We start from the raw sequence: 576,716 nt of genomic DNA on the forward strand, positions 1-576,716 counted from the left end.
ACCCCTCTGGCTACCAGGACTCCCGGCCTACTGTCTGAATACACCGGTTCTACCAAGGCATGGTAATCCTGACCCTTGAGGCCTATTGCTGCCCGACACCATATCAACATTTCACTTCTTGGGGGTATTGCAATGAGGAGGGGGTCACTTACCCTCACACTGCCAATTTCTCCTCCGGCCAGCTCTACCTGCTGCCTCCTCATCAGGGCTCTGATCTCCCTCTGTAAGGCACGCTGCTGCCCGGAGCTGGCGGTTTCAGACGCCTGTTGCAACAAAATTATCACTTCGGCAATACAATTTTCTATCACATTTGTACCAATGGTTAGCAGTGGTTCAGATTCTTTGCGATCAATATCTACAATTATCATCCCCTGACATGGCAATTCTACCCGCCCCACTTTAATGGTTACTTCTTTGTACCCAATTTGGGGTAAGGGCTGACCATTACTGGCCACAATTGTTAAATCATCATCTGGGCCATGGTCAATGTCTGAATCAGCCCAATATCTTTTGTACAGTTTGTAGGGGATGGTTGTTACCTGGGACCCCGTATCCAGGAGGGCATTCAAAGGGATCCCATCCAGCACAATAGGAAGGACCGGGCGTCCTCCCACATACTTGCTGCGGCTGGGGGTCGAGCCGGGCTTCCTCACACCTGGGGGTTGGCTCCTGGCCCCAGGCTCGGCCCATTTAAAGGACAGCGTCGTGCAATGTGGCCCGCCTGGCTGCAGCGGCGGCAGATCGGTTGTCCCGTTGAATCATACCGGTCTGTGTCTCTGCCTCGGGTCGGCGGAATCCTCCTCTGTCGCATCCAGGGGACGTCATCTGGGCTGGAGGCCAACTCGAGTCTTGCAGGCGATGGGGTCACTTGTAGAGACTGCACGGTCTTGGCCAGGGCAGCTACAGTCTTGGTCAGCTCCTGGACCTGCTGTCTGAGCTCTGCAGTGGGGTCCTTATCCAGGGACTGCGCCTCAGCCCCTGCAGCGGCTCGTGTTGCAGGCACCACCCCGGGGTACGTGATAGCAAGAGGCCGGAGGGATACTGGGTCATTCGGTGTAGATTCTCTCAGTACCCGGATGGCCTGGTCCTTAAACTTTGCAAAGTCCAGAGCAGGGTTCTGCAGGACCATGATACGCAGCTGGGTCCTGTGGGCATCTGACAGGAGCCCCTCTATGAACTGCTCAGTTAGGAGTTTGTGTTCCTCACGTACACTCTCTGGGTCCACCTGTTTAACTGCTTTCAGGGCCTCCTGCAAGTTTAAGGCATAGTCCCTTATGCTGTCTGTGGCCCGTTGCTTGCACCCAAAGAATCTCATCTTTATCTCTGCTGCGGTGCGGGTGTCAAAAGTACTCTTTAGCTTGGCCAATATCTGGGTTACTGTCCCTTTATCTGTATCAGGCCAGGACTTCACTTCACGCTGGGCTGCGCCGGCTAGCTGTCCCATTAATATGCCCACCTTCTGGCTCTCAGTCAGAGGATACACCCGGAACAAGCTGTGCAGGCTTTCCCTGAAGTCACTCAAGGTATGGGACTCCCCGGAGTACTGCGGTAGCCATTCTGCTCCCGGGATGTACGGCATTGTGATCGGCATTACCGGCGCTACAGCGGGGGCTGGGGCGACGGCGACTGGGATTGCTTCGGCTGGTGCTGCGGCGTCTCGGGCTATGGCAGCCACCTGCTCTCCCTCTGAGTCGGACATCTTCTTCCCCCTTAGTGAACCTTACCAGGCTCCGTTCACTTTTTAAATTTCCTTCTGGGTCGCGCGGGGTTAACAGCGCTCTGCTCTGATGGCGCGCTCCCTTCGCGCTCTTTGTCAGGCACGCCCCCCTTCTTCCTGCGCTCGGCGAGGCTAATGGCGGCGGCAGTTTGCAGACAGTACACAGTCTTTTAAGCACAATTCCTGCAGGCGCACAGTACCCGGTGGGACCGGGCACGAAATCCTGTTCGTGACGCCAAAGTTGACTCGCCCACCCCAGGGCTATGGGACACCCGGTGCCGGGCCGGACTAGTCCGGTGGTAGTCAGTGGTGGCTGGGCCCGGCTCCGTGGCCCTGGTGGGTGTCAGTAAAATATGTGGCTTGCTTGTTAATGGTTGTGTTCGTGACGCCACCTGTGGTATGCGGCTAATAAGCCGCCGCTGCTGTGTAAGGCCTCCGGGGTGATGAAGTGGCAGCAATGGTGGTACTGCTCCCCACAGGTGGAGCGGTGCCCCGGGACACAGTTGGTGCTTGTGGAAGTCTATGGTGTTGTGTGACTAGCACGGTGCAGGGCCGACAAGCAATGGAAGAAACAGGCACAAACAGTAGTCTCTTTACCTTCTCCTCTTTTACTCGGCAGAAGTTTAGTCCAGGGAGACCGTCACAGATGGTAAAGATGGTCCGGCCGGCCTGGAAGTGCCTGGGGTGATCTTTGGCCAGTTGAGTATGAGGCCTACTCCTTAATCTTTCTTTGCTGTTCTAGGACACTGCACTTTGGGTTAGCAATTGCCCTCCTGCTGCTGGGACTGGTGGTTCGTCCCTTTTTCTGTGGGGTAGACTGCGGAGGCCCTCTCTGGTGCTTCTCTGCTGGAGTCCACACCAGGTCCTTGGGATGCAGCTGTACCTTCAGATTGCTTCTGGGCCAGGGGGCTTGCAGCTCTCCTGCCCTCCGGATTCAGCTACTGTGAAGCCCCACAAGTGCAGTGTCGGTGCATTACCTTCAGGGACTCCACTGGGCTGGATCTTGTCACAGGTAGGAAATCTTCTATTTGTCGTGACGCCACTCTCAGAATTGCGGTCAGTGGGGACCGCCACTGCAGATTAAGGGATGCCTGGGGCTGATGGTGGGTGCAGTCGGTTGTAGTAGCCTCCTGAGAGTGAGGCAAGCCCCAGGGCCCTGTGTAGGTGTGTAGAACCACAAGGCGCAGAATAACTCCACACAAGCAGAATGTCTTTCAGGGGTTTTACTCACAGAATGTGGCAGAGTGAGTAACCCGGGCGTAGCTGGGATGAACCAGGCTGGAACCAGGTGTCCTTCGGGCTGACTGATGAGGGTGACTACCGACTCGCCTTCCTTAGCCCTTGGTGGTTTGGGGTAACCCCGACTTTTAGTCCCTATGGGGGTCACCCAGGGAAGTTGCTGAAGCCTCTCTCCCCTTCGTTTGGTTGCCGTTTGCTTGTCGCCTGGACCAGATCACTCCAGCTGCTTGCCTCCTGTGAACTATGGGCCCTAACTGTGGCTACGTGGCTGCGGCTTTTGGGTGTTGTGGTGTGGGCTTTGAGGGCCCCACACCGGCAGGTTTAGCAAGGAAAGGTGGATCTATCCCCGCTCCGGGATCTGCCGCCCGTTTGGGCCTGGTACTCCCTAGCAGTCTCCTTACTTCCCACTCCGTGCTCTCTCTTTAGCTGAAGATGGATTTCGGGTAGCACTCCTAGGTGACCGTTCTCCCCCGTCGGTAGCCACTGCGCGGGCGCTGTTAGACTGCAACAGCCCCAGGGGTCTGCTCTCCTCGGAGCTCCCTGGACTCTGCACTAAACCGGCTCACTGCTCCTCCTCTCCTGTTCTTGCCTACGCCACCTAGCAACCAGGCTCTCTTACCACACCCCTTGAGTGGAGATGGAGGCTTTTGGCCCCCTCCACTATTCCAGTGGAGGTGAAGGCTTTGCCCCCTCCTGGGATCCCCAGGGGTCCTCTCAAAGGTACATGTGTGAGACCTGATCACTATGCGCCTGTGTAGTCACACCTCGGTCAGCCTTCTGGATTACCTGTTTGTACTGTCCCCAGCATGGGTGCAGTACTCAGTGGTGCCTGACCAGGTCAGGGGCGCCACACTACCAGGGATGGATTTTATGCCCTGGCAACTACAGACTCCGATGTCCGAGTCTCTGCTGTGCCTCGCTGCTCCCCTTGCTTCACTGGGCCAAGCTATCCCAGCTCTAGGCCCCAATTCCACAAGGCAGCACTACTCTGCATCTGCACTCTTTCACTGCTGTCTCCAGACTAACCACTACTTCCTCCCTTCAGCCAGACTTAAGGAATGCTCCCTGAAGTTCCAGGTTCAGAGCTCCCTCTGCTGGCCGGAGGGAGAACTGTGTTGGGTGTTAACTTACTGGCCAATAGATCTCCCAATTACCTCCAGGCTCAGCATTAACCCTTTGGGAGGGCAATGCTGTTGTGGCGACCAGGTCCTGGGGCGCCACATATACGTGCGGGAATGAACCTAGCACGTACCGGAGGCACGTGCGTGTGAAGGGGGCCTTATACTGATTAGGGGCAAAACACCTAATACTGACCATTGTACATACGTTTCTCACTTCTCATTTATCTTTCAGCGTGTTGCAAAGTTCGTTAAAGGAATAGACATTGACTCAAAGGGCAGCCTCCTCTCATAGGTGACACTGGCAATATTTTTTTTTTTGTTCTGCGCGAGAGATCATTTACTTGGTTTTCTCCAATGGAACTGGATATCGATGTGATATCGGTATCGATATCGCTAGCGAGCATACCCGCCCCTGTCGGTTGTGTGACACGGGCAAATCGCTGCCCGTAGCGCACAACATCACTTACACCCGTCACACGGACTTACCTTCCCTACGATGTTGCTCTGGCCGGTAAACCACCTCCTTTCTAAGGGGGCGGTTTGTGCGGCGTCACAGCGACATCACACGGCAGCCATCCAATAGAAGCGGAGGGGCGGAGATGAGCGGGCAGAAGATCCCGCCCACCTCCTTCCTTCTTTTCCGGTGGACGCACGTAGGAGATGTTCGTCGTTGCTGTGGTGTCACACGTAGCGATGTGTGGTGCCGCAGGAACGACGAACAACCAGCGTCCCGCAACAGCAACGATATTATGAAAAGGAGCGACGTGTCAACGATCAACGATATTTGACGTTTTTGAGATCGTTGATTGTCGCTCCTTGGTGTCACACACTGCGATGTCGCTAACGGCGCCGGATGTGCGTCACTAACGACGTGACAATATATTGTTAGCGATGTCGCAGCATGTAAAGCACCCTTAAGACTACATACTCAGCTGGTTTCTTTAAGGAGAACCAGGATTTTCCCATGTCCCGACACATTTGTTATAATAAAGATAAAGTGGCCAACTGTTAACATCCTTTGTGATTATTAAAACCAGAGGGATAAGATAAATCTCTTGGGCCCCAGTGCAAAATCTTTAACAACTTTTTCCATATAATTTATAGTTTTGGTCTTTTCACACATGAAGAAACTTAGGGCCGCATATTACAGAAGTTCTTAGACCCAGATGGGAAATGTTGCAGGAAGACTGGCAGGTGACAAAAGAGGAAAAATGCAGAACGCAAATTTTACTTCAACAGGAGCCGACACTTCACTATTAAACACTGGAACCCGAAAAGATAGCGGTTACAATAACAATCTGTGACAGTGGGAGACTATATTATTTAATGTTTAGTGAAACTAATTGGAGATACTGTACATATATTGTAGGGAATCAGTTCTGGTAGACAACGGCAGGGACACACTTAAGAGACACATAGAGGTTTTCAGTCAAAAATGTCACTATTTTATTCACACTGATACAAGCAAAAAAAAACAGTCTTCCAACAGGCAAACCAAAGCAAAAATTCAGCTTGTAAAACCGCCGCATAGAATAGGTCCTGGATGTGCCAGTCCATTCAGGTAAATCATTCCCGCAGAACTTGCTTTAGCTTTCCAGCCCAACCATCCACCCACACAATGAGAAGTTCTGGCTGTCTAATAATGCTGTGCTAATCCTGCAGCTTTGCAAGTCGGGCGTTACACAAAAACCTGGACTAGAAGAGAAGGTTCAGGCCAGGTTTGACCTCCTTCCATGCTGCTCACCAGTGCAAAAGGCACTTGCTAGGAGGAATATTTCTCCCATCCAAGACCATAGGCTTTACTGTGTCACTGTAGTGCCTGGTCCTGGTCCTAGCATGGTACCTCAACATACCCCTGCTCCCAGACCTCATTGGGGTCCCGCGCTCTCATCTCCTGTGTCGGGGTCTGCCACGGCCTCATTATGCTTCCAGACCATGGGCAGCCCTTCTGTAATTTTCCATAGGGTGTGCATGTGGCCATGCCCCCTTTCTTAAAGGGCCAAAGTCTCATTACCCGGAAGTGAAGGTCACCTATTATCTTAAGATATTTAAGGCTACCTCCCCTTACAGGAGGCACCCGAGCAACGTTACCTACTAATTAGTGCATTGCTAGTTCTCAGGTTCCATTATGCTACTGTGCCTAGTTCTGCTAATTGTGTCCTAGTATCAGTCTCGTGTTCCTAACCTGTGTCTCGTCCTTGAGCTTGCTCTCTACCACCATCTCCATGCTGCCACATCTGAGCCACCATCTCCATGCTGCCAAATATGAGTCACCATCTCCATGCTGCCAAGGCTGAGCCACCATCTCCATGCTGCCAATGTCTGAGCCACCCTCTCTGTGCTGCCAAGTCCGAGTTACTATCTTCCGGCTGCCACATCCAAGCAAACCAGCACCGGACGTTAAGAGACTTTACCAGTTCATAAGAGCCGACCTCCACTGGTTCCTGGCAGTCGTGCATTTAGGCCCCCTGTGGCTGTATAGGATTATAATATACTCTAGGAGTATAAGCAGCCTCCCAGAGCTGTCATCTCTTCTTCAAACTACACTAACCACTGGCTTTTTGGGGCAGGGCTCCTCGTCTCCAGTGCTTGACTGTCAGGCATCTGGGAGGAGGTGGACTGGCTCGCTCCCACCAGTAGGTCAATTAAGGCTTCTTTATCCAGTCCCTGGTAGATCAAGTTAAGATCTCTGGCTGTCTCCTGCAGACTGGATGCAGTCCAGTTTCTGTATTCACTCTGTGGTGGATCTCCATTGGGCTGCGTTCTGTTGATCCCACCGCTGTCACCAGTTGTGACGGGGTCCTTCTTCCATATTACACAATCAACAGAGTAAGAGATGGATGAACAATCCAAAGCATATTTATTTCATGCAATACAGAATGAGCATCAAATAATCCACCACACAGAGGGTAATATAGTCCAATAATAGCACAAATGTCCCGGGTATGAGCCACACTCCTCAAGCAGTCCTTCTCAAGGAAAATCGGGGTTTCTCACAGTCTCTCTAGGTTGCTGACCACTGCGTCAGCTTTTCCCTCAGGTTCAATCTTGCTTCTTCTCTCTTGAAGTTTCACCCAGAATGACTAATCCCCCAGGTAAGTAAAGAGTTTAGGTGGATCCCAGGCCCCCCTTCCCCGACCTAGTGACAGGAAAACTACAGGGGGTGATTACCTACTGACAATACAATACACACACAAGCAATACAAACAATGGACAGAGAACCAAGCCTAAAATACGAACCTAGACAACATGATACACAACCCCCAATATTCCACGATCACAGGGGCCATGTATCGTGAGATTTTGAATGCAAATCTCCTTCCATCAGCAAGGGCATTGGAGATGAAATGTGGCTGGGTCTTTCAGCATGATAATGATCCCAAGAACACTTTTTTTCCTCTACTGTATGTACAATGATGTTTCAGCCCAACAAAATTAACCTTCACCAGACACTATATGGTAAAGAAAAAAGTAAATACAGTGAGCACATGTCAATAAAATACATATAAAACAATATAGACTATCATGCATCAAATTATAATGCATAAAATATATGTTCACATACCACTGTTATGTCATTTATATACTGTTTTTGTTACTGAATTATTCTTCACTGTTTTCCTATTACCATTATTCCATATCAATAGGCGTCAAGGCCTCCTGGATGTTAATACAATATATACATTATAATATATTGGTTGATATTATGTATTGTTTTCCTTTTCACAGGTACATACTTTTTTTAAATCATGTAGTATCTGATGAAGGCCCGTGTTTACAGGCTGAAACGTCAAACTATTGGATTGCTGCAGAATAAATCTTTTTTCAAACCATAAATCAATCGGAGTACCGAGTACTTTTATACATTCAACTTAATATAAACAAGCCCCCTCATCAAGACCAACGGGAAAACCCCCTTGATGAATCGAGGCTTTAGTCTGATCCGGTAAAGTAGTGAAATTCTGAAACTTTATGTCAAGTATATCCAAGGTTGCACTGAATGATAATATCCTATATCCTTTCAAAGGCTATTCAAAATAAATACGCAGGGTCATGAGAATTAAAGCCCACTGGGCCCTACAGTAAATATGGAGAAGCGTGAAGCCAAGTGTGCTCATATTTAAAATGGAACTGGTGACCTGTTCATGCTCAGAGTTGCCATAAACATCGGAAAGGATACAGGTTTTCTCTGTAGTACCGAAAGAAATCATTTGTCAGCTTCCTGCACACAGGAAAACGCAAGAGGAAATGACTGAATATCTTTCACGCTTAGAGTAAGCATTATCCAGGAGTGCTTGCACATGGAAGATCTAAAGTGTTGCACGCATTGTTTAAAGGGCATCTGTCATCAAAACTTTGTATAATCAGTTATCTAAAGCTGGCCATCCCCCCAACAAGCACAACCACAAAGATGACTTTTTTATATATATATATATACCATTTTGGCTACATTTAGTCTTATGGCTCCAGTAGAATATTTCTTGCCTTGAAGTGACACCACTAGGTTAGACTGGAATCACACATGCCGTTTTTTCTTTGTAGCTTTTTGGTGCAGCATTGTATGTAGTTTTATTTTATACCAGAGCCTGGAATCGATTAAATATGTAAGGGTATGATAGCACAGGACTGATAAATCAGCAGTAGTGATGGGTGAACCCGCAGATATCCGGAAGCTCCAACCGGTTTTAAAAAAAAAAAAAAAAAACCCAATTTGGGCCCGGAATTAAACCTCGAGGTCTGCCTAATTGCTGATCCCCATATAAGTGTATGGGGACCTGAAATATTCGCTTTAAAAAGGTGGTAGACAGGGCTAAGGGGATTTGAGCAGGCGCCTTATACTTACTAGTCTCTGCGTGGCTGTAACACTTCTTCCGGGGCCGCTCATTATTCCTCATGCATATGCACTGCTTCCCCCTCCCACTGGCAGCGTGATTGGTTGCAGTCAGACCACGCTCCCACCCAATGTGACAGCGTGTCTGACTGCATGGAATCGCACACGCTGTGTGTGTGCTGCCCCCATGGAAGCAGCCGAGCTGCTCGTATCCGGGTTCTCAGTGGCTCGAGGGTCTCTGGACCCAGGGGTCATGCGGCCACTCAAATGAAAGGGGTATTTACAAGGGATTATAGAGTTCGTGATGCCACCCGTGGTGTGTGATAATTAGGAGGACCACCTCTGCAGTTGGGAGTACCCGAGGATGATGGAACGGGGCAGCAAGGTGTTGGAACCCTTCCCGGGTAGGGGGAATGCCCCGGGACTCGGTGTGAGGATAAGGTCATGGGATGCAGGGGGTTACTCTTTTACTCACTCAGTCCATTAAGCTGACACCAACAACCAGGTAAACCAAATCTCTGAACACCGCTGCTGCTGATGAGAGCTAGTTTGGGTCCCGTCCCCAATGGTGCTGCCTGGTGAGCCGTGACCTGTCTCCTGGCACTAAGTTTACTTTACTGGTGGTCCCAGTAGTGGGAAACTTGCCGGGACCCGCTCCCCACTGTGGCTAAGTGTGGGAGCTTGCTCTCAGGGCTCACGCTTGGGATTTTCTGGACCGTTTTAGGTAGAAAGTCCTATCCCCCTCGTTGCGCTAGTGCCCCAATTTTGGAGCGGTTGGGAATGAATCTTGAAGGCTCCATTCTCCATGGGTAAATTTACAAGTTGCATGCAGCTACTCCCTGACCTAGGGTCCACATACCCTGTTGTGCCTCGGTCCCGGACCGGTGATGATGCAAGGCAGCCGGCTGTCCTGCTCGACAGATCCAAGTCCCTTACAACGATCCCCTACGACCGGGGGTCCGACTCCTCTAGGCCCAGACCACCGTCTGCAACCTAGACAGTTTCTTTATGGGAGTCACCGCTCCTGACCTCCTCAGAGCTCCTCACAGCTCGAGGGCTACTACTCTTTTCACACTGACTACTACTACTGACTACACTCCTCATCTCCCCTCCTCAACCCCCCAGGTGGTTAACTCTATTCCACTCAGGCCGTCCACTGGTGTGTCTGGTGGGTGTGGTGCAGGGTGTATCTAGGATTTGATTTGCTGTTGTAGGCAACACCATATGGTTAAGGACCCATAACCAAGAGGGAGGTGGATACTGCTCGTGAGGGTAGATTGTGCAATACCCTGTGAGGTCCTGATAGTCCAGGGGCGTCACATGTGCGTCTCTATAGTGGTGTAAAAATAAATAAATAAGAAGAAAATTGGCATAGCATCCCCCCATATTATGATACCCAGCACAGGTAAAGCATACGGCTACAGGCTACAGCCCCCCGTCTGTGCGATTACCTTGGACCCACTAGAGGAAATAATTCTTGGGGACCACTATGCAGCAACATAGAAATAAATATAAGACCACCAATTGTGTGATAAAACATGCAAAAATCAGGGTGTAATACAAGGTAATGGAAGAGGAGAGGAAAAAGATCCGGCACAACCTCCTCTAAATTAAAAACATCCAAATTTTATTTGCGAATATTAAAAGGGTTCCATCCGTGAAAACAAAGAGGGGATATTAACCCATGGAAACTTAACGCGTTTCGGACTTCCACATTAAAACAAAAAAGAGTCCTTAATCATAAGTGAACCATGTATACCACACGGCTGCTAAAATAGACTGTTTCACTAGGCGGACACAAAGGAAAGGCTGGCTACCACTAATTGCAAACATCTGACAATGGGTGTTATCCAACATACATAATTACAAATGGGAAGTTAACCAGGTAACATGCAATTGTAAACCAAAGTAAAAATTGAATATATGCATATCACAAATAAATAAATAAATGAACATATACACCTATAATGTCGGTAAAATTACTCCGACCGATTATATTGCTCTCAAAAAGGAAGGGGGGAGAAGGGTGAAACCATATACATATATAATATATGAATAAATGCACACATGAACAAACAATCCGGTATAGAAGACTGCTCATATATGGGCATATAAACATATGGGCAAAAAAGCATGAAAAGGCATGTAATACAAGGTAATACAGTTCTTAATGCCCCTCCCCAGGGTTTTTCTCTTTTATCGCTAGAGTGGAGCTGATCATCTAAGGTCACTGACCTTACACTTATACTCTCCCAGCATTGTCTTCAGCTCATGGAGGACCTACTTTCCCTGCCGCGTTCTCATCACCTCCGCAGATCCGTGTTGCCTGCAGCAGTGCGTGATGAGGTTGCATCTTGAGCTGAGCTGCCCTGCACTGCTCCACTGACCCTGGTGCCAGCACATGGCTGGTTTGCATGCAAAGCACATTGAATGCAAATTAGCCATGTGGTAGTGCGGCTGTGAGGGGCCTGGCCGAGGCTTAATAAAGCGAAGTAAGTACCCCCTCTTCACTGGGTCCCATCAGTAAGGGCATTGTCGGCCCTGCCAGTGCCTGGGCCCACCGGAGGATCCTCTGGTTTTCCGGTGGGCCAGTCTGACCCTGGTTACAGGCATAAATCACTTTCATGGCTATTCTATTTTGTATGCATTGTACTTTACTTTAGTTACTCCTCCTACAGATAGATCTTTTTTACCTGATCCCTATAGTGACCATTAAATTATTATTGTTCTTAGATATTTTATTTGTTAACAGTAAAATTATATTGTTATTATAGGCAGTATTCTAAAGTTGTTTTTATTGGACTTATAGATATCAAATGACCAGCATACAATAGAGAAAGGTGGTTAATATTACTTTCTACTCTTGTAATTTTCTTTTTGCAATAAAGTGTTCTTACATTTCGTAGTTTAAGGAATGTAATAAGATTTTATGACATTTTATGTCCATGCAGGGAAAGATCACGGCCGCGCATAGAATTATCCGAAAATTGAATTAAAACTAAACTATAAGGAGAGCACTTTTTATTTTTTATATATATAGATATATATATATATCTATAGATATATATATATATATATATATATATATATATATATATATATATATATATATATATATATATATTGCGCTCATAAGAGATTTTTGTTATTGAATATTAAATATGGGAATTTTATATGACTTTAGTCCTACAGTTGGCACAATATGAATTGCATATCATAAATGCCGTCCATGAAATTTCTATTGAAACCATCAAAAGTGTTTAGAGTTAATTCGCTTAAAATGGAAATTTAAAAAAGCAAATCTTTAAGGGAACCAAGAAAAGCAAAAAATCCTTCATTACAACATGGTAAAATTAGCAATGTGGAAAATCATTACATTGCTCGTCTCAAAGGTGCCTAAACTGTAGAAACAGACGAGAAAGACTTGGGAGACCTCAAATTGATTATTCCCAGCCCCTGTCAGTATCAACTCCCTAGGGCTATAATCCCTTTCATTTGGACGGTGCTGCATCTGGTCCTACTCTACTCTGGGCAATCCGTCTGATGAAGGTCTAAATCAAAGATCGAAACGTTATGTTATGGATATCAGTTACCAATAAATCCAGTTATTTACCTTTCCTTAATGTGGGAGTGTCAGATTCATTTTTGTATAAACCTGCTTCAATCTAAGCTTTCCTTCCTAAATCATCTCTCCCTGAGCTGCTCCCAGAGGACAGTGTGCCGAGCATATAAGATCCAATGATGAGATGCAGTTGGCCTATCACAGTAATGCCAGTAGCCAACATGGCAGGAAATCCCTGTGAGACACCCCAGGGCTGTGGGGACTCGGTCCCGGGCCTTGAATCACAGGGACATGTCACGGGACTGGCCGATGCCCGGTTCCGTGACCCTGGGGGTCGCTTAAGGAAAAATGAAAATAATAATAATAAAAATAGAAAAATGTTTTTCGTGACGCCACTTGCAGTATGCGGCTAGGTGAGGTAAGCCGCCACTGCAAAATCTCTCACTGCTGAGGCTGGTGGTATTGAGCAGATTGGGTGTTATGGCCCTCCGCAAGTAGAGCTGGGCCCCAGGGGAGGATGATGGTGGTTGCAGTATCGTGAAAGTTGGTGACAGAGGTGCAGGACAAATTCAGACATCACAGGGGCTGCGGTTTAATTGTCTCTATCAATCTGGGCCTCAGGTAATCCGGTATTCCTTTTGTCCCAGTGCCGGTGTTGTGACCTGGTGAGTTTGACTTCCATGCACCTGTCTATAATTGGTGAGTCCCCGTGGCCTGAAGCATTTTGGGGCCCCCTCATGTTGTCACAGTCCTGGCCTGTATGGCAGGCAGCTTGAACTGGGTTGGACCTCTGTCACAATTCCTGTGTTCCCTCTTTGCTGCTGTGCCCCGGACACTAATGTTGATGAGGAACCTTGATGATTCCCGTGCCGAGCAGATTTATCAGGTGAGCTTGAAGCGTCTTCCTGAACTAAGGCTCTGCACCCCGCTGGTGCCTGGTCCCGTGAGTACTCACACCGTACTCGCCCAGCGACCGTACTCCTTTTGCCAAACAGACCACTTGACAATTTCCGACTGCTCACCGACTCACTATCAAGATGTCCATCTACTATCAAATGCACTGACTAGCCCCTCCCCCCTAACGGGTTTCTGACTAGTGGATTGGACAAGTTCCAACTATAGGAGGCCATCCATCAGACCCATCTCTAGTCTGTTACCCAGTCTGGGGAAAAGAGCAGAATTGTGTATGTTTGAATGGTATTTACTGGTACTGGTCTTCCAGGAACCTGAGGTTAGCACTGCACCTGTTACTGGGTGCAATTCCCTGTGGCACCTGACGCCTCAGGGGTGCCACACCTGCTTTTTTATTGGCTAGCTAACAGCCACAAAATATGCAGGGTGGGAACTCGGCCAAGTAACAAGAGTGGCCGAGGACCCAGATCCTTGATCGAGTATCCAGCAGTGCCGAGCAAGCTCGCTCAACACTATTATCTCTCTCCTACATGGTACTTTGCAAGATAAATTCTCCTGTGATGTAACAGAGCTAGTTGAACTTCAGGAATCATCTATACACAAGTGATTAACACCTGTAAATATGTTGGTCCCTCAGAATTACAAACGTATTAAAGGGAATCAACCAGCAGGATTTTCATATATAAAGTAAAGCCAGTTCAAAACTGGTGCTAGGATGCTGAATGTAAGCATAGCTTTTGTTCAGAGATTGGAGGTTTTATGTCAGAGATATGTGCAAGTAAAGTTCTAGCAATGCACTGCGATTTGATTGACAGGTGCAACAGGAAGGGAATATGTGGGTTTGGTCTTGCTATCTATTCCCACCCCTGTCTGCCTGCCTGGCCTTCCTCCCTCTGTCGCCATCATAGACGTTAATTCCAGTGCAGGCAGACAGAGAGGGGCAGGAATAGATAACAAGACGCGACCTGTATATTCCCGCTCCTGTTGCACCTGTCAATCAAATAGCAGTGCATTGCTAGAAATTTACTTGCCTATATTTCAGAAAGTATACATCCGATCTAACAACTAAAGCTATGCTTATATTCAGCATCCTAGCGCCTGTATAGCACTGGATTTACTTTATATATGAGAATCCTGCTGGTTAGTTCCCTTTAAGACCAAGACAAAAGGGCTAGATAAAGGTCTAAGAAGGTTTCAGGGACAAATGTTTCCATTTCCTTTTCATTGCCATAAAGTACTAAAAAAATCAGAAGAATATTTTTATATTGTTAACACATTCATACAATGCCCACAAAATAACACCATACTTATTCACAATAATACAGCAAAATAGTGAAAAATACAATAGCCAGTATGTTGTCTATTACTTAGAGTACTACTGTACATATCTCTTAATCAGAAGCCAAACAACCGTAAGCTAAAGTTTCTGTCTCATGTCTAACATATTTGGACACCTTTAGGGTATGTGCACACGTTGCTTTTTTTTCCGCGCGGAAAAAAACGCACCCTCTGGCAGAGGGGAGAATTGTAAACAATGCTTTTTGAGAAACAACGCATCGAAAACGCATGCGTTTTTCATGCGTTTTTCATGCGTTTTTGATGCGTTTTTCATGCGTTTTTTAGGTGCGTTTTTTAAGACTTGTCAGTGTTAATAAAGTTGGTTGAACACAGACCTTTGGAAAAAAAAACCTGTGATGTCATTTCCTTCTCCACATTCTGTTTGGATAAATGGGAGGGCTTGGAATGGAAGGAGCACCATTTGAATTTTGGAAAATTTGAAATAAACTTCACGCACCGAGCCCCTTAGGTACCTATACGTCAGAAAACCCCCACAAGTGACCCCATTTTGGAATCTGCACCCCTCAAGGATTTTATTCAGGAGTATATTAAGCATTTTGAATCCACAGCTACTTCACCCAAAATGTTGCTGTAGCAACAATATTCTCACTTTTAGGCCCGTTTCACACGTCAGTGAAAACACTGACGTTTTTCACTGGCGTGTAAAACACGCACATGTCCCTCCGTGTGCCGTGAATCACGGCACACATGGGTTGTCTAAGTGCAATCCGGGCTCCGTTCTCCGTGGCCCGTGATTGCACTTAGAGATTAACTCACCTGTGCGCGCTCCCGCTCCCCATGGTGCTGATCGCTCCCGCGGTGCAGCATCCAGCCGGCGCTGACCCCCGCAGCAGCTGCTTCCGGGTCGGCTGTGTCGTGCATCATGAATATGCGCGACAATAATGAGCCGGCTCAGAAGCAGCAGGCTGCACGGGCTGCAGAGGACATCGCTGGACGCCGGGTGAGTTAAAATGATTTTTATTTTAAAAGCACGTTTTTTTCTGGCACGTGTTTCACGGACCACACCACGGCGTGGTCCGTGGGACATCAGTGATGCCAGAAAAAAATGGACATGTCTCCGTGCGGCAATCACGCACACGCGGGTATGCCGCACGGAGACACGTGCAGTGAAAAATCACTGACGTGTGAGCAGACCCATTCATTACAATGGGTCTGCGTATGTCAGTGATTCTGGTATGTTTAAAAAAAAGCACAAACGTACCAGAATCACTGACGTGTGAAAGGGGCCTAAGGCTATGTGGCCATAATCCAGCGACACGGCGTCTAGTACACAGTGCCAGCCTTCCTGCAGCTGCCCATGCCCACGATTTGGGTTCAGGCTGCTGTGGAGCTCTATACTACCTGCAGAGAACACTCGTCTCCGCAGCATAAATTGACATGCTGAGGCTCGGGAAGCTGCGCTACCGGTCAGTTTATGCTGCGGAGAAAAGAAGCACAGTGGGCATGGGATCTCCAAAAATCCTTCCACTGTGCTTCTACTGCACAACGCAGCGTTATGGACGCAGGGAAAACACTCAGCGCCCATAACGCTGCAAACCCTGATTGTGGGCACACAACCTAAAAAGCGTCAATGGATGAATGGATGTCAAATATATATAACGTCCCACCCCCGCCTGCATATTCTAAGCTGGCACCTTTAGTACCTTTCATGTGGCACTAAAGGGTGCCTAGCTTAGTATTTATCCAATAAGGAAAAAAAAAAAAAATGAATAAAATGGCGTGGGGTCCCCCCTATTTTTGATAGCCAGTCAGGGTAAAGCAGACAGCTGTAGCCTGCAAACCACAGCTGGCAGCTTCATCTTGGCTGGTGATCAATTTGGAGGGCTCCCCATGTTTTTTTTTTTTATTTATAAATAAAGAATTAAAAAAAAATAACGTGGGGTCCCCCCAAATTAGATCACCAGCCAAGGTAAAGCTGACAGCTGGGGTCTGGTATTCTCAGGGTGGGAAGAGCCATGGTTATTGGACTCTTCCCAGCCTAAAAATAGCAGGCCGCAGCCGCCCCAGAAGTGGCGCATCCATTAGATGCGCCAATCCTGGCGCTTCGCCCCAACTCATCCCGCGCCCTGGTGCGTTGGCAAACGGGGTAATAAATGGGGTTGATACCAGATGTGTAATGTCACCTGGCATCAAGCCCAGCAATTAGTGATGTCACGGCGTCTATTAGATACCCGACATAACTAATTGACAGTAAACAAAAGCAAAAAAAGACAACAAAAATTTTTTTATTAGAAAAAACACTCCCCAAATCATTCCCTTGTTCTCCAATTTAATAAAAAAAATGGGTCCGCAGAAATCCATTTGGATGTCCCACGTCGGCTCTGGACCTTCTAGAATATGGGGGCACGTTCAGGGAACGTATCCCCCATTTTCTAGGAGGGCAGACCCTCCATTTGAGGAGAGTGGGTGCAAAAATCTGCACCCACTCTCCCCGGGTCACAGCTGCAGAGTGCCGAGCAGCCAGCACAGCTCACACTGAACACTGTGCTGGCTGTCAGCTGCTCTGCTCATGTGACCGGCCGGCGTCTGCTGTGAAGGAGGAGGGAGCCGCGGGGGATCAGCGCTGCGACCGGACAGGTATGTATGACACCGGGGGGGAATTGGGGTGAACGGGCAGGGCCTGGGTGCATTTTTCTGTCGCATGTCTCAAGGCACATGCGACAGATAACATAGGAGCAGGGCGGCCGGTGCGCTACTGTGCGCGCGGCCATGTTGGATTTTCGGGAGGGGGGTCGGGGTCGGGGCGGGCACTTTGGCGACACCGGGGGCTTTGCCAGGAAGTGAGGTCAACAGGAAACCTCTTGACCTCACTTCCAGGTAAATGCCTGCGTTCTGGCGTGCCGACAAAGCCCGCGGACCGCAACAAAAAAGCAGGTCCATGCGGTGTAGCTGCGTTCTGACCCCACATCATTGATTTCAATGGGGGAGAGAACGCAGCCACAACGCACAAAAGAAGTGACATGTTGCTTTTCTTTCCGCACCGATTTTTGGCATCCAAAACGCTGCGGAAAGAAACGCAGCATGTGCACTGATTTTTCAGCTTTCCCATACACTTTGCTGGGAAAGCTGAACGCATGCAATTTGCCACTGAAACGCTGCGGTTCAAAACGCAGCGTTTCCGCGGTAAAAAACGCAACGTGTGCACACAGCCTAATATAGACTGTCTTACTGTTTGGCCAATTAGTAGTAGAGGGGTTTTCTAAGTTTGTCAAAAATTTGACCTTCAAAAGGAAATCCCATAAGATAACAAAAGAACTAGTACTTATCCGATAAGTCTCCGCCACTGCATTTCCTCCGTTTGGCCTAATTTTTTTTCTACCTCGGAAAATCCCATTTCAGAAATCAGCTGAACACAATGTAGAATGTTAATTGCTTTTTTTTCTTCAAAAGAAACCAACAGTATTGTGTTTGCTCGTGTGTCACACACCTGTCCCAAATTCTGTTGTGTTCCATGTCACACTTTGCAGGTGGCTCAGGACGCTCCCATGTGTTTTCTGCATGGGCTTATATAAGGCTCATCAAGACACATACCTGGGTTTTAGCATTCAGACTTTACATAACGTATTTTCTAAATTACAAGACGTACTTGTACTTTTTTTCCCCAAAAACTGGGGGTAAAATGGGGGTGCATCTTACAATCCGGATATGGATTACCTGGGTGGCAGTGGCGGAGTGGGCTCGTAGGAGGCAGGGCCGGCAATACTGAGGGCTTGGAGGAGCAATGAAGCGGCTCAGGACGGTCACAGGATGGGGTGTCTTGGCGGCAGGTGCATTGATCTGACAGCAGGCTCCAATGAATCGCCCGTGGTTGACACGATGGACTTCAAGAAAATGGCCGCACAGGTGGTGCATGCACAGATTGATGCTATGGACTGTAAGAAAATGGCCACGGAGTCCTATCTGCACATGCGCTACCTCAGCAGCCATTTTTTTGAAGTCCATCTTGTCAACTGTGGGCAAGTCAACGAAACCCACAGTCAGATCAATCAATGGCACTCGCTGCAACACCCCATCCTTTAGTAACCCTCCAGAGTCGCTTCACTGCAGTGACCCTCTGCAGCCCATTGGCAGATCAATGGCACCTGCTGCCGCTGCCACACCCCCGAGCCCGCAGTATCCTCGACCCTCCTGAGCTGCAACACCCCTTCCTCTGAGCCCGCCGTAGCGCTGACCCTGCCTCCTGTGACCTTCCTGAGCCGCTCCACCACGGTGAGCATAAGGATTATGATGCACTAGGATTATAAGACGGACCTTTTCCTCCTCTAAATTTATGGTGCGTCTTATAATCCGGGGCATCTTATAAAATTGAAAATACAGTACAGTATATATATTTTAAACTTAGCAAAAAATGTTAAGTGGTTGTAGATTTTGCTCTGGAATCCTGGGCAATCAACATATACATCTGCAAAAATTGAGTTTTATTGTTTATTTTGACTTCTACATTGAAAACAATGAGGAAAATCTATGAAAATCACAACTATTGCTAGCGTCTAATATCAAATAGTGATTGACAAAACAGGTATTTCTTGAACACAAACCTGAAAGCCCAGACCATTGGGTACCAGATAAGAGCTGGTACAGTTTTCCTTCTTTTTTTATCTCTTTAATACCTATGAGACCTTTTACAAATAATTTTCCATCAACTAGACAATCCCTTAAGTCTTTGTTTTTCTAGGACAGCTGAACTGGGACCCAAAGGAGATTGGGTCTCTTCATAACTATATTTTAAAATGAAGAGATTGTATTACCTGGCCCTTATCCATGGCTCTAAGTGGCCTATATTCCCAGGAAGATAAAAGCTACGATTGTAGTAAGGAGCCAGGCTTACTATGGTGTATGAAGTATAGAGGTTGAGAGCAGAGATTCTACCTGCGGGATTGATGATTGACCTTGTTGGACATCAGCCCTTGGATGTGGCACGTATTCATTACAATGTGACTGACGCTTTAATAACATGTCCGTCGTATAGAGATAGAGTAGTTGCAATTGTGGAGCATGGAGCTATCAGATCCCTACGACACAATTCCGCCTATGTAGAGACTGAAGGATCTTCATCTCTCACATGACGATCTCAGATCACATGATTTGGCATTAAAGAGCAGCTTGGTAAGCAGTGTTGCAGTCAAGTAGGGTCATTAAGTATGGACCACTATGGTTACTTTATAATGTTGGGGTATTATACAGTGCTGTGTGTAGCACAGTGGGGCATTGTATTCTATGTGGAGGCACATATCCCATCATTTTGTGTGAGGCATTATAGTATGTGGGTGTTGTGGATGCATCATACTGAGTAGGATTATGGCGACATTATATTATGTGGGGTGAGGGGGCATCATTTTATGAGAGGGACTGTGAGGACTTCACACTGTGTGTAGGAGAGCTGCGGGGCCCTCTTAGTATGTGTGGGAGGCTCAATGCTATATCCGTGTGGTCATTATATTGTGTTGAAGGCTATTGTGGCATAATATTGTGTGAATACTGTGGAGGCATCATACTGTGTGGCATAATACTGTATGGGAGGCTTTGGGGGCATCAAACTGTGAGGCAAGAACTGTGAGGGTATTGTATAAAGAGGTGGGGCTGTTGCTAAGTTATGGAGGATTCTTGTTGCACCATACTCTGTGTAGAGTTTATTGTTATGGAGTCTGTGGTGTCACAATACTGTGTGCGGGGGGCTGTTATGGGTATCATGCAGTGTAGGGAGCTGTGGGGGCATCGCTCTTTGTGGAAGGTTGTCGGCATCATTCTGTGGGGGCTTCATGGTGTGTGATGATATCATAAGGTGTGGAAGTTGTGGGGATATTACACTGTGTGTGGAGTAAAAGTGCATCATTCTGTGTGGGTGGCTGTGAGGACTCCTAGTATTTGGTGTTGTGTTGGAGCATTATATAGTGTGGGGGGCTACATCAAGCAAGATATTGCATATATAGTGGAACCTCGGTTTATGAGTAATCTGGTGTGCGAGCATTTCGCTATATGAGTAAAGCTTGCTGTAAATTTGTAACTCGGTTTACAAGCAATGATTTGATGTATGAACAAATACTCAACGCACTCACTTCCAGCTCCGTACTTTCACGCGCTCTGACCCGCTCTTGCAGTCCACACAAACACGCACAAACATGCACACACACACACACAAACACACACATACACACATATTATGCTCACTTATCCTCCGTTCTCTCGGCAGCCTCTTCCCTGGTTCTGGCAGTCCGCAGGCATTTGGATCCGGTAACCATCACGACCGATGCAGGGACTGCCGCTGTCAGTGCTTACCAAAGGCAGCGCGCTGACCAATCAGAGGCAAGCGGCTCATGCCTTTGACATCAGCGCGCTGGCCAATCAGAGGTAAGTTGCTCATGCCAATGACATCAGCTGCTGAAGCGCTGACAGCGGCATCCGCTGCATCGGTCGCGATGGCTACCGGATCCACATGCCTGCGGACTGCAAGAACCAGCGAAGATGACGCCAAGGGAACGGAGGATAGGTGAGCATAATATGTGTGTGTGTTTGTGCATGTGTGGAATGGCACAATAGGGGACCAGGATGGGACATTGCTACAAGTTGTGGAATGAATTGTCAGAGTTTCAATTATTTCCTATGGGAAATTTTGCTTTGCTATATGAGTAACTTGGTTTACGAGCACACTCCCAGAACAACCAAGGTTCTACTGTATCAAGACTTCATGGCTAAGAAAGGCCAAAATTCTTTATCGCTAAAGCATGAATTTGTGGTTAAGTAGTTTTAAATAAATTTTAATTTTAAAAGTGGCGTGAAACAGCGTGGTTTGTGTGGTCAAAATTAACATTTTGCTAATAATTTCTAAATAAAATGTCCAATAGGATTACATGTTTCTTTTTGTAACCTGATATCTATTTGAATCGACTTTTTGCAATCAATTCCATTAAAAAGCGCAAACAATGACACTTTATTAAATATGTCACCATCAAAATAGACATATCCTCTGTTGCACAGTGACCTTTTAACATGGTCCATTTCCTCTTTCCACATACATCCTTCCTTTTGTCCATATTCTTCCTGGATCCTGCACTTCTGCATTTTATTTGATATACTATGTTTGAGTTTCTGTAATGTCCATTCATGAGAATATATAACAAGCACTAACCTTATCACATGAGCAATGCTAGTCCTGGACAGCGGCCAAGGACTGGAATTAGAACAATTTAATAAAGAAGAGCTGTATTGCTATATGGATAGATAATATACTGGACTATGGGTAATTCAGCATAAGTTATGAAAATAAGTGACACTCCTTGTTTGGAAACAATCTATTAGAAATTGCAGATGGCCATGATGGTGTCTTCACACACAGTATTTTTATTGCCATTTTTGTCAATTTTTAACTGCATAGATACATTTTGCACCCCTAATTCCAAGGACTGGAATTAGGAACAATTTAATAAAGAAGACCTGTATTGCTATATGTTACGGGGGGCTGTCTGATAATAACCGAAAGGAGTATCAGACAGTCAGGGTCCACCGTGCAAAGACTCTGCTGCAGACTATGGCAGAGTGCAATATCTCTGTTAAACTCAGAGGAATATAATTAGTAAATAAGGCAATTCCTCCCTTACTTGGAGGATGTGTGGAATGATCTCTGTTAATAATCACAGAGACAAAGGCAATGTGTGCGAAATGGCACCTACCTAGGTCCGCTCTTCTAGTGGTGCAAAAGAGACGAACAGCAGCGTAAGCCGCACAAAGCTCCTACCTGCGTTCGCTCCACTAGTGTGCGAGGACACGAACCACTAGATATGGCACCTGCCTAGGTCCGCTCTTCTAGTGGTGCAAAAGAGACGAACAGCAGCGTAAGCCGCACAAAGCTCCTACCTCTGTTCGCTCCCCTAGTGTGCGAGGATACGAACAACTGCCAGACGCAGTATAAGGAACGTTACCCTAGCGGCAACGTCCACCTACGAGTAGAATCACAAGGCCCAGCCAGACCATGTGCCTCAGGCATCTGCCTATGTCCGCTCCCCTAAGAGGTAAGGATACGGACAGCAGCCGAAGCTGTAAGGTATAAGAACGCTACCCTGCCGGTAGCGCTCACCTAGCATAGACAGAGGAATGCCTAGAGGAACGCGCACAGAGCGTCTACTCATATGCATGAACCAAGAGGACTGAGCACCATGCGGCGTGTGTCAGGGTCTTATATAGACTCTGTGCCTCATCCAAGATGGAGGACACTAGAGCCAATCCGCTGCCAGAACGACAGGAGTGACGTCATGCTGGCCTATCACCGAGCAAGACGTCACAAGCACATGACCAGTGACCAATCGGCATAGAAGGTGTCAGAGACATGTGACCTCGTGTCAGCGATGATGTCACCCGCACATGTGCAATGGCTCCAAGATTGGACTTAGTCTCCGGCGCTCGCACATGTGCAGTAGCAAGAAATCTGGACTTAGTCTCCAGCGCTCGCACATGTGCAGTAGCAAGAAATCTGGACTTAGTCTCCAGCGCTCGCACATGTGCAGTAGCAAGAAATCTGGACATAGTCTCCAGTGCTCGCAGCAACCGTAACAGTACCTCCCCCTCAAGGGCCCCCCTCCAGGCGACGCAGGTAATCGGCAACTAAGTCGGGAGCATGGACAGCCTCCTCAGGCTCCCAAGAGCGATGTTCCGGGCCATAGCCCTCCCAATCTATCAAGAAGAACCTGCGCCCTCTAACCATCTTAGAACCAACTATGGCTCGTACCTCATAGCTAGAGCGAGAGGAATCAGAGGCAGGAGAGTGCACTTCACGAGCGTGAGGTAAAATAGCCGGCTTTAGCAGTGAGACATGGAATTTGTCATGAATCCTAAGATGGACAGGTAACTTCAATTGATAGACTACAGGATTTACCTGTCGAAGAACCTCATAAGGACCCAGGAAGCGAGGAGCAAATTTGACAGAGCTCACTCTAAGTCTCACGTGTTTTGCAGAGAGCCACACAAAGTCCCCTGGAGAAAAGACAGGAGCCGGGCGACGAAACCGATTGGACACCGTCTTCATACGGTCCTTAGCTGCTTGGATCGACTCTTGAGTCCGATCCCAAACCTCTCTGGCATTAGTTGCCCAGTCGGCCACAAGAGGAGGAGGTGCAGCAGCGGGAAACGGTACCGGTACCCTAGGGTGTTGCCCATTATTGAGTACGAACGGTGTCTGCCCAGTGGCCTCAGCCAGCGAATTGTTAAGGGCAAATTCTGCCCAGGGTAGGAGGGAGGACCAGTTATCGTGGTTCTCAGCAACAAAGTGTCGAAGGTATATAATCATAGATTGATTGGTACGTTCAACCAAACCATTAGTCTCCGGATGGTATGCCGAAGAGAGATTCAACTCAATTTGCAGAAGGCTACAAAGATCTCGCCAGAAACGGGAAGTAAATTGCGGGCCTCTATCACAAATGATACGATCTGGCATCCCGTGAAGCCTAAAGACATGCTTGAGGAATAGTTTGGCTAGTACCCTGGAAGATGGGATTCTCGATAACGGTACGAGATGAACCATCTGGGAGAAATGGTCCGTAATGACCCACACAAATCTATGTCCCTGTGAACATGGAAGATCACCCACAAAGTCCATGCCTACCACCTCCCATGGTCTATCTGGCACTGGTAAAGGATGCAAGAGCCCAGCCGGTCTCTGCCGTAATGGACGGTTGCGAGCACACGAGTAGCAGGAACCGACATATCTCTTGACGTGGCTGGCTAAGTGTGGCCACCAATACCACCTCTCCAGTAACTCTCGTGTCCGCCTAATACCAAAATGCCCACCCACCTTTGAGGTGTGGGCCCATGACAGTATATCATTCTGTCGATCAGGCGGAACAAAGGTCTTGCCCGGTGGGATTTGGTCTAACGTCACAGGGGAGAGCGTATGAAAAACCCTGGAGGGAAGGATAAGACGAGGTTCGTCAATCTCTTCCTGGGTAGAAAGCATAGAGCGAGACAGGGCGTCTGCCTTGTTATTCTTACTCCCAGACAGATAGTTGATGGAGAAGTGAAAGCGGGAGAAAAACAAGGACCAGCGGGCTTGGCGAGGATTCAGACGCTGAGCGGTTTGTAAGTACGTCAGATTCTTATGGTCTGTATAGACCTGGAAAGGATGTTTCGCTCCTTCCAGCAAGTGACGCCACTCCTCCAAGGCTAATCTCAAGGCGAGCAGTTCCCTATCCCCAATGGTATAGTTTCTCTCTGCCGGTGAAAAGGTTTTAGCAAAGAAGAAACACGGCCTTTTTCTACCTGCACCGTTCTTTTGATACAAGACCGCACCAGCACCCACTGAAGAGGCATCAACCTCTAAGAGGAAGGGCTTATTCTCATCGGGTCTTTGAAGAACGGGAGCAGTTGAAAAGTGTCTTTTTACTGCCTCAAAAGCCTCAGATGTCTCAGTAGACCAGGCTTTGGGATTAGCACCTTTCTTAGTCAAGGCCACCAAAGGGGCCACCAAAGTAGAAAAATGGGGTATGAACTGCCTGTAATAATTTATGAATCCTAAGAAGCGTTGCACCGCCTTCAAGGAATGAGGTTCGGACCATTGCAGGACAGCAGAGAGCTTCGCAGGATCCATAGCCAGACCCTCTTGTGAGATAATGTAACCCAAAAAAGGCAATGAGGACTGCTCGAATACACATTTCTCGAGTTTAGCAAACAATGAGTGCTCCCTTAAACGGGAAAGGACACGAACGACATCCTGACGATGAGTCTCCAGATCAGGAGAAAAAATCAGGATGTCGTCCAGATACACCACTACTGAGGATAACAGTAAATCCCTGAACACATCGTTTACGAAGTCCTGAAATACTGCAGGTGCATTACATAACCCAAAAGGCATGACGAGGTATTCATAGTGACCGTCTCGGGTGTTAAAAGCGGTCTTCCATTCGTCACCCTTTCGAATTCGTACCAAGTTATACGCACCCCGCAGATCCAACTTCGTAAAAACTTGAGCTCCTCTCAGTCTGTCAAAGAGCTCCGAAATTAAAGGTAATGGGTATTTGTTCTTTATTGTGATTGCGTTGAGACCCCTGTAATCTATGCAGGGACGCAAATCACCCTCTTTCTTCCGAACAAAGAAAAACCCAGCTCCCACGGGAGAGACAGACTTACGAATGAACCCCTTCTCTAAACTCTCTCTTATATAGGTCGACATGGCCTCCGACTCAGGTATCGACAGGGGGTAAACCCTGCCTTTAGGTGGAACCGAACCTGGGATAAGGTCTATGGCACAGTCATACGGCCTATGGGGTGGAAGAACTTCAGCACCCTGTTTGGAGAACACGTCAGCGAAATCCAAATAGGGTGTAGGTATGGGAGAGAGATCAGTTGATGCAACCGCAACGACCTTAGGTGGTAAGGGAAGACATCGGGACTGACATTTCGAACCCCAACTAATAATGCTGTCAGACTCCCAGTCAATGTGAGGAGCATGAGTCCGAAGCCATGGAAGACCCAGAAGGATGTCGTCTATACCCTCAGGCAAAACAAGAAAAGAAATCTCCTCTATGTGACCCTGAGACAGGGAAAGGCGCAAGGGAACTGTCCTCAATGTAATGGAGTCAGACAACATAGTTCCATTAACAACACGGACAGGAATAGGCGCCTCTAACATGATAGAGGGAATATTGTGTCCCTTTACAAATCCTGAGGACACAAAAATCCCGTCAGCTCCGGAATCCACAAAAGCCATAATAGGCCATGTATTCTCAGATAACGAGAGCTGACCTGGGATACAACACTTAGAGGGTGCAGAAGACGTCTCTAGTAACCCCCCTCTAATGGTTACTAGGCCAGGGAGTTTCCCTGACGACTAGGACACTGGAATAGCCAGATGCTTAGGGCGTGAGGAAGAGACCTCGAGTCTACGTTCCTTATGGCGTACATCGATCCTCGTTGCTACTGTGATCAAGTCCTCCAGAGAAGCAGGGACCTCACGAGTAGCAAGGGCATCCTTGACATAGCCTGCCAACCCTCTCCAGAAGATAGGAATCAACACCTTCTCTGGCCAATCTAGTTCTGCCACCAGAGTTCTAAAAGCAATGGCATAAGAACTAGTGGATAACGAACCCTGAGATAGATCTAACAGTCTCAGGGCCGCATCATGGGTAACCTGCGGACCCATGAATACCGCTTTAAGAGCATCAAGAAAGTCTTGATGTCTCAGAGTAACCACATCAGAGCGCTCCCATAGGGGAGTCGCCCATTCTAAGGCTTTGTCCTGAAGTAAGGAGATGATAAAGCCTACTCTGGACCTCTCCGTAGAGAAGCGAGAAGAGTTGACCTCTAGGTGTATCTGACACTGACTAATGAAACCACGACATGATCTGGCATCGCCAGAATATCTGTTTGGCAGAGCAAGTCGAGGATCATGTGCAGATGTCACCATGGTCTGAGGTTTATCCTCTATACTCTCGAGCCGTGACTCAAGTACTTGTATGTAACGGTGTAACTGCTGATATTCTGCCATAACTGCCAGACCCTTGGCTCAGTCCTAATGTTACGGGGGGCTGTCTGATAATAACCGAAAGGAGTATCAGACAGTCAGGGTCCACCGTGCAAAGACTTTGCTGCAGACTATGGCAGAGTGCAATACCTCTGTTAACTCACAGAAGGATATAATAAGTAAGTAAAGCAATTCCTCCCTTACTTGGAGGGTGTGTGGAATGATCTCTGTTAATAATCACAGAGACAAAGGCAATGTGTGCGAAATGGCACCTACCTAGGTCCGCTCTTCTAGTGGTGCAAAAGAGACGAACAGCAGCGTAAGCCGCACAAAGCTCCTACCTGCGTTCGCTCCACTAGTGTGCGAGGACACGAACCACTAGATATGGCACCTGCCTAGGTCCGCTCTTCTAGTGGTGCAAAAGAGACGAACAGCAGCGTAAGCCGCACAAAGCTCCTACCTCTGTTCGCTCCCCTAGTGTGCGAGGATACGAACAACTGCCAGACGCAGTATAAGGAACGTTACCCTAGCGGCAACGTCCACCTACGAGTAGAATCACAAGGCCCAGCCAGACCATGTGCCTCAGGCACCTGCCTATGTCCGCTCCCCTAAGAGGTAAGGATACGGACAGCAGCCGAAGCTGTAAGGTATAAGAACGCTACCCTGCCGGTAGCGCTCACCTAGCATAGACAGAGGAATGCCTAGAGGAACGCGCACAGAGCGTCTACTCATATGCATGAACCAAGAGGACTGAGCACCATGCGGCGTGTGTCAGGGTCTTATATAGACTCTGTGCCTCATCCAAGATGGAGGACACCAGAGCCAATCCGCTGCCAGAACGACAGGAGTGACGTCATGCTGGCCTATCACCGAGCAAGACGTCACAAGCACATGACCAGCAACCAATCGGCATAGAAGGTGTCAGAGACATGTGACCTCGTGTCAGCGATGATGTCACCCGCACATGTGCAATGGCTCCAAGATTGGACTTAGTCTCCGGCGCTCGCACATGTGCAGTAGCAAGAAATCTGGACTTAGTCTCCAGCGCTCGCACATGTGCAGTAGCAAGAAATCTGGACTTAGTCTCCAGCGCTCGCACATGTGCAGTAGCAAGAAATCTGGACATAGTCTCCAGTGCTCGCAGCAACCGTAACACTATAGTATAGACTATACTGGACCATTGGTAATTGTCAGCATAAGTAATGAATAGAAATGAAACTCCTTGTTTGGTAAGAATCTATTAGAAATTGCAGATGGCCATGATGGTGTCTTCACACATAGTATTTTTGCAACATTTTTAGTGGCGTATCTTGTCAATTTTTAACTGTATAGACACATTTTGCACTCTTCTTTATAAATTTGGTACATCTCAGGGCTAAAAATTTAAATCCACACATTCTATGAGTTGCTGCAGATTTCCTCTATAAGGGGGAGCTAGCATGGCATGAATGATGTTCCTGTAGCAGCAGGTCTCACTCTGCGGGCCTCAGGCCATCCATTAGTTACATGGACAGCTATTTATCCGAATGGCCATCAAGCAATGCTACAATTTATTTGCATCTTCTGTGAGGTTTTCATTACACATTGAGCTTTTTTGTCATTTAAGGTGGCTTTACACACTACGATTTCGCTACAGCGATCTCGTTGGGGTCACGGATTTTGTGACGCACATCCGGCCGCTGTAGCGATCTCGTTGTGTGTGACTCCTAGGAGCGATTTTGGATCGTCGCAAAAATGGCCAAAATCGCACCTCGTTGACATGGGGGTCCTCTCCCAATTATCGCTGCTGTCGCTTGGGCGAAGTTGATCCTTGTCCCTGCGGCAGCACACATCGCTACGTGTGATGCCGCAGGAACGAGGAACCTCTCCTTACCTGCCACACGCCAGCAATGCGGAAGGAAGAAGGTGGGCGGGATGTTCGTCCCGCTCATCTCCGCCCCTCCGCTTGGGCGGCCGCTTAGTGACGTCGCTGTGACGCCGAGCGAACCGCCCCCTTAGAAAGGAGGCGGTTCGCCGGTCACAGCGATGTCGCCGAGCAGGTAAGTATGTGTGACGCTGCCGTAGCGATAATGTTCGCTTCGGCAGCGATCTTCACATATCGGCATAACGATACGGGCGGGTGCTATCACACTCGCCATCGCTAGTATCGGCTAGTGATGTCGCAGCGTGTAAAGCCACCCTTACTTTCTTGCTAGTAAAAAACCATCATGTTATTTTCCCTGTAGAGAAGTATATTGGAAAATTCATAAAAACAAACAAACACAGAACTGGCTTGAGCATATCTTGTTTAAAAAGACCAAAAAAAACCAAAACAACAGACCAGTGATAGAATATACCCCAAAAGGATGAAAAACACAACACCAAAAAAAGTTGACTTGCTGACAACAACGGTCTTATTCACAAGTGATTGTTTATTTTAAATCCACAAAAAAAAACAAAACGCCCTGATTCATCACAGCAATTACACCAAAAAACTGTCATAAATCACTTTAAAAAGTTCAAAAACTTTTTGAGCAATGCAGCATGGCGTTCCTCAAAAGGTTTGCTACTTTTGTCATTTTCACTCCAGTTTTGGACAGTGATGTGACAATGGCACATCTCACCTGCTTCATGACAAGTGGTGTCCTTCTTTGCCTCTGAAATCTTAGTCCAGTCTCTGATTTGAGTAAAGTTTTCGGTGAGGCGCATAGAATGTGGGGCAAGCGGGAGGGCGTCCTTGTGAAGGGCAAGTTTCTGTTTTCTCATGCCAGCACAAACTACAGGTTCCTAGCTGAGTGATATATAGAAAGAGTCCAGCTAACCCTCAAAAGTGCATTTGATGTCTGAGTTTTAGCCTTTGTATTTTCTATTAAATATATTTTCTTCACACCGTAGAGGTGGTATTTTTTTTGCCTTCTTTGCTTTTGTAGCTGAGTGTATGGACTTGTGTCGAAAACATGTGTCAGACCCCTTATGAAGGTGTGCTGGGGTGGGCACATTTCTAGGAGACTGCTGCATATACTTACTCAGGTATATATGTGGAACATAGCACTAAACAGCAGCAGCACTTAGGGATCTGAGAACTAGTAACGTATAGATCACCTCCCTTAAGGGGAGGGTATCTTAAATACCCGATGCCTTTCAGCCATAGGCCAAGAGGACCGTCTGCATTAGGGCATACTGGCATTCTAAAACAAGGTACAGAGACCACCTGGGAGGTCTGTGCAGCCTGCGCAGGCCCGGGCCGTAGCAGGAACCAAGGATGGGACAGTCACTGCTGAGCGGCCAAGAGGTGGAGTGTTCCGACATCTCCGCTGTGGGAGTTGAGCAGGAAAATCCGTGTCTGGCACTGACCGCAAGTGATCTAAGGAGCTTTATGCTGAGAACAAGGCTCCATAGGATTCGAAGGACATCACGGGACATTACACCATTAGATTACTTCAGAACTTTGAGGATTCTTTAAAATTAATAATTGGTAAACGAGGGAGTGTGGGGGAGTCTTTATTCAAATAAACTATTTTGCCCTGTGTGTTTTTTTACTTTACACTTACCGGGTTAGTAATGGGGTGTCTTGATAGATGCATCTTCATTACTAACCACTTGGCTTGATGCCAGCTGACATTACACAGCTGACATCAACCCCATAAATCATCATACCGATTGCCACAGTACCAGGGCAACCATGAAGAGTGTAGGCTAAATGCTAGAATTGGTATATCTAATCGGTGCACCACTGCACCACTCTAGTTGATTGACAGGTCTCTCTTGAGTGTGTATATAGGGGAGGTCTCACATCCGTCTATATCCCTTTGCCTGATCTTCTAACTATAGTTTCACAGAAACACTTGAGTATTTCATTGTAAATTATACCAGGCTGAAAACATACCTGGCTTAAGCTGGGTTTACACACTGAGACTTTCTAGCGATCCAACCTGCGATCTCAACCTAGCCGGGATCGCTACAAAGTCTCTGGTGAGCGGTCAAACAGGCAGACCTGGCCAACGACCTAACAGCGATCCGGACCTGCAGAGCGACTAGCTGGTCGTTGGGGACAGCAGGTGAACTTCACCCGACTTCATTTAATGCCGCGCGGCTCTGTGTGCCGTGTAAATAAATAAATAATTAAAAAATCCGGCGTGCGGTCCCCCCCTATTTTAATACCAGCCAGATAAAGCCATACGGCTGCAGGCTGGTATTCTCAGGATGGGGAGCCCCACGTTATGGGGAGCCCCCCAGCCTAACAATATCAGCCAGCAGACGCCCAGAATTGCCGCATTCATTAGATGCGACAGATCTGGGACTGTACCCGGCTCTTCCCGATTTGCCCTGGTGCGTTGGCAAATCGGGGTAATAAGGAGTTATTGGCAGCCCATAGCTGCCAATAAGTCCAAGATTAATCATGTCAGGCGTCACCCCGAGATACCTTCCATGATTAATCTGTAAATTACAGTTAAAAAACACACACCCGAAAAATCCTTTATTAGAAATAAAAAACACAAACACATTCCCTCATTACCAATTTATTACCCACAACAAAGCCCTCCTTGTCCGGCGTAATTCACGGTCCTCTAGCGTCGCATCCAGCTCTGCTGCATGCAGGTGACAGGAGCAGCAGAAGACACAGCCGCTCCTGTCACCTGCACGCAGCTAATGAAGAGAGCCGTGTGATCGGCTGAGCTGTCACTGAGGTTACCTGGATCCAGCGGTGGCCGCGGGTAACCTCAGTGACAGCTCAGCTGATCGCGCTACTCACCTCATTTGCTGCGTGGAGCTGACCGGAGCGGCGAAATCGGGAAGAGCCGGGTACAGTCCCAGAACTGTCGCATATAATGTATGCGGCAATTCTGGGCGGCTGTTGGCTGATATTGTTAGGCTGGGGGGCTCCCCATAACGTGGAGCTCCCCATCCTGAGAATACCAGCCTGCAGCCGTATGGCTTTATCTGGCTGGTATTAAAATAGGGGGAACCGCACGCCGGATTTTTTAATTATTTATTTATTTATTTTACTGCACAGTATAGACACGCCCACCGGCTGCTGTGATTGGGTGCAGTGACACAGCTGTCACTCAGCGTGTGGGCGTGTCTCACTGCAACCAATCACATTTGCCGGTGGGCGGGGAAAAGCAGGGAATACGAGATTGTTTGATGAGCGGCCGGCTTTTTCAAAAAAGGAAAAGCCGCTGGATCAGAGTGAACGCCGTGCAGCGCTGGGGATCGGGGATCGGTGAGTATGAGAGAGGGGGGGACACTTCAGTCACTCGGGGGATTAGCGGTCACCGGTGAATCCTTCACCGGTGACCGCTAATCAGGACGCTACACAGACAGAGCCGCGGAGTCGCTGCAAAGTCTTCACACACTGAAACTTTGTAGCGATGCATGCTGCACAGCGGGAAACAAAGGACCTAGGAATGGTCCTGAACGATTTGTAGCGATCACAACTTCACAGCAGGGGCCAGGTCGCTGATAGGTTTCACACACTGCAATGTCGCTGGGGAGGTCGCTGTAACGTCACAAAACCGGTGACGTTACAGCGATGTCGTTTGCGATGTTGCAGTGTGTAAACCCAGCTTTACAGGTTCCCCTTAAATGTCTAATTTGATGAGTAGCTGACTATCCTAATACTGTAGAGTCGAACTGCAGTGTGGGTATTTAGGCTTTTTTTGACAAGTATATCAAATTTAAACAACATTTATAGGGTTGACCCTTATTTTTCAAGACTTCTGCCCTTCACCATGGCAGCTTGATACCACCATCTGGGCCAAATTCTGACATTTATCACAATTTCTGTGTTTCTGTTTGTCCACCCGCTTTTTGGAGATTATAATTTTACTTATTAATACAGCGCTATTAATTGCCCACAGCTTCCCAATGGGATTGAGATCTGGAGGGTTTCCTGGCCATGGACCCAAAATTTCAATATTTTGTTTACCGAGACACTTAGTTATCCCTTTTGCCTTGCGACTTGGTCTCCATCATACTGGAAAAAGCCTTATTCATCACCAAATTGCTCCTGAATCTTTGGGAGAAGTTAGTCAGTTCAGGAAAGATAATTATGAATGTTATTCTGAGATGGATTTGCAGAGTAAGAATCTCTTTTGTTTATGTAGAAATGGCTTCCTTGTTATCTTGTGTGCCAAATGTAAATGTAATTCTAAAACATATTTGAGTGATTAAAAATAATCATGTTTGGAGATGTCATTCTGATTGACAGCCAGATTCCTGCAGTTAGGCAGCGAGGAGCTGGCTGTCAATCAGTATGATATGGGTAGTAGTGCCCCTTTGACAGAGCAGAGTGGAAGAGAAGGAGCTGCTCTGTTGGCGTGACAGCACCAGAAGCAGAAGAATCTCTGGAAGAAGTGGTTTGTGACCACTCTGAGCTGGAACAAATTGTCACAGGGTAGATCAGGCAGGTAGCTAGCAGCCACCTTCTAGTAAGTTCATAGCCACATAGCAAAAAACAAAGTCCCGGATAATGTAAGTCCTGTATTCCATATCGGACATTTATGACATATACACACCATATGACACCTCTTCGTTCCCATCCGTGCAAGGTAGGGCACCATTCTTGTGATGTAGATCTCATATAACCAAAATAAAGGATAGTGTCACAATCTGCTTCTAATGTTCAAATGTAAAGAGCACAGCCAACCCTTAAGGCCGCTTTACACGCTACAACATTGCTCAAGTGATCTCGTTGGGGTCACGAAATTTGTGACGCACATCCGGCCGCTTTAGTGATGTCGTTGCGTGTGACACCTATGAGCAATTTTGAATCGTCACAAAAAATGTTCAAAACCGCTAATCGGTGACATGCCCCCCTAATCTCAATTATCGTTGCTGCTGCGTGTACAATGTAGTTCGTCGTTCTTGCGGCAGCACACATCGCTATGTGTGACACCGCAGGAACGAGGAACCTCACCTTACCTGCGGCCACTGGCAATGAGGAAGGAAGGAGGTGGTCGGAATGTTACGTCCCGCTCATCTCCGCCCCTCCGCTTCAATTGGGCACCCAATTAGTGACGTCGCTGGGACGCTGAACGAACCGCCCCCTTAGAAAGGAGGCGGTTCGCCGGTCACAGCAACGTCGCTACGCAGGTAAGTAGTGTGACGGGTCTGAGCGATGTTGTGCGCCACAGGCAGCGATTTGCCCGTCTCGCACAACCGATTGGGGCAGGTACGCACGCTAGTGATATCGGTAACGATATCGCAGCGTGTAAAACGGCCTTTACAAACTAAATCTACCTGTTTTAGAAGATAAATATTTTAGAAGATACATTGTACCAAATCTTCTGGAAGTGAGAGTTACAGTGCCTACAAGTAGTATTCAACCCCCTGCAGATTTAGCAGGTTTACACATTCGGAATTAACTTGGCATTGTGACATTTGGACTGCAGATCAGCCTGGAAGTGTGAAATGCACTGCAGCAAAAAAGAATGTTATTTCTTTCTTTTTTTTTTTTAAATTGTGAAAAGATTATTCAGAGGGTCATTTATTATTCAACCCCTCAAACCACCAGAATTCTGTTTGGTTCCCCTAAAGTATTAAGAAGTATTTCAGGCACAAAGAACAATGAGTTTCACATGTTTGGATTAATTATCTCTTTTTCCAGCCTTTTCTGACTAATTAAGACCCTCCCCAAACTTGTGAACAGCACTCATACTTGGTCAACATGGGAAAGACAAAGGAGCATTCCAAGGCCATCAGAGACAAGATCGTGGAGGGTCACAAGGCTGGCAAGGGGTACAAAACCCTTTCCAAGGAGTTGGGCCTACCTGTCTCCACTGTTGGGAGCATCTTTGGTGCCAACCACACACGTGACGTTTGGAGACTGGATGGCACTGCATACGACCCCAAGAATACCATCCCTACAGTCAAGCATGGTGGTGGCAGCATCATGCTGTGGGGCTGTTTCTCAGCCAAGGGGCCTGACCATCTGGTCCGCATCCATGGGAAGATGGATAGCACGGCCTACCTGGAGATTTTGGCCAAGAACCTCCGCTCCTCCATCAAGGATCTTAAGATGGGTCGTCATTTCATCTTCCAACAAGACAACGACCCAAAGCACACAGCCAAGAAAACAAAGGCCTGGTTCAAGAGGGAAAAAATCAAGGTGTTGCAGTGGCCTAGTCAGTCTCCTGACCTTAACCCAATTGAAAACTTGTGGAAGGAGCTCAAGATTAAAGTCCACATGAGACACCCAAAGAACCTAGATAACTTGGAGATCTGCATGGAGGAGTGGGCCAAGATAACTCCAGAGACCTGTGCCGGCCTGATCAGGTCTTATAAAAGACGATTATTAGCTGTAATTGCAAACAAGGGTTATTCCACAAAATATTAAACCTAGGGGTTGAATAATAATTGACCCACACTTTTATGTTGAAAATTTATTAAAATTTAACTGAGCAACATAACGTGTTGGTTTGTAAGATTTATGCATCTGTTAATAAATCCTGCTCTTGTTTGAAGTTTGCAGGCTCTAACTTATTTGCATCTTATCAAACCTGCTAAATCTGCAGGGGGTTGAATACTACTTGTAGGCACTGTATTTATTCTGCTGCTGATATTAATTTTAAAATAAAGTAAAATATCTTTGTATTTGCAGGAAATTAGTTTGTAGGTCCTTCCAAGTCTGGTCAGCAAACATCACATTACTGGTAGAGATCCATGGGCTCTTTTTTATTCTTTTATCTCCACCGCAAATCTCCATTTTTTTGGTTCATACCACAAACACTTTCCAGATGTGGATCATTGCTTATCTAAAAATTGGATTATCTCTTTATTGTGGTGAAGACCACGGGGGAACACTATTCTCCTTAAGGAGACTTTGCAAGCCAGTCTGGCTGCCAGGTAAGGGGACTTATAGCTGCAATGCCCCTAAAATTCCACGGGGGAACACTATTCTCCTTAAGGAGACTTTGCAAGCCAGTCTGGCTGCCAGGTAAGGGGACTTATAGCTGCAATGCCCCTCTGGGAAATATTCAAATTGTCAATGCAGCTATAAGTCCCCTTACCTGGCAGCCAGACTGGCTTGCAAAGTCTCCTTAAGGAGAATAGTGTTCCCCCGTGGTCCCCACATAGCTTTCTCATGAGCCAGATCAGACACCCCCATACTTTGCACTGACGAGGGGCAAGCACCCCGAAACACCGTGTCTGCAAATTGGGATTCTGATCTGGCTTATATATCCTGAGTCATATTGCAAAGGATTGTCAAAAATCCACTTGTGACTTTTAGGATCGCTACTTCCAATAGGTGGCGCTGTGCTAGAGTTTGTCTCCTTTACTGGAGAGACAATTTGAATATTTCCCAGAGGGGCATTGCAGCTATAAGTCCCCTTACCTGGCAGCCAGACTGGCTTGCAAAGTCTCCTTAAGGAGAATAGTGTTCCCCCGTGGAATTTTAGGGGCATTGCAGCTATAAGTCCCCTTACCTGGCAGCCAGACTGGCTTGCAAAGTCTCCTTAAGGAGAATAGTGTTCCCCCGTGGTCCCCACATAGCTTTCTCATGAGCCAGATCAGACACCCCCATACTTTGCACTGACGAGGGGCAAGCACCCCGAAACACCGTGTCTGCAAATTGGGATTCTGATCTGGCTTATATATCCTGAGTCATATTGCAAAGGATTGTCAAAAATCCACTTGTGACTTTTAGGATCGCTACTTCCAATAGGTGGCGCTGTGCTAGAGTTTGTCTCCTTTACTGGAGAGACAATTTGAATATTTCCCAGAGGGGCATTGCAGCTATAAGTCCCCTTACCTGGCAGCCAGACTGGCTTGCAAAGTCTCCTTAAGGAGAATAGTGTTCCCCCGTGGAATTTTAGGGGCATTGCAGCTATAAGTCCCCTTACCTGGCAGCCAGACTGGCTTGCAAAGTCTCCTTAAGGAGAATAGTGTTCCCCCGTGGTCCCCACATAGCTTTCTCATGAGCCAGATCAGACACCCCCATACTTTGCACTGACGAGGGGCAAGCACCCCGAAACACCGTGTCTGCAAATTGGGATTCTGATCTGGCTTATATATCCTGAGTCATATTGCAAAGGATTGTCAAAAATCCACTTGTGACTTTTAGGATCGCTACTTCCAATAGGTGGCGCTGTGCTAGAGTTTGTCTCCTTTACTGGAGAGACAATTTGAATATTTCCCAGAGGGGCATTGCAGCTATAAGTCCCCTTACCTGGCAGCCAGACTGGCTTGCAAAGTCTCCTTAAGGAGAATAGTGTTCCCCCGTGGAATTTTAGGGGCATTGCAGCTATAAGTCCCCTTACCTGGCAGCCAGACTGGCTTGCAAAGTCTCCTTAAGGAGAATAGTGTTCCCCCGTGGTCCCCACATAGCTTTCTCATGAGCCAGATCAGACACCCCCATACTTTGCACTGACGAGGGGCAAGCACCCCGAAACACCGTGTCTGCAAATTGGGATTCTGATCTGGCTTATATATCCTGAGTCATATTGCAAAGGATTGTCAAAAATCCACTTGTGACTTTTAGGATCGCTACTTCCAATAGGTGGCGCTGTGCTAGAGTTTGTCTCCTTTACTGGAGAGACAATTTGAATATTTCCCAGAGGGGCATTGCAGCTATAAGTCCCCTTACCTGGCAGCCAGACTGGCTTGCAAAGTCTCCTTAAGGAGAATAGTGTTCCCCCGTGGAATTTTAGGGGCATTGCAGCTATAAGTCCCCTTACCTGGCAGCCAGACTGGCTTGCAAAGTCTCCTTAAGGAGAATAGTGTTCCCCCGTGGTCCCCACATAGCTTTCTCATGAGCCAGATCAGACACCCCCATACTTTGCACTGACGAGGGGCAAGCACCCCGAAACACCGTGTCTGCAAATTGGGATTCTGATCTGGCTTATATATCCTGAGTCATATTGCAAAGGATTGTCAAAAATCCACTTGTGACTTTTAGGATCGCTACTTCCAATAGGTGGCGCTGTGCTAGAGTTTGTCTCCTTTACTGGAGAGACAATTTGAATATTTCCCAGAGGGGCATTGCAGCTATAAGTCCCCTTACCTGGCAGCCAGACTGGCTTGCAAAGTCTCCTTAAGGAGAATAGTGTTCCCCCGTGGAATTTTAGGGGCATTGCAGCTATAAGTCCCCTTACCTGGCAGCCAGACTGGCTTGCAAAGTCTCCTTAAGGAGAATAGTGTTCCCCCGTGGTCCCCACATAGCTTTCTCATGAGCCAGATCAGACACCCCCATACTTTGCACTGACGAGGGGCAAGCACCCCGAAACACCGTGTCTGCAAATTGGGATTCTGATCTGGCTTATATATCCTGAGTCATATTGCAAAGGATTGTCAAAAATCCACTTGTGACTTTTAGGATCGCTACTTCCAATAGGTGGCGCTGTGCTAGAGTTTGTCTCCTTTACTGGAGAGACAATTTGAATATTTCCCAGAGGGGCATTGCAGCTATAAGTCCCCTTACCTGGCAGCCAGACTGGCTTGCAAAGTCTCCTTAAGGAGAATAGTGTTCCCCCGTGGAATTTTAGGGGCATTGCAGCTATAAGTCCCCTTACCTGGCAGCCAGACTGGCTTGCAAAGTCTCCTTAAGGAGAATAGTGTTCCCCCGTGGTCCCCACATAGCTTTCTCATGAGCCAGATCAGACACCCCCATACTTTGCACTGACGAGGGGCAAGCACCCCGAAACACCGTGTCTGCAAATTGGGATTCTGATCTGGCTTATATATCCTGAGTCATATTGCAAAGGATTGTCAAAAATCCACTTGTGACTTTTAGGATCGCTACTTCCAATAGGTGGCGCTGTGCTAGAGTTTGTCTCCTTTACTGGAGAGACAATTTGAATATTTCCCAGAGGGGCATTGCAGCTATAAGTCCCCTTACCTGGCAGCCAGACTGGCTTGCAAAGTCTCCTTAAGGAGAATAGTGTTCCCCCGTGGAATTTTAGGGGCATTGCAGCTATAAGTCCCCTTACCTGGCAGCCAGACTGGCTTGCAAAGTCTCCTTAAGGAGAATAGTGTTCCCCCGTGGTCCCCACATAGCTTTCTCATGAGCCAGATCAGACACCCCCATACTTTGCACTGACGAGGGGCAAGCACCCCGAAACACCGTGTCTGCAAATTGGGATTCTGATCTGGCTTATATATCCTGAGTCATATTGCAAAGGATTGTCAAAAATCCACTTGTGACTTTTAGGATCGCTACTTCCAATAGGTGGCGCTGTGCTAGAGTTTGTCTCCTTTACTGGAGAGACAATTTGAATATTTCCCAGAGGGGCATTGCAGCTATAAGTCCCCTTACCTGGCAGCCAGACTGGCTTGCAAAGTCTCCTTAAGGAGAATAGTGTTCCCCCGTGGAATTTTAGGGGCATTGCAGCTATAAGTCCCCTTACCTGGCAGCCAGACTGGCTTGCAAAGTCTCCTTAAGGAGAATAGTGTTCCCCCGTGGTCCCCACATAGCTTTCTCATGAGCCAGATCAGACACCCCCATACTTTGCACTGACGAGGGGCAAGCACCCCGAAACACCGTGTCTGCAAATTGGGATTCTGATCTGGCTTATATATCCTGAGTCATATTGCAAAGGATTGTCAAAAATCCACTTGTGACTTTTAGGATCGCTACTTCCAATAGGTGGCGCTGTGCTAGAGTTTGTCTCCTTTACTGGAGAGACAATTTGAATATTTCCCAGAGGGGCATTGCAGCTATAAGTCCCCTTACCTGGCAGCCAGACTGGCTTGCAAAGTCTCCTTAAGGAGAATAGTGTTCCCCCGTGGAATTTTAGGGGCATTGCAGCTATAAGTCCCCTTACCTGGCAGCCAGACTGGCTTGCAAAGTCTCCTTAAGGAGAATAGTGTTCCCCCGTGGTCCCCACATAGCTTTCTCATGAGCCAGATCAGACACCCCCATACTTTGCACTGACGAGGGGCAAGCACCCCGAAACACCGTGTCTGCAAATTGGGATTCTGATCTGGCTTATATATCCTGAGTCATATTGCAAAGGATTGTCAAAAATCCACTTGTGACTTTTAGGATCGCTACTTCCAATAGGTGGCGCTGTGCTAGAGTTTGTCTCCTTTACTGGAGAGACAATTTGAATATTTCCCAGAGGGGCATTGCAGCTATAAGTCCCCTTACCTGGCAGCCAGACTGGCTTGCAAAGTCTCCTTAAGGAGAATAGTGTTCCCCCGTGGAATTTTAGGGGCATTGCAGCTATAAGTCCCCTTACCTGGCAGCCAGACTGGCTTGCAAAGTCTCCTTAAGGAGAATAGTGTTCCCCCGTGGTCCCCACATAGCTTTCTCATGAGCCAGATCAGACACCCCCATACTTTGCACTGACGAGGGGCAAGCACCCCGAAACACCGTGTCTGCAAATTGGGATTCTGATCTGGCTTATATATCCTGAGTCATATTGCAAAGGATTGTCAAAAATCCACTTGTGACTTTTAGGATCGCTACTTCCAATAGGTGGCGCTGTGCTAGAGTTTGTCTCCTTTACTGGAGAGACAATTTGAATATTTCCCAGAGGGGCATTGCAGCTATAAGTCCCCTTACCTGGCAGCCAGACTGGCTTGCAAAGTCTCCTTAAGGAGAATAGTGTTCCCCCGTGGAATTTTAGGGGCATTGCAGCTATAAGTCCCCTTACCTGGCAGCCAGACTGGCTTGCAAAGTCTCCTTAAGGAGAATAGTGTTCCCCCGTGGTCCCCACATAGCTTTCTCATGAGCCAGATCAGACACCCCCATACTTTGCACTGACGAGGGGCAAGCACCCCGAAACACCGTGTCTGCAAATTGGGATTCTGATCTGGCTTATATATCCTGAGTCATATTGCAAAGGATTGTCAAAAATCCACTTGTGACTTTTAGGATCGCTACTTCCAATAGGTGGCGCTGTGCTAGAGTTTGTCTCCTTTACTGGAGAGACAATTTGTGGTGAAGACAAATTTTTATTAATAAACTACAATAAAATTCTTTTGCTGCAAGATCAACTATGACCTTAGCATTTCTGAAGAACATGGAACAGAACTTCACAATTAGTTATCATTTAGACAATTCATTTTCTTCTTTGTCATCTTGATCTCTTCTCTTTTTTTCCTGTTCCCTAATATTACCTCTAGAACAGGAATGTTACTCATAAATATGTAGTGAAGTATATTTGTTAATAATAAATAAGGAGAACTGTAACTCCGGAGTCCCTGCACTATCCCACTTCCTCCAACCGGCAAGGATGCCAACGTACTCACCACTGCCGCCCATTTCCCTGCTCCTTCTCTGGTGTCCATGCGTCAGGCCTGCACACATTGCACAGGTCTTTTGGCAATGTACTTAGGGCGTGCCCAGTCCGTGGCGCTGTGGGTCCACACCCACTAGTGTACAGTTTGCTAAAGGTCATGGAACCTTCTGACTCCAATGCTTCTATGCTCTTTGAATTGTTTCAGGAGATGACCTGCTACGGTGAATAGCGGGATAAAATCATGACCTTCCTGCAGTTGGTGAACACCCGGTTGAAGTTTCTGGCTCTGGCTGCATTTCTTTCACCAGTCCATGCTGTAGTAACTTCAGCAACGAATACTCAGCCAGCAACCCTTTTACCAGGAGTAGGTCTGCATCTGTCTGTTTCAGCACAATTTGATGGTGACCCTAAACTATGCTGAGGGTTCATAAATCAGTGCACTGATATAAAAACACATTTAGATATCTCGAAAAAAGGAAATACATGAAAAATGATATTGCAAAAAACTGCTATGAATATTTGAAAATAGTAGAGATATTTAGCAAATGTATTGATCGATACAAATGAGCCCGAAACCAACCACAAGGTAATCTATAATTTTTCGGGTACCTAACCTTAGTGCTTCTCTATATGCTATTAAAAATCTGCAAGTGTGGGCAGACAGGCTCCTGGCTATATAGGATCATGAATAGAGTCTGATAATAGGGTGGGGTTCTGGGTTCTCAGTCAGAAGAAACTGCTTACTACTCAGAAAAAAGACTGACATTCAGAAGTACCAGCAACGCAATGAAATGTGTCATCTTACTCAACCTATCCACAACCACCAAAACCACAATTTTTCTTGAAGACAATGGTAGGTCAGTAATGAAATTCATGGATAAATATGTCTATGGTCTATACGGGATAGCAAATGGTAGGAGAGATCCCGATGGATGGGTGTGGATTACCTTGGAATGTGAGCAAATACTGCAACACATAGTTAACCACATCCTGATGCAACCTTGGCCACCAAAAATGACAGGAAGGGAGGTCCGAGGTTGCTTTACTACCTGCATGACCCACAAGTATAGAATTGTCATGTTACCCAGTTAGTTTATGGTGCAAATTGGTTGGCATGAACAACCTCCCTGAAGGGCAAGAGGCTGAGGAGTCCCCCTGAGCCTCCAACACCTCCTCCTGCAGGTCTGGGAGCAAGGCTGAGACGACCACCTCCTTCTGCAAAATAGGTACTGGGGTCACATGACTACTACCACCAGGGAAGCTGCGGGATAATGCATCCGCTTCAATATTTTTAATCCCTTGACTGTAAATGACAGTAAAATTAAACCTGATAAAAAACAAAGACCATATAGCCTGCCTGGGCTTAAGATGTTTGCAGACTGAAGATATGATAGTTTTTTTATGGTCTGTGATTACCATAATGGGATGAACTGCCCCCTCCAGCCAATGGCACCATTCCTCGAAAGCTAACTTATTTACCAAGAGCTCTCTATTGCCAATGTCGTAGTTTCTCTTGGCCGAGGACAATTTCTTGGAAAAGGAAGCACAAGGACCATTTACCAGGAGATGGACCTTGTGACAACACAGTCTCAACTCCCACCTCAGATGCACTGACCTCTACAATAAAAGGCTGCGAATGATCAGGCTGACTGAGTATAGATGCAGTGGAAAAACATCTTTTTAAAGAGGAAAAAGTCAGCTGGGCGGAGTCCAACCATTTAAAGAAATCTGTCCTTTTCTTTGTCATGTCAGTGATAAACTTTACAATTAGCACATAGTTCTGAATAAATGTCCGGTAAAAATTTGTAAACCCTAGAAAGTGCTGTAATGCTTTCAGGTTTTCTGGACAATCCTAGTCAAGTACTGCACAGACTTTCTTTGGATCCATCCAAAAACCCGAAGACAACAACAGGTACCCCAAAAATTGTACCTCTTGGACAGCGAAAACACACTTCTCCAGTTTGGCATACAGTTTGTTATCTCTAAAATTTGTAGTACCTGTTTTACATGTATCTGATGTGTTTCCATGTACGGTAAGTAGATCAAGATATCGTCCAAATAAGCCACTACAAACATGCCCACTAAATGGGGAAAAATATAATTCACAAAATCTTGAAAAATGGCAGGGGTATTAGTGATACCAAATGGCATGACCAGACTTTCAAAATGTCCCTCAGGCGTATTGAAAGCTGTTTTCAATTCATCCCCTTCTCTGATTCTAACCAGATTGTAAGTCCTCCTTAAAGGGAACCTGTCAGGTGCAATATGCACCCAGAACCAGAGCAGTTCTGGGTGTATATAGCTAATCCCTGCCTAACCGTCCCTGTATCTAATAGCATCGATAAAGAGATCTTTAGAAAAAGGTTTTCTAAAAATCTCATATATGCTAATGAGGCCAGCAACTAGTTACAGGGGCATTAGTTCCCCCGATTAGCCACCCTCTTATAATGTTAGTTAGGGGCGTGCTAACATGCTATTCAATGCAGCATCATCAGTGGTGATGAGAGTACCTGAGTTGGCAGTGAACGCTGAGCTGAATGCCTCACACTTCCGGTTATGCACAGTATGAAGCCGGGTGTACGCGTCCCGGGTTCAGACAGGTCTAGTATGCATGACTAGATATGTGGGGCATTCAGCTCGGCGTTTGCAGGATAGTAACATGATAAGTGGGTGGCTAGTTGGGGGAAGTAATGGCCTCAAGACTAGTCGCTGGCCTCATTAGCATATGATATAAGATCTTTAGAAATACTTTTTCTAAAGATCTCTTTATCTATGCTAGTGTATACAGGGACGATTAGGCAGGGATTAGCAATATGCACCCAGAATTGCTCATGTTCTGGGTGCATATTGCACCTGAAAGGTTCACTTTAAGTCCAACTTGGGGAACCACTTATCTCCCACACTCTGCTTGAATAAATCCAGAGGGAGAGGATAAGGGTCTCAGATGGTAATCTGATTAGATTCCCAAAAATCCACATCACAGCCAGCAGCTGACTGAGATATGTGTGATACAGTTCTTGTGCGTTGAAAAACAGATCTCAGGGAGCTATATATTTTCTGCAGCCTGTAATTACACATAATCAGGACAAGCTATCCTTTGAATTATACCGGGGACACCATTTTGTATTATTTTCGGAGAAACCCTTTAAATTTGGCCATAAACATTAGACAATATTTTCTATGTCCCATTAATTGCTGTAGGATCGTCCTAAAATCTAATGACTCTGTGCTGTGGAAATAACAGGGATCTTGCATTGTAGTATAGCTATTTTATGGTATGTGGAGAAACATCTTCGCTATGCAACTTTGAGGTTTATTAGCTGTCAATTCTATGTTAAAAAATGGGATATAAATATCCCAATATATATAACAAAAAAGAGTGGTACATACGAGAATGTGCTGTATCTAGGAAAGGATTTCACAGGTCAATTGCTAAGCTTTATCATTACGATAACATCCACTTCCTATGTCTATTCCCTCTAATAGGACTATTGTACTTCCTGCTATTCATCTGTTTTTAATATGAAATTATACATCATTCTGTTCCCTTAGTTCTGGGTTGAGTCACATTAACCGAAGAAGCCATCCATTAATATGGACATCAATGAAATCTATTATCTGCGATATCTGCTGATTTTCAGTTCCCTTTCAGAAATAATTAATTCAGTTTGATCTTAGCATTCATGCTGGGAGTAAAACCTTCAATATATTAAATTATTTCTCTTCTTTGGGTGTATACTGCATATGTGAGGAAGTAAGTGGTGTAATGGAAAAAATGGTCCTGCAAATGATAGGAAATTGTGTAAGGTTAATGAGAAAATAGACAATGGAGCACAGAAAAAAACAACTTTGTCTAATACTACATTAGAAGTATTTAGTGAAATGAGTATGTGGGATTATTCAGTGATACATTTATATGTAAATATTCTATAATTCTATCAGTCCATTAATTTTTTAGGTTTCATACAATTTACTTAAATAGATATTCCATTATCAGACATTTCTGTTCCCCTGGGACCTGCACCTACAGTATATTGAGAACAATAGTGTCCCATTTTGTGTTTGTTATCAGTGGAGAAGTAGTAGCAAATGCGTTTCTCCCTGTGAGCAAAATACACTCCTTCTATGCCATTGGAACTACAAATTAGTAAGATTTGTTTTACAAGCGCTTGGGAAATCATTGCAGCACACACAGTTTGTGGTGTACTGAAAGTTTCTGCTTTATTCCATTATGTGACCAGTTTATATAGTATCCTAAACAAAGAAATAACTCCTCAGAATTATGCACCAAGAAGAGCCGCAGGGGTGTGTATAGAAATGTGAAACTTCCCCGCCCATCAATGTTAGCTAAGCCCTATGACATCATTCAGTTATAAGACAAGACGGTTTCTATAAGAACATAATGGATTGTATTCTCTCACATGCCCTATTAAATTCTATGGGAGTTCAGAAAAGAGTCAAGTAAGATTGCCCAAATATTTTCATATCTTCCATAGAAGTCAATAGAGAAAGTAATGAATTCAATGCCACCTCACCAGGACCCAAGGTCTCATGAGGTCGGACCACTCATCTATCAGAAATGTATGTAATATCTTGTGGATGAAATAGGAATAACGCTTTAAGTCTGGCCCCATCTTCATATAAAAATTGTCTACGTAAAGGTTGAGCGGCTTTGTAAATCTATTGTGTTACTAATCTTGTAGTGAACCTAAAATTACATTAAAGGTCAATGCTGAACTTAAAATTCTGAAGACTTCAGAGCTCAAATTTCTCAACATTTCTTGGCAACATATTCTTTACAAAGAATCTTTTGAAATTCAAATTTGCCGACTTCACCAAATTTTCCAGAGTCTAACATCAGATTCTGGGACAGAGTTGACTTTCAATTCTATATAAACAGGCTCATGGCACAGATGCCTTGTTGAGACTCCATTAATTTACTGTCAGTTTTCAGGGTGTGTGTGTGGACACCCTTGTATATGAACCCAGTCTGAAAGTATTTAAGGGATCCTATGACTCCAGTACCCCTACTTCATCTCTTTGCTATATATTTCTTTATCTCCCCTGAGGACGAAATCCTTAGGGAGTGTTGTTAGTGGGATAGACCACACTTGGCTACTGTCCTTGGAGACATTGCATGGGGCACGACAGGAAATTTAGGGATACCTGTCTAATCACTGTCCCCTCCCGAAAATATGGGAGGCTTCGCTTGAAGACATCAATGGTGAGACTGAACCCCATTTTTTCAATCGCAGTGCTTTATTTTGGGGCACCTATTTATTGTCTTGTGTTGTGTCTGTGATGGTCTAGGCTTAAGGCCCCATTACACGCAACAACATCGCTAACGAGATATCGTTGGGGGTCATGGAATTCGTGATACACATCCGGCCTCGTTAGCGACGTCATTGCATGTGACACCTACGAGCGACCGCTAAAGATCAAAAATACTCACCTAATCGTTGATCGTTGACATGTCCTTCATTTCTCAAATATCTAGAAAATCGGAGAACAAGAGTCAAAGTGACAAAAACTAAATTATTTTATTATAATTATTATGAGCAACCAGCAAAGAAAGGGGATAAAAACACAGAGGGATGTGGTACGCAAAACAGAACAGCAAAAAGAGTCATGAAGATTTTTCAAAATAGGACAGATCCACATACATGCACATCATGAGGGTAAGGTGTTGGGGTAAATTTCATAGGGCTATATATAAAGTGTAAGTGCATACAATAAATATATAAACAGGTCCCCCCCAAACCCTCTTATATCAGAAAGGATCAGGTCAAATTAGCAAAATGACAAAAGGTGGTGATATAAAGTGGCCAGTGCATCTAAAGTGGCCAGTGCAAAGTCCTGATTGCGTAAAGAAAGCTCCCCCATACCCCACCTACGTATGTTTCGCCTCTTTGGGATCAAGTGCCCAAATCCGGCTTCCTCAGGGAGGGAGAAGGCAGCGCCATGCTCGTTAGTGCCAAGGGCTTATTAAGGTGAAGTGCCCATTCATTAGCTTCCGTGCACGTCACTTCCTCAAGTGACGCGCACATACACCCAGCGACGTCATGGTGCGGGCAGGCCAGCAGTCGGGTGGTAATGCGCACGTGCAGGAGCGGGGACGCGTCATCCTGCTGCCGCGAGAGCGCGGCCACCATAGCGACGGCAAGTGCGCGAGCAGCAGGAGGGCATGGGCGCAGTGCGCGTACAGAGGCATGTAAACACCAAAGGACCTGCACTGCAAGCTGGACCATAACATTCTAAAAGGTCATTTAGAAATTTCAGAAAAACAGATATACACCACACAAAAAAAATAATATAATAATTTCTGGTTCAAAGGTTGTATCCAATATTCTTGTATCTTGATTGTTATGATAAAATGGATCCGTGGGTATAATTCTGACAGAACAATGAAAGTCCAAGCCAATTCACAAAAGGACAAGTCCAGGCAGATGAGATACTAAAATGTATACAGAAGCATGGAAATTACAAAAATGGGCCAAAAAGAGCATATATAGACTTGTATAAATATATTGGCGAAAAAACGCACGAGCTTGGTGGTGAAGAGAAGAAAAGGGGAAAGCATGAAAGTGGAAAAGATATATTAAAAACAATACCAGGATAAAAACAAAAACACAATCCCTAAGAGAATTATAAAATCAACCCGGCGATAAGAAAACAAAGGACCATATATGTCAGAGGAATGGGGCGAAACTTATTGTTTCATTAAGTCTTTTTGGGACCAACGTGTCCAAACAGTGGATCCAACGTGCCTCACATTGGGCTAGTTTCTTTTTAAGGTTCCCGCCCCTGGATCCACTGTTGAACATGTCAATGCCCCGCACCTCCAACAGGGTGGAATCACAATTGTGGTGGGCCTTAAAGTGCCGCGGCAGGGTCTTGAGCTATGTATTATCATTAATTGATTTAGATGTCTCAATGTCACGGACATGCTCCCTGACCCTAATGCGGAGCTCACGGGAAGTGAGCCCCACATAGATCAGGGAGCATGGGCACACTGCAAAATATACCACATGTGTGGAATTACACGTGATATATTTCTTAATTTGAAATGTCTTAGTCCCATCAGATGAAAAAAATGTCTTGCTGCGGACTACGTTTCTACAAGCCAAACAGTGGCCACATTTGTAACAACCCACCGTTGGGCCCCCGGTGCCAAATGGGTTGCGGACAAGGGTGACTTAGTGACTCACCACCAGCATGTCCCTCAAGTTTTTGGCACGACGAGCTGTGACTAGTGGAGACTGCGGAAGGAGGTCCGACAGCACCGGATCCGACAAAAGCACTGGCTAGTGCTTATTCAGAACCCCCCATACAGCATTCCACTCGTAATTATAAGTGCCAATAAAATGCAGTTCAGGCTCCGAAGGATTCCTCCTAGGCGTATATGAGAGCAGCTGAGATCTAGGGGTATTCCTAGCACGAAGGTAGCCCCTTTTGATGGCCCGATTGCTGCAGCCTCGATCCTCGAAACGGCGCCGGAGATCGGCTGACTAATGTTCAAAGGCGGTTTCTGACGAGCAGATTCGCTTCATCCTTAGGAACTGGCCAGTTGGAACGGCCCGGATTGTGGAGGGGGTATGAGCAGAAGAAGCATGCAGCAGCACGTTGACTGATGTATCCTTCCTATGAACGTCGGTCTGTATGACCCGTTCAGGACCGACTAGGATCTTGATGTCTAAAAAGTCAATGCAGCTGCTACTATGCTTATATGTTAAATTTGTTGTTATTTAGCTCCCCCATGAACATCTCAAGCTGCTCCACCGTACCCTGCCAAAAAATTAAAATGTCATCAATATACCTTAGCCAGCACTGCACATGGGCCTGGCCCTCGCACTTCCGTCACCGAACTCCAACCTCTCCCAGAAACCTAGAAAGAGATTGGCGTCAGAAGGTGCACAGGCCGCGCCCATCGCAGTGCCACGCCCCTGAAGGTAATATCGATCATTAAACACAAAAAAATTGTGGATGTGGGCAAAGTGGAGCAACTCGAGGATAAAATCCCCCATCCTGCCGCAGCGACTATCCATTTCCAGGAAAAAGCAAACCGCCGCCAGACCGTCCTCATGCCGGATGCTTGTATACAGACTTTCAACATCGACTGTAACAATCAAAACGTCATCTGCCGGCAACGAGGTGGGCGTGTCGTTAATGCGGCTGGTCTTCTATTGGTGGGCCGCTGTGATGGTGCATGAACCTCCCCCTTAAAAAAGAGGTTGTTAGCTGCCCACAGCGACGTCGCTAGGTAGGTAAGTATGTGTGACGTGTCCTAGCGATATTGTGCGCCACGGGCAGCGATTTGCCCGTGATGCAAAGACGACGGGGGCGGGTGCGATCGCTAGCAACATCGCTAGCGATGTCACTGTGTGTAAAGCAGCCTTTAGCCTCCAGATTTTATCTGATCCAATAAAAGCTATATTTTAACCAATACATTTATATCTGATCCCTACTGATCCTGCCAAACACATGGGCATCAGAAGGCTTGATTGACTCAGGTGGGACAGAGACCTCTTTAACATATGTACAGTCAGGTTTTTTTTCATTCTAGCAGTGTTTTAGTAGCACGGTTGTGCTGTCTGTTCATATAGGCCTCTTTTGTAAAACGGTTAGTTTGCTATTTGCTGAACCAGTAAAATTTGCTAACTTAAGATATTATCATATCACAGATGTAGGAATCTTTGCTGATCTAACATGGTATCCGATGTTATGGAAAGTTTTATTTCATCTCCTATGAGAGCGACCATGGCTAAACCTCTCCTGATGTTGTCATCCGCATCTGTTCCCAAGATATTTACATCTGGGAGTAGCCACCACTAAGGAGGCCTCGATTTAAGTAAATTTTAGCTAGGGAGAGCTGAGAAATAACTCCCAAAAGACAATGATGATACTACAGAAAAGACATAGCCCTGATATAAAAGGAGACAACTAGGAATCTACAACCTGAACCCGGAGGTTAGAACTCAAGGAGATGTTTGTGATACAATCGAAATCTGAGGCCAATAGACTTTGCGGGAGAGGCCACTTCTATGAGAATATCTGAAAAATAATTACCTTCCTGGAAGGATAGTCACAGTTTTTAATACAGACTGAAAACCTGTAACTGTATGAATGCTCTTTGAAGGGGTTGTCCAGGTTTTTCACAAAAAACTGCAATCATTCTTTGTGACTGCAAACTTGTGAATCCTCACATCATGCGCAATGATAGGATTGTCCAGCGCCAGCGGCGAGACCAAGCGGTCATGTGATTGCAAGTATGTGATATGCATACTCCCGACCACATTCCAACTAGACGTGTGAGCCCCTGCTGAATCCACTTGTGTTGAGTGAGTCCGCAAACGTCTAATCAGAATGTGGCCAGTACATCTAATATATAAAGCTGAGTGTATGTGTGTGTGTATGTACAGTATGTATGTATGTGGGTATGTCCGCTAAAGGAATCCGCACCGTCGCATTTACAATCACAAAATTTTGCACAGACACCTCATGTGACTCAGGGAACGTCATAGACTATGTTTTGCTAAGAAAATTTAACCCTGCTCTTTACAGTTAGGCTATGTTAACACAGTGCTTTTTTGGTAAGTTTTTGCTGCGTTTTTTAGCTGCAGATTTGCCTTGGTTTTATGCAAATCCATACTAATAAAAAGCTGCTTTTTACAGTACCAGCAAAGTCTGAGATTTCTGAAATCTCATGCACACAAACACATCAGGTTTTTTTCTGACTGTTTTGTGAAATAACTGCGTTTTTGGTCATGTTTTTAAAGAATGAGCATGCAAATTCTTTGTTGCAGATTTGCTGTGTTTTGTCATTGATACAACCAATTTTGTAGAAAAAAGCAGCAAATCCGCACCAAATCTGCAGCAAAAACGCCACTACAAAACGCATGAAAAACGCACCATAACGCACCAAAAACACAGATGACTCAAATGAGATTTCCTGCTACAACTTCAGGTTTTGGTCAGGAAAAAAAGCTTATCAAAAACCCTTTGTGAACATTGACTTACTCTTCAAAAAACCTGCCTCCATTAAAGTGAATGGAGCTAGGAACTACAGGTTATTAATAGGAGCTGTGATTGGTTGCTATAGGAACGAAGGACATTCATAGTATAAGACGCTTATGTGTGAGGTAATATGATGTCAGTGGAGAGATAGACACAGACAGACACAGACTGAGAGACAGACAGAGACAGACAGACAGGCAGACAGAGAAAGAGGCACACAGGGAAAGAGGCAGAGACAAACAGAGACAGATAGGAAAAAAAAGCCAGACAGAAAGACACATGGGGAAAAAGACAGACAAAGGCAGCCAGGCAAAGAGACAGAGATAGACAGAGGCAGACAGGGAAAGAGACAGACAGAAGCAGACAGGGAAAGAGACAGAAACAAACAGAAACAGATAGGAAAAAAAAGACAGACAGAAAGAGACAGACAGAAAGACACACAGGGAAAGAGACAGAGGCAGACAGGGAAAGAGACAGAGAGACAGGCAAGGAAAGAGACAGACAGAAAGACAGACAAAGACAGATGGGGAAAGAGGCAGACAGGGAAAGAGACAGACAGGGAAAGAGACAGATGGGGAAAGAGACATATGGGGAAAGAGACAGACCTGGAAAGAGACAGACCTGGAAAGAAACAGACCCGGAAAAAAGACAGACCTGGAAAAAAGACAGACCTGGAAAGAGACAGATGGGGGAAGAGACAGATGGGGAAGAGACAGATGGGGAAAGAGACAGACCTGGAAAGAGACAGACCTGGAAAGAGACAGACAGCAAAAGAGACAGACAGCAAAAGAGACAGACAGAGAGACAGACAAAGACAGACAGGGAAAGACGGGGAAAGAGACAGACGAGGAAAGAGACAGATGGGGAAAGAGACAGATGGGGAAAGAGACAGACGGGGAAAGAGACAGACAGACACTGAGTTAGAGAGAAGCAGACACAGAGATAGAGACAGACAGACACAGAGATAGAGAGACAGACAGATATAGAGATAGAGAGAGACACAGAGAGATAGAGACAGACAGACACAGAGACAGACAGGGAAAGAGACAGACAAAGAGACAGACAGACAGAGACTGGGAGAGAGACAGAGAGACAGTTACTATCCCGGCAATGCCCGGGTACTACAGCTAGTATACATTTATACATACACTGTGCTACAGCACAAAGTGATTAATGAATACATAAAATACTGCTGGTATGCCTGGTTCACTTTTCACTCCACATCAACATGGAGGCAGTAACACCTCCAATGCAAAAAAATGACCAGCACCTCCCAACAGAATAAAGCAAGTGTGAACAGGTACAAGCTGGAATGTTTGATAAATATTTGGATAGGTCTGCATCAAAGAAAGATATACCCTATTGTATCTGGTGAGCTCCCAGGAATTGGCCAAAGTATCTAATATATAAAGCTGAATATGTGTGTGTGTGTGTGTGTGTATGTCCGGGATTGGCATCTGCACCGTCGCAGTTACAGCCACAAATTTTTGCACACTCACACGTCTGGACCCCGAGAGCGTCATAGGCTATGTTTTGAGGGGAAATTTTAACCCCGCGCTTTACAGTTATTCGCCAAAAAAACTGCCTCCATTAAAGCGAATGGAGCTGGGAGCCACAGTGCAGCCAGAACTTCAGAAGAATGCGCAGCCACGCCCTTATATGGAATGTCGGCGTGTCACAATGCAGCCAGGGAAAGAGACAGACAGGGAAAGAGGCAGACACAGACAGGGTAAGAAGCAGACATAGACAGGGTAAGAGACAGACACAAAGAGACAGACACAGACAAAGAGACAGACTGACAGGGAAAGAGACAGACACAGACAAAGAGACAGACAGACACAGGGAAACAGACAGACAGGGAAAGAAAGGGAAAGAGACAGACAGGGTAAGAGACAGACAAAGACAGGTAAAGAGACAGACAAAGAGACAGACACAGTGAAAGAGACAGAGGGAAAGAGGGAAAGAGACAGACAGGGAAAGAAACAGACAGGGAAAGAGAGGGAAAGAGACAGACAGGGAAAGAGACAGACAGGCAAAGTGACAGTGATAGCTAGACAGATAGGGAAAGAGATAGATAGACAGACAGGGAAAGAGATTGAGACAGACGGAGAAAGAGACAGAGACAGTCAGAGATTGACAGGGAAAGAGACAGACAGACAAAGAGATAGAGAGAGAGACAGAGAGATATATACAGAGGGGGAGACAGACAGAGAATGGGAGAGAAACAGAGACAGTTACTTTCCCTCGCGTTAATACATTCTATTTATACATTCTATCCCGGGAATGTTAATACATTCTATTTTGTTGACAACAGTTACAGACAGACAGGGAAAAACACAGACAGACAAAGAGATAGAGAGAGAGAACGAGAGATATATACAGAGGAGGAGACAGACATTATAATTTTAACCCGGGTGAAGCCGGGTAGTACAGCTAATATTCTATATAGCAGTTAGCAGTAATGCTGTGTAAAAATGTCCTATATTCAGTGTTTGCATACACCTTAATGATTACATAGTGCTACTGTATTCATTTGAATGTACATTATTATTATTATTATTTATTATTATAGCGCCATTTATGCCATGGCACTTTACAAGTGAAAGAGGGTATACGTACAACAATCATTAACAGTACAAAACAGACTGGTATAGGAGGAGAGAGGACCCTGCCCGTGAGGGCTCACAGTCTACAGGGAATGGGTGATGGTACAATAGGTGAAGACAGAGCTGGTTGCGTAGTGGTGTACTGGACTGAGGGCTATTGTGGGTTGTAGGCTTGTTGGAAGAGGTGGGTCTTGAGGTTCTTCTTGAAGCTTTCCATGGTAGGGGAGAGTCTGATATGCTGAGGTAGAGCGTTCCAGAGTATGGGGGAGGCACGGGAGAAATCTTGTACGCGATTGTGGGAAAAGGAGATAAGAGAGGAGTAGAGAAGGAGATCTTGTGAGGATCTGAGGTTGCGTGCAGATAGGTACCGAGAGACTAGGTCACAGATGTAAGGAGGAGACAGGTTGTGGATGGCTTTGTATGTCATGGTTAATGTTTTGAACTGGAGTCGTTGGGTGATGGGAAGCCAGTGAAGGGATTGGCAGAGTGGCGAGGCTGGGGAATAGCGAGGGGAGAGATGGATTAAGCGGGCCGCAGAGTTTAGGATAGATTGGAGGGGTGCAAGAGTGTTGGAAGTGAGGCCAGAGAGCAGGAGGTTGCAGTAGTTGAGGCGGGAGATGATGAGGGCATGCACTAATGTTTTTGCTGATTCTTGGTTAAGGAAAGCACGGATCCAGGAGATATTTTTGAGTTGTAGTCTGCATGAGGTGAAGAGGGCTTGGATATGTGACTTGTAGGATAGAGCAGAGTCGAGGGTAACTCCAAGTCATAGTAGTCTGCACCTGTTCACACTTGATTTATTCTGTTAGGAAGTACTAGTCAGTTTTTGTTTCATGCAGTACATTTGTATAAAGAGATAATAGTGACAAGCACATGGTTCAAGTGAGCAGTGATTACGACAACCTCTCTGGAAATTGCTGATGCTGTTGGCTGATAATTTTGCAGGACTGATAACAGCAGCTCAGACAGGAGCTGAGACCAAGGAAAAGGTGACAGCATCCAAGCAAAGTCCAATTTTAGATTTATATCGCCAAATTTGACCTGTGATTGAATCAAAATTTGATGTTTCCATGTTTTTGTGTAAACAGACCACTTTGTCCTCAAAAATAAACAGACACGGGAACAGTCCCATAGACTATACTAACATACAAGTTTTATCTGTGAAAAACATATATAGAATTCATACATGAAAAATTGACATCTGAATGAGCCCTACCTTATGCGGGCGTCACACGATACGATCTATCGTGCGATCGCACGAGCGATCGTACCTGCCCCTGTTGTTTGTGCATCACGGGCAATTAGTTGCCCATGGCGCACAAAATCGTTAAACCACCGTCACACGTACTTACTGTGGGCGGCGAACATCCACTTCCTGAAGGATGTGAGATGTTCGACGTCACAGCGACATCACACAGCGGCCGGCCAATAGCAGTGGAGGGGCGGAGATGAAAGGGACGTAAACATCCCGCCCACCTCCTTCCTTCCGCATAGCCAGCGGGAGCCGCGGGACGCAGGTAAGCTGTGTTCATTGTTCCCGGGATGTCACACTGAGCGATATGTGCTGCCTCGGGTACGATGAACGACCGGCACAAAGAAAAATAAACAATTTTTTAAAAATGAGCGACGTGTCAACGATACACGATTTGCGAACGTCCTGCGTCGCTCGTAGGTGTCACATGGGATGACGTAAACGATGCCGGATGTGCGTCATGAAAACCGTGACCCCGACGACATATCGCACGATAGATCGTCTCGTGTGATGCCCGCATTACTCTTCCGCCACTCCCCTCCCAATAAGATATTTATATCGTACGCATAGATTTGTTCAAATTACCATAGTTTTAGGATTACAAGATGCACTTTTCCTCCCAAAAATGTGAGAGGAAAATTAGGGATGCGTTTTATAATTTGAATGTAGCTTACCGGAAAGTGGAGAATGGGTGCTGTGCTGGCTGTGGGCGCTGTGCTGGCTGTGGGGGCTGTGCTTGCTGTGGGCGCTGTGCTGGCTGTGGGTGCTGTGCTGCCTGTGGGTGCTGTGCTGGCTGCGGGGGCTGTGTTGGCTGTCGGCGCTGTGCTGGCTGTGGATGCTGTGCGGAGTAGGGAAGTGCAGTGGGTGTACCAGATGCTCTGTCACCAGTGCAGGCTTCAAATAATGGCACCCAGAATTGGCATGTGTGCAGATGGAGCTCTCGGCTCAAGATCTCATTTGCGGATGCGCCGCCTCTTGCCCATTGATCTCCCAGCAGCGGACTTAAGGAAAATAGTGCCCATAGGTGGCGCATGCGCATGTAAGATCTTGACTTTTCATTTAGCCGATAACTCAAACAGCACACTTGTCGACTCCAGGCGTCATTTCTTTGAAGCCCCACTGCCGACAGAGCATCTGGGCCACCCGCTGCACCGCCTTCAGCATTGCCCTAATCCAGCACCGCACTGCCTCCTGTGACCTCGCTCCACCACCGCTGCTGGCCTCCCCATATGTAAGACACCACCGGATAATAAGATGCACCGCATTTTTTTCTTACCTTTTTTATCTAAACTTGGGGTGCGTCTTATAATCCGGTGCGTCTTATAAAACGAAATATACAGTACTATTCTATTAAATATTTTTGTAATTTTACATAATAATGAATTATGTATATTCTATATACTAGTCTGCTCGTCCAGAGATACAGTTAGTGGTATATAATTGTGACGCCTCTGGACTATTCAGGTCGTCACAGGGTACTGCACAATCTTCCCTCCCCGTGCAGGATTCAACCCCCCATGGTTCTGGGTCTCTATGCTGCAGTACTACCTCCACCAGCAAATAAAATCCTAGATACACCTTGCACCACACCCCAGGGGAGAAGCAGACTAGGTCGTAGACCAGGGGTGGGCAATTAATTTTCCCATGGGGCCGCATGAGAAATTGGGATGGTTTTAGAGGGCCGGACTAATATAATTAACTCAGTTTTACCCAATACTGTATATAGCATATATACTATCCCTTCATATACAAACAGTAAGTTACGGACTGTGTGACCCCTCGTGGCCCTGCACGCACACATGTCCGTTTTTTTCTCCGGCAGCACGGGTGTCACACGGATCGCAAACTGATGTGATCTGTGTGACATCAGTGTGACAAATACCAGAGAAAACTCGGGTCTTTTTAATAAAAAGATTTTCTATATTTACCTCTCTCCAGCGCTGCTGTCTCTGGCTCTGCTGCCTCCTGCTCCTTATCGCTGGTAATTATACTCACTGAATATTCACTGCAGTGAGCAGCTGGAAGCAGGGACAGTGCTGGGGACCGCATCGCTGGGTGAGTATACAGGTGTGTGTGTATGTTGAGAACCTGGAAGCCGGAGCATCTCGGGGACTCGTCACAGTTCCCAATGAACTCTGATGAACCCATGAAGCTGTAGCGTGGGTGTCGCAGGATGGTCATCAAAGTTCATTGGAAACTCTGATGACCTCCTGGAGGTCACTGTGCTTGCAGAATACTCACCTGTCCCTGCGGTGATGTCCTCAACGGTGCTGTGCCCGGTGCTGTCATCGCGATGCTCCGGCTTCCAGGTCCTGAGTGCGGTGAATAATCAATGAATGAGCAGTGGTCAGGAGCGGGAGGCAGCAGAGCTGAAGAAAGCAGGTAAATATGGAAAATCTTTTTATTTCACAGACTCGTGTTTTCTCCGGTACCTGTCACACATATGCAAACAGGTACCGGAGAAACGCAATCAGGCCCTGTAATGGCAGTATGGCGCTGCAGGGGGCGGGGAGAGAGCACGTGGTACCCGATGTAACTCCAGTACCACTCGCAGTTACGGGCTTTTCTCTCTGCACGCACGCACACGTACATACACACACGCACACGCTATATACATATATACACAAACAATCCCCATATACTACATCACTACACCCCCATATACACCTGTAATATACATCACTGCACCCCCATATACACCTGTAATATACATCACTGCACCCCTATATACACCTGTAATATACATCACTACACCCCCATATACACCTGTAATATGCATCACTACACCCCTCTATACACCTGTAATATACATCACTGCACCCCCATATATACCTGTAATATACATCACTACACCCCTATATACACCTGTAATATACACCACTGCACCCCCATATATACCTGTAATATACATCACTACACCCCTATATACACCTGTAATATACATCACTGCACCCCCATATACACCTGTAATTTACATCACTGCACCCCCATATACACCTGTAATATACATCACTACACCCCTATATACACCTGTAATATACATCACTACACCCCCATATATACCTGTAATATACATCACTACACCCCCATATACACCTGTAATATACATCACTACACCGCTATATACACTTGTAATATACATCACTACACCCCTATATACACTTGTAATATACATCACTACACCCCCATATATACCTGTAATATACATCACTACACCCCCATATACACCTGTAATATACATCACTACACCCCTATATACATTTGTAATATACATCACTACACCCCTATATACACTTGTAATATACATCACTACTTCCACATATACATCACTAGACCCCTATATACTACACCTGTAAAACTACATTGCCATATACTACATCACTACACCCAAATATTACTCACCAGTTACCCCCCATCCCCTCCACTCCCCCCATTGTCCCCTCAGGTTACTAGTCACCACTCACCTTTCCCTCCTCAGACACCTCCGTACTGGCTCCCGCTGACATCCTTCTTCTCCTGTACGGCCCCCCCGCTGAGCTGCTTCCTCTCTCCATAGAGGCTCCGGCTGCTGCATCTTCTTCTCCTGCCGGGGCGGGAACTTTTCAAATGACACACACGCGCGCCGTACTGACGACATCAGGGCGCGCGCGTGTGTGTCACAGAGAAAGTGCCGGCAGGAAACAGAGGACAGATTCCTGCGTTCCGCTGCTGCGCTGTGCGGTGCTGCAGTATCTGTCCTCTGTTCCCTGCCGGCACGCAGCGTGTGATGAGGGCAATCTGACCACGGGCCGCCCGGAGCCTGGAGCTCCGGACAACAGGTCAGATTGCCCTCATCAGTGACCGGCCAGCAAGGACGCCCGGAGCCAGGCGGGCCGGTCACAGAGAGTAGGCGGGCCGGATGTGGGCCGCGGGCCGCCCCTTGCCCAGGTCTGTCGTAGACGGTGATCTTAACCTAGGGAAGTCGGACCCCCGTTCGCAGGGAATTGAGGCTAGGTGCCTGGTACCCGTCTTAGATGACGGTCAGCAGCCTGGTCCTATCACTGGTCCGGGACCGAAGACACATCGGGGTACACAGACCCTAGGTCGGGGAGAAGCTTCAGGCGACCCGGCAATTAACCTGTGGAGGACAGGGCCTCTATGGACTATTCCCAAGAAGCTCAGAGATCGGGGGCACTAGCTCAACGAGGGGGATAGGGCTTTCTAAATAAGCCGCCCACTGAAATTCCAAGAGTGAACTCCTGAGAGCAGGCTCCTTCACTTAGCCATAGTGGGGAGTGGGGCCTGGAAAGCTCCAAGCTGATGGGCCACAACGGACACTTTAAATTAATGTGCCAAGAGGCAGGTTACGGACCACCAGGCAGTGCTGCAAGGGACGGTACCCGGACGAGCTCCCCTCGAGAGCCAGCAGCAGTCAGAGACTTGGTTTACCACGTTGTCAGCATCTGCTTTATTGCTGAGTGAGTACCTGATTAACCCCTGCAACCAGCGAGCCTGCGCTTCCTCTGCATCCCATCGCTTCATCCAGAGTCCCGGGGTCTTCCCCTACCCGTGGAGGGTAACGACACCTAGATGCACCACTCCATCACCCAGGGTACTCCCAATGGCAGCAGTGGTACTCCCAATTACCGTACACCACGGGTGGCGTCACGAACTCTATATACCTGTCCCCTGTAAATAGCCCCTTCTTCATTTTGGGTGTGACCTGTAGCCCTGGGTCCGGAGACCCTCGAGCCACGAGCAGTGACATCCGGATCCCAGCGGTTCGACCGCTGCTGGGGCAGTACATAATATGTTTCAAAGATGTTACTTTCTGTACTTTTACAAATTGCTTTAAAATTATATCACTTCGTGAATAATCATTCTTTTTTCTTTCTGTATAATTGTTGCAAAATACATAAAGAATTAAATAACTAAAATCCCCCCCTTTCCTCCTTCAGGTACATTAGCTAATCATCCCAATCGCTAATATTTAGTAGCCAGTCCCACTCTTTTATTATAATAATAACCCTTTAGAATTACTCAAATTCTTCAGTTTTTGAAGTGTTTTTATTCTCTTTGACATCCCACCGCTCTTTGCAGAGTGAAAAATAAACAGTGTAATAATATAATTTTTGAAGTGCCCCTTCTGCAGTAATTTGAAAATATGGTATATTTGTATAGCTGTCATTCCACGGTGTCTGATAAACATTCCTCAAATTGTTCTCTGCTCCGAGCCGGTATTCCGTCCTATGCCACCCACAAACAGTTGGCCGTCTGTGTTTCACCTTAATAAGAGTTTTGTGGGTCTAACAATTAAATAAAACACCATCAGCAGTAAACTCTTTCATGATGCCCTCACCTCTCATCTTGTACTAAAATTTTACAACTCTCTTGTATGAGTAAAATGGCTATTAAATCGGCAATTCATGGGCTTTCAAAATAAGAAAAGACGGTCTGTTCTACAACTATACATAAAATGAATCACTGTGACAGCTCTCTACAAATATATCAGTACTGGTATATTTATTCTATATTGTGACTGTTATTAGTAACATCTTGTTGGGTCAAGGTTCTTCATTTTCACATCTATCATATAGAAATGTTGCACAGTGTAATTTGTTATAATCTGCTTTACAAACTGTTCTTTGTGGTCGTCGAAAGATAGATTTTGTACTTCTTTATCATCTTCTACAAACAAATTTACTGTAACTTTGTGTATACCAGTATGTTTATCATCTTTATTTTAATTTTGATGAACTTAATAATATTATTTATTATGCTTTACTTATGTAGCACCATCATATAACACAGGACATTTAAGAGATTATCTACAAAATACATACAGCTGCACTCTAGAAAGCTAACAATGAATAAGGGAACTCTGGTAATGCATTACTGCTATAGGAATATTTGAAAAAAAGAGATACTTAACTCTACCCTATAACTAGGCTGTGTTAATCCTCCTTTATAGCTGGATCTATTCTGCCCAGACATGTAGGTTTTTAACCCAGATAGAGACATTTGAGTTAGGGTCTCAGTATATTAGAGATCACCTTATTGTTGGTTACCGCCCTCATATACATTGGTCAATACATAAGTATCTGTTTTTTTCAAATATTCCAATAGCAGTGATGCAATACCAGAGTTCCCTTATTAATTGTTAGCATCTAGAGTGCAGCTGTATGTATTTTGTAGTTAGATTGTGTTTTGAGCTAGCACTTGTTCACACCTGTTGGATGTTTGGAGCAGTCTTTTTGATATATTTAAGAGATTATCATCACTGTGCCCATTGGGGCATACAATCTGTATGTCTTTGGAGTTCTGGTAGGAAACCAGAGGAAACTGTCACAAATGATTATGGAGAAACTGTGAAACTGGGGTCCCAAGTTGACCCTCAGATTAGGGAGTCATGTGCTACCCATATTCTTAGAGATACCCCTAGTGGTGGGAATGTCTGGGTCTCCTTTCTGGCCCTGCTCCTGACCAGCCCTGATCTTATATCACCTCTTCTAGGGGGATGGGCAGGACAGGAGTTGTGATTTTACCTACGGAAACAGACAAACAGGGGAAACCAATACTATCACACAGCATGCAGAAGTATAAGTTAGGCCTCTACCACACTTACGTGACAAAAAGTAACGTTTTTGTCATGTACGTGTTAAAGGGGTGGTTTTGTCCCTGTGTGCCGTTTTTGTGGCACGTACGTGTTCTCCGTGTGTTATACATAATAACACACGGAGAACGGAAAGTCCCGCCTACCTGCATCATCCGGCGCTGTCTGTGGTGCTGAATGACAGCGTCCGGCCAAAGCCACGCCCCGCTGATGCTGCTTCCGCCCACCCAGTGAAGGAGAAGCGTTGTTCAAATTCACTGGGGGAAGGATGCAGGGGACAGCCGCGGCAGAGACTGCAGGTATGGTAGAGGTGAGTATGTGTTTTTAGTATTTTTACACTGACACGTGTCTTTCTCCGGTGCGTGTCACATGAGCCCGCATCCACACTACATCCGTGTGGTACGGGTGCGGGCCGTGTGACACCCATGCTGCCGGAGCAACACGGACATGTCAGCGGTTTTAAAAAAAGGACACATGTTCTGTTCCTGAATACTTACGTGTGTCCAAAACAATAACAATACATAGGACCACGTGGGCCCATGTCTCCGGTGCGTGAAAAAAAAGGCACACACGTACCGGAGGCACTAATGTGTGTCGCAGGCCTTAATAAGAGATTAGGAGGGAAACAAGAGCAGGGTGGAAACCACAAGACAAAAGGTAACTCCACAACAACACCAAGCATAGAGCAACTCTTTCTCCAGCAAATCTGAGAGACCACAACTCCCAGACTGTTACGGTTGCTGCGAGCACTGGAGACTATGTCCAGATTTCTTGCTACTGCACATGTGCGAGCGCTGGAGACTAAGTCCAGATTTCTTGCTACTGCACATGTGCGAGCGCTGGAGACTAAGTCCAGATTTCTTGCTACTGCACATGTGCGAGCGCTGGAGACTAAGTCCAGATTTCTTGCTACTGCACATGTGCGAGCGCTGGAGACTAAGTCCAGATTTCTTGCTACTGCACATGTGCGAGCGCCGGAGACTAAGTCCAATCTTGGAGCCATTGCACATGTGCGGGTGACATCATCGCTGACACGAGGTCACATGTCTCTGACACCTTCTATGCCGATTGGTCGCTGGTCATGTGCTTGTGACGTCTTGCTCGGTGATAGGCCAGCATGACGTCACTCCTGTCGTTCTGGCAGCGGATTGGCTCTGGTGTCCTCCATCTTGGATGAGGCACAGAGTCTATATAAGACCCTGACACACGCCGCATGGTGCTCAGTCCTCTTGGTTCATGCATATGAGTAGACGCTCTGTGCGCGTTCCTCTAGGCATTCCTCTGTCTATGCTAGGTGAGCGCTACCGGCAGGGTAGCGTTCTTATACCTTACAGCTTCGGCTGCTGTCCGTATCCTTACCTCTTAGGGGAGCGGACATAGGCAGGTGCCTGAGGCACATGGTCTGGCTGGGCCTTGTGATTCTACTCGTAGGTGGACGTTGCCGCTAGGGTAACGTTCCTTATACTGCGTCTGGCAGTTGTTCGTATCCTCGCACACTAGGGGAGCGAACAGAGGTAGGAGCTTTGTGCGGCTTACGCTGCTGTTCGTCTCTTTTGCACCACTAGAAGAGCGGACCTAGGCAGGTGCCATATCTAGTGGTTCGTGTCCTCGCACACTAGTGGAGCGAACGCAGGTAGGAGCTTTGTGCGGCTTATGCTGCTGTTCGTCTCTTTTGCACCACTAGAAGAGCGGACCTAGGTAGGTGCCATTTCGCACACATTGCCTTTGTCTCTGTGATTATTAACAGAGATCATTCCACACACCCTCCAAGTAAGGGAGGAATTGCTTTACTTACTTATTATATTTACTTACTTATTATATCCTTCTGTGAGTTAACAGAGGTATTGCACTCTGCCATAGTCTGCAGCAAAGTCTTTGCACGGTGGACCCTGACTGTCTGATACTCCTTTCGGTTATTATCAGACAGCCCCCCGTAACATTAGGACTGAGCCAAGGGTCTGGCAGTTATGGCAGAATATCAGCAGTTACACCGTTACATACAAGTACTTGAGTCACGGCTCAAGAGTATAGAGGATAAACCTCAGACCATGGTGACATCTGCACATGATCCTCGACTTGCTCTGCCAAACAGATATTCTGGCGATGCCAGATCATGTCGTGGTTTCATTAGTCAGTGTCAGATACACCTAGAGGTCAACTCTTCTCGCTTCTCTACGGAGAGGTCCAGGGTAGGCTTTATCATCTCCTTACTTCAGGACAAAGCCTTAGAATGGGCGACTCCCCTATGGGAGCGCTCTGATGTGGTTACTCTGAGACATCAAGACTTTCTTGATGCTCTTAAGGCGGTATTCATGGGTCCGCAGGTTACCCATGATGCGGCCCTGAGACTGTTAGATCTATCTCAGGGTTCGTTATCCACTAGTTCTTATGCCATTGCTTTTAGAACTCTGGTGGCAGAACTAGATTGGCCAGAGAAGGTGTTGATTCCTATCTTCTGGAGAGGGTTGGCAGGCTATGTCAAGGATGCCCTTGCTACTCGTGAGGTCCCTGCTTCTCTGGAGGACTTGATCACAGTAGCAACGAGGATCGATGTACGCCATAAGGAACGTAGACTCGAGGTCTCTTCCTCACGCCCTAAGCATCGGGCCATTCCAGTTGTTGAGGGTCCACTACCATCTTCCTCAGCATCTGAAACATCTCCCACTCCTATGGAGTTAGGTCATACGTTCTCCAGACTACGCAAGTCTGGTCCTCCTATGTGTTACGTATGTCGTCAGGCTGGGCACTATGCCAACAAGTGTCCTAGTCGTCAGGGAAACTCCCTGGCCTAGTAACCATTAGAGGGGGGTTACTAGAGACGTCTTCTGCACCCTCTAAGTGTTGTATCCCAGGTCAGCTCTCGTTATCTGAGAATACATGGCCTATTATGGCTTTTGTGGATTCCGGAGCTGACGGGATTTTTGTGTCCTCAGGATTTGTAAAGGGACACAATATTCCCTCTATCATGTTAGAGGCGCCTATTCCTGTCCGTGTTGTTAATGGAACTATGTTGTCTGACTCCATTACATTGAGGACAGTTCCCTTGCGCCTTTCCCTGTCTCAGGGTCACATAGAGGAGATTTCTTTTCTTGTTTTGCCTGAGGGTATAGACGACGTCCTTCTGGGTCTTCCATGGCTTCGGACTCATGCTCCTCACATTGACTGGGAGTCTGACAGCATTATTAGTTGGGGTTCGAAATGTCAGTCCCGATGTCTTCCCTTACCACCTAAGGTCGTTGCGGTTGCATCAACTGATCTCTCTCCCATACCTACACCCTATTTGGATTTCGCTGACGTGTTCTCCAAACAGGGTGCTGAGGTTCTTCCACCCCATAGGCTGTATGACTGTGCCATAGACCTTATCCCAGGTTCGGTTCCACCTAAAGGCAGGGTTTACCCCCTGTCGATACCTGAGTCGGAGGCCATGTCGACCTATATAAGAGAGAGTTTAGAGAAGGGGTTCATTCGTAAGTCTGTCTCTCCCGCGGGAGCTGGGTTTTTCTTTGTTCGGAAGAAAGAGGGTGATTTGCGTCCCTGCATAGATTACAGGGGTCTCAACGCAATCACAATAAAGAACAAATACCCATTACCTTTAATTTCGGAGCTCTTTGACAGACTGAGAGGAGCTCAAGTTTTTACGAAGTTGGATCTGCGGGGTGCGTATAACTTGGTACGAATTCGAAAGGGTGACGAATGGAAGACCGCTTTTAACACCTGAGACGGTCACTATGAATACCTCGTCATGCCTTTTGGGTTATGTAATGCACCCGCAGTATTTCAGGACTTCGTAAACGATGTGTTCAGGGATTTACTGTTATCCTCAGTAGTGGTGTATCTAGACGACATCCTGATTTTTTCTCCTGATCTGGAGACTCATCGTCAGGATGTCGTTCGTGTCCTTTCCCGTTTAAGGGAGCACTCATTGTTTGCTAAACTCGAGAAATGTGTATTCGAGCAGTCCTCATTGCCTTTTTTGGGTTACATTATCTCACAAGAGGGTCTGGCTATGGATCCTGCGAAGCTCTCTGCTGTCCTGCAATGGTCCGAACCTCATTCCTTGAAGGCGGTGCAACGCTTCTTAGGATTCATAAATTATTACAGGCAGTTCATACCCCATTTTTCTACTTTGGTGGCCCCTTTGGTGGCCTTGACTAAGAAAGGTGCTAATCCCAAAGCCTGGTCTACTGAGACATCTCAGGCTTTTGAGGCAGTAAAAAGACACTTTTCAACTGCTCCCGTTCTTCAAAGACCCGATGAGAATAAGCCCTTCCTCTTGGAGGTTGATGCCTCTTCAGTGGGTGCTGGTGCGGTCTTGTATCAAAAGAACGGTGCAGGTAGAAAAAGGCCGTGTTTCTTCTTTGCTAAAACCTTTTCACCGGCAGAGAGAAACTATACCATTGGGGATAGGGAACTGCTCGCCTTGAGATTAGCCTTGGAGGAGTGGCGTCACTTGCTGGAAGGAGCGAAACATCCTTTCCAGGTCTATACAGACCATAAGAATCTGACGTACTTACAAACCGCTCAGCGTCTGAATCCTCGCCAAGCCCGCTGGTCCTTGTTTTTCTCCCGCTTTCACTTCTCCATCAACTATCTGTCTGGGAGTAAGAATAACAAGGCAGACGCCCTGTCTCGCTCTATGCTTTCTACCCAGGAAGAGATTGACGAACCTCGTCTTATCCTTCCCTCCAGGGTTTTTCATACGCTCTCCCCTGTGATGTTAGACCAAATCCCACCGGGCAAGACCTTTGTTCCGCCTGATCGACAGAATGATATACTGTCATGGGCCCACACCTCAAAGGTGGGTGGGCATTTTGGTATTAGGCGGACACGAGAGTTACTGGAGAGGTGGTATTGGTGGCCACACTTAGCCAGCCACGTCAAGAGATATGTCGGTTCCTGCTACTCGTGTGCTCGCAACCGTCCATTACGGCAGAGACCGGCTGGGCTCTTGCATCCTTTACCAGTGCCAGATAGACCATGGGAGGTGGTAGGCATGGACTTTGTGGGTGATCTTCCATGTTCACAGGGACATAGATTTGTGTGGGTCATTACGGACCATTTCTCCCGGATGGTTCATCTCGTACCGTTATCGAGAATCCCATCTTCCAGGGTACTAGCCAAACTATTCCTCAAGCATGTCTTTAGGCTTCACGGGATGCCAGATCGTATCATTTGTGATAGAGGCCCGCAATTTACTTCCCGTTTCTGGCGAGATCTTTGTAGCCTTCTGCAAATTGACTTGAATCTCTCTTCGGCATACCATCCGGAGACTAATGGTTTGGTTGAACGTACCAATCAATCTATGATTATATACCTTCGACACTTTGTTGCTGAGAACCACGATAACTGGTCCTCCCTCCTACCCTGGGCAGAATTTGCCCTTAACAATTCGCTGGCTGAGGCCACTGGGCAGACACCGTTCGTACTCAATAATGGGCAACACCCTAGGGTACCGGTACCGTTTCCCGCTGCTGCACCTCCTCCTCTTGTGGCCGACTGGGCAACTAATGCCAGAGAGGTTTGGGATCGGACTCAAGAGTCGATCCAAGCAGCTAAGGACCGTATGAAGACGGTGTCCGATCGGTTTCGTCGCCCGGCTCCTGTCTTTTCTCCAGGGGACTTTGTGTGGCTCTCTGCAAAACACGTGAGACTTAGAGTGAGCTCTGTCAAATTTGCTCCTCGCTTCCTGGGTCCTTATGAGGTTCTTCGACAGGTAAATCCTGTAGTCTATCAATTGAAGTTACCTGTCCATCTTAGGATTCATGACAAATTCCATGTCTCACTGCTAAAGCCGGCTATTTTACCTCACACTCGTGAAGTGCACTCTCCTGCCTCTGATTCCTCTCGCTCTAGCTATGAGGTCCGAGCCATAGTTGGTTCTAAGATGGTTAGAGGGCGCAGGTTCTTCTTGATAGATTGGGAGGGCTATGGCCCGGAACATCGCTCTTGGGAGCCTGAGGAGGCTGTCCATGCTCCCGACTTAGTTGCCGATTACCTGCGTCGCCGGGAGGGGGGCCCTTGAGGGGGAGGTACTGTTACGGTTGCTGCGAGCACTGGAGACTATGTCCAGATTTCTTGCTACTGCACATGTGCGAGCGCTGGAGACTAAGTCCAGATTTCTTGCTACTGCACATGTGCGAGCGCTGGAGACTAAGTCCAGATTTCTTGCTACTGCACATGTGCGAGCGCCGGAGACTAAGTCCAATCTTGGAGCCATTGCACATGTGCGGGTGACATCATCGCTGACACGAGGTCACATGTCTCTGACACCTTCTATGCCGATTGGTCGCTGGTCATGTGCTTGTGACGTCTTGCTCGGTGATAGGCCAGCATGACGTCACTCCTGTCGTTCTGGCAGCGGATTGGCTCTGGTGTCCTCCATCTTGGATGAGGCACAGAGTCTATATAAGACCCTGACACACGCCGCATGGTGCTCAGTCCTCTTGGTTCATGCATATGAGTAGACGCTCTGTGCGCGTTCCTCTAGGCATTCCTCTGTCTATGCTAGGTGAGCGCTACCGGCAGGGTAGCGTTCTTATACCTTACAGCTTCGGCTGCTGTCCGTATCCTTACCTCTTAGGGGAGCGGACATAGGCAGGTGCCTGAGGCACATGGTCTGGCTGGGCCTTGTGATTCTACTCGTAGGTGGACGTTGCCGCTAGGGTAACGTTCCTTATACTGCGTCTGGCAGTTGTTCGTATCCTCGCACACTAGGGGAGCGAACAGAGGTAGGAGCTTTGTGCGGCTTACGCTGCTGTTCGTCTCTTTTGCACCACTAGAAGAGCGGACCTAGGCAGGTGCCATATCTAGTGGTTCGTGTCCTCGCACACTAGTGGAGCGAACGCAGGTAGGAGCTTTGTGCGGCTTATGCTGCTGTTCGTCTCTTTTGCACCACTAGAAGAGCGGACCTAGGTAGGTGCCATTTCGCACACATTGCCTTTGTCTCTGTGATTATTAACAGAGATCATTCCACACACCCTCCAAGTAAGGGAGGAATTGCTTTACTTACTTATTATATTTACTTACTTATTATATCCTTCTGTGAGTTAACAGAGGTATTGCACTCTGCCATAGTCTGCAGCAAAGTCTTTGCACGGTGGACCCTGACTGTCTGATACTCCTTTCGGTTATTATCAGACAGCCCCCCGTAACACAGACCAACACAGCATAAACCATAGATGGCGTGGGTAGAAGATTTCCTCCAGCATAAATATGAGAGGAGCATATGTGATTGACTTCCTTACAACATGCGACCAAAGGTGCCTGATGTAGTAGGGTGTCCTACGGATAGAATCCCCCACCTGATGTTTTAGCCTGACATTTTATTTTATCTGTTGACTGTATTATGCCTTTTATGTATTTTAGAGTATTATATGTAAGTGTTCCTGTGGGTTATGTCACAGTCCTGGCGGCTACCACCAGATGGTACTGGACTCTCTAAGTGCCAGCCGGGGGTTCAGATAGAAGGTACAGTGGCAGGACTGCAAGGATTAATGAAGGAATCCCGGCCCACAGGTTAGGGGAATATAGGGGGTAGGATTTCCTGTTTTAGGCCTGAAACACACTTCCGCATAAAAAACGTACGTGTCTCACGTTCCATTTTTCAGGTACGTGTTCCGTTTTTTATGGGCGTTTCTCCGGTACGTGTGACATCCGTGTGATGGCACATGCTTGCCGTGTGTGCGTGTGGAATGTCCGTGTATGCATACGTGTAATGTCCGTGTGGTGTCCGTATGTGTTGATCTGTGTGTGTTGTAAAATGTCGTTGCTACATACCCGCTGACAGCCGACACAGACAGAGACGAGCGATGAGAATGAACTCAGGTGAACCTCACCCGACTTCATTGTCATACCACGGCTCTGTCTATGTGTGGCGTCCTTATTAGTGGACATCCGTGATGGAATCATCGGTGTCCGCTAATCCCCTGAGTAACTGAAGTTAGCGGCGACATTTGCGCTGCTGTCACTCAGGTTACCCAACACCACAACTCACCTGTGACTTCTTCGCTGATCGCACAGCTCACTTCAGTCACTTGGGCAACTCGCTGTCACAGGTGGAGGATCCAGTGGTGGTAACCTGACTGACGTCATTGGTGATCACGCGGCTCACTTCAGTTGCTGCTTGGAGGTGATAGAGATAGAGAGCGGTCATTGTGTGTGGCCGTTCCTGTCACCTTCATGTAGCAGAGCTGAGAGCGTCATGGGACATCCATGCATTACGGCGGACCTGGATGGGTTTGTTGGTTTTATTAAATTGGTGAACGAGGGTGTTTGTTTGTTTTAATTATTCTAAATAAAGGATTTTTTGAATGTCTGTGTTTATTTAATTTTAATAACAGGTTAAACATGGAAGTTATCTTGGGGAGACAGCTGCCATGATTAACCTAGGACTTAGTGGCAGCTATGGGCTCCTGCCATTAACTCCTTATTACCCCAATTGCCACCGCACCAGGGCAATTCTGGAAGATTCGGGTAGAGTCCCAGAAATGTCGCATCTAATGGATGCGGCTTTCCGGGCGGCTGCTGGCTGATATTGTTAGGGTGGTGGGCTCCCCATAACATGGGGCTTCCCATCCTGAGAATACCAGCCTTCAGCCGTGTGACTTTACCATGGCTGGTATCAAAAATGGGGGGGACCGCAAGCCGTTATTTTTAATTATTTATTTATTTTACTGCACAATATAGACACGCCCACCGGCGGCTGTGATTGGTTGCAGTGAGACAGCTGTCACTCAGCTTGGGTGCGTGTCTGACTGCAACCAATCATAGGCGCCAGTGGGCGGGGGAAGCAGGCAATAGTAGATTGAATAATGAGCGGCCGGCATTTTCAAAATAGTTAAAGCCGCCGTTTCTTTTGCACAGCTGTTCTTCGCCACGCTGGTGATCGGGTATTGGTAAGTATGAGACAGAGGGAGATACAGACCGACCAACAAAGGGATATTGACTGACAACCACAGCAGAAAAGGGAGATTGACTGACAACCACATAACAAATAGATTGACCGACATCGCTCACTAAAAAATACACACGTACGGTACGTGTAGCACATGGACATGCTACGTGTGCAGTCCGTGCAGGCACGGACCCATTGACTTTAGCGGGTCCGTGCCTGCGTGATGCCAGCAAAAAACGGACATGTCAAGCGTGTTGGAAAACGCACACACATACAAACGACACGGACACACGTTCCGTGTGGATTTACGTGTGTGCCTGCTACCATAGGGTAACATTGGTCTACGTGTCTCCGTGCCGCCAGGACGTGCAAAAACGTACCAAACACGTACCGGCGGCACGGATGTGTGTCGGAGGCCTTAGTCAGTAAGTGTTAGAGATGAAGGGAGAGCAAGTAATAGAGAGAGAGGTGTGGTGTGCTGAAGAACAGACAGAGCATTGGGTAGAAGGAAGACTGAAGTCGGTGACCTAGAGAAGGTTGTAACAGAGTGGTGTCCTGGAGACATATCAGCAGCGCCTCCGTGGTCAGCAGGCAGACTGAGGTAGTGCAGGAGAACATCACTGCCTCATTCCGTCATTGCCAGTTCTGGGGTCCTCGGATGTTAAACTAAGAGTAGCCTATCCTTAGGGGAGAAGATACTTGCCAAATGACCCGGAGTGGAGAATCTGTAAACTCCCAAGAGTTGGTGGGACTCTGTATATAGCCGGTATGGAAAGAGCCATGTTGCACTGTATACAAAAGCCTGTAAAAAACGTGTGCCTCTCCAAAGGAGAAGAATGGTGGTGTTTTAGTAAAGTTAAAGTGTTAATCAACAACCAAGAGTATGTCTGTGATTCTTCAGGACCGTCAGCCAGTCAAAGAACCCACAGCCCTCAGGTACCCCACTCCGGCTCCAACACACACCTCAACCCTGTTTCATGTAGTGCGTCGGGCACGTGCACGACTACAACCCCTGGCCTCGGCCAACCCCCGGACCGACCCTACACTAACGAGTAGGCTTGCACAGGTTAACTCTTGACAGCCTCTCTATGAGCAGACAGCAGGATGACACCCAGCCTATGTTAATCAGGGACACCAGAGAAACCATGGGGCCAAATGTCAAACTCCTCTGCAATGTGAAAAACTCCCTGTGACAGAAACCCATACAAACTCCTTGCAGATGTTTTCCTTGGTGGGATTTGAACCTTCAATGCCAACGCTGCAAGACAACAGTACTAACCCTGTTCTCACAATGGCTGCTGGTGGAGCATCATGTGATCATACCCGCCCAGCAGAATCCTCCAGCTCAAAAGCACTGCACATTGGAGCACTGCTTTTTAATTGGAGGAGACTGATAGGAAATGAGGATACCACTAAAGGGATCTGAAGGTTTCTTTCATGCACTGCTGCTAGTGGAGTAATTTTCATATAAATGAATGGGATTTCTGACCACCTTTCCTCTGACAGAGGTCCACGTCAAGGCCCTGTTCTAAAGATTAACTCCCATTAATGGAATCTCCATCTACTATATATTCATGGCCTATCCGATGGATATGATGAAATTCATGTACAAGATAGGAATACCTCTTTAAGTTATGTAGATGTCATTTTTTCTTTCCACTTTTTTTCTGTAAAGTTACACATTACAGAAGCCAAGGGAGGACATATCATTTATTGGTGCAACATGTGTGACTGCACAGAGGCCCAAGGGTAAAGGGGCCCATTTTCAAGTCCAAAACAGATGGAATGGTGCATTAAGATGAGCTGTTGGGCTGAAAAGGGCCTATATACCATTCATGCACAGGGGCCCTTTTTTATCTGTGTCTGCCAGAGACACAAGTAGTCTGATGCTTTGCATATGTGACGCCCTGGGCAAGCCAGGGGTCACAGGTCATGCACCAACACACCCTACATCCCAGTTAGGAACACCAAAGCTAACCAGAAATCCTTGTTGCCTTCCTCCAGAGGCTGATGTTCACACCAGGGGGTGGGCCAGGCGGTTGGCTCCGCCCACCGAGGAGTTCGCAACTCTGGAGGCGGGAAGAACCAGGCAGTCAAGTCAGGGAAGTGGAGAGAACAGGAGTCAGCTCAGGGGGAGCTTGAGTAAGGAGCTAAGTGGAGGAGTAAACAAGTAGTGAAGTAGAGGAAGTAAAGTGGTAAAGGAGGAAAGCAAGAGTGGCGACAGGAAAGAAAGAGAGTGGAAAGCCTGAAGTTGGTCCAGCTGTGTGCAGGACCGGGTCAGCAAGGTCAGCAACGACGGTGACTGTCCAGAGGGGTGACTGTTCGGGAGTTCCTGGAAGGACCACGGACGGGTGGTGACCCGGCGGTCTGGAGCAGCGTGCAAAGGACAGTCAGCACCAGGGCAGGGGCCTCTCGGACCCCGGCAAGGCTAGGAGTCGCCATAATTTGCCGAATCCGTCAGTGAAGGGGACGTCGATCCCCCAACAACCAAGTCCCGATTGAAGGCAACAGTCCAACCATTAAGGAGGAACACCGCCACCGCCAAGGCACCAGTTCCTCAGGGCCAGCGTCTGCGGGCAAAGTAGAGCTCCTCCGGTCCAGCTTGAAGCCGGGGAGCGGGTTACCGGTGGGAACCCATCGCTACCAACTTAGAAACATCAGGTGCAGGTCAGAGGGACATCACCGTTCCCTACTGGGAGAGCAAGTGCAGCCGTCCGTGGGAACCGTCTTTCCAGCCGTGTGGTTTACCGTAAAACTGTGTCAACGTCTCAGGCTGAGTGAGTACCACAGTGCCGCAAGGCACAGCGCTGCCCCCGCGTCCCTGCGCCCACCAGGCCCTGCATCTCCCATTTCATCACCGGGCCCCGGGATCACCAACCTCTACCCACGGAGGGGCAACGCAACACCTGGCTGCTCCGCATCACCATCCCCGGGATCCCCATATTGAGCAGCGGAGGTGAAATCACCACAACCGTGGGTGGCGTCACGGACAATAAACTATCCCCACACCCAACAAACCCCCTTTCACTCACGGGCGAGGAGTGCCGCTCGAGAACCCCCGGGATCCGGCCCACAGCTCGAGCCACCACTGAGCGGCAGCCGCCGGACCCGAGCAGAAGGGGTGAGCGTAGTGTGCTGACACCCTCCTCCCCGCCCGCGACACATACAGCAGTGAAAAATGTGGAAAATTCATAGTCTAAATTTACGACCTTCACGTCACATTGTAAATACTTTACCAATTTTATCAATCAGCAATAAGATATATATGTATATAGTATACATACATTATATTATATATGTATATATATATATATATATATAGTAATTTTATTTATTTCCTACACCATTCATTCTAATTTTATCAATCAGCAATTATATAGGCATCAAAACTATGAATTAACACATGTGGAATGAAATACTTAACAAAAAAGTTTAACACAACTGAGAATATGTCTTATATTCTAGGTTCTTCAAAGTAGCGACCTTTTGCTTTGATTACTACTTTGCACACTTTTGGCATTCTCTTGATTAGCTTCAAAAGGTAGTCACCGGAAATGGTTTTCCAACAGTCTTGAAGGAGTTCTCAGAGATACTTCGCACTTGTTGGCCCTTTTACCTTCACTCTGCGGTCCAGCTCACCCCAAACCATCTCGATTGGGTTCAGGTCTGGTGACTGTGGAGGCCAGGTCACCTGGCGTAGCACCCCATCACTCTCCTTCTTAGTAAAATAGCCCTTACACAGCCTCAAGGTGTGTTTAGGGTCATTGTCCTGTTGAAAAATAAATGATGGTACAACTAAACGCAAACCGGATGGAATAGCACGCCGCTGCAAGATGCTGTGGTAGGCATGCTAGTTCAGTATGCCTTCAATTTTGAATAAATCCCCAACAGTGTCACCAGCAAAGCACCCCCACACCATCACACCTCCTCCTCCATGCTTCACGGTGGGAACCAGGCATGTAGAGTCCATCCGTTCATCTTTTCTGTGTCGCACAAAGACACGGTGGTTGGATCCAAAGATCTCAAATTTGGACTCATCAGACCAAAGCACATATTTACACTGATCTAATGTCCATTACTTGTGTTCTTTAGCCCAAACAAGTCTCTTCTGCTTGTTGCCTGTCCTTAGCAGTGGTTTCCTAGCAGCTATTTTATCATTAAGGCCTGCTGCACAAAGTCTACTCTTAATAGTTGTTCTAGAGATGTGTCTGCTGCTAGATCTCTGTGTGGCATTGACCTGGTCTCTAATCTGAGCTGCTGTTAATTCTTGAAAATTCTTTTCCCTGAAGAAGGAGGCAGCTGTGGTCTCCGAAACGCGTAGGAATGAAATAAAATAAAAGAATTGTGTGTTCAACACTGATGTCCGTGGTCTTCAAGCGCGGTGTTAAACCTGTTTTTCTCCAGTCCCGAATTTGATGTCACACTTTTTTGTTAAGTATTTCATTTCACTTGTGTTAATTCATAGTTTTGATGCCTTCAGTATGAATCTACAATTTTCAGAGCCATGAAAATAAAGAAAACTCTTTGAATGAGCAGCATATATATATATACTGTGTGTGTATATTATATATATATATATATATATATATATATATATATAGTGTGTATATATTCTATATAGATTATAAAGCATTTTAATTAAATTCAATTATTTTCAGGTTTTTTGTTATTTATTTCTAAATATTTATTTTTGTTTCTTTAACTTTTACTTTCCTCTTGACTTTTTTTGGTACCACCATTTCCATTTGATTGTTTTGAGATGGTGGGAGGGTCACGGGGAAGGAAGGGCCTCACTCCTTATACAGTTAGGTCCAGAAATATTTGGACAGTGACACAAGTTTTGTTATTTTAGCTGTTTACAAAAACATGTTCAGAAATACAATTATATATATAATATGGGCTGAAAGTGCACACTCCCAGCTGCAATATGAGAGTTTTCACATCCAAATCGGAGAAAGGGTTTAGGAATCATAGCTCTGTAATGCATAGCCTCCTCTTTTTCAAGGGACCAAAAGTAATTGGACAAGGGACTCTAAGGGCTGCAATTAACTCTGAAGGCGTCTCCCTCGTTAACCTGTAATCAATGAAGTAGTTAAAAGGTCTGAGTAGCCGGATGAATTCTGAAGTGTACCGGGATATACTTTCAGCCCAGATTCAGCCAAATGCCGCAAAGTTGATCGGACGGCGCTTCATAGTGCAGATGGACAATGACCCCAAGCATACAGCCAAAGCTACCCAGGAGTTCATGAGTGCAAAAAAGTGGAACATTCTGCAATGGCCAAGTCAATCACCAGATCTTAACCCAATTGAGCATGCATTTCACTTGCTCAAATCCAGACTTAAGACGGAAAGACCCACAAACAAGCAAGACCTGAAGGCTGCGGCTGTAAAGGCCTGGCAAAGCATTAAGAAGGAGGAAACCCAGCGTTTGGTGATGTCCATGGGTTCCAGACTTAAGGCAGTGATTGCCTCCAAAGGATTCGCAACAAAATATTGAAAATAAAAATATTTTGTTTGGGTTTGGTTTATTTGTCCAATTACTTTTGACCTCCTAAAATGTGGAGTGTTTGTAAAGAAATGTGTACAATTCCTACAATTTCTATCAGATATTTTTGTTCAAACCTTCAAATTAAACGTTACAATCTGCACTTGAATTCTGTTGTAGAGGTTTCATTTCAAATCCAATGTGGTGGCATGCAGAGCCCAACTCGCGAAAATTGTGTCACTGTCCAAATATTTCTGGACCTAACTGTATCTAACTACTACTTAGATTCTGTGGTCGTGATAAACTGCTGCTACCTGTAGAGGGGTAAATGGCTGGTATTTGATATTTGAGTTATCTTTTCTCTACCTTATTAGTGACAGGTGTTTTAGCAATTGAGGATGAGGACCTGATAGGAGAACGCCAGGAACAAAGTGCCACATTTTGGTATAATTAGACTTTACTGGAAATGGGTAACACTATGAAATGTATGACCAATAAGTACTGAGATGATGCGCTGCAGGGAATTTTCTGCAGGATTGTACTGCTGCTACTCATACTAACTAGTACCAATTTGTACTCTGTGGTTAATACTCTTAGTTCCCTCAATTCCCCTTCCTAATATGCCAGTCATCAAAGGAAATCCGTCAGCATGTTTTGCTAGGTAAGCTGAGGACAGCATGACGAGGGGATAAAAAAAAACAAAAAGCAACTTTGCTTCTCTTATCTATGTCTGAGCTATTGTTTACTTAAACTAAAAGGTTTATTACCCAGTGATTAACATTGCAGAACTAGAAAACTCACATGCATGCTGGTAGGACATGACCCCTGCTGTGGTTGACACCTCACAGTCAATGTATAATCTCTATTGAGAGCCTAGTGTGGGCCATGATAGCTCACTGGGCTCAGCTACATGGTGTGGGTGGTGACAGCTCTCTGGGCTCAGCTACATGGTGTGGGTGGTGACAGCTCCCTGGGCTCAGCTACATGGTGTAGGCTGTGACAGCTCCCTGCGCTCAGCTACATGGTGTGGGTGGTGACAGCTTCCTGGGCTTAGCTACATGGTGTGGGTGGTGACACCTCCCTGGGCTCAGCTACATGGTGTGGGTGGTGACAGCTCCCTGGGCTCAGCTACATGGTGTGGGCGGGGACAGCTCCCTGGGCTCAGCTACATGGTGTAGGCTGTGACAGCTCCCTGGGCTCAGCTACATGGTGTGGGTGGTGACAGCTTCCTGGGCTTAGCTACATGGTGTGGGTGGTGACACCTCCCTGGGCTCAGCTACATGGTGTGAGTGGTGACAGCTCCCTGGGCTCAGCTACATGGTGTGGACGGGGACAGCTCCCGGGGCTCAGCTACATGGTGTGGGCTGGGACAGCTCTCTGGGCTCAGCTGCATGGTGTGGGCGGTGACAGCTCCCTGGGCTTAGCTATAGGTGTGGGTGGTGACAGCTCTCTGAGCTCAGCTACATACAACTCAATTCTTTAGTTATCTGAGAATTGCTGCACCCAGTAATCTAAGTGATACATAACTGAATTCAGGGCCTCCCTGCCTACATTATTTTGCTGTCAGATGAGGTAGCAAAAACCTGCTGACAGATTCCCTTTAAGGCTGTGCTTTTATGGCACTCTAGATTTGAAGACATTATGGATGGTCCTGTAAGAATTAAAGGGTTAATATTTGTATTCTCGGTATATATTTATATATTTTTCTTATTTCATCTTTCTCTCCCAGAGCGGACTGATCCTCCAGTTCTTGTTGCACTGAGAAGAGATACACTGCAGCCCACTGGTCTCTGTCCAGGCCCGGCGTCTTCTTCATTGGCAAGGAAGATGGAAGTGTGGATATCTGGGACTTACAGGAGAAGACACATGAGCCGTCTCAGACGCAGAACATATCAGCAGCCGCCATCACCTGCACTAAACCCTGGATCATGTCAGGCAAGTGGCGATAAAATACAAAATAATGATTACATTGATGGTATGGCCGTTTTGTGTACGCAGTTGCGCGCAGACCAATGTGTCTTTATAGTTACAAGCGCAGTCTGATCCTGGAGTCACATGTTAAGGCCGCTTTACATGCAGTGACATCGCTAATGAGATATCGCTGGGGTCACGGAATTCGAGACGCACATCCGGCCTCGTTAGCAACGTTGTTGCCTGTGACACCTACGAGCGACTGCTAACGAGCAAAAACACTCACCTAATCGTTGATTGTTGACACGTCGTTCATTTTCAAAAAATTGTTGCTGGTGCTGGACGCAGGTTGTCCGTCATTCCTGACCATACCTGGGTCCTCCGGTATCGAGGTGAGCGTGTCATTAATGCGGCTGGTCTCCGCCCCTCTGCTTCTATTGGCAGGATGCTGTGTGACGTCAGTGTGACGCCGCACGAACCTCCCCCTTAAAAAAGAGGTTGTTCGCCGCCCACAGCGACATCGCTAGGAAGGTAAGTACGTGTTACATGTCCTAGCGATATTGTGCGCCACGGGCAGCGGTTTGCCCGTGATGCACAAATGACGGGGGCGGGTGCTTTCACGAGTGACATCGCTAGCTGCAGGTAATCGCGTCCTCTCATCAGCTGTTCTGCAGTCCTGTTGTGACCATGCGTGCTCCCGCGGTCACAATGGGATCTGAAGATGCGACGGCGCATGTGCCGCCCTCTCCTGCAAAATACTAAGTACAGTGGGCTTCATAAACATGGTGCCGGAGATAAGCGCTATGCGCAGGCGCCAACCCCGGCGCCATGTTTCTGAAGAGAGAAATTTACATATGGCCAGTGAGAGGGAGGAACAGGTGGGGGGGTGGGGATACACGTACATAACCCGCCCGGATATTAGGAGAGAGGTGCACACGTCAATCAAAAAGTGCACGAATTTTCAAACTTTATAAAGTTGGACTTCACTGACTAAACACCCGAGCTGCCCCCTAATGGTATGTACATCCTGTGCCTGATTGCCAGTACTGCACTGGCTGCACCTTATACATGAAAATCCTGATGTTTGGCAGCTGGGACATGTGTTAGCCCCAGAGCCACCTGCTGCCTCCTGTGACGCCGAGCTGCCGCAATTTGCAGCGCAGGGACCAGACGGGTCCCAGTGCTGCAATACATTTCAGCTGGATGTGCGCACTCAGATACACATTCAGCTGAAGCAAGTGCTGAAGTCTTTATCCACCTAAACCCCCGGGCCCGGACGCAGTCGTGGCCCCTACGACCGTGATCATTCCGCCCTGCCCATAAGCAGAGATGAGCGAACCTGAAAAGTAAAAGTTTGGTGTTTGTATTGAACACAGACTATATCTAGATAAGTCTCGAAAAGCATATGTGTGGAAGAAAATTTACCTAAAAAAATAATTATTCCCCTAATATTCCCCTTTATCCTTAATTGACCTCAGCAATCATTTCAGACTTGATCATGAAGTGTTTCTTCCAACACATCTATTAAACATCTGAGTCTCATATTGATTATTATGGCTATAACACTATATATTTGGACGGAACAAGAACTAATTCTAAGGCCAATATGTATCAAGTGACGTTATTTTATCTCCAGTGCGATAACATCACATTCTTAATGTTATTTTAAAGTGCTTTTACAGTGTATCAGTATCTGTTGTTGCGGTCGGTCACGGCGTTCATAGATATTAAGTCTTGATATATACATTGTCTTCAAGTCAAGTGGTTTCTAAGGAAATAAATAAAACCATTACACTTATGTTTTGCAATTTAAAGGGATTGTCCACCTGCAGATAACTTTCCGCCTTGTGTATTTGATATTGCACATTCTGGATAATTAAATCCTATTAAATCCAGAGTTTGTTATTATAGTCGTCCTGGGAAACTGAGCTTTCTGAGCTCATTGCATTGAATGACGTAGTATTCAGAGATCGGTTGTGTCAGATCACATTGCAGAGAACGTAAACAGCTCTAACCCCGTAAAAACATGATTATCAAGTACAAATGTGTAGAGAAAGCAATGTGTTTTCCTTTACCATATTCAGGAGGTGGATACAAGCTGACAAATTAGAGTCATCTGTTAAAAAATAGAATATATGGAAAGGGTTTGTATCCTAGTTTACTGTATTTTCCTTCTGTTTTCCATATTTTTGGAAATATGGACCAGTATATGTGGTAACACTGTAGTATGGCATGGGGCGGTAGTCACGGGCGAGGTGTTCTCTTGCACGCCACAGGAAATATGGGGTGGTTCTGGCTGGGTGTGTGGACTTGTGTCGTGAGGGCAATTCACCCATGCAGGTTGAATGTTGCCGATGGCTTTGGCTGGCCAGTACCAGATGTTAATTTAAGCACAGAAGGAGTCCTCTAGTTCTTAAAATATAGTCACTTACTTAAAAGGGTTGTCCACTGCTTGAACAACCCTTTCTCATTCACCTTGTTCGCCCCCGTAAAAATAAATAGGCCTAAACACACTTCCAGTGCCCACGTGATATTGCTATGACCTGCGGGCCCTGCAACCAATCAGTGTCAGCTTCCCTCCCCCGCCTTTGGACATTTGGGCAGGAAGTCAGCTCAGCACTCACATTCTGCGCAAATGTCCAAAGGCGGGGAAAACAGATGCCTGGCGCTGATTGGTCACGGGGCTCGCATATCATAACAATGTCACATGGGCCCTGGGAACGCAACTTCAGACATCACTGGAACCGCGGCCGTGAAAGAGAAGAGTATAGGCTTATTTATTTTTACAGAGGCGAACAAGGGGAATGAGTAGGGGTTGTCCAGGTAGTGGACATCCCCTTTAAATATAACTTGACAAACACAGTACAAAGGGAATAGTGAGTATACATCTTGGATGTTTCTTGCTCAATATGAAGCATTTTCACCAACAATCCATCCACTCCTTCCAACTTAGTTGTTCCTGACGTCATTAGTCCGGTTGTTTCTCCACCACCCAGAGCTCAACATCACAGTTATCATTCGTGAGAGTCATTCCATCATTTTCTGCGACTATATTTTCAAAAGTGTTATTGACATGAAATTCCACCAGATTTCGGTAACAACTCATCCAATCCATACAGGCAAATAAATCAAACCATAGATGTCCATAAATTTAGTGATGGGTAATAATGAGAAATGACACAGGGAAAAACATTGAAAACATGAAGGAAAAAGTACAAAATGCCATGGAAAGTCATGATACCAGCTGAAATCTATCAGTAATTAACCCCTTAACAACCACGGGCAGTAAAATTACGTCCTAAATGACATAATGTTACTGCCTGCGGTCTGCCGGCGGCAGCATGCCGCGATCGGCACACATCTCAGCTGATTTTCACAGCTGAGATGTATGCCTGCTAGGCACGAGCAGAATCGTTATCTGCTCGTGCCGATTAACCCATTATATGGCGCTGTCAATATGTGACAGCGCCATTATAAGCGCGATCGCGGTAATGTTGTACTTACCGCCCGATACCGGAAGTCACGTGACGCAATCACGTGACTCCCCATAGGTGTCATGGTAGCACAGGGTCATGTGATGACTCCTGTACTATACCTGACTTGGTTTCACTTTCGCTGTGCCAGCCGCACAGCAAAAGAGAAAGACAGCGTATCTGCTGTTTACAGCCGTGTAGCTGTGATCAGCAGATACTGCAGAGCGATCGGAATGCTGATCGCAATAGCCCCCTAGGGGGACTAGTAAAATAAAAAAATGGGTTAAACTAGTGAGCTGTCTCAAGACCTTTGCAACCTTATTGTTGCAAAACATACTGATGGCATTGGTTACAGATTTTGTAAACTACTGAAGGTATCAATGAGCACTGTTGGGGCCATTGCCCAGTTTGACCCTGGCTAAGCTGCTAATACACCATATGTGCAGATAATATTGCTACTCTAGTCGCCCCCTTATCAGGTATCTGTGGAGTATTTTATAGCACACCTAACACTTGACATGGGCAAACATTGCACCCCATTGCTGCAAGACAAGATCCCTTATGCTGCCAGCTGCTATAGCAAGCAAGTATTAGAAAGAGATTAATGTGGCCATTTATAAAATATTCAACCAAAGAGATTATAACAAGTCTTAGGGGTACTTTGCACGTTGCGACATCGCTACTGCAATATCGTCAGGGTCAAATCGAAAGTGACGCACATCTGGCGCCGGTAACGACGTCGCAACATGTAAAACCTAGATGCACCGATAAACGATCGCAAAAGCGTCGAAAATCAGTGATCTATGTAGCGTCGGTCATTTTCATAATGTCGCACCAATAGGAGATGCGATGTTGTTCCTCGTTCCCGCAGCAGCACACATCGCTGTGTGTGAAGCCGCAGTAGTGAGGAACATCTCCTTACCTGCCTCCACCGCCTATGCGGAAGGAAGGAGGTGGGCGGGATGTTTACGTCCCGCTCATCTCCGCCCCTCCGCTTCTATTGTCCGCCAGCCGTGTGAGGCGGGTCGCCGGCCAGAGCGACGTCGCAGGGCAGGTAAGTGCGTGTGAAGCTGCCGTAGCGATAATGTTCGCTACGGCAGCTACCACAAGATATCGCAATGTGCGACGGGGGCGGGTACTATCGCGCTCGGCATTGCTAGCCGATGCTAGCGATGTCGCAACGTGCAAAGTGCCCCTTACGCAGTCATTCTCTTCTGTAGTTGATATTGGTGGATATGGGTAAACAGTAAAGCAGGGGTAATCTGGTACTTAGGATAGATCATCATTATCAGATTGGTGGGTGTATGACACAACATCTTCACTAATCAGCTATTATGTAAGCAGTGAACTGAGCCACACTACCTTTACACTTCCATTCAATGTGTAGTGGCCCCTGCTGGGTACTGCAGATCAGCTCCCATTCTTTTAGTCAGTGGAGTGCTTGATGTCAGTCATCAATGTTATTTGACCAGACAACCCCTATATATTTAAAGGAGATGTCCACTACTTTTACATTGATGGCCTATCCTTAGGATAGGTCATAAATGTCTGATCCGCCAGGGTTTGACACCCTGCACCCCCACCGATTAGCTGACATGGGTCCCGGCAGCCGGAAATGTTCAGTTTCGGCGCTGCTCTGTCTTCTGATAGTGGCCATGGCTGGATACTGCACATCCACCTCCCATTCTAATCAATAGGAGGCGGATGTACAGTCCCCGGCCATGGCCACTGTCAGAAGACGGTGCAGCGCCAAAACTGAGCATTTCCGGCTGCCTGCTGCCGTCACCGCCTCCAAGAACAGCAATCGGTGGGGGTGCGGGGTGTTGGACTGCGGACGATCAAACATTGATGAACTATCCTAAGGATAGGCCATCAATGTAAAAGTAGTGGACAAGAAAAAAATCTAACCACAAGTAAGATGAACATCCTGCGCATAGCACATTGACCTCGCACATTATAACATGATCCACGCGAGTATTTGGCCAAATTGGCTGTAACTGCATTGATCAGTATATATGGACTTTAGCCAGATGGCAGCAACACTGCTGCATTTCTATCAAATAATTTATCAAGCTATAGTCGAAAAAAAGCAAATTACCCTTTGTCAATTGTTTGATCACTCTCCAGAATCTTCATTCTTTTCTTTCATTGTATAAATGTAAAATGAACATCATGTTACCTTTTCCATCTGATGGATTGTAAAATATAAGGAATACACAGCAGAAGCCTGCTCTTAGTTGCTTTTAAAGGGAATGTATATTGAGGGGAAAAGAATTACAATCATACAACAGGTTTTTATTAAAACCTTTTTTTAATTTTGTTTTTTTTTACTTGAATTTTTATGTTAATTTTATGTACAGTATTTCTTGAAATATTGGAATATTCCCATCTTCACATAGGCCACCTATTTTCTGTAGATTACTTATCAGCTTTACTGTGTAGACTAGCACAGAGTGAACAGAGCTTTCTCATTTTATGTGAAGGTAGGCAAGTTTTTGATAGCTCTATTATACTATTAGGTAAGGCAAAATAGCAACACTTTATAATTGTCATGGGGTGTGATGAGGTAACTTGGAACAGGGGCACTTACACTTGCCCTAGGGATAGGGGGGCCCCAGCTGTCCCTGTTCCCAAAGATACGTCTAATGGTGACGATGTTTGAGCCACCTTCCTAACCCTAGCTCCTAAATAGCCCTGGTCGTCTCCCCAACCCCCAGGGAGGGCTGGGACAGGAGTGGTTTTATCCCATTCAAATAGACAGATAGGGGAAAAAACAAAACTCAAACTCACTGCACACACACACACACACAGACGTAAGACAATACATGCTCAGGGGGAAATAAAGAATCAGTGAGGAAATAGACAATGAGGTTATTGACACAACACACCAAATAATACACATCAGCAGAACAAGTTAACCACAGCACAAGGACCGGTATCGCAAAATGAAGTTATAATCGGCGTGGAGGAACAGGCTCACCATATTTTAAAGGGTGGAGGCGGCTGTGATAGGACTCCTGTGACCCTAGCAGCAATTTAAAGGCAAGCAAAATTAATTCCTGCTAGACTCATCACTAATATGTATACAACTGGTTAACGCCCGAGTCTGACTGTGCAACTCAAATGCACTAGGTGGCGTGTCAGACTCTGCAGTGTGAACAGGGCCAGAAGTGGCCATGACACTTGGTAAGATTAGAGCTGAACAGATGTCTGTGCAGCTTCCCTATCCCTCACTGTTCTTAATAGAGGTGGCTGAACATTTCTCTGTCAATTGACCCTGATTGATATCAACAACCATAAAGCACGCACACCCAGCTGGATTGTCTATACTGACAACACAGGGAAGAAATATGTTTCCAATATATCCACATCCAGGAATGTTTTAAAAACTTTTTGATCTGTATTATATAATTTGGAGACTTCCGTCCGGGGTTCGAAATTAAAAAAATATTGTTTTATTTTAAGGAGAAAGGGTTGTAAGCCACATCCAGTTCCCGCACCCCTCGTAGTAGTGACACCTAAATTTCAATTCAACCATTGCTTTTTGGGTTTTGTTTTTATGTCATTCAATAAAAATGATTATTATTAAAAAGTTATTTTTGATGATGAAAAAAATTCTGACGAAATTCTGTTTCTGTATCCATTTTCTGATACCTGTACACAAATTTGTTATTTTGATTTTTTTCCTTTTCGGCATTTAACACATGGTTTCAATAATTTTATGTTTAGATAGATGGTACTTTTTTGTATACAATGATACCAAATATGTTTGTTTGTTTGTTTGTAATAGGGAAAAAAGGGGTAATTATAGTTTTTTTAATAACTTTTTTTATTTGCACTAGATTTTTCAGTCCTTTTACGGGACCTGAACCTCTGATCACCTGATTGTTTACAACTATATGTTGCAATAACACATTATTGTAGTACATAGTATTAAGCTGTGGTTGAACTTCATAGGGGGACTGCCATAGTTCCCCGCAATAGTGTTGTCGGTTCCCGATGGAGGTGGTGACATCATTTAAATGTCGCTGTCAGAAATTGACTGGTTAAACTGTAATGATAGGAAGAAGCTCCAGCTGCTGTAGTTATATGATGATGCCTGCTATGCATTACAGCTGGCATCTGCTTGGTATGAAGCGGGCTCAGCTCCTAAGACTGCTTCGTATATTCCTTATTATCTATGATGAAAATGTACATCATACTGTATGTCATGCGCTGTCCGGATCTGCACCTGCGGATTACTGAAATGGTGTGGACTCTATTCACATGGCAGTCTGACAGGCAACCTGGTTTCTCTTGAATGCTCAGCTCTGCTGGTCGTTGGCTGAGTTCTTTCTACTGCTCCCAGCCGTGCAGGAGTTAATCCTTTTAGAGTAGTGTGCGACTCTTCTGAGAGTCAGGTTGTTGATTTGTCGCGGGCGGGGAGGAGGGTGTCAGCACACCGCGCTCACCCCCTTCTGCTCGGGTACGGCGGCTGCTGCTCAGTGGTGGCTCGAGCGGTGGGCCGGATCCCGTGGGTTTCTCGAGCGGCTCTCCTCGCCCGTGAGTGAAAGGGGGTTATTGGGTGTGGGGATGCTTATTGTCCGTGACGCCACCCACGGTTGTGGTGATTTCACCACCGCTGCTCTATACGGGGCTCCCGGGGATGGTGATGCGGAGCAGCCAGGTGTTGTGTTGCCCCTCCGTGGGTAGGGGTTGGTGATCCCGGGGCCCGGTGATGGTTTGGGAGGTGCAGGGCCTGGTGGGCGCAGGGACACGGGGGCAGCGCTGTGCCTTGCGGCACTGTGGTACTCACTCAGCCTGAGACGTGACACAGTTTTTACGGTAAACCAAACGGCTGGATAGACGGTCCCACGGACGGCTGCACTTGCTCTCCCGGTAGGTGACGGTGATGTCCCTTTTCCTTGCACCTTGATAAACTGGTTGGTTGCGATGGGTCCCCACCAGTAACCCGCTCCCCGGCTTCAAGCTGGACCGAGGGAGCTCTACTCTTTGCCCGTAGGCGCTGGCCCTAAGAAACGGGTGCCTTGGCGGTGGCGGTGTCTCTTCTATACTGGCTGGGCTGTTGCCTTCAATCGGGACTTTGTTGTTGGGGGATCTACGTCCCCTTCACTGACGGATTCGGCAAATTTGGCGACTCCTAGCCTTGCCGGGGTCCGAGAGGCCCCTGCCCTGGTGCTGACTGTCCTTCGGAACACTGCTCCAGACCGCCGGGCACACAGCCAACGGGGTCCTTCCAGGAACTTCCAAACGGTCCCCCTCCAGACAGTCACCGCCGTTGCTGACCTTGCTGACCTGGTCCTACACAAAGCTGGACCCTTCAGGCTTTCCTTCTTTCTTGTCACCTCACTTGCTTTCCTCCTTTTCCACTTTTCTACTTTCACTTTCACTTTCTTAACTCCTCTACTTAGCTCCTCACTCCTGCTCCTCCCTGAGCTATCTGCTTCCACTTCTCCCTCCTAAACTGAACTGCCTGGTTTCTCCCGCCTCCAGAGCTGTGACCTCCTCGGTGGGCGGAGCCAACCGCCTGGCCCACCCCCTGGTGTGAATCATCAGCCTCTGGAGGAAGGCAACAAGGATTTTTGGTTAGCTTTGTTGTTCCTACCTGGGATGTGGGGTGTGGTGGTGTGTGACCTGTGTCCCCTGGCTTGCCCAGGGCGACACATTCCCCCTTAGCAAAATGCAGACCGTCCGCGGGCTGCCGTCCAACACCGGTTTTATTTTTCTGAAAAGGATAACATAATGATATAACATATTTACATTTTTAATAATAACTCTTCCCAAGACGGGAGGCACATTTCTTTTAACGTTGCATAACGGTTTACGGTTACGGTTTCCGCTCTCTCCCACCCAAGCAACCTGGCCCTGATGCTGCCCCTAAAGCCCAGGCAGCACCCCTTGACCCACAGTCCAGCACAAGTTACCCGAGCGGGATCTGTCCTTCCCCTCCAGAGGGTAGCCACCGGTTCCTTTGGTGGCTGGGCCCCAGCCTGCTCTGCTGAGGGCCCTCCCTCCAACCTGCCTCTCCGGAGGCGGCATTGCGGAACGGTAACGGTAAACAACATATTTACAAGCCACTTAACGTTTGTGGTTGCCCTGCAAGTTCACGGGCTTGTCCATGGATAGTTCCCATGCAAAAACTTTTTAACGGTCCCCACGGGGACAACGGTGCCGGCTCCAGCCGGTTGCAATCACAAAGCAAATCAGGTAAGGCACTCGGTCATCATTTTTCTTATCATTCTTTCAAACTTTTTAAACTTTTCAAACTAACAACCTGGTGGTCCCAACGGGGACTGCTGCAGCGGGCATCCGCTACCCTTGAGGCGACTACCACCGCAGGGGGTCGGCCCACTCCGGGACCGAGCGGTACATGGGATTTTCCTCCCACTGGCAGTTCAACCCCGAACCACTGACAGCCGTTAGGAATGGCGGCGGAGGCGGCATACTTGGGACCTCTTCCTCCATCAACGACATCCCCTTCGGACCTCCAGCCGCGGTGCTGATATCTGTCTCCCACTCAATCAGGGCCGGTTCTGGGGTTTGGGTGGACTGATCGCGACGCGGCACGGCCGCAGCGGCCCCTTGCTCACGGGCCCCCACTACGGCAACCATCCTTCGCATCTCTGCCTTCCAATCCATCAGCTGCTGCAAGCTCTGCGCCCTCACCTTCACGCAGAATCGGCCCAACTCCCGCTCCAGCCACGCAGCGGTCCCGGCGGGGAGCTCACCCGGGCCACAGTCCTCAAAAGTTACTCCGCCTCGTTTCCCCCAGAGCTTGGGTACTCCGGTGGCGGGTATTCCCGCACTCCAATTCGAGGACGCTGCCATTTCTCCATTCGTGTCCCCGTCTTTTTTTTTTTTTTTTAGGTGCGTTGTTACATGCAGCCAGCCGCCATCGCGTCCCCCTTAGGTCTTTTCGGCCCCTCCTCTCTCGGGGCGGGGTTTTGGCCTTCGCGCCTCTACTGCTCGAGAAGACGCTCGAGCGGGAACTTTTCGCGCCAAAGATGGCGGCTTCTGAAATTTTTCTGCCGGATACCTCCGGCGGTAACAAGGCGCACCTCTACCAGACGGCAGAGCGGTAAGATCCTGTTCGTGACGCCAAGTTGTCGCGGGCGGGGAGGAGGGTGTCAGCACACCGCGCTCACCCCCTTCTGCTCGGGTCCGGCGGCTGCTGCTCAGTGGTGGCTCGAGCGGTGGGCCGGAACCCGGGGGTTTCTTGAGCGGCTCTCCTCGCCCGTGAGTGAAAGGGGGTTGTTGGGTGTGGGGATGATTATTGTCCGTGACGCCACCCACGGTTGTGGTGATTTCACCACCGCTGCTCTATACGGGGCTCCCGGGGATGGTGATGCGGAGCAGCCAGGTGTTGTGTTGCCCCTCCGTCGGTAGGGGTTGGTGATCCCGGGGCCCGGTGATGGTTTGGGAGGTGCAGGGCCTGGTGGGCGCAGGGACGCGGGGGCAGTGCTGTGCCTTGCGGCACTGTGGTACTCACTCAGCCTGAGACGTGACACAGTTTTTACGGTAAACCAAACGGCTGGATAGACGGTCCCACGGACGGCTGCACTTGCTCTCCCGGTAGGTGACGGTGATGTCCCTTTTCCTTGCACCTTGATGAACTGGTTGGTTGCGATGGGTCCCCACCGGTAACCCGCTCCCCGGCTTCAAGCTGGACCGGGGGAGCTCTACTCTTTGCCCGTAGGCGCTGGCCCTAAGAAACGGGTGCCTTGGCGGTGGCGGTGTCTCTTCTATACTGGCTGGGCTGTTGCCTTCAATCGGGACTTTGTTGTTGGGGGATCTACGTCCCCTTCACTGACGGATTCGGCAAATTTGGCGACTCCTAGCCTTGCCGGGGTCCGAGAGGCCCCTGCCCTGGTGCTGACTGTCCTTCGGAACACTGCTCCAGACCGCCGGGCACACAGCCAACGGGGTCCTTCCAGGAACTTCCAAACGGTCCCCCTCCAGACAGTCACCGCCGTTGCTGACCTTGCTGACCTGGTCCTACACAAAGCTGGACCCTTCAGGCTTTCCTTCTTTCTTGTCACCTCACTTGCTTTCCTCCTTTTCCACTTTTCTACTTTCACTTTCACTTTCTTAACTCCTCTACTTAGCTCCTCACTCCTGCTCCTCCCTGAGCTATCTGCTTCCACTTCTCCCTCCTAAACTGAACTGCCTGGTTTCTCCCGCCTCCAGAGCTGTGACCTCCTCGGTGGGCGGAGCCAACCGCCTGGCCCACCCCCTGGTGTGAATCATCAGCCTCTGGAGGAAGGCAACAAGGATTTTTGGTTAGCTTTGTTGTTCCTACCTGGGATGTGGGGTGTGGTGGTGTGTGACCTGTGTCCCCTGGCTTGCCCAGGGCGACACAGATTACCATCCGCAGCTGGTTTCTCCCTATTTAAGGCTAGGGAGTTTGTTAGGAGATCGCCAAAGATTGCATCTCCTCATGGTCCCGCAAAAATCTGGTGTACTTGGCGATCCTCTTTTGGTGACCTGCAGTCTGTTGCTGGTGTGGTGTGGAAGTATCTCTCGGTGTGCCTTATGTCCTCCCTTATAGTTTATTTCCTCTTGTGCCTTTATTGTCTCCCCTTTGTGGTTGTTTGCAGAGTGAGCAAGTTTCAGCTCTTCCCCTGATTGTGTCTTTTGGGAGGGGGTTATTTCAGTTTGCCCTGCTCACCCCAGGGTGGGGTGTGGGGGGAGTCAGGTGAGGACATGAATAGGAGATAGGAACATGATGGGGGCCGAGACCTCAATACTCTTACGTGTACCTGACGTGGCCACGGGGTCTTGGGGGTTATGCATCACCGGGCCTATGTAGGTCTGAGATGTCACAGCGGCCTGGGCCGGTTTCGTGACCCCGGCGGTTTCAATAAAGATGGGGATGATGGGAGTTGTTATTCGTGAAGCCACCTGTGGTATGCGGCTAGTTATTAGAAGTCGCTGCAGGAAGTCTCTCTTCTGGGGCAGATGGTAACGCAGCTCAGATGTTGCAGCTCTCCACAGGTAGAGGTAGGTCCCAGGGAGGATGATGGGCGTTGTGGTAGCCGATGGCGCTGGGAGAGATGGGCGCTGGCGCCGGTAGAGATGGGACAACATAGAGGCTGCAGTCAAAAGTCTTTGCTCACTGAGCTGTCAATGCCTTTTGGAGTGCCGGGCTCCGCTGTTATGGGCTACAGCTGATCCCAGGTAATTCGGAGGTCACAACCGGTGTTCCTTCTGTGTGCCCTTTCTGGTGGTGTTCCCTCCACCCCAGCTCCTGGGACGTGGATTGGGCCGCAGGTGCTTGTCTGCACTCTCTGTGTACCCTGGGATCCCCCTTCTGGGTGAGAACCCAGGTCGAGCTGCCAGCTCCAGACTGCGGGTCCCTTGCTGCACTTGCTTTCCTATTGGTTCGTCTCGTGTCGTCCGTGGTCCGGACTTGACTGACTATTTGTAAGGTTGATCCTCTCTTTCCCCAAGGTTGCCCCACCTCCCATGTCCTAAACTTAGTGGGCAGGAGGTCCTATACCTTGTGACAGCCACCCCCAGCACCAACCCTAACCCAGCCCCAGTGGTGATGGCAACCAAGCTGTGTGTTGTATGGAATGTGATGCACACCGGTGAATAACCTCCTCCTTATCCAGAATGAATACTGCTCCTCGGCCGAAATACAGTACCCTGTGGCGCCTGAAGCCGCAGAGGTGCCACATACCTCTGGGATAAGGATCAGCACAGAGATTCCAGTCTGAGGGCCAGTTCATACTCGTGACATCATAAGTCTTTAAGGGGTTAAAAAACAGAAGTGTTTAGGAACTTTGAGCATTTGATGGATGATTTTGAGTTTGACGAGTGCCATCAGAACATTACCTGCTTGACTTCATTGTGCCAGTCGTAAAGTTTTGTGGTGGCAGGATAACGCTGTGGGCTTGGTTTGGATGGTTTGCCAAGTTGTCTTAGTTCCAGTGAAGGGAACCAACAAGCTCAATTAACTTATAGCCATTGACTTCATCTTTGTCTGTCATTTTTAGCGAAAAAAGTGCAATATTCAGCACTATTTGCTGTTATATAAAATATGTCAAAATCTGTGATGGCGCCAATCCAAATATGAACAACATTCAAGTGTAAAAAGTACAAAATGAACATTCATTTTGTACAAATCCGATAAAAAGATAAATGTGTTCGGCTTTGACCATTTACACATTTAGCACAAGTTAGTATTTAATGAGCACATTTTCCTGGACAGGTTTCTGCACTAAAAACATGATTTCTTGTTCTGTGTTTTTTACTGACATGACGACTTTCCTCTGGGATCCCTTCAGACAGTGTCTGGGATTAACCCAGGAATGTTGATCTTACCAGAGATCCATAACTGGAGCATCTTCACGTTTCTCCGATCTCAGCATTTCCCTCAAGATGAACTGAATTAGTAACGGCAAATAAAGAATTACAGTACTTTTACATCTTATTCAACCTCCTGGATATCTGCTGTAGGACAATAGTAATGGTTTCCCACACTATGTGAGCCTAATGAAGACCGCTTGGCTACTACTATCTGATAACTACTTGAACTATTGCATGAAACAATACATTACATGATTATAAGGAATGATAATATGACATGGGACAGTAATACTGTATTTGGATAATTTTTCAGCGGAAAAATAAAATTAATGACCCATTCCCAATTCTAGGTGTACCCTCTCATTACAGCTATCGACAATCAGCAGAGTTGCACCTGGCAACTAATTCTAATCTACAGTAATTTTAAAGAACTTGTTTAATAAGCAATTCTAACACCCTGCACAGGATAGCTGATAAATGAATAATGGCTGAAAATGAATGGATGGGATCATCACTGATCATGAGAAGGCCTGTGTCAATGGAGAATTAGTGTTTCGCGGGCGGGGGACAGATCACAACTGGGGGGCCGCTCGAGGCACTCAGGTCCGGGCAGTGGCTGTGGCTCGAGTGGCAGCCGGATCTGGGGCTCGCGCAGCCGTCCATCGCTCACGAGTGAAAAGGGGATATTTACAGTTGATATTGTATGTGACGCCACCCGTGGGTTGCGGTGATAGGATGGTGGCGCCGCCGCTGCCTCTGGGGACCGTGACCGGGACTGATGGAGCAGGGCAGCGAGGTGGGATCCCCTCCACGGGTAGGGGAGGTGTAGTCCTGGGGCCCAGGGTATTGTGAGGGGTTGCAGGGAGCAGTCTTTGAGAGGCAGGAAATAGGAAATAGTTCGGTTGTCCTGGTGCTGGATGCGGCTGTACTGATGTGGGTGGTCAGTAAACACAGAGTCCTTTTGTAAACCAAAGCCAAATGCCGGGAGCCTTTTGGAGGGGTGTGTTCGGGTCCCACACCCAGATATACAGCCAGGGGCCCTTTCTTCCACACTCTGTCTCTTTCTTGTCTGGACTAGTCCGCTTGAAAGGCCTCCGGACCGGGTCCCCTCTCTCGGCATCGGCGGGCTACAACCCTGTCCCGGTCGCCTCATGTTCCCCGCGACTGGATCTCCGTCGCCTGTGGCCCTCATTGCCACCTAGTCCAGTAGTCCAGGGCTCCAACCCCAACTACCACATTCTCCAGGGAGCTCCAAGCTTCCCAAGTCAGCTCTTCAATGACTACAGCTAAACTGAAACTTAACTCCTCTCTGCACTTCCTAAGCTCCTCTCGCTCCCTCCTATTTTCCTGGGGAGGGGCTGAGTAGGGCCTGATTGGCTGGTGTATATCTATGTGGGGACTGTGTTGGTACCAAGGAGGATTAACTGTTTTGTGATTACCTGGTTTTGCCAGGGCGTCACAAGTGAGCATATGCAACCACTGATCTATTTATTGTTTACACAAATGATGGTTGCACATGCTCACTAATGCTCCATTCACCCAAAGGACCATAGTGCTACCTAATCTCGGGATCAGTGTGGGTCTGAGCAGCTGAAATCTGATTACTCTTACATCTGTCATGTGAACTTGTGATATACTGTATTTTTTGTATTATAAGACGCACTTTTCCTTTCAAAAATTGGGAGGTAAATGAGGAGTGCGTCTTATGTATCTTACCGGGAAGTGGAGGAGAGGTGTGGTGGGCTGTGCTGGGGCCTGTGCAGTGGGCTGTGCTGAGGTTAGTACGGCGGGCTGTGCTAGGGCTGGTGCGGCAAGCTGTGCTGGGGCTGGTGCGGCAGGCTGTGCTGGGGCTGGCGTGGCGGGCTGTGCTGAGGTTGGTGTGGCGGGCTGTGCTGGGGCCGCTGCTGTAGGCTGTGCTGTAGTTGGTATAGCGGGCTGTGCTGTGGTTGGTGCAACAGGCTGTGCAGGGGCTGGTGCCGCGGGCTGTGCTGGGGTCGATGTGGTGGCTGTGCTGGGGCCAGTGTGGTGGGCAGTGCGGCGTGGGCATCCTGAAAATGTCGACTGTGCGGGGTTCAAATAATGATGCCTGGAGGTGGCTCGTGCACAGATGGAGCTCTCGGCTCAAGATCTCATCTGCACACGTGCCACCTCTGGCCCATTGATCTGCAGGCAGTGGATTTAAGGAAAATGGCGCCTGGCAAACCGAGCAGGGCAAACTGGAATACTCAGAACCTCCCAGCCTCAGAATGGATGGCTGAGCTGTCACTGAACACGTCAACAGTTCAACTTGCCCCAGCACTAGATCGGACAACTGAGCTGTCAATCAGCATACCGACAGCTCAGCACACCCAGAATCTATAGTGCAGCAGTTACTTCTTGGACATTTCCGAGAACCCTTCATTGCAACATTCCCACCAGGTAACTGTACACACCACTGTCTATGGAAGAATGCTTAAGAGGACGCAGCACTAAAGCATCGCTGTATCCCCTGAATGTGGAGGGGTCTCGAAATCCAGACCCCCCAATAACCATTAAATGAAGGCATTTACTAGCAGTGTGACATCAATAATTGAGATGGAAATACTCTTATAAAATAACGTTTTCAAATCACTTATTTTGATAGTCCATTCCTAGCATGGAACCGAAATACGGAATGAAGCGTCATGTGAACAGTGCCAACCCAATCATAAGCAACAGAATATGATCTAATAATCCTTACCCTTGGGGTCTGGGCATAGATAACCGATTATTACCTACTGTTGATTTTTTTTCCTTTGCCTTTTATAACAAGAAACAGCAACAGCGATTGAGGCGTGCTCCTTCCAGGAATGGAAGGCAGGGCGTTAAATTTAATTGCATCATGTATTTATTATCCCTGGTTAATGGACCCTCCTACCTATTCTTGGATAGGGTCCTCAGGGAATTTTGTGGGTGTGAGAAGCCGCTCAGTGGGGGTGATTGGGAATTCCACTTTTAAAGGCCCCCCAGGGAGTTCACACAATAGCTCAAATACAATCTTAGGAAAGTTCTCCTAGGGACATTCTGTGCCTAAATATATTCTAATTCCTGTATTTCATGCTGAATTATGGGCAGATTAAAAAAGTGTATAATACTCAGATTTTATATTCACATTTATAGATTTAGAAATTACAATTAGGAATATGTTGTAAAGTACATTATTCCAAATGCAGGGAGAATTCGTATAAAGCTGCGATGCATGGATGAAAAGTCGAACCAAGATGTGGAATTGGTGATTTTTATTCGTTGACGTGTTTCTGAGAACAATTTCTCCTTCTTCAGGAAAACAAATTATATATGTCCCTCTCACAATAATATGTCCCCCAGTATCCCCCCCACACTATGATGGCCCCCAGAATTTCCTTTACACTATAATATGGCCTCCCCACTATTTCCTCCACACTGTAATATGGCCCCCACTACTTTCTCCACACTGTAATATGGACCCCAGTATTACCCCTACACTCTAATATGGCTCCCAGTATTTCCCCCACACTGTAATATGGCCCCCAGTATTGCCCTCACACTGTAATATGCCCCCAGTATTCCCCCCACACTGTACTATGACTCCCAGTATTCCCCCCACACTGTAATATGGCCCCAAGAATTCTCCCCATATTATACTATGGCCTCCAGTATTCCCCCACACTGTATGGATGGCCCCTAGTATTTCACTCACATTCTAATATAGCCACCAGTATTACCCCCACACTGTATGATGACCCCCAGTAATCCCCCCACACTGTAATATAGCCCCCAGTGTTTCCCCTCTCACTGTAATATATCCCCCAGTATTTCCCCCACACTGTATCATGACTTGCACTATTCCCCCCACAATGTAATATGGCCCCCAGTATTTCCCCCACAAGCAAAAAAAAACAAATAAACATTTTATACTCATCTATGCATGGATCCTGAGGTGTCACAACCCAAGTGTGGGAGGACCAATGCTGTGATGTCATCGTGCTGCATCATGCAGAGTCCCAGTGTGATGACGTCATCATGACAATCCCCATCCCCACCTCATCCATGAGTCTGGGAGCGGTAGTGCAGGGAGATCATGTCTCCTGCACTACAACAGAGTTTAACTGTATTGGCACACATCACATGCCAATAAAGTTTACAACAGTGGAGCCCCTGAGATGATGGGGCCAAGAGGGACCATCCTCTCTGACCCTCCGGTAGCTATGCTACTGTTTTGGACCATTGGTGACTCTCATAATAACCATTGAAAGCATGTACAGCAAAGAACATCATATCAGGCATCTTATGGCTCGTGAGTACATAGAAGCCTTATCACTGGGCATAGACACTAATAAATCACTAAAGGAAACGTCATTATAAGCAAATTGCTAAAAATAATTATCAAAACACTTATTTTCTCTAGAGAGGTAAACAATATGCTAAGTTAAAATGGTCCCCGCCTTGTTGTCCACTGCGTTAACATTGATGGCCTTTACTTAGGATATGTCATCAATGTCTGGTCGGCCGGGATCTGATACCCGATACCCTTGCTGATTTAGCTGCTTTTGTTGTTGGTGCTGGCACCTGCAGCAGGCAGCCGGAAATGCTCAGTATCGGACCTCCCCGTCTTCTGATAGCGGCCACGTACTGCATATCCACCTCCTATTCAAATCAATGAGGCAGATGTGTAGTACCCAGCCACAGAAGATGGAGCAACTTCAGAACTGAGCATTTCCAACTACCTGCTGCCGGCGCTGGCACCAGGACAGCTGATCACCAGGGATACCGGGTGTCGGACCCCGGCCGAGCAGACATTGATGATCTATTCTAAGGACAGGCCATCGATGTTAAAGTAGTGAATAACCTCTTTAAGGCTCACTGATAAAAGTATCTGGAACTCTCCCTACCACTTTTGAGCCATTTGAGATGTCATGTGCCGCCATTTGTTGATTCTAGCTCCTAGGCCATCATGACCAAAATATAATATTTATTAGAATAGTGAGATGGTGTCTCATGCTTTTATATATACTACTGCATTTATTTCTATTCTACTGTTCATATTTCCAATGTATAGGTAGAAAATGAAGTTACGAAACTGCTGACAGGTATACAGATGCCACTTCAAGTTCCCTAGACTCCAGGTTGATCAATGTTGACCATTCATGGCAATTCTTCAGTTTCTAGCCCTCTATCTGCTCAGGCTAAAAGAACATGGTTTGTTGGTGCCACAAGTCGTGCTATCCATAAACATTACCGCACATATGAAGCCTAAACAGATGCACCAATTATATTTATAGCACAGATAGTATTTAATAAAAATCCTACAAAGAGCACTATTAACAGAAGCCCCAATATCATGTCCAGCATCGGACTGGCTACCAGAGGAATCTCCAGTAATGCCAGGCCTGGATTCAGGTCTTTGCACTAGCGAGCTCTCACCTGAGCTCTAGAGTGCAGCCTAGACTGCACCGCAAGCGCCGAGTGATTGATTCCCCGGCGCTTGCGGTTCAGTTTATGACAGCTGCAGACAGGCCAGGCTGATCTCCGGTGTTCAGGTGAGAGCACCGGAGATCAGCTCGGCCTGTCTGCAGCTGACATGAACTGAACCGCAAGCGCCGGGGAATCAATTACTGGGCGCTCGCGGTACAGTCTCGGCTGCACGCCGGAGCTCAGGTGACAGCTCCGGAGTGTAATGCAGGTACCTGAATCCAGGCCTGGCATTACTGGAGATTCCTCCGGTAGCCAGTCCGACGCTGATCATGTCTGTGAAATATATACAAGATAGCAGGAAGCCAAAGACTTTGGCTTTGATTCCTCAAGACTGGCGTTTTGTATGGCAGTCTTCATGAAAGTGCACTGGAGTAATATCTTTCAGCTCTCCAGAGTAAATTTGTGTCATAATTTACCCCCAATTTTTGGTGGCCATGCTCTGTCACGTCCCCATCCGCTTAAGCTCTATCTACTTGTTAAGAATCTGTAGGAAATGACATAAAGTTGCCAAAAGTCACCTTTTTGGGCAACTACAATCTGCATAAAGTTTTAGCACAATTTTATGCCAGAATTCTTTTGCAAACTGTTTGATGAGTTGGGGCCTAATTATTTCATATTCAAAGAAACAATGTCCATTATAAGCAGAAAATGATAACGTAATACTGATGTGAAAAGACTGTGCTGTCAGCTCCACTTCTATACGCAGAGAAGCCCATATGCATCATTAGCCCAGACACTAATACTGACAAAAGACCAATGACTTCATCTCATCTCGTCCTCTTAACCCCTATAATAGGAATACTCATTTTATGTAGAATGTGTTTAAGGTGTGACCATATAGGATAATATCCAACCTGTACTCTGCAGAAGATAAAACTGATAACGTACGTTATTTATGACTTGTTGCACCCTCAGAAAATTCATCCATAGACACCATGTTCTAACATGAGTTATTAACTGTCTGGCAACATTATCCTCTTGGACTGTAAATGTTCTGTAAGGTTGTGAGTTTGAACCCTATGACTTTCCTTACATAAATCATCATATTAAGTTTTCAGCTGCCTGAAGCAGAATTTCTATACTATGTCATTACTAATGTATGTGTCAGTTTTCTATGTTTTTTTTATCTTTTAATTTTTCAAGTCAGAGGAATACCTACAGGGGATGCAGAGGTTGCACCAAGGTCTTAATTTCTAAAGCCATTGGTGAACACTCACAGCATAGAGCCCCTCTTCAAGAATTAGGTGTGGACTGAGATCACACAACACTTACAGGTATGTTGTACATGAAGGAAGATACCGGCCCCAGGACTCACGGGTGCCGGACTCTTTCGCCAAAGAGACTCTGTGTGCAGATGTGACTTCGGATGGGGTGCATACTAGTTTCTTCAGACCGGTGTCCATCACCCCGCCGGCAGTAGTTGTAGACAGTTAGTAACACACGCAACACCAGAGCTCGCTTAGCCAACCAGAAACGTACACTTTTATACTTCACACCATTATGACAGACATGGCCTTCCTTTCCTTCCTTCCTTCCTCTCAGTTTGGGGAACTACTTCTTGACCTGTTCCCCTTTGCTAGCTTGGATCTTGTCTTCAATCTCCGAGGTCTGTGACTTCTTCCCCCTGATTCCGTTCACCTTCATCAGACTCTGGGCCCCGGTGGCTCTCTACCCGGATAACTCTCTAAGCCCGCCAGAGTGAACCGTAGGCTCCAGACCTCTGAAGGTTACTTTAGGGTTCCGTGAATAGCACTAGCACTGCGGCCACGTCTTCTCACACTTGAATCCTATTCTCAACTCCCTCTTGAGACCTCCCAACTGTCTTCTTTCTTGCATCTGTCACTTCCCCTTTAACCCTCCTCTTTCATCCTGCTGCCATCCTTTGCCCAAACATTAAATGGTGCTTTAAGTGAAAGTCCCTCTCTGCTTTACTTGGAACCTGCACCCAGCTTGCAGCATTACATATTAACATATACAATTGGTGTAACACATAGAATACATGGCATAAACAGTAGAGGGGCAAGTTCACCTTCTACATACACATGTCACAGCACACCAGTGATATACTGGACATGTCGCTAATATACCACTTACAGGCTGCACAATTGCCGCTTATGTACTACTCACATCGTGGGACGATGCTGCTCATGTACCACTCACTTACTGGGCACATGTTGTTCATCTACCATTCACTTGTCACTTAGTACCATTCATATAATACAAATATATTGCTGATGTACCACCCACATACTGGACACATGTCACTCAGGTACCACTCACGTACTGTGAACGGCACTCATATAATATAAGAATTCACAAATGCTGCTAATGGACCAATCAAATACTGTACTTTACACATGCCGATTGTGTACCACTCACATTCCATACACCAGTCAATTACTGGACACTGGGTCTGACCTGCTCAGAAGACTTAAGCGGGCTTTACACGCTACGATATATCTAACAATATGTCGTCGGGGTCACGTCGTAAGTGACACACATCCGGCATTGTTTGATATATCATAGCGTGTAACAGCTACGTGCGACTATGAACAAGCAAAAATACTCACCTTATCGTTGCTCATTGACACGTCACTCAATTTCTAAAAATCGAACGTCCAGTTGTTCATTGTTCCAGATGCAGCACACATCGCTCCGTGTGACACCCCGGGAACGACGAACACAGCTTACCTGCGTCCCACCGGCAATGAGGAAGGAAGGAGGTGGGCGGGATGTTTACATCCCGCTCATCTCCACCCCTCCGCTTTGATTGGCCGGCCGCTGTGTGACGTCGCGGTGACGCTGAACGTCCCTCCCCCTTCAGGAAGAGGATGTTCGCCGCCCACAGTGAGGTCATTTGGAAGGTAAGTACGTGTGATGGGGGGTTACAACATTGTGCGACACGGGCAACAAATTGCCCGTGCTGCACAAACGACGGGGGTGGATGCGATCGCAAATGCGATCGCTTATGATATCAATGCGTGTAAAGCAGCCTTTATGCCGGCATCACACAGTGCGATATATCGGGCGATATTTCGTCGGGGTCACATCGTTAGTGACGCACATCCGGCATCGTGTGACATATCGTACCGTGTGACACCTCCGAGCGACTGTGAACAAACAAAAATACTCACCTTATTGTTGCTCGTTGACACGTCGTTCATTTTCAAAATGTCGGTCCTCATTCTGTGCTCCGGTTGTTCATAGTTCCCGAGGCAGCACACGTCGCTCCGTGTGACACCCCAGGAACGATGAACACAACTTACCTGCGTCCCGCCGGCAATGCGGAAGGAAGGAGGTGGGCGGGATGTTACGTCCCGCTCATCTCCGCCCCTCCGCTTCTATTGGCCGGCGGCTGTGTGACATTGCTGTGACGTTGAACGTCGCTCACCCTTCAGGAAGAGGATGTTTGCCGCCCACACGGGAGGTAAGTACGTGTGACGGCGGTTACCGACTTTGTGTGCCACGGGCAATGAATTGCCCGTGACGCACATACGACGGGGGCGGGTGCAATCGCTCATGCGATTGCGCGATATATCGTCCCGTGTGACGCCGGCATTATACCAATACTAATAGCAATGACAGGGTTGAAGGCCTGTTCAGGAGTCTGTTGGCCCCAATGTAGAACTCCAACAGGGCTCCCAACTATAATGGATCGTTAATGATATTGTTTTTTTCATATAGGCCAGGGGGAACTTTTGAAACCCCTTAGGTTACAGCCACCATATGCTACCACAACCACTACTCCCACTAAAGTTATGCCCCTGGGCCCATCTTAGTGATGGAAGGGCAGCTAAACAGAAGGGTATGGCTTTTGATGTCCTAAACTAAGGAGGTGTACTCTGGTCAGATCAACAACCATGAAATAATCTTGTCCATGCTCTTAATATCTGATGTTTGGACTCTTCTGTGTTACATGACCTATTACAAGATTTATACCTCTCTGATAAGAAGTCATTTTGTCAAATATTTAGCCCATTTGTGGCGCCCCTGAGGCTTCCGTCACCACAGAGACATTGCACCCCATCCAGAGGTGTGATGTCCCATCCTGGGTAAGGAAAGGGGTACATGCCAGTTCCCAGGTAAACCTGCACTACACCCATTGGTAGGCGCACACAGGGACAGGGGACTGTGGCAGCAACCCTCGAGGCTGGCTCGCCTCGGAGGGCCGGTAAGATCAATCCCCGTTCGATTGGGTGGTAGCTTAGCAACTGGGGAGGTGGGAGGAGCCACCAGAGAGTAGACAGAGATAGGGAGGTCAAGTTTGAGCAGTCTGAGAGAGAGGGGAGAAGGAGGAGGAGGTCTGCGGGAGGCAGAGGAGAAAGAAGAGTAGTGCTCTAGTCAGTCAGGAGCAAGAGAAGAAAGTGACGCTTCCTGGTGAAGACCCTGGGACTCAGAGAGTCCAGGTGACACCAAGCAGGGAACGAAAGGATTCCAGGGCCACAGATAGCTTTTGAGCTGGTGGCCTGTTCCACAGGAACATTGGTGGAGGGATCAAGCTGCATCCAGGGGACGGTCCCTAGTCACTGGAGGAGGAGAAGTCAACTCCAAAGGTTAGAAACCGAGGTCCAGGGAAGCTGCATGCTCCCCGGACCACAGCCCACAGCAGAACCTCTAGAAAAGGGGCAAATAACCGACAGGCGAGCTCCCAGCCCGGAGGCTGCAGTGGAGGCCAATCCAGGTTTAGCCAACAAGGGCAAGGCTTGAGGAGTCAGCTGAGAAAGGAACACATAGAGGGGTGGACTGGCATTTACCCCCAGATCTACCCGGGATCAGCGGAGGTCCCTGACAGGGGATTCCAGCACACCAGTGGGCAACCGGACAGCTGCCGTGTCAAATAACCAACTGTGAGTAAACATCTTGAAACTGCAGTCCCTGGTGTTGCCTCTGTTATTTCATCTGCATAGACTTCCATCACTGCATAGACACTCACGAGCACCAACTGTGCCCCGGGGTACCGCTCCACCTGTGGGGAGCAGGACCATCCAAGCTGCCATTCCATCACCCCGGAGGCCCCATACAGCAGCGGCGGCTTAATAGCCGCATACCACAGGTGGCGTCACGACAACTGTAAACTTTATTCACCCCCAACACTGCAGCCATCTTAATTGACCCCACCAAGGTACGGAGTCGGGCCCAGCCACCACTGACAATCCCCGGACTAGTCCGGCCCGGCACTGGGTGTCCCATAGCCCTGGGGTGGGCGAGTCAACTTGCCTACGCAAGCCTCTCTGCAGCCTACAACCACCAGTGTGTCAGGGGATGGCGGTGACTTCCCACCACTGCCCCAGGTGAACCTTACACTGTTGTGTGAGGAAAAGCAGACTGGATCACATCTCACTCGCTATAAATTCTTCACATCATTCCTCTCCTTCACTTTCAATCATATTCCCTCAGCCTCCCACTCTTGTTTATCTGCATCAATCACTTTTCTCTTCACCCTCTCCAAAAAAAAAAAGTGTCTGAGTTTCATCCCACCCCTCATGTTGCCCCCCTGCCTGTAGAGGCAGCTGTCCCCAGCCAGTGATTTATCCTCAGTTCTCTATATCTCCACTCTTACTGCCTCTCCCTCTCCCCCTGTTTATCTGCCGGGTGATTTATATGTCCCTCACACACACTTCCTCTGCTCCTTTCCTCTGTCCCTCACTGTCTCATCCTTCTTCCCTTTCTCTCTATATATCTGTCATTCATACCACGACCTCACCCACTTTATTCCTCTTTTGTCTCTTTCTATTGTATAGGCTTCCGCTTCCTCGCTTGTTATATTATTATGAGCCTACATCTGCTGCGTGACGTAAAATTGGTTGGAAGTTATATATGCACGAAAAGTGTCTACTGTACATGTATTGCACCAACTATATATACTCATACCTATCTATCTATCTATCTATCTATCTATCTATCTATCTATCTAGTACATGTGAATAACATAGAGTACTTAGCAGACACTAATTTCATCAAAAGAAGGCAAAAGTTACCCCACCTTTACAAGATGATGGACCCTAACTCTTGGAGTTCACCTCGCCATGTGTCTGCAGACTTCAACCTAGATGGGGGCATAGTAGGACCCTTATCTGGCTGTTTTGCATTTGTTTTTATATAGTTATTTGGCATCTGGTCTATATAGCTTTCCATGTATAAGTGCAAAACAGTTAGGGTCCATCCTGATTGGGTACACCTTGTTTTTTTCATAGTGTGTACTAAGTACATTATGTTATTTACATATACTATTACTATTTAATTACTTACTGCAGGGTATTTGCTCATGTTGATTTTATCCTAGGTTTTGGCTATTAAATGGCCACAGTGTGAATGTGCACCTACACACTGCATTTAAACTAATCTGTTCCAGCTCGTTTTTTTGGTTTGCCTTTAGTATCTATCTATCTATCTATCTATCTATCTATCTATCTATCTATCTACCGTGTTTCCCCGAAAGTAAGACAGTGTCTTACATTCTTTTTACCCCCAAAAGTGCCACTATGTCTTACTTTCGGGGTATGTCTTATATTGGAAAAAATCCCACAGCAATCACAGCAAGTCTCCATGCAATGTACCGTATGGGGACTTGCCGCGATTGCGCCCTAAGTGTACCGCAAGTTAAGGAAACTTAACCACCAGCGGCTGCACATGAGGGCACTGAGGCTGCATGATTTTGTATGTTGTCCATGGTCCTCACGGACCACGGACAACATTACTGCAACATTTCAACATTTCTCGGTAGCCGAGCGTTCAGCTGAGCGCCCGACCGCCGGCATGTGTCAGCTCTCAGCTGAGCGCTAAGCCGCCGGCATGTCAGGGCGTTCAGCTGAGCGCCCGACCGCCGGCATGTGTCAGCTCTCAGCTGAGCGCTAAGCCGCCGGCATGTCAGGGCGTTCAGCTGAGCGCCCGACCGCCGGCATGTGTCAGCTCTCAGCTGAGCGCTAAGCCGCCGGCATGTCAGGGCGTTCAGCTGAGCGCCCGACCGCCGGCATGTGTCAGCTCTCAGCTGAGCGCTAAGCCGCCGGCATGTCAGGGCGCTCAGCTGAGCGCCCGACCGCCGGCATGTGTCAGCTCTCAGCTGAGCGCTAAGCCGCCGGCATGTCAGGGCGTTCAGCTGAGCGCTCGGCCGCCGACATGTGACAGCTCTCAGCTGAGCGCTCTGCCGCCGGCATGTCAGGCGCTCAGCTGAGCGCTCGGCCGCCGGCATGTCAGGGCGCTCAGCTGAGCGCTCGGCCGCCGGCATGTTAGGGCGCTCAGCTGAGCGCTTTGCCGCCGGCATGTCAGGGCGCTCAGCTGAGCGCTCGGCCGCCGGCATGTTAGGGCGCTCAGCTGAGTGCTTTGCCGCCGGCAAGTCACGGCGCTCAGCTGAGAGCTGTCACATGCCGGCGGCATGTCAGGGTGCTCAGCTGAGCGCTCGGCCGCCGGCATGTTAGGGCGCTCAGCTGAGCGCTTTGCCGCCGGCATGTCAGGGCGCTCAGCTGAGCGCTCGGCCGCCGGCATGTTAGGGCGCTCAGCTGAGCGCTTTGCCGCCGGCAAGTCAGGGCGCTCAGCTGAGAGCTGTCACATGCCGGCGGCATGTCAGGGTGCTCAGCTGAGCACTCGGCCGCCGGCATGTTAGGGCGCTCAGCTGAGCGCTTTGCCGCCGGCAAGTCAGGGCGCTCAGCTGAGCGCTCGGCCGTCGGCATGTCAGGGCTCTCAGCTGAGCGCTCGGCCGCCGGCATGTCAGGGCTCTCAGCTGAGCGCTCGGCCGCAGGCATGTCAGGGCGCTCAGCTGAGTGCTCGGCTGCTGTAACTGTACTGTAAAGAAAAAAATAAATAAATACATTTTTACTACGTCTTACTTTCGGGGTACGTCTTACATTAGCCGACCCCCCCAAACCCCCACTACGTCTTACTATCGGGGGTGTCTTACTATCGGGGAAACACGGTATCTATCTATCTATCCATCTATCTATCTATTTACTATTCCTATGCTATGCATCTATCTACTATCTTTCTACACTGTTCTAAACATCTATGCAATGTCTATCTTTCTATCAATCAATCAATCAATCAATCAATCTATCTATCTATCTGTGATTTATCTTTTTTGTTTTCTACAGACAGATCTGAAACAATCAGACATTTAAAGCAGGTCCTGTTGATATGCCTTGGATATGTTATCCTCTTTTAAAAGAGTTGTTTATTCAGGGTATCCTTGTCACGATGGAACTAGGATAGTGAGGTACAGAGGTCTCCTATACTGTCGCTCACGCATGGGGACACTAGGGTATCAATGACCTCTGGATTACCCCTGAGGGTGGAGATGCCAGAGTCATGCTCCTTTCTATTCTCCTGACCAGAACTAAACTGTACCCTCCCCCATGGAAGGAAGGTTCAGGAGTGTGATGGTAACAAAGATTATAACAGACAGGGAAAAAACAAAACTCAGACATACTGAAAACTCAAAGGAACAAATACAGCCCCTTACAGAAGTTCTGTCACTTATCCATGCTATGTAAATAAAAGCTTATAACCTGACTTTAAATTCATCCATTGATTTCATAAATTACTCTTTTGAAAGCTGAAACACTCCCAAATTTGGTTTAGGTTATGAAAATAAAGTTGCAGCAAAGCTGAAATATTAATCATTTAATGAACACAGAAAGGTCAGATTTTGGCAAGACAAAAGTTTTGTCGCCCACAGAGAGTAATGTAAAATTCAAACAAATAATTAACTTATAATACAGAGAGATGTTGCATAACATTGGTGAATGAAGTTGTGGTGCTATTAGATCCATATTTAATATTTTGTGTGACTTCCATGAGCTTGAAAGACTGCATCCATGCGGTTCAACAATGATTCATACAATTTATTGACGAAGTCATCAGGAATAGCAAAGAATGCAGTCTAAAGGCGGCGTCACACGGTACGATATATCGTGCGATCTGTCGCCGGGGTCACGGATTCCGTGACGCACATCCAGCATTGTTCGAGATGTCGTACAGTGTGACACATCCGAACGACTGTTAACGAGCAAAAATACTCACCTTATCGTTGCTCGTTGACACGTCGTTCATTTTCATAAGATCGTTCCTCCTTCTGTGAGCCAGTTGTTCGTCGTTCCTGTGGCAGCACACATCGCTACGTGTGACACCCCGGGAACGACGAACACAGCTTACCTGAGTTCCGCCGGCAATGAGGAAGGAAGGAGGTGGGCGGGATGTTACGTCCCGCTCATCTCTGCCCCTCCGCTTCTATTGGGCGGTCGCTGCGTGACGTCGCTGTGACGCCGAACGTCCCTTCAGGAAGAGGATGTTCGCCACCCACAGCGACGTCGTGAGGGAGGTAAGTACGTGTGACGGGGGTTAACGACTTTGTGCGCCACGGGCAATGAATTGCCCATGACGCACAAACGACGGGGGCGGGGGCGATCACTCATGCGATTGCCTGATCTATCGTCTCGTGTGACGCCGCCTTTACATGCCTCCCAGAGTTCATCTACATTCATTGGTTTTGTCTTCCAAGCTTTCTTTTTCATCCTACCCCAAACATGCTCAATGATGTTCATGTCTGGTGACTGGGCTGGCCAGTCCTTGAGCACCTTGAACTTCTTTGCCATGAGGAAATTTGTTGAGGTGGAGAACCATCCTGCTGCAGAATTTGACCCCTTTTATGATTGGGAATGTAAGAGGTAGCTAATACTTCTTGATATTTTAGGCTATTGATATTGCCTTCTTCCTTGCAAATGTTTTGCACACCCCCATACTGAATGTAACCCCAGACTATGATCTGTTTTTTTAATTGCCTTTTGTTTAGTGCTGGCTTCTGGGCACTGATTCGACCATGGAGGCCATTTTGATACAGAATCCTACAAACTGTTCTAGTTGACACAGGTATTTGAGGTGATCAGGCCTTTTGGAGCTCTGCTGCAGTGGAAGAGGGGCTGGCTTTGGATTTTCTAACCAACAACTGTTCCTCCTGAATAGTTGTCTTGCGGGGGCTGCCGGACCTGGGCCTGTCAAAAACATCTCGTCTCTTCAAATTTTTTTTAATTCTTTGTACTTAACGCTGAGACACATTAAAGGTGCCAGCCACCTCTGCAGTGGATCTGGTCTTCAGCCTCTTGATAATCAAGACTTTGGTCGCAGGGTGGATTTTTGGCATGTTGTCAGAGGTCAAGTTGCAGTTCAACTGAAGGTCTGGGGTGCTGGATTTCTTATTATACACACCCACTAATTAACCGGTCATTTAGTGATTTAGTGTGCACAGGTGAGGATGTAAACTAGGATTGGGTGCATTATATGACAAGGCGACAAAACTTTTGTCCTGCCAAAATATGACCTTTCTGTGTTTATTAAATGATCAATATTTTAACTTTGCAGCAACTTTATTTTCATAACCTAAACCAAATAAGGGAGGGTTTCCGCTTTCAAAAGAGTAATTTATGAAACCAATGGATGAATTTAAGGTCAGGTTATAAGCTTTTATTTACATAACATGGATAAGCGACAGAACTTTTGTCAGGGACTGTAGTAAGAAATTAAGGAGGACAGCAAGAGAAGTAAGGCAGCAACAAAAGACAACAAGAGTTAACATCTCAACCGCTCACAACAGTAAGGTACTACAACCACCTGTAAGTCTAGATCACAACACCTCACCAGACCAGTATAGAGAAGCTATAGTGTCACGCTCCCCGGGTCCCCTGCGCTGCTCCCCGGCTCACCTGTCACGCTCCCCGGCTCCCCTGCCTCGCTCCCCGGTTCCTCAGTCCGGTCTCCACCGCTCCCCGCGCTCCAGCATCCATTGCCGGCGCTTCCCAGGCGTCCTGGTCCCCGCTCCCGGCGCCCGTCGGCGTCTCAGCCCCAGCCTGGCTCTGCTGCTTCCTCCTCTCAGCTTCCTGCTCTGGCTTCTGGCACCCAGGCCGCGCGCATGCGCATTAGGGCGCGCGCGCGGTCATTGACCCTTTCTTAAAGGGCCAGCGTCCATTGACAGGAAATGAAGCTCACAGGTACAGGGTATAAAGGGGTTTAATGTCCAAGTGGGCGGGGCCTGATCTTCGTGTTTCCCAAGCTAGGAGTCAGGTCTCCTTGTGTCTCTCTGCCATACTTACGTATCTCTCTTCTAGAGCCGATCCTGCCTCGCCATCCGGTCCTGCCGCATCCCGCACCCCGAACGCTGCTTATCTGCCATCCTGACAGTCCGTACCATCTCGGATCCCTGTGGTGACCCGTCATCTCGCTCCAACGGTTCCGGACTCCGCCTGACATCATCTCGGCTTCCGAACCTGAGCTCCGTCACCCGGACTACCATCAGTGACTCCGTGGTCCCAGGGACTTCTCCATTATACTCTTGTGCACGGACTGCCCTGCTACCTGTAGTGCTCCAGCTACCGGACCCCTTACCATCATCAAGGAGTTCGGCCCAGTGGATCCACCTCCTGGGTCTGCCCGTCCACCTGGCCCTAACAGTAAGATCAGGCCATGGATCCCGCTGAAGCACGAGCGGCCTTGCAAGAGGAACTCCAACGCCAGCGTGAGACCCAGACCCGCATGCTGAACTTCATGACTTCGGTGGACGCCCGCCTGAACACGCTACAAGCGTCAATTACATCTTCAGCGTCTCGGGCTTCCACTAGCCAATCCACGGCTCCAGCCCCCGTGGCAGCCTCTTCGGATGCTTCCAGACTTCGTTTGGCCTCACCACCCCGGTACGCCGGAGATCCCAAGACCTGCAGGGGTTTTATAAACCAATGCTCCCTCCATTTCACGCAGCTGCCGCATTTGTTTGCCTCCGACCAAGCCAAGGTCGCCTTCATCATGTCCCATCTAGAGGGTGAGGCACTGGCATGGATGAACCCCTTGTGGGAAAAAGAGGATCCTGTGACCACGAACATCCAGGAGTTCCTGCAGGCATTTCGTGGCACCTTTGACGAGCCCGGACGCGCCTCCGCGTCTGCTTCATCTCTTCTCCGGTTACGTCAGGGGACTCTGACGGTGGGTCAATACGCAATCCGTTTTCGCACCTTGGCTTCGGAACTCGGCTGGAACAACGAGGCCCTAACCGCCGCCTTCTGGGAAGGACTCTCGGGTCGAATTAAAGATGAGCTGGCTGGTCGTGACGTACCGTCCACCCTGGATGCCCTGATTACCCTAGCGACTCGAGTGGACATTCGCTTTCAGGAGCGATCCAAAGAGGTGTCCCGTGAGAGACGTCCGGTACGGCATTCCTCTCCTCCGCAGAAGCCCGCCGTACTACAGTCAACGGCATCTGGTGTCTCCGTCCACGAGCCCATGCAGATCGACCGTGTGCGGCAGTCTGAACAACGTCGAGCAGAGCGGCTCGCCAAGGGCCTCTGCTTCTACTGCGGAGAGGGCACACACCTGCTACGCTCCTGTCCAGAGAGGCCGGGAAACTCCAAAGCCTAGGGTTGGTAGGAGAGGCCACCCTAGGTGCTGGGACTCTCTCAGACCCGGTTACGTGGACTGTGCAAGTGACAACGGGAGAGACGCGGTTCACGGCTGAGGCGTACCTCGATTCCGGGGCAGCAGGCAATTTCATCCAGCAGGCCACGGTGGACAAGTACCAGGTGCCTGTTACTCCACTTGACAAACCCCTCGTGATTGCCTCTGTGGATGGGAGACCCCTATCTGACACCATCTCCTGGATCACCAGGCCGGTCGAACTGCGTATCGGTGCCCTGCACACCGAGAACATCGCTCTCTACGTCCTCCCACACATGTCTCATCAAATCCTGCTGGGACTTCCCTGGTTACGGACACACGAACCATCAGTCAGCTGGGGCACTGGTGAAATCACCCGATGGGGCTCTTCGTGCCATGAGAACTGTCTGAAGACCATACAACCCATCCGACGACCTCCGGTTCCAGAGAACCTACCAGGACTGCCCTCGGCCTATTGGTCCTTCGCGGACGTCTTTGATAAAAAGGAATCTGAGGTACTTCCGCCACATCGTCCGTACGATTGTGCCATCGACCTGCTCCCGGGAACAACACCACCTCGAGGACGGATATATCCATTGTATCCAGCCGAAACAAGGGCCATGTCTACTTACATCACAGAGAGCCTGGCAAGGGGATTCATTCGGAGATCCTCCTCTCCTGCTGGAGCAGGCTTCTTCTTCGTGAAGAAGAAAGAGGGCGACTTACGCCCATGTATAGACTACCGGGGATTGAACCAAATCACCGTGAAAAACAAGTACCCTCTGCCGCTCATCCCCGAATTGTTTGACCGGCTTAGAGGAGCTCGTGTGTTCACCAAATTGGACCTTCGGGGTGCCTACAACCTGGTCCGCATCCGCTCTGGGGACGAATGGAAGACCGCGTTCAATACTCGCGATGGGCACTATGAATACTGCGTGATGCCCTTCGGTCTGTGTAACGCACCAGCAGTCTTTCAAGAATTGGTGAACGACGTTTTCCGGGACCTTCTTTACGTCTGTGTGGTGGTGTATCTGGATGATATCCTTGTCTTCTCTCCGGATCTCCAGACCCACAGAGAGAACGTGCAGCTGGTTCTACAAAGACTGAGAGAGAATCGTCTGTACGCCAAGTACGAGAAGTGTGTCTTTGAGCAGTCTTCTCTCCCCTTCCTGGGTTACATCATCTCCGATACCGGACTGCAGATGGATCCAAAGAAGGTCTCCTCCATTCTCAACTGGCCTCCTCCTTCTGGACTGAAGGCAATCCAACGCTTTCTGGGATTCGTCAACTACTACCGCCAGTTCATCCCTCACTTCTCTGCTCTGACCGCTCCTCTCTCCGCCTTGACCAAGAAGGAGGCTAATCCAAAGGACTGGTCACCTGCGGCCGACACCGCGTTTGGCTCTCTGAAGCGGGCATTTGCCTCCTCTCCTGTGCTCCATCGTCCGGAGTTAAACCGCCAGTTCACCTTGGAGGTGGATGCCTCCTCCTCGGGAGCCGGAGCAGTGCTCATGCAGAAGTCCTCCTCTGGGAAGATGGTGACTTGCGGTTTCTTCTCCAAGAGCTTCTCAGCACCTGAACGCAACTACACCATCGGTGACCGAGAGCTATTGGCAGTAAAACTGGCTCTGGAGGAATGGCGCTACCTTCTGGAAGGAGCAGTGTACCCCGTAATCATTTACACGGACCACAAGAACCTGGAATACCTGCGGTCCGCTCAGCGACTGAACCCACGGCAAGCCAGGTGGTCCTTGTTCTTTGCCAGGTTCGATTTCCAGCTCCATTTCCGACCCGCGGACAAGAATGTACGCGCTGATGCCTTGTCCAGGTCTTTCATGCCCATGGAGCAGGAGGAGGAGACATCCCAACCCATCATTTGTCCTAGTAAAATCATTCCGGTGGCTCCAGTCACCCTGGCCCAGATACCGCCCGGGAAGACCTTTGTCTCTGAGACTGATAGGCAAAAAGTGTTACACTGGGGCCATGCCTCGAAAACAGCCGGTCATGCTGGTCAAAAGAGAACATGGAGTGCGATTGTACGTCATTACTGGTGGCCATCCCTTCGCACGGACGTCGCTGCTTTTGTCTCTGCCTGCTCCTCTTGTGCCAGGAACAAGACGCCCAAACACCTGCCATATGGCCGTCTTCTGCCTCTGCCTATACCCTCAGTTACGTGGCAACACATTGCAATGGACTTTATTACGGACTTGCCATTGTCCTCCGGACACACAGTCATATGGGTCGTGGTAGACCGGTTCTCTAAAATGGCTCATTTCGTCCCTATGGCTGGACTGCCCTCTGCTCAGGAACTCGCGGACGCCTATATACATCACATCTTCCGCTTGCATGGCTTTCCATCACACATCGTGTCCGACAGAGGAACTCAGTTCACCTCCCGCTTCTGGAGGTCTCTCTGCAAACATCTGGGAGTGACTCTGGACTTCTCTTCAGCGTACCATCCTCAGTCTAATGGTCAAGTGGAAAGGGTCAATCAAATCTTGACCTCCTTCTTACGACACTACGTCAACGCCCATCACGACGACTGGTCCACGCTTCTTCCTTGGGCTGAGTTCTCCCATAACCACCACGTCAGTGAGTCCTCCTCCAGCTCTCCCTTTCATGTCGTTTACGGACTTCAGCCCTCCGTTCCATTGCCTGTATCTCCTTCTTCGGATGTCCCTGCTGCTGATGCTGTAGCCCGTGACTTTGCAACCATTTGGGACTCTGTCAAGGCGTCCCTTGGCCGTGCTACCCTGCGGATGAAGAGACATGCAGACAAGAGACGTCTGGACCCTCCATGTTTCTCTCCTGGTGATCTAGTCTGGCTTGCTTCCAAGTACGTCCGATTGAAGATACCATCCTACAAGCTGGGTCCTCGCTACATCGGGCCGTTTAAAGTCCTCAGCAAAATCAATGAGGTCTCCTACAAGCTCCAGCTCCCGGCCACGATGAGGATACCCAACTCCTTCCACGTCTCCCTGCTCAAGCCGGTTGTCCTTGGTCCCTTCTCCGCTGCTGCCAGTTCGGCTCCTCCTCCTATAGCCGATGACGACATCTATGCGGTAAGAGATATCGTGGCCATGAAGACCGTACGGGGTCGACAGTTCTTCCTGGTGGACTGGGCAGGGTATGGTCCTGAGGATAGGTCCTGGGAGCCCCGGGAGAATGTGGGTACTCCGCTGATCCGTGCCTTCCTGTCCCGGTTGCGGGGAGGGGGGCGTGGGGGGGGGTACTGTCACGCTCCCCGGGTCCCCTGCGCTGCTCCCCGGCTCACCTGTCACGCTCCCCGGCTCCCCTGCCTCGCTCCCCGGTTCCTCAGTCTGGTCTCCACCGCTCCCCGCGCTCCAGCATCCATTGCCGGCGCTTCCCAGGCGTCCTGGTCCCCGCTCCCGGCGCCCGTCAGCGTCTCAGCCCCAGCCTGGCTCTGCTGCTTCCTCCTCTCAGCTTCCTGCTCTGGCTTCTGGCACCCGGGCCGCGCGCATGCGCATTAGGGCGCGCGCGCGGTCATTGACCCTTTCTTAAAGGGCCAGCGTCCATTGACAGGAAATGAAGCTCACAGGTACAGGGTATAAAGGGGTTTAATGTCCAAGTGGGCGGGGCCTGATCTTCGTGTTTCCCAAGCTAGGAGTCAGGTCTCCTTGTGTCTCTCTGCCATACTTACGTATCTCTCTTCTAGAGCCGATCCTGCCTCGCCATCCGGTCCTGCCGCATTCCGCACCCCGAACGCTGCTTATCTGCCATCCTGACAGTCCGTACCATCTCGGATCCCTGTGGTGACCCGTCATCTTGCTCCAACGGTTCCGGACTCCGCCTGACATCATCTCGGCTTCCGAACCTGAGCTCCGTCACCCGGACTACCATCAGTGACTCCGTGGTCCCAGGGACTTCTCCATTATACTCTTGTGCACGGACTGCCCTGCTACCTGTAGTGCTCCAGCTACCGGACCCCTTACCATCATCAAGGAGTTCGGCCCAGTGGATCCACCTCCTGGGTCTGCCCGTCCACCTGGCCCTAACATATAGCTAGCATTATAAAAAGTGCCCAGCCAGCATATATATGAAGGGAGGAAATGTGACTAGCTCCCTCACTGCATGTGATCAAAGTAGAATAACAAGCAGCCTAGGAGAGATTAACTCTTGTTAGTTTGCCTATGGACTACAAAGTCTATGGGTTGACGCCTGAGTCTTCCTGCGCTGTTCAAAGACATCAGAGAAGTTAGCAGGCAGAGTACCAGAAGTGTTAAACTCCACAAATTCTGATGCCACCATGACAGTCACAGTATTTGTAAAAAAAAACCTTATGACAATCCCATTTCTACAAGCCTTATTAGTGAGTCCCCTTATATTAGCCGAGCTTGTCTACTGGAAAAGCAATTCTCTATTCATTTCAGTGAGTGCCATGTAAAATGTTGCAGTAAGGATAAGCTAGTGATAATGGCTAAATTGTAGTAGTTCCAGTAGCCAAACCCTAGAATTCACAACCAAATTGGGGAGGGGGGGAGTGATTAATGAGAGCATCTTGTGATGATGGTCAGATTTTGTGAGATATATGACATGCATATCATACACTACTGTGCAAACGTTTAAGACAGGTGTGGAAATCATGCTGCAACGTAAGAATGCTTTAAAAAATTGAAATGTTAATAGTTTAATTTTATCAGTTAACAAAATGTAAAATGAATGAACAAAAGAGAAATCTAAATTAAATTTGTGATCCCCCACTCTTCAAATGAGCTTCAATGCATTAACATTCTAGGTAGACTTGCGTGCTGGTTTTGAAACAACTTGTTTCAAATGTCTTCAAATGTTTCCATCGATCTTCTGTGGATGTAGGAATCTTCAAATCCTTCTGTTTCTTCATGTGATCCCAGACAAACTCAATGATGTTGAAATAATGATATTAGCTGCATGTTTTGGGGTCATTGTTCTAATGAAGAATAGTTTTGGAGCCCATCAGATGCCATCCTGATGTTAATGCCTGATGGATACGTATCTGCCTATATTTCTAAGATTTGAGGACACCAAAAAAGGGCAGTCATACAAACCATAGACAAAATGGTTTGCCAGGAAAACTTAGTTCCTTTCGAAATCGGAAGGTGTCCAACAACTTAGAACTGACAACAACCAGTGTGACCCTACTGTTTGGAAATGTTTGGCCAGAAGTGGTCTTCATTGAATAATTTTGTCTAAAAATCTATACCTTTAGCATGGAAACAAGTCCAAGCAACTCAAATATGCATGAAATCAGAGGAACCAGGATGCAAAAAAATGGCAGCAGGTGCTCTGGACTGATGGGTCAGTCTATGAAACATCGGGCTGTAACAGAAGGGAGTTTGTCATGTAGAGACCAGTGAAGCAAGGTGGAGAGCCCCACAACTTTGGACTGTATTTCAGCAAATAAAGTTTGGGGTTTGCTCAGAATTAATGGTGTCATCAATGCTGAGAAATATAGGCAGATACTTTGTGGAGACATCTGATTGCCTCCAAATTTACTCTGCAGCACGAGAATGACCCAAACATGCATCCAATGTAATTAAGAACAATCTTCAGTGTAAAGGAGAACAAGGAGCCTTGGACTTGCTGATATGGTCCCCACAGAGCTGTGATCTCAACATCACTGAGTATGTCTGGGATTATATGGCCAGACAGAAAGATTTTCACAAGTCTACATACACAGTAGATCTGTGGTTACTTCTCAAAGATGTTTGGAACAACCACCCTGTAAGTTTTTTCAAAAACAGTGTGTAAGTGTATTTGGAGGAATTGATGTTTTAAAGCCAAAGGTTGGCTACATCAGATATTGATGTGATTTAGATTTGTTATTTGCTAATTCACTTTACATCTTGTTACTTGATAAAACTAATCTATAACACTTCTATTTCTTAAAGGGAACCAATCACTAGGATTTTTGTATATAACCTAAAGCCAGTGCTATACTGGCACTATCAGGCTGATTCTCTACATACCTTTAGTGATCAGCTCGGATGTTTAGGTTTTGAAATCCAAGAAAGTAAAGTTTATAAAATTGGCAGCTTCTTGAGTGACAGCAGCTGAGGATCACATAATATCTGGGGGGTATTCATAGTTATCCCCTCCCCCTGTTAGAATTAGCATAAGTATTATAGCATCGATTCACTTTTTCACTTGCAGGACCTGTGGTGAGGTCATACCCATGTGACCAGAAGGGGCGGGGCCTCAGCCAACAGAAAAATGTTGCTTAGTGGTATTGTGTTGCCCAGGGATAGAGGGTACTCAGATCTGGGCCAAGGAGTCACTTCTGAGGATATCATGGTGGCGTGACCTGGTCTGTTATCCCAGGCACCACAACAAAAGGGTGATTATATACAGGGGAGATTTTGGTAGTCTATGTTCCGTGACGCCACCCACAGGTTGTGGTGAAGATGGGCACCACCGCTGCAGTTATGGGGGTACCCGGGGGCCCATGGTGATGCAGTGAGATGTTAACCCCTCCGTGGGTGGGGATGGTGGCCCTGGGACCCATTGGGCTTTGTAGTGCAGGGAGATGGGCGGCCGTCTGAGAGCTGCGTGTCCGGTTGGACCGGGGGATGTTGTTACTCACAGTTCACTTTGCAAGAAAACTCACACAGAGTCAGGAATTAACCAGAAATTGCCGGTGTCCGTAGCCTTTGGTACGGAGGGTGTTCGGATCCCACACCCGGTACAGCAGGGCCCTTTCTCTCTCTCTCTGTCCACTACTATAGGAAGCCTCCTCAACTCCTCGGCTTGGAACGGCTGGTTTTGCCAGGGCGTCACATTATCAGCTTTGTTGGCTGAGGCCCCGCCCCTTCTGGTCACATGGGTATGACCTCACCACAGGTTCTGCAAGTGAAAAAGTGAATCGATGTTATAATACTTATGCTAATTCTAACAGAGGGAGGTGATAACTATCAATACCCCCCAGATATTATCTGATCCACAGCTGCTGTCAATCAACAAGCTGATGATTTTATAAACTTTACTTTTTTAGACTTCAAATCCTAAACATCTGAGCTGATCACTAAAGGTATGTAGAGAATCAGCCTGATAGTGACAGGATAGCACTGGCTATAGGTTATATACGAAAATCCTGGTGATTGGTTCCCTTTAAGGCATTCTTACTTTATAGCATTTTTTCCACACCTGCCTAAAACTTTTGCACAGTTCTATATATGCATTACAATGAAATACTTAATGTGCTTAGATTAAATTCTGTTTATTCACTCTCTCATCAAGAACTGCCAATTGTGCCTGACACCACGGATGACACCACATTTTCTTCTATTCTGTTTTATGATTATATATTTATGGTCATACCTGGGAGAATGCTTTTTAATATTGTGACTTGGGTCTTTCCTAACTCATAACTATCTCTGGTCATCTCTTTATGGCAGCCAAAAGCTGTAAACCTGTTTTTCATATCTGTATAAGTGTAGGCTTATCTGACATCGGATTTCTAGAATAATGGCCAAATAACAGATCTGCCGTAAAAATCCAAATGTCTTATGGGAATTATCATCTTAAAAACTTCAAAAATCAAAAGTCTTTATGACAGCGCAAAATGCACAGTACACTGTGTAATGTGAGGCAGACACTTTACATCATGTTTATAGAGACACTCAGGGAATAGTGGCAGACATCTGCAATATTACATGGGTTGTCCGGTGAGGATAATTTATCACCTAACCACGGGACGATTGACAACATACAGATCGGTGGGGTTGGACTCCGACTGATCATCAGAAAGTGACAGGTTTTTCCCTGTTAGAATGGAGTGGAAGTGCACATACCCGACCATTGCTTCTTTCATGCTTTAAAGGGAACCTGTCAAGTGGGAAAATGCTGTAGATATAGAGTTAATCTGCATGTTAATAGCACACAGTATAATGGCCTCCACAGCTTCCTACACACAGTAAAATGGCCCCACAGCTCCCTGTACGCAATATAATGGCCCCCACAACTCCCTGCACACAATATAATGGCCCCCACAGCTCCCTGCACACAGTACAATGGTCCCCACAGCTTCCTGCACACAGTAAAATGGCCACACAGCTCCATGCTCACAGTACAACGGCCCCCACAGTTCCCTGCATACAGTATAATGTCCCCACACAGTTCCCAGCACACAGTATAATGTCCCCCACAACTCCCTGCACATGGTATAATGTCCCCTCACAGTTCCCAGCACACACTTTAATGTGCCCCACAGCTCCCTGTGTTGAGGAGAGCCATAAGATGAAATACTTAATTAACTTCTTGACAAGGGATTGTGGGAAATATGTTGATTTGCCTTACGTAATTCAGGTTTCAGATCATATACATGACACAGATATAAAGATGGCTGCTATTGCCTGTTTCTCCACACCTTGCCTGGAATGCAAGGAATGTCCAGGTGTAAAAAGATACCATATAAGGTGGTCAAGCTAGAAGACATCACGGACCAAACCATCAGCATGGATGCACCAGATGACGTCCCTCCCATCACCATGGTTTCATCCGCTGAAGTCAGACGCACCCATCAACAGCAACACGGATCTCCCCATTGGCTAGCTCATGAACTGTCCCACTAAATGTGCATATCTGAACTTGTGTAAGCCCCTAGCCTATATCAAGAGGACGCACGAGTCTCCTCTGTCTGTTTTGGTGCCATTTTCTACTGTGACCAAAATGAGACTTCATATCCGACTGTGTCTGGTGTGAATTCTTTTATGCATGCACTTGGCCCATATCAATTCGGCCAGGCAGTAGGCAACTAGTGATCTCTGGTTAAGAGTTCACCTTAACACCTGCACACAGTAAAATGTCCCCCACAACTCCCTGCACACAGTATAATGTCTCCCACAACTCCCTGCACACAGTATAATGTCTCCCACAACTCCCTGCACACAGTATAATGTCCCCCACAACTTCCTGCACACAGTATAATGTCTCCCACAACTCCCTGCACACAGTATAATGTCTCCCACAACTCCCTGCACACAGTATAATGTCTCCCACAACTCCCTGCACACAGTATAATGTCTCCCACAACTCCCTGCACACAGTATAATGTCCCCCACAACTTCCTGCACACAGTATAATGTCTCCCACAACTCCCTGCACACAGTATAATGTCTCCCACAACTCCCTGCACACAGTATAATGTCTCCCACAACTCCCTGCACACAGTATAATGTCTCCCACAACTCCCTGCACACAGTATAATGTCTCCCACAACTCCCTGCACACAGTATAATGTCTCCCACAACTCCCTGCACACAGTATAATGTCCCCCACAACTTCGTGCATACAGTATAATGTCCCCATACAGTTCCCAGCACACAGTATAATGTCCCCCACAACTCCCTGCACATGGTATAATGTCCCCTCACAGTTCCTAGCACACAGTATAATGTGCCCCACAACTCCCTGCACATAGTACAATGTCCCCTCACAGTTCCCAGTGTGCCGCTCCCGTGTCAGCAGCCGAGCTGCTGACACGGCTGCTGACAGCAGCCGAGCTGCTCGGATCCGGATTCTCAGTGGCTCGAGGGTCTCCGGACCCGGGGGTTGTGCGGCCACTCAAATGAAGGGGGGTATTTACAAGGGGAGTTATAGAGTTTGTGATGCCACCCGTGGTATGTGGTAACTAGGAGTACCACCGCTGCAGTTGGGAGTACCCGGAGGTGATGGAATGGGACAGCCAGGTGTTAGAACCCTCCACGAGTAGGGGGAATACCCCGGGACTCAGTGTTTGAGGGGGGTAGGATCCCCTTGGGTGCAAGGGGGTCACTTTGGTACTCACTCAGTCCATTAAGTTGACACCAACAACTGGTAAACCAAGTCTCTGGACACCGCGGCCGCTGAGGGGAGCTTAGTTCGAGTCCCGTCCCAAGTGGTGCTGCCTGGTGAGTGTGAAACTTGCCGGGTCCCGCTCCCCACTATGGCTAAGTGTGGGAGCTTGCTCTCAGGGCTCACGCTTGGGATTTTCTGGACCTCTTTGGATTGGAAAGTACTATCCCCCTCGTTGCACTAGTGCCCCGATTTTGGAGCAGTTGAGAATGGATCTTGAAGATTCCGTTCTCCTCGGGTAAATTATCGGGGTTGCCTGAAGCTACTCCCCGACCTAGGGTCCACGTACCCTGTCGTGTCTCGGTCCCGGACCGGTGATGGTGCAAGGCCGCTGGCTGTCCTCTTCGACTGATCCGTGCACCTTTCCACGATCCCCAGTGACTGGGGGTCCATCTCCTCTAGGCTCAGTCCACCGTCTGCCACCTAGATTGTTTCCCACGATCCCCGCTCCCAACCTCCTCTCTCTTTCACTTATCAGACTACACTCTGCTCCTCTCCTTGACACTCCTCACCTCCCCTCTCCAACCCCCCACTTGGATGACTTTATTCCACTCAAGCCGTCCACTGGTCTGTTTGGTGGGTGTGGTGCAGGGTGTATCTAGGATTTGATTAGCTGATGTAGGCAACACCATATGGTTGGGGACCCAGAACCAGGAAAGAGGTGAATACTGCACAGGAGGGCAGAGTGTGCAATATCCTGTGACGACCCGATAGTCCAGGGGCGTCACATTCCCTCTTGGTTAAACGTAGCTCTTCCTCGAGCTACAGGACATCAGAGGTTTATTTTTTATTTTTTTTATAACTGCAAAGATAGAAAAAGAAAAACATTGTTATTACAGGTTTCATCCCACATTAGGGAGACTTATACTTAAACGTTACGATAACTTTTGAGATCATCATATCAACAATGGAACGCTACCTGTTGCGTTAGTAGAAAAACAAAGACCAAGTACAGCGAACCTCATAATGATGGTAGTGTACATGAACCCCATAGAATACATACAAAAACTTGTGAACGAGGGGGGGTATTTTTCATGTTTTTTTAGAGTAAGAATTACTGCACCACAATTGTGAAAAAACTATACAGTTTTTATTATTACAAAAAATACAAAATACTGGAAATCACATGTGCTTGCAGTTAGTGATTAGACATGCATAGTTAAAATCCAATTAAATGAGACAGAGAAAAGAAGGTCACAGGGAGGAAGACAGGCTACCCCTTAATTTCTGTGCGGGGAACAGGATAGTTAGATTAATTCCAGATGGCCATATAAATAACCAAAGAAACATAGGTATATCCCCTAAAATAGTAGAGTAATGGAGGGCTTATACATGAAAAGTAACCAACAGGATAAGGTCCAAATCAGGGCCTGAACACAATAGCATGTAACACCACCAGCGAGTACATAGCATAATCTCAAAAAACTTTTGAGTTCATCATATCAACAATGGAACGCTACCTGTTGCGTTAGTAGCGGAGGCTCAACCTTCTCCGTTGCAGCCTCTTCCTGCAACAGTCCAGTCCCAACGTCCCGGATCCAATCAACTCGCCACCCAAACAACCTGACCCGATGCATACCTATCCGTGGGTCCGTGACCAGGTTAAGGTCTCGGGTGTTGCAAAAGACGACTCTGGTGGGCACAGGAGGTGCAACTATTTACAATGACACAAGTCCATGTTGGCCACAACCAGTTCCGTGGCCATGGTCTATTTTTACTACTAAACATTGGTGCACAATATAAATAACGGGGTCCATGCACCTGGTACACACACTATATCAACTTCATAATCAGGTGACTTTCTCTATTGATTTAACCTGGTTGATTAAAACTCTTTTGTTTCATAACATTACTCTACATGGAAAATAATACACTTTGTAAAACAATAAAAGAAAACATAGATACCTAACAAGTTATACTTTCACATTACAGGTATCCGCTCACTTGGAGGCTGATAATCAACGGCGGCAGCTGGTAGAACCTGCTCATTAACCATGGCGAGCCTCTTCACATCCAGGGCATACCAACCTCCAATGCCGAGTATAGGTGACCACCTCTCCCAGCTCCAGGTTATGGCCCGGGTGTCCCCTCTGGAGATGTTGCTCTATATCTCTCCGGGCGACAAACACCTCTTGTGGGAGACTCACTTCCCAGAGGAACCCCCATCCTTTGTTGGGGTCAAAACGCCTTACATCGCTCTTGCGCCGCGGCCCCCTGACATGGAAGGTGGCCTTCCTCAGGTGCTCCTTCTCTCTCCGAGCACGGGCAGTAATCTCACGTTGTCGTTGGTCTTGGGTTGTCATCTCCGATTGCAGCTTTTGCTGATGTCATTCCCAGTAGGGGGCGTCAGCGTCCAGACTCCGCTCCCGAGCTAATACACAAGAGGACAAGAGTAAAGTGCAAAAAATACATATACTTTTATTGAGACATACACAACACAGGACAAGTAAAAAATGGTGGTACACTACCATAAAATGGAAGAGGGACAGGATGCCGATGTATGAGTATGGTAGAATAAAGACAGCCAACCGAAGTATATCAATTGTGAAATAAATAGTTATAAGAGATAGGGGCTGTTCACCAAATAGACTCAAGACAGAGGCAAATAAGGATAGTACAGAGCAGGGACAGTGAGAAGGGTTGCAGCACTAAATACCACCATAGGATCCCCTCACAATAAGGGGAAAACTATGGTGGGAGTGTGACCTGTAATACCAGAATCAAACGGTAAAAAGGGGTTGCAGCACGACAATTTCCTCCAGGTAATGTGGAGAAGAATGTGGTGAGGTTATAACCTAAATATAAAAGTCAATGTCCAATTGCAGTACATGGACCAAGGGCTGTAGGGGCACATGGAGTATTTAACAACAGTGTCTTACCTAAAGTGCTAGTGCAATAAAGTATTCCAAAATGTGCTCCAAGTCCTGCAAGCCTAAACGCTGTCCGAAAAGCTCAGTGAAGTCCCTAAGAAGCGCCCAGGTTCTCCATCCGACGCGCGTTTCGCGAGGTCAAGCTTTCTCAAGGTGGGGAGCTTTGACTCTGGCTCCCCACCTTGAGAAAGCTTGACCTCGCGAAACGCGCGTCGGATGGAGAACCTGGGCGCTTCTTAGGGACTTCACTGAGCTTTTCGGACAGCGTTTAGGCTTGCAGGACTTGGAGCACATTTTGGAATACTTCAGAATTCATCCAGCTACTCTTGTCTGCTGTTATGTCATCAATAAACACAAGTGACCCACTGCCATTGAAAGCCATGCATGCCCATGCCATCACGTTGCCTCCACCATGTTTTACAGAGGATGTGGTGTGCCTTGGATCATGTGCCGTTCCCTTTCTTCTCCAAACTTTTTTCTTCCCATCATTCTGGTACAGGTTGATCTTTGTCTCATCTGTCCATAGAATACTTTTCCAGAACTGAGCTGGCTTCATGAGGTGTTTTTCAGCAAATTAAACTCTGGCCTGTCTATTTTTGGAATTGATGAATGGTTTGCATCTAGATGTGAACCCTTTGTATTTACTTTCATGGAGTCTTCTCTTTACTGTTGACTTAGAGACAGATACACCTACTTCACTGAGAGTGTTCTGGACTTCAGTTGATGTTGTGAATGGGTTCTTCTTCACCAAAGAAAGTATGCGGCGATCATCCACCACTGTTGTCATCCGTGGTCGCTCAGGCCTTTTTGAGTTCCCAAGCTCACCAGTCAATTCCTTTTTTCTCAGAATGTACCCGACTGTTGATTTTGCTACTCCAAGCATGTCTGCTATCTCTCTGATGGATTTTTTCTTTTTTTTTCAGCCTCAGGATGTTCTGCTTCACCTCAATTGAGAGTTCCTTAGACCGCATGTTGTCTGGTCACAGCAACAACTTCCAAATGCAAAACCACACACCTGTAATCAACCCCAGACCTTTTAACTACTTCATTGATTACAGGTTAACGAGGGAGACGCCTTCAGAGTTAATTGCAGCCCTTAGAGTCCCTTGTCCAATTACTTTTGGTCCCTTGAAAAAGAGGAGGCTATGCATTACAGAGCTATGATTCCTAAACCCTTTCTCCGATTTGGATGTGAAAACTCTCATATTGCAGCTGGGAGTGTGCACTTTCAGCCCATATTATATATATAATTGTATTTCTGAACATGTTTTTGTAAACAGCTAAAATAACAAAACTTGTGTCACTGTCCAAATATTTCTGGACCTAACTGTACGTGCTGTATACTACGTGAGGATGCCTAATGCTATCTGGGTCTGTACTGTGCTTTATAAGGGTTGTGTACTACATGACGAAGCCTAACACTATCTGGGTCTGCACTGGGCTGTATACTGGCTGTATATTACATGAGGGTGCCTAATGCTATCTGGCTCTGCATAGGGGCTGTGTACTACGTGAAGGGGCTTAATATTATCTGGTCTGCTCTGTGCTATATAAGGGCTGTGTACTATGTGAGGGTGCCTAATGCTATCTGGCTCTCCACTGTGCTATATAGGGGCTGTGTACTATGTGAGGATGCCTCATGCTATCTGGGTCTGTACTGTGCTATATAGGGGCTGTGTACTACGTGAGGATGCCTAACACTATCTGGGTCTGCATTGTGCTATATACTGGCTGTATACTACATGAGTGTGCCTAATGCTATCTGGCTCTGCACTGTGCTATATACTGGCTGTATACTATATGAGGATGCCTAATACTATCTGGCTCTGCACTGTGCAATATAAGGGCTGTGTACTACGTGAGGATGCCTAATGTTATCTTGCTCTGCACTGTGCTATATAGGGGCTGTATACTACATGAGGATGCTTAATACTATCTGGCTCTGCACTGTGCTATATAGGGGCTGTGTACTATGTGAAGGTGCTTAATATTATCTGGTCTGCTCTGTGCTATATAGGGGCTGTGTACTACGTGAGGATGCATGATGTATCTGGCTCTCCACTGTGCTATATAGGGGCTGTGTACTATGTGAGGATGCCTAATGCTATCTGGCTCTGTACTGTGCTATATAGGGGCTGTGTACTACGTGATGATGCCTAATGCTATCTGAGTCTGCACTGTGCTATATAGGGGCTGTGTACTACATCAGGGTGCCTAATTCTATATGGGTCTGCATTGTACTATATGGGGGCTGCTTAATGTAATATGGGGGTTGCATAGTGCCATATGGGGGCTGCATAGTGCCATATGGGGGCTGAATAGTGCCATATGGGGGCTGCATAATGCCCTATGGGGCTGCATAGTGCAATATGGGGGCTGCATAATGCTACATGGGGGCTGCATAATACTATATGGAGGACTATGGGAGCTCCATAACACTATATGGATGAATATGGGGGCTGCATACTACTATACCCCCAGAGTTGTATGTCCCCTCCACCCCAGAGCTGTATACCCCCAGTGCTGCATGTCACCCCCCCCACCTCAGAGCTGTTTGTCCCCCCACCTCACAGCCACTGCCCCCCTCTAGCGCTGTATGCCCCCCATTGCTATATACCCCTTTCCTCAGTAATATGTATGCCCCACAGTAATGTGTATGTCCCTAGCTTCTCTTGTGATGTGTATATACATCGGTGTTAGTGTGCTCTATGTGCGGCCATGTCTGTTAGTGACTGCCACCATTCAGCATGACACAGACACAAGCCCAGGAAGAGCTGGATGGAGACAAGCGGGGAGGTGAATGAGACTGTTGCCGGCTTCCCAATATTAAAATAATATATAAAAATATAATAATGTGTCTGTGTGTGCATGTATGAAGTGTATCTATGTATGTCAGTGTATATGACAGGGTATAGATTTTTGTCTATTTATATGTGTTTTTGTGAATTTCTCTTTAAATATGTATGTGTGTACGTATGCCTGTATGTGTATGTATCTGTGTGTGTCTATGTGTGGATGGGGCCCACTGAGACTCTTTCGCCCAGGGCCTACAAAAACCTGGAGCCGGCCCTGCGTGTACCAGTTATGTATTCTCCTGTACACTGTACAGGGGCGTACCTTTGGGGGGCATGCGGCATATCTGCCCCTGCACAGCAATCAGGGGGGCACCATTGGAAAGTGTGAGGCAGCAGTATGGTGGGAGAAAATTGTAAGTGGACAGTATTGGGAAAGAAAAGTGTGAGGGGCATAGTATAGAGACTGGGTATTGGGGGGGAGGGATAAGCAGTATAGAGAAGGGGCAGCATGGTGGCCAGTAGTGATGGGCAGCCCGGCTCTTTTTGGTGATCCGGTTCCCATGGCTCCGCTCACCAAAAAGAGACAGGTCTTTCAGATCGTTGTCGGCTCCTTATTAAATATATGTTTACCCCAAGTGAACACATGTTTAAGATTATAGTAACGCTGCCAAAACCCGCCCACCCGCGGCTAATCCCCACCCACTTACAAGCGACCAATTATATTGTTGAGTAGGCAGAGTTTAGCGTGGTTTTAGCAGCGAAAAGAGCCGTTTAGACATTTTTGGTGGCTCTCACTGGTGATCCGGCTCCTGTCAGTCACAGCAGGGAGCCGGATCTTTGTGTCGGATCGTTCACGACTGACACATCACTAGTGGCCAGTGTGAAGGCACAGTATGCTGAGCTGGGGGAATGTGAGATGGAGGTACAGTATAGTGACTGGATAGTGAAGGAGGTAGGCAGTATAGAGAATGACCCTCGGGCTGTTCTGGGATTAACCCTGTCTGTGTAACAATTCTGTCGGTGTAACAATCTTTACATTTCCCCCAGATGATTCATTTTGGTGATGTCTTAATCATGTTTTTAATTGTCTATTGTGGTTTTTCCATGTGAAATAAAAATGTGTCTATTTTTGCACATATACTCGTTGTTCTCTTGTTTTTAAGTATAGAGAAGGGACAGCATGGTGGCCAGTGTGAGGGCACAGTATGGAGGGCACAGTATGCTGAGGAGGGGGAATGTGAGACTGAGGTGCAGTGTACAGAAGGGGCAGTATGGTGGCCAGTGTGAGGGCACAGTATGAACGGTACAGTATGCTGAGGAGGGGGAATGTGAGACGGAGGTCCAGTATAGTGACTGGATAGTGAAGGAGGTAGGCCGTATAGAGAAGGAGCAGTATGGTGGCCAGTGTGAGGGCACAGTATGGAGGACACAGTTTGCTGAGGAGGGGAATGTAAGACTGAGGTGCAGTATAGTGACTGGATAGTGAAGGAAACAGGCAGTATAGAGAAGGGGCAGCATGGTGGCCAGTGTGAGGGCACAGTATGGAGGGCCCAGTATGCTGAGAAGGGGGAAAGTGAGACGGAGGTACAGTATAGTGACTGAATAATGAAGCAGGTAGGCAATATAGAGAAGGGGCAGTATGGTGGCCAGTATGAGGACACAGTATGCTGAGGAGGGGGAATGTGAGATTGAGGTGCAGTGTAGAGAAGGAGCAGTATGGTGGCCAGTGTGATGGCACAGTATGGAGGACACAGTATGCTGAGGAGGGGAATGCAAGACTGAGGTTCAGTATAGTGACGGGATAGTGAAGGAGACATGCAGTATAGAGAAGGGACAGCATGGTGGCCAGTGTGAGGGCACAGTATGGAGGGCACAGTATGCTGAAGAGGGGGAAAGAGATACTGAGGTGCAGTATAGAAAAGGAGCAGCATGGTGGCTAGTGTGAGGGCACAGTATGCTGAGGAGGGGGAATGGGAGACGGAGGTACAGTATAATGACTAGATATTGAAGGAGGTAGGCAGTATAGAGAAGGGGCAGCATGGTGGGCAGTGTGAGGGCACAGTATGCTGAGGAGGGGGAATGTGAGACTGAGGTGCAGTATAGTGACTGGATAATGAAGGAGGTAGGCAGTATGGAGAAGGGGCAGCATGGTGGCCAGTGTGAGGGCACAGTATGGAGGGCACAGTATGCTGAGAAGGGGGAATGTGAGACTGAGGTGCAGTATTTATATCTAAATGCTAAAGTTTGTGCTCTACTGTTATGGCTAAAAATGTTAACGTTATTGGCCACCACCAGATTTTCTGCCCAGGGGCCCCCACCAACCTTAATGTGGCCCTGGTTCTGCAGCTGATTCTTCACAACCGGGGGCTGAAGGTTCCGCTGCCATGGTGGGGGCAGGCAGCTCGGCGTCCACCGAGGACGAGGTTGGTGGCGGCGGAGTGCTTGCCGGGAGCGGGGGCAGTCCAGATCCCACAGCCACAATGGCCAGATTAGGGTAATCAGCTGGAACTGGGTAACTGCTTACCCTCTCTTCACATGGGACTTTGATCTCACAGGCCCGCACCGCTACCGCCAGGCTCCTCATCTCTTCCCTCCAGTGGTCCAATATGAAGAGGAATTGTGTCTGCATCCTCCTGCAAAGCTGCTCCGTCTCTTCCTCGATCCAGGTCGCGGTCCCGGGAACAGCACGCTCCGGTGACCAGTCTCGCGCAGCCGCCATCTTTCCTCTGCGGGGACCAGGAACGTTATGGCAGAGTCCTGGCACCCCTGCTTCTCTTCCGCTCCTACATGCCGTCACGCCCCCTCGGTTTCGCCCACCACTCACTTTGTTGCTGTGGCCCTCTGGGAACTTCCGGTTCCGGGCTGACTCTCAGGACGAAGGGCGGGGCTTCGGCTTTGCGCGCTTTTGTGGAGAAGACGGCGTTTTGGCGCCAAAAGATGACGGAAGATGGCGGAAATGGCGGGAAATGGGATTTTTGACTTGCGGTTTTGCACACGTCACCCAGGTAAGTGGGTCCTGCTCGTATCCTGTTCATGACGCCAGGAATTTGAGGGTGTGCCGCCCCCGTGTCAGCAGCCGAGCTGCTCGGATCCAGATTCTCAGTGGCTCGAGAGTCTACGGACCCAGGGGTCGTGCGTCCACTCAAATGAAGGGGGGGTATTTACAAGGGGAGTTATAGAGTTCGTGACACCACCCGTGGTATGTGGTAACTAGGAGTAGCACCGCTGCAGTTGGGAGTACCCGGGGATGATGGAATGGGGCAGTCAGGTGTTAGAACCCTCCATGGGTAGGGGACTCGGTGTTTGAGGGGGGAAGGATCCAGTTGGGTGCAAGGGGGTCACTTTGGTACTCACTCAGTCCATTAAGCAGACACCGACAACTGGTAAACCAAGTCTCTGGACACCGCTGCCGCTGAGGGAAGCTTAGTTCGGGTCCCGTCCCCAATGGTGCTGCCTGGTGATCCGTGACCTGCCTCTTAGCACTAAGTTTACTTCTTTGGTGGTCCCGGTAGTGTGAAACTTGCTGGGTCCCGCTCCCCACTCTGGCTAAGTGTGGAAGCTTGCTCTCAGAGCTCACGGTTGGGATTTTCTTGACCGTTTTGGATTGGAAAGTCCTATCCCCCTCGTTGCGCTAGTGCCCCGATTTTGGAGTGGTTGGGAACAGATCTTGAAGGCTCCGTTCTCCTTGGGTAAATTATCGGGTTGCCTGAAGCTACTCCCCGACTTAGGGTCCACGTACCCTGTCGTGCCTCGGTCCCAGACCGGTGATGCTGTAAGGCCGCCGGTAGTCCTGCTCGACAGATCCATGCCCCTTGCCACGATCCCCTGCGACTGGGGGTCTGTCTCCTATAGGCCCAGTCCATCGTCTGCCACCTAGATTGTTTCCTAGGAGCCCCACCCCCACAACTAAGAAGGAGGAGAATACTGTATAATAATAATAATATTAATAATATAATAATAATAATACTGTATAATACTGCACGGGAAGGCAAAGTGTGCAATATCCTGTGACGACCCGATAGTCCAGGGGCGTCACACCAGCACACAGTATAATGTTCCCCACAACTCCCTGCACACAGTATAATGTCTCACACAGCTCCCTGCACACAGTATAATGGTTCTCATAGCTTCTGCACACAGTATAATGGTTCCCACAGCTCCCTGCACACATTATAATGTCCCACACAGCTCCCTGCACACAGTATAATGTCCCACACAGCTCCCTGCACACAGTATAGTGGCCCTCACAGTTCCCAGCACACAGTGTAATGGACACCATTCATATATGCCATCCACAACCTGTCTCCTCCTTACATCTGTGACCTAGTCTCCCGGTACCTACCTGCACGCAACTTCAGATCCTCACAAGATCTCCTCTACTCATCTCTTATCTCCTCTTCCCACAATCGCGTACAAGATTTCTCCCGTGCCTCCCCCATACTCTGGAACGCTCTACCTCAGCACATCAGACTCTCCCCTACCGCGGAAAGCTTCAAGAGGAACCTCAAGCCTACAACCTACAATATCCCTCAGTCCAGTACACCACTGCGCAACTAGCTCTGTCCTCACCTATTTTACCATCACCCATTCCCTGTAGACTGTGAGCCCTCGCGGGCAGGGTCCTCTCTCCTCCTATACCAGTCTGTTTTGTACTGTTAATGATTGTTGTACGTATACCCTCTTTCAATTGTAAAGCGCCATGCAATAAATGGCGCTATAATAATAATAATAATAATAATATTATGTGCACAACATGTCACAATTCAGAAGTCTGTAATCACATAAGGTGACTGCAGACTTTACTCTCAAACCTGGACAACCCCTTTAATAGTGACTAGATAAAAATGGACAATTTCCATTGCAGCCGTACATTTCTCATTGATAGAAGTTGATTATTGATGTTCCTGATGTCTGTCTCCATTCATTTTCAGTTGAATCTTTAAGTCAGAAGCCAGTGGACAAACTGTTTAAAGGGACTCTGTCAGGATAGTTTACTACTGAAACTAGTGTTATGGCTATATAGGCACTCGAGCTACAAGCTTTTTCACTGTTTACGCGCAGACATCATGAGTCACCGACCCTTTGTTTCATTGTGTCACTGTTGGAAAAAGATACAGTTGTGACATACGACTATTTTTTTGTTCCCAAATTTCTATAGCGCATGTTTTGTTTTTGTCTGTCCCTTTGAAACAGGGACCAGCCCTGCAGCGGCTTCCTGTTCATGAGACCATGCTATCACATGATTTGGACGGGACAGTGATGTCATCGCATATGTTCTTTGTCTAGTTGACGGAGTAAAACACCTATTTACCGTAATAATTATTGCAGTGCGGTCACCGAGGAAAAGGAAAAACAGCAATTTGGTCTAATGTAGAGTCAATGTGAAAGAGTGTACTAGTATACAGCAACGCCTGTACACGTCAAGATGCAGGAACTGAGGCAGAGAAGAAAATAATCCGTGTTTTCCTGTGATTGCCATGTGCAATGACAGATGACATCACTTCCGGTTCAATAGAAAAAAAGGCTAAACAGGAAACAAATCTGAAGGCTAAAGCTTTTCAGGTCTTATTTATTTTTTCTTCGTCAGCGTTCTGGAAGTTTAACCATTTCTGACATGTTGGCATAGACATAACACAATAGAAACATTTTACTAGAAGAGGGGCGGTGGATGGTGGGATCTAAATTTGGCAATTGGCTTCTTAGACTCAGCAACTTCTGTAAAATGCTTACAAAAAAGTACAAGAAAGAAAAGAAAAAAAACTACAGTCTCTTCATCTATGTAGATCACATGCAAAGATCAACAGTAGTAGCAAAAGAGTATGCATTAACAAAACATAACTCTTAATAGTAATACAGTTGTCCCCCAATATATTGCGGTTCATATACTGCGGCTTCACTGCATCGCAGGTTCCCTGGAGGGTGGGGCATCAGCGGTGGTGGAGCGGGGTCACATGAGGTAGGGGCAGTGGTGGAGCAGGGCGATTCTATGGGCGGTGCGGTTGTGTCCCAGATTCTCGCTGGGACCATGGCAGGAATATCCAGAAACTGTCAGCGATGCTGACTTCAAAGATATGGCATCCGGAGTCAGCGCATGCGCAGATTGAGCTATCGGCTCAATGATGAACTGAGACCTCATCTGTGCATGCGCCACCTTTTGGCCGCCATTTTCCTTAAGTCTGCTGCTGGGAGATCAATGGGCTGATGGCGGCGCATGCGCAGATGAGACCCTGAGCCAAGAGCTCAAACTCTGCGCACACCAACTCCGGATGCCCTTATTTGAAGCCCACACCTCCGACATTTTCAGTATGGCCTTTGCCTCACCACCTTCAACAGCGCAGTGTACAGTCTGCAGCCCTCAGTATTGCCCCTGCCTCCTGTCACTATTCTCCACCACCCCCGGTAAGCTAGATTCGGCTCATAAGATGCACCCCTCATTTTTCTCCCAAACATTTGGGAGTAAAAATGCATATTATAATCCGAAAAATATGGGTAAATAAAGTAAATTTGTCTCTGGTACTTTGCGGATTTTCACCTATCACGGGGGTCTCTAGAACGTAACTCACGCGATAGGTGAGGGATCACTGTACATTCATTTTATAGCAGTCACAGTCTCAGTCTTCCCCTGAGGGGAGCTCGTCCGGGTCCCGTCCCCTATGGTGTTGCCTGGTGATCCGTGACCTGCCTCCTGGCTCTAAGTTTAACTTCAACATGGTGGTCCAGTAGTCTGAAACTTGCCGGGCACCGCTCCCCACTGTGGCTAAGTGTAGGAGTTTGCTCTCAGGGCTCACGCTTGGGATTTTCTGGACCGTTTTGGATTGCAAAGTCCTATCCCCCTCGTTGCGCTAATGCCCCGATTCTGGAGCGGGTGGGAACAGATCATAAAGGCTCTGTTCTCCTCAGGTGAATTGTCAGGTTGCCTGAAGCTACTCCCCGACCTAGGGTCTGTGTACCCCGTCGTGCCTTCGGTCCCGGACCGGAGACAGTGGTGGGCTGCCAGCTGTCTTCCTCGACAGGTCCAGGCCCCTTGCCACAATCCCCTGCGACCGGGGGTCTGACTCCTCTAGGTCCAGACCACCGTCTGCATTCTAGATAGCTTCTCTTGGGAGCCACCGCTCCCGACCTCCTCTCACTCTCTTCACTCTCTGGCTGACTAATCTTCACTGACTACACTCCTCACCTCCCCTCCCTGACCCCCCATGTGGGCGACTCTATTCCACTCAAGCCGTCCACTGGTGTGCCTGGTGGGTGTGGTGCAGGGTGTATCTAGGATTTGATTTGCTGTTGGAGGCAACACTATTTAAATAGGGACACAGAACCATTAGGGACTTGGAATACTGCTTTCTTTACGCGTTCTATGAGCAACAGGTCAATACTGCAACACTACAAAACTGCAAAATAGCAATGATGGAATTAGGTGAAGTGATCAAGGCAAAAAAACGATTCCCCACTGGTTAACTTGATCATAGCTACCAAGCAGAGCTTCTGGGTAGAATCCCAGGATGGAAACCACCTTCTACCGGCAACTTGTAGAGGGTAATTGAAAAATATACCTTTGAAAGAGTTGTCTGCTTTGGACAATAGCTTTTCTTAGCAGGACTCCTCAAAATATTGTGATCACAGGACACTGCTTTTTAGATCTCTAGTGATTTACTATAATTTGTTGATCAGTCTAACAGCAAATGTTCAATTTTCTTGCAGTGGCATCAACTGCAGGAGAATTTCAAATGATGACTACATGGAATGATGATTTGCTTTGTGTCCAGTGAAATAAATGAGCCGCCGTGTCTTGTACGGACTAGTCAAGCCCCCTCAGATTGAGAAACTCTTCACATCCAACTTCTACTTTGGCTTATTGAAGGAAATATTAAATAATGGTTGCCCTTATGTTAAAGGAATTGTCCCATGATAGGTTGACAAAAAAGATGAGTATATGCAGAATCCACCTCTAGGACACGCACTTTTCCAAAAAATGGAGGGCCGCTAAGTTCACATTCTGAATGGAGTGTTTTTTTGGAATACCTGTAGAAGTGAATGTAGAAAGTCAGACATGTGCAGCCACCTTTCCAATCATAACGAACAATGCACCAGTTCAAATGGGAGATCAAGAAACTCACTGTCTTTGAATAGATGAGGGACCAGCTTCTATCAGATACTTGTGGCATATTGTTATGCTCGCGGGGCAAGCATGGTATTAGTGGGTTCACTTGATCAAAAATACTGTTCACTTGCCTGGAGGAGTGAACTGGACCGGCCGCCGAGTCTTCTCTACTGCCACAGGAGGTGGCAACAGGTACACACGCTGGTAAGCGGCTGGCAGAAGAAAGCCACAGGGCATCTGCGGTTCCTTGGCAGCTGGCGCCACAAACACCATACAATCTATGATGATAGGAACAGCAGCGGTCGATGTGGATACTGGCAACAGCGGGTATCGTGGTAAGCACCCGGCGTGGATACTTGCAGCAGTAGATATCGTGGTAGCCGGCCTGCTTGGATGATTGCAGCAGCAGACTGGTAATGTGCCAAAACATAGATACAAAACAGCAGCAGAAGACAGCACAAATACAGCAGTAGCACAATGGGCCTTGAGAACTAGAACATTAGGAACTCATTGCCAAGGCATCTTCCTTAAGGGGAAGGTAAGTTAAATACCTAAAACTTCTCATGTGACCTGAGAGACACTTCTAGGTCAGGATGTGCTGGCCCTTTAAGAAAAGGGACGTGGCCATGAAAATCCTTTGTGCAGTACCAGGAGGCCTGTGAGGTGTACACAGGCTCCGAGAGACAGCAGCATGGCTCAGGGACAGGGCAGCTACCTCAGGACAGCCAGGCAGGTGAGAAAAACCAATGTCCCTGCGAGGGTAGGCGGACAGGACAGCGCGGGGATGCTGATATTGGCGTTACACATATTATTATAATTATTATTTAATATTATAGCGCCATTTATTTCATGGCACTTTACATATGAAAAGGGGTATACATGATAAAAACTAATGCAATAGTCATGAACAACACAACACATAGACTGGAACAGGATGAGAGAGGTCCCTGCCAGTGAAGGTTCACAGTCTACAGGATCCTGTTGATGTGCTACAAGTGTGTATGATGAAACAACCCCTTTATCTCTAAGTTTCCTTATAGGATTTGAAAATTGATCTTTAGACTATGTGCACAAGGGGTTTTTAGAAAAGTTTTAGGAGCAGAAACTGAGTGAAAACTTTCCTAATACTCTTCCAAATCTCAAAACTCCTCAAAAGCTTTCCGAACGATTTCTCAAACCTTTTACAACAGAAAACTGGTTTAGAAGTTTGAAAAAGTTACAACATTTTAGCATAATAATAATCTTTATTTCTATAGTGCCAACATATTCCGCAGCGCTTTACAATTCAGGATGATCATATACAAACAAGTAACAGTTATAGAATATACAACATTTAGAGGGAATAAAGACAACCTTGCTCGTGAGAGCTTACAATCTACAATGAGATGGGGGGGTAAGGTACAAGTGCTTATTTACAATGACAATCCAGTCATTTCAAGGAAATGGGGGATAGATAAAGGCTTCCTGGACCTGTTGGCCAGAACTTTGAGATGCATTTGGGTGCCATGGAATTTGACGTGGGGTTATGTTCTGGGAAGTTGTGGAGGGACTATGTGAATTTAGTTCAGCTAGGGAGTGTGATAGGCGTTTTTAGGGTGCGTCTGAAGCTGACTAAGTTGTGATTCGTCCTAACTTCTTGGGGTAAAGCGTTCCAGAGGATTGGTGCAGCTCGGAAGAAGTCTTGGATCCGGGAGTGGGAGATTCGAATTAGTGTGGATGTTACTCGAAATTCATTTGCAGAGCGTAGAGAACGGGTGGGGTGATAGACAGAGAGGAGGGTGGAGATGTAGGGGGGTGCCGCACTGTGGAGAGCTTTGTGGGTGAGAACAAGCAGTTTGAATTGGATCCTCTGATATATGGGCAGCCAGTGCAATGACTGGCACAGAGCAGAGGCATCTGAGTAGCGGTTAGCCAGGTAGGTGACCCTGGCTGCTGCATTAAGGATGGACTATAGAGGAGAGAGTCTAGTGAGGGGGAGGCCAATTAATGAGAGTTACAGTAGTCAAGGCGAGGGTGGATCAGTGGTGAGTAAAAATGAATGAACAAACTAAACAACAAAACACAACAAAAAGGGGCAAATTGTTTGATAAATTTGTCACAAAGCAAAACGTCACTAGCTGAGAGGTATACTATTCACACCAAAAACTGACAAAAGTGTAAAGATGACTCTAGCTCCAACACTTTGCACATTCTCCATTATCTCCATGTCGGTATCGTCAGATGTTGAAGATATTCTATATACATGCTAGTTTAGTTTTTAACATTTTCTTTTCAGTATTTCTTGGTATTTTTCACTCTTGAAAGGTAGAAACACGTTGAGAAACTGGATGAGAATGGCTTCTCCTTGGCTGAGAGCCCACAAAGCAATTTTACTCAATCGACCACTAAAACATGAGACTTATATGTGATATCTATTAAGAGAGCAAGATTCTGAAATTCTAGATCCAAAAATTGATTGCTGCGTTTTCAAGATTTTCAGCTAAGATGTGAAGAAGACATTAACTCCTTGGTTGCCCGATATCATTCAACTAATCCATTTAGAGATAAAATTGGAAGGTTTCATCTTATTTAGTGTTCGTACAGTGTAGCTGCATACAATCATTGGCCGGAATATTCTCTTTAACTTGAGTTGTGAGGAAACTTCTTCTCTGGAAGGTAAAGATTTCTTCACACAAGTAGAATTCAGTAAATGGTTCAGTAACCCCATGAATTTTCTTCTGTTGCCAACTAATCTTGGCTTTCTTAGATGAGGTGTAGTAGCACCGAGGTGTTGAGTGTATGGTTTGGAGCCCCAACCCCATATGCAATCCAAGATAAAGAAATGCGGTTTATACTACCAGTTAAAGAAAAAATAATTGAGAAAACTGATCAAATATGTGCTTTTAACAAACCGCCTGCTTTAGTTGTATAAAAATGGCCATATTTAATTGCCTCTTGGCACTGAAATTGCCTCGTAAGAACGTATCCAATCCGACAACAGTACAAAACCAATGCATGTGAATAGAGTTTACAACCGGCCTGTTCACATGGAGTGAAACAATATTTTGCCCATTTTTTGGCACCATCTCGGAAAAATCTACTGCGGAGGCTTAGCCACATTGAAATACACTGGCCCTGATTCATCTTTGCTGTTTTTCCCGTTTTCTCGAGTAATTTGTTTTCTTAGTGGCTTTAGTATTTGTATTTCATTTTTTAATCTTGTTTTAGTTCTCAACAACTTAGCTTATCCAGATGTCTTAAGGCCTCTTTACACGCAGCGATGTATCTAACGATATGTCGTCGGAGTCACGGAATTCGACGCGACGTCGTTGCGTGTGACACCTCCGAACGAGTGCTAACGATCAGAAATACTCACCTAATCATTGATCATTGACACGTCGTTCATTTTCAAAAGATCGTTGCGCGTTCTGAACACAGGTTGTTCGTCGTTCCTGAGGCAGCACACATCGCTACGTGTGACACCCCAGGAACAACGAACAACAGCATTCCTGTGTCATCCAGCAACAAGGTGGGAGTGACGTTAATGCGGCTGCTTTCCGCCCCTCCGCTTGTATTGGTGGCCCGCTGTGTGATGTCGCTGTGACGCCGCACGAACCTACCCCTTAAAAAAGAGGTTGTTCGCCAGCCACAGCGACATCAGTAGGAAGGTAAGTATGTGAGACAGTTCCTAGCGATATTGTTCGCCACGGGCAGCAATTTGCCCGTGAAGTACAACTGATGGGGGCGGGTACCCTCACTAGCGATCTCGCTAGCGAGATCGCAGCGTGTAAAGCGGCCTTTAGACATATTAATGAAATATGACTTTTACCAAATGTCACATTTTGTTTTTGGCTCGTGTCAACCCAGTCATTCATTGGAATAAGGTTTGTGAAGGATTTCTCAACACATTTTTGTTACTTTTCATAGGATTTGCAACTTTTGGTGCTGAAAAGTTACAAAATCCAGCTAAAGACAAAAATAAAGAACATTTTTTATTTTGTTGCTAAATTCTTGAACCACGTGCACCATTTTAAAGAATGTAGCACATAAAATGTCAGCGAATACCACAAGATAAAAAAGAAAAATGACTTCAATAAATTGCATTGGGTCCAATTCCCATGTGAATGAGCTGCAAAGTTGGTGGCATATTTGTAGCAATTCTGTGGCAGAAATGCAAAGGTCATCCTAGGATTTCTGCCAAAAAGATAGATTTTTCAGGGAGATCTATGTCCGGCCCATAGATCTTGACATCTCACTTAGGGGTACTTTGCACACTACGACATCGCAGCTGCGATGTCGGTGGGGTCAAATCGAAAGTGACGCACATCAGGCGTCGCAGTCGATGTCGTAGTGTGTAAATCCTTTATGATACGATTAACGAGCGCAAAAGTATCGTAATCGTATCATCGGTGTAGTGTCCGACATTTTCATAATTGCGCTGCCGCAACGGTACGATGTTGTTCATCGTTCCCTTGCGGCAGCACACGTTGCTGTGTGTGAAGCCGCAGGAGCGAGGAACATCAGCTTACCTGCGTCCTGCGGGTCACGCCGGCTATGCGGAAGGACAGAGGTGAGCGGGATGTTTACGTCCCGCTCATCTCCGTCCCTTCGCTTCTATCTGTTGCCTGCCGTGTGACGTCGCTGTGACGCCGCACCACCCGCCCCCTTAGGATGGAGGCGGGTCGCCGGCCAGAGCGACGTCGCAGGGCAGGTGAGTGCATCTGAAGCTGCGGTAGCGATAATGTTCGCTGCGGCAGCGATCACAAGATATCACAGCTGCGACGGGGGCGGGGACTATCGCGCTCGGCATCGCAAGCATTGGCTTCCGATGTCGTAGTGTGCAAAGTACCCCTTACATATTAAGAAAAACATGGATTTCCCTGGTATAAGACATCAGATCACAGATCTCAAGGTATCATTTTATTCAACTTTCTATGACCTGTATGCCCATATAGATGGCTTAGGAGGGTTCATCCTACTGACAGATTCCCTTTAAAGGGAACCTGTCAGGTGCAATATGCACCCAGAACCAAGAGTAGTTCTGGGTGCATATTCATATTCCCTAATCCCTGCCTAACTGTCCCAGCATCTAGAAGCATACATAAAGAGATCTTTAGAAAACATATTTCTAAAGATCTTTTATCATATACTAATGAGTGCGGGGAGTAGTCGCAAGAGCGTTAGTTCCTGCACTTTTTCCGCCCTTTTAGCATGTTAGTAGGCCCACAGGTGTGTGCTAACATGCTTTTCAATGCCCGATGCCTAGCGTCATTATCGGCAGTGACGCATGAACTTGTATCCTTGCACCACCTTAGAACTCTGGGCATAAGGTCAGTGCGCATGATCAGAAGTCCCCAGCACTTGCGGTCTTATGCAGTACACCAGTTCGAAGCCGGGACGCGTACACCCAGCTTCATAGTGCGCATGAACGGAAGTCCGGGGATCAGGTGCACTGAGCTGAAATCCTGGGTCGGGCGCGGTGGCAGCAGAGATGAGCGTGACCATGCCTGTGACTCTGTGCATTCTTTAGCATGTTAGCACATCCACAGGGGCGTGCTTACATGCTAAGGGGGCTGACTAGCCAGGGAAACTAACGCCCTTGTGACCAGTCGCTGGCCTTATTAGCATATAATGAAGGATCTTTAGAAATAATTTTTCTAAAGATCTCTTTATCTATGCTACTATAGGCTGGGACAGTTAGGCAGGGTTTAGCAATATGCATCCAGAACTGCTCGTGGTTCTGGGTGCATATTGCACCTGACAGGTTCCCTTTAAGCTAACATGTAAGTGAAAACATATAAGAACAATGGCGACCACACTGCAGATAATTGCGGTGGAAGTCAGGGCAGGTATTGGATGAAGAAACAGAGAGCTCATCTTCTCTTGGACACCTGTCTGCTCCAGTGTTCCAGGTCGCAACTCAATGTAAGTCTATGAGAGCCTCATTCTGGCCCTTGTAGACTTGCATTGAGCGCTTGTGATGTAACGTTTGGCTATTTAGAAGTTACAGACACGAGATGACGCCACGGAACCGGAGTGACACAAGACAGTAAGTATAAAACAAGGGGCAGGAGACGTAGATTTAAAGCCCCACTCTAGCACGGAAAAAAACACACTCAGATTGTGTTTTAAGTTGTTAGTTTTCTGACAACAGAGCAAAGCTGAACTTTTATCTATTTAAAAGAGCAACTAAGGGGTACTTTGCACACTACGACATCGCAGGTCGATGGGGTCAAATCGAAAGTGACGCACATCCAGCGTCGCTGTCGACATTGGAGTATGTGAATCCTTTTTATTATGATCAATGAGCGCAAAAGCGTCAAAATCGTATGATCGGTGTAGCGTCGGTCATTTCCATAATTTCAAAAGGACCGATGTTACGATGTTCCTCGTTCCTGCGGCAGTACACATCGCTGTGTGTGAAGCCGCAGGAGCGAGGAACATCGCCTTACCTTCCCGGCTTCAATGAGGAAGGAAGGAGGTGGGCGGAATGTTTACGTCCCGCTCATCTCCGCCCCTCTGCTTCTATTGGCCGCCTGCCGTGTGACGTCGCTGTGACGCCGCACGACCGCCCCCTTAGGAGCGACGTCGCAGGGCAGGTAAGTGCATGTGAAGCTGGCGTAGCGATAATTTTCGCTACGGCAGCTATCACAAGATATCGCAGCTGCGACGGGGGCAGGGACTATCGCGCTCGGCATCGCAGCATCGGCTTGCGATGTCGTGTGGAAAGTACCCCTAACAAAGTTTTCAATATAGCTATATACGAATTAGAAATATAAAACTAAAGCATAAAGCACTAAACATTTTTTTCTTTTTTTGTGATATATTGTTACAAGTGATATTATGTTTTACCCATTCCGATGTTTATACTAGAAAATATGGTGTTGTTTATTTTCTTACTTGTATAGGAAATATGGATAGACAAGTTATCTCCATGTGCTGACATGTTTTACTGATCATCCACATGAAGTAAATAAATATTACAGCCATCCTGGATTTCTCTTTCAGCCCCGACGTACTGGGAGAGCCAAATGGTTCCTATTTGCTGTGTATGTCTCTTGTCAGTTAATGTTTGGTTTTATTAGTTTATCTTTAATATTTTGAAGAGTCACTTAGGGTTTGTTAATATAAAGAATTACAAATAGCAAACATATGGGCTGGCGAGTCAGGCACGTTTAACTCTTTAAAGCAAAAAAATGATAAAGTACAACTATAATACTAAGGTGATGCAAAGGATCTTCACTTCTGTCCAACCAGATGTTTGTAGGTGTGAAAAAAAAAAAAATAAGACAGGTCTTAAAAATGATGGAATTGCCCATGGCAATCAATGAATCTGGCATTTTGTAAGGGTTGTTTAAAAAATGAAATACATTATATGATTTTGTGAGTCTAGTCACTACTTACGGGTAGTACAAACGGTAGAGTAGTCAGGAAAGCCGGGGTCTGGTAACAGTAGGACACGTATGTCTATGTCTACACAGGGAGTACAAAGAAGCGTAGTCAGGTCAAGATCCAAGGGTCAGAATTCCGGGAAGGCATGTAATGGATTCAGAGAGAAAACTGAGACGTGGTCCGGTAATGGTCTGAGGTCAAAAGCCAGGAGATCACAACAGGAACAGGAAGTGGGCAGAGAAGAGTCAAACAACAGTCCGGGGTCAAAACACAAAGATCAGGCAGGAACACAGGTCAACAGCACAACAACAGAACCAGAAAGTACGACTGGCAACGTTCTGGGAGAGCATGCTCACTAAAGAAGCAGAGCAATTACTCAGAAGATGGTACACCTGAGCAATCAGCACCTCCCAGAACCAGCATGAAAGCCTGCACTGTCAATCAACCTGTCAGCCAGTAGCCCAGGAAAACACAGCAGAGCATATACTAGTGTGCAAGATGCTCTGCACAGAGAAATCGTGAAAGATTAGTTACTATAGAGAACTGCTCCATATTTTGCCAGTTTTATAGTATATTATTAGGAAATGCTTATAATTAGGGATCTAAGAAAAAAGAGGGGCTCCTTTGTTCTAATAATCAATTTGGGTCATCAGAATGTATGAAAATCTACTGGAAAATCTCTTTAAACCCTATTTACATTTCCTCTTCAATTTTTACATCCGTGAAAAACTGATCTTTTTTTTAGTCCATGGTGCATTTGTTTTGTATTTATGGTAATTCACTTTTTTCTTTCTGATCCATTTTTAACAACTGAAAGAGGTAGGTCCTTATTTATCCACTGACTCTCAAAGCATAACTCCAGCATTTTTTTTTATTTCCCAGTTGGAGTGGTTCTTTAAATCTAAGTCCCCTATAATCTGTCTTATACTCAAATGCTGTGGTCTTCATCTGTTTCCAGCATCGCTTTGGTTGATCTCCGGCGATTTGTGACCTGTTGGCCGCTCCAGTGTTTTAAGGAAAACGCTGAAGGTCACAACTTAATACAAGTCTATGAGAGCCTTGTTCTAGCCCTCATAGACTTACAGGGAAAGCTTGTGAATTAAGTTCTGACTTCTGGCCAGTCAGAAGCTAAGGGCACAAAAAAGCGCTGCATGGTCAGAGATGTCCGAAAAAGGATGACGCCACTGTGAGGGGAGTTTAAGACAGGGGTCAAGGGGCTTAGATTTATAGAACCACTCCAGTGCTGGAAAAACAAACGCAGGAGAGGTGCTTAACAATGGATCAGTGAAAAAAAAGGATGAAACTTGGATGGAAGATGGAAGTACAAAGTCTGTTTTATTCGTTTTATAAGGATTCCCAGTCCCTCCTGCATCAAAACAACCTCATAACATGATGCTGCCACTCCAGTGATTCACAGTTGGAATGATATTCTTAGGCTTCAAAGCCTCTCCCTTTTTCCTCCAAACATAACGATGGTCATTATGGCATAATAGTTCAATTTTAGTTTCATCAGACCACAGGACGTCTTCAAAAATTAAAGTCTTTGTTCCTGTGTGCATTTACAAACAATAACCTGGCTTTTTTATGTTTCTTTTGGAGTAATGGCTTCTTCCTGGCAGAGTGGCTTTTCAGCCCATGTTGATACAGGACTTGTTTCACTGTGGAAAATCACACAATCTTACCAGCTTCCGCCAGCATCTTCACAAGGTCTTTTGCTTTTGTTCTTGGGTTGATATGCACATGTTGTTACGGTTGCTGCGAGCACTGGAGACTATGTCCAAATTTCTTGCTACTGCACATGTGCGAGCGCTGGAGACTAAGTCCAGATTTCTTGCTACTGCACATGTGCGAGCGCTGGAGACTAAGTCCAGATTTCTTGCTACTGCACATGTGCGAGCGCTGGAGACTAAGTCCAGATTTCTTGCTACTGCACATGTGCGAGCGCCGGAGACTAAGTCCAATCTTGGAGCCATTGCACATGTGCGGGTGACATCATCGCTGACACGAGGTCACATGTCTCTGACACCTTCTATGCCGATTGGTCGCTGGTCATGTGCTTGTGACGTCTTGCTCGGTGATAGGCCAGCATGACGTCACTCCTGTCGTTCTGGCAGCGGATTGGCTCTGGTGTCCTCCATCTTGGATGAGGCACAGAGTCTATATAAGACCCTGACACACGCCGCATGGTGCTCAGTCCTCTTGGTTCATGCATATGAGTAGACGCTCTGTGCGCGTTCCTCTAGGCATTCCTCTGTCTATGCTAGGTGAGCGCTACCGGCAGGGTAGCGTTCTTATACCTTACAGCTTCGGCTGCTGTCCGTATCCTTACCTCTTAGGGGAGCGGACATAGGCAGGTGCCTGAGGCACATGGTCTGGCTGGGCCTTGTGATTCTACTCGTAGGTGGACGTTGCCGCTAGGGTAACGTTCCTTATACTGCGTCTGGCAGTTGTTCGTATCCTCGCACACTAGGGGAGCGAACAGAGGTAGGAGCTTTGTGCGGCTTACGCTGCTGTTCGTCTCTTTTGCACCACTAGAAGAGCGGACCTAGGCAGGTGCCATATCTAGTGGTTCGTGTCCTCGCACACTAGTGGAGCGAACGCAGGTAGGAGCTTTGTGCGGCTTATGCTGCTGTTCGTCTCTTTTGCACCACTAGAAGAGCGGACCTAGGTAGGTGCCATTTCGCACACATTGCCTTTGTCTCTGTGATTATTAACAGAGATCATTCCACACACCCTCCAAGTAAGGGAGGAATTGCTTTACTTACTTATTATATCCTTCTGTGAGTTAACAGAGGTATTGCACTCTGCCATAGTCTGCAGCAAAGTCTTTGCATGGTGGACCCTGACTGTCTGATACTCCTTTCGGTTATTATCAGACATCCCCCCGTAACATTAGGACTGAGCCAAGGGTCTGGCAGTTATGGCAGAATATCAGCAGTTACACCATTACATACAAGTACTTGAGTCACGGCTCAAGAGTATTGAGGATAAACCTCAGACCATGGTGACATCTGCACATGATCCTCGACTTGCTCTGCCAAACAGATATTCTGGCGATGCCAGATCATGTCGTGGTTTCATTAGTCAGTGTCAGATACACCTAGAGGTCAACTCTTCTCGCTTCTCTACGGAGAGGTCCAGAGTAGGCTTTATCATCTCCTTACTTCAGGACAAAGCCTTAGAATGGGCGACTCCCCTATGGGAGCGCTCTGATGTGGTTACTCTGAGACATCAAGACTTTCTTGATGCTCTTAAGGCGGTATTCATGGGTCCGCAGGTTACCCATGATGCGGCCCTGAGACTGTTAGATCTATCTCAGGGTTCGTTATCCACTAGTTCTTATGCCATTGCTTTTAGAACTCTGGTGGCAGAACTAGATTGGCCAGAGAAGGTGTTGATTCCTATCTTCTGGAGAGGGTTGGCAGGCTATGTCAAGGATGCCCTTGCTACTCGTGAGGTCCCTGCTTCTCTGGAGGACTTGATCACAGTAGCAACGAGGATCGATGTACGCCATAAGGAACGTAGACTCGAGGTCTCTTCCTCACGCCCTAAGCATCGGGCTATTCCAGTTGTTGAGGGTCCACTACCATCTTCCTCAGCATCTGAAACATCTCCCACTCCTATGGAGTTAGGTCATACGTTCTCCAGACTACGCAAGTCTGGTCCTCCTATATGTTACGTATGTCGTCAGGCTGGGCACTATGCCAACAAGTGTCCTAGTCGTCAGGGAAACTCCCTGGCCTAGTAACCATTAGAGGGGGGTTACTAGAGACGTCTTCTGCACCCTCTAAGTGTTGTATCCCAGGTCAGCTCTCGTTATCTGAGAATACATGGCCTATTATGGCTTTTGTGGATTCCGGAGCTGACGGGATTTTTGTGTCCTCAGGATTTGTAAAGGGACACAATATTCCCTCTATCATGTTAGAGGCGCCTATTCCTGTCCGTGTTGTTAATGGAACTATGTTGTCTGACTCCATTACATTGAGGACAGTTCCCTTGCGCCTTTCCCTGTCTCAGGGTCACATAGAGGAGATTTCTTTTCTTGTTTTGCCTGAGGGTATAGACGACGTCCTTCTGGGTCTTCCATGGCTTCGGACTCATGCTCCTCACATTGACTGGGAGTCTGACAGCATTATTAGTTGGGGTTCGAAATGTCAGTCCCGATGTCTTCCCTTACCACCTAAGGTCGTTGCGGTTGCATCAACTGATCTCTCTCCCATACCTACACCCTATTTGGATTTCGTTGGCGTGTTCTCCAAACAGGGTGCTGAGGTTCTTCCACCCCATAGGCCGTATGACTGTGCCATAGACCTTATCCCAGGTTCGGTTCCACCTAAAGGCAGGGTTTACCCCCTGTCGATACCTGAGTCGGAGGCCATGTCGACCTATATAAGAGAGAGTTTAGAGAAGGGGTTCATTCGTAAGTCTGTCTCTCCCGCGGGAGCTGGGTTTTTCTTTGTTCGGAAGAAAGAGGGTGATTTGCGTCCCTGCATAGATTACAGGGGTCTCAACGCAATCACAATAAAGAACAAATACCCATTACCTTTAATTTCGGAGCTCTTTGACAGACTGAGAGGAGCTCAAGTTTTTACGAAGTTGGATCTGCGGGGTGCGTATAACTTGGTACGAATTCGAAAGGGTGACGAATGGAAGACCGCTTTTAACACCCGAGACGGTCACTATGAATACCTCGTCATGCCTTTTGGGTTATGTAATGCACCCGCAGTATTTCAGGACTTCGTAAACGATGTGTTCAGGGATTTACTGTTATCCTCAGTAGTGGTGTATCTGGACGACATCCTGATTTTTTCTCCTGATCTGGAGACTCATCGTCAGGATGTCGTTCGTGTCCTTTCCCGTTTAAGGGAGCACTCATTGTTTGCTAAACTCGAGAAATGTGTATTCGAGCAGTCCTCATTGCCTTTTTTGGGTTACATTATCTCACAAGAGGGTCTGGCTATGGATCCTGCGAAGCTCTCTGCTGTCCTGCAATGGTCCGAACCTCATTCCTTGAAGGCGGTGCAACGCTTCTTAGGATTCATAAATTATTACAGGCAGTTCATACCCCATTTTTCTACTTTGGTGGCCCCTTTGGTGGCCTTGACTAAGAAAGGTGCTAATCCCAAAGCCTGGTCTACTGAGACATCTCAGGCTTTTGAGGCAGTAAAAAGACACTTTTCAACTGCTCCCGTTCTTCAAAGACCCGATGAGAATAAGCCCTTCCTCTTAGAGGTTGATGCCTCTTCAGTGGGTGCTGGTGCGGTCTTGTATCAAAAGAACGGTGCAGGTAGAAAAAGGCCGTGTTTCTTCTTTGCTAAAACCTTTTCACCGGCAGAGAGAAACTATACCATTGGGGATAGGGAACTGCTCGCCTTGAGATTAGCCTTGGAGGAGTGGCGTCACTTGCTGGAAGGAGCGAAACATCCTTTCCAGGTCTATACAGACCATAAGAATCTGACGTACTTACAAACCGCTCAGCGTCTGAATCCTCGCCAAGCCCGCTGGTCCTTGTTTTTCTCCCGCTTTCACTTCTCCATCAACTATCTGTCTGGGAGTAAGAATAACAAGGCAGACGCCCTGTCTCGCTCTATGGTTTCTACCCAGGAAGAAATTGACGAACCTCGTCTTATCCTTCCCTCCAGGGTTTTTCATACGCTCTCCCCTGTGACGTTAGACCAAATCCCACCGGGCAAGACCTTTGTTCCGCCTGATCGACAGAATGATATACTGTCATGGGCCCACACCTCAAAGGTGGGTGGGCATTTTGGTATTAGGCGGACACGAGAGTTACTGGAGAGGTGGTATTGGTGGCCACACTTAGCCAGCCACGTCAAGAGATATGTCGGTTCCTGCTACTCGTGTGCTCGCAACCGTCCATTACGGCAGAGACCGGCTGGGCTCTTGCATCCTTTACCAGTGCCAGATAGACCATGGGAGGTGGTAGGCATGGACTTTGTGGGTGATCTTCCATGTTCACAGGGACATAGATTTGTGTGGGTCATTACGGACCATTTCTCCCGGATGGTTCATCTCGTACCGTTATCGAGAATCCCATCTTCCAGGGTACTAGCCAAACTATTCCTCAAGCATGTCTTTAGGCTTCACGGGATGCCAGATCGTATCATTTGTGATAGAGGCCCGCAATTTACTTCCCGTTTCTGGCGAGATCTTTGTAGCCTTCTGCAAATTGAGTTGAATCTCTCTTCGGCATACCATCCGGAGACTAATGGTTTGGTTGAACGTACCAATCAATCTATGATTATATACCTTCGACACTTTGTTGCTGAGAACCACGATAACTGGTCCTCCCTCCTACCCTGGGCAGAATTTGCCCTTAACAATTCGCTGGCTGAGGCCACTGGGCAGACACCGTTCGTACTCAATAATGGGCAACACCCTAGGGTACCGGTACCGTTTCCCGCTGCTGCACCTCCTCCTCTTGTGGCCGATTGGGCAACTAATGCCAGAGAGGTTTGGGATCGGACTCAAGAGTCGATCCAAGCAGCTAAGGACCGTATGAAGACGGTGTCCGATCGGTTTCGTCGCCCGGCTCCTGTCTTTTCTCCAGGGGACTTTGTGTGGCTCTCTGCAAAACACGTGAGACTTAGAGTGAGCTCTGTCAAATTTGCTCCTCGCTTCCTGGGTCCTTATGAGGTTCTTCGACAGGTAAATCCTGTAGTCTATCAATTGAAGTTACCTGTCCATCTTAGGATTCATGACAAATTCCATGTCTCACTGCTAAAGCCGGCTATTTTACCTCACGCTCGTGAAGTGCACTCTCCTGCCTCTGATTCCTCTCGCTCTAGCTATGAGGTACGAGCCATAGTTGGTTCTAAGATGGTTAGAGGGCGCAGGTTCTTCTTGATAGATTGGGAGGGCTATGGCCCGGAACATCGCTCTTGGGAGCCTGAGGAGGCTGTCCATGCTCCCGACTTAGTTGCCGATTACCTGCGTCGCCGGGAGGGGGGCCCTTGAGGGGGAGGTACTGTTACGGTTGCTGCGAGCACTGGAGACTATGTCCAAATTTCTTGCTACTGCACATGTGCGAGCGCTGGAGACTAAGTCCAGATTTCTTGCTACTGCACATGTGCGAGCGCTGGAGACTAAGTCCAGATTTCTTGCTACTGCACATGTGCGAGCGCTGGAGACTAAGTCCAGATTTCTTGCTACTGCACATGTGCGAGCGCCGGAGACTAAGTCCAATCTTGGAGCCATTGCACATGTGCGGGTGACATCATCGCTGACACGAGGTCACATGTCTCTGACACCTTCTATGCCGATTGGTCGCTGGTCATGTGCTTGTGACGTCTTGCTCGGTGATAGGCCAGCATGATGTCACTCCTGTCGTTCTGGCAGCGGATTGGCTCTGGTGTCCTCCATCTTGGATGAGGCACAGAGTCTATATAAGACCCTGACACACGCCGCATGGTGCTCAGTCCTCTTGGTTCATGCATATGAGTAGACGCTCTGTGCGCGTTCCTCTAGGCATTCCTCTGTCTATGCTAGGTGAGCGCTACCGGCAGGGTAGCGTTCTTATACCTTACAGCTTCGGCTGCTGTCCGTATCCTTACCTCTTAGGGGAGCGGACATAGGCAGGTGCCTGAGGCACATGGTCTGGCTGGGCCTTGTGATTCTACTCGTAGGTGGACATTGCCGCTAGGGTAACGTTCCTTATACTGCGTCTGGCAGTTGTTCGTATCCTCGCACACTAGGGGAGCGAACAGAGGTAGGAGCTTTGTGCGGCTTACGCTGCTGTTCGTCTCTTTTGCACCACTAGAAGAGCGGACCTAGGCAGGTGCCATATCTAGTGGTTCGTGTCCTCGCACACTAGTGGAGCGAACGCAGGTAGGAGCTTTGTGCGGCTTATGCTGCTGTTCGTCTCTTTTGCACCACTAGAAGAGCGGACCTAGGTAGGTGCCATTTCGCACACATTGCCTTTGTCTCTGTGATTATTAACAGAGATCATTCCACACACCCTCCAAGTAAGGGAGGAATTGCTTTACTTACTTATTATATCCTTCTGTGAGTTAACAGAGGTATTGCACTCTGCCATAGTCTGCAGCAAAGTCTTTGCACGGTGGACCCTGACTGTCTGATACTCCTTTCGGTTATTATCAGACATCCCCCCGTAACACATGTCTGACAAAAGTACGTTCATCTCTTGTACACAGAACCCATTTCCTTCCTGAGCGGTATGATGGCTAGACATTAACATCTTGTTTGTACTTGCTTATAATTGTTTGTACAGATGATTGAGGCATCTTCAGGTATCTGTAAATTGCACCCAAGGATGAACCAGACTTGTGCAAGTCCACAATTTTCTTCCTGAGATCTTGGCTGATTTATCTTTTACTCTCCCATGATGCTACAAAAAGAAGCAGTGTGTTTCAGGTGTGCATTAAAATACATCCACACGTGTGTCTCTAATTAACACAGATGTTGCCAATAAACCTATCAGAAGCTTCCAAAGACATGACATCATCATATGGGCCTTGACTTTGACTTTTCAGAAAGTAATAAAAATGCCTGAAAACATTCTCTCTCTCTCTCTCTCTCTCTGTCTTTCTCTTTCTATCTCTCTTTCTCTCTCTCTTTCTCTTCCTCTCTTTCTCTCTTTCTTTCTCTCTCTCTCGCTCTCTCTCTCGCTCTAGCTCTTCTCTCTCTCTCTCGCTCTCTCTCTTCTCTCTCTCTTTCTCTCTCTCTTTCTCTCTCTTTCTCTTCCTCTCTTTCTCTCTCTCTTTCTCTCTCTCTCTCTTCTCTCTCTCTTCTCTCTCTCTTTCTCTTTCTCTCTCTTTCTCTCTCTCTCTTTCTCTCTCTTTCTCTCTCTCTTTCTCTCTCTTTTTCTCTTTCTCTTTCTCTCTTTCTCTCTCTCTTCTCTCTCTTCTCACTCTCCCTTTCTCTCTCTTCCTCTCTATTTCTCTCTCTTTCTCTCTCTCTCTCTCTCTTTCTCTCTCGCTCTCTCTTCTCTCTCTCTCTTTCTCTCTCTTTCCCTCTCTTTATCTCTCTTTCTCTCTCTCTCTCTCTTTCTCTCTCTCTCTCTCTCTCATTATTCTGGCATTTGGCAGATAGAAATAATTTTGGTTAATAATTGACCTAAAATGGGAATGGTTTATTCTGATTTCATGTCAGAAAGTGAGAAAAACATGCAGATGTGTCTTTATAGATAGTGGATGTAAACTTCTGGTTTCAACAGTAAGTGAACAAATATTATTATAAATGTGCAGTAGGCTACACAACATCCCAACATTGATTTATACATCGATTTATATTGCTTTTCCCTGCAGTCTGGCATTGCCCTACTGTTTGAATGGTAGGAAAATCATTTACAGCAAGTTACTCTTTGGCTGGTGCTTAAACGGAATCTGTAAACTGATTCATGAGACGAGACAAGATCAGTCTAGCTTTGCCCCGTGCCGGCTTCTCCCTGTGCAGGTGACTGACAGATCTCTCGCTATTAGACAGACCTGTCAATCACCCAGAGCAGCACTGGGAAAAGCCAACTGTGTATAGAGCCAGACTTGTCATGTCCCTGGCTATGGTCCCCGGTCAGATTTTTAAAGTGTACATTCTCTGAAATACCGGAGCTTTTCAGAGAAAAATATACTTGGCTACATTTGTGCATGCTCTCTCTGATTCATGGTACCCATGGCTTAGCAAGCATGAATCAGATGACAGGTCCCTTCTAACACTGTTTAGACAGAGGTCAGTGATGTCATATGGGGTCATAATCAAACATGTTTAAAAATCAAAGTTTAGTGTATGGGGATGGAAAATGTGTAATAGCCAATTCACAAAATCTATATATATTGCGTAAAGTTGCCATTTTGCATTCAGTGCAACCGGTACCGAAATGATACCTTTCAACAACAACTTTTTATGTGTCACATCACAGTCTCATGCTCTAGTAAAATGTTAAAGAGGACCACCCACCAGGATTTTCCTATATAAACTAAAGCCAGTGCTATACTGGCGCTATCATGCTGATTCCATACATACCTTTAGTTGTGAGATCAGATGTATAGTTTTTGAAATATAGGCAAGTAGATTTGGTTCTCTTCAACCAACTGGGCGTGTACCACAGAAGCTCTTTGTGGGCGTTTACGTTTTCTACTTTGATGCTGGCCAATCAAAACATGACCACAATCAAAGTGAAGTTCAATGATATATGCCCATAAGGTTGAAGGGAAAATTGGCACCATTAAAAGTAGATGGCATAACCTGGGAATGAAGGGGGCCAGAACCAAAATATTTTTTTTCCCAGAATCCGTAGAATATATGCAGTTGGGGGAGAAACTTAGCTTAAAGGAAGTCTGTCAGTGGGATCAACCGTCTTAGGTCGATTATATGGGTATGCAGATCATAGAAAGCTGAATAAAATGATACCTTGATATCTGTGATCCAAAATCATATTCAAGAGAAATCCATGTTTTTCTTATAATATGCAAATGAGCTGTCAGATCTATGGGCACAGATCTACAAGATAATTTGCATCCTGGGTTTACTTTAAATGAAAGGGGGTGTTACCAGTGTGAGACATGTAATGATTGACAGTCTGCTCTTGTAATCACACACAGGTCTGCATTGAGATCAGAACTAACATAGGTCTGTCGGGTAAACGGAAGAGTACTCAGACAGCTTGTCATGATTGTCAGGTATGAGAGGACTCTCTGCAAGCCACGCAACACGGAGGGAAAAGCTAAGTAGCAATACAATGGAGGCCCTGTCACTAGGGAGAGGGTAGCGTGATGACCTCCTAACTATCACCTGAGGGTGATCCCTGCACTCCCTAACATCCCTAGATGGATTCTTCTCCCTGTGTGGTATCATGAGCCTAGCCCCTTGCTGGCTCTGAACTCACTCTGACTAATGAAGGCCAGGAAAAGGCCAGTCTCACCAATGCGATAAGAGAACCTGAAGAAGGTAAGACAAACAGGTGGAGAAACGATGTAAAAATAACACTCCACAGCTTCTCCAGCAGGAACTTCTCAGCTGCAACAGAAGCGACACCTCAGCTTCTTCAGAGACTGGATCCTTCAAAGTGGACAGCATAGATATGAGCTATAGCCAGCATAGAGAGCAGTGAGGAGCAGATATTTATAGTAGAAGGGAGCGGCTGCAGCTGAGATTGTAACTACAGTGGAAAGTCGGTTTACGAGTAACTTGGTGTGCGAGTATTTCGCTATACAAGCAAAAGCTTGCTGTAAATTTGTAACTCAGTTTACGAGCAAGCTTTGCTGTATGAGAAAATACTCACCGCACACCCTTCCGCTTCCATACTTTCACCGCGCTCTGACCCGCTCTTGCAGTCCGCATAAACACGCACAAACACACACAAACACGCACGCACACAAATTATGCTCACCTTACCTTCTATTCCATCGCCGGCCTCCCGGTTCTTGTAGTACGCCGGACAGGATGTGTATCGGGTAACCATCGGGACGATGGAGGAACTTCCGCTGTTAGCCGCTTCTCAAAGGCAGCGCACTGACCAATCAGAGGCAAACGGCTCCTGCTTTTGACATCTGGCAGCGGAAGGTCCGGCATCAGTCGCGATGGTTACCCAATACACATCCTGTACCAGCGAACTACAAGAACCGGGAGGCCAGCGATGGAACGAAAGGTACGGTGAGCATAATATGTGTGTGTGCGTGTTTGTGTGTTTATGCGTGTGTGTAATAGCACAATAGGGGACCAGGATGGGACATTGAACAAGTTATGGAACAAACTGTCTGAGCTTGCATTATTTCCTATGGGAAATTTTGCTTTGCTAGATGAGTAACTTGGTTTACATGCACACTCCCAGAACAGATTGATCTCGTAAACCAAGGTTCCACTGTACCTGTTAAATCACTGCAGGATAGAAAGGAACCTTAAGGCTAGGTTCGCACACTGCGTCTTTTTGACGCTGCGTTTTTGGCCACTAAAAACGCACAAAAACGCACCTGCGTCGAAAAAACGCATCAAAAAACGCATGCGTTTTTGCCGCGATTTGGTGCGTTTTTGATCTCTGCGTTTTGCTGCGTTTTTCCAATGCATTGCATGGGGGGAAAACGCAGAAAAACGCAGGAAAGAACTGACATGTCCATTTTTTTTTTTTAACTCAAAAACGCAGGTAAAAAAAACAGATGTGTGCGGACAGCAAAAATGAAAACTCATAGACTTTGTTGGGGAAGCAAAGTCCTGCAGTTTTGAGGCCAAAAACGCACCCGAAAAACGCGCAAAAACGCCGCGTAAAACGCACTGTGCGCACATAACCTAAAGGATGAGTGGGCACTAATGCAGATCTGTCGTCAATAACATGCTGTGACTTTCTGATCCCAGATGACACAACTCGCGACACTGCTTTTCCCAGCCTATACACCAAACGTAAAACTAAAGCACAATGTGCAATGGGCTTTAGCCCTAAATTTTGTTTTACAGCGCACAATAAGAAAATTAGATTTTAGCATATGTTGGTTTAGAGATTGATGTGAATTCATTAGTGATCTACCAAAATATGCAAAATGTGTAGGTGATAACGAGAATATGTTTTAAAGGGGATTTTACAAAAAAAAAACCTTCAGAATATTGTAGCCTTGCACAGAAATGCATAGTTTTACCTATATAGCAATATCATGTCCCTCTGTATTGTAGAACTGGCAACTGTGCATTTATCTCCTGTGTGAGCAGACGCAGGGATCAGAGAGGTGGGGGCCACATAAGCTGGTCTGTAGCAAGCAACGTAGATTAAAACAATAATAAATACGTTCACACAGGAACTTCTTTCCTCCCCACCCCCTTATCCCTCCTTTGCAAAAGTGCTGTACTTTAAAAGTTTTTTTTTTTCCTGGCAGCTTGGTGGAAATACAGAGAGAGAGCTCCGTCTAATAACACACATAGGAAAAGGAAACTATTGTATAATGCATCCTCATCCCTGTGCACACACAGACACACACACAAAAGTTTCCTCTGAGGTCCAGGGGATTCTTTAATTCCTCATTCTAACATTCCGGCAGTTTGAGAAACACAGAACTTGGGAGCAAAATTGAGACATTTTTTACATTTTTGGAAAATTCTTCTCCCACCTGTGCGTAAACCTTGGAGGTCACTGTGGGTGACAGCCAGCAGTGCCAGGCTCTTGTACGTCAGTGGCACGGCTCCTGTGGTTGGTACTGTTTTTTTGTACTTTTTTTTCTTCATTTTTATCTCTTTTTACTTTTGCCCTGGGAATAATATTATCAGGTAGAACATTTTTTCCTGTGGTGATACTTAAAACCTACAGAAGGGAAAGCTGGAAATGAAGAGAGTCCTCTGCGTGCTTCTTGGCATTTGGCTGACTACTGTTGACAGAACAGGTAAGACGATTTTTGGGTTAATTCTAGAATATGGAGTGTTTGGTTATTTTTGGGGAGTGACATGGGTACAAGATTAAGGCATGGACTATGTTTGTGGGGCATCAAGCTTTTTGGAAACATTTGCTCAAACTTGTAGGGCAATGACAATATTTGTAGTCCATGGACAATGTGTGAAGGTCATGCTTTTGGGACACTTGTATGTTTTTAGGAAATCCTTGTAAGAGATGGACACCATAAGTGGGAAATCTGATTATTAATAGGGATGATCGAATAACTCAAATATTCGGCTTCGCGAATATCCGACGAATAGGTCGCCGCTATGCGAATGTAAGTCTATGTGAAGCCCGAATAGTTCCGAATAGTTGTTATTCGGGTTTCCCATAGACTTACATTGTGCATCGAATATTCGCGAATAGTCGAATAGCGGCGACCTATTCGGCAAATACTCGCAAAGCCCAATATTTGAGGTATTCGATCATCTCTAATTATTAAATTTCCATAAAATTATAAAGTAGTCATCTGTGATTGCTTTTTGTATGTAGGACATGCTTTTAGGGTATGGAAAATGTTTAAATACCAAGGATAGGAAATCTTCTTACTAAGTTTTCCTACAATAAGTCTTCGAATATCCAAACACCAGTGATTGCTATCTATGTGGGATATGTTCGTATGATATGAATAGTGTTTGTAGGACAAGGGCAATGCTACTAGGACATGGTTGTAGGGCATCGTAATATTTGTATATGGTTAAGGAGAAATCTAATATGTTTCTATAAAATAAGACATCTAAAACCCAGTCATCGTTGATTCCTATGTATGGCTTTGGACCATCCATACTGGTCAGGATGTCCATTGCTGTTGATACACTATGTATGATCCACCAATATATTACGGATTTCTGAAACCTGCCCATCATTAAATCAAGCAAACCATATGACTACATGTTACACCCAAAACATAAACAAGGCAAAGTCCTGACCGCAGCAAACCCTAGTTTCCAAACGCCTATAAACATCATGCAACATCTGTTATTATCAGGAAACAGCTTACACGGGATTTAGGACCATTACTGTATAATATACATGTGAGCTAATAGCGGAGGGCTGTTTTCACTTTTATAAAGTCATAACACATTTTCAGGCATTGCAGCTTTAAGCACTTAACCCTTAATGCATTGAGTATGACAGTGAATGGACAGCTGTAAACCTTAGGAATATTTTTTTGATGTTTATCCCATAGGAGAGACACAGCATAGTATTGTCCGATATAGTCTTCAAAGATCATTCTCGGCAGAACATACCAAATTAATTATCATAAAGAGATGGAGTCTTATATTTCCCCCTCTTCCTTGGTTTACCTCATTAACTATTTAATTCCCAAACATCTCACTTGATTTCTGTGCCGACTTCTCTTTCATACAATAGGAACTTCAATCTAACCATTAAGTCTGAGTTTAAACCCAGAGGTCATTTAATCTCCATCTTTTAAAAAAAATGTTTCTTTCTGTACATATTTTGTAAATTACAACTCAGGTTACCGACCTGATCCACCCACCCGATCTTTACCTTCATATTATGGATCTTCAATAGCTAAGATATAATTCCATCTAGAATTTATCTGAGAATTCTACTTAGAGACCAGTAACAAGTCCATCTAGGAGATTAGCAACCTGATTATTCTATCTATAATCTGAGAATTCCATCTATTCTATAAGTATCGATACTCTGTTTATTGTATCTGTGAGAATTAATCATATTCCATCCATGAGAATGCATAATCTGATAATTCCATCTATTCTATGAGTATCGATACTGTTTATTGTATCTGTGAGCATTAATCATATTCCATCCATGAGAATACATAATCTAATCCATCTATTCTATGAGTATCAATACTGTTTATTGTATCTGTGAGATTAATCATATTACATTCATGAGAATACATAATCTGATAATTCCATCTAGTCTATGAGTTCTGATACTCTGTTTATCGTATCTTTGAGACTTAATCATATTCCATCCATGAGAATACATAATCTGATAATTCCATCTATTCTATGGGTACTGATACTCTGTTTATTTCATCTGTGAGAATTAATCATATTCCATCCATGAGAATACATAATCTGATAAATTCCATCTATTCTATGAGTATCGATACTCTGTTTATTGAATCTGTGAGTTTAATCATATTCCATCCATGAGAATACATAATCTGATTATTCCATCTATTCTATGAGTATCAATACTGTTTATTGTATCTGTGAGATTAATCATATTACATTCATGAGAATACATAATCTGATAATTCCATCTATTCCATGAGTTCTGATACTCTGTTTATCGTATCTTTGAGACTTAATCATATTCCATCCATGAGAATACATAATCTGATAATTCCATCTATTCTATGAGTATCGATACTCTGTTTATTGAATCTGTGAGTTTAATCATATTCCATCGATGAGAATACATAATCTGATAATTCCATCTATTCTATGAGTATCGGTACTCTGTTTATTGTATCTGTGAGAATTAATCATATTCCGTCCTTGAGTATACATAATCTGTGAATTCCATCTGTTCTGTATATGATTATAGATAATCTGTTAATTGTATCTGTGAGAACGAATCATAATCCATCTATCAATCTGAGAATTCCGTTTATGAGAAGAGGTAACCTGGTAATTTCATGTTCCAAGATTTATCATTCTCTCAGATAATTTGTCTGAGAACTTGATATAAAAATCAATAACATCGGTGAAACCAGATCAATAGTTGGAACTATTGGAACAATATGATAATTCTATCTATGAGTATAGATAATCGGTTAGTCTATGAGAAAGATAATCTAATAACTGTATCTCTGAGAATGAATCATATTCCATCCATGAGAATACATAATCTGAGAATTCCATTTTTGAGAATCGGTAATTTGGTAATTCCAAATATTCCAAGCTTTATCTTTCTGAGAGAATTTGTCTGAGAATTCGATAGAAATATCAACAACAACGGTGAAACTAGATCAACCGGTAATTCAATCTATCAGAATAATCTGATAATTCAATCTATGAGTATAGATAATCTGTTAGCCCCATATATAAAAAAGATAATCTGATAATTGTGTCTGTGAGAATGAATCATATTCCATCGATGAGAATATATAATCTGAGAATTCCATTTTTGAGAATCAGTAACCTCATAATTCCATGTATTCCAAGATTTATCATTCTCTCAGAGAATTTGTCTGAGAATTTGATATAGAAATCATCAAGTTTGGTGAAACTAGATCAACTGATCATCTATCGGGATAATCTGATCATTCCATTTATGAGTATAGATAATCTGTTAATCTCATCTATAAAAAAAGATAATCTGATAAATGCATCTGTAAGAATGGATCATATGAGAATTCCATCTAGGAGAATGATCTGAGAATTATGAGAAGAGGTAATTTGGTAAATCCAATTATTCCAAGATTTAATGCAGAAATCAATATCTGTGAGACTAGATCAATTTATAATGTAATCTATCAGAATGGATACCTGTGAATTCTACTTATGGGAACAGATATTCTAAGATTTCAATTAAAAAAAAAATGATGTCTTAATTTCATAAATAAAACTACATAATCTGAAAATTCCATCCCCTTGGAATAGATGATCTGATGTTCCATCTATGAGAATAGAAGATCTCATAATCCTATCTATAAAAAAGTACAATCTGATAATTTCATGGATCATTTCAGAATTCTATCTATGATAATAAATAATCTAAGATGTATGTCCATAAGAATAGGTAATTCCAAGTTTATGATAATAAATAATCTGAAATTTCCATTTTCGGGAATATATATTTTATGAATTCCATTAGAAAAAAATGTCTTAACTTCATAAACAAAACTACATAATCTGAAGTGTAGAAAAGATAATCTGATATTCCATCTATGAGAATAGAAAATCTTATTATCCCATCTTTAAAAAAAAGAATCATCTGATCATTTCATCTATGAAAATGGTTCATTTGAGAATTCTATCTATAATAATAAATAATCTAAAATTTCTGTTCATGAGAAAAGGTAATTCCAAGTTTTCCAAACTTTTAAGAGTACCAATTCAATATAGAAATAATTAACATCTGTGAGCCAACATTAACTCCAAGAATATCTAACCTAATAATCCCATCTCTAAGAAAAAAATAATCTGATCATATTCATGTGTGAAAATTAATCATGTGAGAATATCATCCATGAGAATAAATAATCTGAGATTTCAAATACACGAGATTTATAATCTGAGAGTTCTGTTTATGTGAATCGAAAACCTGTCAACGACAAATAATTCCAAATCTGGGTCTAGATCATTCATATGACATATCGTTCTGATATTGGATCCTTGAATCTTTGTCACCTGAAACTGTGAATTTTTCTAACCCCTGAATTTGATAATTTCATTGAATTACCGTAAAGTTTTTATTTTCGGAATATCTAATCTAAGAATGTTTTGAGATTCGAAAAATTTAATGTATGAATTAACCTCGTAGATCATATTGGAAACTACTGGTGTGATGGACAAAGTCATTTAATAACCAATGTCTACACTATCACGTCTGTGCATTTGATTTTTATTTATTTCTTCCGGTATTTTGAAGATGTAGCAGAGCTAATTGGGATGAGTTTTAATCAATGCTGTGTTGGTTGCTTCCCATTAATATAAAAAGTACAAGTAGGACTTGAGATAATGGTGTGATTTTAACAATTATCATAAGGGATCATGCAGACGACTGTCTTTTCAGTCCAAGTGCGATTCTACAAAACATTGGACGACACTTGGACCAGTTTTATTCAATGAGGCAGTGCACACGTCTGATTTTTTCACTCGGACCACTTGCATGCATGAGTTACCTCCCTAAACCGGATACCACTCGGCCAGTCAAGTCTACAAGCCCATGAAGGAAAGCGGATCACACTTGGATGACATCTAAGTGTTGTTTGATTTTCACTGACTGCAAGAATGGAGAAGATGGAGAATTTCTTTTTAACCATCTCCACATCTGAGAAGATCATATCACGTTCAGATCATGGTCTCATCAGAGTGGGATTAGCATCATCGCAACGTTTTACTCGGCTGGAGAAAGAAAATATGATCCTTATTCAGAGAAACCATGAAACACAGCTCTGCACCTGGATACGTCTTATACTATTCTTATACTATACAATAAAAAATACAAAAATATGCTTCATGTTTATAATCAACCGATATATTGGGTTGCTCAGATATATTTACTTCTGTAGGACATTAGACATGCTGGTAAATAAGGACAAAAATATTACAACATGCATATCATGATACAGGGATTGACTGGTACTGATGGGCTCAATAAATATCACTATAGCCATAAAACATATGATTTGGTAGCACTTGAGGTAGACTATTAAGAGGAACCTGTCCCCAGAATCTGCTTCATTTCATGAAAGCCAAACCACAAGCAGCATGAATCAGAGCCGGACTGCACCACGGTAGCCATGTTTTTCTCTGCACCGGTATATAGTTTGAAGAGCTTGCCGGTGATTGACAGGTTTCTCCCTATGTACACACACAGGAGAGATCTGTCAAATACCTGGGAGAAACCGGCCTCAGACAGCACCAGGATATCCTCTGATCTATTCCTATAGTCCCTGGCTGGATTTTCTAACTAAACCCTCTCTGAAACACCAAAGTGTTTCTGTGAAAAAGTATACTTGACTGCAATCATATAGCCTAGATCTCATTCATTTTTCACGTGATTTGGGCAACATTAATCAGTTGACAGGTTCGCTTTAATTTGATTCAGCTTGCCGTATTCCCATTGTTTGGTGACATCAGCCCCATATACCAAAATGACCAGATGTAATGCTTTCAAAATCTTCTATACTCTGGGGCCTCCCTGCTTTGATCACAAGTCATAACTAGTGACGTAACTTGAAGCTTATGGGCTCCAATGCAAAAGCTCCAAGGGGGACTCCCAATTGTTGAAGTCTTTAATAACATTGGTCTTTTAAAATTGACCAAAAGGACTTTTGGGGCCCCCTAGTCTCCCGGGCCCGAGTGCGATTGCAACCCTTGCATCTACTGTATTTACGCCCCTGGTCATTACACAACTTAATTTATAGACTTTTTACCCTATATACTTTACACATCCAGGTCATGATTCCTATTATAATCCACCAGTGGTTATAATGACACCCCATAATCCTACTATTGATCCAGAATCAGCTCTTTTTAGCACAATATCCTCACTACAACCCCATTCCAATAGCTTAGATTCATCCTATAACTTCAGGATAACATTTGGTTATTCCCGCACCTAATACATCCGACACCCTATTTTCTTTCCTTATGTCCTTGCTTTCTTCTTTATGACCTGTCTTTACCCCAACAGTGTTCGTAGAAAGAATCTTACCAACTCTGATCACTATTGAATCAGTTGATCGGGCAGTGAGTAATGGCTCATGAAGGTACAGTAGAAAAAAACATGAGATGCTGACTTTGGATCTAGTCTTTTACTACTAGAGTCTCTTTGCCATGCGGTGATTCACAAAAAACCTACAAGACCTTATTAATATGTTCTCTGTTCAATGATGATGAGTACGATGTAATTAAAAGTAAACATCTCCACTATAGATGGAGGCTCTAAAATGGATTTTCCAATGAACAAATTTCATTTTAAAGTTGATTGTAATCAATAGATCTTGGAATAATAATAATTTCCACAATTGGATGTGTTTTAAAAAAATGTTCCTGTGCTGAGATAACCTTACATATGTGACTCTTCTACGTACTGTTTAATGGCTGTGTATGACTGTACAGATGACACCACATCTACTGGGCAGGGGAGAAAGCAAAAAAGTGTATAGACATTACAGCACAGGATCATAGTTGATTCTTTTTGTGAGGTAAAGCATTTACTTGCCTGTTTAAAAAAAATGTTTTACCTCACAAAAAGAATAAGCTGTTATCTGAACCTGTGCTGTGCTATCGGTATTCAGGTATTCAAAAAATATTTAAAGTTTTTGTATCGGTATTTTTTAGCACAATCCGTTCAAACACCCTCATCAAAAAGCATGGTGCAAACATACTCTAGTATGAGATGTAGAAATAGGGTGTGTTTTCAACACCTGTCTAAGGCCTCTCTCACACGTTTGTGCCTCCGGTACGTGTTTGGCAGTTTTTTCATGTACCGGAGGCACGTACACACGTGGACATATGATTTCATAATTGTTTGGACACACATAAGTATTTTGGAATGGAACGTGTGTCCGTTCCGTACTTACGTATGTCCGTGTGTTCCTCACGCCGAGATGTCCACGTTTTCTCCGGCAGCACGGGTGTCACACGGCCCACACCCATACCACACGGATGGAGTGTGCATGCGGTCCCATGTGACATGCGCCAGAGAAACTCGTGTCATTATTTTAAAAAAAAACAAACACTTACTCATCCCCATCAGCCCTGCAAAATCTTCCGCTCCAAACAGTTGTTATGGAGGTGCGTGTGCTGTCACGGGCTGTAATCTCCGCCCCTCTGCTCGACCGGAAGCAGCATAAGCGGGGAGAGGGCGGGGCTGGAGCCGAAGATCAGAACCCTGGACAGCAGCATCTACCACGTGAGTATGCAAATTACCGGTTCTTCGTGTGTTATCGCGGAGAGCACACGGAGAACACACGTGGACCGCACGTACCGGAGACACGTACTTGCCACACGCAACACGCAGGGAAAATACGTGTCTCGCGGCACATGCGTGATTTCCACGTGAGTGTGGCAGAGACCTAATGAACAGTAATAGCTTAAACAAAAAAGCTGGAGTTTGCTGTATGGAAGCCGTGTTGTGTTTGTCCTTCCTTAATCCCTTTTACTTTGCCTCACTGGTCCGTTCCCCTTTACTCTCTCCTGTAGTTTGGAGTACCTTGTATGATAGCTGTTGATTTTACCCCTGTCTATCTTATCCTCTCTGACTTTGCCATTGGACAACCCACACACCGGACACTGATCCTATGCACCCAGCTGCTCCTTCCAGGCACCAGCACGGCCTTTCCTGGTTACATTGATGCTTCCTGCCTCTTCTTATCCCCTGGCAATATCACTTATCCTCATGCCTTACCTCTGCAATATACTCGTTTATTGTCTACTTCAGGATTATTTTGCCTTGATAAAGACTCACCACCGAGCCGAACGTCGGCAAACTGATCCAAAAGAACGTATTTCCAGCTCACCGCTCTTTGAGCACAGCTTTAAAGAGGATATTTTAATCTACTTTTTGCCTGTGATCCGCTGGATTTTGCTGTTTCTAATTTGGCAAACTGATGGTTGACTTTTTTGCACAATAAATCTAACATTATAAATCACAATACGTTCTGTATATTCGTATGTGTGCCAGAAATATTCTTCTACTATAACTATTATTTTTTGGGCCCCAACCTTATGTGGTTGCAGCAGAGCTTCTCTGTTATCTGATTAACCGAGAGCAGGACTAGTGTTCCTGCTGCCCTGTGCACTAGACAGTGCTGTGTCCAGGGAGAGACAAGGATAGGAATCTGATCGCCTTACGGGGTGAAAGAATTGTCTAGAGTCATCAGGGAGCTTAGGGCTGTGAGAATGAGTGTCAGGGGTTGCCCTTTACTATCATTTCCTAGTGGCAGTGTATCCCTTCTCTCGTATCGCCTTGTGCCGACCTTGGTGGAGCATGATAACTAGGAGCTACCTTGGAGTGATACCTAGTGCCTATCGTCAGAGAAGGTCAACCTCGCTATCAGAGGCTCTGGTGAAGGTTTAGTAGGCACTTAGTCATGCCCCTCTTAGGGTAAACCTGGTTCTGGGATCAGTGGCTCAAAATCCCTCTCTCCCCTCCATCACTGTACTGTGACACTGAGCTAGTGAACTTCATAGCTCCAAATTCCTATTGAATGTTTATTAGGACACTCTTTATGATAAGGTATTGGAGAGAAAGGTGTCCATATTCTATTCCTGCACAAGGGACCTCTGTTGTCCACTTTAGCCCAGCACCATGCACTTCTGGTAAAGGCTCATTTATAAAGAGTAATTATGGGTCCTATGGGAATGATAATGTGCACCGGTAACGTTAATGGACCAAGATGATTACATGGAGCGGTGATCGTCACCGGTGAAATTGATCGAGGAAGCATTACATTAAAAGTATTACCTGGGCACGTATCGCATTACATTTATAGAAATGTTCTTAATTGCTCCATGTAAATGGGCCAAATCCCCTACTCGTCCAGCTCATTATTTCTGAGTGGAAAAAAAGTATGTTGCACCCTTTAACCAATCAGATGACAGTTTAATTTTTTAAGAAAAGGATAAAGGAATCTCACACACCGTTCCTCATAAAATTCTTCAAGACTTTATTGACACATTAAAATTAGGGATGATTGAATACCTCAAATATTCGGCTTCGTGAATATTTGTCGAATTGGTCACCGCTATTTGACAATTCGCGAATATTCGATGCGCAATGTAAGTCTATGGTAAACCTGAATAACAACTATTCGGAACTATTCAGGCTTCCCATAGACTTACATTGCGCATCGAGTATTTGCATAGCGGCAACCTATTTGTCGGATATTTGCGAAACGTTTTTAATATATATAGCACACAAATATGTACAAGGGTCCATAACCTGAAAACATTTGAAACCAAGAAAAATTGGCCCAGAAGGCCCCCACGTGTAACCTGAAAGCATCTGAAACCAAGATCAATTGACCCAGAAGGCCCCCACATGTAACTTTTGGGCTGGGCAACAATATTACATATTAAGTATTGGATGATCCAGAATTTTTTTTCTATACCTCTCTAAATATTGTCTTTATAAATACCCAACATATGTGCTCTTTGAAGAGATACTGTATTTCAGGGCTAATTTCTCAAAGCTAGATAAACAGCAATCCCGGCATTAAAGGAGGAGAGATTATCTAAAATTCAGTTATTGTATTCAAGGCAAGGGATTGGGGAGCGAACCAGCCACAATATCTGCAATTTATTTTCGGCTTATTAGTCCCACAGATCTAAAATCTCCTTAATACTGTGCATCTGGATGGCATTCACACAGAAATGACTCTCAGGATATATGAAAAAATACCAGCACTAATAAGTAACGAGAGTAAAAAATTAAGTTACCGCATCAAACGGACTTGAGTGTATCATTTACCAGATGTTCACACAAGCATCCCATGAGAAGGAGTATATAGATAATTGTTATATACTGCTGTAATCAATATACTCAATACTAGAAGTTAGAGAAGGTACTGTATTTACAGTTTCTCACCAACAGTGGGCGCTAATTCTTATTTCTTGTATAAAACATTTTTCACATATAAGATTTAACACAAATTTAATAAAAAGGTAGCAGAGCTGAATCTTTAATTTAGGCAATTGCGTTATATTTTCACTTTGTGAGTACAGAAATGCTGATATAGCTAATATTTGGCTACATATAATATTATATCATCTAAGGCCTAAAACACACTTCCGCATAAAAAACGTCCGTGTGACACGGTCCGTTTTTCGGGTCCGTGTTCCGTTTTTTTGGGGCGTTTCTCCGGTACGTATGGCATCCGTGTGATGGCGTATGCGAGCCGTGTGTACGTGTAAAATGTCCGTGTTTGTGTGTAAAATGCCCGTGTATGTGTACGTGGAATGTCCGTGTGGAATGTCCGTTTGTGTGTTGCACAATGTCGTTGATACATGTCGGCTGACAGCAGACAGAGTTGCACGATGAGAATGAACTCGGGGGGAACTTCACCCGACTTCATTGTCATGCCGCGGCTCTGTCTGTGTGCCGCGTACTGATTAGCGGTCACCTGTGAAGGATTCACCAGTGACCGCTAATCCCCCGAGTGACTGAAGTGAGCGGCCCTCTCTCATACTTACCGCTCCCCGATCACCAGCGCGGCGAGGAACAGCTGTGCAGAGAATATGCGGCAACAATTACTTTGAATATGCCGGCCGCTCATTAATCAATCTCGTATTCCCTGCTTTCCCCACCCACAGACGCCTGTGATTGGTTGCAGTCAGACACGCCCCCCACGCTGAGTGACAGGTGTCTCACTGCACCCAATCACAGCAGCCAGTGGGCGTGTCTATACTGTGCAGTGAAATAAATAATTAAATAATTAAAAAAAACGGCGTGCGGTCCCCCCCAATTTTCAAACCAGCCAGATAAAGCCATACGGCTGAAGGCTGGTATTCTCAGGATGGGGAGCTCCACGTTAATGGGAGCCCCCCAGCCTAACAATATCAGCCAGCAGCCGCCCAGAATTGCCGCATACATTATATGCGACAGCAATAAAGATGTATGAATCCAGCGCAAACTTATATTGAATAAAAAAGTTTTTTCTTTCTTTATTGGAATGATAGAATGAATAAAAAATCCAGGGACATGCAAAAGTAAATTCTAGCCCCAGTTCAGAGCGACGCGTTTCAACAAGTTGTCTTAATCATGGTCTGAACCGTTCAGACCATGATTAAGACAACTTGTTGAAACGCGTCGCTCTGAACTGTGGCTAGAATTTACTTTTGCATGTCCCTGGATTTTTTATTCATTCTATCATTCCAATAAAGAAAGAAAAAACTTTTTTATTCAATATAAGTCTGCGCTGGATTCATACATCTTTATTGCTATTGCTTGTTATTCCTAACCATCCGTGCGCTGGAGCTCCACTGCGGGACTGCAATATTGGTGAGCTGAACAATTTATTCTGTTTCTACTATTATATGCGACAGTTCTGGGACTGTACCCGACTCTTCCCGATTTGCCCTGGTGCTTTGGCAAATCGGGGTAATAAAGAGTTATTGGCAGCCCATAGCTGCCACTAAATCCTAGATTAATCATGTCAGGCATCTCCCCGAGATAACTTCCATGATTAATCTGTAAGTGACAGTAAATAAACACACACACCCGAAAAAATCCTTTATTAGAAATAAAAAACACAAACATATACCCTGGTTCACCACTTTAATAAGCCCGAAAAAGCCCTCCATGTCCGGCGTAATCCAGGATGGTCCAGCGTCGCTTCCAGCTCTGCTGCATGGAGGTGACCGGAGCTGCAGAATACACCGCTGCTCCTGTCAGCTCCACTCAGCTAATGAAGGGAATAGTGGGATCAGCTGTATTCAGCGTTGGCCGCGAGTAACCTCAGTGACAGCTCAGCTGATCGTGCTATTCCCTTCATTAGCTGCGTGGAGCTGACAGGAGCGGCGGTGTCTTCTGCAACTCCGGTCACCTTCATGCAGCACAGCTGGAAGCGACGCTGGATTATCCTGGAGTACGCCGGACATGGAGGGCTTTTTCGGGCTTATAAAATTGGTGAACAAGGCAATTTGTTAGTGTTTTTTTTCTAATAAAGGATTGTTCGGGTGTGTGTGTTTATTTACTGTAATTTACAGATTAATCATGGAAGGTATCTCGGGGAGACACCTGACATGATTAATCTAGGACTTATTGGCAGCTATGGGCTGCCAATAACTCCTTATTACCCCGATTTGCCAACGCACCAGGGCAAATTGGGAAGAGCCGGGTACAGTCCCAGAACTGTCGCATATAATGTATGCGGCAATTCTGGGCGGCTGCTGACTGATATTGTTAGGCTGGGGGGCTCCCCATAACGTGAGGCTCCCCATTCTGAGAATACCAGCCTTCAGCCATATGGCTTTATCTGGCTGGTATTAAAATTGGGGGGGACCGCACGCCGTTTTTTTAAATTATTTATTTATTTATTTTACTGCACAGTATAGACACGCCCACCGGCTGCTGTGATTGGGTGCAGTGAGACACCTGTCACTCAGCGTGGGGGGGGTGTGTCTGACTGCAACCAATCACAGGCGTCTGTGGGTGGGGAAAGCAGGGAATACAAGATTGATTAATGAGCGGCCAGCATATTCAAAGTAATTGTTGCCGCGTATTCTCTGCACAGCTGTTCCTCGCCGCGCTGGTGATCGGGGAGCGGTATGAGCCGGGGGAAGAAAAAAAACGAGCGCCAATGTAAGTATGACTGAGAACAGCAGAAAAAAAGGTAAGTATACTGAATTTAATTAAAAAAATAAATAAATAAGATCGCTAGTGTAAAAACGCACACGCACGAAACGTGCTGAACACGGAGATACTCTGTGTGCGGTCCGTGCAGGCACGGACCCATAGACTAAAGCGGGTCTGTGCCTGCGTGCTGCCGGCCAAAAACGGACATGTCGTCTGGGTAGAAAAGCGCACACACGTACTTACCACACGGAAACACGTTCCGTGTGATTTTACGTGTGTGTGCCATCTACCATTGAATAACATGGGTCTCCGTGTGTACGTGTCTCCGGTATGTGCAAATACGTACCGCACACGTACAAATTAAACGGATGTGTGTTGCGGGTCTAATATATACAGTTGAGTGTATGTGTGTGTGTGTGTGTGTGTGTGTGTATGTATGTCCGCTAAAGGAATCTGCACCGTCACATTTACAGTCACGAAGTTTTGCACAGACACCTCATGTGACCCAGGGAATGTCATAGACTATGTTTTGAGAAGAAGTTTTAACCCTGCTAAGTTATGTTATGTGCCCCAAAAATAACGCTTACTTATTGTTTGGATGTGTGAGGTAATTTATTGGCTGTTTTGACAATTAGTCAGGATATTTATCAGGTGGCCTGCAGCAACCAATCACAAGTCTGCTTCTATTTTGCTATCGGTCATTAATAGGAGCTCTGATTGGTTGTTATAGGCAACAAAGGTCATTCTTAAGGCCCCGTCACACTAAGCAACTTACCAGCGATCCCAACAACGATAGGGATCGCTGGTAAGTTGCTAGGAGGTTGCTGGTGAGATGTCACACTGCGACGCTCCAGCGATCCCACCAGCAACCTGACCTGGCAGGGATCGCTGGAGCGTGGCTACACAAGTTGCTGGTGAGCTCACCAGCAACCAGTGACCAGCCCCCAGCGCCACGTGGAAGATGCTGCGCTTGGTAACTAAGGTAAATATCGGGAAACCAACCCGATATTTACCTTGGTTACCAGCTCACGCAGCTACACGTGCAGAGAGCAGGGAGCAGCGCACACTGAGCGCTGGCTCCCTGCTCTCCTAGCTACAGCACACATGGGGTTAATTACCCGATGTGTGCTGCAGCTAAATGTGCACAGAGCAGGGAGCAGCGCACACTGAGCGCTGGCTCCTTGCTCTCCTAGTTACAGCACACATCGGGTTAATTAACCCGATGTGTCCTGCAGCTACATGTGCACAGAGCAGGAGCCGGCACTGACAGTGAGAGCTGCGGAGGCTGGTAACAAAGGTAAATATCGGGTAACCAAGGACAGGGCTTCTTGGTTACCCGATGTTTACATTGGTTACCAGCCTCCGCAGAAGCCGGCTCCTGCTGCCTGCACATTTAGTTGTTGCTGTCTCGCTGTCACACACAGCGATCTGCGCTTCACAGCAGGACAGCAACAACTAAAAAATGGCCCAGGACATTCAGCAACAACCAACGACCTCACAGCAGGGGCCAGGTTGTTGCTGGATGTCATACACAGCAACATCGCTAGCAACGTCACAAAAGTTGTTCGTTAGCAGCGATGTTGCTAGCGATGTTGCTTAGTGTGACGGGGCCTTTAGTATAAGAAGCTTATGTGTCAGTTAATATGATTACGGTGGTGGGTGGTGGGTAGGAGAGTGGGAGGGAGACAGAGAGAGAGTATGGGAGAGAGGCAGAGTGGCAAAATGGCAGAGTGGGATAGAGGGAAAGTGGGAGAGAGGGAGAGCGGGGGAGAGGGGCCAAGTGGGAGAGAGGGAAAGTGGGAGAAATGTAGAGTGGGAAAAAGACAGAGAGAGAGAAAGAGAGAGAGACTTGATTACTATCTCGGGTAATGCCAGACAATACAGATATTATAATATATATATTCAGATTTGACTGTCTTTACATTTCCACTTGGTTCAAGAGAGTAGCATGAGCTAACGGGATAAGGACCGGGAGATTTTTCGCTTTTGCGCTTTAGTTTTTCCCTCCCCTTATTCCAAGAGTCATAACTTTGTTATTTTACCCTCAATGAAGCCGTGTGAGAGCTTTTTTTTTTAGAGAGATTTAGTGTACTTTTAAATCATACTATTCTTTTATGTAATGGTAAGCAAGGAAAAATTCCAAGTGTGGTGAAATAGCAAATTAAGTGAAATTCTGAAATTAGTTTTTTCGTTTTTTATTTATAGCATTCATTTTATGATAAAACTAATCTGGCAGTATGATTCTCCTGGACAGTATAATTACATAGATACAAAACAAGTATAGTTTTTTGTTTTTATTATTTATGTAGTATAAAAAAAAAATTGGAAATTTTGAAAACAAAATCTTGCTTGTCTCACACCATTCCAAGATCCATAATGTTTTTGAATTTTTGGGATCTGGGGATGTGTGAAGGCTTGGTATTTGCACCTCAAGCTGATGTTTTATTGATATTATTATGAGGTATATACGATTTTTTGATCACTTGTTATTACATTTCTTTCTGTTGTTGTAACAGCTATTCTGGCGTTTTGATTTTTTTCTCGTTACGCCCTTTACCGATTGGAATAATTTATTTTTTATTTTGACAGATCGGACCTTTACGAATGCAGCAATACCAAATATGTGTATTTTTTATATCTTAATTTTTAATTGGTAAAAGGGGGTTGATTTGAACTTTTATATATTTTTTTTAATTTTTAAAACTTACAGACATCCATTTTGCATGTACATGTTTCAGTTGGCAATATCGGCTGTAGATGTACATCAGTTGTGCACACAGCATGTGTATGGCAGGAACTGATACGGAGCAGGTGTTCGCTGTATTATACAGTCTGCACCTGAGAGTTAATGCAGCGACTGGAACTAGCTCAGGTCACAGCAGTTTAACCTCATAGTTGCTGCAGTCCATCGTGATTGCGGCATTGAAGAGGTTAGTAATGGAAAAGATGTCCCATCCAACGGCCATTAGTTTCCCCTCAAAATGAATGCGGAGTGGTCATGCCAGCCAGGTGACTTACTGAAGGTCCCATAGGAGATAGGTACTTTTACAATAGACTGCAATATTACTGTATTGCCATGTATTGTACTAACTATATAATAATAATAATAATAATAACTATCCCTGATTTCTCAATAGAACCGCTAAAAATTGTAAATGAATTTGTTGGACCCAAAAAATAAATAAAATAGAAAAAGATAAAAAAAAAGTATAACGTAATATTTATTGCATATGGGAAATTAAAAAAAAGAAATAATGAACTGGCAGAATCACTGGTTTTCATCACTTAACTTCCATAAAATGAAATTAGAAAGTCATATGGACCCCAAAATGGAAATGATAAAAATTACAGCTCAAAACACAAAAAAATTAAACTCTTATCGATCAAGGTATTGAAAATCTATAACTCTTGGAAGGCAAGAAGGAAAAATTGGAAAGCAAAGTGGGGCCCAGTGGTACTCTGGTGTCTGAGGGCTCTCTAAAAACCCGGACTATTGAGACCATAAAGCACGGCCCACCATTATGAGCCAGAAAGAAAGATGAAATCCTGTCATATCAGGGAGCATAATTAGAAATGGCGCCAGTGTTCCCTAAATGTAGAAATATGGGGCTGAGGACTTTATTAATTCAGGTTAACACCCTTAACACCAACATTTTGGAACATTATTATTTCCTTCAGCACAACTCTATTGTATATATAATAGCCCGACTCCTCAAATTATGTCCTTTAAGTTTCAAAATTATATAACATTTTCATAGTAATCTTCCATTCTAATAATCTGAGGAACGTTGGGCAGATTTATGCAGAACAAGCTGTAGTACCCGGCATTGCCCGGGATAGTAACTGTCTCTCTCCCACTCTCTCACTCTCCCTCTCTCTCTATCTCTCTCTGTCTGTGTCTCTCTGTCTGTCTCTGTCTCTCTCTCTGTCTGTCTCTCTGTTTCTCTCTCTTTCTCTGTCTCTCTCTGTCTCTCTCTATCTCTCTGTCTGTTTCTCTCTATCCATCTCTCTCTTTCTCTCCCACTGCCTCTCTTTCTGTCTGTCTCTCTCTATCCATCTGTCTCTGTCTCTGTCTGTCTCTTTCCCTGTCAAATCAAATCAAATAGGCTTTATTGGCAGGACCAAAATACAATTAGCATTGCCAAAGCATGAAAAGAAGTGTGTCTGTCTCTGTCTGCCTGTCTCTGTCTGTTTCTATCTCTGTCTGTCTCTATCTCTGTCTCTCTCTATGCATCACTGTCTCTCTCTGTCTGTCTCTATCTCTGTCTCTGTCTTTCTGTCTCTGCTTGTCTTTGTTTGTCTATCTGTCTGTCTTTGTCTGTCTGTCTCAGTCTCTCTCAGATTTTGTCTGTCTTTCTCTGTCTTTCTGTCTCTCTCTATATGTCTTTCCACTGAAATCATATTAACTGACACATGAGCTTCTTATACTAAGAATGTACTTTGTTGCCTTTAGCAACCACTCACAGCTCCTATTAATGACCTGTAGCTCCCAGCTCCATTGACTTTAATGAAACCAGTTTTTTTGGTGAATAACTGTAAAGCACAGTGTTACATTTTCCCCTCTAAACATAGTCTATGACGTTCCCTGAGTGAAATGAGGCGGCTGTGCAAAATGTTGTGATTCTAAATGCGACGATGCCGATTCCTTTAGAGGACATACACACATACATACATATATACACACCACATACAGTTCATACATGCATACATACATACACACATACATACATACATACATACACACATACATGCATACACACATACATACACTCACTCAGCTTTATATATTCGATTTTTAAAAGATGAAGTCTTGGTTGCCCATAGCGACCAGTCACATCAGCCCTTTCATTTTACCTCAGCACTGAAAAAAATGAAATAAATTGGTTGCTAATGGCAACAGAGCCAGGTCTTCTTTATATTATGTAATATTTTACAATCCCAAAATCCTTATTTTAACATTGTATATGTAGCAGAGCTGAATGCCACCCTGTGCAGTCGGTTTCTATGAAACTACTCCCCAAAGCTTTGGTAGTAAAAAGACACGGTGTATAACAGTGTTCTTCCTGACATTAATAATCACAGTGATGCTGAATGAATACGGCAAAGAAACAAAACTCAGTTTTATGTTGTAGCATTGAACCATATGACCCCATCCATTTTAGGTTACACCATACAATAACAATGTCATGATGATAGATTGTCTTGAAAATGGTGTCGGAACTTGTTGAGCAGAGCGCAGTCTTACAGGGGCAAAATCGTGTCAATATGCTAACATGGTTTCCACTTCATAAGCATTTCTTACGTCCACATGCATTACTAGAAGCCATATATTTGGGTATAAATTGTACAAATGGGCTTTCAGCCTTAGGGGCACTTTGCACACTGCGACATCGCAGGTGCGATGTCAGTGGGGTCAAATTGAAAATGACGCACTTCCGGCATCGCATGCGACATCGCAGTGTGTAAAGGATGGATGATACGATTAACGAGCGCAAAAGCGTCGTAATCGTATCATCGGTGCAGCGTCGGCATAATCCATGATTACGCTGACGCAATGGTCCGATGTTGTTCCTCGCTCCTGCGGCAGCACACATCGCTGTGTCTGAAGTCGCAGGAGCGAGGAACGTCTCCTACCGGCCTCACTGCGGCTTCCGTAGGATATGCGGAAGGAAGGAGGTGGGCAGGATGTTTACATCCTGCTCATCTCCGCCCCTCCGCTCTGATTGGCCGCCTGCCGTGTGACGTCGCAGTGACGCCGCACGGCCCGCCCCCTTAACAAGGAGGCGGGTCGCCGGCCACAGGGACGTCGCACGGCAGGTGAGTGTGTGTGTGAAGCTGGCGTAGCGATAACTTTCGCTACGCCAGCTATCACCACATATCGCTGCTGCGACGGGGGCGGGCACTATCGCACTCGGCATCGCAGCATCGGCCTGCGATGTCGCAGTGTGCAAAGTGCCCCTTAGTTTTTCTCCCCATGCAGTTATTTTCAGGGTATGGGGGCTATTAAAATGTTAGTCCATTAAGGGCTTTTTGATGGGCCGTAAATCAAAGGTCACTTGCATGTGAAATGTTTAAGGCAGTAAATACTCAGCTTTGATCCTAATGTTCTACTTATGTCCTAAAAGGAAAGGGTGATGAGAGCATGAGGCAGGAGCTCGGAAGGAGCCGTCACCCACGTACAAAGTTTTCCAAGGACTTTTGTTGTACTCTTCCAAAATAAACTGTATATAAGCTAGCCTCGTCACACCATCATATACCAGTGTAGTAAAATAACAAAATAGTACTTAGAATACTTTTATTCCAATATTTCTTTATGTAATGTATGGTTCAATATCAGGGGACGTTATAAAATGTTACACATGCTGGACTACTGCAGCCTCCTGCTCTGTGGCCTCCCTTCAAACACTCTCACACCCCTTCAATCCATTTTAAGCTATGCTGCCCGACTAATCCACCTGTCCCCCCACTACTCCCCAACCTCTCCTCTCTGCCAATCCCTTCACTGGCTTCCCATTGCCCAAGGACTCCAGTTCAAAACCATACCCATAAGATACAACGCCATCCACAACCTGTCTCCTCCATACATCTGTGACCTGGTCTATATACATATTTATCTGCACGTAACCTCCAATCCTTACAAGATCTCCTTCTCTACTCCCCTTGCATCTCCTCTTTCCACAATCACATCCAAGATTTCTCCCGTGCCTCCCCCATACTTTGGAACTCTCTAGACCAACACATCAGACTTTCACCTACCTTGAAAAGCTTCAAAAGGAACCTGAAGATCCACCTCTTCCGACAAGCCTACAACCTGCAGTAAACCTCAGCCCTCCGTAGCACTGCACAACCATCTCCACCCTCACCTGCTGTATCATCACCAATCCCTTGTAGACTGTGAGCCCTCGTGGGCAGGGTCCTCTATCCTCCTGTACCTGTCTGTGCCTTGTATTGTTTGATTATTGTACTTGTCCCAATTATGTATACCCCTTTTTACATGTAAAATGCCATGGAATAAATGGTGTAATAATAAATAATAATAACATGCAGTCCTATGTAGGCAGCATGTTATAGAGCAGGAAGAGCTGAGTAAATTGACATACAGTATAAGTTTGTGGGAAAAGATTCATTAGAATTTCTGCTTTATTGAATTATTCTATGCTTAAGAGTCCAGTGGGTGGTCCTACCTAGTGATTGACCCCCTGGACTACTAAGCATAGCAGGGATTTAAATCAATGAAATAGAAGTTAGGCTGAGTTCATGTGACGCCCTGGCACAGCCAGGTTGTCACAGAAAGAGTTAATCCTCCTTGGTAATCTGATCTCACACCAGTGCAGCAAGACAAACCACCTCCCCCAGGGTAAGAGAAAAGCAGAGCAGAGGGGAGGGGCTGGAGCAGAGAGTGTGGAGAGGAGACAGAAGAGGAGCCTGGAGTTGTAGCTCCCAGGCTGATAGTGAAGCGTGCTCCGAGAGGGCCGGGACAGGCTGTAGTGAGGAAGGGGCCAGAGGTAGCCGGAGCAGGGCGGTGGCCCCTCGGTACCTGGGTACCCGGATCACTACAGGGGAGTGGATTCCCCGTTCCCGGCTGAGGAGAAAGAGGAAGAGAGTGGAGAGAAAGGCACCTGGCTGCAGGGAAAGAACAACAAGGGCTGCTGCACCGTGTGTGGGACACTAACACCCCCGTACCGAAGGCTGCGGACACCGGCAATTCCTAGTTTACCAGTGACTCCGTGTGACTTACTTGTGAGTACACCCGTGCCCTCGGGCACCGCACCGCAGCACTGCGCCCTGCTCCCTGCTTACCCCAACACCGGGCCCCGGGACAACCAACCCCCTACCCACGGAAGGGAAGACTAACATCTAGCTGCTCCATACCATCGCTCCCAGGATCCCCATAAAGAGCAGCGGTGGTGTCCACAATCACCACAACCGTGGGTGGCGTCACGGACAATTTCCCTTAACAAATCCCCTTTTACTGTGGAGCCTGGGATCACAGACCGGGTCACGCCACCGTGATACCCACAGAAGTGACCCTGTGGCCCGGATCTGAGTACCCCCTGGTCCCTGGGCGACACATTTGGCGTCACGAACAGGATCGAACCCATCCAGTTACCTGGAGGAAGTGCGCCTTGTTCTGGACTGTCAGCGGTGATCCGCTGCAAAATTTTTAAAGTCGCCATCTTTGCCGCCATTTTGGGCGCGAAAATCTCCCGCCCAGCACCTTCTTCCCCAAGCGTTGGGCGCGAAAAAGAGGCTCCCCCCCTGAGAACGCGGGCGGAAGTGAAGCTCCGGAGGACCGGAAGTGAAAGGGAAACTTTAAAAGTTGCTAGAAGGACTGCTCCCGAGTACCAAGGGGGAGCAGGAGGAAGGAACCGCAGTTTATGTGACCAGGACTGTAAAGGCAGGGACGCCAGGACTCTGCCAGAATTTGGTTCCTGGAAGAGGCCGCCGCAGCGATGCACCGACCCGTTACCCCTGTTACCGGTAACGGAGCCCGCAGCGCCTGTGGGGGAGGACCCAGACCTGGGGTCCCCAGGCCTCACCTTGGTCACCGCCCTGCCACCGGCCCCGGCAGTCCGCCCGGCCGCGACGGAGATGACGACAGCTCCGGCAGTCCACCAGGCCGCAACGGCAGCGAAGTACCGGTCCCGTTGACCAATCTGGAGCCGTTCCTGGACTGGGGTCAAGGGGTGCTGCCTGGGTTTTAGGGGCAGCACCAAGGCTAGGTTGTTTGGGTGGGTGACTAAAGGACCCGTTATGTTGCCATTATTAAAAGTGTTATTGTTGTCGCAACGTTGAAGCAATGTACATCCCGCTGTGGGAAGATTGAAAATACGTGTATGAAAATGTTTAAAATGTTTTATTCTTTTCCCAGTTTAATAAATGTTGGTGGCCAGACGGCCCGAGGACGGGCCGTGTTTTACCAAGGGGGTGTGTGACGCCCTGGCACAGCCAGGTTGTCACAGAAAGAGTTAATCCTCCTTGGTAATCGGATCTCACACCGGTGCAGCAAGACAAGCCACCTCCCCCAGGGTAAGAGAAAAGCAGAGCAGAGGGGAGGGGCTGGAGCAGAGAGTGTGGAGAGGAGACAGAAGAGGAGCCTGGAGTTGTAGCTCCCAGGCTGATAGTGAAGCGTGCTCCGAGAGGGCCGGGACAGGCTGTAGTGAGGAAGGGGCCAGAGGTAGCCGGAGCAGGGCGGTAGCCCCTCGGTACCTGGGTACCCGGATCACTACAGGGGAGTGGATTCCCCGTTCCCGGCTGAGGAGAAAGAGGAAGAGAGTGGAGAGAAAGGCACCTGGCTGCAGGGAAAGAACAACAAGGGCTGCTGCACTGTGTGTGGGACACTAACACCCCCGTACCGAAGGCTGCGGACACCGGCAATTCCTAGTTTACCAGTGACTCCGTGTGACTTACTTGTGAGTACACCCGTGCCCTCGGGCACCGCACCGCAGCACTGCGCCCTGCTCCCTGCTTACCCCAACACCGGGCCCCGGGACAACCAACCCCCTACCCACGGAGGGGAGGACTAACATCTAGCTGCTCCATACCATCGCTCCCGGGATCCCCATAAAGAGCAGCGGTGGTGTCCACAATCACCACAACCGTGGGTGGCGTCACGGACAATCTCCCTTAACAAATCCCCTTTTACTGTTGAGCCTGGGATCACAGACCGGGTCACGCCACCGTGATACCCACAGAAGTGACCCTGTGGCCCGGATCTGAGTACCCACTGGTCCCCGGGCGACACATTCACATATCCTGTAACCGTCCTTTAGAACGGATCTTGCAGAGGTCCATTGGGAAAAAGTTGTGCAAACAACTTTTTGCTGGTTATTAAAAAAAATGTCTGCCGGTTCCATTTTATTAACATTGGAGTCCATGAAGAACAGATCCGTTAACGGATTACTATTTAGTCATCCATTATTCTTGCATTTGTAACTGATTAGTTGTTTTCTTACAGGATCCGTTACAAATGGAAGATAAATAGCAATCCGTTAACGGATTTGTCCTCCATAGACACCAATGTTGAAAAAATGGATCTGTGACGCCCTGGGCAAGCCAGGGGTCACAGGTCAAGACACCACCACACACCCTACATTCCCTGCAGGCACACCAAGGTCAGAACACAAATCCTTGTTGCCTTCCTCCAGGGGCTGATGTCCACACCAGGGGGTGGGCCAGGCGGTTGGCTCTGCCCACCGAGGAGTTCACAGCCCTGGAGGCGGGAAAACCAGTCAGTTGAGTTGAGTTGAGTTGAGTTGAGTTGAGTGGAGTTGAGAGTTCAGTGAGAGAGTTGAAGGACGTGGTAGAGGAGCAAGTGAAAGGAGAAAGTGACAGCAACAGAGCCTGAAGTTGGTCCGGGTGTGTGCCCCGGACTGAGACAGCAAGGTTGGCAGACGGTGGTGACCGTCTGCAGGAGTGGCCTATTGGAGTCTACCGTAAGGACCGTGGACGGGTGGTGGCCCGGCGGTACCGGACCGGTACATAAAGAGAAGCCAGCACCATTGGCAGGGGCCTTTCGGATCCCGGCAAGGCTTGGAGTCGCCGTACAATTTGCCAAATCCATCAGTGAAGGGGACCTCCGGGTCTCCCAACAGCCAAAGTCCCGATTGAAGGCAACCGTCCAACCATATTGGAGAGACACCGCCACCGCCAAGGCACCAGTTTCTCAGGGCCAGCGCCTGCGGGCAAGAGAGGGGCTCCTCCGGCTCATATCCAAGCTGGGGAGCGGGTTACCGGTGGGAATCCATCGCTACCAACAACCGTATCTAGGTGCAGGGAAGAGACAGTCACCGCTAACTTGCAGGGAACATCTACACCGCAGCCGTCCGAGGGACCCGTCCAACCAGCCATTTCTTTACCGTGAACTGTGTCTTCATCCTTGGGCTGAGTGAGTACCTCCGTGCCGTGCGGCACAGCGCTGCCCCTGCGTCCCTGCACCTCCACAGGCCCCATAACCCACCTGTCAACCATCCCAACCTCCCCATCATCGGGCCCCGGGACCACCAACCCCCTACCCACGGAGGGGAGGGCCAACATCTAGCTGTTCCATACCACCACTCCCGGGATCCCCATACAGAGCAGCGGTGGTGTCCACACAATCACCACAACCGTGGGTGGCGTCACGGACAATATATCCCCAAAACCCAAACCCCTTTTCACTCACGGGCGAGGAGCGCCGCTCGAGTCCCCGGGATCCGGCCCATCGCTCGAGCCACCGAGCAGCAGTGGCCGCGGCAGCAGCGGCAGCCGGATCCAAGCAGTGGGAGACCGCGGCGTCCCCTCCTCCGCCCGCGACAGATCCAGTAAAATAATTTTGCCGAGGTATCGCTGCAGGATCGGTTGTAACAGATGGTTATAATAACTCAGCCTTACAGGTGCAGATTCATCAGTTTTACACTATGCCAATCTTGACAAAGTACACAGCATCGAATTCATTAAGAGGTGTAAGTGGCTTGCCCCAGTAATGCTATTCTAGTCAGAAACTGGAGTGACATTTCTGGTAGATTTGATGAGTATGACGGCTCCTCCCCAGCTCTGCCCACGTTGGACAGCTCCACCCCAGCTCTGCCCACTTTGGACGGCTTCTCCCCAGCTCTGTCCTCTTTGGACGGCTCCTCCCCAGCTCTGCCCATTTTGGACGGCTCCTCCCCAGCTCTGCCCAATTTGGACGACTCCACAACTCTGCCCACTTTAGACGGCTTTTCCCCAGCTCTGTCCTCTTTGGACGGCTCCTCCCCAGCTCTGTCTACTTTGGACGGCTCCTCCCAGCTCTGCCCCATTTTGGACGATTGCTCCCCAGAGCTATCTACTTTGGACGGCTCCTCCCCAGCTCTGCCCACTTTGCACGGCTCCTCCCCAGCTCTGTCCACTTTGGACGGCTCCTCCCCAGCTCTTTCCACTTTAGACGACTCCACCCCAGCTCTGCCCACTTTGTACGGCTCCTCTTCAGCTCTGCCCACTTCAGATAGTTCCTCCCCAGCTCTGCCCACTTCAGATAGTTCCTCCCCAGCTCTGCCCACTTTGGACGGCTCCTCCCCAGCTCTGCCCATTTCGGCAGAGCTGATCTAAAGTTGCGTGAAAAGATCAAAAGTTGCAAATTGTCCAATTTTTCAAAACTTTTGCACCAGTTTTGTGTCAAAGCTTTCATAAATCGGCCCCACAATGTTTAAAGAACAGAGGAAAGTTGCAGTCCAAACTTCAGAAAAGGTTGTGGTTTATTCACCCAAGCTTCAGCTCCTTTTCAGAGCCTTTATTAAGCAATCATTTGAAGTTCAAATTTACCACCTATGTAAAATTTTTAGGAAATATGGTAAACCCTCTAATTGCCATGAAAACGTATGTAACAGTCTGAGGTCTCCTTGGATTGTATTGACCACGTTTCAAGTTCTTTAGTGCAAACACAACCTTATTATTGTCCATATTATTATTATCCTATTATTGAGCTCAACATATATGGCTATGGGCAAATGGATGGCAGCTATATATCACTGCTATCCTTTAATCTTTATTCAGCATTTTAAAGCTTTCTTTATTCCTCTCCTTCTCTTTACTGCTGAGCTGTAAACTTTGACGTCCTCTTACTATCCATATTCAATCCAAAACAGCTGATGCATTCCCTGCATCTGCTTTTATACAGGCTATAGTTCCTCATGCTCTATAACATCAAATCTTGATTGCCTTCCTTTCATGTCAACATTTTGGATCTAAAATTGTGATGCAATTTTGGCCCATCTTGGCAAATATTCATTTCTAAGAAGCCCATTTTTTACTAAGCTATGCCTCATTTTAAATCCTCCTGACAAGGCAGAAAAAGTTTTATTGTAAGACAAGGTATGTAAGACAGTGTTTTGCTGCATTTAGTATAAGGCTACGTGCCCATGTTAGAAATTAACTGTGGATTTTGCTGCAGAAAACCCGCGGATTTCCTAGATTTTCCAGATAAATCCGCGGGTTTACGCAAGTACAGACACTCTCCATATTATCCTATGGGATTTCGTTAGTGCTGTATCAATGCTGCGGTATTTGCGGCTGAGGACAATGCTGCGGATTTCCCGCAGCCGCATGTACTGCATGTCAATTATTCATACAGAATTATCTGTGGAATTCCTGCCTTTCCACTATGGAGATACAGGGCGGGAATTCCACATGAAATCTGCTCAGTTTCCGCAGGCTTACTGCAACAATTCCGCAGAAATACCGCATCAATGGATATCTGCGGATTCCGGGGAGTTGCTGCGTGAACCTGCGTAAATACCTGCAGAAAAGTCCACAGGTATGTTCTCCCGTGGGCACATGGCCTTAATCTCCCCCACCATACCTGGAGCCATTAATAGGATACCGGGTGAAACAGATGTACAACTTCATGTGAAGGTTTTCTGAGGCTTAAATCCTAGCTCTTTAACATGCTGGTGGTAGCGGTAAGTCAGTAGTGATGACATTCCCATCAGTGGGAGTATAATCCGTGCATTTCATAGGGTATAAACTAAAATACTTAACAAAAATGATGGCCAAACTGGATCTTCTCCTATAATCCCAGCCAGTGCTGTACTTGTCTGTACAATAAAGTATGTTTGAGTTAGTGCAGTGCATTCAGTAATTCCCTATGCTTTCTGGTGAGTATTATATTGCAGAGCCCCATGAGTCACTGAATCCCATTATGTTCTTCACGTCTTGATACATACACCCTAGACTGCAATGCATTCTGAGTCATTTGCGGCCATATGGATTACAAAGATTCCCTTTGTCAGCTGATACATTGCTCGTTTGGAATTCTATAGAGCTGTGCAATGACTAATATTCTACGGCATAGTTTCATGATTTCGGCAATAAAATGCAAACCGCAAAATATTATCTAATAGGGCTGGCTGTGTTTTATGTCAAAGTTATGGAGATTTTGGTATGAGCTCAATGAATTCATCCTTAAATACCCTGGTATTTTATATATTCCCTACTGTTCTACTCTACATTTCTCTGCATACCTGAGGCTATTAAATAATAACTTATGGCAATATTATTTACCAGTGTTATATGGCACTAAACAAATAATACAGCACCTACCCCATTAACACAATATCAGATTTATTTTTTTGTTTATTGTTCAATATTAAAGAGCTTGGATGGACCCTTGTGATTATTTTTAATCCAGAGAGGAACCTAGTAACAAATCTTCAATTTCCCTACGGTGCCACCACAATAAAAATGTAGAATTAGACATATCCAATTGAAATAATGTAGCAGTCTATGTAAAGCATGGACAACACTGGGTCCTCCAGAGTAAGGGGTGCTTTACACGCTGCAATATCGCTAATGATTTATCATTGGGATCATGGTGTTTGTGACGCACATTCGGCGTCATTAGCGACATCGCAGCCTGTGACATGTACGAGCGACCTGCAGCGATCGCAAAGTGGTGAATATCGTTGGTGTTGGAGAGGTCGTCCAAACACCAAATATCGTTGTCTGGTGAGTAGCGATGTTGTTCGTCGTTCCTGCGGCAGCACACATCGCTACGTGTGACACCGCAGGAATGACGAACATCTCCTTACCTGCATCCACCGGCAATGAGGAAGGAAGGAGGTGGGCGGGATGTTCGGTCCGCTCATCTCCGCCCCTCCTCTGCTATTGGACGGAGTCACAGCAACGTTGCTAGGCAGGTAAGTAGTGTGACGGGTGTAAGCGATGTTGTGCACCACAGGCAGCAATTTGCCCGTGTCGCACAACCGACGGGGGCGGGTATGCTCGCTAGCGATATCGATCCCGATATCCCAGCGTGTAAAGTACCCTTTAGACTAGTGTCAGATGGCCATATATTCTCTCATCCGAGAGAATCATGCCAATTATACAAATCCCACTCTGATCACACTTTGATCAGTGTGTGATCCGATTTTCTCGGAAGAGGAGACGATGGAGAAATATATGTCTCCATCTTCTCCATTGTGTTAGCCTATGAAAATCAAACTAAACTCAGATGTCATCCAAGTGCAATCTGATGTTTCCAACGGACCATTGTTTGCATGGTAGAGTCCAATTTTCTGATAATTGAATCAAACTCTCACATACTGAGATTTTTTTCTTTTGACCGGCTCAGTACAAACAAAAGATTGAATATGTGTGTGGCACCCTAATATTGGTCCGAGTGCAATTCGATGTTTTGTTGGATCGCAATTGGACTGAAAATACGGTAATCTGAGCGAGCCCTAAGGGACACTTAGTTTCTGATGGGGAATTCTCCCTAAGTTACCTACTAGAATATGTGAAGATGGGATTTCTTAAAGGTGTTTTTGACTAATTGGACAACCCCTCCACAATTACTAAAAAAATTCTATCACCACATCCTGGGGGTCGCGTCATGTGAGCCCTGCAGCCGATCAGCTGATACTAATGGGCCCCTTATTTCTCACTTTCTTTGGATGAAACTGACATCAAGAGGGAGTCAGAGAACAGCAGAAGTTCTCACTTCTTCCAGATTTCAATTTCGTCTAAAGAAAGTCAGGATAAAGTCGGCCATTATTGGCCGCTTAATGACTGCCAGAAGTTGAAGATAGCAAATATACCAGAAAGATCCACAGTACTTACAATGATAAATAGCTGGACCAACAAGTGAGCTGATAATCAGGACCCAGTTTCAAACGTGCCGCGTAAAGTTTGAAACTGGGTCCTGACACACGTTTAGTGTGCGTGATCCGGGCATTGGTTGACTGAACTGCTATGGGTGATTCCTAGTGACAGTCCATATTTTTATGCCACCTGGACTCCCCTGATGATCTACCCACCATGATACGCGTCAGGAGTGGGAGTATGTGCTATATTGCCTGATACAGGTTTCTGGCTATCTATGGGATTTGATGTGCTGGTTGACAGCCCCCTACAGAGCTGCTACCCTGATTTGCTGCCCGTTAATCGTCTCTAGATCCGGTAAGACCGTTCCCGTATGTACTGGGATTTAATCCTACGGCGCTTAGGAGCAGAGTATTGTGTTTTTTGTCTGTTGCACACGCAAAATACCTCTCCCCTAGTGGGTTCTTTGAATGAGGAGTCTATATGTGTGTTCTATCTGTCTACCCCAGCTAGCCTAATGGTGGAGGATTCTTGTAATCCTATATAGTATACCCCTAGCTAGCTTCTTGGATGGGGACAGAACTGGACTATTCAAATGTGTCCTATTACTATAATAGTATAATAGTCACCACCTCTGCTGACTATTGTTACCCTTAGTTTGTATCCTCACCTTAGTGAACGTTGTTCACTTTTTATACATACTAAACGTTATGTTTTAGGTCTATTTCCTGTCGTGTGATTATCAGCTCACTTGTTGGTCCAGCTATTTATCTTAATGACTGCAAAGCTTACATAAACTTATAATGCCTCTGTCACGGGGTCCTTCTCCGATATCACACAATCAACAGAGCGAGAGATGATTGAACAATCCAAAGAATATTTATTCCATGCAATCCAAAATGTCCATCAAATAATCCACCACACAGAGGGTAAAATAGTCCAGTAATGGGATAAATGTCATGGGGATCAGTCACATTTCTCCAGCAGTCCTTTTCCAGGGAAATCGGGGTTTCTCACTGTCTCTCTGGGGTGCTGCCTGTTGCCGCAGCTTTTCCCTCAGAGGATCAATCTTACTCCTTCTCTCTTGTCTTTCTTAGACAAAATGAATAATCTTCCAGGTAAGTAGAGAGTGTGGTGGATCCCAGGCTCCCCTCCCCGAGACTTAGAGACAAAAGCCCGGCAGGGGGTGATTAACCTAACTTAACAGGACAATGTACACAGAATGGACAGAGCACCACTCCTAAAATACGAACCTACACAAAATTATACACAACCCCCCATATTCCACCATCACAGTCTCACTAGCTGCAACAGACCCGATGCTGATGTAGCTGGCACGGCATTAGCACCGGAAGTGATGAATATAGACTGTTTTTATCAACATGGGAAAAAATAGTATTTAAGGTGGGGGTTTCCATATAGTGGACAGCCCTTTAAGGGATGAATCACTTTAAGATTTTGTTACCATACTCAATTTCAATATTTAACCGTATCTTAAATAAGACAGAATGTTGCTTCGATTTGCTTTCATGTCATGTCCCAGAATAATATTGTTTTTCATAAATTTTTTGCCATTTGAGAAGTAGCAGGAGCAGCTACAGTCATTGCTCATGGCACTATGAGTGCCACTGTAAACCTTTCACTTTGACTAAAGGGTGCTTTACACGTTGCAACATCACTAGCGATTGCTAGCGATGTCGCATGCAATGGCACCCGCCCCCGTCGGTGGTACGATATGTGGTGATTGCTGCCGTAGCGAACATTATCGCTACAGCAGCGTCACATGCACGTACCTTGTCAGCGACGTCACTGTGACGGCCGAACAATCCCTCCCTCAAGGGGGAGGTGCGTTCGGCATCATAGCGACGTCACTGCAGCGTCACTAAGCGGCCGGCCAATAGAAGCGGAAGGGCGGAGATGAGCGGGACGTAACATCCCGCCCACCTCCTTCCTTCCGCATTGCCGGTGGAGGCAGGTAAGGAGATGTTCGTCGCTCCTGCAGTGTCACACATAGCGATGTATGCTGCCGCAGGAATAACGAACAACATCATACCTACAGCAGCAGCGATATTAAGGAAATGAACGACGTGTCAACGAGCAACGATTTTTGACGTTTTTGTGCTCATTGATCGTCGCTAATTTGTGTTACAGGCTGCGATGTCGGTAACGGCGCCGGATGTTCGTCACTATCGACATGACCCCGACGATATATCGTTACCGATATCGCATCGTGTAAAGCACCCTTAACAGCTGACTCCGCAGTACAAAGGGCTATGAGCGGTGACGATAGCTACTCCGGCACACCTGTATGACTGAAACCCAGTGGCTGCAGGGAGGAAACAAAGTTCATTTTCTCCCAGGAGCCGCACTTTCAGTTCACTGACTGGGAACCTTCATAACAGTATTAACCTGCAGATCAATCCTACACCTACAAGTAATTAGTGTTATCCAACATGACAGGTTCCCTTTAAAACAGAAAATAAATCGGACACATAACATGTCCTCACTCTTTTTTCTAGAACAAATGGTGCCCAAACTCTTTCTCATTTAACTTAGTAAATCTCCCCATTACTTTTCTTACCAAATGTTTTCAATTACCAGATAATGATGCCCCATTTATAATATCTTCTCCAATAGTCAGGAATTACTAATTAGCTTATTATATTTCTCGTAGGGTCCGAAAATCTCTGATTTACGGCTCTATTGTTTCCTTGTAGGACTTGTTCCAGTCATAACTCGGGTGTGTGTTTCCTGTTATCTCTTCTATTACCTTGTACGTAAAATGTACTCATTTCATATCCAGCATTACGTGATTCCTGTTTACGGGCATTTAAAAAAAAATTGTTTAAAAGAACAGAGAGTCCTCAGTGGTTGATACCTTTTAATGGCTAACTGAAAAGATGGTAATAATTGCAAGCTTTCGAGACTACTCAGGTCTCTTCATCAGGCATGGTATAACACAAAATCTGAAGAGTCACGTATTTATACACAACAGGACTTAGAATAGTGCAGTAAAAAAAAAAAAAAAAAAAGAACAAGTTATATGAAACAGAACTATCTCTATGGCAGGGGGACAAGCTGTTCTAGCCATAAATACTGATGCAGTTCATCAGTATTTATGGCTAGAACAGCTTGTCCCCCTGCCATAGAGATAGTTCTGTTTCATATAACTTGTTCTTTTTTTTTTTTTTTTTTTTACTGCACTATTCTAAGTCCTGTTGTGTATAAATACGTGACTCTTCAGATTTTGTGTTATACCATGCCTGATGAAGAGACCTGAGTAGTCTCGAAAGCTTGCAATTATTACCATCTTTTCAGTTAGCCATTAAAAGGTATCAACCACTGAGGACTCTCTGTTCTTTTAAACAATTTTTTTTTATCTCTACTGGCTAACACGGTACAAAGATATATTTTACGGGCATTTAGATTTTTGTGGACCTTTGTTATTTCAACCATATTTCCAACTCTTTGTACAAGGAAAACATTGCTATATGGATTTATAAGAATTTAACATTCTGGGCGACTATAGAAAGAGGAAAAACTCCATCCAGACCAGAGACCAATGGCGGTGGAGGAATGGAAACAGCGGATAGTGGCTAAAAAACATCATTGCACAGTAATCTTCACTCTTTCCATCACGTGGGAGTTACAGAAACAGTGTGTTTTAAATGGGACCTGTCATTATGAAAATGCAGTCCAGTCTGGAGGCACCACATTATAGAGCAGGAGGAGCTGAGCAGAATAATATATAGTATTGTGAGTAAAGATTCAGTATAATCTGTGTTTTAGTCATTTAAATCTTAGCTTTTTCTGGGATTTTTGGTCCAGTGGGCAGTCCTATCAGGTTCAATGGGTGGTCCTATCAGGTCCAGTGTGTGGTCCTATCGGGTCCAGTGTGTGGTCCTATCAGGTCCAGTGTGTGGTCCTATCGGGTCCAGTGTGTGGTCCTATCAGGTTCAGTGGGTGGTCCTATCGGGTCCTGTGTGTGGTCCTATCAGGTCCAGTGTGTGGTCCTATCGGGTCCAGTGTGTGGTCCTATCAGGTTCAGTGGGTGGTCCTATCGGGTCCTGTGTGTGGTCCTATCAGGTCCAGTGGATGGTCCTATCAGGTCCAGTGGGTGGTCCTATCAGGTCCAGTGTGTGGTCCTATCAGGTCCAGTGTGTGGTCCTATCGGGTCCAGTGTGTGGTCCTATCAGGTTCAGTGGATGGTCCTATCAGGTCCAGTGGGTGGTCCTATCGGGTCCAGTATGTGGTCCTATCAGGTCCAGTGGATGGTCCTATCAGGTCCAGTGGGTGGTCCTATCAGGTCCAGTGTGTGGTCCTATCAGGTCCAGTGTGTGGTCCTATCAGTGACTGACAGCCTTCCATGTATAAGTGTGCATAGCGACAAAGCTGTCAATCACTGACAGGACCGCCCACTGGACCAAACTCCTAAAAAGAAATGAAAAGACAAGTTATTCTGAATCATTTGTCACATATCTATCAATCTTCTGCTCTATAACATCATACCAGCAGATTCAACAAAATTTTTCATGGCGACATGTTCACCTTAAAAGGGAATCTGTCACCAGGTTTTTGCCACCTTATCTCAGAGCAGCATAATGTAGAGACACAGGCCCAGTTTCCAATTATGTCTCACTTACTGAGCTGTTTGCTGTAGTTTTGAGAAAATTGCTGTTATATCAGCAGGAGATTATCACTGCTGTATGTAGTCCTCCAAATTCATGAGCTCAGTATAACCCCTTCCCCACCAATGATTGGCAGCTTTCTGTTTATACACAGTTGACACAGAAAACTACCAATCAGTGGAGGGGGCGGAGTTATACAGAGCTCAGTATTCAGAGAACTGGTAGATCTGCAGCAGATAAAACAGTGATTGTATCAAAACTGCAGCAAGCAACCCAGTAAGTGATACATTGCTGCAATTAGGGTCTCGTCCCCTACATCATGCTGCTTTAACATTAGGCAAATAAGACCTTGTGACAGATTCCCTTTAAAAAGCATTGTCCAGGCTTGGCCAAAAGTTTGCAGTCAGTCTATGTGACTGCAAACTGCCAAATCAAGACATAGTGATTGAAAACTTTTGTCCTAAGCCTGGACCTGGACAGCCACTTTAGTCAAGATTAATTTAACCCTTTAAATAGAAAGTTAGGATGGTATTACAGTTTATGTCTAATTTTCACTTATAAGGTTGTCTAATAAAATTTGTTTAATTCAACAAATTTTGGTACTTTATAGGTGCCAGATAAAAAATATTTCTGACTACTGGATAGACATGGAAAACTATGTGAAACACAGCACAGGTAAAAATGGTACTCCTGTGAAGTTCAACTAGTTTGCAAGACACTGATCACAGGTTCAAGTACCCTATAGAGTCTTAAAAATATAACGAAAGCTAAAAGTGAAAAACTTTTAAATTATTAAATAAATAAGAATTATGTGAACATTTAAAGCATCCTATTCCCCCCCTTTAAATAAAAAAAATAAATATAAAGATATATATATATATATATATACATACACAGTATATGTGTATATACTGCTCAAGACAATAAAGGGAACACTTAAACATATATATATATATATATATATATATATATATATATATATATATATAAAATATTTAATATTGCAGCATCCCCAAGTGTCTGATCTATCAAAAATAAAGCCAGTAATAAAGAAAATTGAAACAATAATATTTAAACAACAAAACTGTGATAAAAAGTGATCAAAACATCTACTTCAAAATGGTACTAATAGAAACTACATCTTACCATGCAAAAATACAAACCTAAAGAATGGAAAAAATGTTTAAAAAAAAAAGTTACAGGTCTAAAGGCCCCTTTATACGCAACGACATATCTAACAATATGCCGTTGGGGGTCACGGAATTCATGACGCACATCCGGCCTCGTTAGCGTCGTCGTTGCGTGTGACACCTACGAGCCACTGCTAACGAAAAATACTCACCTAATCGTTGACGTCGTTCATTTTCAAAATGTCGTTGATCGTCGTGGACGCAGGTTGTTCGTCGTTCCTGAGGCAGCACACATCGCTACGTGTGACACCCCAGGAACGACGAACAACACCATATCTGCGTCCTCCGGCAACGAGGTGGGCGTGACTTTAATGCGGCTGCTCTCTGCCCTCTGCTTCTATTGGTCGCACGAACCACCCCCTTAAAGAAGAGATTGTTCGCCGCCTACAGCGACGTTGTTAGGAAGGTAAGTACGTGTGACTCCTACTAGCGATATTGTACGCCACGGGCAGCGATTTGCCCGTGACACACAAACGACGGGGGCGCGTGCGATCTCTAGCGATGTCGCAGCGTGTAAAGCAGCCTTTAGAAAATGGTGACAATAATCCATTTTTTTTTTTAATGAACTTCTGATTTTTTTTCACTATTCAAATAAAAAATAAAAAACTTAAAAAGAAAAAAACAGATTACAAGTTTGGTAGTGCCGTAATTGCACTGAACTGAGGAATCATATTGCCAGGTCAATGAACAGCATAAAAATGAAACAATAAATTATTTTTTCCACCATTTAATTTCTCTTTTTGTGTTTGTTTTTTTTCGCATTCTTCCTTTTTTTTTCTTCTTTTTTTCCATTTTAAAGCACATTGTATGATAAACGGTACAGTGTAATTCCAAACTACAACTCACCCCTCAAAAAATAGTCACCGGTATGGCTATGTCAAAGAAAAAATAAAAAGTTATTGCTCTTGGCAGTAATGAACAAAAAAAACAAAAACTAAAATCAAGGGTTAATCAGAATTTAATTCTAACCTATTATTCCAGTTGAGCCTTAGGCGGGCTATGCACGTTGCGACATCGCAAGCCGATGCTGCGATGTCGCACGCGATAGTCCCCGCCCCCGTCGCAGGTACAATATCTTGTGAAAGATGGCGTAGCGAAAATTATCGCTACGCCGGCTTCACATGCACCCACCTGCCCTGCGACCGTCGCTCTGGCCGGCGACCCGCTTCCTTATTAAGGGGGCGGGTTGTGCGGCGTCACTGCGGCAGGCAGCCAATAGGAGCGGAGGGGCGGAGATGAGCAGGATGTAAACATCCCGCCCACCTCCTTCCTTCCGCATATCCTACGGAAGCCGCAGTGACGCCGGTAGGAGATGTTCCTCGCTCCTGCGGCTTCACACACAGCGATGTGTGCTGCCGCAGGAGCGAGGAACAACATCGGACCGTCGCGTCAGCGTAATTATGGATTACGCCGACGCTGCACCGATGATACGATTACGACGCTTTTGCGCTCGTTAATCGTATCATCTAGGCTTTACACACTGCGATGTCGCATGCGATGCCGGATGTGCGTCACTTTCAATTTGACCCCACCGACATCGCACCTGTGATGTCGTAGTGTGCAAAGCCCGCCTTAGGTTTTAGGTCTTGCAATAGTTCACATTATATTACATTTTTTTGGCAAAAATAAATGCCGGATTATCAAACTTTTTGAATTATTGATTAGTAATCCAAGTAATCAATAATCCAATGATTACTAATAATACTATATAAGGAGAATTTTACAAGTATTTTGCACATTTTATGTGTATACAGAAGGTTCCTTTGAGGTCATATTATGAAACTATTAATCTTTTACTGTTTTAATCATTGGTTATCTTGGAATAATATTGTGATCTGTAGATCTTGAGCAATATTTTCTGTTTGATGTGCACCCCTTGAAAAAACGGACCTCACGCCTGCAGCCTGGCTATTTGTGTAAGAGCAAAGGGTTAAATGTAACGCTGAAGGTAATGCAGGGGGTCGTTATGCCAGCTTTGCATGTGCCTGCTTTTTATTGGTGGAGGTCATGACTGGTGCATGAGAATAGAAAAATTGGCAGCTGGAGCGGATGTCCTGACCCCCCTCCCCCTTCTTCCTGCCACCCTTGCATCCCTGGTCTTTATTTAGCCACTCTAATGGATAGGAGGACTCAGACAGCGGAATCTGTCACTGCCTGATAACAGCTCAGGGACCCCCATTTACGGTGGACAGCAGAGGCAGACATCATTTTTAGAAAAATTTACATAGTGATTTCAGCATTAAAAAGTGACCGGCTGCTCAAGTGCATGTGAAGCCGCTTTAATTTTGGATGGACCCAATATCTGTGTATCCCCAGTTATTCCAAGCACATTGGTTCGGATATTCCAACAATGGCTATTTCTGCACTTTCTCTACTATAATATTTCAGACTTAACTTTTCTTGTTGGTCATTTTTAACTCAATTGTCCAAAATGTTGTATATATTATTTTTTAGTTAAAAAATAAAATTATGGCCACCGTACTGTTAATAATTTAAAAAGAATGTTGCAAATGTTCCCCCCTATTAGTAAAAATAGGCAGAAAGATTTTTGTTCTTTAACGCCTACCTATACTTTCTCATCTAATCTTCCAAGAAAGCATAGTCTTCAGGCTTTCATCTTTCACAAGGTAAAATTGCTATTGGAGCTGTAACAATCTAGTATGTCCAGGAATTGTCCGGATTCTTCTGCTGTTAACTTGCCATCCACTCTATTTTAATTAGTTGTTCTTCTCCATCTGCATTCTACCAGCAATACAGGAGCAGGCGCTTATTTTCCCTCTTTCCCTAGCATTCTTATCATTGCCCAATGACCTGCCTGCCATAAACTGAAAGGCCGTCTATCCGTTATGACTGCATATAGTTTGGCAGACAGGAGAGGAGGAGCAGAGAAAGTTTCACAGACAGGAGAGGAGGAGCTGAAAAGAGCATGTTCGACAGGTGCTTCAAGTTGTTCATGTCAAACATTTATTTTCTAAACTAGAGAAGTGTCAATTTGAGGTTCATCAGATTAAATTTTTGGGTCATTTTGTTTGTGCTAAAGGTTTTCAGATCATCCTTGATTGGGTACAACCTACTAATCTTACAGCCTTAGGGCGGCTTTGCATGTTGCAACATCGCACGTGCGGTGTCGATGGGGTCAAATCGAAAGTGACGCACATCCGGTGTCACTTTCGACATTGTAGTGTGTAAATCCTAGATGATACGATTAACGAGCGCAAAAGCGTCCTTATCATATCATCGGTGTATTCGCCGACATTTTCATAATGCCTGTGCAGAAACAGGTACGATGTAGTTCCTCGTTCCTGCGGCAGCACACATCGCTGTGTGTGAGGCCGCAAGAGCGAGGAACATCTCTTACCTGCGTCCCGGCTGCAATGAGAAGGAAGGAGGTGGGCGGGATGTTTACATCCTGCTCATCTCCGCCCCTCCGCCGCTATTGGTCGTCTTCCGTGTGACGTCGCTATGACGCCGCACGACCCGCCCCCTTAGGAAGGAGGCGGGTCACCGGCCAGAGCGACGGTCGCAGGGCAGGTGAGTGCATGTGAAGCTGGCGTAGCGATAATGTTCGCTACGCCAGCTATCACAACATATCGTACCTGCGATGGGGGCGGGGACTATCGCACTCGACATCACAGCATCGGCTTGCAATGTCGTAATGTGCAAAGCCCGCCTTAGGCCACCTTCACACGTACGTGCCTCCGGTACATGTTTGGCTGTTTTCTCATGTACCGGAGACATGTACACACGTAGACCTATGAATTCCTATGCTTTTGGACACACGTAAGTATTTTCGCACGGAACGTGTGTCTGTTCCGTACTTACGTGTGTCTGTTCCGTACTTACGTGTGTCCGCTGTGTTCCACACGCCGACATGTCAGTTTTTTCTCCGGCATCACAAGTGTCACACGGAATGCAAACGTGTCACACGTAACACAAACGGATCACACGGATGTGTTCCGTGTGACATGCACAAGAGAAAAGACATGTGTCTGCGTGAAAAAAAACCCCAAACCTTTACTCACCTTCTCCAGCCCTGCAGTCTCTGCTGCTGCTGTCACTTGCTGCCGACCGCCGCTCATTATGCTCATTGAATATTCACTTCACTGCGGCCGAAAGTGGCAGCAGCGGGGAGTTGGCAGGACCGAAGACCGAAGTTCAGCACCACAGACAGCAAAGCCAGGGACCGTTGAGTAGAAAGTTTCCGTTCTCCGTGTGTTATCATGGATAACACACGGAGAACACACATAGCCCATAAACACGGCTCACGGAGGGCAAAACGGACCTCTGACACGTCAGTCAAAAACGTGTGTGGTTTTACACGTATGTGTGAAGGGGGCCTTACAGGGGTTCTTAGGTTTTGCTAAGTATTACCGTAAGTTCATTAACAACTTCTCTGTCTTAGTCAAACCTCTTACTGATATGATCAAGAAGGGGGCTGACTTATACTCTTGGTCAACTGAGGTTGTTGATGCCTTTGCTTTTTTAAAGACAGCTTTTTCTAAACTTCCAGTTCTCAATCAAGCCAATATTAATTTGTCTTTTGTGGTTGATGTAGATGCCTCTTCTGTGGGGATGCGTGCCATTCTTTCACAGAAGAAGAACGGATACTTTTATCCTTGTGCTTTTTTTTTCTCAGAAATTCTCACAAGCGGTCCAATTATGAGATATGCAATCGGGAACTCTTGGCTGTTAATAGAGCCTTCAAGGTATGGAGGCATTGGTTGGAGGAGGCTAGGCATAAAGTAACGGTCTTTACTGATCACAAAAATTTACTTTATGTTGATGCCGCTAAAGGCTTGAATACTAGACAGGCCCTGTGGTTTGATTTCTCTGGGACATATATCCTGGTACTAAGAATGTTAAAGCTGATGCTTTGTCATGTAGTTTTGTTGAAGAGTTGAGGGACAAAAATCCAGTCAAAATTCTTAGTGCAGGTGTGGTGGTCGGTGCTTTGGGGATTGATCTTAGACAGCGCATTGTGGAGCCTCAGGTTGGTGGACCTGAGAGTTGCCACGTGGCAAACTGTTTGTGCCATCCTCGCTTTGTACTGACCTTTTTAACAAAGTGCATGACTCTGTGTTGGCAGGGTATGCCGCTTCCTCTGCCACCTGGAAAGCTGTTTCCAGGTTCTTTTGGTGGCAGTGTGCTCAAAAGGATGTTGACGAGTATGTCCGTAAGTGCAGAATTTGCACCAGACTTAAAGGCTCTTGTCAGACCCCAGCAGGGTTTCTTTTGCCTAATGAGGCTCTCTCTCAGCCTTGGACTCATTTGTCCATGGATTATTTCACTGATTTGCCTAATTCTGGTGGTAATATTGTAGTATGGTTGGTGGTGGACTGTTTCAGCCAAGATGGTTCACTTGGATTCTCTACCAAAATTGCCTTCTCGCTAAGAGTTTAGCAACATTGTTTATCTCTTACATCGTTAAGCTACATGGTCTTCATAAAAACATTATTTCTGATAGAGGGGTTCAGTTTATGGCTTGGTTTTGGTGTGGATTTTGCTCCAGGTTAGAAATTAAGCTTTTGCTCTCTTCAGGTCATCATCCGGAAACTAATGGTCAGACAAAGAGAATGAACCAAGAATTACAATAATATCTAAGATGTTTTGTTTTTTCAATCTTCTTTACTGCACATGCTCCCCCAGAACTCTGCCAGTTGTGTTCTCTGGCTCTGCTGTGTTGCTGTAGCTTGTGTGTCTGCTAGTATTCTGATATTGGTAATCTGACCCCGGACTGATATTGGACTTCCCTCTGCCCACTCTCTATTCCTGTCGTACATTCCTGTCTTGGACCCCGGACCATAATCTGACTACATCTTTGCTTGCTCCCTTTTACTACTACGTGCTCTACATGGTATTGTGACCCTTGGATTGTGCCCTGACTACGTCTCTGTTTAACGCTTATGATTATATGTGACCTCCTGTTACTAGACCCCGGCTTTTCTGACTACCCTTCCGTTCATGTGACCCCGTAAGGTACTGACAAGCATTACAGATACCATGTCTGGTCGATAATATAATAGAGCTACTGCAGGAAAATTATTGAAAAAGTTAAGACAGAGTATTAAAGACAGTTGAGTGGAAAAACACACGCATCTTCTGTATGCGACTACATAGACCAGAATGAGTGTATGCTACCTGTATCTACTGCCAAATGCACCTACAATGGGCACATGAGCATCAGACTTGGCAATGGAGCATTGAAAGAAGGTGGCAAAACTTGATGAGTGTATGTTCATTGGTGTGTACACTGTTTACCTGGTGAAGAGATGGCACAGGAATATCCTATGGGAAACAAGCAAGCTAAGCAAGGCAGTGTGTTGGTCTGGGCAATGTTATGTTAAAAAACAAGGGGTCATGCCGTTCATATGAATATAACCATATGACAGCAAGATATTGCTGTCTGTCACAAAAATTGTTCAGAAATGTGTTAAGGACTAAGGAGCATTGGTGTTGACTTGTCCTCAAAATTGTCCAAATCTTAATCCAAGTGAGCATCTGTGGGTTACGTTAGAAAAATGAGTTCATGGAGGTCCGACCACGTATGATGTTTGCTATATTTGTGCCGCCCCCGTGCCAGCAGCCATGCTGCTCGGATCCGGATCTGCGGTATGGCTCAAGGGACTCTACTGGACCCGGGGGTCACGTGGACACTTCGAATAAAAAGGGGGACGTATTTGTACGGGGTTGTTAAAAACTGTCTGTGACGCCACCCACGGTGCGTGGTGAGATGTAGCACCACTGCTGCTGTTGTGGGCTCCCAGGGGCGATGGGCTGGCAGCTGGATGTTAACCCCTCCATGGGCAGGGATGGATGCCCCGGGGCCCAATGTCTCTGTGAAGGGGATGATAATGGCAGGGGCCTACGGACCCAGTCAGGCCGGGAAAGTTACTCACTGTGGAATCAATCACACAAGTCTTTTGGTAAACCAAGGTGATGGTGGCCGGCTGCCACAGACGGGTGTATCTGGTCCCACACCTGGGTTGATGATGGTCACTGCCCCTTTCCTCTGCACTTTGTGTTTTCTTGTGTAGACTTCCCGGTGTGTAACGCAGGAGTCCGCTCCCAGTCCTCTGGTTGAGAGCCGTGCCCGTCAGACGCTGACCCGTGGGATCTACCGGGCCCTGGTGGATGCCCTATTCCTCTCTGTGGGTGGTTGTCTACTTTTTTGGGACTTAGGTTGGGACAGGACCTGGAATCCTGCCCTCAATCGGTTAATAAGCTAGGCCGTCTGTGCCGGTCCTGGCTTCAGGGTCCGAGTACCCCCTTTGTGCACGCTTTCCGTGACGGTTCTCCGGTGTCGGTACCAGCGGGCCACAACCCTGCCCCGGTCAATCTCGGATCTGCCGAGCCATCTTCCCGTCTCCTGCTGGCGGTGACCACCGTCTGCCACCTAGCCAATGTGTCAGGGTTCCGACCCTGACACCTGTCAGCTTCTCCTGCTCACTCCTCTCCACTTGAACCTCAAAACTGAACTAACTGTTTTCCCGCCCCGGGCTCTCCAGACCCCTAGGTGGGCATTTCCTTTCTGCCTGGTCCCGCCCACTGGTGTGTCTGTGTGGCGCCCCTGACCTGGTCAGGCACCACTGAGTACTGCACCCATGCTGGGGACAGTACAAAACAGGTAATCCAGAAGGCTGACCGAGGTGTGACTACACAGGCGCATAGTGATCAGGTCTCACACATTTACCTTTGAGAGGACCCCTGGGGATCCCAGGAGGGGGCGAAGCCTCCATCTCCACTCGAGGGGTGTGGTGGAGAGCCTGGTTGCTAGGTGACGTAGGCAAGAACAGGAGAGGAGGGAAGAGTGAGCTGAAGACAGTTGAGTGGTGAAGTTCAGGGAGGGCAGAAGCAGGCCCTGTAGCTCTACACAATTCTGACAACGTACGCGCAGTGACTACCGACGGGGGAGAACGGTCACCTGGTAGTGCTGCCCGAAATCCACACACGGCTAAAGAGAGAGCAACGGAGTGGAAAGTAAGGAGACTGTCAGGGAGGTACCAGGCCCAAACGGGTAACAGGTCCCGGGGCAGGGATAGATCCACCTGTCCTTTGCCAAACCTGCATGAGGGGGCACTTTACACCCCCAAGACAACACCACAGAGTCCGCAGCCACGTAGCAAAGTGAGGGCCCATAGCTCACAGGAGGCAAGCAGCCGGAGTGACCTGGTCCAGGCTACAAGCAAACGGGCCAAAAGAAGGGGAGAGAGGCACCAGCAACTTCCCTGGGCGACCCCAGCAGGGCTTCAAGCAGGGGTTACCCCAAAACACAACGGGCTAAGGAAGGCGAGTTGGTAGCCACCCTCATAAGTCAGCCTGAAGGACACCTGGTTCCAGCCTGGTTCATCCCAGCTACGCCCGGGTTACTCACCCTGCCACCATCAGTGAGTAAAATCCCTGAAAGACATCCTGCTTGTGCGTGTGAGTCATTCTGCGACTTGTAGTTCCACACACCTACACGGGACCCTGGGGCATGCCTCACTCTCAGGAGGCTATTACAACTGACTGCACCTACTATCAGCCCCAGGCACCCCTAACCTGCAGTGGCGGTCTCCACTGACCGCAATTCTGAGAGTGGCGTCACGACAATCAAAATAGAGGATTTCCTACCTGTGACAAGATCCAGCCGCGTGGAGTCCCTGAAGGTAATGCACCGCTGCACCGACACCGAACCTCGGGGCCCCACACATCTGGCGTCACGAACAGGATAAGGACTAGACCTGTTCAGACAGGTGACCATGTGCCTGGGCGGTCCGCTTGGAAAATTGGAAGCGCCGCCATATTGCCACCATGAAAAGCGCGCTGAAAAACAACAGCAGCCCGCGCTGGGAGAAGTTACCGCCCACGAAGAGGTGTGGCTACCCAGAGATCCCCTGAAGAGTCCTGGTCTCGCAAGTGATGAGAGCAGAGGCGTTCAGAGACGTCGGGAAGGAAAGGGAGCCAGAAGCCTGCTGCTGGAAAAGGCAGAGCAGAAACTGATAAGCCTGCTGTTGGGAGAAGAGTTCAAGGCAGTGAAGGAACTGGCACTGAGACTGCAAGGAAGAGTCGGAGGTCTGCTGCTGAGAAAAGATCTGCAGAGCGGCGACGACGTGGTGAAGATGGCGTCTGAAGATAGGAGCCCAGAGCCGGGTTCCGCTGCCTGGTGGTCCTGGGAGCTTGCCCAGTTCAGTAACCGACTGGAAGCGAGGATCGTGCAGCAGATCCGAGAGGGACGCACGGAGCTCCTGGAGATGGCTGCAGCGGTTCAGGCCTATGAGAGGGGAACCGCACGACGAGTGCCAGACCGAGCGGCGACGACTCAGACCCCGATGATGTTACCGATGGGTGAGTCCTGTGTTACCCCTGTCAGCGCGAGTGCCCCGACCCCTGCTGCCATGCCCGCGGTCCCTGGAGAGATGCCCGGCGCGGCGACGCTGAATCAGGCCGCAGCCACGCCAGGTGCGGCCCGCCGAGCCCAGGCCGCCGCAACGATGCCCAGCCCGGCCCGCAAAGATCCGGCTGCCACCGCGACCCTCCTCCACGCCGCAGGTGCAGCCCGCCAAGGACCGGCTGCAGCTGCGACGCCAATCCAGGCCGCAGAAGCGCCCAGCCCGGCCTGCACAGATCCCATCGCAGCTGCGACGCCAATCCAGGCCGCAGAAGCGTCCAGCCCGGCCCGCACAGATCCCATCGCAGCTGCGACGCCAATCCAGGCCGCAGAAGCGCCCAGCCCGGCCCGCACAGATCCCATCGCAGCTGCGACGCCAATCCAGGCCGCCGCAGCGATGCCCTGCTCGGCCCGCCAAGACCAGGCCGCTGCCACGCCAGGCTCGGCCCGCCAAGACCAGGCCGCTGCCACACCAGGCTCGGCCCGCCAAGACCAGGCCGCTGCCACGCCAGGCTCGGCCCGCCAAGACAAGACCGTACAACTATTTACCCCGGCCTGCAAGGCCAGAGCAGACACCGCTCCCCAGCCCAAGGAAGTCCCTGCTAGGAAGTCCCTGCTGGGGGAGGACCCCGAATACTGGAAGCTGAAGGCTGATCTAGAGGCCCACTTCCCAAAGGAGATGGTGGACCGGTATCTGCTCCCTCCGCATACTCACAGGAAGACTCCTGCAACATTCATGCAAAAGAGTCCCCCGCCCTGGCCTGCTGATGAAAATCCATCCCTAGCGCTGCCACAAGAGGAGTGCCCAGAAGAACTAAGGGGGAGGGGAGGCCAGGAAGCTGAGAAGTTGACCCCAAAGCCATCAGCAGTGGATGCAGCGCCAGTCCAAGAGCCAGAGATGCTGCCGTACTCCCGCTGGGATGAAGAGGGCCTGACATCCTCCGCTGAGGAAGATCTGTCCAGTTACATCACCTGGGAGCCTGCAAGCGGTGAGATAGCAGCCAGGCAGGACCCAGCCCGCAGGACACGGCGCCACAGCAGGACAAGGAATCCACCTGCACAGCAGTCTCCCAAGGAGAAGGATGAGGTCACGGCCAGAGACTTAGAGGAAAAGCGGTCCTTGAGAAGAGCCAAATCGCAGGTCAGAGGCCCACTTTGTCGAGGAGTTGTAGAAGACTTCAATCTAAAGTCTGGATATGGCTTTATAGTAGCACCTGGTGTAAAAGAGGGCATCTTTGTGAACAGAAGGGATGTTAGAGCACATTTACCCAGAGGACATCCAGGAAGAAACCTACAGATAGGAGACTCAGTAGAATTCACCAAACACCAAGGAGAACGCGGATGGTACGCACTAGATGTTACACCATGCCCCAGAAATCCCTGCAGTAACCCTGCTGTCTCAACACTACAAGATAAAGAAAGAGAAAAAGAAACAGACACAGAAGAAGAGGAAAGAAAAGACAAAGAACCCATTGATGAGACCACTACAGATGATGACTGAGATGGAGAAAGCAATAGGTGCCGCAGCCCTACAGGCCCAAGCCCTGGTAAGGAGGAAGAAGGAGCAAAGTTCATGTAAAGTAAAGTAAAGTACAGCAGTTACAAGTTTTGACAAGTTTCGCAACGTTTACATGTTCAAGAAATGTGCCCACATGAACTAATGTGAGAAACCTCTTTTTGCACTTTGAAAAATGAACCTTAAGGCTATGAACTGGCTATAGCCACAAACTCTCGCAGTGTTTATAGTTACCCCAGAGGTACAACCACTACCAGGGAGCACGCCTGTTTATGGGGCCTGGCTCTCCACCACAAAGAGGGTACCTGGTCAGCACCAACTGTGGAGGCCGCCTCTACATCCTGCCAGAAGAGGCTGAAGGCGCGGCTCCACCAGGCCAGGTATACCCTGAAACCACCAGACCATGAAAGCCGCCTCTACATCCTGCCAGAAGTGGCTGAAGGCGCGGCCAACGGGAGAGGCAGATGGGAAGAAAGGTCTGGGGAAGCTGATGGCCCAGACCTGGTTACCAAAAGAAACCGGTGACCTGCCGCCTGAGAGGGTTTAGGGTGGGTTAACGGACTTGTGGGTGGAGGGTGGTGATGTATGGTACCTGATGGTTTTAAAACGTTTTACCATGTTTTACTGTTTTACGCATTTTAAAATGTTGTCTTGCAGCCCGAGGACGTGCTGGTGATAACTAAGGGGGAATGTGGCGCCCCTGACCTGGTCAGGCACCACTGAGTACTGCACCCATGCTGGGGACAGTACAAAACAGGTAATCCAGAAGGCTGACCGAGGTGTGACTACACAGGCGCATAGTGATCAGGTCTCACACATTTACCTTTGAGAGGACCCCTGGGGATCCCAGGAGGGGGCGAAGCCTCCATCTCCACTCGAGGGGTGTGGTGGAGAGCCTGGTTGCTAGGTGACGTAGGCAAGAACAGGAGAGGAGGGAAGAGTGAGCTGAAGACAGTTGAGTGGTGAAGTTCAGGGAGGGCAGAAGCAGGCCCTGTAGCTCTACACAATTCTGACAACGTACGCGCAGTGACTACCGACGGGGGAGAACGGTCACCTGGTAGTGCTGCCCGAAATCCACACACGGCTAAAGAGAGAGCAACGGAGTGGAAAGTAAGGAGACTGTCAGGGAGGTACCAGGCCCAAACGGGTAACAGGTCCCGGGGCAGGGATAGATCCACCTGTCCTTTGCCAAACCTGCATGAGGGGGCACTTTACACCCCCAAGACAACACCACAGAGTCCGCAGCCACGTAGCAAAGTGAGGGCCCATAGCTCACAGGAGGCAAGCAGCCGGAGTGACCTGGTCCAGGCTACAAGCAAACGGGCCAAAAGAAGGGGAGAGAGGCACCAGCAACTTCCCTGGGCGACCCCAGCAGGGCTTCAAGCAGGGGTTACCCCAAAACACAACGGGCTAAGGAAGGCGAGTTGGTAGCCACCCTCATAAGTCAGCCTGAAGGACACCTGGTTCCAGCCTGGTTCATCCCAGCTACGCCCGGGTTACTCACCCTGCCACCATCAGTGAGTAAAATCCCTGAAAGACATCCTGCTTGTGCGTGTGAGTCATTCTGCGACTTATAGTTCCACACACCTACACGGGACCCTGGGGCATGCCTCACTCTCAGGAGGCTATTACAACTGACTGCACCTACTATCAGCCCCAGGCACCCCTAACCTGCAGTGGCGGTCTCCACTGACCGCAATTCTGAGAGTGGAGTCACGACAATCAAAATAGAGGATTTCCTACCTGTGACAAGATCCAGCCGCGTGGAGTCCCTGAAGGTAATGCACCGCTGCACCGACACCGAACCTCGGGGCCCCACATCTGTCCTTCCCTGAAGGGGTGACTAGGGTTTTGTCGGCTGCTTTAACCCTGTATGGGAGTGGTGTTGTGTGGAGGCCTAAACTGTGTGACTACCTGGTTTTGCCAGGGCATCACATATTGTTGGTACCAGATATCACAGAACATCTTCAGAGATCTTGTAGAATCCATGTTCTTATGGGTCAGAGCTGTTTTGGGGAATCCTTACTCTGTATTGTGGATCAGGGTGACATATTGAGATAACGAGAGAAACAAGAATCAGATTTAGGCAAATAATAACATATTTTCTTTGGCAAGAAAACGAAAATTCTAAAAACGTCTATGAAAACATCTGTACTTTTATGAAGTCCTAAATTGAATTAAACTTTATTGCCTAAACTTTTCAAACACAATACTTATATACAAATGCTGGACCTCCCGGCATGCCTGTTATTCCATGATATGATATTCCAGGTTCCTCGACTTTGCAATGACAATTGTGGGACTTTGTCCAGACCCAGTGCAGCCAAGTCACATAACAAATTAGACTCAGTGGACAAAGATACGTTCATGACTCATTGTTTAGCTACTATTTGGTTCGTCATTGACTGTTGTGTAGTCTGCGCTACATGTACAACTTGTGCGAATGAGATTTTTATTAATTCTCATTGTTTGAAAATACACAAACACCTAACTAGGTTTGTTGGTGCCTTTAGAAGGTTGAACACCAGACTTCAGTAAAGGGAGAAGAGACAAAATGATAATATACCGGTTGGGTTCTCTTTGTCAGGAAACTATATTGGAGGACTCTTGAAGACTGGGTGCACCATAGTTTGAGCCATAGGCAGGAAACACTGACATCTTAGCCTCTGTAAGTTTTTAGAGGGGCATAATTCATCCTTAATTGTATGTTGACATCTATTTAGCAATCATCTAATAAATACTATAAACTTGCATTGTCTTTTAGTTACATTATTCTATATTTGCTGCTGTTTTATTAGATATGTATTAACCGAATAAGTAAAACTAAATCCTAGGTTTCTACTGAAGGGTAAACTTTTTGTAAATTTGAACTTACATATTATAATAAAATGTGTAGGACCATATAATTGTGTGTACAGTACCAGTCAAAGTTTGGACACACCAGTTCATGCAGTGTTTTTTCTTGTTTTTATTGGACTGTGCATATTGTTGATTCAGACAGAAGGCAGCAAAACCCCAAAGGGATATATATGGAAACAATACGTGTGAAACAAACCAGATCTATACAGGTATATGGCACCTGAATCATGCTGTCTATGGCCTCTCTCACACATCCGTGAAAAATACGCACCTGTTTCACGGACGTGTCAGAGTTGCGTTTTGCAATCGGTGTGCTGTGTGTATGGCACACGTGTGTTCTCTGTGTGTTATCCATGATAACACACGGAGAACAGGAACTTTCTACTCACCTGTCCCTGGCGTGGCTGTCCGTGGTGCTGATCTTCGGTCTCCGGTCCTGCCGACTCCCCACTGCTGCTGCTTCCGGCTGCAGTGAAGTGAATATTAAATGAGCATAATGAGTGGTGGTCGGCAGCAAGTGACAGCAGCGGCAGAGACAGGAGGGCTGGAGAAGGTGAGTAATGTTTTGGGTTTTTTTCTCGCAGACATGACTTTTCTCCGGTGCGTGTCACACGGAACACATCCGTGTGGTCCGTGTGTGTTACGTGTGATCCGATTGCGTTCCGTGTGACAACCGTGATGCCGGAGATAAAACGGACATGTCGGCGTGAGAAACACACGGACACACGTAAGTACGGAACGAACACACGGTCCCTGCGAAAATACTTACGTGTGTCCAAAACCAAAGGAATACATAGGTCTACGTGTGTACGTGTCTCCGGTACGTGAGAAAACTGCCAAACACATACCGGAGGCACGTACGTGTGAAGGGGGCCTATGGCTGAATTTCTAGACAAAAAAAACTGATGGCACACTCAACATGTAGTCTGAATAGGTCAAAACTGAACATGACATATAATAACAAAAAAAGAAAGCTGCACTCGATATGCATTACTGCTTAAGGAAATCTAAGAAAAATGGCCATTTCCATATCTGCCCAGTAGCCACGTCAAGGCATATCTAGATTAGCTATGTCTTGATGTGGCTACTGGGCAGATATAGAAATGGCCATTTTTGTGTGCTAAATATCTAAATTTTTCTTAGATTTCCTTAAGCAGTCATGCATGTTTATATTCTTACATTCATGGTTTGCATGCTTTGGTATTTCATAGTGCAGCTGTCTTATTTTGTTATTATATGGCTTCATTTCTGGCTTGACATTTATCCCTGGTCATGCTGCAAGTCTCGAACATTGACGTATATGGTAGCTACCTCTATTTGGTGATACTTTCAAGATACTGTAGTTTTTTCAGTTCTGTGAGAAGTCTAAATTGCATAGGATTATCTGACCATTATATGGTCATCACAAGGAAGATGTCAGAAGAAGGTACTGCACAGGGCGCCTTTCAACCTAAAGTCTCTTTTGATTATCAGCCGAGGTCTCGTGTTCTGTATGAGAGAGCTACTGTCGATGGCTTATCTTAAAGGGAACCTGTCACCAGATTTGGGGACTATAACTGCAGCCACCACCAGTGGGCTATTATATATACAGTAGTCTAACATTGAGGTCCTGCACAGGTGCACTACAGTACTTTAATCTGCCTTACTCAGGGCAGCTCAAAGTGCGCCTGTGCAGGACCTCAATGCCGGCACTTGTGCATAACGTAGGACGCATCATGCATCCAGGCTTCAGAAGAAGGAGGACAAAGATGCCCGAAAGAGGAGGTGCCGCACCCGGAGAACGGAGGCACTCATTTAACCCATCTGCACCACACTGACCGTTTAGGTGAGTATTATAAAGTCATTTTTACGTTCTACACAGCGGCCTGGGCTGTTATATACAGCATGTTAGAATGCTGTATATAAGAGCCCACTGGTGGTGGCCGCAGCTTATAGTCACCAAATCTGGTGACAGGTTCCCTTTAAAAAAAAAAAAGAATTGACAGTTCCAAAATTGGACATGCCGTATCCTTAACTTCTCCGACATCTGTTGGGAGCCTCCATTTGCATTAGACTGTCGGATGAACCTGTTGATATTGGCAAGCTGAGCTAACATTGGTCTAATGTGTATAGGGAGCCTTAAATCTAGCCCTGTTATATGTTGGTTGCCTTCATCTAGTCAGTGTAATATAATAGTTTGTTGTCACCCCTAACTAAAAGAGCATTTGGTGCAATAATGTGCACATTTTACCCTTTAATTTTGCATAATTTAATTAAACACATTTGCACAGTCCATATGTCATATATACATGATCTTTTAAAGTTTGACTGTCTCATATTAAGGGAATTGGGTAGGTATGCCACTATTTACAAAGGGGTATAATATTACCATAAATTTGGTTTACATACAGATCTGGCATTGTGCAAGTAGTACTATGAAATCTGTTCCAGACTCTTTCAAGAAGTTGACTGCAAAGCTTGCCCTCTTGTAGCTTCCGGTCCTGGGTATAAGCATTTTCCAAGATGTAATGGATCTTTATTAAAGCAGAGAAATGAGCTTTGAGTCACTCCTTGGGCAGTCTGGCTGGTACAGTAGGATTTCATCACTAGACTTAGGTTCCTGAAAGTGAAATGAGATCTCGCACTAGACATTGCTGGCTGGCTGTGAATTCCAGATCCCAGCAGCTGTATATGGCCAGAAAATTAAGAAAGATGGAGGCTATATTGTCTGAACCTTTTAGTCTAGCCAAAAACACAGGTGGCAAACAACAGAAGTTAAAAAAATCATGACTTTACAATGATATAGATGGTACACTATAACATACAGAAAAATATAGAATCCTACTAAAGCACCTTATAATTTAAAGCTGGGCCTACACATTCGATTGCTGTTGACCAAACCTACTAATTTCAATGTGATCAGCCAAGTCTATGAGCATCTTTTTTTGCTTTCTTATGGGAGGATTAGTCATGTTGGATATCAACATGCCCAATCCTTTGTTAAAGCAGTAAGAAAACACTGCCTGAATATTTTTCCTCCTCTATTTATGAAAAAAAACAAGCTTGGCCAAGTCCCAATGCATGTTTGGAGGGGTGAAGTTGACAGAAATAGTTGGCGAACTAATCATTCAGTCTACAGTCATCTTTAGCTTATAGTCACCTTTAGGGAAGAGGTACGTCATATTTTAGATATAAAGCTGGTTAAAAGGATTGTATGGCTACAAAAGTTTTAAAAACATTGGGCATGAGTTAAAAAAAAATACAATGAGGTTTAGTCTTCAGCTCTAACTAAGATGGATTTAACATTATGCATTCTAGTGATCTGTACTGGGACAAGAAGTCATAATGTCCGATTATTTGGTCACCTGACTGCTGAGGCTTGTAATTGGCTGCAGTGGTCAGGTGACAGTAACGGAATGTCATCCAATGTGCCTTGGATGATGTCCAGTCAAGTAACCACTGCACCCAATAATAAGCCTGAGAGGTCAAGAAACTGAATAGGACCACAAGGCTTTCCGTACTGGTGCAGACCATCGGAGTGGCCAACCATGCATCTAAGGGGACTTAGAGACAGTGATTATTCCTCATTTTATTAAAAAAAAAAAATCACTGACCACCCTGTTAAAAATAATTTGGTTCCACTTTCTCACCTTTGCTCTGGATGGTGAAGGACATGTACACAATGTTGCTACATGGTAGATGAAAATTGGCTGAAGGATTCCACCACAGATTTGTCACACTAGGTACAGTGAAGTACCAAGCGAGCAGTGAAAGGTAAGAGAAGGGGACCCCTGCATCTAGGGAAGGGGGAGATGGTGACCCCTGACCAAACCTACCACTGGACCCTGGCTTCCCTCACCACCATAGATAGGTTCCGCACCTATGCACCTAGCCAGATACATGACTCTAGGTATCCCTAGTGCTGGTGTACCGCCCCGCGCTCGGCTGCAGCCGAGCCGCTCAGGTCCGGGCTCGTTGGTTGGTGGCTCGAGCGCCTCCGGACCCGGGATCACTTTGCTCTGAAAGGGGATGCTGGCGCTTTTGGTGGGGGTTAGGTAGGTGCACGGCCGGAGCCGTGCTTAAGTTCGTGACGCCACCCACGGGATGTGGTGAAGGCAGACACCACCGCTGCAGTTACGGGGCACCCGGGGAGATGGTAGTGCAGCAAGATGTTAACCCCTCCGTGGGCAGGGATGGTGGCCCCGGGGCCCGTTGGGGATAGCTGGGCGGTGCAGGGCGGTGCGCGGCCAGATGGCACTGTTGTACTCACTGTTATTGACACACACAAGTCTCTGGTAAACCAAGTTGATGGTGGTCGGTGCCTGCAGCCGGCTGCGTCTGGTCCCCCACCCGGTTCGGTGGTCTTGGCCTTTCTCCTGCACCGTGTTGTGTACTTGGGCTACCTGCGCTTCAGCGATGGGAGTCCGCTCCCCGGTTTTGTGAATGTCAGGAGAGCCCTTTTGCCCGCAGACGCTGGCCCGTGGGATCTCTCTGCCTGTGAGGTGGCTTTCTATGCCCCTCGGTGGACTGTTGTCTTCAGTCGGGACTTGGGTGGGAAAGGACCTATAGTCCAGACCGCAATCAGTTAATTAACTCAGTCCAGTGGATTCTGGACCTCGTTTCAGGGTCTGAGTACCCCCCTGTGTGCTCCGGTTTCCGAGTCGGTTCCCCGGGTCGGTACTGGCGGGCCACTACCCTGTCCCGGTCCACCACGGTTCCACTGAGCTGCTTTCCCGGCTGCTGCAGGCTAAGGCCACCGTTTGCCTCCTAGCCAAAGGTGCCTGGGCTCCAACCCCGGCACCTGTCAGACTGTCACAGGCCTGTCCTACAGGCCTGACCTTCTCCACTGCTCAACACTAAAACTGATCTGCCTGTGTTTCCTGCCTCAGGCCCTCTAAACTCCTCAGTGGGCATGGCCAACCACCTGGCTCTGCCCCCTGGTGTGTCCAACAAGCACTAAGGGAGGTGACTAGGTTTTACTGGTTGGCTGATGACACCTTTTTGAGGGACAGGTGTAGTGCGGGGGTCTATCTGTGACTACCTGGCTAGTCCAGGGCATCACACTGGACCCTAAATAGGGAATCGGTGGGATGAGGTCTTCGGCAGCCCCAATAAATACTAAAGGAAGACACACGGGGAAAAGTGCATGAAATACTTATCCACAGATGAGTACAAGCCACTTGCTTGCACCAGAGCTTGAATGAACTGAATAATATCACCACCATTAGTCCAGTGAAGATGGGAGTATTTAAACACATGGAGAATACTGATAATCAGCAGCTAGACTTAAGTTTAGCTCCCCTTGGTCCTGAAGGGTAATAAATGAAAATCCAGTAGGAAAGCTACGTAGTACAATGAATACAACCAGCAGGAACAATAGAAAGTCAGGGAGCATTTTGTGCAGCCAAACGCTGTGACCTTCTATTGCCAGAAACCACATGACTGTCTGTCATCTGTGACACACCTGTGACAAGATTACAGCTGATCACCTGGGATTTCAGCAATAGGACATTTTGTAAGCAGTTTATTGTTAGGAGACCTTTCTAACAGGGATTATTCAAAGCAGAGAGTACCTTTAAAGGGAAACTTTCATGTCTAGAAATGCTATTTACTTGCAGATATAGGATTGATTTTCAGGAAAAAAAAAAACATTAATAACCTGCTTGGCTGCCTTACTGGAAGCATGACAAGATTGACAAGATGAAGTTATATACTCCCTGCAGACGCTCACTTCCAGTGATATATCAGTTTTTCTTGCTTAATAAATTTGCAAAAATGTCTACATTTCTGGGTTTTTTTGTCCAGATGGGGTGCAAAGTGCACATTAATGAGAAAAAAAAGAACTTTTTTCAATTCACCAAGTGGCTACAATGAAACAAAGAGTGAAAAATTTAAAGAGGTCTGAATACTTTCCGTACGCACTGTATATACTCCATTAATTCCTTGAATGAAGATGTTGAAAGTTCCTGTTATTAGATTGAATACGATCACATAACAGAGAGACGGGTGTCACATTCAATAGTATATGGAAAGGACGCATTTGGTACAATGTTCTCTTGAATACTTGACTAGTCTAAACTTTCCCTAAATAATTTACGTTTAAGATAGTAAAGAGTTAGAGCATTTACGTAATACTTCTGTAGGATAACGCCAGCAGACTACCTAAGAAGACTTTGTCAAAAAGGCATTGTTATATGCTGGAAGGTGGTCTACAAGAGAAGAATTATGGAAGGTTGTCAGATCGTTTATTGAGGATCCCTTTGAAGGTATAGCTCTATCACTTCTCCGCAGAAACATTCCATCTATAAACTCAATAAATGGCACGTTAATGAACATTTTATAGACGTTTAAAGTTTACATTTATAAAACAAACTTTTTTCATGTTCATGAAGTGAAGTTTCAGGAGAAACTCATGAAGGTAATCAGATTTTTATGATTTTTCAAGCATAATTATTTAATTTATTTTTGGATACTTGTATAACATAGTATGTAGCAGAGATCTCCACCATCACTAGATGTTACACAACCTTAGCTTGTAATACTGGGAATGCCAACTTGAAAATAAAGATAAAGGGAGCACTTCTAAAGGCCGCTTTACACACTGCAATTTATCTGACGATATGGCGTCAGGGTCACGGTTTCCGTGACGCACTTCCGTCATCGTTAGAGACGTCGTTGCGTGTGACACCTACGTGCGACTCCGAATGATCGCAAATAGGGTAAAAAATCGTTGATCGTTGACACGTCGTTCAGTTTCAAAATATTGTTCGTCGTTTGGAACGCAGCAGACATATTGCTACGTTTTAGACCCTGCCAATGACGAACAACATCCACACGACCGCCTTGGTCAAACAATATATCGCTGAACGATGTAGCGTCGTTTGTGAGATGTGTACGTGTGACCGCTACAAAATGACCTATGAGCAATTTCGGCAAATCGTAACAACGATCTGGGTGTGTCACATCCCTAACGAGATCGCTAGTGATATCGTTGTGTGTAAAGAAGCCTTTGTAGTGTAACCTATCTTCTTTACTCACAGCGGTTTGATGGCTGGTACCCTGGGGACGGCTGGTCCTCACCACTGGTCCCCTTAGTCCCAGTGCCAGTTTGGTGACCTGGTAGCTTCTTTTCCCTGCAGCTTTCTCTAGTTGGTAGGTCCCAGGGGCTTGGAGCGTCTGGGGATCCCCTCCTGGTAGTCTCTCAGTCTTTTCTCCATACGGCGGGCAGTTTGAACCCTGTAGGGTCGGTGTTCCGTTCCGGTCCCTGGTTCTCCTGTCACTGCTGGTGCCCTCGGACTTTACGGTCAGTGAGGTTCTGGACAGTCCCCTCAATGTGCAGATTTTATCAGGTCTACCTGGAGCGTTTGCCTGACCTAGGGCTCTGTACCCCGTCGGTGCTCGGTCCAGTGAGTACTCTCGTCATACTCTCCCTGGCAACCATACTCCTTTTTACTCAGTAGTCACTTTACACTTTCTGTCAGCACGTTCACTTCTGACCAACTATCTGTGTGTCGTTTTACCATCGAACTCTGACAAGATGTCGGTCGTCCATCCACTTCACTGACTAGCCCCTCCTCCTCCCAGGAGGTTTCTGACTAGTGGATTGGATGCGTCCCAACCAATAGGTGACCACCCATCAAGTCTATTTCTAGCCTATTACCCAGTCTGGTGAAAAGGCGTGGTTTTGTGTGTGTGTAGTGGTGTTTACCAGCACTGGTCTTCCAGGAATCCGGGGTTAGATGTAGTACCCTGTGGCACCTGACACTCAGGGGCGCCACACAAACTACCCAGTATATTATTATAGAAGCATAGGTAAATTTGTGAATGTAATAATTGCATGTAATTTATCAGTGGGCCCCCAGAATCAATGTTACTGGTGAGCCCCAGCCGCCGCAGTCTGACACTGCCGGTACATCACCTTTTTCGGCATTGTGATTAATGTAGAAGTGATCCCTGTCAGACCCAGCAACCGAGTCTACAGGGCTGGCTGAGATCTGTAACTGCCCTGAATCTAATAAATTGGTATGTTAAAATCTCAAGATTATTAATTTAGTTTTTTCATAAAAATCTTAGTATGAAAAAAAAAAACATTGCCAACATTTAGAAAAAAAATAATACATGTAGGACAATAGCCTGATTTAATCAATAGGTCCTTTTCTCCCTTTGAGGCCAAAAAGGGCTTGTCATAAGGGAGTTGTCTCAACAGTAATCTTAGACAAACAAGGCCTATCTCTGTAAAGGTACCATCACACTAAAGGTGGTGTCACACACAGCAACGACGACAACGACGTCGCTGCTACGTCACCATTTTCTGTGACGTTGCAGCGACGTCCCATCGCTGTCGCTGTGTGTGACATCCAGCAACGAGCTGGCCCCTGCTGTGAGGTCGTTGCTCGTTGCTGAATGTCCTGCTTCATCTTTTCGTCGTCGCTCTCCTGCTGTGAAGCCCACATCGCTGTGTGTGACAGCGAGAGAGCGACAAAATGAAGCGAGCAGGGAGCAGGAGCCGGCGTCTGGCAGCTGCGGAAAGCTGTAACCACTGTAAACATCGGGTAACCAAGGGAAGACCTTTCCCTGGTTACCCGATATTTACCTTCGTTACCAGCCTCCGCCGCTCTTGCTGCTAGTGCCGGCTCCTGCTCTGTGCACATGTAGCTGCAGTACGCATCGGGTAATTAACCCTATGTTTACTGTAGCTAGGAGAGCAAGGAGCCAGCGCTAAGCAGTGTGCGCGGCTCCCTGCTCTCTGCACTGTGACACGTAGCTGCAGTACACATCGGGTTAATTAACCCGATGTGTACTGTAGCTAGGAGAGCAAGGAGCCAGCGCTAAGCAGTGTGCGCAGCTCCCTGCTCTCTGCACTGTGACATGTAGCTGCAGTACACATCGGGTTAATTAACCCGATGTGTACTGTAGCTAGGAGAGCAAGGAGCCAGCGCTAAGCAGTGTGCGTGGCTCCCTGCTCTCTGCACATGTAGCGACGTTATGATCGCTGCTGCGTCGCTGTGTTTGACAGCTAAGCAGCGATCATAACAGCGACTTACAAGGTCGCTGTTACGTCACAGAAAATGGTGACGTAACAGCGATGTCGCTGTCGCTATGTGTGACACCAGCTTTAGCGACGCTCCAGCGATCCCACCAGCGATCTGACCTGGCAGGGATCGCTGGAGCGTCGCTACATGATCGCTGGTGAGCTGTCAATCAGGCAGATCTCCACAGCGATCAGAGATCAGCCACCAGCAACCCGTGTAACGAGTCTGACGCTGTGCTTAGTAACCATAGTACACATCGGGTTACTAAGCAAAGCGCTTTGCTTATAGTTACGTATAGATGTGTACCTTGGCTACGTGTGCAGGGAGCAGGGAGCCGGCTTCTAGAAGCTGCGGACGCTGGTAAACAAGGTAATTATCGGGTAACCAAGCAAAGCGCTTTGCTTGGTTACCCGATGTGTACCTTGGTTACCAGCGTCCGCAGAAGCCAGCTCCCTGCTCCCTGCAGATTCAGTTGTTGCTCTCTCGCTGTCACACACAGCGATGTGTGCATCACAGCGGGTGAGCAACAACCAAAAAATGGTCCAGGACATTCAGCAGCGACCGGTGACCTCACAGCAGGGGCCAGGTCATTGCTGGATGTCATACACAGCGACATCGCTAGCAAGATCGCTGTTGCGTCACAAAAACCGTGATTCAGCAGCGATGTCGCTAGCGATGTCGCTTAGTAAGAAGTGGCCTTAAGTGTCTGGGGGTAAATCAGAGAAGAACTACAGAGTCTCAGGAGAGAGACCCAACACCCAGAAAAACAACAATACTAATAAATAGAATAAAATTTAAACTTTATTACATATGTCTATTAATTTAAAAAAAACCTAAACAATAAAATAAAGCAAAAGATAATACACGCAATGATAGGAGGTAATTCTTGTAACTTGTAACAATGATACTTGTAATTCTACATACAATTATCAATATAAAATACTTAAAGTGAACTTGTCAGGTTCAAAATGCCCACAGAACCATGAGCAGTTCTGTTTGCATACATAAAGAGAGATTTAGAAAAAGTAATTCTAAGGATCCTTTATGATATACTAATAAGCACAGGGACTAGTCGCAAGGGCATTAGTTCCCCCGACTAGTCCGTCCTCTTAATATGTTAGCACACCAACATAGAGTGCTAACATGCTATTCATTGCGCAGTGTCATCGGCATGGACGCACGTACCTGTCCATTGTTACCACCTCAGATGTCAGGTTTAGGCTCAGTACGCATGATCAGAAGTCCCGGCACTTCTGGTCATGCGCATTATGAAGCCGGGTGTACGTGTCCCAGCTACAAAGAGTTCTAGGTACTTAAGGCATCCTCCCACTTGTGGAGGTGCCTGAGCAACATGATCAGGTAGTCTGTTAATGTCCATCTTGCTAGCTAATTGTCAGGTCCTATTTGTCCACTATCTGTTATCTTCACCTGTGCCCACTAACCTGTATCTTCTCCTTGTATCTGCTGTACCGACTTGCCCCAGCCATCCTGTCTGCCTCAGCCATCGCGGCAGCACCTGTCAGCACTAGAAACTCTGTCTGTCTGTACCAGATCCCGTTCCTGCCCCTACTGTCAGCTGCCACAGTCCCCGAACACTGCCGTGGGAATGGTACCTTGCGTCCAGTGTCGGACTGGCAACCGGAAGAACCACCAGTAATACCAGGCCTGGTTGCGGTTACCTGTCACCTGAGCTCCGGAGTGCAGCTCGGCCTGTCCGCAGCTGTCATCATGAACTAAACTGCAATTGCCAGGGAATCAGACGGCGCTCGCGGTTCAGTCCTGCAAACCCTGAGTTCAGTCCAGGCTGCACTCAGGAGCTCAGGTGAGAGTTCCGGAGTTCAGTGCAGGTAACTGCAGCCAGGCCTGGTATTACTGGCGGTTCCTCTGGTAGCCAGTCCGACACTGCTTGCGTCTACCCGGTAGGCGCTTAGTCAAGTCCCTCCCATGTCAGGGTAAGCCCGGGTCTCCCCTGTGGTCAAGTGGGTCAACTTCTGCTGTCTCTATCAACACCAGCGGGTGTTACAGCAGCCCAGTAAGTGACACCTCTCTGAATCAGGGACTGATTCCCTTTAACAAGGGCATTACAAATTGTCCTCCATGTTGTCAAAATGACTAAAATTCTGCCTCTTTCCACATGCTCCAGTGATTACATCTTTGGCTCATGGATACATTTTTCAGTGTGTTTATGAATAACATGAAATAATACATCAGAGGGACATTTAATTTCCTTTGTCTCCTTTGTTGTATGTGACGGAGTGCTAGCTCCAGAGGAAAAAGGTCGTTTACAGCACAGATCTCCCATTGTCAGAAAAATCAAAACAGCGGAATGTTAGCTTTGTGGATGATTGCGGTTTTATAGGTGAACCAATGACATTGTGAAGACTGTTTACAAAATCAGCTCTGAAATGAGGGGGAAGTGGCTCCTTAGATCTTTCAATTAGCTGCATTAACAGACAGAGATAACAATCAGACTTCAAGGAGATAATGGCAGTCATGTGGTCTGGATGCATTTCCTGATTCCTCTTTCCCTCATTTGACCCAACTCTTAAATCTAAAAGGATGATATTCTTGATAATCTGATGACTTCATCTTTTCAACACATAAAGCACTGATGTTTCTGTAGGGTCAAATATTGTATCAAGATGAATGAGAAGATGGAATTTCAGATATCCCATAGTCACTCATCTTGCAAAACATAGGATAGAAGTCCAACTAAATTATATTGGCAAAGTCTTGATAGAAATATTCTTGACATCATATAGACATTATCATCCCAATCCATCAAGACCAGTTTTGTACGTACACACTGGTTTTGGTGAGAGGCGGTTGATGGAGGCAGAGGTGCCTAATTCATTAAAGGGAATTTGTCAGCAGGTTTTTGCTACCTCATCTCAGAGCAGCATGATGTAGGCAAAGAGACCCTGAGTTCAATGATGTATCACTTAGATTAGTGGCTGCAGCCATTCTGACATAGTGAAAGATTTGAGATTTTGCATGTAGCAGAGCTCTGAGACCTGCCCACCCACACCAGGCTTTCAGTGCACATTTCCCTAGACAGAAGCTGCTAATCACAGAGGAGTGCGTTGTCGGTAGTTGGACTATAACTTACACACCACTGAGACCCACTAACGATAAAGATAAGAGGCTTAAGCTAAAATTAAATTGCAGGTAAACAAAAAAAGACTAAGATAACAGACACAGGGCTGAAGTCTCTGTTTTAACACTTGCAGCATGCTGTCTACAGGTTATATTGCAGACATATGCTGATAGGGTCCCTTTAAGGAGTGCATGCCTTTTAATGAATGAAGAGTACCTTAAAAGTGGAAATTGCTTCTGTGCACCTCGTCACAAATGGTACTCCATTCAGTGACTGGAGTAAGATTTCTCTTATAAGGTATGCCTCAGCTCGTAAGGAATAAGATGAGCTGTGATGTGACGCCCCTGTCCTAGTTCGGTGAAACTGGGTGAAACAAATGTGAAAACGCCAAAAGTCTACACCTTTGGAGCTTAATGTATTTCAACCACTATATGATAAATGCTTTGATAGATAGATGGATCGATAGATAGATAGATAAACAGAGAGATAGATAGAGAAACAGACAGAGAGATAGATAGATAGATAGATAGATAGATAGATAGATAGATAGATAGATACCATGTTTCCCCAATAATTAGACATCTTATACTAATTTTGGATCCAAGAGATGCGCTAGGGCTTATTTTCAGGGGATGTCACATTTTGTATTGGTGTCATGCGATATTCTGCTCTGCATGCAGTTGGTGGCACGGCAGCCTCAGACTCTGTTCACACTACAGAGTCTGACAAGAAATCTGAGTCTCCAGAATTGTTCAGCCAGAGCTGGGCGCCGGCTGATTCAGGTTCTCTGGTCTTCAGCAGTGCAGGAGTTAATTCCTGCAGACTGGTAAGCAGGAACTAGGCGCTCAGGTTGCTAACTGTCAAATGCAGCTGCCTCCTTCCTATTTAAAACATAGTTTTCATCAAGTATGTGCCGATGATAGCTTCAGCATAGCTCCAGCGATTCCGGTCTTTGTGGTGAACCTGTTTATGGTGATCTGCGTTGCAATTTTGAGTGGTGTGGATGTTTCCCAGGTGTGAGTTAGCGTCCTTCCTTTTGCATTGTTTCCCCTATAAACATATTGTCCCTGCTGTGTGTTTGAGTGCAGTGTGTACGAGTTTTTGTTCTCCCTTGTTCATGTCTTTTCTGTGGGCTTTTCTTATTGCATTTTCCATCCTGGGTGGGGGAGAGGTGAAGTAAGATCAGGGCTCCGACAGGAGTCAGGGTCATGCTGGGGGTTGAGACCTGGCTACCATCAAGCCTACCTCTGAGATAAGGGACAGGGCAGGGCCTTGAGTCTGAGAGCTAGCCTAAGGGCCCCTGTCCTGTCATTATTTACCCCGTGACATTTGGCATCAGTGATTGAGTCACCCGTTTATGGAAAATTAATATTCACTTTCTTCCCCCGCCGACCCCTCTGCACCGACATAAGTGATCGGAATGTGTGTTAATGGAAAATAAAAGTTATGTATACTGAAAGTTTTGCCCAAGCCCTATTTCAGGATACTATTATAGTATGGGTTATAGTCCTTATTTTTGGAGTAGGCCTTATTTTACAAGTCTACTCCAAGAGGGCTGAAAAATCCTAGGGCTTATTGATAGGATAGATAGATAGATAGATAGATAGATAGATAGATAGATAGATAGATAGATAGATAGATAGATAGATAGATGGATAGATAGATAGATAGATAGATAGATAGATAGATAGATAGATAGATAGATAGATAGATAGATAGATAGATGGATAGATGGACGGACGGACGGACGGACGGACGGACGATAGATGGATAGATACATGGATAGATAGATGGATAGATTGATGGATAGATAGATGGATAGATGATGGATAGATAGATAGATGGATAGATAGATAGATATATAGATAGATAGATGGATAGATAAATGGATAGATAGATGGATAGATACATGGATAGATAGATAGATAGATAGATAGATGGATAGATGGAGAGATAGATAGAACAGCACACTTATAGGTGTCAAGACATATGCAAACATTGAATACATGAATATTAAATTCATTACTGCCAAGGCCTCCAAATTTAAAGGGCTCCACTTTGTCTCTCCATTTTTTTTCTAGGTTTCCGAAAACTCACAACCTTTCTTTCCCAAGACACGCGCTTGGTGATTTTGGGCCTCACTTGTTTTCTCACTGCTACTTTTAAAAGATTTTATTAGCTCCATATTCCACCAATAACTTTGTAAAATTGATTCCCCCGCGCTCTGCTGACATCCAAAGAAGAGTAGTTACTGCTGCATTTTTCCCCGTGGTGTTTTGGCATATTCTCTTCGCGTTTTATAGTTTTCCCATCGTTGTTTCTGACTTATCGTTGACTGCACACAGTAAATATTATAGCACAAAGCAGTTATTTCTAAGTTGCCCTCGGAGCAGTGATTTATGGCATCTGAGGCTTCATGTGTGCTACGTTCTACCCTGAATGTACCTTTGCATGTGACTATAAATAGGCTATAAATATCCACGGGTCTATGTTGTTACTTACTACTGTTTCCGCTCTACTTTCCTCTTTTGGAAAGTCCACAAGAACAACATATGGAGGTTCCCAGCACCGCACCCCATGCCTTTCAGATCACACATAAATAAATGATTCTTGAGTCCCCGCAGGAGACCACCTCCATCACAACAATGTCCTCTGATCGTGTTTTGCATCCTATTTGCTCCTACTGGCTCTAGCAGATACCTCAAGCAGTGTTTTTCCAGTCACCTTCCATGTTGAGTCGTCCTAATGATCTATTTTTATCCTGTATTGCTTTTTTTATATTATTGTAGCCAAATTTTCCTTTAACTTCAGTCATTTATCTACATACCTCAGGTAGAATAATTTATAGGTGTAACCTGGCACCCAGCACCTGGGGTCATGCCCCGGAAATTGAAAAAAAAAACATTTAACGGGTTGAAAACTTTTTTTATAGGGATGATCAAATGAATTCAAGGTTTTTGCTATTTAATCCTGAAGATGCATGATCTAGGGGCAGAGATCCTGGTTACAGCGATATGTCATTTGCTCAGTAACTTGCTAGAATTTCAATACAATCAATGTTTTATCAGCAGATGATTATCACTGCAGGACTAGATCTCAGATGGAGGGCATTTAGGCTAATCTGTATAACTCCATCACCACTGATTGACAGCTTGCTGACAATGTACTACACAGGAAGCTCCTAATTGGGGATGTGGGGAGGGTTATACACATCTCAGGATTTATAGCACTGCTTCATCCACAGCAGAGACAATAGGGATTCTATCATAACTGCACCAAGCAGTCCAGTAAGAGGTACATTGCTGGAATCAAGGTCTCTGGCCCTAAATCATGAAGCTTACAAATTACATAGTCACCATTCTTTCCCACTAAACTTTTGGTTCACTACAGCACCTTCAATAGGCTAATAAGTGAGGGTGCCACGAGTTGGACCCCCACCAATCTTATAGACATGACCAATAAGCTAAGTCATGAATATGAGTTCATAATTAGGATAGTTCATCAATATTCAATGGCAGCCTTGGAGTCCTGGGTTTGAATCCCACGAAGGAAAACATCCCAACTAGGACATTTGTGTGTCCTCCCCGTGTTTGTGTGGGTTTCCTCTGGGTGCTCCAGTTTCTTCCCACACTCCAAAGACATAGTGATAGGGAATTTAGTGTCACAAGGAGATTTTTGCAGGCATCGCCAACTATCATGGTGGTGTCAGGATCTGTGGAAACTACAGATTCTGGCACTCTGCCTACTAACTTCTCTAATGTCTGTTATCATCATAAGTAGACATGGGTGTCGACCCGCAGACCTAGGTGGTTAGCAAGAGTTAATCTCTGCTTGACTGCTTGTTAGTCTCTTTGATCACATGCTGTGGGGGAGCCAGTCATGTTCACTCCCCTCCTATATATGCTAACTGCACTATTCCAATAATGCCAGCTATAGCTTACCTATGCTGGTCTGGTGCGTTGTTGTGATCCAGAATTACCGATTGTTGTTGTGAATTATTGCTATGAGCGGTTGTGGTTTTAAAGGGAACCAATCATTAGGATTTTCATATATAACCTAAAGCCAGTGCTGTACTGGCACTATCAGGCTGATTCTATACATACCTGTAGTGGTCTCCTCGGATGTTTAGGTTTTGAAATCCAAGAAAGTAAAGTTTATAAAATCGGCAGCTTCTTGAGCGCCAGCAGCTGAGGATCAGATAATATTTGAGGGGGTTATGCATAGTTATCCCCTCCCTGTGTTAGAATTAGCATAAGCATTATACAATTGACCTAGCAGGACCTGTGTGAGGGCATACCCATGTGACCAGAAGGGGTAAGGCCTCAGCCAACAAAGCTGATACCAAAAAGTAACATTTTTCTGTTGATTGAGGCCCCGTCCCTTCTGGTCACATGGGTATGACCTCACCACAGGTCCTGCTAGGTCGATAGAATTAGCATAAGCATTATACAAACAGAGGGAGGGGATAACTATGCATAACCCCCCAGATATTATCTGATCCTCAGCTGCTGTCACTCAAGAAGCTGCTGATTTTATAAACTTTACTTTCTTGGATTTCAAAACCTAAACATCCGAGCTGACCACTAAAGATATGTAGAGAATCAGTAGTCCATAGAAGAGATGAGACTGCACTCTCTGGAATATGCCAAAAAATCTTCTTTATTAAATTATCGATGCAAGGTAAAAAGCAGGAGAGGAGCTAAGTGCAGGGCCCCTCACAGACGACCGGCCATTTTGCGTCTAATCACGCTTCGATAGGTCCGGCGGTGGACCTGTCGAAGCATGATTAGACACGAAATGGCCATCGTCCGTGAGGGGCCCTGCATCTAGCTGCTTTTTACCTTGCATCAATAATTTAATAAAGAAGATTTTTTGGCATATTCCGGAGATTGCAGTCTCATCTCTTCTATGGACTATATATGGAATCCTCTATCTGAACAGACGTGCACCTCTGAGCCGGGATCACAGAGTGCCTCAGTTGATTCCCATACTGGTGCGACACCCCGCAAGGTAATGCTGTGTGGTGCGGGACTTTTTCCTTCTGTGTTTGCTGCATATGTAGAGAATCAGCCTGATAGTGCCAGTATAGCACTGGCTTTAGGTTATACATGAAAATCCTGATGATTGGTTCCCTTTAACTCTTGTTGTTTTTTTGCTGCTGCCTTCCTGCTCTTGCTTGTCTTCTTAGTCTCTTATTGTTTGTTCCAGTGAGTTTGCAGTGTGTCTGAGTTTTAGTATTCCTCTGTCTGCCTTAATCTGTGTTTATGCATCTCACTCCTTCCCCTTCCTTCCCTGTGGATGGGGGGTTAAGAGATAAGATCTGGTCAGGAGAACAGCAAGGCATGGTGTTCCAGCATCTCCACCTTCAGGGATAATCCAGAGGTCAGTGATAGCCTAGGGTTCCCTTGTGTGAGGAACAGTATAGAAGCCTCCTGCCCCTTGCTATCCTTCAGTCACATCGTGACATTCAGATTGTGAGCCCCAATGTCGACAGTGATGGCGATTAATGATGAGCGAGTTTCGAAATACTCGGATTCGCAATACTCGTAACTCGTGCAAGTATCGTATAGTGAAGTATTCAGGTTACTCGTTACTTTGCCATTTTTTCCCAATTAACTTGCATTGTACACACTATTCAGAATGCATACGCAAGAATTAGTACTCGTTATGAGTGTCGCGAATGTGAGTATTTCTAAACTCGCTCATCATTAACAGAAAAGCGCTGTGGAATGTGATGGTGCTAGATACTGTATGTAAATACAAAATGCATACAGCTGCACACTAAAATGCCATCAATGTATAAGGGAACTCTGGTACTGCATTACTGCTATAAGGATCATGAGCCTTATACCAGGAGTCCTAGCTGCCCAAACCTAGAGGTTAGTCCAAATAGTGGCATTTCAAGTTAGATTTTTTAGTCTAGCTGCCCAGACATGGATGCTTTTAACCTAGATAGTGGCATTTTAGTTAGGGACCCGGAATATTGAGATTTACCTTGCCGTTGGTTTCTGGGCTTACATGCATTGGCCAATTCATAAACTAAAAATCTCATTTTTTCATATAGCAGTAATGCAGTACCAGAGTTCCCTTATACATTGATGGCATTTTAGTGTGCAGCTGTATGCATTTTGTATTTACTATGTTTTTTCAGCTGGCACCTATACACACTTGTAGGATGTGCGGGTCAGTTTTTTTGAAGTTTGTAGATACTGTATGTAAAGCATAACAAATAAATACTAAAGTACCTGAAAGCTGCGTTGACCAGTGTTTGACTGATGAATGGTTTTTAGTGATGATCGAATACCTCAAATATTCAACTATGCCCATATTCGACGAATAGGTCGCTGCTATTCAACTATTTGCGAATATTCTATTCGCAATGTAAGTCTATGGGAAACTCGAATAGTTGCCGAATAGCAACTATTCGGGCTTCCCATAGACTTACATTGAACATCGAATATTCGCATAGCGGCGACCTATTCGTCGAATATTCGCGAAGCCGAATATTTGTGATATTCGATCATACCTAATGATTTTACTTGTCCATTTGGTAGATTCAGTGACTCTTTTTGTCAAGCAATATTATTGTAAATTGAGGTCTAGAAATGTATTTCTCATGTTCCATTATTGTGAACCTAACATCCCCAAAGCCAAAAAGTTTACATTCCTGTGCCAGTTGTTTAAATAAATACTCAAAAGTAAAGAAAAAAAATACTAAAATGTCAAAAATATCTATGCTGACTATTGAATCAGGTGTTTCCCTTGGAACGGACATGTAAAACCATGTAAGCAAATTGTAGGACGGTATTTATAGGAGCACCGCATGGGAATTAGTATTTAAAAAAAAAATGTAAAAAATTCTTATATCAAAGTTTGTCGGAGATGGAGAGCCTGCAGATTGATCCCGGGTTCAATGTTGGAACAACAAGCCAGACAAAGGCATGTGACAATATTTACAGCCCTCCGACTGTTAGACAAAGGCAGGATAACACTTCCAGGACAGATCAGGGTCTTTTTACTTTGGATTGCCATTTTTCTTGGCAGATGACCAAGTCCAAGGCTTCCCTAGGCTCCTTTTCTTTCTTGTCTCATCACTTGTCATTAACCCCATGCTGAGTCCGGCTACAAACACGTTACACCCAGAAGAGCGCTGGGATGTAGCAAACCTGGACCTCGAAATTGGATCAGACAGGGCTAGCACAGTTTCCCTATAATATATGGCTGCGGACGTGCCAAGCCTGGGGAATTAATTACTTGGCCAATTTGTCCAGCAAACCTCTCGGAGTGCGAACTGTCTCCCCTGTGGACATTCATCTGACTTTGATTTCCTAGGCTTCACACCATTTTTTAATATTTGTCAGGGATTTTATTTTTCTTCTATGTCTTTGCAGCCAGAATTCTCTCGGATGAGCCGCATGGCAATTTGCCGCCCTCCTCGCGCTTTTACAACCACACTCTACTTAAACCCGTCGCTGAAAATAAAACCTAGATTTCTTGAGTTGCTGGAACTTGCCAACCTTTAATTCGAGAGTATTAGTTAATGGAAGCCAAACCGCTGTGCCCAGGATTTTTGAAGAAAAATAAAAGATAAAGCGTTCTTATAATAAATGAGAAATCTGTGATACATTTGTGTTCAATAATGTTTTCTTCTACATTTATGTGAAAACTTTACGCTACATCACAGGTTAGTTCCATCTGCTGTCAACTTCAATATCATGGTCGGCTCGGGAATATGGCAGGCTAGTTTTTTTATATTTTAAAGGGGTTGTTTCATGGTTGAACATTCTGATTACTGGGGTTTAACTGCTGTTACCAATGCAATTCTGTATGGGGGTCCTAAGTCCCCATTGGAATTGAGTGGTGTCGTGCATGTGCACTGCCGCTCCTACAATTGTCTATGGGTCTGAATGAGAAAGCCAATGTCATGCTAGGTACAGGGAAGTACTAAAAGAACGGTGGAAGGGAAAGGAAACCCTGTGTTTAGGGAAAGGGAAGATGGTGACCCCAACCAAACCTACTGCTGGTCCCTCAACACCCTAGATAGGTTCCGCACCTATGCGCCAAGCTGGCTATCTGACCCTAGGTATACCTAGTGCTGGGCCCTCAATAGGGAACGTGTGGGATGAGCTCTTCATAAACTCCACTAATCAACTATTGAAGACACAAGGAGGACACACAGGGGGAAAATGCATAAACTACTTATCTGCAGAAGACTTAAGGCTGCTTTACACGCAGCGACATCGCTGGTGAAAGCACCTGCCCCCGTCGGTTGTGCGTCACAGGCAAATCACTGCCCGTGGCACACAACATCGCTAGGACCCATCACACGTACTTACCTGCCTAGCAACGTCGCTGTGGCTGACAAACCACCTCCTTTCTAAGGGGGCAGTTTGTGTGGCGTCACAGCGACGTCACACGGCAACTGTCCAATAGAAGCGGAGGGGCGGAGAGCAGCCGAAAGAAAGTGACCCCCCACTCGTTGCCAGAGGACGCAGGTAAGGTGCTGTTCCTCGTTCCTGGGGTGTCACACGTAGTGATGTGTGCTGCCTCAGGAACGACCAACAACCTGCGTCCTGCAACAGCAACAATATTTGGAATTAGAACGACGTGTCAACGATCAACGATTAGGTGAGTAATTTTGATCGTTAGCAGTCATTCGTACGTTTCACACCCAACGACGTTGCTAACGAGGCCATATATGCGTCACGAATTCCGTGACCCCAACAACATCTCGTTAGCGATGTCGTTGCGTGTAAAGCCTCCTTTAGGTAGACGTTCAGCAGAGTCCCTCACCAATTAATGGAAAGGGGGATGTGAGAATATAGCACACCAATCCTTGTATCTCCTGTTCTGCCCTAAAGGGCAAAACAAAATCAATGTGTTTTGGAGTTTAAGTGCCTTAGTCATGGTAACCCCGAAAAGTTGTTTCACTTTAAGCAGAAATATGTCATACAGGGAAGTACCAAGCGAATGGTGAAAGGGAAGGGAAACCCTTTGTCTAGGGAAGGGGGAGATGGTGACCCTTGACCAAACCTACCCTTGACCAAACCTACTGCCAGCCCCGGGGGTCCCTCACCACCCTTGACAGGTTCCACACCTATGTGCCGAGCCTGATACCTGACCCTAGGTGTCCCTTGTGCTAAGCCCTAAATAGAGAATGGATGGGATGAGCTCTTCGTCAAACGCACTATACGCTATAGACGACACAAGGAGGACACACATGTGGAAAATGCATGAACTACTTATCTACAGATGACACAGGTAGACGTCCAGTAAAGTTTTCAACAACAATACCACAGATGAGTACAAGCCACCTGCTAGCAATCAAGGCTTGATTGAACTTAAAATATCACCAGCACCAGTCCAAGTGAAGTAAGGGGTATTTAAGCACCAAGATAATGCTGACAATAAGCAGTTGGGTGGCAGTTGAGCTCCTGTTGGGTCCAAAGAGGAATAAGATTAACTCAGCAGGAAAGCTACCTATGCCAATGAATACTAAAAACAGGAACAATGGAAAGTCAGGGACCTTCTATGGCCAGAAACCACATTGTCACCTGTGACACACCCGTGACAGCTAAGTGCTCTATTCAGCTCTATTCAGTTTTATTTGTTGCGTCCATATTAAACCACCACTTCAATGAAATATGGAACTCAGGTCTTTCATTACTTCGAGCAGTAAGGGTCCAGTAGTGTTCAGACTGGTAATAATCAGCAACTGTACTGTACATAGGTGATAACTTGCAATCTTGGCACATACTATACTACAACATGGTGTTGGACTTGGCCACTCTTGCGAAACTGCAGAAGTGCATTGGACCTTTACAATACATTGAGTGTCATCCAATGTAGCATGTAGTTGTTTTCTTTCCCACTTGTAGTGAATCCAACAGAAAAGATTTGGCATTCTCTATTGGATGTAATATGTACAGAACTGATACACAGCATTTAGTTTCAAGCATACATTGTACAGGACGCTGCAATTCTGCCACAAATCATTCAATACAAACTGCTATAAATACTGCGTGTGAGATTTAATATGTGTTTTGGACACTGTCTCTGAAAACTGGAGACTTTTCGACACTGTCTGGAAAAAGAGGATATATATATTAGCAATTAACAAGAAGTAAGGCATCTGCAGCACACTCACTTCCTGTTGGCTACCTCATTAGGTCCGAAGGTGGAGAGAAGCCGGTGCTGATTGGATTCGGGACTCGCGTGACGTCACAACCCCGAGAGCTGTGGCACTGTTGGAATGGCATCAACATGGGAGTTGAGTATAGGCTTTATTATTCTACCTGTGGAATCAGAAGGGGGTTGTCCTTGTAGTGGACAACCCCTTTAAGACTGGTATGCATTAGTAGTAAAGGGAATCTGTCAGCAGGTTTTTGCTATGTAATCTGACAGCACCCAGAGACCTTGATTCCATTGATGTTCACTTAGTTGATTGGATGCAGCAGTTTTGAGAGTCACAGTTTTCTCTGCTGCATATCTAGAAGAGCTCAGATGCTGAGTTGTGTATAACCCTACACTATACATTGTATTGTGACAGAGAGATGCTAATCAATGAAGGGGGTGTGGCTGGACTAGGAGGCCTGTTGTCCTGTAGTGATAATCTCCTGTTGATAAAACACTGAGTGTATTGAAACAGCAAAACACAGCACAGTAAGTGACACAATGCTGAAATCAGGAACTTTGCCCCTACTTTATGCTGCTATTAAATGGCATAGCAAAAACTCATGACTGATTCCCTTTAATGAATCAACCCCTAAGTGCCTGAAAACTTGTCCCGATCGGGGTTAACAAGGCACAGGTACATGGCTCCTTATAAGAGAGTATTTCAATATATTGTAACGAGCCTTGCACCGTTGACATTCGAATCTGTAAGAAAAATATTGCCGGTAGGTATTCTCTTCTAGATGCAAACATAAACCTTATTTATTCACAATCCATGTAAAGTGAAAGCGGAGCTCTAAGGAGAATAATGGGGATGGGACTGTTGTGCGACATTTTTGGCCATAAACTATCTGCATTGTACAGAACTGAATACAGGACATAAAGGATGTTGGGAATTCCCTAGAAGAAACAGTTTCTCATCAGTTGAGCTGAAGTTGGTAAAGGAGGTTCAAGAATCAAAATTAACAAATACTTTTGTAAAAGACAAAAAAAAACAAAACAGAAAAAAAACAGCTTTCTACAAAAATTTCCATATTGTCCAAAGCAAGATGTCCAGAATCCTATCACTCAGGAATTCTTTATTTCCTTAGGTCTCAACCATATAGACAGGACATTTATATTGTGCATCTATAGATAAATTCACATATACAGAATGAAATATATCTACTGTATTGGAGTAAAAAAGTTTTGAATGTTTTTGATTGGATTCTAAAGAAAACAGCGGGGGTGCGGAGGGTTTATATTTATACTCCTACACCCAAAAACTAATTATTCAATCAACATTCTCACATTAATAAGTTTGGGCTCAAAATTTTGAAATCTGTTCCTGAGATTACAATGACCCCATAGAAAAGAAGCCCCACGTCATGTGGCCACCATCTGGGCCCATCTTTGAAGGGAGAAGGAAACCATTAAAGAGTCATTCTGAATTGCTCTTTTACAATTTTGGGGAAGGATTAGACATAAAGTAATGAACTGTTCATTTCAAAGGTTAGGGATGTGTTACAGAAGTATTGACCAAAAAGAAAATCTAAATATACAGAAATGCGATATTTGTTTATGATAATTTTTAAGTTGACATCTCTCAGTATCTACACACTATATTGTCTCGTTTCTTGCTACTTAAGGGAATGTATCATCAATATTTTTTAATATAGCTGTCAAATAATGGTACCTATTATGTATTTCATGTTGGGGTAACATCTGTGCCGATTTGTGGCTCCTTTGTTTTTGCTTTGACCACTGGGCTGCAGAGCGCCTTTATTGCTTGCGATGCATGACAGCACCTATACTATTATTCTTTGGGACTTTTGCTGCTGATTTATAAGGAAGTTACGGGGATAATTTTTGGACCAGGTTTTGATCACTCCTTCCTGAGGGCCCTCGGTGGGGCAGTCAGCTATTTAAACTCCTGAAGCTCTGACTCCCTATCCTAGTCAATAGCATTGCTGTCCTGGTATATTCAGCTGTTCTCCTGTTTGTTGTCAAGTAAGGCCATACTGGGGGTGCAGCGATAAAGGGAAGGCCGACATGACAGGGTTTGAGGCGGGAAAGGGTGCTACTAAAGAAGTTTGGGAATGGTAAGGGTTAATTAATTATGGGATGGAAAGGGGAGGTCATTATGGGCTTGAGGTTTGTTCTTAAGGGGGAGGAGCAACCAATAGGGTGTATATGATGGCGTCCATCTTACAAGGTCAGCCAATTTAGGCACAGCCCGGCTAAGACTCTCCCACCCACCCTTCCTTTATTTGATGGTATGGCGGACTTAATTTTGGCTCAGGAACTGACAGGATTAAGTTCAGAAATGAGAATGGGTTGCTATTGTCCAATTTATCTGTCATAGCAGCTTGTCGTAGAGGGGAAGGTCCTCGAAGTTAATGGATGTGGTTATTTGTGGATTTGTGGGGGAGGAACCACCAAGGTTCTGGAACCCTTAAGTGGATTTCAGTCAAATGGCTGTGAGTAAAGGAACTCCTGTGCAAAGGGTTAAAAACGAGCACACAGAATTTTGGATTTAGGGTGACAGCTGAGTTGGTTAACAGGTGCCTCTAAGCTGGTGCTTAAACGGAAATAGGAAATTCAGCCCAAATTCAGGTTATTGGTCACCCGTCATGGTTTCTTGGGCTTTTTTGGGCTTCGAGGACCATCCCTCTTTTCATTAAAGTTATTATTATAATTGTTTGTTAATAAAAGAGTGTTGTGGCCAATTTAATCAATAAATATGTTTTGCCTATTATTTTGGAAGGGGTGGAGGTCAGTGGAGCAGATAGTGGAATAGCACATGACTTGCTAATACCTGTTGTCATGATTATTGCACTACTTGACCCTGGCTTCAGTTTTGACTAGCCGTTACCTTTACGATTTTGTCCCTGATGTGACCTCCTGCTTTAAACCCTGCTTGGCGACCCTTCCTGAGGCTGGTTTGCACTTTCAAACGGCAGCCATGGAATCAACCCACTGGACACCATTTGTAAGCCCTGATTCCTGTACAGAAGTTAAAGGATGAAGGTCTCGGTTCCTCTAAAGGCTGCCAGATGTAGTGGCTTGTGTCAAGTTTATCCGAGGAAGCCTTTTTGACCCTGTGGTCACTGACTTTACAGTTGGTTTATATTCTACTTTCTACTGACTAAAGGGGTGACCATCTTGCCTGAGCTGCTGGTAACAGTTTTAGAGATATACTTTCTGAAGGCTGGAGATGTTTATTGACATCTATGTAAAAGTTTTCTAGGCATGCTATGATATTTGTGCAGAGAGGTGGAGGAGCTGAGCTGTTATTGACACGCCTGCGCCAGGGCTGTGGGGAGACTCATTACCAGGCCTCAGTGGTTCTGGCTCTGGGACGTCACGGCGGCGAGGCCTGGTTCCATGACCCCAGCGGTAGCGTTTAATAAAGATAAAGGGGATGATGATGGTTGATTCGTGATGCCACCTGTGGTATGCGACAAGTTAGGTGCCGCCGCTGCGAATGGGGACCTCTGGGGCAGATGGTGACGTAGCTTGGTTGGTATAGCTCTCCACAGGAAGATCTGAGCCCCATAACAGATGGGGGTGGTAGAAGTAGTCTATGATTGCGGGGGTTGCAGGGCGGGAAGTGCAGATGAATATTGGAGCGACACAGGGATGCATGCTCAAGGTTTTTACTCACTGTAGCAGGTTCCAAAGTTACCCGACATACCAGTGACCGCCTTTGGAGTGCTGGGATTCACTGTGATGGGCTCATGCCGATACCAGGTAGTTCAGAGGTCGAGTCTAGTGTACCTTTCTTAAGTGTACCCTTTCCTGGCCGTCTCCTGCGCTTGCTTCTCCCTCCTGCTTTGCACCTTCGCTCACTGAACCCTGTATCAGTGCCCGTGAACCCTGATGGGTGGCATAAAGCTCTATCCCTTGGTCCTTGAGGGTCACCTTCCAGTGAATTCATGTGCGGTGGTGGCTTCAGTGCGTGCAATCACCTCAGCCGCTGGTTTTACTAGTGGAGTACGTAGGTTCTTCTCCTCTAGCCTAGGAACCAGTCCCTGTGTCACAAGAAGTCCTTCCACCCGTAGATTAAATGTGGAACAAGGCCACAGGAGGATGTTGCACTTCCCATGGTCTTTAGAACCGCTTCTGTCGGTGCCTGGGCCGAGCGGTACCTGCTCCAGGCCGGGGGTCTTTGCTCCTCGACTCCTCCTTCTTCTCTCCTTCTCCCAACTCAACTGCCTCCACCCTCCACACAGTGTTCCCACTTGTACTGTTGTGTTCCCACTTCTAAGACTCCACACCCCACCCTGGCTTCGGATATAATCATGCCCTTGCCATGTCTGATGAGGTGTTTCTGAGCCTGGGTGTTGTGCTTTGTGTGAACCGGTGTTGACCTCCTCCTTACCCAGGATGAAATACCACACCTCTGGCTGAGGTGCAGTACCTTTGTGGTGACTGAAGCCTCAGGGGCGCCACATTATTATCCCCTCTTATGAATGGTGGCTTGTATTATATAGGTGATACCTTTCATAGTTAGGCTGAACTCACATGTCCTGAAATCATCTGTTAGAACGGATCCTGCAGAGATCCGTTAGGAAAAAAATTCTGCAAACACTATTTTTTTGTCCATTGTTAAACAACTGATGTCTGCTGGATCCATTTTTTTAACATTGGAGTCTATGAAGAACGGATCTGTTAACTGATTGCTATTTAGTCATCCGTTTTCCTAGCATTTGTGATGGATCTGTTTTTTCTTACAGGATCCATTTCAAATAGAAGATAAATAGCTATCCGTTAAAGGATCCGTTGTCCATAGACTCCAATGTGAAAAAAAAACGGATCCGGCAGACATCACTTTGCCAACGGATCTCTGCAGAATCCGTTCTAATGAATGATTGCAGGACATGTGAACGCAGCCAAATCCTGTCTGTGATGATATTGAAAAGACTGCTGAAAAGTAATCTGTATAGAATAGGACATATGAGTTGTTTATGAGGTTTAGTGAGAACGTCATGATTTTAGGGTGTTTTCTTACATATAGACTGAAACACAACAATTTTTTTGAAAATGGATTGATTTAAACAGTACGTCATTTTTCTGAAAACACATTCTCTTTGAATGGATTTTCCCAGCGTAGTATTTTATGCTGTTTTCATGAGACATGTCATAAAAGACTAATGAGGCCTTTGGGACCTCCATTGAGCCAGAGAATGAGCCAGCCATTGTTTCGGACATGCATGATCCCTCTCTACTGGAGTGAATCAGCGTTATGGAAGGAGCTGACTACTGTTGGCATACTTTATACCTCCCATTCATTTATTATTGACAGATCATAAAATACCGTGTACAAACTGTACCCCTCCACCTATTCCTAATGGTTATTTCAGACAAATCTCCATCTGCAATCCCTGATACAACGCAGACCTGCTCAGATTTCCTCCACTTGGAGAACATGCTGCGCAGGTACATTTTTATATACACAAGTCAAAATGTCTTGCCAGGGTCTACATCTGTTTTTTTTTTTGCAGAATGGCGATTCCTAGTGACAACACGCGAGCTAATGTGGCACTGGAGAGACCGCGATATGTATGACATCATCATGATGCTGTGATCCAATGATATTTGTATAAGTGCAATCAGACATATGGATGTACTTAGAATAATTTCGCAGCTGCGTGTCTAGACAATATGGTTGATTTCTTCATTTTTTTGACAAATAGGGGTTATTTTTTTTATCTTGTGTTTCTTACACTTGAAGGATGATAAATCCCCACCCCGCTATTATTTATGTGACTGTTGACCCATAGTACAACACGTACAGGAATTTCTCATACTACAATCGTCTTTACAGGGCAGATAATCTGGCAAATAGGTGACCCGACCACTTATCACTACTGAATGGAGACCAGAAAGCTTTGATATTTTATGCTTTTTGCTACTTTACATGCTCTATTTTATTTTATGTGTTTTCATACACATTGTGTGTTTTAGCTATGTCTGTTATGATCAGGTAGTTGTTTTTACAGGAAACGGGATAATCAAAGAGACGCCTTGTTCCACATAAAAGTATGCAGTCTAATTTTTGGAAACACCTCTTGGTTTATTTTATTATTTTGGATGATTTCATGAATATAAATAATTTGTACTTTTATACTGATTGATAGTTAGCAACTTCTGTAGAACTGACTGTTGTCATTTTCAATGATACTTTACTCCTGTAATGAGTTTAGTATTTTTCTGCAGGGAGCAGATAGAATATACATTTTTGGCTAAGAATAATGTAGTGGTGTGATATTGTGGGTTGTGTATCATTTTGTGTAGGTTCGTATTTTAGGAGTCTTGCTCCATTCATTCTGTGTATTCATTGTCCTGTTTGCAGGTTAATCACCCCCTGCTGGGCTCTTATCCCTAAAAAAACAAAGAGAAAAATTGTATGAAAAAATACCCTGAATAATAATAATTAAAATGCAAGTGCTTAATAACAGGGTACTTAGTATATACATTTTTGCAAAAAGGTAAGAAGCCATCCCAACTCATCAAGGTGTAGGGTCTAGGTCTAAGTTTGGTGTAGGGAGGCCTGGAATCCACCCAACCTCTCTGTTTACCTGAGGGATTATTCAGTCTGTCTGAGAACTTCAAGAGACAAGCAGAAAGATGGATCCTCTGGGGGAGAAGCTGCAGCTACAAGCAGCACGCCAGAGAGCCGTTGAGAAACCCCGATTTCCCTGGAAAAGGACTGCTGGAGAATTGTGACTCATCCCTGGGACATTTATCCCATTACTGGACTATTTTACCCTCTGTATGGTGGATTATTTGATGGACATTCTGGATTGCATGGAATAAATATTCTTTGGATTGTTCAATCATCTCTTGCTCTGTTGATTGTGTGATATCTAAGAAGGATCCTGTGACAGTAACATGTTCTAATCAGTGGTGAAGAGGTCATTTTACCGAATGGATCATTACACAACAGCAGGTCACGAGTAGAGATGAGCGAATCTGAGGTTCAATTTTCAAACTGAACACCAACTTTAAAAATCGAAGTTTGGGTTCGGAGTTCAGATGCTTTATGTGCAAACTTCACTTGCGTGAGCAATGCTGTGCTCAGGAACACTTGGTGCTAAGCCCTGTACAAGCCACTTGCAGTATTTGAACGGCTTGCACTGGCAGTAACATCAGCATGATTAGATGTAGCGTGCAGCCCAAAGATTTTTTGGAAAAAGCCCGCCCACCCTCTCCTGGAACTGATCTGCTTATGGCTGGCTGTATGTGGGCCTGTCAATAAGTGGCATGCTCCGGTGTTTGGGTCAAGCTTGAACCAGTGGAGGCTCGACTCGCCTACTGCCGGTGAACCTAACCTCCATGGAACCACTCATCTCTAGTCATGAGCCTCTGGTGTGCTCTAGAAGCTTTAAGCTCTTCTTTTTGAGGGAAACAGTGGCTAGTAGGATGAAAGAAAGTTTCCAGGTATCTTGAGATTGTTAGACTCTCTGGGGAGGGAAGCAAGAGTGAATCCACTGGACCACAGGGGGGAACCAAGCTTACCCTGATGTGGAAGGGCTTAACTAAGCGCCTGCCAGGTATTCACCAGCCCCTCAGATGGTGAGGATGGGCTTGGCTGCCAGTAGACGCCAGGTGCCACACCCAGGGCAGTGTCCAGGACTGTGGCAGGTGACCCCCAGGGCACAGACCTGTTCAGGTACAGACAAACAAAATCACTGGCGTGAACAGGTGCAACCAGGATGGCTGATGCAAACAGGACTGTTGGTGTAGGCGGGTACGGAGAGTAAGGCAGGTACAGGGAGACCTATACAGGTTAGTGGGCACAGGTACAGGTGACAGCACAGGATAAATGGAACCTGACAACTAGCTAGCAAGATACTAAATAACTGACTATGTTGCTGAGGCACATCCCCTAGTGGGAGGATGGCTTAAGTAACTAGTGCCTCTCAGCCATAGGCTGTGAGATTTTTCCAGGAAATGGTGCTTTAGCTGTTTAAGAGAAGGGAAGGTGAGCGCACGCCCCAGGAGCAAGAGACAGTAGGAGAGAATATGGACAGCTGAGGCGAGGCAGAGGAGGGGGCAGTCCCGCTGCGGTGCTGAGTCAGTCGGCATCCCTGGAGGGACGCCGGCATTAAAGTGATGCAGAAATGCATCAGGGTGTTGCCCTTAAACATTGAACTTACAGGGATACTTGGACATTTTTATGGTTTCGTTAGAGGAGATTACAGGTCCCCAAATTAGAAGGGCATGAAAAGTCACCACATGGGTGTTCACTTGCTCATTAATTAATTTTTGATGTTTGAAAATATTGTATGGTCAATATTCCTCGTAGCAAATGATCACTTGTGATTTAGCAGATTGTCATTTATAATTGGCAACTAATGTCTCAAACCTGTCTAGTAAGTGTATTTGAAAATAAGTAATTTAAGACTGGTGTCCCATATAAAGGTCGGCGGAAGCTTAGCACCTATCCTGTGAGCGGCTATGATGCCGCAGCTTCATAAATTTTTTGAGCGCTTTTCTATGTATCATTACAATTTCATAGCAAAATACTTTATTATTGTTAATGACAATGTGCTTTCTAGAAAACCATACAGCCATTAATAATAAGAAAGTGATTTGCAATTATTTTTTTTTAAAACTATTTTTATGAAGTTGATCATGGGCCAACCGCTATATGGGACCCCAGCCTAAAGGATTTCAATGTAGTCATATTGTCAGAGATTATCACGGTTTATACTGTATATTATTAGTCACAGTTAGTCTTTGGTGAGCTAATATATTGGACAGTAGTAGTTTTAATATACTGTAATTACTTCCATTTCCGTTAAATTGTCTACATCACAAATGTGAGAAAAACACTGAGTACTAGGGATAAGCGGACCTGTGGAAGTTCAGGTTCACCGGGTTTGGCAGGACTTTAGGTAAATATTTGGTTGAACCCGGACTTGACCCAAACTTGACTATGCACCCCAAACCCCACATAAGTCAACAGAGACCTGAACTTCAGTGCTGTAAAATGGTCATATTAAGGAATAGGGCGCTGCAAAAGGAAGCAAAATGGGGACAATTGCCCTGCAAACAAATGTGAACAGGGAATAAAGATTAAACAAATTGTGATAACCAGCCAAGATAAAAAAGACAGCTGCAGGCTTATATTATCAGGCTGGTAATGCCAATGGTTACTTGGCCCTTCCCAGCCTAAAAATAGCAGCCCGCAGCTGCCCCAAAAGTTACTTATCCATTTGATGTGCTAATTTTGGTGCTTTGCCCTACTCTTCCTGATTGCCCTGGTGTAGGTTGTTGTCAGCTGTGAATTGACAGATAGCAACAAGCCCAGGGATTAGTAATGGAGAGGCATTTATCAGACACCTCCATTATTAACCCAGTAAGTGTAGAGTTAAAAAAAAACACACAGGAAAAAATAGTTTATTTGAATAAACACTCCCCCACACTCCCTAGTTCACCAATTTATTGAATAAAAAAATCCTTTAAGTTCCGACATAATCCACTTGGGAATTAAAGAATCACTCACACTCTTTTGCTCACCAACTTACCAATTTATTAATTAAAAAAAATCCTAGACGTTGTGACGTAATCCAATGGTCTAATGCCCATCAATTCTTATGGAGCTTGATTTAAATAATTTCAAAAATGACATGGGTAAAGCTGACAGCTGAGGGTTGCAGCCCCCAGCTGTCTGCTTTACCTGCGCTGGTTATCAAAAATAGGTGGGAACCCATGTAATTTTTTTTCTTTATTGTTCACAGCATCGTACAGGCATCCTATATAGCTTGTTAATTGGCTGCTCTGCAGCTTTTCAACAAACTTTATTAGCTTACGAACAGCACTGGAAATGCACTTTTAGGACCCTTAAAATACCAGAGCTGACATGTAACTATTACATCTGCACCCCCTATATCCCCTGGCTATAGACTTTCAGGTTGCTATACAGTAAAAATAAAAAATGTCTTCTTGTATAGCAAAAATCCTAAGAAGCTATCTATTAACATTGGTTTAACCAAAGGTTTTATCCATCAAACCATTCAGACATTCAGGTACAAAAATCCATTCTGTTAACTAATGCTTACTATTGAAAGCTTTACAGACACTAGAATCAATTCAATCAATTAAGTTCAAGATTAGAGGTTAATTGGCTGTTTCACCTCTTGGAGAATCAATGGAAAACGACACTTTTTAACATGCAATCTAACTTTGAAATGGAATGAGGTTGCTTAAAGGGAATCTGTCACCAGGTTTTTGCCACCTAATTCGATAGCAGCATAACGTAAGGGCATAGATCTTGATTCCAGCAATGTAAAGGTACCGTCACACATAACGAGATCACTAGCGAGATCGCAGCTGAGTCATGGTTTCCGTGACGCAGTAGCGATCCCGTTAGCGATCTCGTTATGTGTGACACCTACCATCGGTCAGGCCCCTGCTGTGAGATCGCTAGTCATTGCAGAATGGTCCAGACCACTTTCTTCAAAGGCGATCTCCTGCTGGGTAGGACACATCGCTGTGTTGGACACTGTGTGACAGGGTCACAGTGACTGCTGAGATCGTTATACAGGTTGCTACTGCGACCTGTATTGTTCCTGCATCGTTGGTAAGATCTGACTGTGTGACATCTCACCAGTGACCTCCCAGCGACTTACCAGCGATCCCTATCACGTTGCATCGTTTTCGGGATCGCTGGTAAGTCATTGTGTGTGACTGGACCTTTAGACTTTCAGGGCTGCTTGCTGTAGTTTTCATAAAATCACTGATTAATCAGTAGTAGATTATCGTACTGCCATGTATTCAAGCATATTCATGCGCCCTGAATAACCCCGCCCACACCACTGATTGGAAGCTTCTGTGTGTGTACACTGTATATGGGCAGAAAGGTGCCAATCAGTGGTGGGCGATGTCATAGAGCTTTACATTCAAAAATTAATTTATTTCAGTAATTCAATACAAAAAGAGAAATGCATATATTATACAAAGTCATTACACACATAGTGATATATTTCACTTGTTTATTTTTGTTAATGTTGATGATTATGGCTTACAGCCAATGAAAACCCAAAAGTCATTATCTCAGAAAATTAGAATATTATATAAGACCAACTGAAAAAATGATGTTAAACTCAGAAATGTTGGCGGCTACTGAAAAGTCTGTGCAGTAAATGTCTCAATACTTGGTCGGAGCTCCTTTTGCATGAATTACTGTATCAATGCGGCATGGCATGGAGGCGATCAGCCTGTGGCACTGCTGAGGTGTTATGGAAGCCCAAGTTGCTTTGATAGCAGCCTTCAGCTCGTCTGCATTGTTGGGTTTGGTGTCTCTCATCTTCATCTTGACTATACCCCATAGATTCTCTATGGGGTTTAGGTCAGGCGAGTTTGCTGGCCAATCAAGCACAGTGATACAGTGGTTAGTTAGTAAACCAGGTATTGGTACTTTGGCAGTGTGGACAGGTGCCAAGTCCTACTGGAAAATGAAATTTCCATCTCCAAAATGCTTGTTGGCAGAAGGAAGCATGAAGTGCTCTAAAATTTCCTGGTAGACGGCTGCACTGACTTTGGTCTTGATAAAACACAGTGTACCTACACCAGCAGATGACATGGCTCCCCAAACCATCACTGATTGTGGAGACTTCACACCAGACCTCAGCAGCTTGGATTGTGGTCTCTCCACTCTTCCTCCTGACTCTGGGACCTTGATTTGCAAATGAAATGCAAAATTTACTTTCATCTGAAAACAACACCTTGGACCACTGAGCAACAGTCCGGTTCTTTTTCTCCTTGGCCCAGGTGAGACGCTTTTGGCACAATCTATTGGTCATGAGTGGCTTGAGACAAGGAATGCGACAGTTGTAGCCCATGTCCTGGATACGTCTGTGTGTTGTGGCTCTTGAAGCACTGACTCCAGCAGCAGTCCACTCCTTGTGAATCTCCCCCAAAATTTTTTAACAATCCTATCAAGGCTGCGGTTATCCCGGTTGCTTGTGCACCTTTTTCTACCACACTTTTTCCTCCCACTCAACTTTCATTAAAATTCTTGGATACAGCACTCTGTGAACAGCCAGATTATTCAGCAATTACCTTTTGTGGCTTACCCTTCTTGTGGAGTGTGTCAATGACTGCCTTCTGGACATCTGTCAAGTCAGCAGTCTTCCCCAAGATTTTGTAGCCTACTGAGCCAGACTAAGGGACCATTTTAAATGCTTAGGAAGCCTTTGCAGGTGTTTTGTGGTAATTATTCTAATTTTCTGAGATAATGACTTTTGGGTTTTCATTAGCTGTAAGCCATAATCATCAACATCAGCAGAAATAAACATGTGAAATAGATCACAGTGTGTAATGACTTTATATAATATATAGGAATAGATCTCTCTGTGTGTAATGACTCTATATAATATATAGGAATAGATCTCTCTGTGTGTAATGACTCTATATAATACATAGGAATAGATCTCTCTGTGTGTAATGACTCTATATAATATATAGGAATAGATTTCTGTGTGTAATGACCCTATATAATACATAGGAATAGATCTCTCTGTGTGTAATGACTCTATATAATATATAGGAATAGATCTCTGTGTGTGTAATGACTCTATATAATATATAGGAATAGATCACTCTGTGTGTAATGACTCTATATAATATATAGGAATAGATCTCTCTGTGTGTAATGACTCTATATAATACATAGGAATAGATCTCTCTGTGTGTATTGACTCTATATAATATATTGGAATAGATCATTCTGTGTGTAATGACTCTATATAATATATAGGAATAGATCCCTCTGTGTGTAATGACTCTATATAATACATAGGAATAGATCTCTCTGTGTGTAATGACTCTATATAATACATAGGAATAGATCTCTCTCTGTGTAATGACTCTATATAATATATTGGAATAGATAATTCTGTATGTAATGACTCTATATAATACATAGGAATAGATCTCTCTGTGTGTATTTACTCTATATAATATATTGGAATAGATCATTCTGTGTGTAATGACTCTATATAATATATAGGAATAGATCCCTCTGTGTGTAATGACTCTATATAATACATAGGAATAGATCTCTCTGTGTGTAATGACTCTATATAATACATAGGAATAGATCTCTCTGTGTGTAATGACTCTATATAATATATTGGAATAGATAATTCTGTATGTAATGACTCTATATAATATATAGGAATAGATCCCTCTGTGTATAATGACTCTATATAATATATGCGTTTCACTTTTTGTATTGAATAACAGAAATAAATTAACTTTTTGATGATATTCCAATTTATTGAGATGCACTTGTATAGGGGTGAGTAGACCTGTGAAAGTTTGGGTTCACTAGCTTTGGTTTTTGATTTCAACTTGAACCTGGATCCCAAACCCCATATAATTAAATGGGGACTCAAACTTTGGTACTGTAAAATGGCTGTAAAATGGTTTATACAGTAGTTAGGTCTAGGGGGCTTCAAAAGGAAGCAAAATGGGGGAAGAGCAGCAGAGAAAACACTGGTTTTATCAAAGCAACAGCAAGCAGCCCAGTAAGTGACATATCACTGGAATCAGAATCTTATGTTGCTTTCAGATGGTGTAGAAAGAACCTGGTGACAGACTCCGTTAATTTTTTTGTTTTGGGCCAATGACAATGATTTCTTTTGTCTAGACATTACCCTTGGCTTAGCCAAGGCAAAACAAACAATCTTCCCAAACATAGAAACTATGGAGAGGTAAAAAAAAATACATGTTTAATGCTGATTTGCCCCTTCGAATAGTGCAATTTTCCAGGATTAAAACCACCCTGCTTCATTTCAGAAGAATTCTAATTAAAAGTGCCATTTCCACTGACATCACTCCTCATGGACGCGGTAGAATAACATTGTGTTTTGTCAGTGTGAAGTTGGGCTTTTCCCTGAGCACTGGGATGTAAAGAGCCGGAGGTCTGGTGAGACATTTCTGCTTACATTGCATTGAGAAAATAAGCGCACTTTGTCTTGACCCGTAGAAGACTTCCATTGCTTTTCTCGGTATTCTGTGACACCATCATGCATATGTAGAGGGCTGTAGCAGTAACGTGACTCTTACTAATCTCACTTAAATAGAAGATCCCTCTAAGGACCCATACAAGCTAATTGTGGAAACACATTGGAGAGCTCTCACTCGCGTGATTGATTTCTCTTTCTCTGTGATGTGACATATATACAAATTATAAAGTAATTGCATAAAAGCTGTGATGGAAAGGTTTTATTTCCTCTAACTGCTTTGTTTTGTCTGTTCAGCTCCAGGTGTTCCTTAAAAGAATAATCAATGCAGAAATATATTATTTTATTCGCCTTTCCGTTGTCTCAGGGTAAGCTTAGGACAGGGAAGGATGGACGTGCTCAGTGACCATCAGTCCTAAAAACGCAGTGGGTCACTTTTTTAAGTGATCTGTGTATGGCCGGCTACATGTGGCCGTAGAACTGGCCAGTTAGAGTCTTCCATTGGGGTTCAGGTCAAGTCCGAGTCCCAAATCGATCATTATCTAAAGCCCACCGAACCGAACTTCCACGGGTCCACTCATATCTAGTTATGACTACTATCAACTAACTGTGACTATATGCTTGATCATAACCATGGATACATAAGGCCCTGCAATGCCCTTAACATGAGGTAAGCAACATAGTGAATCAGGAGAAATATAATACATTTCTAATTGGAGGTATTTGCGGCACCGGGTGGCACGGTGGCTCAGTGGTTAGCTCTAAAGTCTTGCAGCGCTGGGGTTCTGGGCTCAATTCCCACCAAGGACAACATCTGCAAGGAGTTTGTATGCTCTCCCTGTGTTTGCGTGGGTTTCCTCCGGGTTTTCCGGTTCCCCCCACACTCCAAAGACATACTGTTAGGGAATTTAGATTTTGAGCCCCAATGGGGAGGGACAGGGTTGCCAATGGATGTAAAGCATTATGGAATTAATAACACTATATAAGTGAATAAATATTTTAATATTATTATTATTATTACACCTACTACAGAATATAGTGGGATAGGATCATGGAGATGGAAATATCCCTTAAAGATGAATTTTTAATCCACTTCCGGTACCTTGGACTCTTAGACATTGCTTTCTTCTTCTGGTGGAAGGGCAAGCTAACAGAGTTCTTCTCTGGGTTCATGGGTTTTTTTTTAAATAGTATATACTTTATGACAAAAAGAATACGGTATTTTTCGTTTTATAAAATGCACCAGATTATAAGACACACCCCAAAATCAGAGAAAAAAAGGTAAAAAAAAAATGGGGTCTGTCTTATAATCTGGTGGTGTGTTACAGGGGGGGTAGCAGCTATGGTGGAACGAGGTCACAGGAGGCAGAAGCGGTGCTGGAGTTGGGCGATTCTGCGGGCAGTGCGGGGGGTGAACCAGATGTTTGCTGTGGTCGCTGTGAGGCAGGAGCATCCAGAAACTGTTGGCAATGCAGTCTTTAAAGAAATGGCGCCCAGAGTCGGCGCGTGTGTACATTGAGCTAACGGCTCAATGACGAACCAAGATCTCATCTGCGCATGCGTCACCTCCGGGCACCATTTTCCTTAAGTCTGCAGCTGGGAGATCAATGGACAAGATGAGATTTTGAACCAAAGGCTCAAGCTCGTGTGGCGCCCTGGACAAGCCAGGGGCCACAGAGCACAACACCCACACACCCCACACTCCCAGCAGGCACACCGAAGCCAGAACACAAAACCCTTGTTGCCTTCCTCCAGGGGCTGATGTTCACACCAGGGGGTGGGCCAGGCGGTTGGTCCCGCCCACCGAGGAGTTCACAGTCCTGGAGGTGGGAAAACTAGGCAGATAGAGTTGAGTAGTGAAAGTGAGCAGAAGGAAGTAGGAGTTGAGCAGCCTGAAGTTGGTCCGGGTGTGTGGCCCGGACAGATCAGCAAGGTTGGCAGACGGTGGTGACCGTCTGCAGGAGTGGCTGATTGAAGTCTACCGTAAGGACCGTGGATGGGCGGTGGCCCAGCGGTACCGGACCGGTACACAAAGAGAAGCCAGCACTATCTGGCAGGGGCTTTTCGGACCCCGGCAAGGCTAGGAGTCGCTGTGAATTTGCCGAATCCGTTAGTGAAGGGGACCTCCTGGGTTTCCAAACAGTCAAGTCCCGACAGAAGGCAACAGTCCAACCGAGTGAGAGAGACACCGCCACCGCTAAGGCAACCGTTTCTCAGGGCCAGCGCCTGCGGGCAAAAGGGGCTCCTCCGGCCAATATCCAAGCCGGGGAGTGGGTTACCGGTGGGAACCCATTGGAACCGTACAGACATCTTAGGTGCAGGGAAAGGCAGTTGCCACCAACCTGCTGGGAGCAACAACACCGCAGCCGTCTGTGGGACCCGTCCATCCAGCCGTGTGTTTTACCGAGAACTGTGTCTTCATCATTGGGCTGAGTGAGTACCACCGTTCCTGTGCGGCAAAGCGCTGCCCCGCGACCCTGCACCTCCCCAGGCCCCGTAACCTGCCTGCCATCCATCCCTACCCCATCACCGGGCCCCAGGACAACCAAACCCCCTACCCACGGAGGGGAGAACTAACAACAAAGCTGCTCCCAGTCACCGCTTCCAGGATCCCCGTCTAGAGCAGCGGTGGTGTCACCAAAATCACCACAACCGTGGGTGGCGTCACGGACAATATCCATAATCAAAACCCCCACAACCAATCATCACCTTTTCACTCACGGGCGAGGAGCGCCGCTCGAGTCCCCGGGATCCGGCCCACCGCTCGAGCCACCACCGAGCAGCAGCCGCAGCAGCACCGGCAGCCGGACCCGAGCAGTGGGAGAGCGCAGCGTCCCCTCCTCCGCCCGCGACACTCGCACCGAAGACATTTTAAGGATGGCCCCTGCCTCACCGCCCACAGCGAACACAGCCCAACATCAGCATTAGCACCGCCCGCAGAACAACACACAGCCTGCGGCATCGCCCCTGCCACCTGTGACCCCCTCTCCACTATCCCCCGGTAAGATACATTTGGATTATAAGACGCGCCCCCCATTTTCATCCCACGTTTTTGGGAGGACAAGCGTGTCTTATAAACCGAAAAATACGGTATAAAAGTAATGCTCATTGATCATTGGCAGCAATCTATGGGGACTTCAAACAACATTGTATTGTTATATTAGTTAAGAAGGTATTGGCCAAGATTTCCCTTCTAGTCTGCTCTGCGACAAACATAATGTAGACAGACATCAGGGCCAGACATCAAGGACTTACTCAGGAGATGCTCTTAAAGGCTGAACTCCTCCTGACCTTCGTCATAAAAAAACACCTAAAGGCACAATTGCAAGTAAAATAAATAAACATGAAAACATATAAGGGAATCCATCCATAATACTTAAGGAGAAGGGGGTGAAGGAGACCTGACCTGTAACCAGGGAAGAAAATGTATTCTGTAATTCTTTGCAGTTCCTTTAGAAGGGTTGGACTCTGCCAAGATGGATGAATTACAGACAGATAGAAGAATGATGGGAAGTGACAAGCGGAACATGAAGAAAGTGAACAGTTCAGTGTATTCTAGTGTGCGGCGTGTGAACGTGGGTGTCAATTAACCTTTAACTGCATAGTGGACAATTATTTGTGTAATGTCTGGAGAGATGTCATTATGGCAGTTATAGATTGGCTGCGTATGGAAAGTAACATGGGATGGTGCGCACTGTCTAGCAGTACAAGCTTCAGCACACCGTGGAGATTACTGAGTGCACAGCATTACGTGTACATTCATTTGAACCAGTGGATTTCATGGGATTCTCCACTACTAGGGCAATCGGTTCTGATCCTTCAGGTTTCTCTCAGCTAAAATGATACTGACTATACTCACCACCCTTCCAATCTTTGCTGGCTTTTGCCTCCCAGCCGTTGGACCAAAGCGAACAACCAACAGGAAGTGAGCGCAGCCACAGTGCTCACTTCCTGTTGATTAACTCATTTGGTCCAAAGGCGGGAAGAGAGAAGCCGGCGCTGATTGGACGCGGGTTTCGAGTGACGTCACAACACCATGTTAGCCCGCCGGGGCTGAAATGGTGCTGGTACGGGAGCTGAGTATAGTCTTTATTATTCTACCTGGGGAAAACATGTGGAATCAGAAGGGTTTGTCCTAGCAGTGGACAACCCCCTTAATGTAAAGCTTTGTTTTGATGTCACTTTAAGGGGGATGTGGGTTAGGGTCCCTTTAATGGGGTTGTCCGGTGAAAACAAGCTATCACCTATTCACAGGATAAGGGTGGCTTTACATGCTAAAATATCGGTCCTGATTTCGCTAGCATGAGACCCGCCCCCATCGTTTGTGCGCCACGGGCATATCGCTGCCCGTCGCGCACAAAATCGCGCACTCCCGTCACACGTACTTACCTGCCCTGCGACGTCGCTGTGACCGGTGTACCGCCTCCTTTCTAAGGGGGCGGTCCGTTCGGCGTCACAGCGACGTCACTAAGCAACCGCCCAATGAAAGCGGAGGGGCGGAGATGAGCGGAACAAACATCCCGCCCATCTCCTTCCTTCCGCATTGTGGCCGACAGCAGGTAAGGAGATGTTCCTCGTTCCTGTGGCGTCACACAGAGCGATGTGTGCTGCCGCAGGGACGAGGAACAACTTCGCCCCAGCAACAGCAGCGATAATTGGGAGAGGACCCCCATGTCAACGAGGAGCGATTTTGGACGTTTTTGCAACGATCCAAAATCGCTCCTAGAAGTCACACACAACGATATCGCTACAGCGGCCGGATGTGCGTCACAAATTCCGTGACCCCAACGAGATCGCTGTAGCGAAATCGTAGCGTGTAAAGCCCGCTTTAGTGATAACTTATCTATTGGTGGGAGTCTGACTGCTGAGATCTGCACTGATCTACAAAACAAGGCACTTTTATCCCCGATGAGGAATTTTTGTGAGCAGCTATTTGTATGCTCAAACGCCACTCCATTCTTTCCCTATTAGGCTGCGTCCAACTGTTTCCATCAACCCTATAAAGAATAAAGGCAGCGGGGGTTCAGGAATCAAACCTGCTTCTACACTTTGCAGCAGGTATTAAAGTGTCCCATTGGGGATAAAATTTTTTCGTTCTACCAATCGGTGTGGGTGTCACAGGTGACAGTCATGTGCTTTCTGACCATAGAATGTCATAGCTTTTGGCTGCGCAGAATGCTCCCAAACTTTCCATTGTTCCTGCTGTCAGTATTCATCAATATAGGTCGCTTCCGTCTGGATTCATCCCTTTTGGACCCAGCAAGAACTCACCTTCCACCCAGCTGCTGATCATCAGCATTCTCTTGGTGCTTATTTACCCCTTCCTTCCTTGAACTCGGGCTGGTGATATTTTTCAGTTCATTCAAGCCTTGGTTGCAAGCAGGTGGCTTGTAATCCTCTGTGGTATCGTTGCTGAAAACTATACTGAACTTCTACCTGAGTCATTTGTGGATAAGTAGTTCATGCTTTTCCCCCTGTGTGTCCTCCTTGTTTTGTCTGTAGTGTTTAGTGGGGTTGAAGTAGAGCTCCTCCCATCCGTTCCCTATTTAGGGACCAGCTCTAGGGTTACCTAGGGTCAGGTATCTGGCTCAGCGCATAGGTGTTCCCTATGCTCGGCAGCCGAGCCGCTCGGATCCGGACCTTCAGTGGGTGGCTCGAGGGTCTCCGGACCCGGGGGTCCTGCAGTCACGTCAATCAAAAATGGGTTTGCGGTTTGGGGACGTAGGTGTACGGCCGGAGCCGTGTTTTAAGTTCGTGACGCCACCCACGGAATGTGGTGAAGGTGGACACCACCGCTGCAGTTACGGGGCACCCGGGGTAGATTTTGCACAGCAAGCTGTTAACCCCTATGTGGGCAGGAATGGTGGCCCCGGGACCCTTTGGGGGTGTTTGGCGGTGCAGGGAGATGGGCGGCTGGAGGGCACTGATGTACTCACTATTAGTAAACACACGAGTCTCTTGTAAACCAAGGTGATGGTGGTCGGTGCCCGCAGCCGGCTGCAGTCTGGTCCCCCACCCGGTTGGTGGTCTCTGTCTTTCTCCTGCACCTGTTTGTGATGGTGGACTACCTGCGCTTGCAACTTCAGGAGTCCGCTCCCGGCTTGTGGTTGCCTGAGGACCCCTTTGCCCGCAGACGCTGGCCCGTGGGATCTCTGAGCCGTGGCAGTGGCTGCTTATCCCCCTCGTTGGGCTGTTGCCTTCAGTCGGGACTTTGGGTGGGACAGGACCTCTAGTCCTGGCCGCAATCAGTTAATTAGCTAGCCCCCAGTAGCTTCTGGACCTGGCTTCAGGGTCTGAGTACCCCCGCTTTGTGCACCAGTTTCCGAGTCGGTTCCCCTGGGTCGGTACCGGCGGACCACTACCCTATCCTGGTCCACCTCGGTTCCACCGAGCCATCTTCCCGGCTCCTGCAGACAGAGACCACCATCTGCCTCCTAGCCAGCAGTGCCAGGGCTCCTACCCTGGCACCGGTTCAGTTTGGGTCCTTCCTCTGCTGGAGCTGCACACAGCCCCCAGCTCACACACCTCTCCACTTGACCTCTAGACTTGAACTCTAGAACAGAACTAAACTTTCCCGCCTCAGGCTGTCTGTGACTCCTTGGTGGGCGTCTTCCAACCGCCTGGTTCCGCCCCCCTGGTGTGTCCATCAAGCACTGAGGGAGGTGACTAGTGTTTGGCTGCTGTCACCTGTTAGGGAACGGTGTAATGCGGGGCCCTATCTGTGACTACCTGGCCTGGCCAGGGCGTCACAGGTGGAGAACCTATCTAGGGTGGTGAGAGATCCCAGGGACCAGCATTAGGTTTGGTCAGGGGTCACCATCTTCTCTTTCCCTAGACACAGGGTTTCCCTTCCCTTTCGCCATTCATTTGGTACTGCCCTGTACCTAGCGTGAAAGTAGGCCCAAGCAATTGGACCTCACTGATTCGTCAGTTATCGCCTATCTCATTCCTATAGGTAATAATTTATTTTCACTGCAGAAACCCTTAAAGGGAACCTGTCACCAGACTATAAGCTGCAGCCACCACAAGTGGTCTCTTATATACAGCATTCTAACATGCTGTATATAAGAGCCCAGGCCACTGTGTAGAATGTAAAAATGACTTTATAATACTTACCTAAACGGTCTGTACGTTGCAAACTGGTCAGATGGGTGTCTCCGTTCTCCTCTTTCAGCCATCTTTGTCCTCCTTCTTCTGAAGCTGGGGTGCATGACGCGTCCTACGTCATGCACACGGGCCTGCATTGAGGTTCTGCGCTGGCGCACTTTGATCTGCCTGGAAGAACACATAGAAAGCATAGCATAACCAGTACAGGGGCAAGTCAACCTCCTGCATGTGTATGGCTCAATTAAACTTTATGGGTTTGTATTTGGTTTGAGAAAAAAACAAACCAGAAGGCACTGGAACCTTTTGAAAATATAGAATAGAAGTCATATAATGGCCAGAAATGATATGCGTTACTCCTTAAGCACACACTCAAGACAGCTTATCCTGAAACCACAAATACACTTTAAGAGTCAATTGAAGGAGGACACCAATTTCTGGAACTCTATTTTTTTATTTTGCATATTAGGCCGGCTACTATTAAGGGTACTTTACACGCTGCGATATCGGTACCGATATCGCTAGCGAGCGTACCTGCCCCCGTCGGTTGTGCCACACGGGTAAATCGCTGCCCGTGGCGCACAACATCGTTAACCCCCGTCACACGGACTTACCTGCCCTGCGACGTCGCTCTGGCCGGCGATCCGCCTCCTTTATAAGGGGGCGGGTTGTGCGGCGTCACAGCGATGTCACACAGCAGCCATCCTATAGCAGAGGAGGGGCGGAGATGAGCGAGACGTAACCTCCCGCCCACCTCCTTCCTTCCGCATTGCCGGTGGAGGCAGGTAAGGAGGTGTTCGTCGCTCCTGCGGTGTCACACATAGCGATGTGTGCTGCCGCAGGAACGACAAACAATGTGACGCCCTGGGCAAGCCAGGGGTCACAGGTCATCACACCACCACACCCTACATCCCAGTTAGGAACACCAAGGCTACTAAAATCCTTGTTGCCTTCCTCCAGGGGCTGATGTTCACACCAGGGGGTGGGCCAGGCGGTTGGCTCCGCCCACCGATTTGTACACAGCCCTGGAGGCGGGAGGAACCAAAGAGTCCAGCTAGGGACGGAGAGGAGTAAGGAGTCAGCTCAGGGAAGAGCTTGAGAACAGTGAGGGAAGTGAAAGGAGAAGGAAGTGGTAGAGGAGCTAAGTGAAAGTGAAGTAGTAGTGGAGCAAAGAAGAAAGGAGTAAAAGTGAGCGTAGAAAGACCTGAAGTTGGTTCAGCTAAGTGCAGGACAGTGTCAGCAAGGTCAGCAACAGTGGTGATCGTCTGGAGGGGGACTGCTCGGAGGTTGCTGGAAGGACCGCGGACGGGTAGTGGCCCGGCGGTGTGGAGCAGTATACGAAGGACAGTCAGCACCAGGGCAGGGGCCTCTTGGACTAGGCTAGGAGTCGCCATAATTTGCCAAATCCATCAGTGAAGGGGACGTCGATCCCCCAACAACCAAGTCCCGACTGAAGGCAAAAGTCCAACCATTAAGGAGGAACACCGCCACCGCCAGGGCACCAGTTCCTCGGGGCCAGCGTCTGCGGGCAAAGCAGGGCTCCTCCGGCCCATATCCAAGCCGGGGAGCGGGTTACCGGTGGGAACCCATCGCTACCAACACAGACACACTAGGTGCAGGTCAGAGGGACATCACCGTTACCTACTGGGAGAGCAAGTGGAGCCGTCCGTGGGAACCGTCTTTCCAGCCGCGTGGTTTACCGTAAAACTGTGTCAACATCTCAGGCTGAGTGAGTACCACAGTGCCGCAAGGCACAGCACTGCCCCCACGTCCCTGCGCCCATCAAGCCCTGCATCTCCCATCTCATCACTGGGCCCCGGGATCACCAACCCTACCCACGGAGGGGCAACACAACAACTGGCTGCTCCATACCACCCTTCCCGGGATCCCCATACAGAGCAGCGGTGGTGCCAATAAATCACCACAACCGTGGGTGGCGTCACGGACAATAAACCACCCCCACACCCAACAACCCCCTTTCACTCACGGGCGAGGAGCGCCGCTAGAGTCCCCGGGATCCGGCTCATCGCTCGAGCCACCGAGCAGCAACAGCGGCAGCCGGACCCGAGCAGCAGTGGGAGGGCGCGGCGTCCCCTCCTCCGCCCGCGACAACAACATCGTACCTGTCGCAGCAGTGATATTAAGGAAATGAGCGATGTGTCAACGAGCAACGATTTTTCCCGTTTTTGTGCTCGTTGATTGTCGCTCATTTGTGTTACACGCTGCGATGTTGGTAACGGCACCGGATGTGCGTCACTACCGACGTGACGCCGACGATATATCGTTACCGATATCGCAGCGTGCAAATCACCCTTTAGTCCTTAATTCATGGACTTACTACCAAGTTTACTTCTGAGAAATCTTCTTTTAGCATTGTCTTGCTAAATTCTACTAAAAAGGGGGCTGAAAGCCCGTACTTACGAAGCGCTCACTGATATCCTAATCAGGCACGAATACTAATATTCTTTATAGCAAGATACTATTTATTTTAATAGCACATGAATATAATCAATGGTACATAGGCATAAGAACTATAGTCATAGAAACTTATACAATAACAGAAATATGCATCAACATTACCGTTATGTTGTAGCAATCCTTTCACATCGGAGGGAACTCGAGTTAATGATAAGGAATCAACATCATAGCATCTTGCATCACAGGAACAGTGCGTACGTACACTTCAATGTCCTGGAAGGTATTTCCCCTAACATTAAGCGAGTTCGGTGTATTTTTTATAGGAAAATATTGTAGGTTGGGTTTACATGGTCACCAGCATGTGACAGCTGAGTCATGTTCATGTAACTTGACCACAAGCTGCTGTGGGCACCAGTAGCTTCCTGCACATTTCCTGCACATTTAGCCAGTGGTCAACTGGCTGACCACAGTTTAGTGAAATATTGCAATGAGCCGTAAATTTCATATGCAAGCTTCCTTAAACCTGTCTTTAAGCTAACCACAAGTTTCCGGCAAGTGGAACTGTGAATGTTACTTCCTTTATCTTGAAAACTGCTTCAAGACATGTATTCTTTGGTCATCATATTGGCCCTCCAAAGGACATCTTTTTGATACTGAATTATTGATAGGTCAAATAATATCTGGGATCACTCCTATCTTTTATGATTATGATCATGCCTATCTAATCACACATTCTTTCAGTCATATCACATTGGTATCACAAGCATAAACCTTGCCGATTGTCAGGCTTAGCATCTCATATAAAGTACAGAATAATCCGGTAACCTCTTCCTCCTACATGCCGGGCTCACTCAGCAATACTTTGGAGATCTACCACTTCCTGCTCTTGAGTTAGAGGATGCCTCCACCATCTGTGCGGTCTGTTTCCTCAAAGGCACTTACAAGCTAAGGATTGCTTCCCTTCCAGTGTTAGAAGGCCATAAGCCCTCTACTAGAGACAGGAATGAGTAGAAATGAGGGAAGCTGTGTCTGCATTGTCTTTTCCTTTGGAATGTGCATCGGTGTTGTTACCATAATGGTAGATGGATGAGTCTGGAGTTTTTTCAAGCTCATATGACTCAGCTTATGTCATCTGCTTGTGAAAAAACAATTCTTTAAGGGTAAACTATGGTCAGCTTACTCTAAAATAGAATTGAGTTAAATCTTTGTATTATTGTTAATTACTTTTGTAATGTTACATATGACTTCTGTGAAGAAAACACAATGGTGGTCATTTACCAAAAATGATAAATGTGGACGCAAATCATTAATTTCCTAATACGCTGACCTCATAGTTCTGCATAGGGTAAACAGGAAGAACTAGGATGGTTGCCAGAATTATTTAAAGGGATCGTCCACTTAAGTGATTCTATGTCAACTGCATAGTATCAGGCCAATGGCATGATATGATTTTTTCAGTGTTTAAACTTTTCAGCATATATTTTTTATTTTCCTTTTCTATTAGTGGTAGCCATTAATGATGAGCGAGTGTGCTCTATACTCAGGGTGCTGGAGACGCTTATTACTCGATCGAGCATCGCAGGTGCTCGAGCATCATGTTTAACCTAATAAGTAAATAATTTTAAAAATCGACGTGGGGTCCCCCCTATTTTTGATAATCAGCCAAAGTAAAGCAGACAGCTGTGGACTGCAACCCTCAGCTGTCTGATTTACCTTGGCTGGTTATCAAAAATAGAGGGGATCCCACACTGTTTTCTTAAATTAATTATTTTAATAATGTTAAAAATAATGGAGTGGAATCCCCCCTATTTGTTACAACCAACCAAGGTAAAGTAGACAGCTGGTCGCTGGTATTATCAGGTTGGGAAGGCCCATGGTTATTTGGCCCTTCCCAACCTAAAATAACAGCCTGCAGCCACCCCAAAATTGGCGCATTGCATTAGATGGCGCCTTTTTATAATTCACAATTTAGTGTAGTGATTAGCAAGTATTGAGACCTTTGACGTTGGGTTGTGAGCTTGCATATTTTGGCCAAAATATGGACCAATACCTCATGTATTTTTTATAACTTTTTTCAACATATTATTGCAAAAAACATTTTTTTAAACTTTTTTTTCCAGTTGGTATGCAGGGTGCAGCCTTTAGTGTTGACTGGGTAAAGTAGGGTGTCAGTGCTGTGTGGTACACCTATATAGTGCTGGGAAGCCTCCCTGATCTATTAGTATGGGTGTCATCAATAGGCTGTAAGGCAGACACTGTGCATCACACGTACTTGTCAGACGTGTGCCCTTTGCAGCCCGCATCCGTGTGCATGTCTAATACTAGATGCCACCTCCTCCATGAATTGGTATGTTGTAAGTAGTGGTTTCAGTAGTATTTTGCACCTATGCTGCCCCCACCTTTATTATGGGGACTGCTTCATACTGCTAGTGCATTGGTAATCTGATCTTGTGTTGGTAATGGTTGCTTCTTTTTCTGTGCTGTGTTGTAAGGTAACGTGCAATTTAATTTGTTTCATGATTTTACTGTACAGTATTTTGTATTAGTGTACTGTAATAATTTTATATGAATACAGGACATTATTTTGTATTACTGTAATAAGTTTGTATAAATACAGTAAATATGTTTGGGTTTTGGAACGAATTATCTGCGTTTCAATTATTTCCTATGGGAAAATTTGCTTTGATATAAGAGTAACTTGGTTTAAGAGCACCCTCCCGGAATCAATTATGCTCGTAATCCAAGGTTCCACTATACAAAAAAATCACCTCTTACTTTTCAAGCAATTTTACCCTTGCAGATCTCTGAATTGGAAGCCCTTTTACATGGATCGATGAATCACCATATTCCAGATTGGCCTTTGTCCACATGGCAGTGAATAGCTGGCGTATGAGCAAAAATAATCTTTTGCCGACTGATTACATCTTTTATTCAGACTTAAAAATATTTGTTGTGGGCAGAATATTTTCATGATTTGCATCGGCCCTTGTAAAACGGCCCTAAAAGAGGGCCAATCAACAAGATATACTGTTGAATTGGCAAAAATCTGCCTGTGTAAATCTGCCATAATCAGTTTGGACTCAAGTCTATATTGCTAAATCTACATAACGCATCTTAGCAATCAACCAAAGCTGATGTACAACACAGATCCGGTAAAGTCATGATTGTAATCTTGAGCTTTACCGCGGCAGGTGCCTGCAGGCAAAACCTTTCTGTACTAATAGATTTTATTGGCTTGAGATGCGGTGGGATCTGTCACTGAACTGAGCTGCGGAGACAGCTGCACGGCAATGCTTCATCCCAGGTTCAGTTTACAACTTAATACGAAACACATATCTCCTGCTTCTGTATTTTTAAGACTAAAACCTTATAAGCTATGAATTTTCTTACATTCAGACGTCTACTACTGCAGGGACAGAAAGGCTGCAGTAATAATAGTAATGGAGTATGTAAATAATTATGATCTCAGGTTAATTTGGCAATTTTTTCGGCCAAGCTGAGCTTTCCTGTGTTATGTGGGAGTTGGGAGAGATACCGTAACTGTCGGACGAACGATCATTCGGGCAACAGCTATCTAATGTGTAGCGTATAAAGGCTCTCGTTGAAGAGAGCCAATGGACTTAATAAGGTTGTCCTATGAACAAAGTACACTTTACTCAATAGATCTGGGAATAATAATAATTTCCACAACTGGGTTTCTTTTAAAAAAAATGTTCCTGTGTTGAGATAATCATATAAAAGTGTTTCTGCTATGTACTGTGTAATGGCTGTGTCTGACCATGTAGAGGTGCTCCAGCTCCTAGCCAAAGGAGAAAGCATAAATTAAAGGTAACCAAACACCAGATTTGGCCCCTATAAGCTGCGGTCACCACCAGTAAGCGTTTATATATGGCATTCTAGAATACTGTATATAAGAGCCCAGGCCGCTTTGTAGAATGTAAAAAACATCTTTTATCTTACTCATCTGGGGGGTGAGCATACAAAATCCCATAAATGCATGGTTAAATGTATGAAAAAAAAAATCCCTATAACCCACCTGGGGAGGTGGTCGGATCTGATGGATGTCACTAGTCTCAGTCCAGCGCCTCCTATCTTCTTGCGATCGCCGTCCTCCTTCCCAGCTCCGTGTGGATGATGCATCCTACGTCATCCACACAAAGACCTCCATTGCGCTCCTGCGCAAGAGCACTTCTGTCTTCACTGCTGATGGCAGATCAAATTATTTTAGTGTGCATGCGCTGGCAATCTTTGATCTTTCCCTGTGCCTACGCATTACAGTAAAGTGTGCATGCACAGGAGCACAATGGAGACTGTCTGGATGATGTAGGACGTGTCATCCACCTGGAGCTGGGAAGAAGGATGGCAATTGCAAGAAGATAGGTGGTGCCAGATCAAAACCAGCAACGCCCATCGGACCGAACCGTCCCGCAGGTGAGTATAATAAAAGATGTTTTTTATGTTATATAGATTGGCTTGGGCTCTTATATACAGCATTCTAGAAAACTGTATCTAAGGGATTACTGGTGGTGGCCGCAGCCTAAAGGGGCCAAATCTAGTGATAGGTTCCCTTTAATCTATGATGACACAGGACTCTCATATGCTCATGTGTCACTGACTTGATTTATGGTGAACTCACAGGACTGGTGATACTGGTAGAAACACTCAATCCTGTGATAAAACAAACAGGCAGGGAAATATGATTTCTCAAAAAAATGAGCAGCTGAGAGTCCCTGTCATATGGGCCATCTCCATATTCAATTCTCCTTACCCCTCTGAGTTGTGTGGACAACCATGAATTGTAGCAACTCTACTTGGTAAAACACAGCAAATAACACAGTATATAAGGAAAGGTACATTTATAAGATTACCTCACAGCAGAACAATTTTATTAAGCACATCCAATTGTGGAACTTCTTAAAATGAACCTGTCAGTTGCAATAAGCACCCAGAACCACGAGCAGTCCTGGGTGCATATTGCTAATCCCTGTCTAACCGTCCCTGTATCTAGTAGCATAGATAAAGAAATCTTTAGAAAAAGTATTTCTAATGATCTTTTATCATATGCTAATGAGGCCAGGGACTAGTCACAAGGTTATTACTTCCCTTAGCTAGTCAGCCCCCTTAGCATTTAAGCACGCCCCTGTGAGTGTGCTAGCATGTTAATGAATGCGCAGCGTCAGAGGCATGGTCGCTCTCACCTCTGCTGCTACCGCTGGTTTTCAGCTCGGTGTGCATGATCAGAAGTCCCGGATGTCATGCGCATTATGAAGCTGGGTGTACGCATCCTGGCTTCAAACTGGTGTAGTGTCCGGGGACGTTCTGATCTTGTGCACTAAGCCGAAAACCAGCAGTGGCAGCAGAGGTGATAGCAACCATGCCTCTTATGCTGCGCATTCATTAGCATGTTAGCAGCACACACACAGGGGCGTGCTTACCTGCTAAGGGGGCCGACTAGCCAAGGGAAGAAACGCCCTTGCGACTAGTCCCTCTCCTCATTAGCATATGATAAAGGATCTTTAGAAATACTTTTTCTGAAGATCTCTCTATTTATGCTACTAGATACTGGGATGGTTAGGCAGGGATTAGCAATATGCACCCAGAACTGCTTGTGGTTCTGGCTGCATATTGCACCTGACAGGTTCACTTTAAAGGGAACCTATCACCACTTTTTTGCCCTATAAGCTGTGGCCACCACCACCGGGCTCTTATATACAGCATTCTAACATGCTGTATAAATGAGCCCAGGCCGGGGGTATAGCATAAAAAACACTTTATAATACTTACCTAACGGTCGCTGCGGTGGGCCTTATGGGCGTCTAAGTTTTTCGGTGCCGGAGCCTCCTCTTTTGGCAATCTTCGTCCTCTTTCTGAAGCCCGAGTGCATGACACGGCTACGTCATACACACTTGCCGGTTCTGCGCAGGAGCACTACAATACTTTGATCTACCCTGTTCAGGGCAGATCAAAGTGCGCCTGCTCAGGACCTGAATGCCGGCGAGTGTGTATGACGTCGGACCCATCATGAACCGCGGCTAGAGAAGAAGGAGCACAAAGATGGACAAAAGAGGCGGCGCCGGACAACGGAGACGCCCATAAGGCTCACCACGACTGTTAGGTAAGTATTATAAAGTGTTTTTTTTGTTATACCCCCGGCCTCGGCTCTTATATACAGCATGTTAGAATGCTGTATATAAGAGCCCGGTGGTGGTGGCCGCAGCTTATAGGCCAAAAAAGTGGTGACAGGTTCCCTTTAATATTCCATGATCTAGTGATTAAAAATGTATTTTGTTGGTCGGATAACTCCTTCAAGGGCACTGGTGGCTGCTGTGCACACTGGATTAAAATTTACTTTCTCAATGATGCTGATACTAAACCCTACACAAAGGTTTCTTTTCCAGGACTCCCATGTAGCCTAGTCAGCAGTTTTACGAAGCCATAACTGCTGACAGACTCCTTTTAAATTGGCCACTTTTACCTCCTGCAAGAACCTTTAGAATTTATTGCAAAAATCTGTTTTTGACTGTATCCTTCTTCAGCTGACATGTTTATTGTTCTACAGACTGCACTTATTTTTAATATTTTTCCGTGACTAGACTGATGATTTAAATCCCTTTTCTATAGGAAGTTTGGATCAGCAGGACCCTAAATGCATTAATATTGGCTTTACAGGGCGAGAGGTTTGGCTCATCACTATGGAAGGGAAGTAAACAGGCTCCTGGGAGGTGGACAGAGGGGAGCATCCTTTGCTAGTCCTAATAACCCCATCCAGGGGATCTGGCAGATGGTGCTGACACTGAGGCCCTGAGAGGAGGTCTGCACTGCGGCCCTGGTGACCCTTTCCACCAGCCTCGTACATATGAGCATGTGTCCACCTCTGGCATGCGATGCCTCACTCATTCATGTGGTGAGGATGCTGCTGGCGGAGGGGGAAGCTATGCAGAGGTAGAGGAAGGAAGGAAGGACACGGAAAGCTAAACACAAAATGTCCGTCTGGCAATTGTAATAAAGGCAAGAGGCCTTGCTATAAGAGGAGGACAGCGTGCGGGGAGGGGACGGAAGAAGAGTGAAAAGCTACAAAATTGGAAAAAACAGGAAACGTATGAAGGGAGGACACAGAGTGTATCTGTCAGTTCCTCTACAGGGAAAGTGGAAAATCAAGGTGGTCTTCATAGTAGTAAATGATTTAACAAAACGTCCTAATGTGATGTGCCCTATTACGGTAACTATTTATGGTATTTATGCATAACTCCAAAATTTAATATTGTCAATGAAGCTGTGTCCCTTTACAAGTGATACAGTCATAACCCCTTCACCTCGGGCCATTTTCCATTTTTGTTTTTTTCTCCGCTTCTTCCAAGAGCCATAACGTTTTTAGTTTTTCGTCACTATAGCCATATGAGGGCTTGTTTTTTAGCAGGACGAGTTGTATTTTGAATGACACCATTCGTTCTGCTCCATATTGTACTGGAAAACAGGAAAACTAATTCCAAGTGCTGTGAAATTGCAAAAAAAGGGCAATTCCACTATTGTTTTTTGTTTTTTTACTAATCATGTTCACTATATGGTAAAACTGATCTGGCATTACGGTTCCCCAGGTCTTTACAGGTTTGTAAATACCAAACATGTATAGCTTTACTTTTATCAAAAAAAATCTGACATTTGTAAAAACAAAATTACGCTTTTGTCGCCATTTTCTGAGACCTGTAGCATTCTCATCTTTCGGAATCTGGGGCTATGTGAGGGCTTATTTTTTGCGTCTTCCAATGTTGCAGCGACCAAAAAAACCCGTAAATTTGGTGACTTTACTTTTTTCCCAATTACGCAGTTTACCGATCAAATTTATTCATATTTTAATTTTACATTTTGATAGATCGTGCATTTCTGAAAGCAACGATTTTAAAAAAAAATAATAATATATATATATATATATATATATATATATATAAAAATATATATATATATATATATATATATATATATATATATAAAAATATATGTATACATATATATATTTATATATATATATATATTTTATATATATATATATATATATATATACACAGATAGATATTTATTATTGTTTTATATTCAATGGGACAAAAGGGGGGGGTGATTTGAACTTTTGAGAATTTTTATTTCTTTCATATTTTTGAAAACTTTTTTCTTCACTTTTTATTGTTTTTATTAGTCCCCTTAGGATGATGCTGGCTGATGGACAGCTCAAATTCTGATCTCCTTCTCTATCGGCATTCACAGGAAGCACGTCATGACGGCGACAGGGTTCATGATCTGACCCCTCACTGTTATGACAACACATCACCGCCCCGTGATCGTGTCATGATGGTGGTGGAGAATTCCCGCCAGTGTGTGTTAAATCCCGCTGTCAGAGTTTGACAGCATGATTTAACAGATTAACCATAAGTGGCAACAGAGATCCAGCACACAGGCAAGTGGGTGAAGCCTTCTAGAGAGAGACTAGGTAGGCAAGTGAGTCCAGTGTCGGCTAGTTGTGCGGGGACCTTTAGAGAGGAAAAGGATCTGCCCAGCAGTAGACACGTGAAGAGGGTAATGGCTCTCGGAGCGGCACATGTAAGAGATGACAGCCAGTAGTCTGGGTGGATACTGTTCAGCTTGTATATCGTTCACAAGTAAAGTGCCATTGCCTGTAACCATGATGGATGTACCATTGTATAATACAGAAGTGTCCTTAAACTACAATGCCCTGCCCTGTATACCTGAGTTTGTTGCCAAGTAAAGAAAACTCTGTTTTTACCAACTGGTCTGTTTTCCTCAACTTGGGAACAAAGGGGATCAGACAGAGTGTGGCAGGCCCGGAGATGAAGGGGTCCACGGTAGTAACAACACCGCACACATACATCCAGCAACCCCAATTTTCTGTAAGGTGTAAGAGCGCAGAAAACACAGCACTCGCCCATTCCTACCGCCCCAAGCCACGTTACGTTAGTACTACTGCAAGGGAATTATCTTTACTGCATATTTTATTTGTTTATTTGTGCTATAAGTACCGCAGTGCTCCAGTTACAGTGCCCACATAACAGTGCCAAAGTGAGGTGAGTTCCAGAAAGTTGTATTACACTGTCAGCCGTGATCCATGACTGGTCAGGGAGGTCTCCATTTTTCGGAGGAGAATTTCAGAAATTCTGGACGGTGGCAAAATATGGTTTCAATTCACACAATGGAGGTTTTGAAGTCTGGAGGTTTCTCTTCTGAGAGTAGTTATTTACAAGCATCATTTAGTGTAACATCTTCATTGGAGTGCAGTGTATATAATCTGCTTATGGAAACTTCACGAGTAGTTTTATTGGGAAGGAAAAACCGAATTCACAGACACAGCTGTAAATAACAGACTTCACAACTAACACGAGGGACAAGGATGAGCAAATCCTTCCCTTATTTTTCTTTTCCCGAGAATAATAATACAGTATTGGGTCCTAATTTACAACAAGCTCAATATATACTCCATTTTTAAAGCCAGTCATGTTCTACATAAGATCTCGTGTACATAATCGCAGTACAGATCTACAGAAAGTTATCTGGATTTTCAGGGAGTCACGTTTTATACTGTATGTTTCCAGAACCCTTTTACCCTGTGAGATATACCGTATTTTACGTTTGACAAGCCGCACCAGATTATAAGACGTACCCCAAATTTAGAGAAAAAAAGGGGGAAAAAATATGGGGTCCATCTTATAATCCGGTGGTGTCCTACCGGAAGGGGGGGTGGCAGCGGTGGTGGAGCGGGGCCACAGGAGGCAGGGGCAGTGGAGGAGTAGGGTGATGCTGCGGGCGGTACAGCGGTTGTCCCGAACGCTCACCGCGGGTGCTGAGGCAGGAGGAACATCCAAAAACTGTCAGCAATGCGGGCTTCAAAGAAATGGCAACCGGAGTCGGCGCTTGTGCAGATTGAGCTACCAGCTCAATGACAATCTGAGATCTCATCTGCGCAAGCGCCATCTCCAGGCACCATTTTCCTTAAGTCTGCTGCAGGGAGATAAATGGGCTGGAGGCGGCACATGTGCAGATGAGATCTTGACATGCGTTGCAGGCACCATTATTTTAAGCCCACACCGCCGACATTTTCAGAATGGTGGCCCCTGCCTCACAGCCTGCAGCACAGAGCACCGCTCGCAGAATTCACCTGCCTCCTGTGACCCCGCTCCACCACCCCTGGTAAGCTACATTCAAATTATAATACACACCCCTCATTTTCCTTCCAAATTTTGGGGAAGAAAAGGGCGTCGTATAATCCGAAAAATACGGTAGTTGTAGCTATTGCCCTGTTTCAGTGTTGGACGCTCACAGTGCAAAATTATAATTGTGATATGTTTGCAGTATGTTGTCCAGGAGATCAATTAGAGCGTTTCAAACCCCGTGCTACATATGGAGGGCAGGTAGAGAGTGACAGACCCCACACTACACATAGAGGGCAGGTAGAGAGTGACAGACCCCACACTACACATAGAGGGCAGGTAGAGAGTGGCAGACCCCACACTTCACATGGAAGACAGGTAGAGAGTGGCAGACCCCACACTACACATGGAAGACAGGTAGAGAGTGACAGACCCCGCACTACACATGGAGGACAGGTAGAGCATTACAGACCCCAAACTACACATGGAGGATAGGTAGAGAGTGACAGACCCCAAATTACACATGGAGGGCAGGTAGAGAGTGAAAGACCTCGCACTACACATAGTGGGCAGGTAGAGAGTGACAGACCCAATACTACACATGGAGGGCAGGTAGAGAGTGACAGACTTCACACTACACATGGAAGGCAGGTAGACAGTGATAGACCCCAAACTACACATGGAGGACAGGTAGAGAGTGACAAACCCCACACTACGCATGAAGGGCAGGTAGAGAATGACAGACCCCAAACTACACATTGAGGGCAGGTAGAGAATGACAGACCCCACACTACACATGGATGACAGGTAGAGAGTGACAGACCCCACACTACACATGGATGACAGGTAGAGAGTGACAGACCCCACACTACGCATAGAGGGCAGGTAGAGAATGACAGACCCCACACTACACATTGAGGGCAGGTAGAGAATGACAGACCCCACACTACACATGGATGACAGGTAGAGAGTGACAGACCCCACACTACACATGGATGACAGGTAGAGAGTGACAGACCCCACACTACACATGGAGGGCAGGTAGAGAGTGACAGACCCCACACTACACATGGATGACAGGTAGAGAGTGACAGACCCCAAAATACACATGTTGGGCCCAAGTGTTCATTGGCAGCTGTCCTTGGAAGAAGCTTGTCTGCAGGTTGGTGAGAGACACACCACAGACACTGAGAGCTCCATTTTTTTTTCTTTGTTGCAAAAACCCGTTGTGTGGGAGGCTTGTGGGTACAGGACATGGGCAAGATGCTGCACACAGTGAGCTGGGAGAAGGAAGTGTCCAGGTTGAGAGCTCCAGCTTTTCATTACACCTTTTCGGGCACTATACTATTAATAGCCCCCTCATGCTGCAGCATTGTATATAATTAGTAATATAATTCTGATTTTATATGCATAACACTGGAAAGATATAGTATATGTTTAGTTGTAGAACTACAATTTCCAGAATGCCTTGTCTGAAGTAAACAGGACATGCTGGCACATGTGGTTCCATCACATAAGCAGGAGAGCATTAGCTGTACTGGTCAGACTATGGGGGTCCTATAATTAATGGATGTGACCCACCCTTACCTTGTGACGCACTCTAATACAAGAGAGTGTTAAAGTCACATGACTTCTATTAGAGTGCGGTGGGGCCACCAGGAGTGGGGATGGATCCATTTTAAATGACATGTTGGCTAATATTTGATTTTGAAATTGATGATTTGATTTGATGTTGGCCAATGTTTGGAATGAAACGGGTTAATAGAAATGTGAGCACGCACTACAGAATATTCGCTTCCACAATATCCCGCTCCACGCCCACAGCTGTTTTCCTTCATTACCTCCCTGTGCTCTTATTTTCTCACTTGCGTCCTTCTAGCCAAAAAAGTCTTTACCATTTTCCTTCGTTTGCACTTGAACTCGGAGATGTATATCAGTCACTTAGCCAATTCGTGTAGCACAGGCTGTTCTCACACACACTTAGAATAACTCGGTCCACTAGAGACCCAATCACAGCACATTGTTACAAACACCCTATAATATTCAGGGTCAAAGTGTTAAGAACGTGACTATCCTTTAAATCCACTTAACCTTTCTGAAATAGGACATTATTTTAAATACCTGTTATTTAAAGGAAACTATCATGGTCCGATTTGTGACAAGCATGGTATAGAGCAGGAGAAGCTGGACAGATTAATATATAGATTTGTGGGAAGCGATATACAGTGGGGGAAATAATTATTTGATCCCTTGCTGATTTTGTACATTTGCCCACTGACAAAGACATGAACAGTCTATAGTTTTAAGGGTAGGTTAATTTTAACAGTGAGAGATAGGATATCCAAAATAAAATCCAGAAAATCACATTGTATAAATTAGATAAATTTATTTACATTTTGCGGAGAGAAATAAGTATTTGATCCCTGACCAACCATTAAGGCTATGTGCGCACTGGAAAATGGAATTTTCTCAAGAACATTCTGCAGGTATTCAAAGATTACCGCACCCGCGGTAAAAAAACTCGGCAAACCGCACCCGAAAACCGCGTGCGGTTTGCCGCGGTTTGCTGCGGTTTTACCGCGGTACTGTTCGCGGTATTGCCGCGGTTTTGCCGCGTGCGGGTTGGTATGTGCTTTATTGCATTCAATGCAATAAAGCACATTGAAAAAAAAAAAAAAAGTCATTTCATTCTGAGATGATAGATAGAAAGAGAAATAGACAGATAGAAGAATAGATAGATAGACAGAAGAATAGATAGATAGACAGAGGGATAGATAGAGGGATAGATAGAGTCCCTGTGAGCACACTCTGCATTTCTCACGGTCGGCAGTGAGTTCACATTACCGGGGGAAATGCCCTGGAGTTACCTCTGCTGTCTCGCTGTGAGGCTGCATTCAGCAGTGTCTGTATCACTCGCGGCTGGATGTAAGCAGCGCAGAATGCCGGAGCTGTGGATTACGCCGGAGCTGTGGATTATGCTGGAGCTTTGTTTCGGGAGGGGTTAATTAAAGGGTGAACGAGGCTTGTTTGTGTTTTATTTAAAATAAAGGATTTTTCTGTGTGTTTTTATTCACTTTACTTACGGGTTGATCATGTCAGCTGTCACATAGACGCTGCCATGATCAAGCCTGGAGTTAATGGCGGTGATCCGCCACCATTAACTCCTTGTATTACCCTGACTGCCACTGCTACACGGCGGCAGGAAGAGCCAGGGACACGCCGGTACTGCCGCATAATGCATGCGACAGTGCCGGGGCAGCTGCGGCTGTTATTCTCGGCTGCGGGAGCGGGAGTGAGGCGGGGGACATTAGCCCTGCCCCTCTCCCTCCCCAGCCTGAGAATACCGGGCCGCCGCTGTGTGCTTACCTCGGCTGGACAGTAAAAATACAGCGGAGCCCACGTGGTTTTTTTTCTATATTTCCGTTTGTTTTCTATGTGTGTTCTATGTGTCTGTGTCTATGTGTTCTATGTCTGTGATGTGTCTGTGATGTGTGTGTTTACTCTCTGCACGGCTTCCTCTTCCTGTAATGACATCACTTCCCTGCAAAACCGCAGGCAAGCGATGTACATTACCGGAGGTAAACCGCGAAATACCGCAGGAAAACGCAGTGAACCACACAGAATTTGCTGCCTGCGTTATTCCCTGCGGGATTTCACGATTACATTGGAGTCAATGGAGTGAAATCCAGCAGCGATGTGCGGAAAAGAATTGACATGCAATTGTTTTTGCTGCGGAAATCCCGCAGCAAAACATGCAGCTGTCAAAATCCGTCTAGTGCGCACAGGATTTTTTTTCCCCATAGGTTTTGCTGGTGATTCACTGCAGAGATGTTTTTAACATTTTCTGCAGCGAAACATGCAGCAAATCCGCAAAAAATCTGCGGCAAGATCCGGTAAGTGCGCACAGGACCTTAGAGTTCTGGTCCATACAGATACTTACACGCTCCTAATCAACTCGTTACCTGCATTAAAGACAGTTGTGATAAATTGTTAAAAGTCTCCCGCCCACAGACTCAATTAATCAGTCAGACTCTAACCTCTACAACATGGGCAAGACCAAAGAGCTTTCTAAGGATGTCAGGGAGAAGATCATAGACCTGCACAAGGCTGGAATGGGCTACAAGCCTACAAACCATAAGTAAGACGCTGGGTGAGAAGAAGACAACTAACTGTTGGTGTAATAGTAAGAAAATGGAAGAAATAGAAAAGTGAGTGTCAATAGACATCAATCTGGGGCTCCATGCAAAATCTCACCTCGTAGGGTATCCAGGATCATCAGGAAGGTGAGAGATCAGCCTAAAACTACATGGGGGGGTAATTGTTAATGATCTGAAGACAGCTTGGACCACTGTCATAAAAGAAAACCATTGGTAACACATTACGCCTTAATGGATTAAAATCTTGCAGCGCCCACAAAGTCCCACTGCTTATGAAGGCACATGAGCCGGCCCTTCTGAAGTTTGCCAATGAACACCTGGATGATTCTGAGAGTGATTAGGAAAAGGTGTTGGGGTCAGATGAGACAAAAATAGAGCTCTTTTTTCCTTTACTCAACTCACCGTATTTGGAGGAAGAGAAGTGCTGCCTAAGACATAAAGAACGCCATCCCCACTGTCAAGCATGGAGGTGGAAACATTATGTTTTGGGGGTGTGTCTCTGCTAAGGGCATGACATTAAGGTCATGGATTGGCCTAGCCAGACTCCAGACCTTAATCCCATAGAAAACTTATGGAGGGAGATTTAGAGTTGATCTGCAAAGAGGAGTGGAGCAAAATTTCTCCTGCCATGTACGCAAACCTCATCATCAACTACAAAAAATGTCTGACTGCTATGCTGCCAACAATGGTTTTGCCACCAAGTATTAATTCTTGTTTGCCAGAGGGATCAAATACTTCTTTCTCTCTGCAAAATGCAAATAAATGTATATAATTTATACAATTTGATTTTCTGGATTTTTTTATTGATATTCTATTTCTTACTGTTAAAAAATAACTTACCTTTAAAATTATAGACTGTTCATGTCTTTGTCAGTGGGCAAACTTACAAAATCAGCAAGGGATCAAATAATTATTTCCTTCACTGTGTTATGACCTGTGGTTTATTCATTAAAAATCTCTGTAACTTGAATTCTCAGGAGTCCAGTGGGCGGTCTTAATCAGTAATTAACACTGTCTCTGTGTAAACAGTCACAGGTTTCCATTTTTGGCTATTTATATTTTTATATTTGTTTCAATTACTCTGTATCTTGAATAAAGAAAAAAATATGGTAATTGTTCAAATACACTAAAGAGCAAAAGTGTAACAATGTTTTGAAATTTTGACTTTCAGGCTCCATATCTCACAATCTATTACAGCTTTGACCATGAGATGACCTTCATTTTATAGTCAATCATCTTGGCTATTTCATACATAAATTTGACTTGCAACTATTTAGCATATGATTAGTTATGCAAATTCTTGTCATGTTACTGCATTGTTTCTGTTAGGCGCCTAAAGAAATTGTAATTTTTATTATTTTGTAATCTACCTTTGGCTTTGAACACTGCCTGAATCCTTCTGGGCATGCTGTCGATCAGATTCAAGCATGTCTTGATCAAATCTGATCCCAGGTCTCTTCTACATGTTCCCAATGTTGGTGCATACTGGTCACCTCACTTGGGGATGTATACAGCTTTTTCTTCAACTCTACCCACAATTGTTCGATTAGGTTGAGGTCTGGAGACTGTGGAGGTCAATTCAGCACCTCTGTTTCACTGTCATTGAACCATTTCTTTTCCAATCTTGACATATGCTGTTTGTAGTTGTCCTGCTGGAAGACTATGTCGTCTTTCTCATGCCCATAGTACTCGAGTGTATGAAGGAACTTGTATTGTAGGATACTCACATATAGCTCAGCATTGAAACCACCTTCGATTCTGGTCAAGTATCCCACTCCTTTGGCTGTGAAATACCCGATACCATCAGGCTTTCTCCACCGAACTTGCAAGTTCCTTCAATTTCTCGATCAATTAGCCCCTTTTTCCCTTGTTTTTTTCCAGACCCATTTGAACCCATCAGAGTTTAGTCTATTGACGTTCATCTCAATCACTAGTTTCCAATCTTCTACTGTCTACATTTCATACTTTTTGCAAACTGGAGTCAATTATTCTTATGACAATGTTGAATGTCAAGGCTTCTTCACGTTTTTTGGGCCACCGTTCCAGACTTGTATAACGTGCATACCATGGTGCTTGCATGCACATCTGTGATCTTAGTATTACGAGGAATACGAGCCGCCTCCACTGTCACTGATCTTGTGATGAGCCAAATTATTGACTCTGATATTTTGTCTGGACGTCCACCTCTTTTTGATTTGATAAGTTGGCTTCAGTTTGCATTCTTCACACTGTCATGGCCTCACATGATGTAGTTTGACAAATTTCTTGTCTGAGAGACCGCTATGGATGAGCTGCATGATGCTATTTCTCTTTTCTTGGGAAATCTTCTTCATGGCTGCTCCTCAATTCAAACCAGTGACCTTTCACTTGGGAATCAACCCAATAACACACTGGGCTATTAGAGAATGTGAGAATGAACACATTGTAATTTGTAGTATACAGGAAGAAAAAGATTTTTCAAACACCAAGAGCAAAACAGTAACAGTATAACAACATGATAAGAATCTGTATGACTAATCATTTACTGAATAGTTGCAGGCCAAATGTATGTATGAGATAGCCAAGCTGATTGTCTATAAAATGAAGGTCGTCTCATGGTCAAAACTGTAGTGGATGGTGAAATATGGAGCCTGACAGTCAAAAGTTCAAAACATTGTTACCCTTTTGTCATTGGTAGGGATGAGCGAACTGAAAGGGTAAAGTTTAGAGTTCGTACCAGACACGTGGTGTCTGATCCTGAACTCCGAACACGGACATCTAAGCAGAACTTTGAGGAGGAGAAAGTTTCCAAAACAGCTGGTGCACTGACAGGGAGAGTTATCATGGTCGAAATATCCCTCCCAAAATTAAAAAAAAAGTGTTTGGCTACTTCCTGCACCCCACGTTCACTTCCTTCTCCTCCTCTAGTTGGACCTTGCCTCCTCCTGGTTCAAGACTTTGTTGTTTTTTTTATTTTGAGTTAATTTAAGTCATTTTCCTAACCATAACAAAACAGAGAAGAAAAATCAGTGCTGGCTACCTCCTCTGCTCCTTCCACCTACAACGCCACATTCAAGCCTTTTTTTCATTCTGTTATTTTAAAGGGGTTCTGTGTGCTCTGAGGGTCAACTGTGAAAACAGGCTCTATTCTATAGGAGCCTTTGTGAAAATTGTTGCTCTGTGAAGGAACCCTGTCAATCTTGTCTTTCTGGGTCAATTGTGAAAACAGGCTCTGAAGGTTTTTTTGAAGGCCAATTGACCTGCTCTTACCCCCATTTTGCTTCCTTTTGCAGCCCCCTAGCCCTTACCAGACCATTTTACAGTCATTTTACAGCACAGACGTTAGGGTCTCTATTGACTTATATGGAGTTTGGGGTCCTGGGTCAAGTTCAAGAACCAAACCAATGTATTGACTAAAGTCTTACCAAATCCGGCAAATCCAAACATCCATGGGTCCACTCTTCCCTACTAGAAAGTGTATCATCTATATGCTGGATAACTAATGACCTACTGATTGTTGGCGTCTGGGCCCTGAGAATTTTCATCCTGGTCAAGGAAGTTTTTTTCCCTGTTACTAAATGGAGCAGCAGGTTGGATGCCTAAACGCCATTGCATTTTTTTTCATATAGGGCTGCTGAAAAAGCGGTGCTCAGCGCTCAGAGTCCCATGAGGAAATGAATGAAATAGGGGCAGAGTATGTGCACCGTCCCTTCATTTTTACAAAGAAAAAATGTTTCCTTGTTCTGCTGATCAGTGAGCGTCCCAGCCAGGCTTGGACTGTCCCATAGAGGAACATGTGAATTCCCTGGTGGGCCCTTGTACAGGAGGGGTCCCGCCAACCCCTTTATAAGCCATAGTTCCCACAATACACTTGATTCACTTTGTTCAGCCAAAGGCAACAGCTCATAAGGTATTTAACAAACTGCCCAGTTTATTGTTATGTAGATGTGATGCCCTGGACTATTCAGGTGATCACAGGGTTCTGCACAATCTGTCCTTCCTGTGCAGGACTCAAACCCCCATAGTTCTGGGAACCTAACCTGCAGTACTGCCTCCACCAGAATTCACAAATCCTACATACATCTTGCACCACACCTGTCAGGCACACCAGTGGGCTGCTTAAGCAGGAATAGGGCCTCCCACCTAGGGGTCAGACAGGGAGGTGGGAGGTGTCAAGTTAGTCGAGTAGTAACCCTCGAGCTGTGAGGAGCTCTGAGGAAGCTGGGAGTTGTAGCTCCCAGGGGAGAAGCAGACTAGGTCGCAGACGCTGGTCTGGACCTAGAGGAGTCGGACCCCCGGTCGCAGGGGACTGAGGCTAGGTACCTGGAACCCATCAAGGAGGACGGTCAGCAGCTTGGTCTTATCACCGGTCTGGGACTAAAGGCACGTCGGGGTACACGGACCCTAGGTCAGGGAGAAGCTTCAGGTGACCCGGCAATTAACCTTCGGAGGACAGGGCCTTTATGGATGGTTCCCACGAAGCTCAGAGATTGGGGGCACTAGCGCAACGAGGGGGATAGGGCTTTCCTAGCAAGCGGCCCACTAAAATCCCAAGCGTGAGCTCCTAAGAGCAGGCTCCTTCACTTAGCCACAGTGGGGAGCGGGGCCCGGAAAGTTCCAAGCTACCGGGTCACAACGAACAATCTAAATTGGTGCCAGGAGGCAGGTAACGGACCACCAGGCAGTGCTGCAGGGGATGGGACCCGGACAAGCTCCCCTCGAGAGGCAACAGCAGTCAGAGACTTGGGTTACCCTGTTGTCAGCGTCTGCTTCATTGCTGAGTGAGTACCCGACTGACCCCTGCATTGCAGAGTCCCGTTGCCTATCCTTACCCATGGAGGGTGATGTCATCTTGCTGCCCCACTCCATCACCCCGGGTACTCCCAACGGCAGCGGCGGTACTCCCAATTACCGTACACCACGGGTAGCGTCATGAACTATATACCTATCCCCTGTAAATAATCCCCCTTTCCGTTTGAGTGTGGTCCCTGGCCCCTGGACCCTCGAGCCACGAGTAATTGTTACCCCCGGATCTGGGCGGTTCGATCCGCAGCAGGGGCGCCACATAGGAGCTTAGGTAAATTTGCGAATAAGGACAATCTAATATCTGCTTATAGCTGAACAGTGGGCCCCTATATTCAATGTTACTGATGGGCCGTTGGCACTTCAGCCTGACACTGATTCCAGCGGATGGACACCCAGCGATCAGCAAGTTATCAGCTATCATGTAGATAGATGATACATTGCTTTCACTAGATAACCCCTAAAGTCTCTGAGACACGCATCAAAGCAAGTTGCTGACATGGCACACTACCAGCCAAATCTGGAGCAAATATTTTTGGCATCTGATAACAACTCTTTCCACCACCGTATTGATGAAAACCCCACAAACACATCTCATACCAAGAGCAAAGCCAAGAAAAAAATTCACCCACCACCTTACAGATACCTTACAGATACAATAGCTGGCTCTATTGTAGGATTTCCACTGAAGGTAGAAAGCAACGAAATCTACAACAAAAGTGTCACGGTCAAGATCGGTTTGCTTCCTCTGGTGCTTCATCCACCCAATGGCTGAAATCTGACATAGCCACACATATTATTTGTTTTACATCTGATTATTTAGGAATATTTTTTCTTAAATATGTATTTGGAATGTGTAACAAAAATACAATATCCCACAGAAGTCTCTGTTTGTTGACTTACGCACTTACACAAATGCATCGAGTGTAATCGTACGCCGGTTCCTTTCTGCTTAAGTGAGCGCAAATCTTTTCATCTATCTAATCACACATCCTTATTTTCAACCTGTCAGCCATCCAGCTCTGCCTTGTATCCTACTGCGGAGGGGACGAGGGCCAAGGAATGCAATTAATTGCTATATTTATTATACTTTTTATCTTATATTTCGGGGAAAAACAGGCACATGAGCCCGTAATGATGGCGACTCTTACCGCAACCCAATTTGATCTTATGTGGAGGACGAGGTGACTATTTGGGTGGTGGGTTAATGGGATCATGGAATAAATGGAAGCTAAAAGGATATGAGTGGGAGAGAAGACAGGGGGGATTGTGATGTCCCTGTGTTATCTCTCATACGCTTTTAAAGTGACATATATAAGGGAATACGTCAGCTGAGTTTATGGAGCCTAATCCATCAAGACCGGTTATAAGATAAAGTTTGGATTCGTAAACCATTCACTTCCATGTAATAAACTGGGTGATTAGGACATGACTAATATGAAGTGGTTGTTAATGCTTTCATGTTATATGTAATATTTTTATCCTTTGTTAAAGGGTAACTTTGTGGGTTCTAGGGGAAAAATGTGTCTATATAAAGAGTAGTTTTTAGCATGCTTAAAAAGTTTGGCATGAACCTGTAAACCTGAGTTGTGAGTGAGGTGGGGACTATTTGTCTGCCAAGGGCCCAAAGAGGCCCCTTGCAATATCCTAGGGAACTGAGAAAGAAACAAGTAGTTTCAAAATGCGTCTGGCCCTTGGTGGCCGCTGTACTCAGTGGTGAGGTCACCCCTCCTGCTTCTTCGCGTTCTGTATCTGGTGCCTTGCTGTGTTTGGGACGCCGACGGCCGAGGCATCCAGCAGCAACATCGCGCCTAGCAGACCAGGGGATCACTCTACTGTGTTGGGAAAAACCCTCACAGTACCCCGCACTGAGGAGCCATACCAAGGTTGGCGCAAGTTTAAACAGATCTACTTTATTCTGAGCACTCTGTAACTGGAGATCACTCAGACACAGTTCCGGAATTGTATTCCTGCAAGTGAATGATTTGCAACCAGCCTCAATATGGAGCCCTCCTGATTTGTATCTCCGGTTACATATGATCACAGTGAATGCTTCCTTGGCTGAGAAATGAGTTTTTACTTTGATACACCTCTCTAAGGTGCTCCACTGTTTGCTAATTCATTTGACTTGTGTCTGACCCCAGCAGGAGAGCCATCTGCGCATCAGTATTCTTCTTCTTCTTCTTCTTCTTCTTCCTCTTCTTATTATTATTATATATATATATATATATATATATATATATATATATATATATATATATATAACAACCAGAAACTGAATACAAGTTCTGTGTAATCAGCAAAGTTTCCTAGGGAGGAAGGACCTTTGGTGGAGTTACAGTCATGTGACCAAAGGTCCTTGTGGGGTCCATGACAACTCTGATTCTTCCAATTTGACCTTGAGACACCAAAATGTTGGACACCCCTGCTGTAAAATGAAACCTGGCCCCATCTTGATGTAAACTTCCCTCTGGAACCAAACATTGTGCCAGAGCAGTCTGGGAAGCACTAGGCCAGTAGGCTAGCAGTAGGCCAGATTACAATCTCAGTAGAAAAACTGAGATTTCACTTGAAACAAGCAGGTCTATACTAGGCGTAAGGTTGGCAACACACATTAAATGACTATAGGCCAAACAATGCTTCGGTCAACCGTTCAGTCGGCAGCCATCTTAGCCGACTCTGCCATACACAGGAGTGCTCATTCGGCCAAGTGCTCCTGTGTTCTCTATGACAATGCCACTGACCAACATGTCAGGCCAGCGATTTATCTCAAGAAGAGCAGTGCAATCGTGAGTCTGAAATCGGACATGCGCGATCGACATCTCTCTTGACCATCAGTTGGCCAGCGCCATGATACACATTAGAAGATCGGCTGAACCAGTCGATATCAGAGAGTTTAGCCTACAGTAGTCTAATGGGCATGGGGGCATTTAGAAGCAAATGGAGAAAGTCTCCTTGTATACTAATCATAAGGCCAAGTTGGTGATGAATGGAGTCTCCTAACATCTTAAGAATGGTGGCCGAAGATATATTTTCACCATAAGGATTGTTAGAATTGAAGTGTAACTAATTGACGATTATAATGGGAAGTCAACACTCCATAGATCACCTACATTAACGCACCACTCCATTGGAGTAGCACTTGCAATGTAAGCACCCTGCTTACCCTCCGGTGGCTTCATAGTTTTTTGGCTCCGCTCTGGTCTACGTGCCCATAAGTTCTGACTCGAGTGACGCTGGAGAAAGATAAAGACAGGGAGTAGGGGACTTACATTAAAAGCACCACTCCAGCAGTGCAATAAAAAAACATGCTCGAGTGATGCTTTAAACCTGTCCAACTAAAGGGCTTAAGTATAGTTTTGTAAGTACCTTTATGCCTGTGTGTCTCATTAAGACGAGGCACACAGGCATAATCATGAACCGCTATGCTTGAGTGCCTCTTCAGAGAAAAGTAAAGTACTGTTGGGTTCACAAACTGTCTAAGTAAAATCCTTTTTACAACATTAAATAGTTTCATTAGGAAGTTCTCCCAGAACAGAAAAAAAACAACTAATGGAAGCAGCATTATAAATAAATTTCAAAGTACCTTTAATTAGCAAACCACATTTGTTTTCTCTAGGGAGTTAATGACTAAAATTAAAATGACCATTGTCTTATTACACAGACAGAAACTTGACCTAGAATGTTAGTAGGAAAGGAGCCTATAAGCATGTGCAGTGGGAAGCTGCTCTTCTGTGAACTGAGGATAACCCTATGTCACATATACTACTGTCAAGCTATTTCCAACCATCAACAGAATCTCAGCAATATAAAGACAGTTTGGAAAGCAGTGTGAGCAGACTCTTCTTACATGAGCACACTTTAAATCTTCAGTAGTAGATCAGACAGTAGTGTAAGCAGCCTCTTCTTATCTCAGCACCCCTGGCATCTATAGTATGAATTATAAAGAAAGGGCACACATCAGTGGGAGCAGCCTCTTCTTATCACAGCACACCTGGCATCTGTAGTATGAATTAGAAACACAGGATGAGCAGCAGTGTGAGCAACCTCTTCTTATCTCAGTACCCCTGGCATCTATATTATGAATTAGAAACTTAGGGTGGCCAGCAGTGTATACAGCCACATCTAATCCCAACACCCCTGGCATCTATAGGATGAATCAGAAAAACAGGGGGTAGCAGGATGAGCAGTATGAGCAGCCTTTTCTTATCTCAGCATCCCTGGCATCTATAATATGAATTAGAAAGACAGGAATTGTAAGCAGTCTCTTCTTACCTCATCACTCATGGTATCTCCAGTAATAGATCAAATAGACATATTGGACAGTAGTGTGAGCAGCCTATTCTTACCTCAGACCTCATGGTATCTCCAGTATTATTTCAGACAGACAGGGTGGACAGCAGTGTGAACAGCCTCTTCTTTCCTCAGCACTCGAGATATCTCCAGTATTAGATCAGATAGATAGGGTGGACAGCAGTGTGAGCAGCCTCTTCTTACCTCGGCACTCATGGTATCTCCAGTATTAGATCAGATAGATAGGGTGGACAGCAGTGTGAGCAGCCTCTTCTTTCCTCAGCACTCATGGTATATCCAATATTAGATCAGATAGACAAGGTGGACAACAGTCTGAGTAGCCTCTTCTTTCCTCAGCACTCATGGTATCTCCAGTATTAAATCAGATAGACAGGGTGGACAGCAGTGTGAGTAGCCTCTTCTTTCCTCAGCGCTCATGGTATCTCCAGTGTTAGATCAGAAAGACAGGGTGGACAGCAGTGTGAGTAGCCTCTTCTTTCCTCAGCACTCATGGTATCTCCAGTGTTAGATCAGATAGACAGGGCGGACAACAGTGTGAGTAGCCTCTTCTTTCCTCAGCACTCATGTTATCTCCAGTGTTAGATCAGATAGACAGGGTGGACAGCAGTGTGAGTATTCTCTTCTTTCCTCAGCACTCATGGTATCTCCAGTGTTAGATCAGAAAGACAGGGTGGACAGCAGTGTGAGTAGCCTCTTCTTTCCTCAGCACTCATGGTATCGCCAGTATTAAATCAGATAGACAGGCTGAACAGCAGTGTGAGTAGCCTCTTCTTTCCTCAGCGCTCATGGTATCTCCAGTGTTAGATCAGAAAAACAGGGTGGACAGCAGTGTGAGTAGCCTCTTCTTTCCTCAGCGCTCATGGTATCTCCAGTGTTAGATCAGAAAGACAGGGTGGACAGCAGTGTGAGTAGCCTCTTCTTTCCTCAGCACTCATGGTATCTCCAGTGTTAGATCAGAAAGACAGGGTGGACAGCAGTGTGAGTAGCCTCTTCTTTCCTCAGCACTCATGGTATCTACAGTATTAAATCAGATAGACATGGTGAACAGCAGTGTGAGTAGCCTCTTCTTTCCTCAGCGCTCATGGTATCTCCAGTGTTAGATCAGAAAGACAGGGTGGACAGCAGTGTGAGTAACCTCTTCTTTCCTCAGCGCTCATGGTATCTCCAGTGTTAGATCAGATAGACAGGGTGGACAACAGTGTGAGTAGCCTCTTCTTTCCTCAGCACTCATGGTATCTCCAGTGTTAGATCAGATAGACAGGGTGGACAACAGTGTGAGTAGCCTCTTCTTTCCTCAGCACTCATGGTATCTCCAGTGTTAGATCAGATAGACAGGGTGGACAACAGTGTGAGTAGCCTCTTCTTTCCTCAGCACTCATGGTATCTCCAGTGTTAGATCAGATAGACAGGGTGGACAACAGTGTGAGTAGCCTCTTCTTTCCTCAGCACTCATGGTATCTCCAGTGTTAGATCAGATAGATAGGGTGGACAACAGTGTGATCAATATTAACATTCTAAGACTCTAGAACAGGCATCTGTCAAAGTAACAATATGGCGGCTACTGTCATATATTATAGTGATTACTTCGCTATACAAAATTATTAGATTTCATTTGGATATTTATTTTTTCCATTCTCAGAGAACCCATTTAAGAGGTAACTTTCTGCAAAATGACACATTTGACCGGAGTAAGTTATGACTGACTTAGAAAATGCATTTTAATACCCTACTGGAAATTTTCAGAAATTTTTGTAGGAACCAATAGCTTAGTATAATGGGCTAAGCAGCAGGACTAAATCAGACTACCCTTATATTAAAATGTGAAATATTTAACTCCATGATTAATGTATAAGTTTGGAGCATTACTTTAGATTCTTAGTAGGAGCTCCTAATATTCAGGTCTGATCTTTATCCACTTGGATATACAGTACAGACCAAACGTTTGGACACACCTTCTCATTCAAAGAGTTTTCTTTATTTTCATGACTCTGAAAATTGTAGATTCACATTGAAGGCATCAAAACTATGAATTATCACATGTGGAACGAAATGCTTAACAAAAAAGTGTGAAACAACTGATAATATGTTTTATATTCTAGGTTCTTCAAAGTAGCCACCTTTTGCTTTAATTACTGCTTTGCACACTCTTGGCATTCTCTTGATGAGCTTCAAGAGGTAGTCACCGGAAATGGTCTTCCAACAGTCTTGAAGGAGTTCTCAGAGATGCTTAGCACTTGTTGGCCCTTTTGCCTTCACTCTGCGGTCCAGCTAACCCAAACCATCTCGATTGGGTTCAGGTCTGGTGACTGTGGAGGCCAGGTCATCTGGTGTAGCACCCCATCACTCTCCTTCTTAGTCAAATAGCCCTTACAAAGCCTGGAGGTGTGTTTGGGGTCATTGTCCTGTTGAAAAATAAATTATGGTCCAACTAAACGCAAACCGGACGGAATAGCATGCAGCTGCAAGATGCTGTGGTAGCCATGCTGGTTCTGTATGCTTTCAATTTTGAATAAATCCCCAACAGTGTCACCAGCAAAGCACCCCCACACCATCAGACCTCCTTCATGTTTCACAGTGGGAACCAGGCATGTAGAGTCCATCCGTTCACCTTTTCTGCGTTGCACAAAGACACGGTGGTTGGATCCAAAGATCTCAAATTTGGACTCATCAGACCAAAGCACAGATTTCCGCTGGTCTAATGTCCATTCCTTGTGTTCTTTAGCCCAAACAAGTCTCTTCTGCTTGTTGCCTGTCCTTAGCAGTGGTTTCCTAGCAGCTATTTTACCATGAAGGCCTGCTGTTCAAAGTCTCCTCTTAATAGTTGTTCTAGAGATGTGTCTGCTGCTAGAACTCTGTGTAGAATTGACCTGGTCTCTAATCTGAGCTGCTGTTAACTTGCGATTTCTGAGGCTGGTGACTCGGATAAACTTATCCTCCGCAGCAGAGGTGACTCTTGGTCTTCCTTTCCTGGGGCAGTCCTCATGTGAGCCAGTTTCTTTGTATCGTTTGATGGTTTTTGCCACTGCACTTGGGGACACTTTCAAAGTTTTCCCAATTTTTCAGACTGATTGTCCTTTTCTTAAAGTAATGATGGCCACTCGTTTATCTTTACTTAGCTGCTTTTTTCTTGCAATAATACAAATTCTATTCAGTAGGACTATCAGCTGTGTATCCACTAGACTTCTACACAACACAACTGATGGTGCCAACCCCATTTATAAGGCAAGAAATCCCACTTATTAAACCTGACAGGGCACACCCGTGAAGTGAAAACCATTTCCGGTGACTACCTCTTGAAGCTCTTCAAGAGAATGCCAAGAGTGTGCAAAGCAGTAATCAAAGGAAAAGGTGGCTACTTTGAAGAACCTAGAATATAAGACACATTTTCAGTTGTTTCACACTTTTTTAAGTATTTTATTCCACTTGTGTTAATTCATAGTTTTGATGCCTTCAATGTGAATCTACAATTTTCAGAGTCATGAAAATAAAGAAAACTCTTTGAATGAGAAGGTGTGTCCAAACTTTTAGTCTGTACTGTAATTCACTTAGTGTGGAAAATAAGAGCAGTTTGTGGGCCCCATCACTTTGTGTATGACTTTTATATTACTCCCCGGATAATATAGGTTTGCATGCAGCTGCACATGAGACATCATCCTGATGGCCAAAATGTACAACGGATCAGGCCAACCTGACTTAGAGACAGCTGGTGGCCCCGTTCACAGCAGTCTTAGCTATAAGCTATATGGCCAACATTGTCTCTCAAATCCTCCATTCTCATAGGTTGCAATGGTGCTGGGGTCAGACCCTTCACAGAAATACTACATTGCAAAAAATGTGAAAGGAAAAAAGAAACTTTTGATGAAAAAGAAGGTTTCTTACTCTAAATATTTGAAAGAAGTGATTCTATAAGTATATAAATGGACCAACAACACTCATTTCTGATGTAAAGTATATTCTTCAGCCAATCATTGGGTGCAACAATTGTAGATAATAATCCAACTGATATAATTCACCACTGCAAACTACTATAGCTGCCATTGTCATATTGTTAGTTAAGACCATGGGTTATAGCAAGGGTATACCTGCCATAGAGGTGGACCATGCAGCTTCTATTGGGCTATTGAAGGCAGGCTAGGTTGGTCCTAAGTATGACTTCCCTCTCCAGAAAAACTTGCCCAAAGGCCTTGTAAACAGCTTGAGGAGGGAAAGAATCATAAAATACTTGTCAAACCTAGCAGCATAATATGATCTTATATGGTCCCTTATATTCTATTGTTGCCACTGGTCATAGTAGTCGTAGATATGTAATTTTTGTCTGAAATAAACTGCAGTTATTCTAAAGACAAACTCTTGACAACAAAAGAGTTATTATCTTACAAAGCTGACTTTCTACCTTGAGGGTTCCATTGAAAACACTGCAAAACTTGACATGTAGAGAAAAGAAATTTGTAGTCAGTATATACATTTACGACACTTTGGTTCATTGTAGTTTAAATCAGTATCATCAATATATACAGTCACTAGTATACAGTGGTTGTTATGCAATTACTGGTGTCCACGCACTGTACTGGCCCTTGGGGACACCAGCACATTCACCCTCTCAGCCACTCTGTGGTAGCTCCTGTGTCCCCGGTTACTGCCGCTGGATACCAGGCCCTGCATACAACATACAGGTCTCCTAGGAGTGCACTTAGAGCCGGTGCACCCTAACTCAGAAGTGCCTCTCAGCCTATGGCTGAGAGGCACTACGTAATTAAGGCACCCTCCCCTTATGGGAGGTACCTGGGGAATGGGGTCTATCCTTAGAGATGCGTTGCTAGTTGTCAGGTCCCTTCACATTTACTGTGGTTTTGCTGTATCGTCTAATAATCATCTGTATCCTAGTGTTTGCTGTACCTGCGGCAGCTATCTGTACCAGCCGTGCCCACTGTACCAGTCACTGTACCTGCCATACACACTGTATCTGCTGCATTCATGGTACCATCTGTGATATAACAATTTCGCCATAATACTTGTAACCCCAAGGAGGCCACTGGTGGGGACCCCCTAGGGCAAGAGCCTACTCCAGATAACATGCATGATAGGAGGAAAAAGGAGATCAGGCAACAATATGCATGTAAAAAGTTTTTTTAGAATTTTATTGGATAAAATCACATAGAGTCAGCTGGTACAAAACACATGATAGGGACAAGTCAAACATAATGTGTAAATATGGAAAAAGTGCACATCACAGCAACAATAACACCATACCGCAGGGACACCCAGGCTAGGATAAGGGAGAAGAACGTATCGCAGCAAATTTATGCCCCATGGGTTCGTCCCAGCATGGGTGGCCCAGCATGCAGGAAGGCAGGGCAAGTGAACAATACCTGAGCAGTGTAGCAGGGCAACTGCTACACTGCTCAGGTATTGTTCACTTGCTGTGATGTGCCCGTATGGAGAAGGTACACCCTGACACTTGCCTTTTAAATTTTTGATAGTGACACATAGCACATTGTTGCAGGTATGTGTTTTTTCTCCATGGGGGTGTCACTTTGCCGCGGTATCACCATGCCATACTACTTTGGAATGTGACGGCCTTACATGCAATTATTTCTGTGTTGTATACGGGCAGGTTGTGCGGCATTGGTTGCCCATACTTTTCACCACTTTTTCCATATTTCCACATTATGTTTGACTTGTCCCTATCATGTGTTTTGTACCAGCTGACTCTATGTGATTAAATCCAATAAAATTCTAAAAAAACTTTTTACATGCATATTGTTGCCTGATCTCCTTTTTCCTCCTATCATGCATGGTACCATCTGTGCCTGCTGTACTTGCCGTATCTGTGACGCCCTGGCAAAACCAGGGTGTCACAGAGCCTGCATAAATCCAGCAAAGTGCAGGCCATTCTCCTCCTTGGTAACCTGATCCCACACCAGTGCAGCAGGACAGACCCCCCCAGTGTAAGAGCAAAACAGAGCAGGAGGGGGGGGCTGGAGCAGAGTGAGTTTGGAGTGTGAAGAGAGCAGACCAGGGGAGGATAACTCCTGGCTGCTATAAGGAAGGGAAGAGTGAGGAAGGGGCCCGAGGTGGCCGGGGCAGGGTAGTGGCCTGCCGGCATCAAGGGGCGACCCGGATCACTGCAGGGGGAGTGGGCTCCCCGTTCCCGACTGAGGAAGGAGAAAGAAGCGTCTGGCTGCAAAACAAGAACAGGATCCTGCTGTACTGCGTGTGGGACCCCAAACACCCTCCGCACCGAAGGCTGTGGACTCCGGCAGTTTCTAGTTTACCAGTGACTCTGTGTGGTTTACTTGTGAGTACAATAGTGCCATCAGGCACCGCACCGCAGCACTGCGCCCAGCAGCCCTCCAATCCATTCACCACCGGGCCCCGGAATCACCAACCCCTACCCACGGAGGGGACAACATCCTAGCTGCTCCCTACCATCGCTCCCGGGATCCCCGTCACCAGCAGCGGTGGTGCCTATCATCACTACGACCCGTGGGTGGCGTCACGAACTATCTCCCAAAACAAACCACCCCTTTTCACTCGTGGACGAGGAGCGCTGCTCGAGTCCCTGGGTCCGGCCCACCGCTTGAGCCACCGAGCAGCAGCAGAAGTCCCGGACCCAAGCGTGGCGAGCGTGGCCCCTCCGCCCGCGACAACTTGGCGTCACGAACAGGATAGAACCAATCTACCTACCGGTAGAAGTGCGCCTTGCACTCCCCGCCAGTGGTGTCTGGCCGAAAAATTTGAAGTTCCGCCATCTTTGGCGTGAAGATTTCCCGCTCAACCGTCTTACCCGAGCAGGGAAGGCGCGAAAGTGAGGCCCTGCCCTCAGAAGAAGGAAGTGCTAGAAAGAACCAAGGGGGGCGGGTGCAGGTGTACCTGATGTAACCGAAGGTATAAAGAGCAGGGACGCCAGGACTCTGCACCCGTCTGGTTCCTGGAAGCAGTAGCCGCAACCCCGATGACATCTCACCCGGCTCTGGCAGTCCGCCCGGCCGCAACGGTGATGACGTCTGCTCCGGCAGTACGCCCGGCCGCAACGGTGATGACGCCGGCTCCGGCAGTCCGCCCGGCCGCAACGGTGATGATGTCGGCCCCGGCAGTCCGCCCGGCCACAGCAGAGGCGACACCTGACCGGACGTCTGCCCCAGATGTAGCGCCAGCCGCTCCCAGGTACCCCGTCCCGGCTGTGGAGCAGCCGGAGTGCGCCTGCAGGGAGGAGGAGCAGCGATGGGGCCCTCGGCAGTTAGCGAGGCCGGTTGCAGCTAGCGCCGAGGGCATCCGAGTGGGCCTGGCTCCTGAGCAGGAGGCAGAGCACGGGACCCGTGCCCCGTACTGGGAGTGGCGGCAGCAGCAGCGATGGTAGCGGAACATGGACGGCTACCCGCAAGTTAAAAAGTTGACTGTTTTATGGACTGTCACCCCTGCTGAATGTCCTCAAGTTCCTGAGGGAGCCGTCTGCACCGCAGGTGGGGGTGGCAGAACAGTTTAAAGTTTGAGCAAACGTACCTCCCGATGTGGGAAGATGCATGTTTGTAATGTTTAATTTTTCTTTTTCCCGCTCAATAAATGTCGGTGCCCGGACAGCCCGAGGACGGGCTGTGTTTTACCAAGGGGGTGTGTGACGCTCTGGCAAAACCAGGGTGTCACAGAGCCTGCATAAATCCAGCAAAGTGCAGGCCATTCTCCTCCTTGGTAACCTGATCCCACACCAGTGCAGCAGGACAGACCCCCCCCCAGTGTAAGAGCAAAACAGAGCAGGAGGGGAGGGGCTGGAGCAGAGCGAGTTTGGAGTGTGAAGAGAGCAGACCAGGGGAGGATAGCTCCTGGCTGCTATAAGGAAGGGAAGAGTGAGGAAGGGGCCCGAGGTGGCCGGGGCAGGGTAGTGGCCCGCTGGCATCAAGGGGCGACCTGGATCATTGCAGGGGGAGTGGGCTCCCCATTCCCGACTGAGGAAGAAGAAAGAAGTGTCTGGCTGCAAAACAAGAACAGGATCCGGCTGTACTGCGTGTGGGACCCCAAACACCCTCCGCACCGAAGGCTGTGGACTCCGGCAGTTTCTAGTTTACCAGTGACTCTGTGTGGTTTACTTGTGAGTACAATAGTGCCATCAGGCACCGCACCGCAGCACTGCGCCCAGCAGCCCTCCAATCCATTCACCACCGGGCCCTGGGATCACCAACCCCTACCCATGGAGGGGACAACATCCTAGCTGCTCCCTACCATCGCTCCCGGGATCCCCGTCACCAGCAGCGGTGGTGCCCATTATCACCACGACCCGTGGGTGGCGTCACGAACTATCTCCCAAAACAAACCACCCCTTTTCACTCGTGGATGAGGAGCGCTGCTCGAGTCCCTGGGTCCGGCCCACCGCTCGAGCCACCGAGCAGCAGCAGAAGCCCCGGACCCGAGCGTGGCGAGCGCGTCCCCTCCGCCCGCGACATATCCTACATCGCTGCCAGTTCCAGCCATCCAGTCTGCATCACCATCCCGGCTGCACCTGATTATATCAGAGACTATCCATATCCTCAAACGAGCCCAGAAGCCAGTTGTCGCAGTACCGTATCTCACTGAGTTGAGTAGCACCTGGTGGCTACTGGCAGCCAAGCCCATCCTCACCATTATAGGCTAAGGTGAAGGGGTGCTGTGGCCCAGTGGGTCCACCCACGAGCATTACATTATTATAGTGACTTGATATGTGACATTACTGTTTGTAAGTTTTCTGCTGCTGGCGTCCCAGAGACTAGGACTGAATACTACCAGTGTAAATAAAGCGATGCCTATCCTGGTAAACATAGGTTCAAGTGATGGGAACAAGTAAACTGACTTTCAATTTCGTTTACCTGCCAGAAGCATTGACAATGACTGACAGGAACACCCTCCGCACGCAGTATTTCCTATTGTTGTTTATAAGGCATTAGTAGCTGCACGAGGCCCTGACAATGAGTGCTGGCAAGGAGCGAGGGTCTCCTCACAAACATGTTATTCTACCTGAGCGGAAGTTCAGGAGAAATGCAATGCTATTTTAGTTATTATCGTATGTTGTCTTAATGGAACTGTTTACTTGACCAATGTAATATTTACTATATTACTGACGGTGAGTAATGCGGTTCATTATAGCGGTGTTATTCTTGTTATTATTAGATTGAGTCTTACATGGTTTTGGCTGCTGTTTAGTTTTTTCCTTCTAAAAAAATCCCATCATTTCATAGTTGTGGTTTTGTGACGCCCTGGGCAAGCCAGGGGTCACAGGTCACAACATCACATGCACCCCCCAATTCCCTGCAGGTACACCAAGCTAACCCAAAATCCTTGTTGCCTTCCTCCAGGGGCTGATGTCCACACCAGGGGGTGGGCCAGGTGGTTGGCTCCGCCCACCGAGGAGTTCACAGCCCTGGAGGCGGGAAAACCAGGCAGATCAGAGAGAGAGTTTGAAGTGTGAGGAGTAAACAGTGAAGTGGTAAAGGAGGACAGTAAGGGTGGCGACAGTAAAGAAACAGTTAAGAAAGCCTGAAGTTGGTCCGGGTGTGTGCCCCGGACTGTGACAGCAAGGTCAGCAGATGGCGGTGATAGTCTGCAGGGGGACTGTTTGGAGGTTGCTGGAAGGACCGCGGACGGGTGGTGACCCGGAGGTACTGGAGCAGTATACGAAGAACAGTCAGCACCAGGGCAGGGGCCTTTCGGATCCCGGCAAGGCTAGGAGTCGCCATAATTTGCTAAATCCGTCAGTGAAGGGGACCTCTGTCTCCTAACAACCAAGTCCCAATTGAAGGCAACAGCCCGACCGTGAAGGGGAGACACCGCCACCGCCAGTGCACCAGTTTCCCAGGGCGAGCGCCTGCGGGCAAAGTAGGGCTCCTTCGGCCCAGATTGAAGCCGAGGAGTGGGTAACCGGTGGGGACCCATCGCTACCAAAAGACTTTACATAGGTGCAGGGAAGAGACCATCACCGCTGACTGCAGGGAACATCAGCACCGTGAACCGTCCGAGGGACCCGTCCAACCAGCCGTTTGTTTACCGAGAACTGTGTCGTGTTTACTGGCTGAGTGAGTACCTCCGTGCCGTGCGGCACAGCGCTGTCCCTGCGCCCCTGCACCTCCACAGGCCCCATCCCCGCCTGTCCACCATACCAACCCCATCACTGGGCCCCGGGATCACCAACCCCTACCAACGGAGGGGCAAAACAACAACTGGCTGCTCCGTACCATCACTCCCGGGTTCCCCAGCCAGAGCAGCGGTGGTGTACCCTCAATCACCACAATCGTGGGTGGCGTCACGGACAATAAACTCCCAAAACCCAATCCCCTTTCACTCACGGACGAGGAGCGCCGCTCGAGTCCCCGGGATCCGGCCCATCGCTCGAGCCACCGAGCAGCAGCAGGCCGCAGCAGCCGCGGCAGCCGGACCCGAGCAGAGGGAGAGCGCGGCGTCCCCTCCTCCGCCCGCGACAACTTGGCATCACGAACAGGATCTTACCGCTCTGCCGTTGGGTAGAGGTGCGCCTTGTGACCGCCGGAGGTATCCGGCCGGAAAATTTCAGAAGTCGCCATCTTTGGCGCGAAACGTTCCCGCTCGAGCGTCTTCTCGAGTAGCAGAGGCACGAAGGCCAAAACCCCGCCCCGATAGAGGAGGGGCCGGAAAGAGGCTAAGGGGGACGGAAACAAGATGTCTGCGCCCGACGGAGCCGCTGGAGGAGCGGTGGTCGCAGCCGCAGTGGCACCCGTGGATGGGAATGGGCCTGCCCAGGTCCCGGCCGCGCTGGCGGGAGGTGCCGCGGCCCCCGCGCTCGCTCAGGTGATGCTGTTCTCCTTGCCCTATGCGCCCGGAGCTACCTGGCTACCGCAGTATGACGGGAAACCTGATGCTTTACAGGTCTTCCGGAAAAAGCTTAACCCGTTGCTAGAACTATACCCCCTGACCGATAAGCAACGTGCGGCGGTAGTGCTGGGCCAGTTAACCGGTGCGGCTGAGCAGGAGGCGGAGACCTGGGCCGAGGGGGACCGGCTCTCTGTAGCCACCATCTTTGAGAAGCTACAGACTGCCTTTGAGACCCGGACTGAAGCTGAGCTGAGTATGCAGTTTTACCAGTGCCGGCAACGGTCTGTGGATAGCATTCGGGACTATGCTTTACGTCTGCAAACCGCCCTCCGCACGCTAAAGCGGGTGAATCCTATCAATGAGGCGGACAGCAACAAGATGTTAGTAGAGCAATTTGTGCAGGGGATGAGGTCCCCTGAGGATCGCAAACAACTCCGGCTCTGGGCCCCAGAACACCCTGATGTGGACTTTGCCGTGTTAAAGGAACAGGCCATTAAAGCACTACAGCCCCCAGCTTCAGAAATCTTGGAGCCAGCCCCGTGGCCCATTGAGACGCCCCCCGTTGTGGTGGCCCCTGCCCTACCAACCTCTCCAATACCTACAGCCCCAAGCAGCACAATGGAGGAACTGGCAGCCCAGGTCCGTCGCATGGACGGAGACCTCGCCAAGATTCTTGCTGCACTCCAACCTGTGACCAGATCTCAGCCTCCAGCACAGATACAGCTTGCTGACAGCCCTGAGGATGTCCCCTGGATGCAGCGGAGAAGTGCTAACAACCCGCGGAGCGGACCCCCAACCTGCTACAAGTGCCGTAAGCCTGGGCATTACTTCCGACAGTGCCCGTTAAACGAGCAACCCCTGGGGCCCCGGGCCAATCCTCAGGAGTAGAACCCCGTGGCCCCCCAGACTGGCGGGACCGGTATATCGGGGCCCGGCCCATCATCCCTGTGGCTGTGGACGGCATACCGGTGATGGCTCTCTTGGACACTGGATCACAGATAACCACCATACCATACACATTGTACCAACGGTATTGGGGGACAGACGAGCTGGCACCCCCAGATACTAGTATAACGCTAATTGCTGCTAATGGACTCCCATTGACCCAAGTGGGGTATAAACAGGTGGCTATGACAGTGGGGAAAGCTGAACTGCAACACCAGGGTATGATTGTGATCATGAATGAACCCAGTGATCATAACCCGAAGATAGTGCTAGGAACCAATGTGATGGAGCACTGTATGGGTGATGTGTTGGCCCTACTGCAACAGCTGGCCGCCACGGCGGCGGGGAGCCGACAGAGAGCTGTGCAGCGTGAGATCCGAGCCTTGATGTACCGCCAGCATGTAAACTCAACAGGAGGAGAGATTGGTGGAGTGAGAGTGATGGATGTTACTCCGTTGATTGTGCCCCCTAGGAGTGAGATGATGATTTGGTGTAGGGCAGCAGTAGGGCCTCAGGGGCGTGACTACCCTGCCATGATGGAGCCCATACCCTCCGAGCACTGGCCCACTGTAATGGCCGCCCGAGGGGTGGTAGACGTAAAGAAGGGGAGAGTGCCCGTGAGGGTGCTGAACTGTGGGGAGGAAGAAGTCAGGCTTCCCCGGTATGCCACCATTGCCAAGCTGCTCACCCTGGATCCCCACACCATCCACGAAGCCATTCCCTCAGTCTCCCCACCTACTACCAGCACTTCCCCGCCTCAAGGAGAGGTAAATGAGTGGCACCAACAGCTACACGTGGGCACTGATGATACCCCTACACATCACAAAGCAGGGGTATACAGGGTGGTGCGGGAGTATGAACAGGTTTTCAGCAAACATCCATTAGACTTTGGGCATATCAAAGGGGTCCAACACCACATCCCCACCGGTGAACACCCCCTATCAAAGAGAGGTACAGGCCTATTCCCCCTGCACATTACCAGTGTGCCAAAGATATGTTGAGGAATATGAAGGAGGCAGGGGTTATTCGGGACAGCTGTAGTATCTGGGCCGCTCCATTGGTACTGGTCAGGAAGAAGGATGGTACCATGCGGATGTGTGTGGACTACCGGAAGACTAATCAGATAACCCATAAAGATGCCTACCCACTGCCCCGTATTGAAGAGTCTTTGGCCGCACTGAGAACTGCAAATTTCTTCTCTACCCTTGACCTCACCAGTGGGTACTGGCAAGTGGCCGTGGCCCCGGAAGACCGGGAGAAGACCGCCTTCACCACCCCAATGGGGCTGTGTGATTTCAATAGTATGCCGTTTGGGCTGTGCAATGCCCCTGGAACCTTCCAATGGCTGATGGAGTGCTGTCTGGGACATCTAAACTTCGAGACCGTCCTGTTATACCTGGATGATGTGATTGTGTACTCTCAGACATATGAAGCCCATCTGGAGCACCTAGCCGAGGTGTTCGTGTCCCTTGCCAAATACGGGATGAAGTTGAAGCCCTCCAAGTGCCACCTGCTGAAACCCAGAGTGCAGTACCTGGGGCATGTGGTGAGTGCGGAAGGTGTTGCCCCTGACCCTGAGAAGATCACTGCCATCCAGGACTGGCCAAGACCAACCACCGTGAGGGAAGTAAGGCAGTTTTTGGGTCTGGTGGGGTACTACCGGCGCTTCATCAAGGGGTACACGAAGATGGCTGCTCCCATGCAAGACCTCCTCGTGGGACAGACCAAAGGTGGTAGACCCATCGGAGCCCCACTGGTGTGGGAGGACAGGCATGAGGAATTCTTCCGTCAGCTGAAAGCGGCCTTGACTGGAGAAGAGGTCCTAGCGTACCCTGACTACGGCTGCCCATTCATCCTCTACACAGACGCCAGCAATGTGGGTTTGGGGGCAGTCCTGTCCCAGGTCCAGGAAGGAAAGGAGAAGGTAATTGCCTATGCTAGTCGAAAACTCCGGCCGACTGAAAGGAACCCTGAGAACTACAGCTCCTTCAAGCTCGAGCTCCTGGCACTGGTGTGGGCTATCACCGAGCGGTTCCGCCACTACTTGGCCGCAGCAAAATTCACCGCTTTCACGGATAACAATCCGTTGACTCACCTGGACACGGTCAAGCTGGGCGCGTTGGAGCAGCGGTGGGTGGCCAGACTAGCCAACTATGACTTCACCATCAAATACAGGGTCGGTCGTGTCAACATTAATGCTGATGCCCTCTCTCGGATGCCCCACTTGTCAGAAGGTGGGTGCGAGGATGATGACCTCGAGGAGATTGAGTTGCCTGCATTCCACCGGCCACCAACTGAGAAGGTACATGTCCACCAACAACGGGTGAACTTGGATCCGCTGCCCAGTCAGGAGTGGCAGGAAGCTCAAAATCAGGCGCCCGCTGTCCGCCTAGTCAAGACCCTGGTGGAGCGAGGCGCTGCTGGGATGGACTCTGCCGCCCCAGCTGAAGCCCAACGCTTGTGGAAGGAATGGACCCGGCTGTGTCTACATCAGGGGAGGTTGTACCGTGAGCTGATCAACCCGAAGACCCATGAGAAGATCCGCCAGTTGGTTATTCCCCAAGCTGATGTACCCACTGTTCTGCAGGCGTACCATGATGGTGCCGGCCACTTCGGGTGGAAGAAGCTGGAGATGCTGTTGAGGGAGCGGTTCTATTGGAGTGGGATGCGGGAGTCTGTGGAGGCCTGGTGTCGAGAGTGCGGTCCTTGTACGTTGAGGAGGAAGGATGAAGCCAGCCAGAAGGCTCCCCTACACCCGATCGTTACGCACCAACCGCTGGAGCTGGTCGCCTTGGACCATGTAAAGCTCACCCCCAGCCGAAGTGGGTACACTTAGGCTATGTGCCCACGCTACAGGATTTACCGCGGATTTTGCCGCGGATTTACCGCGGATTTGCCGAAAATCTGCAGCAGCAGCACTTCCAAGCCATTTCAATGGCATTTTGGAAATGCTGTGCCCATGCTGCGGATTTTTCCGCGGCGGATTTGCCGCGGATTTTGATCCGGAAAAATCTGCAGCATGTCAATTGTTTGGTGCAGATTTGGTGCGGATTTTTGGCTTTGAATGGGGAAAAAAAAAAAATCCGCATCAAAATCCGCGGCAAATCCGCGGGTGCGGATTTGCCGCGAAAGTCGCGGATTTTCAGGCAAAAAAATCCGCAGGGACATTCTAGCGTGGGCACATAGCCTTACGCTCTGACCATAGTAGATCATTACTCCCGGTTCATGGCGGTTGTCCCGGTCAAGGACTTAACCGGCCGTACCGCCGCTAGAGCGTTCCAAGCTTACTTCTGTCGACCCCATGGATACCCTGAGAAGGTGCTTACCAACCAAGGTCCAGCCTTTGAGGCGGAGGTGTTCCATGAGTTCTGTCAGCTGTACGGCTGCAAGAAGATCCGGACCACCCCTTACCATGCCCAGACCAACGTTATGTGTGAGAAGATGAACCATCTGGTCCTTGGCCTCCTCAAAACGTTGCCGTTGGAGGAGCGGAACCTGTGGCCGGAGAAGCTGCCTGACTTGGTCGATATGTACAACAATATCCCGTCTAGCTCAACGAAGTGCACTCCAGCGTATCTGATGAGGGCTCGGCCTGGCCGACTGCCGGTGGACCTGGAAATGGGACTGGAAGCCCCAGAGACACTCCCCTCAATGGCTGAATGGGACACCCGGCGGAGGGTGCAGTACCGACAGATCCAGGAGTATGTGGAGAAGAACCTAAATCGGAGTCGAGAACAACAGGAGCAGCGTTTCAATCAGAAAGCGTCTGCGGGCCCTTTCCAGCCTGGAGATGTGGTGTTAAAGCGGAAGAGGAAAACCCACAAGCTGGATGATCAATGGGAACAAATCCCGCACGTCATCCAACCCACAGGATGGGAAGATGGAAAGGCCTACCAGATCAGTCGTGACCAAGGGGGCACCTTGGCCACGGTTTCCCGGGACCATCTGAAAAGGTGCCGACCAGCATTGAGGGCAATGGCTGAAGTACCAGTTCCTCCACCAGCAGAGAAGGCAAAAGAGGTGATCCACACTGTGATGGGTGACTTCCCAGCAGACTGGCCTACACAGAACGGCGCGGTGATTCTCCCAGTGATACTGTTCCCACAACCTGTGGAAGAAGAAGTGGTGGAAGCGGTTAACCGTGAGCCAGAACCAGTGCCAGTGCCCAGGGATGAACCTGTGCCCAGCTCCCCTATGCCTCCGCATGCCCCACACGATAGCCGGGAGGAGGAACCGATTGTTCCCTCTGCCCCACTGCCTAGCCCCACTGACACCGGACCCCGGAGGTCCACCCGTCCCAACCTAGGTAGGCCCCCACTTAGGTACAGGGAAACCGTTCTTTAAAAGGGGGAGGGGAAAGAAAACAGGTGTGTTTTAAGTGTGTTTGTTTGAAAGTTTAAAATGATGATAAGCAAAATGATTACCGAACAGTCATCTGATTTACCGTGATTTGCAACCGGCCGTTGCCGACACCGTTGTCCCCGTGGGGACCGCTTGACAAGTTGTTCTGCATGAGGAACTGCTCATGGACAAGCCCGTGAACTTGCAGGGCAACCACAAACGTTAAGTGGCTTGTAAATAAGTTGTGTTACCGTTACCGTTTCCGCAATTACCACCTCCGGAGAGGCAGGTTGGAGGGAGGTCCCACAGCAGAGCAGGCTGGGGCCCAGCCACCACATGAACCGGTGGCTACCCTCTGGAGGGGAAGGACAGATCCCGCTCGGGTAACTGGTTCAGGACTGGGGTCAAGGGGTGCTGCCTGGGTTTTAGGGGCAGCATCAGGGCCAGGTTACTTGGGTGGGAGAGAGCGGTAACCGTAACCGTACACCGTTTGAAACCGTTTAAGAAATGTGCCTCCCGATGTGGGATGATGTCATAACTTGTAAATATGTTACCGTTTTCCTATCTTTTCAGAATAACAAAAGGAAAATAAAACCGGTGTTGGACGGGCAGCCCGAGGACGGTCTGCATTTTGCTAAGGGGGAATGTGACGCCCTGGGCAAGCCAGGGGTCACAGGTCACAACATCACATGCACCCCACATTCCCTGCAGGTACACCAAGCTAACCCAAAATCCTTGTTGCCTTCCTCCAGGGGCTGATGTCCACACCAGGGGGTGGGCCAGGCGGTTGGCTCCGCCCACCGAGGAGTTCACAGCCCTGGAGGCGGGAAAACCAGGCAGATCAGAGAGAGAGTTTGAAGTGTGAGGAGTAAACAGTGAAGTGGTAACGGAGGACAGTAAGAGTGGCGACAGTAAAGAAACAGTTAAGAAAGCCTGAAGTTGGTCCGGGTGTGTGCCCCGGACTGTGACAGCAAGGTCAGCAGACAGCGGTGATAGTCTGCAGGGGGACTGTTTGGAGGTTGCTGGAAGGACCGCGGACGGGTGGTGACCCGGCGGTACTGGAGCAGTATACGAAGAACAGTCAGCACCAGGGCAGGGGCCTTTTGGATCCCGGCAAGGCGAGGAGTCACCATAATTTGCTAAATCCGTCAGTGAAGGGGACCTCTGTCTCCTAACAACCAAGTCCCGATTGAAGGCAACAGCCCGACCGTGAAGGGGAGACACCGCCACCGCCAGGGCACCAGTTTCCCAGGGCCAGCGCCTGCGGGCAAAGTAGGGCTCCTTCGGCCCAGATTGAAGCCGAGGAGTGGGTAACCGGTGGGGACCCATCGCTACCAAAAGACTTTACATAGGTGCAGGGAAGAGACCATCACCGCTGACTGCAGGGAACATCAGCACCGTGAACCGTCCGAGGGACCCGTCCAACCAGCCGTTTGTTTACCGAGAACTGTGTCGTGTTTACTGGCTGAGTGAGTACCTCCGTGCCGTGCGGCACAGCGCTGTCCCTGCGCCCCTGCACCTCCACAGGCCCCATCCCCGCCTGTCCACCATACCAACCCCATCACTGGGCCCCGGGATCACCAACCCCTACCCACGGAGGGGCAAAACAACTGGCTGCTCCGTACCATCACTCCCGGGTTCCCCAGCCAGAGCAGCGGTGGTGTACCCTCAATCACCACAACCGTGGGTGGCGTCACGGACAATAAACTATCCCAAAACCCAATCCCCTTTCACTCACGGGCGAGGAGCGCCGCTCGAGTCCCCGGGATCCGGCCCATCGCTCGAGCCACCGAGCAGCAGCAGGCCGCAGCAGCCGCGGCAGCCGGACCCGAGCAGAGGGAGAGCGTGGCGTCCCCTCCTCCGCCCGCGACAGTTTTTTAATGTGATTTGTGGGTGACAATTAATGTGGCCACCGCTATCGATTTCAAGAAATGGTTATCCAGCTGTCCCATCATCCCAAACAGAAGATCTGCCTAGTTATACAGCCGTATGTCCATAGTATATGTGAATTTAAACAGGCCTAATATTGGCAATGGTGCATTGTGGTTTATCGGAATGTGTAATGTGAAGTTGTCCATCACGCGAACGAGTAAAAAAATTGATCAGGGAATTGGATCGCTTATGTCCGCCTAAAAATCATCATGACCCCATATAAACAGAGAAGGCACTGCTGATAACATGATAATGTAAGATAACAGAATGATCATGTGGCGCCCTGGACAAGCCAGGTCGTCACAGAACAACACCAACACACCAGAGGGTGTTCCTGTCAGTCACCGCCAAGGCTAAAGTTCCCGGGGCCAGAGCCTGCGGGCAAAAGGGGCTCCCTCAGCATCCATCCAAGCTGGGGAGCGGGTTACCGGTGGGAACCCATTGGAACCGTACACACTACACAGGTGCAGGGAAAGGCAATCACCATCAATCTACCGGGAGCAGAAACACCGCAGGAGTCTGTGGGACCCGTCCATCCAGCCGTTTGTTTTACCGGAGACTTTGCATTCATCATTGGCTGAGTGAGTACTGCCGTGCCGTGCGGCACAGCGCTGCCCCCGCGACCCTGCACCTCGCCAGGCCCCGTAACCCGCCTGCCATCCATTCCTACCATCCTCACCGGGCCCTGGGACAACCAAACCCCTACCCACGGAGGGGAGAACCAACATCCAAGCTGCTCCCAGTCATCGCTCCCGGGATCCCCGTCCAGAGCAGCGGTGGTGTCACAACCTCACCACAACCGTGGGTGGCGTCACGGACAATAAATCCCCAAAAGCATTCCCCTTTTCACTCACGGGCGAGGAACGCCGCTCAAGTCCCCGGGATCCGGCCCACCGCTCGACCCACCACCGAGCAGCAGTAGCAGCAGCAGCCAGACCCGAGCAGTGGGAGAGCGCAGCGTCCCCTCCTCCGCCCGCGACAATCATATTAACAATTGTTCTTTTTCCATGACTATACATTCTACTTTCTAAACGAGAGCTGTTCGACTTGTACATAGTTGATCAGCATTTCATTAAATGGTCCAAAGTGGCCCATCTAAATGCACCTTAAGGTCTCACTCACACATCCATTTTTCACGTACATATTCTATCTGTGATTTTCAGGAACAGAACACATACTAACTATAGTTAACAGGGATGTTCACGTCATGGCGGTGTCAGGCTCTGTTTACATTACAAAATCTAAAGGCGGTGTCACATGGTACGATATATCTAACGATATGTCGTCGGGGTCACGGAATTTGTGACGCACATCCGGCATCGTTAGAGATGTCGTACCGTGTGACACCTCCGAACGACTGTTAACGAGCAAAATACTCACCTTATCGTTGCTCGTTGACACATCATTCATTTTCATAATGTTGTTCCTCCTTCTGTGCTCCGGTTGTTCATAGTTCCCGAGGCAGCACACATCGCTCCGTGTGACACCCCGGGAACGACGAACACAGCTTACCTGCATCCCGCCGGCAATGAGAAGGAAGGAGGTGGGTGGGATGTTATGTCCCGCTCATCTCCGCCCCTCCGCTTCTATTGGGCGGCTGCAGTGTGACGTCGCTGTGACGCCGAACGTCCCTCCCCTTTCAGGAAGAGGAAGTTCGCCGCCAACAGCGACGTCGTTAGGGAGGTAAGTACGTGTGACGGGGGTTAAATGACGGAGGCGGGTGCGATCGCTCATGCGATTGCACGATATATCGGCGCGTGTAACGCCGCCTTTACACTACATCCGATGGTTCCTCTGGTGTTTCTTATCAACTCTGGCAGACTCAGGTGTCAACCTGCTGTCTGTGCATTCATAGACAGGCTAGCAAGAGTTAACCTCTGCTAGCTTGCTCCTTAGGCTACTTTGATTACATGTTGTAAAGAAGCCAATCACTTTTGCTCCTCTCATTTTTAGTCTGGAAGAAATCTTTTACCTATGCCAACTATAGTTTATGATGTGTTGGTCGGTGAGTTGTGGTGCCCCATACTTGCTGGAGAAAGAGTTGCTTTGTGCTTTGTGTTGGTATAGAGTTACCAGCTTGTCATTTCTTCCTCCTGCTTTTGTTTTCCTCCTAATATTTTTTTGTCTTAAGGCCACGTCTCACTAAGCGACATCACTAGCGACATCGCTGCTAAGTCACGGTTTTTGTGATGCAACAGCGATCTTGCTAGCGATGTCGCTGTGTTTGACATCCAGCAACGACCTGGCCCCTGCTGTGAGGTCGCCGGTCGTTGCTGAATGTCCTGGACCATTTTTTGGTCGCTGCTCTCCCGCTGTGAAGCACACATCGCTGTGTTTGACAGCAAGAGAGCAACGATCTGAATGTGCAGGGAGCAGGGAGCCGGCTTCTGCGGACGCTGGTAACCAAGGTACACATCGGGTAACCAAGAAAATGCTTTGCTTGGTTACCCGATATTTATCTTGGTTACCAGCATCCGCAGCTTCTAGAAGCCGGCTCCCTGCTCCCTTCACACGTAGCCAAGGTACATATCAGGTAACTATAAGCAAAGCGCTTTGCTTAGTAACCCGATGTGTACCATGGTTACCAAGCACAGCGTCGTTACACGGGTCGCTGGTGGCCGGTGGCTTATCTCTGATCGCTGTGGAGATCGGCCTGTTTGACAGCTCACCAGCAACCATGTAGCGACCCTCCAGCGATCCCTGCCAGGTCAGATCACTGGTGGGATCGCTGGAGCATCGCTAAGTGTGACGGTACCTTTATACCTCTGTGTGTGCTTGTTGTGTGACAGAGTTTTGGTTTCTCCTGTTTGATTATTTCTGTGTGTTAAATCACACTCCTGTCACGGCCCCCTGAGGGAGGGATATAAGATCAGGGGTGGTCAGGAACAGGGCCAGGAAGGAGACTCAGGCAATAGCGATAGGACAGGGACCCCTAGTCTGAGGGTCAGCTTATGGGCACCGGCGGTTTCCCGCTATCCCCATAGTTCTTCTTGACAACGTTCATATGTTTTTGCAATCAGTGTGTCCAAGCAAAAACAAGGAGATATGTCTGTCTTTCAACAGCATAATGGATAAAAGGACCAGTACAAATCTATGGGTCAGTGAAAATCACGAAGAGCACACCAATTACATCAAAATTCAATCCTTGTGCTGCCATTGGTTAATATTTGAAAACATAGCAGAAGCTTTGTAATTTATTTATTTATATATCCATTAGTGAAAAACACTGATAAAATACTTAAAACACACAGATTAATCACTAATGAACAAAAATGAACATCTGAGGCCTCAGATAAGGTTTGTTTGGAGTCCTGATTAAAACCATATTTGAGGATTCAACTTGTCTTTTTATGTAAGAAGAAAAATAAAGAATATTTCATAAAGATAGGACAAATGGCATTATTCTTCTAAAATAGTTCTATATAGGGCTATAATAAAGTAATGGTGTTATATAGCGCAAAAGCAAAATCCCTTTGACGGATCCATGTAATACCGCCATACAGTAACCAATAAGACCAGTGTCTTAAAGGGCCCAATTCAGCAGCAATGGTGGAACACAGCCCCTAGATAGTGGAGAATCTAGTGTCATTACTAGTTTATCCATCCTGTAATAGGACAATGGGCAATTTAACAACTTATGAGAGTTTTCATTCAAAATCAGGAACAGCTGAGTGACAAACTCTATGTGCGTTAAAATTTATCACACTGATAATATTGTGAATATTTTAGGGTTAACTAAACTTTCTTCCTGGTTTTTCATATTTAGCAAGCACATGTATTCATATTTAGCGGGCACAAATCATGTACATAAATGTCACTTTGTGACTGTAGGATAGGGAGGGACAGGAGGCTCCTAAACTATCCCTCACGCTATGGGACCCTAGGCTATCCCTAATCTCCGGATTACCCCTGGTGGTGGAGATGCCACAGTCCCGTGCCTTACTATTCTCCTGACCAGTACTAAACATCCCCTCCCCCACAGAGAAGGAACGGGAAGTGTGATGGCAACACATATTAAGACATACAGGGAAAAAAAATAAAACTCAGACACAGTGCAAACTCACAGGAACAAACAGTAAGAGACTAAAGAGAAAAGCAAGAGAAGTAAGGCAACAATAAAAAGACAACAAGGGTTAACACCTCAACCGCTCACAGCAACAATGTACTACAACCCCTGGTAAGTCTGGATCACAACACCTCACCAGACGAGTATAGTGAGGCTATAGCTGGCACTAAAGAAGTGTTCAGCACATATAGAGGGGAGCAAATTTGACTGGCTCCACCACAGCGTGTGATCACAGAAGACTAACAAGCTACCCAGGAGAGATTAACTCTTGCTAGCCTGCCTATAAACTACAACTCTGTAGGTCTGGTCACAGACATCAGAGAAGTTAGCAGGCAGAGTGCCAGAATCTGTAGTCTCCACACATCCCTGATGGTGCCATGACAGTCGGCGATGTATGTAAAAACCTCCTTGTGACAATAGACCCCTAAAGAAGTCCTCAGCAGACAGGAGAGAACACTCCTGTCTGAGCTTGAATTTAGACCAGAGTACGGATTCAATACAAATTATAAGCTTTGTAGACTATTCTTCCTATTGAATCCATACTCTAAGACACCTTGAAGGGAATCTCTAGTCTAGCTTAGTCTAGGTTAGTCCAGCTTTGCGATACTACAGCACAGGATAGGAAACAATATTTATTAAAGTATGGTAAATTCTCAAATTTGTCCTTTTTTCCCAAAGCCTCTCATTATTTGCAGTAATGTCTCTAAACTCCATAAGAACAGTATTATTGGCGCTCCCAGGACCAGGTGGAGGGAATCAAAGAGGTTAAAGGAAATGAAAAAGAGAGGATAAGATATTAGAAATGTGAAAGTTGGTTCCGCCGGAAAGGTCCCTGCAGGTGTGTCCTGTTCCCACTCACAGGGTTAACTGGACAGGAAAAAATAGCTAAATAGTCGGGTTATGAGCAATCACGGCAAACTGAAACTATCCAACAGGGGTGAAAGTGAACGTTCTTGCATCATAAGCAATAAAGCAGATTTAGCCAGCTCAGTGCCTCATACTAGCCGGCTTCATATATACCAGTGCGACTTACAAAAGGAAACGTACAAGGCTCAAGGAAATTCTTTAGTCTGGTTGAGATGTTGCCACAAAGTAACTACCTGATAATGTTTTTTTGCCCTTTAGTCCCTTATACACATTAATGTTGGCTGATCCCGCAGAGATTGACAAGTTTGGCTGATGACCTAATTTGTATGGGGACGCCGGCCGACTGACAGTCGGGAGACATGTGGATTGGGTAAGTCTGATTTCAGACTGTTCATTGCAGTGTTCTCCTGGGTTGCGCCAACGGTTGATGTGTCAATTGGCGGCTTTTTCATAGAGAACACAAGAGTGAGTACTCCTTTGTATGGGAGTGTCGGCAGAGATAGCTGTGAGATGAACGATCAACAGAAACATCAATACGCCGAGTAATGTGTACGGCTAGCCTTAGAGGGATTGTCCAAGCTAGTCACTGTTAGGCTATTCTCACACATCGATGTGACATGTCCTAGTGCTTTCTGGGTTTTGTTTTCTGACAGCACTTGCACCCATAGAGCTTCATGGAGCCATATAGACATCAGATTTAAAGACAGGTGTGAGCAGGGTGTGGACACACTGGGCCAGAGCACACAGAAAAAATAAAGGGGCTTGACCAAGGAAACACACCAGGTTTTCACAAGAACCTCAAATGGTGAGGGTGTTGCGCTGAAGGTGTGAGACCATATACCACTAAGGAAGACTGATGCTGCGACAGCTGGCCTAGGGTATGGACACTGACAGTCTTTGAAATGGCAGATGCAGCTGGGACGGCTGATGAAGCAGGCTCGGCTGGTACGGATGGTTGCAGCAGCCACTTGGCAGATACAACTAGCATGGATAGTTGCAGCAGCAGTTATGCTAAGTACTGAAACACAGATGGGTATTAGTAATGTGATACACATCAATACAGCAGCAGCAGCTGCATCACAAGGGACCTGACAGCTAGCAATGTATAGACCATGTTGCCCAGGCACCTCCCTTAAGGGGAGAGTGCCTTAAATACCTAATGTCTCTCAGCCATAGTGTCATGCTAGGTACGTGGAAGTACCCAGTGAATGGCGAAAAGGAAGGGAAACTTGTGTCTAGGGAAGGGGGAACCTACTGCTGGTCCCTGGCTTCCCTCACCACCCTAGATAGGTTCCACACCTAGGCGCCGAGTTGGATACCTGACCCTGGCTGACTCTGAAATAGGCCCTAGGTAGGGGGCGGATGGGATGAGCACTTAGTCAACCCCACTAAAAGAAAGGAGAAACATCCAGCTCTTCAGGCGAGGAAAGCCATGGTCTTTATTTCAGCATGCAGACAACGGATGACATGACCAGCACTACGTGTTTCAGGTGAAACAATCACCCTCGCCTGAAGAGCTGGATGTTTCTCCTTTCTTTTACTTGCAATATTGGGCTGTGGCAGTGCCTGTCGATGCTCCAGGGAGAAGCCAGGAGTGAGCTTATACATACTGTCAGGGCCAGAAATATTTGGACAGTGACACAAGTTTTGTTATTTTAGCTGTTTACAAAAACATGTTCAGAAATACAATTATATATATAATATGGGCTGAAAGTGCACACTCCCAGCTGCAATATGACAGTTTTCACATCCAAATCGGAGAAAGGGTTTAGGAATCATAGCTCTGTAATGCATAGCCTCCTCTTTTTCAAGGGACCAAAAGAAATTGGACAAGGGACTCTAAGGGCTGCAATTAACTCTGAAGGCGTCTCCCTCGTTAACCTGTAATCAATGAAGTAGTTAAAAGGTCTGGGGTTGATTACAGGTGTGTGGTTTTGCATTTGGAAGTTGTTGCTGTGACCAGACAACATGCGGTCTAAGATACTCTCAATTGAGGTGAAGCAGAACATCCTGAGGCTGAAAAAAAGAAAAAATCCATCAGAGAGATAGCAGACATGCTTGGAGTAGCAAAATCAACAGTCGGGTACATTCTGAGAAAAAAGGAATTGACTGGTGAGCTTGGGAACTCAAAAAGGCCTGGGCGTCCACGGATGACAACAGTGGTGGATGATCGCCGCATACTTTCTTTGGTGAAGAAGAACCCGTTCACAACATCAACTGAAGTCCAGAACACTCTCAGTGAAGTAGGTGTATCTGTCTCTAAGTCAACAGTAAAGAGAAGACTCCATGAAAGTAAATACAAAGGGTTCACATCTAGATGCAAACCATTCATGAATTCCAAAAATAGACAGGCCAGAGTTAAATTTGCTGAAAAACACCTCATGAAGCCAGCTCAGTTCTGGAAAAGTATTCTATGGACAGATGAGACAAAGATCAACCTGTACCAGAATGATGGGAAGAAAAAAGTTTGGAGAAGAAAGGGAACGGCACATGATCCAAGGCACACCACATCCTCTGTAAAACATGGTGGAGGCAACGTGATGGCATGGGCATGCATGGCTTTCAATGGCACTGGGTCACTTGTGTTTATTGATGACATAACAGCAGACAAGAGTAGCCAGATGAATTCTGAAGTGTACCGGGATATACTTTCAGCCCAGATTCAGCCAAATGCCGCAAAGTTGATCGGACGGCGCTTCATAGTACAGATGGACAATGACCCCAAGCATACAGCCAAAGCTACCCAGGAGTTCATGAGTGCAAAAAAGTGGAACATTCTGCAATGGCCAAGTCAATCACCAGATCTTAACCCAATTGAGCATGCATTTCACTTGCTCAAATCCAGACTTAAGATGGAAAGACCCACAAACAAGCAAGACCTGAAGGCTGCGGCTGTAAAGGCCTGGCAAAGCATTAAGAAGGAGGAAACCCAGCGTTTGGTGATGTCCATGGGTTCCAGACTTAAGGCAGTGATTGCCTCCAAAGGATTCGCAACAAAATATTGAAAATAAAAATATTTTGTTTGGGTTTGGTTTATTTGTCCAATTACTTTTGACCTCCTAAAATGTGGAGTGTTTGTAAAGAAATGTGTACAATTCCTACAATTTCTATCAGATATTTTTGTTCAAACCTTCAAATTAAACGTTACAATCTGCACTTGAATTCTGTTGTAGAGGTTTCATTTCAAATCCAATGTGGTGGCATGCAGAGCCCAACTCGCGAAAATTGTGTCACTGTCCAAATATTTCTGGACCTAACTGTAGTGAGCTGATATACATAAATTGGATTATAATTCAACCCCACTAAGCTCTAAAGAAGACACAAGGATAACAAACAGGGGAAAAGTAAACAAATAGTGTATCTGATATGTGAAACTAAGAACATGTCCTAATTTCATCCGTTTTTTACGGACTCAGTAATTAAAGTCTATGAAGATCAATGAGACACAGATGAAATTAGGAAGACAGACTTTGTACTTCAGAATTCCATTTGAGTTTCATCTCTTTATTATGAGTCAATGGATACAAAATGTTCAGACAGTCTACCTACTTAAGGAAAAAATAGGATCAGAAAAAAACTGATGCAACTACGGTAGTCCTGATTGATTAACTGGCCCATGCCAACTGTGAATGATGGGAGCTCAGGACACAGCAAAGGACACTGTTGTTGTTGTTGTTGTAGTAGTAGTAGTGTGACGCCCTGGACTAGCCAGGTAGTCACAGACATGACACCACACACACCCCCTCCCCTGGATAGTTAACACCAGTCAAACATAATCCTTGTTGCCTCCCTCCAGGGTCTGATGCCACACCAGGTGGGGCGGAGCCAGGCGGTTGACCCCACCCACCGAGGAGTTCACAGGTCTGGAGGCGGGAAAAGCAGTTAGTTCAGAATTGAGTAGACAGTGGAAGTGTGAGGAGGAGAGAACTGTCGATGTCTGGGTGGGGACCCAGACACAAACAGCAAGGTCCGAAGACGGTGGTGGCTGTCTGCAGGAGTTAGTGGACCTCTGCGGAACCGTAGGACCGGGGTCGGGCGGTGGCCCGCCGGTACCGAACCGGGGAGCGGAGTGAAGCTAAGCACAAAGGCAGGGCCATCGGACCCCGACTAGGCTTGGAGCCGCCGACAACGGTCAAATCCGAGAGTGACCGGAACCCCAGGGATTTCCTAACACCCAAGACCCGACAGAAGGCAACAGTCCACCCAGTGAGGATAAAAAGCCACCGCCATAGGCTAGAAATCCAAGGGCCAGCGCCTGCGGGCAACACGGACTCCTTCGGTACTTAAACGCCGGGGAGCGGACTATCGTTGGGAAGCCGTCGGAGTCAACACATTCTACACAGGTGCAGGGAAAGACAGCCACCATCAACCTGTCTGGGGAGAGCAAAGACACTGCAGCCGGCTGCGGGACCCGCCCATTCAGCCGTTTGGTTTACCAGAGACTCTGTGAATTTGTGTCTGAGTAAATACCACAGTGCCATCCGGCACCGAGCCGCGCTGCCCCTGCAACCCTGCACCCAGCCATCCAGCCTCCCCGTTCCACAACCGGGCCCCGGGATCACCAACCCCTACCCACGGAGGGGACAACATCCTAGCTGCTCCCTACCATCGCTCCCGGGATCCCAGTCACCAGCAGCGGTGGTGCCCTTTATCACCACGACCCGTGGGTGGCGTCACAAACTATCTCCCAAAACAAACCACCCCCTTTTCACTCGTGGGCCAGGAGCGCTGCTCGAGTCCCCGGGTCCGGCCCACCGCTCGAGCCACCGAGCAGCAGCAGCAGCCCCGGACCCGAGCGTAGCGAGCGCGGCCCCTCCGCCCGCGACAGTAGCAAAGTCCAAAATCACCTGCTTCACAGCAATATTAAGATTGTAGGAAGCCTAGAGTTTATTATTTCATCATAAGGGCAATGAGCAATATCAGAACAGATTAATGCTTGACAAACCTACGCATTTCGAGCTTGACCATTCTTATTTATGGAATATGGATCCATTAAGATGCAACATGAAAGCAGCTAGGATGGCATAGGAAAAAAAATGGGTCTGGATGATAACACTCACACGGATGTGTGAATCTAGGCTTATGATGCCCGCTATCAATGGAGAAAAGTGGAAGAGAAAGTGGTCTGTACGTGATCTCAAGTATGAAAATATGAACAGTCACACGATAAATACCAGGACTGTGAAACAGCAGAATCCTAACAGTGAATAAAACCCCTTTAAAGGTAGTCTGGAATCTGTCAGCAGTTTTTTCCTATGTCAGCTGAGGATAGCATGCTGTAGGGATTAAAAAACAAATAACTATGCCTCTCTTAGGCTGTGTGCTATTGTTTAGTTATTCTAAAGGCTATATCACCTAGTGATTAACATTACAGGACTAGAAAACTGTGTGCATGACTGTCCGGCCCGCCCCTTGCGGTGATTGACACTTCACAGTCACTGCACAATCTCTATAGAGAGCCTTGTGTGGGCAGGGACAGCTCATGCTACATGCTAAGGGTACCTTCACACTTTAGCGAAGCAGCAGCGATCTGACCTGGTCAGGATCGCTGCTGCATCGCTACATGGTCGCTGGCGAGCTGTGAAACAGGCAGATCTCACCAGCGACCAGTGACCAGCCCCCAGCCAGCAGCGACGTGCAAGCGACGCTGCGCTTGCACGGAGCCGGCGTCTGGAAGCTGTGGACACTGGTAACTAAGGTAAACATCAGGTATGGTTACCCGATGTTTACCTTAGTTACCAGCGCACACCGCTTAGCTTAGCGTGTGCAGGGAGCAGGAGCCGGCACTGGCAGCGTGAGAGCTGCGGAGGCTGGTAACGAAGGTAAATATCGGGTAACCACCTTGGTTACCCGATGTTTACCTTGGTTACAGCTTACCGCAGGCTGCCAGTGCCGGCTCCTGCTCCCTTCACATTCAGGATTGTTGCTCTCTCGCTGTCACACACAGCGATGTGTGCTTATCAGCGGGAGAGCAACAATAAAAAAACGAACCAGGGCTGTGTGTAACGAGCAGCGATCTCACAGCAGGGGCCAGATCGCTGCTCAGTGTCACACACAGCGAGATCGCTAATGAGGTCACAAAAAACGTGACTCAGCAGCGATCTCAGTAGCGATCTCGCTGTGTGTGAAGTACCCCTAAGTCTAAGCAGTAATCTAAGTTAAACATCGTTGGATTCAGAGTCTCTTTGCCTTTATCATGCTGCTCTCAGATGAGAAAGCAAAAGCTGTTGACAGTTTCCCTTCAAAGCCATAATTCAGGTCCCCCTAACCAAGACTTATTTTTCTTTTATTATAGTATGTTTTCCCTTGGGGAGAAACCCAGCTGATTTAGGGAAAGTCATACAGTACAGACCCAAAGTTTGGACACACCTCCTCATTCAAAGAGTTTTCTTTATTTCCATGACTCTAAAAATTGTAGATTCACATTGAAGGCATCAAAACTATGAATTAAACATGTGGAATGAAATACTTAAAGTGTGAAACAACTGAAAATATGTCTTATATTCTAGGTTCTTCAAAGTAGCCACCTTTTGCTTTGATTACTGCTTTGCACACTCTTGGCATTCTCTTGATGAGCTTCAAGAGGTAGTCACCGGAAATGGTTTTCCAACAGTCTTGAAGGAGTTCCCAGAGATACTTAGCACTTGTTGGCCCTTTTGCCTTCAATCTGTGGTCCAGCTCACTCCAAACCATCTCGATTGGGTTCAGGTCTGGTGTCTGTGGAGGCCAGGTCATCTGGCGTAGCACCCCATCACTCTCCTTCTTAGTCAAATAGCCCTTACACAGCCTGGAGGTGTGTTTGGGGTCATTGTCCTGTTGAAAATTAAATGATGGTCCAACTAAACGCAAACCGGATGGAATAGCACGCCGCTGCAAGATGCTGTGGTAGCCATGCTGGTTCAGTATGCCTTCAATTTTGAATAAATCCCCAACAGTGTCACCAGCAAAGCACCCCCACACCATCACACCTCCTCCTCCATGCTTCACGGTGGGAACCAGCCATGTAGAGCCCATCCGTTCACCTTTTCTACAAAGACACGGTGGTTGGATCCAAAGATCTCAAATTTGGACTCATCAGACCAAAGCACAGATTTCCACAGGTCTAATGTCCATTCCTTGTGTTCTTTAGCCTAAACAAGTCTCTTCTGCTTGTTGCCTCTCCTTAGCAGTGGTTTCCTACCAGCTATTTTACCATGAAGGCCTACGCACAAAGTCTCCTCTTAATAGTTGTTGTAGAGATGAGAAGGTGTGTCCAAACGTTTGGTCTGTACTGTAGGTCAGGCTAAGCACCTGGATCATAGCTTTTCGATCCTTCCCTTGGCTAATAATATAGCCGAACCATAACCTTCTCCAAAAGCAAAAGCCAATCCCTTGGCTAATAATATAGCCGAACCATAGCCTTCTACAAAGGAAAAGCCAACAATCTTCCCATACAAAAGCTGATTTGCACACCTATGTGTTATTTTTCTCACTGTTAATGAGTTGCTTGCAGTTTAATCATTTTGTCCTTACTATATTGGATTAATCGATACTATCTTAGCATGTCCTGCTTTCCCAGTGAACTCAAGCAATACAAGTCGAAAGTGCTTACATATTACCAACATATTAAACTATGGCAGAACACAGGATAAAAGCACCTAGGTTGGTGGAGAGAAAAGGGCTACTGATCATTTTCTGCTGCTTAAACAGGACTCTTATTATTGATCACTATTTAACTAAATGAATGGACTTTCTGGTTAGTTAAAGGGGATGTCTAGTTTAAGAAGGAAAGTCTATAGTCACTCTACGAGACTGTAGACAGCTGAATCGTGACAGTGTGCAATGCACACACTGTCATCATTTCACTGTATTCCCCTGTGATTGAGTGGTATGTAATTTGCATACTTGTGGTCATATGTTGTCTACACTCCCCTGTTAGAACACTGAAGCAGAGGATAGTCTAGTCAGTGCAAAACCTCATATATGCAGATCACGTGGCTGCCCACCCACACGGCAAATGCAGGGAAATCATGACAGTGTGCACATTGCATATTGTCACTTTAAAGCAGTCTACAGTTACATAAAATCACTGCAGATTTTTCCTCTTGAACTGAATACTCCTTTAAGTACATCATATAACAAATAAGCAGTGTAAAGAATCATGGAGGTATAGAGAAAAAACTTGAGTCTCTCATGAGGCACTGATTGGATTTGGTATGGAATAATGTGCATGAGTCATGTGGTTTCTGGCCATAGAAGGTCACAGTGTCTGACTGTGCAGAATGCTCCCTGATTTTCCATTGTTCTTGCTGTCAGTATTTATTGGTATAGGTAACTTTTCTGCTGGATTCATCTCTCTCCCTATTGGACCCAGCAGGTGCTCGCCTTCCACCCAGTTGTTGATCATCAATTTTATTTTGGTGGTTAAACACCACTTCCTTCCTTTGGACTGATGCTGGTGATATTTTTCAGTTCCTTCAAGCCGAAGTTGCAAGCAGGTGGCTTGTACTCATCTGTGGTATCATTGCTGACAACTTTGCTAAACTTGTACCTAAGTCATCTGTAGATAATTAGTTCATGCTTTTCCCCCTGTGTGTCCCCCTTGTGTCATCTATAGTTGTTTAGTGGGGTTGACGAACATCCATTCCCTATTTAGGGTCCAGCACGAGAGATACGTAGGGTTAGGTAACCGGGTGGGCGCATAGGTGAGGAACCTATCTAGGGTGGTGAGGGACCCCAGGAACCAGCAGTAGGTTTGACTAGGGGTCACCAACTTCCCTTTCCTTAGACATAGGGTTTCCCTTCCCCTCGCTTTCGCCATATGCTTGGTACTTCCCCGTACCTAGCGTTACACACAGGACACAGCAGTGGGACCCCAATCAATTAGACACAATCTTATGGAATATGTTGGCACTATATACCATAAGCAAAAGGAAATAAAGATAATCAAACTAAATCTTTAAAAAAGCTTCCAACTATAAGACCAGGCAAATGTCTGCACCTGGAGTGAAACTAAATGTCCTAATCCGATGTGATCCGTGTAACTAAGTGCCTACTAAAATGCCGAGCAGTACCTCATCGCCCCACGCACCAGAGGAGGCTGACACATAGATTAACAAGGGAGTCTGCACCACCATATAATGTACATTTTTACAGAGCGAGAGAGGTGTTGCCCACACGCATGAAATTTTCCTGTAGCTCTGGGAATTAATAAATCAAAATTTCAGCACGAGCCGCAATCAAATGGATAAAGCATTCATTGTTCCCTATGTATATGTAATCTTTGATTGTGCTAATGGTTTCCCAACTACGATGGCTTAATGGCCCTTCAGGGTTTTGCTGTCAGGCAAACTTCCAATCTCTGTCACTGCATAATCTACAAAATACAGCAGAGACGGGTTACGACAGCTCGTCTGACACATTGACGTCCCGGGGTCCGGACTCCAGGCAGAGCAGGTTACAGATTTTATCACGCTTCCTCCAGTACCTTCTTGAGCCTTTCTTAAGTTTCACACTTTTTTTCTAAAGTGGCTTTGTAAAGAATACATTCTTCAAATGACTAATTTTATGTGGTTTGGAATATGGCGTCAGTGAATGAAAGACGAGACTGACAAATGTCATTACCTTCATGACGCTCACCAGGTTGAGGTCTTAATTTGGTGGTTCCTTATGCATCGTTTTCCAATTTTCCTTATTTATGGTGTACTATATAGTGCCAAATTAAATTAACCATGCCATACAGAGCTCAGGTAACACTGCCCAAATGCTGAACTCCAGAACATTAGGAACTGTGATGTCCACAACAGTACAACTGAGCAGAAAGTAGAGTGAATGGAAAGGGGATGTGGCAATACAGCTCACCCATTCTTGTATCTCCTGTTCTGCCTCGAAGGGCAAAAAAATCAATGCGTTTCTGCATTAAAGTGCCTTAGTCATGGTAACGCCGAAAAGTTGTTTCACTTTAAGCAGAAAGATGTCAGACAAGTCAGACTAAAGAACTGAGACGGGCTTCCAGAATTGCTGAGCGCAGATGGAAGAGGTCTCATTCCATGGAGCACTTCATTGCATATAAAGAGTCCCTCACCACTTTCAAGTCCACACTCACTGCTGCAAAATAAACCTACTTCTCATCCCTCATATCCTCTCTATCTCACAACCCTAAACAGCTATTCAACACTTTCAATTCTCTCCTCCGTCCTGCAGCACCACCTCCTTCTCATCTCAGCTGAAGACTTTGCCTCTTTCTTCAAGCAGAAGATTGACAACATCAGAGCAAGATTTGGCCCATAATCACCACAGCCCCTCATCATAGCTACTCAGCCCTCTTCCTCCAAATCCAGCTTATCCACCATGACAGAAGACAATCTTTTCACTCTACTCTCAAGATCACATCTAATCACCTGTGCATTTGACCCGCTCCCGTCGCACCTCATTCCCAACATCACTGCAGTCCTCATCCAGATCCTAACCCATCTCTTCAACCTATCACTAACAAGTGGTGTATTCCCCTCATGCTTTAAACATGCCTCCATTACACCCATCCTCAAAAAGCCCTCCCTTGACCCATCTTCTGTATCAAACTATTGCCCCATATCCCTTCTCCCCTATGCCTCAAAACTACTGGAACAGTATGTCCATCTTGAATTGTCCTCATACTTCTCCTCCTGCTCCCTCTTTGACCAGCTACAATCTGGCTTCCAACCGCATCACTCTACTGAAACTGCCCTAACCAAAGTCTCCAATGACCTACTAACCACCAAAGCCAAGCGACACTACTTTGTCCTCCTTCTCTTGGACCTGTCCTCTGCCTTCGACACAGTAGACCACTCCCTCCTACTACAGATTCTCTCATCTCTGGGCATCACAGACTTGGCCCTATCTTGGATCTCCTCATACTAACCAACCGAACTTTCAGCGTCTCCCATTCTCACACCACTTCCTCATCTCGCCCCCTATCTGTTGGTGTCCCCCAAGGTTCAGTTCTTGGACCCCTGCTGTTCTCCATCGACACCTTCGGCCTGGGACAGCTCATAGAGTCCCACGGCTTTCAGTATCATCTCTATGCCGATGATACTCAGATCTACCTCTCTGGACCTGACATTACCTCCCTACTAACCAAAATTCCACAATGTCTGTCTGCTATTTCATCCTTCTCTGCGTGATTCCTAAAACTTAACATGAACAAAACAGAATTCATTGTCTTTCCTCCTAAACTTGATGGGTGCTCACTCTCCCCAGTCTCACAAGCTCATTGCCTTGAAGTAACCCTCGACTCTGCTCTATCCTTCAAGCCATACATCTTGAAGTATAGAGCAATTATCCAGGGGATAGGCGGCGTGACCCCCTGTAACGAGGCCAGAACGAACGAGCCCATCCCAAGAGACCTAAACCCCGGAGGTAGGATACATGCACCGACTCAGAAATGGCAGAGCCATGCATGAATCATGACACCTGATCTGCCGATCCGATCTGTGCAATTATTAGCGATGGTACACTGCCAATCAGGCTGACTTGTAATTTTGTATTATATTAATATTATATTCATTTTCTAACATTTACAGTATTACAATGTCTCTAGAGCTGACTTACTATTTTATGTATGCGTTTTACCTTTCCATAACCCTAAGTTGTAAACTGCATCCCTCCTAGATTGAGGAGGGGGGCGTCAGATACTTATGTCTTGATCAACTTGCACCCGATGATCTACAAATATTTTGCTTTAATAAATGGTATTACTTTGCAGAGGGATTTCAATAAAAATGCTTTCATTTCATTTTATATCCGCAGGGCACATATTTTTGCTTGTCCTCCAAGGTCACCTTTAGCAAATAGTAGTTAGCTTTCTGTTTGACTTGGGATAGGAAGGGTCTTGGATGATTACTTAATGCGCATGGAACATGTACAAGAATGTGGACCCTTCTTCGCTTTCTCTCCCTAATGTTTCAGACTTGGATCTCTTGTTATTGGTTTTCATGAGTATTTTTCCAGTATTAATTATATTAATGCTTCAGTTAAAAAAATTAGATTAACTACTTAATATACTTTAACCCTTGTGGTCATTAGGGACATATTGTGTCCTAAATTTGACCACTTTGCTGTAGATTAGAGGTCCCCAAACTTTTGTAGCTCGTAGGTCAAATAAGATGTGGCTTAACTTCACTTTTGGAAAACCTTTAAGATAGCATACAACCTTGATAGAAGATTTGATTAGTGGCTCAGAGTGTTGAAATCCCATCCAATTCCTAAAATGAAGGGACAAAAGAGCTCAGCCAAGTATTGCTCTCTTCAAAGACTGAATATGAGGTCAAAAGGAAGTTTATAAGCTTGTCTTCAGTCCCAAGGAGAGCAGGGCTTGGCTGATGTTCTGCTCCTTCATTGAAGCAATCATTAGGGCTTCGGCAGACAGACTCCAACTTATCCAATGAGCCCACCTTTTGTCACTGAGGAGAGCACTGCTCAGCCAAATGTGTCTTTGTTTTAGCAGATGTTGCTCCTGTGTTCTCTATGAGAAAGCTGCCGGCAGCCATGATTGACTACAGGCATATCTATGGGGGGGGACAAAGTTATAGGCAGTCCAAAGTTGGACTTGACTGATCAACAGCTCCCCTGACAATCGGTTGACCGGGTTTACTCCATCTTAAGTTCTCGTTTTCCTTGTTCATGTCCCGAAGAGTCCTCATAAATGGTCTTCTGGTCTGGATTCGCTCTATCTTTCTGGATGCTTATTAGACAAGGATCAAGGTGTCCTCAGTGTTGTTCCAGTTCTTGTCACTTGTGTTGAGTACCACCTAGTCAAGTTGTCATCAGGGTCTATTTGGCAGCTTTTCAGAGTTCTTCCTTGTTATCTGCTCATATCTTTTCCGGGTTCTACTGAGTACACACCTCTTTAAGCCTTCCCTGAGCAGTTCAGGCCTAGGCAGAATGGTTTTGAAATTTACAGTGGTTATCTGGAGACTCTCCCCTCTATTCTACCATTTTTCTAGTCCTTTATTTTCCCACCCTTGGGAACTGTTTTAGGACATCCCATGGTCTCCTGTGTCACAAAATGAAGTGATACAGAAAATAAGATTTGGGGTACTCACCATAAAATCTTTCTCGGAGCCTTTATTAGAGGACACAGCAATCACCCTTTTTAGATACCTTGTTAGGCAAGGCTGTTTATTATTCAGGTTGCTTCTTCTACTGCTTTCACTCTAACTCAGGGTTCCCCAACTCCAGTCCTCGAGGGCCGCCAACAGTGCATGTTTTCAGGATTTCCTTAGCATTGCATGGGTGTTGGAATCATCAACTGTGCAGGTGATTAAATTATCACATGTGCAATACTAAGGAAATCCTGAAAACATGCACTGTTGGCGGCCCTTGAGGACTGGAATTGGGGACCAATACTCTAACTGATTGGCATGACTCTGGTTGCTGGGTGTATCTTACTGGGGAGGAGCTATTTTTTTTTTGTTTAATGTTAAGGCGGCGTTACACGCTACGATTTATCTGACGATCTGTCGTCAGGGTCACAGAGTCCATGACGCACATCCGGCATCGTTAGCAACGTTGTTGCGTGTGACACCTACAAGTGACTCCAAACGATCGCAAATAGGTTGAAAATCGTTGATCGCTGACACGTCCGTTTAGTTTCAAAATGTTGTTCGTCATTTGGAATGCAGCAGACATATTGGTACGTTTGACACCCTGCCAACGACGAACAACATTCACACGACCGCCTTGGTCAAACAATATATCGCTGAACGTTGTTGCGTCATTTGTGAGAACGTTATGTGTGACCGCTAATAAACGACCTATGAGTGATCTCGGCAAATCGTAACTACGATCTGTGCGTGTCACATCGCTCAAGAGATCATCAGATAAATCGTAGCATGTAAAGCGGCCTTTAGTCTCCTAGTGGCAGCAGCATACACCTAGTCTCCCCCAATGAAGGCTCCAAGAGCAGTGAGTACCCCAAATCTTATTGTGTCATTGCAATCTGTAGTGTGCTTTGTTGGGACTATTTGTCACTATCCTAAGGTTAATTGGCTATTTTGGTCTTCCTACGAGAGCTTTTTTGTATAAGTTTAAAGTAATGTCCTTCATCAAAACCATGCCATTTAGGTTTCCAACACTGTGCTGATTACTTCATAGTATATCTTTATAGTGGTCGAAGCTTCTTTAGTTTTGTCACAGAATGTCAAATCTCTTACATTGATGTAGAGTGTTGTGGGGTGATAGTTGTTTTTGAGTGATTGTCTCCAGATGTCCCGGCATGGTACATAAAAGACACAGTGCTGGCTGAGTGTGTGGGCTTGTGTAGTGTGGGCTGTATGACTGTGGAGGCCGCATGTTGCTGTTAGCTGGGCAGGACCAGATGATGACTCACTTCCGCAAGAAGACCACCAGTTTAGTTTAATCATCAACTCTTTCCTTAATGGTTCATCTTCATCAGCATTACACATGAGATAGTAGGTGCACATCTACCCACACATTTCAGTTGTGCAAAGCATAGTCTGACACATTTGCAGTTCCCACTGGATTGTTTCCATTCTTACGGATCCTGTAAGTCTCAGGACAACCCAGGCCAGTGTGGCACCCTGGACTAGCCAGGTAGCCACAGACAAAACATACACACACCCCCACCCCCCAGACAGTTACATTAGTCAGACAAAAATCCTTGTTGCCTCCCTCCAGGGTCTGATGTCCACACCAGGTGGGGCGGAGCCAGGCGGTTGGCCCCGCCCACCGAGGAGTTCACAGGCCTGGAGGTGGGTAAAGGAGTGGTTTAGTTGAGGAGGTGGAAGTGAGAGGTCGCGAACTGCGTGTGTCTGGGTTGGAGCCCAGGCACTGACAGCAAGGTTGGCAGACGGTGGTGGCTGTCTGCAGGAGTGACGGATCTCCGCGGAACCGTAGGACCGGGGCTGGGCGGTGGCCCACCGGTACCGAACCGGGGAGCAGAGTTAAGTTAAGCACACAGGCAGGGCCATCGGACCCCGACCAGGCTTGGAGCCGCCATCAATAGTCAAATCCGAGTGTGACAGGAACCCCCGGGGTTCCCTAACAACCAAGTCCCGATTGAAGGCAACCACTCACACCGTGAGGATATACAGCCACCGCCACAGGCTAGAAATCCAAGAGCCAGTGCCTGTGGGCAAAACGGGCTTCTCCGGCATCTATACACTGGGGAGCGGACTACCGTTGGGAAGCCATCGGAGTCAACACAGTACACAAAGGTGCAGGGAAAGACAGCCACCATCACCTGTCCGGGGAGAGAGACACTACGGCCGGCTGCGGGACCCGTCCATCCAGCCGTTTGGTTTACCGGAGACTTTGTGCATCTATTGCTGAGTGAGTACACCAGTGCCATCCGGCACCGAGCCGCACTGTCCCTGCAACCCTGCACCTCACCAACCCTGCCTCCCCGTCACACCACCGGGCCCCGGGACCAGCAACCCCTACCCACGGAGGGGGAAAACAACATCCCAGCTGCTCACTACCATCGCTCCCCTATCTTCACCACAACCCGTGGGTGGCGTCACGGACTAAATCCCCAAACAAACCACCCCCTTTTCACTCACGGGCGAGGAGCGCTGCTCGAGTCCCCGGATCCGGCCCACCGCTCGAGCCACCGAGCAGCAGCAGCAGTGCCGAACCCAAGCGTTAGCGAGCGCAGCACCCTGCCACCCGCGACACCAGCATTACAGTTCAATTTGTGACAATCACTTTCCCTTTCTGCCACTCCATGTCCAATCTCCTCATAGAGGAGGGGATCATGGGGGTTCCACTATGGCCAGATTGGAGTCTTCTGTTCCTAGACACTTCAGAATCCACATCTCTCCTCCTCACAGAATTCAGAACCAGAGCAGATTGCAAAGAAAACATAGTTACATAGTTACATAGTTACTTAGGTTGAAAAAAGACCTAGGTCCATCTAGTTCAACCTTCCTCCACCAGTTCTACATTTAGTCACTAAGTCATTTATAACCAACAATGTTTTGTGTACTGAGGAAATCATCCAGCCCTTTTTTAAAAGCTGTTATAGTATCTGCCATTACTACCTCTTGTGGTCGGCATTCCACAGTCTGACTGCTCTAACTGTAAAGAACCCTTTCCTATTTAGCTGTTGGAATCGCTTTTCTTCCACTCGCAGTGAGTGCCCCCTGGTCCTTAGTACTGTCACATTTGAAGAGCAATAGATGTGACTAGTCCGGCATAACACCCAGCTGTAGTTGATTGACACGTCTCTCCCTTTGTACACACATAGAGAGATCTGTCAATCAATTCCAACAGTGCGAGGAGAAGCCAGCTAGAGGCAGCACTGGACTAGTCATCTCTATTCCTATTGTTCTAGATCTTCAAACTATGCTTTTTCTGAAATGCCAGAGGGTTTCTGAGCAAAATATTCCTGGCTGTAATTGAGCCACCAGGCTCTTATTTATTCTTGGCAGCATAAATTGTGTGACAGATTCTCTTTAAAAGCTTATCTGAAGACCAGCTTAAAAAAAATCTAGAAAACCTCTACCAGTCAAAAAATTACATTCTGTCTGCCTGCACTTACCACTAGGGGGAGCTCATAAGTATGCTGCATACTGTTTCATTATGTAATTCAAAGTATAAAGAGCATATAGTAAGATTTAATTATGTATTATTGTCTCATTTAACCCTAGATACATTTGCACATTTTTTTTGACTGATTCATTCTTGATACTTGAATTTTTGTGTACCAGTGGAGGCAAGACAGGTTTAGTATAGGGGTTACACTTCTGGCCATATGCACTTGATTAACCCCTTCACCACATGGCAATATTCCGTGTTTTGTTTTAGTCTTTTCTTCCAAAAGCCAAAACTGTTTTATTTTTCCATCAACATAGCAATATGAGGGTTTGTTTTTTGCAGGACGAGTTGTAATTTTGAATGACACCATTCATTCTGTCCCATATTGTACTGGAAAACAGAAAAAAAAATACCAAGTGCGGTGAAATTGGAAAAAAAATATAAATTCTAAAAATGTTTTTTGGGCTTTTTTATTTACCATGTTCACTATATTGTAAAACTGACATATATGTGTGATTCCCCAGGTCAGTACAAGTTCCTTGATACCAAACATGTATAGTTTTTTATATTTAAGTGATGAAAATGTATTTGGAAATTTGTCAAAAAATAGAATTGCTCTTTTGTCGCCATTTTCCAAGACCCGTGACGATCTCATTTTTCAGAATCTGAGTCTCAGTGAAGGCTTATTTTTTGCGTCCTGAGCTGACACTTTTAATTATACCATTTTTGGGTAGATGTGATGTTTTGATCACCTCTTATTGCATTTTATTGCAATGTTGCGGCAACCGAAAAAACGTATTTCTGGGGGTTTTAATTTTTTTTTTTTGGTACACCCTTTACCAATCAAATTAATATATTTTATATTTTGATAGAGCAGCCATTTCTCAATGCTGCAATAACAACTGTGTTTATTTTTATTTATATTTTAATTGTTTTATTTTCAATGGGGCAAAAGGAGGGTGGTTTGAATTTTTGTGGCTTATTTAATTTCTCATATTATTAAAAACTTATATTACTCTTACACTTTATGGATTTGAGGCTGATATACTCTGATTGCTTGTGCTGTACAGAGCAGAGCATCAGCATCAGCACAACACGAAACAGCACAACTGCTGATCTCCTGTGAATGGCGGTGCTCAGTCAGCGTTCACAGGCACTACATCATGACAGTGACGGCTCATCATCTGACACCCGGCTGTCATGATAACCCATTGGCACCCCATGATCATATCACGGGCTCACAGATGGGGGTGGTGAATGATGCTCTCCCCAGGTGTGAGCTAAATCTCGCAGTCAGAGATTGACAGCAGGATTTAACTAGTTAAACCCTCGCCTGTTAGCTTTACATGTCGGCTGATTAGATCAACCAAAGTGCTGGGAAACATGCATACCGGTGCTGGGAAACATGCCGCGCAAGCCGACTTTTAAGGGACACACACGACTTAAGACATACCGGTACATCATAGGTCGTGAAGAGGTTAGTAAATAGTTGCGCCATACAATGCAGAAGTTGTACAGAGTGTAATATTGTCTTGTGTATTAGGCCTTTTCCTAAATAAAAAACTGCTCTTGATAATTGCCAGCCAACTTTAATCAGTCTATTGTACATATAGATGGTAAGCAGAAAGTAACATGGTATGTTTGGTGTAGGATGACTTATAGGCTCATGTGTTTTAGTATACAGTGTGTCCACCCATATCCTGTCCACCGCCATTAACTTGAGAACAGCGGCAGCTATAGGCATAGAAGTGGAGTGTAGGGATAGTAAAGTAGCCATGCGCTATGCAATGAAACCACCTATAGCGCCCCCTGGTGGAAAACAACGGAGTTAGCATTTTTATCTCGAAAACAGAACGAGATAGAGAAAAAAAAGTGAATTAGAAAATTGTAGTGCATCATCAATTCAATACGAATCGACACCTTGTATACAGAAATGCTATGATTAGAAAGTGTAAAACGGGGAATTACCCTAATATGCAAATAAGTGTGCAACCTCATACCTGACGAAATACTGTAAACTGCTAATAGTATATACTGTACAGTAAATGGTATTATTCAAAGGGTTGCCCAACAGATCTCTGTCACGCTGTTCTCTCCAGCGCGACTCATCTGTGTTTAAACGGATGGTTTTTTTCCTTTTAGCACCTGATGGGTTAATACTTCTTTGGCATGTGTGCTTGAAAGCACTCCCACAGGTGCTGGCAGTTACTAATTAGTCTGGCCTTTAAATAGTCCCACTAACTAAATAGTCCCACTAACGTTGCACACTTATTTGTATAATAGGGTAATTCCCCGTTTTACACGTTCTAATCATAGCATTTCTGTATTCAAGGTGTCGATTCATATTGAATTGATGATGCCCTACAACTTTGTTATTCACTTTTTTTTGTATCTCGTTCCGTTTTCGAGATAAAAATGCTAACTCCGTTGTTTTCCACCAGGTGGCGCTATAGGAGGTTTCATTGCGTAGCGCATGGCTACTTTACTATACCTAGACACCACTTATATGCCTATAGCTGCCGCCGTTCTCAAGTTAATGGCGGTGGACAGGATATGGGTGGACACACTGTATAAGAGATGTTAAATTATTCTTTACTCCACGTCAACACAGTTTTTGTCACATCTACTGAAGAGGCTGAACTGTAAGAACTTGCTAATTATCTAGGCCTTCTTCTTCATTAATTAGGAAATATCAACTGTTGAGAAAATGACATCTTCAAAATGTTGCTAATATAACATAAAGACCCTTTTTGGGGCTGTTATATCTACAATGATGTAACTAGACTCCTATGGATCTGAAGACAAAACTTAATATGGACCAGGGCTTCCTCCTCACCCAAACACCATGTTGCTCAGTGGGCTGAGAGACATTGTTAAAGATTATATTTGTCCCTGGAAAAAAAAAAATAATAAAAAAAATAAAAATAAATAAATATATATATATATATATATATATATATATATATATATATATATATATGATGCGCCAACCAGGGCAGTAGGGCACTTAGAGCCGGGCCCCTTTCTGTCTGGAAGGTCACAGCGGCAGGGCCCGACTCCGTGACCCTAGCGGTGTCATTTTAAAATGGGAGAGATATACCGTATTTACAGTGGGATGAGTCGTGACGCCACCTGTGGTATTCGACAAAGTATAGCCGACACTGCGGGATTGACCGCAGGGGCAGATGGTGACGCAGCTAAGATGGTACAGCTTCTCACAGGTGGAGCTGTGCCCCAGGGCAGCCATACATATTCTTTAGCAGATGAAGTGCTTTGAATAGCATGGGGCTGGTGGCGCAGACAATGATTCCAGGACACAGCGGGATACAGTCATTAGCTCTTTTACTCATAGTTGGCAGTACCAAATTATCACGGCCGGCCGGTCAAACACCACCCTTGGAATGCTGAGTCCTGCGGTAACAGGATCCAGACAATCCCTAGGTAATTCAGAGGCACATAACCAGTGTCCCGTTCTGTATCCCTTTCCTGGTCATCTTCCTGCACTGGCTTTGCCCTCCTGCCCTGCGTCTCACACACAGTACCCTGAGTCAGTGTTCACGGGCCTTGCTTGAGAGGCTCCTCTGCCCTGTCTTCTAGCCCTCTATGGTTACATTTTCAGCGGATTCTCGTGTGGCTGCGGCTTCGGCACACAAAGATACCTCAGTCTCCGGTTTGCTAGCTGAGCCTGGCTGTTCTCCACTAGTCTGCGGCCGGTTCTCACTTGCGGCCTAGTCCCTCCTCACCAGTGCATTGGATGTGGATGTGAGCCCCACGGGTGGATCTCTCCCTTCCCATGACTCTGGGACCCCTTCTTCCTCTATTTCTGATCTCCCTTCTTGTCCTAGGACGAGCTCCACTGGCTCCAATCCTCAGGACCTCTCTATTCCGTGTTGTACCTCGTTCCTTTCTTACTCTCTACTGTTCTTCCTAGTTCCACCCACTACATAAACCCCACCTTAGACTGGATCCTGTGTTGTGCTCTCCCTTAGGAGCAATCTTGCCCTCACCCTGGCCTGAAATGGTGTGTCTGTGATATGAGTGTGTGGACAACGGTCTGTGCCCCTCCTTACCAAGGAATGGGGTACCACACCCCTGGCTGAGGTGCAGTACCATATACAGTTAAATCCAGAAGTTTACATACAAAATCTAAAAAGACACATCTGCAGGTTTTTCTCACTAGCTGGCATGAAATCAGAATAAACCTTTACCGTTTTCGGTCAATTAGGAACCAAAATTAACTATATTTGCCAAATGCCAGAATAATTAGAGAGGAAGAATGCCAAGTCTCGCATCGCATCATCCCGGCATGGCCGCACACTCTCCTGACAGGAGCAGGTCGGCTGCATGTATTTCTATGTAGCTGAAATGCTACTGTCAGGAGAGCATTAGGCCGCGCCAGATGATGTGATGCGAGACTTGTGCAAGTCACACATGAGACACTTGCAAGTGTGCTCCGGCCTAACGCAGATGTTGCCAATAAACCTATCAGAAGCTTCCAAAGACGTGACATCATCATATGGGCTGTCCCATACTGTTTAAAGTTAATTAAACAATATGTCTATTCTATTAATCTAATATACTCCTCACAAAGGTTTATGTAAATATCAAAAAATATCAGGAATTCGGTTGACTGCCTCTAAGTAAACACATGGAGGTAGATTTTTGAACTTGATCTAAAAGAAAAGGCCTTTGTTACCCATAGCAACCAATCACAGCACATCTTTCAATTTGCCATAGCTGTTTATAAAATGAAAGCTGAACTCTTATTGGTTGCTATGGGCAACGAAGACAGACTTTCCTTTAGACAGTTTTGATAAATGACAAAATATCGCACCTTGAGTAGCAGACAATACACCTAATTATTTTATACATGTCGTCCATTTGTGCTTGTGTTATGGATTAATGATTTGCAAATGTCCATTTAATTGGCTCTTAGGTTTTATGTTTAGGCAAGGTGAAATCTATACTATTAAAATCGAGAAATCTAATCTGGCCAGGTGGCCACAAGAATTCCCTTCTAATGTACCAAAGAATGGTTTATATTGCAAGTGGTTTGGTAAAGAATTTGAAGTATTTTCATGATGACAGAGAACATTTTTGTGGGAAATTATGAGAAGAGTTACAATAATCCCCAATAATGTGTAACATAATGCAGAATATTTATTACATTATTAGAACTGTACATTTCGGGGTTCGCACCGGACACCTATTGGACTTTTTAAAAAGTTTGTGTCTGAATTCAGCTGGTGTTCGTATGTTAATAAAGCTTGTTGAAAGGCTGCAGCGCAGCTAACCAACAAGCTTTATTGCATGTGAAATTGCCTGTACACTGCTTTTAACAAAATAACTTATAATTTTAAAAAGATTACATGGATTCCCGCCTATTTTTGATACCTAGCGCAGGTGCAGCAAACAGCTGGAGGCTGTGATTTTCAGCTGTCTGCTTTATCTTGGCTAGTTATTAAAATTAGAGAGGATCCCACACCATTTTTTAAAATTATTTATTTAAATAATTTTAAAAAAACAGTGCGGGGTTCACCCTATTTTTGATAAACAGCCAAGGTAAAGCTGACAGCTGGGAGCTGGTATTATTAGGCTGGGAAGGCCCATAGTTATTTGACTCTTCCCATCCTAAGCATAGAAGCCTGCAGCTGCCCCAGAAGCACCAACTCTGGCTCTGTGCCTGGCTCTTCCCAATTGCCCTGTTGGTGTGTCAATAGGGTAATACTTTTGGGGTTGGTGTCAGCTGTGAAATGGGGTTGGTGACATCAAGCCCAGGAGTTAGTAATGGAGAGCTGTCTATCAACACAACAGGAAAAAAATAGTTTATAAGAGTGAAGACTTCCTCATAATCCCTCATTCACCAGTTTATTAATTAAAAATAAATCTTTGAAGTTCCGATGTAATCCAATGGTGTAATGTCCCACAATGCCCACTGTTTGTTTGCAGGGCAATTGTCCTGCTCTTCCCCCATTTTGCTTCCTTTTGCAGCCCCCTAGTCCTAACTATGACCATTTTACAGTACCACAATTCGGGTCCCTATTGAATTTTATTGGGTTCAGGATCCAGGGTCAAGTTGGGATCCCAAACCAAACCTGGTGAACCCAAACTTCCACTGGTCTGCTCATCCCTATAGATTATACAGTCATATGAAAAAGTTTGGGCACCCCTATTAATGTTAACCTTTTTTTTTTATAACAATTTGGGTTTTTGCAACAGCTATTTCAATTTCATATTTCTAATAACTGATGGACTGAGTAATATTTCTGGATTGAAATGAGGTTTATTGTACTAGCAGAAAATGTGCAATCCGCATTTCAACAAAATTTGACCTGTGCAAAACTATGGGCACCTCAACATAAAAGTGACATTAATATTTTGTAGATCCTCCTTTTGCAAAAATCACAGCCTCTAGTCGCTTCCTGTAGCTTTTAATGATTTCCTGGATCCTGGATGAAGGTATATTTGACCATTCCTGTTTACAAAACAATTCCAGTTCAGTTAAGTTTGATGTTCGCCGAGCATGGACAGCACGCTTCAAATCATCCCACAGATTTTCAATGATATTCAGGTCTGGGGACTGGAATGGCTATTCCAGAACATTGTAATTGTTCCTCTGCATGAATGCCTGAGTAGATTTGGAGCAGTGTTTTGGATCATTGTCTTGCTGAAATATCCATCCCCTGCGTAACTTCAACTTCGTCACTGATTCTTGCACATTATTGTCAAGAATCTGCTGATACTGAGTTGAATCCATGTGACCCTTAACTTTAACAAAATTCCCGGTGCCGACATTGGCCACACAGCACCAAAGTATGATGGAACCGCAACCAAATTTTACTGTGGGTAGCAAGTGCTTTTCTTGGAATGCCATGTTTTTTTGCCTACATGCATAACGCCTTTTTGTATGACCAAACAACTCAATCTTTGTTTCATCAGCCCACAGGACCTTCTTCCAAAATGTAACTGGCTTGTCCAAATGTGCTTGTGCATACCTCAGGCGACTCTGTTTGTTGCGTGCTTGCAGAAACGGCTTCTTTCGCATCACTCTCCCATACAGCTTCTCCTTGTGCAACGTGCACTGTATTGTTGACCGATGCACAGTGACACCATCTGCAGCAAGATGATGCTGCAGGTCTTTGGAGGTGGTCTGTGGATTGTCCTTGACTGTTCTCACCATTCTTCTTCTCTGCCTTTCTGATATTTTTGTTGGCCTGCCACTTCTGGGCTTAACAAGAACTGTACCTGTGTTCTTCCATTTCCTTACTATGTTTCTCACAGTGGAAACTAACAGTTTAAATCTCTCAGACAACTTTTTGTATCCTTCCCCTGAACAACTATGTTGAATAATCTTTGTTTTCAGATCATTTGAGAGTTGTTTTGAGGAGCCCATGATGCCACTCTTCATAGGAGATTCAAATAGGAGAACAACGTGCAAGTGACCACCTTAAATACCTTTTCTCATGATTGGATACACCTGCCTATAAAGTTCAAAGCTCAACGAGGTTACAAAACCAATTTAGTGCTTTAGTAAGTCAGTAAAAAGTAGTTAGGAGTGTTCAAATCAAGAAATTGATAAGGGTGCCCATACTTATGCACCTGGCAAATTTAGTTTAAATGCAGATTGCACATTTTCTGTTAGTATAATAAACCTCATTTCAATTCAGAAATATTACTCAGACCATCAGTTATTAGATATATGAAACTGAAATAGCTGTTGCAAAAACCCAAATTGTTATAAAGAAAACAGGTTAACATTAATAGGGGTGCCCAAACTTTTTCATATGACTGCACAATTTTGTAATGTATCTTATCGGACAAATTTGCCTCTTTCACCTCCTAGATTGAGCTCTCACTCTCGATTAATGGTTATAATCTAAAAAAATCTATATTTAGTGATTAGAGATTTCTCCATTACTGAGCTAGGAGATGATATTTGGGGCTTTTTAAATTCTATTGACCAGGAGGAGCTAGAGACAGACATGGTTATTATGCTGCAAGTTTTCCTGAAATGACAGCTACAGTTCTTTATAGATGTCACAGTCCTGACTTGCAGTGCGATTTCCGTATTGCGGTTTCTGTGAACCCGGTGTCGGCCTGTGTGCCGCATAAATCTTCCTGCTAGTGTTTCAGGTATCTTTTCTGTGACTCTGGGACAGGCTGTTTCCCTACTAGGTAGCTCTCTGGTTTGTGGAGGGGCTTGCTCTCCTGCTTCACATTCCGGGTAATTGATGTGCTTCAATAGGGAGCGATGTTGGCCTGAGCGACGCTAGTCATATTATGTAGTTAGTTTCAGAAAATGCCTGGCTCCTGGCTGTTTGGTTTATTGATCTTGGTTCTCAACCTTGGACTGCTTCCTGACTCTGCTCTGCCTCATCCCCTGACTTTGTGATACCGTCTGGCTTCTGACCTCTGCTTTCCTCCTGACTACGTCCTTGTCTGTCCCTTTTGTTCCTTACGTGCTCTCCTGGTTACTGGACGTCGGCCTGACTCTTGATCTTGCTTTTGTCTTCTCCCTGTGTTTAGTTGCATCCTCTCAGTTCTGACCTCGTCTTTTTCGATGTCCCCGCTGCCCTCGCAGCACGCTGGTACTCACAACGCCATCTAGTTACTATTACACACATAGTCACTAGCTTCTCACTCTATTCTGTGAGTTACGTCACAATAGAATTATATGAGCACCAACTTCTCACTTACTATCTCAGTAATGGGGAGATCTGTATGCACTGAAGACACATATTAGTTGAGAATTTTGAGAATGAACCATCATTTTAAGAGGAGAAAGAAGCAGATTCCTCCAATAAGATATGTCACAAAGTTTCTTATTTTCAAATGTATTATTGCTTCATGGGAGAAAAATTAAAATATGGTTATTTTTTAATACAGAACATAACACATCACCTTAAGATCTCGCTCAATGTCTTTATGTATCCCCAATATGACTGTACTCCATTGATCTCTAGTATTTGACACCAGCATAGTCTACAGAGAGAGTGTAGGCTGCTGTTCCCCTTTATAGCCAATTCGGCATAGTGGTAGTCGAAAATCACGGCAACATCCATTAAACTGAAACCCACGTAGGTCAGGACTGAATTTAATGATTTTGCCTAACAATTTATGAGTTCTCCACTTTTAGAAAACTAATTTTAAAATAATATAGTTTTAGGGTATGAGGCTAATTAGATTCCCTTACCTCAGCAGTCGGCCTATGAGTCGAAGTAGACTGACCCTGCAGTGATTAATTTAAGAAGAGTCTAATTTGATTTGTCTCAGATAATTATATAGAATTTAATTTTTAATCTATAAGGCGGTTTCTCATAAACTTCATCTTATATACTGAACCTTAATAGGTTTTGAGGTGGAAATAAGAAAAAAATCAGTTCTGTGTCTAATGTATCAGGCTCATCATCTATTTGGATCAGCCATTAATTTTAATGACCAGCACGTAATTACATAATTTTGGCCAAAAAAAATGCTTTTTTACAAAATGTTCTACTCCATTAAGTAGCTTCTTCATTGCTACTTCATTAAAGGGAATCTGTACCAAGTTTTTTGGTGTGTGAACCAATGCCACCACCTTTTGAGCGCCTGTACTGCATTATACAAATGTGTCCATTATCCTCGAACCAACCACTCCCCAAATTTTAATTTTCTTTACATTGTATGTAAATGCTTTTGGTCCAGCACAACAGAGCATCTCCAAAGGCAAGATGCTCAGCAGAGAGGAATCTTGACAGTTATTTTTCAAGCTCTGCCCACAATAAGGCAGAGCAAAGTGCATCTGATCGAGCTGACGATGCTAATGCGCAGGCGCAAGATTTCTTTTGGCTATATGGATGATGCAAGACAACACCTTCACAGCTCAGTCACACCCTTCACCTTCACTGTCTCACACTTTCACTTAGACTGACAACTGACTTCCTGTGTTCCCGACTACTCTCCACAGTCGGCCCCTCTCACCTAGTCAACTAGTGGACTGGAGTGGCTCCACCTCTAGGCCGGTACCATCGTATGGGGGATTGTTGGGGAAAACAGTGATTACCTGTGTTTTTGGTGGTACCAGCACTGGGGTTCTGGGTGCCTAAGGGGGTAGGTCCTGCATCCTGGTGGTGATGCAGAACCTTGTAGCACCCTGAGGGCTTCAGGGGCACTACACCTGTATTCATCATCTTACCACCTGTATGCCACTGCCTTTAGTTTACATTAAAAAATCCTAAAAATCCTTTACCCTAAATATTCATGAATTGTGTGTGCCATTTTGGAGAATTTGAAAAAGAAACCAGCAACAAATAGTACAAGACAAAAAAAAGAAAAGTGACTTTAATCCAAAAGTTGAGATTTACTTTTCACTTTCAGGATACCTTGTCAGTTACAATGTGACCCCATATACTTGCTTTCTGTTGCAAAGTAGAAGCAGCATACTGTGATCCTCAGCCACCTACAGTATACCTGTGTTGCAGTCAAAGAGGCCATGAATCCAAAGTTGAGTGTATATAGCAATGTATCTTGCTTATACAGTCAGTCCCCATATCTTGTTCCATTATTATACTGTGCCGCCCCTGCATCAGCAGAAGGGACTGCTCGGACCCAGATCCGCGGTGGTTCGAGGGATCTCCAGACCCGGGGGCTCGGGGTCGCGCGGCCACTCGGAATAAAAAGGGGGAATATTTACAAGGGAGGATGTGGAAAGTTCGTGATACCACCCGTGGTGTGTGGTAAGGTGGAGTACCACCGCTGCAGTTAGGAGTACCCGGTGGCAATGAAGGGGGCAGCCTTGTGTTTAACCCCTCCACGGGTAGGGGGAATGCCTCGGGACTCAATGAGGGCTGCGAGGAGGTACCTTTGGGACGGTAAGGGTCACTTATATACTCACTCACTCAGTCCAATAACGCTGAAACCGACAACTGTGGTAAACCAAAGTTCTTGACACCGCTGCCGCTTGGAGGGAGCACGCCTGGATCCTGTGCCCGTTGGTGTTACCGGTTAGTCTGTGACCTTTTCCTTGGAACCTTTTCTTCTAACTGGTCCCTTTAGCATAAAACTAGTCGGGTCCCGCTCACCAGTGTGGCTAACTGGGTGAGCTTGCTCTCAGGGTTCACGCTTGGAATTTTCTGGACTATGTAGTGGGAAAGTCCTATCCCCCTTGTTGTGCTAGTACACCGATTTTGGAGCGGGTGGAGAACGGATCTTGAAGGCTCCGTCCACGTCGGGTAAATTACCAGGACACCTGAAGTTACTTCCTAGCCTAGGGTCCACATACCCCGTCGTGCCCTGGTCCCTGCCCGGTGATGGCACATGGCCACCGGCTGTCCTCCTCGACAGTCCGTGCCCCTTGTCACGATCCCCTGCGACCGGGGTCCAGCTCCTACCAGGCCCAGACGAGCATCTGCCACCTAGTAGTCTCAAGGAGCCCAGCTCCTGACCTCTCCTCTCGAGAGTCACCACTCAACTCACTGTCTCCTGACACTCCTGACCTCCCCTTAACCAACCCCCCAAGTGGGCGACCCTATTCCCTTCAGGCTGTCCACTGGTGTGTCTGGTGGGTGTGGTGCAGAGTGTTCCTAGGATTTTGATTAGCTTGTTCTTGGCAACACCAAAGGTCAGGGACTCGTAACCAAGGAGGAGGTGGATACTGTGCAGAAGGGCAGATTGCACAATACCCTGTGACGACCTGATAGGCCAGGGCGTCACAATACACAGTGAATAAACTGTTTTTATAATTGTAGCTATTATTATTATTATTATTATTATTATTATTAATAATAATAATAATATTTATTTATAGAGCACCATTGATTCCATGATGCTGTACAAGAGAAGGGGTTACATACAGAATACATATACAAGTTACAATAGACAGACTGGTACAGAAGGAAGAGGACCCTGCTCTTGCGGGCCTACATTCTATAGGATATTGGGGGGAAACAGTAGGTGGGGTGTTGGTCGCGCGGCAGTTCGAGTACAGTGGTGAGGCAGTAGCTATGGTGGTGGTGACACAGTGGGGCCATTGGAGATTATAGGCGTTTCTGAACAGATCAGTTTTCAAAAGTTCCGTTTCAAGCTTGAAAGTATAGCAGATAATCTGACGTGTTGAGGCAGCGAGTTCCAGAAGACTGGAGATGCTCGGGAGAAGTCTTGGAGGCAGTTGCATGAGGATCGAATGAGGGGGGAGGAGAGAAGGAGATCTTGGGAGGACCGGAGGTTACGTGTTATGGATAACTATAGTAAATAATACATGATGAGGTAGATTTTCCATACGTTACACGGAGGCATGCAATTTTCTAGTATTGCTTTAATTTATTTTATGTTGTGCCTTTTTTGCAGATTTTTTTATGCATACTCTATTATTATTATTATTATTATTATTGCACCATTTATTCCATGCTGCTTTTAAGGTGAAAAGGGTATACATAAAAAACAAGTACAACAATCATGAATATTACAAAAAGAGACTGATACAGGAGGAGAGATGACGCTGTCCGTGAGGGCTCACAGTCTACAGGGGATGGGTCATGCAGTGGTCTAGTGGACTGAGGGTTATTGCAGGTTGTAGGCATGTTGGAAGAGGTGAGTCTTCAGATTCCTTTTGAAGCTTTCCACAGTAGGTGAGAGTCTGATATGCTAGGGTAAAGTGTTCCAGAGTATGGGGGAGGTGTGGGTGAAATCTTGTATGCAATTGTGGGAAGAGGAGATAAGAAAAGAGTAGGGAAGGAGACCTTGTGAAGATCTGAGGTTACGTGCAGGTAGGTATCGGGAGACTGGATCACAGATGTAAGGAGGAGACAGATTGTGGATGGCTTTGGTTAGTGTTTTGAACTGGAGTCTTTGGGCAATGGGAAGCTAGTGAATGCATTGGCAGAGTGGAAAGGCCAGGGAATAGTGAACGGAAAGGTGGATTAATCGAGCTGCAGCATTTAGGGTAGATTGGGGGTTGCAAGAGTGTTGGAAGGGAGGCCACAGAGCAGGAGATTGCAATAGTTGAGGTGGGAGATGATAAGGGCATGTACAAGTGTCTTTGCTGATTCTTGGTTAAAGAATGCATGAATCTGAGAAATATTTTTGAGTTGTAGTTGGCAAGAGGTGAAGAGGGCTTGGATGTGTGGCTATTCTATTCCTGGCGGCCAATAGGTGGCACTAGAGTTTGTCTCTTTCCTCCCTGAAGAGACAATTTGAATATATCCCAGAGGAGCATTGCAGCTATAAGACTCCTTACCACTGACAGCCAGATTGGTTTGTCAGTCTCCGCAAGGAAAAAAGTTCTCCCCTTAGACCCCCCTTTAGCTTCTCATACAGCCAGATCAGATCTCATACTTTACACTAACAAGGGACAATCATCCCAAAACACAGTCTGCATATTGAGATTCTGATCTGGCATAGATCCTAGGCTCGTTAAAGAGCCACTATTGGCTCTTAGGATTGCTACTTCCAATAGGTGGAACTAGAGTTCGTCTCCTTCCTCCCTGAAGAGACAATTTGAATGTTCTATTCCAAGAATTCTTTCAAAAATCTGTCATGTGTGAAGGTGTCCTTGTGATCCCGACCATATAGTTGTCCTTTGGCTCTCATAAAACAGCTTTTTAGTATAACATAAGACCCAGTTGTTTCCCAATGTACCCGCTGTAATCACACAATCTCTGTATATTTCTCACAGCTCCAAATCTAGCCAAAAAAACAACACCGTGTTTCAGGAGGTGGACGGGCCTGAGATTTAAAACCTCATTAATCTCCATTAACTTAACAGTTGTTACTGCCAGGCAATTTGCATGTAATCCAAACCATCAATTAGTAGGCTTTTTTTTTCCATTTTTTTATACGGTGCCATAAATGAGGTCACCCTCTTTGCACAAGAAATTCTGTGCCACCACCATTAACTGGTCAATGACAAGTTCTTTAATTTCGCAAGTGTCAGACTGTTGGTAACAGGAATGAAGTGTTTGTAATTTTGCCTAGTTGTTGAATATAAGGCAGTACTTAGGTTAAGTGCATGAAGTGATACCGTGCAGAAAGCAGCTGCATTAAATAAAGATTTCACCATGTAAAATGGCTCATGTGTCTGACTCTGTGCGGCATGGGTACTAAATATGCGTTTTTCATTAAAAATACAGCCAAGCCGCACATTTCTATACCTAATGTCATAAATCTACTTTGTGACCTGTGGGTTCAATTTGAATCTGGCACCCGGTCCGATACTTGAGTCTGTAGAAATCCTTCTGATTTTCTTTTGCAGTTTATGCCCAGTTTATTTTACTCATTTAAAGCTAAATTTTCTATGTACATCATCAGCCACAATGACATCTAGATTAAATATATCTGGAACTGGACTCTCCATATTGATTTCCAGAATTCCAAATGCAGACTTAGCCATATAAAGAAATCAGAAATGCTAAATGAATAATGAAAAAACAGCTAAAAATGTAATTTTTCAGCGAAAAAGTTCCAAAATACTTTGGCTTCAAGTCATCAAGCAGTTTTTGCCATTTTATTACTGCTTGAAATATCACAAAATGTTTGCATATTCTGTAGTTGTAAAAAAAAATGTTGCAACTTTTGGCATTTTTAGTCTTGGCAAGCTGGACTAACTTTTTGAAAAACAGGCAGAGCATAGCCAGGAAGGTGTATGGCCGAGGACGGACAATAAATTCATCTTAATTCCCCCAAAAAGTGGCATGAATTACGAGAGAAATGTACTTCAGTCCCTGATGGGGGAACATTTCTTAAAAGAAACTGAAAGCTGGTACCAATTCATCCAAAAAAGACATCTTACTCCTGTCTGTGCTCCCTTCATTAAAGTGAATCTGTCACCTGATTTTTGCCACCTAAGGGTTGTTTCACAAGTCCGTGGATAACACACACATTTTTCACGGAGGTGTTGAAGGTGCGTATGGTCCTCCGTATGCCGTGATTTTGGCACACGTGTTCTCTGTGTGCTATCAATGGTAGCACACGGAGATCAGAAACCTTTTACTCACCTGTCCCTGGCTCTGCTGTCCATGGTGCTGATGTCTCCGGCTCATGTCACATTTGCTTTTAGGTCCGCGGTGCAGTGAATATGCCCTTGCCTAGAATGACCAAAGTTATTACCCCAGAATATTTCCCTGTCCAACAGGGCCTACACTTTTATTATGGAACTGTACTAGGAGCAACTACTTTGAAATAAATATTATGGCACTGCAGAATTGTGGTAGTGAAGTAAGGTGGTGGCCCAGGGCTACATGGGCACTGCATTTCTTCGCCAAGGGGACTCTGTGTGCGAATGTAGCTTCGGGTGGGCTGTATATCACTTACTGGTTTCTTCAGGCCGGTGTCCATCACCCTGCCGGCAGTAGTTGTAGATATAACACACACAACACCAGAGCTTTCTTAACCAACCAGAAACGTTCACACCGTTATGGCAGACATGGCCTACCTTCCTCTTAGTTTGGGGTACTACTCCTCGACCTGTTCCCCTTCGCTATCTTGAATCTCTTCCTCAAGTTTTGTGGTCTGTGACTCCTTCCCCCTGACTCCGTTCACCTTCATCTGATTCTAGGCCCTGGCTGGTCTTGAACAGTCTCTAACAGGACGACTCGCTAAGCCTGTTGGGGTGAGCCGTAGGCTCCAGACCTCTCGAAGTTACCTCAGGGTTCCCTGACTGGCCTTAGAACCAAGGCCACATCTTCTCGCACTTGAACCCTATTCTACTGTGGCTCCTTTCGAGACCTCACAACTGTCCTCTTTCTTGCATCTGTCACTTCCACTTTAACCCTACCTCTTCCATCCTGCGGCTGTCTTAGCCCAACCAACAAGTGGCCTTTGGGTAAAGTCCTGTTCTACTGTACCTGACACCTGCACCAGCTAGCAGCGTAATACATTAACATACACAACTGGTATAACACATAAAATACATGGCATAAACAGTACAGGGGCAAGTCCACCCTCTACAGTAGTGCAGGTTTAACTATGTGAATCCACTTAGACGTTCATAAATGTGTTACTTCTAATGTGTGAAGGCAGCAGGTACATATAGACACAATTGGCCTTTTCTGTAGAACTACATCATAACTTTGCTTCACGTCTCTGCTTTTCATCAGAAGAAATAACCTCTGGTGTTGAAAGTTTTTCTTTGCTTCATTTAGCCAAAATTACAATAAACGACACATTTTCAAAGAAGACTTGGGAAAGAAGTAAAAACAATGCCTGGGATGTTTTAATTAGACTAGTAAATTGCTCTGGTTCTAAGTGCTGCAATCAGATGTGATGGATGAAACGATTCCCTCCGCCGCCCCCCAATCCAACGTACAAACGCTGTGTTCTAGACGTTCAAACAACACTCATTAACTTTGGGATCTACATTAATTCTGAAGTCCAGGGTCTGTGCCACAGCAGGCTCCTGACACTAAGCATTCCCCAGGATTTCTGCCTAAATATGAACAGGACTTTGTTTAACTTTCCTAAATTTGTTGACACAGATGGGAGTTGGGGGGCAGTTACTCCGGCTAAATGGCAAAGACTTCGTGTTCAATTAGAAGAATTAATTTGAAATGTGAAACAAGAGCCTGGATTTGAGAGATCTGTTTATTTAACTGTATTTTCTTCTGGTTTTTACATTTTTAGATCTGGTGAGTGGATATTCTATGACCCCGCCTGTTCTGGACATTACCACTGACGAACTTGTGATCAACACCAATGACTCATTAATAATCACCTGCAGGTAAGAGGATATTGATGGAAAATCAGCGCCAGAATAAAGAATATCAGATCATACAAGAAATTCATAAAGGGACCTTATAACCGTTAGATAAAAGTTGAGCCAACCCTCCAATCACAATGAGCAGATAATCTATCAAGAAGCCTCTTGATCCTTCTTGGAAGATAGAAAGATCTGGTCCATGAAAGGGCTTATTCAGTACTAGCACAACCACTTCTGATTCCACATGTTTTCCCCAGGTAAAATAATAAAGCCTGTAGTCAAATCCCATACTGGCGCCCTTCCAGGAGTGTCCGGGTTCACAGGTCCGCAGTTCCGGGGCTCACTTAGGGTTGTGGCGTCATGTTAGCTCCACATCTAATCAGTGCCGTATTCCTTCACTAAACAAACAATCAACAGGGTTATCCACTGTTAGGACAAGCCCTTCTGATTCCACATGTTTCCCCCAGGTAAAATAATAAAGTCTATACTCAAATCCAATACTGGCGCCCTTCCAGGGGTATCTGGGAGTGCGGTGCCAGGGCTCACTTGTGGTTGTGATGTCATGCTAGCCCCACATCCAGTCAGTGCTGGCTTCCTTCTCTTTGCCTTCGGACCAAACAAACAATCAACAGGAAGTTAGCAGAGTCACAGTGCCCACTTCCTGTTGTTTAACTCTTTTGGTCCTAATGCTGGTAGTTATAATCCAGCGTTGATCTTGGGGTTGTGACATCACGCAAGCCCTGGCACCATGATCCAGACACTGCTAAAACAGCGCTAGTACAAGAGGTGAGTATAGTCCTTATTATTTTACCTTGGGGAAAGATGTGGAATCAGAAGGGGTTTTCCTAGTAGGAAACGACCCCTTTTAATAATCAGTCCTTTTGCTTGCCGGTACCAGATGTTTCTTGCAACAACTATTAATATAGAACACATGATCAGCCAAGGTGAGTATTTTTGTGTATGAGATAGATGAGAAAGATAGCTTCCGACTATCTAATGTGTACGATGGCCTTCAGGGTCTGTAATACGTAAAGTGAATATCATATGGTGCCCTCATTTCCGCACTTTACTCTAGGAGCAATGTTAACAGAGTAACAGGTACAATACGAGACCATAACAGTCTATGGATGCCAACCTATATTCCAATTGGATTTTATCATAGAGCCATGTGAGTCAGATTCACCTTATGCCACACAAAAAAATTCTCAATATTTTCAAATTCTAAAGATCATATTGTGGGCTTCCTAAATTTTAGCTAGAAGATCTCACAAAGACAAATTTTATGGAATACAATTCTTTCAAGTATTCATGATTGATTGCCATTCAGAATAGTCATTTAAATTTTATATTTTGATTGCTTTTAAGGCCAAGAATAGTTTAAAAAACACTCCTGTCACGAGGGGCAAGGCTGACTTTAATTTGCTTGGTACTCTGTTCTCCTGTTGATGCTAGGATATTGTCATACAGTATATAACTGACCGTACCACAGTGCTTAATTGTTAAGAACCTAAAGCTTTTCTAAATCTTGAAAGTGAATGTCTTCCCTCCCTCATTTTACAGCCGCACATATTCTCCTCTTCCCCTTGAAACCCTTTAAAAAAAGTCAATTGCATAACTTTTTTAATGTTTTTCTTTCACGATCTAATTTTTGATAGATGCAGCATCGCGATCGCTCAGGACTAGAAGCTTACATTATTTCCTACTCCGTCTTGCCTATCTGTCCACTGCCCCTTAGTCTTTTCCATACCGGCCCTTCTACATACCTGCCCACAAACATATGTAAAGTGGCACAGGTACCGTAGTTCTTAAATATAGCTGTGACACCATTTCGTCTCCCTTAGCCTCTTTCCGCTCCTCCTCTATCGGGGCGGGGTTTTGGCCTTCGCGCCTCCACTACTCGAGGAGACGCTCGAGCGGGAACTTTTCGCGCCAAAGATGGCGGCTTCTGAAATTTTTTGGCCGGACACCTCCGGCGGTAACAAGGCGCACCTCTACCAAACGGCAGAGCGGTAAGATCCTGTTCGTGATGCCAAGTTGTCGCGGGCGGAGGAGGGGACGCCGCGCTCTCCCACTGCTTGGGTCCGGCCGCTGCTGCTGCTGCGGCTGCCGCTGCTCGGTGGTGGCTCGAGCGGTGTGCCGGATCCCGGGGACTTGAGCCGCGCTCCGCGCCCGTGAGTGAAAGGGGTGTATTGGTGGTGGGGATTTGGTTATTGTCCGTGACGCCACCCACGGTTGTAGTGATTTTTGGTAACACCACCGCTGCTCTGTATGGGGATCCCGGGAGCGGTGACAGGGAGCAGCTGAGTTGTTAGTTCCCCCCTCCGTGGGTAGGGGTTGGTTGTCCCGGGGCCCAGTGATAGGGTAAGGATGGGTGATGCCAGGCCGGTTGCGGGGCCTGGTGAGGTGCAGGGTCACGGGGGCAGCGCTGTGCCGCACGGCACGGTGGTACTAACTCAGCCTGAGACGATGACACAGTTCTCGGTAAAATACACGGCTGGAAAGACGGTTCCCATGGACGGCTGCTGTTGCTTTTCCCCAGTAGTTAACGGTGACTGTCTCTTTCCCTGCACCTAGTACTTCTGTTGGTTCCAATGGGTTCCCACCAGTAACCCGCTCCCCGGCTTGGATATGGGCCGGAGGAGCCCCTCTTTGCCCGCAGGCGCTGGCCGTGAGAAACTTGTGCCTTGGCGGTGGCGGTGTCTCTCTCTGCTGGTTGGACTGTTGCCTTCAATCGGGACTTAGTTGTTTGGAAACCCGGAGGTCCCCTTCACTGACAGATTTGGCAAATTCACGGCGACTCCAAGCCTTGCCGGGGTCCGAAAGGCCCCTGCCAATGGTGCTGGCTTCTCCTTGTGTATTGGTCCGGTACCGCCGGGCCACCGCCCGTCCACGGTCCTTACGGCAACTCCGATAGGCCACTCCTGCAGACGGTCACCGCCGTCTGCTAACCTTGCTGTCTCTGTCCGGGGCACACACCCGGACGCTCTCCATCAGTTGCTCTACTCCACTTCACTTTTACTCCTTCCACTTTCACTTCCCTAGCTCAACTCTACTCATTTCCCGCTTCCAGGACTGTGATCTCCTCGGTGGGCGGGGTCAACCGCCTGGCCCACCCCCTGTTGTGAACATCAGCCCCTGGAGGAAGGAAACAAGGATTTTTGGGTCTAGCTTTGATGTGCCTAACCGGGGTGTAGGGTGTGGTGATGTCATTACCTGTGACCCCTGGCTTATCCAGGGCGTCACATAGCTCTACCCCATGTACGTCCCATGAGTGTTGAATACATTGGTGCAATGCCAATTTAGAGGGAAATAAATGTATAGAATATACTCAATATGACAGCTATAAAATCAGGCACAAAGAACACACTGAAAGGGCACACTGAAAATCTAATTCAGTTGCAAAGTGAATTACAACTGCATTTATGGAGCATTTCGACATAGTTGTAAAAAAAAATATGGACCGCACATCCAAAAATCATAAGTTGATCTAATGCCGCTAGGCAAAAATTTATACACCTGATTTATGGAGCATTAATTAAATATATATACTTTTCAGAATGACCCTTTCATATGAAGATTGATGTGACCACCAAGCCTTGGGTATCAGAAAACCATTGTGAGCCCAGTGTGACAAATGCCTAAAGTTATCTTCATAATTTATAGTTTTTAAGGTTGAAATTACATAGGTCCATTGAGTTCAACCTATAACCTAACATGTTGATCCAGAGGAAATCAAAAGCCTAATTGGATTTGAAACGATGAGGCTGAAAAGACAAAAGGCACAAACCTGGCGTCTTATCCTGCTGGAAACCAGTGTAAGGGGGTGCAGGGAATCACTCACCTGGGTGAGTTGTGCAAGCCAAGTGTTTCTGAGCAAGCATGCTCCTTCTTCAACAATGGCAGCAGCAGGACAACCCATTTCTTCTCTTCCACTGATTGATAAAAGCCTCATGGGGTAGACTCTAAGCTGCATATTAAGAGAAAAATTCCTTCCCAACCACACATTTTGCAATATGACTAGTTCGCTGGATCAACGCCCCATCACAGTATTTAGTGCCCATAACCAGTAGTATAATAATTTCCAAGAAAGGCATCCAGGCCCTGAACTTTTGTAGTGAATCAACCATTACAACATCATGTGGCAGAGTTCCATAGCCTCACTACTCTTACAGTATAGAATCGTCATCTAATGATTAAACCTTCTTTTCTCTACATGGAAAGGATGTCCCCTTGTCACTGTTGCAGGCCTAGGTGTAAAAAGATCATTAGAAAGGTCTCTGTACTGTCCCCTCATATACATGTACATTGTAATAAGATTACCCCCAAACTTAATCTTCAGTTGTGCATAGTGATATAGTTCCTTGTAGCAATTACTTATCAATCTGAGCTGTGTAAGATGGTGACTTTGGTACCTGTAGTATTACGAGACTCATTAGGGTGTGTCTGGTTATCCATATAACTCCACTCATGGGTGTGACTCATATGTTATAATGGTGTTTGTTTGTTTGACACATGGTCGGTGTCTGGAGGTTGTTATACCTCTAAAAGAAACCTCTGAGAGAGAGAGAGAGAGAAAGAGAGAGTGAGTATTTGCTTGTCCTGACAGGGGCAGTTTGTGGAGGCTGCTGAGAACTCCACGGGGATACTTCTAAGGAGAAGTTGTATCTGAGCTTGTGCGGGTGTACCGAATGTGAAAACATATTTATATTCTTTGAGGCCAGAAGAGGGCTTGTGTAATGATCCTGGAAAGCATTTTTTGTGTTCCTAAATAAACCTGCTGGACTATTTAAGAAAAGGCGTACCTGTCATTACCTCAAGGAGCAAGCTGACCCCATCACGAATGGTTAAGAATGAATTTCAATAACTCCAACAGTTATATAAATGTATGATAGATATTCATCCCATCATTGGCCTCTGTCTAGAGTTGTGTGCAATTTTTGAAGATCAAAGATGAAAGCTGGGCATGTACGATTACCTGCCCACTGACAGTAGCAAGCAATAAAGTCCTGTTCTTTGAGAAAAATGTGACCTCCATATCTTAAACATTAACACTAGAAGTCCCAGAAATTTCGAGCTCCCCCCTGAAGTCCCGAAAGAGGGTCAAATGACATACAATAAACTGAATAGAACTAACTAGAAACTAAATGGTCAAAACACAATGTAAAACAACAACCTCCTGTGGTGCGACAGTAATGGCCTTAATTACAGAACAAAAGACGGTAATTATAGGAAGTTAGCTAAAATCCTTCAGGCCATTTGACCCGTCTCTGGGTTCCAAAGGTAGAAATGTTAAATGACCCCTCTCTGGGACTTCTAGTGTTAAAGGCCGCTTTACACGCTATGATTTATCTGAGGATATGTCGTCGGTGTCACGGTTTTTGTGACGCACTTCCGTCATCGTTAGTGACGTCGTTGCATGTGACACCTACGTGCGACTCCGAACGATCGCAAATAGGGTGAAAATTGTTGACCGTTGACACGTCGTTCAGTTTCAAAATATTGTTCGTCATTAGGAACGCAGCAGACATATTGCTACGTTTGACACTCTGCTAACGACGAACAACATCCACATGACCGCCTTGGTTAATCAATATATCGCTGAACGATGTAGCGTCGTTTGTGAGATGTGTACGTGTGACCGCTACAAAACGACCTATGAGCGATCTCGGTAAATCGTAACAACGATCTGGGCGTGTTACATTGCTAGCGATATCGTTGTGTGTAAAGCAGCCTTTACACCTGTTGATATGTAAGATATGGCACAACCATGAGCCTCGGAATCTGGTAACGATTTCTACCTTTGCATCTCTTATAGCCACTGAAGGTCGTATTCTTTTCGCCCTGAAAGAATGTGAATGAGATCACTATATGTCAAATTGTGAATCATAAAATCTTCAAGAAATGCTCATTTAACCATCTCTTGTACTTACGGAGGGAACGTCACTTCTTGGCACCGACAATATTTCATCCAGTATATGTACAATATTATAAATGGTTTCCACCTGTGGCCATCTATTGTACGCTTATAGCACATTATATGGCTTCTCTTGTAAACTAAATAAGACCATAAATGCTTATGCAAAATGTTTTAATGAGCAAACAAATAAAATATAAGGACTAAAATCTGTAAGGATCAGAAAGGCCAGCTCCACCGCAAGCTGAAGAGTAACACACCCCGTAAGAGTACAGCACAGGAATGCAATAATTATCACTGGGATTTCATTCATTCCCATAAAGGATATTCAAGCGATGTTAGTTTAGCTTCTTTGGAGAAACTTGAAAGAAGTTTCAGATCACTGAATATGCCATAAAAAAGTGAGATCAGGGTAGGTTTGACCACTAGGGAATTATTCCCGGTAGAGATGTGGCACGCAGGTACCGTCATTCTCAATTAAAGTCTATAGTAGATATGGAAAAGTATTTATAAGTCAAAACCCTTTTAAGGGCACCCCAAGTGTTAATGATGTTTAACCTTGGAAATTGTTAAAGGGGTTATCTTTTAAAACAAAATATATTTTTACATTAAGTATGAATGTAGTTCTCTATAAATATACTTACACGAAGCTCCAGTAAAGCTTTGCTTAATTCTGTATTTCTAACATTTTATGTACTGTATACAATGTCATTAAAGGGAACCTGTCAGGTGCAATATGCATCCAGAACCATGAGCAGTTCCGGGTGCATATTGCTAATCCCTGCCTAACCACCCCTGTATCTAGTAGCATAGATAAAAAAATCTTTAGAAAAACTATTTCTAAAGATCCTTTATGATATGCTAATAAGGCCAGCGACTAGTCGCAAGGTCATTACTTCCCTTGGCTAGTCGGCCCCCTTAGCATGTAAGCACGCCCCCTGTGGGTGTGCAAACATGCTAATAAATGCGCAGCGTCACAGACATGGTCTCTCTGACCTCTGCTGCCACCGCTGGTTTTCAATGCGCACGGATCAAAAGTCCCTGGACTTCCGGCCATGCACACTAGACCAGTTTTAAGCCAGGATGCCTACACCCAGCTTCATAGTGCGCATGACCGGAAATCCAGGAACATCTGATCATTCGCACTGAGCCAAAAACCAGCGTCAGCCACAGTAGCAGCAGAGGTGAGAGCGACCATGCCTCTAATGCTGTGCAGTCATTAGCATGTTAGTGCACCCACCAGGTGTCGTGCCTGGTCATGGCAGGGCTCCCAGCGAGCGGCATGACACAATGGGTACACTAGGGTAGTGTTACGCAATGGGAAGGCAGGACCCCCTTCAAGAAACAAGACACACATTACACCAGAAAAACAATACAACAGTAGACCCTCGTGCTAGGGAGGGGTGAGGGAGTCACTCATCTGAGGCTGAACCTCAAACTCCCTAATGTCCCTAGATGAGTCTTTTCCCCTGTGCGCCAATCACGTGCCTAGGCCCTTGCTGACCCTAAACTCACCCTGGCTAGTGACGCCCAGGGAGACGCTAGTTTCGCTACTGCAATAAGACAACACAAGGTACTAAAGACAAACAGGTGGGGAAAGACACAACAAAAAGTACTCCAAGGTTTTTCAGTAAGGAACTTCACAGCTGCAATAGAAACAACACCACAGCTCTGCAGCAATGAGCTTCTTCAACATGGTCAGCCTAAGTTTGAGCTATAGCCGGCAAAGGGAGGAGTGAGGAGCAGATATTTATAGCAGTGAGTGGCTGAAGCTGAAGTTACAACTAACTGTTAGATTTAGATTACTGCAGGATAGAAATTAACCTTTAAACCCTTCAGTAGCGGATGGATCTAAATATGCTCCAACTCAGAGTAAATGACTAGCAGACACTAAAGCGGATCTGCGATCCACAATGCGCTGTGACCTTTTGATCCCAAATTGCCCCTAGATCACATTAGACCATGCCACACTTGTGACAGTCAGGCATGGAACTCTGAGAGATGTTAGCCCTTAGACCCTCATCATAGGCCTCTCTTCCAGTCAAATAAGATCTCTTAGGGGTACTTAGGGGTACTTTGCACGCTGCGACATCGCTACTGTGATATCATCGAAAGTGACACACATCCGGCGCCAGTAATGACGCCGCAACGTGTAAAGCCTAGATGCGACGATAAATGATCGCAAAAGCGTCGTAAATCGATGATCTGTGTAGCGTTGGATATTTTCATAATGTCGCACCAATAGGAGATATGATATTGTTCCTCGTTCCTGCGGCAGCACACATCGCTGTGTGGTGTGTGAAGCCACAGGAGCGAGGAACATCTCCTACCTGCCTCCACTGGCTATGCGGAACGACTGTTAACGAGCAAAAATACTCACCTTATCGTTGCTCGTTGACACATCATTCATTTTCATAATGTTGTTCCTCCTTCTGTGCTCCGGTTGTTCATAGTTTCCGAGGCAGCACACATCGCTCCGTGTGACACCCCGGGAACGTCGAACACAGCTTACCTGCATCCCGCCGGCAATGAGAAGGAAGGAGGTGGGCGGGATGTTTACGTCCCGTTCATCTTTGCCCCTCCGCTTCTATTGGCCACCTGCCGTGTGACATCGCTCTGACACCGCACGACCCGCCCCCTTAGGAAGGAGGCGGGTCGCCGGCCAGAGCGACGTCGCAGGGCAGGTAAGTGCGTGTGAAGCTGCTGTAGCGATAATGTTCGCTACGGCAGCTATCACAAGATATCGAATGTGCGACGGGGGCGGGTACTATCGCGCTCGGCATCGCAAGCATCGGCTAGCAATGTTGCAGCGTGCAAAGTCCCCCTTACTTTAAACCTTGAAAGATGTGGCTTCAAATACAATCTCTGGTCTGGTCTTCATCCTATGTGATATGGCAAGGCTGAGGTCAATAATGAGTTTTAGGATTGCCACATCCAATAGGTTCAAGTCCACTTGCTCTCTGAAGAAACAATTTAGCTATATATTTCTCTGTCACAAAAATTTTGTAACAAGAACTATGTTGAGGAACCACCATTGCTTTGTATGGGCTGCTTATTTTTTGTGGATTATGTCTCTGATTCCACGTTAATTCAAGCAAAAAATATGGTATGCAAAATTGTGTTTTTTAGGTGGTGTAATAGTGGCGAGGCCCATAGGTGCTCAATCTCCGTTGATCATCGTAACGACAAAAAGCATACATATAAAAGTATTACTCTGGGACTTCATTTTTTTATTAAATCAAGAATTGTCTAACAAGTTGTTCGTGCAGAGCAAGCACAGAATAATGGCAACAAAGTAAAATATGAAATATGTCATTATAAATCAGGCCACCGATACGTCAAGTGAAATTACTGGGAACAATAACAAGAGTAACGAATCATGGCTAAACTGTTTCCTGCCCTGGATATTTTATTATTATTGGTAGAGGCAGGTAGTATTAAATCTCTATTGTGATCATGCAGAACACAAGCTGGAATTTCAGTATAAACATCGATCTGGTTAAAGAATACTGGGAATTCCATGTAGACCTGTACTCTGCTGCCCAAACTTAATGGGTATGCGCAAAACTACAAATCATGGGCCAAAACCTGTGCATGATGTATCCTTCTCTTCAGAATCCATAAGCCAGTATCCGAAGGAAACATATTATCTTTATATATATTAAGCTTTTAATGATATTTCGTCCCTATTCAGTTTGCAACATTATTAAGGACCTTTTAAAGGACCTTTTATATGACTTGACTCGTGATATCGATGATCAGTTCTCATTATAGGAAGAAATCATTCCATGTAAAAGTACATTTATGGTTTTAGGCAGTAGCATTGCTGGTGTCATGTTTTGTCCCTGAGACATAAATTTCTATATAAACACTACTGAAAAGCCAAATAATATTGTAGTCAATAAAAGTTATAACTTTGTTATAGTGATTACCGAATAGTTTGAAATTTAAATTCACGATATGTATAACACTCTAAGGTCTCCTAGGACCGAATCCAACTCCTTTCAATCACTGCACTGCAAAGTCAGCCTTAGTAATGTCAAAGTGACCTCACCACCGTAGAAACCGATGATAACCAACATCCCGCTAAATATCAGTGCACAAATTGATTCGATCTGGTGTACTCTTTTATGTACGCTATTGCTAACTTCAAGGAGTTGTCTCAAAGAAGTCCCAGATTTTTTTTAATTTATTTTATCCACTTATTTAGCACTTTACAGATATGATCATCACTGTCCCCACTGGAGTTCGCAATCTACATTCCCTATCACTATGTCTTTGGAGTGTGAGAGGAAACCAGAGAACCAAAAGGAAACCCATACAAACAAAGGGAGGACATATAGATGCCTTGCAGATTTGAACCCAGGACCCCATCGCTGCAATACTGCAGTGCTAACCACTGAGCCACCGTGCCAAATTGTATAATGCTAAGTTATCAGATCAAAAATGGTAGTGGTGCTAAAAACGTTTCCCCTTCCACCCACCATTTTCTGAAGGGTAATAGTTGGCCCTTTATAAACAGTGCCAACAACATGGCATTGCCAACAGTAGATGAAGTAGCACAGACCATTTCTAGTGGCACTGCTACATAGATCCTGCAATTAGCAATAGTCACTTGGAGGTCAGACCCCCCCACCAGTCCACCAACCATTAATTGGACATCCTAACAACATTCCAGCAATGTCATTGCTAATACTACACTTTAAAGATTTTTGTTAAATTGTAAAACTTACCATTGTGCTGTTTTAAGTGTTCCCATTACTTATTTGAGATATATATATATATATATATATATATATATATATATATATATATGTAAATATATATATATATATATGTAAATAAATATATAAATATATATATATATATATATATATATATATATATATGTAGAACAAGATGAAGAAGGATCCAGCAAGGCAGAATGTTTTGTTTTGGTTTTTTTTTCCTCTGACTTTATTATCTAAGAATAAAAAATTCCAGAGCTCTTGACAAGTTGTTAAGTGCAAGGTATATGCAGTATGGACTACGCGTTTCGGCGGATGCAGCCGCCTTCTTCACGGTCCCAAGACAAAACTGATGTGCTAGTATGAAAAGGGCTTCTATATAGTTAGTTAGCCCAGCCCACGTAACCACTAGTGAGCTGACACATATGAGTTTGATTAGAAGAGCCCGAGTTAAACTAGCAACAGTTTTGCACATCTGACATATAAAAATGTAGCCTGAATAACACAGTATACATATATCACTTACTGGAATCAATAAAAACAAGTGAGCAGAGTGCACATACATATACTTATAAGTGATAACTAAAAAATATTGCAGCATCAAGAATAACATACATTTTTTTTTAAACAAATAATATCCTGATTATTTACCATTCTATACATTGACCAGATATTAATATTGGACGGCAAGATCCATTCTATTATTGAAGCCAAAAGGGATCCTGGTTTCCAAGAGAAACATCCATACAACAAGGATTTTTTTATATATATATATATATATATATATATATATATATATATATTGCTAAAAAAATAAATAAATATATTTTTATATGCATATATAATATATATATATCTATATATATGTGTATATATATATATATATATATATATATATATATACATATATATATATATATATACATATATATATATATATATATATATATATATACATATATATTGCAGGGAATCAGCCCTGGTAGGCAATGGCAGTAAAGCAGTAAAGCGGCACGCACAGGTTTTCAGTCCCCAAAAATGTGTGTTTTCTTCACAAGGTCCCAGATGTGCCAGTGCATTCAGGTATGGTTTTTCCAACAAAACTTGCTTCAGCTTTCCAACCCAACCATCCACCCACTGAGAAGTTCTGGCTTACTTTTTATGCTGTGCTAATCCTACAGCTGTGCACCTCGAATGTTGCCCCAAAAGCCCGGACTAGCAGAGAAGGTCCAGGCCCTTACCTTCTGCTCACCAGTGTGAAAGGCACTTGCTGGAAGAAATATACCTTCCATCCAGCACCCGACCCTTTGCTGTGTTACTATATATATATATATATATATATATATATATATATATATACAGTATATAGTCCTTTGAATAGGACATCTCTAACTATTCTTTCCACTGATCCACTATAAAAAATATAACGTTAGCCGTTAGCACACAATGGTCACTTTGAAGGGGGCATTTCAGCTTTACATGGTATGTCTATTTTATGAAATATTTGTATTGCCCATGAAACAAAAAATCTACAGCAACTTTTCCTACACCTCTTAATTAGACAGCTCCTCGATTATTCCTCCTAAAAATTTCCGAATAAGTTGAAAACTGGTTGTTATCATTTCCAATGTCAAAGGGTTTGCCCCTGTATGTTTTGTTTCTGGCACCACTGATTGAAAAGAATTAGACTGTGTTGGGAATCACCTCTACCTGGTAACAACCTAATTGTCAATTTGTTCATACCTTTATTATAAGATCTTTGAGATTTATTTTTATAGGAAATGCTCCTCTAAACTTGACATGTCATGAGAGCGGACAGGTCTATAGGAGTCACCAATCTATCAATAGTAATGTACGACCAAGGCACTAAGTGGTCTAAGTGTTGACGTCTTTCGTATATAGCTGTTAGGATCTCTATCCCACCGCACCACCACCAACTGGAATGGCAACCATAATCTTTATACTACCAATCCAACTGTATGTTTAACAGAGTTTACCTCCCAATACAGCTTTTAAAAAACAAATAAAACACGAAATACTTTTCCAAATTGCAGTGTTTTTACTAAACATGAACTTCAGGTGCACCACTTGTTTTTCAGTAGACCCCTTCTTGCTTTTAATCCTAGCCTCAGGACTTAATATCCCATAGAAAAGAAAATGAAATGAAAAAAATACTTCACTAATCACTTATGCCTGTCCAAGATCCCAAGTGGAGGGTACTGTTTTTCCAACTCTGTAATGAATTGAATTTGAAACCATTCCCAGTTTTCTTTGGAAATATAATGCTGGATACTTCGAATATTGAAAAGTTGACTTTTCGGAACTCATCAAGTCAGAGAATTAGGTCTGAATTCAGTAAATGCCATTTTATAACTGTTCCTCTTAACTACTTCACCCCAGTTAGAGATTTTGCAGGCTCATATGTTTTAATTATTACATTTAGATTTAAGTGCAATATTTGACCATAGATGTAGGTAAGCTATATAGAGAAGTTTCCACATCAGAGTACAGAAAAAGACTCTTCACCCAAGGACTGGCAAATAAAAGAAGGAAGGAATGTAAGTGGTTGGCCAGAAGAAGATACCTCTATTCCTTGCCAACAAAATCTGTACACCAACATCGCCTTCTGCCAGAGGACCAGGGTATGTTTTCTCGAGATAAATTAGTTAGATGAGGACGTCGAGTCAGGTGACAATTGTGGCGCAGTTGCAAAATATAAAAGGCTGTGCCAGCAGTGAGGAGGTGGAATTGGCACCAAGATTACCAAGGGAGCAGATGTGTGTACAGAAGATCAATCCCTTGTCATCTGTGGTGGAATCATCTGGAAGTGTGCTGACCCCAGAGGAACCCGAAAACTGTATACGATTGCCTGAGGAACCCGAAGACTGAATTCAGTCGCCAGAAGAACCCAAAGACCGAATACCGTCGCCAGAGGAACCCGAAAACTGAATACCAATGAAAGAGGAGCCTGAAGCCCAAACATCAAATATTGTCACCAAAAGAGAATTAGACTACGTGGTCAAACCCTGAAAACTAGACATTGAGGGCCAGAGACTGAAAAATGAACATATGTTCCACAGCATCATCCAAGTGAGTTGGCTGTTACCTCCCACATTGATATACGTTATCGAGAAAGATAATAGCTAATTACTAAAGTTAACTGTCAATATAGTACATTACAACATAACTGTGTCACATTTAGTGTACTGCTAGTGTAGCTAGACTTATGAAGGTATAAGTTCCCTTATTTATTTGCATATTGTAAGGACAACTCTGACTCTCCCTTGATGGAATGACCGGGATTGGGTTATTGTTAAGATAATTTATTCATAATAACACTGAGTGATTACATGCACGGTGTTTCCCCGAAAATAAGAAACTGCCTTATATATTTTTCTCTGCCCCCAAAAATGTGCTAGGCTTATTTTTGGGATAGGGTTTAGTCTCGGGGAAACATGGTTGGGGGAAAGTTCATCCCTCCAAAAAAATGCAGATTTCACCAACCTCCAACCCCTCCCAGGAGAATCATACTTACCAGACCCTGGATATCTGCATGGTTCCCAAGTCCTCCTGAGATCTTCAGCAGGTATGCTCATTGCGGTTCTCCCCTGCTTCTGGCCGACACTCATACACATCAGATTGCACACACACACACACACTCATACACATACACACACATCAGATCGCACACACAATCACACACACACGTACCACATTCGGCGATATTGATTGCTTCCATGCATTCCACCACAGGTCTTCACACTCCTCCGTACTTCTTCCCAGGATTCTTTTCCAACCAGAAGCAATCAGTATCACTGGATGTGGTGAGTGTGTGTGTGCAATCTGATGTGTGATTGGGTGTGCGATTTGATGTGTATGTGGGTGTGCAAATATCTACTACTAGGGCTCATGCATGAAGTCTGTATGCCAGGGCATGGTGACCAGATGGTTCCTTTGTAGGAAGCCAACATCTTTGGTGACCCATCAAAGAGGTCCCATCAGGAGCCAGATATACAGAGCTTTTCGTACCTTAAAAAGTCTGTACTAATTCACAATGTCATGTAGGAATGGAGTGGATGTATTGCGCACTTTAGAGTTGTCACCTCTCTTGTGGATAACTTGGCAAGTTGGGGCAACCTTTTAAAGCAAAACTTTCCGAAGAGAATCCTTCCATGTATACGAAATCCAATGTAGCATATCTTCATTTTTTTATGCTCTGATGGAATACACTTTCATGAGAGATATATTACAGTCATAAATATGACCATGTGCATGAGCCCTAACACTGAACATCTTATTGTGATGATCCCATGTGACGTGATTCCAAAATGAATATAATGAGAAGTATTGGCAACACTTAGCGGAGAGTATAAATTACATTTCTTTGCTGTAAATCTGAATAAAAGAGAAAACATTAAATACTGGCAGCTAAAATGCCCAAACTACAAGTTAGAGAAAATTTGTTGGGAAGATATTTTGGACTTTTTATATATCTGCCAAAAACAAATGGAAGACTTTGCCATCTTTTACCATGTATTGCAGCCAAGATATTTGGAGTATTATGGAGAAATCAAACATACAGCATGGATAAGGATTTTTTTTCATATAAATTGCATGTTTTTGCCATAGCCACAATGGTATAAATATATAGATACCAATATTACAAGAAGTGAAGATCAAAAGAAAACATGCTCATTTAAATTATATTTTTCCAAAAGTGGCATTGTTAATTGCTATTATTTGGACATAGCTCATAGTTGATGACCCAAAAACTTGGTGATCTCCAATGACATGATTGAACTGATGGTCTGCTTGATGTGATCTTAAGGCAACTTAAAAATATTAGTGTGAAAATGAGGCTTACACCAATTAGCCATTACATTAACCTGTCAGGTCCGATAATGCTATTAACCTGCAGATATAGTGTTAAACTACAGGGACATAGCATTATGAAGAAGCCTGGCTACAGTACTGAAAATAAAATTTATTTCTCCTGGGAACTGCCTGCTTTCAGTCATCCTTGAGTGCCCTGAACAATTACAGTGACAGCTCAAAGCACTGAGCGTGGCAGATGTACGTACGCCCTGGCACTAACTGACAGCCGGCTGCTGTGCAAATCTGGCTGTAATGCCGGCGTCACACAATACGATATATCGTGCGATATGTCGGCGGGGTCACGGAGTTTGTGACGCACATCCAGCATCGATGTCATACTGTGTCACACCTCCGAACGACTGTGAGCAAGCAAAAATACTCACCTTATCGTTGCTCCTTGACACGTCATTCATTTTCAAAATGTCGGTCCTCCTTCTGTGCTCCGGTTGTTCATCGTTCCCGAGGTAGCACACATCGCTCCGTGTGACACCCCGGGAACAATGAACTGCAGCTTACCTGCGTCCCACCGGCAATGCAGAAGGAAGGAGGTGGGCGGGATGTTACGTCCCACTCATCTCCGCCCCTCCGCTTCTATTGGCCGGCGGCTGTGTGACGTCGCTGTGACGCCGAACGTCCCTCCACCTTCAGGAAGAGGATGTTCGCCGCCCACAGCGAGGTCGTGCGGGAGGTAAGTACATGTGACGGTGGTTAACGACATTGTGCGCCACGGGCAATGAATTGCCTGTGACGCACAAACGACGGGGGCGGGTGCGATCGCTCAAGCGATCGCACGATAAATCGTCCCGTGTGAAGCCGGCATTAGACCCATCTGTCAGTCAGTGCCAGGGTCTACTTACATCTGCCACTCTCAGTGCTGTGAGCGGTGACTGTAATTGTTCCAGGCACTCCTCAATGACTGAAAGCCGGCAGTTCCATGAAGAAATAAATTGCATTTTCTACCAGGTGCTGCACTTTCAGTACTGGCAGTGCAACTTCTTAATCTTATTAACCTGCAGATAATCTCCAGATCTGCAGGTGAATAGTATTAGCAAACCTGACAGGTGCCCTTTAAAACCATAGAGAGATGTTATAAATAGTGTTGATGATCTTGCAGGGCTCCTAACAATGGTAGGATATAATACGCAGCCAGTGAAGAGTTAAGGCCACTTTACACACAGAGATAAATCTGCGGCAGATCTGTGGTTGCAGTGAAATTGTGGACAATCAGTGCCAGGTATGTGGCTGTGTACAAATGGAACAATATGTCCATGATTTCACTGCAACCACAGATCTGCCAAAGAGTTATCTGCATGTAAAGTGGCCTTTAGTTCTTGCATTGTGTTGGAAGCAGGAAAAGTAGGTAAGAGTAAAACTCCAAGCTGCTAAATTGTGCTAATTAGATGACTTGGTCAAAGCAGGAGATGATGGATTGATTTGATTCTGGGGAAGATCAAGTTTGAGTCGTATTTCCTGAAATTCGCAGTTTCATGCAAATTCGAACACTTTGAGATTCAATTGCAGGAGGCAAAAAAAACTACTTGCCTGACTCTAATTTTCACACTGTTATCAGAGAGCAGGCTAATGACTTTTTAGCATGGCCACAACATCCTCCCCATATCTTACGGATTATCATACCTTGTGCAGTAGTGGTCAGTACCTGGGCCATCACCGATCAGAGGTGGCCAGTGGAGCACAGTTTGTATGGCATTCGTTTTCAATCTCCAGAGTCACTATGTTGTAGATTGTCAGCTCTTATGATCTATAGAGTCTTCTCTCTCTCCTTCTATAGATTTTTAGCTCTAATGACGTTGGGCATTGTAAAGCAGGTTATCATGCCCACAGGGGCGTGTTACCTTGATAAGTGGGCCGACTAGCCAGGGAACTAATGTGACGTCCCTGAGGCTTCAGTCACCACAGAGTATTGCATCTGTCTTAAGGTGTAATGCTTATACCGGGTAGGAGGAGGTTAAACGCTGGTGCTTGGAGCTTACACAATACACTTACATAAACACCCATTTGGTGAGCCAGCACTTACATTACTCAGGAAGCCAGGCTGGGAAATTCCTGGGCAGGATGAGTCATCAAAAAGGTGGAGGCTGCCTGTGAAGTAAGCAAACACTCTTAGTTTCACTTTAGGAGTTTTACCTCAGAACAGTTTGGACGCAGGAGCGAGAACAGCTTGAGGCAGAGAAGAGCAAGGCCTCTGGGGGGATGCTTCGGCTCCCCCCAGAGGGGCCAACCGGGTGCCGGGCAGACATAAAGAGAAGCAGGAAATGACAGAGTGGAGCTGTGAGACAGAGGAGCAACTCGGTAGCTGGATTGTGAGCCCCCAACAGCCCCTTCGGGACCAGCGCCAGTCAGGGTGCAGAGCCCTCGGTTAGGGGAACCTTCATGGACGCTAACAAATCTGCAGGGAAAGGGGATTTCACGTTCCATTGCCCAGCACCAAATGTCCCGGGGCACAGCAGCAGATAGAGAAAGGAGCCACGGCAACAGTCGGGTACATAACAAGTCTTGTGCTGCCTTCTTACGGGACGGCAACTAAAGCCAAGGACACTGGGGTCCCCAAGTAGCTTCACGCCATGGGGCTCCACACTACAAGACGCAAGGAGGAAGGTCTCACATGCTTCACAACACCGGTGGTGACCTCTGCTTCATCCGGGATCTGGGGCCCATCACGGCAATGACCGGTACTCTGCGGGCACAGCACACGAACTGTGAGTAAAACACCTAGAACCGTAGCCCCTGTGTGAGACTCTGATTTGCCGCCGACCCATGCTCCGGCACCAATGGTCCTGCCCCCAACTCCATCGTCCTCCCGGGGGCTCGCTCCACCTGTGGGGAGCTGGACTTTCTGGGCTGCGGTAACATAAGTCCCAGAGGAGAGCAACATCTCACAGCGGTGGATAATCCCTGGCCGCGCACCATGGGTAGCTCTGCAAAGCAAACCCCCCCATCCCTCCATTGATTCTCTTTGCCTGTAGCTGATGGGTCCACGGAGCCGGGACAGGACATTCACAGCAACTCCACAAAACCACTGGCCCGATGACGAGTTATCCCCTGCAGGTCCCATGGGGTGCTACACTAACACCCTTGGGACTAGTCACAGCTCTCATTACCATCTCATACTTTTTGTAAAGATCTGTTTATGTGTGTGTGACGCCCTGGCACAGCCAGGTTGTCACAGAAAGAGTTAATCCTCCTTGGTAATCTGATCTCACACCGGTGCAGCCAGACAAAGCACAGCCCCCAGTGTAAGGGAAAAGGAGAGGGGAGGGGCTGGAGCAGAGAGTGTGTGGAGGCAGACAGAACAGACGTCTGGAGTTTAGCTCCCAGGCTGAAAGTGAAGCGTGCTCCAAGAGGGCCGGGACAGGCCGTAGTGAGGAAGGGGCCAGAACAGGTAGCCGGAGCCGGGCGGTGGCCCCTCGGTACCTGGGTACCCGGATCACTACAGGGGAGTAGATTCCCCGTTCCCGGCTGAGGAGAAACAGAAAGAGTGTTTGGAGAAAAGGCACTTTGCTGCAGGGAAGGAAACAACAAGGGCTGCTGCACCGTGTGTGGGACTCTAACACCCCCGTACCGGAGGCCGTGGACACCGGCAATTCTTAGTTCACCAGTGACTCCGTGTGACTTTCTTGTGAGTACACCCGTGCCCTCGGGCACCGCACTGCAGCATTGCGCCCTGCCCCCTGCTTACCCCATCACCGGGCCCCGGGACAATCAACCCCCCTACCCACGGAGGGGACATAACAACTACGCTGCTCCCTGTCATCGCTCCCGGGATCCCCTTCTAGAGCAGCGGTGGTGTTCCACCATCACCACAACCGTGGGTGGCGTTACGGACAATCTCCCTTACCCAAAACCCCTTTTACTGTGGAGCCTGGGATCACAGACCGGGTCACGCCATCGTGATACCCACAGAAGTGACTCTGTGGCCCGGATCTGAGTACCCCTGGTCCCCGGGCGAAACATGTGCCACTACGGTATATTCTGGGACAGTTAGGCAGGGATTCTAGATATGCACCCAGAACTGCTCGTGGTTTTGGGTGCACAGTGGACCTGACGGTTCCCTTTAAGCCATTCTTCAGGAAAGAAGGCTACAATAATAGCTAAAAATGTAAGGGGTGGGCAGACCCCTTACAAGGAGGTGCAGTGTTTCCCCCCTGAAGATACCCCCGCTGGGGTAGACAAAGCTGTTGATGTTTTATGTTGATGTTTTATTGTATTTGCACTGTATAGCTGGGTTCCCCTAGTGGCCGGGTGGGACGGCTGTCCCCATAGAAACTGTGCAGGAGGGAGGAGGAGCTGGCAGCTTAGGGGGGAAGGGAGAGCAGTGTGTGTGTGGAAGGCAGTTGAGTCCGGGACGGGAGAGAAGAAGCAGAAGGGGCAGAGTGTGGGAGCTGGGTGGACAGGAAAGCGAAGGAAAAGAAGAGAAGTGTCCTCAAGGGTGAAGCAGAATTGGTGTGGGTCCAGTCTGTGTTAGCCGGAGTGGGAGCCTAGGTGAAGTGGAGTAGCCGGGCACATCCCCCCTAGAGGAGACGTCCAGAAAAGGTTTTCCCCCAGCAGAATTTGTGAAACCATCTGATTATTGCCTCTGTTATGAAGAAGTGTACAATAAACATGCCTTCTGGTTCAACCGACCTACATCTGCAAAGTGTTTGTACATCTGACGGCGTTATCTGCACCACCACACTCTGCCCCACCAAGCCATCTCCTGTCCCAAAAGTGACGGCGGAGCCGGGGGTAAGCCTGATAGAAAAAGGGGCCACGACTACAATCCCCGAGGCGCCCCTGGCACCCCGTTACATGTGGCGTAGTCGGCAGGATCCGGATTATATGCAAGGGGTCCCGATCCAAGAAGATGGAGACCAAGTGGTGCCTAGGGCACAGGATCCGGATTATTGGCGAAGGGTCCCGATCCCATGGTGGGAAGAACAAGTGGTGCCTAAGGCGTTGGACCGGCACAAGATGGCGGTAAGATGGCCGCCGTCTTTATGGACACAGTGAGCGCGCGAAGAATTGGCGCCAAAAGAAGAGCCTGGGGCTGGCCGGTGAAGAAAAAGAAGTGCGGAGTGCGCCGCTCAAAGAGGGGAGGTGCTGGCCCCAGGATGCTGATGAAGACATGTGAAGTGGGCGGCGTTACAGGAAAAAAGAAGAACCGCCTCGGCCAGGTCGATTTGATGTGCGAGACTGGGGGTGGAGTGTATCCAAGGGCGGGAAAAGAAGGCCCGCCTCCACCTTCCCCAGCATCTCCACCTGCCCCGGCGCCATTGCAAGAAACGCCAACCCAGAGACCGACTCCGAGCGAGATGGAGACCCCGAGAAAACAGCATGCTGCAGTGGGCGCGCTGGTAGCAACCAGCCTGGGGAGAGGACGCCCGAAGCAGACTGCGACCGCGGAAGGACTTACCCTTAACCTACCGGCTGTGCCAGGAGGACCGGAGCGGCCCACTGCACAAGAGGCCGCACAGTGGCAGCAAGAGATCGAATGGGAAGAGTGTCAGTACCGGAGACGTACACAACAGAGACCGGTGCTGGCTGAGACCTCCCGGCCGAGAAACACGCTGGCGGTGTCGCCAGAAGTCATAACAGGACTGAGTGCCGACCCGGAAAAGGGGACACCGGCGGTGTTAGCAATTCACCAGAGTCTGGTCACACACCCGGTGATTGTCGTGGGTAGTCCCCAGCCGTCCCGGTCAGCGACCCCGTCACCCCCGTCGGGGGATGAAGAGGCAAAACCGGAGACCGAGGCGCCAGAACCACCAGTCAACTACGAACCGTTCCGGAGGCTGCGCCGCTTGCCAGGTCAGTCCCTTTCCGATTATGTGAGGGCTCAGCGGGCCGAATAGCAGCGCGCTTACCACCCCGTGTGACCCGTAATGACCGGAGGTAATGGACCTGTTCGTGTTGAGTACCGGCATTGTTGAAAGAGCCGGAAAAGTTCCACAGTTTGCAACCATGTTTAAGCTACCAAGCCCGGAAGGAGCCTGATGCTGGACTGAGCCAGGGGCTCCCTCTGTGTTGTTAACGGAGACTTTACTGTTTGTACCCCTACCTACAAAGACCGGGAGTGCTGTGAAAGCCTCCGGGCAGAAGACCAGCAAAGACCGGGAGTGCTGTAACGGCCTCCGGGCACACTGTCTACAAAGACCGGGAGCTCCCAGGAGGGACTCCGGGCGCAGAACTTGTGCGCTCAGTGGTTGACTTTGTTTATGAAGGTTTTAAAGTTTTATTCAAAGTTTGTCTTGCTGCTAAATTGTGTTTTACAGGTTTGAGCCTTGCCGGGAGGCTTAGGCAGAAAGAGGGGAGGAATGTAAGGGGTGGGCAGACCCCTTACAAGGAGGTGCAGTGTTTCCCCCCTGAAGATACCCCCGCTGGGGTAGACAAAGCTGTTGATGTTTTATGTTGATGTTTTATTGTATTTGCACTGTATAGCTGGGTTCCCCTAGTGGCCGGGTGGGACGGCTGTCCCCATAGAAACTGTGCAGGAGGGAGGAGGAGCCGGCAGCTTAGGGGGGAAGGGAGAGCAGTGTGTGTGTGGAAGGCAGTTGAGTCCGGGACGGGAGAGAAGAAGCAGAAGAGGCAGAGTGTGGGAGCTGGGTGGACAGGAAAGCGAAGGAAAAGAAGAGAAGAAGTGTCCTCAAGGGTGAAGCAGAATTGGTGTGGGTCCAGTCTGTGTTAGCCGGAGTGGGAGCCTAGGTGAAGTGGAGTAGCCGGGCACATCCCCACTAGAGGAGACGTCCAGAAAAGGTTTTCCCCCAGCAGAAGTTGTGAAACCATCTGATTATTGCCTCTGTTATGAAGAAGTGTACAATAAACATGCCTTCTGGTTCAACCGACCTACGTCTGCAAAGTGTTTGTACATCTGACGGCGTTATCTGCACCACCACACTCTGCCCCACCAAGCCATCTCCTGTCCCAAAAGTGACGGCGGAGCCGGGGGTAAGCCTGATAGAAAAAGGGGCCACGACTACAATCCCCGAGGCGCCCCTGGCACCCCGTTACAAAAACAGAGAAAAAAGTTGAGTTAATCAAAATGGGAAGATTTCTGAATGTGGAAATTAAATATGAAGGTCAGGCATGTATTTGACATTAGATTTTCACCAAGGCAGCAGACATGGAGTTGGCCAGATCTGTACATAGATTCTCCGCATGAACTCAGCGGTAATATAAGCACCATTCCGAGAAATCTTTTCAACTACCTGACAATAACAACTAGCAAATATTTCATTCAAAAATCTCATTTTATTTGTTCCAATGCTCACTGAGATCCAATCTAAGTCCAATAATGGACTGGACCCCACAAGTTTTCTGGAAAGGTTGCACCACAGCTAGTCAGTAACACATCTGTAATGCTTTTGGAATTCTTGAGAAACTGTTACCTAATAAATGGATTAAAATATATGTTCAATTCTTCAGTGATATATTTTAAAAACATTGTAAAAAAACCTACATCTCAATGAAATGTGTCAATCAATCTCGGTTCTTTTTGAGGCCTGCTATTGCCAAACATGTTATATGTTGGGATATTTTAACATTTATGCCCTTGTTTTACAAGAGGACAAACAATTCTATTTTGTAGGTCAAAAATTTCCGATATATTTGGTGAAAAACATTTTGTGCTCAAGTGTCAAAAATATTTCAGGTATATTTTCCACATCATATTAGCATAAATGACAGAGAGATATTATACATTTAAATAAAATATTATATATTTTTCACATGCATCTGATAAAAATTAGTAATTCTGGTACAAATTATAGAATTAAAAAACAGAAAACCCCTCCCCCAGGAAATTAACATCTGTTTCATTTTTAACAATATCTACAAACAGAAAATTTTAGAACAAGTCAACTTGGTAAAAAAAGATTACCCTATTCCCACAATGGCTAGTATTGTTGTCACGAGTGTGTAATGGCCTGTTGTGATGTCGGGGGGGGGAGGGGTTGGCATTAGAAGGTCACAGCATATAGTTGATCACAAATTCTCTTTAGTGCCCGCTCGTCATTTACTCTGAGATGAAGTTTATTTAATTCCATTTGGTGCTGAAGGGGTTAAGGTTCCTTCCTATCCTGCTGTGATCCTAGTGCAGCCACTCCCTTCTGCTATAAATATCCGCTCCTCCCTATGGCGGCTATAGTTCATTCTATGCTGTCAACTTTGAAGGAGCCTGTCTCTGAAGAAGCTTAAGTGTTAATTTCTGGTGCAGCTGAGTAGTTTCCTGCTGGAGAAGCCATAGAGTGCTATTTGTTGTGTCTTCCCCAACTGTTTGTCTTACCTTCCTTATGTTGTATTATTGCAGTGGTGAGACTAGTGTTCTCGTTTGCCTTTTCACTAGCCAGGGTGATTTCAGGGCAAGTAACTGCCTAGGCACATGACGGCGACAGCGGAAGGACCCATAGAGGGATGTTAGGGAGCAAAGTGTACAAAATCAGGTGAGTGCAGGAGGTGTCCTTCCTTCTCCACTATTCTCCTTGTCACCCCTTTGTTGCACTGCATGCTGAGTGAATGTATGCTTTGGCATGACAGCTTCAGCATTCATATTCCATCCAAGCGGAAGAAGGTTTTTTTTTATTTAATACCCAACCCTAAGACTAGTATCGTCAATGTTAAAGTGGGGAATAAACCCTTCAAGGGATCTGGATGTATCTCTTGAAAGTAATATTACAAGTTACGTGTACTATGTGGTTTATGGAAATGTATTCTAATTACTGTAATTTTAAGTCAAGAAGTAACTTCCCTGAAGTTTTCGCCTGCTTCCAGATAATTGGTCTGGTTAAGATGGTGAACCTGGTATAGACCTGTGCTTTTTTCAACCTTACTATGTTTCTGTCAATTAAAAGGAAGTGTCCATTGTCAGGCTTGGCAGTAGCCATTTAGTTTTTCAGGTTTCAAGGGGTTCTTGTTTTGTACTATTAAGCTCCAATACTGGGATCTAGTCAGTAGCTTCTGATCATTGGAGCGATCTAAAGGATTAAACCAAACAAGCCAGATTGGAAACACAGAGAAAGGGAAAAAGACAAAGCCTAATCCAAATATGAAGATGGGGAAGCTGGAGAGTCAATCATCATCAGAAGGCAAAGAAAAGTCAGGCAGTTCAAGAGTCAAACAAATGAGGGCATCTAGGGGTTATTCTGGACAATGGTCAAGAAGTCATTACATGGAGTAAGATTTCAAAAAGTGCTCCAGTGTAATATCCAAAAATTGTAGCATACTACAGGTGATAGGACCCAGGAAATTTAAAGGAGTTGTCTCAAATTCTTAAGTGGTTGAAATTGCAAAGTGCTTTTAAAAAAACAAGTAACTTTGCAAATTACCTCTTCTCAAGCATGGAAGGATTTTTATTTGCATAGTTGACAGCTATTGCCCAGGTTTTCAGCCACTTATGTAGTTTCAGAGTGGCTGGTAAACAAGGCAAGGAACGCGTGCGAGCTCTGAAGCCGGCCGGATCACTCAATATAGGCAGCTTCAGTTTCTATGTGCTTTTACGATGCTGCATGAGGCAGGGGTGGACGTATCAGTGCAATCACACAGGGGTCCAAGGGGTAAGGGAATCCATTCCTACCTCCAATGCAGGTGGAATTGTGCATTTTGATAAGTTATTGGACTGCAAAGGGAACATACCGTATTTTTAGTTTTATAAGACACACCCCAAATTTAGAGGCAGAAAATAGGAAAAAATAATTTTTAATGTTAAAATGAGGGTCTGGCTTATAATCCTAGTGTGTCTTATATTAGCTCTCCGGGGGGGAGCGGCGGTAGTGGAACGGCTCAGGAGGGTCACATAAGGCAGGTTTGGCGATTCTGCGGGCTCGGAGGAGGGGGTGTCGCGGCTCAGGAGGGTCAGTGGATGGAGGGTCAGCGATACTGTGAGCTTAAAGGAGGGGGTGTCACGGCTCTGGAGGGTCAGTGGATCGAGGGTTGGCGGTACTGCAAGCTCGGGGGTGTCACAACGGGTGCCATTGATCTGCTGACGGACTGCAGGTTCCATTGAACCTCCGCCGGCTGACGTGATGAACTTCAAAAAAATTGTTGCACAGATTGGCCACCGGAATGGAGCCCATGGCCTGCCGGCAGATCAATGGCGCCCACCACCGTGATACCCCCGAGCCCGCAGTATCGCAACACTCCATGCTGTGACCCTCCGAAGCCGCTGTACTGCAGTGACACCCCGTCCTCTGAGCCCTCAGTATTGCCGACCCTGCCTCCTGTGACCCCGCTCCACCACCACCGCCCCGGTAAGCCATAACCGAATTATAACACACACCTCCAGTTTGCAGTATATTGTTTTTGCATGGTGGCCCTCTTCTGTCTGTTTCCACCTAAGAAATCTCTGGTTGAAAAACGTTTTAGTTGGAAGTGAAACGTTACACATCATGTGATATGAGCAAATAATGGATATCACAGGAGATTCAGACTTCTGATGTTTCTGTTCTATGGGGATCCTCTACTATAAAATATTTCATTAGTAATGCCAGCCATTGTCTATATGTCCACATGCATTTTACAATTGTAAATGGCCTGTCGCGCTCCCATCCTTTGAGACCAGACGTGTCATTGCAGAAGGTGCCCATTATAGGCAATGATGAATATGCCGACATAGTAGCAGAACAGGGAATGGTGTCACATAATTCCACTTTCATTAATATTATTCTGAACATGTTCACACTTCTTAATGTTTATTCAATTTAATATAATAAATGTTGAGTAATTCCCAAATCATCTGTACCGCTGTCAACTTTTTGTCTTATTTTGATGGACTTTTTGCTTTACAGGGGTGCGGTCGACTGCTCCGAAGTGAACTTTTTAAAAACTGGCAAATTATCATCAGTTCAAATACATTCACCTTCCGTTCCACAAAATCTGTCAGTCACTAAGGGTGTTATTCACAAAATCTCTGAGATCCACACGTAAACCTATTCCAACATATTGTTTGTTATTAGCTGGAACCTAGGGACATTATTATATTCATTTGTAATGGAGGGAGGGGGATGGAGATATTATTTTTCACCCCACTAAGGAGCTTAAGTGGAAGGAAGCCAGGCGTCTCATCTCTCCCCTACAGACCCTTATTCATACCCCTATTCCAATGTGATGCTTCTCCTGCTCCTATAATGAAGTCCAGCTGTATCGTGCAATACCATAACTGCAGACCACCCGCAAAAGATTGCATTAAGTTAACCCCCGTATAAAGCAGTGTGGTGCAGGTGCCTCGTAGAGATAATGATAACCCATAACTGGGAGATCCGGATCTCTTCCAGTACTTGGCGTTTTTTATATTTTAAGTACGATCTATAGGATATAATTGATTCATGATTTTGGAAACACAGCGTACTGACTCAGCACTGCTCTCTGCGTGAGCTCGGCTGAGTTTCCAAGAACTTTTCAGTATCCATTTTTATCATTGGCGTAGAATGACTTGGGGACTGAGGACAACACCGGTGCTGCTACTTTTTCCATAAGTATTTTCACAGTTTCTGCTTCCACCCTAAAGACACGGACATTTGGATGTCATAAACACAAATGTCTGGATGCCAAATCTACAGTAAATCCCTTTTCTGCTCTTGGCTTGGGTCCTGATTGGAGTCAATATTCAATTAAGCAAAACAAACACAATTTTACTTTTTCACTTCATTTTTTCGCAGAAGGAAAGAGCAATCACAACCATTTCTGGTGCTATAAAATGACAATTTAGCTCCAAGTAAGAAATTATAGAATATGAGAAGCTGGCTGCACACCTCAAATTGCTGTTGGCCAAATCCTTGTTGTAATTCCTTTCACCTCGTACACATGTATGGTTATATCAATTGTGAAGGGGGGGATAAAGGGGACAGACTTCATAGTAGTCAATCCACCAGGGTAGCAAAAGATTGTATATTTTAAAACCCATCATATCCAATCCTTTTCCTAGACATTTGCCTTCAAGGTAGTGTCACGTCCCCACCAGAGTCCGCTCCTCGACTTCTGCTTTGGTCACTAGATGGCCCTGTGTTCCTGCTGTGGATAGTGCTGGTGATAGCAAAGAAGTTGGTACCAGTGGCTCTGGTGGGCGCAGGGTCCACTCATCCACTAAGCTGGGTTTCCCTGGGACCTGCACTACCACTGGCTGACTGTGGGTGGCGTGTGTCTTCCAGCTGAAGTTACCACCATTCAGCTGCAGCCAATGGGAAGACACCACACCCTTTTAATTCCCCCTCTTGCCGACTAGTTTCTGCCACAGATAGTTCTGTATTCCTGGTTCCCGTGCTGTTTTGTTATTCCTGTGTTTTGACTTCTGCATGTTCTCTGACTACCCTCCTGCCTACCGTTTTTGTACCTTGCTGCCTGATCCGGATTTGACCTCTGCTTCATTTTTTGATTAAGTCCTTCCCTGCCTGATTCTGTCCCTGTTCTGCAATTCCTGGTTTGACCCTGCCTGACTACTTCTCGTTTTGGACTGCAGTCTACCACAGGTAGTGATCTCCAGGGCCCTGTGTAATTCCAAATCCCTGTATAAGGGTTAAAGGATTTCAGGGTTCTCGGGGTCCTGCTTAGTGAGCAGCTTTTCTCTAGCCTGTCCATTACAGCCAGTCTGATTCTGTGGTTCCAGGCAGACAGGTAGTCAGAGACCCCTGCACACATTCAAGAGTTACCCAATATTGGTGATTCTGATGTGTATGACTATCATACTAGAAAATTTTCATTGGATGAAAAAACAAAGATCCAACAACATTTTATTGTCCCATGGAGCTTTGCTCAAAACTCGCTGAGTGTCATGGCAGCATCAGACACTGTTTACAATACAGATTCTGACACTCCACACTATGGTTTCTTTGCTGCTTCAAGAGTTACACAGGCAGGCTCGGGCGTCAACCAGCTATGCGCTCATTAATGATCAGGCTAGCAAGGGTCAATTTCTGCTAGCTTGATGGTTATCTTTAGGATCACATGTTGTTGAAAACCCATCACATTTCCTCCCTACCTTTTTAAGATGGTGGAATCTGTCTTCCCACGCCGACTATAGTTTATTGCTGTGTTGGTCTGTGTACTGTTGTGCGCCAGTCCTGCTGTTGTTTATATTGCGTGGTGCTTGGAGTTGTTGTGGAATACTCTCACATTCTTGTTATTTCCTCCCTGCTCCTATTTTCCTCCTTACCCCTTATTGTCTTTTACCTTTGTGTGAGCATGCTGTGAGATAGAGTTTTGGTTTCCCCTGTTTTTCTATTACTGTTGGTGTTATCAGACTCCTATTCTGACCCTCCCCTGCAGTAGACATGCAGGGGGTATAAGATCCTGGCTGGTCAGGGTCGGGCTGGCGGCTCAGACATCTTCATCTTCAGAGGTAACTATGAGATAAGGAGTAGCTAGGGTATGGCGCCCTGGACTAGCCAGGTCATCACAGGTACTACAACATACACCCCCACCCTGAGACAGGCACATCAGCCAGACACAAAATCCTTGTTGCCTCCCTCCAGGGGCTGATGTCCACACCAGGTGGGGTGGAGCCAGGCGGTTGGCCCCACCCACTGAGGAGTTCACAGTCCTGGAGGCGGGAAAAGAAAGTCAGATCAGTGAGGGAGAAGGAGAGATGAGTTAGGGAAGTGCAAGTTAGAGGAGTGAAGGAGAAGTGAGGAGTAAACTGACCGTGTCCGGGTGTGTGGCCCGGGCACCAAGAGCAAGGTTGGCAGACGGTGGTTGCCGTCTGCAGGAGAGGCAGATCAATGCGGAACCGTAGGACCGGGGACGGGCGGTGGCCCGCCGGTACCGAACCGGGGAGCGAAGTGAAGCCAGCACACACAGGCAGGGCCTGCAGACCCCAACCAGGCTTGGAGCCGCCATTAGAGGTCAAATCCGTCAGGGACTGGAACCCCAGGGGTTTCCTAACAGCCAAGACCCGATTGAAGGCAACCGTCCAACCAACAGAAGGAAATACAGCTACCGCCACAGCTAGAGTTCCAAGGGCCAGAGCCAGTGGGCAAAAGGGCTCCTCCGGCACATATATACGCAGGGGAGCGGGTTACCGGTGGGAACCCATCGGGACCGAACATACACAGAGGTGCAGGGAAAGGCAGCCACCACTAACCGTCCAGGAGAAGCCACAGCAGCCGGCTGCGGGACCCGTCCATCCAGCCGTTTGGTTTACCAGAGACTTTGCGTACATTTGTGGCTGAGTGAGTACTACTGTGCCGTCCGGCACCGCGCTGCGCAGTCCAAGCGACCCTGCACCCATCCAACCCTGCCTCCCCGTAACCTCACCGGGCCCCGGGACCACCAACCCCTACCCACGGAGGGGGAGAACAACATCCCAGCTGTTCCCTGCCACCGCTCCCGGGATCCCCGTCAACAGCAGCGGTGGTGCCCAACCTCACCACAACCCGTGGGTGGCGTCACGGACCAAATCCCCAAACCAAACTATTCCCCTTTCACTCACGGGCGAGGAGCGCCGCTCGAGTCCCCGGATCTGGCCCACCGCTCGAACCACCGAGCAGCCATCGCAGCAGCGCCGGACCCGAGCATTAGCGAGCACAGCGCAGTGGCATCCTTCCCCGCCCGCGACAAGGGCTCCCCAGTCTGAGAGCCCTTTTAGGAGCCCCTGCTCTCCCCTATCATCGTGACACTTATCTTTTGTGATGTCTTTTGCCTTTCTGCAAGACGCTGCAGGACTTTGCCAAAAAATAAATTTTTAATTTACCTAAACTTTTGCTATACACACAAGAGCATATGGGACAATTATCATGACATTAAATACTTTTATATTTAATAACATCTAATACATACCTTAATGTCTAAAACTGGGCTACTTTCACATGTCTAAATACATTTTTCACTTGTCCTGTTTTTAGGGGGCAGTGGCCCCTGCAGTGGACTTGGCCTGGAGGCATCGTAGAATCCAACAAGAATGACAAAGACTCAGAAATGATTGTGATCGCTAATGGTACTCGTAGCGTTACAGCGGAGGACTGCGAAGGATCACAAAGCAAACCGTACTGCAAGATCTTCCGAATAATAGGTTCCCGGGCTACTGACTCTGGAACCTATTGTTGCCACTACAGATACATTAACACCAAGGTCAAGGGTACAACTGCTGTCAGCACCTTTGTCTTTGTGAGAGGTAAGATGATGGCTAGATAGTACCTGGCCATCACTTGATATTGACTATCATTCCTTTTAGTGTTCTTTTCATTTCATGCGGTTGTCAGAGAATAAAAAAAAAAGAAAATGTGATTAGAAAATAAATTTCTAGATATTGTTAATTACTGTTTTTAGATCTTTAATTCTTTATAATGAATTTCTAAAGGGAACCTGTCAGGTGGATACAGAACCACGAGCAGTTCTGGGTACATATTGCTAATCCTTGCCTAACTGTCCCAGCATTTACTAACATACATAAAGAGATGTTTAGAAAAAGTATTTCTAAAGATCCTTTATGATATGCTAATGAGCGCAGGGACTAGTCGAAAGGGCGTTAGTTCCTGTGCTCATTCAGCCCTCTTAGTATGTTAGCACGCCCACAGGGGAGTGCTAAAAAGCTATTCAATGCAGCGGCATCAGCGGTGATGTGCGTACCTGTGTCTGTTGTCACCACTTCAGAACGCCAGGTTTAGGATCAGTGCGCACAATCAGAGTGCCCTACATTTCTGGTCATGCGCACTATGAAGCCACGTGTACGTGTCCCGGCTTCAGAGAGGTCTAGTGTGCATGACCGGAAGTGCTGGGACTTCTAATCATGAGCACTGACCCTAAACTCGGCCACAGGTACGCTAGTCACCGCTGATGACACTGGGCACTGGGCGTTGACTAGCATGCTAGCACGTCCCTGTGCATCTGCTGCCGCGCTAAGAGGGCGGAATGAGCACAGGAACTAATATCCTTGTGACTAGTCCCTTTCCTCATTAGCATATAATAAAGGATCTTAAGAAATGCTTTTTCTAAAGATCTCTTTATTTATGCTAGTGTATACAGGAATAGATAGGCAGGGATTAGCAATATGCACCCAGAACTGCTCGTGGTCCTGGATGAATATTGGACCTGAGAGGTTCCCTTTAATCATTTTTTGTATGGAAGATAATGCATACAGTTTTTTATTGAATTAAATGCATACATCATATGCAGTAAGCTATTTCCCCTCTATTTTTAAATGTTTTCCCATGCATGTGATTTGGAAATTGGTATCAGACCACTATGAACATCTCTCAACAAGTGACTTAGAACAGAATTAAAGAAAAATATTCATATTAATCCTGCACTATCTACTCAACCAGTGAAAACATAACATTGGAGAACGTTCAACAATACTAAAATAGAGAATGATCAGAAGGAAAAAAATATGATTATTCATCCTTTCTTCTTATAACATGATTAAATATATATAGCATCTGTGTTTGATTCTCTGTCTTGTATTATCAGACTGGGAGCAACCATTCGTCAACCCTGTTGGGACCATAGTAATAAATAAGGCAACAACCATAGTGCCGTGCCAAGTATCTATTCCAGACCTCAATGTTACGCTGCAAACGGTAAGAACCAGCGGTTTCTTCTGTATGTTCCCGACATGAAGGATAGAGTGCAGGACAGAGTGAGATAACATGTAAGAATAAATATTACTCCTTGACTGAATTAAGATATGAAATGATCATTTTGTCGTTTATGGACATTATTAAGGCTACAACTTGTTTTTTTTCACCCCTGACCAGGCAACGCTAGCTCGGTGTGTGATGTCTTGCTCACTGCCTTAGCCGGTGGAGCATGACACATGAAGTTTCTATTTGGAATATTTTTTAATGACCCTACCCCCATTTCTCCCTAAGTACTAGGGTGTGTCAATTTGGCCTAAAGGAATCCTTTAAAAAGATTGGTCATTACTTTTTCATTGATGAACTAGGATAGGCCATCAATATCTGAGGGGTGGAGGTGAGACACCCAGGAGAATCCGAGAACTCCCATTCGGCGCCGGTAACAGCTCAATGACCCAAGTGACAGAAATCGCACCCCACCGATCAGATGGCCAATTAATAAAAAATGTTGTTGCCAACACTATTAGGCTTTTGGTCAGCTAGGTGATCATATTTAATAGATAAGAAAAAGACTGATGGCACTACTTAACTTTCTATGTGAACAGGTTGCATACTGAGCATGAATCAACATAGTAACAAAAAAGAGACACACTGCAGTGCTAAGATATGTATAACAATGAATGTAGGAATATATACATGCAATACTGCTACGAAAAGCATATAAAAATTGAGATACCTAGCACATAAAAATGGCCAGTTTTATGTGAGCCCAACAGCCAACGCCAAGGTGACCTCTTATTGTTTGGTCCCTATCAAACTCTAATGCCTCACTTTGGGTTAAAAAAACTCTACAATATATGGGCAGATAGGGACCTGCTAATGAAGAATTAAATTCCTGTCCAGCCATATATTGTAGGTTTTTTAACCCAAAGAGAGGCTTTAGAGTTTGATAGGGACCCAACAATATGAAGTCGCCTTGGCGTTAGCTGTTGGGCTTACAAAAAACTGGCCATTTTGTGCCAAGTATCTCAATTTTCATATTTTCCATTGCAGTAATGCACGTCTATATTCCTATAGTCATTGTTACACATATATTAGCACTGCAGAGTATAACTGTCTCTTTTTTGTTACATATTTAATAGATAGTTTGGGTCAAACAGCTATTCTTGATGATGTCCCCTCTTCCCATATCTTCCCATACACATGTACATATGCATTCTCATCTCAGACACTGCCAGACATCTCTGGAAGTGGCTTATCTTCTATGAAAACAAAAACATAAGATATATGGAAATCTATAATGCCTAACTCTTTTTTTGCCCAACCTCTGCCATTGGGGAAAGTCGGGAAATTTTACCTACATGGTAGAAACACTTCTGGCATGGCCAAAATTGGCAGCTGCCGCCAACATTCACTGATATGTACAACCACATTTAGGTGGGCACCTACAATAAAGAAAGAATGTAACCCTGATTCTAAAGTTGTCAATCCTTGCCACTATACACTAAGACGTTTCTGCTTGGCCAAGTCGGCATGGATTCAGAATTGAGAGATAAGCTTTTACCAGATACTTGTACTTCTGGTGGCATCTCATTCTCCATGAAAGCAAAGTTAACGAGCATGGTAAAATCGAACTACCCAATCCTTCTCTCTTTCAATATTTGACATCGAGAGAGAAACCTAAACGTTCTTCTTATATGTATGGTCAAACTAAGCAATGCAGATTTAATTGCTGACAATGAAAATCTGGTTGACAGATCCTGAGGCATAATAATGAACGTCATTAGTGGTAGGGTGCCCACATACACATTAGTTAGCCGGTCACCCCAAAATTGCAAGATTCTCATGTCCCTTTTTTCTGAGAGAGTTAATTACCTCAAACACATTAGACTAACGTCAGCCAAACCTGCCAATATGGAATGTATGTATCTAATGTGTATGGGCTCCCCCAATTCTCCCCCATGCCCAATTTCAGATTGCCGATCCTTTTATTTTCTAAAAGGTAAACCGCCGTCAGAGGTGTCTGACAACAGTTCTTGCATAGGGAACACATGAGAGCTCAGCAGACCAAGCATTCCAGCATATGGAATAATTGGGCAAGATAGCTGCTGGCCAAATGATTGGCCGAACCGTCGGTCATGTGTTTTCATCAAGAAGAAACCACTTATCTACCCTGAAAACCAAAAAAAAGCCCTTTGAAATGCCAACAGCCCAATCCATCACTCACCGGACAGCATCTTTTTAGAGGAGAGTTGGGAGGCCTCATAGGCATCATATGGTCATCAGAAATCGGTGGCTTGGTCAACTTTTATCTATTTTTTATGGGGGTCTTTACAGCATATTCTCTGCACCCCATGCTCAGGATTGTGTGTGTGTGGGGAGCAGTGAAAATTCATGGCGCTAATCGGTAGCCGGCACATTGCAGTGCAGGGAGCAAACGGGTCTCTGTGCTCCGATGTATTTCTGAATCAGGGGCTAGGGCAGGTGGGCTTCCTGCACTCACAGGCCCGGTCGCGGCAGCAGTCATTACGCCCATGCATATCTCATACCCCAGTAATGGAAATAGCAATCTAGTACCCTGAAGTTGCACAATTGATTGATTCTATTGATTTATTTTAATTGTGTCTATTATTTTTTTTAACATTTCTACATTTATTTCTTTAGCAAAGTTCAATCATTATTCCAGATGGGATTAATGTCACATGGGACAATAAAGAAGGGATGATAATCCCGGCAGACCAGATTAGAGATTCCCTCTTAGTCCAGTGTGTGACCATCATAGATGGAAAGACATTTATGTCAAATTATTTCCTTATTCACTTTACGGGTAAGAAATAATGTCATTGGACCAATATGTGTGTTAGTTTGGTTGTGCCTGCTCTATCTAGCCACCTTACCCTATGACTTCTCTTACTTCCAGGGTACCATTTCTATGACATGTACCTTTCTCCTAAAGACACAGTCGAGCTGCTAGAAGGGGATCAACTCGTATTAAATTGCACTGTGATTGCAGAGTTTAATACTGCAGTCATCTTTCAATGGGATTATCCGGGCAAACAGGTGATGATCTTTAAATTTATTTTATTTTTTTTACCATTTTTTTTACATTTATTTTAGTTAATAATATTGCAGTGTTCTGTACAAACACCACTCAGGCTTTATTAAAATTATCACTAAATAAAGCACAAGTAGTGTAAAACATTGATTGCTCAGTGCATCTTCTTATCACCACAAACTACAACAAAATGTCACAAATTTTATACAGTGGGGAAACTAAGTATTTGATCCTCTGCCAATTTTGCAAGTTTCGTAGATACACTGCTACTGTGACAGACAGGATAAAGAAAAAAATATCCTACTATTTTGAGTATACAGCTCTTATGCAAACTTTTGTGTGTTTATGTGTAATGTTGAAGGATGGTATGGACACGGGGCCATGAGGACGCAGTACTCCTTCACCAGAGAGAGCCGATGTGGGTCGATCACTTCGGACGGGGTGTGCGACACTGTTAGGCCTAAGCCACATAGCATGAAAATCGGTGCGAGTGGAGTGCGATAAAAAATGGGTGTCAGCACCCATGAGCGATTTTTTTCTGAGCCTTAATCGGACCGAGAAAACAATCGCAGCATGCTGGGATTGTAATGTGAGACTCTTTCTCTCACACCCATTCAAGTGAATGGGCCGAGAGAAAAATCGCACTGCACTTGCGGTACACCGGTGTCTGCAAGTGCAGGGCGAGAATGGCAATAGCCGGCTACGGAGGAGAGAGGGAGATAAATCCCTCCTCTCCTCAGTGCCGGCCCGCCCCCGCAGCTGAGGTCCGCTCTCACGGTCGGACCTCAGTCGCAGGGACACTCACATGACACTCGGCTCTGCTGTACTGCCAGTGTGAGCCGAGTGTCATGCAAGGGTATCGCAGTAATCCCCGTGTGACCCCAGCCTTATCTTTGGAATAGTGTCCATCACACCCTACAGCCAGTCACTGTTGTAGATACATAGAATCATAGAATCATAGAATGGTAGAGTTTGAATGGACCTCCTGGGTCATTTAGTCCAACTCCCTGCTCAAAGCAGGGTTCACTAAAGATGTCCATCCAACATCTTTTTAAAGACTTCCATTGAAGAAGAACTCACAACCTCTCGTGGCAGCTTGTTCCACTCGTTGATCACCCTCAGTGTCAAAAAGTTTTTTCTAATATCTAATCTGTGTCTCCTCCCCATCAGTTTCATCCCATTGCTTCTAGCCTTTCCTTATGAAAATAAATAAATAAAAGTAAACTGATCCCTCTACAGTGTGACAGCCTTTAAGATATTTGTAGACAGCTATTACAGTAGTAAAACACGGGACACCAGGGATCTCTTGGATCTCTTGAACAGTTTATTTTCCTTTTCACCTATATGAGAGGCATGGCCTCACTCCTACAGTTCTGGTGTATTCTTCTTTGGGGTACTGGGTCTTGGCCTATCCCCGCTATCTTGGAACTAATCCACAAGCTGCTATTCTCCCCAACGGTTGTCTAGTTGGACGACTTTCCTGAGTTTGTCAGTTCGTTGAGGTGAGCCGTAGATTCCTGACCGGCCCTTACTCCAGGCCACAGCTTAGTCCTTGAACCCTTGTGCAGAATTGAATCTCAGCTCTCTCTTTGACCAAGAAGTGACTCTCTACTCAACACTAGTTCCACCCCCCAGTCAGCTGAACCTGACATTCACTGTTTCTATTACTAACAAAATCTATCTACATAACAGTCCTATACTTTTAGCTAACATCTCATCCTACGTAACGTTCCCCACTCTGCTATATCTGCCTACTACATTTCATCACACCTTGCTAACACATTTACAGCACATAAGAGATTACACTTTATATTGTAGAGGCTTGACCACTAGCTGGTGCCAGCCGCTACCTTCTCCCTAACCACACATACAATATATTTAGTGTAAAACTCATTCTTTGCAGCACAGGAGGATAGCTTAGAACAGTTGGGGGGGAACACGCCCACCTCCTATAGCGTGACCCATTAGCAATGTGCTACCCACCAATCTTAGCTCCTAAAACAGGAGGCAAATAGAAGGGAAGAACACGACTGAGGGATAAGACAACACATCAAATGTGCCTGTTACCACGGAAATACAAATCTCTGCATATGAACAGGTTTTTCATTTAGAATTTAGATATTTTTAATTAATATTTATTCTTAGTTGTTTTTAGGTACATTAACCCTTAATGTCTTTACAGAATAACCGCTGTGTAACGCAGCACTCCGATCGTCTGCCCCAGCAGGACCACACAGAGATGTTCAGCACTCTGACTGTGCCCAAAGTAAACCAATCGGACCTGGGACAGTACGTGTGCCACGCCGTGAGTGAGACCTGGCAATACAAGGAGAGCATCGAGGTCATTGTGCACGGTACAGAATGAATGGGAAATGGTGCGGGTTACATTGCGGTATTATAGCTGAACGGTCAGAGAAGCTGATGGGGTCGAGGTAGCATAATATTTAGAGTTGGAGAAAGGGGCAAACAAAAGTCATGACATTTCTCACATGCAGCTTTCTTACTACAAGTCGTACAGATTTCATTACTGCACTGTACATTAAAATGTGAAAAAAGCCGCACTACACGTGTAACATGCGATTACTTGAAGTTTTAAGACCAATCCATGAGTCTAAAATACATGGGATCCTCTTACTTTATAAAATCCATCTTTATCAAGAGCCACATTCTCACTGCCTTCAAGAGTGGCTAATAATTGTGCAGATGTGGGGCATCATAGGGTACATACAGCAATCATAGGGTACATACAGTGATCATAGAGTATATACTGCTATCATAGGGTACATACTGCGATCATAGAGTAGATACTGCCATCATAGGGTATATACTGCCATCATATGGTACATACTGCCATCATAGGGTACATACTGCTATCATAGGATGCATACTACTATTGTATGGTACATACTGCTATCATAGAGTATATACTGCTATCACAGTGAACATACTGCTATCATAGGGTACATACTGCTATCATAGGGTACATACTGCTATCATAGGGTACATACTGCTATCATAGGGTACATACTGCTATCATAGAGTATATACTGCTATCACAGGGAACATACTGCTATCATAGAATACATACTGCTATCATAGGATACATACTGCTATCATAGGGTACATACTGCTATCATAGAGTATATACTGCTATCACAGTGAACATACTGCTATCATAGGGTACATACTGCTATTATAGGGTACATACTGCTATCATAGAGTGTATACTGCTATCATAGAGTATATACTGCTATCACAGGGAACATACTGCTATCATAGGGTACATACTGCTATCATAAGGTAGATACTGCTATCATAGGGTCCACATCACAATCACAGGGTATATACTGCTATCACAGGGAACATACTGAGCAACATAAAACAAAAGCACAACTGTCTTTATGTTTACTTAATCCACACATCTGTATACATCGAGAGTTGATAAATGTTATATTTCTGATTGCCTGCAGCCACCACTAGAGGGCGCTCAGTTGATCCATAAATAAGCTGTAGAAATCTGTGTACACAGAGCTCCACCTAGTGGAGGTATTTACTATGAGAGAGTCACAGCGAAGGAGAAGCAGTTCACTGCAGGAAGCCAGCACTTCCAACAATTCCATATGACACATGTCTGCCACTATGGTAGTATCATTTCAATATAAACCATTATTGGTTGCAATAACAATGGCCATACACAAGAGAAAGATACTATTGTCATATTGCAATCATATTATTGCACATTAAACAAATAACAGTGCCATATAAAGCTAAAAATGACATTGTAGCACACACACGTCATAAAGGGATACACAGAAGGGCAACATATTAAATTGAAAATATCACTTTATTATTGTCAAATTAGCAAAACATAACGATTGATCACATCCAGGAAATGTGATTTGTTTTATTATTTGCATTCTATTAATTTACAAAGGTGAAGATGCTTTTATAATTAACTAATAATTCCATTTTTTGCTGGTTTTTCAACTTTTTTCTTCTTCCATAGAAAAACCTTTTATTTCTGTGGAAACCAAGGAGAACACAGTCATTGAGGCCACAGCTGGAGACAAATTGGCAAAACTGTCCGTGAAGGTTTCCGCTTACCCAACACCTACTTTTCAATGGTATGATCACACTGGTATACTTGTTTCATGGCATGTATCTACAACTGTGAAGTGTCTGCTGTCATTTACAAAATGTCCCAGGAGGACTTTTAATATTTTCCAGTGGCATACTTTATTTCCGCTGCATAGAAAAATTAGAGAAAAAATTGGGTTTCTTGCAGTCGCCACTAGGGGGAGCTGGAGTGCTCACTGCATACTGTTGACTGCAATGTCTAAAGCTTCTTAGCTCCCTCTAGTGGTGGCAACAGGCAGAAGAAAATGAAGCAAATTGCAAGTATCAGTGGAGCATTCCTCCATCTTTTTTTACATTGCCAGGTTTAAAGACGAGAGGCCGGTGAGCAGCAGCAATGGCAAACATCGACAGTCGTTACACTCTCTGCAGATCAGAGATGTAGTAGAGCAGGATGCCGGGAGATACACATTGATATTGAAAAACCAGCAGGCTGGACTGCAGCAGCGGGTCAATGTACGACTGGTGGTGAATGGTAAGCATGACGTCGGGCAAAGATCAGACCTAGATCTAGTAAGAGAAATATGACATTAAGCGGATAGGAAAGCTATATGCATATATTATGGCTTGATACATATTGTGCTAGATTATTACCATCAGAACTGGTGATGATAAGATAGGTCGGAGGAAAATCCTCCCTTTATGCCGGGGTCACATTCTATTATCCGAGAAAATTGGGTCAATTATGCTAATCACTCTCCGATCACACTCTGATCAGAGTCTGATCGGAGAGTCAGCTTAAGCTAAGAACACACATCCGGCTTTTCTGCCATTTGTCGGATCCGGCGCACTCCCGTACACTGTGTACAGTAAAGTGGCTGCACGACAAGCTCTGGTCACGTGCTGTCATGTGACCGGAGCATGCGAGCAGGAAGTTGCAGCACAGCCACTGTACTGTATAGACTGTACGGGAGCGCGTCGGCAAACGGCAGAAGAGACGGATGTGTGTTCAGAGTCTTAGGGGTACTTTGCACACTACGACTGATGCTTGCGATGCCGAGTGCGATAGTACCCGCCCCCGTCGGAGCAGCGATATCTTGTGATCGCTGCCGTAGCGAACATTATCGCTACGGCAGCATCACATGCACTTACCTGCCCAGCGACGTCGCTCTGGCCGGCGACCCGCCTCCTTCCTAAGGGGGCGGGTCGTGCGGCATCACAGCGACGTCACACGGCAGGTGGCCAATAGAAGCGGAGGGGCGGAGATGAGCGGGATGTAAACATCCCGCCCACCTCCTTCCTTCCGCATAGCCGGCGTGAGCCGCGGTGACGCAGGTAGGAGATGTTCCTCGCTCCTGCGGCTTCTCACACAGCGATGTGTGCTGCCGCAGGAATGAGGAACAACATCGTACCGTCGCAGCCGCACAATTATGAAAATGTCGAACACTACACCGATGATACGATTACGACGCTTTTACGCTCGTTAATCGTATCAAAAACGCTTTACACACTACGATATCGACAGCGACACCGGATGTGCGTCACTTTTGATTTGACCCCACCGACATCGCAGCTGAGATGTCGTAGTGTGCAAAGTACCCCTTAGTGTGATCTTATTCTCTCGCACTGTAAGGGGAAGATGGAGAACAAAATTTCTCCATATTCTCCATTATATGAGTCCGCAGAAACCAGACTGCGTCTAGATGTCATCCGAGTGCAGTCCGATGTTTTCCAGACTTGAATTGGTGCACCGTCCGATTTGCATGTCAAATCGCAGCATGTTGCAATTTTTTTTTTCTCATGCCGAATGTACCAAGTTTGTAGATTCTCAAGAAATTGCCTTCTCCTCAAAAAAATGTGTGACTCCTTAAACATTGGAGGTGCCCAAAAATACAATGTGGGTGCCCAGAATTCTGTGAGTTTCGTTTCAGATCCATACAACAAGAATCTATTATATTACCATGTGCATGAAATTTAAGGAAATGTGTCAAAAGGTTTTTGCTATGTAATCTGAGAACAGTATACTATAGGGCAAGAAAGCTTGATTCCAGCAATATACTTGTCACTCAGTGGCTACCGGGGTTCCACCAGGTATAAGGGAACCCCTCGCGAGTGCCGCAACATATTGGGTCTACTTGGAGCACAATACAATGGTGGGCCCTGGTGCTAAAGAGAGGGGAGAAGGGACAACTACTACATTCACCTGAGGTTGATCCTTTCACTCGCTATCATCCCTAAATGGATTCTTTCTCCCATTTTCTGATCACGTGCCTAGCCCTTGCTTGCCCTCAACTCACCCTTGCTAGTGAGAAGGCTGGCAAATGCACTAGTCTCACCATTATAATAATACAACACAAGGGGAGGGAGACAGACACAGGGAAAATAGACACAAGAAGGAAAACACTTCTAGCTCATCCAATGCAGTTAAATAACACCATTGAAATTGTCATGACTCCTCAGCTTCTTCCAGAGACTGGATCCTCAAAGTGGTCAGCATAAGAATGATGAAATTCTATAAACAGCATCAGATGATAAGACAAGTGACTATTTATAACAAAGGGGAGTGATTACAAAAAAGCTGCACCTGAGATTAAGGCTTCAAAGGACAAGCTGCCAATTAGTGGTAAGGGCAGGGTTACACTGATTAGCCTGACTAAATAGGAGATGTGGAACTGTTACTGCGCTGCTGAAGATATGACATAAATACTGGAAAATTGAAAGACTCTGGATTTCTCTGCAGCAGTTGACTACATGCTTTAATTCTGTTTGTGTGACACACAACCTCATGAGGTGAGCACATTCCCTTAGTACTTTTATATGTCAATTAGTTAAGACCCTTTTGCGCTTTTTTCCTTCCGCTTTTACATAGCCTGACTGAATGGCACACTAGTTTTAGTCCTGTAATGATAATCTCCTGCTGATAAAATACTGATTATATTGAAACTACAGCACACAGCCTAATAAGTGACACATCCCTGGAATCAGGCTCTTGTGCCCTATATTATGCAACTCTTAGAATAAATAGCACACACCTGCTGACAGATTCCATTTAAAGGGGTTGTGTTTGAGTATGATATCGATGACCAGTCAGCTATTAGTAGGTCCCAGGGGCTGGATGTTCATAGTGTACAGAGCCAGAATGCCATACTGGGCACTGTATAGTATAGTGGCCATTCTCTGACACTACATTGAAGTCAATGGGAGCTGAGCTATCAGATGTTAAAAATAGGTTAACAATATTATGGTCTTGGACAACCCCTTTAAGACTAAAATCCCATATGACAATTTTAATGCCATTTCCAAAGTCAGAATTGGAGCCAGAAAAGAAGCATAGCGTTAGATTTACCGTTCTTTTTGCTCCAAAAAAAGCGACCAAAAACAGCAGAAATGTCACCGTATCTGCATTCATTTACCATTGATTGAAGTTATCATCCCATGACGGCCTGATGATTTTTAATTAAGTTTCCAGATTTCTGTATAGTACAGCCTCCATATTATACATTACATAATGGCCAATTCACTTTTAATTGGGAAGGTTCCTAAATGACGATGATCCCTCAAGGTCTGATCTATACTCCATTCCTCGCGTACGTGATTGTGCACAGATGTTAAGTGCATTGACCATAGCTGGATAATCTCAGAAGTTAACCTTGATTTCTACAGGGCTTTTTGCAGTCCCTTAGTGCATAAACCCTGGAAACATGGGGGGATCACACAAAAAAGCCTGTTCTTTTAAAGGTTGGATGAACTGTAACCAAACGTGTTGTATTTTGGATCTGCAGAACGTTGCTTGGGAGTTGGGAAATTGGTCCAAGGGTTACGGAAAGAGCATAACCCTTCTGTCCGCCACCATAATACGTAGAACCCAGGGTGGTCTTTCTTTCTTCTATCTACACCAGTGAACTTGGCATATACATCTATGGAAAAAAAAATAAACCTAACATTAGATTCAACTTGCCGAGATGACGTATACCGCACACTTATAGAAATTGCACTGACAGCATTAGAACATTATATCTAAATTAGGAACATGTGAAAACCCTTATGATAAAGGACACGTCTGCTCTAATCATTCATCTCAACATGTGGTTTCCATCAGCACATGCCACTGTCATACATGTGTTTCTGATCACGCTTTCCGGGTCACTTGAGGTTGGACATTGTAACATTTACGATAATTGGAAGTCATGTCATAATGGTCGTGTTTCTGTAATTGTCAACTCTTGATAATGACCGATTGTCTGCAAATGTCTTGTAATGCTGTAAGTTTACAATAAAAAAATCCTTCAGGATATTTGTATAAATCAGAATATAGTTGTATGTGTCATATATGGAAGATAATAGAGATACCATAATTTTACTGCATGCGGATGATAGACAAGAAAATGATTTCAATGAGTAGCATCTAATCCAGTATTCAACATGTCAGACGCGTCTTAATCATAGCTTTTGGTGGAAAAGTTTCATGTACAGCTCGACGCAAAGACATACACATCATGGATACAGCCCATGACACTGTTATGGAGCACATGGAGGAGAGGGAAGCAACTTAAGATGTTTTCATAGCCCCAATCCCATTGATCGGTTTCAGCCTCCACAACGTTATCAATCTTCAAGGGGAACAAACATGAAGACCACATGATGCTTGCCACCTACAAGGGACCAGAAAGAAGAGAAAAAAGAAATCAGGGGTGAACCCTTTTTGATACAATGCTAAAAAGCATATCTGTCACGATACTGTTAGCACTCTGCTGTGGAAGAGCTGTATCAGCCACCTGATCATGTTGTTGGCATGTACGTCCCCTCCATCATCACGCTGCCAGTTATAGATCTGCTCTGCATTGTGAGCGGCTGGTTCCTGTAAGTGCTCTCGATCCTGTCCATTACCTCCCCCGACCCTTCCTGACCTCCGTTCTGCCTAACCTCCCTATCTCCAATTTCCTCCGTTTTGTCTTACCTTCCGTACCCCTCTCCTGCTCGTTGTTCCGTCTCTGTGCCCCCTTCTTTGGCTTGCTCTCCCTGTTACCGACCTCTGGCTTGGCCCGAACCCTGACTCCGCCTCCTCCCTTGTACTGAGCTCCCTCTCTCGGCTCTAAGCCGGTTAGTACGACTCCTCTTAGCAACCATTCTGCTACCTAGGACGCTGTGTGCCTGGGCTCCCTGTAGTGGTTGTTTTCATTACAGACAGCTTGTGGTGGATCTCATTACACACAGTGTGCTGACTCCTCCTACTGGTGACATCACAATATCACTTTTGTAGATACATTCATGGCTGAAAGTGTTGGTACCCTTGAAGTCATTTCAGAAGATGAAGTATTTCTCCTAGAAAATTATTGCAATTACACATGTTTAATTCTAACATTTTGTTAAAGTGTATTAGAATAGCTAAGAAAAAAAAACAAAGAAAAAAAAGCAAATTGGACACAATTTCACACAAAATCCAAAATAGGCCAGTCAAAATTGTTGTTACATTTCCAAAATGGTGGGTAAATAACTCATGCTCATTCCAACTCATCTATGACAAGTAACAGGTGTGGGCAATATGAAAATCACACCTGAGACCATATAAAAAGGGGAGAAGTTGGCTCTATCTTTACATTGTGTGTGTGCCACAATGAATATGAAGAACAGAAAGAAGAGGACTTGCAAACCAAAATTGTTGGACAATATTAACAGCTCAATGTTAAAAGTCCATTTCTAGAGATCGTGCTGTTCGTTTGTCCATGGTGTGCAACATAATAAAAAAACGTACAACCCATGGTACAGTAGATAATCTCTCTGGATGTGAACAGCAAAAAAAAATTGCTGAAAGGTTGCAACGCAGTATAGTCTGGGTAATTAATAAGTAGCCCCAATCAAGTTCCAAAGAAATTCAAGGTGTCCTGCAGACTCAGGGTGCATTAGTGTCAGTGCGAACTATCCATTGACATTTGAATGAAATTAAATGTTATGGAGGAGAACCAGGATGACCCCACTGCTGATACACAGACATGAAAAAGCTAGACTGTAGTTTGCCAAAATGTGCATAAGTCAAAATCCTTCTGGGAAAGTGTCTTGTGGACAGATGAGACCAAGATAGAGCTTTTTGGTAAATCACATCATTCTACTGTTTAGCAAAAATGTAATGAGGCCTTCAAAGAAAAGAACACAGTACCTACAGTAAAATATGGTGGAGGTTATAAGATGTTTTGCTGCCTCTGGCACTGGGTTGGTTAACTGTGTGTAAGGCATCATGAAATCTGAAGATTACGAAAAGAATTTAGGTCACAATGTAGAGCCCAGTGTCATGTTTGTGTCCTTGATCATTGGTCTTCCAGCAGAAAAATGACCCCAAACACTTCAAGAAGCCCCAGAAATGGTTAGAAACAAAGCACTAGAGTTCTGAAGTGGCAGCAATGAGTCTGTATCTAAATCCCATTGAACACCTGTGGAGAGACCTTAAAATTGTTGTTGGGAGAAGGCGCCTTCAAATATGTAAAACCTTAAGGAGTTTGCAAAAGAAGAGACCAAAATTCCAGGTGAGAGGAGTAAGAAGCTTGTTGATGGTTATAGGAAGCGATTGATTGCAGTTATTAATACCAAAGGATGTGCAACCAAATATTAAGTAGAGGGAGATAACAATTTTGCGGAGTTTTGTGTGAAATTATGTCCAATTTGCCTTTAGGCTGTTTTACATGCAGCGACATCGCTAGCAATGTCACTGGTGAAAGCACCCGCCCCCGTCGGTTGTGCGTCACGGGCAAATCGCTGCCCGTGGCGCACAATATCGCTAGGCCCCATCACACGGACTTACCTGCCTAGCGACATCGCTGTGACTGGTGAACCCCCTCCTCTCTAAGGGGGCGGTTCATGCAGCGTCACAGCGACGTCACACAGCAGCCGTCCAATAGAAGCGGAGGGGCGGAAAGCAGCCGCAGGTAAGACACACCCACCTCGTTGCCGGAGGACGTAGGTATGGTGTTTTTCGGCATTCCTGCGGTGCCACACGTAGCGATGTGTGCTGCCTCAGGAACGACGAACAACCTGCGTCCTGCAACAGCAACGATATTTGGGATTAGAACGACGTGTCAACGGTCAATGATTAGGTGAGTAATTTTGATCATTAACGGTCGTTCCTGCGTTTCACACGCAACAACGTCGCTAACGAGGCCGGATATGCGTCACGAATTCCATGACCCCAACGACATCTCGTTAGCGATGTCGTTGCGTGTAAAGCCCCCTTACGAAGCTTGTTAATGGTTATAGTAAGCGAATGATTGCAGTTATTAATACCAAAGGGTGTGCAACCAAATATTAAGTAGAGGAGGACAACAATTTTGTCTGGCCCATTTTGTGAAGTTTTGTGTGAAATTATGTCCAATTTAACTTTCTCTCTCTGTTTTTTTGTGTTGTTCCAATATACTTAAAGGAAATAGACATGTGTATAACAAAACGTGTAATTGCAATAATGTTCTGGGAAAAATTCTTCATTTTCTACAAGAAATTCAAGAATACCAACACTTTTTACCATGACTGTATATTGGATGGTAAATTTTGGAACACAAAAGCAACTGCTTTAGCAGGTCCACATTGGCCCATTGATCTTCTTGCGGACCCAGAATCTGACATAATAAGTCCCAAATGTCAGCAGGAGGCAACTCTATCAGGAGCTGATTTTGGAGCCAATCACAGTTACTGTGTCATAAAACAATAAAAAATGGTATTTTACTGATATATATATTCAAATCACAAATATGAACATTGAATCTGTCTTATATTTAACGCACAATCCTCGTAGACATCTAAAAAGACTATTGTTTGTCTTGATTGGGAGAAGGCAGCGCGGCGTCTCAGTGTTTCGCAGTGTTGCTTTGCAGTGCTGGGGTCTTGGGTTCAAATCCCACCATGGACAACATCTGCAAGGAGTTTGTGTGTTTGCATGGGTTTCTCTAGGTTCTCCGGTGTCCTCCAAGGACATACTGATAGGGAATTTAGATTGTGAGCCCCAATTGAGACAGTGATGTTGTCTGTAAAGCGAATGTGATGGTGTTAAATAAGCAAAGTATAATAATATTAATAGAAAATAACAGCCTATCGGAGCATGTACAGCACCCAAATCGTTCGGCACACTTGTCCTTCGTAAGGTGCGTTAACATATAGCTTTCTGTTTTTGGGGAATGTAAATGCTGCATAAAAGGTGACAAAAAAAGTCAAAGGCTGAATGAAAAAAATTGAAGCAAGAGGGGAACATTGTGGATATTTTGCCAAAAAGCCCATGGAAATTTGGAGCCACCGCTACTCCTCTGCACTGTATCTACTGTATACTTCTGACATCTGAGATTTAATACCGTGCACATTATATTAATGATACTGTGAACATGCAGGAGTTGCCAGCACCAGCTGTGAATGATTGAAAACTCTGATCTCAGCCATCTAACCCATAAAAAGCATTTATGTTTCATAATATACCCCCAACACATTCAGTAGCCCTGCAGAAACATTTTGTTTTCACCATTCAATCAGCTATTGACCCAAAGGGGCTCATAATTTACTTTCCCTATCTCAGACAAATACATAATACGGCCAATATAATATGAAAGCAATTAACATATCAGTATGTTTTTGTCTTGCCGAAGCCCACACAAATACATGGGGTGTCACACTGTGCAAAGGGCTAGTAAGACGTAGTACAGCGTATTCCCCACTAGGTGGCAGCAGAGTAGTGAAGGAGAGACAAAGTAACACTGTAACTGAAAGAAGGCTGAAGTACAGCAGAGTAACTTCAGTAGGCAGTTCACAGGGAAACCATCAGGGGGCAATAGAGTAGTCAAGCAGTCAGGGTCTAGCCAGGAAAGTCAAGTCACTGCAAAGGGAGGATCAGAATCAAATCATAAAACAGAACCGAGTCGGAAGCCGTGAAATCAGGAATGCAGAGGAACCGCAAACAACAAACAGGAGCGGGAAGTCAGGGACAGGGACAGATGGACGAACGGGGGATGGTACAGGTCAGGGCACGGTAACAAGGAGTCAGATCAAACAGGAAATCTCACCAGAGTAAAACTATAACCAGCACCAGGATGCATTTGCAAAGACTAGATATAGTGTCTTCTGAAACTAGAACGAGGTTGATGGGAGTTAACCCCTGACATGACCAGACCGGGTCTGGGAAACTCTGGAGCGGAGAATACCGGTCCTGGATCATGACATGGAAAACATACAAGCTACATGTAAAAGTTGTCCTATGATGTGACTTAAGGACTGATGAGCCACCATTAATAAGAGTTATGGTAAGAACCAAAATGTGGCTGCAGGGAAAGCCCTTGGCATCACAAATGCCTCAATGGTCAGCCAGATATAATGCCCTTTGGGATTTCATGAAGGCCAAAAACAGCTGCTTTTAAAAGGATTATTCTATGTTCATAGCTGGATATTGTCAGATAATGATTATAAAAACAAGCACTTTTACAATTAACCACTTAATAAAATTTGAAATATCAACAAAAACACTTTTGTTTACCATTTAATGCCTAGGACACCGACTACTGCTGCTGTCTAGCTTGTAAGCGCTGTACAGAAGCTGGGCAAGGTTAGGAGATAATAAACCGCTCTGGAAAGCCTGACCAGCTTCAAAACAGTGCTTACAAGCTCAATATAAAAAATATTGTAAGCACTGCGTATCGACTGTTGTCTAAACAGCAATAATCAGTCTCCAATGCTGTGAGCTGTAAAAAAAAAAAATGTGATAATCTCTAAATTTTTATTAGGCAAAGTCATATGAAAAAGTCAGATGAAAAAGTTTGGGCACCCCTATTAATGTTAACCTTTTTTCTTTATAACAATTTGGGTTTTTGCAACAGCTATTTCAGTTTCATATATCTAATAACTGATGGACTGAGTAATATTTCTGGATTGAAATGAGGTTTATTGTACTAACAGAAAATGTGCAATCCGCATTTAAACAAAATGTGACCGGTGCAAAAGTATGGGCACCTCAACATAAAAGTGACATTAATATTTTGCAGATCCTCCTTTTGCAAAAATAACAGCCTCTAGTCGCTTCCTGTAGCTCTTAATGAGTTCCTGGATCCTGGATGAAGGTATATTTGACCATTCCTGTTTACAAAACAATTCCAGTTCAGTTAAGTTTGATAGTCGCCGAGCATGGACAGCACGCTTCAAATCATCCCACAGATTTTCAATGATATTCAGGTCTGGGGACAGGGATGGCCATTCCAGAACATTTTAATTGTTCCTCTGCATGAATGCCTGAGTAGATTTGGAGCGGGGTTTTGGATCATTGTCTTGCTGAAATATCCATCCCCTGCGTAACTTCAACTTCGTCACTGATTCTTGCACATTATTGTCAAGAATCTGCTGATACTGAGTTGAATCCATGTGACCCTCAACTTTAGCAAGATTCCCGGTGCCGGCATTGGCCACACAGCCCCAAAGCATGATGGAACCTCCACCAAATTTTACTGTGGGTAGCAAGTGCTTTTCTTGGAATGCTGTGTTTTTTTGCCTCCATGCATAACGCCTTTTTGTCTTTTTGTATGACCAAACAACTCAGTATTTGTTTCATCAGTCCACATGACCTTCTTCTAAAATGTAACTGGCTTGTCCAAATGTGCTGTTGCATACCTCAGGCGACTCTGTTTGTGGCGTGCTTGCAGAAACGGCTTCTTTCGCATCACTCTCCCATACAACTTCTCCTTGTGCAACGTGCGCTGTATTGTTGACCGATGCACATTGACACCATCTGCAGCAAGATGATGCTGCAGGTCTTTGGAGGTGTCTGTGGATTGTCCTTAACTGTTCTCACTATTCTTCTTCTCTGCCTTTCTGATATTTTTATTGGCCTGCCACTTCTGGGCTTAACAAGAACTTTACCTGTGTTCTTCCATTTCCTTACTATGTTCCTCACAGTGGAAACTGACAGTTTAAATCTCTGAGACAACTTTTTGTATCCTTCCCCTGAACAGCTATGTTGAATAATCTTTGTTTTCAGATCATTTGAGAGTTGTTTTGAGGAGCCCATGATGCCACTCTTCATAGGAGATTCAAATAGGAGAACAACTTGCAAGTGGCCACCTTAAATACCTTTTCTCATGATTGGATACACCTGCCTATAAAGTTCAAAGCTCAATGAGGTTACAAAACCAATTTAGTGCTTCAGTAAGTCAGTAAAAAGTAGTTAGGAGTGTTCAAATCAAGAAATTGATAAGGGTGGCCATACTTTTGCACCTGTCAAATTTTGTTTATATGCGGATTGCACATTTTCTGTTAGTACAATAAACCTCATTTAAATCCAGAAATATTAATCAGTCCATCAGTTATTAGATATATGAAACTGAAATAGCTGTTGCAAAAACCCAATTTGTTATAAAGAAAAAAGGTTAACATTAATAGGGGTGCCCAAACCTTTTCATATAGCAAGAATAGAATGGCACTTCCTATGTATGCGTCGGAGATATTGGGGTGCACTTCAGGTTCCATAGCCAAACAGTGAGAAGTATACAAGGCACTCCTAAGATGATTTGAAGAAAAATTTATTCATGTGCGTAACAAAAACGTTTTCGGTCCTATGTGGGCCTTCCTCAGTAGCACATGTGTGAGGGAACACGCTGTGTGGGCTGTCAGACGCAGAATCCACCGCTGTATGGGGGCTGCCATGACGATCATGGTCATGGCAGCCCCCATACAGCGGTGGATTCCGCGTCTGACAGCCCACACAGCGTGTTCCCTCACACATGTGCTACTGAGGAAGGTCCACATAGGACCGAAAACATTTTTGTTACACACATGAATAAATTTTTCTTCAAATCATCTTGGGAGTGCCTTGTATACTTCTCAAACTTTTTCATATGACTGTAATTATGAAAATGGGAATAATCCTCTAATAGTCCTCCATCATCTCCATATTGCAGCTTGTATGTGTTATTTTGGAGCACTGGGGGCTATCTATCTTGACTGACCAGTCCAAGTGTCACATGGAGTTTTGACCAAACTTCACCAACTGTCATGTCGGCACTGGGTTCTGTTCAGATTGCAGATTTTGACGCTCCGACTAATGAGTTCTCTGGTGTCTGGCATCAACATAGGCAGAATCGGACGTCAACCTGCTATGTGCTGATTCATAAGTAGGCTAGCAAGAGGTAATCTCTACTAGTCTGCTTGCTATTTTAATCACATGTTGTGGGGAAAACTATCACATCTGCTCCTCTCCTATTTATGCTGGTGGAATCCTTCTAACCATGCTAACTATAGTTTATTCTATGTTGGTCTGTGAGGTGTGGTGTCTCAGACTCTCTGGTGAAAGTTGTGCTTAGTTGTGCTTATTGCTTGGAGTAGTTGTGGAGTTTACCCCTGTTGTTTTGTAGCTTCCTTCCTGCTTTTGTTTTTACTCCTAAATCTCTTATTGTCTTTACCTTTGTGTGTGCGTGCTGTGACAGAATTTTGGTGTTCCCTTGTCTGTCTTTTTCTGTGGCTTTCTAAGCACTCTTGTTCTGTCCCTCCCTGGGGTGAGGGGGAATCAGATCAGGACTGGTCAGGAGCAGGGCCAGGAAGGACTCAGGCACCTCCATCATTAGGAGTATTCTTGAGGTTAGGGATAGCATAAGGTCCCCTAGCTTGAGGGACAGCTTAGGAGCCCCAGTTCCCCACTCCCCAATAGTCATCGTAAAACTGAGGTAGGTCCCTGGCAGCTTGTCACCTTTTCACGCAGGGCTTTTCACATGTCCATTATCATTACTCTGATGTCAGATCATAATGCACGGACTGAGGCTGCATATGTGAGGCTGTCACGCTCTAGTCAGGAGAGCCACGGCCCATCTGTACATTATGATCTGATATCGGATCGAATTGTACAGATGTGTGAAAGAGCCCTTAAACTGACAGGTCTCTCCCTCTATATGTGCATAGCGTCAAAGATGAGGTAGGAAGAAGCTCCAGGATACTTGTTTCCGACTAGGTGAGAGACATCGTCCACCGCTATAATGCAGCCAAAGTGTCAATCATGCTGCCCATGGTACAGGCAGCAATAATCATACTGCAGATTCCCTTTAATGGGTTAAACAGAGTTATCCTATAATATAAATAAATATTTCGCTTTTATTTTATCTGTATATACACGGTTGGTATACGTGGCTATAACCAATCTATTGTAGACTAAATTTATTGTTCCATTCATTTTTTAGTTCCACCTCAGATCCACGAGAAGGAGACTTCACCACCAAATATTTATGCCCAGGGTAGCCGACATGTCTTGACTTGCACCGTGTTTGGGGTACCAGCACCAACAACCGTCCAGTGGCAGTGGCGGCCGTGGACACCATGCAAGATGTTTGCACGGCGAAGCGCGTATGTTCCCTAATCTGTGTTTGCCTTAGTAGTTTATCACACTAGATAATCCTTACAAAAATTGTTCTGTAGTGGGAGAAATTCAGCAAACTAAAAGGTTTTTTTGAGAAAAAATAAGTCTTTGGGGTTTTTTTTTACAAACCGTGCCACTCTTGTTATTGGCTATATTTGGTATTGCATCTAAGCCTCATTTCAAACCAAACATAGCCCATGGACAAAAGTGGGTCTGTTTTTACAAAAATATCTGTCCCTCTTATATATTTCATATAATCACTTTACCTAGATTGTATCCCAAATAATATAATAATAATATTAAAATAATAGAGGATAAATCACTAATTGCTGAGACCCTCCTGAATATTGGGACTCCACTATTTGAATATAGCAGTACTGAGCATGTGCGACCACCAGTCCTGGAGGCAGGAAATAAAGCAGTGGTCGCACATGCTCACTATTGTTCCTTTCACCCAGGCAACTTTGGGACCTTGTTTTCGTTATTGGTTATGTTCCCTATAGTCAGACCCCCTAGCGATCATATATTTATTACCTGTCCTTTGGATAGATGACTAGATGACACATGTTTATGGAGGTTGAAAATATATAAAATAAAAACTTATGTATACACATGTATATAATTTTAATTATTGGTTTGTTGTTTTGGATTACAGACCCCATCAATCTCCACCCCTTAGGCATCAACGTGACAGAATGCCAGAGTGCCAAGACTGGAAGGACGTGATCCCGAATGGTGACGTGAACATCATTGAAAGCATGGATACTTGGAATGAGTTTGTGGAGGGGCGGAATAAGGTATCCATAAAGTCTCTGGGTGATATTCCCTGATTGCATTGCACTTCCTAAAGTCATCCTGGCAGGAACAATCATGAATTATTGGGGAAGTCAATTATCCACAATACAACAACATAAGCGTCTGCGCTCAATCTACTTTTCAATCAAGGAAATGCCCAAAAAAAAATCATAGCAGCAAGAAACAACGCTGGGTTATTTTCCCGGGTTAAAAGTGCAGCTAGAATAATATAATTACCTTCCACTATTCTTAGTATATTCTGTATGGAAGTATCAGCCAAGCATAAAAATAGTAAACTCAGCAGGGAAGTATATAATGTATCTGGAGTCAATAGAAACAGTTTAAAATTCATAAATGCAGAGAGTAAATTGAAAATGAGTAAACACATAAATAAACAAATAAGTAAACAAATATGTAAACAAATTAATAAAATAATAATAAATAAAATAATAATAACTAAAATAGATAAAATAAATAAAACAATAAATAAAATAGATAAGTAAACAAATAAGTAAACAAATAAATAAAATAATAATAAATAAAATAAAAAAATAAAATAATAAATAAAATAGATAAGTAAATAAATAAAATAATGATAATAAATGAAATACAATAATAATTAATAATATAGATAAGTAAACAAATAATTAAACAAATAAATAAAATAGATAAAATAAAAATAAATAAATGAAATAGTTAAGTAAACAAATAAATACAATAATAATAAATAAAACAGATAAAATAAAATAATAAATAAAATAGATAAGTAAACAAATAAATAAAAAAAATAATAATAAATACAATAATAATTAATTAATAAAATAAATAAGTAAACATATAAGTAAACAAATAAATAAAATAATAATAAATAAAATAGATAAAATAAATAAATTAAATAGTTAAGTGAACAAATAAGTAAACAAATAAATACAGTAATAATAAATAAAACAGATAAAATAATTTAAATAAATGAAATAAATAAAATAATAAAATAGTTAAAATATAAATAAATATAAATAAAATAGTTAAAATAAAAATAAAAACATATATGGAAAAGATGAAGTTGTAAAAAATATATAATTTAACGTAATATTTTATGACTGTAATGAAACTTCTCAATATTTTGTCGATTTTATTAGTCCCAGAAGCCCAATTTATCAATGACTTTTTTTGTCACTTTTGCATGATATTCATGAATTTGACCAAACCCAAGAATGCGTTTTCTTCCTGACATGAACAGTTTTTCTATATTTGGTATCAAATATCATACTTTGACCCCAAAAGTTGTAAAAACTGATTAACAATTTTGGTGTACTTAAAAATACACCAGGAGAGGACTGCAGTGAAGCTGCACCAAATTTTGCGACTTTTCAAAAAGTCGCATTTGAAGAATCAGGAGAAAATATTTGGAATCACTATCTCTGCACAAAAAATAAATAATAAATCAGGTGAGCATTTATAAAATAGACTGAAAAAAGTGCACATAGAATAATGAAATGGGTGCAAACCAAAAAATCTGCAGAATATACAAGACTTGACGCAAAGGCAATAAACTTCAAGAGTTATTCCAATCTCCAAGATCCTAACCCAATATGTATGATGTGTAGTAATAATAATAATAATAATAATATTAGCAAATACCTCCAATTATAAATGTACAATAGTTCTCCTGATATAGCCATGTCACTTAGCTCATGTGCAGGGCATCACAGCTTAGGTATCCATGGTTATGTCCACTCATATAGTGGCAGCTAGTTACTCACAGTAGTAACCATGGATAACTAAGCTGCAATGCCCTACACATGAGATAAGAGACATGGCTTTAAAAGGAAAACTATACTACATTTCTAATCGCAAGTATTTGATACCAATATTATACATGTGGCTGACCGAGACTGGTGTGTAAATGCCAAATGTCACAATATTTTTTTGCTCTTTCCAAGTTGCACAAAAATATTGTGACTTTTTAAAATGTTTTACATCAGAATTTGGCATAAAAAACTTCAGTGCATTGGCCCCAAACTCCATAGGTTCCCCAATCGATTGGAGCTTGTAACAACTAATTGGTATGGGTGCTGTGTGTCGGCTCCTCATCAGTCTGATATTGTATCATTCTATTCGTAAACCCCTTTGAAGAGAGCTGTCAGTTGGATCAACACTCTTAAGTTGTCAATGTGGGCATGTAGGTCATGGAAAGATGAATAAAATAATATCTCGATATCTGTGATCCGATATCTTATTCCAGAGAAATTCACATTTTTCATAATATGTAAATGAGCTGTTAAGATCTCAGGGCCAGACATAGATCTTACTTTGAATTGGCCCCCACAGATCATTTTAAATGAAAGTAGGCGCTACCAGTGGGAGAAATGTAATGACTGACAGTCTGGTCTCCTGTGTGAGACATGGAATGACTGACAGTCTGCTCTTCTGTATGACACGTGAAATGACTGACAGTCTGCTCCCCTGTGTGACACGTGAAATGACTGACAGTCTGCTCTCCTGTGTGACACATGTAATGACTGACAGTCTGTTCTCCTGTGTGACACGTGAAATGACTGACAGTCTGTTCTCCTGTGTGACACGTGAAATGACTGACAGTCTGTTCTCCTGTGTGACACGTGAAATGACTGACAGTCTGTTCTCCTGTGTGACACGTGAAATGACTGACAGTCTGTTCTCCTGTGTGAGACATGGAATGACTGACAGTCTGCTCTCCTGTGTGACACATGTAATGAATGATAGTCTGTTCTCCTGTGTGACACGTGAAATGACTGACAGTCTGTTCTCCTGTGTGACACGTGAAATGACTGACAGTCTGCTCTTCTGATCTACATGTCTCACACTGGTAACACCCACCTTCATTTAAAATAATCCCTGAAGTCAGATTCTCAGGGATTAGGGTAGAATATATCATGTTTTGTTCCAAAATTCTGGTGCAGTTTGTGCCTTATTCTCCATTTGGGATTTTTTTCAAGTCATTTTTCTTTTTTTCTCTTGCAGCATTCATTAAAGTTTTTCAAAAATGCTCTTTATTTTTGCCTTTAACTTTTTTTTGCAACTTTTTAGTGCAAAAAGTGGCATACGGCACTAAAAAAGTCCCCAAAATTGTGCAAAAAATTAAGGTGTACAATAAAATCACTCCAATGGGAACAGGAAAACATTTTCGCAAAAAATGTAGTGACTTTATAAAAAGTTGTAATCGATGAATCAGCCGTAAACATCTTAAAATTGCAAACTTCGGCCACAATGACAAACATAAAGCAAAAAAAATAAACAACACATAAAATAAACGTCAAAAAGGCAAAAATTAAAAGAATAAGGCCTCGTGCATACAAGTTGTGTAAATGTCCAATATCCAACGAGAATTTTATTTAAATCCTTCTTTTGTATCCTAATGTACTTTCACTTACAGCAAATCCATGTAACATTTACATAGCCGGGGTCCTGCTTTTCATTGCCCGGTTATGGGGCCTCTATAATTAGTTTTTCCGTTTGCAAGGAAAGTTCGGCAGCATGCAGCAGAGCGGCTTCCTGTTAGGATCCACGGCCATGTATGTGTCTGTCTTCTCGTAAGTGACCTATACTAACATTTGTGAGATCTGCTGACCTTTCCATGCTCCCCGGTGGCTTCACGTGTTGAATAGCTTGGCTGTGACTAAGTACCTGCTTCAAGGGCATAAAATTAGACCAAAAACACTAACATTTAGCAGACAAGGCCGGTTTCCTATTTCCTCCTCTCTTCCTGTTTTCAGGCCACTCCTGCAGGTTGCAATTTTCCTGTTTTTTTTGTTACACATCTGTTCCCTTCAGCGAGGGACAAGTAATACAATACTATAATGTTTAATTAAGGGATGTCAAACTTAAATACACAAAGGGCTAAAATTAAAAACTTGGACAAAGTTGCAGGCCAACCTAATCGCCCACCCCACATAGCCGTCCATACAGAATAATGGGCCCCACATAGCCCTCCATACAGAATAATGCCCCCCACATAGTCCTCCATACAGAATAATGGGCCCCACATAGCCCTCCATACAGAGTAATGGGCCCCACATAGCCCTCAATACAAAATAATGTGCCCCACATAGTCTTCCATGCAGAATAATGTGCCCCACACAGCCCTCCATACAAAATAATGGGCCCCACATAGTCCTCCATACAGAATAATGTGCCCCACATAGACCTCCATACAGAATAATGGGCCACACATGGTCCTCCATACAGAATAATGGGCCCCACATAGCCCTCCATACAGAATAATGGCCCCCACATAGCCCTCCATACAGAATAATGACCCCCACATAGCCCTCCATACAGAATAATGTGCCCCACATGGTCCTCCATACAGAATAATGGCCCCCACATAGTCCTCCATACAGAATAATGGCCCCCACATAGCTCTCAATACAAAATAATATGCCCCACATAGTCTTCCATACAGAATAATGTGCCCCACATAGTCCTCCATACAGAATAATGGGCCCCACATGGTCCTCCATACAGAATAATGGGCCCCACATAGCCCTCCATACAGAATAATGGCCCCCACATAGCCCTCCATACAGAATAATGACCCCCACATAGCCCTCCATACAGAATAATGGCCCCCACATAGCCCTCCATACAGAATAATGGCCCCCACATAGTTCTCAATCCAAAATATTGTGCCCCACATAGTCTTCCATACAGAATAATGGACACCACATAGCTCTCAATACAAAATAATGTGCCCCACATAGTCCTCCATACAGAATAATGGGCCACACGTAGTCCTCCATACAAAATAATGTGCCCCACATAGTCCTCCATACAGAATAATGGGCCCCACATAGCCCTCCATACAGAATATTGGGCCTCACAAAGTCCTCCATACAGAATAATGGACCCCACATAGTCATCCATACAGAATGATGGCCCCCACATCGCCGTCCATACAGAATAATGTGCCCCACATAGTCCTCCATACAGAATGATGGGCCCCACATAGTCATCCATACAGAATAATGTGCCCCACAGAGGCCTCCATACAGAATAATGGGCCCCACATACACCTCCGTACAGAAAAATGGGCCCCACATAGCCCTCCATACAGAATAATGGGCCTCACATAGTCATCCATACAGAATGATGGGCCCCACATAGCCCTCCATACAGAATAATGGGCCTCACATAGTCATCCATACAGAATGATGGGCCCCACATAGCCCTCCATACAGAATAATGTGCCCCACATAGTCATCCATACAGAAAGATGGGCCCCACATAGCCCTCCATACAGAATAATGGGCCTCACATAGTCCTCCATACAGAATAATGTGCCCCACATAGTCATCCAACAGAATGATGGCCCCCACATAGCCCTCCATACAGAATAATAGGTCCCACATAGCCCTCTATACAGAATGATGGGCCCCACATAGCCCTCCATACAGAATAATGTGCCCCACATAGTCATCCATACAGAATGATGGGCCCCACATAGCCCTCCATACAGAATAATGGGCCCAACATAGCCCTCCATACAGAATAATGGGCCTCACATAGTCATCCATACAGAATGATGGCCCCCACATAGCCCTCCATACAGAATAATTGGCCCCACATAGTCCTCCATACAGAATAATTGGCCCCACATAGTCCTCCATACAGAATAATGTGCCCCACATAGCCCTCCATACAGAATAATGGGCCTCACATAGTCATCCATACAGAATGATGGGCCCCACATAGCCCTCCATACAGAATAATGTGCCCCACATAGTCCTCCATACAGAATAATTGGCCCAACATAGCCCTCTATACAGAATAATGAGCCCCACATAGTCCTCCATACAGAATAATGTGCCCCACATAGCCCTCCATACAGAATAATGGGCCTCACATAGTCATCCATACAGAATGATGGCCCCCACATAGCCCTCCATACAGAATAATTGGCCCCACATAGTCCTCCATACAGAATAATTGGCCCCACATAGTCCTCCATACAGAATAATGTGCCCCACATAGCCCTCCATACAGAATAATGGGCCTCACATAGTCATCCATACAGAATAATGGGCCCCACATAGCCCTCCATACAGAATAATGTGCCCCACATAGTCCTCCATACAGAATAATTGGCCCAACATAGCCCTCTATACAGAATAATGAGCCCCACATAGTCCTCCATACAGAATAATGTGCCCCACATAGCCCTCCATACAGAATAATGGGCCTCACATAGTCATCCATACAGAATGATGGGCCCCACATAGCCCTCCATACAGAATAATGGGCCTCACATAGTCCTCCATACAGAATAATGTGCCCCACATAGTCATCCATACAGAATGATGGCCCCCACATAGCCCTCCATACAGAATAATTGGCCCCACATGGTCATTCATACAGAATAATGTCCCTACTTAGCTCTCCATAAAGAATAATAGGCCCCACATAGTCCTGCATAAATAATAATACACCTCACAGAGTTCTCCATACATAAAAATAGGCCCCACATAGTAGTCCTCCATACATTATAATGGGCCCCATATAATCGTCCATACAGTTTAAAGGGCCCAATATAGTCATATAAGGAATATTGTGCCCCACATAGCCCTCCATACAGAATATTGTGCCCCACATAGTCCTACATACAGAATAATGGGCCCCACATAGCCCTCCATACAGAATAAGGGGCCCCACATAGCCCTCCATACAGAATAATGGGCCCCACATAGCCCTCCATACAGAATAAGGGGCCCCACATAGCCCTCCATACAGAATAATTGGCCCCACATAGCCCTCCATACAGAATAAGGGGCCCCACATAGCCCTCCATACAGAATAATTGGCCCCACATAGCCCTCCATACAGAATAAGGGGCCCCACATAGCCCTCCATACAGAATAATTGGCCCCACATAGCCCTCCATACAGAATAATACACCTCACATATCCAGACAGGATAATGGGTGCCACACAGTCCTCCATACAAAAAATTGGGCTCACTTTGCCCTCCATACAGGATAATGTGCAGCATAGTGGTGGATACCACTGCCTTTGCCACTACCCTGACAGTCTTAATAACAAGTTGTCTGATGAAGGCCACCTGGCTGAAACGTCACATGTTGCTTTAAGACTTATGGAATAAATTCTTCGTTTGTATCACCATTTGAGAGTGCCTTGTCTCTAATTCTCAGGTTATCTACAGTCAGGACTTCATTGCTGGTACCTGGCACCCCATCCAGAAAGATCAAAAAATATTAAAATATATTTGGACATTTTTTGTAATGTATTTTGTTGATATCTTAGTAAAGTGGATCCAAATTTGGGGGTTCATAATGTAATTGGAAAGTTATTTGGAAATTAATCTGGATTAAAATATTTATCATTTTATGGATTTTGTTCTACATTTCCAGACTGTGAGCAAGATGGTAATACAAAAAGCCAATTTGTCTATTATGTATAAATGCTCCGCTTACAACAAAGCCGGGAGAGACGAGAGGCTCGTATACTTCTACGTGACAAGTAAGTGGCTGCAGAAATATGCTGGAACAACTATAAGAGGAACGAGAGAAATTGGGTTGAAAATTGCACCATCTGTGGAGGGAGACATGGGAAGAAAGGGCAATATAACAAGTACAGGCATTCTTGAGCATATGTGCTGGGTTAAATCATGCGGACACATTATGGGGCAATATATTTTTTACTTAAAGGGAATCTCTCACCCTTTTTCAATTTTTTTTAGTTATTAATATGGGCATATAGGTAGCATAGAGATTAAATTAGCCATACCTCTATGCCTCCTGGATGAGGGATCGTTTTTCAAAAATCTTCTGTAAGATCTTCCATCTTCCAAGCTATGGCCCTGTGACAGGGTGTTTCAGGTGTGCATTAAAATACATCCACAGGTGTGTCTCTAATTAACTTAGATGTTGCCAATTAACCTATCAGAATCTTTCAAAGACATGACATCATCATATGGGCGGTCCCATATTGTTTAAAGGCATAGTTCTTACTTTTGGCTTTGCAGAAAGTAATAAAAATACCTTAAAACATTCTCTCTCTCTCTCTCTCTCTCTCATTATTCTGGTATTTGGCAAATATAAATAATATTGGTTCCTAATTGACCTAAGACGGGAAAGGTTTACTATGATTTCATGTCAGATAGTGAGAAAAACATGCAGATGTGTCTTTTTAGATAGTGTATGTAAACTGGTTTTAACTGTAATACCTATTATGCTAGTTTGGAGATGTGCATTATCAATATACAGCATTATATGGTATAGCTGCAAATTAAGCCCCCCCTAGTGGTAATCTCTCTGAAGAACATATTATAACACAATTGTTGACTGCGCCTCATTCCCTTTTATATTTAGTAGAAAAATGCTAATAAACCAAACCATTATTTTTTTGCACAATATCACTCTTCATCTCTTTTTAGCAATTCCAGATGGCTTTGCGATTGATCCTGAGCCTTCTAAGGAACCAATAGAGGGTCAGAACCTCAGTTTGAGCTGCCTGTCGGATAAGTACACGTATGAGAACATGCAGTGGTACCGACTGAACCTTCACACATTAAATGGTGCTGAGGGAAACCCACTTGTACTGGAATGTAAAAATATCCACCAGTATGCCGACCGCATGGAAGGAAAACTACAGCACCAAGAAGGATCGAGTAATGCAACTCTGATACTCAATATCCCCAAACTATCAATAAAGGATGAGGGGGCTTATGTCTGTGAAGTCCAAAACCGAAAAACTCGGGAGAAGCATTGTCAGAAGAAATACATATCGGTGCTTGGTGAGTAGAATATTGGCATTATGTAAAATATATGCAGGGCTACACTTTCCAGAAATAAAAGAGTTAAAAAAAACTATACTGACCAAGGAAAGGTTCTACTGGAAATCTGACATAACATACTATGATAAGAGCTATAAGGCTAATGGCATTTTTAGCATGTGCCACAGACGTTTAGCCAAATTCTGTGCACCTTTAGGCACCAGCAATTGAAATATTCTATCTGTTGCCCCCACCCCTGCCTTATGATGAATAACTGATCATGAGAAGGAAAACACAAGAAAATTGAACAAACCAAATCCTCAAAAAGTTGCTAAGGTATCCAAAAATGAAAATAGAAGAAGTAATTATACCGGCACCCAAAACCGTGAAAAAAACAATACCGAAGTAACACAAAATCTGTGATAAAACTAATAATACTAAAAATACTTAAAAACAATACAAACAATGACTTGATTAAAAATTAGGTGGGGAGAGCAAGAAACAGACGACATTGTGAGACTACAGACAGGGGCTTAAAGGGGTTGGCCACTACTTTTTTATTGATAGCCCATCTTTAGGCTAGGCATTTAATATCTGATCGTTGGTAGTGCAACACCCGGTCCTTCTACCGATCAACTGTTACCGACAGATATGTTTTTTCTGTTGTATTCGATCTTTTTGTACTAAAGGCGTCTCTGAACACTTCTAGTATTCTGAGCATGTCCAGTGCTATAAAACGGATCCGTGACCAGATGACATAAGATCTATTTTCCATAGATACAATGCAAAGTCACAACATTTCTCCACAAACACAGAGCACGCCAGCTCGAAGCAGCTCTTCCAAAATAGGTGGACCTGGAGAGTAGAGAGGGCATGCCTGCTTCCGCCCCACTGGAGAAGCAATTCTAGAGAGCTGCAGGGAGGAGCACGTCCCTGAGAAGATGCACCAAATTCATGAAATGCCATGCTACTCTTAATAAATTTTTGTCATCTTACTACAGTGAGATCTTAATTAAGACGGGTGTACACAATGCCACTCTGAATCTGTGAATGAATCAGCCCCTATGTGTTTTTTTTACTGTATATGTACTGGAACTTTTTATTTACGTTTTTATAATCCAAAATACATACAAAAATGAGAATAACTACTAAAAATATGAACTCAGCCTAAATTCAGCCTGAATAAAGTTGTTTAGGACTGAAATACTAAAGACCAGCTATAAAGAATTTTAGTTGATAGTTTTCATACTCCTTTTATTAGGGATGATCTGTAAAGTTTGGAGTTTGTACCAGACACCAGGTGTTTGGCGCTCGGACTCAAACACAGACTTTTAAAAGTTTGGTGTACAAGTATTGTTCGTCTGTTAATAAAGTTTGTTGAAAGACTTCAGCGCAGCCAATCAACAAGCTTTATTGCAGTCAGAACATGACTGTAGATTGCAGTGAAAAATAAACATTAAAAATAAATTACCTGGGCTCCCGCCTATTTTTGGTATTAACCGCAGGTAAAACAGCTATGGGCTGCAACTCTCAGCTGTCTGCTTAACTTTGGCTGGTTATGACGAATACAAGGGATCCCACTCCATTTTTTAAATTATTGGAAAGGGCTGGGTAAAGAGCCAGCATTGGTGTATCTAATGGATGTGCCACTTCTGGGGTGACTGCGTGCTTCTATTTCTAGGTTGAAAAGGGCCAAATAACCATAGGCCTCACAGCCTGAGAATACCAGCCCCCAGCTGTCTTCTTTACCTTGGCTGGTTATCAAAAATAGGGCGGAATCCATGCCTTTTTTGAATTATTTATCTAAATTATTTAAAAAAGCGTTGTGGTGTCCGCTCTATTTTTGACTACCAGCCAAGGTACAGACAGCTGAGGGTTGCAGCCCACAGCTGTCTGTTTCACCTGTATTGGCTAACAAAAATAGGTGGGAGCCCATGCTGTTTTTTTTGTTTGTTTTTTTAATTTATTTCCTACTAGCTGTACTACCTGGCTTCGCCCGGGTTAATAACTGTTGTTAACAAAATAGAATGTATTAACAAAAATTTATTCTGCACACAAAAACCACAAAACAAATAGATAGAAATGTAATTATTAAAAGGCAAAAACTAAGTTAATAGAAGCATTTCACAACATATATTTTAACACCACAGATATTCCACACTGGTTTAACTAAATTGGCCAAGTAATGTGCTCGGTCTGTCTCTTTCCCCGTCTGTCTCTTTCATCGTCTGTCTCTTTCACCGTCTGTCTCTTTCACCGTCTGTCTCTTTCACCGTCTGTCTCTGTCTGTCTCTTTCACTGTCTCTTTCCCTATCTGTCTCTCTGTCTGTCTCTGTCTGTCTCTCTGTCTGTCTCTGTCTGTCTCTCTCTATCCGTCTCCCCACCGACATCTTATTACCTCATATTTAAGCTTCTTATACTATGAATGTCTTTTGTTTCTATAGCAACCAATCACAGCTCCTACTAATAACCTGTAGTTCCAGGCTCCATTTACTTTAATGGAGCCATGTATTTTGGAGAGTAACTGTAAAGCGCGGGGTTACATTTTCCTGTCAAAACATAGTCTACGACGTTCCCTGGGTCACATGAGGTGCCTGTGCAAAAGTTCGTGATTGTAAATGCGAAGGTGCGGATACACTTTTCGTTTCACTTTTTCCCCATTATGTAGATAGGGGAAAAATTGATTGGTAAATTGGAACGCGTGGGGTTAAAATTTCGCCTCACAACATAGCCTATGACGCTCTCGGGGTCCAGATGTGTGAGTGTGCAAAATTTTGTGGCTGTAGCTGCGACAGTGCAGATACCAATCCCGGACACACACACACACACACACACACATACACACACACACACACACACACACACACACACACACACATACACACACACACAAACACATTCAGCTTTATATATTAGATTTACTTGTTCCATTTTGTAGCTTCCTAACCCTTACTATGAACATTTTACAGCCTTTTTACAGCTCAAATGATCTGGTCCACATTGACTTTTATGGGGTTTGGAGACCAGGGTCAAGTTCGGTCAAGTCCGGGTCTTCAACCAAACTTTTAACCAAAGTCCGGCCAGACCTGGTGAACCCAAACTTCCACGAGTCTGCATATTTTCTATCCTTATAAATATGTTCCTCAATCCACTTTCTCTACTTTTTCGAACAGAGAATTGGGTTAGGTAGGACTTATGCTATTTTGTTACTACAGTATATTATTCAAATGTTTGATATTAGGTCTAATTGTGGGTCTACAATGTGCTATAGGCTTAGTTACAAGACTTAATGCCATATTACGTGTAAAAAAAATTTTACGTAGCCTGTTTCTTCTCCTTTGTAGCACAGGAAGCTCCGTACTTTCGTTCTAACCTGACCGATAAGATGGTGAATGTCAGTGACTCCATGGTGATGGACTGTGACGCTGATGGTGCTCCCAGCCCAAGGATACTCTGGTATAAAAACAACAAGTTAGTGGAAGAAGTATCAGGTACAACAAATGGAAAATTAATTACTAGATCAATATCATTATTTTTGCAGCTATACAAGTAAAAGAAACACTGACAAGGTTGATTTTGGGCAAAATACTGCCTTATGCCTAATACAGGGCATCAATAACATTTCTGCTTAGGCACTACCAAAGTGTTTTATCATATCATTATAAGAACAGTGAAATATTACAAGGAGCAGGTCTTGCTGAGGAGGACCTGGTCTGTCCTGCACAGACAGCCCATTCATTTCAATGACCACTATGTAATCCTTAGTTTTTCCTGTGGAGGCGCTGCAGGAAGATTGAACACTTAATTCAAATTCATGATAAGCTTCAAGAAGGAATGGTTAAAAGTGAAAAATCCCATTAACATCAAAGAGCATATCTCACATATTGCCTCTTAGTGGCTGGTCAGTGTGAATTTTTTGAAGAGAACCTGTCAAAAGTGACCAGTTTTAACTACTGTTATATTCCTGCTGGTTCATGAATTTTCCGTGTTAGTGTTTTTGAAAATACGCCGTACAATTCAAAAGATATGGACCTTTTAAAGCAGTGCTAATTTTCATGGTTTTTACCAATAGGGTATGTCCCACAGGATCCTCTGGGGCGGGTCTTTAGGCTCCTCTACATTGTTACCCTGTGATTACCGCCTCTTGGTAAAGACCATAAAAATTAGCGCTTAAATAAGACCTATGGAATTGTATGGCAGATACACATAAAAACAAAAAGCTGAATACTCAGGGGAGCAGCAAAAATAATTTAAAGTTTTTCTCTAGGGAGAGACTAAAAATAAACAACTGTAGGAAACGTCATTGTATATACAGTACAGACCAAAAGTTTGGACAGACCTTCTCATTCATGCTGCTCTCAGATGAGGCAGCAAAAGCTGTTGACAATTTCCCTTTAAAACCATAATTCAGGTCCCCCTAACCAAGACCTATTTTTCTTTTATTATAGTATGTTTTCCTTGGGGAGACACCCAGCTGATTTTTGGAAACTCATACAGTACAGACCAAAAGTTTGGACACACCTCCTCATTCAAAGAGTTTTCTTTATTTTCATGACTCTAAAAATTGTAGATTCACATTCAAGACATCAAAACTATGAATGAAAACATGTGGAATGAAATACTTAAAGTGTGAAACAACTGAAAATATGTCTTATATTCTAGGTTCTTCAAAGTAGCCACCTTTTGCTTTGATTACGGCTTTGCACACTCTTGGCATTCTCTTGATGAGCTTCAAGAGGTAGTCACCGGAAATGGTCTTCCAACAGTCTTGAAGGAGTTCCCAGAGATGCTTAGCACTTGTGCGCCCTTTTGCCTTCACTCTGCGGTCCAGCTCACCCCAAACCATCTCGATTGGGTTCAGGTCTGGTGACTTTGGAGGCCAGGTCATCTGGCGTAGCACCCCATCACTCTCCTTCTTAGTCAAATAGCCCTTACAGAGTCTGGAGGTGTGTTTGGGGTCATTGTCCTGTTGAAAAATTAATGATGGTGCAACTAAACGCAAACAGGATGGAATAGCATGCCCCTGCAAGATGCTGTGGTAGCCATGCTGGATCAGTATGCCTTCAACTTTGAATAAATCCCCAACAGTGTCACCAGCAAAGCACCCCCACACCATCACACCTCCTCCTCCATGCTTCACGGTGGGAACCAGGCATGTAGAGTCCATCCGTTCACCTTTTCTACAAAGACACGGTGGTTGGATCCAAAGATCTCAAATTTGGACTCATCAGACCAAAGCACAGATTTCCATTGGTCTAATGTCCATTCCTTGTGTTCTTTAGCCCAAACAAGTCTCTTCTGCTTGTTGCCTGTCCTTAGCAGTGGTTTCCTAGCAGCTATTTTACCATGAAGGCCTGCTGCACAAAGTCTCCTCTTAAGTTGTTTCAGAGATGAGAAGGTGTGTCCAAAGTTTTGGTCTGTACTTTATATATATGGTAAATTCCTAAATACATTTAATTAGCAAAACAAATCATTATGCCAGGGAGGTATTCAGTATAAAATTACAATGGCAGCCGAAATCTATGAACATGTGTAATTTTAAAACTAAATAGGACTGAAAAATATGTCAATAATTGAAATGCAATATATGGATGATCCATATAAAATCCTGTTTTCTTTGCGCACCCATATACCTAAATACCTGACTCTCATTCAAAATACTGAAGAGAACAGTGCATGATATGACTTTTTTACACGGATATTCGGACCGCGTTACAAACTGTCATATGAATGACCCTATTAAATTATATTGGTTGGTGTGCTGTCAGCATGTTATCCAATTTTAAAAAGCGAACAGCACACATTTGTATAATATGCTCGTAGGGACAAGTCAATAAAGGTGAATTTTCAGGGCCTTTTCAGCTCCCAACCTCCCATCCTCTATTTTGGGTTCCCTTGTTTATTCCTGATGGACATGTGGGGAAATGACATAATTTTTATCAATAAAAAAAAGTGATGTTATCCCGGTTCCGATATTCATTGGACCATGAATCTGAAAATTCTATTTTTAATTGGTCCATGTAGAATGGGGCACTGTTCATGGTCACCTGGTAGCTCTAAAAATGTCAACCAGAAACAGACTTGATGCTGGCCACTCCATTTACCAGATCCCAGGGGTTGCCCTGGACTTAACCCCTGTACAGGGATCTGCACTTATACAGGGATCCCTGGGTTGGGGCCACGTATATGGCTGCTTTTGGTAGTACAAGCTGGTAACAAGAATAATCAAGTAGCCAGGTCAGAATAAGGCCGCCTACACACTGTGTTCCTCTCCCAGTTCATTGGTCCTGTCGGGTTTTCATCTGAACCCCCCGCAAAACGGGGTTCGGACGTATGCGCCAATGGGGTCACTGACTATAATGGCGCACACAGAGTCACCGTGTGCTTGGTGGTACACCATTTTTGGGAGTACACGCCTATTGGAAGTGGACACCCAGACTTGGTAGACTTCTTCAGGGTGTACACCTCCAGTAAGCGAATACTCCCGAAAATCGTGCCCGACGGTGACCCGTCTGCACCATTATAGTCATTGCCCCCGTCAGTGCATATGTTCGAAATTTTGCAGGAGGTTCGGATAGAGGCCCTGATGGACTAATGAACGAGGAGAGGAACGCAGTGTGAAAGCAGCCTTAGGGAGGAACAGGTAGGTACAAAATTGTCAGGGGAATAGTCAGAAAAGAAATATCAGGAATATCCACTAAAACACACGTGTGTCGCCCAGGGTTATGGGGTACTCGGTCCCAGGCAGTGTATTACTGGGGAATGTCAATTCGGTGGTGGCCGTTGCCCTGGGTGCTTTTTAATGGGGAGTATTTACAGGGGAGAATAAAGTCATTTGTGTGACGCCACCTGCGGGTTGCGGTTAATAGTGTGGAACTGCCGCTGCTGAAGTGGTTACTCCCAGGGCTGGTGGTAATGGCAGCTGTGGTGGTAAGCCTTCCGCAGGTAGCGCTGAGCCTGGGGGATGTATGATGGAGTAATAAGGGAGACCACACCGTGTACTGTAAACAACATTCTCTACTCACTCCGGACCCTTGGACGGCTGGCTCAGGTCCCTGTACTTCCAGTGCCAGTTGATGACTCAGTTGCTCTGTCCCCCCGGCATTCTCAGTGTGGTTGGGTCCTCATAGCGTGGAGCGTTTGGGCCCCGATTGTCCCTTTGCAGTGGCAGTCTCCTTCTCCATACGGCGGGCAGTGTGGACCCTATAGGGAGGTATGTGCCCGAACACTGATCCTTGCTTTACTGCTGATGCTGCCGGATTTGTGGGTCAGTGAGGTGCGTGCAGGTCCCCTCACTGTGCAGGTATTTGCCAGGCCGTCTGAAACTGTTGCCTGACCTAGCGCTCTGTGCCCCTTGTGTGCTCTGGTCCCAGCGGTACACAACCCAGCTCTCAGGCATGTCCGTGCACTTCACTGTGCACCACTGTTCTCTCTAGTCTGACTGCAGTACCCTCCCACCAGGCTGTCTAGTTCCCTGGTCAGGCTCCCCCCTCCAGGTGGCCCTTCCCCTTGTCTGACTAGGCAGTGCCCCCTGGTGTGGAGTGGTAACTACGATTTTGGTGTGTGTTGGTGTTGCTGGCACTGGTGTTCCAGGTCCCAGGGGGTAAGTCCTGCATCCCCGTGAGGACGCAGTTCCCTGTAGTTGTGACGCCCCTGGACTATCAGGTTGTCACAGGGTACTGTACAAGCTGCCCTTCTAACTAACTAAATGGTGTTGCCTCCAACAGTAAATCAAATCCTAGATACACTCTGCACCACACCCACCAGACAAACCAGTGGACGGCTTGAGTGGAATAGAGTCGCCCACCTGGGGGGTCAGGGAGCGGGGGTGAGGAGTGTAGTCAGAGTGTGAAGAGAAAACGACAGAAAAAAGGAAACGATCAAACATCCAATGCAATTTGAAAATATATATTTATTGGTGCAAGTGCAAGGCATGGGGATAAGCATACAAAGAGGGGCATACAACGGTGGGGTCAACCAACCACAATAGTGCTGACAATAATGATAATAATGGTGCATTATTGTCAGCACTATTGTGGTTGGTTGACACCACCGTTGTATGCCCCTCTTTGTATGCTTATCCCCATGCCTTGCACTTGCACCAATAAATATATATTTTCAAATTGCATTGGATGTTTGATCGCTTCCTTTTTTCTGTCGTTTTGTACGTTGTGCGATTTATCCAAAGGTCCCTATGTACCACGCACTACTAATATAATATATATTGAGTGTAAATTGGTTATATCACGATGGTGGAGTGGATGTTAAAAAGTATAATCATTATTAGAGTGTGAAGAGAGTCTGAGAGTTGAAGGAGTGTTGGGAAGTAGCCCTCGAGCTGTGAGGAGCTCAGAGGAAGTCGGGAGTGGCGACTCCTGAAGGAACTGTCTAGGTTGCAGACGGTGGTCTGGGGCTAGAGGAGTCGGACCCCCGGTCACAGGGGATTGTGGCAAGGTGCTTGGACCTGTCGTGGATGACAGCCCCTCAGCCTAGCACTATCACCGGTCCGGGACCAAAGGCACAACGGGGTACATGGACCCTAGGTCAGGGAGTAGCTTCAGACAACCCGACAATTCACCTGAGGAGAACGGAGCCTTTATGATCTGTCCCCACCCGCTCCAGAATTGGGGCATTAGCGCAACTAGGGGGATAGGACTTTCCAATCCAAAACGGTCCAGAAAATCCCAAGAGTGAGCCCTGAGAGCAATCTCCCATACTTAGCCATAGTAGCGAGCGGGGCCCGGCTAGTTCCATGCTACCGGGCCATCAAGTTGACTAAATGCCAGGAGGCAGGTCACAGATCACCAGGCAACACCATTGGGGACGGGACCCGGACGAGCTCCCCTCACCGGCAGCGGTACCCAGAGACTTGGTTTACCCGGCTGTCAGTATCTGCTTATGAACTGAGTGAGTACGAGAGTGACCCCTGCACCCCACGGCACCCCTCACCGAGTCCTAGGGCATCCCCCTACCCGTGGAGGGTTACAACACCTTGCTGCCCCACTCCATCACCCCGGGTACTCCCAACGGCAGTGGTGGTACTCCCCGAATTACCGTACACCACGGGTCTGGAGACCCTCGAGCAACAGCAAACCCGGATCCGAGCAGCTCGGCTGCTTCCATGGGGGTGGATCATAGTGCCCTGAGTGCTTCATGGGTGCTACACACCCACTGTGATACACAGAAGAGCTATTTAGCTAAAGCGGACAGTGTGATTCTCAGGGGCTTAAATAGTGGGGACAGCAGGAGGAAACACAAACTAGCTGGTATTTAATCCCAAAGCTTTGAGACTGGCCAGAGCCACGAGTCCCAGGATTAAAATAGCGCAACCAATAGTCGCCCTGTGTTGGAAATAAAGGGGATCGGCACCGGCACACGTCACATATTCACTGTGAATTCAAAAGTCATGATAATTACAATGAAAATAATCTGTACAAATTTTTCCAACATCCAAAAAATCATGGACAGATCCAATTTATTTTAAGGACAAGGGAAAAGAGTGTCCTGTATTTACGGACTGCGCAGGAATTTATGGACTATTGGTTACCCTGCATGGACTGTGTGTATAGGTTACTATGAAATGAAATGGGGATGTACATGTATTATGTAGAGACTTGAGGATGATGGTATCTTAGCCTCACACCGAGATGCCTTATGGGTAATTCAGTCCTGTGATACTTTACCATGCTTATAATTCTTCATCCTAATTTGCGTCTCGCATTATCTCACACAGGTATAGTACTGGGAAACCAGAACCACACACTGAGCATTCAGCGAGTCCGAGAAGAAGACGCTGGTGTATACCTCTGCTCCGCCTGTAACGAGAAGGGATGTGCAAATTCCTCCACCATCGTCTTTGTGGAAGGTGTTTCTAAAAGTCCAGTATTTTATATACTTCTCTTAAGAATGCTTACTGTATATTTCAATAGTTTCAATATAAATATTTTTTTATTGTTTTGACAATATGGACTACCCAATGGCTGATCAATTATTATCCCGATAAGTAGCTTCCGGGTTCTCCAGTTTCACCCTACACCCCAAAGACTTAAGCGGGCTTTACATGCTGCGACATCGCTAACGATGTCGCGAGTGATAGCACCCGCCCCCGTCGGTTGTGAGTCACGGGCAAATCGCTGCCTGTGGCGCACAACATTTCTTACACCCGTCACACACACTTACCTTCCTAGCAACGTCGCTGTGGCCAGCGAACCGCCTCCTCTCTAAAGGGGCGGTTCATGCGGCGTCACAGCAGCGTCACTAAGCGGCCGCCCAATAGAAGCGGAGGGGGCGGAGATGAGTGGGACGAACATCCCGCTCACCTCCTTCCTTCCTCATTGCGGGCGGCCGCAGGTACATTGTTGTTCGTCGTTCCCGGGGTGCACACGTAGCGATGTGTGCTGCCGCAGGAACGACGAACAACCTGCGTCTAGCGCAAGCAACGATATTTGGGATTAGAACGACGTGTCAACGATCAACGATTAGGTGAGCAATTTTGATCGTTAACGGTCGTTCTTGAGTTTCACATGCAACGACGTCGCCAACGAGGCTGGATGTGTGTCACGACTTCCGTGACCCCAACGACATCTCGTTAGTGATGTCGTTCCGTGTAAAGCCCCCTATACTGTTTGGGAGTTTAGATTGTGAGCCCCAATGGGAACAGTGATAAATCGCTATGGAATATGATGGCGCTGTATAAATTAGTATAATAAATGAACATGGATCTATCATGTAGGGGATGGTTGGATTCCAATCATGTCTAATGCAATTTGCTGTCTACAATTGCACACACATATATAGTTGGCGATCAAATGCTTGTTCCACCAACAGCTATTTTTTATGACCTTTTACCCCTTACACATCCCAAATACCATTTTTCCCTTGTTATCCGCCATCAGGCAAGAGTTGAGCCACCTCCATACATATTAGATGGGCAGTTTTAGCCAACATTTGTCTAATGTATGTGGCCACCTTAAATAGAATCTGTCATTACGTTTTTGTCCCTACGTAGAGACAGAGACCCTGATTCCAGTGATGTGTCACTTTCTGGGATGCTTGCTATAGTTTTGATAAAATCACAGTTTTATTAGCAAGAGATTATCACTAGAGGGCTAGTCAACCTGCTGCCAGGCTGTTCTCCATATTACTGAGTTCTGAATAACCCCAGCCCCGGTACTGATTGGCAGCTTTCTGCCAATGCACAGTGTACACAGAAAGCTGTCCATCAGAGGTGTGGGTGGAGTTATATAGAGCTCAACATTCAGAGAACTGGTAGATCTGCATCAGATCAAACATTGTTTTATCAAAACTGCAGCAAGCAACCCAGTATGTGACACATCGCTGGAATTTCGGTCTCTGTCTGCTGCTCTCACATGGGGTGCAAAAAACTGGTGACAGATTCCCTTTAAGTGGCTACATCTGGTCTACCTGGGAAAAATGAATACTCTGTCCATTACCTAGTTCAGGGCCTGAGTGGGCCAGGGATGACCCTAGGTCATGCACAAAATCTGTCAATTACCCAGAGATTTGTTGTAGCTGTGAAAAACAAGCAACATATTTTGTTTTAATCTCATAATTTTTGGTTCTTTCATATTACACAATTAGCTGAGCAAATCGTAGACCCATCAGCATTATTTCCTTTTATCCTTGCTGCAGGTACTGATGACAAAACTAATGTTGAGATTGTGATTCTCATTGGCACTGGAGTGATTGCTGTTTTTTTCTGGATCCTGCTCATCCTCATCTTTTGTAACATCAAAAGGGTGAGTAGTCATCATGCAATTTCCAAATAGTTTGTTGTGATATTATTTACATCATCTTGCAAAAGTATTGACACCCTTGTTAATGTTGCAAAACTTGGCTCTACAAGACATACAGTAATGGCCAAAAGTGTTGGCCCCCTTGAAATAGTTCCAGAAAATTAAGTATTTGTCGCAGAAATGATTGCAATTAAACATGTTTATTTCCTTTGTGTTTATTGGAACAAAAAAAAAAGTAGAAGAAAAAAAAAATGGACCAGACAAAATTGTGGGTAAACAACTTTGTTTCAAGCATGTGAATGCTCGTTATGCTCGAACTCACTTGTGGCAAGTAACAGGTGTGGGCAATATGAAAATAATGTGTACCGCCCCAGCGCCAGCAGCCGGGCTGCTGCTTGGATCCGGATTTGCGGTGGCTCAAGGGGTCTCCAAACCCGAGGGTCGCGCGGACACTCGAAGTGAAAAGGGGAGTATTTACAGGGGATTTTGGTGATTAGAGTTTGTGACGCCACGCACGGTGTGTGGTAAGGTGGAATACCACCGTTGCTGTAAGGAGCGCCCGGTGGCAATGGGAAGGCAGCAAGGTGTTTAACCCCTCCATGGGTAGGGGGAAAGTGCCCCGGGGCTTGGTGGTAGTGGTGAGGGGGGAGCACCGTTGGTGAGGAAAGGGTCACTGCGTACTCACTCAGTCCAATAACGCTGACACCGACAACTTGTAAACCGAAATTCTGAGCACTGCTACAGCAAGGAGGGAGCACGTTGGGGTCCCGTGCCCGATGGTGTTGCTTGTTAGCCTGTGATCTTTGCCTTGGCACTGTTGTCGCGGGCGGCGGGGCACTGCGCTCACCACGCTCGGGTCCGGCGCTGCTGCTGCTGCTGCTCGGTGTCTCGAGCGGTGGGCTGGATCCGGGGACTCGAGCGGCGCTCCTCGCCCGTGAGTGAAAGGGGCGGTTTGTTGGGGTTTGGGATGTCGGTTTGTGATGCCACCCACGGTGTGTGGTGAGGTTGGGGCACCACCGCTGCTCTGTACGGGGATCCCGGGAGCGATGACAGGGAGCAGCTGGGATGTTTCTCTCCCCTCCGTGGGTAGAGGATTTTGGTAGTCCCGGGGCCCGGAGTTGTTGTCCGGTCGGTGGATTGCGGGGCCTGGCCAGGTGCAGGGTTGCGGGGCAGCGCAGTGCCAGACGGCACGGTGGTACTTACTCAGCTAGTAATGCACACGGAGTCTCTGGTAAAACAAACGGCTGGATGGACGAGTCCCACAGACGGCTGCGACGGTCACTCCCGGTAGGTTGGCGGTAACTGTCTCTCCCTGCACCGGTGTTATGTTCTCGGCCCCGATGGCTTCCCACCGGTAACCCGCTCCCCAGCGGTAGGTTGGCTAAGGGAGCCCTTGTTTGCCCGCAGGCTCTGGCCCTGGGAGCTCTAGCTCTGGCGGTAGCTTTCTCTCCCTCACGGTTTGGACGGTTGCCTTCAGTCGGGTCTTTACTGCTGGGAAACCCCGGAGGTTCCCGTTGCTGACGGATTTGACTGGTTTAACGGTGACTCCTAGCCTGTCGGGGTCCGTAGGCCCTGCCGGATGGTGCTGGCTTCTCTTCGCTCCCCGATCCGGTACCGGCGGGCCACCGCCCGTCCCCGGTCCTTACGGTTGTGCGTCAAGCGGCCTCTCCTGCAGACAGTCACCACCGTCTGCCAACCTTGCTGTCAGGTGCCCGGGCCATGTACCCAGACACGGGCAGTCAGTTCCTCCACTACCACTTCCCTGACTCTCACTCTCAACTCAACTCCACTCAACTGCTTCCTTTTCCCGCCTCCAGGACTGTGAACTCCTCGGTGGGTGGAGCCAACCGCCTGGCTCCGCCCCACCTGGTGTGGACATCAGCCCCTGGAGGGAGGCAACAAGGATTTGTGTCTGACTTTGATGTTCCTAACCGGGGTGTGGGGTGTGTTGTTGCAGTACCTGTGACGTCCTGGCTTGTCCAGGGCGCCACACTGTCTTCATTAGTTGGCCCCTGTAGTATACAACTAGTCGGGTCCCGCTCACCTGTATGGCTAACGGAGTGAGCTTGCTCTCAGGGTTCACGCTTGGGATTTTCTGGACTGTATTTTGGGAAAGTCCTATCCCCTTCGTTGCGCTAGTACCCCGATTTTGGAGTGGGTGGAGGTCGAGTCTTGAAGGCCTCGTTCTCGTTGGGTAAATTACCAGGACGCGTGAAGCTACTTCCCGGCCTAGGGTCCACATACCCTGTCGTGCCCTGGCCCCTGCCCGGAGATGGCTCAAGGCCTCCGGCTGCCCTGTTCGGCAGTTCCGTGCCCCTTGACACGATTCTCTGCGACCGGGGTTCCAGCTCCTACCAGGCCCAGACCAACGTCTGCCACCTAGTAACTGAGGAGCCCAGCTCCCTGACCTCTCCTCTCGAGACTCACCACTCAACTCCTTTGTGACCTCTCCTCTTGAGAGTTACTCCACAACTGACTGTCTCCTGACACTCCTGACCTCCCCTTAACCAGCCCCCCCAAGTGGCCAGCCCTATTCCCTTCAGGCTGTCCATTGGTGTGTCTGGTGGGTGTGGTGCAGAGTATTTCTAGGATTTTGATTAGCTTGTTCTCAGCAACACCACAGGCCAGGGACCCGTAACCAAGGAGGATTGGATATCATGCAGAAGGGCAGATTGCACAATACCCTGTGACGACCTGATAGGCCAGGGCGTCACAGATGCCTGAAACCAGATAAAAAGGGAAGAGGTTAACTCAATTTTTGCATTTTGTGTCTGTCACACTAAGCATAGACAACAGAAAGAAGAGAAGAAAACTGTCTGAGGACTTGAGAAACAAAACTGTTGAAAAATATCATCTCAAGGTTACAAGTCCATCTCCAGAGATCTTGATGTTTCTTTGTCCACCGTTCGTAACATAATCAAGATGTTTACAACCCATGGAATTGTAGTTAATCTACCTGGATGTGGATGGCAGAGAAAACTAGATGAAAGTTTGAAACACAGGATAGCCTGGATGGTGGATAAGCAGCCCAAATCAAGTTCCAAAGAAATTCAAACTGTCCTGCTGGCTCAGGGTGCGTCAGTGTCAGCGTGAACTATCCATCGACATTTGAATTAAATAAAATACTATGGCAGGAGACCCAGGAGGACCCCACTGCTGACACAGAAACATGAAAAAGTTAGACTGTATTTTGCCAAAATGTACATGAGCAAGCCAAAATCCTTCTGGGAAAGTGTCTTGTGGACAGATGAGAACAAGATAGAGTTTTTTTGGCAAAGCACATCATTCTACTAGTTACAGAAAACAGAATGAGGTCACAATGAGAAGTACACAGGACCTAAAAATATGGCGGAGGTTTGAAGATGATTTGTGGTTGTTTTGCTGCCTCTGACCCTGGTTGCCTTGACTGTGTGCAAAGCATCATCATATCTGAAGATTACCAAAGGATTTTGGGTGGTAATGTAGTGCCCAGTGTCAGAAAGCTGGGTTTGCTTCCTAAATCATGGGTCTTCCAACAGGACAATGACCCCAAATATACTTCAAGAAGCCCCCAGAAATGGATGGAAACAAATCGATGGAGAATTCTGAAGTGGCAGCAATCAGTCCAGATCTAAACCCCATTGGACACCTGTGGAGAGATCTTACCATTGTTGCTGGGAGAAGGAGCCTTCAAATATGAGAGACCTGGAGTAGTTTGCAAAACAAGAGTCCAATTTCCAGTTGAGAGGTGTAAGAACCTTGTTGGTTATAGGAAGCCATTGATTGCAATTATTTATTGCAAAGGCTGTGCAATCAAATATTAATTTGAAGAGACTAATAATTTTGACCAGCCCATTTTTGGTGTTTTGTGCGAAATTATGTCCAGTTTGCCTTTTTTTCTATATTTTTCTGTTATTCTAATACACACAAAGAAAATAAACACATGCATAACAAAATGTGAAATTGCAATAATTTTCTGGTACAAATACTTAATGAAGAAAATGTTCTGGACCAGCTTCAATGGTGCCAACGCTTTCGGCCATGACTGTAAAAGGGTACATTAATTCATAAACATAGCAGAAGATAACAGTAACAGTGCTCCTTTGGTAAAGGTTTCCCTTCTACAATTTTCTGGAATTCAATATCTTCAACAAGTAAAGAAAGCTCCAAGGAAGATTTGGCCTTTATTCTGCAACCTGTGCAACACTACAAAACTCAGGGCAATTAGGACATGCCTGGAAATTTGCTGCAGCCAGAAAGCTACAGGGTTGAGGTCACTGACTTTTCTGTTATTGATAATCTTGTTTTCAGCTTTTCCTACAATGCTATGGAATAATATACATAATCTAAAATTATTGTGCATTAAAATTTTGTATTTATACCCTCAGCCCAGCCACAGTGAGATAAAGACTGGATACCTTTCCATCATCATGGATCCTGGTGAGGTGCCCTTGGAAGAACAATGTGAATATCTTCCTTATGACTCAAGCAAGTGGGAGTTTCCCAGAGACAGGCTGAGACTTGGTAAGAAAGATATACGGTACTTTACCCCATTAATGGACTACTGACTATAGCCTACTAAGACTGGTTCACATATTTGACATTCACTGTCTGAGTATGGACCATGATGTCTAACCAGCTACTGGTCTTGACCCTAAGGCAACAATTTATTAGGCAGACATGACACGGTTGAGTTCGAGTCATGAAACCTGTGGCAATCCGGATATCGTATTCCATATTCGGACAGTAAATGTTGAAATTGTGAAACTAACCTTACCATATGATACAGTCTGGATTGTCCTATCTGGACTCAGGTTACTAATTGGGATTGTTGTTCATATCAACACAAACATAGAATATAAAAATGTCTGGTTATATTAAAGAAGCTCTCCCAGGATGTTTTCTTGTTCATTAAATCTGTATATACACACATAGTGTACTGTGAGTGTGTAACGGGGTGCCAGGGGTGCCTCCGGTCTTGTAGTCGTGGCCCTTGCTGACAGGCTTCCCCCTGGTTCCACCGTCACTTTGGGGACAGGAGAGGTCTTGGTGGGGCAGAGTGTGGTGGTGCAGGTGTTGTCCGGCGCACAAACACTCTTCAGGCATGGTTCAATGCAAATAACAAACATGTTTTATTCTTCGCAAGTCTCCACACGTGGCAGTAACAAAACACAGTGCTGTGGCGTTTTCTTTAGCTGAGGGAAAGCCTGCCCTAGCGTCCCCTCAAGTGGGTGACTTGCCTGACTACTCCTCTTCGCCCGGCTCCCACTTCTAGCTACCCACAGCCCGGACCCACACCAGACTGCTTCACCCTACGAGGTTACGCCCGCTCCTGTTCTCTCCGGCTTCCCTGAACTTCAGCTGCCACACTCTGCCCCCGGCTGTTCCTTCTTCTTTCCTGTCCCAGAGACAACTGCCTGTGTCACACACTTTCTTCCCTCCTAAACTGCCGGCTCCTCCTTCCCAATGTGGGGACAGCCGTCCCACCCGGCCACTAGGGGGTACCCTAACTCAGCATACATACATACAATATAAAACATTTTTATTAATAACGTTTCCGGGTTAACTAGGCTTCTCTGTGAGGGGTCTGCCCACCCCTTACACACCTCCCCTCTTTAAGCCTGAGCCTCCCGGCAAGGCTCCAATCTAAAATTACAACTTTTAAAACCACACAATACATGTTCAATCAACTGCGAACCTGTCCAGCGCCCGGAGGCTTAGCAGCGCTCCCGGTCTTTGGTGTGCCCGGAGGCTTAGCAGCTCTCCCGGTCTTTGGTGTGCCCGGAGGCTTAGTAGCGCTCCCGGTCTTTGGTGGTCAACGCAGGAACACGAAACTTCTCTTTTTCCATGACGCGGAGGAGCCCCTGGCTCAGTCCAGCAAGCAGGCTCTCTCCGGAATCAGCAACTTGAACATAAAACTTTCTCCGGCTTAAACACGCCGGCATCAAACAAAACAAAACAGGCCCGCCATCTTCCGGTCTTGATACTTATTCCGGGTGGTAGGCCCGTTGCCACTCAGCTCTCTGGGCTTGGATATATTCCGACAGGGACTGCCCGGGTAATCGGCGCAGCCTCCGGAACGGCTCATGACTGATGAGCTGCTCCGCTGGTTCAACCTCCGGCTTGGGCTCCTCAGCCTCCGACGGAGGTGAGGGGGTCGCTGCGCGGGACGGTGGCGGGCTGCCCATAACAATCATCGGATGGGTAGTAATGTTCTGGTTAATCGCCAGCACCGGCGAGGTTCCCTTCTCCGGGACGGTACTCTGCACGGGCATGACTGCCGGAGCTACAGCTACGGTATGTCGGGGTCGGGAGGCTTCAGCCAGCACCGGTCTTCGTTGCGATTGTCGCCGGGCCTGGTGTTCTTCCCATTCTACCTCCTGCTGCCATTGGGCAGCCTCCTGCTCGGTGGGCGTACGATGCACCCCCACCGCAAACAAGCCCCGGCAGCCCACTTCCCTCAGGAATCGTACCTTTTCCCCTGGGTACAGGGTATGCAGCCGCTGTGGGAGGCCTTCTGTATCCAGGTTGACGCGATTGTAAAAATAATCGTCACCGGTTTCTCCATCTCGGATAAAGCCATATCCCTCTCTCTGATTAAATTTGACGACCACTCCGGTGGTATACTGGCCCTCAAACTCTTCGCCGCGGGGACCCGCCATGATCTCCCGGGCGACGGTTTCAGCGAGCAGCCGCTCTTGCACTGGGTCCGGCTCAGGTGACAGGGATCTTCGGGTCGGTAGGGGAGACGGCAGCACCGGATCCCAGTAGAAACCCCAGTCGTCTCTCTCCAACTTCCGAGCGTATGTCTCCGCCGGAACCCGGATTTGACTAGGTGTTTCAGACCCCACCGCGGCTGGCGGGGGTCTCTCTGGGCAGGGATATGGGGCTCCCAGCATCCGGCTCCCCGACGGTAGTTGGGTGGCGTAGGTCGCCCAGACCTCTGTTGTGGTCGCACCGGTCTCCGCGTCCCACGTTGTGAGCCAAGTCACCCTTGTGGCTTGTCCCAGTCCTCCGGGTACAGCCGGCAAGTAGGCAGGGAATCCCTCCGCGGACACCACCTGCTTCTGACGGCTCTCGTCCAAATTCTCCATTTTTTCTGCAGCACAAGTCCTCAGTAAGGGCGTCAGGGTCAGTGGCGAGACTAGAGGAAGTGGAGGCGGGCTCACTTTTCCCGCTCTTGAGGATGCTCCACCCTTAGTCTCACACCACAGATCGACCCCTCCGCGGCGGCACTTCTTTCTTCTTACAACACCGCCCACTGTACATGTCCTTGTTCGTGCCCTGGGACCGGCACCTCCCCTCTTTGGGCGGAGTACTCCGAACTTCTTTTTCGCACTGGCCAGCCCCAGGCTCTTCTTTTGGCGCCAATTTTTCGCGCGCTTTCTGTTTCTTCACAGACGACGGCCACCTTGCCGCCATCTTGTGCCCGGTCCAACGCCTCAGGCACTGTTTCTTCTTCCCACCATGGGACTGGAAATCTTCGCTGAAAGTCCGGATCAGGGGCCCTTGGCACCACTTGGTCTCCATCTTCTTGGAGCGGGTCCCCTTGCATATGATCCGGATCCTGCCGACTACGCCACATGTAACGGGGTGCCAGGGGTGCCTCCGGCCTTGTAGTCGTGGCCCTTGCTGACAGGCTTCCCCCTGGTTCCACCGTCACTTTGGGGACAGGAGAGGTCTTGGTGGGGCAGAGTGTGGTGGTGCAGGTGTTGTCCGGCGCACAAACACTCTTCAGGCATGGTTCAATGCAAATAACAAACATGTTTTATTCTTCGCAAGTCTCCACACGTGGCAGTAACAAAACACAGTGCTGTGGCGTTTTCTTTAGCTGAGGGAAAGCCTGCCCTAGCGTCCCCTCAAGTGGGTGACTTGCCTGACTACTCCTCTTCGCCCGGCTCCCACTTCTGGCTACCCACAGCCCGGACCCACACCGGACTGCTTCACCCTACGAGGTTACGCCCGCTCCTGTTCTCTCCGGCTTCCCTGAACTTCAGCTGCCACACTCTGCCCCCGGCTGTTCCTTCTTCTTTCCTGTCCCAGAGACAACTGCCTGTGTCACACACTTTCTTCCCTCCTAAACTGCCGGCTCCTCCTTCCCAATGTGGGGACAGCCGTCCCACCCGGCCACTAGGGGGTACCCTAACTCAGCATACATACATACAATATAAAACATTTTTATTAATAACGTTTCCGGGTTAACTAGGCTTCTCTGTGAGGGGTCTGCCCACCCCTTACAAGTGTATTACTATATTCACCTACCGTCACTTTCTACGAGATTCAGCACTGGTCTGCTCCTCTTCTAAGTGACATCACTACTCTTCAGACTCTCTGGCTTTCACAATGTAAGCTTATGGAGTGCCAGAATGAAGCTTACATTTTAAAAGAAACTTACATCTCTTTAGATTGAGCTGGATAGTCTGAAGAATGATGAGTCACTCAGAAGAGAAGCAGAACGACACTGGATCTTGGAGAAAGCGACAGTAGATGAGTAGGTGATGTCACTAAGAAGAGCCTCAGAATGAAACTGGATCCCAGAGAAAGCAGCAATAAGTGAGTAGTTGATGTCACTGAGAAGAGAAGCAGAACAAAACTGGATCCCGGAGAAAGCGTCAGGAGTGAGTAGGTGATATCACTGAGAAGAAGAGCAAAATTAAACTGTATCCTAGGAAAAGCAGCAGAAGGTAAGTAGGTGATGTCACTGACAGGAGAAGCAGAATGAAACTGGATTCCAGAGAAAACGGCAGTAGGTGAGTAGGTGATGTCACTGAGAAAAGAAGCAGAATGAAACTGGATCCCAGAAAATGCAGCAATAAGTGAATATGTGATGTCACTGAGAAGAGAACCAGAACAAAACTGGAGAAAGCATCAGGAGGTGTGTAGGTGATATCACTGAGAAGAGAAGCAGAACAAAACTGGATACCGGAGAAAGCATCAGGAGGTGTGTAGGTGATATCGCTGAGAAGAGAAGCAGAATAAAACTGGATACCGGAGAAAGTGGCATTAGGTGAGTTGGTGGTGTCACTGAAAAGAGGAGCAGAACGAAACTGGATCCAGTAGGTGAGTAGATGATGTCTCTTAGAAGAAAAGCAGAACAAAATTGGATCATGGAGAAAGTGGCAGTAGGTAACTCGATGATGTCACTGAAAAGAGAAGCAGAACGACACTTGACCCTGGAGAAAGCGGCAGTAGGTGAGTAGGTGATGTCACTGAGAAGAGAATCAGACAGACATTGGATCCTGGACAAAGTGGCACTAGGTGAGTAGGGGATGTCACTGAGAAGTGAAGCAGAATGAAACTGAATCTCAGAGAAAGCGGCAGTAGGTGAGTAGGTGATGTCACTAAGAAGAGAAGCAGAACAAAACTGGAGCGGCAATAGGTGAATGTATTAACACACTCAGTCTACATTACATACACAAATGCACAGATTTAATGAAAAATAGATTTCATTAGATACTATTTTTTACAACCTCACAATGTATTTGTGGACTAATCAGCCTGTATATACCTCTGTGGAAAATTCAATCTTGTCTATGATGTATATTACATTGTGTTTTACGTATTCAGATTCTCATGTATTTTTTTATAACAATTATATAACAGGTAAAGTCCTAGGACACGGCGCCTTTGGTAAAGTGGTGGAGGCTTCAGCTTTTGGCATTAGTAAGAGCAGTAGTTGTGAGACGGTGGCAGTAAAGATGTTGAAAGGTATGGAACTTAAAACATATAATTATCACAGTACTTCTTATATATAGCTTCCATGTCACCTATATATACAATTACTATACTAATTAAGTGGACTTTATATGTTTCAGAGGGCGCCACTGCCAGTGAACACAAAGCTTTGATGTCAGAGTTGAAAATTCTCATCCACATTGGCAACCACCTCAATGTAGTGAACTTACTAGGTGCTTGTACTAAATCCAATGGTAAGTACTTGTTCTCAGATATACAACCTCATATGACAGATTTAAGCGGGCGTCACGCGGGACGATTTATCGTGCGATCGCACCCGCCCCCGTCGTTTGTGCGTCACGGGCAATTAGTTGCCCGTGGCGCACAAAGTCGTTTAACCACTGTCACACGTACTTACCTGCCGGACGACCTCGCTGTGGGCGATGAACATCCACTTCCTGAAGTGGGAGGGACGTTCGGCGTCACAGCGACGTCACACGGCAGCCAGCCAATAGAAGCGGAGGGGCGGAGAGGAGTGGGACATAACATCCCTCCCACCTCCTTCCTTCCGCATTGCCAGCGGGATGCAGGTAAGCTGTGTTCATCGTTCCCGGGGTGTCACACGGAGCGACGTGTGCTGCCCCGGGAACGATGAACAACCTGCGCAAATAAGAGTGAACGATTTTTTAAAAATGAGCGACGAGTACATGATCCACGATTTATTACCGATTTGCGATCGTTTGGAGTCGCACGTAGGTGTCACACGAGACGACGTCGTGAACGATGCCGGATGTGCGTCACGAAAACCGTGACCCCCGACGACATATCACACGATAGATCGTCTCGTGTTACGCCCGCATTAGTCTTGCAATTATCCCTATTCCCAGAAAAATGCCATGTCCACTTGGTAATTTATTATTAACTTCCTTCTTGAAGAGATAGACATACAGTGCATATAAGAGGTGTGAATTGATCCATCGGTTACGTCAGTAATATGTAACTGCTGGACAAAAGCCCTGATAATCGCCTCCTACCTTCCATTATCTTCTTTTGATTAGTCAATCTGGCACAGCGCCCTCGTTGCGGCACAGGGCACATGTGACCGCACGCCTACCGGCTAATCAAAAGAAGAGCCGCGGACGCCGACAAGTTGGAGGTGGTTCTCAGGTCTCGCATTACAGATTACTGATGTGGCCAGTAGACCAGGTCCTGGGAATTGATTCACACCAACTGGGGCCCATTGCTACCCTAAAATAAGCTTGATTGAATATCAAAGCTTGATTGTTAGGGAGATATAATACTTCAATGACAAACTATTAAGAAGCAAAGAGCCTATAAAAATGTTTTTGAACAGGGGCCTTGTGTTATCTATGGCTACTTCTGGGTTTTTAGTTCTCCATATCCTTTTAAGTTTGAATCATGCGTGTCCTTTCATGCAAACCATATAGAAAAGCATGATATTGCTGTCCTTATGCCACACAGTTTAAAACAAATTTTAGTGGACATACCAGTCTAATATGTGCTGGAACTACTCTCTAACTTGTTATTCATTCTTTTTGGTTACTTTTCACCTCCATTCTGACAGCACTATATGTGCCGGAGCTTTCTTTCCATCACTTCCCAGTATGCCTTGTGCTTTTCATTTGTTCAATGACTTGCTTAGCCTGAAGTGAAAGCCTAGCTCTCTGTTATGTCTGTTAAGCCTCCAGTTTCACAGATAGGAGAACAAGAGCAGAAAAGCAAAGACCTAGTGTCCTGCCCTCTGGGTTGTATTTTTTTGAATAGGGCAACATGATTTTTAAATAAAATTATTTGCATGTTGTCTATTTGTCATAGGTAAGGATTTTTGATCAAGTTCTCAATACGTACAGCTACTTTTATCAATGGTATGACTCCTTATTTGCACTTCACTCATAAATTGATAAGGTATCAAAATCATCAAGTTCGCAAAACAATGAACTGTGAGAGAACAGAATCAGTTTGTTCCTATAATGTCTATCCTGTCTTATTGCTAATGATGTCATAGGGTTCAGTTTAGGCTACTTTCACACATCCGGTTTTTGACGTCAGGCACAATCCGGTGTGTGCCTGATGCAACGGATCCGGCGCAGATTGTGTAAAACTGATGCGACGGATCCGGTAAAAAAACTGATCCGTTGTAGCAGTTTGTATCGAGAATCCAGCTTTGGCCGCGAGTAACCTGAGTGACGTCACCACTGACAGCGCGTCTCACTTCAGTTGCTCTGTGGCGCTCACAGCAAGCGGCGGTGCTCTACTGCCGCTCCTGTCAGCTTCCGATGTAGCAGAGCTGAAAGCGTCGTGGGACCTCGTGTGGATTACGCCGGACCTGGAGGGGTATTTGGGAATTAATAAAGTGGCGAAAAAGGGTTTTTTTTGTCTGTTATTTCAAATAAATAATTTTTCGCTGTTTGTGTTTATTTACTTTCACTACAGATTAATTATGGAAGGTGTCTCATAGATGCCTGCCATGATTAACCTAGGACTTAGTGGCTTCTATAGGCTGCCATTAACTCCTTATTTCATCGATGCCACCGCACTAGGGCAATTCAGGATGAGCCGGGTAGAGTCTTGGGACTGTCGCATCTAATGGATGCGGCAATTCCGGGCGGCTGCTGGCTTATATTTTTAGGATGGGGGCACCCCATAACATTGGGCTCCCCATCCTGAGAATACCAGCCTTCAGCTGTGTGGCTTTACCTTGGCTGGTATCAAAATTGGGGAGGACCGCACGTCATTTTTTTTTAATTATTTATTTATTTTACTGCAAGATTTAGACCATCCACCGGTGGCTTTGATTGGTTGCAGTGATACAGCTGTCACCGAGCGTGGGGGCTCGTCTGATTGCAACCAATCATAGGCGCCGGTGGGCAAGGGAAGCAGTGAATACGAAATAGAATAATGAGCGGCCAGCATTTTCAAAGCACGAGAAGCCACAGGAGCAGTGTGACAGCTGTGCAGCGCCACGCCGGTGATCGGTGAGTATGAGAGAGGGGGAGAGAGGGGGAGACCAACCGATTGACAAAGAAGGACCGACAGACAGAGAGAGAGAGAGACCAACATGGACAGAGAGAGAGACCGACCGAGAGACAGAGAGAGACTGACATTAACAGAGAGAGAGACCGACAAACAGAGAGAGAGAGACTGAGAGACAGAGAGAGAGAGAGATTTTCTAACCAGAAAGGAATTTACACATCTGAGCATGCTTAGTTAAAAAAAACAGATCCGTTTGGGGAATGCATTTTTGACTGATTACGACAGATCTGGCATCCATAGGCTTTCATTTTACAGCACGGCGCCGGATCCGGCACAGTGCGTTTTTTTGCCAGTGACAAAAAACGTACCCTTGTGCATCCTTTCCGGCAGCCGGACCCAGAAATTTTGCCGGATCCGGCACATGCCAGATGAAACACAAGGGTATGAGGCACAATCCGGTGCTAATACAATTCAATGAGGATAAAAACGCATCCGGCATCGGATCCGTTTTATCCAGTATTCGCCGCATTGTGCCTGACGGCAAAAGCCGGTTGTGTGAAAGAGGCCTAACACTGATAAGAGGGAAAGGTTCACATTTCTGTCCCCTACTTCTCTTATTGGTTCATAGTTCAGAGGGGTCTTTTCCTTTGTGACCCTATATAAACTGGTCACATGTACTAATAAAGGAGAATTCTTTAGAGTGTGTGCTGTATTGATTTCCCGAGCGCTCGTAAAACACATCTTATTAATTTGGAGTTCAAGAGGCATAGACGGACAGAACCAATATCCCAAAATATGTGACTGTCCTTACAAAGCCAAGATCTCCTGCATACTCTTGTTTCAGACTACTCACATGAAATTTCCATCAAGTGCATTCATTCGGAAGCTGCCATTACAACCACATTGAATTTACATTGTGGTTTGTTGACTTTTGGTTGGAATATTTGGCAATTGTCAGACTAAACAAATCTTATCACATTCAGCATGTTCATTGGGTAGATCTGGATACTCTGATTACAGACTCCTAATTATGTGTGTCCCACTTGTTATTCAAGTAGACAATAAAACCATGCATGAGTGTAATATTTCTAAATCATTTGAGGCTATGAACCAGGGGTCCTAACTTCTTTAGTCCAACTCCACAATAAAAAATAACAAGTAAAGTAAATCAACATTCATTTTTAAAGAAAGAAAACACAAGTAGTAGTGGTGAGTTGTTTTTATAGGTTTTCTGATCATTTTTTGCAGAGCTGAGCTTAGTTGGGCATCAACCATACTTAGATAATCCCTTAAAATTTAGACCCTCTAACTGCAATGGTAAAATATTGCTTATGTGCATCAGAGACAGATATGACCTAACAGATTCTCTCTGTTGGGCCCCCGGCTGCAATGGAGTTCACATGTCCTGTTATCATCCGTTAGAATGGATCCTGCAGACATCCGTTGGGGAAAAAAGTTGTGTTTGCATAACCTTTTTGTTAATTGTTATATAACTGATCGCTATTGGATCCATTTTTAATATCGGAGTCTATGGAGAATGGATCTGTTAACAGATTGCTATTTAGTAGTGATGGGTGAATCCGGACTTTAAAAGTCTGGACCCGCACTGGTAACCTTTCACTCATGCACCGATCCTGGGCCCGGAGTTCTCAGAGAACTCCAGGTAACTATTCCGATCTGGCCAACCAGGTAAGTAAAAAAAAAGGAAAAAGAAAGAAATTAGGAATAAAGCAGGCACGTTAGGCTATGTGCGCATGTTGCGTAAATACATGCAGTTACGCTGCGCTTTGTAGCGCAGCGTAACTGCATGCGTCCCCTGCACAGTCTATGGAGATTGTGCAGGGGCCGTGCGCACGTGGCGTTTTAGAGCGCAGCGCTTCGGCTGCTGCCGAAGCGCTGCGTAAAAAGAAGTGACATGTCACTTCTTCCGTGCGCTTTGGCGGCAGCTCCTGCTCTGTCTATGGGAGGAGCTGCAGGCAGAGCGCATGGAATCGGCTTTTCACTACGGACATTTCTGCAGCGATTTAAAGCGCACATGTGCTCTTCAGATCGCTGCAGAAATTTCTGCAGTAAACTGTACGCAACGTGCGCACATAGCCTAACACTTACCAGTCTCTACGCAGTTGTAACACTGCATCCAAGGCCGCTCATTATCTTTCATACATATTCACTGCTTCCCCCGCCCACCGGCAGTTTCAGCATCTGTGATTGGTTGCAGTCAGTCCGCACCCCCACCTTACGACTGCAATCACACACGCTGTGTGTGTATGTATAGTGGTGTAAAAATAATTAAAAAAAATTAGGGTTGTCCCATATTATGATACCCAGCACAGATAAAGCAAAAGGCTACAGGCTGCAGTCCCCAGCCACATGCTTATCTTGGCTGTGTATCAAAATAAGAGGGACCCCCTTTTTTTTTAATTATTTAAATAAATTTTAAAAACCAATGCCCTATCTCCTCCTAAATGTACCCAGCCATAATAAAGCCGACAGCTGGGGGCTGATATTCCCAGGCTGGAGAGTCCCATGGTAAGAAAATTCTGGCAGCTTCTGTACATGGCCAAAGATCACTGCCAGAGACTGTGAATGGGGGTTGCACAAAGCAATCTGCTCATCTCTAATATTTAGTCATTTGTGCTCCAAGTAGTGGAGCAAGCTCCCTTCTTTATGAAAATCAAGAATTACAATCCCTCACATGTGCCCTCCAAGAGACACTGATCATTGACAGTTAATCCCAGCACTGTTTGCACACTGCATGTACTGATACTCTGGAGACCTCATATATTTCGTAGAATTGTCATGTAGAGACACGACAGTGAGTGGGTGTTCTCGTCGGCTTGCCTGGTTGTATTCTGAAAGACCGTATGGACCAGAGCTCATCCCACTGAACACTCACACTCTTTCCATGTGGGCAGAACACTACTTAGACAACACACGGTGAGCGAACCACACATTGGTAAGACTTTATTGGTTCACCAACAGGCAAAAACATATTGTGCATTTGTGACGCCCTTGACCCCCAGGGGTCACAGTACAGTAACAACAACACACACACACCCCCTCCCCTGGTTAGGTACACCAGTCAAACAAAATCCTTGTTGCCTCCCTCCAGTCTTGATGTCCACACCAGGTGGGGCGGAGCCAGGCAGTTGACCCCACCCACCGAGGAGTTCACAGGCCTGGAGGCGGGAAAAAGCCAGTTAGTTGAAGTTGAAGTTGAAGTGGAGAGGTGGAAGTGAGAGGAGCTAAGACTGTGTGTGTCTGGGTCGGAGCCCAGGCACAATCAGGAAGGTCGGCAGATGGTGGTGGCCATCTGCAGGAGTTGGTGGAGGTCAGCGGAACCGTAGGACCGGGGTCGGGCGGTGGCCCACTGGTACCAAACCGGGGAGCAGATTGAAGCCAAGCACCAAGGCAGGGTACTCAGACCCCGACCAGGCTAGGAGCCGCCGTAAAGGTCAAATTCTCTGATTGCGGTCTGGACCTCAGGGGTTCATTCCCAACCAAGTCCCGTCAGAAGGCAACAACCCAACCCGTCCGGATAAGAGCCACCGCCAAGGGCCAGAGATCCAAGGGCCAGCGCCTGCGGACAAAACGGGCTCTCCCGACACATACACGCCGGGGAGCGGACTACCCGTGGGAAGCCATAGGAGTCAAACACACATACAGGTGCAGGAAACAACAGCCACCATCAACCCGTCCGGGGAGAGTGAGAACACCGCAGCCGTCTGCGGGCCCCGTCCATCCAGCCGTTTGGTTTACGAGAGACTCTGTCCTTCTGTGTCTGAGTGAGTACAACAGTGCCATCCGGCACCGCGCTGCACCGCAACGTTGCACCCGCGCCCACGCTGCCTCCCCGCATCGGCACCTGCACCTATACCTCCTCCCTTCTCCCGAACCGGGGCCCCGGGACCAACAGCCCCTACCCACGGAGGGGTCAACACCTTAGCTGCTCTCCGCCATCGCTCCCGGGATCCCCCGTCACCAGCAGCGGTGGTGCCCACCATCCCAACAACCCGTGGGTGGCGTCACGACCGACATCCCACCACTAACCTCCCCTTTTCACTCGTGGGCGAGGAGGCGCTGCTCGAGCCCCCGAGTCCGGCCCCGTGCTCGAGCCACCGAGGAGCAGAAGCACCGGACCCGAGCGCCAGCGAACCCCCAGGCAAGCGGCATTCCCGACCCCCTCCGCCCACGACACATTCCTAGCAAGAACACAAGATAGCACAAACGACAGAGTCTAACCCTTCCACTGGCCTACCAGGGATTAGAATCTTTGTGATTTTGGGGCTTCTGCGGCCAACTATCCCAGCCAGCAGCACGCTGCTTTTGGCAGGCACCCACTGAGATGAATTTAGGATATAAGGATGCTGATCGAGCACAGCAAAATATGTAGCCAGGCGACTGAATTGTCCCAACCTGGGTTCTCCAAGCAAATTTGTGGGCTCAGCATTGAGCAGTGAAACAATTCTGTAATCCTTCAGCTGGAACCGTAGCACTTAGGCTGAGGTCACGTACAATATCCAAAGTGAAGCAGTTCTATGATCCCCTAGCTGTAACCAAAGCTCCTCGGCTGAGATCATGTAGAATAATTCTCTGGTGACAGAAGCAAGGCCCTTTTATACGTCTCAGTTCTCTTACAGGATTGGTTGGAGATTGCTGCTCTCTCATTGGTTACTAGCTCAATCCAACTGCATAATTTTCCTGTGCCTTAGTTAGTCAGAAGGGCTGAGCCAATCCACATTTACAGACAATAGGGCTCCAATCAGTCTGACATGGGACAATAGCTTACTTCTCTTGATTTAGTAATAAAAGGAAATATACGTCTGGCCTAATTAAGAACAGTTAATCCTCAACAGAAGTGGCCAGACGCTTAAGGGCACTTTACACGCTGCGATATCGCTATCGATATCGCTAGCGAGCGTACCCGCCCCCGTCAGTTGTGCGTCACGGGCAAATCGCTGCCCGTGGCGCACAACATCGCTTAAACCCATCACACATACTTACCTGCCTAGCGACGTCTCTGTAGCCGGCGAACCGCCTCCTTTCTAAGGGGGCGGTTCGTGCGGTGTCAGAGTGGCGTCACTAAGTGGCTGTCCAATAGAAGCGGAGGGGCGGAGATGAGCAGGACGAACATCCCGCCCACCTCCTTCCTTCCTCATTGCCGCCGGCCGCAGGAACGGTGATGTTCCTTGTTCCTGCGGTGTCACACGTAGCGATGTGTGCTGCCGCAGGAACGACGAACAACCTGCGTCCTGCAACAGCAACGATAATTGGGAATAGAACGACGCGTCAACGATAAGGTAATTTTGATTGTTAACGGTCGTTCGTGTGTTTCACACGAATTCCGTGACCCCAACGACATCTCGTTAGCGATGTTGTTGCGTGTAAAGCGGCCTTTAGTCTTCACATGGCTTATAACATTATAACATACCCCTTGATAAAGCTGCTAATTTTTGTGTCCTGTGAATACTTTAATAGTATTTGTTCTTTAAGGGTTAAGAGAATTAAAGGAATAATAAGCCTATGTATCGAAATATTGGTGAAAAGAATTGGCGGCGGTGGCGTTACCGCAAGTCAGCATGAGGATGATTTTTGCTATTAATGCCTTTTTTGTTTCTCATGGTCAACAACTTTCCGTGTAATTGTATGGAAATCTGCTTCATCTTTACTTAATGTCCTCCATATTTCCCAACCAATATAATACATTATAGTGGTAAGGACCCATTTATGAATTATTTACTACTTTTCCTTAGTTCACGCCCTGCCTCTGCTTTAAAATTACAGCTTGACCTGAGCTTAGAATGTAACACCCGCAGCCTTAATATGACAGACTGCCTTGTTTCTGTGCCAACCTCGATTTGCCTTCAGATTTATAATGTGTTCACAGAAGCTGCATTCTGGGAATTCCTAAGATAGCGCAGATAAAGTGCAGGATCATCAGACACATAACAAAGCAAGACAAGGAATTGAAATATTACTTGTTTTACTACCCAGCTATCAATGTTGTAGTAAATCCAATGGGGGTAAAATATTCAGGTGTCACTGTATTAGACTTTGTATGGGAACGAGGGTGGATATTTTGCCCTAGTTCATGGAATGATGTTAACAGCTGTCGTTCTTTGATCTAATGGCTATATTTGCCATTTTTCATTCAGTAGTGGTCACACATTGGTGTACCATGAGTTACTTGCACTGGGTCACCGGGTCACCTAATCCTTAAAACTCTTTTATTCCTAGTACATCTTTTTTCTACATTTTGCTGAAATCACACACGAGTAAATAAATAAATAGTTATACATCCTTATATTTTTTTAATTTTTACGTTTTTTTACATTTTTATTTTTATACGCTCCAATTTTATTTTCCTAGCCCTAACCTTATACCTAAATCTAATTCTATCCCTGAACCTAGCCCTAAAACAAATTCTAGTCCTAACCCTATCCTAATCCTAAACGTAAGCCTAATCCTAACCCTAGTAAACATGAGCGAAACTTTGGAGTTTCAGTTCGCTGGCAAGAATTGAACCTATATATTTGTGTCTTTCTTAAGGGGTGCATGCATGCGGGGTGTTGCATGCATGCCATCTCTTGCTAAGTGCCATCATTGCGAAGTGCTGGGCAGTTACCTCAATGGCAGTTAGTCAGGGCAGGAGTCTGCAGGTAAATTACTCTTTGACACCATCTGTTTTAACCTTAACTATTATCTCACTCTCTATCATCCTATGTGCTTTTTCTGTTCACTTTCACCGCCCTGTCCCCCCTCCATCACCACTCATCCACATCAGCCCCTCTCTCCTCCCCTCTCCTATGTACAGCTCCCAGGCTCTTTTCACCTATCTTAATAATCTGACTCAATCAAGCTCCAGGGACTTCCAAAAAAAGCCATGCCACAAGTCCAAAAACCATCTGACCTTTCTCCTTCTACTCCTACTTCTTTCAGGTGATATCTCTCCTAATCCCGGTCCACCCCAGGCTAACTGTACCCCCTCCCCCACCTCCCATAGAAACCCTGATAATATTATTAACATTCCCTGTACACCCTCGCTTCCCTCTTTTAATTGTGCTCTATGGAATCCACGGTCCGTATGTAACAAGCTTCCTTACATTCACAACCTCTTTCTCAATAACTCTCTTAACTTACTAGGCCTAACTGAAACCTGGATTCAGGATTCTGATACTACTTCCCCTGCTGCCATCTCTCATGGTGGTTTACACTTTTCCCATTCACCAAGACCTGGAAACAGACATGGTGGTGGAGTAGGCTTACTACTGTCCCCACAGTGCACTTTCCAGGTCATCCCCCCAGCTCCATCACTCTCATTCCCATCCTTTGAGGTCCACACCATCAGGCTCTTCCACCCCCTTCCCCTCAGAGTAGCTGTCATATACCGTCCACCAGGCTCACCCACCCAGTTCCTTGACCACTTTTCAGCCTGGCTGTCACACTTCATGTCCTCAGAGTTACCAACCCTGATCCTAGGAGACTTTAACATCCCCATGAACAGCCCCTCCTCCCCTTCTGCATCCCAGCTTCTATCTGTCACCACCTCCCTTGGCCTCTCACAGCTCTCATCCTCTGAGACACATGAAGATGGTAACACCCTTGACCTGGTCTTTATCTGCCTCTGCTCAATCTCTGACTTTGACAACTCACCTCTTCCCCTCTCTGACCACAACATCCTCTCCTTCAAGCTCACAAACCCTCGTCCGCCCCAGCACACTCCCACCAATCACACATTCAGAAACCTACAGGCCATCGATTCTCAGACACTTTCAGACTCTTTACACACATCACTGTCCCCTATATCCTCACTTTCCTGTCCTGATCTGGCTGTAAAGCACTACAATGACACACTCAGGACTACGCTAGACCAAGTAGCGCCCCTCACCCTCAGAAAGACCAAACACAGAGTAAAACAGCCCTGGCTCACATCACAAACTCGATTTCTCCAGCGATGCTCCAGGAGCGCCGAACGCCTATGGAGGAAAACCCGCACACCAGAAAACTTCATCCACTACAAGTTCATGTTAAGGACCTATAACTATTCCCTTCACCTCGCCAAACAGACCTACTTCACCAACCTTGTTTCCTCACTTGCCAACAATCCAAAAAAACTCTTTGACACCTTTCACTCCCTCCTCAGTCCCAAAGTACAGACCCCTGTCACAGCCCTTCATGCTGATGACCTGGCCTCGTATTTCACAGAGAAAATTAAAAACATCCGCCAAGAGATCAGCTCCCAGCCACCAAGCCCTGTGAATCCCATCCCTCCCCATATTCCATCCAGCTCACTTTCCACATTTGACCCAGTCACAGAGGAGGAAGTCTCCAGGCTCCTATCCTCCTCTCGTCCTACAACTTGCCCTACTGATCCCTTCCCCACACCTCTACTCCAGTCCCTCTCTCCGGTTGTCACCACTCACCTAACTAAAATCTTCAATCTCTCTCTCTCTTCTGGTATCTTCCCTTCCTCCCTCAAACACTCTATCATTACTCCATTATTAAAAAAACCTTCTCTCGATCCGTCCTGCACAAGCAACTACAGACCAGTCTCCAATCTCTCCTTCATCTCTAAACTCTTGGAGCGCCTGGTCTACTCTCGCCTCACCCGCTACCTCTCCTCTCACTCTCTTCTAGATCCTTTACAGTCTGGCTTCCGCCCTCTACACTCAACAGAAACTGCCCTTGTCAAAGTGACCAATGACCTATTGACAGCAAAACGTAACGGTGACCACTCTCTGCTTATTCTTCTTGACCTTTCTGCTGCCTTTGACACTGTTGACCACCATCTCCTTCTCTCTATGCTCCACTCTATCGGCCTAAAGGACACTGTGCTCTCCTGGTTCTCGTCCTATCTTTCTGGCCGCTCATTCAGTGTATCATTTGCTGGCTCCACATCTTCTCCTCTTCCTCTCACTGTTGGGGTCCCTCAAGGTTCAGTCCTTGGCCCTCTTCTTTTCTCCCTCTACACTGCCCCAATTGGTCAGACCATCAGCAGATTTGGCTTTCAGTACCATCTTTATGCTGATGACACACAGCTATACACCTCCTCCCCTGAGCTCACCCCCGCTGTACTACAGAACACCAGTGACTGCCTGACTGCAGTTTGCAATGTCATGTCTGCTCTCTATCTGAAACTTAACCTTTCCAAAACTGAACTTCTTCTTTTCCCTCCATCTTCCAACTTTCCTCAACCTGACATCTCCCTCTCTGTGTGTGGCACAACGATAAGTCCTAGGCCGCAAGCCCGCTGCCTGGGGGTTATACTTGACACTGATCTCTCCTTCACCTCCCACATACAATCTCTTGCCCGCACCTGCCGCTTGCACCTCAAGAACATCTCTAGAATCCGCCCCTTTCTCACAATGGAAACGACAAAAACCCTCACCGTGGCCCTGATCCACTCTCGCTTGGACTACTGTAACTCTCTATTAATTGGTCTCCCCCTAACTAGACTCTCTCCTCTACAGTCAATCCTTAATGCAGCAGCCAGGGTCATCTATCTGGCTAACCGCTACTCGGATGCCTCTGCTCTGTGCCAGTCATTGCACTGGCTGCCCATATATCATAGGATCCAATTCAAACTGCTTGTTCTCACCCACAAAGCTCTCCACAGTGCGGCACCCCCCTACATCTCCACCCTCCTCTCTGTCTATCACCCCACCCGTTCTCTACGCTCTGCAAGCGACTTTCGACTAACATCCACACTAATTCGAACCTCCCACTCCCGGATCCAAGACTTCTTCCGAGCTGCACCAACCCTCTGGAACGCTCTACCCCAAGAAGTTAGGACAAATCACAACTTACTCAGCTTCAGACGCACCCTAAAGACGCATCTTTTTAGGGCGGCCTATCACACTCCCTAATCAGATTCGATTCACATAGTCCCTCTACAACCTCTCACAACATAGCTCCACATCAAACTCCATGGCACCCAAAGGCATCTCAAGGCTCGGGCCCACTGGTCCAGGAAACCATTATCCAGCCCCATTTCCGTGAGATGGTTGGATTGTCATTGTAAATAAGCACTTGAACCTTGCCTCTCCCCCCATCTCATTGTAGATTGTAAGCTCTCACGAGCAGGGTTGTATTTTTTTCCCCTCTAAATATTGTATTTCTATAACTGTTACTTGTTTGTATATGATCCTCCTGAATTGTAAAGCGCTACGGAATATGTTGGCGCTATAGAAATAAAGATTATTATTATTATTATTATTATTATTAACCGAACCTCTACTAATTCGAACTTTACCAAGCTTGGTTCGCCCACATACAGCCAGCCATAATCAGATCACTTTCGGGGGAGGGGGAGCAGCTTTTTTCCATTTTGTTTTGTTGCAGACTTCATCAAATCCCACTAATGCTACCCCCCCCCCCCCAGTGTGCGCCGTTCAAACGCTGCAAGTGGCTCGCACAGGGCTGAGCACCAAGCGTACCCGAGCACAGTGTTGCTCGCGCGGGTGAAGTTCGCACGTAAAACATTCAAACTCTTAACCCAAACACTGGTTTTTATAGTCTGTGTTTGGTTAGGAGCAAACCAAGGTTCAGTTTTCTATCAAAACCATAGCACTAAGCCTAACCCTAGCCCTAACCCTAGTTAAGTTTAGAAAAAGTGTACAAGTAGCTCTTAGTAATCGATGAAGACTAGATTTAGAGGAGATAAACCCACATAGGGCCTTATTTTTTAAGTCAATGTGGTAGGACCACAGCGATTGCTTGTTCATCTGGGCCGGGTGTGTTAGACACAACCCCTATAGGAGTGGAAAGGTACAGCAGCACTCATATTGTAGAAGTGGAGACAGTGGAGATAGAGGGGTTAAACCATGCTGCTATTCATATAGAGATGAAGCCAGTTCCTATTCAAGTAATTTTATTCAACGCGTTTCGGAGTGGCTTCTCCTTCATCAGGACAATCAAAATTGTCCTGAATTATGATTGTCCTGATGGAGTATTCACTCCGAAACGCGTTGAATAAAATCACTTTAATAGGAACTGGCTTCATCTCTATGTAAACAGCAGCGTGGCTTAACCCCTTCATCTCTACTGTTTAATCAATGAAGAAGGTATAGAGTCATGAGCACTGTATTCACTACAATTCTCATTTGACAATGGGAGGTGAAGGAGCAACATTTTTGCATCCCCATAGACTTTGGTGCCTCACGCTTCAAATGTAGACACCTCTACTTAGCAGATTGTTGAACACTCAGATCTAAAGAGGTCCCTCTATCCCATAGAAGGACTTCATTGCTATAAATGGCACATATTCTGTGTAGATCCCTGTTACAGGTCTAGCATTAGGGTCCAGAAGCTTCAAGTTAGGTTTCTAGGCAATTATATACAAAATTTGATTAGTAAATTCATGGCCGTTCCTGAAAATGCCATGAATACCGGCAAATCAGTTACTGGATCTCAGTCAAACTATATTAGGAAACATTGATTTAGCCTAGGAATGTACCTCAACTGAACGGGATTGCCAACTTGTGCCTGAGGGTTGTGTAAACCACACTTGTTTATGGCTTGGGATATTGCTAAATTTGCCAGAATTGTTTTTTAAAAAAATTAAAAAAAAGTCCTGACAACTACTGTACGAAAGCGTTATCTTCTTCTACTCTTCATTGAGGTAGGAATGGGGTTAGGGGGTTCTTCTATGGTTACAGGTTGGGAATCACTGGGTGAAAACCTAATGCACATCTGTGGATCCATAGAATAGAGAAGGAATTATGAATGATACCATTGTATGGTGCCAACTTCTACTGCCGAATTACTAAACAAAGCTTCTAGAATAAAACACTTCTGGAATACGGCATCAGATGGTACAGTATGGTCGTAGAATTTACCGTAACCTTTAATTTCATGAAAAAAAGATCAATATTAATAGTTTGCTTATAATTGGACTATTCCGATATTTGATAGACATCATTAACTAATGCTATAGTATCTTCTATAATATCTGGTATACTAAAGCCTACTACTAACGACTTTTTTTGCACAAGCTCGTTATACTTTTTTAAACTGTCCCTACTTTTTACTGATTAATGTTAAAAAATATTTTTATGAACTTTTGGCTTCATGATAGGGTATAGTTCCACTTGCGCATAGTTTCCAATGCGAGAGCATCGTAAGTGATATGCTAATGACCCTACGCTGCGAGTGTCAGCCGAGGGTCATGCAACTGTGATCCAATATAAAATAAGTAAAAGGGCCCATCCCACTTGGAATGTAACATTTATGATACCAGTGTTTTCTTATGATCAAAGATAGTCTTTGGGCTAATCATCGAGGTCAACATTTATATTTCCAGTTTCTCTTATGCTCAAAGGTGGTCTTTTGGCCAATGTGTCACGGATGACAGACAGTCATGTGGTTTCTGGCCATAGAAGGTCACAGCATTTGGCTGTGCAAAATGCTCCCTGACTTTCCATTGTTCCTGCTGTCAGTATTCATTTATATAGGTAGCTTTCTTGCTGGATTCATCTCTCTCCCTTTTGGATCCAGCAGGAGTTCACCTTCCACCCAGCTCCTGGTCATCAGCATTCTCTTGGTGTTTAAATACCCCTTTCTTCCTGGGTCTGGTGCTGGTGATATTTTTCAGTTCCGTCAAGCCTTGGTTGAAAGCAGGTGGCTTGTACTCCTCTGTGGTATCGTTGCTGAAAACTCTGCTGAACTCCTACCTGAGTCATCTAATGATAAGTAGTTCATGCTTTTCCCCTGTGTGTCCTCCTTGTGTCTTCTATTGTGTTAAGTGGGGTTGACAAGAACTCATCCCATCCGTTCCCTATTTAGGGCCCAGCACAAGGGCCAGGTATCCAGCTCAGTGCATAGGTGCGGAACCTATCTAGGGTGGTGAGAACCCCAGGGACCAAGGGTAGGTTTGGTCAGCTGTCACCATCTTCCCTTTCCCTAGACACAGGGTTCCCTTCCCTTTCACTGTGCACTTGATACTTCCCCATACCTAGCGTGACAGCCAATCATCGAGGTCAACATTTATAATTTCACTATTTTCTTATGTTCAAAGGTGGTCTTTGGGCCATTCATCGATATCATGGTTTGACTCCTTCCTCTACAGCAGCTACAGCTATTGCCGAACTGTGGACAGATGTAGATGACAGTGTAAAATTAAAATAAAATAAAAACAAAAAAACAGTCGGAGAGAAATATAATATTCATACACAAATTGTCCTTATAATTTATTTTTACAAATTTTTAAGTGCACTTTGATAATATTTTTTTCATTAAGATTTTAAAGAACCAATGATTTGGTGTAAGCTTTGAGTCACCATCAAGCTATTACGAGACGGAAAATGACCATCCTGCCTCCGAAAACCTCTTTCGAGTGAATCGCTCACATTGCTGATGTGATGAGTGCGGCATTGTGCTCATATTTAGTGCGTTAGTCATCACCGACTATTGAGATGGAGCATGTCGGCTGACAACATAAGCAGATAAAGAGAGGCAGCTGCCTATGATAACTCACCCGTAACTTAATCATTGTTCTCGGCATCTGAAGAAGAATGAAAATGTTCCACAGGGGATGTCTGTTGTATTTGTCTTGGATATAATGCTGTAGAACTGATTGGGTTATGGCTGCAGACAGACGGAATGATAGATAGTTTTACATTACTGGAGTCACGAAAAGTTAAATATAAAAGTTCTCAGCGGACGGACTCCGGCTTTCTTCTACCTTTCTTCATGTATTTCTGCACACGTTAATTTGCTAGCAGAAGGGCCGGAAGCTGTTGTGAACCAAAGAGTATTAATAATTAGTAAATCATTTGACTATATTGGCACGTTTCCATAAATTCGAATGGCTGCAGACAAAAATAACTACATTTTTAAAACAGAATTGCCAAATATTTTTTATCAACCCTTTACAAAACACTTTTGGGTACAGTTCTGCACCATAAATTGCCTGAAAAAGATCTAGACGCTAAAAAAAATGAATATTTACACTGCAACGTAAAAATTATTTGCTGATCTTTGGAGCATCTTCACGTTTCCAAAGATTCAAAACAATAAATAGAAATAATCTGATCTCATTATTCGGGCGACTTCTGCTTGGGATCCACTCACTTGTTTCTATAGTACAAGTAATAAAAAATACACTCACCGCAAAGACAAAAAATGATAAGAATATACAAAAAATATTTCAGGAACATAAAACTCTGCCCTTTCCTGAAGCACCTTCTCCTTGAAAAACACGTACAGGTACTCACATGTCTAAAAGAAGCCTCAAAAACAAATCTATTGTTTAAAACAGGCTTTAAAGGGAACCAACCAGCAGGTTTTTCATATATAAAGTTAAGCCAGTGCTATACTGGCGCTGAGATGCTGAATCTAAGCATAACTTTTGATCTGAAATTGGATGTTTTATTTCAGAAATAAGTGCAAGTAAAGTTCCAGCAATGCACTGGTACTTGATTGACAGGTGCAACAGGAATGGAATATGTGGGTCGGGTCTTGCTATCTATTCCAGTCCCTGTCTGCCTGCCTAGTCTTCCTCCACCTGTCGCCGTCATAGACGTTAATTCCAGCATAAGCAGGAAGACAGGGGTGGGAATGGATAGCAAGACCCGATCCACATATTTCCCTTCCTGTTGCACCTGTCAATCAAACAGCAGTGCATTGATGGAACTTTACTTGCACATATTTCTGAAGTAAACCATTCAATCTCTGAACAAAAGCTATGCTTATATTCAGCATTCTAGCGCCAGTATAGCACTGGCTTTACTTTATATATGAAAATCCTGCTGGCTGGTTCCCTTTAATGTTAAATGTATTTTTTTTATTTTAGAATGTTTTTTAAAGGGAACCTGTCACCAGTTTTTTGCCCTATAAGCTGCAGCCACCACCAGTCGGCTTTTGTATATAGCATTCTAAAATGCTGTATATAAGAACCCAGGCCGCTGTGTACAACCTAAAAAACACTTTATAATACTCACCTAAACCGGTCGCTACGGTGGATGTGGGTCAAATGGACGTCTTCGTTCTCCGGTGCCGGCACCGCCTCTTTTGGCCATCTTTGTTGACATTGTATAAAGGAGAGCATGCAATATCCATGTTATCTACCATTACACATCTTGTTTGTTGTTTTAGGACCACTGATGGTCATAGTGGAATTCTGCAAGTATGGCAACCTTTCTAATTACCTGAGGACCAAACGCGATGGATTCATTCCCTACCGGGTATGGAGAGTTCTCCTCTTGTCTTGTCCTAGCATACATGTTACTCACCCTATGGTTTAGGATTTTTTCGATAACGTCTACATTCTGCATCTGTTTTATATTGATGAAATGGGACAAAAGCCACTGGCTGGCACAAAAGGATAATTCAAGAAATTGTATGACTGTTTCTATTTCCCTCATTATGTAGATTCGATATTCGTGGTAACTTAGTAATAGTAACAGAATTAAACCTTTTTAACCCTTACAGGAGAGATCCCCACGATCCCGTAGTCAGGTCCGATCAATGGTGGAAGCCGTCATAGCAGACAGAATGAGCAGAGAAGGCGTCAATGAAGGAGCCATTTTTGGCCGGCTTTTGATGACTAAGAACCAGAGCCAACGGACCACAGAGTGTAAGGAAAACCTTCAATATTAGTGTAGCCAGGACATAGTTTTTTATATATATATATATATATATATATATATATATATATATATATATATATATATACTAGCTGTAGTACCCGGCGTTGCCCGGGATAGTAACTGTCTCTCTGTCTCTCTACCAGTCTCTGTCTGTGTGTCTCTGTCTCTCTGTCTGTCTCTTTCCTTGTCTGTCTGTCTCTATCTCTGTGTCTGTCTCTATGTGTGTGTCTGTCTGTTTCTCTCTTTCCCCGTCTGTCTCTTTCCCTGTCTGTCTCTTTGCCCATCTGTCTCTTTGCCCATCTGTCTCTTTGCCCGGCTGTCTCTTTGCCCGGCTGTCTCTTTGCCCGGCTGTCTCTTTGCCCGGCTGTCTCTTTCCAGGGCTGTCTCTTTCCCCATCTGTCTCTTTCCAGGGCTGTCTCTTTGCCCGGTCTGTCTCTTTCTAGGTCTGTATCATTCTAGGTCTGTCTCTTTCTATGTATGTCTCTTTGCCCGGCTGTCTCTTTGCCCAGCTGTCTCTTTCCAGGGCTGTCTCTTTCCAGGTCTGTCTCTTTGCCCATCTATCTCTTTGCCCGTCTGTCTCTTTGCCTGTCTGTCTCTTTCCAGGGCTATCTCTTTGTTGGGCTGTCTCTTTGCCCAGCTGTCTCTTTGTCCGGCTGTTTCTTTGTCCAGCTGTCTCTTTCCAGGGCTGTCTCTTTCCAGGGCTGTCTCTTTCCAGGTCTCTCTTTGGCCGTCTATCTTTCTGTCTCTTTCCAGGGCTGTCTCTGTCTGTGTATGTCTGTCTGTTTGTCTTTTTTTGTCTCTCTATCCGTCTCACCACTGACATCATATTACCTCTCACATAAGCTTCTTATACTAACAGAACTAAGAGTTTATTTTGTTCCTATAGCAACCACTGACAGTTGCTATTTATAGCCTGTTGCTCCCACCTCTATTCAGTTTAATAGAGTCAGGATTTTTGGAGAGTAAGTGTAAAGCGCGGGGTTAAATTTTCCAGCCCAAACATAGTCTATGACGTTCCCTGAGTCACATGGGGTGTCTGTGCAACATTTCGTGGTTGTAAATGCGACGGTGCGGATTCCTTTAGCGGACATACACATACATACATACACACATACATACACTCAGCTTTATACATTAGATATATACTATATTATAAATTCTACTCTACATCTATAAGAAAACTGCCCTAGAGGTTGTTAATTGATAAAACGGGAATAGCCAGGAATGTGGCAATTACCAAAACTCAACTCCTACGTGATGTCTCATCTTATTGGTGAATGTTGTTAGAAATTGTAATAATTGCTTTCTTCTACATGTGCCCTTCATACAGTGAAAGACTTGTGGCAAAGTCCTCTTACTATGGAAGATCTGATCTGCTACAGCTTCCAGGTGGCACGAGGAATGGAGTTCTTATCATCTAGGAAGGTAAGACAAAAGATCCTTCTTTATGAATTATACTGACCTTTTGGTACCAATTCTATTCCCATAGTTGTAATATTGTATAATTGTATAATTGTATCAGATACATTCATTTCATGAATACATCCATAACATTTTAGAACATTTTTAAAAATGTAGCTCCAGTGCAAGACTCCATTAGTCTGTGCACCATGCTCCATTCTCATGATGGATAAAACGGATTAGCCTACATTCCGACAATGTGATTTTGGTGAGTTTTTGATGTTGCAGATTTTCTCCAACATTTCTGCACTTATTATGTAAATTAGATGACTTACATATTTACATGCGTTTTTTTATTGCAGTTTTTGTCTCTTTTAGGAGAGTCGTATTTTAAATTAAAAGAGATTTTCCCATGAAGAAAGTCAATTTTAATCAAAACATCTTGGAATAAAAATAAGATCCACAATTGGATGTGTTTTAAAAAATGTCCCTGTCCTGAGATAATCTTATATATGTGCCCCTGCTATGTACTGTGTAATGCCGTGTCTGACCATACAGGGACATGGTCTGATCATACCACATCTCCTGGGCAGGGGAGGAAGCAAAAAAGTATAAAGACATTACATCATGAGATCGCAAAGAATTCTTTCTGTGTGGTAAAACATTTTAAAAAAAAAAACACAGCAGAGAAATGTTTTACCTCACAAAAAGAATCAACTCTAATGTCTGTAAATTCTCTTTTGTGTCCTCCCCTGCCCAGGAGATGTGGTATGATCAGACCATGTCCCTATACGGTCAGCCACGGCTATTACACAGTACATAGCAGGGGCACATATATAAGAATATCTCAGCACAAGAACATTTAAAAAAAAACATCCAATGGCGGAAATTATTATTATTCCAAAATCTATTGATTAAAATTAAACTTTGTTCATGGGAAAAACGCCTTTAAGCTCTTTTGTTCTTGATACATCCTTGTATTTGGCTTTGACAGAAATTGATACAGTCATGTGTGGATTACAGTAGAAGCTGGAGAGAAGAAGCGCAATAGGGTCTTGTGGAGACATGGGGCTCAGTGGGTGCTCTCGTCCGCTAAAACCCACCTCCTTTAGAAAGACAGCGTGGCTCAGGGCTCATCCCAACTGGATGCCGGCCTCCTTAACCATGGGCGTAACACTACTCAGACAACACAGGGTGAGGGAATCACAATAATTAGACTTTATTGGATCCCCAAACAATTAACGGCACATAACCAGCAAAACACACAAATGTAACAGGCATCAGAGTCTCACCCTTCCGCTGGCTCACCAGGGATTTAGAATGTCCATGCCTCAGAGGTCCCAGGGCTATTTACTCCAATCCAGCAGCACCCCGCTTTTGGCGGACACCCACCGAGAAAGGAATAATGCCAGATTTAGGAAGCTGTGTGAGGTCTGCAAAGTCTGTAGCAGGTGACTGAACTGTCCCAACCTGAGTTTCCTCCTTAGGTAATCCTGGTATGATGATATAATCCTGGCAGCCGGAGTCAAAATCCCTAGACTGTGGATATGGTCTCCAATCGGAACCGGAGTTCCTAGATTGAAGCCACAGGGTATCCTCATCCTCTAGTCAGCTCCTAAGAGCTTAGACTGGATCCATCAGCATCCATCAACAACCACCTGGTGGCTTAAAGAAATCCCTTTTATAGCCACAGCCTTCCACTTGGATACACTGCGTCCTCATCGATTGGTTGGACAAGATCGCCTCTCCCATTGGATGAATCTCAAGCTGCATGGACAATGTTCATCCAAATGATGTCTACAGAAAGACTGAGGGTATACATGTAGTCTGGAATGCACAGACTATACAATGACTACTAAGATAATTACATTAGCAATACACAACTACAATACAATGATTACTGGAAGGGTCTGGAGAAACAATAGCTAAGCAAACATGACTTAGCACACATAAGAACAATACGTCTGGCTGAATGTTAAGAAACTTTAACCCATGAGAGGCATTGGGTGTCCATGTCGTCACATTCTTCCCCCTTCTTAATATTAGCCAGACATGATAGGCTTCCGATCATCCTTCTCCTCTTGACGGCATTGTCCTTTTTAATGGTGAGATCAGCAACAGAGGCTTGCATCTATACACCTCCCCCTGATTACCTCCCCCAAGTTGAGCAGCCATATTGCAGACAAGCACTAAGGTGGGGTCCATGAGTTGGGCCTGCATACATTTCTTACTGTCAATCTTTCCCCAGTCAATAGCCACAGTGTGGTTAGGCTTACTCATGGTTCTTGGCGCAGACGTGGATGCTGGAGACTGGGAATGTGAACTATCCTTGGAAAAGATGTTAGAAAGATCCAGATCAGGGTCCTGCTTGGCTTGGAAGTGGGTGATGGCTGCTTCAAACTGACTGGATAGTCCTTGTCCTAGGTCATTCTCCAAAATGACTGGTGTGAGCAGGTAATCCCCAAGCCCCACTTTCACTTCCCTCTGAGTGGTATCCGAAACAACAGGCTTGGTGGGGCCATCTATGAACCCCACTTCAACTTCCTCCTGGCTAGTCCCCGAAACAACAGGTGTGGGGAGGCTGTCTATAAACTCCATATGGACCTCTTCCTGGTCGGACCCCAAAGTAACTGGTGTGGGGACGGTGTCCATAAGCTCCACATCAGCCTTGCTCTGGTCAGTCTCCACAATGACAGGTATAGGGAGACTGTTTACAAGTCCCACATCGATTGCTTCCTGGTTAGTTCCCAAAATACCAGGGGTGTTGATGCTGTTCATAAGCTCCACATCAGCCTTGCTCTGGTCAGTCTCCACAATGACAGGTGTGGGGAGGCTGTTCACAGGTCTCACATCAACCTCTCCCTGGTCATTTCCCAAAATATCTGGTGTGGGGACGGTGTCCATAAGCTCCACATCAGCCTTGCTCTGGTCAATCTCCACAATGACCGGTATGGGGAGGCTGTTCACAAGCCCCACATCGATCACTTCCTGGTTGGTCCCCAAAATACCAGGTGTGGGGAGGCTGTCCACAAGCTCCACCTCGACCTCTCCCTGGTCGGTCGTTAGGTCCAACTGCACACATGCCAGAGGGATGTCTGAGCACTGGCCCTCAGCCAGGGAGATGGATAATTGGGAATCTGGTAAAGGGTCTTCCGGGGAAACAATAACTGGGCTTACCAGGGTAATGGAGGAACCAGTGTCTCGTAGTCCCTGGCTCTTGACCGGCTGAGCTGGCAGATGGGCTCCAAGCATGCGGCCTCGATTTTGGAGACAATCTTTATCTATATGTCCATGGCGCCCACATGTATAACAGTGCCATAGATTGGGCAAGTCACCGGCCCTGTTTGTAGTCCTTTGTTTTGGTGCAGCTTCTGCTGGGTAGCGGGACCATCCTTCTCGAGTGGCTGGTGCTAGCAGTACGGCAGCTGGAATCCCATAAACATATTCCAGAACCCAAGCCCTCTCTTCTCTTGAGGATTTAGGCCCCAATGCATCCAACAATGCTGTGGCTTGGGCCATTTTGGACAAAGTTGATTCCCGATTGTCACTTGATCCATGATGTGGCACATAGTTTAAATCCTCTGGGTCACTATCGGTGGGATCCTCATCGTCCTCTGCATCATTCTGGGCATCCCAACAGACTAATTTCTGGATCAAGTCCGACCGAGTCTCAGCGTTCCAGTAGACAATCTTTCGCCTCTGGCACAGATCCTGTAGCATCCATTTACTGCTGAGGTCGTAACTCCTCTCTTGTCCTTGTCCCATGGCTGAGCTGGTGGGGTTGGACATGGCAGCGTCCGAAACCTGAATGCCTCCCCTATGGCCTGCTGGGTATGCTTATGTGCCTCCCTGGTTGTTGAGCCCTGGACGGTGTAGTATCCCACTGCTGCCACCAATTGTGGAGACACGGGGCTCAGTGGGTGCTCTCGTCCACTAAAACCCACCGCCTTTAGAAAGACAGCGTGGCTCAGGGCTCATCCCAACTGAACGCCGGCCTCCTTAACCGTGGGCGTAACACTACTCAGACAACACAGGGTGAGGGAATCACAATAATTAGACTTTATTGGATCCCCAAACAATTAACGGCACATAACCAGCAAAACACACAAATGTAACAGGCAACAGAGTCTCACCCTTCTGCTGGCTCACCAGGGATTTAGAATGTCCATGCCTCAGAGGTCCCAGGGCTATTTACTCCAATCCAGCAGCACCCCGCTTTTGGCGGGCACCCACCGAGAAAGGAATAATGCCAGATTTAGGAAGCTATGTGAGGTCTGCAAAGTCTGTAGCAGGTGACTGAACTGTCCCAACCTGAGTGTCCTCCTTAGGTAATCCTGGTATGATGATATAATCCTGGCAGCCGGAGTCGAAATCCCTAAACTGTGGATATGGTCTCCAATCGGAACCGGAGTCCCTAGATTGAAGCCACAGGGTATCCTCATCCTCTAGTCAGCTCCTAAGAGCTTAGACTGGATCCATCAGCATCCATCAACAACCACCTGGTGGCTTAAAGAAATCCCTTTTATAGCCACAGCCTTCCACTTGGATACACTGCGTCCTCATCGATTGGTTGGACAAGATCGCCTCTCCCATTGGATGAATCTCAAGCTGCATGGACAATGTTCATCCAAATGATGTCTACAGAAAGACTGAGGGTATACATGTAGTCTGGAATGCACAGACTAGACAATGACTACTAAGATAATTACATTAGCAATACACAACTACAATACAATGATTACTGGAAGGGTCTGGAGAAACAATAGCTAAGCAAACATGACTTAGCACACATAAGAACAATACGTCTGGCTGAATGTTAAGAAACTTTAACCCATGAGAGGCATTGGGTGTCCATGTCGTCACAGGTCTTACTTGGGTAAACCAGGAAAATTTTAAAGAATAAGGCTCACCTTGTGATTTTCTGAAAAGTCACAACCACTGTATTGAACATGCTGCAATTGTGTGGGAAAGAAGGGGTTAATGCCACGCTGCCACAATAAATCCAAATGTGGGTTGCAGAAACGTAATGTTTTATTCAGCCATTCAATCTACGTGATTCAGAAAACAAGTATCCTTCATCAGGACTAGAAAATAGGTAATGTGATTTTCATGTCCTGATGAAGGAGACTTGTTCACCGAAACGCGTAGACTGAATGGCTGAATAAAACATCAGGTTTCTTCAGCCCACATTTGGATTTATTGTGGCAGCGGAGCATTAACCCCTCCTTTTCAACATATGTGTGGATTGCATATGTTTTTAGTAGATTTCCCATTTTTTACCAATGGATTTTCTGCATCTAATTTAGGTCTATGAGGAAAATCTGTATATAAAACTTCTTGTTGTTTTTGAAACCCCCATAGTCCATGGATAAAATTGCCCATGGCTGGCCTCCTCTCTACCGACAGCAGCTGAAGAATCGTGCAGGACTGGCTTTGTCCTGAGGAAGGAGCCTAGATGGCTCTAAATCGTGTTGGCAATAAATCATAACTTGTACATTGAAGTCATCTATACTTTGACTTCATCCCCACAACAATGTGGAGCTTTTAACCCTTCAAACTCTTTCTCTTCACCATTGACAAGACTGGCTTTGGACATAGTTAATTGTGGTGCAACAGCATTTTTCGCACATTTATAGCATGTCCTCTGCATCTGCCATCAATGTCTAAGATCAGAATACCCCTTTAGTAGAGGGTATTTTTGACTCAGGACCTCTGTCTGCAGCTGCAGTGAACTGCTATAACACGCATCGTTTTCTCTCCCTGCCACGTCCATGCATTAGCCTTCCAGTCCATTGTTTAAGAATTGTGTAATTCTTCATGTCCCCTGGGGGGGCACTGCAGAGAGATTGAACACTTACTGCCTATTTACCCTCCAGATCACATCTGATCACTGAAAGTCCCACCAGAAAACCCTATGGTCAATGTTCCATCGGATGACCCCCACTAATAAAAAATGTTCTGTCCAAAGCAGACAACCAATATAAAGATGAATGTTACGGTAATCTTAAGGGAAAAGGAAGTCTAATGTTTCATACTTAATAGACTTGTTAGAATTGTGTTCCAGGATGGTTGGGAGGGGTTCCCTTTCCCCAACCTAAACTTTTTATTTTCTAAAGCTACAAAGTTATGAGATGTAATTGATAAGAAGTGACAGACAATCTGGAAATGAATTCTTCAATACGGTTTATGACCATTTGTCAGATTTTGGGTGGACTCGTGTTTTCATAGAGTAATTTCCTATATTTATAAAATAATTAATGTGTCCATATTTTATTTTGGCACAGAATTAGGTGCTCACTGTAATGAGATATCCCTATAATGGCTGCGCTCGGAGAGTCATTGGCCCTAGATAACCCTTTCATGTTGTTCGGAGAGATTTGCCTTGTGAACCACCTTTACGGGAAGTCCTAACAGATTATTAAAGATTCGTACTAATTCACCATGTCGGAGTCCGTACCGCACGGACTTTGTCCTTGAATGAACCGAGTGTTCACTTACAGTGCGGGATCTGGGGAAATACTTCTCTTAAATTGAGCGTTTCTCCCACTGAAGGTATCTCTGGAAATCGATCTTTCTAGAATGACATAACTGGAAGATAAAGATCAAACTTTTCAAAACTCATGTTCTTTCTTGAATGAGTTTCTTCACCTTTTGTCCATAAGGAGCGAAACAGCGACATCTTGTGGCCACTATGTGAAATACATTCTGCATGATCTTGTACAAGAAATAACATTATTCATACCTGCTTACTGGTCCGAAATCGCTAGGAGTGTCACAAATTTTGAGACACAATCCAAGCAATTTGTGAGCATAGAGGGCTTGATGTAATGTGTAAACCTGGGTTGGTCACGGCGTGTGTGGTCAGGGGTTAAAACTATGTATCCTTTCCTATTCCACCAACAGAAATGCATTTTTTTCCTTGCCTTTGTTGTAAAATTTTGGTAACCTTGTATTTCCATTTTGTAAAATTCCAAATCTAAGCACTAACCAAGATTGCTTAAATTCCTTCTATTCTTGTTTGCACATTGTGTGCCCCATTTATAAGATACTAGCTGTAATACCCAGCATTGCCCGGGATAGTAACTAAGTGTCTTTCTGTCTCTCTCCCACTCTCTCACTCTCCCTGGCTGCCTCTCTGTCCTTCTGTCTCTGTCTTTCTCTCACTGTCTCACTCTGTCTGTCTCTGTCTGCCTCTTTCTCTGTCTGTCTCTCTCTCTGTCTGTCTCTGTTTCTTTCTCTGTCTGTCTGTCTCTCTTTCTGTCTCTCTCTCTCTGTCCGTCTCTCCACAGAAATCATATTACCTGACACATAAGCTTCTTTTACTATGAATCTCATTCGTTGCCTATAGCAATCACAGCCCCTATTAATGACATGTAGCTCCCAGCTCCATTGACTTTAATGTAAGCAGGTATTTTGGTGAATAACTGTAAAGCGTGGGGTTAAATTTTCCCGTCAAAACATAGTCTATGACGTTCCCTGGGTCACATGGGGTGTCTATGCAAAATTTCGTGATTGTAAATGCCTTGATGTGAATTAATTTTGCGGACATATACACACACACAAACATAAACACACACACACACATAAACACATACACACACATACATACATACACACACATACATACATACACACACGTACGTACGTACGTACGTACATACACACATACATACACACACACATAAACACACACACACACATACACACACATACGTACTTACGTACGTACATACATACATACACACATACATACATACATACATACACACATATACATACACACATACATACATACACACATACATACACACATACATACTGTGAGACTGTGACCGGGCTGGTCCACGACGACCGGTACGTCTCGCCCCGGTTGTGCTCCCTCCATGTATAGATAGCAACTCCACCCTAGGGTTAAATCCTGTTTTTCCCTACAGGCCGAAAGGAAGGGTTAAAAAGGAAATAGGAGGATGGGTGTGGTTGTCTAGTGTGTGAGGGAGTGAGCACAACTCCCTGAGTCTCTGCAGGAGACTCTACTCTGCTGTATTGGACTTTTGATGGACAATAAACCGTGTGCTGTGACCTTTGGTGCCTGGATCCCGTGTCTTCTGCCGCGCAGCCGACCACGCTACCTCACATATGGTGGAGAATCGGCGGGCACCCCAGCCGGTGAGGTGTAGCTTCCATTCCTGGTGACCCGGTAACACATGTCCTGGATTCAAGCGGCTATACTACAGCCTAAACCCGGCGACGCCATGGAGGACATACTAAAGCAGCTGGCTCAGGCTAACGCACAGCAGCAACAAGCTAATGCACAGCTGCAACAAGCTAACGCACAGCAGCAACAGACCAATGCACACCTGCTCCGGGCGGCGGATCGTCAGCAGCAAGCCTTGCAATTGCAGGAACAAAGGCACCAAGAACAGATGGTTCTCCTGGCCAAGTCGATCCGTGCCGGACCGGCAGCAACAATCCCGGGACCGGGTGACAACGGCAGCGTCCGGAAAACGGTGAGACAAGCGTTGCAAAAGATGACCCCGGGGGATGATGTGGAAGCGTTCCTGGCGGTGTTTGAGCGGGTGGCCGAGCGGGAAAAGCTGCCGACCCCCCAGTGGGCTGAGGTATTGTCGCCCTATTTAACGGGGGAGCCCCAAAAAGCGTACCTGGACCTCTGTACCGAGGACGCCATAGACTATGCGACCCTGAAAGCTGAAATACTTGCTCGGTTGGGGGTGAATACCTATGTATGGGCTCAGCGGGTAAATCAGTGGTTCTATGAGGAAGCCAAACCCGTACGCTCCCAGGCCTATGACTTGTTGCATCTGGTAAAGAAGTGGCTGCAGCCTGACACTCTGAGCCCTGTGCAAATGGTGGAAAGGGTAGTGGTGGATCGTTTTGTGCATACTTTACCCGTCACCATTCAACGGTGGGTAGAACAGGGCGACCCAAATACCCTGGACCAATTAGTGAGCCTGGTGGAGCGGCATGTGGCTACGCAGGACTTGATACAGGACACTGAGACTTTGCGTGCCGCCCGTCGGTCCGGCCCCTCCAAGCCTCGGGCCAAGGACCCTCCGCTGACACCGGTGCAGGAGTCCGCTACCGTCCCATCTGAGGCCGCGCCCGCCGTCCCTGAGGTCCGGAAGGCTATGTACCCTAAACGACAACTCGGCAAGGGGGTATCCTTCCCTATTAGATGTTGGCGGTGCCAGCGGGTGGGACATATGGAAGCTCAGTGTCCACTCACCACGGAGCCCATGGATTGTGGGGTTACCCGACGGGGTTCAATGTATGCTCAGGCGGTCTATACCGCAGACCGTGTCTCTCCGGAGACTGAGCCCCACTTGTGCCAAATACAGGTGAATGGATGTCCGGTTACAGGCTTGTTGGATTCCGGAAGCTTAGTGACCCTTGTGCGATCAACCCTAAGGGCTAAAATAAAGGCCACAGGACGTACCGTGGGGGTGGTTTGCATACATGGGGACCGCCGAGACTATCCCACGGGGGTTGTCACCATCACAGCACCCTGGGGGCAGGTGCAATATGAGGTGGGACTTATGAACTCTCTTCCCTATGATGTGATCCTAGGAAGGGATCTGCCGTGTTTTTGGACTCTATGGAAGGGGCCTCCTAAGTCCCTTCAGGTATTGGACAGTCCGGGACCTGAGCCCGACAATCCCGAATCCGGGACGCCTGCTGTAGGGGTCCCCATGATAGGGACAGAATGTGAACCTGATAGGTCTCCCCTAGAGGTATTGGCAGGAGAGGCTGAGATAGTCGAGCCCATCCCGGAGTTGGAGACGTCCCCGGATACGTTTGGGACAGCCCAACTCCAGGACCCTACATTAATACATGCCCGGAGTCGGGTGACAGTGGTTGACGGGGTGGCACAGCTGCCCGGTGCCCAGGTAAGGTACCCCCATTTCGCTCTTAAGCAGGATTTACTCTACCGGGTAGATGAAATACGGGGCGTGGGGGTAGAGCAGTTGGTGGTGCCCCAGCCGTATCGCCGGCGGGTCCTTGACTTGGCTCATAAACACCTGATGAGTGGCCATCTAGGGGTCAAGAAAACGCAGGAGCGAATACTGCAGAGATTCTATTGGCCCGGGGTCTTTGGGGAGGTAAAACGATACTGTGAAACCTGCCCGGAGTGTCATCTTACCGCACCCCTGGCCCACTTTCGCAGTCCGTTGGTACCGTTACCCATTATAGAAGTCCCTTTTGAACGGATAGGGATGGATCTGGTGGGGCCCCTCGTAAAGTCTGCTGGAGGGCACCAACACATCCTAGTGATCGTTGACTATGCCACCCGTTATCCAGAGGCGATACCTCTCAGACATACTGCAGCCAAGCTTATAGCTCGGGAGTTGTTTGCTGTGTTCTGCCGGGTGGGGTTGCCCAAGGAGATCCTTACGGATCAGGGGACCCCATTCATGTCTAAAGTGACCAAAGAGCTATGCCGGCTACTCCAGATCAAGCAGTTGCGTACATCCGTGTATCATCCTCAAACGGACGGTTTAGTGGAGCGTTTCAATAAAACCCTGAAAACCATGCTCAAAAGGGTGATCTCCAAAGACGGGAAAGACTGGGATATGATGCTTCCCTATTTGATGTTTGCCGTCCGAGAGGTACCACAGGCATCCACAGGGTTTTCGCCTTTTGAGTTGTTATACGGGCGACATCCCCGGGGATTGTTGGACCTGGCAAAGGAAACATGGGAGCAGGAGCCCACCCCCCATAAAAGTGTGATTGAACATATTTTAGGAATGCAGAACCGCATAAGCGCGGTCATGCCAATTGTGAAGGAGCATTTACAGGAGGCTCAGGCCGCACAAAGCGGCCGCTACAATAGACAAGCCACCGTGCGGACCTTTAAACCCGGGGATCAGGTGTTGGTATTAATCCCCACGGCGGAGAGTAAATTCCTGGCTCAGTGGCAAGGCCCCTACGAGATAAAGGAAAGAGTCGGGGTGGTCAACTATAAGGTATTGCAGCCCGGTAGGCGGAAACCTGAACAAATATACCATGTCAACCTGTTAAAATCTTGGCAGGAACGGGAAAGCCTGATGGTTGATTTTTCCCCATCTCCCTCCTCTTCGGGTCGTTCAACCCCGGCCTCAGCGACCTCCGGAGAGGTCGAACCGGAAGTAAGGATTGGAGAAGCCCTCACCAAGCATCAGAGGCGAGAGGCCAGACGGCTGGTTCAGCAGAACCCCGATGTCTTCTCCGAGCTGCCTGGTAGGACAAGTCTGATACGACATGACATTGTCACCGAGCCTCACCTGAAGGTACGCCTGAAGTCATACCGGGTACCGGAGGCTCGAAGACAAGCCATATCGGAGGAAGTGAAGACAATGCTACGACTAGGGGTCATCGAAAAATCCCGGAGTGAATGGGCTAGCCCCATTGTCCTAATACCAAAACCCGATGGCTCCTTAAGGTTCTGCAATGACTTTAGGAGATTGAACGAAATATCCAAGTTCGATCTCTACCCCATGCCCCGGGTGGATGAGCTGATTGATAGGCTGGGACAGGCGCGATATTTCACCACGCTCAACCTGACCAAGGGGTACTGGCAGGTACCACTGACGGAGTCCGCCAAGGAGAAAACCGCTTTTGTTACGCCGGAGGGTCTCTTCCACTATGTTGTCTTGCCTTTTGGGTTACACGGCGCTCCAGCCACGTTCCAGAGGTTGATGGACTTGGTGCTGGAACCCCACCAGGCGTATGCATCAGCGTACCTGGCTGACATCATTATTTACAGCTCCGAGTGGCAGACCCACTTGGAACAGGTACAAGCGGTGGTGAACGCGCTCCGAACAGCCGGTTTGACAGCCAATCCCAAGAAATGTGCGTTGGGGCTCACGGAAGCCCGCTACTTGGGCTACGTGATAGGCCAAGGAGTGATTAAGCCCCAAATCAACAAGGTTGAGGCGATCCAGAAGTGGCCTAGACCCCTGACCACGAAGCAGGTTAGGGCTTTCCTGGGTATTGTGGGGTACTACAGGAGGTTTGTAAAGGATTTTGCGGGTCTATCGGCCCCCTTGACGGACCTTCTCAAAGGCAAGAAGTCCGTCATGGTGCGCTGGACTCCGCAAGCCGAGAACTCCTTCCAGGCCCTGAAGGGGGTCCTGTGCGGACAGCCCGTTCTGGTCAACCCCGATTTCCGGAAGGAGTTCATAGTACAGACTGACGCCTCTGAGGTCGGCCTGGGGGCAGTGCTGTCTCAGGTGGTTCAGGGGGAGGAACACCCCGTCACTTTCTTGAGTAGGAAGCTCACCCCTCCCGAGCGGAATTATAGCGTAGTAGAGAAGGAGTGCCTGGCGATCAAGTGGGCCTTGGAGTCCCTACGCTATTACCTGCTGGGACGGCGGTTTCGCTTGGTGACTGATCACTCCCCGCTGGTCTGGATGAGGTCTGCCAAGGAACGGAATGCCCGGGTTACCCGGTGGTTCCTTTCTCTGCAGAACTTCTGTTTTACGGTTGAGCACCGGGCCAGTCGGTTGCAGGGCAACGCTGATGCCTTGTCCCGCGGCCCGTGTTTGATGGCGGGAGTTCAACCCCGCACGCTTGAACTGAGGGGGGGGGTATGTGAGACTGTGACCGGGCTGGTCCATGACGGCCGGTACGTCTCGCCCCGGTTGTGCTCCCTCCATGTATAGATAGCAACTCCACCCTAGGGTTAAATCCTGTTTTTCCCTACAGGCCGAAAGGAAGGGTTAAAAAGGAAATAGGAGGATGGGTGTGGTTGTCTAGTGTGTGAGGGAGTGAGCACAACTCCCTGAGTCTCTGCAGGAGACTCTACTCTGCTGTATTGGACTTTTGATGGACAATAAACCGTGTGCTGTGACCTTTGGTGCCTGGATCCCGTGTCTTCTGCCGCGCAGCCGACCACGCTACCTCACAATACACACATACATACATACATACACACATACATACATACACACACACATACATACACACACACATAAACACACACACACATACACACACATACGTACTTACGTACGTACATACATACATACACACACACATACATACACACACATATACATACACACATACATACATACACACATACATACACACATACATACATACATACATACATACATACACACATACACATACACTCAGTTTTATATATTAGATTTCCGGTGATAATGTTCCTTTATTTTACAGATCATCACACTATAACTGTATTAGATTTATGCATACCATTGCTGCCTATTTAAAGCGGTTTTGTGGTTTGGGGGGGAAAATAAACCAATGTCCCAGGTGTAATTTGTATTAAATAAACAAGCTGGGCTTTACTCACCCTACCTGGGTCCAGCACTGAGTCTCTACCACTGCTCCAATGTCTGTTATCTGGTGTCACCGGCACTGTCTGCAGACAATAAGTAAGCTCTGACTCTGTCCAAGGTGACAGCACGTGCTGCTCAGAATCAGAGTTAGTCGACACGCACTGCTCTGCATTGTGTATGTAACGTGAGCGCCGCAGACAACAACAAACACCAGCAGTGGTAGAAACTCAGTGCTGGACCTGGGGAGGGTGAGGAAAGGACTTTTTTATTTTTTTATTTTTTTTTTTTTAACAAACTGCAGCCAGGGAGAGGGGTTTTCTGAAAACCAGAAAGTCCATTTAATGTGCATTATCTTGCAAAAACTGGAACTGAGACACTCAGTCACAAGCACTGTCAGTTCAGGAAGTGGAAATATGATTTTGGTTTTCGCCCAAAAACTTTTCTAAAAAAATCTCCAAATCTCCCAGATTACCCCAGACCTTTAATAGAATTGAGTGATCAAAAAACTCTGCAAAATGTCACCGTAATAAAACAATAAATCAGAAAATCCCCAATCTAGAGCCAGCATGTAATGCCCAAAAAAAGGGGATAGTGACCAAACAATTCTGAAAGATAAAATACTAAATTTTATTGATAAATAAATTAAAAATACAGATTATATCCTAAAAAAAAATTCATGGACAAAAATTATTCATGGACAGAAATATTCCCTTAGCAGCAGTGAAACAGTAAGATAAAGTGCATCGTGCAATGACCAATGGTTACATGTAGTTTGATAATAAATTATGTTATATCAAGGAGTGGATATTTTGATGTTATGTTATACAAAGCTGGATCAAATCTGGATTATTTTTCAATGTAAGGGCATATGTCCTGCATATGTAACAAGTTATATAGACAAGATTAACTACCTTGATATATGGTCCTGTTCACTTCATACCCCGACGCGCGTTTCGTTCATTATTCTTTCTCAGGGGGCATAGGCAAAAAGATCTTAACATATCTCTGGCGAGAGATGACCGGAAAAAGAAAGAAAAAAAAACATGATTGTGTGATACTCTGTAACGAGATGTCAATGTTTTATACGTCTGGCCACCCAGTGGTTGTGATGTGAATTGCAGCCTGTCAGAGGTTTTACCAGCATGTTACATATCCTATTGAAGATGAATTGTGTCAGTATATGGGTCCTGCAGAAAAAAATGTCAACCATTCCAATTTCTTCTTCTTGCAGTGCATTCACAGAGACTTGGCCGCCAGGAACATCTTATTGTCAGAAAACAATGTTGTAAAAATCTGCGACTTCGGTCTGGCCAGAGACATTTACAAAGATCCTGATTACGTCAGGAAAGGAAGTGTAAGTAAATATCTTCTCCTCCAAACTGAGTGATGCAAGGAGAATCGTGCTTATTTTTAGTAATTGGATGAAAGGGATGAAATCTTGTTAGGAAATGGAAGACGGAGCAGAACTTTTTAATTAGGAAGCTCCTCTAATTAGAAACAAAGTGCGAGTAACATTCAGTATATTGGTCTGGTTTTATTTGATGTGACAGCACATGTCTTTCTGGGGTATTGTTTTCATTTCCTTCCATCTGGAATGTTTGATCAGGCCCCTTGGATTGGGTGTTTTTAACACTTGCAGCACAACCACAAATAAGACAATGTGATTGTAATGAGCATGTGCAGCCACTGCTCTATTCCAGGTCGCACATGCTCACTGCGGCTTCTTTCACAGTGGGACACCAGTGATAAAAACGTTTCCTATCTATACCATGGATAAGTGATTAATGAAATTTATGCGAGTTTTCCCAGGTGAAGCCACATCATTAGTAGTTTTGCCGTTATTCACTGATGAAGTATATATAGCAGATAGTTTCCTAGCAGAAGAGTTTCCATCCCATGAAATAATTAAAAGAAGTGGCAAAAGACGGAATATGGTTGATGGAAGAATGAAGGGGTGAACACCGCGCTACCATTGTCATGGATCAGACAGGATACTGAAAAATGATTTTTATTCTACACGTTTCGGAGGCTAAAGGCCGCTTTATATACAGCGACATCGCTAACGAGATATCGTTGGGGTCGCAGAATTCGTGACACACATTCGGCCTCATTAGCGACGTCGTTGCGTGCGACACTTACCAGCGATCGCTAACGATCCGAAAAGTGCCAAAAATCGTTGGTTGTTGACCAAAAGTCGTTGCTCGTTTGGTACGCAGGTTGTTCGTCGTTCCTGAGGCAGCACACATCCCTACGTGTGATACCCCGGGAATGACGAATAACACCGTACCTGCGTCCTCTGGCAACGAGGTTGGAGTGACGTTCATGCGGCTGCTCTCTGCCCCTCTATTGGTGGCCTGCTGTGTGACGTAGCTGTGACGCCGCACGAACCTACCCCTTAAAAAAGAGGTTGTTTGCCGGCCACAGTGACGTTGTTAGGAAGGTAAGTTCGTGTGACGCGTACCAGCGATATTGTTCACCACGGGCAGCGATTTGCCCGTGACGCACAAACGACGGGGGCGGGTGCGATCGCTAGCGATGTCGCAGTGTGTAAAGCGGCCTTTAGCCTCGTCCTTCTTTAGGATCAATCACAAATATCTATAATATATTTGTGATTTACCCTGAAGAAGGAGGAGGCTTAGCCTCCGAAACGCATAGCATAAAAATCACTTTTTTTTATCCTGTCTGAACCATGAACACGGTAGCGTGATGTTCAACCCTTCATTCTTGCATCAACAATTCTCCTTTTCATGAGGGCTGCTGCAGCCATGGATTTCAAATGTCTATGGTGGTTGTGACTGTACACAACCCATCCAGGTGAGCAACTCCTCGCATTGTAATTTTTATCCCACAAGGATAAGACCTCATATTGTGCCTCTTCTCTTTTTAGCATTTCTTTCATAGGGCGGAATATGTCGTTTTGACATTGCTGTGCATTATATTCATTTTATGGGGTATTTTTGCAGTGCTTTTTCAGGTGACAATCCACCTGCAAAAGACATCTAGTGCACATAACCCAAGAGAGTGTTAAGGATATGTTCATGTAAATTGTATTGGTAGTGGAAATATCTGATGTGATTTTCAATAGGAATACACTTTGGGAAACGCTGTTTTTTGTGAGATTCTGGAGGCATATTTTAAGTGGTTTGAAGCTTTTATGTTTTTACTAACATATAGTGTTTTGCAGCCTTTTACTGTAAAGTTTCGGTGACGTATAATTCCCTTTTTCCACGGTATGGTTTGCTAATTCTTGCAGATCCACTTCAAAATCTTCTAAAGATTTGGAGATTTTTTTACATGTATTTTGAAGCAGATCTGCTACAAAATCCTCACCGACCGTTGCTTCAAATACACTTAATCTATTTCTATTGATTTCACTTGGAAAACATTTCTAGGCCATGTGCAAGCAGCGTCTTTTTCAGGTAGATTCCGCCTCTGATCCACCTGAAAACGGGCCACAAAATCCCCTCAAAAATTAACATAATGCACAGCAATGTCAAAACGAATGGCGGTCAAAGCTACCAGCATAGCCTCCACAGGAAAACCACCTCTAAAGTGCACATGGTGCTGTTTGTCTCCCCATCAAAAACTGCTTCAAATACCCTGATGTGGATTTTGAAGTGAATCTGTCGGTCCCCGGGGCAGCCGAGCTGCTCGGATCCGGGTGGTCGGTGGCTCGAGTGATCTCGGACCCGGGTAATGGCGGGGGCTATTTACAAGGGATAATAAAGTTAATGTTTGTGACGCCACCTGCGGGAGTACGGCAAGGGTATAGATGCTGCCGCTGCTGCTTGTGAGGGACTGGGGCTGATGGAATCAGCAGCGAGTGTGTTAACCCCCTCCGCAGGTAGGGTAAACTCCAGTGTCCTCTAGGTGCTGGATGAGGTGCAGGCTGAAAGGTATGCAAGCAGGCAAAGTCCGAGTGAAACAGGGAGTCTTTTCTGATGATTTACTCACAGGTTACACTCCCCTGGTGCTGGGGACAGATTCCTAGTTCCCTTTGTCCCAGCTCTGTCCGTGTAGCCTAGCTATGGCCTCCTCCGTGCACTTCTCTTGTGGCGTGGCTCCCTCCTGGCTTGGAACACTTGAAGGGCCACTATAGGGTGGTGAGCAGCTCTGGAAGTTTCCTCACTATGGAAATTCTGGCAGAAGGCTTGACGCTTTCCTACTTCTCCCCTCGGGTTCTGCACCCAGTTTTGTGCACAACTCTGTCAGAATCCCTTGCAGACCACACAGCCAGCTGCTTCTCCCATAGGCATCGTGCGATCGAACCTCAGGCCTCGCACCCAGACCTGACACCCAGTCGGGCATCCTCCTTCTGCTTTCTCTCTCCCCGTCTAGCCTCCTCCACCCACCAACTGCTCCCCTTCCCTCTAGAGACCTAACTACAGGAGGGTTAGATTTACACCTCCTAGGCAACCTCCACTTCCTGGGCCGGCTTTACACCATAGGACAGCCAACCCTCTGATCATGCCCTCTTGTGGTCCAGGGTGGTGTTGTGTGAGTGCGTTAGGCGTGTGCAGGTTTAGCCAGAGCTAGGACTCCAGGAACCAGGTTGCAGATCTTAGTAGCATGACCGCAGGGGCGCTACAGATCTGCTTCAAAATACAAGAGAAGTTTTGATATTGTTTATTTTGCTGGACTCTTAGAGCTGAAGAACTCCTGTGTTAGTTCTCTCTCTCTCTCTCTGTATGTATGTATACATATATACCTTTCTTTCTCTCTCTTACACCTGACTGTCTCTGCTATGCTACATCTGACTATCTCACTCAGATGTAGCAGAGCTGAGATGGAGCAGGACTCTTTTAGAGCTGAAAAACTTTCGGGTTAGTTCTCTCTCTCTATATATATATATATATATATATATATATATATATATATATATGTCACACACGGACTTGGGAAAGGTTTGACGCACGGTGAGACACTCAACAAACTCGGGGCTTACCACAAGAAACAAAGAGTACACCGGGGACACTTTAACAACGGTGGGCCCTGGTGTTAGGGAGGGGAGTGATGGGACACCCCCTGCACTCATCTGCAGCTGTACCCTGCACTCCTAGTCAGTCATTATACAGGTTACGCACCTGTCGCCACATAGGATACCTGAAATCTTATGAAGCCCTGTGATAACCCTGGCTAGTGAGCAGGCATGTGAGGATCATTGGTCCCACTGCTGCACTAAAACAACATGAAAGGAAGATGCGACAGACAGTGGAAACAACAAAGGATAAGGTCCAACTTCCCAACTGCAGTCAGACACTAGGACACTGCTTCCACCAACAAAGGCTCAGCAGCTCCTTTCACCTCAAGGCCTAGCTTCAGAATGAATCAGAATAACGAGCCTCCTCTACTGGGAGATGTGACCATATACATGGGAAGTGAGTGGTCACCAAACGGAAGCACCTGAAGCCAGGAATCAGATGCTGCTGGAAAGTTGCTGGCAACAAATCTGACATTAACCCTTTCAACTCATTTAATATTGAGTCTCCAAACAGAATGAGACTCTGAACCTGTAGCAGGTGTCTATATGCAGAGAGACCAATGTGACAATATATGTCTCTTTCTCTCTCTCTTACATCTGACCGTCTCTGTTCTGCTACATCTGACCATCTCTCTCAGATGTAGCAGAGATGAGACGATCAGATATAGCAAAGCAGAGACATCAGACAAGCTTTTCATGAAGAGTAATAATTAAGTGTTATTTATATGAGCTCGGATGATCCTTAGAGTCTCTGTTTTCCGTCACTGAGCGCTTTGGTGTTTGGATGAGTTTTGGTTGATTCTTTGGGATATGGCGAGGGTTTGTGTAATACTCTATGCCAAGATGAAAGCAATCAGGTCTATGATTACCTTTAATTATTTGACTGGCGAAATAGATCAGCGCTTTATGTCATAGCCCACAGCTGTCCAATCTCAGCGATCACACCCAGCCTCTTGCACAGCTCTCAGGATATGGAGGGAATACGTTACAGATGTATTTGTGATCTGGATTACAAACAAAACACTAGTCACAGCAAAAAAAGAATATGTACAGGGCCATTAATCAAAATGTTAGACCGCATCCCTGTTATTTCATCTAATTGGCATTCCATCATACCGAGGGTTGGGTGCGTAGCTTTCTTCAAAGTGTTTCAGCTTCAGATCGAGGTACAGGAAGGAATTTCACGGCCAGATCACTTTTATTAGTACTTTACATCAAAATCATTTTGGGTTAGTAATTACATCACGGGTTACCAATAGGTAGATATTTTCTTTTCATGCCAAGTATCAGTGTAGACATAAATAGAATATATCATAAAAAAAAATTATAATAATAATTTGATTTATATTTGCCAACAAATTCGTGTTAAGTGCTGCAAAATATGTTGTCGCTATATAAATAAAATTATTATTTTTAGATATTTTTCAGCATTTTACAATCAAGCATGATATATTGTTCTATGTTCTAATCATGCTTTTGTTCTGTATGTATTTAAAACAAATTAAATATATTAAATATATATATATATATATATATATATATATATATACTAGCTGTAGTACCCGGGCATTGCCCGGGATAATAACTGTCTCTCGGTCTCCCACCCAGTCTCTGTGTCGCTGTCTGTCTGTCTCTTTCCTTGTCTGTCTGTGTCTCTATCTGTTTCTATCTCTGTCTGTCTTTGTGTCTGTCTGTCTGTCTCTTGCCCCGTCTGTCTCTTGCCCCGTCTGTCTCTTGCCCCGTCTGTCTCTTGCCCCGTCTGTCTCTTGCCCCGACTGTCTCTTGCCCCGATTGCCTCTTTCACTGTATGTCTCTTTCACCGTCTATCTCTTTCACCATCTGTCTCTTTCACCATCTGTCTCTTTCACCGTCTGTCTGTCTGTCTCTATCTCTGTCTCTTTGCCTGTCTGTCTCTCTCTGTCTGTGTCTTTGTCTGTCTCTTTCCCCGTCTTTCTCTGTCTTCTCTCTCTCTATCCATCTCCCCACTGACATCATATTACCTCACACATAAGCTTATTATACTAACAATGTCCTTTGTTCCTATAGCAACCAATCACAGCTGCTATTAAAACCAGTAGTTCCAGGCTCCATTTACTTTAATGGAGGCATATTTTTTGGAGAATAACTCCATGGGGTTAAATTTAACCCGTGGGGTTAAATTTTCCTATCAAAACATAGTCTACGACGTTCCCTGGGTCATATGAGGCGTCTGTGCAAAATTTCGCGATTGTAAATGCGACAGTGCGGATTCCTTTAGTGGACATACATACATACATACATACATAGATATATATGTATATATATATATATATATATGTATATATATATATATATATATATAGAGAGAGAGAGAGAGAGAGAGAGAGAGAGAGAGAGATATGTATCTCTCTCTCTCTCTCTCTATATATATATATATATATATACATATATATATATATCTAATATATAAAGCTCAGTGTATGTATGTATGTGTGTATGTATGTATGTATGTATGTCCGCTAAAGGAATCCGCACCGTCGCATTTACAATCACGAAATTTTGCACAGACACTCCATGTGACTCAGGGAACGTCATAGACTATGTTTGGGCGGGAAAATTTAACCCCATGCTTTCCAGTTACTCTACAAAAATCCTGCAGCCATTAAACTGAATGGAGCTGGGAGCTGCAGGCTATAAATAGCAACTGTCAGAGGTTGCTATAGGAACAAAATAAACTGTTAGTATAAGAAGCTTATGTGTGAGGTAAAAAGATGTCGGTGGTGAGACGGATAGAGAGAGACAAAAAGACAGAGACACAGACAGAGGCAGACGGGGAAAGAGACAGATGGAGAAAGAGACAGAAGGGGAAAGAGACAGACCTGGATAGAGACAGACCTGGAAAGAGGCAGCCGGGCAAAGAGACAGACAGGAAAAGAGACAGCTGGGCAAAGAGACAGCCGCCCAAAGAGACAGACGGGCAAAGAGACAGACCTTGAAAGAGACAGACCTGGAAAGAGGCAGCCAGGCAAAAAGACAGACGGGCAAAGAGACAGCCAGGCAAAGAGACAGCCGCCCAAAGAGACAGACCTGGAAAGAGACAGACCTGGAGAGAGACATCCCTGGAAAGAGACAGCCCTGGAAAGAGACAGCCCTGGAAAAAGACAGCCCGGGAAAAAGACAGCCCGGGAAAGAGACAGAGGGAGAAAGAGACAGCCCTGGAAAGAGACAGCCCTGGAAAGAGACAGACTGGCAAAGAGACAGCCGGGCAAAGAGACAGCCGGGCAAAGAGACAAATGCCCAAAGAGACAGACCTGGAAAGAGACAGACCTGGAAAGAGATAGACCGGGAAATAGACAGAGCGATAATGAGACAGACGGGGAAAGAGACAGCCCTGAAAAGAGACAGCCCTGAAAAGAGACAGCCCTGAAAAGAGACAGCCCTGGAAAGACAGCCCTGGAAAGACAGCCCTGGAAAGACAGCCCTGGAAAGAGACAGAGCAGGAAAGAGACAGAGCAGGAAAGAGACAGAGCGGGAAAGAGACAGAGTGGGAAAGAGACAGACGGGGAAAGAGACAGCCCTGGAAACACAGCCCTGCAAAGAGACAGATGGACAAAGTGACAGACCTAGAAAGAGACAGACCTAGAAAGAGACAGACCTAGAAAGAGACTGCCCGGCAAAGAGACAGCCCGGCAAAGAGACAGCCCTGGAAAGAGACAGACTGGGAAAGAGACAGACCGGGAAAGAGTCAGACCGGGAAAGAGAAAAGAATTGGTGAGAACGAAAATTAAAGACGATGTCCATTACTTGGGCAACCCCCACTCATTCTCCTTGTTCGGCCCATGAAAAAAATAGGCCTATGCTCACCTACGATGTAGTCGTAGTTCCAGCAATGTCTGAAGTCACGTTCCCAGGGCCCACGTCACATTGTTATGACACGCGAGCCCCACGACCAATCAGCGCCGGCATCTGTCTCCCCGCTATCGGACATTTGAGAAGGATTTGAGCGCTTCGCTGACTTCTTGCTCAAACGTCTGAAGGTGGGGAGAAGGCAGCCAGTGCTGATTGGTCATGGAGCTCATGTGTCATAACAATGTCACGTGGGCCCCGTGAACGCAACTTCAGACATTGCTGGAACCGTGGCCACATCGAAGGGAAGCATAAGCTTATTTATTTTTACAGAGGTGAACAAGGAAAATTAGTATGGGTTGTCCAATTAGTGAACAACCACTTTAAGGATCCATATACCTTATACCTTTGATATTCTTCTCTCTGTCTGCTTCAGATGAGCTCCATAATGTGCAAGAGCGGATCTATTGGGGCCCGTTTCCACAGAAGTGTCTTGTCTCTTAGACCATGTCTTAGGCTGGTGTGGTATCAAAATCAACATGACTGTATAATCATTTTTGATAGTAAAATAAATACAAAATGCCATGTACATATGTTTTCACCCCTTTTGCTATGAAGACCCTAAAAATAATTTCTGGTGCAATCATAAGTCACATGCTTAGCAAAAGGAAGTCCACCTGTGTGCAATCTAAGTGTCCGATGCTCTGTCAGTATATACACACCTTTTCTGAAAAGCCAGGCTGCAACACGATTAAGCAAGAGGCCCCACTAACCTAACAACGCCATGAAGACCAAGAAGATCTCAAAACAATACAATGAAGACCAAGGAGATCTCCAAACAAGTCAGAGACAATGTGATGACAAGTCAGGGTTGGGTTCTAAAAAAATATCCTAATCTCTGATGATCCCCGGAGGACCATCAAATCCATTATCATCAAATGGAAAGAACATGCTATCACAACAAACCAGCCAAGGGAAGGCCGCCATCAAAACTCTCAGCCTGGGCATGGAGGGCATTAATCAGAGAGGCAGCACAGAGCCCAAAAGTAACTAAAGGATCTGCAGAGTTCCTAAGCAAAGACTGGAGTATCTGTCCATATGACCACAATAAGCCGTACACTCCATAGAGCTGGCCAAAAATTAGAAGGCTTGTTTTAAGTTTGCCAAAAGACATGTGGGAGACTCACCAAGTGTATGGAGGATGCTGCTGTGGTCAGATGAGACCAAAATTGAACTTTTTGTCCATCAACATAAATGCTATGTTTGGCACCAAACCAACACAACTCATCACCCAAAGACCATCATCCCCACAGTGAATTATGGTGGTGGCAGCATCATGCTGTGGGGAAGTTTTTCGGCAGCAGTGACAGAGAAAATGGTCCGAGTGGAGGGAAAGGTGGATGGTGCTAAATACACGGGTACTCTGGAACAAACCTTGCTCATCAGTGATTTGAGAGTGGAGGTTCAACTTTCAACTTACAACAAGACAATAACCCAAAGCTACTGCTAAAGCAACACTCGAGTGGTTTAATGGGACACATGTAAATGTATTGGAGTGGCCTAGTCAAAGCCCAGACCTTAATCCAGTTGAGAATCTGTGGTCAGACCTAAAGATTGCTGTTCACCAGAATAAACCATCTAACTTGAAGGAGCTGGAGCAATTTTGCCGTGAGAAATAGGCAAAAATCCCGGTGGTAAGATGTGGAAAGCTCATAGAGACTTATCAAAAGCGACTTGAAGCTGTAGTTGCCGCAAAAGGAGGCTCTACAAAGTACTGACTTTAGGGGGGTGAATAATTATGCAAACTGAAGCTTTCAGTTATTTTGTCCTATTTGTTGTTTGCTTCACAATAAAAAGAAAACCAAATGCTCACAGTTGTAGGGATGTTCTTTCTATGAACAGAAGCAAGCCCACAAAAAAAACGGTGAAATTCCAGGTTGGGAGGTAGCAAAAGACGAAAAATGCCAAGAGGGTAAATACTTTCGCAAGGCACTGGGAAACATTATCTGCATCATCACAACAGGGAGCATTACAGGAGGTGAACACACATAATGACAAACCAGTAATTCTCACACAATACAGTATAGAGTGGAACTACACATATGTATCAGCAAACTATAACAGTTTACACATCGCCATGTACTGTCCTCAAGCATAAGCCTGCAGCTGTTGTATACTGAACACAACTTCTCACCACCCAAAGCTCAGTCCTTTATCTCCGGCCTCTTCATCATCTCAGAATCTGCAGTCAATTACCGGACTTTTTAAACACATCTGTAGTCATATTCTCAGTTGGACAGTAAATCCAGAAGTCTTTGTTCTTGAAGATCCCCCAGAAAATAGAACATCAGATCAATATGCTTGGCTCTTTTGTTAACTCTTTCCATCTCCATAAGTGCCAGATATCCGTGGTTGTCATTTATGGATTTAATGTCTTCCTCGGCAGCCATTATTTATTTATTGGCTTCTGAGAACTTACATACAGTATGTCTACTCAAGTTGTGAGTTAATATACACTGACTGCTTATTTTGTCTGAGAGGCGTACAGGTGGTTTACCTTTGTTTTTTCTTGTTGAACATCTTTGTTCTGTATCTGTTGCTCACAGGGTAATAATGCTGAGGTTTAAAGACATAATCCCCAGAGAATCCTGTGAGCTATGCCCCCTTCTAAAAGCCATAAAAATTGATACTAAAAAAATGCCCATATCTCTGGAATGGTATGGTGGATGAAAAAAACAAAACAGAACACTCAGGTAGCAGAAACTGGCCACTTTTGACTTGGTGATAAGTCATCTTTAATATAGACCCTACAGCATAAGCCTGCAGCTGTTGTATATTCCAATATATTTAGTCATTGTCACATGGATTTTTAAAGTAAGTACACCAGTGTCACTTGGCCTAAGAGATCTATGTAATAATGTATATAATTTGTATTGTGAAATCTGGTAAGAGATAGAATTTAAGTTTTTAACCGGTTTACGACCTATGACATATATTTACATCATAGGTCGTGTCCTTGCTTTGATGCAGGCTCACATGCCGAGCCAGCATCTTTCCCCACAGATGTCGGCTGATCTGACAGACAGGGGTGGATCGGAGACCCTCCCGTGGCTGTTAACCAGTTAAATTCCACTGTCAATCTCTGACTGCAGAATTTAACGTGTGCCGTCACAGATCACGTCATTCCCCTCTCCCATAAGTAGCCCCGTGACATGATCATGTGGCGCCTATCAGGGGCATAACGATAGTGGTTTCAAAGATTGCCGCTGTGACCAGGCCCAGCAGGGTTGGAGGCCCGGCACCCGCCCTGCATAGAAGCAGCTGGCTCCTCTCTGTGAGAGAGGAGCTGCGCTGTTCAGTAGCAGACCACGCAGGCACTATGGGGTCCGTGACACTATCCCATGCCCCGAGTGTCAGCGTAATTATCCCGTACCCCAAATGTCGGTGTCATTATCCCGTACCCCAATTATTCCGTAACTCTTGTTACGCCACTGGTGCCGTTGGGTTGTTATGAGAACTGATGACCCCTGTGTCTGCCATGACGAACTTCCTGTGAACGCTGACTGTGTGCTGGCATTCATAGGAAGTAAGCATTTCTGCTATGCAAAGCGGTGCTGATACCCCGCTCTGTACAGCACAAGGGATAAGATGATCGCAACTTCAAGTCCCCTAAAGGCACTAGTAAATACAATAAAAAGTGGGGACAAACCGTTTTTTAAAAATATGAAAAATAAAAAACACAAATTAAAATCACCCCCTTTTTGCCCCATTGAAAATAAAACATTAAGAAAACACATATATGGTATTTCTGCATTCAGAAATCTGTCAAAATAAAAAATTAATTAATTCGATCATTAACCAGCGTAACGAAAAAAAATTCCAGAATTATATTTTTTTTCATTGCAATTAAATACAATAAGAGACGATCAAAACATCGCACCTACCCAAACATAATATCAGTATAAATGGCAGCTCAGGGCGCAAAAAATAAGCTGTCACTTAGCCCCAAATCCTGAAAAATAAAAACATTATGGGTCTCGGAGGTCTTGAAAAATGCAAAAAAAATTATTTACAAACTTCTGCTTTGTTTTTCACTGCTTAAATTGAAACAAAAACCTATACATTTGGTCGCTACATACTTGAGCTAGAGAATTATTTTGCCTGGTCAGTTTTACCGTACAGTGGACATGATAAATAAAAAATACTGAAAATACAATCATGGAATTGCTTTTTTTTTGCAATTTCAAAGCACTTGAAATTTTTTTTTAATATTTTCCAGTACACTATATGGTAAAATGAATGGTTTCATTCAAAAGTACTCGACCTGCAAAAAGCTATTCCCGTTCGGCTATATTGACGGAGAATTAAAAAAGTTATGGCTCCTGGAAGAAGGGGAGGAAAAAACGAAAGCGCAGAAACCGAAAATCACCAGGTGGTGAAGGGTTTCATAGAACTAAGCATTGGTATCATCTATAAGCTGAAGTACATAGGAACCGTAAAAATGTCTGTAGCAGTAGGAGACCCAGTACTTCTGTATATTACACAGACTGTACTCTATATTTCACAGTATATTAGGCCTATTTTGCACGTCTGTGTTTCCGGTACGTGTGATGTCCGTTTCCACACGTACCGAAGACGCTGACACACGTAGACCCATTAAAATCAATTGGACACAGATCGTGTGCCTGTGTGTTCCGCACTCACACGTGTCCATTTTTGGCCGGCATCATAGATGTCAAAATGACCGCACACTGAAGTGATCCGCGTGGCATCAGTATGACATGTACCGGAGGACAACCAAGTCACTGAAATTTAAAGGATTTTTATACTTAATGTAATGTAAGCCACTACTTACAGGTAGTACAGAAGGAAGAGTATTCAGGAAAGATGGGGTCTGGTAACAGGAAGACACGTATGGACACAGGAAGAATTCAGGAGTAGTCAGGTCACGATCCGGGCTCAGTATTCCAAGAAGACATGTAATAACTTTTGGGAGAAAACTGAGACATACTCAGATAAAGGTCTGGGGTCAAAAGCCAAGAATTCACGACAGGAACAGGGAGCGGGCAAAGAGAAGTCAAGCAACAATCCGGAGTCAGAAAACAGAGATCAGAACAAAGCAAAGACACAGGTTAACAGCAAAACTACCAAACCAGAATGTACAACTGGCTAGGATCTGGGAGAGCACACTCAGTAAAGAAACAGGGCAATTACCATAAAGATGAAACACCTGAGCACGCACCTCCCAGAACCAGAATGGAATCCTGCGCAGTCAATCAACCTGCCATCTCAGTCCAAAAAAGAGCAGAGCATCCCCTACTGCAATTTGTTCTGCACAGAGGAATCGTGACACTTACCTGTCTCCTGCGCTGCGTTCCTTCCAAGGCCCAGTTATTCTGCATCATGAATATTCACTGAACTGATTGCGGAACCGGAGGCAAGTGTGCACCTGGATGTGACAAGGACGGCCTTATTACAGACCTGCACCATGGACCATCACACACATGTATTTAATGCAAGGACGTGTGATGCTGGCCTTACACAGTGTAAATATTTACTTTTCATTTTGGTGGGGCTGCAGAAAAGTTGAACACTTGATACCACGTTCCTCCACAGATTACAGCCGATTACTGGAAGTTCCAGCAATAGAACACCATTATCAGTTTATTTTCTAACAAGATGGAGTTTTCCCCTTCGAAATGTTTTTTTTTTCTGATGAAGGCTCAAATGGTTTTGTATAGAGATGACAGATCTGCTAAAAAAATAATATTTAGTTAAGTCTTAATATAATCGGGAGATCTAAAGTAAAATTTTATATTCCTTCCAGGAGGCTTTGTTTCCATGCTAATATGCTATGATTTCTTACAGGCACGTCTGCCTCTGAAGTGGATGGCGCCAGAGAGTATTTTTGATAAGGTTTACACTACTCAGAGTGATGTCTGGTCCTTTGGGGTGCTGCTATGGGAAATCTTCTCACTTGGTAAGTCAAATGATGGAGACTGTTTCATTTCAGATGTTGAATTTTGAACTTTTTTTTACCCATTATATACACTTCCCAACATTGAAATTACAATATCAACAAGGAAAAGTGGAATTATGGAAATCACAGGATCGACAGACAAGTTAATGATCCAGTACTCTGTATTGTTACCCCATGAACTTTTCCACATTTTTCTTCACGTTGTGCTCACAAACTTAAATACTGTATATTTTATTGGGATTTTATGTGATATACCAACACAAAGTAGCAAGTATTTTTGAAGTGTAAAGGGGGCTTTACACGCAACGACATCGCTAACGAGATGTCATTGGGGGTCACGGAATTTGTGACGCACATCCGGCCTCGTTAGCGACGTCGTTGCGTGTAAAACGTATGAACGACCGCTAACGATCAAAATTACTCACCTAATCGTTGATCGTTGACACGTCGTTCTAATCCCAAATATCGTTGCTGTTGCAGGACGCAGGTTGTTCGTCATTCCTGAGGCAGCACACATCGCTACCTGTGACACCCCAGGAATGAGGAACAACACCATACCTGCGTCCTGCCGGTAACGAGGTGGGCGTCACTTTCTTTCGGCTGCTTTCCAACCCTCCGCTACTATTGGACGGCTGCCGCGTGACGTCGCTGTGACGCCGCACGAACCGCCCCTTAGAAAGGAGGCGGTTCACCGGCCACAGTGACGTCGCTAGGAAAGTAAGTCCGTGTGATGGGTCCTAGCGATGTTGTGCGCCATGGGCAGCGATTTGCCCGTGACGCATAACCGACGGGGGCGGGTACTTTCACCAGCGACATCGCTAGCGATGTCACTGCGTGTAAAGCAACCTTTAAGGAATGAAACTTGGTTTTCTAAATAATTTTAAAAAATATTGCATTGTGACTTGCATTTGTATTTAGCCCCTTGTAGTTTGATACTCTTAAATAAAATATCCCATTGCCTCTAGAAATCACACAATTAGTAAATTGAGTCTACCTGTGTGTAATTTATTCTCAGTATAACTACAGCTGTTCTGTGAATACCTCAGCACTTTGTTTGTGATCGTTTTGAATCAAACAGCATCATGATAACCAAGGATCACACCAGACAGGTCAGGGATAAAGTTGTGGAAAAGAGTAAAGCAGGGTTAGGTTATAAAAAAATAGCCCAAACTCTGAACATCTCAGTGTTCAATTAATTATCCAAAATGGAAGGAGTATGGCACAACTGCAAACCTACCAAGACATGGTTGTCTATCTAAACTCATATCCAAAGGAGAGCACTACTTAGAGAAGCAGCCAAGAGACCAATGGTCTCTCTGGAGGAGCTGCAGAGATCACAGCTCAGGTCGGAGAATCTGTACACAGCACAAATATTAGATGTATATGCCACAAATCTGTCCCTTATGGAAGAGTGACAAGAAGAAATCCATTTTTGCCATAACAAGTCCCGTTTGCAGTTTGCAAAAAGCCATGTAGGGGGTCACAGCTAGCATGTGGAAGAAAGTGATGTGGTCAGATGAGACCAAAGTAGAAATGTATAGACAGTCTCCACATGGGTAACAACCCCCATCTGGATTTACTATTAGTGGGGTTCAGAGGATTTACTACTTTTGTAAAATCATGGTTATTTACTAAAACACCTGTTAGACTGTTTCCTTTGCGAGAAGTGAGTAACAGGGCATCGGGCAGATTTGCGGCAAACACTGTATGAGTCTTAAGGGCAGGATAAAGTTTACCAAGGATTTCTTGATTATTGCACCATTGGCAATTATATGTGGAAATGAATCCGATATTACAATCTGACTCTTTATCAGAAGCTGATCAGATGATAAACATCTTGGTGGGAAAAGTTTCAGTAAAACTTGTGTTATTCACTGAAATCCCTGGTGTTTGTACACTTAAGTCCTATTCAGGGATTGACAGCCTTCCCTGAATGACTGCATGCATAGATTGCTGTCAGTCACTGATAGGAGTTTGTAGGTGGTCCTCTAATAGGACCGCCCACTGGACTTATGTGTACAAATACTAGAGAATTCAATGAATAAATAGAAGGTATAGTGAATCTTTTCCAGCAAACCTATATATCATTTTGCTCAGCTTCCCCTTCCTTATATTGTGGTGTCCACAAAATCAAACTGTATGTTCAAAGTGTATGTTATGACTGTCCTTAAAGGGGTGGTTCACCCATATTTTTTATTGTCTAGTTCGATATTCTATTCAGAAACAATGTTTCTCTCAAATACCTTGTGTTGGCAATAGTGCCTGTGAGAGGCGCTATTGCAGACCGCTGTTCCACGCTCCGGTGACGTCACGTCAAGTGCCGCACTTGTCACATCCGTGCGGCCGGCTGCAATCTTCCTGACTCACTGAGCTGTGAGCGATGTTTCACCACTGTCACAGCCCATCTGCTCCCTGCTCCCTCCTCCCTCACAGCAGAGCGCTGCAAGCAGGAGATGCGCTGTGCTGTGACAGTGGTGAAACACCGCCCACAGCCCAGTGAGTCAGGAAGACTGCAGCCGGACGCAGGGATGTGACGTGCGCAGAACTTGACGTGACGTCACCGGAGCAGGAACAGCGGTCTGCAATAGCGCCTCTCACAGGCACTATTGCCAACACAAGGTATTTGAGAGAAACATTGTTTCTCAATATAATGTCGAACTAGACAATAAAAAGTATGGGTGAACCACCCTTTTAATGGTTTATAATGGTTCCTCCCATCGCTGGTCCTAGAGCAGTTGCGTGCCCTCTATGGGGCAGTGGTTACGGCACTGGCTGAAACTACTGTAGTTAGTACTAAGTATTACAAGAACAGGTCATCATCTTTATCAGAATATTACAAGAGGTGATGGATTATGTTGATTACATTACAGGTGCCTCCCCGTATCCCGGAGTCCAAATTAATGAAGAATTTTGTCAACGTCTGAAAGAAGGAACGCGCATGCGGGCACCTGAATATGCAACGATAGACATGTAAGAGAACCTGAGCATTTTGTGAGCAAAATACACTCCTTCTATGCCTTTTGAACTTCAAATTAATAAGATTTGTTTTACGAGCGCTTGGGAAATCAACACAGCACACATAATTAGTATGGTGTACTCAAACAATTATCCTTTCTTAGTACATGTGACCAGTATATATAGGATCACAGACAAAGGCTGTGTCCATCTGAACTATACACCAATAAGAATAATAGGGGTGTGAACATAAATATGAAACGCCCCCCCATCAGTGTTAGCCGAACCCTATGACATCATTATAAGACAAGATGGACATTATAGGAACAAAATGAAATCTGTTCGTTCACAATTTCTACATCAAATCTAAGCACATGATTTGATCGTCCCATTCTCATGAGCAGAAGTTAGAAGCCAACTCACATTTCTTAAGCTCTTAAAATCAGAACTGAACTGGGTCACCAATATTTTCTTTTTGATAACTATCAAATTGGCAACTTTTAGGCAACTGAAAGCTTCATTACATTCCACGCAAGTATTCGTAGCATTCCTGGCAGCCATTCCTTGAACCCCCTCAGTGGTCAGGAACCCAATTGTTACAAGCCGCTATCGTGCCAAGTATGCAGCTCGTAATGGTCAGGCCTGGAAGGTTTCACAAGAGACACTGTCTGATATTTATCCCACAGAGACACCTTTTAGACTGCACTCCAGCAATAGTTTCCTTTAAAAAAAAACTACTGAGTTCTGTAATAACCATTTTCCTTGTGATTGAGCGATATAAGTCCTGATTTTAGCATTTCAGCATGTGGACTGTCATACATCATCTTTGGCCTTATACGCCAACTACGTCCAACTAGGTAGCAAAAATGATGCATGACACCCCACACTGTGACTCGGCAATAGCAAAAAATGGTAGAATCCAGCACCAAAATTGCATAAAAAAAATATTCCTTTTGTTCAAACATGGTTAAAAATTATCCATATTTGCAATAAAAACCTGTATACCACCTTCGTAAATAACTGGGTACAAAGACCTTACGCGTTTCAGACAAAGCGCTCTTGCTCACACCTATGAATGCGGATAATCTCTATATTCTTAAGTCCTTATCCATTAAGATTGCTGTTTTTGTAACAAGTACTTCTGTGGCATGAATTAAAATTAATTTGTCAGGCAAACTTGGCCAATCCTCAACTCTACACAATTTTCAAAAAGGTGGTATTACTGGCCAGTACTGGTGTCAAAATACCAAAAGTCACAACATTCTTTGTGCAACTTCAAGAATGTTTTGACATTTCGAGCAATTTGTACCCTAAAATTCTGCAGTACCGTTTTTCTATGAACTAATAGAGGATTTTTTTTTTGTTATAGCTATAGGATCATGTTAAGCTGCTGGCATGGAGATCCTAAGGAACGACCAACATTCTCTGATCTGGTTGAAATTCTGGGGGACCTCCTACAAGAGAATGTACAGCAGGTATGATGGTCAAGATGTCTCTATGGTACGTTAACCGGTTCTTAGTTCTGTCTTCTGGAGCACATCGCTTCCTGCCTCCCGGCTTCCTGCTCTGCTGGGGGCTGGGCTCTCCTGAAGACTGACAGTTGGGGTCAGCAGCATTGTCACACAGCTGGTTTGGACTAAGTGCTCCCTCATACTGTTAGAAGCCACAGCTTTGCCTCTGAAGCATGGAAGAAGTGCAGGGGACTAAGAGAATAAAAGCCAACTCACCACAATAGCCTACTTAGGTCCAGAGAACGGAGCAGCACAGCTGCAGAGGAGAGGGTGTGCACTGCGGAGGAGATGGAGGGACTAACCTCCCTATCTCCTCCATTGCTATCTGATGCAATTATCGCACTGCACTCCAGTGTCATGCGAGTGCAGTGCGAAGTTTCTCTCGCACCCATAGACTTGTATGGGTGCGAGAGAAAACTAATTGGATTCCACCCGCAGCATACTGCCAATGTTTTCTCGCACTGCACTCCAGTGTCATGCGAGTGCAGTGCGATGTTTCTCTCGCACCCATAGACTTGTATGGGTGCGAGAGAAAACTAATTGGATTCCACCCGCAGCATACTGCCAATGTTTTCTCAATCCGATTAGGACTGAGAAAATAATCGCTCATGGGTGCTGGCACATAGAGTAATATTGGTCTGAGTGGAATGCGTTTTTTTATCGCATTCCACTCTCTCTGTTTTACTCGCCGTGTGCACTTAACCTAATCACTACCATAGACAACAAACTGTACATTATAGAACTAAAAATCCCTCCGTCCTTGAAAATGAAGAGGATATTTAATAGGAGGTACATTGCAAGGCTGTTCGTTTTTCCCATTACTTTGAAACCTTACCTGTTAAAAAGCTTTAGACAACAGCTTTAAAAAATGTAATTATGAACACAATTACTCACGTAGGACCAATCAGTTCACATACAAGTGCGATAGATAGATAGATAGATAGATAGATAGATAGATAGATAGATAGATAGATAGATAGATAGATGTGTAAGGGTGGCTAATGGGGGCTACTGTAGTCATCTGCACGGGGGCTGCTAGACCTTAGCACAGCCGGTCTTAACCTCTCGAGCTCCGGTCACCACTCTTATTAAAACAGTCCATTCACATGTTCTTTCATTCGCTGAGGCAATAAATTTGACACTAAGGGGCACTTCGCACACTAAGACATCGCAAGCCGATGCTTGCGATGCCGAGCGTGATTGTCCCCGCCCCCGTCGCAGCTGCGATATCATGGTGATAGCTGGCGTAGCGAACATTATTGCTACGCCAGCTTCACATGCACTCACCTGCCCCGCGACGTCGCTCTGGCCGGCGACCTGCCTCCATATTAAGGGGGCGGGTCGTGCGGCGTCATAGCGACGTCACACGGCAGGCGACCAATAGAAGCGGAGGGGCGGAGATGAGCGGGACGTAAACATCCCTCCCACCTCCTTCCTACCGCATAGCTGACGTGAGCCGCCGGACACAGGTAGGAGATGTTCCTCGCTCCTGCGGCTTCACACACAGCGATGTGTGCTGCCGCTGGAACGAGGAACATCGTAACATCGGTCATTTCCAAATTATGGAAATGACCGACGCTACACCGATGATACGATTACGACGATTTTGCACTCGTTAATTGTATTAAAAAGGCTTTACACACTACGATATCGACTGCGATGCAGGATGTGCGTCACTTTCAATTTGACCCCACCGACATCGCACGTGCAATGTCGTAGTGTGCAAAGTACCCCTATGGCTGTATTTTCCATTTCAAAACGTTTACTTATTTTCTTCAACACAACGATTCCATTAACATCACAGATCATCTTCATCACAATTCCTTCCTTCTCTTGCACCCTAAGGGCATTGTCCCTGACCCCAGCGGGGTTCCTTTGGGATTTCATTACTGAATGAACTTGTTTGGCTGACTGCTCTCCCAGCTCCTGGGATTCCTAAGACATCACCAGGTCCACTATCCCCTGCGCTGTGCACGTCGGATGCGGTGAGCTCACTGACTGCTTCCACGTTGGCTCCCACCCTATCGTAGGGCTTACTGACCGTCTGTCTTCTGCATCGGGGGAATAGAGGGATAGCTTCTTCAGGACACAGCAGCCATTCCCGTCGTACGGAATTTGCCCCAGCAGGGCTCACTCTTAGGCATCGGACCGAAACGGAAGGGACCCTGAGGATCAGCTCAATCTCTACTACAGTATTTTGGGTTCTTTCTTCCTACTCCTCCTGCTTTTTTCCTCTTTCCAGTTTCTTTTATCTAACTCTCCCCTCCCTGCAGTTAACCGCTTCCTAAACAGGAGTCGAGGGGAGCAGTACCTTAGACCACACTACCACCTAGTGGCTATACAGCCATAGTAACTAACTTTATTAATACAGACACTGAGGGAAGTGCACTAGGACATTAGTACGGGGGTAGCGGAACCTGAGACCCCCTACAGATAGATAGATAGATAGATAGATAGATAGATAGATAGATAGATAGATAGATAGATAGATAGATAGATAGATAGATAGATAGATAGATAGATAGATGGATAGATAGATGGATAGATAGATAGATAGATAGATAGATAGATAGATAGATAGATAGATAGATAGATAGATAGATAGATAGATAGATGGATAGATGGATAGATGGATAGATGGATGGATAGATGGATAGATGGATAGATGGACAGATGGATAGATAGATAGATGGATGGATAGATGGATAGATGGATAGATGGATAGATGGATAGATGGATAGATGGATAGATAGAAGGATAGATAGATAGATAATATATAGCTAGATAATGTATTCCAAGGTATCTAATATATAAATATTTTCCTTTCATCTGCAGGAAGGAAAAGACTACATCCCACTCAATGATTCCCAGAGCTCTGAGGATATGGACTTGTCCCAGTCACCGATCTGTCCACAAAACAACTCGGATGAGGATGAATGTGACATGAGACTTCACTGTCATAACTTGGCTGTGAGGTAAGACAATGTGTCACAGGTAAAGTCTAAAATTAGATGGTTTTAGTTCTAAAGAAATATTTGTATTTATGGAATTGGATATTTATTTGAATATTTATTGAAAGACCGAGTAGGATTTATATAGTATTTGATATTTGGGGACTTAATAAATCCATACAGTGGTTTTACATATATTGGTTCCATCAGTGCAATATATTTAAATATTGGGGAGAGTGTTGGGGTGTTGCTCGGTTTATATAGTTTTTTGATATATCTTATATCTTACAATTTGAGGACAATATCCCTCCACTTCTCTTACCAATAAATTATGATAAAAACTGCCCCCTATGTTTGTTTTTTCAAGTGATTTTTTTATTGGTGTTATTTAATGGTGTAGATTAAATTAATGTTTTTTAAAAATATTTTGCAAAATAAAAAATAAATATTTGATACAATATACTCTGATTTCTGTTTGTTTTTAATTATATATTCTCTTGAGTTAAGGTATCACAAATATTATGGCGGCGAAAATATAGGAATCTGTTGATATGTATTTTATATATTAAGGTAGTAACGTTTTTTCTTCTTTTTGTTTGTCCACATAGATATTACAATTGTGTTTCTTTTCCCGGCTGCTTCACTGGAGGCAACCAGATCCGGTGTCCATCAAGGCTCAAAACATTTGAAGAATTTCCAATGACAAATGTGATGCATAAAGGTCACCCGGTAAGAGCAATCCGTGTTATACAGTGTCGTGAAAAATCAAAGTTTAATTGTAGGACACCAATGCTATCCTCTCTGGAACATGGGTCAATATTGTTCCATGATATTTCAATGGAATAATCCAAACGTGCCCCCTCGAAGAACATATAAACAAGGACTGTACAGATGGGAATAATAATAGGAGAATTTTTACCCTGCATTACAATGGCCTTGACAAGCTCTGTTTAAAATGTTTGCCACCAGATATGATAATACAATCTACATACATTTTTAAATACATCTCTTAGATCTGATGAGGCTGCTGTATTTACTGCTTTGTCAAAATGGCTGTAATAACAGTTCCTCAGTGTCCCTCCTCCATGCTGAGGTCTCACACTGCTCTGTACAAGCCGCAGCTGTCAAGTCAGGCTGGCAGGTTGGAGACTGAATACACTTGGACTCATGAGCTCTCTAAATTGATAGCTGGACACATAAAATGCTGAGACCATTATTTTGCCAGACTAATGGTCATTTTAATGGATTTATGCAGGACAATCAGACAGACAGTGGGATGGTACTGGCTTCAGAAGAACTGGAGAGGATAGAGAACAGACACAAGACAGATGGCGTCTACAGGTGACATATTAAAATACTATCCTTTTTTGTGCATGAAGCTTAACAGTTGCATTTTTTGTAATGTATTCAGATGTCTCCAGTGAGACACCAGAGGAACTATCTCTTTCACATTTCCAAATATGTTACATGAAAGGTGGTTATCCAGAGAGCACAGCTCCCTTTAACTGTCACCTTAGAGAATGTGGCATATCACATCCATAACTCATTTTGTCCCATTCTGTTTTTTTGGTGTTGTATAGTGCATAACTTGAAACTACTCACAGAGGTGAGACTAAATGGAATCTGTGAGACTTAATGGAATCTGTCAGCAAGTTTTTGCTATGTAATCTGAGGACAGCCGGAGTTAGGGGCTGAGACACAGATTTCAGTGATGAGTCACTTATTCTGCTGTGAGCTGTTGTTTCAATTCAATGAGTGTTTTATCAGCAGGAGATTATCACTTCTGGATTAGCAGCCCACTTGCATCCTGGTCCAACCACTCCCCCAGCAGTGATTAGCAGCTTACTGTCAATATGTAATGTACATAGAAAGCTGTTAATTAGTGTTGTGGGCAGGGTCAGCTTTTTGAGCTATGCTACATCTAAAAAAACTTTGATTGTATCAAAATTGCAGCACCCAGTAAACTAAATAATACATCACTTGAATCAGGGTCTATTTTTCTACATTATGCTGCACTCAGAGAGTTGTCAGAACCTGGAAGTCTAAAAGATACATTTCTGCAAAAGCATTCAGATAGGTAGAGAACTTACAAACATCAAGCAGCTTTAGAAAACTTTATTAACCAGATCAAGGCTCCAGTTTGATAGCAAATTCAGCTTCTTGCCTGTAATGTAGAGCTGATGTTGGTCATTTAAGACCCAGCAGCTCCTATTCCCTCCTGGCACCTGGTGATGAGGTGATGACTAGAGTGGGAAGAGGAAGAGCTGTGCATACAGCAAACAGGAATGCAGAGCTAGTAATAAACCACCTCTGTCTTTTCCATGGGGAGTTTGGCTGTGTCTGACAGCTGGTTCCACATTCTTACAACTACATGATCTCATATGTTCATTTAAAGTCTATGGGTAGCCTGGAAGCAGTTAACTTGCATTTAGAAAACAAATGAACGTTTAGAAAAAAATGTGCAAAGGTGTACGTAGCTTTTATAGGGAATCTGTCAGCAGGTTTTTGCTATGTAAGCTGAAGCCAGCATGCTGCAAGGGTTAACACATAGAATTTAGAAATGCCTGTCTTGTCAAGGTTTGATGTTTGTGTAAGCAGCAGGACACAAGCAGGACTTCTCATTGTCGTGAGCTCCTCTGATTGCCACCTCACTGTCAATGTACAATCTCTATAGAGAGCCTGGTGTGGGCCGGATTAGCTTTCACCTCTCTGCTTCATGCTAAATCTAAACATTCTGATTGTGTCCTAACGACTGCAGCCAGTAATCTAAGTGATACATCAATGGATTCAGAATCTCTTTGCCTACATCATGCTGTTTTCAGTTGAGATAGCAAAAATCTGCTGACAGATTCCCTTTAAATATTGCTGAGCTGTTAGGCCTATTTCAGACATCAGATTTTTTGCCATCAGGCACAATCCGGTTTGTGCCTGATGCGACGGATGCGTTCCAGATTGTGGCAAAACTGATGCAACGGATCCAGTAAAAAAAAAACGGATCGGTTGTATAATTTTTTTTTCCATGTTTATTTGTTAGTAAAAACCTACATTTTTCCGAGAGAGAGAGAACATTTTTTTGTGACCAGAAGTGAATTTACACAACGTCTGGGCATGCCCCGAAACAAAAAAAGGATGTGTCGCCTGATTCCGTCATTTGACGGATCCGGCGCCCATAGGCTTCCAGATCCGGCGCCTTACGTTTTTTCGATGGTCACAAAAAATGTTTTTTGGATGTTACTTCCGGTAGCCGCACAGACAATTTTTGCCAGATCCGTCATATGACGGATCAAACGTGAGGCCATGCGGCGCAATCCGGCTCTAATACAAGTCTATGAGAATAAAACAGATCAGGCGCCGGATCAGTTTTTTTCCCAATTTGCCGGATTGCGAAAACTGATGTGTGCAAGAGGCCTTATTTGTGTTTTATTGAGTCTTCATCTGTTTCTTCCACAGCAGTAAAAATTCTCGTAGAAATAAAGAAACTACTCCACCATGCTGCTCATCCATCCAGAACAGGAGTCAGTCATCATATCCGTCTTACCTTGGAGGGCAGACATTTTACAACAGTGAATACGGAGAGCTGTCAGAACAGTCGGAGGCGGATAGCTTCACACCCCCTGGAGGCTCGGGCAGTCCTGACCTCGTCCATGCTTCTTTCTTCTCTGATGAAAACTGAGGACCTTACAACTGGAAAAAGGCTTAAGCCACCATAGAGGCCTAGGCTTTGTCCCATCATACTCATCATCATAAATTATATCTGACTGTATAAACCTAAAAGATGGAATATGGCCTCTGAGTAACCGATACTCCGGACTACTCCACTTCTGCAGATCAGAGACTGGAGACTTACATAAGACAAGTACCAACATGGATAATGAGAGACGTTACTACGTCCAGTGCTCAGTATTCAGACATGGACACAATATCGCAGACGTCAATCAATGTCTGTATTTAGTATTTATGTATCCTATCTGCAAACTGAAACATTGGTCATTGCTTTTGTCACAAAAATAATAATAGGATTTCATTTTATATCTTACATAAAGCTCCATTGAAGATGTAGATGCCATATTATTATGTTGTTCATGATGGACAATATAGTAGAAACATATTTATTAAGCTTATTCTAGTGAATGGATTATCGGTAGATCCAAATCTGATATTTTTTGAAATACATAAATTGCAATGGATATAAGTGGATTTGTACCACGATTATATCCTCTCTCTCCACTGTCATTCATATAAAGCCCCTAAATCACAAGGTTCGCGTTACACAGGACAATAATCTGCAATCCTGCAGAGCACTGGTCCGACTGACATCTTGCACATTCAGCGCATGCGCAGGTCAAGTTGTGGCCTCACTGCACAGCACTTACACCGGAGTTGGCTCATGATGACATAATCAGGTTATTTGTAAGGGTCAGAGCTTACATTATTCCTCTATGCTCTAACCACTAGTGTGACTAAAGAAGCCTACTCCATATTGTCTAATAATGGAGATGAATTCAAGTCCATTTCAAGTCCATTCTTCAAACATTGCTGTGTTAATAAGTTACATGTAAGACATTTTAAGAGTTGAGCAATCTACACCCATACCAGTATAATCAATGGGACAGTTGGGGAACCTGACAGATTCCCTTTAAAAAATAATGTTCAGTAGTTGCAATACATTTGAGTCATAGAATCCACTTGACCTTCACATTCCATCCTAAATTTATTGTTAAAGAGGTTGTCCACTACTTTTCTATTGATGGGGTCAATATCTGATCGGCCGGGGTCCAATACCTGGCAACCCTGCTAACTAGCTGTTACCGATGCCGCCGGCTACTCCAGGGTTGCCCCATGTTCTATTAATGGCTGAAACCGGGTACTGCACATCCACCTCCTATTGATTTGGCCAAAGCTGCCTCCGCTACACTGGAGAAAGCAGAGATCAAAACAACGGCTCGGCCATGCCATTGGTTCAATTTCTCAATCTTACTGAGCGCACCACCTCCAGCAAGCAGGAAATTGGGAGGCAGAGGAGCGGTGTGCTCCTGAAGAAAGAACACGAGACAGAGACAAACCCTTTAATAATTGACATTCCATGGGAGCTTTAACCTTACACACAAATAGTGGTCGTCTATTGATATCTTTTGCATTCATCACATTATTTCAGACAAAGTCCTAGTCAGTATAATTTCAGTCTTAGTTCATTAGTGTCACAATTATCATAATTAGTCAATCAGACAAAATTTTGAGCCAAAACGTCCAATAGTAATAGGAGTTTCTCAAATAACAATATGATTTTATATAGAGGAATGAATACTATTGGCCAGAGAAATTCAGAAACTCACCCCTGTCCTGTAAATCCATAGGTTAGCCACAGAGAACAGTTCATGATGGTCTTTATTCCCCTAAGCGCCATAGTCAATCATGTTACCAAGCAGAAAAATCATATTTAAATTGTCCCCTGATTACATTTTACCATCATTTTACATAATTTGCAGCATTTTTCCTCATATTTTATCAAGTATGTGTTTTGGTGATCCAACACAGAAACAAGAGACCAGTTCAGCTCACCAGAGTAGATAGGACACCTCAGAAGGTGCGATGCACGGAAAAATATCTGGCCGGTTCCTGAACAGAAGCAATCCAGATTAGAAGAAGACCAGCATCCGCAGATAGCACATTAAAACCTTTGCTTTATTCTTCCAGAAGTTGAAACATAGATACTGTCCGGTCTACGCGTTTCGAACAAAAAATGTTCTTAATCATGACGTTTGTTCGAAACGCGTAGACCATACGGTGTCTATATTTTAACTTTTGGAAGAATAAAGCAAAGGTTTTAATATACTATCTGCGGATGCTGGTCTTCTTCTAATGTGTTTTGGTGAAACAGGATTTTGCTCTGGTCTAAGAAGATGAGGATTCATAGTCTTAGTAAAAGGGATGTCCACCTTTGAGGACAATTTTTTGTTCTTCTTTACTTAAAGGGAACCTGTCAGGTCCACTATGCACCCAGAACCACGAGCAGTGCAGACGCCGGGTTTAGGGTCAGTGCGCATGATCAAAAGTCACCACACTTCCGGTCATGCGCACTACGAAGCTGGGTATACACATCCCAAATTCAGAGAAGTCCAGTGCGCATGACCGGAAGTGTCTGTAATTCTAATCATGCACACTGACCCTAAACCTGGTGTCTGAGGCAGTAACAACGGACACAAGTATGCGTGTCACTGCCGATGACCCTGCGCATTGAATAGCATGCTAGCACGCCCCTGTGGGTGTACTAACATGCTAAGAGGGCGGAATGAGCGCAGGAAGTAATGCCCTTGCGGCTAGTCCCTGCACTCATGAGCATATCATAAAGGATCTTTAGAAATACTAACTGTTGGGCAGAGTAAGCAGATGGCATATCTGTAGTATTGCTGCCATAGAATAAACAACAATCTGGGGAGCCCATGGACTTATTATGGGATACATTGGTATTTTATTAAGGCTTTAATCATTTTGCTGCTCTACTCTTGGTGTCAATCATTTTCTAAGATGTTCTGTAAAACAAAAATCATGTAAAATTAAAGTGCAAGTGCAACCATAAAATTGTAATTACCATAAAGTATATGAGAATAGTATTATAAGCTGTTGGCTCGGAATGTAATGTACAGTATATGAATCGTGATGAGAACTGATGATAGCACAGTACTGCCATGTTTCTGGTTATAAGAGAGGTACTTAATATGTAATGGGAAGGATCTATTAGGTAAGAAGTATTTCATAAATGTGCACAGGGGTACAAATGGACTTAAGGGAGCCTGTCGCCAGGTTTTTCCCCTATAAGATGCGGCCACCACCAGTGAGCTCTTATATACAGGCTACAGCATTCTAGAATACTGTATTTAAGAGCCCAGGCCGAGTATAATGTAAAAAACATCTTTATAAGACTCACCTGTAAGGCGGTCCAATCTGATGGGTGTCCCTGGTCTCAGTCCGGCGCCTCCGATCTTCTTGTGATCGCCGTCCGAACAAAGTTTCCACGTAATTCTTTTAATTTCACTTTTTTGGGGCTTTTTGTAATTTTAATTTTTTTCAAAAAAAAAAGTTGTCAATTCTTCTCTGCACAGCAGGGTGGTAAGAACGAGTGCAAGGATAAGAGGAGCGATCCATCAAAAAGTAAAGTTTGAGCTTTAATTTCTCACTAGTAACCTCATTGTCCTGTATCATCTAGTCCTACATACCGCAATTGGCTCCTTAGCTGACTGCACACATTTCTTCAAGACAGGATCGGGTTTTTGGAGACCTTGAATGTTAAACTAATATAAATGTGTAAAAATAACGTCTATAGCGCTCTACATGTTGAACGACATCTTCCAGCATGCTCTTCTGCCTGTATGCCTGTACCCATGTGCAACATCTGAGCCTTCTCCAAATATACGTCTTCCAATGAGAAAGAGTTTTCTCTTACTATGTACCATGCAAAATGAATGCTGAAAATTGTTCTGTTTTGATATGATATAATATATCTTTATATAAAAATATATATTAGTATACAAACTATTATTCTGCTCTCATACTGTATTTATTCCACCCGCTGTACCCTCACGTGTAACCTGCAAGAGAACCCAATAACAAGTGTTTCATTTCCCTGTAGCACCACCTCAGGGGAAATGAGGTACTACGCAGGTCTCCTGCTGGGTCCTCCAGACTTGACAGACATCTTGGCTGTAAGATGAGGGTCCTGGGTTGTGTCCAGTGTTACAATTCATAACTATAAATGTGAATGTGGATGAGCTGCAATATCACACACATACTATCGACCTGTTTTTGGTAGAATGCAGCACTGTTTTCTCAGGAAGTCCAATTTTATTTGGATACTTTTGAATTAGGAGGTACCTGTCAGGGGTGTTTTGTCTTACCTAGGGATGGTGGATCCTCCAAGCCCCAGGTCCAGGTGGGCATATGGGATATGGACGTCGGTGCAGCAGGCAGGTGAGGCACGTGAGAAGCAGGTAGTAGTTGCACTGGAGGCCGCAGGCAGGCAAGGCATCGGGAAGCAGGTAGTAGGAGCACTGGAGGCCGCAGGATGACAGGACATCAAGAAGCAGGTTGTAGGAGCATTGCAAGCCGCAGGCTGACAGTACATCGGGAAACAGGTAGTAGGAGCACTGGAAGCCGCTGGCTGAAAGGCATTCAGGAACCAGGTAGTAGGAGCACTGAAAGCCGCTGGCTGACAGGACATCAGGAACCAGGTAGTAGGAGCACTGGAAGCCGCTGGCTGACAGGACATCAGGAACCAGGTAGTAGGAGCACTGGAAGCCGCTGGCTGACAGGACATCAGGAACCAGGTAGTAGGAGCACTGGAAGCCGCTGGCTGACAGGACATCAGGAACCAGGTAGTAGGAGCACTGGAAGCCGCTGGCTGACAGGACATCAGGAACCAGGTAGTAGGCGAACAAGACACATGAATACTAAATGTGACATCTGCCCGGGACCGCAGACTCAGGATGGCTGTCACGGACAGACTAGAGGCTAGCCGTCCACTCAGCAGGATCCTGAGAACAACAAAATCCTTTAGCCCCTGTACAGGAATCTGGAATTACAACAAGATCCAGGAGATTGTTGCCTATGGAAAATTGTCAGGCAAGAGAGTGGTCAGATAATCAGGCTAAAGAGGAAAGATAACCCCGGCACACTACAACTCCCAGAAAAAGCAAATATACGGTAATTAGTATGCAAATTTCTTTTCATTGATCAGGTTGTTCAGCATTCATTACGTGCATGTGCTTGATCCAAAAAACAATTGACGTTTCGGCCACAGGCCTTCGTCAGCATGGACTTTTATCACGTAATTTTAGGTAAAATAGAAACACTCGGCTGATAAGCCGGCAACTAGATACTGAAGAGAGTCTCTCATATGACCTTCACTGTAGGAAAGCGGTAAAGACTGTGGACTGTGTCAGCTGTTAAGTACACCAGCATGTGGTAAAGGAATGTGGACACTTCTATTTATCAGGCCCAATGAAGGAGTGAAGCCGGTATAACCGGAGGGAAAATATGATCGTGGCCTCACCACCGCTGGACGTGTGTTCCGTGTGAAGGGTCCTGCACAGTCCAGGACCCTTCACACGGAACAAACGTTATCTTTCCTCTATATGTTTTTTACCCCAGAGCACCTATTTTTCAGTGACGCATAGCTTCTCCTCCATTGTAGATAATCAGGCTAAGGTCAAACCGGAGATGGCAGTGAAGTACAAAACACGGCAGGCAGGAGAGTCGTCAGTGAACAGGCAGGGGTCAAAAACACAGGGATGAAAGATCAAGAGCAGGGTGTGAGCCAGAGGCACAGCAGAATACTTCAAGACTATATCTGGCAGAGACCAGCAGACAGGAGGAGGAATAAGAAGAGTGTGGTGCCTTCCCATTGACCGTGGCTGAAAGGTAGTAACATCAGCTGGAAGACATACGCCACCTACAGTCAGACAGTAGTACTTCAGGTGCCAGCGAAACCCAGCCTAGTGGATGGGCGGAGCCTGAGCCCACCAGAGCCACTATTACCAGCATTGCCCACAGCGGGAATATGGTAGCACCTGGTGATCGCAGCAGAAGTCGCTGGAGCGGACTCTGGTATGTGACGCTAAAAGTCTTAATACCAAGGCACAGGTATGTGTCTTGTTGATCCTTATACAAGCCTAGCTAGATGAGCACATGTGAACACGCAGGGTCACTTGCAAACCCATGGAGCACAACAGAGTTCAGCGAACCAGGGTGAAGGGGCAAAGCCTGGATCCGAAATAGGTATAGAACAAGGGGTTTTTCAATTTTTTTTTATAGTGATAGGATATTTCTAGTCTTAAGGGGCTCATACAGATCCAAAGAATGGAGGTGTCACAGCATTGGGATACAGGAGGTGCCGATCCGAGAATAGCAAGGATAGAGGAGGCGCTGGATTCGAGAACAGCAAGGATAGATGCGGCGCCAGACCCAAGAACAGCGGCGCCCATCGGACCTTACCGTATCGGACCGCCCCGCAGGTGAGTAGGTCACGGGTTCCCTTTAACTTTGGTGTACATCACATTCCAATATAAAATTCAGAGGTTTTTCATTGCAGCTGTTTTAATGTTAATAAATTAGCAAAATGTTATTTGACAGTATAATGTTAGGGTTGTTTTTCTTGGCTTAAACCCCATTGATTGTTGCCTTCTATGCAGTATTGCAGATCTCAGGTTGTTATATTAGATGCCAACTAACAGAGAGAGTGCTCTTCTATTACTGTAGTCCTACTAATTGAAGAAAAGTCCCCTGTGGCGCTCACTTATGAGAAGTAAAGTGCTGGTAATGTGAATGCTGAGAATGCAAAATGATCACAGCAACGGGAGTGTTAAGAATGATTGAAAATCTGAAAATTCTGTCAAATCCAAATAATTAAAAAAACAAAATCATGTAGCTGTCACGCCGGTGTCTCACACGCCTTCTCAGTACCATCCTACTCACTGTGTTCTCCATGCTGCTCCCTCTAGTGGCAGATCTTTTGATGAGCTGCTTTGCAGCACTCCCACCTCTGCTGCATCCTCCTGTCTGGAGACTCTCCACCTGGCTATAGGGAGGCGCGGCCAGACTCTGCTGAAATGTGTACAGTATCACTAAATCTAGCAAACTTCTGCTTTCCTGTCCAAATAGAAGCGAAATGCAGGAGCAGAAGTGGAAAGGAGTGCTGCAGCAGGCAACTCAGCAGGGAGACCTGACACCAGGAGAAACCGAAGGAGGTTTGTGTGCCGCCCCCCCACACCTGTAACAGCCGGGCTGCTGGGATCCGGACCCGCTGTGTGGCTCGAGGGATCCTCCGGACCCGGGGGTCACGCAGACACGCCAAATGAAAAAGGGGACGTAGTTGTATGGCCTTGGCTGTATTGAGTTTGTGACGCCACCCACGGTGTGTGGTGAAGTGGGACACCACCGCTGCTGTTGTGGGGCACCCGGGGAGATGTAGTGGCAGCTGGATGTTAACCCCTCTGTGGGTAGGGATGGTTTCCCCGGGGCCCAGTGTCTCCGTGCAGGGTATGGCGATGGCAGGGGCTTGCGCGCCCGGACGTACCAGGGGATGTTTGGTTACTCACAATTAAAATGAATCACACGAGTCTTTTGCTAAACCAAGGTCCTGGTGGCCAGCCGCCGTGGCTGGTTGTACTCTGGTCCCCCACCCAGGCTGGTGGTCGCCGTCTTTTCCTCTGCACTAGTTCTGTTGTTTGTTTAGACTTCCCGGTATGGAACACGGGAGTCCGCTCCCGGCTTTTTGTGTACCTGAGGAGCCGTGCCCGCTGACGCTGACCCGTGGGATCTATGTGCCCTGGCGGTTGACCTATCCCTCTCTGTGGGTGGTTGTCTGCTTTTGGGACTTTGGTTGGGACAGGACCTATAATTCTGCCCTCAATCGATTGATTAGCTAGGACATTGGTTCAGTCCTGGCTTCAGGGTCCGAGTATCCCCTCTGTGCACGGTTTCCGGGTCGGGTCTTTGGTGTCGGTACCGGCGGGCTCCAACCCTGTCACGGTCCACCTCAGATCTCTGGCTGCCGTCTTCCCGTCGCCTGCCGACAGAGACCACCATCTGCCACCTAGCCAAGGTACCAGGGCTTCGACCCTGGCACTGCTCAACTTGAACTTCAAACTTAATCTGCTTGTTTTCCCGCCCCGGGCTGTCTAGACCCCTAGGTGGGCGTTCCCTAATCGCCTGGTCCCGCCCACTGGTGTGCCTGTCTTGCCCTGAGTGGGGTGACTATGGTTTCAGATTGGCTGTATGTAACCCTGTGAGGGATGGTGCAATGCGGGGGCCTATGTGTGACTACCTAATTTTGCCAGAGCGTCACATTTGCGTGACATAGCTGCACCTCTGCTTTGCACTCTCCATTCCTAAGAAAATTTTTGCTATAGAACCAGACCAAGTGAATGCTATAAGGCGCCCACATGAAGAGAAGGGCATTCTCAACTCTATCGGTATGTGCAGCATGGTCTTTCTACACTACCATACTCAATTCTGCAGGCCGCAGCTTGCTTTAGGCCTGCAGCCTTTAAAATGGCATTGAGAGCAACCCAGCAAAGCCACGTGATGATATTGATACTCTTAACTGTCTTGTACATGCCTCAGCACGATGATATTGTAGAGTGGCGCCGGTAGTAGTCATGGGCAAGATGTTGATTCCTGACACTCCAATACACAACATGAAAGACGCAGTCCTGGCTGGTGTGTGGACATGTACCGCCCTGCGGGCTCGGCTGCGACCGCCGAGCTGCTCGGATCCATGCTCGTACTGCGGGTGGTGGCTCGAGCCTCTCACGGACCCAGGGGTCACGTCACTCTGCAAGGGAGTTGGTGTTACACGCGGGGACTTGGGTGAGGAGTCCCACGGCCGGGGTTGCGGTTGTTTGGTTTGGATTGTAAGTTCGTGACGCCACCCACGGGTTGTGGTGAATGGATGGACACCACCGCTACCGTTAACTAGGCCTCCGGGGTACGGTGTTGCGCAGCTTGGTGTTGACCCCTCCGTGGGTAGGGGAGCGATGGTCCCGGGGGCCTAAGGGAGGTGCTGAGGCGGGGGAACGGGTGATGCGTGTTGGACGCTGGTGCAGTGCGGCGCGGTGCGCGGCCCGAAGGCACTGGTGTACTCACTCTGACACAATACACTGGAGTCTCTGGTAAACCAAACGGAGTAATGAACGGGGCCTGCAGCCGGCTGCAGCTTCTCCTGGGATAGGTTGGTGGTTTCCGCCTTTCTCCTGCACCTCTGTGTGTAAATGTTTGACTCCTATGCCTAGACACCGGTAGTCCGCTCCCCGACTTGTATATGCCGTAGGAGCCCGTTTGCCCACAGACGCTGGCCTTTTGGGTCTCTATGCCTTGGCGGTGGCTTCACCCTGTATGGTTGGGCTGTTGTCTTCTAACTGGTCTTGTGTGGGATAGGTCCTAAAGTCCAGTCCGCAATCAGTTGATTTGACTCGGCCCTGTCGGTTCAGGGCTTTGTACTGGATCTGAGTACCCCTCATGGTGCTCCGGTTTCCAATCGGTTCCCCGGTTCGGTACCGGCGGGCCACCACCCGACCCCGGTCCCTACGGTTCCACCGGCTGTAATCCCAGCTCCTGCAGGCGGCCACCACCATCTGCCTCCTTGCCAAAGGTGACTGGGCTCCAACCCAGCCACCGGAGTAGTCTATGGCAGGCCTGGGCGCAGGTCTGCCCTTGGACTCAACCTCTCTCCTCCACTGTCAAAACTACTCTGCCCTCAACTTGAACTTGTGTCCGTCTTTTCCCGCCTCCAGGCCTGTGAACTCTTCGGTGGGCGCAGCCAACTGCCTGGCTCCGCCACCCTGGTGTGGACATCAAACCTGAAGGGTGGTGACAAGGTTTTTAGTTTGACTGATGTCACCTAATCGGGAGGGGGTGTGGTGTTGTGTGTGACTACCTGGGACGACCTGACTAGTCCAGGGCGTCACAGACATGTGCTGTGTGAGTTAAGCGATTGTCGAATGCACCCAAGAAAAAATTGTACAAATAAGGGAGCAGCTTTATTTACAAGCAGAGGACAAGCAATTATGCAAGCAAACAGGGGTATGAAACGGCAACTGTAAAGTTTAACAAGCTTCAGATTCTAGCTAGAGCGTGCTAATGGTACATAGCCCCCAACTATTACAAACACTGGTACGCAGCATGCAAGACAGACAAATTATGTTATCAACTCCGCTGCATTGCGACTTAGCTGGCCTCTGCTATCGGGGCTGCACAGATGTCATGCTCTGGCTACTGAGGCCTAACCAACGCCCTACTTAGTGCTTACATCGATAGAAACTCACGGTACTGCTGAGGGGGAATCAGTCCACTCCCAAGTTCAGTCTCATGATGTTCATTTGTGGGCACTTCTTCCAGTAGGGCAGGGGGGATCTTTTTTTCTTACATGGACCAGGAATCTCTGGGCTCCTCCGGAGAATGTCTTCTCCTCAGTTCAGATTCTCCATACAGCAACCAGTAGGCTCCGATTCACGGTAAGTCTCTCACAGCCGCCACCGTTCCTCTTCCAACACCATGGGTCTCAGACTCCACACAGGTGGCATCTCTCTCTCTTTCTGCACACACACAGGCCCAACTTGTCCTGACTTCGCCCTAAGCTCTTCTGACTTCTCTTTTTTCCTCACTTTTTGACCGAGTTAGTCTAAAAGCTCTTAGATCAGAGGGGAGGCGGCGGCTGAACCAGCCAGTCCATGTACAAAGAAAATAGGGGCGCACTGTCTCTTAAAGGCTAAGTTCACACTTCCGTTGTTTTGCATCAGTCACAATCCGTAACCTTGAGGAATTACGGTATCCTGCAAAATATTTTGCAGGAATCCTGGTTTTCCCCATAGGCTTCTATTAGTGGCGGATTGTGACTGATGATGCTGCGTTGCATCCGCTGCGTCGCGGTCAGTTGTTTTTTAACTGACCGCCGGGCGGGAGCAACGCAGCATGTAACGTTTTTTGAGCAGCGCGATCCGTAGGATTTCGCTGCACATGCGCTCTCTGGCTCCCCGCCCCCGTAACCAGGATAAACATCGGGTAACCAAGCAATGCGCTTTGGTTAGTTACCCGATATTTACAGTGGTTACGGGTGCAGGGAGCCCGCGCTAAGCTGGTATCCAAGATATATATCGGGTAACCAATCAAAAAGTGCTTTGCTTTTAGTTACCCGATATTTACCCTGGATACAGTGTGCAAGGAGGCTGGCACTTCACCACTCGGCTCCGTCCCCTCCTGCTCTCCGCATGTGTACACACACACACACTCACACACTCATACACACACACACACACATACACTCACTTGTCCCCAGCCCTGCAGTCCCCGCGGCACTGACGTCCTCAGCTCCACGGCTCTGCCCCCTCACGCTCCGCCCCCTCCCGCACGCCGCATGTACACACGCATGTAGACACACACACACACACATACACACACACACACTCACTCACCTGTCCCCAGCCATGCAGACCGTGGCACTGACGTCCTCAGCTCCGCCCCCCAAACTCCGCCCCCCGAACGCCGTCCCCCGCACACAACGGAGTCCGACAAAGAAATTCTTTTCTTTGTCACCGTAGCCATCCGTTGTACAACGCATCAGTCACATGCGTCAAGCAACGCATGTGACTGCTGCAAAACAACGGAAGTGTGAACTTAGCCAAAGGTGACGTGCTTTCAACCAATTGTAGGGGCAATACTTCTACATGAGCAGTATACCCATGTAGGCTGCAAGGTGCTGAAGGTGTCGGATGGCCAGGACAAGTTGACAACTCGTACCGACAAGGAAACTACCTGTTCAATTTAAACAATGAATCAGACAGAATTCACTGCACTCGTAGGTTATGATGCAAAAAGGTAAAGAGTTTATTGGTACAAAAGAGGCATTCGACGTTTCGACCCGCCTGGGTCTTAGTCAAGAGTCGCTAGATGAAAGAAAATACAAAATACAGTATGTACAATCAAAAATCTGGTAGTAGTCACATTATAGACATATACACAATATATACAGTATGTACACAAAATAGCAAAAAGCAAAAGTAAAAAAACAGGCATAAAGAGATAATACATGTACATCGTTAGTGATTTGCCATGTAAGTTGGAGGCCTTTCTTATAGCGCTTCGGTGTATGGGTCTCTGTGGCTTGGAGCCCTACAGTAACTCTCTTCCTAAGTGTCGTGGTCTGTCCTTCTCCTATGGCGGACAGCGTGAGCCTGTCAGGGGCACCAGCTGTTTAGCTGTGGTCCCAGGCTCTATTGTGCTGCTGCACCTTCGGGCTTTCTTTGGGCCAGGGGACTTGAAATCGCCTACCCTCCAGGCTTCACTGGTGGGGCTTAAGCACCCAATCTGCCTATGGCCCCGGTGCCATGTTCCTGCGCTAGGTCCTGAGAGGACTCAATCTCACAGCTCTCCTCAGCAACCGTGTGCACTGTTCTCCTAAACTGTTCTGTTGGTTTCACTTTCAGTGTGTACTTATGTGTCTGTTCTAACCCCTCCTCAGACTAGAATGCACCAGGGAAGTTCTCCCTAAACCAGGTCTTGAGCGCCCCCTTCTGGCCTGAGTTAGGAAGTGTTGTATGTAGACTTACCCAGCATAGAGCTTTCCGCACTGCTTCCAAGCATAGCATCGCCCCTGGTGAAGAGAGTGACGCCACTGTGGCTCCCATGACCACTGGGGTGCGACATAAAGAGCAGACAGGAATGGGTATTGGCAAAGTTACTTTGAGAATAATGGGAGCTGGGTTCGTAAGCGCAGCGGCGCTGTTGCTGTTTGTGTGCATACCCTAATGCACTGCTGTGCAAGTAGGGGTACATGTATTAAAGAAAGCAATCATGTGGGGACATCGAGCCAATGGGAATGCTTGTGTTATGTGGACGTCATCGGTGGGTGACACTCACATGTCATATGCATTGACGTGGCAGGAGAGGCCGGTAAAGGCATAGTGTTGGGTATATTATTGCGCATGCGTGAGGAGGGCGATGCAGCATAATGAGCTGGTGCATTGCATACATAATGCTGAAAATGGCAAAGCACATGCGGGAGGAAAGATACGTGATCTGCTGGGCATATTGGCATACATGAACAGTGTGTACGTGGTTAGCGTAAAGAAAGCTGCGCATGCGCAAAGTAGGAATGAGCGAACTTGGTGCAATGCGAAGTTGTATGGCAATGTAAGTGGATTGCACAACATATGGAGAAAATAGGCTGTATAAATAGATGGATGAGGCTGCTGATAAATATAAATGTTGACAAACATGTGAATAGGTGTCCACCAATGTAAGAAAGAACAGGCAAGGAGACTAATATATGTGCAGTGGCGTAACTAGAGTTTGATGGGCCCTGGTGCAAAATTTGGACCGGGGCCCCCACTCCACGTACACCGACACTTAGGGTACGGGATAATGACACTGACACTCGGGGTACAGGATAATGATGCTGACACTTGGCTCTTACCCACAGCACCCAGATTTCCCATGATCTGAAATCCCTCTATCAGCACCCAGCTTTCCCATGTTCTGATATCCATCTTGTCCTTGGCACCCAGCTTTCCCATGCTCTGCTATACATCATTCCCTCAGCACCCAGCTTTCCCATATCAGAGCATGGGAAAGCTGGGTGCTGAGAGATGTATAGCAGAGCATGGGAAAGCTGGGTGCTGAGGAAAAGAGCCTTTTTCCCTCAGCACAAAACATTCCCATCCCATGCTTGTATCTTAGTCCCCCCTCGTATATAGTTCTCCAAATACTATAATGGCCTCCACATAGCCTTCCATATAGTATAAAGGGTCCCACATAACCCTTCACATATTAGAATGCACCTCCATAGTCCTCCATGTATTATAATGCATTCCCCATAGTCCTCCATGTATTATAATTCACCCCACAGTCTTCCATATATTATACTGCACCACAGTCCTCCATGTTTTATAACGCACCCCCATAGTCCTCCATGTATAAAGTAGCCTCCCTCCATATATTATAATGAAGCCCCCATAGTCCTATAAGTATTACAATGCAGCCCCATAAACCTTCATATTGCATTATGCAGCCCCATACTCCTCCATGTATAATGCACCCATATAGTCCATGTATAAGGTGTCCTTCATGTTTATTATACAGCCCCATAGACCTCCATGTATCATGCATCCCCATAGACCTCCATGCATCATGCAGTCAGCCCCCACAGGGCCTCCATGTGTCATGCAGCCAGCCCCCACAGGGCCTCCATGTGTCATGCAGTCAGCCCCTCCAGGCCCCCTTGTGTCATGCAGCCAGCCTCACCAGGGCCTCCATGTGTCATGCAGCCAGCCCCCCCCAGGGCCTCCATGTGTCATGCAGCCAGCTCTCCCAGGGCCTCCATGTGTCATGCAGCCAGCCCCCACAGGGCCTCCATGTGTCACGCAGCCAGCCCCCACAGGGCCTCCATGTGTCATGCAGCCAGCCCCCCCAGGGCCCCCATGTGTCATGCAGCCAGCTCTCCCAGGGCCTCCATGTATCATGCAGCCAGCCCCCCCCCCACCCCCACCGGGCCTCCATGTGTCCTGCTGCCAGGCCCCCCCAAGGACTCCATGTGTCCTGCAGCCAGGCCCCCCCAAGGATTCCATGTGTCCTGCAACCAGCCCACCCCAAAGGACTCCATGTGTCCTGCAGCCAGCCCCCTCCCAAGCCAGCCCCCAACGCCCGGGCCCGGTCGCAATGGCGACCGCTGCGACCACGGTAGTTACGCCCCTGTATGGATGTCAAAAATGCAAGTTGCTTGTAATGAGAGAGGAATGAGAGAAATATGAGATATGGAAAGTCTCATGTGGGTGGATAAATATATATAGGTGTGAAATGAAGTAAAAAGTGTGAAAATAAAAATAAAAAATAAAGATGAAAAAAGCATGGATATATATGGAAATGATGATGTATGTTGAATGTATGATATAAGATGAGTAAAATCAATGTTATTGCATTGTGATGTGGGGAATGGAAGAGGTGTTATTGATGTATAAATGATATAGCAAATGTAGTGATGGATGAATGTAGTGGCAATGTATGTGTGTGTGTGTGTGTGCTTGTGTGTGTGCTTGTGTGTGTGCGTGTGTGTGTGCGTGTGTGTGTGCGTGTGTGTGTGCGTGTGTGTGTGCGTGTGTGTGCGTGAATACATGTCAGTGTAATATAGACCCCATGGAAATAGAGCACAAGTATGAATATGTGGGGAGAAGAAAAAGGGAAAGAAGGGAACGGGGAAGGATAGCCGGTGTACTTACCCTCGAGATTCTCAATTATGGGTTCTAAAAGGCAAAGAGAAAAAAAGTCACTATACTGACAGAATATATGGATATAAAGTTACATAGAGAATATAGTCTAGTTTAAACAATGAAACTTTACTTGACGGTTCCACTATTTTTCGGACTATAAGACGCACCGGACTATAAGACGCACCCTGGTTTTAGAGGAGGAAAATGGGAAATAAAACTTTAAGCAAAAAATGTGGTCATGACACACTGTTATAGGGCGAGGATCTGCTGCTGACACTGTTATGGGGGTAATGTCCCCAAATTCTCTACTAAGGTACCCCATCCTGGTAATGATCCTCCTGCCTTGTATATGATCCTGCTATAAACCCCCATCCAGCCTGTTCACATACCCCCCCCCCATCCTGTTCACATACCTCCGCTCCCCCATCCAGCCTGTTCACATACCCCCCCCCCCCCCATCCAGCCTGTTCACATACCCCCCCCCCCATCCAGCCTGTTCACATACCCCCCCCCCATCCAGCCTGTTCACATGCCCCCCCCCCATCCAGCCTGTTCACATGCCCCCCCCATCCAGCCTGTTCACATGCCCCCCCCATCCAGCCTGTTCACATGCCCCCCCCATCCAGCCTGTTCACATGCCCCCCCCATCCAGCCTGTTCACATGCCCCCCCCATCCAGCCTGTTCACATGCCCCCCCCATCCAGCCTGTTCACATGCCCCCCCCATCCAGCCTGTTCACATGCCCCCCCCATCCAGCCTGTTCACATGCCCCCCCCCATCCAGCCTGTTCACATGCCCCCCCCATCCAGCCTGTTCACATGCCCCCCCCATCCAGCCTGTTCACATGCCCCCCCCATCCAGCCTGTTCACATGCCCCCCCCATCCAGCCTGTTCACATGCCCCCCCCATCCAGCCTGTTCACATGCCCCCCCCATCCAGCCTGGTCACATGCCCCCCCCATCCAGCCTGTTCACATGCCCCCCCCATCCAGCCTGGTCACATGCCCCCCCCATCCAGCCTGGTCACATGCCCCCCCATCCAGCCTGTTCACATACCCCCCCCCATCCAGCCTGTTCACATACCCCCCCCCCCCATCCAGCCTGTTCACATACCCCCCCCCCCCCATCCAGCCTGTTCACATACCCCCCCCCCCCCATCCAGCCTGTTCACATACCCCCCCCCCCCATCCAGCCTGTTCACATACCCCCCCCCCCATCCAGCCTGTTCACATACCCCCCCCCCATCCAGCCTGTTCACATACCCCCCCCCCATCCAGCCTGTTCACATACCCCCCCCCCCCATCCAGCCTGTTCACATACCCCCCCCCCCCATCCAGCCTGTTCACATACCCCCCCCCCCCCATCCTGCCTGCTCATATACTCCCATCGTGCTCATATACCATCCTGGTATATGGCCTGTATCCTATAGCACAGAGAAAAAAATAAACGTTTAGGGTATGTGCGCACGTTGCTTTTTACCTGCTTTTTTGCTGCTTTTTCTTCTGCGCTGTTTAATGCCAAAATGGATGTGTTCTTCTATTCAAGCAAAGTCTATGGGAATTTGGGTTTCTTGTTCACACTATGTTGTTCAAAATGCTGCCTTTTTGTGGCAGAACTTTGGTCAAAAACTCAGCTTTGCAGTGCAAAACCCAAATGGCAAAAACAATTGACATGTTGCTTCTTTGAAAAGCTGAGTTTTTGACCAAAGTTCTGCCTCAAAAAGGCAGCATTTTGAACAACATAGTGTGAACAAGAAACCCAAATTCCCATAGACTTTGCTTGAATAGAAGAACACATCCATTTTGGCATTAAACAGCGCAGAAGAAAAAGCAGCAAAAAAGCAGGTAAAAAGCAGGTAAAAAGCAACGTGCGCACATACCCTTATACTCACCTTTTCCTCACTCCCTGCAGCACCGATCACATCTTCCTCTCTGGCACGCTGATCTGTGTGTGTGGAGCCGTTCCCCTGCAGCATGCGATGTCTTCCTGTCTGACTCTGTGCCGATCAGCTGACCTGACCGGCACAGATCAGCTGACCGGCACAGATCAGCTGACCGGCACAGATCGGCTGACCGGCACAGATCGGAAGTCATCGCGTGCAGCAGGGGGGCGGCTCCACACACGGGGACGGGTGAGTGTACTGATTCACTGCACCCCGCGCTGGTAATGACGCGCGGGGGCCAGTGAATACAGCCGCACATGATCACTCCAGGCTGTAATTGCCAGGGGTGATCATGCCGGCTCTTTACTATGTGCGCGTCCCCGCTCATCCTCCCGCCCACCTGTCAGTGCCGGCTTCAGCGCTGAGAGATGGGCGGGAGGATGGGCGTGCATATGGAATGAGCGGGCCCACGTGGTCACGAGCAGGCGCTGCTGCTGCCTGCTCGTGCCCCCGATGACCCGCAGCACCCTCATTCCCAGCCGCAGCCCTATAGTCAGACCATAAGACGCACCCCCAACTTTCCCCCAACATTTGGGGGAAAAAAAGTGCGTCTTATGGTCCGAAAAATACGGTACACAAGATAGTGGGCAAATTACCCACAGCAAGTTTCAGTTGTACAAAGCATATTCAGACACTTTCTGTTCCCTCTGGATGGTTTCCGTTCTTACAGGTTCTGTAAGTTCTAGCACAACACTGCCTCGTGCTACAGTCCAATCCGTGACAGTCACTTTACCTTTCCTTGGTTCCATGTCTACTCTCCTCGTAAAGCGAAGGAGGTCCGGGGGTTTGCCAGTAGTACCAGATTAGAGCCTTTAGCTCTCAGATGCCTAGGGAGACTCCTTCTGGGAAAGTCAACTTTGCTAACGCACTAGTCTGTCTCAGCCCTTTACCTTAAAGCTGTGCGTAACTCGGGCCCTGCAGCATGCCATGCTGACGCTGACTCCCTTCAGCTGAGACCCTGCTCCAAATCACCCCCAGTAATCTATATTCAGATTATAAAACGCACGCCCATTTTCTCCCAAATCTTACACTGTCCCTGACAGGCCCGCGCCGGGGCCGTGGGGGTTACTCGTTACCGGGCCGCGGTTCTGTTTCTGAGACTGGATGCTTTGGTGGCAAGGCCTGGTTCTGTGACCCCGGCGGTATCAGTTAAAGCGAAGAGGGATTATGATGGGGGTTGTATTCTGTGATGCCACCTGTGGTATGTGGCATGACATTTCCAGGAGGGATTTTCCGGTCGTTGATTCCTATATTATTCCCAATTACCCTTACCCGGTATCAATAATACACAGACACTGCTTGCGACTTGGTAAAAAATGGCCACAGCAGCCCCCCCTTTATTGCCTATTGTTTACACACTAACACAAGGGGGCGCCGTCCAACGGGCGTCCCCAACATTTAACAATAGGTAATACCATAATAATAATAATACAGTACGTAATACAATACGTAACCCTGGGTAGGCCCGGTCCAGAAACCACCTTCCACCACCAAAACATGATCCCTGGCCGCAACACACACCAGGCCGGAGATGAGGTATGAATCACCTACGGATCAATACCCCCCACCTTGCAGGACCCATGCCTGCAAGATCCTTGTAACCGGAGCCACTATATCCTACAAGTGACTCTCCAATCAAATAACATTATCCGTTAAACCGCCTCTGGACCAGACCTACCCCCGCCACAGAACAGGCCACGTGACACCTTGCGTGGCCTGGACCCCCACACACCCAACGCTTGCTCCCCCATCTTGCAAGCCAAACCAACCATTAAAACCTTTCCATCTATCACTTAAACTCTGAGCATCCCATATATGCACCATCCAGCGTACCCAGTCCACCTTACTGCACCGCACTCCCCTGATCCTTGGTGGCAGGAGCCACCGGGTCCCTCTGACGGCCACTCAGGCCCACCATGCCACAAGCTCCCAAACTATACCGGAATCCACACCATGCCCCGCTGGCCTTATTATAACCAATTAAATGCAGTACCGACTGTACCATCGTCCTCCCCAGTACCGACCAAAGAACCACTGTACAGTCACCCTGTACAGTCAGTCCTCCTCCTGTCTCCAGCTGAATTAAACCACCACTGGGGTTGAGATACAACAACAGGATGACACTCACACTGCTTATGCTACTGGGTCACTTCGCACCCCATACCTAGTTCTCCCAGGAAACCGCTAAAGTGAAACCCCGCTGTAAAACGACTGTGATCCATAGCCTTGAAATTTCCCCTACAGCTGACCTTGCAGCTTTCCCAGAGCCAAATATCACTACTGGTCTCCCCTGACTAATTTATTCCGCCATCACACCCTCTGACAACAACAGAGTCTCGAGCTGTCTTCCCCAGAAAATCCCAAAATCTTGCCACATACTCAACTACCACACTAATGGACCTTCTTCATCCGAAATCAGGCCCACTTAATTTCAAAGAGGCCCACACGGCCTAACGGAACCATGCTCCACCCCAAAATTAACACGGCCTCAAAAAACAAAACAACCGCAACCATCGCCCTGTACCCCTTACTGAGTCGAAGATATTGAAGCATTACCTTCGATCCCAAGGTCCCCAACAACACCTCCAACCATAATGCATAGTCCGCTTGCCTCTGCAAACTGGACCACGACAAGCTCCCTGTACTACAATGCCCACCGGAAAATTGCAGCCACACCACTGGCCCGATTGACTCCATATGCAACTATGGGCATCAGGAGACACAACTTTACCAAACACCATGTCCGGGCCTTTCGATCTCAAGGAAAACCTTGTGACACGCAACCCCCTTTGAGCTCTCATATTACACCCCAAGATAAATTAAAACCTTGGCCACACCATAGTATCCGCTCAAAGCCGACCACCGTGGGGCGTACCACCATTTTCCCGTAACGCACAACTGCACCTTCAAACCAAATACCTTCGTGCCGTGAGACCGGAGCACCACGACTCCCTAAGCAAACCCTTACCCAGATGCCCATACCTACCACCGGGCCAAGCATGACCATTGAGGAAGGATTCTCCAGTCGTGCTGTATGTGTGTTACCCACCAATACCATCTGTAAATAATACACGAACTGCATGTGACTTGGTTTAAAATTGGCCACAGCAGCCTTTATTACCTATTATTTACATACTAACACAAGGGGGCGCCGTCCAACGGGCGACCCCAACAAATAACAATAGGTAACACAGTAACCAATACAGTAAATATACAACCCTGAGTAGGCCCAGTCCAGGAACCACTTCTCACCCCAGTATCCCTGGCCGCAACACACCGACCCAGAGATGAGGTATTAATCACCTACGGATTAACCCTCCAACTTTGCAGAACCCCGTGCCTGCAACATCCCGGAACCTGGAGCCACCATACCAAGATGGTGTCTCTCTGTCCAGTTACCATTGCCTTCAACCGCCTCTGGACCAGACCTACCCCCCGCTGCTGTGACAAAGAAACAACCCAGACAAAATTCCCCTCGGTATTAAACACAAGGGAGGGTGGGCGGGGATCGTTCCATATCCGGAAGTCAAGAGAGAGGGGGTAAGTCAAAGTCCTTTACTTACACCCCTCAACTGTCCCACCTCTTCCTCCAGGGAACTCCTCCTACCCACCAATCCCTCTATTCTGCCTTATAAACAAACCATTCCTGTTTCCATTAACCCCATCACTCCTTCCCTTCCCTCTAGTCATGTCGCCCCTCCACCCTATGGGTTCCATGGCTTTCTTGACCATTGAGGAAGGATTCTCCAGTCGTGCTGTATGTGTGTTACCCACCAATACCATCTGTAAATAATACACGAACTGCATGTGACTTGGTTTAAAATTGGCCACAGCAGCCTTTATTACCTATTATTTACATACTAACACAAGGGGGCGCCGTCCAACGGGCGACCCCAACAAATAACAATAGGTAACACAGTAACCAATACAGTAAATATACAACCCTGAGTAGGCCCAGTCCAGGAACCACTTCTCACCCCAGTATCCCTGGCCGCAACACACCGACCCAGAGATGAGGTATTAATCACCTACGGATTAACCCTCCAACTTTGCAGAACCCCGTGCCTGCAACATCCCGGAACCTGGAGCCACCATACCAAGATGGTGTCTCTCTGTCCAGTTACCATTGCCTTCAACCGCCTCTGGACCAGACCTACCCCCCGCCACAGGACAGGGCACGTGACTCCTTACGTGGCCTGGACCCGCCACACACCAAAAGCTTGTACCACACCTCCACGCAATCCCAGCGTCCACAAACAGCACCAAGAACGTTAAGATGCACCCCCATCGCATCACCAAAACCACCAGTTCAGCGCCACCAACTTTAGGCGCCGCCCCCCAATAAAGGCTCGATTGATACTGCCTACCGCACAAGCCACACGCCATTCCAAACCGGTCACACTATCAAAAACTACCCCACGATTAAGCCCGGGTATGTCTTCCACAATGCAACAAACCAACAAATTTTTTTTTTTTTTTTTTTTTTTTTTAAAACATTCATAAATAACTTCTCGAGATACCTAATCGCTGCCTCCCACTCACTGGACCAGTACCATCGACCCGTCCAGACCCCACTGGCAAAATTTGGGCGAGCCTCAGACCGTCGAGGCCCCGAGAACCAACGAATGCCCAAATATCCAAATGAGGCACACCCTCACCACAAAACCCAGAGGTTATAAACCCACAGATAACCCCAACCTGTTACGCCAACCCATTCCACTCCCAAAAGACTCAAACGCCCCCATTGGCCTTAACCCGATAACAACTGAGGCCAACGTAACACCGAAACAAGAGGACTCCCACCTCCCAATACTTCTCACCACCCCTTTTCTGAGCCCACCGAGGGGCCTCCGTGGAAGCCCAATCCAGAAGGAAGACGACCCGTAGTATTCCGGGCGCCCACCCCCGCCACCTGCAATCCAGTCTGCAGCGCTGCCACAAAATGGTACCTTAACAAACGCGACACAATAATGATCCTGGGCGTCCTCACAACATAAATTCCGCACCCGGGACCGCGTATAACAACACCAACCTTCACCACCCGCCTAATCTGATTCGGTGAGCGACAAAGCCGGCGCTCAACCCACTGCACCACCTCGGACACATCCTCCAACATCCAACCTCCGCTCCTAACCGTAGATGGGCTGACCAACCCCACAATCTCAAAGCCTCCCAAAAGGCTAACACAAACCGTTTTGGACAAGGGAAACAAAACCTGCTCGTGCTCAGATGAACATAGCCACCACAAATCACTCACCAAACGCTTCCACAAAACAACGGAGACGAACCCTTGTATCCCGCTGCCTCACACCCTTACGACCAAACCCTTCAAGGCCTGCCGCGCACTAAGATCCTGCGAAAACATCTCTCCACATCTAATCCTCAACAAGACAGCCACAGCCGCCACCCTCTGCTCCACTGCTGACGCCGGCCTAGCAGCCTGAAAACCGTTAATCACCACTGCCAACACCCCCACCAAATACTCCACCGGGCCTTCCTCACACATTGTCCCAAACAACGTTATCCGCGCCACCCACACTTCTGGATATCAGCCCCAAATAACCTCAGTCACTGGGCACCGAGCCGCTCCCCAACACAGCCACACCAGACTCCACAAGCCCTCAGGACACACCGTGCCCACCTCGTCTGTTACGCGGCCTCAACTCCCGAGACCTGCAGAACTGGAAGGAAACAAAGCAGCTGCTATTCCCTTGGCGAACCCCAGTACTGGTTGCGCCACGCATACCCTTTTTTTTTTTTTTTTTTTTGTTTTTAAACGCATACAATTGCGAAACCAACTGTCGCAAGTACGCCACCCTTGGCCCCAGGATTAGCAAACCAACTATTAATCGAATTCTCCACCAACTGATAGTCAGAATGACAGCACACCTTCCTCTTGGAAAAACTGCCAACCTCCCCAACCCGACTACTACCACCGATTGGAAGCGCTACCCCACAATGCCCAACCAGAAAACCAACTGGACCCGCTGCATCCGAGTACCGCAGCTACGTTCCATCAGGCACTACCTTACCCAGCCACAATCCGCGGCCACTAAATCGCCGTAAGAAAAAAACCTCCTACACCATCAGATCGTCATTGATCTCCTTCGTGACCACACACAAATGATCCGATGGCTGCACCCTTGGCGCAGCCATCGCCAGCCGTCCAGCAGACACGCCCCCCAGCGGCGTAACTCTGCACCCGTGGTTCGACCGCCCCTGCAAAGACTGCACCGCCTGAAACCGCACCGTCTTAGCTGACCTAACTGCCTCTATCGCAGCCCATAGGACCACACCATTACCCACGAATCCTACCTCTCTGACCATAACATCAAACTTTATCCCCCACAAACTGTATCACTGGCGTTGGACCCTCAGTCTTCGCCTGCGCCAACAGGCCCAAAAGAGTATCCACCACCATCTGCAATGAAACAAACAACCTCAACGAATCATCAACCCGCCAACCCGATGTAAAGAGAATGAACCTATAATGAATAAGAGGTGTAAGCTGGGACACACCACGCACAAACCACTCCACAAAGAAATAACCGCCCCCAACGGAACATAAAATGGGACAAAACCCATTAGCCCCCACCGATCAGCATAATAATAACTCCCCTCCCCACCGCAGCACCAGAACTGCTAGCTAGCAGGGTGGACCAGTAACAACCTAAATGCCGCCTCCAAATCCACCTTTGCCATCAATGCTCCACGGCTCACCGCCTTTACCAAATCCCACCCTCTGTCCAACGACACATAATAAACCGCCGACAATTCTGGAGCCAAGCAGGCATACACCGATGACTCCTCCAGATAAGATACGTTTTGAACAAGCCGAAATATATACATCTATATACAGCTCATTTCCGGCACTACCCACCAACAGAGAAACCCAATCATGACAAGGAGGGCCCCGAATGGCCCACCCATCCTGCCCAAAGCCACGTCCTGACCCCTCTTTCCACTGACAACCACCAGGTGTCCCCTCGCCCAGCACAAACTTCCAATAAGGAGGCAAAGATCCACCAATATAAATAGAAAGACGCAGAATTACTATGTTCCTTACCACAACCCAACACGTATGCTTAAGACAACCGTCCGCGCCAAATCTGCACCACCCATCATTCTATTCCCCCCAAAAAACCCTCATCGACCGTGTCGCCGGGGTTCCACGCCCCGAACAGCCAACTACCCCCCAAAAGGGGGGGGGCTGACTAGGAGCCGCCATCCACTGCAGCCATAAGGATGTGCCCGTATGCTCCTACCGCATACTGGCACGCAACACCTTCCCTTGCTGAAATTACACGGCGTACTGAAGCCAGACTAAACCGCCATATGACCTAAACAAGCCACCCCAAATGGATCCATATAACCGAACCATGCCGAACCAATTACCCAATTCCTTCCCCCGATACCCTTGCCAAAAACGCAAATGCCCGCAGCCACGTTGCAAATGTACGAGGGGTGAGCCTCCACCGGCGCTCCCCTCCCTCTACTTATCCTTCCTGGAATCACTTGGCTTAACCTAATCCAGGTGAAACTGTTCCAGGGGGAGCAGCGAAACTATTGCTACACGTTCCCCCATTCAAATCTTATCCCTCACATCCTCCAGCAAGTGAGCCCCCCCCCAGCGGGCCTTTGAAGCACCCATAACTCTCACACTTGACCACTGTCAGCCCAATGCACCACCTCATCCCCCTCTTCGCTCCTCACCACTCACTCTGTCACAGCCCTTGCCGCCTCTGCCCGAAAATGCTCCCCTGCCGCCTCATGCGCCCTCACTCTGCCTGCCGCACCTGCGCCTATTACCCACCGTTCCCGTCCATGCCGCCGGCGGTGCATGCGCACTCTCCACAACCGTATACACCACTGCAGTAAACCCCATACCTTGTCAAAACACAAACCCACTTGGCGCTGCCGTGTCCGCAGCCGCCCCCCCCACCAACTGCGCCCCAACCCTGCCGAATCCACGGCCGTCTCACCCGACCGCGACCCGGCGTATCCCGGAATAAAAGTCACGCCATCCAGACGTCTGATTCTTCCGTCGCTGCTTCCTCCTCCTCCTCGCTGGAGCCGACCGCCTCTGGCTCATGTAATGCAGACGCCGCCGAAGCGCTGCCACCACCACGGCCGTCCTCCTGGTACGCCGCGTGGGCACCATCCTCCAAGCTCCATCTTCTGTCCCGCGGCGACAACCCCGGAAACCATCCCGACCCACGGGCTGCCACCGCGGGCCTCATCTTCTGGCCCGACCCCCCCTGCTGCCTGCAAGGACAGGGGGTACCTGTGGCCCGACCTGCTGCCAGCAGACTCCCATCCAGAGCCGCCAGCCTCCTGCCCACCTGGGCCCAGAAGGCATCCGTCCGCCGGGTCCTCGCCCCCCTGGGGGAGACCGCCGCTGCCGGGAGCTGCACGCCTGCTCTGGGTGACCAGGCGGGGACCGCAGGGTCCCCGCCGTCACCCCCACGTACCGACGCCTCCCGGGCATCCGTCGCACCAGGCTCGCCTGCCCTGGTGCCGGACCCCTTGCTGGCTGCAGCCCCCCGGCCACCCCCCCTCCACCCACGGGGGAAGGGGGGGTAACGCTGGCCTCCGTCCTCGCCGGGCGCTCTCCTGGCCAGGAGCCGCCGCATCCAGCCCTCCTGGGCCCCATGAAAGCCTCTGTCCGCTGGGCCCTCCCCCTCCTGGGGGAGACCGCCGCGGCCGGGAGCTGCAACCTGATCTGGGTGACCAAGCAGAAACCGCAGGGCCCCTGCCGTCACCCCCACTCACCGACGCCTCCTGGGCACCCGTCGCCCCAGGCCCGCCTGCCCTGGTGCCGGACCCACCACTGGCTGCAGCTCCGCGGCCCCCCCCCCACCGTCCGCGAGGGGTAAAGCTGGCCTCTGTCACCGCCGGGCACTCTCCCCGTCCGGGAGCCGCCGCATCCAGCAATCCAGGCCGCGGCTCGGACCGGAAATAGGCCGCAGACAAGCCACGCCCCCCTCCCGGCTGCCGCGGCCCGGACGGAGATTCCTCCCGCGGCCGGAGCAGCAGCTGAGTACTGCCCTGCCCACGTCCTACCGCGGAGGGTCCCCGAAGGGGCTCTCACATCTCCTCCTCGCTCCCCCCGCACACGGCAAGTACCTGAGATATGAGGGAGGGGGGACGCCGCCCGCAGCTGACAGGGGAGCGAGGGGAAAGTGCCAACAGGTTAACCCCCAGCAGCCAAGGCGTGGGACCCGCGCTGCCAGGGGCCCGTGCACTGCCATGATGAATTCGCTGGTCCCGGGTAGCAGCCATCCTGTCGCACGTCCGGATCGTTCCATATCCGGAAGTCTGGTGATGTGAGGGGCTGGGGAACCTCCATTATGACGTCCTTGTACAGATCTTTGTGTCCTTCTAAATACTCCCACTCCTCCATGGAGAAATAGAAGGTGACGTCCTGACACCTTATAGGAACCTCTCCAGTCAGATCGTTCCATATCCGGAAGTCAAGAGAGAGGGGGTAAGTCAAAGTCCTTTACTTACACCCCTCAACTGTCCCACCTCTTCCTCCAGGGAACTCCTCCTACCCACCAATCCCTCTATTCTGCCTTATAAACAAACCATTCCTGTTTCCATTAACCCCATCACTCCTTCCCTTCCCTCTAGTCATGTCGCCCCTCCACCCTATGGGTTCCATGGCTTTCTTTCCTTTTTTTTTTTTTTTTAAATTGTATATGAATATTAAATAGACTCCACCAGCCCACAGATGCCAGGAGTCCACCCATGCAAAACACCCAATAATACCAGATGGCCCTAAGCTATCCGACTTACACTCTATGCACCACAAGTACCCAATCCTCTAGTCCAAACCATAACTCGCATAGTCCCCACCCGTAATCATGGCTGTCCGAAGAACTCCATTATTCCGTCCGCAGCCCACCATTGCTGATTAACCGAGATCACCCACAGCAGCCCAAAGCTGCCCAGCACCTACATTGACACCAATTCAGTCACGCTGGACTCAACATTCCTCCCAGCACCAACCTCCACAATGGGATAACATGCTGACTAGCCACAAATTAACCCCATGTTACCATTGATGCGGTTGCAAACCTACAAACCCATTACAGCAACCAACACTTCACCTTCTCCTACATTTCCGCTCTCCTTTATTCACTTATCCACAGCAACCCTCGCGCCATACCGGGGCCCCGCACCTACACATCACTCACAAAAACCCCCTGAAAACTCCTCGAACACACCGTACCGCGGGACCCCTCGCCCCTTTACCTTACCCACCATAATTCATCCAATAAGAACCACCATGCATCAGAAGATTAATAATGAAACACCCCAGCAAACCTTCAATAACTGCGCCGTCTCACCCGCTCACATGTGCCGCAATCATCAGCCCCCTTAACCAAGTCTCACAAGACCTAAACTGCGGCAAACGCCAAACCTCGCCATCCCCAACCTGAAACTGTAACCACCGGACCTGACGCCACCTGCACCCTCACGGCCCCGCTGCCATGAGACCACCCCGTCCGTAACTCTGCCCCTGGCCTCCAGAACAACCAACCGACCTATGAACTAACCACATGCTCGAAACCCCCCCAGCTGCTACCCATATCTCCAGACACTACTCCACTACAGCGACTGTCCCCCCACCACTACAAAAAGGCTGAAACTTAAATTGATTACCGCGCCAGGCTGCCTCCAGAGGACGCCCTCAGATCAGCCGTCACCGTCCTTTTCGCCAGTCGTCCGTCGCTGATCCCGGGACAGTCCCTCAAGCTGCAGGCACCGAATGCCCACCGGGTTCGCCCCCTGACGCCAGGAGCACCGTGTCCACATGCCCTGTTTGGGCCGATTGTCGCCTCCACAATGCTGGGCGCTCCCCTCCTGGGGAAAGCCGCTACTGATGAGAGCTGCACCCTTGTCCCAATGCCTGCTCCAGGATAGACAGCAGGCCTCCTGTCTCCTCCTCGTCGCCACCTGCTGCGCCCAGTCCTCCGGTCCCGATGATCCAGCCACACAGGTGAGGTGACCCTGCAGGCGCCTCCTGTCTCCTCCTCGCCGCCGCCTACTGCGCCCAGTCCTCCGGTCCCGATAATCCAGCCACACAGGTGAGGTGACCCTGCAGGCGCCTCCTGTCTCCTCCTCGCCGCCGCCTTCTGCGCCCAGTCCTCCGGTCCCAATAATCCAAGCCACACAGGTGAGGTGACCCTGTAGGCAGCCGTCCTCCACCCCCCCGCGGAGGGAGGGGGGGGTGTTGTCCATCCACCGCCGCTGGGCGCGCTCCCTGCCGGGAGCGGCCGCATCGCTCAAAAAATCCAGCCTGAGGCCTCACACCGGAAGTAGGCCCCCGGGCCGGACACGCCCCCTTTTCGGCCGTCGCGGCCCTGCAGGAGATTCCTCCCAACAGCCAGAGCGGGCGCTGCAAGCTACCGCTGCCCACCCAGCTGCGGAGGGTCCCCACGGGAGTGGGGACTCTCACGTTGTCCTCCTCACCCCCACCTTCCCCAAAAGACCCCGGCGAGTCCTGAAACTGCCAGCACTACAGCAAAGAGGGGGGGGGGGGAGGGGAAGGTGCCGAGGAGACACCCAGGCAGCCTGGGTGTAGGACTGCACTACCTGGGCGCCCTGCACCGCCATGCTGACCAGATCCGAGGATTCCTCACGACATCATGATGGAGGTTCCCCAGCCCGTCCAAGCTGCAGGTCTGCGATGTCCGGATCCATCATGCTGGATGTCATGATGGAAGTTCCCCAGCCCGTCCAAGCTGTCATCCAGGAAGTGCAAGAGGAGGTAATGGACTCCCACCTCCTATTATATACACCATAAAGCTCCCTCCTTTCCTTCCACCACACTCCACCCCCTAACCAATCACCTTCTTTTCCTCATTGTTAAACGAACCAACACTGTTTAACCCCATCAACTCCCTACCCTCCGGGCTGTCATGTCGCCCCTACACCCTATGGGTTCCATGGCTTTCTAGTTAGGTGCCGCCGCTGCGGGATGGTGACCTCTGGGGTAGATGGTGACACAGCTTGGTTGGAATCGCTCTCCACAGGCAATGCTAGGCCCCAGGGCGGATGAGGATAGTAGTAGGTGATGGTACGGGATGCAGGGCTGGAAGCGCAGGCTAATAACGAAGCGACAAAGGGATGCAATCTCAAGATGTTTACTCACTGTAACAGGTTCAAAGGTAACACGACTAGTCAGTGACCACCTTTGGAGTGCTGGGTTCCACTGTGAAGAGCTCCAGCCGATCCCGGGTAGTTCGGAGGTCAAGTCCGGTGCACCGTTCTTATGTACCTTCCCTGGTCGTCTTCCTGCGCTAACATCTCTCCCACCTGTCCTGCGCCTATGCACACAGTGCCCTGAGCCTGTGTCCGCAGGCCCTGTCAGATGACTTGAAGCTCTATCCCTTGGCCCTATGTGGTCACCTTCCAGCGGATTCACATGCGGGTTCGGCTTCGGTACCAGATGTGTCCTCAGCCTCTGGTTTTACTAGCAGAGCACATTGGTTCTTCTCCTCTAGTCTAGGGATCAGTCCCCAATCTGCGGCCAAGTCCTTCTGTGGCACCCCTGAGGCTTCAGTCACCACAGAGGTACTGCACCTCACATAGAGGTGTGGTATTCCATCTCGAGTAATGAGGAGGTCAACACTGGTTCATATAGAAACACGACACCCAGGCTCAGAAACACCTCATCAGACATGGCAGCTGTACTGTAATCTTTGATATGTTCTGCAGGATTGGTGTCGTACTATGTACAAGTGCATCTCAGTAAATTAGAATATCATCAAAAAGTTAATTTATTTCAGTAATTTAATACAAAATGGGAAACACATTATATAGAGACATTACACAGAGTGATCTATTTCAAGTGTTTATTTCTGTTAATGTTGATGATTATGGCTTACAGAGAAAGAAAACCCAAAAGTCATTATCTCAGAAAATTAGAATAATTACCACAAAACAGCTGCATTTAAAATGGTCCCTTAGTCTGGCTCAGTAGGGCACACAATCATGGGGAAGACTGCTGAATTGACAGATGTCCAGAAGGCAGTCATTGACACACTCCACAAGGAGAGTTAGCCAAAATTTATTTTTTTTTACAGATACATCACCATTCTGTAGGATAGAACACAGTAAAGAACCCTGCAAATGATTATGGTAGTTGCTGAAAAAAAGGAAAACACGTTATACAGGTGCTAGGCAAAAAAAAAAGAAATTGCACACTCCCACAGCACTCACATGACATATGGAATACTAAATGGATTTCACTTGTCACACTTTCCTGGATGAAAATCAGTCCAATTTTTAATATGCACATGTGAGCGAAACTCTGACTGAGCGCATTTTAACCATACGCCTCTAGATGGCGGTACAACATAAAATAAGAAGCATACGTTTACAAAAGTATCAGGCAATGGAAAAAGGAATTTAAAAATATATTTAAATACAGTGGGAAAAATAAGTATTTGATACACTACTGATTTTGGAAATGTTCCCAGCTATGGGAAAGGAATGGAGAGGTCTGTAATTTTTATCACAGTTACACTTCAACAGTGACAGAATAAAAAAAAATCCAGAAAATCACGTTGTACTGTGTTTTTCCAAAAATAAGACCCTGTCTTTACTTTTTTTTGCCCCGAAAAAAGCGCTAGGTACATTTTCGTGTAGGTCTTATTCTTTGCGAAAAACAGTTGGGGCTACGTTTAACCCTTTCCCCCCCCAAAAAAGCAGAATCATACTTACCTGAGCCGGGCAGAAAGAAACAAAAAGGAGGAGATTTTCTGCTCACCTGATAGATGTGGGCTCCAAGGTAAGGATGGTGCAGCTCCTTGTCCAAGGGCGGATGAGTTGCTGGATCACCTTTTTTTCTGGATCTTACCAGAGCCCACGATCTGCATGGTTACTAGGTCCTCATGTGATCACCGGTAGGTGCTACCATGCCGCACGTCGTCCTCCTCTGCTTCTGTCCGACACACTCATACATCAGATCACACACACTCATACATCAGATCACACACACTCATACATCAGATCACACACACTCATACATCAGATCACACACACTCATACATCAGATCACACACACTCATACATCAGATCACACACACTCATACATCAGATCACACACACTCATACATCAGATCACACACACTCATACATCAGATCACACACACTCATACATCAGATCACACACACTCATACATCAGATCACACACACTCATACATCAGATCACACACACTCATACATCAGATCACACACACTCATACATCAGATCATACACACTCATACATCAGATCACACACATTCATACATCAGATCGTACACACAACCGCACATTAGATAGCACACACACTCACGCATCACATCCAGTTTTACCGATTGCTTCCCGCCAGAAGGGGTGGGATGGAATACAGTGCACTGGAGCACAAGGATCTGCAATGGAACGCATAGACCATAAAGGACCTGCAGTGGAACACATGGAGAACTTGGCGGTGGAACTCATTGATGCATTCCACCGCAGATCCTCTATGTGCTCCACTGCACTGTGTTCCAGGTTCCCCTGCCGGCCAGAAGCAATTGGTATCTCCAAATGTGGTGAGTGTGTGCGATTTGATGTGTGATTGTGCGTGTGATCTGTTGACTCACTTTCCATGAATGGTCCATATTTGGGGTTTGCATGTTTCCTTGTGTCCATTGCCTATACTCCAGACCTGAGAAGTTTGGTTGTTTCATATTGTGTATAACACCCTTTATTTTTATGATACTTGCATTTTTTGTGGATACTTGTGTGCTTTTCCGTCTACATATTTATTGTCCATCTGCTTGTGTGGCGCCCTGGACAAGCCAGGTCGTCACAGAACTACACCAACACACCCCACACCCCGGCTAGGCACACCGAGGTCAAACACAAAATCCTTGTTGCCTTCCTCCAGGGGCTGATGTCCACACCAGGGGGTGGGCCAGGCGGTTGGTCCCGCCCACCGAGGAGTTCACAGTCCTGGAGGCGGGAAAAGGGTTCAGATGAGAGTTGAGTTTTGAAGTTGGAGGAGTGAAGTGGTAGTGGAGGAACAGTCTGACAGCGTCCAGGTGTGTGGCCCGGATGGTACAGCAAGGTTGGCAGACGGTGGTGACCGTCTGCAGGAGAGGCTAATTGGAGCGAACCGTAAGGACCGTGGACGGGCGGTGGCCCGGCGGTTCTGGATCAGAGAGCAAAGAGAAGCCAGCACCATCCGGCAGGGTTTTACGGACCCCGACCAGGCTAGGAGTCGCCGTAAAACTGGTCAAATCCGTTAGCGAAGGGAACCTCCGGGGTTTCCCAGCAGTCAAGACCCGATTGAAGGCAACAGCTCACACCGTAGAGGGAAACACAGTCACCGCCAAGGCTACAGTTCCCAGGGCCAGAGCCTGTGGGCAAAAGGGGCTCCTTCAGCATCCATCCAAGCTGGGGAGCGGGTTACCGGTGGGAAGCCATTGGAACCGTAACACAACACAGGTGCAGGTGTCGCGGGCGGAGGAGGAGACGCTGCGCTCTCCCACTGCTCGGGTCCGGCCGCTGGTGCTGCTGCTCTGCGGCTGCCGCTGCTGCTCGGTGGTGGCTCGAGCGGTGGGCCAGATCCCGGGGACTCGAGCGGCGTTCCTCGCCCGTGAGTGAAAAGGGGATTTGATTGCGGGGATTTATTGTCCGTGACGCCACCCACGGTTGTGGTGATAATGGTGACACCACCGCTGCTCTGGAAGGGGATCCTGGGAGCAGTGACAGGGAGAACCCTCAACTTGGTGATGGACTGGGGCAAGCGGTGCTGCCCACGTCTTAGGAGCAGCTTCAGGGCCAGGTTGCTTGGGTGGGAGAAGAGCGGAAGCCGTAACCGTTATTTATTAAAAATGTTGAGTAACATTTAAGAAATGTGCCTCCCGATGTGGGAAGATTGAAAAATCCTTATGTTTTTACATGTTTACCGTTTTATATCTTTTTCAGTTTGTAAAAATAAAACCGGTGATGGACGGGCAGCCCACGGACGGTCTGCATTTTACTCTTGCATATAGTATTATATACTTGATGGTGTTTTCTTTCTCTCCGGTCTCATTCACATCAGTGATTATGGTACGTATGTGCCAGTTTTTATACGTACGAGAATCACAGACATACACAGACCCATTATAATCAATGGGTCTGCGCACACATCAATGACTTTTCCCTGACCGTGTCTCCGTGCGGCGTACACACGTGTTTGTGTGTTCCGCACAGAGACATATCCGTCTTTTTCTGGCATCACTGATGTCCCACAGACCACACTATGGTGTGCTCCATGAAACACGTACCAGAAAAACACAGACATTGAAAATAAAAAGCTTTTTATACTTACCTTCTCCAACGACGCTGTGTTCAGCTGCTGCTGTCTCTGTTTTTCAGGCCTGCGCAATATTCTCATACATATGCATTTATGCACAGCACAGCCGACCCAGAAGTAGCTGCGGCGGGGGTCAGCCTTGACCGGAAACACAGCAAAGCAGAAAAGTTCAGCACCATGGACAGCAGGAGTGGGGACAGATGAGAATACATCCATGTGCTATCACTGATCACGGATAGCACATGTAGAACCCACGTGTGCCGTGAATCACGGCACACAGACGGGCATATCCATTTTTAACACGTCAGTGAAAAACATCTGGGTTTTTCACTGATATGTGAAACAGGCCTCATGCTTTCACAGTTTATGTGGCCTAGTGAGTCAAACTCTGTTATCATGCTAGGGGTCAGGTTGTAGGTGGAATATTATACACCATGTACACCTTTTGGGGTTTTTTGGCTTTGTGCTTTTTTGTGTGCCATTTTCACTTAATAAAGTTTATATTTTCATATTTATTTGGGTGATCCCATATTTTGCACATCCCGCTTTTTTATTTTTTTTCACTTCATAATCCCCTGTAGTGATAAAGCATTGCATGGCATTATAGAAACGCAGAAAAAAAAAGCAGCAACAATTGACAGACTGCTTCTTTTTTGAGCAACAAAATCTGCAAGAAAGAAGCAGCGTGTGCACAGCAACTCACGATTCCATTAGACTTTGCTGGGAGGCCTTTTGTTTGCTTTTATTGATTAAAATAAGCAAGAAAAAACGATAGAAAAAATGGCAAAAAAAAACCTCCGCAACATGGGCACAAGGCCTTAAAGTTTTTGCAATGTGCTTTAGAAACTTTCAAGCTTGTAGTCAACCATTCTAGTTCATGCAATGATCCTTCAGGGTTAATTTTCTGCTGTCATTAAATAATCTATGACAAATTCAATGTTTTTTATTGTTCATTCCTATCACATTATGACCGCCTAGAGACCTATAATACTAAAACACAACTATATACTCGTCACATCCATTACAGAAAGGAAACAAGACTAAATAAGCTGGATTTTAAGCATTTTTATTAAAAGTGATACGCAAGTGACACGCTCCTTGAACACAAATAGGTCATTCAATGGCCCCTAAGTTAGTGTACATTGAGCGTGTGAGCAGAAGATGAGCCTACTACGCACTGTAATGTCTAAAAGGCCATTTACACGCTGCGACATTGCTAACGATATATCGTCGGGGTCACGGTGTTTGTGACGCACATCCGGCGTCGTTAGCGACATCGCAGTGTGTGACACGTATGAGCGACCTAAAACGATCGCAAAATAGGCAAAAATTGTTGGTCTGTGAGACGTCATTCACTTACCAAAAATTGTTGTCTATCCAGTAGCGAGGTTGTTTGTCGTTCCTGCGGCAGCACACATCGCTATGTGTGACACTGCAGGAACGAGCAAGAACCTCGTACCTGCGGCCGGCCGCAATGAGGAAGGAAGGAGGTGGGCGGGATTTTCGTCCCGCTCATCTCCGCCCTTCCGCTTTAATTGGACGGCTGCCGCGTGGCGTCGCTGTGACGCCGAACGTACCGCCCCCTTAGAAAGGAGGCGGTTCGCCGGCCATAGCGACATCGCAGGGAAGGTAAGTATGTGTGACGAGTGTTAGCGATGTTATGCGCCACGGGCAGCGATTTGCCCGTGTCGCACAACCGACGGGGGCGGGTACGCTCGCTAGCGATATTGGTACCGATATCACAGCGTGTAAAGTACCCTTAAGAAAGAGATGAGGGGTCTAGCGGTGCTTACTGAGATCCAGGTGCTAGGGAAGCGGTCGGCCGGTAAATTGTACTATGTAATGAAAACTAAAGGGACCCCCGACGGGGTCAGAAGCGGTGCTCGCAAGATGCAAGATGTTGTTGGGAAGATTAAATTTCCAGTGATTGCAAAAGACTCTCGTGTGACAAAGTCATTGTGCAGTGAATGAATGGATTTGTCCTGTATAATTGCACTGGAGTGGTGACTGGGGCGCAAGGAGTTAACAGCAGGCAGCACTCTGCCACAGCGGCTACTATGGCCCCCGGTAGCAACCCCAATATTCGGAAAGTACTCTATCACGACCAGAGCACTCAACACCATAATTCCATACGAATTAGAAAGCTAATTTCTATGGAATGCAGCAACAGATAGAAGATATAAAGGTATCAATCAGTTTATATTTTAAATATCTGCATGTCTCCATATATGTAGTTTGAGTTTCTTACTAAAGCCTGCTTTACATCCATACGATATCGTATGCGATCGTAACCGCCCCCATCATATGTGCGGCATGTTCAATTTTGTTGAATGTGCCGCACAAACGATTAACCCCCGTTACACATACTTACCCGTCCATACAACCTCGATGTGGGCGGCGAACGTCCACTTCCTGGAGTGGGAGGGACGTTCGGCGTCACATCGATGTCATGCGGCAGCCAGCCAATAGAAGCGGAGGGGCGGAGATGAGTGGGACGTAAACATCCTGCCCACCTCCTTCCTTCCGCATTGCCGGCGGGAGCTGCGGGACGCAGATAAGATCTGTTCATCGTTCCCGGGGTGTCACACACTGCGATGTGTGCTACCCCGGATACGATGAACAACCTGACGTTCAATTTATGAGGAATGAACGACGTGCGTGCGATGAACTTTTTACCGTTCATTCACAGTCGCACGTAGCTGTTACACACTACAATGTACCTTACGATGCCGGATGTGCGTCACTTACGACGTGACCCCGCCGACACTTTGTAAGATATATTGCAGCGTGTAAAGCGGGCTTAACAGATTCCCTTACAAACCCATCCACTTTTCTAGCACTTTTAAAAGGAATATATCACCAGGTGTTTGCTACCCTGTCTGAGAGAAGTATGATGTAGGGACAGATACACTGGTTTCAGTGATATATTACTTACTGGGCTGCTTGCTGCTGTTTTGCTAGATCTTTAGTTCTCTTCTGCAGATCCACCATTTCTCTGAATACTGAATATAACCCCACCCACACCACTGATTGGCAACTTTCTCTGTACACTGTTCATGAGCAAAAAGCTGCCAATCAGTGGTGGGATGAGGTTATACAGAGCTCATGAATATGAAGGACTACTTGGTATCAGGTTTATTAGTCCTTTTGTGATAATCTCTTGTTGATAAAACAGTGATTTTATCAAACCTACAGCAAGCAGTCCAGTAAGTGACACAGAGGCTATGTCCCTACATGATGCCGCTTTCAGATTAGTCCTAGAATAAAAACAAAATGCGCAAATACTCTACAGTGAGTAAATAGTAATAATACATGTACAGCCATGGCCAAAAGTGTTGGCACCCTTGAAATTGTGCCAGAAAATTATTTCTTTCAGAAAATTATTGCAATTACACATGTTTTGTTATACTCCTGTATATTTCCTTTGTGTGTACTGGAACAACACAAAAAAAACCAGAGGAAAAAGGAAAATTGGACATAATGTCACACAAAACTCCAGAAATGGGCTGTACAAAACTGTTGGCGCCCTCAGCTTAATATTTGGTTGCACACCTTTTAGAATAAATAACTGCAATCAATCGCTTCCTATAACCGTCCACAAGCTTCTTACTCCTCTCACCTGGAATTTTGGACTCTTCTTTTGTAAACTTCTCCAGGTCTCTCATATATGAAGGCACCTTCTTCCAACAGCAATTTTATGATCTCTCCACAGGTGATCAATGGGATTTAGATCCGGACTCATTACTGCCACTTCAGAACTCTCCAGCGCTTTGTTTCCATTCATTTCAGGGGCTTCTTCAACCATGTTTTCATGGCATGGTCATTGTCCTGCTAGAGGATCCATGACCTAGGGCACAAACCGAGCTTTCTAAAACTGGGCACTCCATTGTGATCCCAAATCCTTTGTTAATCTTCAGATTTCATGATGCCTTGCAGTCAATCAAGACACCTAGTGCCAGAGTCAGCAAAACCACCCCAAAACATCTTTGAACCTCCACCATATCTGACTGTAAGTGCTGTGTTCTTTTCTTTGTAGGCCTCATTTAGTTTTCAGTAAACAGTAGAATGATGTGCTTTACCAAAAATCTCTATCTTGGTCTCATGGTGTCACACAGAGTTTGCACAAACTTCGCCACCTGTCATGGAGGCGTTGGGCTCTGTTCAGATTGCAGATTCTGACATTCTGTCAGATGGTTTCTTTGGCATCTCAGATTAACACAAGCAGACTGAGGCATCGACCTGTTGTGTGCTGATTCATAGGCAGGCTAACAAGAATTAATCTCTGCTGGTCTGCTTGCTCCTTTGATCACATGTTGTGGGGAGGCCTATCACATCTGCTCCCCTCCTATTTAGGCTGGTTGAATGATTCCACTCATGGCAGCAATAGTTTGTCTTTGTTGGTCTGTGAGATGTGGTATCCCAGACTTTCTGGAGATAGTTATGCTTATTGCTTGGAGCGGTTGTGGAGTTTGCCCCTGTTATTTAGTAGCTTATTACCTCCCCCGCTCTTCTGTTTCCTCCTGAATCTTTTATTGTCTTAACCTTCGTGAGAGACTTTTGGTTTTCCCTTGTCTTTCTTTGTCTGTGGGTTTCATCCCTCCCTTGGGTGACGGAGATGGAGAATCAGATCAGGGCTGGTCAGGAACAGGGCCAAGAAGGAGACTCAGGCATCTCCACCTTCAGGAGTATCTCTGATATTAGGGACAGCATGGGCCCCCTAGCTTGAGGGACAGCTTAGCAAATCCCGTATCCCATAGTCATTGTGACACACCTGTCCACAAGATGGATCAGCAAAATTAGCCATAATTGTGTCACTACCGGGTCTGGGAATATGGCTTACTATGTGTATAGAACCACATTTCTGCTCCATACCAGCTATAACCATCCTTTGAATACTCCATGTTTCATTGTACTGAGCAGTTCTGTTTGCACATGTGCCAGTATAGAGTTTCATGGAAGAAGACACAAGTCCATCAAGTTCAACTTATAATCCTAATGTGTTGATCTAGAGGAAAGCAAAAACCCAATGATGTAAATCCTTATTGTCCAATATTAAGGAAAAAAAATGTAGCCATATAAATGTCAATGAAGACTAAAAATCCGCAGCTATGTGTAGATTGATCAATAACCTCCCCTGGGAACGGTGCAAGAACTGTTTATCTCCAAGGATGGTGAAGTAGCACATACTTCAGCATTGATATAGAAATACAAGAAACACAATCATGAGTGCATTTGTGCCTTCTTTAAGTCTAGATTTTTTTGGTTACTTCTTTCTCCTGTTTTTGATTTGCGCAAATTCTTCTTTTACTTTCTGCCTTAAGTTTATTTTATATGTATTCATGGTTTTTGCTTTACAAATGTTGAAGGCCGAATCATCATTTCTTTTTTAATAGTACAGCTTTTGCACAAAAATACTCCAGTCCTCCCCTTAAAGGTGTTATCTTGGAGTATTTTATTTTCATGGGGCCAAGAACTGCATGCATGTAGTTGTTAACTACCTGCCTGTTCTGCATGGCGCTGGTCCAGATCAATCACAGAACGCTCCTGCTGGTGATTTTATTGCTTCATTGTCATTATGTGACTACAAGATAGTGAGGGACAAGGCTTTCCTATACTGCCCTCATGCTAGGGGACCCTAGGCTATCCCTAACCTCTGGATTACCCCTGATGGTGGAGATGCCAGAGTCCCATGCCTTACTATTCTCCTGACCAGAACTCCTGACTTCTCCTTCTGTGTCCCCATCACCCTCCGCCCGGGACAGAAGGAGCAGGAATATGATAGCAGCACAGATAAAGACAAAAAGGGAGAAAAACAAAACTCAGACACAATACAAACTTACAGGAACAGACACTAAGGGGTACTTTACATGCTGCGACATTGCTACCGATATATCGTCGGGGTCACGTCATTAGTGACGCACATCCGGCACCGGTAGCGACATCGCAGCGTATGACACTAATGAGCGACGATCAACGATCGCAAAATCGTTCCAAAACGGTGATCGTTGACACGTTGTTTATTTCCTTAATATCGCTGCTGCTACCGGTACGATGTTGTTCGTCGTTCCTGCGGCATCACACATCGCTATGTGTGACACCGCGGGAGTGACGAACATCTCCTTACCTGCGTCTACTGGCAATGAGGAAGGAAGGAGGTGGGCGGGATGTTATGTCGCGCTCATCTCTGTCCCTCCGCTTCTATTGGCCGGCCGCTTAGTGACGCCGGCAGTAACGTTGCTATGACACCGAACGTACCTCCCCCTTGAGGGAGGGATTGTTCGGCGGTCACAGCGACGTCGCTGACCAGGTAAGTGCGTGTGACGCTGCCGAAACGATAATGTTTGCTACGGCAACGAACACCAAATGTTGCACGAGCGACGAGGGCGGGAGCTATCGTGCTCGATATCGCTAGCAATCGCTAGCGATGTCACAGTGTGTAAAGCACCCTTAAGAAGTAATGCAGCAACAAAAGGACAACAACGGTTTACACCACAACCGCTCATAGACACAAAGTACAGCAACCACCAGTAAGTCTGGATCACATCACTTCACCAGACGAAAATAGAGAAGCTATAGCTGGCATTAAAGAAAGCGTCAAGCCAGCATATATAGGAGGGAAGCGAATGTTACTGGTTCCCCCACAGCATGTGATCAATGGAGGCTAACAAGCAGCCCAAAAGTTAATGGGTCAACGTCCGAGAGTGCCATAATCTGTAGTCTCCACAGCTACTGACGCTGCTATGACAGTCGGTGATGTTTGCAAAAACATCCTTGTGACATTCACATCAATAGAGCAGCTCTTCCTCTTCTGGGCTGATTTATCTACCAGGAGTGACTGCCATTGTGATACCGATTGACATTTGGCTGCCTGCACGGATGCAGCATGAACTAGCTTTCCTATTCATCAGCATGACATTGGCAGCCATGTTAACAGAGCAGAGCGGAAGAGAAACTGCAGAAGCTACAAATTTGCCTGATGGAGCAATCCATGACTTCTCTGAGCTGGCAGAGATTGGCACCGGGCACAACACACAGGTAGCTATCTACTACATTCCTATTAGTTCTTAGGCCCATAAGAAAAAAATGAAATAGGCCTGTACATATATATGGCCAATGATGCTGCATCAGTATTGAAATGTAATAGAACAAAATAAAGGGGAAAAGACAATACAAGTAGCAATGTGTCCATTTACTTTCACTGGATAACCCCTTTAAAGGGAACCTGTCAAGTACAATATGCACCCAGAGCCATGAGCAGTTCTGGGTGTATATCTATAATTCCTGCCTAACCGTCCCTGTATCTAGTAGCATAGAGAGAGATCTTTGGAAAAGTATCATTAATAAGATGCGAATGAGGGCTGTGACTAGTCACTAGGGCGTTAGTTCCATGGCTAGTCCCTCTACTTAGCATGTTATGGGCATAATAACCTGCTTTAAAATGCCCAGCATCATGGCAGCATGATATAAAGCCACGCATGCACGCGGATTTGTACCCATCAGCTTTGAGCTTCTTTGACGACGGGTGTATGCGCATCCGTCTTCAAAGACGATCACGGCCCATGAACCGAAGTCATCTGCATTTCTGGTCATGCACACTACTCAGAAGCCGGGTGTATGTGTCCTGACATCAGAGAGGACAGGAGTAGTACGCATGACCAGGAGTGGGTTTTTTTGTATACCTCTAATTTTTACTTACAAATAGACCCCACTATAGTTTCTCATCAAGCCAGATCAGATCTCATACTTTACACTTACGAGGGGCAATCACCTCGAAACACCATGTCTGCAAATTGAGGTTCTGATGTGGTATAAATCCTAAGTCATATGAATAGGCTTGTTAAAGGGTCACTATTGACTTTTAGAATTTCTACTTCCAATAGGTGGCGCTAGAGTTCATCTCCGTCCTCCCTGAAGAAACAATTTTATTTCCCAGAGGAGCATTGCAGTCATAAGACTTCTCAGTGACAGCCAGATTGGTTTGTCAGTCTCTGCAAGGCAAAACGTTTTCCCCATAGTCCCCACTATAGCTTCTCACACAGCAAGATCAGCTCTCATACTTTGCACTGATGAGGGGCAATCACCCTGAAACACTGTGTTTGAAAATTGAGGTTCTGATCTGGCATAAATCCTGAGCCATATAAAAAGGCTCATTAAAGGGTCACTATTGACTGTTAGGATTGCTACTTCCAATGGGTGGCACTAGAGTTCGTCTCCTTCCTCCCTGAAGAGACAATTTGAATACTTAAAATTTGTGACATTTTAAGTGGACCTTGTCTACGCTAAGAAAGATAGGTTAACAAAAAAGAAGAAGTTTTCAGTTTGCACAAAATTCATGAACTACAGTATGTGTGTTATATTGAAGTATTTGGGTAAAAAACACCAGCAAATATGGGAGTACGAGAAACGAAAAGAAACCTAAAAAAAAAGCGCATAAAGTGTAAAATATATCTTCCAAAACCGCTGATTGGAAGTGTTTTCCATGCAGTTTTGGGCATGAGCTCAATGATGTTCTCCTGGTTTGTTTTTCTAAAGGTCCAATTTTCCTTTGCTCCTCAGACTTCACTAATAATTGCACTTATTAACTCTCCGTGGATGGTGTTTAATGTCCTGTAATTAATGCTCAGCATCTGTTACTTACACTACGTCTGGCAGGGTATTAATGCTAATACCAGCAGGGCAGGCGCTTCCCAACATAAGCACACATTGTAATTTACTGTATAAGACAAACTAATCTGCCCCGAGGAGTAACAGCTAAATGATTACAAGAAAATACTTTGCTATATGGAACTAATATTTTATGTAGTTTATGTAATTATTGTACATTGTATTCTCAGACTGTTGGGAGCTGTGGCCCGTGAAATCTGACCCTTGGGATTTTAGTGGGTTCTGGCGGACAACCTATTCCCCGCGCTGGGCTTCCGTTTCGCTCTATCTGGGCAGCAAATGGGACAACGTCTGGAACCTTGTCCCCGGCTGGTCAATTAACGAGGGGGCTTGCAACCATCCTCGTCCTAGGGTCCAGGCACCCCGACTGTGCACGGCCTCCGGACCGGATTCCCGCTGTCGGCACCGGCGGGCTACAACCCTGCCCCGGTCGACTTAAGGGTTCCCGCGACCGGATCTCCGTCGCCTGTGGCCCTGTTCACCATCTGCTTCCTAGCCTGGTAGTCCAAGGGTTACTACCCTGACTACACTTCTGTCAGCTCTTCACACTTCAACTGTCAGGACTGTTCTTGACTACTGTCACAACTGAACTCTCAACTTTTTCTACTGTGTTCCCGCCTCTGACACCTCAGGACCCCTGGGTGGGCGTTCACAACCGCCTGATCCCGCCCACTTGTGTGCCCCTATTATCACGAGGGGGTAGCTAGGGTTTAATGGCTGAATGTTATGTCTACGTGTGGGTTTTGATGGTAGCAAGGAGGATTAACTCTTTTGTGACTTCCTGGTTTTGCCAGGGCGTCACACAAGCATGAGGGTATAAATCAGATGAGCGCAAGGCAAGAAAATCTCGCATCGATATCCACCAATGTTAGTCAATGAGGTAGAGCAGACCTGCGATCGAGGATGAGAAAAACTCACAGCATTCAGCATATGGCCGTATATATCGGACGACCTTCACCAATGCAAGTCAACCTTCACCAACCGACAAATGTCCATTTTTTCGTTTTCGTTTTTTCTTCCCCTTCTTCCAAAAGCCAAACCTTTTGTATTTTTACTTCAATATAACCATATAAGGGCTTGTTTTTTGAAGGACGAGTTGTACTTTAGAATGACATCATTCATTCTGCAACATATTTAACTGGAAAACGAGAAAAAAATTCCAAGTGCGGTGAAATTGCAAAAAAGTGCAATTCCACAATGGTGTTTTGGGTTTTTCATTAACCCCATTCACTATATGGTAAAAGTTAATTGAAATTGCAAAAAAGTGCAATTCCACAATGGTGTTTTGGGTTTTTCATTAACCCCATTCACTATATGGTAAAAGTTAATTAAAGAATGTACGTCTGGAACTCCAATGGTGTGAACAATGTGCAAAACTCAAAAACATATAACTATACAATAAGGTAAAGAGTTGCACACTAGTCACAATGTATAGGGGAAATAATGAAAAGCAGAACTGCTATGGGAATATTAGACTGAAAAAATACAAAGAACTATCTGAAAAATTGAAAAAACTTGAAAATGGAATATGCATAACTGCTATGAATAATAGGAATACAAGAGATGTTTAGCCATTGTATTGATCAGTGCAAAAGATCCTCAAAACCACGCCAAGGTAATCTCTATTTTTGGGGTCCCTAACTTATGTGTAACCTCACCTGCAGTTAAAAATACTTGCTCTGTATGGGAAGCAAAGGACCAAGCTTTATATGTGAAATGAAACACATGGCTATGGGTGGGGCAGGGTTCTCAGACAGAAAGTGAATACTAATTACAGAATGTATGTCTGGAACTCCAATGGTGTGAACAAGGTGCATATATATAACATAGTTATATGTTTTTGAGTCTTGCACCATGTTCACACCATTGGAGTTCCAGACGTACATTCTTTAATTAGTATGCACTTTCTGTCTGAGAACCCTGCCCCACCCATAGCCATGTGTTTCATTTCACATATATAGCTTGGTCCTTTGCTTCCCATACAGAGCAAGTTTTTTAATTGCAGGTGAAGTTACACATAAATTAGGGACCCCCAAAAATAGAGATTACCTTGGCGTGGTTTTGGGGATCTTTTGCATTGATCACTACAATGGCTAAACATCTGTGGCGCCCCTGACCTGGTCAGGCACCACAGAGTATTGCACCCATGCTGGGGCAGTGCTTCCAGGTAATCTCCAAAGGCCAGGATGAGGTGCACACACAAACACATAGTGACCAGGTCTTGCACACCATTAGAAGGGACCCTTGGGTAGCCAGAAGGGGTTAACTTTCAATTCCCATCAAAGGGTGTGCTCAGAGGCTGGTTGCTAGGAAGCAGGGCAGACAGGAAGAGAAGGAGGAGCAAGGAGTCAGAAGCAGAGTGTCCAGGAGTGTGGAAGGGAGCAGAGGGGCTCTCAGCTCAGCCAGGCCCTGTGGAGTGCAGTAGCTAAACACGGGGGAGAAAGGGTACCTGTGGGTCGGCCTGAAAGACACCCAGAGAGAGGGGTGGCTGAGTAAGGAGATCCCTGGTATTCCAGCACGCAAGGGGAGACAGGTCCCCAGAGCAGACAGCAAATCATCCAGAGCTGCTCAACCTTCAGGTGGGGGTACTTCATGCCCTCACCACCACCACACAGAGTCCGCGCCAAGCAGCAATCACCAGGCCCATAAGGGGACAGGGCCAGAAGCCATCCCACCAAGGTCACGCTGCCGGCAGATGGGCCAGAGAGGGGAGCGGGGTTTAGAAACAGCTTCCCTGGAGGAATCCTACCACACTTCAAGTAAGGGATCCTCTCAAACAAAAGGAGTGCAAGGAGGGCGAGTGGACAGCTACCCTCAGAACAGCCTTCTGGAATTCCTGGTTCCACCTGTTTATCACAGTGTCGCCCGGGCATCTCATAGTGACCACCAAACAGTGAGTAAACACGTTAAAAGACTTCTTGGACTGTGTTTGAGTCATTCTACGACCTGTGGTTCCACACACCTAACCAGGGTCCTGGGGCTTGCCTTACTCTCAGGAGGCTATTACAACTGACTTCACCCACCATCAGCCCCAGGCATCCCTTAACCTGCAGTGGCGGTCCCCATTGACCGCAATTCTGAGAGTAGCGTCACGACAATCCTAAAAAGGTTCCCTACCTGTGACCAGAACCGTCCCATCACGTGGAGTCCCTAAAGGTAATGCACCGCTACACCGCTGTGGGGCTTCACATTCTGGTGTCACGAACAGGATAAGGACTAGACATGTTCAGACAGGTGACTGTGCGCCTCAGAGGTCCGACTGCAAAAATTGAACCACCGCCATATTGCCATCTTCAAAAGCGCACGCTGCAGCCCGTGCGAGGGAGAAGAGCACCACCCACGAAGAGGTGTGGCCGCCTCAGAATCCTCAGAGCGTTGTGACCCAGGAAGTGGAGGGAGCGCGCAGATTTTAAAGAGGAGAAGCGGGACCTGGAAGGAAAATGGACGCTGCGGGAGGTAATGCCCTCGGTCAGGGCAATGCAGCCCAAGCGATGCCAGCCCCTGGCGCGGTGAACACAGCAGCGCCTGGTGCCGGTGCCGCAGTCGTAAATGTGCCGGCTGAAGTCGCCCCGATAATGCCGATTTCCTTACCGTACGTCCCAGGGGCGCAGTGGCTGCCCCAATATGCCGGTAAAATAGACACACTGACCGGATTTAAGAAAAAGATCAACACCCTACTGGACATGTACGCAATGACCGGTAAGCAGAGGGCCGCCGTGGTGCTGGGACAATTGACTGGAGCAGCAGAATTGGAGGCTGAGTCCTGGACCAGTGATGACCGGAGCTCTGTAGAAGCCATCTTTGCCAAACTAGCAGCTGCTTTTGAACACCGCACCGAGGGAGAGCTGAGGGTGGAGTTCTATAACTCCCGCCAGAAGCCCCAAGATAGCATAAGAGACTATGCCCTCAGGCTGCAGACTGCACTATGGGCTCTCAAGCTGGTGGACCCTGTCAGTGACCAGGAAGGAAGCCGGATGATGAAGGAACAATTCTTGCGGGGCCTGCACTCTCCTGAGGATGGGAAGCAGATGAAGCTGTGGTCCCTGGAACACCCTGATGTGGACTTTGCCATTCTGAAAGACAGGGCGGTGAAAGCACTCCAACCTCCTGCGGACACAGACCCCGTCTCACCAGCATGGCCTGCCAGATCCCCGACTGCAGGAGCAGAATCCTCCTCGCAGGCCCTGATAACTGCAAAAGGACTCAACATGCCAGCTGAGGCCATAAATACGCTATCCACCCAGGTGCAACAGCTCAGCAAGGACGTCGCACGAATCCTGAAAGCAATGCAGTTGCCCTTAGAAACCAAAGTCCCTCATCGGATCCTGCTAGTTGACAGCTGGAGGACGTCCCTTGGATGCGGGGGAGAAGAGGTCCTACAGCCCGAGGCAGGAACAGTGATCGCTATGACTCATCTAGACAACCCATCTTTCGTCGTTGCCAGGAGGCAGGCCACTATGCAAGGGCTTGTCCTTTAAACGAGCCAACCCTGGGGCCGAGGGCCAGTCTTCAGGATTAAGAAGATCAGGCCCAGTTCACTGCCGTGATCAGTACGTGGGTGGACGTCCTGTCCTGTCCATCGTCCTGGATGGGATCCCTACCCCAGCATTATTGGACACCGGCTTTCAGGTAACCATGATCCCGTATGTTGTTTATCATAGGTTTTGGTCGCACGACGATCTCCGACCACCGGACCCTGACCTCACCATATATGCTGCTGTCGTGGGCGGAGGAGGGGACGCTGCGCTCTCCCACTGCTCGGGTCCGGCTGCCGCTGCTGCTGCGGCCTGCTGCTGCTCGGTGGCTCGAGCGATGGGCCGGATCCCGGGGACTCGAGCGGCGCTCCTCGCCCGTGAGTGAAAGGGGATTGGTTTTTGGGATTGTTTATTGTCCGTGACGCCACCCACGGTTGTGGTGATTGTGTGGACACCACCGCTGCTCTGTTTGGGGATCCCGGGAGCGGTGACAGGGAGCAGCTTTGTTGTTATTTCTCCCCTCCGTGGGTAGGGGGTTGGTTGTCCCGGGGCCCGGTGATGGGGTAGGGATGGATGGCAGGCCTGATGCGGGGCCTGGTGAGGAGCAGGGTCGCGGGGGCAGCGCTGTGCCGCACGGCACGGTGGTACTCACTCAGCCTGAGACGTTGACACAGTTCTCGGTAAAACACACGGCTGGAAAGACGGTTCCCACGGACGGCTGCTGTTGCTTTTCCCCGGTAGTTGACGGTGACGGTCTCTGTCCCTGCACCTAATGAAATGTTGGTAGCGATGGGTTCCCACCGGTAACCCGCTCCCCGGCTTGGATATGGGCTGGAGGAGCCCCTCTTTGCCCGCAGGCGCTGGCCCTGAGAAACTGGTGCCTTGGCGGTGGCGGTGTCTCTCTCTTACGGTTGGACTGTTGCCTTCAATCGAAACTTAGTTGTTGGGAGACCCAGAGGTCCCCTTTACTGACGGATTTGGCAAATTCACGGCGACTCCTAGCCTTGCCGGGATCCGAAAGGCCCCTGCCAATGGTGCTGGCTTCACTTCGTATACCGCTCCGGTACCGCCGGGCCACCACCCGTCCACGGTCCTTTCGGCAACCTCCGATCAGCTGCTCCTGCAGACGGTCACTGCCGTCTGCTAACCTTGCTGTTCTCAGTCCGGGGCACACATCCGGACCAACTTCAGGCTTTCTCAACTGTCACTTTCTCTTCCACTTTTACTCCTTTCTCTTACTCCTCTACCACTTCACTCTCAAACTGTTCTTCCACTGTTCTGCCTGGTTTTCCCGCCTCCAGGACTGTGAACTCCTCGGTAGGCGGAGCCAACCGCCTGGCCCACCCCCTGGTGTGGACATCAGCCCCTGGAGGAAGGCAACAAGGATTTCTAGTGTAGCTTCGGTGTACCTATCCGGGGTGTAGGGCGTGGTGGTGTCATGACCTGTGACCCCTGGCTTGCCCAGGGCGTCACACTGCCAATGGACAACCTATAGACCAAATTGGGGTCAAAGAGGTAACCATAAAGGTGGGAAGGCAGGAAATGAAAGGACAAGGACTGATTGTTGTGGACGCTGATGTTAGAGAAAAGAACCCACAAATGATTTTAGGCACTAATGTCATAGAAAATTGCCTAGGAGAAGTGTTATTATTGCTTCACCAGATTGTTGAAGGTGCTGAGGGCAGATCGCGGAGAGCCTTGCAAAAAGAGATCCGGGTCATTCTGAGGAAGCAACAGGTAAAACAGACTGGCGGTGAGATTGGTAGTGTACGGGTAATGGATGCTAACCCCATTGTGGTACCCCCACGGAGTGAAATGATGATGTGGTGTAGAGCAGCGGTAGGTCTCAGAGGACAGGATTACCAGGCTGTACTAGAGCCCACTCATTCAGAACACTGGCCCATGATTCTGACAGCCAGGGGGGTAGTTGACGTACACAAGGGACGAGTGCCTGTACGAGTGTTGAACTGTGGGGAGGAGGAGGCCAGACTACCAAGGTACGCTACCATAGCCAAACTGTTTACTTGCCCAAATGACGCTATAACACCTGTAGGTCCCGACACAAGCCGACTCCAAAGAGGACGAGACCTCCCAAAAGCAGTTAGAGGACTGGTGCCAGAAACTCCATGTGGGGACTGACTCTACACCCACCTACCAGAAACACGGGGTTCATAGGGTCGTGCAGGAATACGAGCAGGTCTTTAGTAAGAACCCACTAGACTTCGGTAGAATCAAAGGGGTGCAACATCACATACCGACAGGCTGTCATCCTCCCATTAAGAAAAGACATAGGCCTATACCACCAGCCCATTACCAGCGCACAAAGGACATGCTGAAGGAGATGAAGGAGGCAGGAGTCATAAGGGACAGTTGCAGCCCCTGGGCAACTCCCCTGGTCCTGGTGAAAAAGAAGGATGGCACGATGAGGAAGTGTGTAGACTACAGACGGATAAATCAGATAACACACAAGGATGCCTACCCTTTGCCACGGATAGAGGAATCCCTCGCTGCCTTGAAAGCATCTAACTACTTTTCTACCCTAGATCTCAGTAGTGGCTACTGGCAAGTATCGGTAGCAGAGGAAGATCGGGAGAAGACGGCCTTCACCACCCCCATGGGCCTCTGTGAGTTCAACAGCATGCCATTTGGACTCTGCAACGCTCCCGGGACCTTCCAGAGGTTGATGGAGTGTTGCCTGGGGCACCTCAACTTTGAAACTGTCTTGCTCTACCTGGATGACATCATCGTTTACTCCAAGACCTACGAGGACCACCTGAAACACCTGGCTGAAGTCTTTGAAGCACTATCTCGATATGGGATGAAGCTGAAACCGTCCAAGTGCCATTTACTAAAGCCAAAGGTCCAGTACCTGGGTCATGTGGTCAGCGCAGAAGGAGTAGCGCCGGACCCAGAGAAGGTCACAGTCATCCAGGAATGGCCCATACCAACTACCGTCCGGGAGGTACGTCAGTTCCTTGGCTTGGTAGGCTACTACAGAAGGTTCATCAAGGGCTACACGAAGATGGCAGCGCCTTTGCAAGAGCTCCTGGTAGGCCAAGCAAAGAAGAAAGGAAAGACCTCCGGCCCACCATTTCACTGGGGAGAAGCAGAAGAACACTCCTTCAGACAAATGAAAGGGGCCTTGACGGGTGAAGAGATCCTAGCCTACCCCGACTACAGTCTACCATTTGTACTGTATACAGATACCAGTAATGTGGGACTGGGAGCAGTGCTTTCACAGGTGCAGGAAGGCAAAGAACGTGTGATTGCTTACGCCAGCAGGAAGCTCCGGCCTACTGAAAGGAACCCAGAAAACTATAGCTCATTCAAGTTGGCGTTCCTGGCCATGGTCTGGGCTATTACAGAGCGATTCAAGCACTACCTAGCAGCCACCAAATTCACCGTCTTCACGGACAACAACCCCCTGACCCACTTGGACACTGCTTAATTGGGTGCCATGGAGCAACGTTGGGTAGCCCGACTAGCGAATTATGATTTTACTGTCAAGTATCGAGTTGGCCGCAAAAATGGCAACGCAGATGCTCTGTCCAGGATGCCTCACCTAGCAGACAAGGGTGAAGATGTAGATGACCTTGAAGAGATTGAGCTGCCAGCGTTCCATCGCCATGGGCCCAAACAATGTCGGCAGTCACGTGTCAACCGCCAAGAGGTGACCCTGAATCCACTACCTCACTACAACTGGAAAGAGACCCAGAAAAATGATCCAGCGGTAGGCTTGGTAAAGAAGCTGATCACCCAACCTGGCGCCAGCCTTGACAAAGGAGCCCCACCTGAGGCACAGTACCTATGGAAGGAGAGGGGTCGATTATTCATCTATCAAGACAAATTCTACAGGAGCATCATTGACCCGAGGATGCATGAGAAGGTGTGGCAAGTGATTGTACCACAGAAGGATACAAGGATGGTGCTAGAAGCCTATCACAATGGCGCAGGCCACTTTGGTTGGAAGAAACTGGAGGCACTACTTAAAGTAAGATTCTACTGGGTGGGCATGAGATCTGCCCTAGAGAAGTGGTGTCGAAACTGCGGGCCCTGCAATCTTAGAATAAAAGACCATCACAGCCAGAAAGCACCACTCCAGCCAATCCAAACTAAACGGCCCCTAGAGATCGTGGCCCTGGACCATGTGAAGTTGGCGCCCAGCAGACAAGGCTACAACTACGCTCTCACTATGGTTGACCACTACTCCAGGTTCCTGGTGGTAGTGCCAGTCAAGGACCTGACCGGTCAGACTGCAGCTTTCCAGACACATTTCTGTCGACCACATGGTTATCCAGACCAAGTGCTCACTGACCAAGGACCAGCCTTTGAAGCTGAGGTGTTTAAGGAATTTTGTAACCTTTACGGCTGCAAGAAGATCCGTACCATGCCTTACCACCCTCAGACTAATGGCATGTGTGAGAAGATGAACCACATTATTCTTGACCTCCTGAAAACTCTCCCACTAGAAGAACGAAGTCAATGGCCAGAAAAGCTGCCTGACCTAGTGGACATGTATAACAACATCCCTGTGAGTTCCACGAACTGCACACCGGCATACCTGATGAGGACCAGACCAGGAAGATTGCCAGTAGATCTGGAAATGAGAGTTGAGACCCCTGAAGACCCTCTACAAGGTGCTGATTGGGATTCCAACCGCCAAGCCCAATACAAGAAAGTACAAGAGTGTGTGGAGCGAAGCTTGACTCAGCAGCGTGAGAAACAAGAAAAAGCCTACAATCAAAAAGCACCTGCTGTTCCTTTGATGCCTGGAGACGTAGTCCTCAAGAGAAAGAGAAGACATCATAAACTTGACAATCACTGGGAAGAAGAACCCTATACTGTTTTACCATTGACACTTAGCCGTGAAAAGACATGCCTTATCAGCAAAGATGGAGGAAAGACAACAGCTGTCATTTCTAGAGATCGCCTTAAGAGATGTCCTGAACAGCTAAGAATCCCTAAAGAAGTTTCCAACCCTTCGCCAGTCAAAGAACCAAGAGAAAAGATGATCCATACTGTACTTGGAGATTTTTCAGCGAGTTGGCCTCAATACAATGGAGCAGTTGTTATTCCAGTCATTACATTCCCTCAACTTAGAGAAGAAGTAAGAGAACCAGAAGAACCTGTTCAGAACCTTGAAGAGCCAAATGTAGCTGAAGCAGAAGACCATGCACTGGTATCAGCACCCAGTACACCAATCATTCACATTGAGACATACACCGGGTGGGAGGACACAACTTCAGACAGATGACAGTATAGTACTGCATAGATCGACCCGTAGCAACTTTGGTCAGCTCCCATTACGCTATAGAGAAAGTACAGTTTAGTCCAATATGTCAGTATAACATGTAATGTTTAACACTAGAACTACTGGACTCGTGACACCTACATAGAAATACATAGTGCAAAGTAGTCAAAATGACTACCTCAGTAGTTCTAGTGTTAATCTGTTTACAGTTAAGTAACGTTTAAGTGAAATGTGCCCACAAGAACTATTGTGAGAACTCTTTAAAATGTTTTCTTTGCACTTGGTTACGTGCACTAAAAAAAAAAAAAAATGGTCCACGGGTTATGAACTGGCTATAACCACAAACTCTCGCCTTGTAAAAAGTTACCTCAATGGTACCAACCTCAGAGTCTGCCTGTAGAGGGGCATGGCTCTGCACCAACAAGGGGGCATGCCTGTTTATGGGGCCTGCCCTCCAACACTCGGAAGCGGGTATGCCTGTTTATGGGGCGTACATTACACCACCCTCCTCAGGAGAGGAGGATTGGAGGAAAGGTCTGGGGAAATGGATGGCCCAGACCTGGTCACCAAAAGGACCGGTGACCTACCTCCTGGAGGTTTTTGGGTGGGTCTCGGACTTGTGGGTGGTTGGTGGTGGAATGGTACATGGTATGTTTAAATGCCAATGTAAATAGTTGCCCCTGTGTGGGAAAAGTTTGTAATTACCCTCTTCTTCTTGTCTTTGCAGCCCGAGGATGTGCTGCTGATAACCAAGGGGGAATGTGGCACCCCTGACCTGGTCAGGCACCATAGAGTATTGCACCCATGCTGGGGCAGTGCTTCCAGGTAATCTCCAAAGGCCAGGATGAGGTGCACACACAAACACATAGTGACCAGGTCTTACACACCATTAGAAGGGACCCTTGGGTAGCCAGAAGGGGTTAACTTTCAATTCCCATCAAGGGGTGTGCTCATAGGCTGGTTGCTAGGAAGCAGGGCAGACAGGAAGAGAAGGAGGAGCAAGGAGTCAGAAGCAGAGTGTCCAGGAGTGTGGAAGGGAGTAGAGGGGCTCTCAGCTCAGCCAGGCCCTGTGGAGTGCAGTAGCTGAACACGGGGGAGAAAGGGTACCTGTGGGTCGGCCTGAAATACACCCAGAGAGAGGGGTGGCTGAGTAAGGAGATCCCTGGTATTCCAGCACGCAAGGGGAGACAGGTCCCCAGAGCAGGCAGCAAATCATCCAGAGCTGCTCAACCTTCAGGTGGTCGTACTTCATGTCCTCACCACCACCACACAGAGTCCGAGCCAAGCAGCAATCACCAGGCCCATAAGGGGACAGGGCCAGAAGCCATCCCACCAAGGTCACGCTGCCGGTAGATGGGCCAGAGAGGGGAGCGGGGTTTAGAAACAGCTTCCCTGGAGGAATCCTACCACACTTCAAGTAAGGGATCCTCCCAAACAAAAGGAGTGCAAGGAGGGCGAGTAGACAGCTACCCTCAGAACGGCCTTCTGGAATTCCTGGTTCCACCTGGTTATTGCAGTGTCGCCCGGGCATCTCACAGTGACCACCAAACAAGGAGTAAACACGTTAAAAGACTTCTTGGACTGTGTTTGAGTCATTCTGCGACCTGTGGTTCCACACACCTAACCAGGGCCCTGGGGCTTGCCTCACTCTCAGGAGGCTATTACAACTGACTGCACCCACCATCAGCCCCAGGCATCCCTTAACCTGCAGTGGCGGTCCCCATTGACCGCAATTCTGAGAGTGGCGTCACGACAATCCCAAAAAGGTTCCCTACCTGTGACCAGAACCGTCCCATCACGTGGAGTCCCTAAAGGTAATGCACCGCTACACCGCACCTGTGGGGCTTCACACATCTCTTGTATTCCTATTATTCATAACAGTTATACATATTCTATTTTCAAGTTTTTCAATTTTTCAGATAGTTCATTGTATTTTCCATTCTAGTATTCCCATAGCAGTTCTGCTTTTCATTATTCCCCCATACATTGTGAATATTTTAAGAGGATAGCCATTTTGATGGCAGTGCTTCTTTAAGTGAATGGGGCAGGCTGCAGCTTCATGGAGAAAAGATTGGCTGGGAGTGCTTCTATGCAAAGAAAAAAACAGAAGGGGTTCCTTTTCTACACAAGCATTGAATCTTCATCTTATTATGCAATTACTTTTAAGGTTTTTTTTTTTGGCGGTGTATTCTGCAGCTCCAGTCACCTTCATGCAGCAGAGCTGGAAGCGACGCTGGGCCATCCTGGATTACGCCGGACATGGAGGGCTTTTTGGGGCTTATTAAATTGGTGAACCAGGGAATTTGTTAGTGTTTTTTATTTCTAATAAAGGATTTTTTCGGGTGTGTGTGTTTATTTACTGTAACTTACAGATTAATCATGGAAGGTATCTCGTGGAGACGCCTGACATGATTAATCTAGGATTTAGTGGCAGCTATGGGCTGCCATTAACTCCTTATTACCCCGATTTGCCAACGCACCAGGGCAAATCGGGAAGAGCCGGGTACTGTCCCAGAACTGTCGCATCTAATGTATGCGGCCATTCTGGGCGGCTGCTGACTGATATTGTTAGGCTGGGGGGCTCCCCATAACGTGGAGCTCCTCATCCTGAGAATACCAGCTTTCAGACGTATGGCTTTATCTGGCTGCTTTTAAAATTGGGGGGACCGCACGCCGTTTTTTTTAATTATTTAATTATTTATTTCACTGCACAGTATAGACACGCCCACCGGCTGCTGTGATTGGGTGCAGTGAGACACCTGTCACTCAGCGTGGGGGCGTGTCTCACTGCAACCAATCATAGGTGCCTGTGGGCGGAGAAAGCAGGGAATACGAGATTGTTTAATGAGCGGCTGGCTTTTTCAAAATAGTAAAAGCCGCCGGAGCAGTGTGAATGCCATGCAGCGCCACGCCGGGGATCGGTGAGTATGAGAGAGGAGGGGAAAATGACCGACATGGACAGAGAGAGGGACAGAGATAGTGACGGACCGACAGAGAGAGAGAGAATAGAGACCGAGAGGGAGAGACCGACTGACAGAGAATAGAGATTGACAGACATTGTGAGACATCGCTCGTTTCCAGTGTTTTAGGAAACATGCGAGAAATGTATTTAGAAAATCGGATGTCACTAGGATGGTGTGAGTGCCCGTCCCGTGACATCCGATTATTTACACGCTCCCATAGACTTGCATTGGAGAGACTCGCAGTAGAAACTTGCAAAAAAGCAGCATGCTGCGATTTTTTTCTCAGTCCAATTTGGACTGAGAAAAAAAATCGCAAATGTGAGCTGAATCATTCACTAACATGTGTCCGATTCCAATGCGAGATTTTCTCGCATTGCTCTACTGCGAGAAACTCGCAAGTGAGAAGCAGCCCTAAAAGTTGTTTGCGCAGGGAAACAAAGAGCTGTAAATGCAAAATGGTGCAAATGTACAAAATCATTTTTAGCCCCAAATATCTGTATTTAAGTGAAAAAAATGTTTGGAGAAGTGGGCAGTCTCACTTTAATTTACAAAGTCTGGGACACATGGCTTACATTATGTGCCATTATAGACAGATGGATGATAGTACGACTCTGAAAAAGCAATAGAATCCAATAGCAAAGTATAAAAGCAGATTATTCACTCATATTCCAGTGACATTTCATTCTTTTAAGTAACCATTGTTACAACTGACAAAAAACCACTGTTTTGCTCTCTTTTATATTGGATAGAGCTGTTTTCTGCTATCTTATGCTTTGCTTCTCAGGAACGGACATATGCCTTTTCTGTGGCTTTGAATCTCCAGATGGATCCTAACATCCTTTATCCTTTATCTTTTCTTGTCCCAAGAAAAACATTTTCAGAGACAAAGCTGTATAAAGCCAAATCTATAGACTCAATTGAATCAGCTTATATCAGATATATAAATGTAGGCCACGTCACATATACCGTATACAAACATTTCCGATGTTTTATTTCAAGTTATTGACAAATTGAATTTGTGACGCCCTGGCCTATCAGGTCGTCACAGGGTATTGTGCAATCTGCCCTTCTGCACAGTATCCACTCCTCCTTGGTTACGGATCCTGGTCCTTTGGTGTTGCTAGCAGCTTAGCCAGTCAAAATCCTAGAAACACTTTACACTGTACTCACAAGACACACCATTGGGGGGCCTGAAGGGAATAAGGGCCTCCCTCATGGGGGCTTCGTAAGGGAACGTGAGAAAGTGAGAGAGAAGTGAAGTGGTAGTGGAAGGAGGAGGTGGTGGAAGGTGATTCTCTGAGAGGGAGAGGTCACCGGTCCAGAGCAGGGCTCCTGAATTTTACTAGATGGCAGACGTTGGTCTGGGCCTGGTAAGAGCTGGAACCCTAGTCGCAGGGGATCGCGTCAAGGGGCACGGACTGCCGAGGAGGGCAGCTGGCGGACCTGAGCCATCACCAGGCAGGGGCCAGGGCAGAACGGGGTATGTAGACCCTAGGCCGGGAAGTAGCTTCACGCGTCCCGGTAATTTACCCGACGGGGGTGAAGACTTCAAGATTCATCTCTCACCCGCTACAAAATCGGGGTACTGGTGCACCGATAAGATAGGACTTTTCAAAATTACAGTTCAAAGAAATCCTACGCGTAAACCCTGAGAGCAAGCTCACTCCGTTAGCCATACGGGTGAGCGGGACCCGAAAAGTTTCAAGCTTGAGAGTCCAACTAGTGAGAAGGTGCCACAGAAAAGGCCACAGGCTAACAGCAACACCAAAGACATGGATCCAGGCATGCTCCCTCTATGCTGCAATGGTGCTCAGAATTCTGGTTTACAAGCTGTCGGTGTTATTATTTCTGGACTGAGTGAGTACGCTGAAAAGCCCTTTTTCCTCTACCCAACGGCACCCCAATCTCCAACACCCAACAAGCCCCGGGGCACAAAACCCCTACCCATGGAGGGGTTAAACATCCTGCTGCTACACCATCGCCACCGGGCTCCCCAACAGCAGCGGTGGTCTCCTACATTACCACACACCGTGGGTGGCATCACGAACTTACACATCCCCTTTACATACCTATCCCCTCTCTTTTGAATTCGAGTGTCCGCGTGAACCCCCCGGGTACGGAGACCCCTTGAGCCACCGTGGCTTCGGATCCTAGCGGCTCGGCCGCTTGCACGAGGGCGGTACAAATTCAGTCCAAAGAAATGAATGATTGACAAGCAATATGTGGCAAAAGCAGAGTTTCTAAAACGGGTTACTCTATATATGCTGACGCCATTGTCAAAAACACAAAAATCCTCAGTTTTGCCCAGGTATACATGAATAAACTTATTTTGCACTAATATTAGGTATTTTTGCTTGTTATGGTCATTTTTAAAAACTTCTTAAAGAGGACCGATCTCTATTTTTCTCATCAATATACTACAATCTGATTAAGTGATAAAATAATATTTGCTCTTGGGAGCGCATCCATGTACTACTCCACTGTCCTATGTATAGATGTATGATAACGGACTGCAGCAGAAGCCTCTCCCCTCTGCTCTGTCTACACTACGACAAAAAGATTAGCTAAATCAGATCTTGTTAACTAAGCAGAGGGGCTTCAGCTGAAGATGGAACTGATCAGAAGGTGATAAAGGGAATCTGTCAGTAGAATCAACCCTCTTAGGCCCCCTTCACACGTCAGAGATTCCAATACTAGTGATGTGCGAACCCCCCGATGTTTGTGTTCAGGAGCCTCGCCCGAACGTTTTGTAAATTTCGAGTTTGGGTTCTGAGATAACGCAAACTTGCGTCTGAACACCGAACTCGGACTTTACAATTATGGGATTGTGCAGGGGGTCTGTAAAATAAAGAATATAGTTAATAATAAACATTGTCATTATACTTACAGGTACTGCGACTCTGTCTCCCGGTCGCTTCTGCTTCCGGGTCCGATCATTGCTGTGCCCCCAGGTTACAGGACCTTCCATAACGTGACCAGTCTGGTGTGAATATTGTGTTACCTTGTGGGTTACAGACTAGTCACATGGCTATGATGAGATGGAAGGTCCTGTAGTCAGTGCTGGTTACCCGGCGGCACAGCTGACCGGCCTCAGCTATGCCCCCGGGTGAAGTTTCTGACAACTCACAGCTGAGCCTGTGTGAGCACACCTGTGTTTGTCTTCTCGCATAGACGTAGTAGAGCTGAAGATGCTCGCCCGCCTCTGGACTACGTCGGAGGTGGGGGGGGTTAGTAATAAAGATGGAGTCCTAAATGTCTTCTGTTTTATTTCTAATAAAATATTTTTTTCTCAGTGTTGTTTTATTTTACTGTTAAAATAACAGACAATCGCAGACACTGTCACAGAGTGGGCATCTGTGATTGGATGCTGGAGTAACCTGAAACCAGCCTATACATTATAGCATCTAGAATGTATGGGCAGATTCAAGGTTACGCCAACAGCCAATCACAGATGCCCATTCTGCGTGGCAGCGTCTGTGATTGGCTGTTGGGTCCCTCACACATATAGTAGTGTAAAAATAAATAATTGAAAATATGACGTAGCGCTCCGCAGTATTTTTGATTCTCAGCGCAGATAAAGCAGACGGCTATGGCCTGCCACCCCCATGTGCCTGGCTTTACCTTGGTTAGCAATGAAAATACAGGGAAGCCCATTAATTTTTTTTTCATTATCTAAAAAAATAATAAAAAAAAAATGTGTGGGCTCCCGCTATATTTTGAACGCCAGTCAGGTAAAACCAGGCAGCTGGGGGCTGGGATTCTTAGCGTGGTAAGGGCCCCCCACGCTAAAAACTGCAGCCTGCAGCCGACCCTGGAAATGGCGTATTTTTTCTTAGCACCATTTCCAGGCACTTTACCTGGCTCATCCAATGGCCCTGATGGTGGTGGCACGCTGGGTAATAAAGGAGTTAATACCAGCTTTGTATTCTCAGCTGGTACTAAGCCTGGAATTCATGGTGTTACGCCAAATTAGACATGACCACCATGAATTTCTAGTGAACAGTAAAAAAAAACCACAACATATAGACAAATTTTTTTATTAGAAATAAAACAAAAAAAAATTCAGAGACTGCATCTTTATTATAAAAAAAATCCTTTGTCAGACGTAGTCCACAGGTAGAGCATTGTCAGCTCTCCATCGCTCTGTACAGACAAGCATCTATACAGAGTGAGAAGCAAGGAGAGCAATATCAGCGCTGCTTCATCGCTCTGTAAAGACAAGCGTCTCTACAGACAGAGAAAGCAGGGAGAGCATAGTCAGCTCTGCTTCATCGCTCTGTAAAGACAAGCGTCTCTACAGAGAGAGAAGCAGGCTAATACTGAGGGTATGATTCCACTTGCGTATCACTTGTGCGAGTTTCGCATCAGAATCACCCGGCATGGCCTGACACTCTCCGGACAGGAGTGCCTCAGCTGCATGGAAATACATGCAGCCGACCCACTCCTGTCAGGAGAGTGTGCGCCGTGCCTGGTGATACCGATGTGAGAATCGCACAGTGACAGTCAAAGTTCAATCGAGTCCATGTGCCATGGACTTGGGTGAGACCTGACGTCACCATGAACAAGGCCGAAAACAGCTGAAGACTGCCAAGTGAAGAGCAGTGCAGTGATTACCCCCGGAAGTTAACAGGACCTTCCATGATGACATAGCCATGTGACCAGTCTGTAACCAATGAGGTAATACAACATTCACACCAGACCAGTCACATTGCTATGACATCATGTAAGGTCCTGTAGTTAGTGTGGTTACCCGGGGGCACAGCAATGATCGGACCCAAAAGCAGAAGCGGCCTGGAGACAGAGTATAATCATAATGGGGTTTTTTTTACAGCCCCTGGACCCGAACTGGACCCGAACTGTAACACGAGCTTCCCAGGAAAGCTTGTGTACAGGATCATGTGCACAAACACTATGTGCTCAGTACAGACCTCGAACTTTACAGTTTGGGTTTGCCCATCACTATCCAGGACGTACACGCCGGTTTTATACATACCGGGTTCACGGACATATACAGACACATTAAAATCAATGGGTCTGCACACACAGTGATTTTTTTCATGACCTGTGTTCTGCATGGAGACAAGTAAATTTTTCTCCAGCACCACTGATGTCACCGAGACCACATAGTTGTGTGATCCGTGTAACACCTTCCCGGAGAAAACACGTGTCTTTGAAATAAAATGAATTTCCATACTTACCTGTCTCCAGCGATGATGTCTTCGACACTACTGTCACTTGCTTCTGGGTCCTGCTCATTCTGCTCAATAATATTCACTGCACCGCGGACCCGCAAGCAAGTGTGACCGCAGCGCCGGAGACATCAGCACCATAAACAGCAGCGCCGAGGACAGGAGATTAAAAAGTTTCTGATCTCCGTGTGCTATTATAGATTACAGCACACGGAGAATACATGTTGAGGAGGGCCTTTCCATCAAATACTTAATTAACCTCTGGACATAGGGGATTGTGGGAAGTGTGTTCAATGAAATTGATTCTCTATACATAAGCTAGTGTAACACACACACCCAAGGATCAGCCCCGATGATGTCATGGACCCGCCCATCAGCGTCACCGCAGATCTGCCCCGATGATGTCACAGACCCACCCATCAGTATTACCGCAGATCCGCCCAGATGACGTCATATACCCACCTACGATGACGCTCACCAATCAGCTCATGGACTAACACATTGTTCAACCCACTGACCAATGGACACATCTGGGCATGCCCACTGTAGAGCCAACCATGCCCTTTTCCTAGGTTATACAGTTAGGTCCAGAAATATTTGGACAGTGACACAATTTTCGCGAGTTGGGCTCTGCATGCCACCACATTGGATTTGAAATGAAACCTCTACAACAGAATTCAAGTGCAGATTGTAACGTTTAATTTGAAGGTTTGAAACAAAAATATCTGATAGAAATTGTAGGAATTGTACACATTTCTTTAGAAACACTCCACATTTTAGGAGGTCAAAAGTAATTGGACAAATAAACCAAACCCAAACAAAATATTTTTATTTTCAATATTTTGTTGTGAATCCTTTGGAGGCAATCACTGCCTTAAGTCTGGAACCCATGGACATCACCAAACGCTGGGTTTCCTCCTTCTTAATGCTTTGCCAGGTCTTTACAGCTGCAGCCTTCAGGTCTTGCTTGTTTGTGGGTCTTTCCGTCTTTAGTCTGGATTTGAGCAAGTGAAATGCATGCTCAATTGGGTTAAGATCTGGTGATTGACTTGGCCATTGCAGAATGTTCCACTTTTTTGCACTCATGAACTCCTGGGTAGCTTTGGCTGTATGCTTTGGGTCATTGTCCATCTGTACTATGAAGCGCCGTCCGATCAACTTTGCGGCATTTGGCTGAATCTGGGCTGAAAGTATATCCCGGTACACTTCAGAATTCATCCGGCTACTCTTGTCTGCTGTTATGTCATCAATAAACACAAGTGACCCAGTGCCATTGAAAGCCATGCATGCCCATGCCATCACGTTGCCTCCACCATGTTTTACAGAGGATGTGGTGTGCCTTGGATCATGTGCCGTTCCCTTTCTTCTCCAAACTTGTTTCTTCCCATCATTCTGGTACAGGTTGATCTTTGTCTCATCTGTCCATAGAATACTTTTCCAGAACTGAGCTGGCTTCATGAGGTGTTTTTCAGCAAATTTAACTCTGGCCTGTCTATTTTTGGTATTGATGAATGGTTTGCATCTAGATGTGAACCCTTTGTATTTACTTTCATGGAGTCTTCTCTTTACTGTTGACTTAGAGACAGATACACCTACTTCAATGAGAGTGTTCTGGACTTCAGTTGATGTTGTGAACGGGTTCTTCTTCACCAAAGAAAGTATGCGGCGATCATCCACCACTGTTGTCATCCGTGGACGCCCAGGCCTTTTTGAGTTCCCAAGCTCACCAGTCAATTCCTTTTTTCTCAGAATGTACCCGACTGTTTATTTTGCTACTCCAAGCATGTCTGCTATCTCTCTGATGGATTTTTTCCTTTTTTTCAGCCTCAGGATGTTCTGCTTCACCTCAATTGAGAGTTCCTTAGACCGCATGTTGTCTGGTCACAGCAACAGCTTCCAAATGCAAAACCACACACCTGTAATCAACCCCAGACCTTTTAACTACTTCATTGATTACAGGTTAACGAGGGAGACGCCTTCAGAGTTAATTGCAGCCCTTATAGTCCCTTGTCCAATTACTTTTGGTCCCTTGAAAAAGAGGAGGCTATGCATTACAGAGCTATGATTCCTAAACCCTTTCTCCGATTTGGATGTGAAAACTCTCATATTGCAGCTGGGAGTGTGCACTTTCAGCCCATATTATATATATAATTGTATTTCTGAACATGTTTTTGTAAACAGCTAAAATAACAAAACTTGTGTCACTGTCCAAATATTTCTGGACCTAACTGTATAAGAGCCAGCCACTAATAACGAACTCTCTGTTTGACCCACCTCTGATCGAGGAAAGATGAACATCCGACTGTGTGTGTCTGATGTAATTTTTCAAGCATGCACTTGATCCTTATTAATTAGGTCAGGCAGTAGACAATGAGTGAATCCTGGTTAAGTGTTCACCCTAACACATACATGTGCCAAAATCACGGCACACAGAGGGACATACGCACCTTCAACAAGTCCGTAAAAAAACGTGTGTTTTTCACTGACGTGTGAAAGAAGCCTTATGTCGTCTATATGAACACACAGATCATAGGAAGTTGAATAAAATGATATCTTGATATCTGCGATCAGATATCTTATTCCAGACAAATCCACTTTTTTCTTAATATGTAAGTAAACAGTTAAGATCTATGGTCCGAACATAGATCTCCGTGAGAATCTGCCTATAGAGCTTATTGAAATCAAAAAGATCTGTGGAGCCTCTGTTAGGAGTCTCGACACGGAAAATAGCCAGATATCCCTCCGGGAAGGACCAAGCCAAGGAGTGGCTCTTTTTAGGAGACCACCATAACCACCATATTAAGTGGCCCTTTTAGTCAATATCCAACTCTTGACGAGTTTAAAGATATGACAAGGGAAATACCAAGGCCAGGTATCCATCCACAGACAGCTGTTTCGGGGTATTGACCCTCATCAGTGTGGAGTAGGATTCTGGCCAGGTGGGAGCAATGCCTAGTGGACCAGCAAGACAAAACAATCACTGATCTTGGGGAGACCAGCCAGAGAAAACACTGCCAGCAGCCAGCGAAGGCGCTCAACACAGTGAAATCCTAGGTGCATTGCCCCCTAGGAAGTATGCAAATCAAAAAGGTCCGTGAAGCCTCTGTTAGGTGTCTCGACACGGAAAATAGCCAGAAATAGAGCTTATTTGAAATGCAAGAAGGTGTTACCTGTGTGAGACATGTAATGACTGACAGTCTGCTCTCCTGATCATCACTGTCACTGCACTTGGTATGATTGTGCCTGGTTTACAATTGACAATTTCTTAGGAATCCCTATTGGGAAGGAAAAGTGATTGGAGACGGTACATGTTGAAAGTGGGACTCAACAATCCTAGATTTGAGCTTCTATTCTTGGTTCAGCAATGCTATTGGCCAGAAGAAAAGCTGTGAGTTCCAGCATTGGAATGTTCATGTGCTTTCCCCTGTGTGCACTCCCTGTGTCTTCTTTAGAGCTTAGTGGGGTTGACTAAGCGCTCATCCCTTCTGTTCCCTACCTAGGGCCTAGTTCTATGGTCAGTCAGGGTAAGGTATTCTGCTCGGCGCACAGGTGCGGAGTCTATCTAGGATGGTCAGGGCCAGCGGAAGGTTTGGTCAGTGGTCACCATCTCCCTCTTACCTAGTCACAGGGTTTCCCTTCCCTTTCACTGTACGTGTGGTACTTCCCCATACCTAGCGTTGAACTTCTGAGTGCTAAGACTTTGGCACAAGTTTTTATCAATGAGATTGTGAAACTTCATAGGCCTCCCTCTGATATTGTATTAGATTGTGGGAGCTAATTTATATCTAAGTTTTTGAATGCATTTTGTGGCTTGTTCAGTGATTGATCTCATATTTTTGTCCACCTTTCACCCAAAGACTGATGAGCAAGCTGAATGGGTGAATCAGAATCTTGAAACATATCTGAGGAGTTTTGTTCCCAAAAATTAGGAGGATTGGATTTCTTATTACCTTTAGCGGAGTTTGCAGTGAATAACCATCGTCATTAATCTACAGGCAAGTCCCCATTCTTCTGGGCATATGGTTTTCATTCTCAATTTGGCACCTCTAATGGAAATCGTTCTTCATGAGTCTCCAGGGAGGAGCGGTTTTCTACATCCATTTCCTCTGTTTGGCAGGGGGTTCTAAATGATTTGAGGGTGATGAGCTCCAAATATAAAACTATGACTGATGGTAATCGATTGACTGGTCCAGACCTATGTGTTGATGATATAAAGTGGTTATCTACCAAGAACATTAAATTGAAAGTCACTTCTTGGAAACTGGGACCTAGGTTCATTGGTCCCTAAGAGATAGTCGCCATTATCAATCCAGGAAAGTTTTGCCTTGCCACCTACTATTAAAATGCATCATGTGTTTCACTGAACACTCCTCACAAAATATGCTTCATTACCCCCTTCCTTGGGCATTGTTGATGGAAATCTGGAGTTTCAGACAGCCAAGATTACTGATTCTCATTTTGTACGCCGGGCACTTCAATACTTGGTACATTGGAAGGGTTATGGTCCAGAGAAGAGAATGTGGGTACCAGTGTCTGATGTTCATGTAATCAGGCTGGTCCAGTCTTTTCATGTTTTTCATCCAGATAAACCTGGTTCTGAGAGTCCAGAGTCGCCTCTTAGAAGGGGGGATACTGTTACTCGAATATCACGATGGAGAGTGTTTTTTTCGTTTCAGGTGTCAGAATATCACAGCTCATGGCTACACCCACATTTGGACTAGTTGGAACTGCTTTGCTTTTCAGATTGTACATTTGCCTTGGTCTGGTGCTGCAAGGTATAAGCAGTTCTTTTGGTCTCCTTAAGTTTTCCATCCTGTATTATCTCAGCTGTTGTGATTTTCCCACTCCCCTCAGCTTGGTTATTTGCCAGAGATAGTTTGCTATATCTGGGTCTTGGTAAGGAGGTGTAAGCTCTGGACAAATAAGTTTTTTAAGGAGTGGTATCTGGCAATAGCTGCTTGGAAGTTTGTTTGGTGTCTTCCCATCCTTTATTCCCTTTTCGGTTTGCCTCACTTATCCTTTTCCTTTATTCCTTCCTGTAGTCTGGTGTGAATTGTACAATTGCTGTTTCTTTACCCTTGAATGTCTTTTCACCTTTTGTGCCTTTATTCTGTTCCTGCTGCCCTGCTCACTAATCAGGGTTGGGCTCAGGGAAAGACAGGGATAGGAACTTGATTGCCGCATAGGGTGAAAACCCCATCTAGAGACGACAGGGAGATTAGGATTGCTCAGGGAAAGTCTCAGGGGTTGTGCCTCTCCATTTTTCCCTAGTGGCAGTTAATCCCTTCCTCCCGTTGCATGTTACGCCAGCATCTTGGTAGAGCGGGTCAACCAGGAGCTGCCTCGGTGTGGTAGCTAGTGCCTATCATCAGCTAAGTCCAACCTCACCATCCTTGTGGATGGGATTGATAGTACAGTGTCAGTCTTTGCCGATGACACCAAACTATGTAGGATATTAAAAACTGACCTGGATAGTACAATATTACAAAAAGATCTGGATAAGATGTCAGAATGGGCAGATACTTGGCAAATGAGATTTAATGTTGATAAATGTAAAGTAATGCACCTAGGACGGAGTAATCCTATAGCTGCGTATACATTAAATGGAAGTAAACTCGGGACTACAGAACAGGAGAAGGACTTGGGTATTCTCATTACAAATAAGCTAAGCAGCAGCACTCAATGTCAGGCAGCAGCTGCTAAAGCAAACAAGATTTTAGGGTGTATAAAAAGAGAGATTAGATCCCGTGATCCCAACGTATTGTTACCCCTCTATAAATCACTTGTAAGGCCACATCTGGAATACGGGATCCAGTTTTGGGCTCCACATTTTAAAAAGGACATTCAGAAGTTAGAGTCAGTTCAAAGGCGGGCAACTAGACTATTACAAGGAATGGAAGGCCTCCCATATGATGGCAGGTTGAAAAAGTTAGATATGTTTAGCTTAGAAAAAAGACGTCTCAGAGGAGATCTCATTTATATGTATAAATACATGTGTGGTCAATATAAAGGACTGGCACATGACTTATTTCTTCCAAAAACAATACTAAGGACCAGGGGGCACTCACTGCGAGTGGAAGAAAAGCGATTCCGACAGCTAAATAGGAAAGGGTTCTTTACAGTTAGAGTGGTCAGACTGTGGAATACACTACCACAAGAGGTTGTAATGGCAGATACTATAACAGCTTTTAAAAAAGGGCTGGATGATTTCCTCAGTACACAAAACATTGTTGGTTATAAATGACTTAGTGACTAAATGTAGAACTGGTGGAGGAAGGTTGAACTAGATGGAACTAGGTCTTTTTTCAACCTAAGTAACTATGTAACTATGTAACTATGTAACCATCAGAGGCTCTGGTTAAGACTCGGTAAGCACTTAAGAGTGCTTTACACGCTGTGACATCGCTAGCGATCTCGTTAGCGATGTGACACACTAGATCGCAGATGTGATCTGCCGAGATCGCACATAGGTCGTCTTTATAGCGCTAGTCACATGTGCGATCTGCGATCTGGCGTGTCACATCCTTAACGAGATCGCTAGTGATGTCACAGCGTGTAAAGCACCCTTTAGTCATGCCCCTCCAGGGATAGCCTGGTTTTGGGGGCAGTGGGTCTACGTTCCTCTCTCCCCTCCATCTTGTAGAGTGACATATATAAAGAAAACCCCTTTAAGCTCCCCACAGCTCAAGGGATGATGCTTCTGTGGTCCCATGAAAGCCTTTCTTTACATGGCAGTGGTAAAGACATGCCACAAGAGCACATGATTGTCGTGAGTCATCACTGGCAGCAGGAATTATTTGTATTATGTGGCATTCTTACAATAATTGCCTGCAGAAGGCATATGGTAGTATAATGACCAACAGCTTTGGGATTTTACTGGTAAGTATATAATTGTTTTCGCATTTAACTCCTGGATAACCCCATTAAATTAGGGCATTTATATAACGCCCCATTGTATATCTTGCCGTGTCTGCAGATACATGTTGTCTAGTGGCTGTAACTTGACCTATTTGTCATTAGAACATATTCCTTTTAAGAAAACTGATAGGATTTATGGTAACTTTTACTATAAGGTCCCTTCTGCATGCTATATTTTAATTATGTCTTTAGCCAGTTAATCCTCTACAAAGAATCTATCCCTCAGCATGAAGCAATGAAGCTCTATCAGTTCAGAAACAGATGTACAAATGATTCACCATGCTTGTAAAGGATGCAGTAAACTTAATTACAAGGAAGCCACAAAGGCTAAAAGCCAATGAACAGAAGGCGGCCTCTGTCGCATTACTGGTGAGAGTTCCTCTGTATTCTAATGGCCTTATGTGGCCACAGGACAGATGCTCATATGGTACTGTGTGCAATACAAAAGGACACAATAAAAGTTTGAGACACTTATCAATAGGCTCCATTTACACTGTTTAGACATAGATTTGGCAGTATACATATGGATTTAAAAAAAAGTCCCTGGTCCAGATTTATGCAAGCCCTTGGGTGATAAGAGTCTTTCAATCACACCCACTTTACTCATATTGCCATCTATGGCATACAAATAGGCTTTTCAGAAAAGAAGACGACTTCAACTCTAGTGCCACCTATTTGATGTGGCAATCCCAAAACTCAATATCGACCCTTACTGTAAATGAGCCTTACCATATGGATTAGGGTAAGAAGTCAAACCAGACTCCCCATTTGTAAACACGTGTTTTGGGGTGTTTGCCCCTCATCAGTACAAAAAGGAGGTCTGATTTGGCTAGATGAGAAGTCTCTTAAAGAAGATCTGAGGAGGACCATTTCTCCTTGCGGAGAGTGCCAAGCTAGAGTAAGGACAGTTATAGGCCATGTAATGTGATCTGGGACTTTAAAGGGAACCTGTCAGGTGCAATATGTACCCAGAACCACGAGAACTTCTGGGTGCATATTTCTAATCCCCGCCCAACTGTCCCAGGCTACACTAGCGTAGATAAAGAGATATTTAGAAGTATTTCTAAACATCCTTTATGGTATGCTAATGAGCACAGGGACTAGTCCAAGGGAGTTATTTCCCTTGGCTAGTCGTCCCTCTTAGCATGTTACACACCCCTGTGGGCGTGCTAACATGCTAATTAATGCGGAGCGTCAAGGCATGGTCGCTCTCACCTCTCTGCTGCTACTGCTTGTTTTCGGCTCAGTGCTAATGGATCAGAAGTCCCTCAACTTTCGGTCATCCACAATATACCAGATTAATGCAAAAACAAATGCAACCATGCATTTTTGCTGAGTTTTTGCTACATTTTTGGTAAATAGATTTAGCTTTATTAAAGGTGCTGTAGACATATGACACATATAATCTCCACCAAAAACGCAGCAAAAAATTGCAACAAAAAAAGCAGCAAAACTTGCTTTTAGTCAGCCGCTTCTTTACTGCCAACAGAGCAGATTTTGCCTGCACAAAAAAAGCAGCAAAAAAGCAATATGTGGACATAGCCTAAAAGTGATAAATATACTGAAGAGAAATAAAGTGAAAACAAATCTGCTTCAAATTTTACATGTAAACATAACAAAGGGAAATGTCATAGGTCTGCCACCCTCTTACAAAAATTAAGGACTTTTGCCACCTGACCCAGTGGAGGTGAAAGCCATTAACAGTGAGGGTTGTGCAGTGTTCTTTACTTATCAATCTGGTGCACCCCACGGGGCCTTGGGGAATACTCTTCACCGGGCTGGTGAAGGGTCGGGGATGTCACGGGTGGCCCTGCCCGGTTTTGTGACCCCGAGGTGTCCACAAAAAGGGATGGATGAATGGGATGATGGTGGGGGAGATGATGAGGATGTTGGGAGTTGTTTTGTGACGCCACCTGCTGTACACGGCCAGGGATTAGCCGCCGCTGCGGTCGCTGTCCTCTGGGGCGGATGGTGTCACAGCTAGGATAATTCAGCTTCCCGCAGGTGAAGCTAGGCCCCAGGGAGGATGATGGAGGTAGTAGTGGCTGTTGTCGCCAAAGAGCAGATCGTCGGCGCCAGGAATAAAGGACAGTGAAATGGAAAATTTCAGGCTCACTACTAATACTGGTGCTTGAGGGAGAAATTGCTGAATATCTATATATATATCCCTAGCACACACAATGGAAGTAATGGATGACAAAATATGAATGCAAGTGAATTTATTTTGACAGACTGCAAAAAGTGGACCTCGACTAGAGCAACACCCAACGTTTCGGCTTTTACGCCTTTTTCAAGGTAGTTGCGTCATGTGCAAAAGCAAGACTGCGTGGGCCACATAGGACGACCGTATCAGAGAGGTAGAAGCAAGGCTCTTCACATTTTGCAGTGAGCAGTCACAGTGGTGATGAGACAATGAGACACATATGGAGGGTGAAAGAGCGCCTGCAGAATTTGCCCGGGGAGCGCAGTATGAGCGGTGTTCACAGCGGCAGTGGCGGGAATGAAGGACAGACATGGTAGTTGTGGTTACAGGTCTTTACTCACTGTCCTTCGGTTGCCCAAGGGTACCGGTCTCTGCCGTGATGGGCTCCAACCGGATCCTTTAGAGGTCAGAACGGGTGTGGTAGTCTGTGGGCCCTTCCTCCTGGCGCTTTGTGTGCGGGCCCCCAGGCGTGAAGCTACTCAGGGTCCCCTTTTCGTTGTTGTTTAGTTTCCATGCCGTCTGCAGGTAGCATGAGTCCTTGTCAGGGGCCCAACCGTAATCGTGACCCCGGTGTCTATTTGCCACTGTCTTCCGGGATCTGTGGTGGCCAGAGGGACCTGCAATCCTCCTTGTCTTGCAGAATCTGGTGGAGCAACTTGAAGTATGCACCACCTTAGGGCTCTGCACCCTAGACTGCGAGGGAGCAATCAACCTCACCGCTCGGCGACCGTGTTTCTCCAATGTCCCACAGCAGCTACCGGTAACCAGCTCATTCACTCTTCACTGCTTCGTCACCACTCTTGATTATGTGTTGTTGCTCCTACTCCCCCTTGGTGGTCACTCTTCCCCGAGTCCCTGTCGCTAGTGGGTGGCAGCCCCAGTGTTTGGTTGGCAACCTTAAGATCTGACCCTAAACCGGTCCCCAGTGGGGAGGGCAACCTACTGTATGTATGATATGGATGTGTGTGAATCCAGAACTGACCTTCTCTGGAACTAGGATGAGCACTGCACCTTAAGTGAGATGCAGTACCCTGTGGCGACTGAAGCCTCAGGGGCGCCACAAATCCACTAAGTTGATGGTGACATGATTGGGTTAGAGGGTGGCATGGAAACAGGTTTTGTAAGTGTGGCCCCCTGGACAAGCCAGGACGTCACAGGTACTACAACAACACACCCCACACCCCGGCTAGGCACATCAAGGTCAAACACAAATCCTTGTTGCCTCCCTCCAGGGGCTGATGTCCACACCAGGGGGTGGGCCAGGTGGTTGGCCCCGCCCACCGAGGAGTTCACAGTCCTGGAGGCGGGAAAAGGAGGTCAGAGTAGTTTTGGAGAGTGAAGTGGTAGTAGAGGAGACTGACTGTGTCTGGGTGTGTGGCCCGGGCACATAAAGCAAGGTTGGCAGACGGTGGTGACTGTCTGCAGGAGAGGCTGATTGAAGTGAACCGTAAGGACCGGGGACGGGCGGTGGCCCGCCGGTACCGGATCGGGGAGAGAAGAGAAGCCAGCACCATTCGGCAGGGCTTATGGACCCCGACCAGGCTAGGAGTCGCCGTAAAACCGGTCAAATCCGTTAGCGAAGGGAACCTTCGGGGTTTCCCAGCAGTCAAGACCCGATTGAAGGCAACAGCTCAAACCGTGAAGGGAAACACAGTCACCGCCAAGGCTACAGTTCCCAGGGCCAGAGCCTGCGGGCAAAAGGGGCTCCCTCAGCATCCATCCAAGCTGGGGAGCGGGTTACCGGTGGGAAGCCATTGGAACCGTGAACACAACACAGGTGCAGGGAAAGGCAGTCACCGCCAACCTACCGGGAGAACTACCGCAGCCGTCTGTGGGACCCGTCCATCCAGCCGTTTGTTATACCGGAGACTTTGCATTCATCATTGGCTGAGTGAGTACCACCGTGCCGTGCGGCACCGCACTGCCCCCGCGACCCCGCACCTCACCAGGCCCCGTAACCCGCCTGCCATCCCTAACCCTCACTGGGCCCCGGGACGACCAACCCCCCCTACCCACGGAGGGGAGAAACAACATCCAAGCTGCTCCCTGTCATTTTTTGGTGTACCTACAATAATTTTTCTGACCTTTGATCAGATTGTCCCCATTTTACTCTCTACGTGGGGTATTAAGTTATTACCATCTGACTGTATTTCTGGTCCGTTTATTTTATTGACATCCTGACATCAACGTATTACTATATATGGATCACTTACTGTTAAATATGGACTTTGGTTGTTCTATGGTTGTGGATTCTCATTTTAATATTGTTATTAATAAAAATTTGTAATTTTCTATTGAACATTGTTTACTGATGTGCATTTTTTACTCCATTTTCTCCTCCATTTCATTAATTGTTCTGGAGTTATGCTCTGTATATATCATCTTAATTATTTTGCATGGCATTTACCATAGCCATGCTTGTTTGGAGTTTTGTTTTGAGAAGGAGAGCTATGCAGCAACAGACAGTCACACAGCTAGTTAGCAAGTAGGGGTAAGAGGCATTTACTAGCCAAAGTGTGCTATTTGAGGACTTTAGTTTGGGCCTCAGAGTAAAATACAAAACGTTTCTGCTTGCATTGCAGTAGGTGTAGTTTTACACAGATAGAGGACACCTTGCCAACAACATTGCTGATAGAGAGGGTGAGGTTTGCTACCACAGGGGTAAAGAGATGCCTATGCGTCATCATTGCCAACTTGACTTTTTATTTTTTCTGGACGGTTTATCGAAAAATCAAGGACAGCCAACATTTTTTTGTGCTGGAATATATAAATGGTTGGCAACCCAGCTGTGCATGAAGAACGTTTCCACCACATTGACAACAAAGAGGTTTAAGTAAATCATATATGTCACAATATGACATTTCCAGACAAGCTACAGTAGTGCATTGCTGTTAGAAAATGTGAGAGGGCACTGAGAGAGTGTGATGTGCTGCATTAAAAGAATTGTCCAGGCAAAAAAGAAAAATCTGTAGTAACTCTATGTGAATGCAGACTGCTGAATATTGACAATGTGCAATGCGCACAACGTCACAATTTCCCTGTATATTTTGCGCGGGAGGGCAATCATGTAACTTCATATATGCAATTTACGTATTTACGTTCATTTGCCGACTAGACTCATCTGGCTTCTCTCAATAGAAGAAAATTGAAAGACGCCAGATTAATCTAGTCGGCACGTGAACACGAGTATGCAAATCGCACACATGCAGGCACGTGACCTCCCACCATAAGGGAATCATGATTCAGCACTCTGCAGTCACATAGAGTGTCTGCAGACTTTTCATTTCATCTTTGACAAACCCTTTAAGAGTGGCACAGTAATTTTTTTGAAAAGCTTTAAGCCCTTACCAACATATGATGTACTGGCATGTCACTTATTGGCTCCCTGTCTTTGATGCATACACAGAGGCTGAACCTACAACTCTCCTGGCAGATGATGGCTGTGTTATTTAGCCATCATCTGCCTCCAACAGCTGACACTGGAATGGAGCTCATCCATATTTGTTAACCTCTAAAATGCTGCTGTCAATCTCTGACCCTGGCATGTACAGCATGCGTCCTGGGGTTATAACCACAAAGTGGAGGTTCCCGTCGGTTGCTAAGACATTCAAGTGTTTGATGAAGAAAAGCAGAAAAAACAAAAGTGCAAAAATGGAAAATCATCTGGTTGGGAAGGAGTTTAAGCTTTATAGTCTCTGTTATGTCAAGCGTCCTGGAGTGGACCCACTGGGCCATACACCAGACTTCCCTGGAGGAGCTAACCAGTAGCGAACCCCTATACAGGGATTGTCGGGCGCAGCCCCAGGGGGCCTTAATGCATGACTGCCAGGAACCAATGGTGGTCGGCTCTTACTGACTGGTAAAGTCTCTTAACGTCCGGTGCTGGTGTGCTCGGATGTGGCAGCACGGAGATGGTAGCTCGGACTTGGCAGCACGGAGGTGGTGGCTCAGATGAGGCAGCACAGAGGTGGTGGCTCAGATCAGGCAGCACAGAGGTGGTGGCTCAGATGTGGCAGCACGCAGGTGGTGGCTCAGACGTGCCAGCATGCAGGTGGTGGCTCAAACGTGGCAGTGTGATGCCCTGGTCGGGCCAGGTAGTCACAGATAGGGCCCCGCAATACACCTGTCCCTCATAGGTAACATACAGCCAAACACTTAAATCCTAGTCGCCCCCCTCAGGGCTTGATGGACACACCAGGGGGCGGAACCAGGCAGTTGGAAGACGCCCACCAAGGAGTTCAGACAGCCTGAGGCGGGAAAGTAAACAGAACAGTTTCAGAGTTCAAGTTGGAGAGGTGTGTGGGCTGGAGCTGTGTGCAGCTCCAGCAGAGGAGAAAAAACAATTTGAGCAGATGCCGGAGTAGGAGCCCTGGTACTTTTGGCTAGGAGGCAGACGGCGGTCTTCGTCTGCAGGAGCCGGGAAGACGGCTCGGTGGAACCGAGGTGGACCGGGACAGGGTAGTGGCCCGCCAGTACCGACCCGGGGAACCGACTCGGAAACCGGAGCACAAAGGCAGACCCTAAAGCTATGTCCAGAAGATACTAGGGGTTAGTTAATTAACTGATTGCGGCCAGGACTAGAGGTTCTGTCCCACCCAAAGTCCCGACTGAAGGCAACAGCCCAACAAGGGGGATAAGCAGCTACCGCCACGGCTCAGAGATCCCACGGGCCAGCGTCTGCGGGCCAAGGGCTCCTTAGGCAACCACAAGCTGGGGAGCGGACTCCTGAAGTTGCAAGCACAGGCAGTCCACCATCCAACACAGGTGCGGGAGAAAGACAGAGACCACCAGCCGGGTGGGGGACCAGACTGTGGCCGGCTGCGGGCACCGACCACCATCACCTTGGTTTACCAGAGACTCGTGTGTTTACTAATAGTGAGTACTACAGCACCCTCCGGTCGCCCATCTCCCTGCACCGGCAAACACCATCCCTGCCCACGGAGGGGTTAACAACTTGCTGCCAAACATCTCCCCCGGGTGCCCCGTAACTGCAGCGGTGGTGTCCACCTTCACCATATCCCGTAGGTGGCATCACGAACTTAACACGGCTCCAGTCGTACACCTACGTCCCCAAACCACAACCCCCCTTTCAGTTGAAGTGACCGCGAGACCCCCGGGTCCGGAGACCCTCGAGCCACCCACTGAAGGTCCGGATCCGAGCGGCTCGGCTGCCGAGCACGGGGCGGTACCGCAGCACAGAGGTGGTGGCTCAGACGTGGCCGAAAGGAGGTGATGGTAGTGAGCAGGCTCTAGGATGAGACACAGGTTAGGAACACGAGACTAGTGCTAGGACATAATAACTAGACACAGTAGTGTAATGGGACCTAAGAACTAGCAACGCACTAACTAGTAGACAACATTGCTCAGGTGCCTGCCCTAAGGGGAGACAGACTTAAATACCTTTAGGGTAATGGGTGACCTCAGGAAGCAGTTCTGGGTAATGAGACACCTTTACGAAAGGGGGTGTGGCCGTGCACGCACCGTACAGGCACTCGCAGAAGACCTGCGCGTGGCCTGGAAGCATGAGGAGGCCGTGGCAGACCCTGGGGCAGGAGAAGAGCACATGGAGCTGCCGCCAAAGTGAGGAGAGCGGCGACCCCGCCGAGGTCTGAGAGCGGGGATGTGTGGGGGTGCCGCGCGGGTAACAGGTCCGAGCGTTAAAGTCTCAATAATGAATATTTATTTTTGATCTTTTTTTCACTGTTATGTAATTATATATCTGTACATTTATTAAAACCTTACACGGGCAGAATTGTATTTTTTTTTTAAACATTTTAAGTATGGCCTACTTGTAGTACAAATCAAAATAATATTGTTATGACAGAAGAAGTTAGTGGAAAGCTTAATCTACATTTCAAAATATTACAATTTTATATGATCTGATCAAATATCTGAGAGATCAAAGCTGGTGAAGAATCAAAGCGATGAGCATTAATTCACCACATGGTGCTAATCTGACCAGTGTAAATAAAAAACTTTGTTCTTCATTTATTAAAGAACATTTATAAAAACTGACACTCCTAAAATAGACTGGAGAGAGAACAAAAGAACAAAAGAAAGAGACTTCCCACTGTGCCCAAATAACCGCCGGTCATAGCAGATGTAATTCATGGCTGGATTTCTTATTCTTCTCTAACGATATTGATGTTTCTATCCACAAGGAATTGCTTTCTGTAGTGCTGTAAAATTCTCTTATGGTTTAAAGAATAATACGTGTTGGAATTTACAAATTTTCATATATTTAAGGCTTTTTTGAAAAAGGGAGCAAATGCTGATGAGTTTACATTTTCGATTCATATGTTATTCAGGGTTTATGGAAAATTGATTTGTACTGGGAACTTTCAGTGGTTGCCACCCAGTGTATGGGACACGTCCGAGTCGGGGCCGTGGGGTGACTCGTTACCGGGTGGCGGTTCTGGCTCTGGGGCGCCGCGGTGGTGTGGCCCGGTTCCGTGACCCTGGCGGTTTCGTTTAATAAAAAGAAAGGGGATGATGACAGGTTATTTGTGACGCCACTTGTGGTATTCGGCAAGTTAGGTGCCGTCACTGTGAGATGGGTCTCCCCGGGGCAGGGCAGATGATGACGTAGCTTAAATGGTGCAGCTCTCCACTGGTAGAGCTAGGCCCCAGGGTGGATGGGGATGGTAGTAATAGTAGTCTATGATGGTGGGCGCAAGCGAATAACGGAGCTACACAGGGGTGCAGTCTCAAGGTTTTTACTCACTGTAGCACACGCCAGGGACCACCTTTGGAGTGCCGGGATTCACCGTGATGGGCTCCAGCCGATCCCGGGTAGTTCGTAGGTCGAGTCCGGTGCACCTTTCTAAAGAGTACTCTTTCCTGGCCGACTCCTGCACTTGCTTCTGCCTCCTGTGTTGCACCTTTGCTCACTGAACCCTGTTTCAGTGCTCGTGAATCCTGTGGGGTGGCGTGTAGCTCTATCCCTTTGGTCCTTGAGGGTCACCTCCCTGTGAATTTGTGGCGGTGGTAGCTTCGGTGCGTGCTAGCGAAGCCCGTAGGTTATAGTCCCCTACCCTAGAGACCAGTCCCTGTGTTGCAGCCTAGTCCTTCCACCAGTAGATTATATGTGGAACAAGGCAACGAGAGGTTAGCTCCCATGGTCTCTAGGACCCCTTCTGTCTGTGCCCGGCCCGAGCGGTACCTGCTCCAGGCCGCAGGTATTAACTCCTCCACTGCTCCTCTTTCTCTCTCCACACGTCACACTGTGTTCCCACTTGTACTAATGTGTTCCCACTCCTATGACTCCACCCCCCCAGCCTGGCTTCAGGTATAATCAAGCCCTCTGCCATGTCTGATGAGGTGTTTCTGAGCCTAGGTGTCGTGCTTTGTGTGAACCGGTGTTGACCTCCTCCTTACCTGAGATGGAATATCACACCTCTGGTTGAGGGGCAGTACCTCTGTGGTGACTGAAGCCTCAGGGGCGCCACATATGCAACAAACAAAGCAGATGGAGAAAAGTATTGGAACACTACACTTTACACCTACAGCTTTTCTGAAATTGCATTCTGGTTTCATATGCATTAATATTGACTCAGGGCCAGGCCTGCATCTATACCAGCTTCCATACCTCTGAGAAGGATTTCTACAAGATTTTGGAGGTGTCTATGGGAATATTTGCCTAGTCATCCAAAAGAGTATTCAGTGACGTCAGATACTGCTGTTGGATAAAAGGGCCGAGGTCACAATCTATGTTTTAGTTCATCCCAAACGTGTTGGATGGGGTTGAGGTCAAGGCTTTATGCTCTCACCCAACCATGCCTTTACGGACCTTGTTTTGTGCAGTTGGGCATAGTCATGAGGAATGGTGATGAGCGAGCGTGCTTGCCACTGCTCGATACTCGAGCATGCATCTGGGTGCTCGGGTACGTTCGTTACTCAATCAAGTATCATGGGTGCTCAAACTCCATGCTTGAGTCCCCGTCCAGCATGTTTTGTGGTTGTTAGACAGTCAATCAACATGTGGGGATTACCTGCCATATACGGTAATGCATAGCATATTACTGTGATTCGCTGGCTGCATTGCATCATCAGGTCTTATAAAAGAAGAAGACAATGGTGGGTAATGGAAATTAGTGTCTCAAGAGGTAGATGATGATGAGACACAGTGATGTTGTTAAGTCAACAAGTCAGGAACAGATTGCGAAAGTGGAAGTCGAGGTGGTGGAAGATGAAGTCACTAAACCAAATTGGGAAGGTGTCATACAGAGCGAGGACAGCAGTGCAGAGGGGAGGGATACGTAGCACTGCAACTGACAGTAAGCTACAGTGGGGTGGCCAGAAGAACAAGGCGAGTAACTCTTCCCCATAGAATCCACACACAGCAAGTTCTCAGATCAAGGGTTAGGAGTTCCTCAGTCTGGCATTTTCTAAAGATGATAAAAGAAGGGTAATTTGTAATCTTTGTCATACCAAGATAAGTAAGGGGACTGAATATGTGGCACCCTGGCCTAGCCAGGTCGTCACAGATAACACACAAACACCCCACCCCCACTAGACAGGGACAACAGCCAAACACAAAACACTTGTTGCCTCCCTCCAGTGTCTGATGTCCACACCAGGTGGGGCAGAGCCAAGCGGTTGGCCCCACCCACCGAGGAGTTCACAGGCCTGGAGGCGGGAAAAGTGACAGTTCTGTTCAGGAGATTGAAGTGAGAGGAGTGGACACTTGGGTGTCTGGGTTTGTGGCCCAGGCACTGACAGCAAGGTTGGCAGACAGTGGTGGCCGTCTGCAGGAGTGGTGGAGCAACGCGGAACCATAGGACCGGGGATGGGCGACGGCCCGCCGGTACCGACCGGGGAGCGAAGTGAAGCCAGCACACACAGGCAGGGCCATCGGACCCCGACCAGGCTTGGAGCCGCCGACAATAGTCAGATCCGAATGTGACTGGAACCCCAGGGGTTTCACAACAGCAAAAGTCCCGATTGAAGGCAACCTCCCACACCGTGAGGGTATACAGCTACCACCTAAGGCTAGAGACCCAAGGGCCAGCGTCTGCGGGCAAACGGGCTCCTCCGGTACCCATACACCGGGGAGCGGACTACCACTGGGAATCCATGGTAGTCAGCAGAAGAACATCAAGGTGCAGGGAAAGACAGCTGCCATCACCTGTCCGGGGAGAGACACTGCAGTTACCGAGGACTTTGTACCTTTCTTGCTGCGTGAGTACACCCGTGCCATCCGGCACCGCGCCGCGCTGTCCCTGCGACCCTGCACCCCACCAACCCTGCCTCCCCGTCACAACATCCCCGGGCCCCGGGACCACCGACCCCTAGCCACGGAGGGGGAAAACAACATCTCAGCTGCTCCCTACCATCGCTCCCAGGATCCCCGTCACCAGCAGCGGTGGTGCCCATCTTCACCACGATTCGTGGGTGGCGTCACGGACTAAATCCCCCAAACCAACCACCCCTTTCACTCACGGGCGAGGAGCGCCGCTCGAGTCCCCAGATCCGGCCCACCGCTTGAGCCACCGAGCAGCCGCAGCAGCGCCGGACCTGAGCGTTAGCGAGAGCGCAGCAGCGACGGCGTCCTCCCCGCCCGCGATAAACTTGAAAACCACAAGCATGCTCAGGCACCTGTCATCAAAGCACCCAACTAGGTGGGCCGAACACCTGGGTCCACAATTAGCATCTGTGGGTGACACCGCTGTCTCTTTCCCTGTGCCACGTGCTTGCCAATTGCCTGTCCAGGACGCAGGTGCCTCCCACCCTGCACTTGTTCTTGAACATTCACAAGCACCATCAACAATCACGCCCAATTGTTTGTACCAGCGCAATGTTCAGCTGTCCCTACCCCAGGCCTTGGAATGCAAAAGTAAATACCCAGCCATCCACCCATCCAAACACTAAACCAGAACATTTCCAGACTGCTTTCCCTGGTAATGTTGCAGTTTATGCTTCTGGACACTGAGGATTTCCGCACCCTCTTGGTGATCATCAGTGCTCGGGTGTACCATCCCCGCCTTACACCAGCACATGTCCTATAACATCACTGACCAACGCAACACTGACTGGGAAGGTCCACCTAATGACTGACACGTGGACAAGTGCTTGTGACCAGGGACTCTATATTTCCCTGACGTCACACTGGTTGAAACTTGTGGAGGCTTGGACTGAGTCGGACTCTGGAATGGCACAAAAGCTACCGACAATGGGGATTTCGGGCCCTAGTTCTATCAGGGTTTCCTCCCCCTCCTACACCAGTTCCTGCACCACGTCTTCCTCCTCATACTCCATCTCTGAATTGTCATCTTGGAGCACGTCATCCAAGCTGGAAGCAGTGCAGCACTTCCTCAGTGAAGCAGTAACAAGCTCTCCTGAAACAAATTTGTTTAGTTAACAAACAGTACACTGCTGCAGAGTTGTGGAATGATATACCAGACTAGACAGATCTATGGCTCACGCTGATGAACCTACAACCAGACATAGTCATGTGTTAAAATGTGACAATGTGACTGTATGACAATGAGGGACAGGGACTCCTATGGTGTCCCTCACGCTAGGGGACCCTATGCTATCCCTAACCTCAGGGTTACTCCTGATGTTGGCGATGCCTGAGTCCCATGCCTGTTTATGCTCTTGACCAGATCTAATCTGATTCCCCACTTCCACCAAAGAAGGAAGGGGCAGAAGTGAGAGGGAAACATAGAAAAAGGAAAATCAAAACTTTGAAACACAACTTATGCACAGGAATAGACAATGGGAGACTCTGGAGAAAAGCAAGAGCAGGAAGGTAGCAACAAAAGGCAAAAAAGGTTAACTCCACAACCGCACTCAGTAACAAGTACCACAATCACCAGATAGTCTGGATCACAACACAAGCTAAGATAAACTATAGGTGGCATAGAAGGAAGGATATAGCCAGCATATATAGGAGGGGAGCAGATGTAATTGGTTCCCCCACAACTTGGGATCAAAATAGACTAACAAACAGACTACCAGAGATTAACCCTTGCTAGCCTGCCAATGAACTAACACTCTGCAGGCCAACATCCAAGTCTGCTTGCGTTGATCACAGACACTAGAGAAGTTATTGGGTGCGCTGTCAGAATCAGTAATCTGAACAGATCCCACCGCCACCATGACAGTCAGCGAAGTTTGTAAAAATCTTCGTGTGAACTTATGGTGTTCTCAGGTACAATCTAGACACAATGTGCCATTCCTATGTCCCAAATGTGAAATTCAAGTGATACACAGTTTTGATCCAGCTATGCTTTCGATACTAGATTCAAAAAGGGGGGCAAAGATGTCACCTATACATTATAATCTCTAAAGCTAGGTTCACATTTCCGTCAATTCGTATCAGTCACAATCAGCGGCTCTGGTAAACAATGGAATCCGTTTGGCGGATTCCGTTGTTCCCATACACTTGTATGAGCGGCGGATTGTGACTGATGATGCTGCGTTGCATCCTCCACCCGACTGATCAGTCGTGGAACGACTGACCGTCGGGCGGCAGGAAAGCAACATGTAGCGTTTTTTGTGCAGCGGAATCCTTTTGATTCTGCTGTGCATGATCTCTCTCGGCGGCCGAACGATCAGCTGATCGCCCGGTGGCCGGCTGCTGTGAGCGATCAGCTGATCACCCGGCGGCCGGCTAATGAGAGCGATCAGCTGATCGCTCTCTCTTTCACATTTTACAATGGAGTCCGACAATGAATTCTTATTCTTGTCATCCATTGTACAACGCATCAGTCACAAGCGTCAAGCAACGAATGTGACTGATGAAAAACAACAGAAATGTGAACCTAGCCTAACATGTAATGGTAAAGCAAACCTACATAATAGAGAGACCCTGAAACGGTCCCTTCCCCCGCAACAGTCATATTTCCTGGATCAGTAAGAAGCATGTGTTCTAAATGAGAAAGTGAAAAATAGGAAGATCTTGCCCTATTTGTTATTTATTTAGTTCCTTCAACCATTGACCACTTATTGGAACATAGTCAGGACTAAAGTCTTAGATTAATGTAACACAGATTTTTTTCTTAAAATACATGGAACAAGATGATAAGATGTTGGTTGATTTTACACTGGATATGTTTTGTTTTACACAACATGAGGTAATAAAAGTTGAATCATTCCTCTTCTCCTATTGGTACAGGTGGCAAAGCTGAAGATGCTCACTCACTGGAGGGTGTAGAGCGGCAAAGGGTAATATGGCCAGATGTGTATGTAGGCAACAAATCTAACCTAATAATGTGTATTTAGGAAGCAGATCTTTCCTAATGTCCCAAGAGAAACTTATAAAGACCGCAGAGTGCATACAAGCCCAGATGGAGGCTCCCCTGCTAAATAAGCCTGGCATAATGAAGATAAAGCTTACACCTGACCTGACACTGATTGAGCAGAGGAAATGCTCTCACAGAGGCAGCCAACAATGAAGCAGAAAAGATGCTTATGTAGCACCCAGGGATATGGGGTACTCGGTTCCGGGCAGTGTACGTCTGGGGAATATCATATTGGTGGCCGTTGCCCGGTTCCGTGCCCTGGGTCCTTTTTTTAATGGGGATATTTACAGGGAATTGTTGAATAAAGTTTATACGTGACGCCACTTGCGGTGTTAGGGCTAAGTGTAGGGAGCCGCGGCTACAGAATGTCTCTACTGGGGCTGGTGGTATTGGCAGCTAGTATGGTAGTCCCTCCGCAAGTAGGGTTTTGCTCCAGCAGGTGTATGGTGCAGTGGGCGTCGGAAGAAGGGAGTCCAGACAAGTATTCAGTGCAACTAGTTTACTCACTTTCTTGAGATGGTAACTGGGGGCCCGAAGCCGGCTGGTTTCGCCTCCAGGTTCTCTTCGTCCCAGTGCCAGTCTGGTTTCTCTGGTACCTTCTTCCCCTGTACCTCTCTCTGGTAAGTGGGTCCCCGTGGTATAGAACACTGGGGGTCCCCGTTCTGTGGTTTGTCCATTTCTGTCCGCCTGATGGTAGAGTGAACCCTGTGAGGTTGGAGTCTCTGGTCCTGTCCCCAGTTCGTATGTTGCTACTGAGTCTTCAGATTCTTTAGGGTCAGCAAGGTTCTTGATGGTCCCCTTTGCTGTGCAGGGGCTAACAGGTCGGCTTGAAGCTCTGTCTCTTCCTAGGGTCCTGTACCCTGTCGGTGCGTAGTTAACCCGAGTCAGGATGTCACTTTGCTTCCACCTTCACACCACTACCGCTTTCACCTCACTCACTACTCTCCACCGTCTGCCCCTCCCACCTGGTCAACTAGTGGACTGGAGTGACTCCACCTCTAGGCGGCCATCCATTGGTCCCACCATAGCTAAGTACCATTATATGGGGGATTGTTGGGGAAAAAAGGGATTACCTGGGTGTTTGGTGGCACCGGCACTGGGGTTCTTGGACCCTAAGGGGGTAGGCCCTGCATCCTGGTGGGGATGCAGAACCTTGTAGCACCCTGATGGTTTCAGGGGCGCTACACTTAGGCGGGCTTTGCACGCTGCGACATCGGTAACAATGTGTTACCGATGCTGCAGCGATAGTCCCGCCCCCGTCGCACGTGCAATATCTAGTGAAAGCTGCCGTAGCGATGATTATCGCTACGGCAGCTTCACATGCACATACATGCCGTGCGACGTCCCTCTGGCCGGCCACCTGCCTCCTTCCTAAGGGGGCGGGTCGTGCGGCGTCACAGCGGCGTCACACGGCAGGCGGCCAATTGAAGTGGAGGGGCGGAGATGAGCAGGATGTAAACATTCCGCCCACCTCTGTCCTTCTCATTGCAGCCGGCGGCAGGTAAGGTGAAGTTCCTCGCTCCTGCGGCTTCATACACAGCGATGTGCGCTGCCGCTGGAGCGAGGAACAACATCGCACCTGTCGCTGCACCGGCATTATGGAAATGTCGGAGGCTGCAGCGATGATACGATAACGACGCTTTTGCGCTCGTTCATCGTATCATCTAGGATTTACACACTACGACATCGCAAGTGACGCCGGATGTGCGTCACTTTCGATTTGACCCCACCGACATCGCACCTGCGATGTCGAAGTGTGCAAAGCCGCCCTTAGAGTTGATAGACTTTTACCAATGCAGACCAGGACCTCAGTGACACCTATCACTTTTGTGGCACCTGTCATTCCTGATATTCTTAACCCCTTAACGACTGCGGGCAGTAATATTATGTCCTAGCGGTAATAGTGTTACTGCCCGCGGTCTGCCGCCAGCAGCATGCAGCGATTTTTGCAGACATGTGTTTCAGGCCTACCACAGAGCAGTGGGAAGGAGGAAAGGCTGAATGGAACATTCACGTTAAAAATCTAGAAGGTAAAGGTGGAGACTGGCAAGTCATGGACTGAATGTATGTTTTTCTTCTCTTAATAAATTGGCCTCCATATAAGATATTTTTTGGCTTAGAAGCTAGAACATGATTATATTTCCTATAGATTCTTCAGCTACAGCGTGACCAGAGATGTGCAAGCCTTATATAACTGACTAAATAATGTGATAAACAGGTATATTCTTCAATTCTAGACCCTAAATCAGAGTCAAACACACAAGGTCTGAAGCTAAGAGACTGGGTGATCCTAAAAAACAAGGGAGAAAGAGCCATGAGCGCTTTACATTACATGGGCCAATCCAGCTTCTCCTGATAGTGGTGTCCATCTTGTCTTATAACTGTATGATGTCATGGTGACCAGTTAACACTGATGGGTGGAGTAGGTTCACATTTCAATCCCAGCTCTACTGCTCTTATTGGTTTATAGTTCAGAGGGACCTGGTTCTTTGAGATCCTATATAAACTAGTACCATGATCAAATAATACTTAAGTCTTCAGTACACCATATCACCTTGTGTGCTATGTTGATTTCCTGAGCGCTCGTAAAATAAATATTATTAATTTGGAGTTCAAATGGCACATGAAAAATATAGTTCGCTCACACCTGTCTGCGGCGTCAACTTACTTTGCACAGGGTCAAACAGTAGTGAATGGACAGAAGTTTGAGACTGTGCCCGTATTGATATTGTTTATACATGCTCGCTGGGCTCCTGCAGTGTCAGTGTGGACATACAAGGCCAAGGATTCAATTTCCTTTTTGCAAGCGAGCGATGTCAGTCAAACTAAGGCTAGTTTCACACTTGCGTGGGACGGGATCCATAGCATTGCGTTGTGTGACGCATGTAACGGATGCGTTGCATATAGTGGCACAACGCATGCTACAGATCGTACAAAATAACGCAATCCGTTGTAGTTTTTTTTCCTTGTCTTTACACATCTGAGCATGCGCAGTTGTGTAAAGACAGCTGCGTTAACGGAATTCGTCAAATGACGCATTCTAACGGAATCCGCCACCATAGGCGTCCATTATAAAACCAACGGACGCCTAACGGATTCCTGCAGGTTGCGTTTTTTTGACACTCCGCCAAGCGCAGAAAAACGTTACATGCTGCGTTCCATCCGCCCGACGCAGCGTCAAAATAACGACGCTGCGTCGTCCAGCGGATGCAACGCAGACACTTGCGTTACAGTGCGTCGTCCATACAAGTCTATGGAGAATAGCGCAGTGCGTTAACGGACTGTGCTATTCTCCATAGTGACGGAATGCGCTGAACGCAAGTGTGAAACTAGCCTAAGGGAAAGTGTGCGGCAGGATGATGGGAGGGACTCGTTCCCGAACCCTTGGCTAAGTCAAGGGTGGACCAAGGATTCCTTATTTGCATATGTAATCAAACCATCTGTCTGTACAATTAAAAGGGGTTCTTTGGGACTTTTACATTGATGGCCAACCCTTGGGATTAGTGAGTGTGCGGCACCCCCCAAAGTGCGCAGTTGGGGAGCTGCGCAGCACAACTCTGTTAAGCGTATAGTGGCTGCAGTGAGGTACTGGAAATCTGTCCCCCTATTCGAATACATAGGAGGGGCGGTGGGGGCGGTAGTGCAGTGCTAATCCATTGGCAGCGCGGACAGCTGATCAGTGGGGGTGCCAAGTGTTGCACCCCAATCCATCATATATGGATGGCCTATCTAATAGCTTATCAATGTAGAAGTCTTTTGACAACTCTTTTAACGATAGCAAATCTATTCTGAAGGTATAATAATAATTTTATTTATACAACGTCAACATATTCAGCAACACTTTACAATTGAGAAATGGGTAGGAATTTTACAGGGCCTACAGTGGGTACAGAAAGTATTCAGACCCCTTTAAATTTTTCACTCTTTATTTCATTGCAGCCATTTAACAAATTCAAAAAAGTTCATTTTTTTCTCATTATTGTATACTCTGCACCACATCTTGTCAGAAAAAAAATCAGAAATGTAGAAATATTTGCAAATTTATTAAACTATAAAAACTGAAATATCACATGGTCATAGGTATTCAGACCCTTTGCTCAGTATTGAGTAGAAGCATCCTCCTTTTGAGCTAGTACAGCCATGAATCTTCTTGGGAATGATGCAACAAGTTTTTCACACCTGGATTTGGGGATCCTCTGCCATTCTTCCTTGCAGATCCTCTCCAGTTCCGTCAGGTTGGATGGTGAACGTTGGTGGACAGCCATTTTCAGGGCTCTATAGAGATGCTCGATTGGGTTTAGGTCAGGGCTCTGGCTGGGCCAGTCAAGAATGGTCACAGAGTTGTTCTGAAGCCACTCCTTTGTTATTTTAGCTGTGTGCTTAGGGTCATTGCCTTGTTGGAAGGTGAACCTTCAGCCAAGTCTAAGGTCCAGAGCACTCTGGAAGAGGTTTTCTTCCAGGATATCTCTGTACTTGGCTACATTCATCTTTCCTTCAATTGCAACCAGTCGTCCTGTCCCTGCAGCTGAAAAACACTCCCATAGCATGATGCTGCCACCACCATGTTTCACTGTTGGGATTGTATTGGGCAGGTGATGAGCAGTGCCTGGTTTTCTCCACACATACTGCTTAGAATTATCACCAAAAAGTTCTATCTTTGTCTCATCAGACCAGAGAATCTTATTTCTCATAGTCTGGGAGTCCTTCATGTGTTTTTTTGCAAACTCTATGCGGGCTATTATATGTCTTGCACTGAGGAGAGGCTTTTGTCGGGCCACTCTGCCATAAAGGGCCGACTGGTGGAGGGCTGCAGTGATAGTAGACTTTGTGGAACTGTCTCCCATCTCCCTACTGCATCTCTGGAGCTCAGTAATCTTGGGGGTTCTTCTTTTCCTCTCTCACCAAGGCTCTTCTCCCACGATTGCTCAGTTTGGCTGGACGGCCAGGTCTAGGAAGAGTTCTGGTGGTCCCAAACGTCTTCCATTTAAGGATTATGGAGACCACTGTGCTCTTAGGAACCTTGAGTACTGCAGAAATTCATTTGTAACCTTGGCCAGATCTGTGCCTTGCCACAATTTTGTCTCTGAGCTCCTTGGGCAGTTCCTTAGACCTCATGATTCTCATTTGGTCTGACATGCACTGTGAGCTGTGAGGTCTTATATAGACAGGTGTGTGTCTTTCCAAATCAAGTCCTATCAGTTTAATTAAACCCAGCTAGACTCCAATGAAGGAGTAGAACCATGTTAAGGAGGATCACAAGGAAATGGACAGCATGTGACTTAAATATGAGTGTCTGCGCAAAGGGTCTGAATACTTATAACCATGTGATATTTCAGTTTTTCTTGTTTAATATATTTGCAAAAATTTCTTCATTTCTGTTTTTTCTGTAAAGATGGGGGATGGGGTGCAGAGTGTACATTAAGGAGAAAAAAATGAACTTTTTTGAATTTACAAAATGGCTGTAATGAAACAAAGAGTGAAACATTTAAAGGGGTCTGAATACTTTCCATACCCACTGTATCTCTCTTATAGAACTGTGTAAGTAGTTTAAATCGAGTTTTGGGAGAAATAAACCCCTTTTAACTGTAGGGCTACAGGGTAACATAGCCCAGCTTGATGCGAGTGTCTGATCAATCATACTTTTTTGTACAGAGAAAAATTTAGGATTTTTTTATCCATATAGTGTTTTTTATATCCGTTTTTTAAATAATAGGGGATGTCCTGCACTGCTGGTTGTAAAATCAAGTAAATCCAATGCACGGTATGTGAGGGACAGTGTGGCTTAATCTGTTTGCGTTTCGCAGTACTCTGACTTCATCAGGAGACCACGATCTTTGTGCATTATATCTGTTTTTGACATTTCTATAATGTGTTGTTAACATCTTCAATTAAAAAATATTGAAAAGCCCAAATCAGTTTACTTTGTAAGCTTTTTAATTAATCCGTTAAAAAATAGAAGACATAAGGGTGGTGTAACTGCAGCATCTGGACACATTAAAGCTGAATAACATAAGAGACTGTCACGCTCCCGGGGCCACGGCGCCGCTTGTCACGGCGCCGCTCCTCACTCACCGACCCGGTCCCCGTGCGCTCTGACCGCGGCCGCTGCTCCTGCTCTGCCTCCTCAGCCTCCTCCGTGCTCCCTGCTCGTCGGCCCCGCCGTCTCGCTGCTGCCCGGCACTCTGCCTGCGGCTCTCCTGCGTCTCCTCCTCTGCATCCTGCACTGATCTCCGGCTCCCGGGCCTCGCGCTTTAGCACTAGGGCGCGGGCGCGCTCTCTCACCTTGTCTTAAAGGGCCAGCGTCCCTGAAACAGGATAACAGGTACAGGTTATATAAGACTTCCTTTTCCATGTGGGTGGTGCCTGTTCAATGTGTACTAGTAGCTTTGTCTCTTGCGCTAGGTGTTCAGGTCCCTCTTTGTCTCGTGCACAGGTTAACCCTGTCTCTGCCCACAGATCCTGACTTCGAGTTTGAGTGTGTCCAGTCCTCCGGTTTCCCAGGAGATTCCCCGGTGACAGTCTGCTGTGGATCGCATCATCTTCCACCAGCCTGCACCCTCGCTAATCCCGGACTACATCTGTTACCACTAGAGTTGAGCGTGGTTCGAGGTTCTCCAGTTCGCGGTTCGAGTGATTTTGGGGGCTGTTCTAGATCGAACTAGAACTCGAGCTTTTTGCTAAAGTTCGATAGTTCTAGATACGTTCGAGAACGGTTCTAGCAGCATAAAGCAGGGCTTTTTACAGCTACAGTGTGCAGGAGCCATTGCTGGCAGCCTGCCAGAAGCTGGTAACCAAGATAAACATCGGGTATCTAAGCAAAGCGCTTTGGTTAGTAACCCGATATTTATCCTAGTTACGTGCAGGAAGCCCACACTTCCCCGCTCCGCCCCCTCCTGCACGCGGCATGTACACACACACACACACACTCACACTCACCTGTCCCCAGCCAAGCAGTCCACGACACTGACGTCCTCAGCGCCACATGACCCCGCTAGGCTCCACCCACGTCGCACTCCGCCGCCAGCACACATGGCTCCGCCCACCTGGCACTCTGCACACATGGTCCCTCTAGGCTCCGCCCACCTGTCCCTCTGCACACATCGTCCCGCTAGGCTCCGCCCACCTAGCACTCTGCACACATTGCCCCGCTAGGCTCCGCCCACCTGGCACTCTGCACACATTACCCCGCTATGCTCCGCCCACCTGGCACTCTGCACACATGGTCCCGCTAGGCTCCGCCCACCTGTCACTCTGCACACATGGTCCCGCTAGGCTCCGCCCACCTGGCACTCTGCACACATTGCCCCGCTAGGCTCCGCCCACCTGGCACTCTGCACACATTACCCCGCTAGGCTCCACCCACCTGGCACTCTGCACACATCGTCCCGCTCGGCTTACCTGCGGTGATGAAGTCCCGACCTCAGCGCTGTCACTGTCCTCCATGGCCGCCGCTTGTCACATCACCTTCTCTCGCTTCCGACCCGAGACTGACTAGTGGTGACGTCACGGGCCGCTCGCGATACTTGGCTGTGTTGAAGTGTGATTGAAGTCAGTGTGCAGGAGATCAGCGCAGGTAATGTACCTACCCTGTTTCCCCGAAAATAAGACACCGTCTTATATTTTTTTTTGCCCTGAAAAAAGCACTGTCTTATTTTCAGGGGGTGTCTTATTCTCGAGGAGACATGGTTGGGGGTAAGTTTACCCCCCACAAAAAGCAGACCCCCCCATCCCAGGATCGGCATACTTACCAGTCCCAGGCGGCTGTATGGCTCCCAGATCCTTCTGTGATCTCCCATCAGGTACGCTGCACGCCTCCCCTGCGTCTGGCTGACATCAGATCTCACGCACACATCAGATCTCACACACATCAGATCACACTCACTCACACACAAACACACAAATCAGATCACACTTACTCACACACAAACACACACCCACCTCACTTCTTCCCACCCCAGGAACCCAGGAGCTGTGCTGCACACCATGCTCCTCTTTCTCCTGCTGACACTCACAGATCCAATCGCATACACTCACACAAACTCACACATCAGACAGTATACACGCACACATTTGATCGCATACACTCACACACACACCCCACTTCTCCCTGTGCCCTCCGGTGGGCGGTCCCAGCAGCTGTGCTGCAGCCATGCTCCTCTGCCGACACTCAGATCCGATCGCATACACTCACACACACACACATACATCAGAACACACATCAGAACACATTCACACATCCGATCGCATACACTCACACACACACTGACGATATCGCACATAGGCGCTCCCAACATCCGGAGATACCACATGCTTCCGGTCATGTGATCCTCCGGCAGGTCCTGGAAGGGCACTGCACCGCACAGTATCGCCGCCGAGAAGCAAGCGATATCACTGGATGTTGTGAGTGTGTTTATGCGATCTGATGTGTGTGTGAGGTGTGTGTGAGAGTGAGTGTGATCTGATGTGTGTGTGTGTGAGAGAGTGAGTGAGTGTGATCTGATGTGTGTGTGTGTGTGTGTGTCGCCCTGGGCAAGCCAGGGGACACAGATCACACATCACCACACCCTACATCCCAGGTAGGCACATCTAAGCTGAACCAAAAATCCTTGTTGCCTTCCTCCAGAGGTTGATGATGCACACCAGGGGGTGGGCCAGGCGGTTGGCTCTGCCCACCAAGGAGATCACAGTTCTGGAGGCGGGAGAAACCAGGCAGTGAGCTCAGGGAAGAGCTTGAGTGTGGAGTCCAGTGAGGGACATGAACGAGTAACCAGGCAGATAAGCCCAGGCAGGGCAAGAGTGAAGTCTAGCTGAGGGCTAGAAAGGAGTAAACAGCAAGTGAAAGTGAGGAAAGTAAAAGTGGAAAAGGAGGAAAGCAAGTGAGGTGACAAGAAGAAAGGAAAGCCTGAAGGGTCCAGCTTTGTGTAGGGCCAGAACAGCAAGGTCAGCGACGGCGGTGACCGTCTGGAGTGGGACCGTTTGGAAGTTCCTGGAAGGACCCCGTTGGCTGTGTGCCCGGTGGTCTGGAGCAGTGTTCCGAAGGACAGTCAGCACCAGGGCAGGGGCCTCTCGGACCCCGGCAAGGCTAGGAGTCGCCAAATTTGCCGAATCCGTCAGTGAAGGGGACGTAGATCCCCCAGCACCCAAGTCCCGATTGAAGGCAACAGCTCAACCTGAAGCAGAGAGACACCGCCACCGCCAAGGCACCAGTTTCTCAGGGCCAGCGCCTGCGGGCAAAGTGTAGAGCTCCTCCGGCCCAGATTGTAGTCGGGGAGCGGGTAACCGGAGGGAATCCACCGCTACCACAAGTCAACCATAGGTGCAAGGAAGAGGGACATCACCGTCACCTACCGGGAGTGCAGGTGCAGCCGTCTGTGGGACCGTCCTACCAGCCGTTTGGTTTACCGTACAAACTGTGTCCGTGTCTCAGGCTGAGTGAGTACCACAGTGCCGCAAGGCACAGCGCTGCCCCCGCGTCCCTGCGCCCACCAGGCCCCGCACCTCACAAACCATCACCGGGCCCCGGGATCACCAACCCCTGCCCACGGAGGGGCAACACAACACCTGGCTGCTCCGCATCACCATCCCCGGGACCCCCGCATTGAGCAGCGGTGGTGAAATCACCACAACCGTGGGTGGCGTCACGAACTATAACAATCCCCTCACCCAACAAACCCCTTTCACTCACGGGCGAGGAGTGCCGCTCGAGAAACCCCCGGGATCCGGTCTACGGCTCGAGCCACCACTGAGCAGCGGCCGCCGGACCCGAGCAGAAGGGGGCGAGCGCGGTGTGCTGACACCCTCCTCCCCGCCCGCGACATGTGTTCCGCCGCTGCAGGACCTTGATGCGCTCACCTGCTCCCAGTCGGCTTCTGGTAAGTATGATCGGGGGTCTTCTTTCTTCTGTCTTCTCTCTTCTGGGGGTGCCCGCTGCCTATAATGAAGTGTCCTGCAGTGTCTTTAACTCTTTCACCGCTGCATGACACTTCATTATTGACTGCAGCTATGTCTTATTTTCAGGGGATGTCTTATATTAAAGCATCTCTGAAAACTCCTGCTATGCCTTATTTTCGGGGGACGTCTTATTTTCGGGGAAACACGGTAGCTGACAGCAGCACTTGTCATGCCCTGCAGTGACCTGGGCTGACCCATTGATGTTAGCTCAGGTCACTGCACTGCTCTCCCAGCCAATGGGGAACATCCTGCTCTTCATTGAACAACAAACCCCTTTCACTCACGGGCGAGGAGTGCCGCTCGAGAAACCCCCGGGATCCGGCCTACGGCTCGAGCCACCACTGAGCAGCGGCCGCCGGACCCGAGCAGAAGGGGGCGAGCGCGGTGTGCTGACACCCTCCTCCCCGCCCGCGACAATTTGGCGTCACGAACAGGATCTTACCGCTCTGCCGTCTGGTAGAGGTGCGCCTTGTTACCGCCGGAGGTATCCGGCAGAAAAATTGCAGAAGCCGCCATCTTTGGCGCGAAAAGTTCCTGCTCGAGCGTCTTCTCGAGCAGTAGAGGCGCGAAGGCCAAGACCCCGCCCCGAGAGAGGAGGGGCCGAAAAGAGCTAAGGGGACGCGATGGCGGCTGGCGGCATGTAGCCTCGGCTATAAAAGCAGGGACGCCAGGACCCTGCAAACATACCGTTCCTGGAAGAAAGAGAGAAAGTCACCATGTGGATGCCGTCCCGAAACACCGTGCCCCCGCGCCGGGAACCGCAGCGTGGGTGGAAATCCGGACCGCGCAGCTCCATCTAAGGCTGCAGGTCAAGATGCAGCTCCTCTTGGAGGAGTGGGAGACCGACATGGCGGACGTTATAGCCACCGTGCGGAGACGCGAGGAGGAAGCGGAGGAAGGGAGGGTGAGTGACCCACGCCCCTATGTCCCGGAGGGACCGGTCGCTGCTGCTGAGGGACCCGGTCCAAGCCCTCTCCCCCCGTTGCCTCCCTCGCCACCCGTCTCGGGGGCCGTGACCCCGCCACTAGGCCCGCTACCACCGCAACCGGTAGCGATACCCAGCCCGTCCGCCCCAGCGGACCGACCTGTAGCCGGAGCCCGTAGCAAACCGGAGGTGTTGCCATGGAAGGCCCCGAAGATTGTGCCAGAGACAGTCCCCTAGCAGTTTCCCGAGCCGGAGCCGACGACCCGCTCCGAGCCGAAGGCCCAGCTGCGGAAAGCCCCTGTGCCCATCCCCCACACCTCGGCTGAGGTGGCGCCGGGTTGTTGCTGCAGGGCAGCGCCCGAGGCCATGACACCGCGGGATACGCCGCCCACCTTCCTGACAGTGGGTAACGTTCTGGATGTCCCGCGGGGCCCGACCCGTGCGCCGGAGCTGGCAGCAGCGCCATATTGGGAAAGGGAGCCGACAAAGCTGGGCCTGGAGATCGCGGAGAGGGAGAGAAGGAAAGCCGAGCTGGTGGCCCGAGCCATTCGGGAAAAAGAAAATCTTCGGCAAGCGACCTTCCGTGTCCGGGGCCCGTTGTACGAGGGGCAGGTGAGGCGGTTTGATGTCCGCCGGGGCTACGGGTTTATATATGAACCGGGCCTGGAGGCCGAAGTGTTTGTAGCCCAGCGGGATGTGAATGCCCACCTGCCCGAGGAGCATCCTGGCCGTAACCTCATACCGGGAGACATGGTGCGGTACACCCGACACTGCGGAGAGAGGGGGTGGTTTGCCCTGGATGTAAAGCTCAGGAGCAGCAAAGAGAGCAAGGTGAGCCCTGCACCCCCTCCCTCAGATGAAGCAGCAGAAGGACCGGAGTAGGGCAGCGGAGCACCGTTGTCCAGTCCCCGTTGGGACCACCACTGTTTGTTTAAAAGTTTTGAAAAATGAAAATGATGATTACCGAGTTTTCACCAGATTGTCTGTAGTGATTGAACCGGCCGGAGCCGGCACCGTTGTCCCTGTGGGGACCGTTTAAAAATGCATGGGAACTATCCATGGACAAGCCCGTGAACTTGCAGGGCAACCACAGACGTTAGTGGCTTGTAAATATGTTGGTTACCGTTACCGTTTCCGCAATGCCGCCTCCGGAGAGGCAGGTTGGAGGGAGGGCCCTCAGCAGAGCAGGCTGGGGCCCAGCCACCAAAGGAACCGGTGGCTACCCTCTGGAGCGAAGGACAGATCCCGCTCGGGTACCGTGTGCTGGACTGTGGGTCAAGGGGTGCTGCCTGGGTTTTAGGGGCAGCATCAGGGCCAGGTTGCTTGGGTGGGAGAGAGCGGAAACCGTAACCGTAAACCGTTGCAACGTTAAAGTAAATGTGCCTCTCGTCTTGGGAAGAGTTATTAAAAATGTATATATGTTAATTTCCAAATGTTATCTTTTTCAGAAAAATAAATCCGGTGTAGGACGGCAGCCCGCGGACGGTCTGCATTTTGCTAAGGGGGAATGTGTCGCCCTGGGCAAGCCAGGGGACACAGATCACACATCACCACACCCTACATCCCAGGTAGGCACATCTAAGCTGAACCAAAAATCCTTGTTGCCTTCCTCCAGAGGCTGATGATGCACACCAGGGGGTGGGCCAGGCGGTTGGCTCCGCCCACCAAGGAGATCACAGTTCTGGAGGCGGGAGAAACCAGGCAGTGAGCTCAGGGAAGAGCTTGAGTGTGGAGTCCAGTGAGGGACATGAACGAGTAACCAGGCAGATAAGCCCAGGCAGGGCAAGAGTGAAGTCTAGCTGAGGGCTAGAAAGGAGTAAACAGCAAGTGAAAGTGAGGAAAGTAAAAGTGGAAAAGGAGGAAAGCAAGTGAGGTGACAAGAAGAAAGGAAAGCCTGAAGGGTCCAGCTTTGTGTAGGGCCAGAACAGCAAGGTCAGCGACGGCGGTGACCGTCTGGAGTGGGACCGTTTGGAAGTTCCTGGAAGGACCCCGTTGGCTGTGTGCCCGGTGGTCTGGAGCAGTGTTCCGAAGGACAGTCAGCACCAGGGCAGGGGCCTCTCGGACCCCGGCAAGGCTATGAGTCGCCAAATTTGCCGAATCCGTCAGTGAAGGGGACGTAGATCCCCCAGCACCCAAGTCCCGATTGAAGGCAACAGCTCAACCTGAAGCAGAGAGACACCGCCACCGCCAAGGCACCAGTTTCTCAGGGCCAGCGCCTGCGGGCAAAGTGTAGAGCTCCTCCGGCCCAGAATGTAGTCGGGGAGCGGGTAACCGGAGGGAATCCACCGCTACCACAAGTCAACCATAGGTGCAAGGAAGAGGGACATCACCGTCACCTACCGGGAGTGCAGGTGCAGCCGTCTGTGGGACCGTCCTACCAGCCGTTTGGTTTGCCGTACAAACTGTGTCCGTGTCTCAGGCTGAGTGAGTACCACAGTGCCGCAAGGCACAGCGCTGCCCCCGTGTCCCTGCGCCCACCAGGCCCCGCACCTCACAAACCATCACCGGGCCCCGGGATCACCAACCCCTGCCCACGGAGGGGCAACACAACACCTGGCTGCTCCGCATCACCATCCCCGGGACCCCCGCATTGAGCAGCGGTGGTGAAATCACTACAACCGTGGGTGGCGTCACGAACTATAACAATCCCCTCACCCAACAAACCCCTTTCACTCACGGGCGAGGAGTGCCGCTCGAGAAACCCCCGGGATCCGGCCTACGGCTCGAGCCACCACTGAGCAGCGGCCGCCGGACCCGAGCAGAAGGGGGTGAGCGCGGTGTGCTGACACCCTCCTCCCCGCCCGCGACATGTGTTCCGCCGCTGCAGGACCTTGATGCGCTCACCTGCTCCCAGTCGGCTTCTGGTAAGTATGATCGGGGGTCTTCTTTCTTCTGTCTTCTCTCTTCTGGGGGTGCCCGCTGCCTATAATGAAGTGTCCTGCAGTGTCTTTAACTCTTTCACCGCTGCATGACACTTCATTATTGACTGCAGCTATGTCTTATTTTCAGGGGATGTCTTATATTAAAGCATCTCTGAAAACTCCTGCTATGCCTTATTTTCGGGGGACGTCTTATTTTCGGGGAAACACGGTAGCTGACAGCAGCACTTGTCATGCCCTGCAGTGACCTGGGCTGACCCATTGATGTTAGCTCAGGTCACTGCACTGCTCTCCCAGCCAATGGGGAACATCCTGCTCTTCATTGACTGGGACTGTGTGGATCGTCATGGGAACCCCTTGGATTACACCAGACCTGGATTTGTTTTTCTTTCTAATAAATTGGTGAAAGAGGGAATGTATTGGGGAGTGTTTTTTCAAATAAAAATGTGTTTGTCGTCTATTTTTTTTATTACTGACTGGGTTGGTGATGTCGGGTATCTGATAGACGCCTGACCTCACCAACCTCAGGATTTGGTGCCAGGTGACATTAGACATCTGGTATTAACCCCATATATTACCCCGTTTGCCACCGCACCAGGGCACGGGATGAGCTGGGGCGAAGCACCAGGATTGGCGCATCTAATGGATGCGTCACTTCTGGGGCGGCTGCGGCCTGCTATTTTTAGGCTGGGGAGAGTCCAATAACCATGGACCTCCCTAGTCTGAGAATATCAGACCCCAGCTGTCTGCTTTACCTTGGCTGGTGATCCAATTTTGGGGGGACCCCAACGTGTTGTTTTTTTTTTAAATTATTTATTTAATTTAAAATAACAGCGTGGGGTGCCTCAGTTTTGGATTACCAGCCAAGGTGAGGTTGCCAGCTGTGGTCTGCAGGCTGCAGCCGTCTGCTTTACCCTAGCTGGCTACAAAAATAGGGGGAACCCTACGTCTTTTTTTTTTCATTTTTTTGGCTAAATACAAAGCTAAGCACCCCTTAGTGCCACATGAAAGGCACCAAAGGGTGCAAAATTACAAAATGCAGGAGAGTGGGACATTATGTGTCTTTCTGCCATTATAATGACAGAAAAGACTGATATGAAGTGCACAAGCACAGGAAAATCACCAGAGCGCTCTACGCTGTGAAAAGCAGTAGAAAATGGCACTGGACTGAACATGTGACTGTCTCATGTAGGTTGAAGCTATGGATCCTGGGTAAATTTATGTATTTTCCCTCCTTCAGTTTTTTTGCAGTACGCAAAAAAAACGGAAGGCACACGGATGACAAATAGATGACATACTGACCGTCTACGGAACGGAAACGGATGCCACACGGATGCACCCGTGAAAAAAAACGGACTGTTTTTTGCAGACCGTAAAAAAGGATTGGTCGTGTTAATGTAGCCTTATTCTGATCTGCCGTTTATAAACAGCAGGCAGAAATAAGTGAATAGCGCCCCCCAGCGTCAAAAATCTCCGGGGTTTCAGGGCTAGCTGAGACCCTGGAGATCATGATTCAGGACGGTTTTTCAGGTCCCCGCTCACGTGATCACAGGTATACACCGTACACCGATGATCACGTTACAGTAAATGATAGCGTCGGTAAAACATTATTTATCTCCCATCTGGCATAAACAAACATGATAAATCTCCTACCCGGTCCCCTCCGGTCCCCCGGTGTCGCCAAAGTGCCCCCCCTGATGCCCTCCCAGAAATCCAAGAAGGCCGCGCGCACAGCAGCGCGCCGGCCGCATTCACCCTACTCTTCTGATTTCTGTCGCATGTGCCATGACACATGCGACAGAAAACTCCTCCCCAGGCCCTGCCAGGTCACCCCCTATAACCCCACCGGTGTTCCCCGGTGTCCCACGGTACCTGTGCAGCGTTGATCCCCCGCGGCCCTCTCCTTCACAATAGACGCTGCCGCATGCACAGAGCGGCTGTCAGCTCAGCTTCCTGTGTTCAGACACAGTGAGTGGTGGTTATGCATCTGTAAGCTAAATGGGCGGCACGGTGGCTCAGTGGTTAGCACTGCAGTCTTGCAGCGCTGAGGTCCTGGGTTCAATTCCCACCAAGGACACCATCTGCAAGGAGTTTGCGTGGGTTTCCTCCGGGTACTCCGGTTTCCTCCCACACTCCAAAGACTTACAGCGCTATGGAATTAATAACGCTATATAAATGAATAAATTATTATTATTACTGCAATGCCCTGCTCATGAGGTAAGGAACATAATTGATCAGGAGAGATATATACTACATTTCCAAATGGAGGGATTTGCTTTTATAGTTTCCCTGCTGAACGACTACCAAACATGAGAGTCCGTTATACGCCACAAGAAAAAACATCTAAATAGCGAGCTCTGTTGTTAAGTATTCATTCAGCTGGATAACTGGACTTAAAGGGGTATTCCATCTCCAAGATCCTATCCCCAATATATAGTAGGTGGAATAGCAATAATATCAGCAAATACCAATATTTGGAAATGTAGAATAGTTCTCCTGATTAGGCATGCCCTTACCTCATGAGCAGGGCATTGCAGCTTTGGTAGCAACCATTACGACATGGACTCTGTTGCTGTGGACCCGGGGAGAGTGAGTGCAGATTCATTGCACCCACACTCCTCACATGAAGGGTCTGCACTCCTAGAAAATGGGGGATATGTTCCCTGAGTGTCTCCCCCCATATTCTAGACGGTCCAGAGTCGTCGTGGGACCCCTTTATTTTTTTTCTTACAATAAATTGGTGAAAGAGGGAATGTTTTGGGGACTGTTTTTTCAAATAAATTTCTTTTGTTGATTTTTTTTGTTAGTACTGACAGTTTATGATGTTGGGTATCTAAAAGACGCCATGACATCACAAACTGCTGGGCTTGATCTCAGGTGACTTTACAGCTAGTATCAACCCGATTTATTACCCCGTTTGCCACTGCAACAGGGCACGGGATGAGCTGGGGTGAAGCGCCAGGATTGGCGCATCTAGTGGATGCGTCACGTCTGGGGTGCCTGCGGCCTGCTATTTTTAGGCTGTGAAGGCCCAATAACTATGGACCTTCCCACCCTGAGAATACCAGACCACAGTTGTCCGCTTTACCTTGGCTGGTGATCCAATTTGGGGGGACCCTACTTTTTTTTGTGTAATTATTAATATTTATAAAATAATTATAAAAAAAGAGCCTGGGGGGACCTCCACATTGGATCCCCAACCACGGTAAAGCTGCCAGCTGTGGTTTTCAGGCTACAGCCGTCTGCTTTACCCTAGCTGGCTATCAAAAATGGGGGGACCCAACGTCATTTTTTTTTTAACTATTTTTTAAATAGAAAAAATTAATGGGCTTCCCTGTATTTTGATTGCCAACCAAGGTAACGGCAGGCAGATGGGGGTGGCAACCCATAGCTGTCTGCTTTATCTGCGCTGAGAATCAAAAATACCGCGGAGCGCTACGTCATTTTTTTTAAAGATTTATTTTTACAGCACTGTCATGTCAGGCAATCAAAATACAGGGAAGCCCATTTTGTTTTTAGTTATTTAAATAAATAATTACAAAAAATATATATGGGCTCCCGCTGCATTTTTTTGTATTGCTAGCTAAGGGTAATCCAAGCAGCTACTGGCTGCTAACCCCCACTGCTTGTTGTTACCTTCACTGGCAATGGAAAATCCAGGGAAGCATTTTTTATTTTTTTTGCCAAAAAACTTGAGCATCGCCAAATTTTTGTATGCTAGCCAGGTATAGCAGGCAGGTGCTGGAAGAGTTGGATACAGCGCCAGAAGATGGCGCTTCTATGAAAGTGCCATTTTCTGAGGCGGCTGCAGACTGCAATTCGCAGCAGTGGGGCCCAGAAAGCTCAGGCCAACCTGTGCTGCGGATTCCAATTCCCAGCTGCCTAGTTGTACCTGGCTGGACACAAAAATGGGGCGAAGCCTACGTCATTTGTTTTCTAATTATTTCATGAAATTCATGAAATAATAAAAAAAGGGCTTCCCTTTATTTTTGGTTCCCAGCCGGGTACAAATAGGCAACTGGGGGTTGGGGGCAGCCGTACCTGCCTGCTGTACCTGGCTAGCATACAAAAATATGGCGAAGCCCACATAATTTTTTCAGGGGGCACAAAACTCCTGCATACAGTCCTGGATGGAGTATGCTGAGCCTTGTAGTTCTGCAGCTGCTGTCTGTCTGTATGGAGAAGAGCAGACAGCAGCTGCAGAACTACAAGGCTCAGCATACTCCATCCAGGACTGTATGCAGAAGTTTTTTGCCCACCAAAAAAATGACGTGGGCTTCGCCATATTTTTGTATGCTAGCCAGGTACAGCAGGCAGCCACGGGCTGCCTCCAACCCCCAGTTGCCTATTTGTACCCGGCTGGGAACCAAAAATATAGGGAAGCCCGTTTTTTTTAATTATTTCACTTATTTCATGAAATAATTAAAAAACAAATGACGTGGGCTTCGCCCCATTTTTGTGTCCAGCCAGGTACAACTAGGCAGCTGGGGATTGGAATCCGCAGCACAGGTTAGCCCGAGGTTTCTGGGCGCCTCTGCTGCGAATTGCAGTCCGCAACCGCCCCAGAAAATGGCGCTTTCATAGAAGCGCCATCATCTGGTGCTGTATCCAACTCTTCCAACAGCCCTGAAGCCGGGTGGCTTGCTGGGTAATAATGAGTTAATATTAGCTTTGTTTTACTAGCTAGTATTAAGCCAGAGATTCTTAATGTCAGGCACGTTTGACCCGGCCATTAAGAATCTCCAATAAAGGGTTAAAAAAAAGACACCACACAGAGAAAAAATACTTTAATAGAAATAAATACACAGACACATTAGAGACTCCATCTTTATTACCCCCTGTCAGCCCTCCACGATCCATGGTCTTCTGTCTTTCTCGTTCAACAAATGCAGCTCTGCTCCATCACTGCTGCATGGGGGAAGACGCTGCTTCCCGTGCAGCCTTCACTCCGTGAGTGATCAGTGCTGCTGGCTGTTAGCGGTAACAGCGGTAACTCTGACAGACACGTTACCATAGCAACGGTGCTCCGATCATGTGATTCCCGGAGCCGCGGTTAGCGGTGACGTCACCGCTAACTGCATTGCTATGGCAACGGTGATCTCCGTTAATAACCGGCTGTGTCAGCCGGTCCCTAACGGAACGGGGAGTCGACTGTATGCTAGAGCATGTCGCCGGTACACGGCGATACACAAATGTGCACCGTGTACCGGAGAGTGCAATGACAGGACCTAGGACAGGACATGACGTCAAAGCCATGTGACCAGTCTGTAGCCAATGAGATAATAGCCACGTGACTGGTCACATGGCTATTTTGACGACGTCACGGAAGGACCTGTCAGTGCTGGTTATCGGGAGGACGCAGCGATCATCGGAAGGAATAGTGACAGGAGACAGAGTGCAGGACGCATCGCGGGCACCGGTAAGTGTTATGGCAATGTTTATTAACTGTTTGTGTACATTTATAATGCGTTTTTATGTGTTTGTGATTGCCTCCCATTATTTCCTATTGGTTCGAGTTCGGTTCGTTGAACGTTCGCCGAACTGAACTCGAACAAGTCCTCCGTTCGACGAACCGAACTCGAGCCGAACCACGGCCGGTTCGCTCATCTCTAGTTACCACCAGTCAGCACCTGTACCCGGTTCAACTCATCCATCCTGATTTCCTTCAGTTCACATCTACCGTTGAACCAGCCTCGATTTCCTGCATGGACATCTTAAGGACGCTAACTGTATCCCTCTCATGTCCCGGCTGCTGTGCATCTAGGCCCTCTGGGGTGGCCGCCAGATAGTCCCTATATAGGGGTCCGCTCATGGTAGTCTCCCTGGGGGAGTCCGATGCACTGTCCCGTGGATCCTCCTCTGCACCGAATATTACAGAGACTAGCACATGCTGCTTTTTCATTTGTTTACACATCACCCTGTTTGCTCACCTGAACTATCCATTCACTTACATTGGTCAATGTGTTATCCGTTTGCACACAGACAGCACAGTCTTATAATAAACATGTCTGAACTCAGCCTTAGGTCAAGGTGTCAGGGGACCAAAGATCACAGTCTGGTGATGCTTCATGTTACATAATTAACCCCATCACATTACATGAGATAAATATATCAACTGGCAGACACCGACAGAAAAAGGCCCCTATGCGAAAACAGTATATGGGCCCTTTTCAGTCCAATAGCTCATCGAAATACACAATCCCACTGGCTTTGGAGGTAGAAATGGGCTACATTACTTCTTGGGCCCCTGTGTGGCTTCACAGGTTGCACCACTAATATGTCCGCCCCTAAATATATCTGTCATGGAGCTGGTTGGGGTGAGTGGAGCAGGCTCAGGTGTTGAGTCCTCTCCTTACAGGACAAGGGATGACTGTTATATTACTTACAAGACCATGAGCTGCTGATTGGTTACCATTGCAGTCATGGACCTTCTGAAGGACCTTGTCTCTGCCATTTTGGGACACAGACTAGGCTTCATAGAAACTATAGTATTGCAGTATATAGATAAACAATCAAATGTTAATGTAAAAAATAAATAATAAACAAGGAGCTGCTGATAAGTCTTTGGCTTAACCCAGAAAGAAACGAGATAGGATGATGAAACTTTACATTTATTCCACATGCTCTCCATTGATGTCAACACAATTCTTATTCCAAGTTTTGTAAGCCTAGCAAAAAAAAGGATTTTGGTTGTGCCTCAAACCAGGCATCCATAGCAGCCATGGCATCAGACATGGTGGGAAATTTGGTACCTTGAGGTGTTTCTTTAGGTTTGGAAACAGATGATAGTCAAAGGGAGCTAGGCCTGGTGAATAAGGTGGGTGTTCAACCAGCTGGAAGCCGAACTCTGCCAGTTTTGCCGTGGTCGCTTGTGCAGTGTGAGCAGAGCCATTGTCTTGCAGGGACAAGATTCCTTTGGACAGCTTGCTGCACCTTTTGGCCTTTAGCGCTGCCTTCAATTGGTCCAAAAGTTCAGTGTAATACATTGCATTGATGGTGGAACCCTTTTGAAGGTAGTCCACTAGCCGCACACCCTCCTTATCCCAGAACACAAACGCCATCACCTTATTGGCTGAATTTTGCACCCTGAACTTCTTTATACGAGGAGAACCACTGTGCCTCCACTCTTTTGACTGCTCCTTGTTTTCAGGGTCATACAAATAAATCCAGGTCTCCTCCATAGTGACCAGCAGATCCAGGAAGTTATTATCAGTCTGGAAACGCTGACACATGGACCGATAAGTTTTCACTCACATGCTTCTCTGATCTGTTGTCAAACATTTGGGGACCCACTTTACAGATCGCTTCGTCATGTCCAAATGTTTATCTATAATGACACAAACACGTTCACGGGAAATCCCCATGATGTCTGCTATTGCTTTAGCTGAAAATCGTTGATTCTCCAGTATGAGGTTGTACACAGCATCAAAGATCTCCAGAACAACAACCAGGACGTTCCTCATCATTGGTGCTGAAGTGTCCTGTTTTAAATTTGACAACCCAGTTCTTAACCCTGGAACATTAAGGGCATTGATCCCCCAATGTCTGCGACATATCACCATGAATATCTTTCTCGGAGTTTCCTTGCAGGAACAAGAATTTTATCACTCCTCTGCTCTCAGTTGCTGTGAATATCGCATTAGACTCCGCCATTTTGTTTTCCTGCGTGCGTAAAACACTGTTGCCATAAGCAACAAAAACTAAATTTTGAAAACATTTATTAGACACATAAGGCTTTCATGTGATGTAACATTCGTTACCATAGAAACAAAAACGATCACAAAGCCAAAGACTTATCAGCAGCCCCTCGTATAAAAATTCATATCACATTACTTTTACCCCAGATAAAAGTAACATTTAAAAATATTAAAGTACTGCTGTATCTGTAAAAGTCAGATCTTTGAAAAATGTAATTTATTTAATCAATGTGTTAAATATTGTAAAGAAAATCTAAATGCCAAAATTTCTTTTTTAAGTTACCAAGCAGCTGCTTGGTGATGGCCAAAGGAGGCATGATGCTCTGAATGATGAATGTGAAAGTGTACATGTAACACCCTGGGGTCGAGGGGTTTTCACCAGACTCATCGCCGGGCTGGGGATGCAGATCCTCTGCGTCGTCACGGGCTGGCCTGGCCCAGTTTCGTGACCCCGAGGCGCACAGAAGGGAGGAAAGGCGGTGGACGGGAGGAAGGATGGAGGATGGGGGTGGCAGTGACGGTGAGGAAAGTCTTTTTAGATCGTGATGCCACCTGTGGTCTGCGGCCAGAGATGGGCCGCCGCTGCGGGTGCTGCTCTCCGGGAATGATAGTGAAGGCAGCAGCGGGATGGTGTCGCTCCCCACAGGCGGAGCGGGGTTATCCCGGGGAGGATGATGGAGGAAGGACGGGGGTAGTGGTAGTCCCTGTTGGCGCCGCAGCGCTGGGCGACGGTGGCGGCAAATGAGAGGCAGAGGCAGGGGCTCCGGTTCGAGGTCTTTTACTCACTCAGCCGCTACCCCAGAGTATCGGTCTCTGCCACGATGGGCTCCAGCCGATCCCAGAAAGTCAGCGGTCACCATTGGTATCCGTGGAAGTCTTTCTAGTGAAGTGTCCCCCGTTTGCTATCCAGAACCCGGGCCGAGCCTCCAGCTCCAAGCCACGGGCTCCACAAAGAAATAGAAACACTTGATTCCTGTTTTCTGTGCTAGATGTTATCCCAAGCTGTGCCCGGGAAAGTCTGCTCTAGTGAGATTGTTGCGCCTACTTCTTACCCCAAGTGGTGCCGCCCCCAGTGAGTGGTAGTCCTAGTGACTAGGGAAGCCCCATGCTTCATGATGGCTAACCACCCTGTCTGCCCTAGTCCACCCCCCTGTGGGAAAGCACCTTATTGTTTTATGTGTGTGGTTTTGTGAAGGCACTGGCAGTTAACCCGCTCCTAACCCGGGATGGATATTACCCTTTAAAGGAGGTGTAATGTGACGCCCTGGCAAAACCAGGTAGTCACACATTAGGCCCCCGCATAATAGCTTCCCTCACAGGGATACATACAGCCGACCTAAAGCCCTAGTCACCCCCCTCAGGGCAAGACAGGCACACCAGTGGGCGGGACCAGGCGGTTACGGAATGCCCACTTAGGGGTCTAGACAGCCCGGGGCGGGAAAACAAGCAGTCTAAGTTGAAAAGTGAAGGCTGTAGTTTAAGTTGAGAGGAGTGGAGGCTGGGTCTAGGTGTAGCTCCAGCGGAGGAGAAGTTCAAGTTGAACGGTGCCAGGGTTGGAGCCCTGGTACCTTGGCTAGGTGGCAGACGGTGGTCTCCGTCGGCAGGCGACGGGAAGACAGCAGCCGGAGATCCGAGGTGGACCGGGACAGGGTTGGAGCCCACCGGTACCGACACTAGAGACCCAACCTGGAAACCATGCACAGAGGGGGTACTCGGACCCTGAAGCCAGGACCGGAACCAACGGCCTAGCTAATTAACTGATTGAGGGCAGGATTATAGGTCCTGTCCCAACCAAAGTACCAAAAGCAGACAACCACCCACAGAGAGGGATAGGGCAACCGCCAGGACACATAGATCCCACGGGTCAGCGTCAGCGGGCACGGCTCCTCAGGTACACAAAAAGCCGGGAGCAGACTCCCGTGTTCCATACCGGGAAGTCTAAACAAACAACAGAACTAGTGCAGAGGAAAAGACGGCGACCACCAGCCCGGGTGGGGGGACCAGAGTACAACCGACCGCGGCGGCCGGCCAACAGCACATTGATTTACCAAAAGACTCGTGTGATTCATTTAATTGTGAGTAAACAAACATCCCCTGGTACGTCCAGGCGCACTTCCTTGCTATCGCCATACCCTGCACAGAGACACTGGGTCCCGGGGCAACCATCCCTACCCACGGAGGGGTTAACATCCAGCTGCCACTACATCTCCCCCGGGTGTCCCACAACAGCAGAGATGGTGTCCCACTTCACCACACACCGTGGGTGGCGTCACAAACTGAATACGGCCAAGCCCGTACAACTACGTCCCCCTTTTAATTTGGCGTGTCCGCGTGACCCCCGGGTTCGGAGGATCCCTCGAGCCACACAGCGGGTCCGGATCTGAGCAGCCCGGCTGCTACAGGCGTGGGGGCGGCACAGTAATACCCTGTGGCGCCTGAAGCCTCAGGGGTGCCACATACAAACGGCAGTAGCTGCCGTCGGGGCCGGGCCTCCCAGCTCACAGGCCGCAAAGCAGTGGCGTGGCCTGACTCTTGATGGTACGCCACTGAAACCAGCCCTAGTTAGGGGGGTCAGGGGACAACCCTCTGTCACTGCGCATCACTGCCTAACTCCTGGGGATCTTTAGCAGTGCCCAGCCATACCAAAGCCGAACATCCCAACTGGCATCACAAACTCTTTGTTTACTTATTTTATTTTTCTCTCTCCCTTTTTAATGTTATTTTTAACCCCCATTACAAAAGCCTGGTACCTCCACATTGCCACTCGGAGCCACCACCGTGACATCAGAAGTTTACCAGGGGCGTCACACATGGGGGCTGGAGAGCTAAGGGGGTCACTTATACCTCCACAACACCTGGCATTGGGCATTATCAGACTGCAAAAGACCCGTATATTATTCTTACACAGGATTTGTTTTTCTGATTAACAATATTCCAAAAATTTACTATCATGACTAAAAAAATGATTTAATGTGATAGTTATGGACACAATTAATGACAGAAACACTCACAACGTTGGCGTGTTGACACAATGGAGGACCACTATGTATATGTGGCGCCCTGGACAAGCCAGGGGCCACAGAGCACAACACCCACACACCCCACACTCCCGGTCAGGCACACCGAAGTCAGACACAAAACCCTTGTTGCCTTCCTCCAGGGGCTGATGTCCACACCAGGGGGTGGGCCAGGCGGTTGGCCCCGCCCACCGAGGAGTTCACAGTCCTGGAGGCGGGAAAAGCAGGCAGATTAGTTTTGGAGGTGAAAGTGGAAGGAAGGAAAGTGGTAGTGGAGCAACTATCTGACAGCGTCCGGGTGTGTGGCCCGGGCGGTACAGCAAGGTTGGCAGACGGTGGTGACCGTCTGCAGGAGTGGCCTATCGGAGTCTACCGTAAGGACCGTGGACGGGCGGTGGCCCGGCGGTACCGGACCGGTACGCAAGGAGAAGCCAGCACCATCTGGCAGGGGCTTACGGACCCCGGCAAGGCTAGGAGTCGCCGTGAATTTGCCGAATTCGTTAGTGAAGGGAACCTCCTGGGTTTCCCAGCAGCCAAGTCCCGACAGAAGGCAACAGTCCAACCAAGAGAGGGAGACACCGCCTCCGCCAAGGTAACCATTTCCTAGGGCCAGAGCCTGCGGGCAAAAGGGACTCCTCCAGCCCATATCCAAGCTGGGGAGCGGGTTGCCGGTGGGAACCCATTGGAACCATCTACCGTACATAGGTGCAGGGAAAGGCAGTCACCATCAACCTGCCGGGAGAAACAACAGCCGTCTGTGGGACCCGTCCATCCAGCCGTGTGTTTTACCGAGAACTGTGTCCTCATCATTGGCTGAGTGAGTACCAC

The 576,716-nt window shown here is 46.5% G+C and overlaps 1 protein-coding gene across 1 annotated transcript; it reads left to right on the forward strand.

The window, feature by feature from the left end:
• Positions 1-153,611: 153,611 nt before the first annotated feature.
• Positions 153,612-472,135, forward strand: FLT4 (fms related receptor tyrosine kinase 4). Its single transcript, XM_075344371.1, has 30 exons — positions 153,612-154,061; positions 327,447-327,543; positions 357,861-358,129; positions 359,425-359,534; positions 362,196-362,358; positions 362,452-362,591; positions 364,769-364,940; positions 366,593-366,710; positions 367,026-367,195; positions 379,836-379,998; positions 380,667-380,808; positions 388,212-388,320; positions 389,237-389,596; positions 392,920-393,066; positions 399,309-399,440; positions 401,228-401,334; positions 405,699-405,834; positions 410,914-411,018; positions 411,126-411,239; positions 429,073-429,161; positions 429,409-429,553; positions 430,897-430,991; positions 445,503-445,625; positions 458,946-459,057; positions 461,928-462,027; positions 463,382-463,487; positions 466,359-466,498; positions 467,083-467,203; positions 467,730-467,815; positions 469,925-472,135. The coding sequence occupies exons 1-30, from the start codon at positions 154,004-154,006 to the stop codon at positions 470,145-470,147; spliced, it is 4,152 nt and encodes a 1,383-aa protein (XP_075200486.1). The 5' UTR covers positions 153,612-154,003; the 3' UTR covers positions 470,148-472,135.
• The last annotated feature ends 104,581 nt before the right edge of the window (positions 472,136-576,716 follow it).

This window comes from Anomaloglossus baeobatrachus, chromosome 4 (assembly GCF_048569485.1).
Source record: "Anomaloglossus baeobatrachus isolate aAnoBae1 chromosome 4, aAnoBae1.hap1, whole genome shotgun sequence".
NCBI classification, from domain to species: Eukaryota; Metazoa; Chordata; class Amphibia; order Anura; family Aromobatidae; genus Anomaloglossus; species Anomaloglossus baeobatrachus.

What these genes read in the sequence shown, in the direction of transcription:
- FLT4 (XM_075344371.1), top strand. Translation starts at nt 154,004, where the DNA reads ATGAAGAGAGTCCTCTGCGTGCTTCTTGGCATTTGGCTGACTACTGTT. An exon ending in GAAATACATATCGGTGCTTG is followed by an intron (nt 389,597 to 392,919) that starts GTGAGTAGAATA and finishes TCTCCTTTGTAG; the next exon opens with CACAGGAAGCTCCGTACTTT. An exon ending in TGCTTGTACTAAATCCAATG is followed by an intron (nt 411,240 to 429,072) that starts GTAAGTACTTGT and finishes TTGTTGTTTTAG; the next exon opens with GACCACTGATGGTCATAGTG.